Source organism: Phyllobates terribilis, unplaced genomic scaffold, assembly GCF_046119375.1.
Source record: "Phyllobates terribilis strain yellow unplaced genomic scaffold, ASM4611937v1 Scaffold_4__5_contigs__length_816908805, whole genome shotgun sequence".
NCBI lineage: Eukaryota > Metazoa > Chordata > Amphibia > Anura > Dendrobatidae > Phyllobates > Phyllobates terribilis.
Window position 1 is genome coordinate 88,533,399 of NW_027362764.1, and position 576,716 is coordinate 89,110,114.

The 576,716-nt window shown below is 46.4% G+C and overlaps 1 protein-coding gene and 1 long non-coding RNA gene across 4 annotated transcripts; one reads left to right on the plus strand and one right to left on the minus strand.

Moving 5' to 3' along the window:
• Positions 1–43,944: 43,944 nt before the first annotated feature.
• On the minus strand, positions 43,945–304,031 carry LOC141264200 (uncharacterized). The gene is made up of 3 exons (XR_012319823.1): positions 303,900–304,031; positions 285,815–285,871; positions 43,945–44,864 (listed from the first exon to the last, which is right to left on the minus strand). It is a non-coding gene; the product is annotated as an uncharacterized lncRNA (long non-coding RNA).
• Positions 304,032–371,705: 67,674 nt separating this feature from the next.
• On the plus strand, positions 371,706–511,597 carry ZEB1 (zinc finger E-box binding homeobox 1). 3 transcript variants are annotated; one of them, XM_073677612.1, is made up of 9 exons: positions 371,706–371,861; positions 453,587–453,781; positions 459,439–459,501; positions 464,346–464,507; positions 470,176–470,378; positions 475,534–475,639; positions 476,905–478,670; positions 500,780–500,960; positions 510,591–511,597. In XM_073677612.1, the coding sequence occupies exons 1-9, from the start codon at positions 371,804–371,806 to the stop codon at positions 511,139–511,141; spliced, it is 3,285 nt and encodes a 1,094-aa protein (XP_073533713.1). In that variant the 5' UTR covers positions 371,706–371,803; the 3' UTR covers positions 511,142–511,597. The 3 variants fall into 3 exon arrangements, with proteins under 3 accessions (XP_073533713.1, XP_073533714.1, XP_073533715.1); XM_073677613.1 differs by lacking the exon at positions 371,706–371,861 and adding an exon at positions 373,196–373,289; XM_073677614.1 differs by lacking the exon at positions 371,706–371,861 and adding an exon at positions 374,151–374,284.
• Positions 511,598–576,716: the final 65,119 nt, after the last annotated feature.

Sequence of the window (576,716 nt, forward strand, 5' to 3'; positions counted from 1 at the left end):
CCTCCTTCCTCCAACCATGCCGAGTGCCTAGAGACAACTGAACCCACACTTGGACACTCCGAAGAGCCGTTCACTTTTCCATTTATAGATTCGGGCCTCTCGCCCGGTCCACTTGAAGCAGGGCAAGAGGAGATCGCATGTAGCGATGCCCAAATATTTGAGCAGCCACGGTCACATGAAGGCGACGGTGGGAAAGTGTCACAAGAGGTGGACGATGATGAGACACAATTGCCAGAAAGTCAGGAGGAGGACACGAGTGCGGAAGTGGAAGACGAGGTGGTGGATGACATAGTAACTGATCCAACCTGGCAGGAGGACATGTAGAGCGAGGACAGCAGCACACAGGGGGAGGGAGGCAGAGCACCCCAACAGGCAGGAAGAAGCAGTGTGGTAGCCACAGAAAGAAGGCAGGCAACCGTTCCCCGTCACACCAACACGAAGAAGTTGCCATTACCACTGTTAGGTCTTCCCGAGTCTGGTTGTTTTTTAAAGACTCTGCCGATAACCCCAAAAATTTGCACCACCTGCCAGGCCAGCATCAGCAGGGGTGGCAAAACGACCAGCCTAACCACTACCAGCATGATCAGGCACATGGCAGCAAAGCACCCGACTTTGTGGGCCAAACCCCAGTGTCCAGGAACAGTGTCTGTGAGTGGCACCACTGCTTCTTCCGCTGTTGTGCATGCAAGCCAATCCCCTGTCCATGGTTCATGCGAAGATGCCTCCTGCCCTGCATCTATCATTGCACACTCTCAAGTAGCATCATCAGGTAGCACTTCCACGTCCTTGTCAGTTGTCCATACCCAAGTCCTTGTAACGCAAGCGCAAATACACAGCCAATGGCACAGGCCACACTACTAAATTCCCACATTTCGCGACTGCTTGCGCTAGAAATGTTGCCTTTTAGGCTCATGGAGACGGAAGCATTCCACAACCTGATGGCGGCGGCCGTTCCTCGGTACTCGGTCCCCAGACCCCACTATTTCTCCCTGTGTGCTGTCCCCGCATTACACAAGCACGTGTCCCAAATCATTAGCTGTTTTCCCCCCAACAACGCAGTTACTGGGAAAGTCCACCTAACCACGGACACATGGACAAGTGCTTGTGGGCAGGGATGGTACATCTTGCTGACGGCACACTGGGTTAACATAGTGGAAGCCGGGACCCAGTCGGACCTTGGGAGGGAACACATCCTCCTGCCGCCAAGGATCTCAGGCCCTAGGTCAATCAGGGTTGCCCCCACAGTCTACAGTTCCTGCACCTCATTGTCCTCAGCCTCCTCCTCCTCTTCAACCTCCATCTCCGAAATGACCACATCAGTCACAAGCTGGAAGCACTGCAGCACGCCTCGGCCAAGTGGCAACAGGCTGTGTTGAAGCTAATATGCTTAGGTGACAAACTGCACAATGCTGAAGAGTTGTGGACAGCTCTTAAAGAGCAGGCAGATCTGTGGCTCACACCGCTGAACCTACAGACAGGCATGGTCGTGTGTGACAATGGCCTGAACCTGGTGGCGTCTCTGAGGCGAGCTCACACACGTACCATGCCTGGCTCATGTGCTTAACCACATAGTTCAGCGATTTCTCAAATCCTACCCGGAGCTGTCAGATCTGCTTGTTAAAGTACGCCGCCTGTGTGCCCATTTTAGAAAGTCACCTACAGCTTCCGCCGCCCTTGCCGTGTTTCAGCATCGTTTGCAGCTTTCGGCTCACAGACTGGTGTGTGATGTCCCCACGCATTGGAACTCTACACTAGAGATGTTGGGAAGGATTTGTGAGCAGAAGAGGGCAGTTGTTGAGTGCCAGCATCAATAAGACCGTCGGTATTCAGTTCAGACTCCACACATAAGACCTCAGGAGTGGACATGAATGTCAGACATAAGTACGCTGCCTTTCCCATGAACCTCGTGTTCTCAAAATTTTGGGTGACAGTCATTACTGGTTGGTGACACTTCTAGACTCACGCTACAAGGAGAACTTTATATCTCTTATTCCTGAGGCGGACAGGTCTACAAAAATGGGGCAGTACCAGAAGGCCCTTGTTGCGAAACTATTAAAAAAATTCCCATCTGAAAATGCTGGCGGCAGAGGTCATAGTTCGTTGGACAACCAAGGACTACAGACGAGAGAGACACAACTCCAATCCAGCAGAAACAGGGGAACACTGTCAAAATTCTGGGAGTATTTTCTCAGCCCCTCCCAGCGCACAGGCCCTGAGGCGCGGGGTACTCTCACAAGGAGTGCAAAGTTTGGGAAGATGCTGAGGGAGTACCTTGCTGACCGTACCAATATCCTCCGTGATTCCTCTGTGCCTTATAATTATTGGGTATCCAAGGTGGATACATGGAATGAACTGGCTCTCTATGCCTTGGAAGTCCTGGCCTGCCCTGCCACTAGCGTTTTATCAGAGCGGGTTTTTAGTGCCGCTGGTGGAATAACTGATAAGTGCCTCCGCCTGTCAACTGAAAATGCTGACAGGCTGATGTGACACCCCAGGGGTCTGGTTGTCACAGTGATAGAGATATTACGTCTGAGAGCAGGTGGGAGGTCCTTTGGTCAGGGATCCTGTGCATGCCACACCTCCTGCCCAGCCTTGGGAGGGGAAGAACTTCCCCTGTATAAACCCGGGGCTGAGGCAGAGTGATTGAGTCCAGGAAGAGCAGAGACAAGAGCAGCATAGGAAGCAGCAGAGTCACAAGGAGTCAGGGGCTGGCAGCTAAAGAGCTCGCCCTGACTAAGAAGATTCTTTACCGGACCCGGAGTCCGAGGCTGTGGGGACTAACTTCTACCCAGCAGCAGAATCCGTCAGGCAGGGGATTTCAGGTCCCCTGGCCCAGAAGCCCGAAGGCCCCGAGTCACCGGCCATACGGGTGAGCACCACACGGTACACTCAGGGACGTGGGCTACTTACATCAGCTTCTAGCAAGGTAGCCAGAAGAGTACAGTCAGCTTGGGAGGCCTACAACTACGCCTGGCCAGGGGAGATCCCATCTGCTCAAGGACTGACCAGGCCCCGTTCGCTAGCAAGTACTCCGGGAGGGTCTATCGTTGTTATCAGTAAAGACCCTGAACGCTACCATACCGTCTCTGAGTGGTTCCTGCTACCCCCATCATCCACGTCGGCTGCCCTGAGGCCATACCCCTCCCGTTGGGGGTTATACTATCACGCTGCACCATCCTTCCACCGGCCTCAGCGGTCTGCCCTGCAGCAGCAGCCCCCTGGCTGCATTCAACGGGTGGCGTAGTCATCAACCGTTTTCTACCGCTAACAGACTGCCGTCCAGTTTGACTCCCTGGGCACGGACCGGGTCACCGCCACGAGACTACAACCCTAAACAGATCCGGCTCCGGGTAAGCTCCCGCGTGCGCAACGCAGCGCGACACAGGCCCAGGGGCGCGTCAACTTTGGCGTAGTCGGCAGGATCACGTGCCCGCAACCACCGGGTACTGCGTGCCTGAAAAGCAAAGACTGTTCAAACTTACCAGTGGTGAAGATTCCCGCCATCGGTGAAGATTCCCGCCATCCGGCGCCATCTTCAGCCTTCTTCCCGCCATCGGTGAAGTTTCCCGCCATCCGGCGCCATCTTCAGCCTTCTTCCCGCCATCCGTGGAGTTTTCCCGCCATTGGACGCCATCTTGAGGACGCCGCGCGGGAAGAAGAGGGGCGTGGACTCCGAAAGCGCGCGAGAACTGAAGCCCCGCCTCACGTCCGGACGTTGCGTAAGGTCCTGGAAGGAGCCCAGCAGACGCCGACGTCACAGGAGCGCGACGGAAGGTCCTCAACCCTGACGATCCACTGCGGAGCCGCGGCCTACGGAAGAGGATCATCGCAAGGTAGGCCACGGTCCACTAGGGGGGAGGAAGATGTCGGATACGGAGGAGAGCTTCACTACCTCGACCCCCGCCAGCGCCACCGCTGCTGCAGTTATGCCCTTCACCATGCCATATATCCCGGGAGCAGCTTGGCTACCCCAGTACTCAGGGGAGTCACATACCCTGCATGACTTTAGAGAAAAGCTGGATAGCCTCTTCCAGGTGTACCCCCTCACAGAAGAGCAAAAAGTGAGCATCCTGGTGGCCCAACTAATCGGGGCAGCCAAAAGAGAAGTAAAATCTTGGCCACCTGGGAGGAGGACTGTCGCAGAGATACTAACCCGGCTGAGGGACACCTTCGATACCCGCACCTCAGCCGAGATCAAGCTTAGATTCTACGGGTGCAAGCAGCGAGCGCATGAGAGTATAAGGGACTATGCACTAAACCTACAAGAGGCCCTGAGGGCCATAAAGCAGACCGACCCTGATGGGGTGGGAAACGAGGACAGGCTGTTGACTGAACAATTTATAGAGGGTTTATATTGCAATGCCCACCGAACCCAGTTGCGGGCAATGGCCTTACAGGATCCCCATCTGGACTTTGCACAGTTCAAGGATAGAGCTATCCGGGTGCTCCGAGAACCAGCACCGGGTGGCGTTGTGACCCACAGGCGCCCAGCTATTACTTACCACCAGGAGGCGGCGCCCTTGTCGGCAGGGCCTGTGGGAGCTGATGCGCAGGCTTTGGACAATGACCCGGCTCCAGACCTACACCATCAGGTCCAAGAGCTAGTTAAGAGCGTTGCTGCGCTAACCCGAACTGTGCAGTCTTTACAGGTTTCCACTCCAGGGAAGATCCAGCTGGCATCCGGACCGGAGGACATCCCGTGGCGTCGACCAAGGAGGACCCCACCGGCCAGAGGAAGACCCAGTGACCGATACAGCGAGGACGGACGACCCATCTGCCGCCGCTGCAATCAACCCGGACATATGGAAAGGTACTGTTCTTTAAACGGGCACAACCTGGGGTAGAGGGCCAACCCCCAGGAAAAAGATCACCAGGCCCATCGAACTGGCGCGACAGATATGTGGGAGGACGTCCAGTCTTGCCTGTGGTACTGGATGGCATTCCCATGAGTGCCCTACTGGACACCGGGTCACAGGTCACCACCATCCCGTACGTGCTCTTCAAGCAGTACTGGAATGACTCGGATATTACCCGCTACCCTGACGACGACTTGAGTATCATCGCCAGCAATGGTCAGCCCGTGCCACAGATCGGATTTAAAGAGGTGACCATCAAAATTGGTAGAGTCGAACTGGCCGCACAGGGACTGATCATTGTAGACATTGACAAACATGAGAGTCACCCAAAGATAACTCTAGGAACTAATGTAATTGAAAATTGTCTTGCAGAGGTGATTTTCCTTTTACAGCAGGTTGCCAAGAATGCCAGCTCCGGCGAGCAGCGGGTGCTCCAGAAAGAGATCCGGGCACTGATGCAACGGCAACAAGTGGAACTCTCCGGCGGTGAGATTGGTAGCGTAAGAATGTGTGACCCTTTTCCTATTGCCATGCCCCCAAAAAGTGAAATGATGATTTGGTGCCGGGCAGCTATTGGTCTGAGAGGTAGAGATTACCAGGCAATGGTAGAACCAGTTTACTCAGATAGTAGGCCCACCATTTTGACAGCACGGGGGGTGGTCAATGTACGCCATGGGAGGGTGCCCGTTCGCATAATAAATATCGGGGAGAGGGAAGTGTACCTGCCCCGGTATGCCACGCTAGCCAAATTATATACCACTAATCAAAATTCTATACAATTTGTGGAACCCTTGCCTCCATCTCACCCGGAGGAAGGTAACGGCTCTAAGAAAGACATGGAGGACTGGTGTCAGCAACTACATCTGGGTACTGACTCAACTCCCTCACACCAGAAACAAGGAGTCTATCGGGTGGTTCAAGAGTATGAGAGAGTGTTTAGTAAACACCCGTTAGACTTCGGGCGAGTCAAGGGGGTAGAACACCGCATCCCCACGGGAGATCATCCTCCCATAAAAGAGAGGTATCGACCCGTACCCCCTGCACATTACCAACACGCCAAGGGGATGCTTAGAGACATGAAGGAGGCTGGGGTAATCCGGGATAGCTGTAGCCCCTGGGCAGCCCCACTAGTTTTAGTCAAAAAGAAAGACAACACCATGAGGATGTGTGTAGATTACCGGAAAATCAACCGTATCACACACAAGGATGCGTACCCCTTACCAAGGATAGAGGAGTCATTGGCTGCTTTAAGATCTGCTAACTTCTTCTCTACCTTGGATCTCACTAGCGGGTACTGGCAGGTTCCTGTAGCAGAGGCAGACCGGGAGAAGACTGCATTCACCACCCCGATGGGACTTAGTGAGTTCACCTGCATGCCGTTCGGACTCTGCAACGCCCCAGGAACCTTCCAACGATTAATGGAGTGCTGTCTGGGCCACAGAAACTTCGAGACGGTCCTGTTGTACCTGGACGATGTCATCGTATACTCCAAAACTTACGAGGACCACCTGAAACACCTGGCGGAGGTGTTCGAAGCTCTGGCGAGTTATGGCCTAAAGGTGAAACCCTCCAAGTGTCACCTCCTGAAACCAAAGGTGCAATACCTGGGACACGTGGTGAGCGCTGACGGAGTGGCTCCCGACCCCGATAAGATCACCGCAATTAAGGGATGGCCAAGCCCCTCCAGCGTAAAAGAAGTGCGGCAGTTCCTAGGGTTGGTAGGCTACTACCGAAGGTTTATTCCCGGTTTCACCAAAAAGGCAGCGCCTATGCAGGACCTCCTGATAGGCCAGTCCCGGAAGGCCAAGAACCAGAAGCCGCCCTTCAAATGGGAAGAGCTAGAAGAAGAGTCCTTCCGCCAGCTGAAGATGGCCCTCACGGGGGATGAAATCTTGGCGTACCCAGACTATAGCCAGCCCTTCATCCTCTACACCGACGCCAGTAACATCGGGCTAGGAGCCGTACTATCCCAGATTCAGCAGGGGAGAGAACGAGTGATCTCCTATGCCAGCCGAAAACTGCGACCCACCGAAAGGAACCCCGAGAATTACAGCTCATTTAAGCTAGAGTTCCTGGCCGTGGTATGGGCAGTCACCGAGCGCTTTAGGCATTACCTCGCTTCTTCCCGGTTCACCGTATACACGGATAACAACCCGTTGATACACCTGGACACGGCAAGACTCGGTGCCCTGGAGCAGAGGTGGATGGCCCGTCTGTCCAACTACGAGTTTACAATTAAATACCGGGCAGGGCGCTCCAATACCAACGCGGACGCCCTGTCCAGGATGCCCAACCTGCCGGACGGAGGAGAAGATCCGGAGGGACTGGAAGAAGTTGAACTCCCTGCGTTCCACCGTCATGGGACTATCCAGTATTCCCACCGGGTAAGGAGTAAGCAGGCTGCTACGTTGAACCCCTTACCTCACTACAACTGGGCGGAAACGCAAGACAGCGACCCTGCCGTCCGACTGGTGAAGGAGATGCTGACTCGCCCGGAGGCTAGCCTGGAATCAGACGCTCCAGAGGAAGCCAAACAACTATGGGCAGAGAAGAGTCGACTGTTCCTTTACAAGGGGAAGTTGTGCCGCAGAATGGTTAACTCCAGGACGCATGAACTACTCTGGCAAGTAGTGGTGCCACGAAGAGACGCAGCCATGGTGATGGAGGCATACCACGACGGAGCTGGACACTTCGGGTGGAAAAAGCTGGAGTTCCTGCTGCGCGAGCGGTTCCACTGGGTAGGCATGAGGGGAACCATCGAGAAGTGGTGCAGAGACTGTGGCCCGTGCAATCTGAGAAGGAAGGACCGGGCCAGCCAGAAGACTCCCCTGCAGTCCATCGTCACCCGGCAACCGTTGGAACTGGTGGCCTTGGATCATGTAAAACTGACCCCCAGCAGAAGTGGCTACGTCTACGCGTTAACCATCGTGGATCATTACTCCCGGTTTCTGGTTGTCGTCCCCGTCAAGGACTTAACGGCTCGAACAGCAGCTAGAGCCTTCCAGCAGCACTTTTGCCGCCCACACGGGTACCCGGACCAAGTGCTGACGGACCAGGGACCTGCCTTTGAAGCGGAGGTCTTCCAGGAATTCTGTAATCTGTATGGCTGCCGGAAGATAAGGACGACACCCTACCATCCGCAAACTAATGGACTTTGTGAAAAAATGAACCAGGTGGTAATGGATCTTCTAAAAACGTTGCCCCTGGAAGAACGCAGTCTGTGGCCTGAGAAGTTGCCCGATCTGGTGGACCTATACAACCACATCCCGGTAGGTTCCACCAACTGTACCCCGGCTTACCTAATGAGGGCAAGACCTGGTAAGTTACCTGTTGACCTGGAAATGGGAGTCCTGACGCCCGAGGACACTTCACCAGAAACAGACTGGGACACAGAGAGGCAGCAGCAGTACCGGAAAGTACAGGAGAGCGTGGAGCGAAGTCTTTGTCAGGCTAGGGAAAGACAAGAGAAGACTTACAACCAGTATGCTCCCGCTGTTCCCCTGGTACCCGGAGAGCAGGTCTTGAAGAGGAAGAGACGGCTCCACAAGTTGGACGACCAGTGGGAGAAGGACCCGTACACCGTACTGCCCTCAAGCCACGAGAACCCGAAGGTCTGTACCATCAGTAAAGACGGAGGGGAAACCACAGCCATTGTATCCCGGGACCACCTGAAGAAGTGCCCCGAACAACTGAGGAACCCTGAGGAGGAACAGGAAGACCATCGACCCGTGGAAGAAAGGGAAGATATGGTTAGTACCGTGCTCGGGGACTTCCCTCGGTCTTGGACTCAAGTCAATGGTGCAGTTGTGGTACCCGTACTCACCTTCCTCCAACCATCATCCCAAGAACCTACGGAGCAACGGGTAGAGCTGGAAGAGCAGCCGGTCCAGGAGGCAGAAGACTCCACCCAAGCGGAACGGGAGAATCCACCCTCTGCTTATAGTGAGCCTGCCGTACCCCTAGTGAGACAAAGAGCCGGTAGACAGCTGCCCAGTTTACCCTTGACAGCTCCTACACCCTGTAGTTCAGGGCCAGACAGTCAGCTCCGTAGGTCCACTAGGGCCACTAGAGGCCAGTTACCCGCACGTTGGAGGATCTAAATGTTTAAGTTGTTTTACAATGTTTACCTGTTTATTGTTGCTTGTGTGTAATTTTGTGTTTCTAGTTGTTTTTAGGAGTCTTCGGTGGATTTACCGGGAATCCTTTGTATATAGTTGGAGCGTAACCCAGGATGGACTAGAGACTGTTAAGGACTCGGGGTAGGACAGACCCCTACCTGGTTACGTCTCCCTGTGTTGGTGAAATGGACACCTTTGCTTTTCTTCAAAGACTGCACCCGGTTGCGGACATCCGTGACCATCTTATTGTGTTTCCTTATTGTATTTTATTGTTCTTTGATATACCTTGTTATATTTTTCTAAAAAATGTTTAGTCCCGGAGTACTAAATTTCACTAGGGGGGAGTGTGACACCCCAGGGGTCTGGTTGTCACAGTGATAGAGATATTACGTCTGAGAGCAGGTGGGAGGTCCTTTGGTCAGGGATCCTGTGCATGCCACACCTCCTGCCCAGCCTTGGGAGGGGAAGAACTTCCCCTGTATAAACCCGGGGCTGAGGCAGAGTGATTGAGTCCAGGAAGAGCAGAGACAAGAGCAGCATAGGAAGCAGCAGAGTCACAAGGAGTCAGGGGCTGGCAGCTAAAGAGCTCGCCCTGACTAAGAAGATTCTTTACCGGACCCGGAGTCCGAGGCTGTGGGGACTAACTTCTACCCAGCAGCAGAATCCGTCAGGCAGGGGATTTCAGGTCCCCTGGCCCAGAAGCCCGAAGGCCCCGAGTCACCGGCCATACGGGTGAGCACCACACGGTACACTCAGGGACGTGGGCTACTTACATCAGCTTCTAGCAAGGTAGCCAGAAGAGTACAGTCAGCTTGGGAGGCCTACAACTACGCCTGGCCAGGGGAGATCCCATCTGCTCAAGGACTGACCAGGCCCCGTTCGCTAGCAAGTACTCCGGGAGGGTCTATCGTTGTTATCAGTAAAGACCCTGAACGCTACCATACCGTCTCTGAGTGGTTCCTGCTACCCCCATCATCCACGTCGGCTGCCCTGAGGCCATACCCCTCCCGTTGGGGGTTATACTATCACGCTGCACCATCCTTCCACCGGCCTCAGCGGTCTGCCCTGCAGCAGCAGCCCCCTGGCTGCATTCAACGGGTGGCGTAGTCATCAACCGTTTTCTACCGCTAACAGACTGCCGTCCAGTTTGACTCCCTGGGCACGGACCGGGTCACCGCCACGAGACTACAACCCTAAACAGATCCGGCTCCGGGTAAGCTCCCGCGTGCGCAACGCAGCGCGACACAGGCCCAGGGGCGCGTCACTGACTCTTATGAAAATGAACAAGGGCTGGATTGGGCCAGACTTCTCAACACCACCGAATGATAGCAGCGTAACATAAACTCAAGTCCAGTGTCTTTTTTTGGGAGGTGTATTCCCATGCACCTTTTCACACCCACACATGGGTATACGCTTCCTGATTTTGGCTATTTGCTCTTATCCTCCTCGTTCTCCTCATCCTCATCCTCCACCACCGTATCATCAAGGTGACCGTGGTCCGTGATGCAACACCCACATAATTTTTTTAAAGGGTGTTTATGATGCCCGTGAAAAAAAATTTTTATACAGTATGTTCATGCATACACCCCCAGGGGTAAATGTTTGTGTAGCGCCGGCGTCCCTGCCCTCTGCTAGGCAGGGACGCTGTTCCCCTCACCCCTCTGCTCCGAGCCCGGCATCCTCCTCCCGCTCTGCTGGCAGCGCGCGCTCCTTCCCGGCCACTGTGCTTAGGGCGCGCGCGCGCTCCCTCCCTCTTAAAGGGGCCGCGCGCGCTGTCCTAAGGAGTCCCCGGCCAATGGCCGGAGGACTTCACCATATATAAGGCACCTCCTCCAAAATGGAGGTGCCCGAGCAATGTTGTTGCACTGTTCACTACTCTGCTTCAGCCCTCAGGTCCCGTTGCCAGTTACCTGCCAGATTCCTGCCAGTTTGCTGTCTGATTCCTGCCTGATATTCTGCTTACCTGCCTGCTAGCCTGAGGTCCGACGGTCTGCCTACCGACTCCTGTCAGTCTGTCTAAGGACCAGCTTGCCCGCTCACCTGGGAGCGCTCCTCTGCTACCTGCCTGCTAGCCTGAGGTCCGACGGTCTGTCCTCCAACTCCTGTCAGTCTGTCTATGGACCAGCTTGCCCGCTCACCTGGGAGCGCACACCTGCTACCTGCCTGCTAGCCCACCTGGAGGCTCCGCCGTCACGTGCTGTGACCACCTGCCATTCCAGAGACTCCTGCCCGCTCACCTGGGAGCGCACACCTGTTACCTGCCTGCTAGCCTACCTGGAGGCTCCGCCGTCACGTGCTGTGACCACCTGCCATTCCAGAGACTCTCGCTTGCTCACCTGGGAGCACACATCTACCATCTGCCTGCTAGCCTACCTGGAGGCTCTGCCATCACAGGTCGTACCTACCCTTCATCCAGAGACTGCCCCGGTCACTTGCCATGACCTCCTGCCCGTTCATACAGAGACTGCTCCGGTCACTTGCCGTGACCTCCTGCCCGTTCATCCAGAGACTGCCCCGGTCACTTGCCGTGACCTCCAGCCCGTTCACTCAGAGACTGTCCCGGTCACCTGCTGTGACTGCCTGCCCGTCTTCCCTGGTCGCCACCCGCTCCCTTACAAGGACCGCCCCCTTGTATAGTAGCTCAGAGGTTCCGCCTCCCAGACCCGTTACAGTTTGCTCGGGCCATGGAACCCGGTGGCACCCAAGCTCCCTCACTCTCGGACCTGTGTCATGAACTGTCCCGTCAGAGGTCCCAACAGGAGTCCATCCTGGGTCACCTGCGGAATGTCAATACTCGCCTGGACACTCTGACTGCTCCACCAGCAACCACCGCCAGTGCCATGACTCGCAATCCGGCAGCTCCGCTGCCCACCAATACTATGGTATCCTACCCCGGACCCCGGCTTTCTGCACCTCCTCGCTTCGGAGGCGACTCCGCTCAGGCTCGGGGCTTTATAAATCAGTGCACCCTGCACTTTGAACTCCTGTCCCACCAGTTTAACTCCGACCGGGCCAAAATTGCCTTCATGTCCCGTCTCACCGGGGAGGCCCTGGCCTGGCTAAATCCTCTATGGGAGAGAGGAGACCCCCTGGTGTCCGACTTGCCTGCCTTTCTCACGGCTTTCCGGAAAGTCTTTGACGAACCTGGACGGAAGACCTCATCCGTGTCATCTCTGCTACGTCTCCGTCAGGGAAGTCTCACCGTGGGCCAATATGCCATACTGTTCCATACCCTTGCCTCAGAGCTGGCCTGGGATAACGACGCTCTGGTATCTGTCTTCTGGGAGGGTCTGTCCGGCCGTATTAAAGATGAACTTGCCGGTCGAGACATTCCTACCACTCTCGATGACCTAATAACTCTTGCCACCCGGATTGACCTACGGTTCCAGGAGCGTGCCAAAGAAGTCACCCGTGAGAGGAGGTTTCCACGTCTAGCTCCTACTTTTCAGAAATCCGTCACTCCCTCCGTTTCTCCCCAGGTACACTCCCCTGAGCCTATGCAGGTCGACCAGATCAAGATGGTCAAAACCCGTCAGGACTTACGCCGTGCCGAGGGGAGCTGCTTCTACTGTGGCAGTAAGGAGCACCGGATCCGTACCTGCCCGGAGAGGTCGGGAAACGCCTGTGTCTAGGTTCGCTCAGAGAGGTCGACCTAGACAAGAATAAATCCTCTCCATCTCTGCTGCTGTCAGTCTCAATTATCTGCGGGGAGAATCGTTATTTCGAACTAGCCCAACTTGACTCTGGAGCGGCCGGGAATCGTATTTCACAGGCCCTGGTAGAAAAATACCGCCTTCCCACCAAACCTCTGGCTATACCATTATCTGTCGCTGCTGTGGATGGGGGCCTCTTACCACGTCCCATCCAACTCATCACTGAATCCGTAACTCTGCAGGTGGGAATGCTACATTCTGAGAGCATCTCTTTTCATATTCTGCCTGGACTCTCTCACGCCCTCTTACTAGGTCTACCTTGGCTCCAGAGACATGCACCCGTGCTTGACTGGCAGACCGGAGAAGTCCTTCGCTGGGGGCAGGACTGTCATAAGACTTGTTTGGTTCCTGTTCATCCCGCCCGTCCTTCTCCTACCCCAACTAATCTACCTGGACTTCCGATTCCCTATTGGTCATTTGCTGATGTCTTTAATAAAAAGGAGGCAGAGACATTACCCCCTCATAGACCATACGACTGTCCTATCTGTTAGAACCTTGCTGTTAGGTTTTTTTTCCTTTGCTGGTCACATGACCTTGTTGGCCTATTTAATCCTGCTCCGCCCTTCTGGCTTTGCTGGACTTCATTGTATATCTACTTTCTAGCTAGCCTGTGCTCTGTATCTAGCTCTGTTAGTTTGCTTGGTCTACGGACCTCTATGTTCTATCTATTTTGTTTGTTCGTCTGTCTGCTACTATTTCTGTTAGGAGGTGTCCCATATTCCTCCCAGTCCTTAGTACTTGTAGGGATTCCCTCCCCACATCTATAGGTCTCCGTACAGACTAGATTAGGACTTTAGCAGGTCTGATCGCAGGATCAGGTTCCCTGTTACATCGTAGGGATTCAGCTGAGTCCTATAGTAGGGACAGATCTCCTCTCTTTCCTTAGCTTTGGTAGCAGAACATAACAGTAAGTCCAGCCTGCAAATTCTCTAAGGAAAGATTTTTTTTTTTTTGTTCCATCATGGTGTCGGTTCAGGATTTGGCTCATCGCCTGCAGGGACTCTCTCTGGAAGTGGCCGAGCTCCGTCAGCACGTGAGTAACTGTCCTGGAGCATATTTCTTGGAGCCTAAGGTATGTTTGCCGGATTTATTTTTTGGTGAACATCGAGAATTTTTTTCATTTAAAAATGCTTGCTTATTGTATTTTCGTTTGAGACCCAAGTCCTCTGGGGATGAATCCCAGCGCGTAGGGTTCATAATGTCACTTTTGCGCAAAGAGCCTCAGGAGTGGGCCTTTTCTTTGCAACCTAGTGATACATGCTTCAGATCAGTGGATAGTTTTTTTTCTGCTTTAGGATTATTATATGATGATCCTGACCGTGTGGCATCAGCTGAGACTGAGTTGAGACGTTTAAATCAAGGATCAGGTAATGTGGAAAAATATTGTACTCATTTTCGTCGTTGGTCCACTCAAACAGGGTGGAACGATTCTGCTCTGAAAAGTCTATTTCTTGCTGGGCTCAGTGAAAGGGTTAAAGACCTGCTAATTGCTTATCCTACACCTGAGGATTTGCAACAGGCTATGCAATTAGCTATACGGGTGGATAGAAGACTGCGTGCTAGGGTTAATGAGAGCAAATCCTCTGCTATGTCAGTTTCTGGTTATGATAATGTGTGTACTAACAGTGGTGAACCGATGGAGATTGGATCGGTGGCACCTCGCTCTCAAGAAAAAGACCGTCGTTTTTCGGAAGGCTTGTGTTTCTATTGCGGAAAATCTGGTCATTTGATTAAAGGCTGTGAGCTTCGTATGAAGAAAGAAAAAAAAAAGGTCAGTCACGCCCGTATTGCCTGTTTAAATTCCAAGGGTATATTTTTAGCTGCTTCCACGATTGCTCAGGAAAAATTAATGGAATTTCGGGTGTTTGTTGATTGCGGGTCTACACTGAATGTAATTGATGGGGGATTCGTGCAAAAACTCAATTTAAAACCTGAACCTTTATCATCCCCCATTGCTGTGGTTTCTGTGGATGGCTCCCCTTTGAAGAATATTACTCTCAAGGTCAGTGAATTTCCTCTCACTGTTAATGGTGTTCACCATGAGAGATTGGATTTGGTAGTGTTGAATAACTTGCCTTCTCCAGTAATATTGGGTTTGCCCTGGTTAAAATTTCACAATCCTGTACTGGATTGGTCTACCAGTGAAATTAAATCCTGGAGCCATAAATGTTATGACAAGTGTTGTAACGGGCGTATTGCAGCTTTGGATAGGGGAGAATTGCCTGTTCCTATTCAGGATTTTTGGAGAGTTTTTTCTGAGAAAGAATCGCAGGTTTTGCCTCCCCATAGAGACTATGATTGTTCTATTGAATTTGTCCCTGGAGCGATTCTTCCTAAAAGTCGTTTATTTAACCTTACTATTCCTGAGAGGAAGGCTTTGGAGGAATACATACAGACAAGTTTGGCCGCCGGTCACATTAGGCCCTCTAAGTCTCCTGTGGCGGTTGGATTTTTTTTTGTAAAAAAAAAGGACGGCGGTTTACGTCCTTGTCTGGATTTTCGTGAGATTAACAAAATTACGGTACGCAATCCTTACCCACTGCCATTGATTCCTGATCTGTTTAACCAGTTATTGGGGGCCAAGTGGTTCTCTAAAATTGACCTTAAGGGGGCATACAATCTGTTGCGCATGAAGGAGGGTGATGAATGGAAGACTGCTTTTAACACTCCTGTGGGTCATTTTGAGAATCTGGTTATGCCTTTTGGTCTTACTAATGCTCCTGCATTTTTTCAGAATCTGATTAATGACATCCTTAGACCTTTGATCGGTAAAAATGTGGTTGTGTATTTGGATGACATTTTGATTTATTCGCCAGATCTGGAGTCTCATTGGCGGAGCGTGCGTGAGGCATTACAGTTATTAATGGACAATTCGCTTTTTGCTAAGCTGGAGAAATGTGAGTTCGCTGTACAGAGAATTAATTTTTTGGGCTACATTATCTCCAGCAAAGGTTTTGAGATGGATCCGGTTAAGGTTCAGGCTGTGCAGGAATGGCCTAGGCCTATTGGTTTGAAATCGATACAGAGGTTTTTGGGTTTCGCCAATTACTATAGAAAATTCATAAAAAATTTTTCTAGTATTGTCAAACCTCTGACTGATCTCACCAGGAAAGGTGCTGATGCGGTTCAGTGGTCTTCTGAGGCCATTGAAGCTTTTGTGTATCTCAAGGAGAGGTTCACCTCTGCTCCCATCCTTATGCAGCCTGATGTTACTAGGCCGTTTTTGGTTGAGGTTGATGCTTCCTCTGTGGGGGTTGGCGCAGTATTGTCTCAGGATAACGGGGATGGATTACATCCCTGTGCCTTTTTTTCAAAAAAATTTTCGGAGACTGAATTGAATTACGATATTGGTAATCGGGAATTATTGGCTATTAAACTCGCATTTGAACACTGGCGCCACTTCTTGGAAGGTGCGGAATTTCCCGTTCAGGTTCTTACGGATCATAAAAATCTGATATATCTTGATGCTGCCAAGCGCCTGAATGCCCGTCAGGCTAGGTGGGCACTGTTTTTCTCGCGGTTTAATTTCTCCGTTACTTACATCCCTGGTACTAAGAATGTTAAGGCGGATGCCTTGTCTCGCAGTTTTTCTCCCATAGTCGGTGCTGAGAAAGAGGAAAACATTTTACAAGAAGGTGTTGTGATAGCTGCTTTAGACTCCGTTTTGGAAGATGAGATTCTTAAAGCTCAGGAGAATGCCCCATCTAACACTCCTCATGGGAGGTTGTTTGTGCCTGGGACCTTTAGGAGAGATTTGTTTGTTGAGTGTCACGAATCTCGGTTGGCAGGTCATCCCGGAATCTCTGAGACCAAGAGACTGGTGGGTCGCAGTTTTTGGTGGCCTGGATGGCAGAAGGAAGTCATTAAGTGGGTGCGCCAATGTACTATATGTGCTAGATCTAAGTCCTCACATACTCCTGCTGCGGGGTTACTTTGTCCTTTGGAGGTCCCCAGTGCTCCTTGGACACATTTGGCTATGGACTTTATAACTGACCTTCCCCCCTCTGAGGGTTTTACTGTCATCTGGGTGGTCGTGGACCGTTTTAGCAAGATGTGTCACTTGGTTCCCTTCGTCAAACTGCCCTGCGCTAAAACTCTCGCTAAGGCCTTTGTCAAGGAAATTGTCAGACTTCATGGCGTTCCTACTGACATTGTTTCTGATAGGGGTCCTCAGTTCGTGGCTCGTTTTTGGCGTGCCTTTTGTGACAGGTTGGGAATTCATTTGTCGTTTTCGTCCGGATATCATCCTGAATCTAATGGCCAGACAGAAAGGAAAAACCAGGATGTTGAGCAGTTCTTGCGTTGTTTTGTGGCAGACAATCAAGAGGGGTGGTCTGAGTTTCTGCCACTTGCCGAATTTGCTCTGAACAATCATACATCTTCTTCTGCTGGTTGTTCGCCTTTTTTTTGTTGTTCTGGGAGACATCCGTCGTTTGGGTCGTTCTCCAAGTTGGGATCTGCCGTGCCTGAGGAGGAGAATTTTTCCGGTGATTTGGAAAGAGTTTAGACGGATGTGCGTGGTAATCTTCAGGAGGCCAACAGAAAATCTAAAGACTACTTTGATAGGAAACGACAGGAGGTTTTGTTCGCTGTTGGTGACATGGTTTGGTTGTCCTCTAGGAATCTGTGGTTGAGGATTCCTTCTAAGAAATTGGGTCCCAAGTTTGTAGGGCCCTTTAAGGTGCTTCAGGTTGTCAACCAATCTGCTGTTAGGTTGGAGGTTCCTACCTCCTGGAGAATTAATCCGGTCTTTCATGTCTCTCTGTTAAAAAAAGCTGTTGTGTCGGATGGTGACGCCTCTGCCTCTGTTCCTCCGGTGGTGGAGGACGGGGAATATGAAATTTCTCGCATCCTTGACTCTAGACGGTATAGAGGTAGTTTGCAGTATCTTGTGGCCTGGAAAGGTTTCGGACCCGAGGATAACTCTTGGGTGAGGTCAGATGATGTTTCCGCATCCAGACTTATCAGAGCGTTTCACAGGAGATTTCCTGATAAGCCTGGTCCTAGGGGATCCGGAGGATCCTCTTAGAAGGGGGGGTACTGTTAGAACCTTGCTGTTAGGTTTTTTTTCCTTTGCTGGTCACATGACCTTGTTGGCCTATTTAATCCTGCTCCGCCCTTCTGGCTTTGCTGGACTTCATTGTATATCTACTTTCTAGCTAGCCTGTGCTCTGTATCTAGCTCTGTTAGTTTGCTTGGTCTACGGACCTCTATGTTCTATCTATTTTGTTTGTTCGTCTGTCTGCTACTATTTCTGTTAGGAGGTGTCCCATATTCCTCCCAGTCCTTAGTACTTGTAGGGATTCCCTCCCCACATCTATAGGTCTCCGTACAGACTAGATTAGGACTTTAGCAGGTCTGATCGCAGGATCAGGTTCCCTGTTACATCGTAGGGATTCAGCTGAGTCCTATAGTAGGGACAGATCTCCTCTCTTTCCTTAGCTTTGGTAGCAGAACATAACACTATCGACCTGTTACCCGGTACTACGCCTCCCCGTGGGCGTATTTACCCATTGTCCGCTGCTGAGACCCGGTCGATGTCCGAATATATAGAGGAGAATTTGGCCAGGGGATTCATCCGGAAATCTACCTCCCCGACGGGAGCAGGCTTCTTTTTCGTAAAAAAGAAGGACGGCTCTCTCCGTCCCTGTATAGACTATAGAGGCCTTAACCAGATCACGGTGAAGAATAAGTACCCCCTTCCGCTCATTCCAGAATTATTTGATCGTCTGAGGGGGGCTAGAATCTTCACCAAACTGGACCTCCGTGGGGCGTACAACCTGGTCCGTATCCGTCAAGGGGATGAAAGGAAGACTGCATTAAACACCCGGGACGGCCACTATGAATATCTGGTAATGCCCTTTGGTCTCTGTAACGCTCCTGCCGTCTTTCAAGAGTTGGTCAATGACATCTTCCGGGACCTTCTCTACTCCTGCGTAGTGGTGTACCTGGACGACATCTTGGTCTTCTCTCCGGATCTCCAGACTCACCGGAGAGACGTTCGTCAGGTCCTGCTCAGGCTCAGGCAGAATCACCTCTTCGCTAAATATGAGAAGTGCCTCTTTGAGCAGACCTCGCTTCCGTTTTTGGGCTACATTATTTCTCAGACCGGTCTTCGAATGGATCCAGAGAAACTGTCTGCCATCGAGAAATGGCCCTGACCGGAGGGGTTGAAGGCCATTCAGCGGTTCCTGGGCTTCGCCAACTACTACCGCCTCTTCATACCGCACTTCTCTTCCCGGACTGCCCCAATTTCCGCGCTCACCCGTAAGGGCACTAATCCCAGAGAGTGGCCGCCCGAAGCAGAGGGGGCCTTTCTTTCCTTAAAACAGGCCTTCTCTTCCGCCCCGGTGCTGCATCGCCCAGATGGCAACAAGCAGTTCTTCCTGGAGGTTGACACCTCCTCCTCTGGAGCCGGAGCGGTACTTACCCAAAAATCATCTTCCGGGAGAATGGTAACTTGTGGCTTCTTCTCCAAACTCTTCTCCTCTTCTGAGCGCAACTATTCCATAGGAGATCGAGAGTTATTGGCCATCAAGCTGGCATTGGAGGAGTGGCGTTACCTGCTCGAAGGGGCTCTTCACCCGGTAATAATTTACACTGACCACAAGAACTTGGCTTACCTCCAGCATGCCCAGAGACTTAACCCGCGCCAAGCTCGGTGGTCCTTGTTTTTTGCTCGCTTTGATTTTATTCTTCATTTTCGCCCGGCTGACAAAAACATCAAGGCGGACGCCTTGTCCCGATCCTTTCTGGTGTCTGATCTCGAGGAGGAACCGAAACACATCATCGATCCCGCCAGAGTAATGCAGGTGGCTCCCGTGAGTCTAAATCGTCTCCCTCCCGGTAAGACGTTCGTATCAGTACCTGATCGGGAGAAGATCCTACACTGGGGTCACTCGTCTAAACTAGCTGGCCACGCCGGTCAGAAAAAGACCCTCCAGCTTATTACCCGGCACTACTGGTGGCCTACCCTGCACAAGGACGTAATAGACTTTGTTTCTGCCTGTGTGTCCTGCGCCCGCAACAAGGTTCCGAGACATCTGCCAGCCGGTCGCCTCCTTCCGCTCCCAGTACCTGCTGCCCCCTGGCAGCATATAGCAATGGACTTTATAACTGATCTCCCCGTCTCTGCCGGTTGTACGGTCATTTGGGTGGTCGCTGACCGCTTTTCCAAGATGGCTTATTTCGTTCCCCTGCCAGGCCTCCCGTCTGCACCCGAGCTGGCTAAAGACTTTATCCGCCACATCTTCCGTCTTCATGGCCTGCCCCTCCACATCGTGTCGGATCGTGGGGTACAATTCACCTCACGCTTCTGGAGAGCCACTTGTAAACTGCTAGACGTCACCCTGGACTTCTCCTCCGCTTACCACCCACAGTCTAATGGTCAAGTGGAGCGGATCAATCAGAACCTGACCAGTTACCTCCGGCACTTCGTTAATGCCCACCATTCAGACTGGGTGGATCTCCTGCCATGGGCCGAATTTTCTTACAACAATCACGAGAGCGAATCTTCCTCCAAATCCCCGTTTTTTGTTGTCTTCGGTCAGCATCCTCGGATCCCATTTCCCGTCTCCACCTCGGTGGACAATCCGGCTGCGGAATCTCTTGTTAACAAATTTTCCTCCATATGGGAGAGTACCCGATCCGCACTCCTTCTGTCATCCGAGCGTATGAAAAGACATGCTGACAAAAAACGTCTGGATCCTCCTCAATTCCGTCCAGGGGATAAGGTCTGGCTCTCGTCCAAGTATGTCCGGCTCAAGATTCCTTCCTATAAGTTAGGGCCTCGGTTCATCGGTCCTCTGGAGGTCATCAGTCAGATCAACCCGGTGGCCTATAAATTGAAACTCCCGGCCAACTTGCGGATCCCTAACTCCTTCCATGTATCTCTCCTCAAACCTGTGGTACTTAACTCTTTTTCCAAGTCTACAGGTACGCCTCCTGCTCCGGTTTCCGCTGAAAACGAATTTGAGGTAGAGAACATTCTGGCCACCAAAAGGGTAAGAGGGAAGACCTTTTTTCTAGTAGATTGGAAGGGGTTTGGTCCTGAAGAGAGAACGTGGGAGCCCCGGGAGAACATCCATGCCCCTCTCATCCTAGCTAAATTTCTCTCTGGCCTAAAAAAGGGGGGGCCTAAAGGGGGGGGGTACTGTAGCGCCGGCGTCCTTGCCCTCTGCTAGGCAGGGACGCTGTTCCCCTCACCCCTCTGCTCCGAGCCCGGCGTCCTCCTCCCGCTCTGCTGGCAGCGCGCGCTCCTTCCCGGCCACTGTGCTTAGGGCGCGCGCGCGCTCCCTCCCTCTTAAAGGGGCCGCGCGCGCCGTCCTAAGGAGTCCCTGGCTAATGGCCGGAGGACTTCACCATATATAAGGCACCTCCTCCAAAATGGAGGTGCCCGAGCAATGTTGTTGCACTGTTCACTACTCTGCTTCAGCCCTCAGGTCCCGTTGCCAGTTACCTGCCAGATTCCTGCCAGTTTGCTGTCTGATTCCTGCCTGATATTCTGCTTACCTGCCTGCTAGCCTGAGGTCCGACGGTCTGCCTACCGACTCCTGTCAGTCTGTCTAAGGACCAGCTTGCCCGCTCACCTGGGAGCGCTCCTCTGCTACCTGCCTGCTAGCCTGAGGTCCGACGGTCTGTCCTCCAACTCCTGTCAGTCTGTCTATGGACCAGCTTGCCCGCTCACCTGGGAGCGCACACCTGCTACCTGCCTGCTAGCCTACCTGGAGGCTCCGCCGTCACGTGCTGTGACCACCTGCCATTCCAGAGACTCCTGCCCGCTTACCTGGGAGCGCACACCTGTTACCTGCCTGCTAGCCTACCTGGAGGCTCCGCCGTCACCTGCTGTGACCACCTGCCATTCCAGAGACTCTCGCTTGCTCACCTGGGAGCACACATCTACCATCTGCCTGCTAGCCTACCTGGAGGCTCTGCCATCACAGGTCGTACCTACCCTTCATCCAGAGACTGCCCCGGTCACTTGCCGTGACCTCCTGCCCGTTCATCCAGAGACTGCCCCGGTCACTTGCCGTGACCTCCTGCCCGTTCATCCAGAGACTGCCCCGGTCACTTGCCGTGACCTCCAGCCCGTTCACTCAGAGACTGTCCCGGTCACCTGCTGTGACTGCCTGCCCATCTTCCCTGGTCGCCACCCGCTCCCTTACAAGGACCGCCCCCTTGTATAGTAGCTCAGAGGTTCCGCCTCCCAGACCCGTTACAGTTTGTCAGCCCATACACAGTGCATGGGCATTACAAGTATAGGAGACCTGCTCCTTTCTAATGGGAACATTTTTTATGAAGCCCTCTAAGTCTCTTCCAATTGGAATTGGAGTGCCTCCCAATTTTTGGCAGCCCTAGCATTCACTGCATAGGCCAACACTATGGGAGACCCACTTCCTAATAATGGGAACATTTTTTCATGAGGCCCTCTACGTCTCTTCCAAGGGGCATTGGAGTGCCTCCCAATTTTTGGCAGCCCTTGCATTAACTGCATAGGCCAACACTATGGGAGACCCTCTCCTTTCTAATGGGAATTTGTCGTTACTTTGGTCCTGCTCTATGTGTCTTTGAATTATTAGTGGGGTTTTTCCTAAATTTGGTCAGCCGTTGGACTCACTGCATACCCTATAACTGTATAGCAGACCCTCTCCTTTCTAATGGGAACATGTCGTACTCGTTACTGTGGCCCTGCTCTGTGTCTTTAAATTCTTAGTGGGGTTTTTCCTAAATTTGATCAGCCGTTGGACTCACTGCATACCCTATAACTGTATAGCAGACCATCTCCTTTCTAATGGGAACATGTCGTACTTGTTACTGTGGCCCTGCTCTATGTGTCTTTAAATTGTTAGTGAGGTTTTTCCCAAAGTTTGGCAGCCCTTGCAGTCACAGCATGGGCATTACCACTATAGGAGACCCACTCCTTTATAATGGGAACATTTTTTTTACTGAGATCCTCCTCTATGTCTCTTCAAAGGGGTATTGAGTTGCGTCCGAATTTTTGTCAGCCCTTGCAGTCACTGCATACGCAATAACAGTATAGGAGACCCACTCGTTAATAATGGGAACAACAAAGCATAGCCGGCTGATGGCTCTCTAAAAATAGCGAGGGCAGAATGCTGGCCTTTCAAGAATAGTAAGGGCCGCCTGATGGCCCTATAAAAATAGGTTTTGTGACTTTCAGAATACCTCCATCATAAATGAAACAGGATGTGTCTGATGATGTGTCACACACCACATTTCCAGATATGGTTGTAAAATGTTAAAATTACATTTCCCGGTGAATGCATTTTGTCTTAAAAAATAACGTAAAAAAAAACACAGTAGGATCTTTCTTTAGTATAAAAAACAGAGTTGCCAGTGTAACCTCAATGTAATCACATTGTTCAGCTCCTGCATCTCTTCCTCCATCTCCAAAATGACCACATCAGTCACAAGCTGACAGCACTGCAGCACTGCCTTGGCCAAGCGGCAACAAGCATTGCTGAAGATAACATGCTTAATGCTTAATTGATAAACCGCCCAGCGCTGCAGAGTTGTTGAAAGCTGTAACACAGCAGCTTGATCTGTGGCTCTCACCTCTGAACATACAGCCAGGCATGGTCGTGTGTGACAATGGGTGGAACCTGGTGACGGAGAAATGACAGCCGGAGTAGATACGGTTTCCCTCTATGCCAGTCCTTTCACCGAGCTAAAGAATATGGCTGTGGTGAAATACAACTCCCACTGAGAAGCTGTTTCAGATTGAAAAACATTGGGCCCACCAGAGGATTTGATTCTGAGGGCTCACCTTTCTCACCCGCTCAAGAGCCCCATAGCAGCTGCAAAGTTAGCGCTATCATGAACTCTCCTGATGTAGAAGCCAGGGCACACCAAAGTATTCCCTGGTGGGGCCGTCCAACCCTGCCGAGAAGCAGTCCTGGCTAAGAAAAGTGTGTGGGATAGGTTCCCGGACACTCTATGGCTGCTTTTTTACTGAGGTGGAAGGAAACCCACGCAAACACGGGGGGAACATACAAAATCCTTGCAGATGTTGTCCTTGCTGGGATTTGAGCCCAGGATCCCAGCGCTGCAAGGCTTCAGTGCTAACCACTGATCCAATGTGCTGCCGTTCACCCTCTGATATCTAACAGGCTGGAGAAACTTGCACCTACTGCCATGCTATCTTCAGCTCCTTTGTGAGAAACTAATGTATTTGGGCAGTCTACCAAATAAAATTCCTGATAAGGAAATTGGGGATGGCTTCGCTACTGGTACTGGGGGCAGTGCTAATACCATGGCGTTGTACCATAGTTTACTGGAAATATTCCAGGCTGGTAGGAAGAAAGCAAATTCCCACAGAAAAGTACCAGCAGTAATGTTCAGGGACCCGCGCTTGTAGAAGGCGGAGACGATACTGGGAGAAATAGTGGCGGCTGGGGACCGAGTATGGACACCCGGCTGCCGCCGGCATGAGGTTGTGAAAAGCTTCCGCCTCCACGAGCCTAAAAGGCCACATTTCATGTGCAAGCAGCTGCCCAGAAATCTGGCAGTTTAGTATTGCGGTCTGTGTGTGGGTGGGTGGCTGGCTGCATACCTACGCTTGCATTCCAAGTAACAGAAAACTAAGCAGATGATGGCCTCACCTTGGCACTATGAACTCTCCTGAAGGAGAAGCCAGGGCCCACCGGAGGAGTCTCCGGTTCTCTGGTGGGCCCGTCCAACCCTGCCGAGAAGCAGCCCTGGCTAAGAAAAGTGTGGGGGAAGTTTCCCGGACACTATGGCTGCTTTTTTAATGTGGATTGGAAGTGCTTATGCATGTTATTTCTCAAACCGCATTGCTGATCAGGCCATTGCCCAACTCTGTAGTCATGAAATTAAAGGCGCAAAGAAAGATGATTGTGCGTCAAAGCACCACCAACAAGTGCGAGGTGATGTTGGATGGGCTGCCATTTCTTCTGCAACAAGCAGCAGCTGCAAGCTGGGACCGAGTATGGACACCCGGCCGCCGCCGTCATGAGGTTGTGAAAAGCTTCCGCCTCCACAAGCCTAAAGGGCCACATTTCAAGTGAAAGCAGCTTTAGAGGACTTCCTGGGAGAAATGACAGCTGGAGTAGATACGGTTTCCCAAGTCCTTTCACCAAGCTAAAGAATATGGCTGTGGTGAAATACTACTCTCAGCAAAAAAAGGTGTGGACTGGCTCCGTACTGTCCCTGGCCACATTCACTTGACCACGGGTAGGCAGTCCTTCCCAGTAAGTTCACTGGGGGGGGCACAGGTAATGTTGTAGGACCCGTGCTTGTGGAAGGCGGAGACGACACCTGGACAAATAGTGGTGGCTGGGGACCGAGTATGGATACCCGGTCACCGCCGATCTGTGGCTCTCACCTCTGAACATACAGCCAGGCATGGTCGTGTGTGACAATGGGCGGAACCTGGTGACGGAGAAATGACAGCCGGAGTAGATACGGTTTCCCTCTATGCCAGTCCTTTCACCGAGCTAAAGAATATGGCTGTGGTGAAATACAACTCCCACTGAGAAGCTGTTTCAGATTGAAAAACATTGGGCCCACCAGAGGATTTGATTCTGAGGGCTCACCTTTCTCCCCTGCTCAAGAGCCCCATAGCAGCTGCAAAGTTAGCGCTATCATGAACTCTCCTGATGTAGAAGCCAGGGCACACCAGAGGATTCCCTGGTGGGGCCGTCCAACCCTGCCGAGAAGCAGTCCTGGCTAAGAAAAGTGTGTGGGATAGGTTCCCGGACACTCTGTGGCTGCTTTTTTACTGAGGTGGAAACCCACGCAAACATGGGGGGAACATACAAAATCCTTGCAGATGTTGTCCTTGCTGGGATTTGAGCCCAGGATCCCAGCGCTGCACGGCTTCAGTGCTAACCACTGATCCAATGTGCTGCCGTTCACCCTCTGATATCTAACAGGCTGGAGAAACTTGCACCTACTGCCATGCTATCTTCAGCTCCTTTGTGAGAAACTAATGTATTTGGGCAGTCTACCAAATAAAATTCCTGAGAAGGAAATTGGGGATGGCTTCGCTACTGGTACTGGGGGCAGTGCTAATACCATGGCGTTGTACCATAGTTTACTGGAAATATTCCAGGCTGGTAGGAAGAAAGCAAATTCTCACAGAAAAGTACCAGCAGTAATGTTCAGGGACCCGCGCTTGTAGAAGGCGGAGACGATACTGGGAGAAATAGTGGCGGCTGGGGACCGAGTATGGACACCCGGCTGCCGCCGGCATGAGGTTTTGAAAAGATTCCGCCTCCACGAGCCTAAAAGGCCACATTTCATGTGCAAGCAGCTGCCCAGAAATCTGGCAGTTTAGTATTGCGGCCTGTGGGTGGGTGGGTGGCTGGCTGCATACTTACGCTTGCATTCCAAGTAACAGAAAACTAAGCAGATGGTGGCCTCTATCATCATCATGGCCTCACCTTGGCACTATGAACTCTCCTGAAGGAGAAGCCAGGGCCCACCGGAGGAGTCTCCGGTTCTCTGGTGGGCCCGTCCAACCCTGCCGAGAAGCAGCCCTGGCTAAGAAAAGTGTGGGGGAAGGTTCCCGGACACTATGGCTGCTTTTTTAATGTGGATTGGAAGTGCTTATGCATGTTATTTCTCAAACCGCATTGCTGATCAGGCCATTGCCCAACTCTGTAGTCATGAAATTAAAGGCGCAAAGAAAGATGATTGTGCGTCAAAGCACCACCAACAAGTGCGAGGTGATGTTGGATGGGCTGCCATTTCTTCTGCAACAAGCAGCAGCTGCAAGCTGGGACCGAGTATGGACACCCGGCCGCCGCCGGCATGAGGTTGTGAAAAGCTTCCGCCTCCACAAGCCTAAAAGGCCACATTTCAAGTGAAAGCAGCTTTAGAGGACTTCCTGGGAGAAATGACAGCTGGAGTAGATACGGTTTCCAAGTCCTTTCACCAAGCTAAAGAATATGGCTGTGGTGAAATACTACTCTCAGCAAAAAAAGGTGTGGACTGGCTCCGTACTGTCCCTGGCCACATTCACTTGACCACGGGTAGGCAGTCCTTCCCAGTAAGTTCACTGGGGGGGGCACAGGTAATGTTGTAGGACCCGTGCTTGTGGAAGGCGGAGACGACACCTGGACAAATAGTGGTGGCTGGGGACCGAGTATGGATACCCGGTCACCGCCGATCTGTGGCTCTCACCTCTGAACATACAGCCAGGCATGGTCGTGTGTGACAATGGGCGGAACCTGGTGACGGAGAAATGACAGCCGGAGTAGATACGGTTTCCCTCTATGCCAGTCCTTTCACCGAGCTAAAGAATATGGCTGTGGTGAAATACAACTCCCACTGAGAAGCTGTTTCAGATTGAAAAACATTGGGCCCACCAGAGGATTTGATTCTGAGGGCTCACCTTTCTCCCCTGCTCAAGAGCCCCATAGCAGCTGCAAAGTTAGCGCTATCATGAACTCTCCTGATGTAGAAGCCAGGGCACACCAGAGGATTCCCTGGTGGGGCCGTCCAACCCTGCCGAGAAGCAGTCCTGGCTAAGAAAAGTGTGTGGGATAGGTTCCCGGACACTCTGTGGCTGCTTTTTTACTGAGGTGGAAACCCACGCAAACATGGGGGGAACATACAAAATCCTTGCAGATGTTGTCCTTGCTGGGATTTGAGCCCAGGATCCCAGCGCTGCACGGCTTCAGTGCTAACCACTGATCCAATGTGCTGCCGTTCACCCTCTGATATCTAACAGGCTGGAGAAACTTGCACCTACTGCCATGCTATCTTCAGCTCCTTTATGAGAAACTAATGTATTTGGGCAGTCTACCAAATAAAATTCCTGAGAAGGAAATTGGGGATGGCTTCGCTACTGGTACTGGGGGCAGTGCTAATACCATGGCGTTGTACCATAGTTTACTGGAAATATTCCAGGCTGGTAGGAAGAAAGCAAATTCTCACAGAAAAGTACCAGCAGTAATGTTCAGGGACCCGCGCTTGTAGAAGGCGGAGACGATACTGGGAGAAATAGTGGCGGCTGGGGACCGAGTATGGACACCCGGCTGCCGCCGGCATGAGGTTTTGAAAAGATTCCGCCTCCACGAGCCTAAAAGGCCACATTTCATGTGCAAGCAGCTGCCCAGAAATCTGGCAGTTTAGTATTGCGGCCTGTGGGTGGGTGGGTGGCTGGCTGCATACTTACGCTTGCATTCCAAGTAACAGAAAACTAAGCAGATGGTGGCCTCTATCATCATCATGGCCTCACCTTGGCACTATGAACTCTCCTGAAGGAGAAGCCAGGGCCCACCGGAGGAGTCTCCGGTTCTCTGGTGGGCCCGTCCAACCCTGCCGAGAAGCAGCCCTGGCTAAGAAAAGTGTGGGGGAAGGTTCCCGGACACTATGGCTGCTTTTTTAATGTGGATTGGAAGTGCTTATGCATGTTATTTCTCAAACCGCATTGCTGATCAGGCCATTGCCCAACTCTGTAGTCATGAAATTAAAGGCGCAAAGAAAGATGATTGTGCGTCAAAGCACCACCAACAAGTGCGAGGTGATGTTGGATGGGCTGCCATTTCTTCTGCAACAAGCAGCAGCTGCAAGCTGGGACCGAGTATGGACACCCGGCCGCCGCCGGCATGAGGTTGTGAAAAGCTTCCGCCTCCACAAGCCTAAAAGGCCACATTTCAAGTGAAAGCAGCTTTAGAGGACTTCCTGGGAGAAATGACAGCTGGAGTAGATACGGTTTCCAAGTCCTTTCACCAAGCTAAAGAATATGGCTGTGGTGAAATACTACTCTCAGCAAAAAAAAGGTGTGGACTGGCTCCGTACTGTCCCTGGCCACATTCACTTGACCACGGGTAGGCAGTCCTTCCCAGTAAGTTCACTGGGGGGGGGCACAGGTAATGTTGTAGGACCCGTGCTTGTGGAAGGCGGAGACGACACCTGGACAAATAGTGGCGGCTGGGGACCGAGTATGGATACCCGGTCACCGCCGCCATAAGATTGTGGACAGCTTCCGCCTCCACGAGCGAAAAAAGGCCACATTTCAGGTGCAAGCGGCTGTCAAAAATTTGGCAGTATAGTATTGCAGCCTGTGGGTGGGTGGCTGGCTACATACTTGTGCTTGCATTCCAAGGAATGGGGTAGGGACATCTGAACGCTTCACTGGGACAAGGACGTGGACGGTGACTGTTGCAAGTCTGCAACGACAGGTTCATGGCGGGAGGCATCTTCGCATGTGCCAAGGATCACTTCTGATGAACACACTTTTAGGCAGTGACCTGGGAGTCAGAGATGCTTCCAGAGGTCTTCGCCATGCTGTTCCCATGTCTTTTCAGCACTGTATGCATGTGTCTGATGTGTCACACACCACATGGCCAGATAAGGTTATAAAATGTTAAAATGACATTTCCCAGTGAATGCATTTGTCTTGGTTGAAAGCAATGCAAAAGTGCAAAAACACATCAAAAACGTTACGTGTGAACATAGCCCAAGGTGTGGAGGAGTATTTTTGGTTTTGGTTATTTATTTTGCCTTATATACAAGTGACGCGCCCCCTGGGCCGTGGGGTACTCGGTGCCGGGCCGGTCGGTGCAGGGGATGTCACAGTGGCAGTGACCCGGTCCGTGACCCAGGGAGGTCAATAAAAAGGGGATTATAGTTTTTATAGTTTAATGTTCGTGACGCCACCTGTGGTATGCGGCTATAGGGAGCCGCTGCTGCGGTGCAGATCCTCTGGAGCTGATGATGATGCAGCAGAGTTGGTTCAGATCTCCACAGGTAGAGCTAAGCTCCAGAGTGGTGCTGTGATGGTTAATGATGAGGTAGATGTTGCTGTGCAGTGTAGTGCAGGGGATGGTGCAAATAATAATTCTAGGACACAGTGGGGTGCAGTCTTCAAGGTTTACTCGCAGTTGTTGAACTCCAGGTTACCAGTACTAGAGTAACCTCCCACGTCGTCCTGCGTTCACCAAGGAAGGGTTCAGCAATCTCTCAAGTAACTCAGGAGTACTTAAACGGGACTCCGTTCTATGTGCCTTCCTTGGTCGTCTTCCTGCGCTGGCTCTCACCCTCCTGCCCTGCGCCTCACAATCAGTGTCCCAAGCCGGTAGCCTCGGATCTTGTCGGGCGACCTGCAGTCCCCTGGACCCTCTGTGGCCACCTTTTCGGCGATGTAATTGTGGTGGTTAGCAGCTGCACCTTGCAAGCACAGCAGCCTCCGGTTTCTAGCTGAGCCTTGTAGTTCTCCACTAGTTTAGGGGCCGGTCCCCTCTGCGGCCTGATCCCTCTACGTTCCTGCAGATTCGGACGCACGGGTGGCATCCGCCCTTCCCGTGCCCCTAGGATCCCTTCTGTTCCTCCTGGAGCCTTCCCTGCTCCCATCCTCTCTCTCTCTCTTTTCGTGGGCCTCTCAGGCTAGGCCCCACTCCTCTCAACTCCTGCTCCAAGCACTGGAGACAGGAGTCTGGACCTCCTCCACTTCTCTCCTGAGCAGGACTGGCTACTTCTAGATGGTTCCATTCCTTCTTATACTCCTTCTGAAGTGCTCCTGACGCGCCCCCTGGGACATATTCCTTTTTGAGGGGAATACCCGGCACCGGATCAGATGGGGGGTTGTAGTCTCCGAGCGGCTGTGACCCGGCCCGTGCCCAGGGCGTCAAACTCCGTGTTATGTGGCAGTCCTACAGATGTTATTAAGAGTTCTTTTGTGTCGACTACGCCACCCGTTGTGATGCGGTCACTGTGGCCGCCGCTGCAGCAGGGTCCGCTGAGGCTGATGGTGGGTGCGCAGCTTGGTGGGATAACCCCCAACGGGAGGGGTATAGCCTCAGGGGGGACAGGTGCAGAGGATGGGGGTTGTGGTGGTGCAGTGCAGACGGCAATGAAGACAGAGTCGGGTTGTGCAGTTAAGGGTGTTTACTTACTGCAGATGTTGTACTGGTCACTCCAGCTTCGAGTGACCACCCGAGCCGTGCTGCGTCCACCAGGTCCTGGATCCAGCCAACCCCCAAACAAGTCCGGAGCGTGGCCCTGAGCTCTCCTTCTGTCCGTTCTCTGGCCGTCCCCACCAGTGATCCACCTAGGTCCAGCTCCCTCGGGCCTTCTGTTGGGACACCCTTGGCCTTGGGTTCCCTGACCCTTCATGTGGTGTGCCTTCGGGGTGGATGTGATGGGTGGCCGTGGCAGACGCTGCCCACGGCCTCCGGTCTCTGGCTGGGGTGTGTTTTTGCCCCCACCAGCTTGGGTTCCGGTACCCTGATGCCGACTCTTCACCCGGGGATTTAAGTTGGGATCTTGGAGTCCTTTTCTGCTGTTTCCCCCTCTGGGTCTCTCTCTCTCTTCTCCTCTCTCACTCTGGGTCTCTCTTCTCCTCTGCTTGCTGACTTGTTCTCTGCATCTGACCCTGTTCTTAGTTGGTGCCCACCTTATATACACCCTCTATGTGTGAGCTCAGGTGACCAGCACCCAATGAGCTCCTATCTTTACCCAGGCTGCTCCCCCTATCTGCCCCTACACTACTTGGGATGTACCACCCCCCTCCCACTCCAGCCAGGAACAGACTCGGTCGTACCTGCACATTTCTAAGTGGGAGTACCGTTGGTCTGTTCCCCGGAAATGGGATGTGTGTAGTGCATGCAGCCTACCGAGCTCAGTTCCACACTCCATCCTTACCCGGGAGTGGAATATCACACCTCTGGGTTGAGGTGCAATACCCCTGTAGCAGCCGAATCCTCAGGGTGCTACATTCCCCCCTGGTAAATCACAGCACGTCCTCGGGCTGTAAGACATAAATAACACCAAAACATACATTTTTTTTTTTCATAAACATATAAAACATATAAAACATTATATATATATATAACATTCTCGTCGCCTCTGGCTCCTCCTCCGGTCACTGTGCAACGTGTGACCGGGTAAAGTGCGACAGTCTCTCTGGAAAACTGTTTTTCCTATAAAACCAGTAGGGGGCGCTTTAGGAAGCGCAACTATATACAGGGGAAGTTGGCCGCTCTCAGTCCTCGGCCAGGTAAAGGGAAGGGAATGGCTGCTCACAGTCCTCAGCCTGGTATGGTTACGGAATAACGGGTACACAGTTCACTCATGCTGGTCCCAACGGGGACTATATATATGTAGCAACAGTTTCTTTATACCCGGTCGGGTAACTATTTACATCTACTGCTCTGCCGCACTCAACGGCGTCTTCCTCCTGCTCTTTGCTTGTAGCTGGTTGTAACTTCAGACCCGTCCGGGTCCTCTTGCTCCTCCTCCTCGCACTGCAACTCCTCCTCCGTCAGGCGGTGTACGTGGAGGGCATAAGGTCCTTTGGCACACTTGTGCCGGGTAAAGGTGACCTCGTCCCCGATGTAAAGGTCACGACCTCTGTGCCCCTCCGGCAGATGGGACTCCACGTCTCTGCGCGTGACAAAGACGTCGCCGGGGGTGTTGTTGTCTCGGATGAAGCCCCACCCATGCTGCTGGTTGAACTTGATCACTGTCCCGATGGTGCGGGGACAATGCGCTGCACGGGGGTCCCTCCTGGTCCGGCTCTTCTGCTCGGCACTCCGTACTTGGGCCTGCTGTTCCCGGACCCGCCTCTCTCTCCGCTCCCTCGCAAACTCTTCGAGCTGCTGTCGACAACACTCAGCACGCTCCGCTGCAGCTGCCCTGGTTTCCTGAGTGAACCCCATTAGGTCTTCTCCGGTGGGGTCCCACTCAAATTGGGCCTCTTCAAGCGGGGGCGAGATCCGTGCCACGGGCGTCGGAGCCGGAATCAGGGGCTCACACAAGGGCCCTAGTCTCTGCTGCCGTTCCAGCTCATGGAATTCTTCGGGCCAGATGAAGGGCCGCCCGTCCGGCCATGTGAGCTGGCTGAACAAGTCCTCCCCCAGGTGTGGCACCCTTGGTTTTACGGGCGCGGGCGCGGTGGTGGTGGCGCCCGGGTTGCCCAGGCCTTGCGGCCAGGCCTGGGGCACCTGGAAGGTGAAGGGCACCGTTAGGACGGCGGCGCCCTGGGCTACCTGGCCTTGCGGCCAGGCCGGAGGCTCCGCGGAGGTAGGGGGCGCTGTTGGTGATGCGGCGCCCGGGGGTACTAGGCCTTGCGACCAGGCTGGTGGTATTTCCTGCTTTGTCACGCTCCGGGTCGAGGCGCGTGACGTCACAGGGGTCGCTGCGGCGGCTTCCGGTCGGGGCCTAGTCCACAGCGGTGACATGGCGGCTACGGGCACAGCAGGGGGACTTTCGGGCTCTGCGACGGGGAGCTGGGGCAGGTGGGCGGTTTCCCGGTCTGGGGTATAGGCGTCCCCTTTACCTGCCTCCATGCGTTCGGCTCCCTTCTCGGCGCCGTCTCCGGCCTTTGGTCCTCCCGCGCCATCCTCAGAGGCGGTCTGTTTCCTCTTCCAGGGTAGCGTGCTCCGTTGACTGGTCTCAGCTTGCTGGGCCATCTCCCGGCTCCATTCCGCCAATGTCTCTCGCTGTACCCGGGCCATCCTCCGTGCGAGGCCCTCCAGGGCAGTCTGTGCACACTCCCGGTCTCGGGGGAGCTGTGCAAGGACCTCCACTAGGCCTAGTGGGGTCGTGGTTTCTAGCAGGCTCCTGACCAACGGGTCGGTGCTGCTCTGCTCTCCTTCCTCGGTCTCTAGCAGACTCCTGGCCAGCGGGCCGGTGCTGTTCTGCTTTCTCTCCATCTCCGGGCAAGCTCCTCCGCCACTCCTCTCCAAGCTTCTTGCCTCCGGGTGCGCTCGCTCTAGACTCCTCGTTAGACTTCTTGTCTCCGGGTGCGCTCGCTCCAGACTGCTCCAGGCGGCACCCATCTTCGTTCTTTTCTTTCGTCTCCTCCCACTTCGAGGGCGGTCCCGGGGCCACTGGGTGACTGTCAGCTCCAGGGGCGGTTCTTTCACGCTGACAGACACCTCTAGCATCACAGTCTCTGTTGGTGGGGGCGGTTTCCACTTTTGGCGCCATTTTCTGTCCTGGCCCACGATGGGAGGTGGCCTCTTGCCCTCCTTTGGCACGCCCATAATGGCGTCCGCTGCTCTTCCAAGGTGGGAAATCTTCGGATTTGGCGGGAAGCGTCGCCCAGTGGCGGGAAACTCTGCAGATGGCGGGAACAAGCTGGAAATGGCGGACAATCGGCGGGAAACGACCTGTGATGGGGTCCGATGGCGTGGACCCTCCGGAACCGGCGGGAGACTTCTTTCTGAGGTAAACTTGCACTTTTCTTCAGGCACGCAGTACCCGGGTGTTGCGGGCACGTAATCCTGCCGACTACGCCAAAGTTGACGCGCCCCCTGGGACATATTCCTTTTTGAGGGGAATACCCGGCACCGGATCAGATGGGGGGTTGTAGTCTCCGAGCGGCTGTGACCCGGCCCGTGCCCAGGGCGTCAAACTCCGTGTTATGTGGCAGTCCTACAGATGTTATTAAGAGTTCTTTTGTGTCGACTACGCCACCCGTTGTGATGCGGTCACTGTGGCCGCCGCTGCAGCAGGGTCCGCTGAGGCTGATGGTGGGTGCGCAGCTTGGTGGGATAACCCCCAACGGGAGGGGTATAGCCTCAGGGGGGACAGGTGCAGAGGATGGGGGTTGTGGTGGTGCAGTGCAGACGGCAATGAAGACAGAGTCGGGTTGTGCAGTTAAGGGTGTTTACTTACTGCAGATGTTGTACTGGTCACTCCAGCTTCGAGTGACCACCCGAGCCGTGCTGCGTCCACCAGGTCCTGGATCCAGCCAACCCCCAAACAAGTCCGGAGCGTGGCCCTGAGCTCTCCTTCTGTCCGTTCTCTGGCCGTCCCCACCAGTGATCCACCTAGGTCCAGCTCCCTCGGGCCTTCTGTTGGGACACCCTTGGCCTTGGGTTCCCTGACCCTTCATGTGGTGTGCCTTCGGGGTGGATGTGATGGGTGGCCGTGGCAGACGCTGCCCACGGCCTCCGGTCTCTGGCTGGGGTGTGTTTTTGCCCCCACCAGCTTGGGTTCCGGTACCCTGATGCCGACTCTTCACCCGGGGATTTAAGTTGGGATCTTGGAGTCCTTTTCTGCTGTTTCCCCCTCTGGGTCTCTCTCTCTCTTCTCCTCTCTCACTCTGGGTCTCTCTTCTCCTCTGCTTGCTGACTTGTTCTCTGCATCTGACCCTGTTCTTAGTTGGTGCCCACCTTATATACACCCTCTATGTGTGAGCTCAGGTGACCAGCACCCAATGAGCTCCTATCTTTACCCAGGCTGCTCCCCCTATCTGCCCCTACACTACTTGGGATGTACCACCCCCCTCCCACTCCAGCCAGGAACAGACTCGGTCGTACCTGCACATTTCTAAGTGGGAGTACCGTTGGTCTGTTCCCCGGAAATGGGGTGTGTGTAGTGCATGCAGCCTACCGAGCTCAGTTCCACACTCCATCCTTACCCGGGAGTGGAATATCACACCTCTGGGTTGAGGTGCAATACCCCTGTAGCAGCCGAATCCTCAGGGTGCTACACTCCCCTAAACTACTTCCTCCACCCACACCCACTACATGGCTCCACCCTCCAGCTAGGGACCAGGGACTGTGCTCTCCCTTAGGAGCAATCTCGCCCTTCCCTCTGAAGTGGAGTGTAATGGATGCAAGTGTGTGGGTCCCGGGCTGTACTCCATCCTTACCTGAGAGTGAGATACTACACCTCTGGGTGAGATACAGTACCTCTGTGGCAACTGAACCTGCAGGGGCGCCACACAAGTCATTACCCTGGAAAGGATGTTCCTTAACATATTTCCAGGAAAATCCATTTTGGATTTGTTTTTGTATGTTTTATTGTGAGTCCGTAAAAGTCGCGTAATACCTCTGACAATGTTATTGACAGCAGTGACCTGGGAGTCAGAAATGCTTCCAGGGGTCTTCCCCATGCTGTTCCCATGTCATTTGAGCACTGTTCCCATCGATTTAGGCCCTCTGCAGACCGCCGGGGTGAGCCGCCTGAAAAATGCTTGAGTTTCCCATAGACTTACATTGGGCTCATTACTCGGGTCGAGCACCCGAGTATTCCAATTTGCTCGACCCGAGCATCGAGCACCTGAGCATTTTAGTGCTCGCCCATCACTAAAACTGACCAATCAGAGCGACTGTGATATGACACTCTCTATAAGCAACGAGAATGACAAAAGTTGTCAATTTTTTTTTTCATTTCCAGGAGGAATAACCGAATTTGCAAGTTTTGTAGCTTTTTATAGTAAAATTGTCTCGCCCAGGGGGGATATATGGGAGTAACTCGGTACCCGGGCCTTTACCTCCTTCAGATGTCGCGGCAGTCGGCTCCCGGGCCCGTCCTCTGGTACACAATAACGTCATCCAGGTATAGCAGCACTGTCTCAAAGTTCCGGTGTCGCAAGCAACACTCCATCAACCTCTGGAACGTTCCGGGTGCGTTGCAGAGTCCAAATGGCATGCTGTTGAATTCGCACAATCCCATCGGGGTGGTGAAGGCTGTCTTCTCCCGGTCTTCCTCAGCAACAGAGACTTACCAGTACCCGCTAGTGAGATCCAATGTAGTGAAATAATTGGCAGATTTTAGTGCAGCCAGGGATTCCTCTATACGGGGCAAAGGGTATGCATCTTTATGTGTTATTCGATTAATTTGTCTGTAATCTACACACATCCTCATACTACCGTCCTTCTTTCTGACCAGGACCAGGGGAGCTGCCCAGGGGCTACAGCTATCCCTTACTACCCCTGCCTTTTTCATGTCATGCAACATTTCTTTGGCTTTTTGGTAATGGGTCTGTAACGCTCCTTAATGGGTGGATGGTTACTAGTGGGTATGTGGTGTTGTACCCCTTTAACCCTTCCAAATTCAAGTGAGTGTTTACTAAACACCTGCTCATATTCCTGAACCACTCTGTAAACACCGTATTTCTGATGGACAGGAGTGGCGTCAGTCCCAACATGGAGCTGTTGACACCATTCCTCCAGCTGAGCTTCGGAGTCATTGTCCTCCACTGTATCTGGTGGGGTCAAGGATTCCACTGTGTGTATGGCATCATTATTCACAGTATACAGTCTGGCAACAGTGGCGTATCGTGGCAATTTAACTTCCTCCTCCCCACAATTTAGGAGAAGTACGGGTACCCTTCTATTGCGTACATCAACTACCCCTCTAGCAGTTAGGAGTGTAGGTCTGTGTTCTGAGTTGATGGGCTCTACTACCGCCTGGTAGTTCTGTCCCTTGAGACCTATTGCTGCCCTACACTAAATCAGCATTTCACTCATTGGGGGAATCACAATGGGTATCGGGTCTGTCACCCGTACATTACCAATCTCACCACCTGTTAGCTTTACCTGTTGCTGATACAGGAGGGCGCGAATTTCCTTCTGGAGCACCTTCCTCTGCCCTGGTTTGGCAGTGTCAGCAATCTGTTGGAGTAAAAACAACACTTCTCCCAAACAGTTACCAACAATATTTGTACCAAGTATCATATATGGATTTGTATCACCAGGGTTAGATTCTATGACAATCAGTCCTTGGTCCTTTAGTTCCACTCTCCCCACCTTCACTGCCATGTCCTTAACCCCTACTAGGTTAAGAGGAAGGCCGTTGGAGGCATACACAGAGAGATTTGGGGCTGGCGGGTGGAGTTCATCTATGGACCAGTACCTTTTGTAGAGGACATCAGGTATGACGGTTACCTGTGAGCCAGTGTCCAGTAGTGCAGGTGTTGCTATGCCGTCCAGCACGATGGGCAGGAAAGGCCTTCCTCCTACAAACCGGTCGTACCAGCTCGATGGGCCGAGTTGATCTACTCCTGGGTGTCGGCCCTTGGCTCCAGGGTTTGCACATTTAAAGGACAGATCCGTGCAATGTGGACTGCCTTGTGGCAACGGTAACAAATGAGTTCACCTGGTGGGCGAGGGCAGTCGTTGGTCCTCCCACGGGGTGGCGTAGTCCTCCTTCTTCTCCTCATCCAGGGGACATCCTCAGGACTGTCGGCGAGTAGGATCCTTCCATCCGGCTCGGGCTCCGCTTGTAGCTGCAGGGCGCTCAGGACAGTGGTCAGGGTTTTACTTAGCTGACGCACTTCAGATCGTTGGCTGTCCAGCTCGCTGCGGGGCTCTGTTTGCACTTTTGTCTCAGCTGCTAATGAAGGGGCAGTGAGTGCTGTGGCCATTGGGGTGGCCCCACCCTGGTAACGCTGGATAGCAGTATCTGATGTTTCCAGGGGCTGAAGGTCCTTAATAGCCATATCCTTCAGGGTGTCAAAGGGGACATTTGGATGATCTAAGGCCCACCACCGTACAGTTCTGCTCTCCTCCTGGGACCTCAACCCCCGGATGAATTGTTCTGTCAGCATTTTGTTCTCATCATGTATGCTGGCTGGACTAACCTGTTTCAGGGCCCGCAGTGCCTCTTGTAAACGCCAGGCATAGTCCCGGATACTGTCCTCAGGTTTCTGGTTACAGTGATAGAACCTCATCCGAAGATCTGTCTCAGTGCGGTTTTCAAAGACAGTTTGCAGTCTCTTAAATATGATAGATACTGATTCCTGATCTGCGGCTGGCCAGGTTTCAACTTCCTGCTCTGCGGTACCAGTCAATTGTCCCAGCACAACAGCGACTCTCTGTTTACCAGTCATTGAGTACATATCCAGTACACCGCATATTTTCCTTTTGAATCCAGACAGGGTGTCTGGTTTGCCGTCATACTGGGGAAGCCATTTCGCTCCGGGAACGTACGGCAGGGCCATGGGTATCACTGGGGTCACGACCCCTGCTGGTGGGGCGGCCGTTCCAGCCTGAGCAGCGCCGGGCGCGAGTTGAACATCGGGAAGTAAACCGTAGCCTACCTTCTCTTTCTTTTTTGGGTAGGCCGCAGCTCCGCAGACGACGGTCTCCTTCCAGGACGTAACGCTTCCTGGTGCTGCTTCAGAGCGCGAGGCGGGGCTTGAGCTTCGCGTGCTACCACGGTCACGCCTCTCTGGTTCCCGCTGTTACACCCCTCTTCTTCCCGCGCGGCGACGCAGTAATGGTGACGATGTTGTTCGCCACAGTTCAAATACAGTTCAATATGGCACACAGTACCCGGTGGCAACGGGCACGAAATCCTGTTCGTGACGCCAGGAAGAGTGGTGTCTCGCCCAGGGGGGATATATGGGGGAAACTCGGTACCCGGGCCATTACCTCCTTGGGATGTCGTGGCAGTCGGCTCCCGGGCCCGTCCTCTGGGTCACTCTTTAAAAGGGGTTTTAATGTTTTTGTTAACAGTTTGTCTCGTGACGCCACCTGTGGTTTCTGGTAATAGTTACCAGCGCTGCTGCAGACCTCCGGGGGTGATGGGATGGCAGCTGGGATGTTTCTGCTCCCCACAGGTGGAGCGGGCCCCCGGGGCAGAGTTGATAGATGGGATGCAGGTGAGAGATGGCCCGGTCGGGTCAGGGGGAATGACGGACACGCACACAGGGGATTCGCTTCAGTACCTTTACTGGTGTAACGGCAGGTATGGTCCAGGGTACTGCTAGGAAGGGTGCTCTTCAGGACTCTCCCCAGTGAGCGGGTATAAGGCCTCCTGATCCGTGTCTTCCTCTCTCTAAGCTTCTGGCCCGCCTGGAACTTGGCCTAGCTTCTATGTTGTGGTGCTCTCTCACCTGACTGCTTGGTAGTAGGACTTTTCTTTGGCAACCACTATCCCTGGACACTGGGGCCTTTGTGGTTCCTAGTCCTGTATTTGATGGTAGCTTCAGGATGACCAGGGGTCTGGAAGCCTCCTGGTATGCCAGTATTCCCTACTGGGTATAGAGGACCCTGTAGGCGCGGACCCGGTGTCCGGATTGTGTCTTGGGGTGAGCCTGTAATGCTCCTCTGCCTCCTTAACTCCTTTCTCCTCTCTCCTCGCCTCGGCCACACTCGGGGCCCTCAGAACACACACAGCAGCTCACGTGCTGCTTCTTCACTGGTCTAAGTGCCAGCACACTGTCTCTCTGAACTCAACTGCCTGACTCCACCCTCCATATATATATCCCTAACTGGGCTCCCTCTGGTGGTCTGAGGTGGAAACTTGGAGGTGTCTGTTTGTAGTGAGGGCCTCTTGTGGAGAAGTCCGTCCATGCACCCTTTTGGGTCCTGTGGTACCTGTAGTAGCAGGGTGCCATAAAATCATTTTAGATATTTGCTTACACTGCAAAGAGTTTTTTTTTATGAAATAATATTTAAAGGGAATCTGTCAGTAGGATTAACCCTCTTAAGACATGTTTATAGATATATAGGTCGTAGAGAGTTGAATAAAATGATACTTCTGCGATCTGAAGTCTTATTCCAGAGAAAGACATGTTTTCCTAATATGTAAATGAGCTGCTAAGATCTATGGGCCGGACATAGATCTCCCTGTGAATCTGCCTCCAGACATTATTTTAAATAAAAGGGGGAGTTACCAATGTGATACATGTAATGACTGACACTTTTCATAATCACATGCAACTCTGCAGTGAGATCAGAACTAACACAGAACAGCAAAAGTGAACATAATCCCATTCAAAACACATTTGCAGCTGCAGTTGTCCTATCACAGAGCTTCAGCTGTCCTATCACAGAGCTTCAGCTTCCATCTCACAGGCAGTAAGTGTAGGGGGAAGGCAGTGCAGCAGAGCTGATAGCACTGTGAGAAGACAACTGCAACTAAAAATGTTTTTGTAATGACACAAAGTTCAGTTCTGTTGTACTGTGTTAGCTCTGCTGTACTGTGTTAGCTCCGGTGGGCAGTGTTAGCTCTGCTGTGCTGTGTTAGCTCTGTTGTACTATGATAGCTCTTCTGTACTGTGATAGCTCTGGTGTACTGTGATAGCTCTGCTGTGTTGTGTTAGCGCTGCTGCACTGTGTTAGCTCTGGTGTACTGTGATAGCTCTGCTGTGCAGTGTTAGCTCTGCTGTACTGTATTAGCTCTGGTGTACTGTGATAGCTCTGCTGTGTTGTTTTAGCTCTGCTGTACTCTTAGCTCTGGTGTACTGTGATAGCTCTGCTGTGCTGTGTTAGCTCTGGTATACTGTGTTAGGTCTGTTGTGCTGTGTTAGCTCCAGTGTGCAGTGTTAGCTCTGCTGTGCTGTTTTAGCTCTGTTGTACTGTGATAGCTCTTCTGTACTGTTATAGCTCTGGTGTACTGTGATAGCTCTTCTGTGCTGTTAGCTCTGCTGTACTGTGTTAGCTCTGGTGTACTGTGATAGCTCTGCTGTGCTGTGTTAGCTCTGCTGTGCTGTATTAGCTCTGCTGTGCTGTGTTAGCTCTGCTGTGCTGTATTAGCTCTGCTGTACAGCGTTAGCTCTGCTGTACTGTTAGTTCTGGTGTACTGTGATAGCTCTGCTGTGTTGTTTTAGCTCTGCTGTACTCTTAGCTCTGGTGTACTGTGATAGCTCTGCTGTGCTGTGTTAGCTCTGGTATACTGTGTTAGGTCTGTTGTGCTGTGTTAGGTCTGTTGTGCTGTGCTAGCTCTGCTGTACTGTGTTAGCTCTGGTGTACTGTGATAGCTCTGCTGTACTATGTTAGTTCTGCTGTACTGTGTTACTTCTGATCTCACTGCAGAGCTGTGTGTGATTATGAGAGCAGACTGTCAGTCATTACATCAGTAGAATAGAAGGACAGCATCCAAACTTGAGTGAAGTAAAAAAATCTTCTTTTTATTCTGCCAAATACAGTGCAGCGTTTCGGCAATACCAGTCTTTGTCAGTCATTACATGTCTCACACTGGTAGTGCCTCCTTTCATTTAAAATAAGCTCTGGAGCCAGATTCTCAGGGAGATCTATGTCCGGCCCATAGATCTTAACAGCTCATTTACATATTAAGAAAAATGTGGATTTCTCTGGAATAAGACTTTGGATCGCAAATATCAAGGTATCATTTTATTAAGCTTCCTATGACCTACATGCCCATATAGACGGCTTAGGAGGGTTGATCCTACTGACAGATTCCCTTTAAATAGTCCATTAATGTGTGATCTGTATGCAATCTCCAATATTTCTACAAAGTCAACACTATGACATGTGCAGTGATCCAGACACAGAGTTGCAGAACCAGACACAAACAGAAGAAAGTGGGGGACACCCTGTCAGCAACAGCAATTGCCTTTGCCCCTTTTTCTGTTGATCAGTGTTAGGTAGATCTATATATTCTAGAATATATATATACTAACATTCCCCCTCCACAGAGTCATGCTGACATTTTTGGAAAGTAAGGCCATGTTTGAGTGCCCATTTCCATGTCAGGACCGCAGACCCTAATGCTAGGTTTAGGCGTGTACATGATAAAGATTGTGAGGTGCAAATGATTAGACAATATGACCAAAAACGCTCGTTTATTCTTTCAGTCTGCAATCTTTTATTCCTTCATAGATTTTAAGACCCCCTGATGTGCAGTTTTGGAACTTGATTCAAGTTTCAGATTTTTTTCTTGTGGGAGTGTTTCTCCTAGTAATACAGGCCATAAATACGAGGGGCGTTCATTAAAGATTTCCCCTGACCCACTTCCTGTGGACTGGTAGCTATAAAACTTGGCACTTTTATTAGTCCTTCTCTACATACAGTACAGACCAAAAGTTTGGACACACCTTCTCATTTAAAGATTTTTCTGTATTTTCATGACTATGAAAATTGTACATTCACACTGAAGGCATCAAAACTATGAATTACCACATGTGGAATTATATACTTAACAAAAAAGTGTGAAATATCTGAAAATATGTCTTATATTCTAAGTTCTTCAAAGTGGCCACCTTTTACTTTGATGACTGCTTTACACAATCTTGGCATTCTCTTGATGAGCTTCAAGAGGTAGTCACCGGAAATGGTTTTCACTTCACAGGTGTGCCCTGTCAGGTTTAATAAGTGGGATTTCTTGCCTTATAAATGGGGTTGGGACCATCAGTTGTGTTGTGCAGAACTCTGGTGGATACACAGCTGATAGCCCTACTGAATAGACTGTTAAAATTTGTATTATGGCAAGAAAAAAGCAGCTAAGTAAAGAAAAAAGAGTGGCCATCATTACTTTAAGAAATGAAAGTCAGTCAGTCCGAAAAATTGGGAAAACTTTGAAAGTGTCCCCAAGTGCAGTTGCAAAAACCATCAATCGCTGCAAAGAAACTGGCTCACATGAGGACTGCCCCAGGAAAGCAAGACCAAGAGTTACCTCTGCTTCTGAGGAAAAGTTTATCCGAGTCACCAGCCTCAGAAATCGCAGGTTAACAGCAGCTCAGATTAGAGACCAGGTCAATGCCACACAGAGTTCTAGCAGCAGACACATCTCTATAACAACTGTTAAGAGGAGACTTTGTGCAGCAGGCTTTCATGGTAAAATAGCTGCTAAGAAACCACTGCTAAGGACAGGCAACAAGCAGAAGAGACTTATTTGGGCTAAAGAACACAAGGAATGGACATTAGACTAGTGGAAATCTGTGCTTTGTTCTGATGAGTCCAAATTTGAGATCTTTGGTTCCACCCACCGTGTCTTTGTGCGACGCAGAAAAGGTGAACGGATGGACTCTACATGCCTGGTTCCCACCATGAAGCATGGAGGAGGAGGTGTGATGGTGTGGGGGTGCTTTACTGGTGACACTGTTGGGGATTTATTCAAAATTGAAGGCATACTGAACCAGCATGGCTACCACAGCATCTTGCAGCGGCATGCTATTCCATCCGGTTTGCGTTTAGTTGGACCATCATTTATTTTTCAACAGGACAATGACCCCAAACACACCTCCAGGCTGTGTAAGGGCTATTTGACCAAGAGGGGGAGTGAAGGGGTGCTACACCAGATGACCTGGCCTCCACAGTCACCAGACCTGAACCCAATCGAGATGGTTTGGGGTGAGCTGGACCGCAGAGTGAAGGCAAAAGGGCCAATAAGTGCTAAGCATCTCTGGGAACTCCTTCAAGATTGTTGGAAGACCATTTTCAGTGATTACCTCTTGAAGCTCATCAAGAGAATGCCAAGAGTGTGCAAAGCAGTCATCAAAGCAAAAGGTGGCTACTTTGAAGAACCTAGAATATAAGACATATTTTCAGTTGTTTCACACTTTTTTGTTAAGTATATAATTCCACATGTGTTAATTCATAGTTTTGATGCCTTCAGTGTGAATGTACAATTTTCATAGTCAAGAAAATACAGAAAAATCTTTAAATGAGAAGGTGTGTCCAAACTTTTGGTCTGTAGTGTAGGTGCCACCTTGGGACACACACTTCTCCTATCTCTTTAAGCAACTGTAAACGCCTCACTTGTAGAAGTTGACAGGTTGCTCCAAAAGCCACGTTGTGACTTCGGAAATCAGAGTCTCATCATCTGGAAAATGCTTGCCCTTCAAAAATAACTTCATTTTTGGAAAGAGGTGGAAGTCCGATGGTGCGAGGTCGGGTGAATAAGGGGGAGGCGGTAGAATTTCAAAGTCACAGGAGCATGCTTTCTTTTGGGCAACATGTGATTTGTGAACTGGTGCATAGTCTTGCAGAAGGTGGACATCTTTGGTGAGCATGCCACGTCTCTTGGTTTTGATGGTCTCCTGCAATTTCTGCAGCAGTGAAGCATAGTATGCCCCAGTGATCATGGTACCCTTTGCTAGGAAATCCATCAATACTACTCCGTGCTGTCCCAAAATACTGTGAGCATGACCTTGCCTGCCGAGGGTTGGGCACGTGCCTTCTTTGAGTGCGGTGAGTCATTATGCTTCCATTGCATCGACTAGACTTTAGTCTCAGGATCATAATGATGGACCCAGCTTTCATCCTGTGTGATCAGTCTGTTGAAAAAGTCCTCCAGGTTTCCATGGCACATCGTCAATAGAGCCTGAGAGCATTCGACTCGTTCCTGCTTCTGGAAAGGTGTGAGCAGCCGGGGAACCCAGCGAACAGATACCTTATGCATGTGAAGATGGTCTTGGATGATTTTTTCCATGGACCCCACACTAATCTTGACATTTTGGGCTAGGTGGCAAATGGTTACGCGGCGATTTTCTAAAATGGCGACCTCCACTTGCTGGATGGTATGTTCATCAATAGCAGAGTGGGGTCACCCTGGAATTGGAGCTGATTGCACCGAAGTCCGACCACATTTCAATTGACGATGCCAGTTCTTGACTACATCATATGATGGGGAATCATCACCATAAACCTCTTTCATCTCATCGGACGTCTCCTTTGGTGTGCGGCCTTTCAAGTACAGGAACTTGATGACTGCTCTGTATTCCACTGGGTCCATTATCAAACCTCACACCACTTCAGCACCTGTAAAATCAAGACCATTATTAGTTATGAGTTGCAAATTGGCACGTAACCTATAGAGACTTATATCATTACACATGTGAAGTTTCAGCATCCTGCGATAAATAGAAGTGGGTCAGGGGAAATCCTTAATGAACGCCCCTCATATATCAGCACAGCCTCTATCCTGCACTCATTTTCTCTTCATGGGCAGCTTTTCAATAACCTGCTTTCTCTACCCTCTCTGAGACTGTAGCTGCTTTTCCCCCTCTCTACTCTATGGAAATCTGTGTGCAATCCTCTTCCCCTGACTGCTGCTAACTCATACACTGAGAGAAGGGAGAAGGAGAGCAGAGAGTCATCAGAAGCAGGTGCTCTGACAGATTTGCTACATTTCTGCAGATCACTCATCTAGTTAAAGGACTTGCAGACACTCTGTAATAGTAAAATGGTAGAAAATGTTAGGACTATTCAGAAAGCTGCTCAACTTTGCATTTAGGAAGCAAATTAACAGACTTTAAATCCAGTTTATTAAGTCAAATCAAATACATCATGGCTATGATGGTTGCCTGTATGGTGAGTGGAGAAAAGCTAAAAACAAAGCATCAGTGTGCTGCCAACACATCCTCCTGTTATTCCTATACGTAGAGTCATATATCCTATACATAAAGTTTATACATTATGAGCATTAGATAAAAATTGGTCAAAACTGCCAATTTTTCTATTCACTTGTTGCGTGTTTTGCCACAAGGACAGTAGTAATTGAAATGGTTTTGCAAAAAAAAATCAACAGAGCGGCATGACTGATAATAATATGTTGAAACAGATTAGAACTTTTTCATACAAACTGATTATCAGGTGTATCAACATGTAGAAACGTCTGCAGATCAAAGAACAAATGAGCAAATGTTTGTTAAAAGGCTCTGTGGCAGGACGACTTGCTCGGCTCTCCCAGAGGCAGACTCAGGACACACGTTCTCAGGTTACCTTTCTGCTGGATTATTATCTGGCATAAACTCATGCAGGGTTCCGCAGGAAAAATAAACAAGACCCCACTGGGTTAAACGGGAAAATAAAGCAAAGTATAGCTCAGTCCATAGGTGAGCGGGTTCCACCTGCTCTCAGTAGCATAAACTGCACAGGTACAGTCCAGGTAACAAGCTCTGCAGCTTCCACAATACTGTCTGGAGACTTCCCTCTCCAGACCACACTCCACAGGGGAAAAAAAAGGACTGAGCTTTTACACATTGCTCAGCCACACCCTGAGGGGAGGTAGGGGGAATGGCATCCCGCTCTCTTTGCCATTCCCATAAAACCGCACACCCTTTAACAGAGTAAACCTACCAGCATATAACACGCTGGCAGAAACATAAAGTAGGTCTTAGTTCACACAGGAGAGCATCCTGAGTGACACATACCTCCCCTCACATATAAAACCAGTGACACTATCACAGCTCTTACATTTGGAAGAATTGCAAAAGTAGGTGATTATATGCAAAAATATTTCAAAGTACCCCATACCCATAAGATGGCTGTGTGGTTCCAATGAAATTGTCAGGTTACATCCAACTTTATTTTTATGTATGTATGAGGGCTTAAAAGGGTTATTCACAAAATAGCAAGTTATCCCTCATCCTTAAAATATGGGATAACTTGCTGATTGTTGGGGGTCCTACGACTGGGAGAACGGAGCTCCGGAACCGAGTTCTGTAGAGGCTCGTTTTGAATGGAATTAAAGTGTCCATGCTTGGCCTCCAGCCCATCCATTTTCCTTGGGACCATCTAAGAAAACATAGTACTGAGTTCGGCTATTTCAGCATAGAAAGTGTATGGAGCATTAGCACCTCCGCTCTAAAGAGCCACATTCTCATGATCGCTGGGGGTCCTAACGCTCCGTGCCCCACAGATCAGCAATTAATTTGTTATAGCAGTGCTGGCGCCCCTGCACGTGTCTCCTTCCTCTTCTCAGCAGGGAGGCCGGCGTGTTTACTCACCTTCACGCGGCGCTCCGGTCCCCACTGGCTCTGCCTTCTCCCAGGGCCTGCGCACGACACGCAGATCTCCTGGGAGAATGATTAGGGCGCGTGCACTCCCTTCTTAAAGGGGCCACGCAAGCTTCTGTAAAAGTCCCCAGCCATTGGCTGGGAGATATTAGGTATTTAAGGTATGACCCTCAATCGGGAGGTGCCTTAGCAACAAGAGTATCAGAGTTTAGTCCTGCTACCTAGTTGTAAGGTCCTCATACCTGTGCCCCCTGAATCTGACCCTATCTGTCCTGTCTACACTTGTTCCAATCTGTCCTGCTTTAACCCGTTCCTGAGTCCGCCCTGTCTCTACCTAGCCCTGAGGCTGACCCGCCTTGTCCGTGCCTATTCCACTGCCAGCACCTCTCCAGTCTGAACCAGCACCAGTGAACCTGCACCCGAGACCGTCCTGTGTTCCTGTACCTATCCTGCTTGTGCCTGATCTAGCATCAGTCTACCGGCTGCATCCCTCCTGTCAACTAGTTCTTGGCCGGTCCTGTTTCCGTGCCCCTTAGCTGCCGCAGCTCCAGGGTCTGTCCTGGAGCAGTACCTGGTGCCCACCTGGGATCAAGTCTAATCACACCATCAGGGGCTCTAATGAAGGACCAGGTGGTCGCTTAGTTATGCCCCTTCAGGCTTTCCCCGGACCATGGCACAGTGGTTCCACAACCACATGCGTAACAATACTTTGCTGTTTTGGGAATAACTCTTTAAGAAAAGGGCGAGTCGGAATGATTATTGGCCGGGGTACGCTTGTCTTTAGGAAACATCACAGGTGATATTTTCTATCACTCGTGTTTTGAATACGGACTGCTTTATTTCAAGAGAGAGGAGAAACTTGGGACATGAAATGCATTTTTTCACTTGCCAGTTGGATATAGTTTTTGGAGTGGCTCATCCCATGAAATACATGTGTGAATCCTCACAACGTACTGGCTAGGAAACTGGTTATAAAAACATAATGAAACAAACCTTTTCACCGGGAATTGGATCGGTTTAGTAGAAATGTGTAATATTTGTCATTCTTTCTATATGGTTCTAAATAATATAAATCAGACTAATTGCTTGGAAATTCCCAGCTGGAATTGTAATTGCTGAATAGGAGACGTCTTGGTGATACTTATGTCTTAATTTATGTATCTCAGTCCTCAACAATCACAACATTGGGACGTTCGTCTTAATTACACCTGCAAACACGGCTCATCGGAGCATCAAAACAGATGCTGTAATACATCGAATTGGCCCAAATCAACATTTGTAGAGCCAGGGTGTTCATCCTTTCTGTTATACTTCAGGAGAAGGTGGCAGCTAGAAATGCTTATGGCAAGAGATTCATAAATACAACTTTAGTCGTTTGGGATTATCACTAGGTGCACGGGCAAACTTTTCAAAAAGTGTAACAATCCTTTTAAACAAAACCTGTAGAAAAGCATCCGTTTTGCTGCCTTCATCCCCCACCAGTAGTTGAATCTACTTTTGGTGCAGATACCAGTCTAACATATTCAGAAGCTGTCCCAATTCTCATCATTTGTAACTTGCCATCCACTGTTTTTGAGTGAGCATGTTCTCGTCATTAGATCTCTGCCAGCACTATAAGTACAGGAACATCCATTCATTCACGGATTACATGTTATAGCAGACAGAAGGGAAACACCTTTGAGGTAAGACAACATAAGTTTTAAATAACCTAATTTGCAGATTTATCCACCCACTGGGCCAAAAATCCCAGAAAGAGCAGGTGTTATACTGAATAGCCTCTCACAAAGCTATATATCAATACCAGCTATTGAACCCGTTCTACGCCCGGGTGGCGAGCATTTTTATTGGTATATGGTCTCCCATGCTGGTATGTGCTGCCCCTCATCCCCACTCCCGGTATGCGTGGCTTCCCTCATCCCCACTCCCGGTATGCATGGCTCCCCTCATCCCCACTCCCGGTATGCATGGCTCCCCTCATCCCCACTCCCGGTATGCGTGGCTCCCCTCATCCCCACTCCCGGTATGCGTATCTCCCCTCATCCCCACTCCCGGTATGCGTGGCTCCCCTCATCCCCACTCCCGGTATGCGTGGCTCCCCTCATCCCCACTCCCGGTATGCGTGGCTCCCCTCATCCCCACTCCCGGTATGCGTGGCTCCCCTCATCCCTACTCCCGGTATGCGTGGCTCCCCTCATCCCCACTCCCGGTATGCGTGGCACCCCTCATCCCCACTCCCGGTATGCGTGGCTCCCCTCATCCCCACTCCCGGTATGCGTGGCTCCCCTCATCCCCACTCCCGGTATGCGTGACTCCCCTCATCCCCACTCCCGGTATGCGTGGCTCCCCTCATCCCCACTCCTGGTATGCGTGGCTCCCCTCATCCCCACTCCCGGTATGCGTGGCTCCCCTCATCCCCACTCCCGGTATGCGTGGCTCCCCTCATCCCCACTCCCGGTATGCGTGGCTCCCCTCATCCCTACTCCCGGTATGCGTGGCTCCCCTCATCCTCACTCCCGATATGCGTGGCTCCCCTCATCCCCACTCCTGGTATGCGTGGATCCCCTCATCCCCACTCCCGGTATGCGTGGCACCCCTCATCCCCACTCCCGGTATGCGTGGCACCCCTCATCCCCACTCCCGGTATGCGTGGCACCCCTCATCCCCACTCCCGGTATGCGTGGCACCCCTCATCCTCACTCCCGGTATGCGTGGCTCCCCTCATCACCCCAATCCTGGTATGTGTGGCTCCCCTCATCCCCCCACCCTTGGTATGCGTGGTACCCCTCATCCCCCCAACCCTGGTATGCGTGGTACCCCTCATCCCCCCAACCCTGGTATGTGTGGTACCCCTCATCCCCCCAACCCTGGTATGTGTGGTACCCCTCATCCCCCCAACCCTGGTATGTGTGGTACCCCTCATCCCCCCAACCCTGGTTTGTGTGGTACCCCTCATCCCACCAACCCTGTTATGTGTGGTACCCCTCATCCCCCCAATTCTGGTATGTGTGGTACCCCTCATCCCCCCAACCCTGGTATGTGTGGTACCCCTCATCTCCCCAATCCTGGTATGTGTGGTACCCCTCACCTAACAATCCTGGTATATACATGGTCCCCTCACCACTTTCACACTGTACACACATACAAAAAAAAATAAACACTTATACTCACCTTTCTTCTCTGTGCTCCAGCGCTGCAGCGTCCTGTTCTGCTGGAGGCCGGGGGAGGAGTATGGCGTCGGAGCACCGCGCTGTCCGGCGCCATTTTGCTGAAGACACACTGTAAATGTGTCTTCAGTAAAATGGCGCCGGATAGCGCTATGCGCACGCCGATCTGACGCCTCACTCCTGCTCCTGTCTCCGGCGAAGAGAGGCGCCGCGGCAACGCTCCTCCCGGTCAGGTAAGTATGCAAGTATGGCGCCGGAGATCGCGGTGTGCGTTCAGTGTCTACGCATACTGCGATCTCCGGCGCCATACACCTCCTCTTACCTGTAACGGCTGGATGCCTGCTTCTGTCTGGAGCCAGACTGCGCGTCACGCATGCGCAGTCTATCGAGGCTTCAGACAGAGACACGCATCCCCGGTTATATTATAGATACTCAGTTCCCCGTACTCTATAACTTGATGCCCAACCAATTCCCTTTAAGTCCATACCTCCTTGTGGCGTTCCTTGATGAAGAATGCACCTCACCTTAGTCAGGTCCAGGTCAATTGTAGCCTCCACTTTGAAGATACCTTGGCCTAGCCCATTATAATGTGCATCAATCGGATGCATATGGGCATTATATTCAGATCCACTTTAAGGGTATGTTCATATGGAGATTTATGAAACTGGAAAAATCTAATGTAATTTTCAAGAGTAATCCATGTAAAGAATTGCTGATTTTTTAGTTTTTTTTAAAGATAGACACACTGGATATAAAAAGTTTACACACTCCTGTTAAAATGCCAATTTCTGTTGTCTGGTAAAGAAAATCATACTGAGAAGAATCACTTCAGAACTTTTTCCACCTTTAATGTCACCATTAATTTGTACAAATCAATTGAGAAACAAAATGAAATCATTTTGAAGGGGAAAACTAGAAATAGCAAAAACAAAATATTGTGGTTATATAAGTGTGAACACCCTCTTATAAAGGTTAAGTAGTAGAAAGTCATGTTCAGGAGTAGTTAAGTACCCAGCTCCATCATTTACAGTAATTCTGATTAAGCCAATATAAAGTTTTGCTATTCTAGTAGGATGATTTTTTCTGTCATTTTCTTAGTTGCAGCTTACAGCAAAAGCCATGGTTCATAAACAGCTTACAACATAGCAAAGGGATCTCATTGTTGAAAGTTATCAGTCAGGTGAAGGTTACAAAAAAAATTCAAGGATATAAAATGGAATACTGTACAGACGATCATCAAGAAGTAGCTTAAGTTTAGCACAATATAGATATTTCTTAGAACTGGACGTACTTCAAAAATTGATGAAAAGACAAGAAGAAAATTGGTCCGGGAGGCTGCCAAAAGGTCTCCAATAACATTAAATGAGTTGCAGAAATATCTAGCAAGTACTGGTTGTGTACTGCATGTGACAACAATCTCCCATATTCTTCATATGTCTGATCTATGGGGGAGAGTGGCAAGATGGAAGCCTTTTCTTGCCAAAACTTTCATCATGTCTGCCAAAAGCATGTGGGAAAACGTGTTAGGTTAAGTTCCCAAGACAATATTTTGATCAGTTTTTGACGCTGCGTATTTTTTCTGTAAAAATGCAGCGTCTTAGAGTTCTGGCAAAGTGGATGGGATTCATAGAAATCTTATGCCCACTGTGAATTTTTTTTTTACATTGCGTAAACTAACCTGTGGCATTTTTGAAATCCGCAACATGTTAATTTCTCTTGCGAGAATGCTGAATTTTAAGTGCAGATTTTCCCCATAGAATTACATTAGATGCGGAAAATACGCAGATAAAAAATGCATTTTGGAGGTATAAAAAAAAACTTACAGCAGCTTTATTTAAAACATGACATACGAAAAAGAGACAAAGGAATGCAGTGTCAAAAATGCAAGAAAATCGCATGTAAAAAAACACAAGAGAAAAAAACACAAGTAACCTAATTTACTTAATAGATGCAAAAATGCTGCAGACAATCTTATCTCCTGATGAGACCAAGGTTGAAATCATGGTGGAGGCACCATTATCCTTTGGGGCTGTTTTTCATCAGCTGGAGCTGGGGCTTTAGTCAAGGTGTAGGGAATTATGAACATTTCGAAATATTAGTCAATTTTGCAACAAAAACTTCAGGCGTCTGCTAAAAAGCTGAAGATGAAGAAGAATTTCACCTTCTAGTACGACAAGGACTCTCAGCATCCCTCCAAGTCAATAAAAGAATGGCTTCACCAGAGGAGGATAAAAATTTTGGAATGGCCCAGCCAGGACCCAGACCTAGTTGAAAATGTGTGGATTACCTGAAGAGGGCGCTGTACACAGGAGATGTCCCCACAATCTGACAGATTTAGAGCTCTACTGTAAGGAATAATGGGCACACGTTTATAATTCTAGATGAGCCGTGCTGATATACTCCTACCCAAAAAAACTGATTGCTGTCATTAATTCTAAGGGTACTTCAACAAAGTATGAATTTAAGGGTGTGCCTATTTATGCAATTGTATTATTTTAGTTCTTTATTTTTTTTCTTTATTTTTATTTTTCCATCCGAAAAAATTTCAATTTAGTTTTCAATTGAACTGTACAGATTATTGTTGACAATAAAAGTGTGGAATATGTTCTGAAATGATTCTTCTTGGTACGATTTTTTTTACATTACAAAAACCTGGCATTTTACAAGTTTGTGTAGAGTTTTTACATCTACTATAGATAGATAGATATGGGGTAGATAGATAGATATATGATAGATAGGTTGATAGATAGATAGATAGATAGATAGATAGATAGATAGATAGATATGGGGTATATAGATAGATATATGATAGATAGATAGATGGATAGATAGATAGATAGATAGATAGATAGATAGATAGATGGATAGATAGATAGATAGATAGATAGATAGATAGATATGGGGTAGATAGATAGATATATAGATAGATAGATAGATAGATAGATAGATATGGGGTATATAGATAGATATATGATAGATAGATAGATAGATAGATAGATAGATAGATAGATAGATAGATAGATAGATAGATAGATATGGATATAGATAGATAGATAGATAGATAGATAGATATGGGGTAGATAGATAGATAGATAGATAGATATGGGGTAGATAGATAGATATATGGATAGATAGATAGATAGATAGATAGATAGATAGATAGATAGATAGTGATGAGGGCTTTCTGCTTTGCTGCAGGATGCCGTACACTAAATGTCTCCATTTCCTTCCAGCCTGGCTCGGGATATGATGTAAATATGGAGCACGCTGATTGAATGGCACTTTAGAGGGTACTGTGATGATTGGAAAACAAACTGGGGCACTCTGCCAGGACAGCTATTGTCTCTGACTGCCTTCTAAAGTGGTTTCCAAAATGATGTGTGGCTCCAGTTATAGTGAGCAGTAATTACCTCAGTAGAGAAGGCTCACCTGAGAGACGCCGCTCTCCGCCGTTCTGTAATGTGGGATTCATATTCTGTTTGGAAATGTTCAATAAAAATATCTCTGTGCTCTCCTATGAAGCTGTCGTACTATTGGGCTTGTAGAAAGTCCAGAGACATCATACATGGGCCCAGAGGCGTAACAAAAGCAGTCATTAAGGTCGCGACCAGGCTCGTAGGGGTGATGGGCCTGCCAACTTCAGCGCAAACTTTAACTGGATGTGCTTTCCTGGACGCACATTCAGCTGAAGTGTATTGCGGCGCAGAGACCAACCGAGTCCATGTGCTGCAACACACGCTGCCGGCCAATCAGAGGCCAGCATCTGATGTGAGCGTGCACATGACTGTGGACGCATGGCAGTGACGTCAAGTGCTCCCATCGCTTGCAGACTGAAGTCAGCTGCCAACTTCAGAAGAGGACGCTGCATGGCGAAGGAGCGGATGGAGGTGAGTAGAATCATTTATTTTTTTTCTATGCATTAAAAAATAGCAGCAACATGGAGAACATATATACCTGGATGGGGAACATACATACCAGCATGGGGGGTATATATACCAGGATGGGGAACATAAATACCAGGATGGGGGGTATATATACCAGGATGGGGAACAAACATACCAGGATGGGGGTATATATACCAGGATAGGGAACACAAATACCAGGATGGGTGGTATATATACCAGGATGGGGAACATAAATACCAGGATGGGGGGTATATATACCAGGATGGGGAACAAACATACCAGGATGGGGGTATATATACCAGGATAGGGAACACAAATACCAGGATGGGTGGTATATATACCAGGATGGGGAACATAAATACCAGGATGGGAGGTATATATACCAGGATGGGGAACATAAATACCAGGATGGGGGGTATATATATCAGGATGGGGAACATAAATACCAGGATGGGGGGTATATATACCTGGATGGGGATCATACATACCAGGATGGGGGGTATATATACCAGGATGGGGAACATAAATAACAGGATGGGGGATATGTATATACCAGGATGGGGAACATACATACCAGGATGGGGGTATATATACCTGAATGGGGAACATAAATACCAGGATGGGGGGTATATATACCAGGATGGGGAACACAAATACCAGGATGGGTGATGTATATACCAGGATGGGGAACATAAATACCAGGATGGGGGGTATATATACCAGGATGGGGAACATAAATACCAGGATGGGGGTATATATAGCAGGATGGGGAACATACATACCAGGATGGGGGGTATATATACCAGGATGGGGAACATAAATACCAGGATAGGTGGTATATATACCAGGATGGGGAACATAAATACCCGGATGGGGGGTATATATACCTGGATGGGGAACATACATACCAGGATGGGGGGTATATATACCAGGATGGGGAACATACATACCAGGATGGGGGTATATATACCAGGATGGGGAACATAAATACCAGGATGGGGGTATATATACCTGGATGGGGAACGCAAATACCAGGATGGGTGGTATATATACCATGATGGGCAACATAAATACCAGGATGGGGGGTATATATACCAGGATGGGGAACATAAATACCAGGATGGGGGTATATATAGCAGGATCGGGAACATACATACCAGGATGGGGGTATATATACCAGGATGGGGAACACAAATACCAGGATGGGTGGTATATATACCAGGATGGGGAACATAAACACCAGGTATAGGGTTATATATACTAGGATGGGGAACATAAATACCAGGATGGGGGGGTATATATACCAGGATGGGGAACATACATTCCAGGATAGGTGGTATATATACCAGGATGGGGAACATAAATACTAGGATGGGGGTATATATACAGGATGGAGAACATATATACCAGTACGGGAAACATACATTCCAAGATAACATACAGTTGAAACCAGATATTTACACACACTATAAAAAGACACATATGCATGTTTTTCTCAATATCTGATATGAAATCAGAATAAACCTTTCCCGTTTTAGGTCAATTAGGATTACCATAATTTTTAATATGTGCTAAATGCCAGTATAATGAGCGAGAGAGAATGTTTTAAGGTAATTTTATTACTTACTGCAAAGTCAAAAGTTTACATACATGTCATTAGTATTTGGTACCATAGCCCTTAAACTGAATTACTTGGGTCAAACGTTTGGGATATCCTTCCACAAGCTTCTCACAATAGTTGGTCGGAATTTGGGCCCATTCCTCCTGACAAAACTGGTGTAACTGATCCAGGTTTGTAGGTCTCCTTGCTCGCACCTGCTTTTTCAGCTTTGCCCATAAATTTTCAATAATATTGAGATCAGGGCTTTGTGATGGCCACTCCAAAACATTGACTTTGTTATCCTTAAGGTACTTTATTACCATTTTGGCAGTATGCTTCAGGTCATTGTCCATTTGGAAGACCCATTTCCGCACAAGCTTTAACTTTCTGGCTGATGTCTTGAGATGTTGCCATATAATCTTCTTTTCTCATGATGCCATCTATTTTGTGAAGTTCACGAGTCCCACCTGCAGCAAAACAACCCTACAACATGATGCTGCCACCCCCGTGATTCACAGTCTGGATGTTCTTAGGCTTCCAAGCTTCTCTCTTTTTCCTCCAAACATAACGATGGTCATTATGCCTAAAAAGTTCAATTTTAGTTTCATCAGACCACAGGACATGTCTCTAAAAATGAAGGTCTTTGTTCCTGTGTGCATTTGCAAACATTAATCTGGCTTTTTATGTTTCTTTTGGAGTAATGGCTTCTTCCTGGCAGAGTGGCATTTCAGCCTATGTTGATACAGTACTTGTTTCACTGTGGTTATTGACACAATCTTACCAGCTTCCACCATCATCTTCAAAAGGTCTTTTGCTTTTATCCTTGGGTTGATATGCACATATTGGACCAAAGTACGTTCATCCTTGGGACATAGAACCCGTCTCCTTCCTGAGCGGTATGATAGCTGGACATTCCCATCTTGTTTGTACTTGCGTATAATTGTTTGTACAGATGAACGAGGCACCTTCAGGTATCTTGAAATTGTACCCAAGGATGAGCCAGACTTGTGCAAGTGCACAATTCTCTTCCTGATATTTTGGCTTATTTCTTTAGACTTTCCCATGATGATACACAAAGAAGCAGTGTGTTTCAGGTGTGCATTAAAATACATCCACAGGTGTGTCTCTTATTAACTCAGATGTTGCCAAAAAAACTATCAGAAGCTTCCAAACACATGACATCATCATATGGGCAGTCCAGAATTGTTTAAAGGCATAGTAATCTTAGTGTATGTAAACTTTTGACTTTGCAGTAAGTAATAAAAATGGCTTAAAACATTCTCTCTCTCTCTCATTAATCTGGCATTTGGCAAATATTAAAAATTATGGTAATCCTAACTGACCTAAAACGGGAAAGGTTTAATCTGATTTCATGTCAGATATTGAGAAAAACATGCACATGTGTCTTTTATCAAAACGATCCGAATTCCAGCCAGTATAAACCTAAACCATACAGGTGGGAACAATAGGGGGGAATTTATTAATGGTTTTAGGTTTACACCAGTTTTCTGTCATTGACAAGCTGTGATTTGTTCCTGTTTTCCAGCATTCTTGCCGTATTTTTGAAACGTGGATGGGGCTTCGCAACAGGAGAACCTCGACAGCCTCACAAATTTACTATAAGTTACCCCCAAAATGTGCATAAATTATAGCACAAGTATAAGACAGTCAGGAGGCTGGCGGCACAGCCTGATAAACAGATTAGACACTTTTTTTGTTTTATTGTCTACCAGTTGCCTTATTTGCTTGGCATCACTTATTTGGGCTACAAAATGATGCATGATGCACCCAGTCTGCTTGATTACTGACAGCAGCCTTTACAAGGCTACAATGCCACTGCATGCTCGTTCCAGCACCTATAGTTCCAACACAACACAATTTTGGGTTTCCCATTATTTGTCATGGCAGCTGGGGTCCCACTGAAGGCCTCCTTTGCCGCCATGTTAATATTTCCAAGAGACCCAGCCTGAGGTCCACACAATGCAAAGAGGGGTGCCAATGGGTTGCCATGGCAGCCTAGGATCTACTGAAGTCCTCTGATAATGACATGTTTGCACTCTCATAAAGCCCAGTATAAGTCTAGGCTTTACATAAGATAAATCATTTCACCATAAATTGACATACTGGGGTATTTGAGAATACATTACAATTGATGAAACAATCACAGGTTCAAATCCTTTAGGAAGACTAAAAATGATTTTAAAAAATGATAAAAAAAGTAAAAAAAATATATTATTTAAAAAAATAGAGAGATGTTTAAATCACCCCCTTTTCTCAATTAAAAAGTAATGAAAATTAAAAAAAAAAACAATTGCCACTTTTACAATAGGCCAATCTATGTAAGTATAAAATTATACTAGCTATTGAACCCGTTCTACACCCGGGTGGCGAGCATTTTTCTTGGTGTATGGTCTCCCATCCTTGTATTTGTAACATAGTAACATAGTTTTTAAGGTTGAAGAAAGACTAAGTCCATCTAGTTCAACCCATAGCCTAACATGTTGATCCAGAGGAAGGCAAAAAAAAAACATGTGGCAAACACTAAGCTCCACATTGGGAAAAAAATTCCTTCCCGACTCCATACGACAATCAGACTAGTTCCCTGGATCAACGCCCTATCAAGGAATCTAGTGTATATAACCTGTAATATTATACTTTTCAAGAAAGGCATCCATGCCCTTCTTAAATTTTAGTAGCGAATCACTCATTACAACATCATGCGGCAGAGAGCTCCATAGTCTCACTGCTCTTACAGTAAAGAATCCCCATCTGTGATTATGATTAAACCTTCTTTCCTCCAGACGTAGAAGATGCCCCCGTGTCCGCGTCTCAGAGTAAAAAGATCAGTAGAAAGGTCTTTGTACTGTCCCCTCATATACTTGTACATAGTAATAAGTGTAATAACCTGTCTTGGTATTACTGACCCCCCAGTCCTCTAATAACCTTGGTCGCTCTTCTCTGCACCCTCTCTAGTTCAGCTATGTCTTTCTTATACATCGGAGACCAGAACTGTACACAGTATTCTAAGTGTAGTCGCACTAGTGACTTGTATAGAGGTTAAATTATGTTCTCCTCATGAGCATCTATGCCTCTTTTAATGCATCCCATTATTTTATTTGCCTTTGCAGCAGCAGCCTGACACTGGCCACTAAATGTGAGCTTGTCGTCCACCAGTACACCCAGGTCTTTTTCAGTTACAGTTTTGCCCAGTGTTTTACAATTAAGCATATAATTATGCATTGTATTTCCTCTGCCCAAGTGCATTACCTTACATTTATCCCCATTAAAGCTCATTTGCCATTTATCAGCCCAAGCTTCTAGTTTACATAGATCCTCCTGTAATATAAAATTGTCCTCGTCTGTATTGATTACCCTGCAGAGTTTAGTGTCATCTGCAAATAATGAAATATTACTCTGTATGCCCCCTACAAGGTCATTAATAAATATGTTAAAAAGAAGGGGGCCCAATACTGACCCCTGTGGTTCCCCACTGTTAACTGAGACCCAGTCTGAGTGTTTTCCATTAATAACCACTCTTTGTTTCCTATCACTGAGCCAATTCTTAACCCACATACATATATTTTCCCCTATCCCTATTGTTCTCATTTTATGTATCAACCTTTTGTGTGGAACCGTATCAAAAGCTTTTGAAAAGTCCATATACACAACATCCACTGTATTTCCTTGGTCCAGTCCAGAACTTGCCTCCTCATAAAACCTGATCAGATTAGTTTGACAGGAACGGTCCCTCGTAAACCCATGTTGATATTGGGTCATGAGGTTACTCTTCTTCAGATACTCTATTATAGCATCTCTTAGGAAACCCTCCAGGATTTTACCCACAGTAGAGGTTAAGCTTACAGGCCTATAATTTCCAAGTTCAGTTTTTATCCCCTTTTTGAATATTGGCACCACATTTGCTATACGCTAGTCGTGTGGTACAGACCCTGTTATTATGGAATCTTTAAAGATTAAAAATAATGGTCTATCTATGACGTTACTTAATTCCTGCAGTACTCGCGGGTGTATCCCATCCGGGCCCAAGGAGTTGTCAACTTTAGTGATTTTTAGACGCCGCCGTACTTCCTGCTGGGTTAAGCAAGTGACATTTAATGGAGAATTTTTGTTATCACTGATCATGTTTTCTGTCATGCGATTTTCTTGTGTAAATACTGTTGAAAAAAATAATTTAGCATATTGGCTTTTTCCTCATCCTCAGCCATCATTTCACCCAGACTATTTTTAAGGGGGCCAACACAATCATTTTTTAGTTTTTTACTATTTATGTAGTTAATGACTATTTTGGGGTTATTTTTACTTTCTCTGGCAACGATTCTCTCTGCCTCAATCTTTGCTGCCTTAATTTATTTTTTACAGAATTTATTTAATTTTCTATATTTATTTGATGCCTCATCACTACCTACTTGCTTTAGTTCTCTAAATGCTTTCTTTTTGTCACTTATTGCGCCCCTTACAGCTCTATTTAGCCATAGTGGTTTCCTCCTATTTCTAGCATGTTTATTCCCATAGGGTATGTATTGTGCACAGGTCCTATTCAGGATGCTAATAAATGTCTCCCATTTGCTTTGTGTAGCTTTATGTCTCAGGATATCGTCCCAGTTTATTGCACTAAGATCATCTCTCAACCGTTGGAAATTTGCCTTCCTGAAGTTTAGTGTCCTTGTAATCCCTCTACTACACATCTTATTAAAGGTTGAATGAAAACGTATTATTTTGTGATCACTATTACCCATGTGACCCCCAACTCGTATATTTGATATGCGATCTGGCCTATTGGTTAATATTAAGTCTAGCAGTGCCCCCCTTCTTGTTGTGTCCTGAACCAGTTGTGAAAGGTAATTGTCTCTCATAGTTGTCAAAAACCTATTACCTTTGCTTGAACTACAGGTTTCTGTCCCCCAATGTATTTCAGGGGAGTTGAAGTCCCCCATAATAATGACTTCTCCTTGAGTCGCTGCTTCATCTATTTGCTTTACGAGGATATTCTCCGCTGCTTCCATTATTTTTGGAGACTTATAACAAACCCCTATCAGCAATTTATTATTTTTTCCCCCTCCCCTTGTCTCCACCCACAGGGACTCTACATTTCCATTAGATTCACATATATCCTCCCGCAAGATGGGTTTTAAGGATGATTTTACATATAAACACCCCCCCCCTCGCTTGTTTGTACGGTCATTTCTGAACAGACTATAGCCCTGTAAATTAACTGCCCAGTCATGGCTCTTGTCCAGCCACGTCTCAGATATCCCCACCATGTCATAATTATTTTCCAACAAAATTAATTTTAATTCCTCAATTTTGTTGGTGAGGCTTCATGCATTTTATGTATCTCTCTGTACCTCTATTCCTTCTTACTTTTTTGACTGTTCTAACCCCACCCCCAATTTCTTTTTTATTTGTGCCCAGGTCACTATCTGCACTATCTTCCCCACCTATAAAATGAATACCCTCCCCCCCAATCCCTAGTTTAAACACTCCTCCAACCTTCTAGCCATTTTCTCCCCCAGCACAGCTGCACCCTCCCCATTGAGGTGCAGCCGGTCCCTAGCATAGAATCTGTAGCCAACTGAGAAGTCGGCCCAGTTCTCCAGGAACCCAAATCCTTCCTTCCTACACCAGTTCTTGAGCCACTTATTTATCTCCCTAATCTCCCGATGCCTCTCTGGCGTGGCACGTGGTACCGGTAGTATTTCAGAGAATACCACCTTGGAAGTCCTTGCTTTCAGCTTGCAGCCTAATTCCCTGAAATCATCTTTAAGGACCTTTCACCTACCTCTAACTTTGTCATTTGTGCCAATGTGCACCATGACCGCTGGGTCCTCACCAGCCCCTCCCAATAATCTTCCAAACGCACAACGTGCACACATCTCGCGCAGCAGTATGCAACCCCAACCGGCTGTTCAAGGATTGCATACATGTGGCAAGATGTACACTGGATAGCATTGCCAATAATGGAGCTCATTTCCTAATGGGGATTGCACTAGACAGAAATGTTAAGTAAAAAGAAATGTAAAGAATTAATAAAATACAGACAGCAATTCAGTCCAAATTCCTCCCTTCCAAACTCCCTGAATCCAAAGTCACTGAAAAACAAGTCACACACTTACTTTTGTTTGCACTTACGCCCCGTTCACACTCAGCTCATTCACACTCGCTAAGGAAGAAGATTTAAAGAGTTTTTTTTTTTTCCCTTTTGCAGCAATGTACCCTACAGCTCAATGCACTTCCAAAGGACTGCTGCCCCCATCCTGGTATTTGTGCTGTCCAATCCTGTTCCCCCTTCCTGTTATGTGCTGCCCCCATCCTATCCTGGTTTGCATGGCACCCCTCATCCCTATCCTGGTATGCATGGCACCCCTCATCCCCATCCTGGTATGCATGGCACCCCTCATCCCCATCCTGGTATGCATGGCACCCTTCACCCCCAATCCCTGGTATGCATGGCACCCCTCACCCCCAATCCTGGTATGCATGGCACCCCTCACTCCCAAACCTGGTATGCATGGCACCCCTCACCCCCAATCCTGGCATGCATGGTACCCCCTCATCCCTATCCTGGTATGCATGGCACCCTTCACCCCTAATCCTGGTATGCATGGCACCCCTCACCCCAAATCCAATCCTGGTATGCATGGGACCCCTCATCCCCAATCCTGGTATGCATGGCATCCCTCATCCCAATCCTGGCATGCATGGTGCCCCTCATCCCTCATCCTGGTATGCATGGCCCCCTCAGCCTTATCCTGGTATGCATGGCCCCCTCAGCCTTATCCTGGTATTCATGGGCCTCTCACCCCCATCCTGGTATGCATGGCACCCCTCTCCCCCAATCCTGGCTTGCATGCTGCCCCTCATCCCTCATCCTGGTATGCATGGCTCCCTCATGCCAAATCCTGGTATGCATGGCCCCTTCAGCCTTATCCTGGTATGCATGGGCCCCTCACCCCCATCCTGGTATGCATGGCACTCCTCATCCCTATCCTGGTATGCATGGTACCCAATCCGTCATCCCTCATCCTGGTATGCATGGCACCCCTCATCCCTCATCCTGGTATGCATGGCACCCCTCATCCCTATCCTGGTATGCATGGCACCCCTCATCCCTATCCTAGTATGCATGGCACCCCTCATCCCCATCCTGATATGCATGGCACCCCTCATCCCCATCCTGGTATGCATGGCACTCTTCACCCCCAATTCTGGAATGCATGGTACCCTTCACCCCCAATCCTGGTATGCAGGGCACCCCTCACCCCCAATCCTGGTATTCATGGCACCCCTCACCCCCAATACTGGTATGCAAAGCACCCCTCACCCTCAATCCTGGCATGCATGGCACCCCTCATCCCCAATCCTGGCATGCATGGTACCCCCGGCCCTCATCCCTATCCTGGTATGCATGGCACCCCTCACCCACAATCCTGGTATGCATGGCACCCTTCATCCCAATCCTGGTATGCATGGCACCCCTCATCCCAATACTGGTATGCATGGCTCCCTCATACCCAATCCTGGTATGCATGGCCTCCTCAGCCTTATCCTGGTATGCATGGGCCCCTCACCCCCATCCTGGTATGTATGGCACTCCTCATCCCTATCCTGGTATGCATGGTACCCTATCCCTCATCCCTATCCTGGTATGGATGGTATCCCTCATCCTGGTATGGATGGTACCCCTCATCCCTATCCTGGTATGCCTGGCACCCCATCCCTTATCCTGATATGCATGGTACCCCTCATCCCTATCCTGGTATACATGGTACCCCTCATCCCAATCCTGGAATGCATGGCCTCTCATCAGAATCCTGATGTGCATGGCCCCCCACATCCCTATCCTGGTATGCATGGCACCCGTCATCCCCAATCCTGATATGCATGGCTCCTCTCATCCCCAATCCTGGTACGCATGGCATACCTTATCTCCAATCCTGGTATGCATGGCATACCTCATCCCCAATCCTGGTACACATGGCAACCCTCATCCCGAATCCTGGTACGCATGGTACCCCTCATTCCAAATCTGGTACACATGGCATCCCATCCCTCATCCTGGTATGCATGGCCCCCTCATCCCCAATCCTGGTATGCATGGCACCCCTCATCCCCAATCCTGGTATGCATGGCACCCCTCATCCCCAATCCTGGTATGCATGGCACTCCTCATCCCCAATCCTGGTATGCATGGCACTCCTCATTCCCAATCCTGGTATGCATGGCACCCCTCATCCCCAATCCTGGTATGCATGGCACCCCTCATCCCCAATCCTGATATGCATGGCACACCTCATCCCAAATCCTGGTATGCATGGCATACCTCATCTCCAATCCTGGTACGCATGGCATACCTCATGCCCAATCCTGGTACGCATGGCATACCTCATCCCCAATCCTGGTACACATGGCACCCCTCATCCCCAATCCTGGTACGCATGGCACCTCTCATTCCAAATCTGGTATGCATGGCACCCCTCATCCCAATCCTGGCTTGCATGGTGCCCCTCATCCCAATCCTGGTATGCATGGCTCCCTCATACCCAATCCTGGTATGCATGGCCCCCTCAGCCTTATCTTGGTATGCATGGGCCCATCACCCCCAATCCTGGGTATGCATGGTACCCCATCCCTCATCCCTATCCTGGTATGCATGGCACCCCTCATCCCTATCCTGGTATGCATGGCACCCCTCATCCCCATCCTGGTATGCATGGCACTCCTCACCCCCAATCCTGGTATGCATGGCACCCCCACCCCCAATCCTGGTATGCATGGCACCCCTTAGCCCCAATCCTGGTATTCATGGCTACCTCGTACCCTATCCTGGTATGCATGGCCCCCTCAGCCTTATCCTGGTATGCATGGGCCCCTCACCCCCATCCTGGTATGCATGGCACTCCTCATCCCTATCCTGGTATGCATGGTACCCCATCCCTCATCCCTATCCTGGTATGTATGGTACCCCTCAACCTGGTATGGATGGTACCCCTCATCCCTATCCTGGTATACATGGCACCACATCCCTCATCCTGGTATGCATGGTACCCCTCATCCCTATCCTGGTATACATGGTACCCCTCATCCCAATCCTGGAATGCATGGCCTCTCATCAGAATCCTGACATGCATGGCGCCCCCACATCCCTATCCTGGTATGCATGGCACCCCTCATCCCCAATCCTGATATGCATGGCACCTCTCATCCCCAATCCTGGTACGCATGGCACACCTCATCCCCAATCCTGGTACGCATGGCATACCTCATCTCCAATCCTGGTATGCATGGCATACCTCATCCCCAATCCTGGTACACATGGCACCCCTCATCCCCAATCCTGGTACGCATGGTACCCCTCATTCCAAATCTGGTATACATGGCACCCCATCCCTCATCCAGGTATGCATGGCCCCCTCATCCCCAATCATGGTATGCATGGCCCCCTCATCCCCAATCCTGGTATGCATGGCACCCCTCATCCCCAATCCTGGTATGCATGGCACTCCTCATCCCCAATCCTCGTATGCATGGCACTCCTCATCCCCATTCCTGGTATGCATGGCGCCCCTTATCCCCAATCCTGGTATGCATGGCACCCCTCATCCCCAATCCTGGTATGCATGGCACCCCATCTCTCATCCTGGTATGCATGGCCCCCTCATTCCAAATCTGTTATACATTGCACCCCTCATCCCAATCCTGGTATGCATGGCACCCCATCTCTCATCCTGGTATGCATGGCCCTCTCATCCCAAATTTGGTATACATGGCACCCCTCATCCCAATCGTGGTATGTATGGCACCCCTCATCCCCCAATCCTGGTATGTATGGTACCCAATCCCTCATCCTGGTATGCATGGCTTCCTCATCCCCTAATCCTGGTATGCATGGCACCCAATCCCTCATCCTGGTATGTATGGCTTCCTCATCCTCAATCCTGGCATGCATGGCACTCTTCATCCCCCAATCCTGATATGCATGGCACTCCCTCCCACATCCTGGTATGTATGGTACTCCTCATCCCTATCCTGGTATGTATGGTACCCCTCATCCTGGTATGCATGGTACCCCATCCCTCATCCTGGTATGCATGGCACCCTGCATCCCTATTCTGGTATGTATGGTACCCCTCATCCTGGTATACATGGCACCCCTCATCCTCCAATCCTGGCATGTATGGCCTCCTCATCCCACAATCCTTGTATGCATGGCACCCCATCCCTCATCCTGGTATGCATGGTACCCCTCATCCCTATTCTGGTATGTATGGTACCCCTCATCCCTATCCTAGTATGTATGGTACCCCATCCCTTATCCTGGTATGCATGGTACCCCGCATCCCTATTCTGGTATGTATGGTACCCCTCATCCCAATTCTGGAATGCATGGTACCCCTCATCCCCCAATCCTGGTATGTATGGCCTCCTCATCCCCCAATCCTGGTATTCATTCCACCTAATCCCTCATCCTGGTATGCATGGCTCCCTCATCCCCAATCCTGGTATGTATGGCCCCCTCATCCCTATCCTGGTATGCATGGCACCCCATCCCTCATCCTGGTATGCATGGTATCCCGCATTCCTATCCTGGTATACATGGTACCCCTCATCCCTATTCTGGTATGCATGGTACGCCTCACCCCCAATCCTGGTATGTGTGGTACCCCTCGTCCTGGTATGCATGGCACCCCATTCCTCATTCTGGTACGCATGGTCCCCTCACCCCCCAATCCTGGAATGCATGATCCCCTCACCCCCCAATCCTGGTATGCATGGTACCCCTCATCCCTCAATCCTGGTATGCAGGGTACCCCCTCACCCCCCAATCATGGTATAAATGGTCCCCTCACCCCTCAATCCTGGTATGCATGGTACCCCCTCACCCCCCAATCCTGGTATGCATGGCACCCCTCATCCCGCTATCCTGGTATGCATGGCCCCCTAATCCCCCAATCCTGGTATGTATGGCCCTCTCATCCCCCAATCCTGGTATGCATGGTACCCCTCATCCCTCAATCCTGGTATGCAGGGTACCCCCTCACCCCCCAATCATGGTATAAATGGTCCCCTCACCCCTCAATCCTGGTATGCATGGTACCCCCTCACCCCCCAATCCTGGTATGCATGGCACCCCTCATCCCGCTATCCTGGTATGCATGGCCCCCTAATCCCCCAATCCTGGTATGTATGGCCCTCTCATCCCCCAATCCTGGTATGTGTGGCCCCCTCATCCCCCAATCCTGGTATGCATGGTACCCCTCATCCCCAATCCTGGTATGCATGGCACCCCTCATCCCTATCACGCTGCACACATACAAAAAAATAAACTCTTATACTCACCTTTCTTCCCTGTGCTCCAGTGCTGTGTCCCATTCTGCCGGAGGCCGGGGGAGGAGTGTGGCGCCGGAGTACGCTCGTGCCCATACCGCGCTGTCCGGCGCCATTTTGCTGAAGACACACTGCAAATGTGTCTTCAGTAAAATGGTGCCGGATAGCGCATTATGCGCAAGCGCCGATTCCGACGCCTCACTCCTGCCCCGGTCTCTGGCGACAAGAGAGGCACTGTGGCAACGCTCCTACCGGTCAGGTAAGTATGTAAGTATGGCGTCGGAGATCGCGGTATGTGTTCAGTGTCTACGCATACTGCGATCTCCAGCGCCATACACTCCTCTTACCTGTAGCGGCTCCATGCGTTCTTCTGCCTGGAGCCAGACTGCGCATCGCTCATGCGGAGTCTATAAAGGCTTCAGACAGAGGGACGCATCTCCGGTTATATTATAGGTAGAATAAAATTGTTATCAATGGTATATAAAAAACAACTACAGTTGGACATTCTAGAAACAAGAACAATGTTGCTGATGGAAAGGGAACTTAATAAAATGACTCACTGGCACATCTGAAGAAGCAACGTGAAGCCAATACCCAAAGGAGGGCGGAAGACTGAAGAGGAGCAACGCAGTTGGATTGGGCAGGCGCAAGATTTCCAGGCGAGCACTCAATATCATAGGGACAGAGTGGCACTGTGGGAGGCGATACATAGGTTAATGATGTGCAGAGGCAGACTTATCTTCCAGGCAGCGTGGTTCTCCTCCCCATAGCCTGGAAGAGGTCATGTACATAAAGTGATAAAAGATGATTATAAACAAGGCATCTGATATGAGACATACTGTATTCCCACATTAATAGGTTAGATAGCTTAAATGTGGTGACCGATTCCCTTTAAAGGGTAAATCTGATCAGAGGCAACTCTTTTCAGAATAAAATTGTCAGAAGATGCCTCTGTCTAGACATAGTATTGCATCGAAGCCTATACATTGACTTTCCTTAGATGCACGGTCGGGATATCCAGTCTTCCTTTCTGGATCAGAAATCATCAAAATAAAGAAAGGAATTTCCAAGCAGAGTCCATTTAGATTTTTTCTCTTATTGGCAAAAGTACATAGACATCCCATATTGACCTATTTAAAGATTCTTGTGCGGATTAATAGGGGTTGCCTTCAGGAAACAACCCTTTTAACACATTAAGTTGTGTGTCCGATTTTATACAGATGCAGACAGGAGTTTTTTTATGTCATGTTCCAACACTTGCTTTATTATGTAGGTATTCTCACTACTAGGAGAAAAGTGTCTGAGGCAGGTACCTGACAGCAGCACAGGCAGGCACCAGACAGCCCCTAAGCTGGAGAGGCCCTGTGCCGAACAGCTCCACCTGTTGCCTGTCGTCCTCCCATTTCTCTTGACATCCACCATATATATACACATCAGAAATTGGCAGCATTTGTTCAGAAGGTGCCAGCAGTTTTACACAGCAGACACATACTCGTAGCTGATGTGTAGCTAGCTCTGATCGCATCAGGTTAACCCCTTAGATGCCACGGTGAACAGCGACCATGGCATCTAAGTGGTAGGACAGCTTGGATTCCCTCCATTAAGCCCAATGGACCCACGAAGCACAGAACTGTAAGGATTGTATGCCATCACATATGCTCCATATGCCTTAGATTTCTTCTGTGCATCCACCATACTGTGGAACTTAGTATTCCAACAAGTGAGACTCTCTCCTTGAAAAACTTTCAAAAGCAATCTGAAAACCCAACTCTTCAGAAAAGTCTACACCTTACAATAACCATGATTCCACAACACTGTCAGTGGAGAAACTTCTATCCTCACCTCCTGACTCCTTCTGTCACTCAGTCTATCCCTAGTATATCCCTGTCCCCCGGATCACTCCTGAAGGTGGATACGCCTTGTTCACATGCCTTGCTATGCTCCTATAACAACCCTTATCTGTCCCCTCTCCCATCCAGGGAGGTGGCAAGCCGAAGTGTATAGGATAACACTAACCAGACACGCAAGGGAGGACGCACAGGGATCAATGAAAATAGCTATCATACAAAATACACTCACAACAACAGAGTGGAACACAGGGGAGTTAAAGGACGTAGAAACCAAATAAGAAAGGATGAGTATGTGTACAAAACTCCAAACATCAACTCCAGCCACGAACTACACCTCCAACTTGTAATCAGGCAGTAAGAACTAACACTGGCAATCCCTAAGTGCCAGAGGCAAGCTTATATAGCAGAGGGGAGTGGCCAACACTGAACAGATGAGACAATCCAAGTGAGAAAGCTCCAGGAGCATCAACTGAACAGATTAACCCTTGCACTGCCAGCAAGGGAAAAAACCTGCACTGTTTAATAAGATGGTGAAGTACTTCTAACCAGTACAGGAGTTTGTGAAACTAGATGCCGCGATCTTCCGACCCCTCTCTGTCGCGGTATCCCCATGACACCTTCATTTGTAGATTGTAAGCCTGTACTGTAGGGGAACATATGAGTGCAACTGCCTGTATTTATGTGCTTGCCCCTAGTTATTATTACTACTTCGTAGAGTTCATGCAATCAATTAATTTACTTGCTAAATTATGATGGACTCTTGCACAGTAAACCACTGCAATTCACTAATGTAATACACATCCACCTATTGGAAAACAAAGAAAAGTAATTCATCTCGGTCATTATGTTTAGATCCACTTGCCCTTAAAATCACTTAAGTATATTTCTTCTTTCAGAATGTATTTGACTAAGTGAAATTCATGAGTCCATGGTAAACTAACAAGCACACACACAGAATACTTGACTCTTGGGAAGACGGTGCACCCCCCTCCCATCACCATTCATTCACTTATCTGGCCGGCTAGATGCCAGACAATGCTGTGCCTGCCAGAGGCTGTATCTGATCAATAGAAGACTCAGACACAGAACCATAATGTTGTAGCTTTCTGTCTGGTTTAGGGTGAAGTGATAAATGTGCTTTCTAGGACGGCGTGTTGACTTTAGGCACGGTATATTAAGTGGTGGTATGCTGTTGTGTACAAGCCAGGTTAAAGGTAAATGCCAATCTTGTTTTTTTATTGATCGGATGTTATTTGGTTCTTTGCATCCCACTTTAATAGACTTTTTCAGTCACCTAATTTAAAAGGATTATCCCATAAAAGACAATGGTGACATATTACAAACATATGCCATCAATGTCTAATCAGTGAGGTCAGATCAATGTGACCATAGTACAAAGTGGACGCTACCCTATGTTGATGTTGTGCTACTTTGGCACCTGTTAACTTTTTTTTAACGGCCTTCAGCTCAATCTTGAGCCATGGAGACTTGATGGATGAACAATCTGTAGGAAGATCAATCTTGTGCAAGCCTAGATAGGTCCACCAGGATCTTCTCTGCCGTTATTTTGATAGTTTTAGTCTTTCGACCATGATGTCCTTCTCCAGTGATTGCTCTCTTCACATGATGTGTCCAAAGTAGGCAAGTCATAGCTTGGTGATTCTTGCTTCGAGTGACATGTCTGGCTTGATTTGTTCCAAACTTGATTTCTTTGTTCTTCTTGCTATCCATGGTATTATCCATTGCTGACTTACTTAACTTTTTTTGGCTCCATTGTCAGCCATACACAAAAATGGGTCAACTATGGACCTCTGAAAAAGGCTGAGCGTACAGAAGCTGAAGTGGCACCACACTTTCCTAGAGATCCTACCACTTCATTCTAATGACTGGTGAGCTTCATTACTACTAATTAATCTTTCATGGAAGATCCTTACATTACACCATGAAAGTTTTTTTGGGTGGAATAATCCATTTAAGTCTTCTCAGAGTCCTTTTCATATTAGGTTACAAATTTGTTTCCGAACACTGAAACCTTTAGACCAAAGACCATGATCGTCAGCACTACAGTAGATGCTATTTGCTATTTCAGTTATTGTTGGGCTGCACAGTGGCCTAACAATGTGTGCCATGCTACACAGAAGTTGTAGACATGTGACTTTTACTATTTTCAATAAAAGGAGAAAAACAATCACATGTGACATGTTGGAAATATTGACCTGCCTGCAGCTTAACTATCATTGAAATCTGTAGAGATAGAGGACACATATTGTTGGAGAACTTCATCACCTGCTGGGCTTCCTGCTGTAGTTTAATAATAACACAGTTTTAAATTTGCTAGTCGTCTAAATGATTAGCCTTGTCTATCCTCACCCATGCCATTAATTGAGAGTTCTTTGGCTTCACTGTGCATAGGCAGAAAGCAGTTAATCAATGGTGGGGAGATAGCCAGAGATCATAAGTTTTGAGGACTTCATAGCAGGAGCTTATCACTGAAATAACTAGCAAGGTTGCAGCAGATAAAGCTGTGTGTTATCAAAACTACAGCAACAAGCACCTTATGTGACACATTGCTGGATCAAAGCCTCTACCACTGTTTAGAAGTGGCAGCATAAACCTGTTCAGATTATCATTAGGCCAGATTACTTTTTTAAAGAGAGTGTCAAATATAAAAAAAACTGCAGGAAATAAATATTTGCTAGTGTTTCAGTGGTAGCCATCTGACTTTTTGTCTTCGCTTTGCAAGTAAACTTACCTGTTCACTTCTGTCTGAAAAAGTGAATTACATGTTAGCAAGGAGCCTGCACAATTTATTGAATATTTCTCTCATACATTCCCCAGGGCTCACACAATTTCTTTAGCAATTTTTAAGTGTTTAAATATGTAAGAAAGGTAATATTGTACAGTATATATTATTCAGAATATCAAAGAACCTTCACATCTTTACAGAGTTCTGCTCTTACATCAAAAATATATGTTTATGGCTTACTGAGATATTTTTTGACCAGTGATTTTAGTGTAACTAGATTACAATTTCTTAAAAAGGGTTTATTGCACAGTATAGGATTTTTCTTTTTTTTGCTTTAGTAACCAGAGTTGTTTTTTTTTTTTTTCTGGAAGTTGTATGCAAAAATTACATTTTTGAATCCCTTTCGGACAAGGTCAACTTTCAGGATGAGTTGTAGTTTTGAATTACACAATTCATTTTACCATTTAATGTACTGAAAAATTGTTAAAACAAAATACCAAGTGAGCTGAAAATAGCAAATTTTGCCATTGTTTTTGGATTTGATTTTTACAGCATTCATTGTGCAATTGCGCAGTAAAAAAGACCTGGCAACTTAATATTCCAGATCAGTATGATTACAGCGATACTCAACTTCTATAGTTTTCTATATATAGTATTTCAGTGCTGAAAAAAAATTCTCAACTTTATAAGTAAAAAAAATTGGTTTGTGTCACCATTTTCTGAGACCCATAACTTTTATATTTTTTCCATTGATGGACATGTATGAGGACTTGCTTTATAGTTGTATGGAGTGTTGTAGTGTTCATTGGTATCATTTCAGAAACATACTATGTTTTGATTGTATCTCTAGTGTCAGATCAGACAGACAAGGTACAGTAGATAGCAGTGTGAGCAGCCTATTCTTATCTCAAGATCCCTAGTATCTTTAGTTTTAGATCAGATAGACAGAGTAGACAGCAGTGTGAGCAGCCTCTTCTTATCTCAGTACCCCTGGTATCTCCAGTATTAGATCAGAAAGACAGGATGGACAGCAGTGTGAGCAGCCTCTTCTTATCTCAGGACCCCTGGTAACTTCAGTATTACATCAAATAGACAGGGTGAACAGCAGTGTGACCAACCTCTTATTATCTCAGGACCCCTGGTATCTCCAGTATTAGATCAGAAATATAGGGTGGTCAGAAGTGTGAGAGGCTTTTTCTTACCTTACACCCCTGATATCTTCAGTATCAGATCATATAGACATGGTGGACAGCCGACTGAGTGGCCTCTCTTTACCTCAGCACCCCTGGTATCTCCATTATTAAATGACTCAATCTTTGCATTGTGTGTCTGTGTGTGCCACAAAACGTGTTATTATAAAAAATTCCTGCTAGAAATACTTCATTTTCTGGAACAATTTCAAGGACGACAACACTTTCGGCCATGACTATATTAGTATTACTCTTACTTCAGCGCCCTTGGTATCCCCAGTATTAGATCACAAAGACAGTATGGAAAGCAATGTGAACAGGCTCTTATTATCTCTTGGTATCTCCAGTATTATATCAGAAAGATAGGGTGGATAGCAGAACGAACAGCTTCTTTTTACCTTGCACCCCTGGAATCTTCAGTATTAGATCATGTGGACATGGTGGAGAGCCGAGTGAGCAGCCTCTTCTTACCTCAGTATCTCCAGTATTAGATCAGATACACAGTGTGGACAGCAGTGTGAGCAGCCTCTTCTTACTACAGCACATCCATAACAAAATGAGTATGATTTGCTACCTAAAGGTATTTAGGAATTTAATCATAATTACGTTTCCTTTAGTTAGTTTGTTTTATTCCTGGAGAAACCCCTTTAATTTGTGAGAACTGAATTTAGGCAGAAATCCTTGGCTTGTCTCCTTCCATTCTAATCAGGTTACACTACTATCTACTGTTGTATGATGGCGTTTTTCTAAAAATACCCGTAATGTGTTTATTCAGTGTGTCACCCTTGTAGGTGTATTTTTTTTAGCTATGAAATGCTGTTTTTTAGCTAAGGTGCAATTACAGGACCACAAGCTGATGACGACATTATTACTACATATCGTTCAGCTCTGGCTTCAGAAATGTATCTTACTATATTTATAAGAGGTGAATTCAAGTGTCAGATACCACAAAGCTGCTTATCAATGCAGAGCACATTCATCTCCGGTGACAGAGAAAGACGCAAAGTGAAGATATTATCAATACTAATATACATACGAGTATCCGAGGCACAAACTAAAGGAAAGCATTCTTAGAGGTTAATGAAATGGACAGAGAATATGGGGGGCATTAACTTTATACGCACCTTTTTATCACATTACAATAATTAGAATTTTACAGCACAATTTTACTTTTACTCTTTTTCTTAAGTTTTGGTCAGATCACATTAAAATCTCCAGTCTTATTCCTCTGTCAGAGGCCTTCAACATATCCTACTGCAGATACTACAGGGGGATTCGTCGCCCATAGGGTCCAATATATACAGTGCATTGTGAAAGTATTTGGCCCCCTTGAACTTTTCTACCTTTTTCCACATTTCTGGCTTCAAATATAAAGATATAAAATTCTAATTTTTTGGGGAAGAATCAACAACAAGTGGGACACAATCGTGAAGTGGAACGAAATTTATTGGATATTTTAAACTTTTTTAACAAATCAAAAACTGAAAAGTGGGGCGTGCAATATTATTCGGCCCCCTTGATTTAATACTTTGTAGTGCCACCTTTTGCTGCGATTACAGCTGCAAGTCGCTTGGGGTATGTCTCTATCAGTTTTGCACATCGAGAGGCTGAAATTTTTGCCCATTCTTCCTTGCAAAACAGCTCGAGCTCATTGAGGTTGGATGGAGGGCGTTTGTGAACAGCAGTTTTCAGCTCTTTCCACAGATTATCGATGAGATTCAGGTCTGGACTTTGACTTGGCCATTCTAACACCTGGATACGTTTATTTTTGAACCATTCCATTGTAGATTTTGCTTTATGTTTGGGATCATTGTCTTGTTGTGTGACGCCCAGCTGCGCTTGGTATCACAGATCCTGGAAGTGTGCATTGAAGGATTCCTCCACAAGAGGCCCCCATAACCATTCACACATCTCCACCTTCCACCTCAGACCACCAAAGGAAGTCCGTTGGGGATAGATAAATAGGGAAGGTGGAGCCAGGCAGCAGTTAGTCTAGACTGGAGTCTGTTGTGAGTTGTGAGTCTAGTCTATTCTGGTTTAGCAGTGAGTCCAGTACAGTCTGAGAAGAGTTACCTCAGAGGACAAAAGCCTGTTCCAGCTCCTGCAATTGCTATCCTGCAGTGGAGCTTATTCCAGATCAAGACTCCGTGTAGCTCAGAGAGGTGAGCTTTAGGTGTGCCGGCGCCCTAAGATCGGTGAAGCACGGAAAGCTGCCGTTAGTGTGAGTAGCCTAGTGAGGGCCCGAGTAGGCCGAAGGCGAGTGGAGAGTTAGTACATAGGGGGCAGAGGAGCTTAACTAGCTCACCCCGAAGAATTTACCGGACACCGGGTCAGAAGTTTACTGGGATCTCGATGACCCAGTAAGGTATAACCGGAATCCCTGGAGAACTACAAGTCCCAGGATCGCTAAAGTGCTGATATGTAACAGAGCCAGGAAACACATAGGCCCCGCAAGCTGAGGAGCGTGTATTCCAAGAAAAGGCCCTACCACAAGGTCAGCCAGCGCAGGACAGAGACAAAGGTAGGCCTAGCTCCAGGCAGGTCAGAAACTTACTACGCAGAGACAGGAGGCCCAAAACCCGCTCATTGGGGAGCATCCTGACATGCACCCTTCACCCTACAGCGCTCCGGGACGTGCCTGAATTTCCATCAGTAAAAGGTACTGAAGTGACTATCGTGTCTGTCCCTGTTCTTGCTCTGACTCGGCTGGGTTTCGCCTGTCCTGCATCCCCATTCATACACTGCCCTGAGGCCCAGCTCCACCTGTGGGGAGCTATACTATTGAGCTGCCTTATCATCGGCCTCAGTGGACTGTGCAGCGCTGGTGATGCTCACCAGAAGCCACAGGTGGCGTCACGAACTTTTAATAAAACTAATAAACCAACCAATCCCTTTTTAAAGAGAGGCCCCAGGGTACGGGCCCGGGAGCCGACCACCGCGATATTCCTAAGGCTAAAGGCCCGGGTACCGAGTCATCCCCATCCCCTGGGCTAGTCATCTCTTCTGGCGTCACGAACAGGATCTCATGCCCACTGCAACGACAGAGTGTTGTGCCCGTTGCCACCGGGTACTGTGCGCCTTTATTCTGAACTGTGTACGTAAAGTTGTGGTGAAGGTTGCCGCCATTGTCGAGCGAGAAGAAGGGCGTAACCGTGGGAAACTGAGGGGCGTACCTGCAAAAGAGCGCGAAGCTCCGGACACGCCCCACGCCTCGACGTTGAACCAGGAAGCGCCAGGTCCTGTAAGGAGTGTCGCTGAACGCGCTGACGTAGGACGCAAGTGACGCAAGGTCCTGAAGACAACCGTCACCTGCGGAGCTGCGGCCTACCGGAAAAAAAACTAGAAGGTAGGCCACGGTTAACTAGGGGGGGCGCCAAGATGTCCGACGAACAGCAAAACTCCGACATGCCGGCCAAAGTCCCTGAGGTTCAACCCGCGCCCGAAGATGAGCAGGCAGAAGCCGCCGCTCCACCAGCAGTGCCTGTAACACCTGTAATTCCTATGACTTTACCGTACATTCCTGGAGCAAAGTGGCTCCCCCAATACAACAGCAAACCAGATACCCTGTCTGGATTCAAACGGAAAATATGTGGTATCTTGGACATGTACTCTATGACAGGTAAACAAAGAGCCGCCATTGTATTAGGACAACTGACCCGGTGCTGCGGAACGGGAAGTGGAAACATGGTCGGCCGCAGACCAGGAGTCAGTGTCCGCAATATTTCAAAAACTACAGACTGTCTTTGAGGACCTTACTGAGGCGAACCTCCGGATGAGGTTCTCCAGCTGTTCCCAACAACCGGAGGACAATGTTCGGGACTACGCCTGGCGTCTACAGGGGCCCTGCGGGCTCTGAACCAGGTTAGTCCAACCAGCGTTGAGAATGAGAACAAAATGCTGAAGGACCAGTTTGTCTGGGGACTGAGGTCTCCAGAGGAGAGCAGGACTGTGCGTTGGTGGTCCCTGGATCATCCAGATGCCACCTTTGACAATCTCAAGGACATGGCTATAAAAGGACTGCAGCCCCTGGAAACAAATGCCATCCAACGTTACCAGGGTGGGGCTACCCCAGTGCCTGCTGCACCCACCTTTTCCCCAGTGGCTGCTGAAGCTAAGGTTCCAGCAACGTCCCCTAAAGAACTGGACAGTCTGCGCTCTGAAGTGCGTCAGTTGAGCAAAACCCTGACCACTGTGCTGAGTGCTCTGCAGCTGCAGACGGAGCCCGAGGAAGGAGGGAAGATCATGTTAGCTGATAGCCCGGAGGATGTCCCCTGGATGAGGAGGAGGAGGAGACCAACACCACCCTCGCCGAGGACCAGTGACCAGCGCCGTCCACCGAAGGACCCTACCTGCTACTGCTGCCGCAAGACCGGACACATCGCCCAGAATTGTCCTTTAAACAAGAAAACCCTGGGTCCGAGGGCCGACACCCAGGAGTAAACTCACCAGGCCCATCAGACTGGTACAACAGGTTCGTCGGAGGAAGACCTTTCCTGTCCATTGTGTTGGATGGGATCCCGACACATGCCCTGCTGGACACAGGATCTCAGGTAACCATCATGCCAGACATCCTCTACAAGAGGTTCTGGTCCATGGACGACCTACGTCTGCCAGCTCCAAATCTGTCTGTATATGCCTCAAATGGACTCCCCCTTAACCTACTCGGGGTTAAGAATGTGACTGTAAAGGTGGGGAGAGTGGAGCTGAAGGGCCAGGGACTAAATGTAGTAGAGACTAATCCTGATGACACCAACCCGTATATGGTACTAGGCACTAATGTTGTTGGTAACTGTTTGGGAGAGGTTATGTTCTTACTCCAACAGATCGCCGACACTGCCAGACCAAGACAGAGAAGGGCACTGCAAAGGGAGATCCGAGTCTTGATGTATCAACAGCAAGTAAGGTTAACAGACGGTGAAATCGGTAACGTGAGGGTAACAGACCCCATACCCATTGTCGTCCCCCCAATGAGTGAAATGCTCTTCTGGTGTAGAGCTGCTATAGGTCTTAGAGGACAGAGCTACCAGGCGGTAGTAGAACCCCTTTGCTCCGAGCATAGACCCACGCTCTTAACCGCCAGGGGAGTGGTAGATGTACGTAATGGGAGGGTGCCCGTCCGTCTTCTCAACATTGGGGAAGATGAGGTCAGATTGCCACGTTATGCCACTGTTGCCAATTACATGCTGTCAATAACAACTGCATTCACGAGGCGGAGTCCTTAACTTCACCAGACGAAGTGGAGGATAATGACCCTGCAACCCAGGTGGAGGATAGGTGTCAACAGCTCCATGTTGGGACAGACACCACTCCTGCCCATCAAAAACAGGGTGTACACCGGGTGGTCCAAGAATACTCGCAGGTGTTCAGTAAACATCCACTAGACTTCGGGAGGATTAAGGGGGTTCAACATCATATCCTCACAGGCAACCATTCCCCAATCAAAGAACGTTATAGGCCTATACCACTGGCTCACTACCAGAAGGCAAAGGAAATGCTGCATGACATGAGGAAGGCAGGAGTAATAAGGGATAGTTGTAGTCCCTGGGCGGCTCCCCTAGTGCTGGTTAGGAAAAAGGACGGGAGCATGAGAATGTGTGTAGATTACTGTCAAGTAAATCCCATTACACATAAAGATGCATACCCTTTACCACGCATAGAGGAGTTCCTAGCTGCCTTAAAGTCTGCAAATTACTTTTCCACCCTTGACCTCACTAGTGGATACTGGCAAGTAGCTGTGGCTGAGGAGGATCGGGAGAAGACGGCCTTTACCACCCCGATGGGACTCTGCGAGTTCAACAGTATGCCGTTTGGACTCTGCAATGCCCCCGGAACATTCCAGAGATTGATGGAGTGCTGCTTGGAACACCGCAACTTTGAGACTGTGTTACTTTACCTGGACGATGTAATAGTGTACTCCAGAACGTACGAGGACCACTTGAAACACCTGGCAGAGGTATTTGAGTCACTGTCCTGGTACGGGATGAAGTTGAAGCCCTCAAAGTGTCACCTGCTCAAGAGAAAGGTACAGTACCTGGGGCACATTGTCAGTCCGGAAGGGGTTACACAAGACCCGGAGAAGGTCACAGCCATCCAGAAGTGGCCGGAGCCGAAGAACCTCAAGGAGGTGCGTCAGTTCCTGGGACTAGTAGGATACTACCGGAGGTTTGTAAAGGACTACACCAAGAAAGCAGCTCCTCTGCAAGACCTCCTGGTAGGACAGTTCCCCAAAGGCAGAAATCCCCCATTCCACTGGGGTAAGGAGCAAGCCGAGTCGTTTCAGGAGATGAAGGAGATCCTGACAGGTGATGAGATCCTAGCCTACCCTGACTACAGCCAACCGTTCCTGCTGTATACAGATGCCAGCAATGAGTGACTGGGCGCTGTCTTAAGTCAGAAGCAGAATGGCCAAGAGAAGGTGATCGCATACGCAAGCAGGAAGCTCCGCCCGACTGAGAGGAACCCAGAGAACTATAGCAGCTTTAAGTTAGAGTTCCTGGCCTTGGTCTGGGCCATCACTGAAAGGTTCAAGCACTACCTAGCCTCCAGTAAGTTCACTGCCTTTACTGATAACAACCCCTTGACCCATCTTGAAACAGCTAAGTTGGGAGCACTGGAACAACGATGGATGGCTCGGCAGTCAAATTATGAATTCACAATTAAATACCGGGCAGGCCGCAAGAACGCCAACGCCGATGCCCTGTCTAGGATGCCTCACTAGTCAGACACAGAAGAAGAAGTGGATGACCTGGAAGGGATAGAGCTACCTGCCTTTCACCGGAATGGGATGATCCATGAGCAACGAGCCTCCAGGAAACAGCGTGGAAAGACGTCAAACCCCCTGTTTCACCACAACTGGAAAGAGACCCAGGACAGAGACCCGGTTGTCAGCCGCATCAAACAGCTGATAACCCAAGAAGGTGCCTCCCTGGCGAAGGATGCGTCTCTCCAAGCAAAGCAGCTGTGGAATGAGAGAAGCCGGCTGTTTATCTACCGTGAGAAGCTGTGCCGGAGGTACGTCAATCCAAAAACCCATGAGATGGTATGGCAGATAGTGGTCCCGAAGACAGACATCCAGATGGTATTAGAGGCTTACCACGATCAGGCGGGGCACTTTGGCTGGAAAAAGCTAGAGACCCTGCTGAAGTGTCGATTCTACTGGGTAGGAATGCGCAGCTCCATTGAGAGGTGGTGCCGGGACTGTGGACCCTGTGGCCTTAGAAGAAAAGACTTCAGCAGCCAGAAGGCACCCCTGCAACCCATCAAGACGACTTGACCCTTGGAGATCGTGTCCCTGGACCATGTCAAGTTGTCCCCCAGCAGGTCAGGGTACTCCTATGCTTTGACCATGGTGGATCACTACTCACGTTTCCTGGTGGTCGCCCCCGTCAAAGACCTGACGGCAGAAACAGCAGCAAAGACATTCCAAGCGTATTTATGTAGACCCCATGGTTACCCTGAGCAGGTGCTGACGGACCAAGGCCCGGCCTTTAAGGCTGAGTTGTTTAAGGAGTTCTGACATTTGTACGGTTGTAAAACGATAAGAACTACACCGTACCACCCACAAACCAACGGTCTCTGCGAAAAGATGAACAACATCATCATCGACCTGCTAAAGACCATACCACTTGAGGAAAGAAACCAGTGGCCAGACCTACTACCTGACCTAGTAGATCTGTATAATCATATACCAGTGAGTTCCACCAATTGCACTCCGGCATATCTCATGCGGGCAAGGCCAGGAAAGCTGCCCATGGATCTGGAGCTTGGTGTTGTTGAACCTGAAGCAGATATGACCACTGAGGATTGGGACAAGACCAGACTAGAGCAGTACAGAAGAGTACCAGCTTGTGTCAAGGACAGTCTTACTCGGGTGAGAGAAAAGCAGGAAGCGCACTACAACAAAAACGCACCCGCAGAACCCTTTACACCAGGTGAAACAGTACTAAAAAGAAAAAGACATAACTACAAACTTGATGACCAGTGGGAAAAAGACCCCTACACTGTGTTACCGTCAAGGTTTGACAACAAAAAGACCTGCATAATCAGTTGAGATGGAGGAAATACGTCTACAACAGTGTCCAGGGACCACCTAAAGTTGTGTCCAGAATTACTGAAACCCCAAGAAAAAGTGCCTCTCACAATCCAGGAAGAACCTAAAGAAGCGGTGATACACACTGACCTAGGAGACTTCCTAGCTGATTGGCCTCAAATAGGAGGTGCAGTAATCATTCCAGTACTCCAATTCTATGAACAGCCAGAAAACCCTCCACAGCAAGTTGAACCTGTAAGTGCTGCAGAAGAGCCAGCTCAAGAAGTGTCCCCGGATGAAGGATCCCCGGCAGGAGCAGAGCAAGAGGGCCCAGCCAGTGGTAGACTTGCCAGTCCAAGAGAGAGGTTAAGGCAGTTTTACAACTTGGTCACACGTAGAACTGGTAGAGTAACTGAAAATGCAGACACTGACACCCCACAGACCACCACACTACGCAGATCAGCACGTAGCACGCGAGGTAAACTCCCTGTGAGGTACACTCAGTAAATAGTCAAATTTCTGAAAGTGTAGATAGTTACCCCTGGGGTATCAAATTGTATTAAACTGAAATGTATTGAATTGTAATGTACTGTATTAATTGTGTATTTTCATGCATGTTTCTATCAATTTGTGCTTTACCTCATTAATTCTTTGCTATTTACCTATGAACTTCGTGGCTGAGTACTGTGTGCAGCCCAAAAACTGCTTTTGTATATAATTGCGCTCCCTGGAGTGCCCCTTTTAGGTGACCTCAGAAGGAAAACCTGTCGGAGTGGCTCTATTGGAGGTCCACCTCGGGATCTTCATGCCCTGCAGCCACCCCAGGGCCTACGTTGAGGGTTTAGGACAGGTCCCTCAAAAACCACCAAGTACTCTGCCCAGTGAGATAGACATCCTGTATGGGAACCTCACCACAGGAGACTTGAATTCTGAGGACACTTCGTATTTGTTATTGTTATGTAACGTTTAAGATTGGTGCCTCCCATAAAGGGAAGATTGTTCTTGCATTGTTCATGTTTCCTATTGTTATTGTTTTATAAAATGTACTTCAGCCCGGGAGTGCTGAGCTTAACTAGGAGGGAATGTGACGCCCAGCTGCGCTTGGTATCACAGATCCTGGAAGTGTGCATTGAAGGATTCCTCCACAAGAGGCCCCCATAACCATTCACACATCTCCACCTTCCACCTCAGACCACCAGAGGGAGCCCATTGGGGAGAGATAAATAGGGAAGGTGGAGGCTGGCAGCAGTTAGTCTAGACTGGAGTCTGTTGTGAGTTGTGAGTCTAGTCTATTCTGGTTTAGCAGTGAGTCCAGTACAGTCTGAGAAGAGTTACCTCAGAGGACAAAAGCCTGTTCCAGCTCCTGCAATTGCTATCCTGCAGTGGAGCTTATCCAGATCAAGACTCCGTGTAGCTCAGAGAGGTGAGCTTTAGGTGTGCCGGTGCCCTAAGATCAGTGAAGCACGGCAAGCTGCCGTTAGTGTGAGTAGCCTAGTGAGGGCCCGAGTAGGCCGAAGGCGAGTGGAGAGTTAGCACATAGGGGGCAGAGGAGCTTAACTAGCTCACCCCGAAGAATTTACCGGACACCGTGTCCGAAGTTTACTGGGATCTCTATGACCCAGTAAGGTATAACTGGAATCCCTGGAGAACTAAAAGTCCCAGGATCGCTAAAGTGCTGATATGTAGCAGAGCCAGGAAACACATAGGCCCCGCAAGCTGAGGAGCGTGTATTCCAAGAAAAGGCCCTACCACAAGGTCAGCCAGCGCAGGACAGAGACAAAGGTAGGCCTAGCTCCAGGCAGGTCAGAAACTTACTACGCAGAGACAGGAGGCCCAAAACCCGCTCATTGGGGAGCATCCTGACATGCACCCTTCACCCTACAGGGCTCCGGGACGTGCCTGAATTTCCATCAGTAAAAGGTACTGAAGTGACTATCGTGTCTGTCCCTGTTCTTGCTCTGACTCGGCTGGGTTTCGCCTGTCCTGTATTCCATTCATACACTGCCCTGAGGCCCAGCTCCACCTGTGGGGAGCTATACTATTGAGCTGCCTTATCATCGGCCTCAGTGGACTGTGCAGCGCTGGTGATCCTCACCAGAAGCCACAGGTGGCGTCACGAACTTTTAATAAAACTAATAAACCAACCAATCCCTTTTTAAAGAGAGGCCCCAGGGTACGGGCCCGGGAGCCGACCACCTCGATATTCCTAAGGCTAAAGGCCCGGGTACTGAGTCATCCCCATCCCCTAGGCTAGTCATCTCTTCTGGCGTCACGAACAGGATCTCATGCCCACTGCAACGACAGAGTGTTGTGCCCGTTGCCACCGGGTACTGTGCGCCTTTATTCTGAACTGTGTACGTAAAGTTGTGGTGAAGGTTGCCGCCATTGTCGAGCGAGAAGAAGGGCGTAACCGCGGGAAACTGAGGGACTTACCTACAAAAGAGCGCGAAGCTCTGGACACGCCCCACGCCTCGACGTCGAACCAGGAAGCGCCAGGTCCTGTAAGGAGTGTCGCTGAATGCGCTGACGTAGGACGCAAGTGACGCAAGGTCCTGAAGACAACCGTCACCTGCGGAGCTGCGGCCTACCGGAAGAAAAACTAGAAGGTAGGCCACGGTTAACTAGGGGGGGCGCCAAGATGTCCGACGAACAGCAGAACACCGACATGCCGGCCAAAGTCCCTGAGGTTCAACCCGCGCCCGAAGATGAGCAGGCAGAAGCCGCCGCTCCACCAGCAGTGCCTGTAACACCTGTAATTCCTATGACTTTACCGTACATTCCTGGAGCAAAGTGGCTCCCCCAGTACAACGGCAAACCAGATACCCTGTCTGGATTCAAACGGAAAATATGTGGTATCTTGGACATGTACTCTATGACAGGTAAACAAAGAGCCGCCATTGTATTAGGACAACTGACCCGGTGCTGCGGAACGGGAAGTGGAAACATGGTCGGCCGCAGACCAGGAGTCAGTGTCCGCAATATTTCAAAAACTACAGACTGTCTTTGAGGACCTTACTGAGGCGGACCTCCGGATGAGGTTCTCCAGCTGTTCCCAACAACCGGAGGACAATGTTCGGGACTACGCCTGGCGTCTACAGGGGCCCTGCGGGCTCTGAACCAGGTTAGTCCAACCAGCGTTGAGAATGAGAACAAAATGCTGAAGGACCAGTTTGTCCGGGGACTGAGGTCTCCAGAGGAGAGCAGGACTGTGCGTTGGTGGTCCCTGGATCATCCAGATGCCACCTTTGACAATCTCAAGGACATGGCTATAAAAGGACTGCAGCCCCTGGAAACAAATGCCATCCAACGTTACCAGGGTGGGGCTACCCCAGTGCCTGCTGCACCCACCTTTTCCCCAGTGGCTGCTGAAGCTAAGGTTCCAGCAACGTCCCCTAAAGAACTGGACAGTCTGCGCTCTGAAGTGCGTCAGTTGAGCAAAACCCTGACCACTGTGCTGAGTGCTCTGCAGCTGCAGACGGAGCCCGAGGAAGGAGGGAAGATCATGTTAGCCGATAGCCCGGAGGATGTCCCCTGGATGAGGAGGAGGAGGAGACCAACACCACCCTCGCCGAGGACCAGTGACCAGCGCCGTCCACCGAAGGACCCTACCTGCTACTGCTGCCGCAAGACCGGACACATCGCCCAGAATTGTCCTTTAAACAAGAAAACCCTGGGTCCGAGGGCCGACACCCAGGAGTAAACTCACCAGGCCCATCAGACTGGTACAACAGGTTCGTCGGAGGAAGACCTTTCCTGTCCACTGTGTTGGATGGGATCCCGACACATGCCCTGCTGGACACAGAATCTCAGGTAACCATCATGCCAGACATCCTCTACAAGAGGTTCTGGTCCATGGACGACCTACGTCTGCCAGCTCCAAATCTGTCTGTATATGCCTCAAATGGACTCCCCCTTAACCTACTCGGGGTTAAGAATGTGACTGTAAAGGTGGGGAGAGTGGAGCTGAAGGGCCAGGGACTAAATGTAGTAGAGACTAATCCTGATGACACCAACCCATATATGGTACTAGGCACTAATGTTGTTGGTAACTGTTTGGGAGAGGTTGTGTTCTTACTCCAACAGATCGCCGACACTGCCAGACCAAGACAGAGGAGGGCACTGCAAAGGGAGATCCGAGTCTTGATGTATCAACAGCAAGTAAGGTTAACAGACGGTGAAATCGGTAACGTGAGGGTAACAGACCCCATACCCATTGTCGTCCCCCCAATGAGTGAAATGCTCATCTGGTGTAGAGCTGCTATAGGTCTTAGAGGACAGAGCTACCAGGCGGTAGTAGAACCCCTTTGCTCCGAGCATAGACCCACGCTCTTAACCGCCAGGGGAGTGGTAGATGTACGTAATGGGAGGGTGCCCGTCCGTCTTCTCAACATTGGGGAAGATGAGGTCAGATTGCCACGTTATGCCACTGTTGCCAATTACATGCTGTCAATAACAACTGCATTCACGAGGCGGAGTCCTTAACTTCACCAGACGAAGTGGAGGATAATGACCCTGCAACCCAGGTGGAGGATAGGTGTCAACAGCTCCATGTTGGGACAGACACCACTCCTGCCCATCAAAAACAGGGTGTACACCGGGTGGTCCAAGAATACTCGCAGGTGTTCAGTAAACATCCACTAGACTTCGGGAGGATTAAGGGGGTTCAACATCATATCCTCACAGGCAACCATTCCCCAATCAAAGAACGTTATAGGCCTATACCACTGGCTCACTACCAGAAGGCAAAGGAAATGCTGCATGACATGAGGAAGGCAGGAGTAATAAGGGATAGTTGTAGTCCCTGGGCGGCTCCCCTAGTGCTGGTTAGGAAAAAGGACGGGAGCATGAGAATGTGTGTAGATTACCGTCAAGTAAATCCCATTACACATAAAGATGCATACCCTTTACCACGCATAGAGGAGTTCCTAGCTGCCTTAAAGTCTGCAAATTACTTTTCCACCCTTGACCTCACTAGTGGATACTGGCAAGTAGCTGTGGCTGAGGAGGATCGGGAGAAGACGGCCTTTACCACCCCGATGGGACTCTGCGAGTTCAACAGTATGCCGTTTGGACTCTGCAATGCCCCCGGAACATTCCAGAGATTGATGGAGTGCTGCTTGGGACACCGCAACTTCGAGACTGTGTTACTTTACCTGGACGATGTAATAGTGTACTCCAGAACGTACGAGGACCACTTGAAACACCTGGCAGAGGCATTTGAGTCACTGTCCTGGTACGGGATGAAGTTGAAGCCCTCAAAGTGTCACCTGCTCAAGAGAAAGGTACAGTACCTGGGGCACATTGTCAGTCCGGAAGGGGTTACACAAGACCCGGAGAAGGTCACAGCCATCCAGAAGTGGCCGGAGCCGAAGAACCTCAAGGAGGTGCGTCAGTTCCTGGGACTAGTAGGATACTACCGGAGGTTTGTAAAGGACTACACCAAGAAAGCAGCTCCTCTGCAAGACCTCCTGGTAGGACAGTTCCCCAAAGGCAGAAATCCCCCATTCCACTGGGGTAAGGAGCAAGCCGAGTCGTTTCAGGAGATGAAGGAGATCCTGACAGGTGATGAGATCCTAGCCTACCCTGACTACAGCCAACCGTTCCTGCTGTATACAGATGCCAGCAATGAGTGACTGGGCGCTGTCTTAAGTCAGAAGCAGAATGGCCAAGAGAAGGTGATCGCATACGCAAGCAGGAAGCTCCGCCCGACTGAGAGGAACCCAGAGAACTATAGCAGCTTTAAGTTAGAGTTCCTGGCCTTGGTCTGGGCCATCACTGAAAGGTTCAAGCACTACCTAGCCTCCAGTAAGTTCACTGCCTTTACTGATAACAACCCCTTGACCCATCTTGAAACAGCTAAGTTGGGAGCACTGGAACAACGATGGATGGCTCGGCAGTCAAATTATGAATTCACAATTAAATACCGGGCAGGCCGCAAGAACGCCAACGCCGATGCCCTGTCTAGGATGCCTCACCAGTCAGACACAGAAGAAGAAGTGGATGACCTGGAAGAGATAGAGCTACCTGCCTTTCACCGGAATGGGATGATCCATGAGCAACGAGCCTCCAGGAAACAGCGTGGAAAGACGTCAAACCCCCTGCCTCACCACAACTGGAAAGAGACCCAGGACAGTGACCCGGTTGTCAGCCGCATCAAACAGCTGATAACCCAAGAAGGTGCCTCCCTGGCGAAGGATGCGTCTCTCCAAGCAAAGCAGCTGTGGAATGAGGGAAGCCGGCTGTTTATCTACCGTGAGAAGCTGTGCCGGAGGTACGTCAATCCAAAAACCCATGAGATGGTATGGCAGATAGTGGTCCCGAAGACAGACATCCAGATGGTATTAGAGGCTTACCACGATCAGGCGGGGCACTTTGGCTGGAAAAAGCTAGAGACCCTGCTGAAGTGTCGATTCTACTGGGTAGGAATGCGCAGCTCCATTGAGAGGTGGTGCCGGGACTGTGGACCCTGTGGCCTTAGAAGAAAAGACTTCAGCAGCCAGAAGGCACCCCTGCAACCCATCAAGACGACTTGACCCTTGGAGATCGTGGCCTGGACCATGTCAAGTTGTCCCCCAGCAGGTCAGGGTACTCCTATGCTTTGACCATGGTGGATCACTACTCACGTTTCCTGGTGGTCGCCCCCGTCAAAGACCTGACGGCAGAAACAGCAGCAAAGACATTCCAAGCGTATTTCTCTAGACCCCATGGTTACCCTGAGCAGGTGCTGACGGACCAAGGCCCGGCCTTTGAGGCTGAGTTGTTTAAGGAGTTCTGCCATTTGTACGGTTGTAAAACGATAAGAACTACACCGTACCACCCGCAAACCAACGGTCTCTGCGAAAAGATGAACAACATCATCATCGACCTGCTAAAGACCATACCACTTGAGGAAAGAAACCAGTGGCCAGACCTACTACCTGACCTAGTAGATCTGTATAATCATATACCAGTGAGTTCCACCAATTGCACTCCGGCATATCTCATGCGGGCAAGGCCAGGAAAGCTGCCCATGGATCTGGAGCTTGGTGTTGTTGAACCTGAAGCAGATATGACCACTGAGGATTGGGACAAGACCAGACTAGAGCAGTACAGAAGAGTACCAGCTTGTGTCAAGGACAGTCTTACTCGGGTAAGAGAAAAGCAGGAAGCGCACTACAACAAAAACGCACCCGCAGAACCCTTTACACCAGGTGAAACAGTACTAAAAAGAAAAAGACGTAACCACAAACTTGATGACCAGTGGGAAAAAGACCCCTACACTGTGTTACCGTCAAGATTTCACAACAAAAAGACCTGCATAATTAGTTGAGATGGAGGAAATACGTCTACAACAGTGTCCAGGGACCACCTAAAGTTGTGTCCAGAATTACTGAAACCCCAAGAAAAAGTGCCTCTCACAATCCAGGAAGAACCTAAAGAAGCGGTGATACACACTGACCTAGGAGACTTCCCAGCTGATTGACCTCAAATAGGAGGTGCAGTAATCATTCCAGTACTCCAATTCTATGAACAGCCAGAAAACCCTCCACAGCAAGTTGAACCTGTAAGTGCTGCAGAAGAGCCAGCTCAAGAAGTGTCCCCGGATGAAGGATCCCTGGCAGGAGCAGAGCAAGAGGGCCCAGCCAGTGGTAGACTTGCCAGTCCAAGAGAGAGGTTAAGGCAGTTTTACAACTTGGTCACACGTAGAACTGGTAGAGTAACTGAAAATACAGACACTGACACCCCACAGACCACCACACTACGCAGATCAGCACGTAGCACGCCAGGTAAACTCCCTGTGAGGTACACTCAGTAAATAGTCAAAGTTCTGAAAGTGTAGATAGTTACCCCTGGGGTATCAAATTGTATTAAACTGAAATGTATTGAATTGTAATGTACTGTATTAATTGTGTATTTTCATGCATGTTTCTATCAATTTGTGCTTTACCTCATTAATTCTTTGATATTTGCCTATGAACTTCGTATGAACTTCGTGGCTGAGTACTGTGTGCAGCCCAAAAACTGCTTTTGTATATAATTGCGCTCCCTGGACTGCCCCTTTTAGGTGACCTCAGAAGGAAAACCTGTCGGAGTGGCTCTATTGGAGGTCCACCTCGGGATCTTCATGCCCTGCAGCCACCCCAGGGCCTACGTTGAGGGTTTAGGACAGGTCCCTCAAAAACCACCAAGTACTCTGCCCAGTGAAATGGACATCCTGTATGGGAACCTCACCACAGGAGACTTGAATTCTGAGGACACTTCGTATTTGTTATTGTTATGTAACGTTTAAGATTGGTGCCTCCCATAAAGGGAAGATTGTTCTTGCATTGTTCATGTTTCCTATTGTTATTGTTTTATAAAATGTACTTCAGCCCGGGAGTGCTGAGCTTAACTAGGAGGAAATGTGACGCCCAGCTGCGCTTGGTATCACAGATCCTGGAAGTGTGCATTGAAGGATTCCTCCACAAGAGGCCCCCATAACCATTCACACATCTCCACCTTCCACCTCAGACCACCAGAGGGAGCCCGTTGGGGATAGATAAATAGGGAAGGTGGAGGCTGGCAGCAGTTAGTCTAGACTGGAGTCTGTTGTGAGTTGTGAGTCTAGTCTATTCTGGTTTAGCAGTGAGTCCAGTACAGTCTGAGAAGAGTTACCTCAGAGGACAAAAGCCTGTTCCAGCTCCTGCAATTGCTATCCTGCAGTGGAGCTTATCCAGATCAAGACTCCGTGTAGCTCAGAGAGGTGAGCTTTAGGTGTGCCGGTGCCCTAAGATCAGTGAAGCACGGCAAGCTGCCGTTAGTGTAAGTAGCCTAGTGAGGGCCCGAGTAGGCCGAAGGCGAGTGGAGAGTTAGTACATAGGGGGCAGAGGAGCTTAACTAGCTCACCCCGAAGAATTTACCGGACACCGTGTCCGAAGTTTACTGGGATCTCTATGACCCAGTAAGGTATAACTGGAATCCCTGGAGAACTAAAAGTCCCAGGATCGCTAAAGTGCTGATATGTAGCAGAGCCAGGAAACACATAGGCCCCGCAAGCTGAGGAGCGTGTATTCCAAGAAAAGGCCCTACCACAAGGTCAGCCAGCGCAGGACAGAGACAAAGGTAGGCCTAGCTCCAGGCAGGTCAGAAACTTACTACGCAGAGACAGGAGGCCCAAAACCCGCTCATTGGGGAGCATCCTGACATGCACCCTTCACCCTACAGGGCTCCGGGACGTGCCTGAATTTCCATCAGTAAAAGGTACTGAAGTGACTATCGTGTCTGTCCCTGTTCTTGCTCTGACTCGGCTGGGTTTCGCCTGTCCTGTATTCCATTCATACACTGCCCTGAGGCCCAGCTCCACCTGTGGGGAGCTATACTATTGAGCTGCCTTATCATCGGCCTCAGTGGACTGTGCAGCGCTGGTGATCCTCACCAGAAGCCACAGGTGGCGTCACGAACTTTTAATAAAACTAATAAACCAACCAATCCCTTTTTAAAGAGAGGCCCCAGGGTACGGGCCCGGGAGCCGACCACCGCGATATTCCTAAGGCTAAAGGCCCGGGTACCGAGTCATCCCCATCCCCTGGGCTAGTCATCTCTTCTGGCGTCACGAACAGGATCTCATGCCCACTGCAACGACAGAGTGTTGTGCCCGTTGCCACCGGGTACTGTGCGCCTTTATTCTGAACTGTGTACGTAAAGTTGTGGTGAAGGTTGCCGCCATTGTCGAGCGAGAAGGAGGGCGTAACCGCGGGAAACTGAGGGGCGTACCTACAAAAGAGCGCGAAGCTCCGGACACGCCCCACGCCTCGACGTCGAACCAGGAAGCGCCAGGTCCTGTAAGGAGTGTCGCTGAACGCGCTGACGTAGGACGCAAGTGACGCAAGGTCCTGAAGACAACCGTCACCTGCGGAGCTGCGGCCTACCGGAAGAAAAACTAGAAGGTAGGCCACGGTTAACTAGGGGGGGCGCCAAGATGTCCGACGAACAGCAGAACACCGACATGCCGGCCAAAGTCCCTGAGGTTCAACCCGCGCCCGAAGATGAGCAGGCAGAAGCCGCCGCTCCACCAGCAGTGCCTGTAACACCTGTAATTCCTATGACTTTACCGTACATTCCTGGAGCAAAGTGGCTCCCCCAATACAACAGCAAACCAGATACCCTGTCTGGATTCAAACGGAAAATATGTGGTATCTTGGACATGTACTCTATGACAGGTAAACAAAGAGCCGCCATTGTATTAGGACAACTGACCCGGTGCTGCGGAACGGGAAGTGGAAACATGGTCGGCCGCAGACCAGGAGTCAGTGTCTGCAATATTTCAAAAACTACAGACTGTCTTTGAGGACCTTACTGAGGCGAACCTCCGGATGAGGTTCTCCAGCTGTTCCCAACAACCGGAGGACAATGTTCGGGACTACGCCTGGCGTCTACAGGGGCCCTGCGGGCTCTGAACCAGGTTAGTCCAACCAGCGTTGAGAATGAGAACAAAATGCTGAAGGACCAGTTTGTCCGGGGACTGAGGTCTCCAGAGGAGAGCAGGTCTGTGCGTTGGTGGTCCCTGGATCATCCAGATGCCACCTTTGACAATCTCAAGGACATGGCTATAAAAGGACTGCAGCCCCTGGAAACAAATGCCATCCAACGTTACCAGGGTGGGGCTACCCCAGTGCCTGCTGCACCCACCTTTTCCCCAGTGGCTGCTGAAGCTAAGGTTCCAGCAACGTCCCCTAAAGAACTGGACAGTCTGCGCTCTGAAGTGCGTCAGTTGAGCAAAACCCTGACCACTGTGCTGAGTGCTCTGCAGCTGCAGACGGAGCCCGAGGAAGGAGGGAAGATCATGTTAGCCGATAGCCCGGAGGATGTCCCCTGGATGAGGAGGAGGAGGAGACCAACACCACCCTCGCCGAGGACCAGTGACCAGCGCCGTCCACCGAAGGACCCTACCTGCTACTGCTGCCGCAAGACCGGACACATCGCCCAGAATTGTCCTTTAAACAAGAAAACCCTGGGTCCGAGGGCCGACACCCAGGAGTAAACTCACCAGGCCCATCAGACTGGTACAACAGGTTCGTCGGAGGAAGACCTTTCCTGTCCATTGTGTTGGATGGGATCCCGACACATGCCCTGCTGGACACAGGATCTCAGGTAACCATCATGCCAGACATCCTCTACAAGAGGTTCTGGTCCATGGACGACCTACGTCTGCCAGCTCCAAATCTGTCTGTATATGCCTCAAATGGACTCCCCCTTAACCTACTCGGGGTTAAGAATGTGACTGTAAAGGTGGGGAGAGTGGAGCTGAAGGGCCAGGGACTAAATGTAGTAGAGACTAATCCTGATGACACCAACCCGTATATGGTACTAGGCACTAATGTTGTTGGTAACTGTTTGGGAGAGGTTATGTTCTTACTCCAACAGATCGCCGACACTGCCAGACCAAGACAGAGGAGGGCACTGCAAAGGGAGATCCGAGTCTTGATGTATCAACAGCAAGTAAGGTTAACAGACGGTGAAATCGGTAACGTGAGGGTAACAGACCCCATACCCATTGTCGTCCCCCCAATGAGTGAAATGCTCATCTGGTGTAGAGCTGCTATAGGTCTTAGAGGACAGAGCTACCAGGCGGTAGTAGAGCCCCTTTGCTCCGAGCATAGACCCACGCTCTTAACCGCCAGGGGAGTGGTAGATGTACGTAATGGGAGGGTGCCCGTCCGTCTTCTCAACATTGGGGAAGATGAGGTCAGATTGCCACGTTATGCCACTGTTGCCAATTACATGCTGTCAATAACAACTGCATTCACGAGGCGGAGTCCTTAACTTCACCAGACGAAGTGGAGGATAATGACCCTGCAACCCAGGTGGAGGATAGGTGTCAACAGCTCCATGTTGGGACAGACACCACTCCTGCCCATCAAAAACAGGGTGTACACCGGGTGGTCCAAGAATACTCGCAGGTGTTCAGTAAACATCCACTAGACTTCGGGAGGATTAAGGGGGTTCAACATCATATCCTCACAGGCAACCATTCCCCAATCAAAGAACGTTATAGGCCTATACCACTGGCTCACTACCAGAAGGCAAAGGAAATGCTGCATGACATGAGGAAGGCAGGAGTAATAAGGGATAGTTGTAGTCCCTGGGCGGCTCCCCTAGTGCTGGTTAGGAAAAAGGACGGGAGCATGAGAATGTGTGTAGATTACCGTCAATTAAATCCCATTACACATAAAGATGCATACCCTTTACCACGCATAGAGGAGTTCCTAGCTGCCTTAAAGTCTGCAAATTACTTTTCCACCCTTGACCTCACTAGTGGATACTGGCAAGTAGCTGTGGCTGAGGAGGATCGGGAGAAGACGGCCTTTACCACCCCGATGGGACTCTGCGAGTTCAACAGTATGCCGTTTGGACTCTGCAATGCCCCCGGAACATTCCAGAGATTGATGGAGTGCTGCTTGGGACACCGCAACTTCGAGACTGTGTTACTTTACCTGGACGATTTAATAGTGTACTCCAGAACGCACGAGGACCACTTGAAACACCTGGCAGAGGTATTTGAGTCACTGTCCTGGTACGGGATGAAGTTGAAGCCCTCAAAGTGTCACCTGCTCAAGAGAAAGGTACAGTACCTGGGGCACATTGTCAGTCCGGAAGGGGTTACACAAGACCCGGAGAAGGTCACAGCCATCCAGAAGTGGCCGGAGCCGAAGAACCTCAAGGAGGTGCGTCAGTTCCTGGGACTAGTAGGATACTACCGGAGGTTTGTAAAGGACTACACCAAGAAAGCAGCTCCTCTGCAAGACCTCCTGGTAGGACAGTTCCCCAAAGGCAGAAATCCCCCATTCCACTGGGGTAAGGAGCAAGCCGAGTCGTTTCAGGAGATGAAGGAGATCCTGACAGGTGATGAGATCCTAGCCTACCCTGACTACAGCCAACCGTTCCTGCTGTATACAGATGCCAGCAATGAGTGACTGGGCGCTGTCTTAAGTCAGAAGCAGAATGGCCAAGAGAAGGTGATCGCATACGCAAGCAGGAAGCTCCGCCCGACTGAGAGGAACCCAGAGAACTATAGCAGCTTTAAGTTAGAGTTCCTGGCCTTGGTCTGGGCCATCACTGAAAGGTTCAAGCACTACCTAGCCTCCAGTAAGTTCACTGCCTTTACTGATAACAACCCCTTGACCCATCTTGAAACAGCTAAGTTGGGAGCACTGGAACAACGATGGATGGCTCGGCAGTCAAATTATGAATTCACAATTAAATACCGGGCAGGCCGCAAGAACGCCAACGCCGATGCCCTGTCTAGGATGCCTCACCAGTCAGACACAGAAGAAGAAGTGGATGACCTGGAAGAGATAGAGCTACCTGCCTTTCACCGGAATGGGATGATCCATGAGCAACGAGCCTCCAGGAAACAGCGTGGAAAGACGTCAAACCCCCTGCCTCACCACAACTGGAAAGAGACCCAGGACAGTGACCCGGTTGTCAGCCGCATCAAACAGCTGATAACCCAAGAAGGTGCCTCCCTGGCGAAGGATGCGTCTCTCCAAGCAAAGCAGCTGTGGAATGAGAGAAGCCGGCTGTTTATCTACCGTGAGAAGCTGTGCCGGAGGTACGTCAATCCAAAAACCCATGAGATGGTATGGCAGATAGTGGTCCCGAAGACAGACATCCAGATGGTATTAGAGGCTTACCACGATCAGGCGGGGCACTTTGGCTGGAAAAAGCTAGAGACCCTGCTGAAGTGTCGATTCTACTGGGTAGGAATACGCAGCTCCATTGAGAGGTGGTGCCGGGACTGTGGACCCTGTGGCCTTAGAAGAAAAGACTTCAGCAGCCAGAAGGCACCCCTGCAACCCATCAAGACGACTTGACCCTTGGAGATCGTGGCCCTGGACCATGTCAAGTTGTCCCCCAGCAGGTCAGGGTACTCCTATGCTTTGACCATGGTGGATCACTACTCACGTTTCCTGGTGGTCGCCCCCGTCAAAGACCTGACGGCAGAAACAGCAGCAAAGACATTCCAAGCGTATTTATGTAGACCCCATGGTTACCCTGAGCAGGTGCTGACGGACCAAGGCCCGGCCTTTAAGGCTGAGTTGTTTAAGGAGTTCTGACATTTGTACGGTTGTAAAACGATAAGAACTACACTGTACCACCCACAAACCAACGGTCTCTGCGAAAAGATGAACAACATCATCATCGACCTGCTAAAGACCATACCACTTGAGGAAAGAAACCAGTGGCCAGACCTACTACCTGACCTAGTAGATCTGTATAATCATATACCAGTGAGTTCCACCAATTGCACTCCGGCATATCTCATGCGGGCAAGGCCAGGAAAGCTGCCCATGGATCTGGAGCTTGGTGTTGTTGAACCTGAAGCAGATATGACCACTGAGGATTGGGACAAGACCAGACAAGAGCAGTACAGAAGAGTACCAGCTTGTGTCAAGGACAGTCTTACTCGGGTGAGAGAAAAGCAGGAAGCGCACTACAACAAAAACGCACCCGCAGAACCCTTTACACCAGGTGAAACAGTACTAAAAAGAAAAAGACATAACTACAAACTTGATGACCAGTGGGAAAAAGACCCCTACACTGTGTTACCGTCAAGGTTTGACAACAAAAAGACCTGCATAATCAGTTGAGATGGAGGAAATACGTCTACAACAGTGTCCAGGGACCACCTAAAGTTGTGTCCAGAATTACTGAAACCCCAAGAAAACGTGCCTCTCACAATCCAGGAAGAACCTAAAGAAGCGGTGATACACACTGACCTAGGAGACTTCCTAGCTGATTGGCCTCAAATAGGAGGTGCAGTAATCATTCCAGTACTCCAATTCTATGAACAGCCAGAAAACCCTCCACAGCAAGTTGAACCTGTAAGTGCTGCAGAAGAGCCAGCTCAAGAAGTGTCCCCGGATGAAGGATCCCCGGCAGGAGCAGAGCAAGAGGGCCCAGCCAGTGGTAGACTTGCCAGTCCAAGAGAGAGGTTAAGGCAGTTTTACAACTTGGTCACACGTAGAACTGGTAGAGTAACTGAAAATGCAGACACTGACACCCCACAGACCACCACACTACGCAGATCAGCACGTAGCACGCGAGGTAAACTCCCTGTGAGGTACACTCAGTAAATAGTCAAATTTCTGAAAGTATAGATAGTTACCCCTGGGGTATCAAATTGTATTAAACTGAAATGTATTGAATTGTAATGTACTGTATTAATTGTGTATTTTCATGCATGTTTCTATCAATTTGTGCTTTACCTCATTAATTCTTTGCTATTTACCTATGAACTTTGTGGCTGAGTACTGTGTGCAGCCCAAAAACTGCTTTTGTATATAATTGCGCTCCCTGGACTGCCCCTTTTAGGTGACCTCAGAAGGAAAACCTGTCGGAGTGGCTCTATTGGAGGTCCACCTCGGGATCTTCATGCCCTGCAGCCACCCCAGGGCCTACGTTGAGGGTTTAGGACAGGTCCCTCAAAAACCACCAAGTACTCTGCCCAGTGAGATGGACATCCTGTATGGGAACCTCACCACAGGAGACTTGAATTCTGAGGACACTTCGTATTTGTTATTGTTATGTAACGTTTAAGATTGGTGCCTCCCATAAAGGGAAGATTGTTCTTGCATTGTTCATGTTTCCTATTGTTATTGTTTTATAAAATGTACTTCAGCCCGGGAGTGCTGAGCTTAACTAGGAGGGAATGTGACGCCCAGCTGCGCTTGGTATCACAGATCCTGGAAGTGTGCATTGAAGGATTCCTCCACAAGAGGCCCCCATAACCATTCACACATCTCCACCTTCCACCTCAGACCACCAGAGGGAGCCCGTTGGGGATAGATAAATAGGGAAGGTGGAGGCTGGCAGCAGTTAGTCTAGACTGGAGTCTGTTGTGAGTTGTGAGTCTAGTCTATTCTGGTTTAGCAGTGAGTCCAGTACAGTCTGAGAAGAGTTACCTCAGAGGACAAAAGCCTGTTCCAGCTCCTGCAATTGCTATCCTGCAGTGGAGCTTATCCAGATCAAGACTCCGTGTAGCTCAGAGAGGTGAGCTTTAGGTGTGCCGGTGCCCTAAGATCAGTGAAGCACGGCAAGCTGCCGTTAGTGTGAGTAGCCTAGTGAGGGCCCGAGTAGGCCGAAGGCGAGTGGAGAGTTAGTACATAGGGGGCAGAGGAGCTTAACTAGCTCACCCCGAAGAATTTACCGGACACCGTGTCCGAAGTTTACTGGGATCTCTATGACCCAGTAAGGTATAACTGGAATCCCTGGAGAACTAAAAGTCCCAGGATCGCTAAAGTGCTGATATGTAGCAGAGCCAGGAAACACATAGGCCCCGCAAGCTGAGGAGCGTGTATTCCAAGAAAAGGCCCTACCACAAGGTCAGCCAGCGCAGGACAGAGACAAAGGTAGGCCTAGCTCCAGGCAGGTCAGAAACTTACTACGCAGAGACAGGAGGCCCAAAACCCGCTCATTGGGGAGCATCCTGACATGCACCCTTCACCCTACAGGGCTCCGGGACGTGCCTGAATTTCCATCAGTAAAAGGTACTGAAGTGACTATCGTGTCTGTCCCTGTTCTTGCTCTGACTCGGCTGGGTTTCGCCTGTCCTGTATTCCATTCATACACTGCCCTGAGGCCCAGCTCCACCTGTGGGGAGCTATACTATTGAGCTGCCTTATCATCGGCCTCAGTGGACTGTGCAGCGCTGGTGATCCTCACCAGAAGCCACAGGTGGCGTCACGAACTTTTAATAAAACTAATAAACCAACCAATCCCTTTTTAAAGAGAGGCCCCAGGGTACGGGCCCGGGAGCCGACCACCGCGATATTCCTAAGGCTAAAGGCCCGGGTACCGAGTCATCCCCATCCCCTAGGCTAGTCATCTCTTCTGGCGTCACGAACAGGATCTCATGCCCACTGCAACGACAGAGTGTTGTGCCCGTTGCCACCGGGTACTGTGCGCCTTTATTCTGAACTGTGTACGTAAAGTTGTGGTGAAGGTTGCCGCCATTGTCGAGCGAGAAGAAGGGCGTAACCGCGGGAAACTGAGGGGCTTACCTACAAAAGAGCGCGAAGCTCTGGACACGCCCCACGCCTCGACGTCGAACCAGGAAGCGCCAGGTCCTGTAAGGAGTGTCGCTGAACGCGCTGACGTAGGACGCAAGTGACGCAAGGTCCTGAAGACAACCGTCACCTGCGGGCTGCGGCCTACCGGAAGAAAAACTAGAAGGTAGGCCACGGTTAACTAGGGGGGGCGCCAAGATGTCCGACGAACAGCAGAACACCGACATGCCGGCCAAAGTCCCTGAGGTTCAACCCGCGCCCGAAGATGAGCAGGCAGAAGCCGCCGCTCCACCAGCAGTGCCTGTAACACCTGTAATTCCTATGACTTTACCGTACATTCCTGGAGCAAAGTGGCTCCCCCAGTACAACGGCAAACCAGATACCCTGTCTGGATTCAAACGGAAAATATGTGGTATCTTGGACATGTACTCTATGACAGGTAAACAAAGAGCCGCCATTGTATTAGGACAACTGACCCGGTGCTGCGGAACGGGAAGTGGAAACATGGTCGGCCGCAGACCAGGAGTCAGTGTCCGCAATATTTCAAAAACTACAGACTGTCTTTGAGGACCTTACTGAGGCGGACCTCCGGATGAGGTTCTCCAGCTGTTCCCAACAACCGGAGGACAATGTTCGGGACTACGCCTGGCGTCTACAGGGGCCCTGCGGGCTCTGAACCAGGTTAGTCCAACCAGCGTTGAGAATGAGAACAAAATGCTGAAGGACCAGTTTGTCCGGGGACTGAGGTCTCCAGAGGAGAGCAGGACTGTGCGTTGGTGGTCCCTGGATCATCCAGATGCCACCTTTGACAATCTCAAGGACATGGCTATAAAAGGACTGCAGCCCCTGGAAACAAATGCCATCCAACGTTACCAGGGTGGGGCTACCCCAGTGCCTGCTGCACCCACCTTTTCCCCAGTGGCTGCTGAAGCTAAGGTTCCAGCAACGTCCCCTAAAGAACTGGACAGTCTGCACTCTGAAGTGCATCAGTTGAGCAAAACCCTGACCACTGTGCTGAGTGCTCTGCAGCTGCAGACGGAGCCCGAGGAAGGAGGGAAGATCATGTTAGCCGATAGCCCGGAGGATGTCCCCTGGATGAGGAGGAGGAGGAGACCAACACCACCCTTGCCGAGGACCAGTGACCAGCGCCGTCCACCGAAGGACCCTACCTGCTACTGCTGCCGCAAGACCGGACACATCGCCCAGAATTGTCCTTTAAACAAGAAAACCCTGGGTCCGAGGGCCGACACCCAGGAGTAAACTCACCAGGCCCATCAGACTGGTACAACAGGTTCGTCGGAGGAAGACCTTTCCTGTCCATTGTGTTGGATGGGATCCCGACACATGCCCTGCTGGACACAGGATCTCAGGTAACCATCATGCCAGACATCCTCTACAAGAGGTTCTGGTCCATGGACGACCTACGTCTGCCAGCTCCAAATCTGTCTGTATATGCCTCAAATGGACTCCCCCTTAACCTACTCGGGGTTAAGAATGTGACTGTAAAGGTGGGGAGAGTGGAGCTGAAGGGCCAGGGACTAAATGTAGTAGAGACTAATCCTGATGACACCAACCCATATATGGTACTAGGCACTAATGTTGTTGGGAACTGTTTGGGAGAGGTTGTGTTCTTACTCCAACAGATCGCCGACACTGCCAGACCAAGACAGAAGAGGGCACTGCAAAGGGAGATCCGAGTCTTGATGTATCAACAGCAAGTAAGGTTAACAGACGGTGAAATCGGTAACGTGAGGGTAACAGACCCCATACCCATTGTCGTCCCCCCAATGAGTGAAATGCTCATCTGGTGTAGAGCTGCTATAGGTCTTAGAGGACAGAGCTACCAGGCGGTAGTAGAACCCCTTTGCTCCGAGCATAGACCCACGCTCTTAACCGCCAGGGGAGTGGTAGATGTACGTAATAGGAGGGTGCCCGTCCGTCTTCTCAACATTGTGGAAGATGAGGTCAGATTGCCACGTTATGCCACTGTTGCCAATTACATGCTGTCAATAGCAACTGCATTCACGAGGCGGAGTCCTTAACTTCACCAGACGAAGTGGAGGATAATGACCCTGCAACCCAGGTGGAGGATAGGTGTCAACAGCTCCATGTTGGGACAGACACCACTCCTGCCCATCAAAAACAGGGTGTACACCGGGTGGTCCAAGAATACTCGCAGGTGTTCAGTAAACATCCACTAGACTTCGGGAGGATTAAGGGGGTTCAACATCATATCCTCACAGGCAACCATTCCCCAATCAAAGAACGTTATAGGCCTATACCACTGGCTCACTACCAGAAGGCAAAGGAAATGCTGCATGACATGAGGAAGGCAGGAGTAATAAGGGATAGTTGTAGTCCCTGGGCGGCTCCCCTAGTGCTGGTTAGGAAAAAGGACGGGAGCATGAGAATGTGTGTAGATTACCGTCAAGTAAATCCCATTACACATAAGGATGCATACCCTTTACCACGCATAGAGGAGTTCCTAGCTGCCTTAAAGTCTGCAAATTACTTTTCCACCCTTGACCTCACTAGTGGATACTGGCAAGTAGCTGTGGCTGAGGAGGATCGGGAGAAGACGGCCTTTACCACCCCGATGGGACTCTGCAATTCCCCCGGAACATTCCAGAGATTGGTGGAGTGCTGCTTGGGACACCGCAACTTCGAGACTGTGTTACTTTACCTGGACGATGTAATAGTGTACTCCAGAACGTACGAGGACCACTTGAAACACCTGGCAGAGGCATTTGAGTCACTGTCCTGGTACGGGATGAAGTTGAAGCCCTCAAAGTGTCACCTGCTCAAGAGAAAGGTACAGTACCTGGGGCACATTGTCAGTCCGGAAGGGGTTACACAAGACCCGGAGGAGGTCACAGCCATCCAGAAGTGGCCGGAGCCGAAGAACCTCAAGGAGGTGCGTCAGTTCCTGGGACTAGTAGGATACTACCGGAGGTTTGTAAAGGACTACACCAAGAAAGCAGCTCCTCTGCAAGACCTCCTGGTAGGACAGTTCCCCAAAGGCAGAAATCCCCCATTCCACTGGGGTAAGGAGCAAGCCGAGTCGTTTCAGGAGATGAAGGAGATCCTGACAGGTGATGAGATCCTAGCCTACCCTGACTACAGCCAACCGTTCCTCCTGTATACAGATGCCAGCAATGAGTGACTGGGCGCTGTCTTAAGTCAGAAGCAGAATGGCCAAGAGAAGGTGATCGCATACGCAAGCAGGAAGCTCCGCCCGACTGAGAGGAACCCAGAGAACTATAGCAGCTTTAAGTTAGAGTTCCTGGCCTTGGTCTGGGCCATCACTGAAAGGTTCAAGCACTACCTAGCCTCCAGTAAGTTCACTGCCTTTACTGATAACAACCCCTTGACCCATCTTGAAACAGCTAAGTTGGGAGCACTGGAACAACGATGGATGGCTCGGGAGTCAAATTATGAATTCACAATTAAATACCGGGCAGGCCGCAAGAACGCCAACGCCGATGCCCTGTCTAGGATGCCTCACCAGTCAGACACAGAAGAAGAAGTGGATGACCTGGAAGAGATAGAGCTACCTGCCTTTCACCGGAATGGGATGATCCATGAGCAACGAGCCTCCAGGAAACAGCGTGGAAAGACGTCAAACCCCCTGCCTCACCACAACTGGAAAGAGACCCAGGACAGTGACCCGGTTGTCAGCCGCATCAAACAGCTGATAACCCAAGAAGGTGCCTCCCTGGCGAAGGATGCGTCTCTCCAAGCAAAGCAGCTGTGGAATGAGAGAAGCCGGCTGTTTATCTACCGTGAGAAGCTGTGCCGGAGGTACGTCAATCCAAAAACCCATGAGATGGTATGGCAGATAGTGGTCCCGAAGACAGACATCCAGATGGTATTAGAGGCTTACCACGATCAGGCGGGGCACTTTGGCTGGAAAAAGCTAGAGACCCTGCTGAAGTGTCGATTCTACTGGGTAGGAATGCACAGCTCCATTGAGAGGTGGTGCCGGGACTGTGGACCCTGTGGCCTTAGAAGAAAAGACTTCAGCAGCCAGAAGGCACCCCTGCAACCCATCAAGACGACTTGACCCTTGGAGATCGTGGCCCTGGACCATGTCAAGTTGTCCCCCAGCAGGTCAGGGTACTCCTATGCTTTGACCATGGTGGATCACTACTCACGTTTCCTGGTGGTCGCCCCCGTCAAAGACCTGACGGCAGAAACAGCAGCAAAGACATTCCAAGCGTATTTCTGTAGACCCCATGGTTACCCTGAGCAGGTGCTGATGGACCAAGGCCCGGCCTTTGAGGCTGAGTTGTTTAAGGAGTTCTGCCATTTGTACGGTTGTAAAACGATAAGAACTACACCGTACCACCCACAAACCAACGGTCTCTGCGAAAAGATGAACAACATCATCATCGACCTGCTAAAGACCATACCACTTGAGGAAAGAAACCAGTGGCCAGACCTACTACCTGACCTAGTAGATCTGTATAATCATATACCAGTGAGTTCCACCAATTGCACTCCGGCATATCTCATGCGGGCAAGGCCAGGAAAGCTGCCCATGGATCTGGAGCTTGGTGTTGTTGAACCTGAAGCAGATATGACCACTGAGGATTGGGACAAGACCAGACTAGAGCAGTACAGAAGAGTACCAGCTTGTGTCAAGGACAGTCTTACTCGGGTAAGAGAAAAGCAGGAAGCGCACTACAACAAAAACGCACCCGCAGAACCCTTTACACCAGGTGAAACAGTACAAAAAAGAAAAAGACGTAACTACAAACTTGATGACCAGTGGGAAAAAGACCCCTACACTGTGTTACCGTCAAGATTTGACAACAAAAAGACCTGCATAATTAGTTGAGATGGAGGAAATACGTCTACAACAGTGTCCAGGGACCACCTAAAGTTGTGTCCAGAATTACTGAAACCCCAAGAAAAAGTGCCTCTCACAATCCAGGAAGAACCTAAAGAAGCGGTGATACACACTGACCTAGGAGACTTCCCAGCTGATTGGCCTCAAATAGGAGGTGCAGTAATCATTCCAGTACTCCAATTCTATGAACAGCCAGAAAACCCTCCACAGCAAGTTGAACCTGTAAGTGCTGCAGAAGAGCAAGCTCAAGAATTGTCCCCGGATGAAGGATCCCTGGCAGGAGCAGAGCAAGAGGGCCCAGCCAGTGGTAGACTTGCCAGTCCAAGAGAGAGGTTAAGGCAGTTTTACAACTTGGTCACACGTAGAACTGGTAGAGTAACTGAAAATACAGACACTGACACCCCACAGACCACCACACTACGCAGATCAGCACGTAGCACGCGAGGTAGACCCCCTGTGAGGTACACTCAGTAAATAGTCAAAGTTCTGAAAGTGTAGATAGTTACCCCTGGGGTATCAAATTGTATTAAACTGAAATGTATTGAATTGTAATGTACTGTATTAATTGTGTATTTTCATGCATGTTTCTATCAATTTGTGCTTTACCTCATTAATTCTTTGCTATTTACCTATGAACTTCGTATGAACTTCGTGGCTGAGTACTGTTGCAGCCCAAAAACTGCTTTTGTATATAATTGCGCTCCCTGGAGTGCCCCTTTTAGGTGACCTCAGAAGGAAAACCTGTCGGAGTGGCTCTATTGGAGGTCCACCTCGGGATCTTCATGCCCTGCAGCCACCCCAGGGCCTACATTGAGGGTTTAGGACAGGTCTCTCAAAAACCACCAAGTACTCTGCCCAGTGATATGGACATCCTGTATGGGAACCTCACCACAGGAGACTTGAATTCTGAGGACACTTCGTATTTGTTATTGTTATGTAACGTTTAAGATTGGTGCCTCCCATAAAGGGAAGATTGTTCTTGCATTGTTCATGTTTCCTATTGTTATTGTTTTATAAAATGTACTTCAGCCCGGGAGTGCTGAGCTTAACTAGGAGGGAATGTGACGCCCAGCTGCGCTTGGTATCACAGATCCTGGAAGTGTGCATTGAAGGATTCCTCCACAAGAGGCCCCCATAACCATTCACACATCTCCACCTTCCACCTCAGACCACCAGAGGGAGCCCGTTGGGGATAGATAAATAGGGAAGGTGGAGGCTGGCAGCAGTTAGTCTAGACTGGAGTCTGTTGTGAGTTGTGAGTCTAGTCTATTTTGGTTTAGCAGTGAGTCCAGTACAGTCTGAGAAGAGTTACCTCAGAGGACAAAAGCCTGTTCCAGCTCCTGCAATTGCTATCCTGCAGTGGAGCTTATCCAGATCAAGACTCCGTGTAGCTCAGAGACGTGTGCTTTAGGTGTGCCGGCGCCCTAAGATCGGTGAAGCACGGCAAGCTGCCGTTAGTGTGAGTAGCCTAGTGAGGGCCCGAGTAGGCCGAAGGCGAGTGGAGAGTTAGTACATAGGGGGCAAAGGAGCTTAACTAGCTCACCCCGAAAAATTTACCGGACACCATGTCCGAAGTTTACTGGGATCTCTATGACCCAGTAAGGTATAACTGGAATCCCTGGAGAACTAAAAGTCCCAGGATCGCTAAAGTGCTGATATGTAACAGAGCCAGGAAACACATAGGCCCCGCAAGCTGAGGAGCGTGTATTCCAAGAAAAGGCCCTACCACAAGGTCAGCCAGCGCAGGACAGAGACAAATGTAGGCCTAGCTCCAGGCAGGTCAGAAACTTACTACGCAGAGGCAAGAGACAGGAGGCCCAAACCCGCTCATTGGTCAGGATCCTGAAAGGCACCCTTCACCCTACAGCGCTCCGGGACGTGCCTGAATTTTCATCAATAAAAGGTACTGAAGTGACTATCGTGTCTGTCCCTGTTCTTGCTCTGACCCGGCTGGGTTTCGCCTGTCCTGCATCCCCATTCATACACTGCCCTGAGGCCCAGCTCCACCTGTGGGGAGCTATACCATCGAGCTGCCTTATCATCGGCCTCAGTGGACTGCGCAGCGCTGGTGATCCTCACCAGAAGCCACAGGTGGCGTCACGAACTTTTAATAAAACTAATAAACCAACCAATCCCTTTTTAAAGAGAGGCCCCAGGGTACGGGCCCGGGAGCCCGACCACCGCGACATTCCTAAGGCTAAAGGCCTGGGTACCAAGTCATTCCCATCCCCTGGGCTAGTCAGTTGGAAGATAAATCTCCGTCCCAGTCTCAGGTCTTTTGCAGACTCCAACAGGTTTTCTTCCAGAATGGTCATGTATTTCACTCTGTTCATCTTCCCATCAATTTTAACCATCTTCCCTGTCCCTGCTGAAGAAAAGCACGCCCAAACCATGATGCTGCCACCACCATGTTTGACAATGTGGATGGTGTTTTGAGGGTGATGAGCTGTGTTGCTTTTACGCCAAACATATCGTTTTGCATTGTGGCCAAAAAGTTCTATTTTGGTTTCATCTGACCAGAGCACCTTATTCCACATGTTTGGAGTGTCTCCCAGGTGGCTTGTGGCAAACTTGAAGCAAGACTTTTTATGGATATCTTTGAGAAATGGCTTTCTTCTTGCCACTCTTCTATAAAGGTCAGATTTGTGAAGTGTACGACTGATTGTTGTCCTTTGGACAGACTCTCCCACCTCAGCTGTAGATCTCTGCAGTTCATCCAGAGTGATCATGGGCCTTTTGGCTGCATCTCTGATCAGTCTCTTTGTTCGAGATAAAAGTTTAGAGGGACGGCTGGGTCTTGGTAGATTTGCAGTGGTCTGATACTCCTTCCATTTCAATATGATCGCTTGCACAGTGCTCCTTGAGATGTTTAAAACTTGGGAAACCTTTTTGTATCCAAATCCGGCTGTATACTTCGCCACAACAGTATCTCGGACCTGCCTGGTGTGTTCCTTGGTCTTCATGATGCTCGCTGCATTTGAAACAGAACCTTGAGACTATCACAGAGCAGGTGCATTTATACGGAGACTTGATCACACACAGGTGGATTCTATTTATCATTACCAGTCATTTAGGACAACATTGGATCATTCAGAGATCCTCACTGAACTTCTGGAGTGAGTTTGCTGCACTGAAAGTAAAGGGGCCGAATAATATTTCACACCCCACTTTTCAGTTTTTAATTTGTTAAAAAAAAATTAAAATATCCAATAAATTTCGTTCCACTTCACGATTGTGTCCCACTTGTTGATTCTTCCCCCAAAAAATTGAATTTTATATTTTTATGTTTGAAGCCAGAAATGTGGCAAAAGGTAGAAAAGTTCAAGGGGGCCAAATACTTTCACAATGCACTGTATAGTGGGGAAAATAAGTACTTGATACTCTGCCGAGTTTTCTCACCTACAAAGAATGGAGAGGTGTGTAATTTTTATCGTAAGTACACTTCATTTGTGAGAGACAGAATCTTAAAAAAAAAACACGAAAAATCACATTGTATGATTCTTACATAATTAATTAGCATTTTATTGAATGAAATAAGTATTTAATACAATAGAAAAACAGAACTTAATATTTGGTACTGAAAACTTTGTTTGTAATTACAGGGGTCAGACGTTTCCTGTAGTTCTTGACCAAGTTTGCACACATTGCAACAGGGATTTTGGCCCACTCCTCCATACAGATCTTTTCCAGATCGTTCAGGTTTCGGGGCTGTCGCTGGGCAACATTGAGTTTCAGCACCCTCCAAAGATTTTTTCTTGAATTCAGGTCTGGAGACTGGCTAGGCCACTCCAGGACCTTGAAATGCTTATTATGGAGCCACTCCTTTGTTGCCCTGGCTGTGTGTTTTGGGTCATTGTCATGCTGGAAGACCCAGCCACGACCCACCTTTAATGCTCTTACTGATGGAAGGAGGTTGTTGGAAAAAATCTAGTGATACATGACCCCATCCATCCTCCCTTCAACATGGTGCAGTCGTCCTGTCCCCTTTGCAGAAAAGCACCCCCAAAGTATGGTGTTTCCCCCTCCATGCTTCATGGTTTGGATGGTTTTATTGGGGTTGTACTCATCCTTCTTCTTCCTCCAAACCTGGCGAGTGGAGCTAGTACCAAAAAGTTTTATTTTGGTCTCATCTGCTGACCACATGACCTTCTACCATGCCTCATCGGGATCATACTGATGGTCACTGACGAACTTCAAACGAGCCTAGACATGTTCTCACATGAGCAGCGGGACCGTGTGTGACCTTCAGGATTTTAATTCAGGACGACGTATTGTGTTACTAATGGTAATGTTTGAGACTGTGGTTACATAGTTACATAGTTTATAAGGCCGAAAAAAGACAAGCGTCCATCCAGTTCAGCCTATTTCTTGTGCACTGCAGCTATTCCGCAGCGTTGATCCAGGGGAAGGCAAAGAAAAAAAAATACATGCGGTATAGGCCAATTTACATCATTGAGGAAAAATTCACTTCCCGACACCAATCTGGCAGTCAGATTAAATCCCTGGATTAATTAACTAAGCATAAGATGTAATTTTATTGTTCTCAAGAAAGGCGTCCAGGCCTCTCTTGAACTCATTAAGTGAGTTGGACATCACCACTTCCTCTCCCAGAGAGTTCCAGAGTCTCACGGCTCTGACCGTAAAGAATCCCCTTCTATGCTGGTGCAGGAACCTCCTTTCCTCCAGACGCATAGTGTGCCCCCTCGTCTTTGTCACCATCCTTGGTATAAACAGGTCATGGGAGAGATCTCTGTACTGCCCCCTGATGTATTTATACATGTTTATGAGGTCTCCCCTAAGCCTTCTCTTTTCAAACATAAATAGGCCTAATTTTGACAACTTCTCTGGGTATTCTAGTCCCTCCATTCCCTTTATTACCTTAGTCACCCTCCTTTGTACCCTCTCTAGCTCCAATATGTCTTTCCTGAGCACCGGAGCCCAGAACTGTGCACAATATTCTAAGTGCGGCCTTACCAGCGCTTTATACAGAGGAAGAACAATATTCTCATCATATGCCCCTATTCCTCTTCTGATGCATGCCATGACTCTATTTGCCTTCGCAGCTGCTGCCTGACACTGGGCACTCCAATTTAATTTGCTATTAACCAAGACGCCCAGGTCCTTCTCCATGTCAGATTTCCCCAACGGTTTCCCATTTAATATGTATGGGTGACTGCTGTTTTTCTTTCCCATGTGCATGACCTTACATTTATCGGAATTGAACCCCATTTGCCATTTTTTGGCCCAACTCCCCAATTTATCTAAATCCTCCTGTAGCTGTGCCCTATCCTCATCTGTATTAACTACTTTACAAAGTTTAGTATCATCTCTCTCCCAGCTCTCTTCAGGTCATTGACCAGGTGCTCCCATGTAGTTCTGGGCTGATAACTGACCTTTCTCAGAATTATCCTTACCCCACGAGGCAAAATCCTGCATGAAGTCCCAGACCGAGGAAGATTGACAGTCATCTTGTGTTTCTTCCATTTTCAAATAATTGTGCCAACAGTTGTTGCCTTCTCACCAAGCTGCTTGCCTATTGTCCTGTGGCCAATCCTAGCCATGTGCAGGTCTACAATTTTGTCCTTGGTGTACTTAGACAGCTCTTTGGTCTTGGCCATGGTGGAGAGGTTGGAGTGTGATTATTTGAGTGTGTGGACAGGTGTCTTTTATACAGATAACACATTCAAACAAGTGCAATTAATACAGGTAATGAGTGCAGAGTAGGAGGGCTTCTTAAAGAAAAACTAACAGGTCTGTGAGAACCAGAATTCTTGCTGATTGGTAGGTGATCAAATACTTATTTCATGCAATAAAATGAAATTTAATTATATAAAAATCATACAATGTGATTTTCTGGTTTTATTTTTAGATTCTGTCTCACAGGTGAAGTGTACCTACGATAAAAATTACATACCTCTCCATTCTTTGTAGGCGGGAAAACTTGCAAAATCGGCAGTGTATCAAATACTTATTTTCCCCACTGAATATATTATATATATTTTTAATTACAAGAGACCATGATATGGCAGATGGACATACTTAGGAGCCAGTTCATCGCTCACATTTTTTTGTAAGTAAATTTTTTTAAGCTTTTCTTCCTTTTTTGTACGAGTGGCTTTTTCAAAATTGAGTGCTCAATGTTTTATGAATTGGCCTTAGAGTAAAAAATCAAATGATCCTTTCAATACACTAAAAACTGTTGTGTATTAGTCTTCAACTGTGCTGAAAGAAAAAGAATGAGAAAGATATTCTACTCCTGTAAGGTACTGGAGTACAATAATATAAACGTTTTGTGATATTTCGGAAGGTAACAAAAAATCAATTAGGTGCGAAGCAAAAAAAAACACTATTAGGGTAGGTTCACACAATCAATTTCTCCACATGAAACGGACAAATTATTTTGATCAGACTTTGATCAGAGTGACATCAGTTTTTCTCGTACGTGATGAAGAGAAAAAAAAAGTTTCTCCACATTCTCCATTCTGAAAACCCCGGATAGCACTCGTACAAGAAATCGTATGCAAGAGCCCTTGGACTCATATTTACACCAGAAAAAAGGCGCAAAAACAATGTTTGATCTGCTCCGAGTGTGTATGGCACGTCAGGACCTTTTCCTGGTGTACACAAAAAGGATGACCACTAATGTGATGTGAACAAAGCTAGGCCCTATGTACCCCACATTTTATGCCTTTTATTAAACATACAAACCAGGAAAAGTTCACAATGTATATGTTAAAGGAAGGCTGTAATAGATGCTTAACAAAGGCATCCATCACCGATCGACCAGTATGGGATTCTTTTAATGGATATCTCATGAATTTCACAAAAAGAGATGAGATTTGATTAGCTCAAAACCAATAAAATGCGAACTGGACAGCTAATAATGTTGCTGGATTCCTTTTTGGACCATGAAGGGGTTAAATAAAATTAAAACGTATACTCAACTGTTACACCACCGCAGTTCCCTGTCCGGTTCTCCGCTGACTTCCTCCCTCCGGCTCTGATCTTTTCTTCAGTCTTTACTCTTCAGCGCCTCTGCTCATGACGTCACTTGAGGTCTCGTCAGCACCGGAGACACCAAAAAGTGAAGACTGAAGAGAATATGAACGGAGCTAAAGCAAGGGAGCAAGGGAAGGATCAGGCGGCGGTAGGACAGGTGAGGGGTGAGGTGAGTATGATATTTTTTTTTAACCCTTCCTTTTATTATGTTCTGGGGTCTGGAGAAAGTTGGGATACATTTCATTTCCTGCAAATATAGTTCATGTGAATCAAAGTCGAATTTAGGCAGATTCACTCTTCTCTACTAGCGAGGATCATTATGACGGATTCAATTAACCAATGCCATTATAGAATGTAATGGAATCCAATTAATGGATCCATCATGAAGAGCTATTGAAAAGTCAAAGACCTATTGGTTAATTAGATGTCTGTGATGAATATCATACAGTGCATCTGTAGGGGATCAGCCCTTACCGGACATTGAATACACTGTGGCTTTAAGAAACCATGCTCCCCTCTGGGTTTTCAGATTGTGGACTAGTCGCCTCCCCTGCGTCTTGGTCTGTGCTGAGAGAGGGAAATGAACCAGGAATCAGAGGGACCTAGTGTGTGCCTGAGGGAGCGGAGAGGCTCCTGCCAGTTCCTGATAAAGAGAGACTATAAAAAGAAACTGTAAATCTCTGGAAAGATAAGAGCATGGACTTTATCAAGATTTGTTGTCAGGACTTTGTCAAGAGTAGAGAAATCCATCCCTTTTTGAAGAACGTTTTCCCTGAAGGCTGCTGACCTGAGGTACCACACAACACAGACTACAGCCATTTTACCTCAATGAGAGTAAAGCAAGGTTTGCCTGCCTGCAGAAGGAAGAGATCCAATATACAAAGGAAAGGTCTCGAGTGACGTGATGCTGCTCGGTTACACCATGAACAAGCGGCGACCGCCACCTGCGTCAACAGTGAGTGACTCACTGGTGGTGAACTGTGCTAGGGTTTAGTGTAGTTTTCTTTAGTTAGGACACTGTAGCAGCGCGGCCCAATTAGCGGAAAGCCAGATAGGGGACTAGCCTAGAGTAGTATGTGAAGCTTGATGTGTACTGTTGTATTGAGCTTTCATTGCCATAGCTGTTGCACTTCAGCTATATCTTCCTATGTTCATGTTATTAATATTGTCATTGTAAATACTGTTATTCTCACTTCCCAGCATATAATCTCTTTGTACATAATAAAGCTGGAGTTTTGTTTCAGCCTTCTCGTCTGCTGTGCCGTACTTGAATCCTGCCTTGCAGTGTTCTTTGGACACCGCTACAAGTGGCGCTGTGAGCAGTGTACGGTTGCAGAGATGGAGTTGGCCGACAGCAATTTGTTTAATGTGAATATCACAGGTAATGGTGGAAAGCTTGCAAGGGCCATCCCTCGGAGCACGTTGGTTAGTGTTCTGCCCAAATTTGATGGCCAGAATATGCCACTGACAGACTGGGTCACCAGATTGCAGAGCGCTGCCAAGATTTATAATGTCAGTCCAGAACTACAAGTTGAAATCGCTCTGGCTGCCCTGGAGGGTGAGGCACGCAGAAATATTTTCTTGCAACTGGAAGCCACACATAGCACCTTAGTGGAGATGGTGAAGTTTCTGGAAGAGATATATGGCGAAACAGCTAGTGCTGGGCATCTCCCTGCAAAATTCTTCTACCGGTTGCAGCGAGAAGGGGAGGGAGTCTCCCAATACGCCACAGCGTTACAAGAAGTACTTGCAGAGGTACAAAAGAAAAAGTCAGACGGAGTAGGCAGCATGGGATCTCTAGACCGGCTACTACAAGAACAATTTATTCTGGGACAGATTCTGCATGCGCGAGTAAGAGTGAGTAAAATCCTCAATATCACCCGCCAGCGGTCCCTCGGCCTTAGTTATTCTACCAGAGGCCCAGGCGTCCTTCACTGCGACCAGCCGGTTGGATGTCAAGGTCACCTCCCACACGCAGATGAAGAGAGGGACATCAGGTTACACAGTGCTGGCGATGTGGAGGTGAAAAACACTTCGCTAGAGAGTGTCGGAGTGATTTGCAGGGGTATCCAGAGCTGCTGTTAAACTTCCAGCCCCTGCAGTAGTGGGGCATACTGCAGGGGGGGTAGAAAGAAAAACCACCCAGCACAACTGAACATCTGGTTGCAGGCTGTCCCATCCTGCGAGCTGAGTTTGAAGGAATCCCAGTGGACTGTTTGGTGGATACCGGGTCGCAAGTTATGACTATGCCCAAGTCGTACTTCAATCGTTATTTTTAGGTGATGGCCAATCCAGAGCAGGAAACGCTAATTCGGGTGATGGCGGCTAATCAGCAACCGATCCCAATCACGGGGATCGTGTGGATGAACGTGCGGTTATGTGGACAAGATGTGGGAAGAAAAGGCATCCTGTTGGTCCCCGAATCATTTAAAGAAGATGTACCGGTGATAATGGGAATGAATATCCTGCGGGAGTTATACCAAATTATATTCACTAAACGGGGACCTGTCTATTAGAAACAGGCCACCCCGCATAAGCCCACTCAGAAAGCGTTTCAACGGCTGATCCGTGTTTGTGGGACTCAGAAGAGCATCCCGATACACCATTCTGTGGGAATAATCCGCGTGCTGGGAAGGACATCCCTCACCCTCCCTCCTGGTCAGGAGACCATTCTCCCACTGCCTGTGGGAACTTTCCGCAACCTTGAAGGTATGGAAGTGGCTATTGAACCTGTGGGCCTAGGTGAAATAGACCAGAACGTCCCGGTGGCCCGGACACTGACAGTGGTCCAAAAAGGGAGAGTACCCATCCGGGCCGTGAATATGAGGCAGAGAGAAGTCCATTTACCCCCGAGAGTGGAACTGTCTAGGGTGTACTTACATCAAAGTGAAGTGTTGAGTCTGAGAGAAATTATCCTGGCCCCAGTAGATGATGCAGTCTGGACCCTGGCGAAGAGAAGAGGGCACTGACTCAAGAATGGAAAAGGCAAACCCTCCTGACCCAGATGGGGGTGGCTGTGAAAGCTGTCAATTTGGAACTGATACATGCAGTAGAATGAATGCTGTCGGAGAATCAGGCCACGTTCACCCATCACACCAACGACTTTGGCTGCACGAACGCCATCACCCATGAGATACTAACAGGGGACACTCCTCTGATTCGAGAAAGATATCGACAGATACCCCCTAAGCTGTACCAAGAGGTGAAGTCACTGCTGAAACAGATGTTGACTTCGCGAGTGGTGCAGAGTAGTCAGAGCCCATGGGCAGCCCCAGTAGTGCTTGTCAAGAAGAAGGATGGAACCCTTAGTTTCTGCGTGGACTACAGGCGGTTGAACGCGTTCACCATGCAAGACTCGTACCCCTTTTACCCTATTGAAAAGTCCTTGACAGTCCTGGGAAAAGCAAAATACTTCTCTACTCTGGATTTAGCTAGCGAGTACTGGCAAGTACCAGTGGCAGAAAAGAACAAGGCGAAGACAGCGTTCCTACTCCCCATGGGACTGTTTGAATTTAATAGGATGCTGTTTAGATTATCCAACGCGCCAGGGACGTTCCAGCGGTTGATGCAGAAGTGTTTGGGTGGCTTAAACTTTGAAGCTACTCTGATCTACCTGGATGACATCATTGTCTTATCTGCTACTTTTCAGGAACATCTGGACAGATTTGGGCAGGTGCTCGGACGATTACAGGCTCATGGCCTGAAGATAAAGCCAAAGAAGTGTCATCTTTTCAAGAAGGAGATCAAGTACCTCGGCCACAACGTGTCTCAGGATGGAGTTTTGCCTTCCCAAGCTAAAGTAGCTGCGATACAAGAAAGGCCAGCCCATAGAACCCTACGGGAGTTAAAGGCCTTCCTCGGATTGACCAGGTACTACCGGCGGTTCATAAAAGACTACTGCAAAATAGCAGGCCCTTTGCACGAACTGCTGAGAGGGACTGTTGGGGGACCAAGGAACCAGGGCATACCCTGGAGCAGAAACAGGAAGAGGCCTTCTAGACAGTGAAAGACTTCCTTACGTCAGCCCCCATCTTAGGCTACGCAGATTTCGATTGGCCCTTCCTCTGATACACGGATAGCACTCTTCACGGACTAGGAGCAGTCCTCTCACAGATTAAAGATGGACATGAAAGAGTCATCGCCTATGCCAGTAGGGCCTTGAGCGATACTGTTATAACCCTCCTGTTAGTTTTCGCCATCTTGTGTTTTGCGGTCACGTGACCAGCTGCCTATATATTCCAGCTCCGCCCTTCTGGCTTTGCTGGACTTCAGTGTTTTTTGCCTGTCTCTCTAGCCAGGTGCTTCGGTGCCTATCTCTGTCTAGTTTGCTTGGTCCTCTGGGACCTCTAGTACTTTCCATCAGTTTGTCTTTTTGCTCTGCAGCAACTTCTGTTAGGAGGTGTCCAATTTTTGTCCCAGTCCTTAGTTCTTTTAGGGACCCCTCCCTTTATTCTATAGGTCTCTGTTCAGACTAGCCGAGGACGAAGGCGGGCCTGTTCACAAGGAACAGGCTGCCCGCTGCATCGTAGGGATTCAGATTAGTCTTACTGTAGGGACAGCTTTTCCCATTCTTTCCTTAGTTTATGTTACAGATACGGAGCGTAACCCCCACAACTATAGCTCCTTCCGGCTGGAGCTCCTCGCCCTAGTATAGACTATGACGGAGAAATTTGCAGAGTACCTGACGGGAGCCAAGATCCAAGTGCGAACAGATAACAACCCGCTGGCCCATCTGGACACTGCCAAGCTGGGGGCCCTGGAACAGAGCTGGGTTGCCCGTCTCATTCTGCCACGGAGAATACCAATGCTGATGGACTGTCAAGAGTAACCTTTGTGACTCTGGGTGAAAACCGTGATAAGCACCTAGAAGAAGAGGAGATCCCAGATTTCCACAAATTCACACCCATCGCAGTAGCGGCACAGTCAAGTGGGGAGGCTTGACCTCTACCCAAGTCATTGGGAAGGACTAATGAAGAATCGTCCAAGATGAGGATGCAGGGTTGCAGCAAGTGAAAAGCTGGGTAGCCCAAGGAAAATGGCTTGACAAGGAAGAAAGAGCTGCCCTAGATATCGAAACGAAGTCCGTGATATGCTAGTGGGATAGATTGAAAGTTCGACAAGCTGATCTATATCTCAAATGGCAACAGCCTGCTGACTTACAGGCGAGATGGCAAATAGTAGTCCCTGGAAGAGTGAAGCTCATGAGTTTGGGGCTCACTTTGTTAGAATCTATGTTGTTTTACTATCGGCCATCTTGTTGTGGTTTGCTGGCTTCTAGTCTTTTCCTCTGGTGCTGGGTGTCTTGGTCACGTGATCTCTTCACTCTTTTTTACTCAGCAACTGTCTCCCATTCCCTGCTAGACATCAGTGTTGCTACACTTGTGCTCTGGCTAAGTTGCCTTGTTAAGTTCTTTGTGCTTTGGACAATTGTTATCCTGGGACCTCTTGTTCCACCCGTTTTGTTCCCTTTAATCTTCGTTTCTGCAACTAACTTTTCTGTTAGGAGGTTTCCTGTTTTTGCTCCCAGTCCTTAGCTCTTTTAGGGACCCCTTTCCCCTTCCTTCAGGTCTTCGTTTGAGTTCAGTGCAGGAGTTTCGGTGGGGCTATTCACAAGGAATAGGGCACCCACCCCAGCGTAGGGTTAAGCTGAGTCTCAGTGCAGGGACAGCTTTTCCCTTCTATTCCTTAGTTCTAGTTGCAGAACATAACACACTTCAGCTTGGGGAAGACTTACAAGTGGCTGCAGCGTTACATATATTGCTCTCGACTGGAGGAGACGGTTGAAGAAGCGTGCCGACAGTGCCAAATGTGTGACCTTACCAAAAGCACAGAACAGAGGGCACCCATACTGACCATACAGACCAAAGTGCCACTTGAAGTGTTATTGATAGATTGACTCCTCGTGGGACAGTCGGCTAGAGGCCCGCAGTACTGCCTGGTCATGACCGACCACTTCTCCAAGTTTGCGGTGGTCACCCCGACTCGGGACCAGACGGCTGAATCGGCTGCACAAGCCGTCTGACAGGATTTCATCGGGGTTTATGGGTGTCCGAAGCGGATTCATTCAGACCAAGGAGCATGTTTTCATGGCAAAGTGATGGAGGAATTGTATCGACTGTACAGCATCAAAAGGTCCCGGACAACCCCATATGACCCCCAAGGGAATGGGGCCTGTGAGCGCTTCAACCGGACTCTGCTTCAAATGTTGAGGACATTGGAAGAAGATAAGAAGATGCATTGGCCTGACTACGTACCTGAACTAGTCTGGAGCTATAACAATCGGGTTCACACCACCACGGGGAATACTTCATACACATTACTGTTTGGTAGAGCCGGCCGAAAAATTATTGAGATAAATCTGGAACAACCAGAGGATCTATTCGAACGATCTACCACCTCCTGGGTGAAAGAGCATCGGCGATGACTTCAGATTATCCGCCAGCTAGCAAACCAGCAATTGCAAGAGAAGACGCGCAACAATTAACCACCAATTTAAGAAGCTCCGCTCCGGCCTGGAGATCGAGTGCTGGTAAGGGAAAAACGCCCCAAAGGGAAGCTGAGCGGACGTTGGGAGTTACAACCATACAAAGTGATCAAGAGAGTGTATCCCAACAGTCCAGTGTACGAATTGCAAGCTGAAAATGAGGAGTCTGGTCGGAGAACTCTACATAGGAATATGTTATGACCATGCCGCTCTGAAGATCTTTCATCTGTTCCAAGAGTTGCTCCTCCTGTTCCCTCATCAGAACCAGTTTTTCCGGACAGTAACTGTGTTGAAGACTGGTGGACCATTCCTGAGTCCTCGGAAGGTCCCCAGTCCGAGGGAGGTGACATTCCTGACACAAATCCATTGCCAGCTCACAGAGGGGAGGAACCCAAGGCTCTAGGTGAATCTTCAGATGAAGAGGACAGTCCTATGGCCGCTATGCCAATGGAGAACAGTCAGGAGCTCCGGAGATCCAGTAGGCCTAATGCGAGGATTCCACCAGACAGGTACAATGCAGTTTATTTGGTCCACTCATATGTATTGTGATGAAAGTGGTCCTGTGATGTATACTGCTGCATAAAGCCTTTATTCCTTTCAGAGCTATACAACGAGGCCGAGGACGGACGTCTTTAAGTGGGAATACATTGTGGCTTTAAGAAACCATGCTCCCCTCTGGGTTTTCTGATTGTAGTGTGGCGCCCCTGAGGGTTCAGTCGCCACAGGGGTACTGCACCTCAGCTTGAGGTGTGGTATCTCCTCTTCCAGGTAAGGATGGAGCACTTCTCGGGACCCTACTTCACCACTCAACACTACACCACTCCTGTTCTGTAGGGGGCCTAAATGCACCAGGGTGCTGCCCCGGCCCGGGATATAGGAGATGGGGGGAGCCAAAGATAGGGGGAACGATGTAGTGGGTGCGGGTGGAGGACACACTTTTAGGGTACACTTACTAATTCATATTTAATCTACGGCCATCTTAGGTTCAATGTCTTTGATTGTGATCTTCATCAGGGATTGTGGTCTCCGTCTCTGATTGTGGTCACCCACCAGAGTTCAGTAATAGGCCTCATCCGACTGAAGATACACGATCCTCGTTCTCTGGCCTTGAGGCGAGGAGTGGGTCAGAGTTAACCACTGTCTCTACCCGGTCAAGGTCCCTACCTAAGAAGGCCTGGAGGGGAGCAGAGGAGACAAGCTCCACAGGCAAAAGGATCCCAAGGGCATATTGACGGAGCGGCATACGCCACCTGTATTTCTTACTCTGGCATAGTCAGAGGGACTCCTGCTACAAGAGGGGTGACCGGCCCCCGATATCTGACTTTGTTACTTCACGTCTCAGTCAGAAAAGCCCGGAGGCTTAGTGGATCCCATGAGGGATACGGACGGAGCGGCATACGCCACCTGTACCTCTCTACCTTCGTTTATCCAGTGGGAGATAGCCTTACACCTAGTTCTAACCACACATGCAGCCAGGAGAAGACTTAGTGGGAGAACTCACCAAGGAGAGGAACACACACCAGAGGGGTCTCGACATGTGCTCCTGATCTACCTAGAAAGTGCTGGACCCCCTTCCCGGTGGCCGCAGTACGCCGCGAGGAGCAGAGGGAAGCTTTGAGGCTAAAGTTCATCTGAATGTGAGTAAAAACCCTGGATGACTTCACACCCCGCTTCAGCCTGTTATTTCCTGCGCGGCACTGCACCCACCATTCCTCATCACACTGCCCTGAGGCCTGCTCCGCCTGCGGGGAGCCGTCCCATCTAAGCTGCCTTTAACACCGGCCTCAGTGGACTGAAGCAGCGCTGGTGTCTATCACCCTAAACTGTAGGTGGCGCAGTCGGAAAATACCACTCAACCCTGAAACCCCATTCAATCTTTTATGTGACCGCCCTGGGCACGGACCGGGTCCGGGCCACGACTGCAACCCCGAGACACCTACACTGACCCGGCTCCGAGTAACCCCATTTCCCAGGGAGGGCTGTGAGCGTCACAAACTTGGCGTAGTCGGCAGGATTGCGTGCTCGCAGCAATGGAAAAGAAAATCCCCATTGCCGCCGGGTACTGTGCGCCTTTCCACTAAAAGACTGTCGTTATACACCCCATGTGGCGCCCGCCCAAGAAGAACGGACGCCATTATGTGCCAAGACAACAGCGACCAAAGTCCTCCCATCGTGGGCCTGGCTCCCCAATGGCGCCAAAAGTGCAGACCGCCCCCTCCAGCAGAGACAGTCCGCGTAGTGGTGTCCGTCAAAACGGATGGGACGTCCCTGGGAGTGCCTGTCAGCCAGCCACTCTGGAGCCGCCCTAAAAGAAGGAGGAGAAAGAGAACACACCTTGCAGCCAAGATGGATGCAGCAGAAGAGAAGTCCTCTGAGGCCTCCGACGCTGTTCCACGAGCTGCCACCTTCCTCGGCATGAAGGGAATACACCTGACCCCGGAGGAGGCCGAGTTCCTCCGAGGAGAAACCTAGGACCTGACCTGGAGGGTGGAAGAGGCCCAGCGATTGGTCGCCACGGAGTGGAGAGAGGCGGTGCTACAAAGGATTCAGGCCCACCGCCAGAGCTTGTCATGTCGGTCCATGGAGGTCGCAGCCCAGGCGGAGGAAGCCCAGGAGACCGTGCGCAACCCAGGAGCGGGTAAGGCGGAAACCCTTATCCCGGGCGCGGGACGCACTGTACCGCTCCTAAGTATCCTGCCGGCACCCCTGTCCCCAGGCGCCATCATATGGGAGCAGCTATCGGCTCTGGAAGTCGAGGCCCAAGCCACCGCCGTCACCGAAGACCTGTTATGCCTTCTGGCTCCTGGCCCAGAAAGTCCTGCGTTTCATGGGGAATCCACCTGCCCCAACCCAGACTGGTCCGCATCAGTAGGGGGTCTGCAGCGGCTTCCGCTTTTGCCGCTCCCTGCACCTCCAGTCACCTGCCCGGCGGCAGACGGGTATGTCTGGGACAACCAGGGGGGCGACCTGATGGGCTTCCCCCAGGAGACGCGGGCTGAAGCGCGGAGGAGGGAGGAGACGTGCCGTGAGCAACTCCTCCAATTTGTCAAGGAGCGACGCCAGAGGGAGGTCCGCTGCGAGCACCTGGAGGTGCGTACCAAGGCCGCAAATTCGCGGGCCCGCCAGGCAGAGGCCACCCGTCCAAGCTCCTGGGAGGAAGGCCTAATTGTGCGATTCCACCAGGAGGCCGGATGGGGCTTCATTCGCAGCCCACAGTTCCACCGAGATGTTTTTGTAAACCAGCGGGACGTCGAGCCGCGGCTGGAGCAAGGCCACCCAGACCGGAACCTTTACCCGGGTGACCCGGTGTCCTACACCCGTCACCACGGGGAGCGGGGGTGGTACGTCCTGGACATCCACAGGGTGTTCAAAGGGGATGCCCCCACCCATCTGCCAACAAGCGATCGGTCAGGCTCTGTCGGCAAAAATGAGCCTTTTCCCCGGTGGGGATACCTTGACTAAGCGGCCCAGGAGGCTGAACCTCCATGTAAAGAGTTAACTTTTGATACACCCAGATTTGAGTTTGAAGAGACATTTGTCCCTGCAGACACTAGCAGTAGACAGACTCCCAATTGTATATAGTTTTGCATCTATTTAGGTGCTCCCTATTGGTTTTATGCAAAAACCGCTTCTACTTCTACCTCAGACCTCAGAAGTAAAACCTGTCTGTGTTAGAACCCTCCTGTTAGTTTTTTTCTATTTTGTGGTCATGTGACCTGCTGCCTATTTATTCCAGCTCCGCCCTTCTGGCTTTGCTGGACTTCAGTGTTACTTTGACTCTTAATCTAGCCAGGTGCTTTATACCTATCTCTATAGTTTGCTTGGTCCTTGGACCTCTAAGTACTTTTGTCTGTTTGTCTTTTTGCTCCGCTACAACTTCTGCTAGGAGGTGTCCAATTTTGTCCCAGTCCTTAGTACTTTTAGGGACCCCTCCCTTATATCTATAGGTCTTCGTTCAGACTAGCTGAGGACGAAGGCGGGTCTGTTCACAAGGAACAGGTTGCCCGCTGCATCGTAGGGAATCAGCTTAGTCCTATTGTAGGGACAGTTTTCCTATCTTTCCTTAGTTCTTGTAGCAGATCATAACAGTAAGTCCAGCCCAAAATCTAAGGAAAAAGGAAAAATCCTGGGGAACGAGATCCGGAGATCAGCATGGTGTCTGTTCAGAAATTGGCTCAACGCCTACAGGGATTGTCTCTTGAGGTGGCCGAGCTCCAGCAACATGTGAGTAGCTGTCCTGGAGCACATTTTGTTGTACCGAAGGTAGGACTGCCTGATTTTTTTTATGGTAAACAACAAGATTTTTTTTCCTTTAAAAATGCTTGTTTATTATATTTTCATTTGAGACCCAGGTCCTCTGGGAATGAATCATAGCGCATTGGGTTTATCATGTCACTTTTGCGCAAGGAACCACAGGGATGGGCCTTTTCTCTCCAACCTAATGATCCGTGTTTTAGATCAGTGGAAGATTTTTTTTCTGCTTTGGTGTTGTTGTATGATGATCCTGATCGAGTCTCTTCTGCTGAGACACAACTGAGACGTTTAAAGCAGGGGTCAGGTGATGTTGAAAATTATTGTACACACTTCAGAAGGTGGTCTTCTGAAGTGAGACAGAATGATTCAGTGTTAAAATGTTTGTTTCTTGCTGGCCTAAGTGAAAGGGTTAAGGATCTGCTGATTGCTTTCCCTGCAACTGGAAACTTGCAAGAAGCCATGCAATTAGCTATACGGGTGGACAGGAGACTGCGTGCCAGGGTTAATGAGGAGAAAACTCCTGCTATGGCAGCTCCTAGTCATCAGAGGGTCTGCTCGGATGACGGAGAACCGATGGAGATTGGGGCGATGTCACTCCGCTCTCAGGAAAAAGACCGCAGGTTTTCCAAGGGATTGTGTTTTTATTGCGGTAAATCTGACCATTTTGTTAAGAACTGTGAGCTTCTGTTAAACAAAGAAAAAAAAAAAGGTCAGTTACGCCCGTATTGCTTGTTTAAACTCTAAGGGAGTATTTCTTTCTGGGAGTACTACTTTGCAGGAGGAGTTGATTGAATTTCAGGTTTTTGTGGATTGTGGTTCTACACTGAATGTGATTGATAAGGGATTTTTGGAAAAACTTAAATTGGAACCTAAACCTTTGTCATCTCCTATTTCTGTGGTTGCTGTTGATAACACTCCTTTGGAATGTGTTACTCACAAGGTTTTTGAATTTCCCCTCACTATTAATGGTATTCACCAAGAGAATTTGGATTTAGTGGTATTAAATAATTTACCTTCTCCAGTAGTTTTAGGTTTGCCTTGGTTAAAACTGCACAATCCTTTACTGGACTGGTCTACTAATGAGATTAAATCTTGGAGTCCTAAGTGTTATGATAAATGTTGTAACGGTCGCATTGCAGCTGTGAAAAGAGGGGAATTACCTGTACCTATTCAGGATTTTTGGAAGGTTTTTTCAGAGGAGGAGTCGCAAATTCTACCTCCTCATAGGGACTATGATTGCACCATTGAGTTTGTTCCTGGAGCTACTCTTCCCAAGAGTCGCTTATTTAATCTTACTATCCCTGAAAGAAAAGCCTTGGAGGAATACATACAGACGAGCTTGGCTGCTGGTCACATTAGACCTTCTAAGTCACCTGTGGCTGTTGGATTTTTTTTTGTAAAAAAAAAAGACGGCGGTTTACGTCCATGTCTGGACTTTCGCGAAATTAATAAAATTACCGTATGCAATTCCTACCCACTGCCATTAATTCCTGACTTGTTTAACCAGTTAGTGGGGGCCAAGTGGTTCGCTAAAATTGATCTCCGGGGGGCATACAATTTGTTGCAAATGAAGGAGGGTGATGAATGGAAGACTGCTTTTAACACTCCGGTGGGTCATTTTGAGAATCTGGTTATGCCTTTTGGTCTTACCAATGCACCAGCGTTTTTTCAGAACCTTATTAATGACATCCTGAGACCTCTGATTGGTAAGAATGTGGTGGTGTATTTGGATGACATTTTGATTTATTCGCCAGATCTGGAGTCTCATTGGCAGAGCGTACGTGAGGTATTGCAGTTATTAAGTGACAATTCACTTTTTGCTAAGTTGGAGAAATGCGAGTTCGCTGTGCAGAGAATTAGTTTTTTGGGCTACATTATCTCCAGCGAGGGCTTTGAGATGGACCCGGTGAAGGTTCAGGCTGTGCAGGAATGGCCTAGGCCTATTGGTTTAAAATCTATACAGAGATTTTTGGGTTTCGCCAATTATTACAGAACATTCATTAAGAATTTTTCTATAATTGTTAAGCCGCTGACCGATCTCACCAGGAAAGGTGCGAATACGGTCCAGTGGACTACTGAGGCCATTGAAGCTTTTGTGTATCTCAAGGAGAGGTTCAGTTCTGCCCCCATCCTTATGCAGCCTCATGAGACCAAGCCTTTTTTGGTCGAGGTTGATGCTTCTTTGGTGGGGGTCGGTGCGGTTTTGTCTCAGGAGAACAAGGACGGGGTTCATCCCTGTGGTTTTTTTTCGAAAAAATTTTCTGAAACCGAACTTAATTACGATGTTGGTAATCGGGAATTGCTGGCTATCAAACTCGCATTTGAACATTGGCGTCATTTCTTGGAAGGTGCTAAATTTCCCATTCAGGTTTTCACTGATCATAAGAATCTGATCTATCTTGATGCTGCCAAGCGCTTGAATGCCCATCAGGCTAGGTGGGCACTTTTTTTTTCGCGGTTTAATTTTTCTGTTACTTACATCCCGGGTACTAAGAATGTTAAAGCTGATGCTTTATCTCGCAGCTTTTCTCCCATGGTTGGTACCGAGGAGGAGGAGAGCATTTTACTGGAAGGAGTTGTGATAGCAGCATTGGACTCCGTTTTGATGGGATTCTGAAAGCCCAGGAGGATGCCCCATCTAACACTCCCCATGGGAGGTTGTTTGTACCTAGAACCTTTAGGAGAGAGTTGTTTGTGGAGTATCATGAGTCTCGGTTGGCAGGTCATCCAGGAATTTATGAGACTAAGAGACTGGTAGGTCGCAGTTTTTGGTGGCCTGGGTGGCAGAAGGAAATCATTAAATGGGTGCGTCAATGTACGGTGTGTGCTAGATCAAATTCTTCACATGCTCCTGCTGCGGGGTTGCTTTGCCCTCTGGAGGTTCCTAGTGCACCTTGGACGCATCTTGCAATGGATTTTATTACTGACCTTCCTGTGTCCGAGGGTTTCACTGTCATCTGGGTGGTCGTGGACCGTTTTAGCAAGATGTGTCACTTGGTTCCTTTCATTAAACTACCCTGCGCTAAGACACTCGCTAAGGCTTTTGTCAAGGAAATTGTCAGACTCCATGGCGTTCCCACCGACATTGTTTCTGATAGGGGACCTCAGTTTGTGGCTCGTTTTTGGCGTGCCTTTTGTGACAGGTTGGGAGTCCATTTGTCATTTTCATCTGGGTATCATCCTGAGACAGACAGAAAGAAAGAACCAGGATGTTGAGCAGTTTTTGCGTTGTTTTGTGGCAGACAATCAAGAGGGGTGGTCTGAGTTTCTGCCACTCGCAGAATTTGCCCTTAACAACCATACATCCTCCTCTGCTGGGTGTTCTCCGTTTTTTTGTTGTACTGGGAGACATCCGTCGTTTGGTTCGTTCTCCAAATTGGTGTCGGCGGTGCCGGAGGAGGAGAATTTTTCCGGTGATTTGGAGAGAGTTTGGACTGATGTATGTTGTAACCTTCAAGAAAAATGCATTTTACCATTTACAGGTACATCTCACTAAATTAGAATATCATCAAAAAGTTAATTTATTTTATTTCTTCAATACAAAAAAGTGAAACTCATATATTATATAGAGTCATTACAAACAGAGTGATCTATTTCAAGTGTTTATTTCTGTTAATGTTGATGATTATGGCTTACAGCCAATGAAAACTCAAAAGTCATTATCTCAGTAAATTAGAATACTTTATAACAACAGCTTGAAAAATTATTTTAAAATCCCAAATGTTGGCTTACTGAAATGTATGTTCAGTAAATGCACTCAATACTTAGTCAGGGCTCCTTTTGCATCAATTACTGCATCAATGTGGCATGGCATGGAGGCGATCAGCCTGTGCCACTGCTGAGGTGTTATGGAAGCCCAGGTTGCTTTGATAGCAGCCTTCAGCTCGTCTGCATTGTTGGGTCTGGTGTCTCTCATCTTCCTCTTGACAATACCCCATAGATTCTCTATGGGGTTAAGGTCAGGCGAGTTTGCTGGCCAGTCAAACACAGTGATACTGTTATTATTAAGCCAGGTATTGGTGATTTGGCCGTGGTTTACAGGAGATCTCCACGTTTGGCAATGCATACAGCTGCCCAGATAGAAGGCGGTGTTTAGGACCCAGCGACTACCTCCCTTTAGTCTGGGTGTATATATACCTGGTGTGTCTAGGTGGGCGTCACCGTTTATATTCATTCCTACTTGGAACTTGGCTGAAGCAGCATCACGTCCTTTTTGGAGTCTTGAGGCCGTGTGCCCTGTTGGAGTTCTTCTAAAGCTAAGTTATTATTTCCCTGTGTTGTCTTCCCCTTTTGTCTTTAGAGTGCTAGCGGAGGTTGACTAGTGCTTATCTCGTTCCACCCCCAGCTTTAGCCTTACGCCAGGGATAGTAGGGCAAGGCATGTGATCGGCGACAGCTGCGGATGCTGTATAGGGACGTTAGGGGGAGGCAGGGTGACGATAGTCCAGATTAGGAGGTCATCTCTTCCCACTTTCCCTAGTGTCTGAGCTTCCTTTCCCTTTCCCCTTTGTGTTGCACTCACACCTGTCGTGACACATGAAGTGCTCTAAAATTTCCTAGTAGACGGCTGCACTGACTTTGGTCTTGATAAAACACAGTGGACCTATACCACCAGATGACATGTCTCCCCAAACCATAACTGATTGTGGAAACTTCACACTAGACCTCAAGCAGCTTGGATTGTGGCCTCTCCACTCTTCGTCCAGACTCTGGGACCTTGTGGTGTGTGTCAATGACTATCTTCTGGACATCTGTCAAGTCAGCAGTCTTCTCCATGATTGTGGGGCCTACTGGAACAAATTAAGGGACCTTTTTAGATGCTTAGGAAACCTTTGCAGGTGTTTTTTGTTAATTGTTTTAATTTACTGAGATAATGACTTTTATGTTTTCATTGGCTGTAAGCCATAATCATCAACATTAACAGAAATAAACACTTGAAATAGATCACTCTGTGTGTAATGACTCTCTATAATATACGAGTTTCACTTTTTGCATTGAAGAACTGAAATAAATTAACTTTTTGATGATATTCTAATTTAGTGAGATGCACCTGTAGGTTATTTTACTGGACCCTGTGGGATAGAAAAGTGTAGCCTGTTACGTTATTTAATACCTATCCCTATCAATACACTTAGCATCCTGTCCAGACAGACACACTGTAGACCTCAGTATGGCAACAGAGCCCTATGGACAGATTAAGTGCGTACGTTGGGAGCTTCTCACACTACAAAGGTGTGATATGAATTGGGCCTTAGTCATAGACTGCTTTATGTTTTTGTCACTAAGGTTCCTACCCTTGATGATAATGAGATGACTCTGCTTATTCTGTCCCAATCTGTACAGCAAAGCTGACAAATGACCTGCAGAAAATAAAAAGCATTAAAAGGTTTGTGTCATCTCGGGTAGCAAGGAACGCTAGAATATTTTAAGATGTTTTTGGATAGTCACATAAAAATAAAAACAAAAAATATATATTTATAATAATTACCTGATTTGAATAACATGATGTTTTCTAATTATATATTCATATAATGTTTCAATACAACTCTTCAGGGTATTAGTCTGATATTGGGGCACTAGGAGCAAAAACAGTTGTACATATGTGAACATCTACTAAGGCGCGGATATATCATTGGGAAAACCTAAGAGGCCCAAGAGGTAAGGGGGCCCTCTTCTGTTTTCTGCGCTTTTTCTTGCTTTAATTTCCCTCAGTAAATGAGCAATGGAGCTACAGACAGACAGGCAGTTTGAATTTTTATCTTTCTGCTGAATTGATATGGTTGGGGTCGAATGTCGAAGCTCCAAATGTTAATACAATTTAGCAAAAGTAGAACTTGAAGGATAAAAGTGATTAATAATTGAATAAACTCAAGAACGGCTGGATACACATTATAAGAGTCCAGTGAAGTGGAGCCTACTTCCAGCTTACCTTTACTTAACAGCTAAATCAAACCACTGTAAATCTTTTAGGAGGCTATGTAAATGTATGAAACATGTAACCATATCTAATGTAAAAGAACATACATTTAGTGACCAAAAAATTATCTACACATATTTTTAAAAATACTTTTTTCAAATATTGTACATTTTTGTTTTGACCATTCAGGTAGAAAATATAGAAAATATGTAAGCGTAATAGATAGGTGAAAAACCTCTAATAGTTTTGATTCTCTCTCTTCCATATTCCCTCCCTCTTTCATATTCTCTCCTTTCTAACTATTCGGCTGTGTGCCCACGATGCAGAAATGCTCAGGATTTTTTCCTGAGCGTTTCTGCATCTCCCTGGCAGAAAAAACGCATGCGGATTGTACATGCAGATTGTACATGTATTTTCCTGCCAGGGACATGCGGAAGTGAAGCGTTCTTCACATGCATTTCCGCATGCGGGTTGACAAGCACTTTCCAAGCGATTTTAGCATCACTTGGAAAGTGCTTGACAACTTGGTCATGACCAGCCCAGGGGATGGGGATGACTCGGTACCCGGGTCTTTGCCTGGCCTTGGGGATGTTGTGGTGGTCGACTCCCGGGCCCATACCCTGGGGTCACTCTTTGAAAGGATGGATATTTGTTAATTTTATAAGAGTTCGTGACGCCACCTGTGGTTTCTGATGAGAATCACCAGCGCTGCGCAGTCCACTGAGGCCGGTGATAAGGCAGCTTGATGGTATAGCTCCCCACAGGTGGAGCTGGGCCTCAGGGCAGCGTACGGAAAGGGGGATGCAGGACAGACGAGACCCAGCCCGGTCAGAGCAAGAACGGGGACGGACTCGGTAGTCACTTCAGTACCTTTTACTGGTGGAAATTCAGGCACATCCCGGAGCACTGTAGGGTGAAGGGTGCATATCAGGATCCTCCCCAATGAGCGGGTATAGGGCCTCCTGTTTCTTGCTTCTGCGTAGTAAGTTTCTGACCTGCCTGGAGCTAGGCCTAACTTTGTCTCTGTCCTGCGCTGGCTGACGTAGTGGTTGGGCCTTCTCTTGGAGTGCACGCTCCCAGCTTACGGGGCCTATGTGTCTCCTGGCTCTGTTACGTATCAACACTTTAGCGATCCTGGGACCTGTAGTTCTCCAGGTATTCCGGTTATGCCTTACTGGGTCATAGAGATCCCGGTAAGCTCGGACCCGGTGTCCGGTAACTTCTTCGGGGTGAGCTAGTTAAGCTCCTCTGCCCCCTGTGTACTATCTCTACACTCGCCTTCGGCCTGCTCGGGCCCTCACTAGGCTATACACACTAACGGCAGCTTGCCGCGCTTCACCGATCTTATGGCGCCGGCACACCTAAAGCTCACTATTCTGAGCTACAACTGAGTCTGGACTGTGCTCCACTGCAGACTAACTTCTCTCAGGCTTCTCTACTGCATGATCTCTCTCAACAGACTTGGCTCTCTGTCGACTCCAGACTGAACTGTCTGGCTCCACCTTCCCTATTTATATCCATAACGGGCTCCCTCTGCTGGTCTGAGGTGGAAGGTGGAGATGTGTGAATGGTTATGGGGGCCTCTTGTGGAGGAATCCATCAATGCACTCTTCTAGGATCTGTGATACCAAGCGCAGCTGGGCGTTACATTCCCCCCTAGCAAAGCTCAGCACTCCCGGGCAGAAGTACATTTTATAAAGCAATAGGAAACATGATCAACCTTCCCTTTATGGGAGGCACCAAGCTTAAACGTTGCATAGCAATATAAACAAATACTAAGCGTCCTCAGAATTCAAATCTCTTATGGTGAGGTTCCCAGACAGGATGTCCATCTCACAGGGTAGAGTACTTGGTGGTTTGAGGGACCTGTCCCAAACCCTCAACGTAGGCCCTGGGGTGGCTGCAGGGCATGAAGATCCCGAGTTGGACCTTCAATAGAGCCACTCCAGGCAGGTTTTCCTTCTGAGGTCACCTAAAGGGGGGCACTCCAAGGAGTGCAATTATATACAAAAAGCAGTTTTTGGGCTGCACACGGTCCTCAGCCACGAAGTCCTTAGGTAAACAATAAAGGAATTAATAAGGTAAAGTGTCCATGTCACTTGAACTGTCTATTAATAAAGCAAAGCACAAAATAATAGAGACATACTTATAAGAAAGTACACAATATAATACAATACATTTCAATTTAATACCCCAGGGGTAACTATCTACATTTCCAGAAATATGACTATTTTACTGAGTGTACCTAACAGGGGGTTTACCTCTCGTGCTACGTGTTGATCTGCGTAGTACCGGGATGCGTGAAGTACTAGTAGGTGCACTACCTCCCAATGTATCAGCACTAGGTGTGGAGGGGCTACATAACTGTATTGACCTCTCTACTGGACTAGCAAGCATGCCATTGGCTGGGCCTTCTTGCTCTGTTCCAACCGGGGATCCTTCTTCCGGGGATTCTGCTTGAGCAGGCTCTTCTGCAGCACTTATAGGTTCTTCTTGCTGTGGGTAGAAGGTGATTACAGGGATGACTACTGCTCCTCCTAGTTGAGGCCAATCTGCCGGGAAATCTCCTAAGTCAGTGTGGATCACTTCTTCTTTAGGCTCTTCCGGTTAGGTGAGAGGCACTTCTTCCTCGGGTTTCAGTAAGTCTGGACACAACTTTAGGTGGTCCCTGGACACTGTAGCAGACGTTCTTCCTCCATCTCGACTGATTATGCAGGTCTTCCTATTATCAAACCTTGACGGTAACACAGTGTAGGGTTCTCTCTCCCACTGGTCATCAAGTTTGTGATTTCGTCTTTTCCTTTTCAATACTGTTTCACCAGGTGTGAAGGGTTCTGCAGGCGCGTTTTTGTTGTAGTGCGCCTCCTGCTTTTCTCTCACCCAAGTAAGACTGTCTTCAACATAGGCTTGTACTCTTCTGTACTGCTCCTGTCTGGTCTTGTCCCAGTCTTCAGTGGTCATATCAGCTTCAGGCTCGAAAACACCAAGCTCCAGATCCATGGGCAGCTTTACTGGCCTTGGCCGCATGAGATATGCCGGAGTACAATTGGTGGAACTTACTGGTACATGATTGTACAGATCCACTAGGTCAGGTAGTAGGTCTGGCCACTGATTTCTCTCCTCGAGTGGTATGGTCTTTAGCAGGTCGATGATAATGTTGTTCATCTTTGCGCAGAGACCATTGGTTTGTGGATGGTATGGTGTAGTTCTTATCTTCTTACACCCGTATAGATGGCAGAACTCCTTGAACAACTCAGCCTCAAAGGCCGGGCCTTGGTCCGTCAGCACCTGCTCAGGGTAACCATGGGGTCTACAGAAATACGCTTGGAATGTCTTTGCTGCTGTCTCTGCAGTCAGGTCTTTGACGGGGGCGACCACCAGGAAACGCGAGTAGTGATCCACCATGGTCAGAGCATAAGAGTACCCTGACCTGCTGGGGGACAGCTTGACATGGTCCAGGGCCACGATCTCCAGGGGTCGAGTCGTCTTGATGGGTTGCAGGGGTGCCTTCTGGCTGCTGTAGTCTTTTCTTCTAAGGCCACAGGGTCCACAGTCCCGGCACCACCTCTCAATGGAGCTGCGCATTCCTACCCAGTAGAATTGACACTTCAGCAGGGTCTCTAGCTTTTTCCAGCCAAAGTGCCCCGCCTGATCGTAGTAGGCCTCCAACACCATTTGGATGTCTGTCTTGGGGACCACTATCTGCCATACCATCTCATGGGTTTTTGGATTGACGTACCTCCGGCACAGCTTCTCACGGTAGATAAACAGCCGGCTTCTCTCGTTCCACAGCTGCTTTGCTTGGAGAGACGCTTCCTTCTCCAGGGAGGCACCTTCTTGGGTTATCAGCTCCTTGATGCGGCTGACAACCGGGTCACTGTCCTGGGTCTCTTTCTAGCTGTGGTGAGGCAGTGGGTTTAACGTCTTTCCACGCTGCCTTCTAAGAGGCTCGTTGCTCGTGGATCATCCCATTCCGGTGAAAGGCAGGTAGCTCAATCTCTTCCAGGTCATCCACTTCTTCTTCTGTGTCTGACTGGTGAGGCATCCTGGACAGGGCATCGACGTTGGCGTTCTTGCGGCCCGCCCGGTATTTAATTGTGAATTGATAATTTGACAGCCGAGCCATCCATCGTTGTTCCAATGCTCCTAGCTTAGCTGTTTCAAGATGGGTCAAGGGGTTGTTATCTGTGAAGGCAGTGAACTTACTGGAGGCTAGATAGTGCTTGAACCTTTCAGTAATGGCCCAGACCAAGGCCAGGAACTCCAACTTAAAGCTGCTATAGTTCTCTGGGTTCCTCTCGGTCGGGCGGAGCTTCCTGCTTGCATATGCGATCACTTTCTCTTGGCCATTCTGCTTCTGACTTAGGACAGCTCCCAGTCCTTCGTTGCTGGCATCAGTATACAGCAGGAACGGTTGGCTGTAGTCAGAGTAGGCTAGGATCTCATCGCCTGTCAGGATCTCCTTCATCTCCTGAAATGACTCGGCTTGCTCCTTACCCCAGTGGAATGGGGGATTTCTGCCTTTGGGGGACTGCCCTACCAGGAGGTCTTGCAGAGGAGCTGCTTTCTTGGTGTAGTCTATTACAAACCTCCGGTAGTATCCTACTAGTCCCAAGAACTGACGCTCCTCCTTGAGGTTCTTCGGCTCCGGCCACTTCTGGATGGCAGTGACTTTCTCCGGGTCTGGTGCTACTCCCTCTGGACTAACGATGTGCCCCAGGTACTGTACCTTTCTCTTGAGCAGGTGGCACTTTGAGGGCTTCAATTTCAACCCGTACCGGGACAGTGACTCAAATACCTCTGCCAGGTGCTTCAAGTGGTCCTCGTACGTTTTGGAGTACACTATCACATCGTCCAGGTATAGTAACACAGTCTCGAATTTGCAGTGTCCCAGGCAGCACTCCATCAATCTCTGGAACGTTCCAGGGGCATTGCAGAGTCCAAACGGCATACTGTTGAACCCGCAGAGTCCCATCGGGGTAGTAAAGGCCGTCTTCTCCCGATCCTCCTCAGCCACAGCTACTTGCGAGTACCCACTAGTGAGGTCAAGGGTGGAAAAGTAATTTGCAGACTTTAAGGCAGCTAGGGACTCCTCTATGTGTGGTAAAGGGTATGCATCTTTATGTGTAATGCGATTTACTTGTCGCTAATCTACACACATTCTCATGCTCCCGTCCTTTTTCCTAACTAGCACTAGGGGAGCTGCCCAGGGACTACAACTATCCCTTATTACCCCCGCCTTTCTCATGTCGTGCAACATTTCCTTAGCCTTCTGGTAGTGTGCTGGTGGTATAGGCCTGTAACGTTCTTTGGGGGATGGTCACCTGTGGGGATATGGTGTTGAACCCCCATTAATCCTCCCGAAGTCAAGCGGATGTTTACTGAACACCTGCGCGTATTCTTTAACCACCCGGTGTACACCCTGTTTCTGATGGGCAGGAGTGGTGTCTGTCCCAACATGAAGCTGTTGACACCAATCCTTCACCTGGGTTGCAGGGTCATCATCCTCCACTTCGTCTGGTGAGGCTAATGTCTCCGTCTTGTGAATGCAGTTGTTATTTACAGCATGTAATTTGGCAACAGTGGCATAACGTGGCAATTTGACCTCATCTTCCCCACAGTTGAGAAGACTGACGGGCACCCTCTCATTGCATACATCTACCACTCCTCTGGCGGTTAAGAGCGTGGGTGTAGCGTCGGCGTCCCTGCCTCCTGCTAGGCAGGGACGCTGTTCCCCTCACCTCTCCGCTCCGTGCCCGGCGTCCTCCTCCCGCTCTGCTGGCAGCGCGCGCTGCTTCCCAGCCACTGTGCTTAGGACGCGCGCGCGCGCTCCCCCTCTCTTAAAGGGGCCACGCGCGCAGTCCTAAGGAGTCCCCGGCCAATGGCCGGAGGACCTCACCATATATAAGGCACCTCCTCCAAAATGGAGGTGCCCGAGCAATGTTGTAGCATAGTTCATCACTCTGCTTCAGCCCTCAGGTCCCGTCTCCAGTTACCTGCCAGTTTCCTGCCAGTTTCCTGTCTGATACCTGCCTGACTCGTGTCTACCTGCTACCTGCCTGCTAGCCTACCTGGAGGCTCTGCCGTCACGTGCTGTGACCACCTGCCTGTCCAGAGAATCTTACCCGCTCACCTGGGAGCGCTCACCTGCTACCTGCCCGCTAGCCTACCTGGAGGCTCTGCCGTCACGTGCTGTGACCACCTGCCTGTCCAGAGAATCTTACCCGCTCACCTGGGAGAGCTCACCTGCTACCTGCCCGCTAGCCTACCTGGAGGCTCTGCCGTCGCTTGCTGTGACCACCCGCTTGTCCAGAGACTCTCGCCCGCTCACCTGGGAGCGTCCACCCGCTACCTGCCTGCTTGCCTACCTGGAGGCTCAGCCGTCACTTGCTGTGACCACCCGCTTGTCCAGAGACTCTCGCCTGCTCACCTGGGAGCATCCACCCGCTACCTGCCTGCTTGCCTACCTGGAGGCTCAGCCGTCACTTGCCGTGACCACCCGCCTGTCAAGAGACTGCCCCCGTCACTTGCCGTGACCTCCTGCCCTCTTACCCAGAGACTGTCCCCGTCACTTGCCGTGATCTCCTGCCCTCTTACCCAGAGACTGTCCCCGTCACTAGCCGTGACTGCCTGCCCGCCTTCCCTGGGTGTCACCCGCTTCCTTACAAGGACTGCCCCTTTGTATAGTTGCTCTGTGGTTCCACCTCCCAGACCCGTTACAGTGGGTCTGTGCTCGGAGCAAAGGGGTTCTACTACCGCCTGATAGCTCCTCTAAGACCTATAGCAGCTCTACACCAGATAAGCATTTCACTCATTGGGGGGATCACAATGGGTATGGGGTCCGTCACCCGCACATTACCGATTTCACCATGTGTTAACCTTACTTGCTGTTGGTACATCAGGACTCGGATCTCCTTCTGCAGCGCCCTCCTCTGTCCTGGTCTGGAAGTGTCAGCTATCTGTTGGAGCAAGAACACAACTTCTCCCAAACAGTTACCAACAATGTTAGTGCCCAGTACCATATACGGATTGGTGTCATCAGGATTAGTCTCTACTACAATTAGCCCCTGGTCCTTCAGCTCCACTCTCCCCACCTTTACAGTCACATTCTTAACCCCGATTAGGTTAAGGGGGAGTCCGTTTGAGGCATAAACAGAAAGATTTGGAGCTGGCGGACGTAGGTCGTCCATGGACCAGAACCTCTTGTAGAGGACATCAGGCATGATGGTTACCTGAGATCCTGTGTCCAGTAGAGCATGCGTCGGGATCCCGTCCAGCACAATGGACAGGAAAGGTCTTTCTCCGACAAACCTGTTGTACCAGTCTGATGGGCCTGGGGAATTTACTCCTGGGTTTCGGCCCTCGGCCCCAGAGTTTTCTCGTTTAAAGGACAATTCTGGGCGGTGTGTCCGGACTTGCGGCAGCGGTAGCACGTAGGGTCCTTTTGTGGACGGCGCTGGTCACTGATCCTCGTAGAGGGTGGTGTTGGCCTCCTCCTCCTTCGCATCCAAGGGACATCCTCAGGGCTATCGGCTAACAGGATTTTCCCTCCTTCCTCGGGCTCCGTCAGCAGCTGCAGAGCACTCAGCACAGTGGTAAGGGTTTTGCTCAGCTGGCGCACCTCAGAGCGCTGACTGTCTAGCTCTCTAGGGGACGTTGCTGGAACCTTAGCTTCAGCAGCCACCGGGGAAAAGGTGGGTGTAGCAGGCTCTGGGGTAGCCCCACCCTGGTAACATTGGATGGCATTTGTCTCCAGGGGCTGCAGTCCTTTTATAGCCATGTCCTTGAGATTGTCAATTGTGGCATCTGGATGATCCAGGGACCACCAACGCACAGTCCTGCTCTCCTCTGAAGACCTCAGGCCCCGGACAAACTGGTCCTTCAGCATTTTGTTTTCATTTTCGATCCTGGTCGGACTAACCTGTTTCAGAGCCCGCACGGCCCCTTGTAGACGCCAGGCATAGTCCCGAACATTGTCCTCCGGCTGTTGGGAACAATTGTAGAACCTCATCCGGAGGTCCGCCTCAGTATGATCCTCAAAAACAGTCTGTAGCTTTTGAAAGATTGCGGACACTGACTCCTGGTCTGCGGCCGACCATGTTTCCACTTCCTGTTCCGCAGCACCAGTCAGTTGTCCTAATACGACAGCGGCCCTCTGCTTGCCTGTCATAGAGTACATGTCCAAGATACCACATACCACATATCTTCCGTTTGAATCCAAACAGGGTATCTGGTTTGCCGTTGTACTGGGGGAGCCACTTTGCTCCTGGAATGTACGGTAGAGTTATGGGGATGACAGGAGTTACAGGCGCCGCTGGTGGAGCGGCCGCCTCGGCCTGCACAGCGTAGAGCGCGGGTTGAACTTCAGGGCCGTTAACCGGTATTCCGGCGTTGTGCTGTTCCTTGGACATTCTGGCGCCCCCCTAGCGAACCGTGGCCTACCTTCTTTTCTTTTCTTCCGGTAGGCCGCAGCTCCGCAGGTGACGGTCGTCTTCAGGACCTTGCGTCGCTTGCGTCCTACGTCAGAGCGTTCATCGACGCTCCTTTACAGGACCTGGCGCTTCTTGGTTTGACGTCGAGGTGTGGGGCGTGTCCGGGGCTTTGCGAGCTTTTGCAGGTACGCCCCTCAGTTTCCCGTGGTTACGCCGTTCTTCTCGCTCGGCGGCCCAACACTGGCGGCAATCTTCACCACAGTTTAACGTACACAGTTTTTAATTAAAGGCGCACAGTACCCGGTGGCAACGGGCATAACAACCCGTCGTTGCAGCGGGCACGCGATCCTGTTCGTGACGCCAGGAGAGATGACCAGCCCAGGGGATGGGGATGACTCGGTACCCGGGTCTTTGGCTGGCCTTGGGGATGTTGTGGTGGTCGGCTCCCGGGCCCGTACCCTGGGGTCACTCTTTGAAAGGATGGATATTTGTTAATTTTATAAGAGTTCGTGACGCCACCTATGGTTTCTGGTGAGAATCACCAGCGCTGCGCAGTCCACTGAGGCCGGTGATAAGGCAGCTTGATGGTATAGCTCCCCACAGGTGGAGCTGGGCCTCAGGGCAGCGTACGGAAAGGGGGATGCAGGACAGGCGAGACCCAGCCCGGTCAGAGCAAGAACGGGGACGGACTCGGTAGTCACTTCAGTACCTTTTACTGGTGGAAATTCAGGCACATCCCGGAGCACTGTAGGGTGAAGGGTGCATATCAGGATCCTCCCCAATGAGCGGGTATAGGGCCTCCTGTTTCTTGCTTCTGCGTAGTAAGTTTCTGACCTGCCTGGAGCTAGGCCTAACTTTGTCTCTGTCCTGCGCTGGCTGACGTAGTGGTTGGGCCTTCTCTTGGAGTGCACGCTCCCAGCTTACGGGGCCTATGTGTCTCCTGGCTCTGTTACGTATCAGCACTTTAGCGATCCTGGGACCTGTAGTTCTCCAGGTATTCCGGTTATGCCTTACTGGGTCATAGAGATCCCGGTAAGCTCGGACCCGGTGTCCAGTAACTTCTTCGTGGTGAGCTAGTTAAGCTCCTCTGCCCCCTGTGTACTATCTCTACACTCGCCTTCGGCCTGCTCGGGCCCTCACTAGGCTATACACACTAACGGCAGCTTGCCGCGCTTCACCGATCTTATGGCGCCGGCACACCTAAAGCTCACTATTCTGAGCTACAACTGAGTCTGGACTGTGCTCCACTGCAGACTAACCTCTCTCTGGCTTCTCTACTGCATGATCTCTCTCAACAGACTTGGCTCTCTGTCGACTGCAGACTGAACTGCCTGGCTCCACCTTCCCTATTTATATCCCTAACGGGCTCCATCTGCTGGTCTGAGGTGGAAGGTGGAGATGTGTGAATGTTTATGGGGGCCTCTTGTGGAGGAATCCATCAATGCACTCTTCTAGGATCTGTGATACCAAGCGCAGCTGGGCGTCACAGTCACACTATATAAATCCATGCAAACGGCATGGATTTATATAGTGTGACCGTAAAAGAATGGTAAAAAATAAAAAATAAATCTACACTTACCTTCCGATGGCCCCCGGAGTCTTGCTTCGCTCTGTCCTGGCTCGCCGGCAGCTCGTGGTACACTGAAGGACCTGCCGTCACATGACTAAATGATGTCAGCGCAGGTCCTTCAGTCCACCGCGATCTGCCGGCATGGGAGCACAAGCGCAGCGGAGGCCATAAGAAGGTAAATATAATATTTATTTTTTATTTTATTCTTTTTTTTACAGGTTCTGTGGTACCCGGGTCTGGAGGAGAGTCTCCTGTCCTCCAGACCCGGGTACCATCCGCACATTGAAACGCATGGATTCCGCATGTACAGATCCAGTGATGCGGAATCCAAGCGATTCAATGCAAGTCAATGGCGACAAAAACGCAGCGCTTCTGCAAAATAATTGGTAGTGCTGCGTTTTTTTCCGCAATGATAACCCGCAGTGAAAATTTCCGCAGCATGTGCATAGCACAGGCCTTCCACCATGCATTTTTTAAGATCCTGGATCTGGATTTTGCTGCTATTACACACCTGTCCCGGGTATCCTGGGCTCTGTTTCCTTCCCCTGTGTCTGCTGCCATCTGCTGTGCTCCACATCGGGTTTCGCAAGTTGCCCAGAGTGGATCAATGACATCATCTCCCTAAACCTATTTTAGGCCCATTTACACACACACTTGTGTCTTGGGATTGAGAATCTAGTCCTATGTTGGGGTGCTCCCCCTTCTGTGCTTTTTGTGTTTGTGTTTGTGCTTGCGTTCATCCCTGCTGGGCTCCACTTCATCCGTTATGCTGCTCCTGAGATTCCTGTGTGTGCAAAGTCCTCGCTGCCCACATACCTTCCTGCTTGCCGCATTAACACCCATGGTCCTGGTGTCCACATGGTCCTAAGACTTAGAGGATTCACCTCACCTAGTGAGCGTAACAGTTACAAAGGCCCCAGGGTTGTGTCCATGGAGTAGCTGCTGGCTAGTGGAGTGAGTTGCACTGTCTGATATTGAAGACATATCCAACAGATAATTAATCATCAATATAAAAGTGGGGTGCAAACCCTTTAATGCTCATCTAAACCACAACCCCTTTTCTAGACATTAATGAGATGCAAAAAATATCAAAATCAAATGATTAATGTGGCACATAGCATATACCTAAGTGTTCAGCCCAAGTTAGCAAATCTGTCCCTATTTGTTCACCTGCTAAAGATTCTTTCTGAGTTGCTATAGAAAGCACATTTTTACCTGCCTATTAGGTGATTTTCCCATCAGATTTGTGTATTTTGTTGATTCTTTTTGTTGATAATTTCATAAGAGCTACAAAACGTCTTTGGGTTATAGGTAGGGTTGCAGAGTTAGAGGGTTATAGTAACATAGACAGCTATAATTATCTGTTTTATAAGTAAACAGCAAGGCACACGCAGCAATAAATGTGGAAACTCACTTTAGGCAACAGTATGATCTATTGATAGAAACGGCAGAGTCTGAGTGAGAAACGAGAAAGGTGAGATTTTAATAGAGCGGCAGAATTTGCAGAGCTACCTTTCTGATATGAAGACAAATCAATTACATGTGAACTAAACTCTTACCACATAACATTTTTAAAATAAAAAGCTCATACATGTCATATGTTTTTTAACTACCGTATATACTCGAGTATAAGCCGACCCGAGTATAAGCCGAGGTACCTAATTTTACCGCAAAAAACTGGGAAACTTATTGACTTATAAGCCTAGGGTGGGAAATGCAGCAGCTACTGGTAAATTTCCCCATCCTGGTATGCATTGCCCCCTCATCCCCAATCCTGGCATGCATGGCCCCCTCATCCCCAATCCTGGCATGCATGGCCCCCTCATCCCCAATCCTGGTATGTATGGCACCCTCATCCCCAATCCTGGTATGTATGGCACCCCTCATCCCCCAATCCTGGTATGTATGGCACCCCTCATCCCCCAATCCTGGTATGCATGGCCCCTCATCCCTGAATCCTGGTATGCATGGCCCCCTCATCTCCCAATCCTGGTATGTATGGCCATCTCATCCCCCAATCCTGGTATGCATGGCCCTCTCATCCCCCAATCCTGGTATGCATGGTCTCCTCATCCCCCAATCCTGGTATGCATGGCCCCATAACTGCACACATAAATAAATAAATACTTATACTCACCTTCCTTCTTCACCTCTGCTCCAGCGCTGCATCCTGTTCTCCTGCAGCAGCTCATGCCAGCATCTGAGCAGCGCATGGCATCACTGCCATACTCTCAGACGCTGATGTGAGCTGCTGGCTTATTCTCTCCTCTCCACGCCGGGACTATGGGCATGGAGAAGAGTGAATATGCATTTTTAGTAGCAGGCACTGTCAGCAGGAGCCGCAGCTCAGGACTCCTGTGTACCTGCTACTAAAGAGAATTAATATCCATTCTTCTCCACGCCCATGGGAGTGGAGAAGAGGGAATATTCATTTCCCTTTAGCAGCGGGCTCCGGTGGTAGCTGCAGCAGCGGCTACTGTGTGTGCCCCGCTCCTCCACCTCCACAACCCCCTCCACCAATGGAATTTCTATATACTCGAGTATGTACCCGAGTATAAGCCGAGGGGGGCTTTTTCAGCACCAAAAAATATGCTGCAAAACTCGGCTTATACTCGAGTATATACAGTATTTTATTATATTTTATGTACAGTGAAGGAAATAAGTATTTTATCCTTTGCTGTTTTTGTAAGTTTGCCCACTGACAAAATCATCAACAGTCTTTAATTTCAAGGGTAGGTAATTTTAACATTGACAGATAGAATATCCCAAAAAAAATCAAGAAAATTTGTATAAATTTAATAATTTTTTTGCATTTTGCAGTGAGAAATAAGTATTTCCCTCTGGCAAACAACACTTAATACTTGGTGGCAAAACTCTTATTGGCAAGCACAGCAGTCAGACGTTTTTTGTAGTTGATGATGAGGGTTGCACACATGTCTGGAGGAATTTTGGTCCACTCCTCTTTGCAGATCATCTCTAAATCATTAAGATTTTGAGGCTGTCGCCTGGCAACTCGGACCTTCAACTCCTTCCATAAGTTTTCTATGGGAATAAGGTCTGGAGACTGGCTAGGCCACTCCATGACCTTACTGTACTTCTTTTTGAGCCACTCTTTTGTTGCCTTGGCTGTATGTTTTGGGTCATTGTCTTGCTGGAAGACCCAGCCACGACCCATCTTCAATGCTCTTACTGAGGGAAGGAGGTTGTTGGCCAAAATCTCGCGATAGATGATCCCATCCATCTTCCCTTCAGTACGGTGCAGTCGTCATGTCCCCTTTGCAGAAAAGCACCCCCAAAGTATAATGTTTCTCCCACCATGCTTCACGGTTGGGACGATGTTTTTAGGGTTGTACTCAACCTTCTTCTTTCTCCAAACACGGCGAGTTGAGTCAATGCCAAAGAGCTAAATTTTTGTCTCGTCTAACCACCCAATAACTCACAGAATCATCCAGGTGTTTATTGGCAAACTTCAGACGGGCCTGCATATGTGCCTTCTTGAGCAGGGGGACCTGCAGGATTTTAAATCTTTAAGGCGTAATGTGTTTCCTATGGTTTTCTTGGTGACTTTGGTCCCAGCTGCCTTGAGATCATTAACAAGTTCCCCCAGTGTAGTTTTAGGCTGATCTCTCACCTTCCTCATGATCAAGGATACCCCATGAGATTTTGTATGGTGCCCCAGATCGATGTCGATTGACAGTCATTTTGTATTTCTTCCATTTTCTTACTATTGCACCAAAAGTTGTTTCCTTTTCACCCAGTGTCTTACTTATGGTTTTGTAGCCCATTCCAGCTTTGTGCAGGTCTATGATCTTGTCCTTGACATCCTTAGAAAGCTCTTTGGTTTTGCCCATGTTGTAGAGGTTAGGGTCTGATTGCTTAATTGAGTCTGTGGACAAGAGTCTTTTATACAGATGACTATGTAAAACAGCTGTCTTTAATGTAGGTAATGAGTTGATTAGGAGCATCTAACTGGTCTGTAGGAGCCAGAACTCCTAATGGTTTGTAGGGGATCAAATACTTATTTCTCACTGCAAAATGCAAAAAAAATTATCTAATTTATACAATGTGATTTTCTTGATTTTTTTGGCGATATTCTATCTCTCAATGTTAAAATTAACCTACCCTTAAAATTATAGACTGTTCATGTCTTTGTCAGTGGGCAAACTTACAAAAACAGCAAGGGATCAAATACTTATTTCCTTCACTGTATAAAAAAGAATGCTCACACATGGGAGAGACCTGTCAATCCTAAGGATAGGCCATCAATGGTAAAGTAGTGGACAAAGTCTTTAAAAATAGAATTCTCCGCCATCCTCCTCCCAGCACTACATCACTATTAATCAGATATAAAGACTCCCCCAATGAACTCCCATCCATTTCGATAGCAATGTCCGTTTTATTAGCTCTGTGTTTACTGACAATTCCCAAACCAGCAAAGTTAATTTTTTGTTTTGTTTCAGCTATTTGTCCGTCCGCCTCTGTGTATAACGGAGATTACCTTTCATTCTGTCATAATCCTGCGCTTGTCAGTTCACGTGTCGTAGCGCTGTGTTTCATACATATTTACAACCTGTTTTATAGATGCAGTAAAATATATAAAGTGGCTGCAGACCTGATACTCAGAGTAAGAGCAACTGAGCAGAATACTAATGTGCAAGTAGGTGAACGTGAGAGGTAATAAAAGACGGGAACACAAAGCTTCTGTATATCAAGAGAAAATATTCACGACTTCCCACTGAACATCACTGCAAACTTCTTTCTTATGGATAATAACTTTCCCTATGTTCCCGGCCTGTCACCACCAATATAATCAGACTCAGTATCCGAACCCGAGATCTGTGCTATGTCTAATGCATTTTTAGAATTGAAGGGCAGGTAGAAAGACCTAAATCATGGCTGACAAACCAGTATGGGCCCAAGATTCCCCCTAACCCTTCTTTAGAGCCACTCCTGAAGACACATATTGGAGCCTGCCCGAACCATAGTCTGGTCGGAGTCAATGTCCTGGACTATTGCTTCTTGTAATGATATTAATGTCGCATTGCAAACTGAATACTGAGGGGCCATTTTACACAGGCAGTTTTCAATGATGAACCACCATAGATGCCTGTCAGTCAAGAAACCTCTTTGGAACCAGGACATTTTTCATTTTTGCACTTTTGTTTTTTTCCTCCCCTTCTTCCAAAAGCCAGAACTTTTTTTTTATTTTTGCATCACCTTAGTCGTATGATGGCTTGTTTTTTTCATCTAGTTTTAAATTACACATTTCACTTTGACATCTAAATGTACTGAAAAACAGAAAAATAAATTACAAATGTGTTGAAATTGTGAAAAAAACGCCAATCCACCATTGGTTTTTGAGTTTCGGTTTTACAAAATTTATTTTTATTGATTAAAAAAATTCTGAACTTTGTAAAAAAATTTGTTTTGTGTCACCATTTTCTGAAATCTGTAACTTTTTCATATTTCCATTGATAGAGCTACGTAGGTATATAGTTATTTATTTACATAGTACGAATGAGAAAAGACACATGTCCATAAAGTTCAACCTAGGGATGGAAAAGGATAATGGAAATGAGAATGGGTGTGGTTACATCCATGATGCATTAACCAATTTGCCCTAATCTGCAAAATTTCTCTCCTGATCCTGAATGTCGATCGAATTTTACAAATTTGCAGAAGTAATTATGTTATTTCCTTCTACAGAAAAAAAAGAAAAAAAGCACCTTTTTATCTTAACCAGCCAGACGTCTAGATTTGTTAAGCCAAGAGAAATACACTATTGTATTTGTGTTGACTTGTGAATGTATGTGTATTTCTGTAGCTGGTCAAGAAGGACATACTATTATGTTTATAAACCTGAATGTTGACTTCTCTTGATGTCTGGAAACAATAATGTTTGTTAATATGCTAATTACATATTATACTAAAGCCAGCTAGTCCCCTGCTATACCATCTATGTAAATTAATTAAATGCTCAAACAATGAGACATGAACCCTGTGGAATAATACCCTCCTTAATCCTTGACCTATGGATGTGTGCTTGAAAAAACAATTGTAACTATTTAAGGGACATATGCCTCTGTAGCAGTCAGAATTGAAAGATAGAATCAAAGATCAGTCAGATTCTTCAGGACATCAGCTTGGTAGCATGGCTCGATCCAGAGAGACACAGATTTAAATTCTGCATGATTCCGGCCTAAGGGTACACGGCCCTGACTGGAAGGATACAGATCTGCTCCATTGACCACCAGATAACCCATTGTCATAGAAAATATTAAGAATTCCTCTCTCCCTCTGAAATCCCTCTCACTCTTCTCCCCTCCTCTATCTACCAAAAAGGAAAAAGAGCTCACAATCTAGACGGCTGCTTCATTGCAAAATGGCAGGGTACACAAAAGAAGTGACAAACTCAATTATCCAGACTATTTACCATACAAATGGAGCTCGTAGTAGCAGAGACCTGTGATAAATAGACACCTCAACTTATGGGCCAGATTGAAAGAAAGAGGAAACCGCTCATTAAGCCTCAAAGTCAATCTACCTCACCCCGCACAATAGTCAGGACATCCCCATTTGCATATGTGTTCAATCTGCAGTCTCGCAGGCACCGACACGAAATATGGAATATTGCAAATTCTATAATTCCGATTATGATGGGACACATATTTTCAGTGCCAGGGTGAGCAAAGGAGCAATACGCATATTTTTCCATATCTGTACGCCCTGCCGGTGAGCTATAATGCAAAAGTGCAAAAATAACAGACAGCAGCCAGGTCATGTCTGGTCTCTAAAGAAAGGTAAATTTGCAATAATAAATATGGCGTCACTTGCTAACTTCTGCGATCAAACAGCGAGAAGTTATCGCAGAAGTTAGAGATTTAATAAAACCATGAAGGGCGGAGACCAGCCCACGTGAGGTCATCACAGGGGAGTGTGTGGGCAGGTCCCCCCTTCGGCATAAAAGATCCAGCTGAAGATGGGTCTATGCTCATGCGGGGAGACACAGATTTTGTAAGCATGGGTCCCGTTCAATAGCAGTCCATTGGAGCTCCTCCCTCCAGCTAAACTGAATCGTCTCAGCGATCTGTCTAGTAAATTTCTTCTGTTAATCCCTTTTTATTTTGTGTAACTGTATATTCTGTATTGTATTGTCCCCCCTTTGTAAAACCTTTAGTATATTTTTTCATAAACACTGCCTCATTTGGATTAAATATAAAATGTAATAGTTCTGTTTCTTCTGTCCTGTAATCGTTCCTCCCCCGAAGCCATACAGTGACCGTAAAGCGTCCAATCGGCCAAAACTGATTTGTGGTGGCAGCGAATAATCTTAATTGGGTTATCGTGAAGCTGGCAGTGATTGTACGGGGGCATATAAACATATTCCATGCATTGGAATTTGGAGGGGTGTACGCCATACACTCACTGCTTGCTTGCTGATAACTACGTAGTGAGTAATTGGGATTGTGCGTGTGCCGGATCCCTGACACCCATGGATACATTTGGGGAGACCAGGTTGGGACAATGAAGTCACCTGGCCTCGTGAATATGTTGTTTGGGGTTGCCAAATGGGACCCTCCGGTTGCCTGGAACCCATGGAGACATTCAGAGAAACCAGATTGGGACTAGCCGGTCATCTGGCCCCATGGAAACTCTTGGAGAGGCCAGGGTGGGACCCTTGGGTCTCCAGGCCTTGTACCTCGATGGACTGTCAGCTTCCTAAGCTTGCCGCTACCTTCTCTCTGTGGGGGCCAATCAAAAGCGGGGGGCCACTGGTTGAGATACTTGGCCCTGGAAGTCCCAAAGTTGCAGGTGCTCTATTCCCATCAGCCAGCACAAGGGTGAAACTGTGTAATTTTTCACCATTTTGGGTATTTGCTGGGACTGTTCTATGTGTTTATTGTCCATTTGGTGATTCAATAAAGTACTGCTACACTGTTTTGCCCTCACCCCGTGTTGTCTGAGTAGTATTATGCCCATGGAAGATCCTGGGTCTTCACAGCACCTATGCCTTCTTTCAGTTTCTGCTGTGACCAGTTCCTAAAGTAAACTATTCTACTTCAGGGCATGTGCAAGGATTTGTTTTTTTGTGTGTGCTGAACAGTAGTTTTAGGGTCCATGCAATGTTTTGATCACTTTTTATTGCATTTTTGAGGAGAGGTGCGGTGACACATGTGAATTCTGGCATTTTTTTTTTTTTTGAATTGGGAAAAGGGGGACGCCATTGTTTGGAAATTTCAAAGGGAGCTGCCAGCAGCAGACCTTGATGATTTTCCAAAGTGTATTCAGCATGTCAGAAACTTCCTCAGACAATCATTAATAATCTCATTAATTGCTGCCAGCGCGTGTAAGTGTGGGGGTTTCTGCATGTGGCCCACTTACTTGATGCTGAGATCATTCTGCTTCACAGCACGATAGCAGAGAGATGCTTCCCGCATGCTCACAGCTCTGTGAAACAGAACAATCTCATCCATCCAGAAGGGGGTTGGGAGACTCACTGACACTTCCATAGCAATCTGCTCCCTGCGCTATCAGACTTGTATGAGGGAGATTACGTTATGCACACTGTGGGTGGGGATTTATGGGAAGTCAGACCTCTTATGATGACAGGAACTGCGCAAACTCGACCAGCTGATCACCCACTATGAGGACGTAATGAAATAACGCCAGGGGGGCGCTAGAGAGCACACTTCAAAAGATGAAAGCTTGAATTTTTTTTTAATTCAGTATCATTTTTAATAAATGTAAATTACAAAACCATTTATTTCGATATTTTCTGCTTGGTTAAAAGTATTCTTTATGGAGGCACAACCCCTTTAAGAGGCAGTTCTCACGGCTCCCGAACTGCAGTAATAAATTACCGTCATGACGGATGGTGTGAATCGATTTGTAACAATTCTCGTTACAGTCTTTCCTATATTCTCCATCTTAGAGTATATAGTATGACAACATACTCACCTCATAAATGTGATTTTTAATGTTTTTCATCTAACTTTTTACATACCATACATTTCTAACTGAGAGGTTCAATTTGAAACATGTGCCATTTATGTCCGCTCCCCAAATACCAGCTCGATCCTCATCATTTTTTTCTCTCCGTAGCACCTTCAGTAGATGATACTGGAACATATGGATTGCAGAATAGATAGAAGCTATTCATGTGTGACTTGTTTTCTTTACAATTTGTCATCATGGATAGAAAAAGAAGAAATCTTTAGGTGTTTCCCCATAGTAAAGTACTATAAGGAAAGGTGAGCAGATGGTAAAGCAATGATGAGGTCAGCTGTCCAGCTCGGAGTTTCGAAACTGACCTCCCCATGATTTTATATGTGACAAGTTGTTATCCTGTGACTATAATGGGAGGCACCTGAAAATATATGGTAGATGTGGTCTGGACACCTGTTTTGTGCCTACAATTGAGTGAAGGTGTGAATACGATCATACAAAACCCACCTACTCGGAATTAGAAGTCTGTGAAGATCAGAAGTCTTGATTTTCAAGAATTGCATTCTTTTTTTTATTCTACAGCTCCTTTATATTACATTCAGGATTTGAAGCAAATTTGCAGCATGGATTCTGCAGCACAGTTCAGCAGCGAGCTCATCCTTATGGATTTTTACAGCCCGTTTCACCCTATTTAACCCCATAGTGACCACCAATACAACTTAAGGTATACTGTATGTGGATTTGCTGCGTTTCAATTAAAGTCAATGGCCGTGAATTTGCGGCGTAAATGCGGTGTGGATGGTACCCGGGTTGGAGAGGAGGACTACACCTCCTCTCATCCGACTGCCGCTCCCGCTGATAACAGCGGGAGCGGCGTGGCTGGGAGGAGCTGTAGTCTTCCCAGCCAATCCGGCTACCACGTGGTGTAAAAAAAAAGAAAAAATAAAGTAAAAAAAAACTTTTTATACTCACCTGTCCGGAGGCCCCCGGTGTCCTCCTGGTCCCCGGCGGTGATCCTCTCCTCCCGGCGGCCAGCGGTATACTGCGGGGAGTGCGGGCTTGCTCCCCGCAGTATACAGAGCTGCCAGGTCCTGCAGTGACTTCAGCGATCAGCTGATTGCTCACGTGACCTCACCGTGGGAACCTTCAGAAGAAAGTTCCCAGGGTGATGGCTGTGAGAGCTCACCGGGGCTGATCAGCTGATCTTCAGCTAATTAACCCCAGTGACCTCCTGTAGCAGCATGTACACTGACAGGAGTGATTTTACACTCCTGTCAGTATACAGTGCTGTCTTCTACAGCAGTGACATCAGTGATTGCTGATGTCACTGCTGTAGAAGTGACACGGATCGTCATGGGACACTCATTGGTGATGATCGTGGACTACGTCATTGACGGCGGACAGGTGAGGGATATGGTTCTTTGTTTTTTTACGTTTTTTTTCAGGAGATCAAGGGATTTGAGGACTGAGAGGGTAATAAAAAAAATTGTAGAACCGTGTGTTTTTTATTTCATTAAAATACTTTATTCTGCCCGTGTTTTTATTGAAAAAGAGGCAAACATTTTACTACGCAGTTAGTAATGGGGGCGTCTTATAGACACCCTCCATTACTAACCTGGGCTTCACGTCAGCTGCCAATACAAGGCTGACGTGAACCCCAACCCCATTACCCCACTCACCACCGCTACAGGGCAGTGGGAAGAGTGGAGGCTAAGCACCACATTTGGAGCATCTTATGGATGCACCATTTCTGGGATTGCTGAGGTGTGATATTAATAGCCGCGGAGGGGGCTCGTATCCATGGCCCCTTCCATGGCTATTAATATCAGCCCGAAGCTGTCTAGTTTAGCCTTTTCTGGTTAGATTTTATAAGGGGACCCCACGTGAACTTTTTTCTGGGGTCCCCCTGTAATCTAGCCAGTAAAGGCTAAACAAACAGTTGTGGGCTGATATTAATAGCCAGGGAATATTGTTGGCTAATGGCCCCTTCCCTGGCTACTAATATCAGCCCCCAGCAGTCGGCTTTCCCTCTGCTAGTTATAAAAATGACACGGGAGCCCAAGCCATTTTTTTTTCTAAATTTTAGGCTCTGTGTCCACAATCCGGATGTAGCAGCACTTTGGACGCATATTTTTTGCAGCGTCCCAAACATTGCATTCTATTGAACGCAGGTAAATCCACATGTGTTCACTGAACCATGCGGATTTACCGCATTCTATACTTTCTAGTGGTCAAATTTATGCTTGCTGCAGACACTAGCGACTCCGAAGGGAAATTGACATGCTGCGGTCCTGAAAGACGCACCACATGTCAGTGTCCATGGGTGATTTGCAGCCTCTGAGGCACGCATAGTGGACATGGGATTTCTAGAGATCCCATCCGCTATGTTGTAACATATGGACGCTGCAGGTTTGACGCTGTATAAACACGCAGCATCAAACCTGCAGCGGCTCCTGACCGTGGCCACATACCCAAACTCACCCGCAGCATGTCAATTTCTGTAGCGGACACACTAGTTTCCGCTGCAGGTTTTGACCGACTGAAGCGTCATTATATGCGGTGGATTCACATGTACCAACAACAAAAGTGCGGTATTAGAACACAGCATTTTGGACGCAGCAAAAATATGCTGTGTCCAATGTGCTGCTGAGTGTTGATTGGGGGGGACTTGACGGCTAACCAAACAGCTGTGAGATGTTAATTACGGCCAGGGATCATGTTTGCAAATGGCACCTTCCCAGGCTAAAAATACCAGCTCACAGCAGCCGCATAAATTACATGAATAGGAATGCTAATGAAGGTTAGGTGAATGGGACTAGCTGACACCTGGCTCTTTTGTTTGGTTATGACAAGGTGTCAATCAGACCTTTTCATGACCAAACTTAATTAAAGTAAAGAGTTAAATAAACACACAGAGTAAACACTTTATTTGAAACAACAGACACATTCTTTAATCATTCAAATTAACCAATATACTCACCCCAGTTCTGATGGTAATCCAAGGTCCCAAAATAACTTTATTTAGCTCCAAAAAGCATTTATTGATGTACAAAAACGCTTCAAAAACATGTAAAAAACCGCATTAAAAAACGCTTCAAAACCGCACAAAACAAACGCATGCATTTTTGCTGCCAAGAAGAAGCAGAAATGTACAGGAAATTTCTGCTTCAAATAGGCACTGTGCGCACATGGCCTTAGGTGGTAAAAATAATTTTTTTCATTCCTGTCATACCACTTTGTATTAATTCCTGAAAAGCGCCTGAAGGGTTAATAGGCTACCTGAGAGCAGTTTTGAATATGTTGAGGGGTGCTGTTTTTTAAAATGGTATCACTTTTGGAGGTTTTCCAATATAAAAGTCTCCCAAAGTCATTTGAAAACTGAATAGGTTCATTAAAAATACGTTTTCTAAATTTTCTTGAAAAAAATAAAAATTACTGCTACAATTTTAAAGCTTCTAAAATGTTAATAAAATAAAACAACATTTTACAGATGGTGCTGATGTAAAGAAGACATGAAGGAAATGTTATTTATTAACTTTTTTTGTGTGGTGGTGTGGTGTGATGATCTAGATTTAAAGGGATAATCATTCAAAGTTTGAAAATTGCTAATTTTTAGAAATAAACACAAAACATATTGACCTAAATTTATCATTATCATAAAATATATTGTGTCACGCAAAAAAAAACAATCTGAAAATCACTAGGATATGTTGAAACATTCCAGAGTTATTGCCACATAAAGTGACACATGTCAGATTTGAAAAATTTGTCCTGGTCACTGAGCGATGCTTTGTAATGCAGTAGAAGAAAATCTGCGACATCCTTTTTTGAGTTCCCAAGTTCACCAGTTCTGATAAATCTCTGATGGATTTCTTATTTTTTTCAGCCTAATCATGGTCTGTTTCTCTTCCCTTGAGAGCTCCTTTGACCACATATTGTGGGTTCATAGTAACAACTTCCAAATGCAAATGCCACACCAGTAATCAGCTCTAGACCATTTACCTGGTAAATTGATGAGTTAATGATGGAATAGCCCATTACAGAGCTTTTGAGAAAATTATCCAACTCTTTTTTTTGTCCCTTTAAAAAGAGGCAGCTAAATATTAAAGAGCTGTAATTCCTATACCCTTACTCCAATTAGGATGTGAATCCCTTCAAATTAAAACTGAGACTCTGCACTTTAAGCTCATATTGATTATATAGCTGTATCTTGAATATGTTTTGGTAAACAGTTAAAATGACAAAACTTGTGTCACTGTCCAAATATTTCTGGACCTAACTGTATCTATCTATCTATCTATCTATCTATCTATCTATCTATCTATCTATCTATCTATATATAACCTCATCAGGATCATGCCCAGGCCTTGTAGGGAGGTCATACAGGCACGTGGAGGCCACACACAATACTGAGCCTCATTTTGACTTGTTTTAAGGACATTACATCAAAGTTGGATCAGCCTGTAGTGTGCTTTTCCACTTTAATTTTGGGGGTGACTCCAAATCCAGGCCTCCATTGGTTAATAAATTTGATTTCCATTGATGATTTTTGTGTGATTTTGTTGTCAGCACTTTCAACTTTGTACAGAACAAAGTATTCAATGAGAATATTTCATTCATTCAGATCTAGGATGTGTTATTTGAGTGTTCCATTTTTTTTTTTGAGCAGTGTATATACACTGGCTTGTGAAAGTATTTACCCCCCTTGACATTTCTATGTTTTGCTAACTCAGAACCTGGAATTTCACAGGTTTTTTGAGGGTTTGCATCAGTTCATGTAAAGAACATGCCTACAGCTGTGAAAATTTGTTTTTCTTTTTATTGTGAAGTAAACAACAAACAGGACAAAATAACTGAAAACTTCAGTGTGCATAACTATTCACCCCCCTAAAGTCAATACTTTGTGGAGCCTCCTGTTGCGACAATTATAGTTGTAAGTCACTTTGGATAAGTCTCGATGAGCTTTCCACATCTTACCACTGGGATTTTTGTCCATTCCTCATGGAAAAACTGCTCCAGCTCCTTCAAGTTAGATGGATTCCTATGGTGAACAGCAATCTTCAAGTCTGACCAAAGACTCTTAATTGGATTAAGTTTTAGACCTATAGCAGGAAGAAAAATATTTCAAGCACGCCACCAAAATAGCAAAAAACATTAGACTAAGTTTCTTCTTACTCAATTGGATTAAGGTCTGGGCTTTGATTAGGCCGCTCCAAAACATTTGCACGTTTCCCCTTAAACCACTTGAGTGTTTCTTTAGCAGTATGCTTTGGGTCATTGTCTTGCTGGAAGGTGAACCTCCGTCCCAGTCTCAAATCACTAACAGACTAAAACAGGTTTTTCTCAAAAATATCCCTGTATTTCGCACCATCCATCTTTCCCTCAACTCGGACCATTTTATCTGTTCCTGATGCCGAAAAACATTACCACAACACGATGCTGCCACCATCATGTTTCACTGTGGGGATGGTGTTCTTGGGGTGATGAGCTGTGTTGGTTTGGTGCCAGACATAACGTTTACCTTGGTGGCCAAAATGTTCAATCTGATCACAGCACCTTCCTCCATACATTTGGGGAGTCTCCCACATATGTTTTGGCAAACTCAAAACGAGCCTTACAAATTTTGTGTGTAAGTAAAGACTTTTTTTCTGCACACTCTTCCATAAGGCCACCTCTATGGCGTGTACGGCTTATTGTGAACGTATGGACAGATACTCGAGTCTCTGCTTGGGAACTCTGCAGCTCCATCAGGGTTACCTTTTGTCTCCGTGCTGCCTCTGATTAATGCCCTCCTTGCCAAGGCTGAGAGTTTTGGTGGGTGGCCCTCTTTTGGCAGGTTTGTTGTGGTACCGTGTTCTTTGCATTTGATGATAATGGATTTGATGGTGCTCCAGGGGATCATCAGAGATTGGGATATTTTTTAGTTATTTGATCCCATAAATTTAATTTATGCCTATATTTTTCTCACTTCATTCCACCAACTGATGCATCACACACAAATCAGATTACAAAAATATTTAAACACAGGTTGTATTGTAACAAAATAGTTAAAGGGGGTGAATACTTTCGCAAGCCACTGTGTCCTGTTTTATATGTGAGTGGTCGTATGTGTCTATACACTTTTACGGCTATCCTGCTGTTGCCATATAAAGCGGATGAGAAGACATTACCGCTGCTGCTTTTTCTGCAGACATACAGTTTCCAGCTCATCATCTTCAGACATTGTAAAGGTGTTTTCCCTAAGGTCACCTAATGGGAATGTATGTATTGCTTCACAGCTGGTAAATGACACAGAAAATGAAGAAAAAATAAACAGTGCGGCTTGGATCCCCATCTGCATGATATTATCCTGTCCTGGTTCACAGGAAGTGAGCAATCATTTAGCCATGACAGGTACATATTCCAACCACCTCTCCTGAAAGCTCAGACGCTGAGGACACAAAGTTTACTCCTAACCTCCAACTCACAAGGACGATGACACTGGGGCTCATGTATCAATCAGAAATCACATCATGGTTATTACTGCGAACCCTGTAACTAAATAACCAGGCGACAATGTGCGAATGCACAAAATGTCTAGGTGGAAATATGTTATCCTGTGCTAGTAATGGAGACTATACACATCTGTACGAGCAATGCACTCACCTTACATTAATACAGCCAATAGGTGGCAGCACAGAGTCAAACAATTCTGCCTGTACTTCTTTAAATAAAGATCTGCGATCAGTGATCACCATTCACCATATGGATAGAAAAGTATCTGCCAGCACTTTTTTGACCTGTTGGAAAATAGCTACGTGCACTAACCAGTAGTGGTCTTGAGCGGTCATACCACCACCACATGTCCACTGCTTTTTATAGAGACCTCTATAATTTGTTGGATTCCTCCTTATACAGTATAATGGGTTGCTGAGATCTGTGTATGATGGGTTTTGTCATGATTTGGCAAGCCAATATACTATGAGGCTCTATGTGTGTGTGGTGCTTCTAGGTAGCAACCCACCCAAGATACACTATGTGGACATATCAGGACACCTACACATTACACCTACAGGAGCTTTTATGACCTCCCATTCTAAATCCATAGGCATTAATATGGAGTCGGCCTCTTTGCAGCTATAACAGCTTCCATTCTTGGGGGTTGGTAGGCTTTCTACAAGATTTTTGAGTCTGTCTGGGAATTTGTGTCCCCTTATCCAGAAAAGCATTTGTCAGTTCAGACACTGATGGAGAAAAGAACACAGCTCACAATTTCCGTTCTCATTCAAAGGTTTTCAATGGGGCAGAGGTCAAGACTCTGCATGGTCAGGCGTGTTTTTCCACACCAAACTCCACCAACAATGCCTTCATAGACCTTTGGCTCTGGGACACAGTCATGGGGAACAGAAAGGGGTCTTCCACAAACTGTTCTCTCAAAGGTGGAAGTTACAATAGTTCAAAATGTCTTGGTATACTGAAGTGTTGAGATTTTCTTTCGCTGGAACTAAGGGGCCTAGGCCGACCCCTGAAAAGCAAGCCCATAGCATTATCCCTCCGCCACCAAAGTTTACCATTGGAACAATGCAGTCAGACGGATAATGTTCTCCTGGTATTCGTCAAACCAGTACTCGTCCATCAGATGCCAGATAGAGACACGTGATTCATTACTTTGTAGAACACATTTCCACTGCTCTAGAGTCCAGTGACAGTGGCTTCATACCACTCAATCCACTGCCCTGGTATCACTAAGATCTTTACCACCAGCCATTTTTGTACAAATGTTAGTGTAGCGCCCCGAGGGTTCGGCCGCTACAGGGGTATTGCACCTCAACCAGAGGTGTGATATTCCACTCCCGGGTAAGGATGGAGTATGGACCAGGGCTCAGTTAGCTGCATACACCACACATACCCCATTTCCGGGGAACAGCTCTACGGTGCTCCCATTTATATATATATGCAGGCACATCTGACTATGTCCCTGGCTGGAGTGGGGAGGGGGGAGGAAAACCCAGTGGTGTAGGAGCAGATAGGGGTTGGGTTCTGAGCATAGGTAGGAGCTCATTGGGTGCTGGTCACCTGAGCTCACACACAGAGGAGGAGGTATATAAGGCGGGCACCATCTTAGTTTGAGGAGAAGAGAAGAGAAGTTCAGTGGAGAAGTGACAAGGAGCAGAGGCTCTGTAGGAGCTCTGCTCGGAGGCAGGCCTAGAGAAAAGGCCGGGGCCAGAGAGGAGGAAGGAAGGAGAAGTAGGCCTAGAGAAGAGGCCGAAGGAAGGGGGAGAAGAAGGAACAGGAAAGAAGGAGAGGAGACCGAGAAGTAGAAAGGCTCAGAAACAAGAAGGAAGAAGGGACCCTAAGAACCCACGAGATAACGGGTGAACGGTCAGGCAGAATAAGGGTACCGGATCCCAAATTGGTGGAGGTAAATTATCCCTCAGCCAAAGACCGGAGGTCGTGATCGTTTATTGGTGCGACCCCCCAGCCAAACCTGCTAGGAAGCCACCATATAGGATAGCGGGAAACGGGGCCCACGTTTACCCGCATAGACCTGCGGCAGCTGGACAGAAGTTTGGTCACTGGTGGGGCATGAGCCAGAGAAAGGACAGAAGGGAGTCCTGTGCCATACTCTTGAATTGCCTGGGGGTTGACCGAGCCCCTCACCTGGTGGATGCAGCACGGCTTGGGCAGTCATTACCTGTACAGAAGTGGTTTGGAATATACGAACTGTGAGTAAAAGACCCTGGACTGCCACACGTTGTCTTTGTGTTCCTTACCGTGCCAGCACTAACGGTACTGGGACGCCCCGCACCACAACCCCCACCATCTACGCTCAGTGCCCTGAGGCTACACTCCTCCCGTGGGGAGTTGTACTATTCCCTGCTGCACCCACAACACCAGCCTCAGCGGTCTGCCCTGCAGCGGCGGTTCACTCTGACCGCAATCCACGGGTGGCGTAGTCGGACATTCAAAACCTTACAAATAGACTGCCACAGCATTTGGGTCTGACCCCCCCTGAGCCACGGGATCGGGTTGCCACGACTACCCCCGTCATTGTTCACGAGAAGGCCCGGTTCCGAGTACCCCACGGCCCAGGGGGCGAGTCATTAGTAAAGACAGACTGCATGTCAGAGGGCTGGGACAGCATGAAAAACACGGGATTCAATTATTAGATTGTGTCCCAATACTTTTTTTCATATAGCGTATATTCAAGTTGCCCCACCGATGTGCTGTCCCTTAATGATCCATCAATAATCTGAGCCATTATCATTAGCTCAGTCCCTTACATGTAATCTAATCGAGATTAAGGAAGCACCTTTTACATTGGCACTCGGCCCTGTTTCCTACTGTATCCCTGTCATGTATATCTACATGACATTGATATTCTCCTGTCTCATCAATTGTCCTCTACATGTCCTCTACATGGTAGCTGTTGAATGAGGTTTCCCATAAACAACATGTATCACCAAGATAAAGGATAAATGTAGGAGTCTGGACTCCTGGACCCCCACCAATTATGAGAAGAGGGGGCAAAAAGGCCCCTGTGTGCATGTAGTGGTAGGGAGCATGTGCCACCACCACCACTCCTACAGACGGTGAATAGAGCAGTGGTCGCTGTCATAAAGAAAGGTTAAAATACATAAGACATCTCCAGGGAAGGCACATTAACCACCCCGCACCCCTCACGTAGATCAGGGACAAAGAGTTGACAATTTGGTCATATGGGAAGAGGGAGAATTACGTATAACTAGGAAGTGAGAAAGCGAAGTAAGATAGGAAGAGCTAACCACTTAACTTCCTTTTGAAGCCAGAGACTCCCTGCAGTGTCCAGGTAATTAAACAGGAAAGACATCCTGGGTTGAAAGGGTTTGTATGAATCTGCAGCTAGGCGGTTCATAGACACGCTGTCTCTTGGGTCCAGATAGGAATATTGGGGTTTGTATCGATCCGATATTTATAGGATATAGTTTTCCAGTGTCGTAGCGAAGGGGTGAATGGGACGCATCCACTGACATCATCGTGGGGCCACTAGAATCCCTCCAATTGAATAACTGTCTGATAGATGGTGCGAACAGGTCATATTTGGTCTCTGGGTAACGGTAAAATCATGATAGAACATATGATGTCAATATCTAACGCCTGCGACCTCCGGAGGCGAGGATAATCCTGTAAGTTCGTTATTTCATAAAATCCTGAAGGGCTGAGAGCATCCCACAAATCCGACCCACATGAGGTCATCAAGGGGAGGTGTGCGGGTGTAACTTAGGAGCTAATAAAAGCCAATGCCAATTATGATCCGTGTTCAGTGCCAGGAAGATACATCACTGTGTAGGATTGATCCACATTTTCAAACATTTTCACTAGGAGCGCTTCCCTCCATAAATCTGTGCCATCGCTGTGACATCAGGTTTAGTAATTTTCTTTTATTTATCCTTTTATTTTATGTAATTGTATATGCTGTATTGTTTTGTTCTCTTTGTAAAATCTTTTGTATATTTTTATAAACACTGCCTAATTTTTGGATTAAATATAAAATTTATTAGCTCTATTCCTCTTGCTCTGTACACCGCACCCCGAAGCCATATGCTACCTGTAACGGGTGTCCAATTGGCCTGTAAACGATTGGTGGTGGCAGCTAATAATCTTTCTTGGGTTATTGTGGAGTTGGTAGTGACTGTATGGGGGTACATATATTCCATGCATTGGAATTTGCTGTATATATACAGTACAGACCAAAAGTTTGGACACACCTTCTCATTTAAAGATTTTTCTGCATTTTCATGACTATGAAAATTGTACATTCACACTGAAGGCATCAAAACTCTGAATTAACACATGTGGAATTATATACTTAACAAAAAAGTGTGAAACAACTGAAAATATGTCTTATATTCTAGGTTCTTCAAAGTAGCCACCTTTTGCTTTGATGACTGCTTTGCACACTCTTGGCATTCTCTTGATGAGCTTCAAGAGGTAGTCACCGGAAATGGTCTTCCAACAATCTTGAAGAAGTTCCCAGAGATGGTTAGCACTTGTTGGCCCTTTTGCCTTCACTCTGCGGTCCAGTTCACCCCAAACAATCTCGATTGGGTTCAGGTATGGTGACTGTGGAGGCCAGGTCATCTGGCGTAGCACCCCATCACTCTCCTTCTTGGTCAAATAGCCCTTACACAGCCTGGAGGTGTGTTTGGGGTCATCGTCCTGTTGAAAAATAAATGATGGTCCAACTGAACGAAAACCGGATGGAATAGCATGCTGCTGCAGTAGCCATGTGTGGTTCAGTAGGCCTTCAATTTTGAATAAATCCCTAACAGTGTCACCAGCAAAGCACCCCCACACCATCACACCTCCTCCTCCATGCTTCAGGGTAGGAACCAGGCATGTAGAGTCCATCCGTTCACCTTTTCTGCGTCGTGCAAAGACACGGTGGTTGGAACCAAAGATCTCAAATTTGGACTCATCAGACAAAAAGCACAGATTTCCACTGGTCTAATGTTCATTCCTTGTGTTCTTTAGCCCAAACAAGTCTCTTCTGCTTGTTGCCTGTCCTTAGCAGTGGTTTCCTAGCAGCTATTTTACCATGAAGGCCTGCTGCACAAAGTCTCCTCATAACAATTGTTGTAGAGATGTGTCTGCTGCTAGAACTCTGTGTGGCATTGACCTGGTCTCTAATCTGAGCTGCTGTTAACCTACGATTTCTGAGGCTGGTGACTCGGATAAACTTATCCTCAGAAGCAGAGGTGACTCTTGGTCTTCCTTTCCTGGGGCGGTTCTCATGTGAACCAGTTTCTTTGTAGCGCTTGATGGTTTTGGCAACTACACTTGGGGACACATTCAAAGTTTGCCCAATTTTTCGGACTGACTGACCTTCATTTCTTAAAGTAATGATGGCCACTCGTTTTTCTTTACTTAGCTGCTTTTTTCTTGCCATAATACAAATTCTAACAGTCTATTCAGTAGGACTATCAGCTGTGTATCCACCTGACTTCTGCACAACACAACTGATGGTCCCAACTCCATTTATAAGGCAAGAAATCCCACTTATTAAACCTGACAGGGCACACCTGTGAAGTGAAAACCATTTCCGGTGACTACCTCTTGAAGCTCATCAAGAGAATGCCAAGAGTGTGCAAAGCAGTCATCAAAGCAAAAGGTGGCTACTTTGAAGAACCTAGAATATAAGACATATTTTCAGTTGTTTCACACTTTTTTGTTAAGTATATAATTCCACATGTGTTAATTCATAGTTTTGATGCCTTCAGTGTGAATGTACAATTTTCAAAGTCATGAAAATACAGAAAAATCTTTAAATGAGAAGGTGTGTCCAAACTTTTGGTCTGTACTGTACAATATACTCACTGTGAGTTCCCCAATAATTAGGCTAATAGCAGAAACAGCTGCGGCCTCCTCTGATAATCGTTGGTCAATTGCATAATTGTCCTGACGATAGGGGGCAGCAGAGGGCTGTTCATGACAAAAAGGTAACAGCAGATGGATCTGCGCAACCCCCCCACCCACCCCGACTGTGCTCTTTGACAGTCGCACTTTTTTATTACCTCTCCTTTCACACAGGAACACTCTCATGATCAGTGGGGTCGCACATGCTCACTACTACTCCATTCTCACATGAGACTTTGGGCCCCCTGTTTTTCAGAACTGGTGTGGTCAGTAACTGCAACATTCCCCATTGATCACACATTTATCACTTTCCTGTGAATGAGACCTTGGGGTGTGAAGTGTGGCATCATGATATAGCCCCATAATGTGTTTGGCTATCAATGGCTATCAATCTACAATGGCATGTAAAAGTTTGGGCACCCCTGGTCAAAATTACTGTTATTGTGGACAGTTAAGCAAGTTGAAGACGAAATGAACTCTAAAGTTAAAGATGACACATTTCCTGTGTATTTTAGGCAAAAACAAAAAAATATATTGTCATTTTTTTAATTTTAAAAATTACAAAAAGGGATATGGGCCAATGCAAAAATTGGAGCACATTTGGAGATTTGTGTGCTCAAGATATCTTTGACCAAGGTTTCAGACCTTAATTAGCCTGTTAGAGTTATGGCTTATTCACTATCATCATTAGGAAAGGCCAGGTGATGGAAATTTTCCACCTTTATAAAAATCCAGCCTCCTCTAACCTTGTGCCAAAAAACAGCAGCCATGGGTTCTTCTAAGCAGCTGCCTAGCACTCTGAAAATGAAATGGTGAAGGCCCACAAAGTAGGAGAAGGCTATGAGAAGATAGCAAATAGTTTTCAAGTTGTCCTTTACTCAGTTCTAAATGTAATTAAGAAATGGCAGTTAACAGGAACAGAGGTCAAGATAAGGTCTGGAAGACCAAGCTAAATTTCAGTGAGAGCTGCTGATAGGATTGCTAGAGAGGCAAATCAGAACCCCCGCTTGACTGCAAAAGACCTCAGAAAGATTTAGCAGACTCTGGGGTTGTGGTCCATTGTTCTACTGTTCAGAGACACCTGCACAAATATGACCTTCATGGAAGAGTCATGAGAAGAAAACCTCTCCTGTGTCCTCACCATAAAATTCAGCATGAGAAGTATGTAAAAGAATATCTAAACAAACCTGATGCATTTTGGAAACAAGTCCTGTGGATCGATGAGGTTAAAATAGAACAATTTGGCCACAATGATCAAAGGTACAGTTGTGCTCAAAGGTTTACATACCCCGGCAGAATTTTTCCTTTCTTGGCCTTGTTTCAGAGAATATGAATGATAACAAAAAACCCTGATCAAAAGTTCACATACCCTGGTGATTTGGCCTGATAACATGCACAGAATTTGACACAAATGGGTTTGAATGGCTACTAAAGGAAACATCCTCACCTGTTTGCTTGTAATCAGTGTGTGTGCATAAAAGCTGAGTGAGTTTCTGGGATCCAGATAGACTCTTGCATCTTTCATCCAGCCACTGACGTTTCTGGATTGTGAGTCATGGGGAAAGCAAAAGAATTGTCAACGGATCTACGGGAAAAGGTAGTTGAACTGTATAAAACAGGAAAGGCATACAAAAAAATATCCAGGGAATTGATAATGCCAGTCAGCAGCGTTAAAACTGTGATTAACAAATTGAAAATCAGGGGCTCTGTAAAAACCAAACCACGGTCAGGTAGATCAACAACAATTTCGGCCACAACTGCCAGGAAAATTGTTCGGGATGCAAAGAAAAACCCACAAATAACATCAGCTGAAATTCAGTACTCTCTGAAAACTAGCGGTGTGGCTGTTTCAAGATGCACAATAAGGAGGCACGTCAAGAAAAATGGGCTGCATGGTCGAGTTACCAGAAGAAAGCCATCACTGCGCGAATGCCACAAAGTATCTAGCCTACAATACACCAAACAGCACAGAGACAAGCCTCAAAACTTCTGGAACAAGATAATTTGGAGTGATGAGACCAAAATTGAACTTTTTGGGCACAAACATAAACGTTACATTTGGAGAGAGGTCAACAAGGCCTATGATGAAAGGAACACCATTCCTACAGTAAAGCACGGAGGTAGATCGCTGATGTTTTGGGGATGTGCAAGCTACAAAGGCACAGGAAACTTGTTAAAAGTTGAACGAAAGATGAATGCAGCACGTTATCAGCAAATAATGGAGGCAAATTTGCACTCATCAGCCAGGAAGCTGCGCATGGGATGTATTGGACGTTCCAACATGACAACGATCCAAAATGCAAGGCCAAATCGACCTGTCATTGGCTACAGCAGAACAAAGTGAAGGTTCTGGAGTGGCCATCTCAGTCTCCTGACCTCAATATCATTGAGCCACTCTGGGGAGATCTCAAGCGTGCAGTTCATGCTAGACAGCCCAGGAATTTACAGGAACTGGAGGCTCTTTGCCAAGAAGAATGAGCAGCTTTACCATCTGAGAAAATAATGAACCTCATCCACAACTACCACAAAAGACTTCAAGCTGTCATTGATGTTAGAGGGGGCAATACACGGTATTAAGAACTGGGGTATGTGACCTTTTGATCAGGGTTATTTGGATGTTTTTGGTTGTCATTAAGATTTAAAAAGAGAAAACAGTAGTTTGACAATAAATGGCTTCACCCAACCAATAACCATTAGTGGAGAAAAAGTGTTTTGCTATCATTCATATTCTCTGAAACAAGGCCAAGAAAGGAAAAATTCTGTCAGGGTATGTAAACTTTTGAGCACAACTGTATGTTTGGAGAAAAAAAGGGCACAGAATTTCAGGAAAAGAACATCTTGCCAACCATTAAGCATGGGGTGGATCAATCATGCTTTGGGGTTGTGTTGCAGCCAATGGCACGAGGAAGATTTCACCGGTAGGGGAAGAATGAATTCAATGAAATTTCAACAAATTCTTCATGCAAACATAACACCATCTGGAAAAAAGCTGAAGTTGAAAACAGGATGGCTTCTACAATGGATAATGATCCAACAGCACATGAAAATACACAATAGACTACCTCAAAAGGCGCAAGCTGAAGGTTTTACAATGGCCCTCAAAGTCCCCTCATCTGAACATCATTGAAAATCTGTGGCTAAACCTCAAAATAGAAGTGCATACAAGACAACCCAGGAATCTCACAGAAATGGAAGAATTTTCCAAGGAAGAATGCATAAAAATCCCTCAAACAAGAATTGAAAGAATCTTGTCTGGCTACAAAGAGTGTTTACAAGCTGTGATACTTTCAAAAAGGGGGCGCTACTAGGAACTAACCATGCAGGGTGCCCAAACTTTTGCATCGGACCATTTTCCTTTTTGTAATTTTTAAAATATAAAAGATGAACACACAGTACAGACCAAAAGTTTGGACACACCTTCTCATTTAAAGATTTTTCTGTGTTTTCATGACTATGACAATTGTACATTCACACTGAAGGCATCAAAACTATGAATTAACACATGTGGAATTATCTTCTTAACAAAAAAGTGTGAAACAACTGAAAATATGTCTTATATTCTAGGTTCTTCAAAGTAGCCACCTTTTGCTTTGATGACTGCTTTGCACACTCTTGGCATTCTCTTGATGAGCTTCAAGTGGTAGTCACCGGAAATGGTTTTCACTTCACAGGTGTGCCCTGTCAGGTTCAATAAGTGGGATTTCTTGCCTTATAAATGGGGTTGGGACCATCAGTTGTGTTGTGCAGAAGTCTGGTGGATACACAGCTGATAGTCCTACTGAATAGACTGTTAGAATTTGTATTATGGCAAGAAAAAAGCAGTTAAGTAAAGAAAAACGAGTGGCCATCATTACTTTAAGAAATGAAGGTCAGTCAGTCCGAAAAATTGGGAAAACTTTGAAAGTGTCCCCAAGTGCAGTTGCAAAAACCATCAAGCGCTACAAAGAAACTGGCTCACATGAGGACCGCCCCAGGAAAGGAAGACCAAAAGTCACCTCTGCTTCTGAGAATAAGTTTATCCGAGTCACCAGCCTCAGAAATCACAGGCTAACAGCAGCTCAGATTAGAGACCAGGTCAATGCCACACAGAGTTCTAGCAGCAGACACATCTCTTCAACAACTGTTAAGAGGAGACTTTGTGCAGCAGGCCTTCATGGTAAAATAGCTGCTCGGAAACCACTGCTAAGGACAGGCAACATGCAGAAGAGAATTGTTTGGGCTAAAGAACACAAGGAATAGACATTAGACCAGTGGAAACCTGTGCTTTGGTCTGATAAGTCCAAATTTGAGATCTTTGGTTCCAACCACCGTGTCTTTGTGCGACGCAGAAAAGGTGAATGGATGGACTCTACATGCCTGGTTCCCACCGTGAAGCATGGAGGAGGAGGTGTGATGGTGTGGGTCTGCTTTGCTGGTGACACTGTTGGGGATTTATTCAAAATTGAAGGCATACTGAACCAGGATGGCTACCACAGCATCTTGCAGCGGCATGCTATTCCATCCGGTTTGCATTTAGTTGGACCATCATTTATTTTTCAACAGGACAATGACCCCAAACACACCTCCAGGCTGTGTAAGGGCTATTAGACCAAGAAGGAGAGTGATGGGGTGCTACGCCAGATGACCTGGCCTCCACAGTCACCAGACCTGAACCCAATCGAGATGGTTTGGGGTGAGCTGGACCGCAGAGTGAAGGCAAAAGAGCCAACAAGTGCTAAGCATCTCTGGGAACTCCTTCAAGATTGTTGGAAGACCATTTCCGGTGACTACCTCTTGAGGCTCATCAAGAGAATGCCAAGAGTGTGCAAAGCAGTCATCAAAGCAAAAGGTGGCTACTTTGAAGAACCTAGAATATAAGACATATTTTCAGTTGTTTCACACTTTTTTGGTAAGTATATAATTCCACATGTGTTAATTCATAGTTTTGATGCCTTCAGTGTGAATGTACAATTTTCATAGTCATGAAAATACAGAAAAATCTTTAAATGAGAAGGTGTGTCCAAACTTTTGGTCTGTACTGTATATATATTTTTTGTCTAAAATACAAAGGAAATGTGTCATCTTTAACTTTAGCCCTTTTAGAGATCATTTCATCTTCAACTTGCTTAACTGTTCACAATAACAGTAACTTTAGGTGTGCCCAAACTTTTACATGCCACTGTACCTCCAGGGGGGGTACATAGGGATGTGCTCTCTCCCGTGGCCAGATTATTTAACTACAAGACACAGGTAGAAAACTAAATCTGTGCTGCAGGTGACAGAAAGCCTAGTTAACTCTGAGCCAGCTCATCGCATTATAGAAAAGTACACACATATTTTGCACAGTAATATAATACAGTATAATGTAATAATGTAATATAAAATTATACACTGTGATACAAATGCGGAAAAATGCTAGTTGACTTCTACGAAACCACGCCAAACTAAATCTAATAGGTTATTGGGTGCGGCAGTAAATTTCTTACCCCCTCTGAGATGTGGGAATGGTGTTTTGTCAGCGACCCAGCCCTGTTTGTGTATGTGCAGCCTGACGAGTGCAACGTGGAGCTGGCGGCAATCCTACAGATCCGATCAACTTGTAAAGATTTATCAATATTCTACTATAAATATTTGTACTTTCCTTTACCTCCAGGAAGACGGAGGGGGGTGATTATAAAACGGTTACGCTCAGATGTCAGAATGGCGAAATGAACACATTGTATACTACTAGAGAGCGTAAACGAAGAGCTGAGCTAGACCAGGAGCCGTGGTGTCAGCTGCTGTGTGAACGCAGCGTAGTAGGATTTAACTCAGGTTCACGTGTGCTTTCCCCTGTGTCCTTATAAGGGAACTGTTAATGCCGGCTGCCGTCCTTGGGCTCTAATAGGCATGCTTCCTCTGAAGAACTTGATACGGTTTGGAACGCACCTTTAGCCAGAAAGTTGAGAAAGTTCCCTGTAGAGGATTTATACTGGCTGGGATATATATGTGCAGAAAGAATGTGTAGGTATGCGACATTAGTCCTAAATTCATATAATTTTAAAAAGGTTTTAAAACCCCTATCACCCAGATGCAGTTTGTTATAAAAAAAAATAAACAAACTTGACTTTACTCACCCTACCCAGGTCCAGCGCTGTCTCCACCGCTGCTCCAGAAGTCTGTCATTGTCTGCAGTGTTGACATTACATCAACAGCGCTGCATCCAATCACTGAGCTCAGCGGCTCTGAGCAGCTCGTGACGTCTGACTCGCCAAGCTCAACGTGACGTCGGCGCTGCAGACAATAAAAGGCCCTGGGAACAGTGACAGGGAATAAACGCTGGACCCGGGGAGGGTGAGTAACGAACAGGTTGTTTTTCTAAAACAAACTGCAGCCAGAAGGCAGGGATTTTCTCATACCACAAAAACCTTTTAAAGGGGTTGTCCAGGACTATTTTATAGTGTTTATTATGGGCATAAAAACTAACAGGGAGGTAGTTGCTAACAGAGGTAACTACCTGCCTGTTCTACCCCGTGCCAGCTCAGGTGCTGCACATCAACAGAGCAACTCTTGTTTTTATGGGCTGCTCTGTCGACAGGTCGTGACTGTCGACGTCGTGCTGATTGACAGCTGGCTTCCTGCAGTTAGCCGGCTGTCAATCAGCATGACGTTGGGCATCACACCCCATCAACAGAGCAGAGCGGAAGAGAAGCCACTGCTTTTTTGCCATGGCGGAAGCTGCAGAATCACCGGCAGGAGCGGTCTGTCATCACTCTGTGCAGACGGAAATCGGCCCTGGGAAGAACAAGTGACGCGCCCCTGGGCCTGTGTCGCGCTGCGTTGCGCACACGGGAGCTTACCCGGAGCCGGATCTGTTGACGGTTGTAGTCTCGTGGCGGTGACCCGGTCCGTGCCCAGGGAGTCAAACTGAGCGGCGATGTAACAGCGGTAGATGTAGGACGACTATGCCACCCGTTGAATGCAGCTATGGAGCTGCCGCTGCAGGACAGTCCGCTGAGGTCGGTGGATGGATGGTGCAGCGTAGATGGTATAACCCCCAACGGGAGGGGTATGGCCTCAGGGCAGCAGATGGATGATGGGGGTAGCAGGAACCACTCAGAGACGGTGCGGTGTAATTCAGGGTCTTTACTGGTAACAACGATAGACCCTCCCGGAGTACTTGCTAGTGAACGGGGCCTGGTCAGTCCTTGAGCAGATGGGATCTCCCCTGGCCAGGCGGAGTTGTAGGCCTCCCAAACTGACTGCACTCTTCTGGCTACCTTGCTAGAAGCGGATATAAGTAGCCCACGTCCCTGAGTGTACCGTGTGGTGCTCACCCGTATGGCCGGTGACTCGGGGCCTTCTATTGGCTTCCGCTCCACGATGGCGGTGCTGGTCCCACACGTGTGACCGTGCCTTCGGGTTTCTGGGCCTGAGGACCTGAAATCCCCTGCCGGTCGGCTTCTGCTGCTGGGTAAGAGTTAGTCCCCACAGCCTCGGACGCCGGGTCCGGTAAGAAAGCTTCTCAGTCAGGGCGAGCTCTGCAGCTGCCAGCCCCTGACTCGTAGTAGTATTGCTCCCACTGAGCTCCAGCTGTTTCTTCCTATGACTGTCTCTTGTCTCTACTCTCCTTGACTCCTAACCCTGCTTCAGCCCCGGGTTTATATAGGGGAAGTTCTTCCCCTCCCAAGACTGGGCAGGAGGTGTGGCATGCACAGGATCCCTGACCAAAGGACTTCCCACCTGCTCTCAGACATAATATCTCTATCACTGTGGCAACCAGACCCCTGGGGTGTCACATTCCCCCCTAGTGAAATTTAGTACTCCGGGACTAAACATATTTTAGAAAAACATAACAAGATATAACAATAACAATACAATAAGAAACACATAAAGGTGGTCACGGCATGTCCGTAACCGGGTGCAGTCTTTGAAGAAAGCAAGGTGTCCATTTCACCAAAACAGGGAGACGTAACCAGGTAGGGGTCTGTCCTACCCCGAGTCCTTAACAGTCTCTAGTCCATCCTGGGTTACGCTCCAACTATGTACAAGGATTCCCGGTAAATCCACCAAGGATTCCTAAAAATAACTGGAAACACAAAATTATACACAAGCAACAATACACAGATAAACATAAATAAAACAATTTATACACTTCAAATCCTCCAGCGTGCGGGTAACTGGCCTCTAGTGGCCCTAGTGGACCTTCGGAGCTGACTGTCTGGCCCTGAACTACAGGGTGTAGGAGCTGTCAAGGGTAAACTGGGCAGCTGTCTACCGGCTCTTTGTCTCACTAGGGGTACGGCAGGCTCACTATAAGCAGAGGGTTGATCCTCCTGTTCTGCTTGTGTGGAGTCTTCTGCCTCCTGGACCGGCTGTTCTTCCAGCTCTACCTGTTGCTCCGTAGGTGCTTGGGATGCTGGTTGGAGGAAGGTGAGTACGGGTACCACAACTGCACCATTGACTTGAGTCCAAGACCGAGGGAAGTCCCCGAGCACAGTACTAACCATATCTTCCCTTTCCTCTACGGGTCGATGGTCTTCTTGTTCCTCTTCAGGGTTCCTCAGTTGTTCGGGACACTTCTTCAGGTGGTCCCGGGATACAATGGCGGTGGTTTCCCCTCCGTCTTTACTGATGGTACAAACCTTCGGGTTCTCGTGGCTTGAGGGCAGTACGGTGTACGGGTCCTTCTCCCACTGGTCATCCAACTTGTGGAGCCGTCTCTTCCTCTTCAAGACCTGCTCTCCGGGTACCAGGGGAACAGCGGGAGCATACTGGTTGTAAGTTTTCTCTTGTCTTTCCCTAGCCTGACAGAGACTTCGCTCCACGCTCTCCTGTACTCTCCGGTACTGCTGCTGCCTCTCTGTGTCCCAGTCTGTTTCTGGTGAAGTGTCCTCGGGTGTCAGGACTCCCATTTCCAGGTCAACAGGTAACTTACCAGGTCTTGCCCTCATTAGGTAAGCCGGGGTACAGTTGGTGGAACCTACCGGGATGTGGTTGTATAGGTCCACCAGATCGGGCAACTTCTCAGGCCACAGACTGCGTTCTTCCAGGGGCAACGTTTTTAGAAGATCCATTACCACCTGGTTCATTTTCTCACAAAGTCCATTAGTTTGCGGATGGTAGGGTGTCGTCCTTATCTTCCGGCAGCCATACAGATTGCAGAATTCCTGGAAGACCTCCGCTTCAAAGGCAGGTCCCTGGTCCGTCAGCACTTGGTCCGGGTACCCGTGTGGACGGCAAAAGTGCTGCTGGAAGGCTCTAGCTGCTGTTTGAGCCGTTAAGTCCTTGACGGGGATGACAACCAGAAACCGGGAGTAATGATCCACGATGGTTAACGCGTAGACGTAGCCACTTCTGCTTGGGGTCAGTTTTACATGATCCAAGGCTACCAGTTCCAACGGTTGCCGGGTGACGATGGACTGCAGGGGAGTCTTCTGGCTGGCACGGTCCTTCCTTCTCAGGTTGCACGGGCCACAGTCTCTGCACCACTTCTCAATGGTTCCCCTCATGCCTACCCAGTGGAACCGCTCGCGCAGCAGGAACTCCAGCTTCTTCCACCCGAAGTGCCCAGCTCCGTCGTGGTATGCCTCCATCACCATGGCTGCGTCCCTTCGTGGCACCACTACTTGCCAGAGTAATTCATGCGTCCGGGAGTTAACCATTCTGCGGCACAACTTCCCTTTGTAAAGGAACAGTCGACTCTTCTCTGCCCATAGTTGTTTGGCTTCCTCCGGAGCGTCTGGTTCAAGGCGAGCCTCCGGCCGAGTCAGCATCTCCTTCACCAGTCGGACGGCAGGGTCGCTGTCTTGCGTTTCCGCCCAGTTGTAGTGGGGTAAGGGGTTCAACGTAGCAGTCTGCTTACTCCTTACCTGGTGGGAATACTGAATAGTCCCATGACGGTGGAACGCAGGGAGTTCAACTTCTTCCAGTCCCTCCGGATCTTCTCCTCCGTCCGGCAGGTTGGGCATCCTGGACAGGGCGTCCGCGTTGGTATTGGAGCGTCCTGCCCGGTATTTGATTGTGAACTCGTAGTTGGACAGACGGGCCATCCACCTCTGCTCCAGGGCACCGAGTCTTGCCGTGTCCAGGTGTGTCAACGGGTTGTTATCCGTGTACACAATGAACCGGGAAGAAGCGAGGTAATGCTTAAAGCACTCGGTGACTGCCCATACTACGGCCAGGAACTCCAGCTTAAATGAGCTGTAATTCTCGGGGTTCCTTTCGGTGGGTCGCAGTTTTCGGCTGGCGTAGGCGATTACTCGTTCCTTCCCCTGCTGGATCTGGGACAGTACGGCTCCTAGCCCGATGTTACTGGCGTCGGTGTAGAGGATAAAGGGCTGGCTATAATCCGGGTACGCCAGGATTTCGTCCCCCGTGAGGGCCATCTTCAGCTGGCGGAAGGACTCTTCTTCCAGCTCCTCCCATTTGAAGGGCGGCTTCTGGTTCTTGGCCTTCCGGGACTGGCCTATCAGGAGGTCCTGCATAGGTGCTGCCTTCTTGGTGAAACCGGGAATAAACCTTCGGTAGTAGCCTACCAACCCGAGGAACTGCCGCACTTCTTTTACGCTGGAGGGGCTTGGCCATTCCTTAATTGCGGTGATCTTATCAGGGTCGGGAGCCACTCCGTCAGCGCTCACCACGTGTCCCAGGTACTGCACCTTTGGTTTCAGGAGGTGACACTTGGAGGGTTTCACCTTTAGGCCGTAACTCGCCAGAGCTTCGAACACTTCCGCCAGGTGTTTCAGGTGGTCCTCATACGTCTTGGAATATACGATGACATCGTCCAGGTACAACAGGACCGTCTCGAAGTTTCTGTGGCCCAGACAACACTCCATTAGTCGTTGGAAGGTTCCTGGTGCGTTGCAGAGTCCGAACGGCATGCAGGTGAACTCGCTAAGTCCCATCGGGGTGGTGAATGCGGTCTTCTCCCGGTCCGCCTCTGCTACAGGAACCTGCCAGTACCCGCTAGTGAGATCCAAGGTAGAGAAGAAGTTAGCAGATCTTAAAGCAGCCAATGACTCCTCTATCCTTGGTAAGGGGTACGCATCCTTGTGTGTGATACGGTTGATTTTCCGGTAATCTACACACATCCTCATGGTGTTGTCTTTCTTTCGGACTAAGACTAGTGGAGCTGCCCAGGGGCTACAGCTATCCCTGATCACCCCAGCCTCCTTCATGTCTCTAAGCATCCCCTTGGCGTGTTGGTAGTGTGCAGGGGGTACGGGTCGATACCTCTCTTTTATGGGAGGATGGTCTCCCGTGGGGATGTGGTGTTCTACCCCCTTGACTCGCCCGAAGTCTAACGGGTGTTTACTAAACACTCTCTCGTACTCTTGAACCACCCGATAGACTCCCTGTTTCTGATGTGAGGGAGTGGAGTCAGTACCCAAATGTAGTTGCTGACACCAGTCCTCCTTTGTTTTCTTAGAGCCGTTACCTTCCTCCGGGTGAGATGGAGGCAAGGGTTCCACAGATTGTATAGCATTTTGGTTAATGGTATATAATTTGGCTAGCGTGGCATACCGGGGCAGGTACACTTCCCTCTCCCCGATATTGATTATGCGAACGGGCACCCTCCCATGGCGTACATTGACCACCCCCCGTGCTGTCAAAATGGTGGGCCTACTGTCTGAGTAAACTGGTTCTACCATTGCCTGGTAATCTCTACCTCTCAGACCAATAGCTGCCCGGCACCAAATCATCATTTCACTTTTTGGGGGCATGGCAATAGGAAAAGGGTCACACATTCTTACGCTACCAATCTCACCGCCGGAGAGTTCCACCTGTTGCCGTCGCATCAGTGCCCGGATCTCTTTCTGGAGCACTCGCTGCTCGCCGGAGCTGGCGTTCTTGGCAACCTGCTGTAAAAGGAAAATCACCTCTGCAAGACAATTTTCAATTACATTAGTTCCTAGAGTTATTTTTGGGTGACTCTCATGTTTGTCAATATCTACAATGATCAGTCCCTGTGCTGCCAGTTCGACTCTACCGATTTTGATGGTCACCTCTTTAAATCCAATCTGTGGCACAGGCTGGCCATTGCTGGCGATGATACTCAAGTCGTCGTCAGGGTAGCGGGTAATATCCGAGTCATTCCAGTACTGCTTAAAGAGCACGTACGGGATGGTGGTGACCTGTGACCCGGTGTCCAGTAGGGCACTCATGGGAATGCCATCCAGTACCACAGGCAAGACTGGACGTCCTCCCACATATCTGTCGCGCCAGTTCGATGGGCCTGGTGATCTTTTTCCTGGGGGTTGGCCCTCTACCCCAGGTTTTGCCCGTTTAAAGAACAGTACCTTGCCATATGTCCAGGTTGATTGCAGCGGCGGCAGATGGGTCGTCCGTCCTCGCTGTATCGGTCACTGGGTCTTCCTCTGGCCGGTGGGGTCCTCCTTGGTCGACGCCACGGGATGTCCTCCGGTCCGGATGCCAGCTGGATCTTCCCTGGGGTGGAAGCCTGTAAAGACTGCACAGTTCGGGTTAGCGCAGCAACGCTCTTAGCTAGCTCTTGGACCTGATGGTGTAGGTCTGGAGCCGGGTCATTGTCCAAAGCCTGCGCATCAGCTCCCACAGGCCCTGCCGACAAGGGCGCCACCTCCTGGTGGTAAGTGATAGCAGGGCGCTTGTGGGTCACAACGCCACCCGGTGCCGGTTCTCGGAGCACCCGGATGGCTCTGTCCTTGAACTGTGCAAAGCCCAGATGGGGATCCTGTAAGGCCATTGCCCGCAACTGGGTTCGGTGGGTATTACAATACAGTCCCTCTATAAACTGTTCGGTCAACAGCCTGTCCTCGTTTCCCACTCCATCAGGGTCGGTCTGCTTAATGGCCCTCAGGGCCTCTTGTAGGTTTAGTGCATAGTCCCTTACACTCTCATGCGCTCGCTGCTTGCACCCGTAGAATCTAAGCTTAATCTCGGCTGAGGTGCGGGTATCAAAGGTGTCCTTCAGCCGGGTTAGTATCCCTGCGACAGTCTTCCTCCCAGGTGGCCAGGATTTTACTTCCCTTTTGGCTGCCCCGGTTAGTTGGGCCACCAGGATGCTCACTTTTTGCTCTTCTGTGAGGGGGTACACCTGGAAGAGGCTATCCAGCTTTTCTCTAAAGTCATGCAGGGTATGTGACTCCCCTGAGTACTGGGGTAGCCAAGCTGCTCCCGGGATATAGGGCATGGTGAAGGGCATAACTGCAGCAGCGGTAGCGCTGGCGGGGGTTGAGGCAGTGAAGCTCTCCTCCGTATCCGACATCTTCCTCCCCCCGTTGTGGACCGTGGCCTACCTTGCGATGATCCTCTTCCGTAGGCCGCGGCTCCGCAGTGGATCGTCAGGGTTGAGGACCTTCCGTCGCGCTCCTGTGACGTCGGCGTCTGCTGGGCTCCTTCCAGGACCTTACGCAACGTCCGGACGTGAGGCGGGGCTTCAGTTCTCGCGCGCTTTCGGAGTCCACGCCCCTCTTCTTCCCGCGCGGCGTCCTCAAGATGGCGTCCAATGGCGGGAAAACTCCACGGATGGCGGGAAGAAGGCAGAAGATGGCGCCGGATGGCAGGAAACTTCACCGATGGCGGGAAGAAGGCTGAAGATGGCGCCGGATGGCGGGAATCTTCACCACAGGTAAGTTTGAAAAGTCTCTTTTTCAGGCACGCAGTACCCGGTGGTTGCGGGCACGAAATCCTGCCGACTACGCCAAAGTTGACGCGCCCCTGGGCCTGTGTCGCGCTGCGTTGCGCACACGGGAGCTTACCCGGAGCCGGATCTGTTGAGGGTTGTAGTCTCGTGGCGGTGACCCGGTCCGTGCCCAGGGAGTCAAACTGAGCGGCGATGTAACAGCGGTAGATGTAGGACGACTACGCCACCCGTTGAATGCAGCTATGGAGCTGCCGCTGCAGGACAGTCCGCTGAGGCCGGTGGATGGATGGTGCAGCGTAGATGGTATAACCCCCAACGGGAGGGGTATGGTCTCAGGGCAGCAGATGGATGATGGGGGTAGCAGGAACCACTCAGAGACGGTGCGGTGTAATTCAGGGTCTTTACTGGTAACAACGATAGACCCTCCCGGAGTACTTGCTAGTGAACGGGGCCTGGTCAGTCCTTGAGCAGATGGGATCTCCCCTGGCCAGGCGGAGTTGTAGGCCTCCCAAACTGACTGCACTCTTCTGGCTACCTTGCTAGAAGCGGATATAAGTAGCCCACGTCCCTGAGTGTACCGTGTGGTGCTCACCCGTATGGCCGGTGACTCGGGGCCTTCTATTGGCTTCCGCTCCACGATGGCGGTGCTGGTCCCACACGTGTGACCGTGCCTTCGGGTTTCTGGGCCTGAGGACCTGAAATCCCCTGCCGGTCGGCTTCTGCTGCTGGGTAAGAGTTAGTCCCCACAGCCTCGGACGCCGGGTCCGGTAAGAAAGCTTCTCAGTCAGGGCGAGCTCTGCAGCTGCCAGCCCCTGACTCGTAGTAGTATTGCTCCCACTGAGCTCCAGCTGTTTCTTCCTATGACTGTCTCTTGTCTCTACTCTCCTTGACTCCTAACCCTGCTTCAGCCCCGGGTTTATATAGGGGAAGTTCTTCCCCTCCCAAGACTGGGCAGGAGGTGTGGCATGCACAGGATCCCTGACCAAAGGACTTCCCACCTGCTCTCAGACATAATATCTCTATCACTGTGGCAACCAGACCCCTGGGGTGTCACACAAGCAAGTAGGTATCAACTACTGTACCTGCCTGTTAGTTCTTGGGCCCATAGTAAAAATATTCAAATAGTCCTGGATATCCCCTTTAACTTTAGGGAGTGTTTTCAATCAGTCCCTGTATCAGTGAACCTTATAAACTTCTAAACTGGACCCAAAATTTCATAAGACAGGCAATAACTCCTGCACTTCAATGAATAAGAAATAGACCTGGATGCAGATCAAGAATAATTAAGCAGCAGAAGAAGATGCATTCATAAAACCGGATACAATGAATATCAGTGTAAAAAAGTATATAGTATATATTAACAAATAGACATAAGAAGAAAATAAATAATAAAAACACTTAAAAATGCAACAAATGCATACAGAAAACCAAGGTTAGGGTGTAATAAACCAATAGCTCCTACACCTCTAACTGCAGATCAATGTAATGTGATGGATATTGTATATTGAATGGTCCGAGGCATGGATGAATATTGCCCAAACAAGGCCAAAGTACAGCAAGACAGCATAGATATGATTCAAGTGATTAAAAGTACAATAAAGTGCTAGTGCTAAATATATAAATAACCAGTGATTAATAGGAATAAATGCAACAGTACCAGAAGAATATATGAATACAACTGGACAGTAAAGTAAGTCGATAAAATAAGAGAGAAACGTAATGTGCACATAACCTGGACCAGATGCAGTAGAGCAGTAAGAGGGGGAAAGAAGCACATGTGTATTGCAACCCACTGGTGGCTTCCTCAGGGATATGATAAGGAGGTAATAAGGTGTGTCTTAGATATAGTAAAAGACAAACAAATGACATAAGAAGTCAATTAAGTATAATTACAAGAAGCAAGGAAAGAGCACTAGTGATGAGCGCAAGTGCTAGTTACTCGAGTTTGTCTAGGGTGCTTGGGTATACACTGAGTATCGCGGGTGCTCAAGTGAGATGTCCGCATCCCTGCGCCCGCATGTTTCACGACTGCTACACAGCCACAAAACATGCGGGGGTTGCTCGTGTATATCAGCCAATTCCTGCATGTTTTGTGGCTGTCTAACAGCGGCGAAACATGCGGCTGCGGGGATGCGAACATGTCACACGAGCACCCGCGATACACGGTGCATACCCGAGCACCCTAGACAAACTCGAGTAACGAGCAGTTGCACTCATCACTAGAGAGCGCATGAATCACATATTCCAGGAGAAAATGGAAACACCGAGGTGCAAAAATTGTGAGCGGAAATATACATTGACATGCACAAAACCATTATTCACAATGAAACACACCAAATGATGCATGATGTGTCCTGTCACAAAATAGAGAGTGGTGCATGTGCATCCCCCATTATGGAATGAGAAAAAAAATCCAATAAGAGGATTAGTATAAAAAAATTTGAAAATTCCTTCCGTATTCTGAGTAGGGTTGTTTTGGCAGCAAGCACAGGGATTTCTTCAAGTCCCATTCAGATGCATGGAACAGAAATCTCAACACATTACCTGTGTGAATATACTCAGTAGGTGGCGTAACTTGGACCCCAATGCAAAATCTCCAACAGGGTACCCAATAGTAGTGATCTTCTCTTTTGGACTAAAGGGAGATTTTGGGCCCAGTTTCCAGAGTTCAGGAGCGACTGCAACCACTGAACCAGCTAAAAGTACGCACGTGATAAGAGTGAATGCTGGAAAGCAGCCCCAGCACCCCCATAACCGTTTTGTCTACTATGCTCCCTTACACAGTTGAGCACAGTGCCTCAAGTCATTAGCAGCTACACTTTCTCTACATTTATATAAACTGCTGTAGTCAGTGTCCCCACAATAGTGCCAATTGGGGCCATCACAATATTGGGAGCCAAAGTGCACCATAATAATGCCAGCCACAATGACCCTTAACAGTGATGAACACAGACAAAAACCCCAAAAAAACAAAATCAGCATATACCCTACAGTAAGTACATAAGTAAATAGTAACAGTACATGTAAATAACAGGGTACTTTTGTTAACATTATTTTGATCAAAAAAATCTTAAAAGTCACCCCACCATGACAAGGTGTACCTAGTCGAGATGGTGTACTCAGTCAGGCAATGTCCTGCTCTGCCCTTATTCACATTGAGGTCAGCTGACACAAGGTAAAGTTTTAATACTAGTGACAGAATATGTCCCAATTGGGTACACTTTGTCGTGGAGGGATGGCTTTTATGCTTTTTTGATCAAAATAGGGTTAACTAAGTCCCCTATGTTATTTATATGTACTATTTACTTATTTACTTACTATAGGGTATATCCTCATTTTGTTTTTTTCTTGTGTTTTGTCTGTGAAGTGGTCACAGTGTGAACATGCTCCTACACATTTCACGTATACTAAGTTATGCTCCGGCTCATTACTTTGGTTTTGCAGTGATGAACACGGTAGGAGAGATTTATTGAGCAATTTCCATTGGTTTTCTAGCAGAAAAATTCACACATTTGGGTGCTAATCTATTAGGCACAAAATTTTTCACCTTTTTATGTTTTCATGCCACTCTTGACACTTTATTTTTAAAAGATGGACAGGGCTTTCTGAAAAGGCAAGGGACAATTGTGACCCAAAATATTTACTTTCATTTGAACAGTGCCCCTGTGACATGTCTCATTGTCTGAGAGGGCTTATGGCCCATTTAGACTGGCTGAGGATTGGTAAACGAGCATTATTATTATTATTATTATTTACAGTATTTTCAGAGCACCATTGATTCCATAGTGCTGTAGGAATGTCCCAACTATTGGCCCATCTAAACACACAACATATGAGCAAAATGCTTAAACCACCTTATACAGAATTATCGTTGTCGTCAGCACATCGCACCTGTAAACAAGTATTGCCCTGCGGAAAACATGATATTCTATGTGCATAGAACGGTTTGCTTCTAGACGGTGATTGGTGATTGTTTAATGGTTATCTAAATGCAGAATTACCAAGAACCATTTCCAGTTACTTGCATTTAGTGCATGCTATCTTGGCACCCAACAATGAAAATTATGAGGCCCATAAGGTTTGTGCAGATGTATACATTTAAAGGGAATCTGTCAGTAGGATAAACCCTCCTAAACCGTCTATATGGACATATACACTGCTCAAAAAAATAAAGTGAACACTCAAATGACACATCCTAGATCTGAATGAATGAAATATTCTCATTGAATACTTTATTCTGTACAAAGTTGAATGTGCTGACAACCAAATCACACAAAAATCATCAATGGAAATCAAATTTATTAACCAATGGAGGCCTTGATTTGAAGTCACCCCCAAAATTAAAGTGGAAAAACACACTACAGGCTGATCCAACTTTGATGTAATTGTCCTTAAAACAAGTCAAAATGAGGCTCAGTATTGTGTGTGACCTCCACGTGCCTGTATGACCTCCCTACAACGCCTGGGCATGCTCCTGATGAGGTTGCGGATGGTCTCCTGTGGGATCTCCTCACAGACCTAGACTAAAGCATCCGCCAACTCCTGGACAGTCTGTGGTGCAACGTGACGTTGGTGGATGGAGCGAGACATGATGTCCCAGATGTGCTCAATCGGATTCGGGTCTGGGGAACGGGTGGGCCAGTCCATAGCTTCAATGCCTTCATCTTGCAGGAACTGCTGACACACTCCAGCCACATGAGGTCTGGCATTGTCCTGCATTAGGAGGAACCCAGGGCCAACCGCACCAGCATATGGTCTCACAAGGGGTCTGAGGATCTCACCTCGGTACCTAATGACAGCCAGGATCCCTCTGGCGAGCACATGGAGGGCTGTGTGGCCCTCCAAAGAAATGCCACCCCACACCATTACTGACCCACTGCCACACCGGTCATGCTGAAGGATGTTGCAGGCAGCAGATCACTCTCCATGGCGTCTGCAGACTCTATCACGTCTGTCACATGTGCTCAGTGTGAACCTGCTTTCATCTGTGAAGAGCACAGGGCGCAAGTGGCGACTTGGCCAATCCTGGTGTTCAGTGGCAAATGCCAAGCGTCCTGCACGATGTTGGGCTGTGAGCACAACCCCCATCTGTGGACGTCGGGCCCTCATACCACCCTCATGAAGTCGGTTTCTAACCGTTTGTGCAGACACATGCACATTTGTGGCCTGCTGGAGGTCATTTTGCAGGGCTCTGGCAGTGCTCCTCCTGTTCCTCCTTGCACAAAGGAGGAGGTAACGGTCCTGCTGCTGACTTGTTGCCCTCCTATGGCTCCCTCCACATCTCCTGGTATCTGCTCCATGCTCTGGACACTGTGCTGACAGACGCAGCTACCCTTCTTACCACAGACCGCACTGATGTGCCATCCTGGATGAACTGCACTACCTGAGCAACTTCTGTGGGTTGTACTGTAGACATCGCCTCATGCTACTGTACCTCTAGGGGTGAGAGCAATGGCAAAATGAAAAAGTGACCAAAACAACAGCCAAAAGGGATGAGAACTGAGAAATGGTCTGTGGTCACCACCTGCAGAACCGCTCCTTTATAGGGGGTGTCTTGCTAATTGCCTATCATTTCTACCAGTTGTCTGTTCCATTTGCACAAAAGCAGGAGAAATTGATTCACAATCAGTGTTGCTTCATAACTGGACAGGTAGATTTCACAGAAGTGTTATTGACTTGGAGTTACATTGTGTTGTTTAAGTGTTCCCTTTATTTTTTTGAGCAGTGTAGATCATATGAAGCTGAAAAAAATTATACCTTGATGTCTGCGATCTGATGTCTTATTCCAGAGAAATCGTCATTTTTCTTAATATGTAAATGAGCTTTTAAGATCTATGGGAAGGACATAGATCTCCTCGAGAATCTGCCTCCAGAGATTATTTTAAATGAAAGGAAGAGTTACCAGTGTGAGACATGTAATGACTGACAGTCTGCTCTCCTGATCTACATGTCTCACACTGGTAACGCCTCCTTTCATTAAGAATAATCTCTGAAGGCAGATTCTCTGGGAGATCTAAGTCCGGCCCATAGATCTTACCAGCTAATTTACATATTAATAAAAACGTGGATTTCTCTGGAATAAAACATCGGATTGCAGATATCAAGGTATCATTTTATTCAACTTTCTATGACCTACATGCCCATGTAGACGGCTTAGGAAGGTTGATCCTACTGACATATTCTCTTTAATCCTCTATAAATGACATTTACTACAAAGTTTACTTTTAAAACAATTTTGAAAAGGAAAGAAAATAGAGAAACTATACCTGGCAACCAATCAGGTCACTGGTTTTGTCTAACCTCTGGTATAAAATCCATTATGGCGCCACCACTTCTATTTTAGAATTGTCCTCCCTTGTTTTGCAAGGAATCGTGTGATCACACTACAGCAGCAGCTTATGATATTCATAGCGACATGTGATAACCATGAACATCTGTCTAGGTATTAGTCGCCCTCATTATTGAATTGTCTTGCCACCTGTATTATGTCTGTAGGAAATCAAATTACAGACCATTATATGGCCACCACAGATGTTTAATGGCAAAGTCAGGGTAATGGCCTGGATAATGACTGGAGGGTCGAATATTGCACTCAAGGGAAATTTGTGTTAGTTATACAACTACTAGTAATGCCCAAATGGCGGCACCCAGTACAAGCTGAGGTTATGTGATAAGGCTACTTATACCGTAACATCACATACTGTAGGGGAAGGTTTAGTCAAGATGAGAGTACCTTTTATGAGAAGCAATCATCAGATATTGACTTATCGTTTTTTTGTAAAATATATATATTTTTTTACATTTTAGAAATATTTTTATTTTCATATCACAATTAGAAAAACAAAATCTTGCAATTTTCACATTGGCCACTGGGGCTTTTTAGACTCATACCTCCTGCTGTGTTAAGAAATTTACACAAACATTAGCAGCAATGAACAGACTCTGATCACATCTTTAGTATTGAAGCATCTAATGAGAGTGTGCAAAAGTCAATATGAAGAGGGAGCAGAGTCAGTTGTGACATCGCCCATTGTGATTGGTGGATCCTGTGTTATCAGCTGTGTATAGAGGTGCTACCTGTCATTGTAATCCTGCCTCTGAAGATAAGGATCCTGCTGAAAACTATTTTCTGATGACAGCTTCCCTTTAAGGAAACTCAGTTATGATGCAATGCAATTGCCAGTGCGACATTAAACATGACGGATCAACATCTCTGCAGAAGATCAGTCGGCTGTCATCCCCATACTGTCATCTGAACCATTAGTCTTCCGTCCCCCTTTCTGTTCCATAATGCCTAACTGGCGGTACCAATGTGACGCTCGCAAGCCCTGCCCTGGGAAGATGGGGTACTCGGAGCCGGGTCCGACGTTGAGAACGGGGATGCAGTCGTGGCCTGGACCCGTTCCGTGCCCAGGGCCGTCACATTGAAAATTATGTTAGGGCTTTCCGGGTTGAGTGGTAATTGTCGACTACGCCACCTGTGGTGTCTTGTGATGCGCCACCAGCGCCGCTACAGTCCGCTGAGGCCCGGTGTCATGGCGGCTAAAGTTCTCACTGCTCCCCACAAGCGGAGCGCGGCCTCAGGGCAGGCAAGGCAGGATGAAGGGGGTAGTAGTAGCGCGGGGAGTGCGGGCACCGCGTCGCATGGTATGGCGCGTAATGAACAGTCCGGAGGCCATGGTTATGAATTTCCAAGGCTTTACTCACAGTTCTCATAAGCAGCGCAAGGCTTCTCCCTGCTCCTCACGGAGTCCTGCGGCCACCAGGGACGGGGGTCCGACTACCTCCGAGGAAGTCCAGTGTGAGGTAGCATCCCTACACCAGAGTGTTCCTGCACTACAGACTTTACCCCTTCCCGTCTGTGCGTGTGTAGATAGGCCCGGTCTCCCTCTGAGCTCCTCTCAGGTGTAGGGCTCGGGTGGCAATTCCTCTCCATCCGAAGCCCGCCGGGATCCTCAGGGCCTAACCGGGCTTTCCCGTCCTGGACATAGAGTACGAGGTCGGGTGTCGGGGGCCGGTACCCCTCTTGCAGCCGGAATCCCTCTGAATAGATCAGGTAGGCGAGGACAGGTGGCGTACTCCGCTCCGTCTGCATCCTCCCCGGGACCCATTTGCTAGGGAGCCTAACTCTAAAGCTCCCGGGCCTTCTTGATCCTGGTCCTTGGCCGGGTTGAGACATTCCTCGTCTTCAACCTACCTCTCGTCCCATAGATCGGGGTACGAGGGCTGTGTCCCATGCCGGTGCAGGCCCACACAGGATCTGCGCTCCCGGAGGGAAGTCACTTTACACACAGTAGTTTAGACCGCTTGACAGCCCAAGAACCGCCAAAGAACCAAGATCAAAGATGGCATACTATTAAATATGAAATTAGAAGTGTAACTGACTAACTGTTCCTCCACCCACACCCACTAACTGGTTCCTACCACTTTGTGTTCCCCAGTCTCCCTGTAACCAGGGGAGCCGCACCTAGTGCATACTAGCTCCGTCTGGTGGAATGTGGTGTTGGACGCAAAAGGCTGGAACACTACCCCACACCAGGCTTACCTCAGAGGAGGAACACCACACTCCATTAAAGAAGTGCAGCATTCCTGCGGCGGCCGAACCCTCAAGGGCGCCACATTCCCCCCTGGTAAAACACAGCATGTCCACGGGCTGCAAAGGAATAGCACCCAGGAAAATTTATTTTTATATAACAAGTAAAACTATCATCCCTTTATGGGAGGCACATTTCTTGTAACGTTGCATAGCAGTTATAAAAGTACAAAAGAGCAAAGTATAAAATTATAAAAGTACAAAGGTATAAAAGTGCAAAATTATAAATTAAGACAAGAGACTTTTTGATCAAGGCAGCGGACTGCTTAAAGGTGACGACGGTCTGTTCAGTAGCAAGAGGGACCTGCCCTAAACCCTCTACGTGGGTCCTGGGGTGGCTGCAGGGCATGAAGATCCGGAGCTGGACCCCCACACAAGCCACTCCAGACAGGTTTTGCTTCTGAGGTCTGAGGTAGAAAGTAGGCACGGTTTTGTATAAAACCAATAGGGAGCACCTAAATAGATGCATAACTATTTACAATGCAGTCCGCCGCCTGCCATAGTCCGCAGGGACCAAAGTCTCTATAAATGAAGAAACACACAAAAATAGCAGCAATAGTCAAACTTCAAACAATAACTACAGCAGCCGGGGCTGCTTTAGACTTGGGGCTCACGTGGAGGGAAAGGCTCATTCCTCCCGACAGAGGCTAGCCGGTCACCTGAGGTTGAGGGCGTGGTGGCGTCACTCCGAGACACTTTGTGAACGTCCAGGGCATACCACCCACGCTCCCCCTGGTGGCGAGTGAAAGTCAGAGTATCGCCCGGGAAGAGGTTCCGGCCGGGATGTCCCTTCTTAAGGAGCGGCTCGACGTCCCGCCTGCTGATGAACACATCGTCCTGGAGCATGGGACTCCGGATAAACCCCCACCCCGCCTCATGGTGAAAACGCACAACCTGGCCTTCATACCGGGGACTGGGACGGGTGGCCTCCTCCTGTCGCGCCCGAGTTTTTGCAGCCTTGGTCCTGACTTCGAGGCGCTCGCAGCGTTGCTCTCACCGACGTTGTTCCCGTGCTAGTTGGAAGATGTGGTCGCTGCACCATTGGCTCCTCCTTCGCGCTTCCGCTCGGGTCTCCCGCGGGAAGCCCATTAGGTCGCCCCCCCTGGTTTTCCCAGGCCCACTCCTCGGCCTCGGGCCAGGTCACCGCTGGTGCAGGTAGCGGGGCGAGGACGGGTTGCTGCAAGTCCTCGGAAGATGCGGACCAGTCCGAGTTGGAGCCGGTAGCCTCCTCCGCAGCTCCAGGCACCTCCGTTACCGAGCTCTCGTGACAGCGTAAGTCCCCACCAATAGCTGCCGGTTGCAGCTCAGGAGCTAGTGCTTGCTCCCAGGTGACTGCGTAGGGGACTATATACTCCGCCATGAGGTCGAGGATGGTCTATGATGGCTCCGCAGCCGGGGCAGGGGTTGCACTCTCACCTGCCTCTAGGTCACTCTTGACTTCGACCTCCGGGCCGACTGGTCCTGGAACCTCCTCTCCTCGACGGCGGTCTCGGATCCGCTGCAGCATCTCCGCTTTCCACGCAGCCGTCGCCGTCTCCTGGGCCTCCTTCTGCCTCCTTGCAAGTCCCGGAGCTTCCGAGTGGAGAAACTCAATATCTCCCGGCGTTAATACGCCGCCACTTCGCTCTCTGCCGGGTGAAGGGCCTGGACCGGGTTCAGTGGTCACGTGGTCTCGCTCCCCAGAGGCATCCATGACTGCCTCCGTTGACTGCCAAGCTCCGACTGACATGGCCGCACCTTGTTGCTTTCCTTCTTCTTCCTCCTCTTTCGGGGCGGTTCCTGGGCGGCATGCTGACAGACCCGCCTTCGTTCAGCCCATCCTGTTTGACGGGCATTACCCCGCGGACAGTCTCTGATGGAAGGGGCAGTCCACATTTTTGGCGCCAACGGGAGCCCAGCCCACGATGGGAGGTGTACAAAGACAGTCTTTTCACAGCATTATGGCGCCTGTTCTTCTTGGGTGGGCGCCATTTTAAGTGTAAAACAACAGTCCAAGGTGTAAGGCGCACAGTACCCGATAGCAATGGGCACTTTTCTCCGTTGCTGCGGGCACGATATCCTGCCGACTACGCCAGTGATGTGACGCTCGAAAGCCCTGCCCTTGGAAGATCGGGTACTCGGAGCCGAGTCCGACGTTGAGAACGGGGATGCAGTCGTGGCCTGGACCCGTTCCGTGCCCAGGGCCGTCACACTGAAAATGATGTTAGGGCTTTCCGGGTTGAGTGGTAATTGTCGACTACGCCACCTGTGGTGTCTGGTGATGCGCCACCAGCGCCGCAACAGTCCGCTGAGGCGCGGTGTCATGGCGGCTAAAGTTCTCACTGCTCCCCACAGGCGGAGCGCGGCCTCAGGGCAGGCAAGGCAGGATGAAGGGGGTAGTAGTAGTAGCGCGGGGAGTGCGGGCACCGTGTCGCATGGTATGGCGCGTAATGAACAGTCCGGAGGCCATAGGGATGAATTTCCAAGGCTTTACTCACAGTTCTTATAAGCAGCGCAAGGCTTCTCCCTGCTCCTCACGGAGTCCTGCAGCCACCAGGGACGGGGGTCCGACTACCTCCGAGGAAGTCCAGTGTGAGGTAGCATCCCTACACCAGAGTGTTCCTGCACTACAGACTTTACCCCTTCCCGTCTGTGCGTGTGCAGATAGGCCGGGTCTCCCTCTGAGCTCCTCTCAGGTGTAGGGCTCGGGTGGCAATTCCTCTCCATCCGAAGCCCGCCGGGATCCTCAGGGCCTAACCGGGCTTTCCCGTCCTGGACATAGAGTATGAGGTCGGGTGTCGGGGGCCGGTACCCCTCTTGCAGCCGGAATCACTCAGAATAGATCAGGTAGGCGAGGACAGGTGGCGTACTCTGCTCCGTCTGCATCCTCCCCGGGACCCATTTGCTAGGGAGCCACACTCTAAAGCTCCCGGGCCTTCTTGATCCTGGTCCTTGGCCGGGTTGAGACATTCCTCGTCTGCAACCTACCTCTCGTCCCATAGATCGGGGTACGAGGGCTGTGTCCCATGCCGGTGCAGGCCCACACAGGATCTGCGCTCCCGGAGGGAAGTCACTTTACACACAGTAGTTTAGACTGCTTGACAGCCCAAGAACCGCCAAAGAACCAAGATCAAAGATGGCATACTATTAAATATGAAATTAGAAGTGTAACTGACTAACTGTTCCTCCACCCACACCCACTAACTGGTTCCTACCACTTTGTGTTCCCCAGTCTCCCTGTAACTAGGGGAGCAGCACCTAGTGCATACTAGCTCCCTCTGGTGGAATGTGGTGTTGGACGCAAAAGGCTGGAACACTACCATCACACCAGGCTTACCTCAGAGGAGGAACACCACACTCCATTAAAGAAGTGCAGCATTCCTGTGGCGGCCGAACCCTCAGGGGCACCACACCAATATATCAAATCAGTTGCTTTCTGAAGAACTTGATACCAGACCTGAAACCTAAAGTAAGTAGATTTGCAGCTGTGTCCCTCCCTACATGTAACTATTAAAGGTTAATAAATGGTCATGTACCATAACATTGTAGGATTTATCAGTCCATCACGGAGTGTTTCTGTAACATGGAGATCTCTTGGAACCACAGAACTGATTGTTCCCTCTTGGCGTCCTCTTGTCCGACCTGATTTGGCGTTACCCTGAATCGTACGTGTTCCTATCCACACCTATGTCTCTCTGGCAAGCGAAGGGTTGACCTTATTTCATGTGTAATAAAAACGCTTCCTTATGTCATCCAGATGTTGTTCCCATAACTGCGATCCTAAACACCGCAATGCTTTTCTTTACGGTTTGGAATCGCAGTCTCGGAGACTTTTGAAGTTCGGTTTTTAATGAATTTGTACAGAGGTTTTGTTTCACGGCACAATAAATTTTCTGCTGCAGTTTTATTTTACCTCTGGAAAAAGAATAGGTTGTAAAGAATATCTTCAGAGCGACTGTGTCACTTTTCCAACTAAAACAGATACCTTGTGGGCACCGGGGCTTTAGTGCAGCCGCGAGCAGAAGTTAGGAAAAGTACAGAACTAGAGAACTAGACTGTAGTTCTGAGTGTGATTCTCTGGGAGGGAATGTCACGTGAAATAGCACATGGTATTATTTTACATTCTGACTTATGAGCTCAAGAAAGTGACGCGCCCAGGGGATGGGGGAAACGACTCGGCGCCCGGGCCTTGTTGTTGCCTGATCTTGGGGGATGTCGCGGTGGCCGGCTCCGGGGCCCGTACCCTGGGGTCACTCTTAAAAGCAAGGGAATTGGGAAAAGGTGTATGGGAAAGGGGGAAGTTCGTGACGCCACCCGTGGAGTCTGGTGAGGATCACCAGCGCTGCGACAGTCCTCAGAGGCCATTGTTCAGGCAGCTTAGTTGGTGCTGCTCCCCACAGGTGGAACGGTGCCTCAGGGCAGTGAAGAGAGGGATGAAGGGTAGAGCGCAGGCGGGTGCAGAGTCGCGGAGGAAAGAACAGACAGAGGCAGTAATTGAAGTCATCCAAGTTTTTACTCACGGTGGTGCTTTCTCAGCTCAGAGCTTCTCTCTGCTGTCACAAGGCGAGCAGCGGCCGCCAGGGTGGGGTTCAGCACACTCCAGGTAGTTCAGGAGCGCTTGACAGGACCCCCGCTCTAAAGTGTTCCTCTCCTGTTGTACTTCTCCCACCTTGTGTCCCCCACTGAGTCCCGTATGGGTACTGCGATGTCCCTTATGGGTAGCGTGTAGCTCCCGGACCGACTGGGTGCCCTTTTTGGTGACTTGTGGTGAGAACGTGGCGTAAGGCCGGGTCCCTCTGGATAAACTCAGATTAGGGCATACTCCGTCTGTATCCCCCTGGGATCCACATAAGCCTCCGGACTTTTCCGACAGAGACGTGAAGTGCAAAGTCAGATGATCGGGGACCGATTCCCCCTCTTGCGGCAGGGTCTCTCTGGCAGGGCCAGAATAAGGTATGCAGGTGGCGACTCCGCTCCGTCCGCACCCCCTGAGATCCTTTCGTCTGTGGAGCCTAACTCCTCTGCTCCCCTCCTGGGCCTTCTTGGTTGGTTGGACTCTGATCGAGGACAGAGCCGGTTTTAACTCTGCCCCAATCCCCCGTCTCGAGGCCTAAGACTGGGAATCATGGACCTCTCAGCCGGCAGCAGCTTTGTACTGACTTGTCATCCCAAAGACCCATGACCAAAGACCCGGTTATAAAGATGGCCTCCAGTTATATATGATTCTAATAAGTGCCTAAGTAAATTGCTTCCTCCACCCTCACTCACTACATGGTTCCCCCTAACTTTTGTTCCCCCCAACTCCTCCATTCAGGCCCGGGGCAGCACTATGTTGCTTTTAGGCCCCCTACAGAACTGGAGTGGTGTAGTGTTGAGTGTGTGGTTCGGGTCCTGTGAGGCAGTCCATCCTTACCTCGGAGAGGAGATACCACAACTCATTCTGAGGTGCAGTACCCCTGTGGCGACTGAACCCTCAGGGGCGCCACATTCCCCCCTGGTGAAACACAGCACGTCCGCGGGCTGCAATAGAGCAAAGACATGGTATTTTCAGACATTCAAATATATTTTACAAAACAATAACAATCTTCCCTTTATGGGAGGCACTTTTCTTGAACGTTACAGGTTATACATTATAAATATAAAGACATTATATATATAGAAAAACAGTAGAAAATATTATTTAAGTGCAAGTTCAGCAGCATGAGGGACCTGTCCAAAGCAAACCCTCCACGTAGGCCCTGGGGTGGCTGCAGGGCATGGTGATCCTGAGTTGGACCTCGCTTTGTGCCACACCAGACAGGTTTTTGTTCTGAGGTCAGATGTAGAGCATATAAAACCAATAGGGGGCACCTTAATAGGTGCAAACTATGTACAATAAAGTTTGTTGACTGCTCACTGTCCGCAGACACAATGTCTTAATAAAACATGTACAAAAACTGAGAAACATGGAAGTTCAGCCTCCGGGGCCGCATTAGTGATGGTATCCCCACCGGGGGTACGGCTCGTGTTTACCCACAGATCCGGACCGGTCTCCAGTGGCAATGTGCAGGAGGGCATCCTCCTTGAACACCTGGTGCACCTCTAGGGCGTACCACCCTCGTACTCCGTGGTGGCGGGTGTAGGAGGCCAGGTCTCCCGGGTACAGATTACGGTCGGAGTGTCCTTGCTCCAAGTGGGGCTCAACGTCCCGCCGATTAACAAACACGTCGTGCTTAAACTGGGGGCTGCGGATAAAGCCCCATCCCGCTTCCTGGTGGAACCGGACGATAAGTCCTTCCTCCCGGGGGCTGAAACGGGAGGCCTCCGCCTGCCTGGCTTGGGCCTTGGCGGCTTTAGACCGCACCTCCAGCTGTTCACAGCGGACCCTCCGGGCACGCCGTTTCTTCTCTAGCTGGAGGAGCTCACTTTTGCAATGCTCCTCCCGCCGTCGAGCCTCAGCTTGGGTCTCCCGGGGAAACCCCATTAGATCCCCCCTGGTTGTCCCATCTAAACTCCTCCACTTTTGGGCAAGCAACCGGGGGTGCTGGTAACGGCGTTAACAGGGGCCGCTGTTGGTCCTCCACCCTTGCGGACCAGTCCGGGTTCTGGTGTGTGTACACCCAGGCGAGGGCAGATGCTGGCGGTTCCGGGAGCGTGAGGGGTAGCAGGCTTCCGGTGGCTGCGGCGGCTTGGGCCTCAGGTTCCGGGGCTAGTAACTGCTCCCAAACGGTGGCGCCCGGGGATGGAGGTGACTGTAGGAGGTCCAGGAGCAGGTCGGCGCACTCAGCGCCCGGGGCAGGGGTTTCACTCTTACCCGCTCCTGGGCTGGAAGCGGCTCCTTGGTCTTCATTCCTTTCCGCCTGGGCTGGGGCATCGCTGGTGGGGCGCGACGTATCTTTGCATCGGGCCGCGAGCTTCCCCAGCAGGTCCTCTCTCTACTCCGCGACCGCTTTCCGCAGGGCCTCCTCAACTCGCCGGGTCAGATCCTACGTCTCGCCGCGGAGGTACTCGGCCTCATCCGCTGTCAGGTAAATGCTGCATCCCTCCAGGGTAAGAGAGGTGGCTGCTGGTGGGCCAACGAGGGAGGGTACTTCCTCTTCTCCTTCCATCGCGGCAGCCAGGGGTAGTCTGTCTAGACTTGCCCAGGCCACACCTTGTCTCTCTCTCTTTCTCCTCCTCTTTCGGGGGCTGGTTCAGTGGCTGCTCGCAGACGGGCACTCCTTGGGACGTCCCATCCGTCTTGACGGACACAACTATGCGGACAGTCTCTAAGGCAATGGGCGGTCTGAGCTTTTGGCACCATTGGGGAACCCGGCCCACGATGGGAGGGTTTAAGGTGTTGTTGTCTTTCCTGCACATAATGGCGCCCGTTCTTCTTGGGCGGGGGCACCACATTGAATGTGGAAACACAGTCTTTAGGAAAGGCGCACAGTACCCGATGGCAATGGGTATAGATTTCTGCCGTTGCCACGGGCACGAAATCCTGTTCGTGACGCCAGGAAGAGATGACGCGCCCAGGGGATGGGGGAAACGACTCGGCGCCCGGGCCTTGTTGTTGCCTGATCTTGAGGGATGTCGCGGTGGCCGGCTCCCGCTCGTACCCTGGGGTCACTCTTAAAAGCAAGGGAAGGGGGAAAAGGTGTATGGGAAAGGGGAAAGTTCGTGACGCCACCCGTGGTGTCTGGTGAGGATCACCAGCGCTGCAACAGTCCTCACAGGCCGGTGTTCAGGCAGCTTAGTTGGTGCTGCTCCCCACAGGTGGAGCCAGATCTTAGGGCAGTGTAGAAAAGGTGTGCAATAGTGCGTTGGCGGGTGCAGAGCCGCGGAGGAAAGAACAGACAGAGGCAGTAATTGAAGTCATCCAAGTCTTTACTCACGGTGGTGCTTTCTCAGCTCAGAGCTTCTCTCTGCTGTCACACGGCGAGCAGCGGCCGCCAGGGTGGGGTTTAGCACACTCCAGGTAGTTCAGGAGCGCTTGACAGGACCCCCGCTCTAAAGTGTTCCTCTCCTGTTGTACTTCTCCCGCCTTGTGTCCCCCACTGAGTCCCGTACGGGTACTGCGATGTCCCTTATGGGTAGCGTGTAGCTCCCGGACCGACTGGGTGCCCTTTTTGGTGACTTGTGGTGAGAACGTGGCGTAAGGCCGGGTCCCTCTGGATAAACTCAGATTAGGGCATACAGGTGGCGACTCCGCTCCATCCGTATCCCCCTGGGATCCACATAAGCCTCCGGACTTTTCCGACAGAGACGTGAAGTGCAAAGTCAGATGATCGGGGACCAGTACCCCCTCTTGCGGCAGGGTCTCTCTGGCAGGGCCAGAATAAGGTATGCAGGTGGCGACTCCGCTCCGTCCGCACCCCCTGAGATCCTTTCGCCTGTGGAGCCTAACTCCTCTGCTCCCCTCCTGGGCCTTCATGGTTGGACTCTGACCGGGGACAGAGCCGATTTTAACTCTGCCCCAATCCCCCGTCTCGAGGCCTAAGACCGGGAATCATGGACCTCTCAGCCGGCAGCAGCTTTGTACTGACTTGCCGTCCCAAAGACCCACGACCAAAGACCCGGTTATAAAGATGGCCTCCAGTTATATATGATTCTAATAAGTGCCTAAGTAAATTGCTTCCTCCACCCTCACTCACTACATGGTTCCCCCTAACTTTGGTTCCCCCCAACTCCTCCATTCAGGCCCGGGGCAGCATTATGGTGCTTTTAGGCCCCCTACAGAACTGGAGTGGTGTAGTGTTGAGTGTGTGGTTGGGGTCCTGTGAGGCACTCCATCCTTACCTGGGAGAGGAGATACCACACCTCATTCTGAGGTGCAGTACCCCTGTGGCGACTGAAACCTCAGGGGCGCCACAAAAGGAAGTGCAAACCTACTGGGATCCTTACCGACCACTAGAAGCCACCATTCCGTCTCCTTGGTCATACATGCGCAATCCTCATGGTCATACATGTACCCTACATCAATATTCACTGTCTTTGTGGCTGCAAAAAAAATCAGCGCGCAGTTGTTTCTGACGATCCAACAGACAAGAAAATGAGAGGCAGATTGCATGTGTGACCACTACACTATTCCACCCGATCCTCATGCACTGGTAGCTCTTTCTAGTGATCAGTAGTCGTTCCAGCGGTAGGGTCCTCAACAATCATACATTTATCAGATATCATGTGAATAGATAATATTTTTTTTGGGGGGGAGACAACCCCTTTAAATACTTTGTCCAACCTATAATGCAGTGTTAATTTGGTTTTCAAGTCTTAAAGGTTTTTTTTTCCATCTTCATAGATACGTATGGTAAGATAATGCTTGTAAAAACTTTAAAATTTACTTTATATTAAAAAATGTTCCCTGTTCTCTTGATATTGAAAGTTTTCATTTTTTTATTGTATATTGTATTGCCAAAGGGACCAGCAATTGGTGGCCAAACATGTAGAGTGATTACAAGCTCTTTTACGGTGAGTTTGTAAGCACTGCCCTCTTTCCGGACAGAATCGATGGAGTACTGTTAGCCCCAAATCCCACCAGCTTTAGCCTCTCTGCACTTCCGATACCGCAGTGGCAAAGCTACACCCTATAGCAGCATCGGAGCACCCAGTCCTGGCCAGTGGTGCAAAGATGTTGGCCCGAACTGTCACTCAAGCAAGAGTGCACGTCCCACCCTCCAGCAATCAGGAAGTCTGCTGGCTGAAGAAAGAATAACCCTTTCATGGTAATGTCTTGCAGTTGTTTTCCTGGAGATTATTTAGAGAATGCTAAAGCAATATATAGTTATATGAAAAAGTCTGGGCACCCCCATTAATCTTAAGCTTATTGTTTTATAAAAATTGGTGTTTTTGCAACAGCTATTTCAGTTTGATATATGTAATAACTGTTGGACACAGTAATGTTTCTGCCTTGAAATGAGGTTTATTGTACTAACAGAAAATATGCAATCTGCATTCAAACAAAATTTGACAGGTGCATAAGTATGGGCACCCTTATCATTTTCTTGTTTTAAATACTCCTACCTACTTTTTACTGACTTACTAAAGCACTTTTTGGGGTTTTGTAACCTTATTGAGCTTTGAACTTCATAGCCAGGTGTATGCAATCATGAGAAAAGCTACTTAAAGTGGCCACTTGCAAGTTGTTCTCCTGTTTGAATCTCCTCTGAAGAGTGGCATCATGGGCTCCTCAAAACAACTGTCAAATGATCTGAAAACAAAGATTATTCAACATAGTTGTTCAGGGGAAGGATACAAAAAGCTGTCTCAGAGATTTAACCTGTCAGTTTCCACTGTGAGGAACATAGTAAGGAAATGGAAGAACACAGGGACAGTTCTTGTTAAGGCCAGAAGTGGCAGGCCAAGAAAAACATCAGAAAGGCAGAGAAGAAGAATGGTGAGATCAGTCAAGGACAATCCTCAGACCACCTCCAGAGAGCTGCAGCATCAACTTGCTGCAGATGGTGTCACTGTGCATCGGTCAACTATACAACGCACTTTGCACAAGGAGAAGCTGTATGGGAGAGTGATGCGAAAGAAGCCATATCTGCAAGCACGCCACAAACAGAGTCGGCTGAGGTATGCAAAAGCACATTTGGAGAAGCCAATTTCTTTTTGGAAGAAGGTCCTGTGGACTGATGAAACCAAGATTGAGTTGTTTGATCATACAAAAAGGCGTTATGCATGGCGGCAAAAAAACACTGCATTCCAAGAAAAACACTTGCTGCCCACAGTAAAATTTGGTGGAGGTTCCATCATGCTTTGGGGCTGTGTGGCCAATGCCGGCACCGGGAATCTTCTTAAAGTTGAGGGACGCATGGATTCCACTCAGTATCAGCAGATTCTTGACAATAATGTTCAAGAATCAGTGATAAAGTTGAAGTTACGCAGGGGATGGATCTTTCAGCAAGACAATGATCCAAAACACCGCTCCAAATCTACTCAGGCATTCATGCAGAGGAACAATTACAATGTTCTGGAATGGCCATCCCAGTCCCCAGACCTGAATATCATTGAACATCTGTGGGATCATTTGAAGAGGGCTGTCCATGCTCGGCGACCATCAAACTTAACTGAACTGGAATTGTTTTGTAAAGAGGAATGGTCAAAAATACCTTCATCCAGGATCCAGGAACTCATTAAAAGTTACAGGAAGCGACTAGAGGCTGTTATTTTTGCAAAAGAAGGATCTACTAAATATTAATGTCACTTTTCTGGTGAGGTGACCATACTTATGCACCTGTCAAATTTTGTTTGAATGCAGATTGCACATTTTCTGCTAGTACAATAAACCTCATTTCAAGGCAGAAACATTACTGTGTCCAACAGTTATTAAATATATCAAACTGAAATAGCTGTTGCAAAAACACCAATTTTTATAAAACAATAAGCTTAAGATTAATAGGGGTGCCCAAATTTTTCATATAACTGTATCATAAATGGGATGATGTAACCCCTATATTAAGAATGATAGTAATCAGCAAAACTCTTGGCCATCTAAAAGCAGAAGGCTGCACAAAAAACAGGATTAGTGTCTAGATGGAGCTATGATTGGCACTGAGTCAGACTTTTTAAGCTTGGCATTGTATATATCAGTCTTAAAAGGGATGTCCAGGCTTGGGGCTCAAGTCTACGGTCTATGTGAAGAGTTGTGAATCCTCACAGTATGCAGTGTGCACACCGTCAGTATTCACCAGGAGTGGGCAGGTGCGTGATCACAAGTATGTGATTTGCATGCATGCGATTGTGCGCGGCCTTGGTCAATTCACTTGTCGAATTGGAATGTGGCCAGAAGTAAGCAAATAACATACTTGCGGTAACTTGACCGCCCACTCCTGGCACTGGCACCGTAGAGTTCTGACAGCACGCACCAAGTGCACTGACAGGATTCAGAAGTCTGCAGTCGCATAGAGAGACTGCAAAGTTGAACCCCAAGCCTGGACTCACCCATTTAATAAGGTGGTGCGGTGGAGTAGGATGTGCCAAATTCATTAAGAAGTGCACACTACGTAATGAATTTGGCGCATCTTCTCAGTGGTCTACGCCTCGCCAGAAATGCTACTCCAATTAGGCATGTAACTTTGGCATAACATTTGATTAATTCAACACTTTGGTGGAGCTGGCCGAAATTCTGCAACTTTACAAAGTGTTTGAGGTAAACACTGTGATGAATCGTCCCCTATATACAGTACAGACCAAAAGTTTGGACACACCTTCTCATTTAAAGATTTTTCTGTATTTTCATGACTATGGAAATTGTACATTCACACTGAAGGCATCAAAACTATGAATTAACACATGTGGAATTATATACTTAACAAAAAAGTGTGAAACCACTGAAAATATGTCTTATATTCTAGGTTCTTCAAAGTAGCCACCTTTTGTTTTGATGACTGCTTTGCACACTCTTGGCATTCACTTGATGAGCTTCAAGAGGTAGTCACCGGAAATGGTCTTCACTTCACAGGTGTGCCCTGTCAGGTTTAATAAGTGGGATTTCTTGCCTTACAAATGGGGTTGGGACCATCAGTTGTGTTGTGCAGAAGTCTGGTGGATACACAGCTGAGAGTCCTACTGAATAGACTGTTAGAATTTGTATTATGGAAAGAAAAAAGCAGCTAAGTAAAGAAAAACGAGTGGCCATCATTACCTTAAGAATTGAAGGTCAGTCAATGCGAAAAATAGGGAAAACTTTGAAAGTGTCCCCAAGTGCAGTTGCCAAAACCAACAAGCGCTACAAAGAAACAGGCTGACATGAGGACTGCCCCAGGAAAGGAAGACCAAGAGTCACCTCTGCTTCTGAGGATAACTTTATCCAAGTCACCAGCCTCAGAAATCGCAGGTTAACAGCAGCTCAGATTAGAGACCAGGTCAATGCCACACAGAGTTCTAGCAGCAGACCCATCTCTACAACAACTGTTAAGAGGAGACTTTGTGCAGCAGGCCTTCATGGTAAAGTAGCTGATAGGAAACCACTGCTAAGGACAGGCAACAAGCAGAAGAGACTTGTTTGGGCTAAAGAACACAAGGAATGGACATTAGACCAGTGGAAATCTGTGCTTTGGTCTGATGAGTCCAAATTTGAGATCTTTGGTTCCAACCACCATGTCTTTGTGCGACGCAGAAAAGGTGAACGGATGAACTCTACATGCCTGGTTCCCACCGTGAGGCATGGAGGAGGAGGTGTGATGGTGTGGGGGGGCTTTGCTGATGACACTGTTGGGGATTTATTCAAAATTGAAGACATCCTGAACCAGCATGGCTACCACAGCATCTTGCAGCAGCATGCTATTCCATCCGGTTTGCGTTTAGTTGGACCATTATTTATTTTTCAACAGGACAATGACCCCAAACACACCTCCAGGCTGTGTAAGGTCTATTTGACCAAGAGGGAGAGTGATGGGGTGCTACGCCAGATGACCTGGCCTCCACAGTCACCAGACCTGAACCCAATCAAGATGGTTTGGGGTGAGCTGGACCGCAGAGTGAAGGCAAAAGGGCCAACAAGTGTTAAGTGCTAAGCATCTCTGGGAACTCCTTCAAGATTGTTGGAAGACCATTTCTAGTGACTACCTCTTGAAGCTCATCAAGAGAATGCCAAGAGTGTGCTAAGCAGTCATCAAAGCAAAAGGTGGCTACTTTGAAGAACCTAGAATATAAGACATATTTTAAGTTGTTTCACACTTTTTCGTTAAGTATATAATTCCACATGTGTTAATTCATAGTTTTGATGCCTTCAGTGTGAATGTACAATTTTCATAGTCATACAGAAAAATCTTTAAATGAGAAGGTGTGTCCAAACTTTTGGTCTGTACTGTATGTATAATTAGTGGACACGTATATTAGTGGATCAAACATGCAATGGGTGCAAAGCCTTACAAGATTCCACTGAGAACCTCTTCTTGTAGACTTCAACCCCAAAACAAACATATGCACTGCTTCATAGGTTGTGATGTATGGCGCCAAAACGTCACCACATGGTCTGAATAAAGTCCATTACACTTGATATTTGGATTTGGAGTATTGATTTTTCTTTATCTATCTATCTATCTATCTATCTATCTATCTATCTATCTATCTATCTATCTATCTATCTATCTACAGTGGCTTATGAAAGTATTCACCCGCCTTGGCATTTTTTGTGTTTTGCTCTCTCATAACCTGGAATTTCACAGTTCTTATGAGGGTTTGTATTAGTTCATTTAAAGAACTTGCCTACAATTGTGAACATTTGGTTTTCTTTTTCTTTGTGAAGCACACAACAAATATGACAAAATATCTGAAATTTTCAGAGTGCACAACTATTCACCCACCCCCTAAAGTCATTACTTTGTAGAGCCTCCTATTGCAGCAAATACAGCTGCAAGTCGCTTTGGATAAATCTCTATGAGCTTTCCACATCTTGCCACTGGGATTTTTGCCCATTCCTCAAGGCAAAACTGCTCCAGCTCCTTCAAGTTAGATGGTTTCCTCTGGTGAACAGCAATTTTCAATTCTGACCACAGATTCTCAATTGGATTAAGGTCTGGGCTTTGACTAGGCCACTCCAAAACATTTACACGTTTCCTCTTAAACGACTCGAGTGTTGCTTTCGCAGTATGCTTTGGGCTATTGTCTTGTTGGAAGGTGAACCTCCGTCCCAGTCTCAAACAGGTTTTGCTCAAGAATATCCATGTATTTTATACCATCCATCTTCCCCTCGACTCGGATAATTTTTCCTGTCCCTGCTGCCAAAAACATTCCCACAGTATGATGCTGCCACCACCATGTTTCATTGTGGGGATTCTGTTATTGGGGTGATTAGCTGTGCTTGTTTGGCGTCAGACATAGCGTTTACCTATTCAGGGCCGGCGTCAGCACCCGGCACACCCGGGCAAGTGCCGGGGCCCTGAGCAGGCGGAGGGCCCACTCACCGTCGGGCACCCCAGCTCGCTATGGGACCCTTGAGCGGTGCGGTGCCGGTGTCAGCGCCCACTCCCCCCTGCTTGCTCAGGGCCCTGGCAGCCGGCACAATACTTACTCCTCTTCGTGCCTCTGCAGCAGCGCTGAGCATCTCGAGCAGTGAGATTCTCTGGCGAGCACCTAGCAGTAGCGAGCATGCTCGCTCATCACTAGTCATCACTAATTTTATCAATGGCATTAAAACAGGGATTCAAAGAACATCAAAAGGTAAAAATCTAAAAATCCCTGTTTCATACACCGCCACTTCTTGGCCAACAACTTGAGGTAGATTCATTGTCAGGGCCGGCGTCAGCACCCGGCGCACCCTGGGCAAGTGCCGGGGCCCTGAGTAGGCGGGGGGCCCACTTGCCGTCGGGCTCCCCGCCGCGCGATGGGACCCGTGAGCGGAAGAGAGCAGTGTCAGCTCCCTCCCCCCCGCTTGCTCAGGGCCTCCGCAGCAGGTCCTGTCTCTTCCGCGGCTGCTGCACTGTGACGTCTCAGCTCAGAGGGCGTAGTGACGTCTTTACACCGCGCTCTCTCCTTAGCCGTCACAGGCAGTGCAGAGTGGGAAGACGCCGGCGCGGGTGAGGGGTCCGGAGCAGCGGCAGCAGGTGAGTAGTGAGGTGAGTATTTGATTTTTTATATATATACAGTGCCTACAAGTAGTATTCAACCCCCTGCAGATTTAGCTGGTTGACACATGCGGAATTAACTTGGCATTGTGACATTTGTACTGTAGATCAGCCTGGAAGTGGGAAATGCACTGCAGCAAATTTTGGTTTTGTTTTTTTTTTTAAACGTTAAAAGTTAATTCAGAGTGTCATTTATTATTCAACCCCTCAAACCACAAGAATTCTGTTTGGTCCCCCTAAAGTATTAAGAAGTAGTTCAGGCACCAAGAATAATGAGCTTCACATGTGTGGATTAAAGATCTCTTTTGCCAGCCTTTTCTGACAATTTAAGACCCTGCCCAAACTTGTGAACAGCACTCAGACATGGTCAACATGGGAAAGACAAAGGAGCATTCCAAGGCCATCAGAGACAAGATCGTGGAGGGTCACAAGGCTGGCAAGGGGTACAAAACCCTTTCCAAGGAGTTGGGCCTACCTGTCTCCACTGTTGGGAGCATCATCCGTAAGTGGAAGGCTTATAGAACTACTGTTAGCCTTCCACGGCCAGGACATCCTTTGAAAGTGTCCTCCCGTGCCGAGGCCAGGCTTGTCCGAAGAGTCAAGGCTAACCCAAGGACAACAAGGAAGGAGCTCCGGGAAGATGTCATGGCAGTGGGGACATTGGTTTCAGTCAATACCATAAGTAACGTACTCCACCGCAATGGTCTACGTTCCAGACGAGCCTGTATGGTACCTTTACTTTCAAAGCGTCATGTCAAGGCTCGTCTACAGTTTGCTCATGATCACTTGGAGGACTCTGAGACAGACTGGTTCAAGGTTCTATGGTCTGATGAGACCAAGATCGAGATCTTTGGTGCCAACCACACACGTGACGTTTGGAGACTGGATGGCACTGCATACGACCCCAAGAATACCATCCCTACAGTCAAGCATGGTGGTGGCAGCATCATGCTGTGGGGCTGTTTCTCAGCCAAGGGGCCTGGCCATCTGGTCCGCATCCATGGGAAGATGGATAGCACGGCCTACCTGGAGATTTTGGCCAAGAACCTCCGCTCCTCCATGAAGGATCTTAAGATGAGTCGTAATTTCATCTTCCAACAAGACAACGACCCAAAGCACACAGCCAAGAAAACCAAGGCCTGGTTCAAGAGGGAAAAAGTCAAGGTGTTGGAGTGGCCTAGTCAGTCTCCTGACCTTAACCCAATTGAAAACTTGTGGAAGGAGCTCAAGAATAAAGTCCACATGAGACACCCAAAGAACCTAGATAACTTGGAGAAGATCTGCATGGAGGACTGGGCCAAGATAACTCCACAGACCTGTGCCGGCCTGATCAGGTGTTATAAAAGACGATTATTAGCTGTAATTGCAAACAAGGGTTATTCCATAAAATATTAAACATAGGGGTTGTATAATAATTAACCCACACTTTTATGTTTAAAATTTAATAAAATTCAACTGAGCAACATAACTTTTTGGTTTGTAAGATTTATGCTTCTGTACATAAAACCTACTCTCGCTTGCAGTTTGAAGGCTCTAACTTGTTTGCATCTTATCAAACCAGCTAAATCTGCAGGGGGTTGAATACTACTTGTAGGCACTGTATATGCATGGAGGCATGGGGGTGAACAAGTGACATCCTGCATGGGGCATTATATGGGGGGGTGACATCCTGCATGGGGCATTATATGGGGGGAGAGGTGACATTCTGCTTGGGGTATTATATGGTGGGGAGAGGTGACATTCTGCATGGAGCATTATATGGGGGGGTGACATCCTGCATGGGGCATTATATGGGGGGGTGACATCCTGCATGAGGCATTATATGGGGGAAGAGGTGACATTCTGCTTGGGGTATTATATGGGGGGGAGAGGTGACATCCTGCATGGGGCATTATATGGGGGGAGAGGTGACATCCTGCGTGGAGCATTATATGGGGGTGGGAGAGGTGACATCCTGCATGGGGCATTATATGGGGGGGAGAGGTGACATCCTGCATGGGGCATTATATGGGGGGGAGAGGTGACATCCTGCATGGGGCATTATAAGGTGGGGTGACATCCTGCATGGGGCATTATGTGGGAGCCAGTATTCTGTATGGAGCGTTATACGGGGACCAGTATCCTCTATGGAGCGTTATATGGGGGCCAGTATCCTGTATGGAGCATTATATGGGGACCAATATCCTGTATGGAGTATTATATGGGGACCAGTATCCTGTATGGAGCGTTATATGGGGACCAGTATCCTGTATGGAGCGTTATATGGGGACCAGTATCCTGTATGGAGCGTTACATGGGGACCAGTATTCTGTATGGAGCGTTATATGGGGACCAGTATCCTGTATGGAGCGTTACATGGGGACCAGTATTCTCCATGGAGCAATCTTGGGGCCCATAATACTGTATGGAGGACTATACTGTCCGGTCTGCACTGTGAGGAGGATTCGCTGGTTTCTGAGCCATCGTAGAATTTACAATAGATATCCCTCATGTAATGTAAGAAGTGAAATCTTTGCATTGTACTATATATATATATTTCTCTGCGGTATCTGTGCATCATGAATCGTGGTATGTGTTAAAGGGGCCCACTGAGATTCTTTCGCCCGGGGCCCACAAAAACCTGGAGCCGGCCCTGACCTTTGTGGTCAAAAAGTTCCATTTTGGTCTCATCTGACTACAGCACCTTCCTCCATACATTTGTGGAGAGTCACACATGTCTTTTGGCAAACTGAAAACAAGCCTTACAATTTTTGTGTGTAAGTAAAGGCTTTTTTCTGCCCCCTCTTTCACAAAGGCCACCTCTGTGGAGTGTACAGCTTATTGTGGTTCTATGGATAGATTCTCCAGTCTCTGCTTGGGAACTCTGCAGTTCCTTCAGGGTTACCTTTGGTATTTGTGCTTCCTCTCTGATTAATGCCCTCCTTGCCTGGGCAGAGAGTTTTGGTGAGCGGCCCTCTCTTGGCAGGTTTGTTGTGAAACCATGTTCTTCGCATTTGATGATAATGGATTTGAAGATGCTCCGGGGGATCATCAGAGATTGGGATATTTTTTTATAACCCAACCCTGACTTGTACTTCTCAACAACTTTGTCCCTGACTTGTTTGGGGATCTCCTTGGTCTTCATGGTGTTGCTTGGTTAGTGGTGTTGCGGCCTCTGTGCCTTTCAGGAAAGGTGTGTATATACTGACAGCCCATGTGACACTTAGATTGCATGTGATTAATGAAGGTAGTTGCTCGCACCAGAAATTTTTAGGGGCTTCATCACAAAGTGGGTGAATACATATGCACATGCCAATTTTTGGCTATTTGATCTGATAAATTTAATTTATGCCTATATTTTTCTCACTTCACCAAGACTATTTAGGGCTGATGCATCACACACAAATCGGATTACAAAAATATTTAAACACAGGTTGTAATGTAACAAAACAGGTAAAAAGCCAAGGGGGGGGGCGTAAATATTTTCGCAAGCCATTGCATCTATTTATTTATCTATCTACTGTATCTATCTATCTATTATAACACATTTTGTGGTTTGGAATGTATTTTTCCTACATCTGGAATTTTCTGGCCGCGCCATCCATTCTGCGTGTTGCCATATGGCACAGTTTATCTAAGCATCCTTCTTTCAGGAAACTGAAGTATTCCAGGTCATCAGTCTCTCTTAGTACAGATGGTCATCATGGAACCAACCCCCACCTCTACCTTAATAGGTGACATGCTGTCCTGTTAAGTCCACACATGTAGAAGAAAGAAAATCCTCTTTAAATACCCTCTATAGTTAATAAAAAAGTTCCTTCCTGGCCATTTGCTCGGGCCCCTCCTTGCCTTTCACAACATGAGAAGTTGAACTGAAATTCCTTCTTCCTCCCACCCAGAGATGAATACACCTTTATTTTTCTAATGTCATTATAATATACTGTGCAGGGAATGTGGCAACGCATTTTCAACAGTTTTTTTTGTCTTCAAAAGTCCCAAAAATTATTGCAAGCTATAATTTGCAAAAGAATTGCAACCTTTACACCGCTCTGGTATATTTTCTAAAAGTTGTTGGGAAGCAGGCATGGTTAGCTACATAAATAAGGTTTAAAGGGTTTGTCTGAGACTTTGACACTGATGGCCTATCCTTAACACTGATGGCCGATCAATATCTGATCGGTGGGGGTGCGACACTCGGCACCCCCACGTATCAGCTGTTCCCGATGTCGGCAGCAGCCAGAACAACTCAGTTGCGGAGCTGCGCAGCATAGCTCCGTCGACTGTATAGTGGCCGCGGCCGGGTACTGCACATCTGCCATCTATTCAAATCAATAGGGGGTAGATGTACAGTACCCGTCCGCGGCCACTATTCCTTTGATGGTGCTGGGCTGCGCAGCTCCACAACTGAGCAGTTCCGGCAGCTGCCATAACTGGGAACCACTTGTCGGCTGGAGTGCCGGGTGTCACACTCCCACCGATCAGACATTGATGACCTATCATAAGGATAGACCATTAATGTTAAAGCCCCAGCCATCGCAAAAAAGTGGCAATTCTCACATTGAGAAGGGGATGGGGGGAAATGTGTATGTGCATCACTCCATTCATTGTCTAAGGGACTGTCAGATGAATCTAAAGGTTGTAGTGTTGAACTTGGGTATCTTCAGAAGTCTCATAGACAGGGGGGAAAGTAGAGTCAGATGAGCCCCGGTGCATAATTTGGACTTGTGCACCCACCTGCATGTTCATCAGATGTATGGGACCTTGTAGCATTACAGATCCTGTGAAGAAGTATGTGTTCGCCCTCTAATGTAACAATGTCTTTCATCCTGAAATAATGTTCCCAATCCTGGCCCCTTCCTGTAATAATGTCCCTCATCCTGACCCCTTCCTGTAATAATGTCCTCCATCCTGGCCACATCCTGTATTAATGTTCCCCATTCTGATCCTTTTCCTGGTATAATGTCTGCCATCCTGGGCCCCTTCCAGTAGTAATGCCCCCCAACTTGGCATCATGTCTCCTTTGCTGGTATAATGTCCACCATCCTTGGCCCCTTCCTGGTATAATGTCCCCCCAATTCTGGGCCCCTTCCAGTAGTAATGTTCTCCATCTTGGTATAATGTCTCCCTTTCCTGGTATAATGTCCTGGGCCCCTTCCTGGTATAATGCCCCTCCCCATCATGGGCCCCTTCTTGGTATAATGTCTCCCATCCTGGGCCCCTTCCTGGTATAATTATCCCCCATCATGGGCCCCTTCCTGTTATAATGCCCCCCCCCATCTTAGGCCACCTCCAGTAGTAATGTCCTCCATCTTGGTATAATGTCTCCCTTTCCTGGTATAATGTCCCCCATCATGGGCCCTTTCCAGTAATATAATTTCTTGATCTTTTTCTTCTGTTTTTATGTAGCATTAATTTCTTGATCTAATGTATCTTTAAAAGTGTATAGTGTATGTTTAGATAGTGTGCACATATTAGACCATTCCTGATTGTTGTGCTTATGGTTTAAGGTGATAAACGATGAAATCTTGCACTCAAGTATGCAGAAAATGATGATAATTTATTTAAGTAATGCAATCCATCAAGTAACGTTTTGGTTATTATAACACTTCGACTTTCATCAGACGGATTGCTGGTGGAATAGGGTATCAGTGGAGCCTGGGTCTGTGTATCACCCAGTGGAATGCGCTATGGTTTAAGGTGGTCATACTCATCGGCAGAATTGGGCTGGGCCCTAATATGTCACGGCATGGAGTGAAATGTATAGCAACATGCCTGATTCTTTATTCCTAAGCTGTTTTATTGGGGTGACGATGTAAATATTCGTCACATCCGCCCAGTGATGATATTATGTGTGATGGACGGTAATAGCTTTGCCTGTTGTAGAGAAATGCTATGCTCATTCACTGCCAAACTAAGTAACCCAGGAAGGCCAATAACAGAAAGCATTATGGCAGGACACGACAGTGCCGTCCGGACACCTCATCAAGCTCTCACTGGGTACGTGTCTTTTCTCGAGAACCTTATTATAAGAAACTACAATAATCTGAAGACGTATACATGTCTGGACTCCAGGTACCAGCGCTGCGAAGAACATTCCAAACTCCTGAAAGACATTAGTCACTTGGGTTTTTACAATGTTTTTCCCATTTCCTTTCTCCCATCTCCTCTGTGGTCAGCAGTATAAGATTCCACAGAACTCCCACCTAAACACACATTTCCTGTTTATATTCTCTCCGTCACTCTCAGGTTTGGGAGATCATTTACTTGAAAAATGTCGCAGGATAGCAGCCACCTACAGGTAAAGGAACTATGGACTTCTGCAGAACTGCAGTTACAAGAGTGCAAAATCTAGCATACCATAGAGGAAGCCGGGGCACGTCTATTGGGAACCAGGTCCAAAGCAGGCTGGTTGTGTCCTTTTAATGGGGACAAGAACAAAAGTGGTAAAAAAAAGGCTATTGCTGATGAAGAGAAGGTTGGGATGACAACAGTAAAGTGCTCCCCTGCCATGAGTTTAGTAGTGCGGTGGCTGTGAGAAGACCCTGAAGGGGCCCTATTCAATCCTTTGCGAACATGGGATGTGATGCAATGTCGCTGTTAGTAATCCCCATAAGACATGGTGCATCTTTTATGTCTGACCAGGAGAGGTAGATCCTCGAAGCCCTTTGTGGAGATGGGCAGGCTGTAATGAAGCACGGACAGATGGCATTGGTGCAATTGGGTATAACTGGCAACTAGAGAACCAGAACTGGAACCATGGGATAAAGTGAAGCAGAGTTACGGGGAGTTGAAAACCAAGAGTAGACTCAGCTATGTGGGACATGTTTCGCAGAGTTGAGGTATACAGGGGGTTCCTAGGCAGGACAGTACGAGTGGTTTATCAGAGTTGAGTTTGTCCGAAAGCTCAAAGTGATGGTGGTTAGCCATATAGCTGAGCCCAGCAATGTAGCAAAGCTGGGTATGTGAGAAGGCCCAAAGTGGTAGTGATTACCTGTAAGGCTGAGGTCACACAAGCGATGATTCTTTTATGCGAGAGAATTGGGTCGATTATGCTAATGACACTCAGCTCAAACTTTGATAACTCTGTCATTTGTAATGTGGTGTGGAGCAGTAGCCATGGGCGAGGTACTCATCTTCCACGCCCCATCATGCTACATGAAGATGGAGGTCCTGGATGTTGGTTTCATCTATAGGGGTGCTACGTCCTTGGAGGCCACATGACATTGATGACATCGGTTGGACAGGACCTGATGTTGAAAGGTTTAATGAGGGAGACCACCAGTCAAACATAAACAGTCTTTTACTAAATATCAACCTCGTGGGGATAATGGACAATAGATAGTGGGTGCATAACTTCACAAATGTTTTCTTTAAAACATGGAGCATCTTCACACACATTCTCTCTTCTCTTCTCTAAGCCCGTTGATTTCTGCCTCAGCTAGTTCCTCTGCCTTCGCCACAACCCAGCACAGTACTTCAGGAGCTTCCCTGGTTCCGAATAACAGCACTGCAGTCCAGAAAGTGGAAGTCCTGTACTTCAACCCACAGTTCCACGCCCTTTATCCCTTAGGGGAGCAACTTTTGCCACTATGGTCAGTACTTAGCTTCTCAGCTGCTGACACCTTGGAACTACTGCACAGGGCACTCTCTTCGTCTCACACTCCTTGTTCTGTCTGGTCCCGCTACCTCTCTATCTTACGAACTCGGGGCCATACTGCTAGGCGTCCTGTCCCAGTACCCATCTCCAATGCAACACTCTGTCCTTCTATATTTTTTTATTTCTCTGTTCAAGATCAAGCTATCCAATGCCTCAGTCTCCTCTCATGTCAGGGTCACACATGTCATATGACTCTGCTCAATGATCAGACCGTAAGTTAGCTTCAACTGCAGGCTGAGCCCTATCTAACTTCCTGATAGGAAACTGTCTCTGTCCCTTCACTTTTACCCCTCCCACTCTGGGCTAGTCTCAAACATTAAACCTAACTCTCCCTTCTGTCAGGCAGAATACAACATTGTCAATAATAATGCCAGTCACAATACACATTATAGCAATATGCTTGTCTTTAAGGGGGAATGTGGGCAGTATGTCCATCTCCTTACATCATCTTACTGTGCTGTGAATCTCTCGCATGAAAGAATCATATCACGGGTAAGGAGAAGATGGAGAACTTAATTTCCCCATCTTCTCCATTGTCTATGTCCACAGATGTCAGACTGCACTCACATGACATTGACATGCTCCCATAGACTTATATGGGTGCGTGTGATCCGAAAATCTGATGCACTCGCAGCTTGCTGTAATTGTTTTCACAAGCCGAGTTGGCATGAGAAAAAAAAATCGCAGATCTGTACTGCCCCATAGCATTACATTGGGCCAAGTGCTATCCGATAAAACATCACATAGCACTCAGCCGTGTTATACGCTCATGTGAGCGAGCCCTAAAGCAGAGACCAGCAGTGTAGCAATGCTGGGTATGTCAGAAGGCTTTAAGTGTTGTTTTTTTACCTGTAAAGAAGAGCCCAGTGGTGTAGCAGCGCTGGGTATGTCTGGGGGCAGAACATTGTGGTTGGGTGTACAGCATAGTCCAGCGGTGTAGCAGAGTTGGATATAACAGGAGCAGAAGGTAGTGGTGGAACGTTAAATCAGAGTTTCCAGTTGAATAGTAGCTAGAATGCTGACTGTCTGTGCGTCTAGATGGCCGGGGAGAGTGACAACAGGGAGGCATGCCGGGCTGCCATGGCAAGAGGAGCAGAGAGACCCAGTGGCCACAGAGGGAGTACACAGCAATTTGCACTGGGTCTAGGAGAAATGAGTAACACCACACCTTAGGCCACGTTCACACGTTCAGTATTTGGTGAGTATTTTACATCAGTATTTATAAGCCAAAACAAGGAGTGGGTGATAAATACAGAAGTGGTGACGTGTTTCTATTATACTTTTCCTCTGATTTTTCCACTCCTGATTTTGGCTTACAAATACTGAACGTGTGAACATGGCCTTAAAGGTACATTTTTCAAAGTAATCTTAGGTGGTTGTCTCTAAATGGTGTCACAGTGTATGTATATGTGTTGGGCCAGCAAGGGATTTTCCTTTAAGTCCAAGAAGCAGAAAGTAAAACATAAAACTGTTCACATTTTTCTGTAGAGGTATATAATGACACTATTCTCATACACACTTATACAGAACACGTCACCATGACAGGTTCCCTTACACATCCTTCAGATGCCATCAGACCACAGTGCAAAAAGTTTCCTTCAATTATTTACCCTGCCGGTCATCAGCGCTGCAGAGAGCTTCTGTTTGCCACTTGACCTCTTTAAAGGTCTGTTAAAGAGGTCAGTAGTTTCCATGAATGTTTTGCTTTATTTGTAAGAGTGCAGTGCACACTTTGGCCCCGATTCTTTATTCTTTTTGCATTTTTTTTTTTTGTAAAATTTTGTTCTTTAAGCTTTTTTATTTTTGCGCCATTTTTACACTAATAAATTTTTAGGTTTTCTTAACAGTGTGGGTATACAGTAGTTCTCATTATCCAGCTATTCATCATTTGAGACTTTTCAAAATCTTGCACATTTTGTTTGCGCAATTATTCTCCAGTAACCTAATGGAGCAAAAATCGAATTGTTTTGTTGCTCATTTGAAGACATATAACATTTAGCAGCCTATGAAAGGGTCTTGAGACATTTTACTTTTCAAAATGTTCAAATAAAGCAAAACAGCACATTTAGGAAAGATAGTTTGAAGAATTTAAAGCAAAATCTGATAGGGCAAAAAGAAAGAAAGACAAAATTCTCAAAAATAATGTAAATGGTGAATTGGGGCTTTTATTTCTGAGGCTATGTGCACACGGTGTCTTTTTACAAAAGAATCAGACATTTGCCCCTAGAATAACATTGGTCTGTCTGCGATCCAATGTTTTGTCACATCACACCAAGATCGAAAATATGGCCATGTGCACCAGCACTTAGTGTTCTAGTCACTGCGTCCATTCTGCAGAAATTGCTGTTTAATCAAATATGTTCATTACAGTAGAGCACTTGGTGCACCCTGGGTGTAGCTAAGAGGCTCAGTGTACCATTCTGCCCACTGCATGCCCCGCCTCCCTCACTGGTGATTGACAGTAGTGCCTTGCCTGGAGCGAATATTGTCTGCAGAGACATGACCTGAGTTGGGCCGGTTTCGCATGTCCGACTATCATGGAGTACTGACTGTGATGTCTGGACCGTCTGCGAGTCTCCTAAGGCTGAGCTCAATAGAGTCATAGACATATTTTAGGCTGTTGAGTTAAGGCGAGCCTTTGTGGGATATATTTTGCTATGTTATCTGTTAACCCTATGTTACAGGCACTGTTGTTTTTTTTTCTTGCAGGTTTGACATAGACATTGTCTAATTCATAGAGTAATTAAAATGCAATTTGGCATGCAGATACATTTCCAGTACACCACTGGCATGACTTCAGCTTGCTACTGGAAGAATAGTGCATACTCCTCCGAAAAAAAAAGCTGTTTCATCTTCGTCCTCTTTTTCTCATCTCAGGGATGTCAGTATGGTAACTAAATTAGTAAAAGTTCACTTTAAGGAGTGAGGCGCTGCGATTTGGAGCGGGGTGTGTAGTGTTTGTGGGAGTCTGGGACTCATGGGGATTATTTTCAACGTATTAAGCAAAAGTGTAGGTGTTTTATGCAATGAACAGGTCTGGAAATGGAAACATGTAAAAATAAACTGGAAGTTTTTAACTTGCCCAAACTAAATAAAAAGTTGAGTAAACTTTTAAACAGTACAAATTTAGTTGTGAGAGTGTAGGAGTACTGGCTCACTTAATATAGCGCCTGTAGTCGCTTAGGTAGATTTCTCCCTCTGTGTGGTGTGAAAACATGGACTGGTGATAACATTCCAGCATTACTTATCTATTGATGATCGCTTGGAATTGCTTACTGACTTAGTACATTCCTCTTCTCTAGTAGATGAGCTTTCTTCACTATGTACCTGGGATGAATCAACTGCAGATTTTACAGGAGGATCCTGCACTAAGATATCAGCCATCCACAGGACCCTCGGGACCCTCACCAATCATCAGAACAGGAACAGCGTTGAATGGATAAAGCATCACTCCAATGTTTTTTTCTATTTCTTCCCCTGAGTGGTATCACTAATGTCGGTTCCCTGCCCTTAGTAAAATACTCACCATCCTCGATCTTCTGCTCTTTCGTGCACCACTCCAGTGCCGCTCCGCTATTTTGTGACAACAGCTCTTGACTGACCGGAAGTCACAGCTAAAGCCCCCGTCACACTAAGCGAGATCGCTGCTGAGTCACAAGTATTGTGATGCAACAGCGACCTCAGTAGTGATCTCGCTATGTTTGACACGTAGCAGCGACCAGGCCCCTGCTGTGAGATCGCTGGTCGTGTCGGAATGGTCTGGACATTTCTTTGATCGTTGAGACCCCGCTGGGTAGAATGCATTGGTGTGTTTGACACCTTACCAACGACCTTGTTGACGACTCAGACACAGAAACACATAGGCGTGCATCGTTATACAGATCGTTACGGGTCGCCGCATCGCTGCTGCGTCGTTGGGAAGATCTGACTGTTTGACATCTCACCAGCGACCACATAGCGACGCAGCAACGATCCCTGACAGGTCGTATCGTTGTCGGGATCGCTGTAGCGTCGCTTAGTGTGATGGGGCCTTAACAGTCGCCATCTCTGACACCCGGCACCCCGCCGATCAGCTATCATTTCGGGGTCGGCGTCCGCCGGTTGGAAGTACTTACTTGCCAAGCTGGCCGTCTACTTGTAGTGGTTTCCGGACAGTACTGCCCATCTGCCTCCTATTGATTTGGATGTGCAGTACCCTGCTGCAGCCACTACAAGTAGACAGCCAGCTCAGCAAGTAAGTACGGTATTTCCAACCGGCAGCTCTTCTACAAAGAATTGTAGAAGAGGAATGATCAGCTCAGCTGAGCTCAAGTTTTTCTGCTGCTGGGAACCCCAATGGTCATCTGTGATCTGTTTGATAACCTGGCAGAAAGTGATCTATTCCCCTGCAGCGCCACCACAGGTGAAATAAACCATTACACATCTATCATTAAAATCAACTGACCAGGTCCTCTAGGCTCAAAAATGCTTTTTGTAGCACACACTGGTTAATATTTGGGGACCTTCCTCCAGCTAGGCGTTCTTTAACAGTGGATTTGAGAGTGGATTTTCTAAATTGGGTAACCCTTTTAAGTAATACACCTAGTGCAAACCAAGTTGATATGGACACCTTCTGTAGTGTAGTCTGGTTACTATTTGTAGTATACTAATTTGGTAAAAAAAAAATCACAATTGAATATATTCTTTTTATTGTACGTACCTTTAAGATATTTGCAATAAGTGATACCGGCGGCTATATAAAGTGCAATGTCCCTTTCCAGCCCTACCAATTCAAATTAAGGATAATGCATCATGGCCTTGAATGTAAAAGTTCTAGGTTTATTAATTGTAACAATTTATTTAACTCAAGCTGTAATTTTCCCAAGTACAAGGAAGGCAATACTGCTTGACAAACGAATGACTAAAATAGGATAGTGATGGAAACTGGGCTCTGTCCGTCTACGCCTTCAGGGCTAATCTATTCAGTTCAATGTTAATATTACACATCCTCATCTAAATACTTTTTACCATTTAATCAAACCAATGTCAATGACTTAATTGATCTATATAACACAATACAGGCATAATAATGCACGGAGCCCTTTCTGCATTGAGATTTACAGAAGCAATAAGTGTCCCTCTTGGCAGGGAATGGCAGTAAACTCGTAATCATTTTCTGCAGCTGTTGAATGTATTAATCCGAGTTGGTTCATTGTTGCCTCTCTGGGATTTAGCTGAATTATCCTGAAATTATATGCACAGTAAAGGGACAGGTAGAATTTCCCACTCTTACATCTACTTATTTCATTGCTTTGACTCCTTTCCTTTTTACATTCGATTCCTTTCAATGCGTTGCATTTTGTTAAAAATAGCTTTCTTGTGAACTGTCTAAATAAATTATAGGGGAGAAATGAAACAAAAGAGATTCTGTATTTTTGGTACTGAAAGGATCTTAATAGTACAGATAGAATATTGTCAATGTCTTTATTCCATGGCCCCGATTCATCAAGACCAGCAATCTTCATGCCTGTCTTGAAAAAGGGTCAAGGTGGAGGGTGAAGCTCCTGAATCATTAAGGGGTGCATGCATGATGAGGGGTGTGTGCTTCCTTGTGCTCCTCGCCATAAATCTTACTCCAGTCCCTGCTGGAGTAAGATTTATGACGTATCCAACACCGTTGCTTGTCATGAATTTGACCATGTCCCGTCCCACCCCAGTTCCACCCACTTTGTCAGAGCTGGGTAAAAATGACTTGAGAATGCCAAAAGTCAGTACATTTTAGCACAGCCTTAAGTTGTGCCAAAATTTTGTAATGTTTCAGAGCTTTTTACGTCAGAATTCTGTAATAAAAAATTTGGTAAATTGGGCCCTATATATTTCAGATGCCGAATGTAGTATTTATGGTCTGTTCTATAAATACTAGAGGATTATCATGGATATACATAAGAATGTAAGGTCTGTTAGTAACCAAACTTTGTCCAATATGCATTGACCAAATATGGAGTAAAAATAAAAAAATCTATTTCTGTAATTTTTACATGAAAGTGTCAAAAGCGGGTCCCCTTCCCAAAGGACAAGCAAGGGGATTGGTGGGGGACCCAGATACTCCTTGATGAGGAACAGCAGTGTATCGCTGGGTGAGTATTTTATATTTTTATTTTTACACCATTCTTGGTCCCTTTTTAGCATACAAAGGGGTTTTGATAACTTGTTATCAAATAGCCCCTCATACCTTACCAACTCCACACTTAAAGTCTCCCATTCTTGCACTACTTCCTCATCTCGCACCCTCTCTGTTAGCGTTCCTCAAGTTTCTGTCCTGAGACCCCAACTCATCTTCATGTATATCTTTGGCCTAGGACAGCACATAGAGCTCACCTCTTTGCAGTCCAAAATCCCAGAGTGTCTGTTGGCTATATCCTACTTCTTCTCATTATCTTTCTGCCACCTCACTCAAATCTTCCACCAGACTTAAGTTTTACGGTTAATGTCTCCTCAATTTCCCAAGTTTTCCCAGGCCAATATTTTGGGCTAACATTCGATTCCACCTTGTCCTTCAAACCTCACATTGAAGCCCTTATTACTTACTGCTGCTTACAATGCAAAAACTTTTCTAAAATTTGCTCTTTTCTCAACTTTGAATTGAGAAATAGCCTGTCCCCTCCATGCATCTCCAACCTAATCTCCTAACCTCCCAATAGGTAATCTCTGGTCCGCCTAAGATCTCCTTCTTTCCTCTACTCATGAGTGTTCTTCGTTCTTCAAACAGCCAATCTGACATTTTTCCCATGCATCCGCCATACTCTGCAATTTGGGTAAAACTTCAATTCTCCTGTGGAGGCACTGTGAGTAAATCGATCACTGAACAAAATGACACCCTGTGATCTGCTTATCGCCAATGGTCCCTTCTAAAAAAAAGGGATTGTCTCCAGACTTAACCATCCATTTAAATTATGTTCACCCAGACACATCTCCAAACGCCCAGCAATGGGGTTAGCATAAGACCAGCCCCTTTTGTCTTTCAAAAGACGTCCCAGCAAAATCGGCACTGTTGGACAGTATGCATGCCCAAAATTATTGTACTGGGGGGGTCTCTGACTCAAAGTTATATGTACGGTATAATATGAAAAAGGTGTAGGCAACCAACAATAACCAAGATAGACATATTGTTTAGGCCACTGATAGTCATTGAACTCAATGGTGGAGAGTCATTGAAGTCAACGGTCGGGAGGTCACAACGACGTTAATGCTAAAGCTCGCTAAGTGCAGTTAAAAGGTGCACACTATACATGATCTAAAAGAGTCTGAAGTGGCTCTTATATCTGTTTTGATGGATTATGTGGATTTGCTTCTTTATCAAAGTCATTTGTACCATTGTACCAACACATGCATTGGTGAGGACCAGCATAAAATTCCCCCTGTTCAAAGTCACTGTCATATGGCCAAATAAAGCTGTAGGAAGTCAGCCTTCGGTGGTTAAGGTTATGGTGGTATAGTGGTATCTTCTCTATGCATGCCCCTATATGTATGTTCAGCTGTAAGAAGTCAATCCCCACTGCTTAGGTGTATGGTGGTATGGTGGTATGTTCTCTATGCTTACCATGCATGTAAAACTGTACGAAGTCAACCCCCACTGGTTAGAGGTATGGTGGTATGGTGGTATCCGCTCTATGCATACCCCTACCCTGTATGTAAAGCTGAAAAAAACTACAAGAAGCAAAATAAACATAAACCCTGCTGTAAATAAATAAAAAGCAAAAGTGCATTTAAATAATACAGGGCTCTAAGTGACACTGTTTTTGATCAAAAATGGCATAAAAGCCATCCCAACACGGCAAGGCGACCCCATGTGGGACGGTCCTACTCTGTCTAATATTAAGAACTTTACCATGTGTCAAAGTTGACCTCAGTGTGTGAATAAGGGCAGACAAAGGATCGGGTCCTGAACTGTGGACACCAGCCTTGGGAAGCTATTTAAATGTAATTTCAAGCTCAAGTATGTATGTATGTAAAGCTGTAGGAAGTCAGCCACCGGTGATTAGGGGTATAGTGGTATGGTGGTATCTCTATAAATGCCCCTCCCTGTATGTTAGATATTTACTTTTAGGCTTGCAGGGAAGTCCATATATAGCAGCATTAGGTGGTTTCTAGAAATGTTGCCTCTCTAACAAATGCAGACCATGATTTAAAATCAATCATTTCTATCACAGAGACACATGCATTACTGTCTCTGGACCAAATTTACTATAAGAAACTGCACATCATTTTCTGGAAAAGCATGAAAATAAATATACTAGTTCTTAACCCAATAGATCCAAATTGATTGTATTAGAAAGTCTACTTTTTCTTTTGCTAAAACAGGTATTGGATGCTGCAGGCCAGACACGGACAATGGTCAGGAGTGCTGCTGTTTTTAGTGTAGACACCTTTAGAGTAGTAGCAAACTGCTGATTCAACTGGGAATAGCAACCACAGAAATATGAGATACATTTTTATGTATACCGGTATATCTTGGCAAATGATTGCATAATACATTTGCATAGAAAGATTACTTTGTGATTAGCATAATATTTAGTTTTAGTTCCACCTCCGCGTGTACAGAGCAGCTCTTCTCTTATGTAGAATTGGTGGTGGGCTTTTGGCTCTCAAGTAATAGGGACTTTATTACAACTGTTATACTTGCTCCCCCAGTGACATACTATGGAAGGATTTGGGCATCGGGGCAGTTGTCCTGGAGGCAAAATTCTTAGTGATGTAAAAGTTCAAAAGAAAGAAAAGAAAGTAGCAGTGGTGTCACTACTACTTAAGACCAGGGGTAGTGAACACGGCTGCGACTTCTCCCCACCCACAAAGATTAAAAATATTCCTGCATGCACAAAGTCCCATATACTGCCATGTATATATTAATTTTATGCAGTCACAAGTAGCTGTACACAGTGGTGTGAAAAAGTGTTTTCCCCCTCTTGATTTCTCATTGTTTTGCATGTCTGTAACACTTAAATATTTCCAATCACAAAACTAATTTTAATATTTGACAAAGATAACACAAGTAAACACAACATGCAGTTTTTAAATGAAGGTCTTTATTATTAAGGGGAAAAGAAATCCAAACCTACAGGGCCCTGTATGAAAAAGTGATTGCCCCCTAAACCTAATAACTAGTTGGGCCACCCTTAACAGCAACAACTGCAATCAAGCGTTTGCTATAACTGGCAATGTGTAGCATCGGCGTCCCTGCCCTCTGCTAGGCAGGGACGCCGTCCCTCTCACCTCCGCGCTCCTCGCGTGGGTCCCTACAGCGCTCCTGTCTCTGTTGGCGCAGCGGCGTCCCTGCCCCATGTTAGACAGGGACACCGTCTCTCCCGCCCCCCGGCTCCTGGCGCGGCTTCTCCCTGCGCTCCGTTCCCTGCTGTGGCCGGCGCGCATTCCTCCTCCAGCAGAGTGCTTAGGGCGCGCGCGCACTCCCCCCCCTCTTAAAGGGACAGCGCGCTTCTTCCTAAAGAGTCCCCGGCCAATGGCCAGAGGACTTCCCACATTTAAGGCACCTCCTCCAAAATGGAGGTGCCCGAGCAAAGTTGTTTGCACTGTGTCTTACCTGTGCTTCAGACCTCAGGTTCCGCTGCTAGCCTGACTTGTCGTCCTGCCTGCCAGCCTGTTATCCGTCCGTTACCTGCCGAGCCTGCCAGCCTGCTCACCTGGAGCGCTCACCTGTTACCTGCCTGTTACCTGCCTTGGCTATCTGCCCGCTCACCTGGGAGCATCCGCCTACCCCGTCTGTCAGACCACTCACCTGGGAGCGTCCACCAGTTACCTGCCTGTTACCTGTCTCGTCTGTCAGACCGCTCACCTGGGAGCGTCCACCAGTTACCTGCCTGTTACCTGTCCCGTCTGTTTGCCTGCTCACCTGGGAGCGTCCACCAGTTACCTGCCTGTTACCTGCTGTGTCCGTCAGCCCGCTCACCTGGGAGCACCTGCTTGCTTTCTGCCAGCCTGCCTGGAGACCCTGCCGTCACTTGCTGTGACCACCTTCCTGGTAAACCTAAAGACTGCTACTTGCCCTGCTTTCTCGAACTGTGACCTCCTGTCAGCTACCAGAGACTTCCGCCTGCTTGCCGTGTCCATCCACCATACCGGTCAGTCCCAGCCCTCTGACCCGTGGGAGCCACCTGCTCTCTTACAAGGTCGTCCCCAGAGTAGCACCTGGTCCCTCTGCCTAAATCCTCCCTGGTCACGGTGTCGTTAGCTGCCGTACGACCAGGGTCGGTTCGGGTGGATACTTAGTCACGCCCCTCTGGGTCCCTCCTTGCACCTCGGCACCTAGGTTCCACCACCCGGACCCGTAACAGTTTGCTCGGGCCATGGAACCCGGTGGCACCCAAGCTCCCTCGCTCTCTGACCTATACCATGAAGTCTCCCGTCAGAGATCCCAGCAGGAGTCCATCCTGAACCACCTGCCTGGACACACTGACTGCTCCACCAGCAACCACCGCTAGTGTCACGACTCGCACCCCGGCAGCGCCGCTGCCCACCAATACCATGACATCCTGTCCCGGACCCCGGCTTTCTGCACCTCCTCGTTTCGGAGGCGACCCCGCTCAAGCTCGGGGCTTCATAAACCAGTGCACCCTGCACTTTGAACTCTTGGCTCACCAGTTTATCTCCGACCGGGCCAAAGTGGCATTCATTATGTCCCATCTCACTGGGGAGGCACTGGCTTGGCTAAATCCCCTATCGGAGAGAGGAGACCCCCTGGTGTCCAACCTGCCAGCCTTTCTCACGGCTTTCCGGAAAGTCTTCGACAAACAAGGGCGAAAGACCTCATCTGCCTCCTTTCTGCTACGCCTCCGCCAGGGGAGTCTCACCGTGGGCCAATATGCCATACGGTTCCGTACCCTTGCTTCCGAGCTTGCCTGGGATAACGAGGCCCTAGTGTCCGTCTTCTGGGAAGGCCTATCTGGCCGGATTAAAGATGAACTCACCGGTCGGGACATTCCTACCTCCCTGGATGACTTAGTAACACTTGCCACCCTGATTGACATCCGGTTCCAGGAGCGTACCAAAGAGGTCACCCGTGAGAGGAGGTTTCCCCGTCTTGCTCCCACTTTCCAGAGACCCGTCTCTTCCTCCGTAACTCCCCGGGCGCACTCGCCAGAGCCCATGCAGCTCGACCAGACCAAGATGGTCAAAACCCGTCAAGAGTCATGCCGTACCGAGGGGAGCTGTTTCTACTGTGGCAGTAAGGAGCACCAGATCCGTTCCTGCCCGGAGAGGCCGGGAAACGCCAGTGTCTAGGATCGCTCTGAGAGGTCGTCCTAGACAAAAGTAAACCCCCTCCATCTCTAATGCTGTCGGTCTCTATCACCTGCGGGGAGAACCGCTACTTTGAACTAGCTCAACTCGATTCTGGAGCTGCCGGAAACCTCATTTCCCAGTCCCTGGTAGAGAAATACCGCATTCCCACTAAACCTTTGGCTGAACCCTTATCTGTCGTCTCCGTGGATGGAGGGCTCTTACCACTAACCATCCAACTCATCACCAAACCCATGACTCTGCAGGTGGGAATGTTGCACTCTGAGAGGATCTTCTTCCATGTTCTACCTGGACTCTCTCACGCCCTTTTGTTAGGCCTTCCTTGGCTCCAGAGACATGCGCCCGTGTTGAATTGGCAAACCGGAGAGGTCCTTCGCTGGGGGCAGGACTGTCATAAGACTTGTTTAGTTCCTGTTCGTCCTGCTCGTCCTTCTCCTACTCCAGCCAATCTACCAGGCATACCGGCTCCTTATTGGTCTTATGCTGATGTTTTCAACAAGAAAGTAGCAGAGACATTACCTCCCCATAGACCATACGATTGCCCAATCGACCTGGTACCTGGCGCTACTCCACCCTGTGGGCGTATTTACCCGTTATCCGCTGCCGAGACCCGGGCCATGTCTGAATATATCGAGGAAAATCTGGCCCGGGGATTTATCCAGAAATCTACCTCCCAGGCGGGAGCAGGCTTCTTGTTCGTTAAAAAGAAGGATGGCTCACTCCGTCCCTGTATAAACTATAGAGGTCTTAACCAGATCACGGTGAAGAATAAATACCCCCTTCCGCTCATTCCTGAATTATTTGACCGTCTGAGGGGTCCATATCCGCCAGGGGGATGAATGGAAGACGGCATTCAACACCCGGGATGGCTACTATGAATATCTCGTAATGCCCTTCGGCCTCTGTAATGCTCCCGCAGTCTTTCAAGAGTTGGTCAATGACATCTTCCGTGACCTTCTCTACTCCTGCATGGTAGTGTACCTGGACGACATCTTGATCTTCTCTCCGGATCTTCCCACACACCGGAGGGACATTCGTCAGGTCCTGCTCAAGCTCAGGCAGAACCACCTCTACGCAAAATTTGTGAAGTGCCTCTTTGAGCAGTCCTCGCTTCCATTTCTGGGCTACGTCATCTCCCAGACCGGCCTACGAATGGATCCTGAGAAACTTTCTGCCATCCTGAAGTGGCCACGACCGGAGGGGTTGAAGGCTATTCAGCGGTTCCTGGGCTTCGCCGATTACTACCGCCTCTTCATTCCGCACTTCTCTTCCCGGACTGCCCCTATCTCCACGCTCACCCGTAAGGGCGCTAGTCCCAAAGAATGGCCGGCCGAGGCTGAAGAGGCCTTCCTTTCTTTGAAACAAGCTTTCTCCTCCGCTTCTGTGCTGCACCGTCCGGACTGCAACAAACAATTCTTCTTAGAAGTAGATGCTTCCTCCTCCGGAGCCGGAGCGATGCTCACCCAAAAGTCGCCATCCGGGAAAATGGTAACCTGCGGCTTCTTCTCCAAACTCTTCTCCTCGTCTGAGCGCAATTATTCTATAGGAGACCGAGAATTGTTAGCCGTTAAATTGGCACTGGAGGAGTGGCGTTACCTGCTCGAGGGGGCTCTTCACTCGGTAATAATTTATACGGACCACAAAAACTTGGCTTACCTCCAGAGTGCCCAAAGACTTAACCCGCGCCAGGCCCGGTGGTCCTTGTTCTTCGCCCGCTTTGATTTCATTCTTCATTTCCGCCCAGCAGACAAAAATATCAAAGCCGATGCCTTGTCCCGATCCTTTCTGTTCTCCGATCTAGAGGAGGAGCCTAAGCACATCATCGATCCCGCCAAGGTAATACAAGTGGCTCCCTTGGATCTGAATCGTCTTCCACCTGGTAAGACGTTCGTGACAGTACCTGATCGAGAGAAGGTTCTGCACTGGGGACATTCGTCTAAGCTAGCCGGCCATGCTGGCCAAAAGAAGACCCTCCAGCTTATTGCCCGGCATTACTGGTGGCCTTCCCTGCGCAAGGAGGTAATAGACTTTGTCTCGGCCTGTGCGTCCTGCGCCCGCAACAAGGTTCCTAGACATCTGCCAGCTGGCCGCCTTCTGCCTCTTCCCGTACCTGCTGCCCCGTGGCAACACATCGCCATGGACTTTATAACGGATCTCCCTGTCTCTGCTGGTTGTACAGTCATTTGGGTGGTCACTGAACGCTTCTCTAAAATGGCTCACTTCATTCCCCTGCCGGGCCTTCCGTCTGCATCTGAGTTGGCTAAGGACTTTATTCATCATATTTTCCGTCTCCATGGTCTTCCTCTCCACATCGTGTCTGATCGAGGGGTTCAGTTCACCTCTCGCTTCTGGAGAGCCACGTGTAAACTGCTGGGGGTCACCTTGGACTTCTCTTCTGCTTATCACCCACAGTCCAATGGTCAAGTAGAGCTGATCAACCAAATCTTAACCAGTTACCTCCGGCACTTTGTTAATGCCCACCATTCCGATTGGGTGGATCTTTTACCGTGGGCCGAATTCTCCGACAATAATCACGAGAGCGAATCCTCTTCCAAACCCCGTTTTTTACAGTCTACGGCCAACATCCCCGGATCCCGTTTCCCCTCTCCACCTCGGTGGACAACCCGGCCGCGGAATATCTTGTTAGCAAATTCTCCACCATTTGGGAGAGTACCAGATCCGCACTTCTTCTGTCCTCCGAGCGGATGAAGAGACAGGCTGACAAGAGACGTCTGGATCCGCCTCAATTCCGTCCTGGAGATAAAGTCTGGCTCTCGTCCAAATTTGTCCGGCTCAAGATTCCTTTCTACAAGTTAGGGCCCCGGTTCATCGGCCCACTGGAAGTTATCAAGCAAATCAACCCGGTGGCCTATAAATTGAAACTCCCGGCCAACTTGCGGATCCCCAACTCCTTCCATGTATCTCTCCTCAAACCCGTGGTACTTAACTCTTTTTCCAAGTCTTCAGGTACGCCTCCTGCCCCGGTTTCCGCTGAAGACGAGTTTGAGGTAGAGAGCATTCTGGCCACCAAGAGGGTAAGAGGAAAGACCTTTTTTCTAGTGGATTGGAAGGGGTTTGGTCCTGAGGAAAGAACGTGGGAGCCTCGGGAGAACATCCATGCCCCGCTCATCCTTGATAAATTTCTTTCTGGCCTAAAGAGGTGGGGGCGTAAGGGGGGGGGTACTGTAGCATCGGCGTCCCTGCCCTCTGCTAGGCAGGGACGCCGTCCCTCTCACCTCCGCGCTCCTCGCGTGGGTCCCTCCAGCGTTCCTGTCTCTGTCAGCGCAGCGGCGTCCCTGCCCCATGTTAGACAGGGACACCGTCTCTCCCGCCCCCCGGCTCCTGGCGCGGCTTCTCCCTGCGCTCCGTTCCCTGCTGTGGCCGGCGCGCGTTCCTCCTCCAGCAGAGTACATAGGGCGGGCGCGCACCCCCCCCCCTCTTAAAGGGACAGCGCGCGTCTTCCTAAAGAGTCCCCGGCCAATGGCCAGAGGACTTCCCACATTTAAGGCACCTCCTCCAAAATGGAGATGCCCGAGCAAAGTTGTTTGCACTGTGTCTTACCTGTGCTTCAGCCCTCAGGTTCCGCTGCTAGCCTGACTTGTCGTCCTGCCTGCCAGCCTGTTATCCGTCCGTTACCTGCCGAGCCTGCCAGCCTGCTCACCTGGAGCGCTCACCTGTTACCTGCCTGTTACCTGCCTTGGCTATCTGCCCGCTCACCTGGGAGCATCCGCCTGCCCCGTCTGTCAGACCGCTCACCTGGGAGCGTCCACCAGTTACCTGCCTGTTACCTGTCTCGTCTGTCAGACCGCTCACCTGGGAGCGTCCACCAGTTACCTGCCTGTTACCTGTCCCGTCTGTCTGCCTGCTCACCTGGGAGCGTCCACCAGTTACCTGCCTGTTACCTGCTGTGTCCGTCAGCCCGCTCACCTGGGAGCACCTGCTTGCTTTCTGCCAGCCTGCCTGGAGACCCTGCCGTCACTTGCTGTGACCACCTTCCTGGTAAACCTAAAGACTGCTACTTGCCCTGCTTTCTCGAACAGTGACCTCCTGTCAGCTACCAGAGACTTCCGCCTGCTTGCCGTGTCCATCCACCATACCGGTCAGTCCCAGTCCTCTGACCCGTGGGAGCCACCTGCTCTCTTACAAGGTCGTCCCCAGAGTAGCACCTGGTCCCTCTGCCCGGATCCTCCCTGGTCACGGTGTCGTTAGCTGCCGTACGACCAGGGTCGGTTCGGGTGGATACTTAGTCACGCCCCTCTGGGTCCCTCCTTGCACCCCGGCACAGAGGTTCCACCACCCGGACCCGTAACACAATGACTCTTTTACAACGCTCTGGAGGAATTTTGGCCACTCACCTTTGCAGAATTGTTGTAATTTAGTCACATTGGAGGGTTTCTGAGCATGAACCGCCTTTTTAAGGTCATGCCACAGCATTTCAATTGGATTAAGGTCAGTAATTTGACTAGGTCACTGCAAAGTCTTAATTTTGTTTTGCTTATGCCATTCAGAGGTGGACTTGTCGGTGTGTTTCGGATCATTGTCCTGCTGCATAACCCAAGTGTGCTTCAGCTTGAGGTCACGAACAGATGGCCAAAAAGTCTCCTGCAGGATTTTTAGTAGACAGTAGAATTCATGGTTCCATTTACCACAACAAGTCTTCCATATCCTGAAGCAGCAAAACAACCCTAGATCATCACTCTACCACCACCATATTTTACTGTTGGTATGATGTTACTTTTTTGAAAAGCTGTGTGACGTCTAAATCAGATGTAATGAGACATACACCTTCCAAAAAGTTCAACTTTTGTCTCGTCAGTCCACAGAGTATTCTCCAAAAAGTATTGGCGATCATCAGGATGTTTTCTGGGAAAACTGGGATGAGCCTTTATGTTCCTTCTGCTGAGCAGTGGTTTTCATCTTGGAACTCTGCCAAGCATTCCATTTTTGCCAAGTCTCTTTTTTATGGTGGAGTCATGAACACTGACCTTAACTGAGGCAAGAGAGGCCTGCAGTTCTTTGGATGTTGTTGTGGGGTCTTTTGTGACCTCTTGGATAAGTCATTGCTACACTCTTCAGGTAATTTTGGTCGGCCGGACACTCCTGGGAAGGTTCAACACTTTCAAGTTTTCACCATTTGTGGATAATGGCTCTCACTCTGGTTCGCTGGAGTTCCAAAGCTTTAGAAATGGCTTTATAACCTTTCCCAGACGTATAGATCTGAATTACTTTGTTTCTCATTTGTTCCTGAATTTCTTTGGATCTCAGCATGATGTCTAGCTTTTCAGGATCTTTTGGTCTATTTCACTTTGTCAGGCAGTTCCTTTTAAGTGATTTCTTGATTGAGAACAGATGTGGCCATAATGAGGCCTGTGTGTGGCTAGGGAAATTGAACTCAGCTTCCCAAAGATGTGATAAATCACAGTTAATTTATGTTTTAAGGTGGGGGGCAATCACTTTTTCACACAGGGCCCTGTAAGTTTGGATTTCTTTTTCCCTTAGTAATAAAGCCCTTAATTTAAAAACTGCATTTTTTGTTTACTTGTGTTATCTTTGTCTAATATTTCAATTTGTTTTGTGATCTGAAACATTTACGTGTGACAAACATGCAAAAGAATAAGAAATCAGGAAGGGGCAAACACTTTTTCACACCACTGTATATGACAGACATAAACTAATATTGTCCAACCCAATAATACAAATACTTTAATATGCTGAACTGTGTCTACCAATTTTAACTTGTCATTTTTATTACACTTTATAGCCACATTTTAAATCACGGCTGTTGGATTGTACAGGTCCCATTAAAGAAGACTAAATTAAATTTCAGACGCGATATCTGCAGGTTATGACTGCACACGGGTCCAGAAATTATGCAGATAACAGAATGACATCCTATGCGTTCACTATAAGACCAGGCAGTAAATGAGAAGCAGAAGCCATTCTTTTCTGGCTACATAAAAAGGCATTGTAAATTACTAGGAGGGCTCGTCTATGGTGGAAGAGAGTGTCGGACTCCAAGAGTAATGAATTTAAATGAAGCGTTGTATAAAAATATGACCCTTGTGCCTCCAAAAGGTCAAAATAGATAATAACCAAATTGAATGGCGATGAGCAGCTATATTTTGTCTAAATCGTGAGTGCATAAAAATGACTGGAGCGAGGCCAAAAATCTATCTTATTCATATAAAAGATAATAGTTACATATGATGATATATACTTGGTCACTGGGGAGATATCTCTCCTATTTCCTAACATGTTTAATAATTTTATATAAAGGAATCATCTACAGGATCGTTCACATTTAAGTCAAGAAAAGCAGAAGTCAATCCTTGTGATTATTACTCAAACAAAAAATATTAACAAAAAAGATTGTATTTGACTTCTCCACTCCCTGCTCCAGTTATTTCATGCATAACAGATGTTTGGGAAAAGGGAGAGTTACAAACTACATTGTCTCTTGGGTGAGTGGCAGCTTGCTGTACCAGAAACCTTCTCTGATACATCAGTCTGCAATCAGCTAATTACTGATCATTTTACCTAAGCTTTCCTACCCTACAGTCATAAATCTGAGCCCGCAGCCAATAGAAGGGTCAAAGACATGATAAATCCTTAAAGGTGTTTTCCCACGTACAAAAGTTCATTTTAATTAACAGATCTTGGAATAATAATAATTTCCACAATTGGATGTGTTTAAATAAAATGTTCCTGTGCTGAGATAATCTTATAAATGTGCCCCTGCTGTGTACTGTGTAATGGCTGTGTCTGACCATGCAGGAACATGGTCTGATCATACCACATCTCCTGGGCAGGGGAGGGAGTAAAAGAGTATACAGACATTACAGCACAGGATCACAGCTGATTCTTTCTTTGAAGTAAAACATGGTTTAAAAACAGGCAGGGAAATGTTTCAACTCACAGAAAGAATCAGCTGTGATCCCGTGCTGTCCTGTCTGTATATTCTTTTACTCTCTCCTCCAGTACAGTGTCTAGAATGGAGGTATTGAAAAGGATGTGGAGGGGGAAATGACTATTAAAGGGGTTTTCCAACGAACAAAACTTAATTTTAATCAATAGAACTTGGAATCATAATCCCGTGCTTTAATGTCTGTATACTCTTTTGCATCCTCCCCTGCCCAGGAGTTGTGGTACGACCAGACCATGTTCCTGCACGGTCAGACACAACCATTACACATTACACAGCAGGGGCACATTTAAAAGATTATCTCAACACAGGAACATTTTTTTAAACACATCCAATTGTGGAACTTATTATTATTCCAAGATCTATTGATTAAAATCAACTTTTATGGGAAAACCCCTTTAAAGGGAATCTGTCAGAAGGATCAACCCTCCAAAGCCGTCTATATTGGCATATAGGTCATAGAGCGTTGAATAAAATGATATCTTGATCTCTGCGATGCAATGTCTTATTCCTGCGACATCAACATTTTTCTTAATATGTAAATGAGCTGTTAAGATCTATGGGCCAGACATAGATCTCCCTGAGAATCTGCTTTCAGAGCTCAATTTAAATGAAAGGAGGAGTTACCAGTGTGATACAAGTAGATCAGGAGAGCAGACTGTCAGTTATTACATGTCTCACACTGGTAACACCCCTTTCATGTAAAATAAGCTCTGGAGGCAGATTCTCAGGGAGATCTACGCCCATAGATCCTAACAGCTCATTTATTTATTAAGAAAGATGTGGATTACTCTGGAAAAAAATTTGGATTGCAGATATCAAGGTATCATTTTATTCAAGTTTCCATGACCTACATGCCTGTATAGACGGCTTAAGAGGGTTGATCCTACTGGCAGATTCCCTTTAAGGGCCTTGTGTCTCACCCAGGGGGATATAGGGGACTCGGTACCCGGGCCTTTTACCTTGTTTAGGATGTCACGGCAGTCGGCTCCCGGGCCCGTACTTTGGGGTCTCTCTTGAAAAGGGGTTTTAGTGTACAGTTTGTCTCGTGACGCCACCTGTGGTTTCTGGTAACGGGTACCAGCGCTGCTGCAGACCTCCGGGGCAGGTGTTAGGGCAGCTGGGTTGGTGCGGCTCTCCACAGGCAGATCATAGCCCCAGGGCAGTGTAGATGTAGATGGTGATGCTGGGTGTTGTAGTGCAGAAGAGATGGCGTAGCAGGAGTAACTGACAGAGACAGGAGATTCACTTCAGTACCTTTACTGGTGCAGATGTCAGGTACGGTCCAGGGTACTCGGTAGGAAGGGTGCACTTCAGGACTCTCCCCAGTGAGTGGGTATAAGGCCTCGTGGTCCGGTTCTCCCTCTCTAAGCTCCTGGCCAGCCTGCAACTGGGCCTAGCTTCTGTGTTGTGTTGTTCTCTAACCTGTAGCTTGGTAGTAGGACCTTTCTCTGACAACCACTATCCCTGGACGCTGGGGCCTTCGTGGTTCCTAGTCCTTTTAAGGGTTTAGCTTCAGGTTGACCAAGGATCTGTAATCCTCCTGGTATGCCGGTACTCCCTACTGGGTGTAGAGGACCCTGTAGGCGCGGACCTGGTGTCCGGTTTGTATTCTGGGGTGAGCCTGTGATGCTCCTCTGCCTCCTCAACTCCTTTCTCCTCTCCTCTTTGCCTCCGGCCACACTCGGGGCCCTCAACTCAGCAGCAGACGTGCTGCTCCTTCACTGGTCTCAGCGCCAACACGCTCTCAGACTTCCTCTCTGTCTGAACTGAACTACTGACTGACTGCCTAACTCCACCCTCCAGTATATATATATCCCTAACAGGGCTCCCTCTGGTGGTCTGAGATGGAAGGGTGGAGGTGTTTGTTTGTAATGAGGGCCTCTTGTAGAGAAGTCCGTCCATGCACCCTTTTGGGTCCTGTGGTACCTGTGGTAGCTGGATGCCACACTTGCATAAAGCTTGCAGAATGATAACTGGCTAAGTTTTATTTTTTTGTTATTTTTTGCTTCTTTTTTTAGGTTTTCTGTGTTTTTGAACTTAGGGCTTGTTCATACATACATACACCATGGAGCGCACATGTAGACCACTTATTGACACCCTTCTGAAGAAGCCAATGCGAAACGCGCATTGAAGCATGTGATGAGGGAATAGGTGTACACCATCATGCAATCGGATCAGTATGTTTTATTTTTTATTTAACGCTTTTGGGCCATTCATATTTCTTGGTTGTGGTTTGCATAACCAGGGTTGTGCAATACTGATCATTATGAATATTGTGTCCTTTATACATTCATATTTATTTCCCCCCTTTTTAATCACAGCCCTCATTGTAATTGCATCAGTTGCCCTTGAGGAAGTAGGTTCGTTTTCTCCTAGTGTCATGCGGTGGTCGGGCAGCATCTTAACGCTAATAACCTGCATATTCCAATGTGACGATTCCCTTTAAGTAGCCTTTGCACATAGGAATGCTGTCAGACAAAAATAAATTCAGACGACACCTATTTCTCTTAATCCAACATTAAAGGGGTTGCCCCATAAATTGCATTTATCACCAATCTACAGGATAGATGCTAAAATATATGGATTCTGGTCACTGGGCTTCCAAGACCACCTCTGATCCTGACAATGTGGGGCCTAAAGTTCTCTGTGTAAAAAAAGATTATGAGCATGTACGATGACATTGCCTCATTCATTTACCTTATCCTGTGGATAGGTCGTATTACAAGAATGTTATTAAAAAGATCAAAATTATGATATACCTTTCGAATACCCTGCTGCCACAGGCCGGCTGCTCCAATGCTCCTTTCCGGTTCTTCAGTGAGGACATCTCGTCCATCACCCACACAACAGCTGCAGTCAATCAGTGGCCCCAGCGGTCACGTCCAGCACATGCAGACATCATCTTTGGAAGGTGGAAGGATAATGACATTATTCCTTTCTTCAAAACAATAGACACCAAGCTGGCACCTAACGGACTCCATTGCAAGGGAATAATATCTGTCAGGCTCTAGAGGTCTATGTCATGCACAGCAATGAGTCATGGTTCCCTTATAAATGGAGTGAAGTAAGTGTGAACAGAGCCTTAGGCTTTCCTTTAGTAAATGCATCATTGCAGCCATAAAAGCGATATTATGGGCTGTTGTTACCATGTGAATGCCATATGTGAAGTTCTGAATGTTGGAGAGATGTATACATGGTTACTGTGTGCACTTATTGGACCAGGCAGATGTAGTTTCTTCTCATTTTGGTAGCACATATGAGAACAGTCCGAGTAGTATTTTTTGTTTTGTTTGTTTTTTTTAGAAAGTTCTTCCTTTTTCCTAATAAAAAAGTATATTTCATGGATCTGGACATCCCTTCAAATGGTGTTGGGGCACATGTAACACTTTAGACCAGCGGTGCACAGGTTTTGCACCCCTGCTGTGGACAATCCCTCTTTGTTAGAAGGGTCCCTTAAGGATAAAATGATCAGGGATGTTTTGATACAGTAGCCCCCTAGGGACAGCTGTGATACGTTAGTGACTAAGTGTTCGATTTTTCTGAAAAAAAGTACGATAGGGGACAATTTTGTGACCATGTCAAATAATCCTGGAAGATACTGATGTAAATGACGATGGATGCAAAATGTTATCCTACGTTTCTCTACGACATCAATGTAATATTCACAATGATAAGCTGATGGGTGCTGACATATGGGCAGCAGATGTTGCAGTCATGCTGTCCCCTTCTCTCTGGTCACGTGCAGTTGACATAGTGTGGATTGCAGGTACTGTAGCCCAAGGCAGGAAGCGGGGACGGGAAGAGGTCAGGCAGGAGGTGAACCAAGCCTGGCAACTCTGAAATGACACTGCTTTAATATTTGGCAGACAAAAAAAGGATTGAAAAAAAAAAAATAGACAAAAATACTCCAAATCAAAAAAGGTCAGGTATCTATTGACTGTAGCGCACATAGAAGAGCGGGGTTTTATAGCAAACATCAAAATGGGCCATTTTGGTGCTAGGTTTTGACTTCAAAAACAGAAGGACTTAAAGGGGTTTTCTCCCGAACAGAAGTTAATTTCATTTAATAAATCTTGGAATAATAATACTGTAAGTTCCACAGTTGGCTGTATTTAAATAAAATGTTCCTGTGCTGAGATAATCTTATAAATGTGTCCCTGCTGTGTACTGTGTAATGGCTGTGTCTGACCGTGTAGGGACATGGTCTGATCATACCACATCTCCTGGGCAGGGGAGAAAGGAAAAGAGAGTATACAGCCAGGACAGCTGGGGATTATGATTCCAAGTTCTATTGATTAAAATTAAGTTTTGTTCGTTGGAAAACCCCTTTAATAGTCATTTCCCCCTCCACATCCTTTTCATTACTTCCATTCTAGACACTGTACTGTATGTGTTTTCTGTCATACTCAAAAGTAATGCAAAGGGATCATACCCACAATGATATCTAAGAGCATAGATCATAGTACAGGAATAATCTACAACCCCAATTCCAAGAAAATCGGGACACTGTGCAAAATGTAAAGAAAACAAGAATTCAATCATATGGAAATCTCTTATAGCCGTATTTTATTCACAACAGAACATTGAACACAGATCAGAAGGTGAACGTCGGACATTTTTCCAATTCACATGAAAAAATTAACTCATTTAGAAATTGATGGCAGGGACACATCCCAAAAAGATAGGACAGGGCCTGTCCACCATTGTGTAGTATCCCCTCTTCTTTTTACAACAATCTGTAAACGTCGGGAAGTGAGGAGACAATTTCTGGAGTTTTGGGAGATGAATGTTGTCCCCAGAAGTCTTCTGCGAGGCCCTGTGACTATGACGGATGCAGTATGTGGTTTATTATTGTATTGCAAGGTCTTCCCTGAAATAGATGTTGTAAGAATGGTGCAAATGTTGTTCTGAAACCTCTATATAATGCTCAGTATTGTTTAAGTCTTACAATTAGTGTTGAGCCACCCCCGTAGTGTTCGAGTTCGGTTTGGTTCGTCGAACACCCGTGTGTTCGCCGAACTGTTCGTCGAACTGTTCGTCGAACACCTTCGAACACCGTTAAAACCAATGGCAGGCAAACAAAAACACATAGAAACACATAGAAAACACCTTCAAATGTGTCCAAAAGCTGACAAACTGCTCAGAAGACACAACTAACACATGGAAAAGTGACAAGTACATATAGTCATGCGAAAAGAAAAGAGGTGGAGGAGTAAAAGGAGGGGGAGACACAGATATAGGCATGTCATGCCCTTCTAAAATCCAAAAAGTGAGAAGCCGACACGTTCAGTCCGCTCCTGCCCGTGCCACCTCCGTGTCGCCGGGTTTGTGCCAGAGCCGCGGTGGACCCTGACGGCCAGCCCCCCTCTCCCAATACTGGTGCCTGTCCGCTGGTGGGTCGAGCGAGCCCCCCTGTGGTGGAGGCAGCTCTAAGCTTTTTAATTTAAATTGTCTCTCTAATTTGAATGAATACACTTTAAATCCATTTACAAGGATCTATTGGAGGGCAAGTCTCATGCCAGCAGCCGCGTAATTCCAGCTCCAGTAGCGTCCACTAAAGCTGCTGCAGTTAAAAAGCTTTTATAAGGATCGAGCTCGGCTGTCCACCGCAAGGCATCCTACTGCCAGTCCCAGCCCCTATGCCTTGGGGTGCCTCCTGATGCTCTTCACTGAGTATCCCGTGGTCCCGAAGCATTTCCTTTGAAAAAATTAAGTGTCCAAACTACAGGTGGTGTAGCTTGCTTAACAGCCGGGATAATCCGCTGACTAGCAGACACTGCTACTAGGCACAAAGTATTTCCTGGGCTAGATGCAGTTAAAAATTTGTAATTAGATACTCTCGTTGGATGCTGAGAAAGCATTCCATAGAGTCTCCTGGCACGCCATATATGATTCTCTTAAAAAGCTTGGGGTAGGGGTCTAGGGGACCCTTTTATAGCCAAAATCACGGCCCTGTATCACAATACGTCACCTAGGCTGAAGATAAATGGAACTGTAGCACCCTGAGGGCTCGGTTGCTACAGAGGTATTGCACCTCACCCAGAGGTGTGATATCTCACTCTCAGGTAAGGATGGAGTGTGGATCAGGACCCGACACCTACATGCATTACACCACATTGCCGTGGGGCAGGGCGACCAATATGCCTCTGAGATGGGTACGACAGTCCCTGTCCCTGGCTGGAGTGGGGGGAGGGAACACTGAGGAAGGGGAACCCTGTAGTGCAGGAGCAGGGAGGAAGCAGTTCCTGGGTGCATTGAGAAGGGAGTATAAAAGGTGGGCACCATCTTAGTTCAGTGCAGAGAAGTCTGAGCAGAAGTGGCAGGGAGCAGGGGCTCTGCATGAGCTCTGCTCCGGAGGCGGGCCTAGTAACAGAGGCCCAGGCCTGGAAGAGGGAGAAGGAAGGAAGAGGAGCGGAGAAGGCTCCAGGAACGAGGAATGAAGGGATCCCAGGGGTGCGGACGGGTGAGTCGCCACCGCACGCCCGAATCCACCTGCGTGGAGGGGTCAGGCCAAAGGGGGAGACCGGTCCCCAAAACTAGTGGAGGCAGGAAACGACCCTCAGCTAGAAACCGGAGGCTGTGACATTTTATGTGGCGCAGCCCCTCGCTACACCCGCTAGGAAGGCACCACATAGGGTCAGGGAAACTGGCGCCAAGTTTACCAAGAGGAGGCCCGAGGCAGCCGGACAGAAGGGTTGGTAAGAAAGGCCAGACAAAGGACACACAAAGGGGGTCCTGTGAAGCGCTCCAAAGTTATCTGGGAGTTGTCTGAGCCCCTCACCTGGTGAGCACAGTACGACGTGGGCAGCCGTTACCTGCAGACGTGGTCTGGATAATAAGAACTGTGAGTAAAGGCCCTGGACTGCATCACTGACTCCGTGTCGTTACTGCTGCTACCCTGCACCATCACCCCCATCCTCCGCATACACTGCCCTGAGGCTATACTCCTCCCGCGGGGAGTTATGCTACGCTCTGCTGCACCCACAACACCTGCCTCAGCGGTCTGTCCTGCAGCGGCGGTTCACTCTGACCGCAATCCACGGGTGGCGTAGTCGGACATTTAAACATCAAAACCACATAAATAGTTCCGCCACTGGTTTGACCACCCTGAGCCACGGAACCGGGTCGCCGCCACGAAGACTACAACCACCAGCATCCACCAAAAAGGGTCCGGCTCCGGGTGTCCCAAGGCCCTTTCACAATCACCAATGGGACAAGGCAGGGATGTCCTCTGTCCCCTCTCTTATACATCCTAGTGACGGAGCACCTGCTCTCATCAATTCGCCATAACCCCAATATTAGGTGGATTGAGGTGGGAGGCACCGAGTACAAGTGCTCTCTATTTGCTGATGATGTCCTAGTATATATCACTCAATCACATATATCCATCCATGCTGTTATGGCTGAAATAGATCACTTTGTTACATGGTCAAATTTTAAAATCAATGCAGCGAAGTCTGAGGCCCTCGATGTCTCCCTCCCCAAATCCATATAGGATTCCATCCAGTCCAACTTTCCCTTTGCCTGGCCCTCACAGGGTATCAAATACTTAGGAATTCCTATTCATAGAGACCTCTCCCATCTATGTTATCTTAATTTTGGGCCCTTTATTGAACAACTCCATACAGACCACGGTTGGCAAGTTAGAACTGTAAGATTCACTACGTGAACCACTGGTGTTTTGTGGAAAAGCACCTGTACACTGTGTTCCAAATTATTATGCAAAAAGTGTTTAGGAGTGATAAGGGAAGAATTTGTTTGTTTGTCAGTTAAACTCATTGATGGTGATGTGTGTCAGGGCTCTTTATATCACTGTAAGCAATTGCAGACACCTGTGCTAATTAGTTTGGCAGGTGTGTCCAATGAAAGGCAAGACTACTTAAGAAGGCTGTCTCACATTATTAAGCAGCCTACATTTTCTGCCAAAATGGGAAAGAAAAAGGATGTGTCGGCTGCTGAGAAGCAACAAATTGTGGAGTGTTTAGGTCAAGGCATGACTACAATCAACATTGTGCGATGATCAGGATGAAGTGTCTTGGCAATCAAGAAGTATGTAGCTGATTCACAGTACACACGTGTGCGTGCTGATAAGGGCAAATTGAGGACTCTTTCCTACAGGCAATTACGTCAGGTTAAAAGAGCAGCGGCAAAAAAGCCTTGTCATAGCAGCAGACAAGTTTTTGAAGCTGCTGGTGCCTCCAACGTCCCCCGAACAACAAGATGCAGGGTCCTTCAGAGGTTTGCAGCTGTGCATACGCCATCCTGTCGACCTCCTCTATCCACTTCACACAAGCAGAAACGGCTCCAGTGGGCCAAACATTACATGAAGACTGATTTCAAAACTGTTTTGCTCACGGATGAGTGCCATGCAGTGCTCGATGGTCCAGATGGATGGAGTGGAGGATGGCTGGTTGATGGACACCCCACGCAAACACGGCTACAGCGCCAACAAGGAGGAGGTGGAGTAATGTTTTGGGCTGGAATCATGGGGAGAGAGATTGTCGGCCCCTTTAGGATCCCTGAAGGCGCTAAAGATGAACTCCATAATGTATGTGGATTTTCTCAAACAGCACTTCCTGCCATGGTTCAAGAAGAAGAACCGTGTATTTCACAGCAAGATCATTTTTTTGCATGATAATGCACCAGCTCATGCTGCACATAAAACATCTGCATCTCTGGCTGATATGGGCATAAAAGGGGACAAACTTATGGTGTGACCCCCATGCTCCCCTGACCTCTACCCCATTCAAAACCTCTGGAGCATCATCAAAAGGAGTGTCTATGATGGCGGGAGGCAGTTCACATCTAAGCAACAGCTCTGGGAGGGTATTCTGTCCTCATGCAAAACAATTGAAGCAGAAACCATCCAAAACCTGACAAATTCAATGGACGAGAGAGTTCAGAAGCTCCTTTCGAACAAGGGGTCCTATGTGAAAATGTAACATCACCTAGAATAAAGTTTTGAGTTGAAAACTGTTTGATTTCAGTTTCTAATAACCTGCTAATGCTTATAATTTCAAAAATGACCATTTTTTGGTCTTTATTAAAATGAAAAGCTTGATCGAAAAGTTTGGGGGATCTAAGAGTGTGGCAACCCAGTAGTCATGATTACTTCGAATTCTGACAATATGAGGGTCATGTTGCAGGTAGTGCAGCAAGAAGGCACTTATGTGTCTTGCGCATCTCGGAGCCCCAAAATTATTTTCCGGGCTAGATGCAGCTAAAAATTATTATTAATTTTAAATCTGGTGGAGCTTAGTATAGATGGCCTAATAGGATCAGTGCTGCACACTGCTACAAAGCCCAAATTATTTTCCAGTCAAGATACAGATAAACATGATTAGTAATTTTAAATCTGGTGGAGCTTATTATAGATGGCCTAATAGAATCAGTGCTGCACACTGCTACAAAGCCCAAATTATTTTCCAGCCAAGATACAGATAAACATGATTAGTAATTTGAAAGCTTAAAACGGTTGGTAGGGTGATTTTAACCAATCATCAAGCTTTTACTCTCCCCAGGATGACACAGGGGTAGAAAAGTCGTTTCGGATCCATGATTTGTTCATCTTTATGAACGTGAGTCTGTCTACATTATCAGTGGAGAGCCGCGTGCGCTTATCTGTCAGCACACCACCAGCAGCGCTGAACACACGTTCAGACAGAACGCTGGCTGCGGGGCATGACAAGATCTCCAAGGCGTAAGTGGCTAGCTCCGGCCATTTATCCAGATTGGAAGCCCAAAAAGAGCAAGGGTCCAGTGACACAGTCATGGCTTCAATGTTTACTTGGAGATACTCCTGTACCATCGTCTCTAGGCGTTGACTATGTGTCAGACTTCTTGTCTCCTGTGGCCTTGCAAAGGATGGGCTAAAAAAGTGGTGAAATGATTCCGCAAAATTGATGTTACCAGCAGATACTGTGGTTCTGTTACGGTTTGAGTGCTGAACACTTGACGGTCCCACGGTTGGCAAGTTGGAACTGTGAGATTCACTACGTGCACCACTGGTGTTTTGTGGAAAAGCACATGTAAGATTCTGCAACAGTCTCTGCTGATACTCCTGCATGCGTGCATCCCTTTCTATGGCAGGAATAATTTCTGCAAATTTACTTTTGTACCGGGGATCTAACAGTGTGGCAACCCAGTAGTCAGGATTATTTCTAATTCTCACAATTCGAGGGTCATGTTGCAGGTAGTGCAGCAAGAAGGCACTCATGTGTGTTGCGCATCCAGGAGCACCAAGTCCCTGTTGTGTTGGTGGCGAGGTAACAATCATGCTTCCTTCCTCTGTCCTCTCCCCCCAACCTCGCACAACAGAAATGTGATCAAGGTCTCCCTCATCTGATGAGTCTTCCATCAGTTCGTCCTCCACTTCTTCCTGGGCTCTGGCACCTTCCTCACTAGTTTGGCTGCTACCATGCACCCTGGTAAAACCATCTCCCCCACCCTCACATGCCTGCCGCCTTGGTGCTGCCGACCGTCTGGACCTTGCAGATGTTAGCCCTTCCGCATACAACTCCTCCTCCTCTACTTCCTCCACCTCCTCTTGTGCCACCACCTGTCTCCGAATTCTGTTTAACATGTGCTCCAGCATGTAAATCACCGGAATAGTCATGCTGATAATGGCATGGTCAGCACTAAACATCTTCATCGCCATTTCAAAACTGTGCAGAAGGGTTCATAGGTCCCTGATCTGAGACCACTCCTCCAGCGTGATTTGCCCCACCTCTGGATCTCGTTGGCCCAGGCTATACGTCAGAACGTATTGCACCAGGGCTTGTCGGTGCTGCCACAGTCGCTGCAACATGTGCAGAGTTGAATTCCACCGGGTAGGCACATCGCATTTTAGCCGGTGAAGTGGCAGGCCCAACGACTTCTGTAGAGATGTAAGTCGCTGAGCTGTGGGATGCGAATGGCGGAAGTGAGCACACAGCGACCGTGCCCTCTGCAGAAGGCCATCTAGTCTGGGATAGTGGGCTAAAAATTGCTGGACAACCAGGTTCAACACGTGAGCCATACAAGGCACGTGTGTGACATTGCCCCGGCGAAGGGCCGCACCCAGGTTTGCAGCATTGTCGCACACGGCCTTCCCTGGTTTCAGGTCCAGTGGAGACAACCATTCATGAAATTGGTTCTCCAGAGCTGACCACAACTCCTCAGCTGTGTGACTCACATTTCCCAGACATTTCAAAGTAAAAACTACCTGATGACGTTGAGCCCTACTGCCAGCATAGTAAGGCGGTGTGCAGGATCCCTTCTGTGCAGTTAGAAAGCTTGTGGCATGACCAGACAGGCTTTGGGTGCAGGTGGAAGACCGAGAGGAGGTTGAGGAGGCAGAAGCAGTGGAGGAACTTTGACATAAAGAGGATTGACGCACAACTCGTGGGGACGGCAAGACTTGGACAGCAGCCCCTTGTCCTGTTGTCACCATAGTTACCCAGTGCCCAGTCAGCGACATGTAACGCCCCTGTCCATGCCTACTCGTCCAAGTGTCTGTGGTGAAATGCACCCTGTCACACACAGAGTTTCTCAAAGAAGCGGTGATGTTGTGTGCGACATGCTGGTGGAGCGCAGGCACACCTTTCTTTGAGAAGTAGTACCAACTGGGCATCTGGTACTGGGGCACTGCGACGGACATAAGGTCTCGAAAATCCTCTGTGTCCACCAGGCGGAAAGGCAGCATTTCTGTAGCCAAGAGCTTGCAGATGGTGAAATTCAACCTCTTAGCTTTCTCATGGCTAGGAGGAAATGGTCTTTTACTTGTCCACATCTGAGGGACCGAGGGCTGGCTATTGTGCTTAGACGGGGTTGATAAGGGTGTCCCCGGCAAACTGCCGGTCTGTGAGGAAGATGCAGGCGGACATGTTAGGTTGCCTTGATCCAAAGGTGGTGCTATCGATGTCAGACAGCGCTCAACACCAGCTGGTGTTACCACCTCCAAAGAAAATGATGACCTGCCAATCACGCTGGCTGTTGCGGGTAAAGAGGTGGCAGGTCAGCGCCCCAAAACAGGTGTGACTGCTGTCCCCCCAGTCACAGAGGATGAAGAGGCCGCGGATGCACAAGATATGGCAGACGGCGGTTGGCCCGGCCGGCTAGGCCGCATTGTAGCACACTGAGCTTCCCACTGCAACTTATGCTTCATGTCCATGTGCCGGTTCATGCATGAAGTACTCAAACTATGTATTTTTTGGCCTCTACTTAGCTTTTGCTGACAAATGTTACAGATAACACGAGTTGGGTCATCTTTATCGATCTGAAAAAATGCCCAGGCTATGCAAGGCTTAGCACCCATGCGACCTGAAGAGCCACCACGACTTGTGGTGAGAGGCAGAGTTGTGTTTGAGGATGCAGTTGTTGACGTGCTTCCAGTACTACGTCTCTGTCCAGGAAGGCGCAACCTGACCTCGTCGTCACTAGCATCTTCCTCCACCTCCTCTGCTGACCTCATCTCTTGGCTGACTGTGGGTTGACAGTAAGTGGGATCTCCAACCTCATCATCATCACCCTGTGCGTTATCACACCCGTCGTCCTCAGAGCCAACCTGTTCCTGCCCTGACAAAAAACTAAAGTTGTCGCTCCAATCAGGTATTTGAGTCTCATCATCGTCTTCCTCATTGTCTCCACCAACAGGAGTTACAGTTTGGGAACGAGGGTCTACATTATAGTCAGAACCTTCTGCGTCTGGTCCTGGATCCGACTCATAAAGATTCTGGGCATCAGTGCAGATCATTTCCTCGTCTGGATTCACAGAAGCGCTGGAGTCAACCTCTGATTCCCAGGCTATAGTATGAGTAAACAGCTCTGCAGACTCAACCATCTGTTCTACCTCATACTCAGACGGGCAGCTGGAGATTTGGGAGCTGTGAGGAAGCAAGTGCGATTGGGGTGACACCTTTGAGGACTGGAGTATTTGTGATGTTAAAGTTGATGTGGAGGAGAGCCCACTTAAAGGAGCACTTGATATCCGTTGAAGCACCTGCTGTTTTTGTGCCTCATCTGGAATTTGTAGCGATTGGCGTGGCCGTAAGAAAGGGATCTTATCACATTGTCCGCTAAAAGAAGTAGACATTTTAGTTTGGCTGGAAGATGGTCTTTCTTCTGCAGATGTTACTGTTGCTTTAACACCTACCCCACGGACACAACCTTTTTTCCCCTTCCCAACACGCCTATTCCCCTTTCCACCAGCAGCAGGCCTTTTTCCACTCATTTTGGTGGTTAACTAATTCACAACTCTGGAGTTGTTTGCACAAAAAAACAATGGATGGGAACCAAGCAGAGCTGAGTGGCCAAACTGTGGTATTAGGCCAAAACTATTGGCTGGGTTAGATGCAGAAAAAGTCCCACACACAGCTAGAAGCCCAAATATTTTTTCAGAGGTAGATGCAGAAAAAAATTGTATTCAGTTTGCAACCTGATGGAGGTCAGTATAGATGGACTAATAGAACAAGTCCTACACACAGCTAGAAGCCCAAATATTTTTTCAGAGGTAGATGCAGAAAAAAAATATATTCAGTTTGCAACCTGATGGAGGTCAGTATAGATGGACTAATAGAGAAAGTCCCACACACTGCTAGAAGGCCAAATATTTTTTCAGAGGTAGATACAGAAAAAAATTATATTCAGTTTGCAACCTGATGGAGGTCAGTATAGATGGACTAATAGAACAAGTCCCACACACAGCTAGAAGGCCAAATATTTTTTCAGAGGTAGATGCAGATAAAAATTATTTTTAATTTGCAACCTGATGGAGGTCAGTATAGATGGACTAATAGAGAAAGTCCCACACACAGCTAGAAGGCCAAATATTTTTTCAGAGCTAGATGCAGAAAAAAATTATATTCAGTTTGCAACCTGATGGAGGTCAGTATAGATGGACTAATAGAACAAGTCCCACACACTGCTAGAAGCCCAAATATTTTTTCAGAGCTAGATGCAGAAAAAAATTATAATCAATTTGCAACCTGATGGAGGTCAGTATAGATGGACTAATAGAATGATGCTATGCCCAAAAGATTTTACTTCACTAGGTGCAGTAAAAAAATTGGTATTCTATACACAGGTGGTATATCTTGCAACACAGATAGGCTACTCCACTGACTAACACACTCTGCAATAGGCCAAAAAGGATTAGCTTTGCTAGATTCAGCCAAATGCTGTGAAAAAAACTTGCACAGCACTGGCACAGACCTGCCTGGCAAAAACTGATAGGAACTGATGTAACCTAGTCCTGAAAAGGACTGCAATTACAATTAGTCTTTACTCCCACAATCTATCTATTTAAGAGCACAGACCTGCCTGATAAAAGTCGTAGGAAATGCTGTAACCTAGTCCTTAAAAGGACTGCAATCACAACTATTCCCTACTCCCAAGCTATCTGTAGATTTGTGCGAAAATTGGCTTGAAATTAACAAGGTATAGCGCACACAGCAACAGCGGTGCCGTCTAACACGCAGCTGCTGCAGTGAGAAAATGGTGGCGACGGGGAAAATGGCTTGGTCTTATAGGGCAAGGACATGTGACATACACTGCCAATGACACATGCCCTTGCTTGTGTGAAAAAAAGCACTTCGCTCCGTGTGTGCGCTGCTGATAGGCTGACAGATTGCACCTCCCCACTGTAAATGCGGGAAAGAGAAAAAAAAATGGAGATCTTCATTGTTCCTGCAGAGATCCATCCCCTGCCCCTCCCCCCACCCCGCTGTACACTCAAACTGCGTATTAACATTAATTTTCATCATTACTGAGAAAAAATCCAGTTATGATTTTGGTGCACGAACAGTTATCGAACATAACCTCGAACAGCCGAATTTTTCTCAAATCGTTCGTGTTCGCCGAACGGCTCGAACACCGCCCAAAACAGCTCGAATTTGAGATTGGCGAACAGTTCAAGTAGAACAACGCTCATCTCTACTTACAATATGTGTAAGCTGCCCATGTCATAGGCACTAAGACAATGTCCAACATTCACCTTCTGATCTGTGATCTGTGTTCTGTCGTGAATAAAATATGGCTATAAGAGATTTCCAAATCATTGCATTCTTGTTTTTTGTTTACATTTTACACAGCGCCCCATCCTTTTGGGAATTGGGGTTGTACAGTAATGCCTTAGCATAGGAATAATCTACAGTGATGCCACCGCATAGGGATGACTTGCAGCCATGTCAATGTACATGAGTAATTCAAATAGTGATGTATAAGGAAACAGGAATAAGACACACAGTGTCGTTACAGCACACAGATAAGGTACACAGTGATATCACAGTTTATGGATAATACACAGTGACATCAATGTAAAGGAATAATACACGCAGTGATGTCATAGCACAGGGATAGGTTAACATGTGATGTCACAGCACAGGGCTAAAACACATAATAATATTACACAGATATGAGCCACACAGGCTTGTCACAGCACAGGGATAATAGACACTGATTTCACAGCTCAGAGAAAAAGTACACGGTGATGTCACAGCACAGGGACAGTGGCGTACCGCCAATGGCGGCAGACCACGCCACTGCTATGTGGCCCGTGGCCGGAGGGGGCCCGTGAGCCTGGAGGGCCCCAAGCAGCGTGGGAACGAGGAGGGTAGGTGAGTAGGAGGTTGCGGCAGTGGAGGAGCGGGGCACACACAGTAGCCGCTGCTGCAGCTACCACGTGTGCCCGCTACTAAAGGGACATGAATATTTCCTCTGAGGCCACTCCCATGGGCGTGGAGAAGACAGAATATTCATTCACTTTAGTAGCGGGCACGGAGGAGCGCTGAGCCCCGGCTCCTGCTGTCAGTGGCCGCCGCTAAAGAGAAAGCATATTCACGCGAGAGGAGTGAATGTGCCGGCAGCAGCTCACAGAGGTGTTTGAGAGCGCGCGCAGCTCAGATGCTAACATGAGCTGCTGCAGACAGGACTCAGCGCCGGAGCAGAGGTGAGGAAGGAAGGTGTGTATAAGTGTTTATTGTTTTATGTGCAGTGATTGGGGGATTGAGGAGGCCACACATGCCAGGATTGGGGGATTGAGGAGGCCACACATACCAGGAATGGGGGATTGAGGAGGCCACACATACCAGGAATGGGGGATTGATGAGGCCACACATACCAGGAATGGGGGATTGAGGAGGCCACACATACCAGGATTGAGGGGTTGAGGAGGCCACACATGCCAGGATTGGGGGATTGAGGAGGCCTCACATGCCAGGATTGGGGGGATTGAGGAGGCCTCACATACCAGGAATGGGGGATTGAGGAGGCCTCACATACCAGGATTTGGGGATTGAGGAGGCCACACATACCAGGATTGAGGGGTTGAGGAGGCCACACTTACCAGGATTTGGGGATTGAGGAGGCCACACATACCAGGATTTGGGGTTTGAGGAGGCCACACATACCAGGATTTGGGGTTTGAGGAGGCCACACATACCAGGATTTGGGGACTGAGGAGGCCACACATACCAGGATTTGGGGACTGAGGAGGCCACACATACCAGGATTTGGGGACTGAGGAGGCCACACATACCAGGTTTTGGGGACTGAGGAGGCCACACATACCAGGATTGAGGAGGCTACACATACCAGGGTTGAGGAGGCTATACATACCAGGATTGAGGAGGCTACACATACCAGGATTGAGGAGGCCACACATACCAGGATTGAGGGGTTGAGGAGGCCACACATACCAGGATTGAGGGGTTGAGGAGGCCACACATACCAGAATTGGAGGATTGAGGAGGCCACACATGCCAGGATTGGGGGATTGAGGAGGCCACACATACCAGGATTGGGGGATTGAGGAGGCTACACATATCAGGGATTGTGGGATTGAGGGGGCCCCACATGCCAGGGAATGAGGGGGCCACACATGCCAGGGATTGGGGGATTGAGGAGGCTACACATACCAGGGATTGTGGGATTGAAGGGGCCACACATACGAGGATGGGGAAATTTACCAGTAGCTGCTGCATTTCCCACCCTAGGCTTATACTCAAGTCAATAGGTTTTCCCATTTTTATGTGGTAAAATTAGGGGCCTCGGCTTATATTAGGGTCGGTTTATTTAAAATATACGGTATTTTAAAATCAGTAAGTACATGGTGCCCATAATACTGCAGGACTGTGGGGTGCATTATACTATATGGGGGCTGCATTTTACCCTATGGGGTGTGTAATATACTGTATGGAGGACTATGGGGAGTGCATTATATTCTATGGAGGACCATGGGAAGTTCATTATACTATATGGAGGATTATGGGGGGCGCATTATACTATATGGAGGTCTATGGGGGGGAGCATTATACTATATGGAGGATTATGGGGGCGCATTATACGATATGGAAGATTATTGGTGGTGCATTATACTATATGGAAGGCTATGTGGGGCCTTTATAATATTTTGAGGGCTATGTGGGTGGGCCATTATACTGTATGAAAGCAATTATACAGTGTGAAGGTTTGTGTGGGGTCATTATACTGTTTGGAGGGCTGTGTGGGGGCCATGAGAGTGTATGGAGGGCTCTGTGGGGTTCACAGTTGGGGGATTATACTGTGTTAGGGTCACCATACTTTGCCATGGGAGTTTAAGTGGGGTACAATAGGGTCATTATACTGTGCATGTGGAGGCTAATGTGGAGGAATGCACCATAGGGGTATCATACTGTTTGGGGGGCACTTTTGTTGGCATCATACTTTATGAGGGCAATGAAGGAGGAATCTACGACTTCAGAAGGAGGTAAATTACTATGTAAAGGCTGGAAAGTTATGAGAGCTGCTCTTCTGTGACACAGACAAATATTTACTTTTTGTAGGGGGGGGGCCCAATTAGAGCTTCTGCTATGGGGCCCCATGACTTCTATGTACGCCCCTGCACAGGGATAATACATATAGTGATGTCATACACAGGGATAAGGCATATCGTGATGTCACAGCACAGGGAAAGGCATATAGTGATGTCACAGGACAGGGATAAGGCATACAGTGATGTCACTGGACAGGGATAAGGCACACAGTGATGTCACAGCACAGAGATAAGGCATATAGTGATGTCACAGCACAGGGATAAGGCAAACAGTGATGTCACAGCACAGGGATAAGGCATACAGTGATGTCACTGCACAGGGATAAGGCACACAGTGATGTCACAGCACAGGGATAAGGCATATAGTGATGTCACACACAGGGATAAGGCATATTGTGATGTCACAGCACAGGGATAAGGCATATAGTGATGTCACAGCACATGAATAAGGCACACAGTGATGTCACAGCACAGGGATAAGGCATACAGTGATGTCACAGCAGAGATAAGGCACACAGTGATGTCACAGCACAGAGATAATGCATATAGTGATGTCACAGCACAGGGATAAGGCATATAGTGATGTCATGTCATAGGGATATGGCACATGGTGATGTCATAGCATGAGAATAATGCACAGAGTGATGACACAGCCCAGAGATAAAATGCACAGAAGTGTAAAAAAAAGCTAAATATCTCCTTACATGACTTACAGTAGACATTATGAAAGGTTTCACTTTTGCAAATCTGCCAAGCTATATTATGTAGATCACGGTTATAATGTTATGTGGCCATGTAGCAAAGTCAACAGCAATGGCTAAAAATGCATATAATCATCATCAATGCAAATCTCAGGGGAGTGTTTGCTTTGATAAAGGATTTCCTCTGAAATAGAGAGGCATAAGAGGACAATGGCCATTATGTACATGAGCACATTTAGGAGCCCCCATGACGATATGCCCTGCAGAATCCAGCACCATTAATAATCAGCCCACCATTTCCTTTGTCTGCACTACCATCACCTTCTATTGGGATTGTATTTCTGTTCTACTTCACTAAAGACGAGGCCACGAGGCCTGAACATACAGAACGAGTAATATTCATGTAAATAAAGGGCAGCTTTAATGTAGCCTAATTCCTTACCTGCAGAATTAAGCTGAAAGGAATAGTGTGAACCTGCCTGCTATAAGAATAAATTATTCAATTACACACATTACAAATACCCTGCTTTCCCCGAGGTCTTTTTTCTGTAAATTATTAACACACATTAGTTCTCGGTTGCTGATCAATTATCTCTTAATGTTTCATGTGTGTTTTATTTGTGCAGCCAGTGTTATACACATAAACAAAATTAGTTTCTTTTTCCTTGTCACAAAACAAAATTATAAGTAAAACCTGAGAGCATTGAGAGCCAGAGGACAATGCATTAGATGTGCTGGTAAATGTGTATTTAATAGGATGGATTCTGAAATGTTTTCATATTTTTGAATATTTAAAAGGTATGTTCACTTTTAACCCCTTGAAGGGTTATTCTCAAATTAGCATTTTGTCCCCTATCCATAGGGGATAGGAGATAATTTACTGATCACTAGGAGTCCAAATACTGGGACCTTCAACGATCCCAAAAATGGGAACTGGAATCTGGGAGCTGGGCTCTGCAAAACCCGGTCTTGAATGCAACATAGGTGCGCATGCACCATCTTCACTCCACATTTTGTCTATGTGAGTGCCAAAATAGTGGAGCACTGTGCTAGGCTTTGCTATCCTATGGATTGCGGAAAACTTGCTATTTTTGGGAAAACACTTTAAAGGGGTTGTCCAGCCTTAGGGCACAAGTTTGCAGTTACTCTATGTGACTGCAGACTTGTGAATCTTCCCATCGTATGCACTGTGAGCTGTAAGGATTCTCTGGCGCCCCAAGGGGGCAGTCATGTGATCACAAGTATGTGATTTGCATACTTCCAGCCACATTCCGACTAGACGTGTCCGGCCTCGCTCATTACACTTGCATTGAGCGAGGCCATGCATGCATGTCTAGTTGGCATGTGACCACATATTTGCATACTTGCGTTCATAAACCCTCTACTCCCGGCGCTGGCATTGGAGAATCCTCACAGAGCAGTTACTCTGTGTGACTGCAGACTTGTGAATCCTCACATCGTGTGTGCAAACTCGTACCCTAAGGGTAGGTAACCCCTTTAAGGACCAAGTTAATTTTGGCCTTATGAACCACAGAATTTTTTTTTCTCATCATTTTTCAGTTGTACGCTTTTTATAAACAGTGTAGGGGCACATATAAATTAATGATTAATTTATGTTGTTTTTTTTATAATAGCAGAATATTTCAAAAATGCAGTTTCATCTTATTTTTGGGCCACAGATGACAGTTTAACTTTATAGAATGGGCAATTAAGGATTTGTGGATACCTTCTATGTGTATGTTTTATACTGCTGAATAATTAACCTTTTTTTCAGTAACTATTTTATTTATGTATATATTTTTTTTTTTTGTTCTTTTCAGTAACTATTTTATTTATGTATATTTTATTTATTTCTATTTAACACATTTTTTTCTAGACCTATTAGAGGACTTTTAAACTTGTTTTATTGGATGTTTAAGTGACATTACAGTACAGACTGTGCAGTAAAATACAATGGGGATCCAAGATGTTGGCTAATACATGATCGGTGAAGCATGGATAAGCCGGCGTCAGCGTTTGCTCAATATGGCAGACTTGCAGGTGGTCAGAGCAGGTAACAGACAATAATCTGGGTCCAGGTTATAGCCCGATTGTTAACAGAAAACAAATCAAAATAACACCTTTGTACAGTAAGAAATCCCAAAAATATTTTGCTCAGGCAAAAGGCAGTGAGAGAGGGTCCTTAGATCAGCGTTGATTAGGAAAGATAGACTTGGGTGTGGGTTAGCCCTTTAAGAGACCAGAAGCGTGAGTGCCAGGGATCCCAGCATGAAAATAGTGATGGAGGCGATGTGACCACACCAGGAGAACCAGAGGAACATAGGGAGGTGGAGATCATAATAACATGATATATTATGTTACTATGCAGGACACAGGGCAAAAGGAGTCCCTACTGAGCCATAGAAAGGACCTATTCACATTGACCTGAAATATCTGCTAGCAATCCCTCCTGTAGTACAATCTCAATGCTCCTCTAATTTGTGTTGCATCTCTTTTTTTACCACGCATCACTCACTGCTCCAAAAATCTTTCATCTCCTTATCTTAGTTCTTTCATCGTCTCTAATTTTTGAGCTTTGTACCTGCCAATCTCTAGTTTACATCCCGTTCTCCCTCTAACCTCCCTCCTGATATTGCGCTGAAAAAAGTCAAAGGCGTAATGAAGATTTAACAAATAAAATAATATATAAGGTCTCAAGGAAACACAGTTATATAATGCAACAAATACTAAATAGATAAGAAAATGGAAATACAAAAACACTCAAAGAAGACGGAGAGTTAACCAAAAAATGGCAAACACTGGTGATACACAAGAAGATATGAAGGAATTAGGACGAGTGTGTGACGTTAGGTTCTGGTAACCCAGGAAGCTCTTTCTAGCACAACATATGGAACTGTTAAAAATCAGTTCTTTATTCGCACAGTCATATCACAAGACTTGATCCAATTTTTGAAGTTTTATGTGGCTAACAACAATTTGATTTAAAAATGTTTTTTTACGCCACAGATTAGAGTTAGGTGCTTGAAAATATGATCATTTGCAAATCTTATCGATGCCCACTATTTTCTCGATTTGTATAACCTTACACTTTGCCTTTCTTGGTGTTACAGTTTCAATGTTGAGGAGTGTAGCTTTTTTCCCTAACTATAGTCATTACTTGACTTCAAAGGATGTTCAAGCCTTGCTTCAAACCCGCCCCATTTGGTAATACCCCTGGTCCACCCGTAGATCATACTGTTGGGTTGGGTTAAATATACCCTGCCCCATTTCAGCCCCGTAGTGGCCACTACTATAAGGGGAGGGGGCACCTGGGTCCTGGTGTCTGAGGGAGTCCAAATGGACTCCATTCCACTTGAGGAGAGCAGTAGCAAAAAAGACATGATAGTTGGGGTGCTGTCCCCAATTTTGATATAGAACCCAAGATCAATAATAATAATAATAATAATTTTATTTCTATAGCACCAACATTTAAAGCAGCACTTTACAATTAAGTGAGGACATATACAAAAAATAAAGACATCACAAAGTAACACAGTTCAACAATTACAGGAGTAGTGTGGGCTGTGCTCGCAAGCTTACAATCTACAACATTTTCAAATTACTAAAAGCTGCTCCATCCCCTGGGATCCAGAAAAGACCACTGATTTTGATAATATTACATGGCAAGCTCCACTACTTGTCAGTGGTTGTCCCCTTTTTACACATCTGTCCCCGTCCCCTAACTTCCGTCTGCTAAACTCTGTTGTGCTCCACATTGAGCTTCGCCGTGCTCCCATGTGATCACCTGCCTGGGCCTATATAAGGCCTATCAAGACACACACCTGTGTCTAGATATTAAGCCTTTTAGTGTTCGTGAGTCCTGTTTGCCTGCAGTCTTCCATACCTCTGCTATCTGCTTCCCGGTCTCCTGTTTGCCTGCAGCCTCCCGTACCTCTGCTATCTGCTTCCCAGTCTCCTGTCTGCCTGCAGCATCCCATACCTCTGCTATCTGCTTCCCAGTCTACTGTTTGCCAGCAGCCTCCCGTACCTCGGCTATCTGTTTCCCGGTCTCCTGTCTGCCTGCAGCCTCCAGTACCTCTGCTATCTGCTACCCGGTCTCTTGTTTGCCTGCAGCCTCCAGTACCTTTGCTATCAGCTTACCGGTCTCCTGTTTGCCTGCAGCCTCCAGCACCTCTGCTACCTGCTTCCCAGTCTCCTGTCTGTCTGTAGCCTCCATTGCCTCTGCTATCTGCTTCCCGGTCTCCTGCCTGCAGCCTCCAGTACATCTTCTAGCTGCTTCCCAGTTTCCTGTTTGCCTGCAGCCTCCAGTACCTCTGTTACCCGCTCCCCCGTCTCCTGTCTTCCAGCAGCCTCCAGTGCCTCTGCTATCTGCTTCCTGGTCTCCTATCTGCCTACAGCCTCCAGTACTTCTGTTATCAGCTCTCCAGCCTCCTGTCTGCCTACAGCCTCCAGTATCTCTGCTATCTGCTTCCTGGTCTCCTGTCGGCCTGCAGCCTCCAGTACCTCTGCTACCTGATTCCCGGTCTTCTGCCTGCAGCCTCCAGTACCTCTGCTATCTGATTCCTGTTCTTTTGTCTGACATCAGCCTCCAGTACCTCTGCCATAGCTCCCGAACCGTCCCGTATTCGGCGGGACTGTCCCGATTTGAGGGCTCAGTATACATCCCGTCATGGCACAGCTGTTCTCCCGGATTCCAGGGCCATATTTTCTACTAGGCACCGGTGTCAGACGTTCCCGGCATTCACTTGTATTCGCGTCTACAAAGATGCGACCACAAATGAATATGTGAGCGCTGGCACTTCCGGGATGAGCTCCCTGCCCGACATGCGGCGCGATGATGTCATCTCATCACGCTACGGACGTTGTCAGAGAGCACCGCAGAGGACTGGAGGATGCGGGAGTGGCAGCCAGGAGACGGTAAGCTTAGTTAGGTTTTGGTAGCTCTCGGTGTGGAGATGGGGCAGCCTGAGGGGCAAGTCTGGATGGAGAGATGGGGCAGCCTGAAGGGCAAGTCTGGATGAGGAGATGGGGCAGCTTGAGGGGCAAGTCTGGCTGGAGAGATGAGATGGGGCAGCCTGAGGGGCAAATCTGACTGGAGAGATGGGGCAGCCTGAGGGGCAAGTCTAGTTGGAGAGATGGGACAGCATGAGGGGCAAGTCTGGCTGGAGAGATGGGACAGCATGAGGGGCATGTCTGACTGGGCAGATGGGGCAGCCTGAGGGGCAAGTCTGGCTGTGGAGATGGGGCAGCATGAGGGGCAAATCTTGCTGGGGAGATGGGGCAGCATGAGGGGAAGTCTGGCTGGGGAGATGGGGCAGCCTGAGGGGCAAATCTGGATGGGGAAATGGTGCAGCCTGAGGGGCAAGTTTGGCTGGGGAGATGGGGCAGCATGAGGGGAAAGTCTAGCTGTGGAGATGGGGCAGCATGAAGGGCAAATCTTGCTGGGGAGATGGGCCAGCATGAGGGGTAAGTCTGGCTGGGGGGGGGCTTTCTTCAAAAGTTGTGAGGTATGCCTCTGCTATCCGCTTCCCGTGTTCCTGCCTGTCCACCTGGACCTTGGGCTTGGAGGATCCACCTCACCAGGTGAGCCAAAACGCCCCTCTCGTTCAGGAAGGGGTATCCACAATAGGGCATCTGGTGAGGAAATGCCTAAGGTGACATGAAGGCAGAGCTGTGAATACATATGATTTTCATGTAGGATTATGTGACCGCTAATCAACTGACATCCCCACAGGGAACAGCGACTTTCTATTTCGATCATGTCACCTAATAAAGCAGTTGGTTGGTCAGAGGATTTGGTTGATTTTGTTTATGATTTATTATATGACTGTGATACTTGTACATTGATACAATATGTGATAAAATATGATACTGTGGTTTTCAAAATATGGAAACATCCCTTTAAGACACTGTCCATCAGTTCTTGTAACATGTATATTGTCCACCAGGAGTTTTTACCAAACGAACACACCTCAAAGATGAAGAACCATTCATAGATTGTCCTAATACATTGAATATTGTTAGATTCCAGGTAGCAACAAAGTTTTATTTAAAATACAAAAAATAATTTATATGATGCATAAATATATTTGCTTTAATTAAAATAATCAGTTATTAATATACTTTCCTCTGTAAGGTATAATGGAAACTTATGTGGAAAGTTATTAGTCCTCTTTTTCATCACTTTTCCAAAGATATGAGAAACTGAGAAAGGTAAATTATTCACTTTTGATTTTTTTTTCTTCAATTTCTGTTTAATTAGGTGTCATTTTAGACTTCAGAAAGAACTTTATAAAAAGGTCTGTCCGAGAGGAACACAGCAAGCGATCACGTGAGGAGCACAGACAGCTGGACTCAAGTAACTCTTTTCTATAGCCCATGGTTACAGAATAGCCTGGTCAGAGAACTGAAAAAAGTTGGCACTTGTGAGCTGAAAGGCCCGGCTCCCCAGACATGAATACATGATGTGCATAAATAATTGGCCGCTTCATTCAAATGGAAAACCTCTGCATGACAACCTCCATTCAGGGGTTGAAAAGGACATAATGTTTTTATATCGGGCTCCTGGTATTTTATATAACGTTCTTCACATTTCATAGGAATGAACTGAGGTCTTTGAAATGAATAATAGATTCCTATATAAAGTACGTCGATTAGAAAGTGGGGTCATATGAGAAAACCTGTCGTGTTGCCCATCTATGTCATCCATCCCGAAGATTTCTCTGATGTTCTAAGATTCTAATCAATGACCATGGGAAACACTTCTTTTTTTTTGTACTCCTTTTACACAAGGCCCCCAAAAATGATTCTGTTTTTCTTGAGCCTACTTACATTTGCAATACAATTTTATCTATTTTGTCATAAATATATAATAAATCATATTATTTTAGAATTTTAATTTAAAATCTCTCTGAACAGACAATTAGCATATTTAATTTGGCAAATGAGCATTGCATGGCCTATAAGTCTCCTTACCCTGGCATGTCACTCTCCACAAAGAGAAATATTACCACTTATACCCAAGTCAGAGGCCTCTCATACAGCCAAATCAGACCTCATGCTTTGCACTGAGGAGGGGCAACACCCTGAAACATGTGTCTGCAAATTGAGATCCTGGTTTGGCTTTTATCCTAAGTCATTAAAGAGTCAGTATTAACTTTTAGAATTGCTACTAGTTCAAGTCCTCTTTCTCTCTGAAGAGACAATTTGTATGTTTGATTCCCCCGTAGAGCATTGCATGGCCTATAAGTCTCCTTACAATGGCATGTCAGGTATGTCACTCAAAAAGGAGAAACGTTACCCCTTAGATCAGGGGTCTCAAACTCGGCTGGGTATATGGGCCGCACATGGAAAAAATTTGAATTTGGGGGGCCGCATTCTTTGTTCAATGTGACATTTTTAGTGATACCATTTTTTTTGTATACATCTTTTGAACATTTTTGCCGTGTTTATTTTTTTATGGCTTGGGTCGTTATGGATGTGGCGATAATAAACGTGCACTTTTTTGTGTTTACTTTAGTTTACATATAAAACAGCATTTTTAGTGCCCAATATTTTTTCATGCTTTATTTTATTTTTTATTTTTTTTACAATTTTATTTCCCCCAATTGGCCACATACAGTAATATTGTCTTACAATTAGCATCATATAGTAATAATGGAAAACATCTTGTACTAATGTGCCCCATCCAGGTCCCCATCCTGTGGCTATGTGCCCCATCCAGGTCCCCATCCTGTGGCTATGTGCCCCATCCAGGTCCCCATCCTGTGGCTATGTGCCCCATCCAGGTCCCCATCCTGTGGCAACGTTCCCCATCCTGGCGCCCATCTTTTACTAATGTGCCTCATCCAGTTCCCCATCTTGGGGCAATGTGCCCCATCCAGGTCCCCATCCTGTGGCTATGTGCCCCATCCAGGTCCCCATCCTGTGGCTATGTGCCCCATCCAGGTCCCCATCTTGTGGCTCTGTGCCCCATCCAGGTCCCCATCTTGTGGCTATGTGCCCCATCCAGGTCCCCTCTTGTGGCTATGTGCCCCATCCAGGTCCCCATCTTGTGGCTATGTGCCCCATCCAGGACCCCATCCTGTGGCTATGTTCCCCATCCAGGTCCCCATCTTGTGGCTATGTGCCCCATCCAGGTCCCCATCCTGTGGCTATGTGCCCCATCCAGGTCCCCATCCTGTGGCTATGTGCCCCATCCAGGTCCCCTCTTGTGGCTCTGTGCCCTATCCAGGTCCCCTCTTGTGGCTATGTGCCCCATCCAGGTCCCCATCTTGTGGCTATGTGCCCCATCCAGGACCCCATCCTGTGGCTATGTTCCCCATCCAGGTCCCCATCTTGTGGCTATGTGCCCCATCCAGGTCCCCATCCTGTGGCTATGTGCCCCATCCAGGTCCCCATCCTGTGGCTATGTGCCCCATCCAGGTCCCCTCTTGTGGCTCTGTGCCCCATCCAGGTCCCCTCTTGTGGCTATGTGCCCCATCCAGGTCCCCTCTTGTGGCTCTGTGCCCCCTGTGCTGTTCTTCACACACATAAAATAGAAAAAAAAAAAGATGATTCTCACCTGTCCTCCGTTCCCTCGGCGGCCTTCCTGCAGATGTGGCCCGCAGGCACCACAGAGTCCGACCCCTTGACGATCCCGACCTGGTCCAGGAGGAGCCGCCGACAGCAGCGCTGCATTGCCGCACAGAGACTGTCTCCCAGCACAGCATTTTCAATGTCAGCCGCCGGCCAATCAGAGGCCAGAAGCTGACATCTGCATATGGCAATGACGTCATACTCGCTGCGCCGACACGCAGATATCAGCTGCTGGCCTCTGATTGGCCGGCGGCTGGCATTGGAAATGCAGTGCTGGGAAACAGTCTCTGTGCGGCAATGCAGCGCTGCTGTCGGCGGCTCCTCCTGGACTAGGTCGGGATCGTCAAGGGGTCTGTGCCTGCGGGCCGCATAAAGCAGCCTCAGGGGCCGCATGCGGCCCGCGGGCCGCGTGTTTGAGACCCCTGCCTTAGATCCTAGATTTTAGAACTTGACACACATGACAGATTAATGATTGGGGTTTTTTTTTGCATAGAGATTTATTCAAAGTTGCAGAGTTTTTAAGGCTGAGGGTAGACATAAGTTCATTGAGTTCAACCTATAGCCTAACATGTTGATCAAGACTAAGGCAAAACCCCATGAGGCAGATATTAATTGCCCTATATAAGGGAAAAAAATCATCTCATCGATGTCCCATCACAGAATCTAGTGCTCGTCACCAGTAATAGTAATATTATATTTTTCAAGAAAGGCGTCCAGGCCTCCTTGAATTTTAGTAGTGAATCAACCCTTATAACATCATATGCAGAGAGATCTATAGTCTCACTGCTCTTACAGTAAAGAATCACTGTAGGTGATTATGAGTGAACCTTCTTTCCTCTAGATGTAGCCCCCTTGTCAACATTACAGGCCTAGGTGTAAAAAGATTATTATACAGATCTCTGTACTGTCCCTTCATATATTTGTACATTGTAATAAGATCGCCCCTAAGCGGTTGTTTTTCCAAACTGAATAACCCCAAGTTTGATCACCTGTCTTGGTATTGCAGACCCCCCAGTCCTCTAATAACCATGGTCGCTCTTCTCTGCACCCGCTCTAGTTCAGCTATGTCATTCTTATACACTGGAGCCCAAAACTGTACACAGTGTCTAAGTATGAACGCACTGGTGACTTGTACAGGGGCAAAACTATGTTCTCGTCATGAGCATCTATGTCCCTATTAATGCATCCCATTATTTGATTTGACTTGGCAGCAGCTGCCTGGCACTGGTCACTAAAGTCTAGATTGCCATCCCCCCATATACCTGACGCGCCCCCTGGGCCTGTGTGGTGCAGGGGAACCCGGAACCGGGCCTGTTGTAGAATGCTGGGGGTTGTAGTCTCCGTGTGGCGGTGACCCGGTCCGTGCCCAGGGTGGTCAAACCAGTGGCAGTCTTAATGTATAGCAAATGTCCGACTACGCCACCCGTGGATTGCGGTCAGTGGGGACTGCCGCTGCGCTGCCGACCGCTGAGGCTGATGTTGTTTGCGCAGCCGAGTATGGGATAACTCCCCACGGGAGAAGTATTGCCTCAGGGCAGCTAATGTGAGAGATGATGGGAGTGATGGTGTGAGGGTCTCAGTGCTAATGGTGCTGGTGCGGCAAGGAATCACAGAGACGTGAGGTGCAGTTCAGGGTCTTTACTGATGGTACAAGGCAGACTCTCCCGGGAGTACTGGCTAGTATAAGGGGCCTGGTCAGTCTGCGAGCAAGCAGGAGTTCCCCTGGCCAGGTGGAGTTGTAGGCCTCCCCATTTATCTGCACTCTTCCTGGCTACCTTGCTGTCAGCGGTTACAAGTAGCCCACGTCCCTGAGTATACCGTGTGGTGCTCACCCGTATGGCTGGTGACTTGGGGCCTTCTGTTAGCCTCCGCTCCTGGATGGCGGCGCTGGTCCCTTCTTTGTGACTGAGCCTCCGGGCTTCTATGGCCAGAGGACCTGGAATCCCCTGCCGGCTGGTTTCTGCTGCTGGGTATATATCAGTCCCCACAGCCTCGGACTCCTGTGTCCGGTTTTAGTAACTTCAGCCAGGGCGAGCTATATCTCTGCTCACAGCCCCTGGCCTTCAGCTGCTGCTCCTACAGAGCTTCTGTTCTCACTTTCCCTCTCCAGGCTCTGACTGCTCTGCTTGTTCTGCAGGCTCTGTCTCTCTTAATCCCGCCCCAGACCCAGTTTATAAGGGCAGATTCCTCCCCTCCCAGGTCTGGGCGGGCAGTGTTGCATGCTTAGGGCACCTGACCAGAGAAACCTCCCACTTGCTCTCAGACATAATATCTCTATTACTGTGGCAACCAGACCCCTGGGGTGTCACATTCCCCCCTAGTAAATTTTAGTACTCTGGGACTAAACACATTTTTAAAACATAATAACAGGGTATAAACAATAATACGATAACATATTTACAAGAAGCTTTAGTTCTTTAAAGGTCACGGCGTGTCCGCAACCGGGTGTCCATATCACCCAAGGTGAAGTTTTTGAAACAAGAGGGTGTCCATGTCACCCAAGGTGAAACTTTAAGCGAAGTAGGGGACCTGTCCAAAGCAAACCCCTTGCGTTGGCCTTGGGCGTGGCTGCAAGGGTAGACTAACTACTTTGGGCCGCAAGGAGGCCACGCCAGACAGGTTTTCTCTTCCGCGGCCGTCTTCGCAAGAAGCACCAAGGTGCAACTATCTACAAAACTGTTCCGGTTATCCAGCGTCCATAACCTGTTAGTCCATAAAAATCTGCAGGGTAACTGAGAAACATAATTAATAACAGGCAACAAACATAAACCATAAACAGTTAACAGATAAATTCACAGTGCATTAGTTTAGATTCTCCAGCGAGCGGGCATCTGACCTCTAGTGACTCTAGTGGACCTACGGAGCTCACTAACTGGTTCTGCACTACAGGGTGTAGGAGGTGTTATGGGTAAGCTGGGCAGCTGTCTGCGCACTCTTTGGCTCACTAGGGGCACGGCAGGCTCACTACTAGCAGAGGGTTGATCCTCCTGTACTGCTGGTGTGGACTCTTCTGCCTCTTGGGCCGGCTGCTCTTCCAGCTCTACCGGTTCCTCTGTAGGCACTTGCGGGGCTGGCTGGAGAAAGGTGAGGACGGGTACCACGACAGCGCCGTTTACTTGTGTCCAAGACCGAGGGAAGTCTCCGAGTATGGTACTGATCATTTCTTCCCTTTCCTCTGCGGGTTGAGGGTTTTCTTGTTCTTCTTCAGGGCTTTGCAGCTGCTCGGGACACTTCTTCAGGTGGTCTCTGGAGACAATGGCTGTGGTTTCTCCTCCATCCTTACTGATTACGCAGATTTTTGGGTTCTCATGGCTTGATGGCAGTACGGTGTACGGGTCCTTCTCCCACTGGTCGTCCAACTTGTGGAGCCACCTCTTCCTCTTCAAGACCTGCTCTCCAGGTACCAGGGGAACAGCGGGAGCATACTGGTTATAAGCCTTCTCTTGCCTTTCTCTAGCTTGAGACAGACTTCGCTCGACGCTCTCCTGTACTTTCCGATACTGCTGCTGCCGTTCTGTATCCCAGTCTGCCTCTGGCGAGGTGTCCTCAGGCGTCAGGACTCCCATATCCAGGTCAATAGGCAGCTTACCAGGTCTTGCTCTCATTAGGTAAGCCGGGGTACAGTTGGTGGAACCTACAGGGATGTGGTTATACAGGTCCACCAGATCGGGCAGTTTCTCAGGCCACAGACTGCGTTCTTCCAGGGGCAATGTTTTTAGCAGATCTATCACCACCTGGTTCATCTTCTCGCAGAGTCCATTAGTTTGAGGGTGATAGGGCGTTGTTCTTATCTTCTTGCAGCCATACAGGTTGCAGAACTCCTGGAAGACCTCCGCTTCGAAGGCTGGTCCTTGGTCGGTCAACACTTGGTCCGGGTACCCGTGTGGACGGCAGAAGTGCTGCTGGAAGGCTCTAGCTGCTGTTTGAGCCGTTAAGTCCTTGACCGGGACCACTACCAGGAACTGGGAGTAATGATCTACGATTGTGAGGGCGTAGACATACCCAGATCTGCTTGGAGCCAGTTTCACATGGTCCAGGGCTATCAGTTCCAGTGGCTGTCTGGTGATGATGGGCTGCAGGGGAGTCTTCTGGCTGGCTCGGTCTTTTCTTCTCAGGTGGCACGGGCCACAGTCTCTGCACCACCTCTCGATGGCTCCTCTCATGCCTACCCATAGAACCGTTCACGCAACAAGAACTCCAGCTTCTTCCATCCGAAATGCCCTGCTCCGTTGTGGTATGCCTCCAGAACCATAGCCGCGTCTCGTCTTGGGACCACTACCTGCCAGGTCAACTCATGTGTTCGAGAGTTAACCATTCTCCGGCACAGCTTCTCCCTGTAGAGGAACAGCTTACTTTTCTCCTTCCACAGTTGCTTGGTCTCCTCCGGAGCATCTGGGTCAAGATGGGCATCGGCCTGGGTCAGCATTTCCTTCACCAAATGGACTGCGGGATCACTGTCTTGCGTCTCCGCCCAGTTGTAGTGGGGCAAGGGATTGAACGTCACATAGCGCCTGTCCTTCACACGGTGGGAATACAGGGTAATCCCATGACGGTGGAACGCAGGGACCTCAACTTCTTCCAGATCTTCTGGATCTTCCCCTACGTCCGGTAAGTTCGGCATTCTAGACAGGGCATCCGCGTTGGCATTTGAGTGTCCTGCCCGGTATGTGATGGTGAATTCAAAGTTGGACAGGTGGGCCATCCATCTCTGTTCCAGGGCACCGAGCCTTGCAGTGTCGAGGTGTGTCAACGGGTTGTTATCCGTGTACACGGTGAATTTGGAGGAGGCAAGGTAATGCTTGAAACGTTCGGTCACTGACCACACTACTGCCAGGAACTCCAGCTTGAATGAGCTATAATTCTCAGGGTTCCTCTCCGTGGGCCGTAGCTTTCGGCTGGAGTAAGCGATTACCCGTTCTTTCCCTTACTGGATCTGGGACAGTACGGCTCCTAGCCCAATGTTGCTTGCGTCCGTGTGGAGGATAAAGGGCTGGCTGTAGTCTGGATATGCCAGGATTTCATCCCCCGTGAGGGCCATCTTCAGCTGGCAGAAGGACTCCTCTTCCAGCTTTTCCCACCTAAAGGGCAGCTTCTGGTTTTTGGCTTTCCGAGATTGACCTATCAGGAGGTCCTGCATAGGGGCTGCCATTTTGGTGAAACCGGGAATGAATCTTCGGTAGTAGCCTACCAACCCGAGGAACTGCCGCACTTCCTTTATGCTGGAGGGTCTTGGCCAGTCCTTAATCACGGTGATCTTATCAGGGTCAGGAGCCACTCCGTCAGCACTCACCACGTGTCCCAGGTATTGCACCTTTGGTTTCAGGAGGTGACACTTGGAGGGTTTCACCTTTAGGCCGTAGTTTGCCAGAGCTTCGAACACTTCTGCCAGGTGTTTCAGGTGGTTCTTGTAGGTCTTGGAATAGACGATGACATCGTCCAGGTATAACAGGACCGTCTCGAAGTTCCGGTGTCCCAGACAGCATTCCATCAACCGTTGGAAGGTTCCTGGTGCGTTGCAGAGCCCGAACGGCATACAGTTAAATTCGCTGAGACCCATCGGGGTGGTGAATGCGGTCTTCTCCCGGTCCGCCTCTGCTACAGGAACCTGCCAGTACCCGCTAGTGAGATCCAAAGTAGAGAAGAAGTTAGCAGATTTTAATGCAGCTAAGGACTCTTCTATCCTTGGTAACGGGTACGCATCTTTGTGTGTGATACGGTTGACCTTCCTGTAGTCTACACACATTCTCATGGTGTTGTCTTTCTTTTTCACTAAGACTAGTGGAGCTGCCCAGGGGCTACAGCTGTCCCTGATTACCCCAGCCTCCTTCATGTCTCTAAGCATCCCCTTGGCGTGTTGGTAGTGTACCGGGGGTACGGGTCGGTATCTCTCCTTTATGGGAGGATGGTCTCCCGTGGGGATGTGGTGTTCTACCCCCTTTACTCGCCCAAAGTCTAGCGGGTGTTTACTAAACACTCTCTCGTACTCTCGAACCACCCGATAGACTCCCTGTTTCTGGTGTGAGGGAGTGGAGTCAGTACCCAAATGCAGTTGCTGACACCAGTCCTCCATTGGTTTCTTAGAGCCGTTACCTTCCTCTGGTTGAGATGGAGGCAAGGGTTCCACGGCCTGTACAGAATTCTGGTTTATGGTGAACAATTTGGCTAGCGTGGCATACCGGGGCAGGTATACTTCTCTCTCCCCGATATTTATGATGTGAACGGGCACCCTCGCATGGCGTACATCGACCACCCCCCGTGCCGTCAAAATGGTGGGCCTACTGTCTGAGTAGACGGGTTCTACCATTGCTTGGTAGTCTCTACCTCTTAGACCAATAGCTGCCCGGCACCAAATCATCATCTCACTTTTTGGGGGCATGGCAATAGGGAACGGGTCACACATTCTCACGCTACCTATCTCACCACCAGATAGTTCCACCTGTTGCCGCTTCATCAGTGCCCGGATCTCTTTTTGGAGCACACGCTGCTGGCCGGAACTGGCGTTCTTGGCAACCTGCTGTAAAATGAGAATCACCTCTGCAAGACAATTTTCAATCACATTAGTTCCCAAGGTTATTCTAGGGTGACTCTCATGACGGTCTATGTCCACTATAATCAGTCCTTGTGCCACCAGTTCGACTTTACCGATCTTAATGGTCACCTCTTTGAATCCCACCTACGGCACGGGCTGACCATTGCTGGCGATGATACTCAGGTCGTCATCTGGGTAGCGGGTTATGTCCGAGTCATTCCAGTACTGTTTAAAGTGCACGTACGGGATGGTGGTCACCTGTGACCCAGTGTCTAGTAGGGCACTCATAGGAATGCCATCCAGTACCACAAGCAAGATTGGACGTCCCCCTACGTATTTATCACGCCAGTTTGATGGGCCCGATGGTCTTATGCCTGGGGGTTGCCCCTCTACCCCAGGTTGTGCCCGTTTAAATGACAGTACCTTGCCACATATCCGGGTTGATTGCAGCGGCGGCAGATGGGTCGTCCGTCCTCGTTGTATCTGTCGCTGGGTCTTCCTCTGGCCGGTGGGGTCCTCCTCAGTTGGCGCCACGGGACGTCCTCCGGTCCGGATGCCAGCTGGATCTTTCCTGGAGAAGAGACCTGTAAAGACTGCACAGTTCTGGTTAGCGCGGCAACGCTCTTAGTCAGCTCTTGGACCTGATGGTGCAGGTCTGTAGCCGGGTCACTGTTTAAAGCCTGCGCATCAGCTCCCACAGGCCCTGCAGACAAGGGCGCCGTCTCCTGGTGGTAAGTGATAGCAGGGCGCCTGTGGGTCACAGCGCCACCTGGTGCCGGTTCTCGGAGCCTGTCCTTGAACTGTGCAAAGTCCAGGTCAGGGTCCTGTAAGGCCATTGCCCGCAACTGGGTTCGGTGGGCATTGCACAGTAGACCCTCAATAAATTGTTCAGTCAACAGCTTATCTTCGTTTCCCACGCTGTCAGGGTCTGCCTGCTTAATGGCTCTCAGGGCCTCTTGTAGGTTTAGAGCATAGTCTCTTATACTCTCATGTGCCCGCTGTTTACACCCGTAAAATCTGAGCTTTATTTCGGCTGAGGTGCGGGTATCAAATGTGTCTTTCAGCCGGGCTAGTATTTCTCTGACAGTCCTCTTCCTGCCAGGTGGCAAGGACTTTACCTCCCTTTGGGCTGCCCCGATTAATTGGGCCACCAGGATGCTCACTTTTTGCTCTTCTGTGAGGGGGTACACCTGGAAGAGGCTATCCAGTCTTTCTCTAAAGTCATTTAGAGTATGTGACTCCCCTGAGTACTGGGGTAGCCAGGTTGCCCCCGGGATATAGGGCATGGTGAATGGCATGACTGCTGCAGCGGTTGCGCGGGCGGTGGCTGTGGCAGTGGAGCTCCCCTCGGTATCCGGCATCCTCCTCCCCCCTAGTGGACCGTGGCCTACCTTGCGATGCTCTTCTTCCGTAGGCCGCGGCTCCGCAGTTGATCGTCGGGGTTGAGGACCTGGCGTCGCGCTCCGATGACGTCAGCGTCGCTCTTCCTCCCTTCCAGGACCTTGCGCAGCGTCGGAGCGTGGGGCGGAGCTTCGGATCTCGCGCGCTTTCGGCGTCCACGCCCCTCTTCTTCCCGTGCGGCGTCCCGAAGATGGCGTCCGAAGGCGGGAAGCAGCTGCGGATGGCGGGAAGAAGGCAGAAGACGGCGGGAAACGGTCCAAGATGGTGTCTGATGGCGGGAATCGGCTCCGGATGGCGGGAAACGACTCCGAACGGCGGGAAACTTCACCACAGGTAAGTATAAAAGTCTCTTTTTCAGGCACGCAGTACCCGGTGCTTGCGGGCACGAAATCCTGCCGACTACGCCAAAGTTGACGCGCCCCCTGGGCCTGTGTTGTGCAGGGGAACCCGGAACCGGGCCTGTTGTAGAATGCTGGGGGTTGTAGTCTCCGTGTGGTGGTGACCCGGTCCGTGCCCAGGGTGGTCAAACCAGTGGCAGTCTTAATGTATAGCAAATGTCCGACTACGCCACCCGTGGATTGCGGTCAGTGGGGACTGCCGCTGCGCTGCCGACCGCTGAGGCTGATGTTGTTTGCGCAGCCGAGTATGGGATAACTCCCCACGGGAGAAGTATTGCCTCAGGGCAGCTAATGTGAGAGATGATGGGAGTGATGGTGTGAGGGTCTCAGTGCTAATGGTGCTGGTGCGGCAAGGAATCACAGAGACGTGAGGTGCAGTTCAGGGTCTTTACTGATGGTACAAGGCAGACCCTCCCGAGAGTACTGGCTAGTATAAGGGGCCTGGTCAGTCTGCGAGCAAGCAGGAGTTCCCCTGGCCAGGTGGAGTTGTAGGCCTCCCCGTTTATCTGCACTCTTCCTGGCTACCTTGCTGTCAGCGGTTACAAGTAGCCCACGTCCCTGAGTATACCGTGTGGTGCCCACCCGTATGGCTGGTGACTTGGGGCCTTCTGTTAGCCTCCGCTCCTGGATGGCGGCGCTGGTCCCTTCTTTGTGACTGAGCCTCCGGGCTTCTATGGCCAGAGGACCTGGAATCCCCTGCCGGCCGGTTTCTGCTGCTGGGTATATATCAGTCCCCACAGCCTCGGACTCCTGTGTCCGGTTTTAGTAACTTCAGCCAGGGCGAGCTATATCTCTGCTCACAGCCCCTGGCCTTCAGCTGCTGCTCCTACAGAGCTCCTGTTCTCACTTTCCCTCTCCAGGCTCTGACTGCTCTGCTTGTTCTGCAGGCTCTGTCTCTCTTAATCCCGCCCCAGACCCAGTTTATAAGGGCAGATTCCTCCCCTCCCAGGTCTGGGCGGGCAGTGTTGCATGCTTAGGGCACCTGACCAGAGAAACCTCCCACTTGCTCTCAGACATAATATCTCTATTACTGTGGCAACCAGACCCCTGGGGTGTCACATACCCATGTCTTGTCCAGTGACAGTTCCACCCAGTGTTTTACCATTTAGTACATAATTGTACATTTCATTTCCTCGGCCCAAGTGCATGACCTTACATTTATCTACATTAAACTTATTATGACATCATTGATAAATGGAAAGTGACATCATCGGTCCCATTTGAACTGGTGGACAGCATGTTTGAAAAAAAAAGGAAATATGGCATTTATGTTCCTGATGTGCTCGCATTGTGGGTTTTTTGCCACTTTTTTTGGTGTTTTTCATTTAAAAAATGCAAAAAAAACGTTTTTCCTTGCAATTGCATGGCATTTTTGACTCTTTGTAACTTACTGGGGCAACTCATCAAGCATTTTTTGTCAGTTTTCTGGTGTAAAACTACTTTCAAATGTCGGAAAATTTTAGCGAAAGTCAAACTATTATACCAGTCCTGGTCAACTATGCCAGCTTTTTTGAGCTGGGGAGAAGGAGTTCGGCAAAGTGTGCCCAACAAATTCATCATAATTTACAGCAAAATAGCGCACTCCTGTAATATTTCTGTTGGTGGCACAGGACAGTTAAAAAATGTGCCAAATTCATTAAGTGGTGGAGGAATCTCAATGAATTTGGTGCATCTTGCTCCAGCGCATAGTTCTTTAAGATTGAAGTGCAAGATGCCAGTGTTGATGAATTGGTGCCAGTGTGTTTTAGGACCTGCATTTTTTTCTAGTTGCGTTAAAAGCCATGTGATTTATTGAATATGTAGTTTCAAAATTTCTCATAGAATCACTCAGGCTGTAATGTAAAAAATGAAAAAAATATATACACAATCATAGAATATGAGAGTAAAGTGAAAAAAAAAATCAACAAAAAAAAAACAGAAGAAAAACAGCTCACCACACTGCAGATGATTTCACAGCCTCAGCCTCAATGTCCTGGTAGGTGCCCGTCCTTCACGTCTTGCCAGCAAACAATCCAAAGAATATATATTAATAGGAAAAGACGGCACCGCATACCAGTCAATAAAATTCCAAAGTGCTTGTTTATTAATCCATGATTAAATGATGGAATACAGCCACATCATGCGAAGACAACTGACGTTTCTGGTGCTACTACGACCTTAATCATAGAATACTTAAATGGAAGAAGTTTGGGACCACCAGAAGCCCTCCTAGACCTGGCCGTCCAACCAAACTGAGCAATCGTTGGAGAAGAACCTTGGTGAGAGAGGTAAAGAAGAACCCCAAGATCACTGTGGCTGAGCTCCAGAGATGCAGTAGGGAGATGGGAGAAAGTTCCACAAAGTCAACTATCACTGCAGCCCTCCACCAGTCGGGCCTTTATGACACAGTGGCCCGACGGAAGCCTCTCCTCAGTTCAAGACATATGAAAGCCCGCATAGAGTTTGCTCAGAAACACATGAAGGACTCCCAGACTATGAGAAATAAGATTCTCTGGTCTGATGAGACAAAGATGGTACTTTTTGGTGATAATTCTAAGTGGTTTGTGTGGAGAAAACCAGGCACTGCTCATCACCTGTCCAATACAATCCCAACAGTGAAACATGGTGGTGGCAGTACCATGCTATGGGGAGTTTTCAGCTGCAGGGACAGGACGACTGGTTGCAATTGAAGAAAACATGAATGCAGACAAGTACAGAGATATCCTGGATGAAAACCTCTTCCATAGTACTCTGGACCTCAGACTTGGCCGAAGGTTCACCTTCCAACAAAACAATGAACCTAAGCACACAGCTAAAATAACAAAGGAATGGTTTCAGAACAACTCTGTGACCTTTCTTGACTGGCCCAGCCAGAGCCCTGACCTAAACCCAATTGAGCATCTCTGGAGAGACCTGAAAATGGCTGTCCACCAACGTTCACCATCCAACTTGACGGAACTGGAGAGGATCTGCAAGGAAGAATGGCAGAGGATCCCCAAATTCAGGTGTGAAAAACTTGTTGCATCATTCCCAAGAAGTCTCATGGCTGTACTAGCTCAAAAGGGTGCTTCTACTCAATACTGAGCAAAGGGTCTGAATACTTATGACCATGTGATATTTCAGTTTTTCTTTTTTAATAAATTTGCAAAAATTTCTACATTTCTGGGTTTTTTTCAGTCAAGATGGGGTGCAGGGTGTACTTTAACCCCTTAAGCCCCGCGGGTGGTTTGCACGTTAATGACCGGGCCAATTTTTACAATTCTGACCACTGTCACTTTATGAGGTAATTACTCTGGAACGCTTCAACGGATCCCCCTGATTCTGAGATTGTTTTTTCGTGACATATTGTACTTCATGATTGTGGAAAAACTTCTTCGATATCATTTGCGTTTATTTGTGAAAAAAATGGAAATTTGGTGAAAATTTTGAAAATTTTGCATTTTTCAAAATTTGAATTTTTAAGCCCTGAAATCAGAGCGATATGTCACACAAAAGAGTTAATAAATAACATTTCCCACATGTCTACTTTACATCAGCACAATTTTGGAACCAAAATTTTTTTTTGTTAGGGAGCTATAAGGGTTAAAAGTTGACCAGCGATTTCTCATTTTTCCAACAAAATTTACAAAACCATTTTTTTAGGGACCACATCACATTTGAAGTCACTTGGAGAGGTCTTTTTGACAGAAAATACCCAAAAGTGACACCATTCTAAAAACTGCACCCCTCAAGGTGCTCAAAACCACATTCAAGAACTTTATTAACCCTTCAGGTGCTTCACAGGAATTTTTTGAATGTGGAAGAAAAAAATGAACATTTAACTTTTTTCACAAAAATGTTACTTTAGACCCAATTTTTTTTATTTTCACAGGGGTAACAAGAAAAAATGGACCCCAAAATTTGTTGTGCAATTTCCCCTGGGCATGCAGATACCCAATATTTGGGGAAAAAACACTGTTTGGGCGCACGGCAGGGCTCAGAAGGGAAGCAGCGCCATTTGACTTTTTGATTGTAAAATTTGCTTGAATAATTAGCGGACTCCATGTTGTGTTTGGAGAGCCCCTGTGTGCCCAAACTTTGGAGCTCCCCCACAAGTGACCCCATTTTGGAAACTAGACCCCTCAAGGCACCTTTATAGATGCATAGTGAGCACTTGGAACCCCCAGGTGCTTCACAAATTGATTCGTAAAAATGAAAAAGTGAAAAAAAAAACACTTTTTCATTTTTACGAATCAATTTGTGAAGCACCTAGAGGTTCCAAGTGCTCACTATGCATCTAGATAGGTGCCTTGGGGGGTCTAGTTTCCAAAATGGGGTCACTTGTGGGGGAGCTCCAATGTTTGGGCACACAGGGACTCTCTAAATGCAACATGGTATCCGCTAACAAATTGAATGGAAAATCGGCTCAAATTGTTAGCGGACACCACATTGCGTTTGGAGAGCCCCTCTGTGCCCAAACTTTGGAGCTCCCCCACAAGTGACCCCATTTTGGAAACTAGACCCCCCAAGGCACCTTTATAGATGCATAGTGAGCACTTGGAACCCCCAGGTGCTTCACAAATTGATTCGTAAAAATGAAAAAGTGAAAAAAAAAACACTTTTTCATTTTTACGAATCAATTTGTGAAGCACCTAGGGGTTCCAAGTGCTCACTATGCATCTAGATAGGTGCCTTGGGGGGTCTAGTTTCCAAAATGGGGTCACTTGTGGGGGAGCTCCAATGTTTGGGCACACAGGGACTCTCTAAATGCAACATGGTATCCGCTAACAAATTGAATGGAAAATCGGCTCAAATTGTTAGCGGACACCACATTGCGTTTGGAGAGCCCCTCTGTGCCCAAACTTTGGAGCTCCCCCACAAGTGACCCCATTTTGGAAACTAGACCCCCCAAGGCACCTTTATAGATGCATAGTGAGCACTTGGAACCCCCAGGTGCTTCACAAATTGATTCGTAAAAATGAAAAAGTGAAAAAAAAAACACTTTTTCATTTTTACGAATCAATTTGTGAAGCACCTAGGGGTTCCAAGTGCTCACTATGCATCTAGATAGGTGCCTTGGGGGGTCTAGTTTCCAAAATGGGGTCACTTGTGGGGGAGCTCCAATGTTTGGTCACACAGGGACTCTCTAAATGCAACATGGTATCCGCTAACAAATTGAATGGAAAATAGGCTCAAATTGTTAGCGGACACCACATTGCGTTTGGAGAGCCCCTCTGTGCCCAAACTTTGGAGCTTGCCCACAAGTGACCCCATTTTGGAAACTAGACCCCCCAAGGCACCTTTCTAGATGCATAGTGAGCACTTGGAACCCCCAGGTGCTTCACAAATTGATTCGTAAAAATGAAAAAGTGAAAAAAAAAACACTTTTTCATTTTTATGAATCAATTTGTGAAACACCTGGGGTTCCAAGTGCTCACTATGCATCTAGATAGGTGCCTTGGGGGGTCTAATTTCCAAAATGGGGTCACTTGTGGGGGAGCTCCAATGTTTGGGCACACAGGGACTCTCCAAATGCAACATGATATCCGCTAACAAATTGAGCCGACAATTTGTTAGCGGATATCATGTTGCATTTGGAGAGTCCCTGTGTGCCCAAACATTGGAGCTTCCCCACAAGTGACCCCATTTTGGAAACTAGACCCCCCAAGGCACCTATCTAGATTCATAGTGAGCACTTGGAACCCCAGGTGCTTCACAAATTGATTCATAAAAATGAAAAAGTGTTTTTTTTTTCACTTTTTCATTTTTACAAATCAATTTGTGAAGCACCTGGGGGTTCCAAGTGCTCACTATGCATCTAGATAGGTGCCTTGGGGGGTCTAGTTTCCAAAATGGGGTCACTTGTGGGGGAGCTCCAATGTTTGGGCACACAGGGGCTCTCCAAACGCAACATGGCGTCCACTAACAATTTGAGCCGATTTTCCATTCAATTTGTTAGCGGACACCATGTCGCGTTTGGAGAGCCCGTGATGTGCCTAAACAGTGGAGCTCCCCCACAAGTGTCCCCACTTTGGAAACTATACCCCTCAAGGATTTTATTAAGGTGTATAGTGAACATTTTGAACCCAGAGGTACGGCACAGAATTTGTTTACATTAGGTCATCATATTGAATAAGTTGTCATTATTCTTGAGCGCAAGTGCTCGCTACTTGAGTTTGCATCGAGTACTCAGGTATGCACCATGTACAGCGTGTGCTCGAGTGACATGCTCGAGTCCCTGCTCCGCATGTTTCACGGTTATTAGACACCCAAAAAAAAACATGCGGGGATCGCTCGTGCATGGCAGGCAATCCCCGTAAAGTTTTTTGGCCGCGAAGCATATGGGGCAGAGACTCGAGCATGTCACTCAAATACCCACGATACTCAATGCATACCAGAGCACCCGATGCAAACTCAAGTAGCGAGCACTTGCTCTCAACACTAGTCGCCATATCGTCTTTTTTTCTTACTTTTGAAAAAAATCCCAACCCCAGCCCTAACCCTAGCACAACCCTAGCCCTAGCACAACCCTAGCCCTAGCACAACCCTAGCCCCAGCACAACCCTAGCCCCAGCACAACCCTAGCCCCAGCACAACCCTAGCCCCAAACCCAGCCCTAACCCTAGCCCAATCCTAACCCAAGAGTTTATTTTTGACGCCGTTCCTTGTGCGGTATAAGTGATTAGACGACTTTATTCTTCGGGTCGGTGTGATTACAGCAATGCCAGAATCATATGGGGTTTTTATGACTGACAGCTGTCACACACTAAAAGATGCATTTTTTGTAAAATCTAGTTTTTGCATCGCCATATTTTGAGAGCTATAATTTTTCCAGATTTTGGCAGACAGTCATGTGATGGCTCGTTTTTTGCGGGATGACTTGCCGTTGTTATTGGTGCCATTTTCAGGCACGTGACATTTTTTGATCGCTTTCTATTCCGATTTTTGGGAGGCAGAATAAACAAAAACCAACAATTCAGGAATTGTTTTTTTTTTTTTTTTTTATTCTGTTCCGCGTGTGGTAAAATTGATGAGGTAACTTTATTCTTCGGGTCAGTACGTTTACAGCGGTACCACATTTGTATCATTTTTCTATGTTTTGGCGCTTATACACAATAAAAGCTATTTTATAGAAAAAAATATTTTTTAGCATCGCTTTATTCTGAGAGCTATAACTTTTTTATTTTTCGGCTGATGGAGCTGTATGGCAGCTTGTTTTTTGCGGGACGAGATGATGTTTTCAGCGGTATAATTTTTATTTATATGCGTCTTTTTGATCGCGTGTTATTCCACTTTTTGTTTGGCGGTATGGTGATAAAGCATTGTTTTTTGCTTCGTTTTTTTTTTTTTTTTTTTTTTACCGTGTTCACTGAAGGGGTTAACTAGTGGGACAGTTTTATAGGTCAGGTTGTTCCGGACGCGGCGATACCAAATATGTGTACTTTTATTGTTTTGTTTTGTTTTTTTTTATAATAATATTTATTGATGGGTACATTATATTTTTATTTTTGGTGTATTATTTTTTTTATTTTTTTATAATATTTTTGCACATTTTTTTTTTTTCCACTTTCACACAGTTTATACACTTTATTACTTTGTCCCACTCTGGGACTTTCACTTTTTTTTTTCTGATCGCCTGCATGGCACAGGAATGAAGCACCATCCCTATGCCATGAAGGCTGTCAGAAGTGCACAGTGTGAAGATTGCTTGGAGATGCACTGCGCATGCCCAAGCAATCTTCCTGCTCTGTGGTGACCCGGATGTTGTCATGACGACATCGGGTCGTCATGGCAACACCCGGGAAGCCTTTGCAGACTGCGCTGGAAGCCGGAAGAGGAGGTGAGTATCGCCGATCACCTCCCCTTGCCCCCGCAATGCCGCGATCGACTTCGATCGACTTCGATCGCAGCATCGCGGGGGTTAATGTGCTGGGAGAGGTGCAGGACCGCTCCCTGCACATAGTACCGGGTGTCAGCTGTGACAATCAGCTGACACCCGGCGGCGATCGCGCCCGCACAGCCTGTGTGCGCGCGCGATCGCCATGACGTACTAATACGGGTCTGGCTCTTAAGTCCCAGGGCACAGACGCGTATTAGTACGTCAGATGTTATTAAGGGGTTAATGAGAAAAAAAATGAACTTTTTAGAATTTACCAAATGGCTGCAATGAAACAAAGAGTGAAAAATTTAAAGGGGTCAGAATGCTTTCCATACCCACTGTATATTCTCTGAAAAAAAAATTCAAACAACATCTGGCTTGAAACAGAAAATCACAAAAAAATGCGTTTAATCAGAGGTGTATGAGACAATCAGCTATGGAGAGGACCAGGGACACAGTATAATGGAGGAGGAGGTGCCCCAAATAGTCACAAAAGCTGGAGGGAATGGTGGTCCCAAGTGGAAGTGTCACGGGGATACCGCGGCAGAGTGGGGTCAGACGATCGCAGTGTCTGGTGACACATACATCTGGAGTAGTTAGAACGGCTTCACTGCCCTATTAGCAGTCTGGCTTTATTTGCTCTGGTGCTGCAAGGGTTAAACTGCTTAGTTGGACTCCGGGAGTTCTCTGTCTTGGTTGTATCAGCTGTTCTGAGTTTGTTACTCCCTGCAGGTATAAGAACCCTCTTCTTGGCTTCTGATATTGCCAGTGATAGTTTTAACACTTCCTGGTTTGACATTGTTAGAGTGTGCAGAGTTTGTAGCAGACCATTGGAGTTGTATTCAGAAGATTTCTGTGCAGATTTGGTTTGTGTGATTCCTCCTAATCCTCTTCTCATTTTTTTTTTTTTCCCACCTATTCCTTCCTTTTTTCCAACTCGGTTGTTTAGTGTTTTTGTATGATTGTGATTTTCTTTTATCCCTGTCTGTTTACCCTTGTCTGTCTACTTTCTGTTATCCTATACACTTATGTCTCATACTTCCCTGGGTGGGGAAGGGAACACATAAGTGTTATTATAGGAGCATAGCGAGGTACGGGACCCTGGCATCTCCACCAGCAGGCGCAATCCGGGGAACAGGGATAGCCTAGGGTTCCTCTAGCTCGAGGGACAGGGTTGGAGCCCATTGTCCCTGGCAATAACGTGACAGGAAGTCATAGAACATAAAGAGAATACCGTATTTTTCAGACTATAAGACAAACCGGACCATAAGACGCACCTCAAATTTTGAGGTGGAATATAGGAAAAAAACATTTTTTATAAGATGGGGTCCGTCTTATAGTCTGAATAGGTATGGTATCTTACCTGGGGGGGGGTGGAGCGAGGGTCACAGGAGGCAGGGTCTCTCAGGAAGCCGGTGCTCCAGCAGCGGGGAGTTGCGGTGGAGCAGGATCGCAGGGCCCTCCGTTCCCTCCCTCAGGAACCTGGAGGATGCAGTTTAAGAGGTGAGATGGCTGAGGCCTGGTGCCTGGCTGGGGGCTGATGTCTGGCTGAGGCCTGGTGCCTGGCTGAGACCCGGTGCCTGGCTGGGGCCCGATGCCTGGCTGAGGGCCGATTCCTGGCTGGTGGCCGGTGTCTAATTGGGGGCCAGTGAGCGACGTGGCACAGCGGCGTGCGCTGCTTTCCGGTGTGCACAGCCATCTTCCTGAAGCTGTGATACAGGAAAATGGCCGCCCGAGCTACCAGTCTCAGCCGGCTCGGGCGGCCATTTTCCTGTAGATGACAGGTTCAGGAAGATGGCCGTGCACACCGGCCCCGAAGCAGACACTGGCACCAACCCTCAGGCAGACACCAGGCCGCAGCATCTCACCTATTCTGTTGCCGCCGCTGCCGGGTTCCTGAACGAGGGAGGGAGGGAATGGAGGCCCTGCGATCCCGCTCCACCGCCACAACTATCAGGTGCGCTCTACTTTCGGACCATAAGACGCACCCCCCATTTTCCTCCCAAATTTGGGGGGGGGGGAGTGCGTCTTATGGTCCGAAAAATATGGTATCTTCCAAAGACTTGGAAGGAGAGAAAGTAGAAGTGGTAGAGGTAGGGAGAAAATGGAGAACATATTAGGGAAGATTTGGATAACTGTCTAAAACCTCACTTATTTTTTGCATAATAAAATTAACAATTTTTTCATCAGTGTGCTGGATCCAATTTTCTTTCATTTTTCTTCCATTTGTCCATTTTTACAATCAGTGTGACATCCATTCCTCTCATATGAAAAAAAAAATCCAAGCTTCTCTTACCCATTAAGCACTGGTATGACACACAGATGGCATCCAGGTGCTGTCCAATTCTTTTATGGATTTCTATGGGTGAGTTTCATGCATTACTCAGATCAAAAGCGAACATGTCTCAGTTTTTTCTCTACGCACGGACAAGAAACCACGGATATGTGAGCAGCTCCATAAACGATAATGGGTACGTGTTCTGTCCGTGATATTCGGTTACGTACATGAAAAGTGGAAGTCTGGATGAGACCTAAAAGAAAGACTGCTTTTACTGCTAATAGCAATCAATCACAGCACAGCCTCCATTTACTATCCCCATAATTAAACCTACGGGGTGATTGCTTGCTATGGGCAAGAAAAACAGTTTCCTTTTTTGACACTTATCATAAATCTGCACCATTGTTTTACTTACAAGAGCATTGGAGCGTTGTTTCAATAATGTTGCTGATAGTTTATATTTACTTTGTTTTCTTTATTATCTATATTGTTTCAGAGCAAATGAGAATGTTTATTCAGTTTTCCCATCATTACAACAACTGAAAGGAATAACAATATAGGGTGATACATTTTAGTATTTATTGTACATAAAATAAAATAACGATTTCAACCCCATATGTTATTCCTCTCAAAAGCAAAATATGGCAACGCTACTGTATATGACAGAAGGGAAAAGAAAAAGAAAAACTATGTTCACTCAGTAACTTATAAACATCTCCCTGTATAACCTGATGTAGTAAACCAGATAGTTTTATTTATTTATGTTTGTTTTTATTTATTTATTTATATCCCTTTAGAACACGTTCAGTATTTGGTCAGTATTTTACATCAGTATTTGTAAGCCAAAACCAGGAGTGGGTGATAAATACAGAAGTGGTGACGTGTTTCTATTATACTTTTCCTCTGATTGTTCCACTCCTGATTTTAGCTTAAAAATACTGATGGAAAATACTGACCAAATACTGATAGTGTGAACGTGGCCTAAAAGGCGTGAGTTCCAGCTTTTCCAGGCAGACAAAATTGATATGTGTCATGTGTCATCTTGTATAATGCCACCTATATTTTAGCATTTATTTCCAGATTAACCATATGTTTGCCAAACTCAAGCAAAACTTAGATTCCGTTTAAGGGGTAAAGTATCAATAGGATCAACCCTCCTAAGCCGTCTATATGGGCATACAGTCATAGGAAGCTGAATAAAATGATACCTTGATATCTGCAATCAGATGTCTTATTCCAGAGAAATCCACATATTTCTTAATATGTAAATGAGCTGTTAAGATCTATGGGCCGGACATACAGTGGTGGCCAAAAGTATTGGCACCCCTGCAATTCTGTCAGATAATACTCAGTTTCTTCCTGAAAATGATTGCAATCACAAATTCTTTGGTATTATTATCTTCATTAAATTTGTCTTCAATGAAAAAACACAAAAAGAATTGTCCTAAAGCCAAATTGGATACAATTCCACACCAAACCTAAAAAAGGGGGTGGACAAAAGTATTGGCACTGTTTGAAAAATCATGTGATGCTTCTCTAATTCGAGTAATTAACAGCACCTGTAACTTACCTGTGGCACCTAACAGGTGTTGGCAATAACTAAATCACACTTGCAGCCAGTTAACATGGATTAAAGTTGACTCAACCTCTGTCCTGTGTTCTTGTGTGTACCACATTGAGCATGGAGAAAAGAAAGAAGACCAAAGAACTGTGTGAGGACTTGAGAAACCAAATTGTGAGGAAGCATGAGCAATCTCAAGGCTACAAGTCCATCTCCAAAGACCTGAATGTTCCTGTGTCTTCCGTTCGCAGTGTCATCAAGAAGTTTAAAGCCAATGGCACTGTGGCTAACCTCCCTAGATGTGGACGGAAAAGAAAAATTGACGAGAGATTTCAACACAAGATTGTGCGAATGGTGGATAAAGAACCTCGACTAACATCCAAACAAGTTCAAGCTGCCCTGCAGTCCGAGGGTACAACAGTGTCAACCCGTACTATCCGTCGGCATCTGAATGAAAAGGGACTGTATGGTAGGATACCCAGGAAGATCCCACTTCTTACCCCGAGACATAAAAAAGCCAGGCTGGAGTTTGCCAAAACTTACCTGAGAAAGCCTAAAACATTTTGGAAGAATGTTCTCTGGTCAGATGAGACAAAAGTAGAGCTTTTTGGGAAAAAGCATCAACATAGAGTGTACAGGGAAAAAAAAGAGGCATTCAAAGAAAAGAACACGGTCCCTACAGTCAAACATGGCGGAGGTTCCCTGATGTTTTGGGGTTGCTTTGCTGCCTCTGGCACTGGACTGCTTGACCGTGTGCATGGCATTATGAAGTCTGAAGACTACCAACAAATTTTGCAGCATAATGTAGGGCCCAGTGTGAGAAAGCTGGGTCTCCCTCAGAGGTCATGGGTCTTCCAGCAGGACAATGACCCAAAACACACTTCCAAAAGCACTATAAAATGGTTTGAGAGAAAGCACTGGAGACTTCTAAGGTGGCCAGCAATGAGTCCAGACCTGAATCCAATAGAACACCTGTGGAGAGATCTCAAAATGGCAGTTTGGAGAAGGCACCCTTCAAATATCAGGGACCTGGAGCAGTTTGCCAAAGAAGAATGGTCTACAATTCCAGCAGAGCATTGTAAGAAACTCATTGATGGTTACCGGAAGCGGATGTTCGCAGTTATTTTGGCTAAAGGTTGTGCAACCAAGTATTAGGCTGAGGGTGCCAATACTTTTGTCTGGCCCATTTTTGGAGTTTTGTGTGAAATGATCAATGATTTGATTTTTGCTTCATTCACTTTTGTGTTTTTTCCTTGCAAGCAAATTAAATGAAGATAATAAGACCAAAGAATTTGTGATTGCAATCATTTTCAGGAAGAAACTGAGTATTATCTGACAGAATTGCAGGGGTGCCAATACTTTTGGCCACCACTGTAGATCTCCCTGAGAATTTTCCTCTAGGGAATATTATAAATGAAGGGGGAAGGGGTTACCAGTGTGAGACATGTAATGACAGTCTGCTCTCCTGATCTACTTGTCTCACACTGGTAATGCCTCCTTTCATCTATAATAATCTCTGGAGGCAGATTCTCAGGGAGATCTATGTCCGTCCCATAGATCTTAACAGCTCATTTACATATTAAGAAAAATGAGGATTTGTCTGGAATAAGACATCGGATCTCAGATTTCAAGGTGTAATTTTATTCAGCTTCCTATGACCCACATGCCCATTTAGACTGTTAGGAGAGTTGATCCTACTGACAGATATCCTTTAATTAAATCCCATTGTTGTCACTGTGTTCTCTACATATGAAGCAATGTGCTAATTCCCCCGCTAGAGGCAATATCATCTATTATATGACAGGATAACAGAGCTGACAATTAAAAGTTTTATTTAAAGGTACAGTAATGTAACTACCACACATTGCCGTATGACTGGTGCAAAATGGGGATAAAACAAAATAACCGATTTGCTCAAAATGACGTCGTTTTCCATTAAAATGTATCCAATTTCAGATGAATAATTTACTACATAAAATCAAGAATAATGGCTGTGTAGAGTGTATTACCGGACGCACAATAGAGGTGAGGTCACATGCTTATGTATTTGCATATAAATTCCCACGTAGGCCATAAATCCCTATTGATTAGGTAACATAAATGCTCCTACTGTGTGTTTGTGATGCAAATGCTGCTGGTGGTGAGTAAAACGTACGGACGTGTATTCACTGAGTATTTCATAGAGCCCTTTTAATCTAAAAGTGACATTTATAACGCCATTGAACCTTATTTATCTACAGTCTAAAGAAAAATCCACAAATAAATATCTGGTTTAATGTGGAATTTTAAGTGCTAATTGCTTGGAGTTTATGGCAGCCCTAATAATATACTATATGTTGAGAGTGGGTTGTGAAGGACACTTAACTCCTTTAGGTCCGATGGTATTTTATACCACAGTACCCGATTGTGCATCCAGCTGGAAAGAGAAATCATATTATACCTTGAAGGGTACGCACATAAAAAACCACCATAGCAAATTTTTGTTTATTTTAACCCCTTACGGACGGAGCCAAGTCTTGTTTTCACGCTTTAGTTGTCTCCTCCCCTTCTTCCAAGAGCCATAACTTTTTTATTTTCCCATCAACAAAGCGGTATGAGGGCTTGATTTTTTTTGCAGAAAGAATTGTAGATTTGAATAACACCATTCAGTTTACAGTGACTTGTGAAAGTATTCACCCCCTTGGCTTTTTACCTATTTTGTTACATTACAACCTGTGTTTAAATATTTTTGTAATCCGATTTGTCTGTGATGTATCAGCACTAAATAGTCTACGTTGGTGAAGTGAAGTGAGAAAAATATAGGCATAAATTAAATTTATAGGATCAAATAACTAAATATTGGCATATGCATATGTATTCACCCCTTTTGCTATGAAGCTCCTAAAAGTTTCTGGTGCAAGCAATTAACTTCATAAGTCACATGCTTAGTGACAGGACGTCCACCTGTGTGCAATCTAAGTGTCACATGGTCTGTCAGTACATACACACCTTTTCTGAAAGGCCACAGAGGCTGCAAGACCATTAAGCAAGAGGGACCACTAACCAAACAAAACCACAAAGAGCAAGGAGATCTCCAAACAAGTCAGGGACAAAGTTGTTGAGAAGTACAAGTCAGGGTTGGGTTATAAAAAAATATCCCAATCTCTGATGATCCTCGGAGTACTTTCAAATCCATTATCATCAAACGGAAAGAACCTGGTATCACAACAAACCTGCCAAGAGAGGACAGCCCACCAAAACTCTTAGCCCGGGCAAGGAGGGCATTAATCAGAGAGGAAGCCAGGGACCAAAGGTAACCCTCAAGGAGTTACAGAGTTCCCAAGCAGAGAATGAACTATCTGTCCGTACGACCACAATAAGCTGTACATTCCATAGAGGTGGCCTTTATGGAAGAGTGGGCAGAAAAAAGCCTTTACTTACACACAAAAATTGTAAGGCTTGTTTTGAGTTTGCCAAAACACATGTGAGAGACTCCCCAAATGTATAGAGGAAGGTGCTGTGGTCAGATGAGACCAAAATTGAACTTTTTGGCCACTAAGATAAATGCTATGCCTGGCACAAAACCAACACAGCTCATCAGCCCAAGAACACCATCCCCACAGTGAAACATGGTGGTGGCAACATCATGCTGTGAGGATGTTTTTTGGCAGCAGAGACAGGAAAATGGTCCGAGTTGAAGGGAAGATGGATAGTGCGAAATACAGGGATATTCTTGAGCAAAACCTCTTTCAGTCTGTCAGTGATTTGAGACTGGGACGGAGGTTCACCTTCCAACAAGACAATGACCCAAAGCATACTGCTAACAGTAACACTACAGTGGTTTATGGGGAAAACGTGAAAATGTTTTGGAATGGCCTAGTCAAAGCCCAAACCTTAATCCAATTGAGAATCTGTGGTCATACTTGACGATTGCTGTTCACCAGAGGAAACCATGCACACTGAAGTTTTCAGTTGTTTTGTCCTACTTGTTGTTTGCTTCATAATAAAAAGAAAACCAAATGTTCACGGTTGTAGGCATGTTCTTTACATGAATTGATGCAAACCCTCAAAAACAAACAGTGAAATTCCAGGTTGTGAGGTAGCAAAACATGGAAAATGGCAAGGGGGTGAATACTTTTGCAAGCCACTGTACCATATAATGTACTGACAAAATGGGAAATAAGTAAGGTGAAATGGTGAAAAAACACAATTCTGCCACTATATTTTGGGGTTTCGTTTTTACGATGAAATATTACACTTTATATGGAATCTGTCAATAGGATCAATCCTCATAAGCCGTCTATATGGGCATGTTGAATAAAATGATACCTTGATATCTGCGATCTGATGTCTTATTCCAGAGAAATCCACATTTTTGTCAATATGTAAATTAGCTGTTAAGATTTATGGGCCGGACTTAGATCTCCCTGAGAATCTGTCTCCAGAGCTTATTTTAAATAAAAGGAGGCGATACCAGTGTGAAAAATGTAGATCAGAAGAACAGACTGTCAGTCATTACATGTCTCACACTGGTAATGCCCCCTTAACCCTTTCACCCCAAAGCCTGTTTTCACCTTCCTGACCAGGTCAATTGTTTTAACCCCTTAGTGACCGGATCAATTTTTTGAAATCTGACCAGTGTCACCTTATGTAGTAGTAACTCTGGAATGCTTCACAAATCCCATTGATTTTGACACATGACACTTTATAATAATGGTATATTTAGTTTGATATTGTTTGCATTTACTTAGAAAAATATCAGAAATTTGACAAAAATGCTTTAAAAATTGCAATTTTCAAACTTTGAATGACTATCCCTTTAAGCCCGATTATCATACCACACAAAAACATTAATAAATAACATTTCCCTCATGTCTGCTTTACATCAGCACCATTTGTAAAGTGTTGTTCTATTTTGCATTTTAGAAGGTTTAAAAATGGAGCAGTAATTTTTAATTTTTTGAAGGAAATTTACAAAACTTATTTTTATAGGGACCTGTTCAGTTTTGAAGTGAATTTGGGGGTCCTATATGTCGGAAACCACCCAAAAGTAATACCAATTTAAAAACCGCACCCCTCAATGTATTTAAAATTGCTTTCAGGTAGTTAATTAACCCTTCTGGTTCTTTTCAGGAAGTAATGGAAAGTGGCAAGACAAGAATGAAAAAGTTTATTTTTACCACCTAAATTTTAACTTCTGAACAGGCCGCTATAGCCAGCGGACTCTAAGGCTGTTATTTGGCCATGATCTGCCAAGGCAGACATCAGTACCACACAATCAAGATCTCAGGGTGCCAATGGGGTTAAAGAAAAAGCCCCCACACTCTGTTAACTATTTATATTCTGTAGTCACTATTGACAGCAGAATCTAAGGGGTTAAACGTCCATGGTCGGTGCCAACACTGATCGTGGCTGATGCAGCAAGTTGTCAGCTATAGTGACAGGTGACAGTTACAGGATAGTCACCTGTCGGGGAACACTAGTCTCTTATATCGCAGGTCAGTAAAAAGACGTCTAGTGGTCACTAAGGGGTTAATTCTGACCAGTGTCACTTTATGAGGTGATAACTCTGGAACGCTTCAAAAGATATTGGTGATTCTGTGGTAAAATTTATTTGATATGACTTACGTTTATTTGTGAAAAAATCAGAAACTTGTCTAAAATGTAGAAAATTTTGCAAATTTCAAATTTTTTATTTTTATGCCCTTCAATCAGAGATTCATGTCACACAAAATAGTTAATAAATAACATTTCCCACACGTCTACTTTACAATTTTTAAAACATAATTTTTTTGTTAGGGAGTTAAGGGTTAAAAGTTGACCAGCGATTTCTCATTTTTACAACAAAATTTACAAAACCATTTTTTTTAGGGACCACATCACATTTGAAGTGACTTTGAGGGGTCTATATGACAGAAAATACCCAAAAGTTACACCATTCTAAAAACTGCACGACTCAAGGTACTCAAAAACACATTCAAGAAGTTTATTTACCCTCCAAGTGCTTCAAAGGAATTAATGGAATGTGGAAGGAAAAAATAAACATTTAACTTTTTTTCACAAAAATTTTCTTTTACAAGGGTAACAAGAGAAAATGGACCCCAAAATTAGTTGTGAAATTTCTCCTGAGTACAATGAAACCCCATATGTGGGGGCAAACTACTGTTGGGGCGCACAGCGGGGCTCCAAAGGGAAGGAGCGCCATTTGACTTTTTGAATGTAAAATTTGCTGAAACCATTTGCGGACGCCCTGTCATGTTTGGAGAGCCCCTCATGTGCCTAGACAGTGTAAAACCCCCACAAGTGACATCATTTTGGAAACTAGACCCCTCAGGGACTTATCTAGATGTGTGGTGAGCACCTTGAACCCCCAAATGCTTCACAGAAGTTTATAACGTTGAGCCATTAAAATAAAGAAATCACATTTTTCCACAAAAAATGTTTTTTTTAGCTCCAAATTTTGCATTTTCACAAGGGTAACAGGAAAAATTGCACCATACAATTTGTTGTGCTATTTCTCCTGAGTACATAGATACCCAATATGTGGAGGAAAACTACTGTTTGGGTGTACGGCAGGGCTTGGAAGTGAAGGAGCGCCATTTGACTGTTTCAATGCAAAATTTGCTGGAATAATTAGAGGACGCTATGTCGCATTGTTGCATTTGGAGAGCCCCTGATGTGCCTAAACAGTTGAAACCCCCCACAAGTTATACCATTTTGGAAACTAGACCCCTCTATGGGATCATATTGACAACACATGTGTCACAGCATTTTATACCTTTGGGCAGTGAAGAAAAAATAATTACATTTTCACCACCAAAATTTTGTTTTATCCCCAGATTTTAAATTTTCACACTGGGAAATGGGTAAAAATGGCACCAAAATATCTCCCACAATTTCTGCTGAATGTAGAAATATCCCATATGTGGCTGTGCAGTACTGCTTAGCCATATGGCGAGACTCGGGAGAGACGGGGTGCTTCTTGCCTCCTGGAGCGCAGATTTTCCTAGAATAGTATGCAGAATCCATATACAGAGCCCCTACATTCTAGAAGAGCAGATTTCCCCTAAAAGTGACCACATTTTGGAAATTATACCCCTTTGTGAATTTATCTACAAGTATAGTGACGATTTTGACTCCATGGCTGTTATCCAGAAACAAGCAGCAGTAGATGTTGCTAAGTGAAGATTGTAAACTGCTATTGTAGTGACCAGTACGTTGCAGTGACCAGTACATTGTAGTGACCAGTACGTTATGCCCAGCTCATGCTTCTGTTGACATGCACCTGTAAATTAGGCGGGCTCTCATTGCTGCATGAATGCTAAACATGTGGACGCTAACTACAGTTTAGGTATACTGTGGAGCTCAGAAGGGAGGGGGACATTTGGATTTGGGAGCACAGAATTCACTGGATTTCTCTTGGAGGGTGAGGAGCCATTTAGTTTTTCCAGAGCCTTTGTGCTACCAGTAATGTAGAAGCCCCCTAGATTTCCGTGAACAGATGACGGACCTGAGTGGGGACTTTTTTGTGAATGAAGTTGAAGCTTTTATTGGGAACATTTTACATTATATTTGGCATCGCATTTATCCTGCGCTCTATGCTGAGCTCTATATGGGGGTTTCCATCTAAATCTCAGAGTGACGTGATTCAGATGAATCCCCCAAGGGATCCATTCACTATAATGAGGCAGCAGAGTTATTCTGAACTCCATCTGGCTTCTGTTCAGCGTCGTCCTTCTTTTCAGAAGTGCACAAAACTGTGGCTGACGGCACTTTTATGCACGCCTAATAAAAAGACAAACACCGCTGGATCATAGGCCAGACGGTGTTCACAGTGCCTCCATCTGCCCTTATTATAGGGAATCTTCCCCTGTCATTTGGATGTTTTTGGTTGTCATTAAGATTTCAAAAGAGAAAACACAGTAGTTTGACAATAAATGGCTTCAACCACCAATGAGTGGAGAAAAAGTTTTTTGTTATCATTCATATACTCTGAAACAAGGCCAAGAAAGGAAAAATTCTGCTGGGGTATGTAAACTTTTGAGCACAACTGTATATAAGATGTAACTCAAAATACTGAAAACTGTGCCAGTCTCTCTTGCTATCAGACGACAAAGCTTTGCTTCTGTAGGTGGTGCTGACAGTCAAGGGTACAGTGTGTTCTGGTTTAGTGATCTATTCTTCCCTACTGTTGGCACAGCGCCCTAATGGATCCCCATTCTCATACCTGTCTTTGCCAGTTGATATATTGCTGATACCACTCTTATAGGACTGAGCTCTGTTTTCTGATCCGGCTTTGTTCTTTTACTCTGCTTATCTCCAGATTCCCTTCTGGACTTGAACCTTGGCCTGCCCGATTTGTCTCTCTGCCTACTGTCTCTGCTTGACTTTCTGGATCTGGCTATGCCTCAACTACTTTATTGGATCCAATTTTGTCCTTCTCCCCACCTGTTTGGCTCTGACTTGTTAACACCTCATCCTTCAACTTGCTTCTCTGACCATTAGCTACTTTGTGGACACAACCGAGGGGTCCCTGCAGTGAAAAGGGGTCAAAGTAAACACATGTGGGAGTCTTTGTGACCTGCTATGTGGAGTTGCTAGTACCAATAGATTTTTTTTGAGTTGGCGGATTCATTACAATATTTATTTTTATACTTGACCTAAAGAGCTATACAAGTCCCCACATGAACCTTACAACTATTGAAATGTTTTCCCATCTCACATCTGTACAATTGACATGTTCTGAAGTCATAATGCACCAGTTACACGTCTATTATTTAGGTGCATATCAGTGGAAAAGTCCATGTCTAAATAAATACTCTAAAATGATGTTAATTTATACACCATTAAACCTAAACAAATGAATAAATATTAAAGGGCATTACAAGGACAAGTCCCTTGTTATAGGATCTGTAAAATGATCTCTGATAGCTGAAGGAGAAGTTGTCGCTGTGGCCATTTATTATACCTCCAAAGATCCAAATGGGCTCTGGGAAATGAATGGCACTTCTACTATTTGTACCAAGAGTGACCATATTTTAGATGCCATAATAAACGATGACTCTGTATCAGTGGCAGAATAGGACACTAAAGCCAAAAGGCGTCTCTTCAACGTGGCAGTATATAAAGGGGTTTTCCACTTTCAACACAATGGACCCCAAATGCTGGTAGTCATGTTTGGCACCCCAGAGGGTCTGGTTGCCACAGTGGTAGTAATACCATGTCTGGGAGCAAAACAGGAGTTTCCTGGTCAGGAACACAATACATGCAACACCTCCTGCCCCAGACCAGAAAGGGGAGGATCCTGCCCTATATAACTGGATCTGGAGGCGGGGTTAGCCAGTCTAGTGTCAGGAGTCTGATAGGACACGAAGGAGCTAGGAGCCAGGGACTGGAGCTAGAGTTAGCTCGTCCTGGCCAGTGTACACAGAGGACCGGACACTGGAGTCCGAGGCTGTGGGGATTGCATACCCAGCAGCAGATACCGCAGGGCAGGAGATTGCAGGTCTCCTGGCCCAACAGAAGCCTGGGGGCTCAGCCACACGAAAGGACCAGTACCGCCACAGAGGAGCGAGGAATACACGGGATCCGAGTCGCCAGCCATACGGGTGAGCACAGCACGTCACACTCAGGGACGTGGGCTACAACACGACTATAAGCGGGATAGCCAAAGAGTACAGTCAGAAAAGCAGGCCTACAACTCCACCTGGCCAGGGGGATTCTAGGATTGCTCCCAGACTGACCAGGTCCTCATCCCTAGCAAGTACTCCCGTTGGGGCCTATATAATTGCCACCAGTAAAGACCCTAGGACTGCACCGCAAAGACTCAGTGTTATCATTACTGATCCAGGCACTATCACCACCATCATCCATACATGCTGCCCTGAAGCTCCACTCTTCCTGTGGGGAGTCACATAACCTTGCTGCACAGAGGAGTCACTAGCTGCATTAAAATCTGCTAATTATTTCTCTACTTTGGATCTTACTAGTGGGTATTGGCAGGTTCCTGTAGCAGAGGCGGATAAGGAAAAGACCGCATGCATCACCCCGATGGGCCTCAGCGAGTTCAACTGCATGCCATTCGGGCTCTGCAACGCCCCAGGAACCTTCCAGCGGTGGATGGAGTGCTGTCTAGGGCATAAGAACTTCGAGACTGTCCTGCTGTACCTGGATGACGTCATAGTATACTCCAAGACATATGAGGATCATCTGAAGCACCAGGCGGAAGTGTTTGAAGCCCTGAAGGTGAAGCCGTCTAAGTGCCACCTGCTGAAGCCCAAAGTACAGTACTTAGGACATGTGGTAAGCGCTGACGGTGTAGCACCAGACCCCGACAAGGTCACCGTAATCAAGGACTGGCCGAGACCTTCCACCATCAAAGAAGTGCGGCAGTTCCTTGGGTTGGTAGGCTACTACCGAAGGTTTATACCAGGCTTCACCAAGATGGCGGCACCTATGCAGGACCTCCTGATAGGCCAGTCCAGAAAGGCCAAGAACCAGAAACCACCATTCAAATGGGACAAGCTGGAAGATGAGTCCTTTACTAGGCTGAAGATGGCTCTCACAGGAGACGAGGTCCTGGCCTACCCTGATTATGGACAGCCCTTCATCCTTCACACGGACGCGAGCAACATGGGACTGGGAGCGGTGCTGTCTCAGATCCAACAAGGCAGAGAAAGGGTAATAGCCTATGCCAGCAGGAAAGAAACCCAGAAAACTACAGCTCCTTCGAGTTGGAGTTCCTTGCCATCGTCTGGGCCGTGACAGAACGCTTCAAGCATTATCTCGCCTCCTCCAAATTCACCGACTTCACGGATAATAACCCGCTGACACACCTGGACACTGCAAAACTTGGTGCCCTGCAACAAAGATGGATGGCCCGACTGTCTAATTACGAATTCACCATCAAGTACCGGGCTGGGCACAAGAATGCAAACGAAGATGCGCTGTCCAGAATGCCTAACTTGCCAGACGGGGGAGAAGACCCAGAGGAGCTGAAAGAGATAGAAATCCCCGCGGTCCACCGCCATGGGATAAAGCAGTGCTCCCATTGTGTGAAGAACAGGTGCTCTGCCAACAGAGAAGCCACGTTCAATCCATTGCCCCACCATGGATGGGCAGAAACACAAGACAGTGACCCGGCTGTTCGCCTAGTCAAAGAGTTGCTGACACAAGCTGACTCATACCCTGATTCAGATGCTCCAGAAGAGACCAAACAGCTGTGGAAAGAAAAGAGCAAGCTGTTCATCTATGAAGGGAAGCTGTGTCGAAGAACTGTCAACTCACGGACACATGAGCTGGTCTGGCAGGTGGTAGTCCCGAGGCGGGATGCGTCTATGGTCTTGGAAGCGTAAAACGATGGAGCAGGACACTTCGGGTGGAAGAAGCTGGAAGTCCTGCTACGTGAATGGTTCTATTGGGCTGGCATGAGGAAAGCAATCGAGAGGTGGTGTCGAGAATGCGGACCATGCAACCTGAGAAGAAAAGACCGTGACAGCCAGAGGGCTCCCCTGCAGCCCATCATCACCAAGCAGCCACTCGAACTGATAGCCCTGGACCATGTGAAGCTATCCCCGAGCAGGTCAGGCTATGTCTACGCTCTCACCATCGTAGACCACTACTCCCGGTTCCTGGTAGTAGTGCCATGCAGGACCAAACGGCTCAGACAGCAGCCAGAGCTTTCCAACAGCACTTCTGCCGCCCGCATGGTTACCCAGAACGTGTGTTAACTGACCAAGGTCCGGCGTTCGAAGCGGAGGTATTCCAGGAGTTCTGCAACCTGTACGGCTGCAAGAAGATCAGGACAACGACTTATCACCCCCAGACCAACGGGATGTGTGAAAAGATGAACCAGGTGGTGATAGACCTACTGAAGACATTGCCCCTGGAGGAACGCAGTCTGTGGCCAGAAAAGTTGCCAGACCTAGTGGACCTCTACAATCATATCCCAGTGAATTCCACCAACTGCACACCTGCTTACCTGATGAGAGCAAGACCTGGTAAGCTGCCCATCGATCTGGATATGGGAGTTCTGACACCAGAGGACGCCTCACCGGATGCGGATTGGGACACTGAGCGGCAACAGCAATACTGTAAGGTACAAGAAAGTGTTGAAAGAAGTCTGTCCCAAGCAAGAGAAAGGCAGGAGAAGACTTACAATCAACATGCACCTGCTGTTCCCCTGTCACCTGGAGAGCAAGTCCTAAAGAGGAAGAGGCGACTCCACAAGTTGGATGACCAGTGGGAAAAAGAGCCGTACACCATTCTACCCTCAAACCATGATAACACCAAGGTGTGCCTCATAAGTAAGGACGGAGGTGAGACAACAGCAACAGTCTCCAGAGACCACCTGAAGAAATGTCCCGAGCAGCTGCAACACGCTAAAGAAGACCAAGATATCCCTCAACCCGCAGAAGAAGTGGAAGAAATGGTCAGCACAGTACTCGGAGAATTTCCCCGGTCATGGACGCAAGTGAATAATGCTATAGTGGTGCCAGTCCTTACATTTCTCCAACCAGCCCCTCAAGAAGCTACGGAAGTCTCAGTAGAGTTGGAAGAACCATTGGCCCCGGAGACAGAAGATTCCTCATCAGCAGACCAGGAGAATCTACCCTCTGCTAGTAGCGAGCCTGTCGTACCCACGGTAAGCCAAATGATCCGTAGGAAGCTGCCCAACCTGCCAGAGACACCTCCAAACACCTGTAGTGAGGTGAACATTGAGCCCACCACACCAGGGGTAAATACAGGGGACCAAGGTAGAACACAGACAGACAGTGTGTTACGTAGGTCTACCAGAATCACCAGAGGTCAGATCCCTGCTCGTTGGAGAATTTAAAGTGTAATGTATAACTGTATTATTGCAAATGTTGTATATGTGTGTATTAAATATGTTCTTCCAGTTACCCGACAGGGTCCAAAAAAGACTTTCAGGTTATGGACAATGGATAACCAAAAACTTTGCTTGTAAATAGTTGCACCTGTAAAGTGCCCCTTTTTGTGCCAGACCACAGAACAAAAACCCGTGGAAGTGGCTGAAGACGTGGTCCAACATCCGGATCATCAATGCCCTGTAGCCACCCAGGGCCTCCGTGGAGGGTTTGGGACGGGTCCCTCAAACTACATCTTCAGTGGAATGGACACATGGTTACGGATGATACCGTGACCTATAAAGACTGTAATGTTTGTAATATTCTAATGTTACTGTATTATTGTTACCTGTTGTATTTTTGCAAAATATGCTCAGTCCCGGAGTACTGAGATTTACTAGGGGGGAATGTGGCACCCCAGAGGGTCTGGTTGCCACAGTGGTAGTTGTTATGAACTGCTACAAACACTAAGGAAAAATAGGTAAACTGTCCCTACAATAGGACTAAGCTGATTCCCTACGATGCAGCGGGGGACCTGTTCCTTGTGAACAGACCCACCTAAGTCCTCGGCTAGTCTGAACGCAGACCTATAGATATAAGGGAGGGGTCCCTACAAGAACTAAGGACTGGGATATAGTTGGACACCTCGTAGCAGAAATTGTAGCAGAGCAAAGACAAACAAACAAACAGAAGTACTAGTGGTCAAAAGACCAAGCAAACTACAGAGTAAGGTACAAGGCACCTGGCTAGCTTAAGAGTAAATGTAACACTGAAGTCCAGCAAGGCCAGGAGGGCGGAGCTGGACCAAACAGGCAAAAAGTCATGTGACCAGCAAAATAGTAAAAACTAACAGGAGGGTTCTCCAGGTCCAGGTCTATCAGGAAACCTCCTGTGAAACGCTCCAACAAGTCTAGGAGCAAAGACATCATCCGCCCTTACCCAGGAGTTATCCTCTGGACCGAAACCTTTCCAAGCGACGAGATACTGCAATCTCCCTCTATGCCATCTAGAATTAAGAATGCGAGAAATTTCATATTCACCGTCTTCCTCCACCGGAGGAACAGAGACAGTGGCGTCCCTATCAGAAACATCAGCTTTTTTCAATAAGGAAACATGAAACACCGGATTAATCTTCCAGGAGGTAGGAACCTCCAACCTAACAGCAGATTGGTTAACTACCTGAAGCACCTTAAACGGACCCACAAACTTCGGGCCCAATTTCTTAGAAGGAATCCTCAACCGCAGATTCCTTGAGGACAACCAAACCATGTCACCAACAGTAAACAAAACCTCTTGACGTTTCCTGTCAAAGTACCTCTTGGATTTTTTGTTAGCCTCTTGAAGGTTACGACGTACATCAGTCCAAACTCTCTCCAAATCACCGGAAAAATTCTCCTCCTCCGGCACAGCCGATACCAATTTGGAGAATGACCCAAACGACGGATGTCTCCCAGTACAACAAAAAAAAGAACACCCAGCAGAAGAGGCTGTATGGTTGTTAAGAGCAAATGCAGCCAGTGGCAGAAACTCAGACCACCCCTCTTGATTGTCAGCCACAAAACAACGCAAAAACTGTTCAACATCCTGGTTCTTTCTTTCTGTCTGTCCATTAGACTCAGGATGATAACCAGATGAAAATGACAAATGGACTCCCAACCTGTCACAAAAGGCATGCCAAAAACGAGTCACGAACTGAGGTCCCCTATCGGAAACAATGTCGGTAGGAACGCCATGGAGCCTGACAATTTCTTTAACAAAAGCCTTAGCGAGTGTCTTAGCGCAGGGCAGTTTGATGAAGGGAACCAAGTGACACATCTTGTTAAAACGGTCCACGACCACCCAGATAACAGTGAAACCCTCAGAGGCAGGAAGGTCAGTAATAAAATCCATAGCAAGATGCGTCCAAGGAGCACTAGGAACCTCCAGAGGGCAAAGAAAACCAGCAGCAGGAGCATGTGAAGACTTAGATCTAGCACACACAGTACATTGACGCACCCACTTAATGACTTCCTTCTGCCACCCAGGCCTCCAAAAACTGCGACCTACAAGTCTCTTAGTCTCCGAAATTCCTGGATGACCTGCCAACCGAGACTCATGACACTCCACAAACAAATCTCTCCTAAAGTTCCTAGGCACAAACAACCTCCCATGGGGAGTGTTAGATGGGGCATCCTCCTGGGCTTTCAGAATCCCATCTTCCAAAACGGAGTCCAATGCTGCTATCACAACACCTTCCTGTAAAATGCTCTCCTCCTCCTCGGTACCAACCATGGGAGAAAAGCTGCGAGACAAAGCATCAGCTTTTACATTCTTGATACCCGGAATGTAAGTAACAGAAAAATTAAACCGCGAAAAAAAAGTGCCCACCTAGCTTGACGGGCATTCAAGCGCTTGGCAGCATCAAGATAGATCAGATTCTTATGATCAGTAAAAACCTGAATGGGAAATTTAGCACCTTCCAAGAGATGACGCCAATGTTCAAATGCGAGTTTAATAGCCAGCAATTCCCGATTACCGTCATCGTAATTAAGTTTGGTCTCAGAAAATTTTTTTGAAAAAAAAGCACAGGGATGTACTCCATCCTTGTTTTCCTGAGACAAAACAGCACCGACCCCCACCGAAGAAGCATCAACCTCGACCAAAAAAGGCTTGGTCTCATCAGGCTGCATAAGGATGGGGGCAGAACTGAACCTCTCCTTGAGATACACAAAAGCTTCAATGGCCTCAGTAGTCCACTGGGCCGTATTCGCACTTTTCCTGGTGAGATCGGTCAGCGGCTTAACAATTATAGAAAAATTCTTAATGAATTTTCTGTAATAATTGGCGAAACCCAAAAATCTCTGTATTGGTTTCAAACCAATAGGCCTAGGCCATTCCTGAACCGCCTGAACCTTCACCGGGTCCATCTCAAATCCCTCGCTGGAGATAATGTAGCCCAAAAAACTAATTCTCTGCACAGCGAACTCACATTTCTCCAGCTTAGCAAAAAGTGAATTGACGCTTAACAACTGCAATACCTCACGTACGCTCTGCCACTGAGACTCCAGATCCGGCGCAAAAATCAAAATGTCATCCAAATACACCACCACATTCTTATCGATCAACGGTCTTAGTATGTCATTAATAAGGTTCTGAAAAAACGCTGGTGCGTTGGTAAGACCAAAAGGCATAACCAGATTCTCAAAATGACCTACCGGAGTGTTAAAAGCAGTTTTCCACTCATCACCTTCCTTCATACGTAACAAATTGTATGCCCTCCGGAGATCAATCTTAGAGAACCACTTGGCCCCCACTAACTGGTTGAACAAGTGAGGAATTAAAGGCAGTGGGTAGGAATTGCGTACTGTAATTTTATTAATTTCGCGAAAGTCCAGACATGGACGTAAACCGCCGTCCTTTTTTTTTACAAAAAAGAATCCAACAGCCACAGGTGATGTAGAAGGTCTAATGTGAACGGCGGCCAAGCTTGTCTGTATGTATTCCTCCAAGGCCTTTCTCGCAGGGATAGTAAGATTAAATAAGCGACTCTTGGGAAGAGTTGCTCCAGGGACAAACTCAATAGTACAATCATAGACCTATGAGGAGGCAAAACTTGCGACTCCTCCTCAGAAAAAAACTTCCAAAAATCCTGAATAGGTACAGGTAATTCCCCTCTTTCCACAGCAGCAATGCGACCGTTGCAACATCTATCATAACACTTAGGACTCCAAGACTTAATTTCATTGGTAGACCAGTCCAGTACAGGATTGTGCAATTTTAACCAAGGTAACCCCAAAACCACTGGAGCAGGCAAATTATTTAATACCGCCAAATCCAAATTCTCTTGGTGGATACCATTAATGGTGAGGGGAAATTCAAAAACCTTGTGAGTAATACCTTTCAAGGCAGCGCCATCAACAGCAACCACAGAAATAGGAGATGACAAAAGTTTGGATTCTAATTTACATTTTTCCAAAAAACCCTCATCAATCACATTGAGTGTAGAATCACAATCCACAAATACCCGAAATTCAATCAACTCCTCCTGGAATGAGGTGCTTCCAGAAAGAAATACTCCTTTTGAGTTTAAACAAGCTATGCGGGCGTAACTGACCTCTTTTTTTTTTTCGTTGTTCAAACGAAGCACACAGTTCTTAATAAAGTGGTCAGATTTACCGCAATAAAAACACAATCCTTTAGCAAACATGCGGTCTTTTTCCTGAGAGTGGGGTGACATCGCCCCAATCTCCATCGGTTCTCCACCCTCCGAACAGACTCTCTGAAAACTAGGAGCTGCCATAGCAGTCGATTTCTCTTCATTACTCCTAGCACGCAGTCTCTTGTCCACACGTATGGCTAATTGCATTGCCTCCTGCAAGGTTCCAGGTTTTGGGAAGGCAATCAGCAGATCCTTAACCCTTTCACCTAGACCATCAAGAAACAAACATTTTAATGCTGAGTCATTCCAGTCCACTTCAGCCGACCATCTTCTGAAGTATGTACAATAATTTTCCACATCACCTGATCCCTGCTTCAAACGTCTTAATTCAGTTTCAGCAGATGAGACTCGATCAGGATCATCATACAACAACCCCATAGCAGAAAAAAAATCTTCCACAGATCTAAAATACGGATCATTAGGTTGTAGAGAAAAGGCCCATCCCTGTGGTTCTTTGCGCAAAAGTGACATTATAAACCCAATGCGCTGTGATTCATTCCCCGAGGATCTGGGTCTTAAACGAAAATATAATAAACAAGCGTTTTTAAAGGAAAAAAAATCTTGCCGTTTACCATAAAAAAAATCTGGCAGTCCTACCTTCGGTTCGAAAAAATGCGCTCCAGGACAGCTACTCACGTGTTGCTGGAGCTCGGCCACCTCCAAAGACAGTCCCTGCAGGCGATGAGCCAACTCCTGAAACGACACCATGCTGAAATCAGGATTTCTTTCCTTAGAGTGTTTTATTTTTGGGCTGGACTTACTGTTATGAACTGCTACAAACACTAAGGAAAGATAGGTAAACTGTCCCTACAATAGGACTAAGCTGATTCCCTACGATGCAGCGGGAGACCCGTTCCTTGTGAACAGACCCGCCTAAGTCCTCGGCTAGTCTGAACGCAGACCTATAGATATAAGGGAGGGGTCCCTACAAGAACTAAGGACTGGGATATAGTTGGACACCTCCTAGCAGAAATTGTAGCAGAGCAAAGACAAACAAACAAAAAGTACTAGTGGTCAAAAGACCAAGCAGACTACAGAGTAAGGTACAAGGCACCTGGCTAGCTTAAGAGTAAATGTAACAATGAAGTCCAGCAAGGCCAGGAGGGCAGAGCTGGACCAAACAGGCAAAAAGTCATGTGACCAGCAAAATAGAAAAAACTAACAGGAGGGTTCTAACAGTAGTAATACCGTGTCTGGGAGCAAAATAGGAGTTTCCTGGTCAGGAACACATTACATGCAACACCTCCTGCCCCAGACCAGAAAGGGGAGGATCCTGCCCTATATAACTGGATCTGGAGGCGGGGTTAGCCAGTCTAGTGTCAGGAGTCTGACAGGACACGAAGGAGCTAGGAGCCAGGGACTGGAGCTAGAGTTAGCTCGTCCTGGCCAGTGTACACAGAGGACCGGACACCGGAGTCCGAGGCTGTGGGGATTGCATACCCAGCAGCAGATACCGCAGGGCAGGGGATTGCTGGTCTCCTGGCCCAACAGAAGCCTGGGGGCTCAGCCACACGAAAGGACCAGTACTGCCACAGAGGAGCGAGGAATACACGGGATCCGAGTCGCCAGCCATACGGGTGAGCACAGCACGTCACACTCAGGGACGTGGGCTACAACACGACTATAAGCGGGATAGCCAAAGAGTACAGTCAGAACGGCAGGCCTACAACTCCACCTGGCCAGGAGGATTCTAGGATTGCTCCCAGACTGACCAGGTCCTTATCCCTAGCAAGTACTCCAGTTGGGGCCTATATAATTGCCTCCAGTAAAGACCCTAGGACTGCACCGCAAAGACTCCGTGTTATCATTACTGATCCAGGCACTATCACCACCATCATCCATACACGCTGCTCTGAAGCTCCACTCTTCCTGTGGGGAGTCACATCACCTTGCTGCACACACCATCAGCTTCAGTGGACTGCTCTGCAGCGGCGGTTCCCAATAACCGCATCCCACAGGTGGCGTAGTCGGACTATATATAACAGATATACATAGACTACCCTGGTTTGACCGCCCTGGGTCACGGACCGGGTCACCGCCACGGTGACTACAACCCCCAGCATCTACAGGCCCGGTGTAACATACCTGGCGGCGTCCTTGCATAGTGGTCCATCTCCCACTGTGCAAGAGCGCGTACTTGATCTCCAGTCCAGGGTGTCTCTCTGGCTTCCCTCCATGCTGTCTGTTTGCTTCTGTGTCTGTAGCTTAAGGGCGGCGCCCGATCACTTCCTGCTTTTTGTACCTGCTGCAGGCACACCCCTTGTGCGTCCTCAGCCTATTGCTGTCTATCACCTGGTATTTAAATCAGCTGCCCCAATTAACTGATGCCTGAGCATCTTGCCCTGTCAGTTGGCTTTTGTCTCTGACATGCCAGGTCCTGTCTATGTTACCTGCCTTGCGGTATCAGTTCCCGTGTCTGAACTGAGTCCTGTCTATGTCTCCTGCCTTGCGGTATCAGTTCCCGTGTCTGAACTGAGTCCTGTCTATGTCTCCTGCCTTGCGGTATCAGTTCCCGTGTCTGAACTGAGTCCTGTCTGTGTTCTCTTGTCTGCCTATCCTGTAGGCTGTATTTCCAGGCCTGTCTGAACTCGCTCCTAGCCTGTTCCTCCCGCCTTCTAGGGGCCGTATTCCCAGACCCGCTCCTGTATTCCGCTGCAGTGTCGGTCTCCTCCGTACACTCAGTTCTAGTTTGAACTCTCTCCTATCCTTTACCTGTTTTGCCTCTATGTCCGTTCCCTTCCTTTTTCTGCAGAGTCTGAACTCGTACCTAACTCCTGCTCGTTGTCACTGTACTTCCGTTTGTGAGTTTGTGGTCCACTCGCTACTTCTCTGCAAGTACCCTGTGGGTATCTGGTTCTGCCTTTCCCTTCTAGTCTGTTCCGTGTGAACAGAGCCCTGTTCCCACCGCGTCTGCGGTTTTCGCTTTGCTCAGCTCTGTCCGCCGCGTCTGCGGTTTTCGCTTTGCTTAGCTCTGTCCGCCGCGTCTGCGGTTTTCGCTTTGCTCAGCTCTGTCCGCCGCGTCTGCGGTTTTCACTTTGCTCAGCTCTGTCCGCCGCGTCTGCGGTTTTCGCTTTGTTCAGCTCTGTCCGCCGCGTCTGCGGTTTTCGCTTTGCTCAGCTCTGTCCGCCGTGTCTGCGGTTTTCGCTTTGCTCAGCTCTGTCCGCCGCGTCTGCGGTTTTCGCTTTGCTCAGCTCTGTCCGCCGCGTCTGCGGTTTTCGCTTTGCTCAGCTCTGTCCGCCGCGTCTGCGGTTTTCGCTTTGCTCAGCTCTGTCCGCCGCGTCTGCGGTTTTCGCTTTGCTCAGCTCTGTCCGCCGCGTCTGCGGTTTTCGCTTTGCTCAGCTCTGTCCGCCGCGTCTGCGGTTTTCCCTTTGCTCAGCTCTGTCGGCCGCGTCTGCGGTTTTCGCTTTGCTCAGCTCTGTCCGCCGCGTCTGCGGTTTTCGCTTTGCTCGGCCCTGTCCACCGCGTCTGCGGTTTCGAATTTGTCTCCCAGTCTGTACTGGACCCTACCCAGCCTGCGCTCTAGTCTGCCTGTTCCAGTATTCCCCGGTGTGGGTCAACAGCCGTGTCCGGAGTCTGACCTGGAGTAGACCCTGGTTCCTCTGCTCGGTTCCTCCCTGGTGCACTGGCGTCGTATGCCGTCGTGCGACCTTGGTCAGATCGGGCAGATACTTAGTTACGCCCCTCCAGGCACTCTCCGGTTCCTGGCACAGTGGAATCACTACATAAACATGCACACGCCAGTCAGTCCGGGCGTGTGCATTACAGCATGCTCAGGCCATGGTTCCCGTAGAGCCCCACGGCCATCGCTCTCTGAGAAGTTTTCCAGCGAATACATGCATTAAAATAAATAAATAATTTTTTTTTTCCCTTAGCTGAGTTCCAGGCGAATTACGCACCCGTCCAGATGGATCTATCTGCTCTCGTTCCTGCGGATCCACTACGTTATTATGGGGATCCAAGACAAAGTCGTGCATTTGTGGAGCAATGCATGCTACACTTCAAGTTCTACCATCTATGTTTTCCCACCGATCGGGTTAAGGTGGCATTCATTATGTCTTACCTGGCGGGTGATGCCTTGGAATGGATCAACCCCCTATATGAAACACAGGATCCGATCCTCCTGGACCTAATGGCCTTCCTGGTGGCCTTTCTAATGGTCTTCAATGATCCTAACCCGGAGGCTCCTGCTGAAGCTTCACTTCCCAATATCCCGGAGCAGCCCCAATGGGTAATGTGTGTGGGTAGCGCAATACTCCTCCAGTCCAATGAGACTACTGCCCACCCAGAATCCTCACAGGGTGACTACGCTTTCTGGAATACTTCTCCCAACCTCAAGAGGCAGTCCAGACGTGCTAGACGTAGAGGCAAGCCGTCACGCCAGGGTCTGTCCTCCCTGAGACCTCCTGACCCCAACCTTGAAGTCCCTACTGAAGCTTCATCTCCCTGTATCCCGGAGAAGCCCCAACGGGTAATGTGCGTGGGTAGTGCACCAGTTCTCCTGCCCGAAGAGACTTCTGCCCATCCAGACTCCACACAGGAGAACTTCCTGCACCCGGCATCAGATGCTTCACCCACTTTAACCGGTGTGCATGTCCAAGGATGCTCCAAAGCTGTGGTTACCTCAGAGTCTGTGCACCTCTACTACCTGGCGGAGGACCCCCAGTTGCCTCCTGAATCCTCCGGGATACCACTCGATGACAAATGGAGAGAGACTTCTCTACACCCGGTACTCGATACTTTGTCCGCTTCGTTCTGTGAGCCTGACAATGGGTACCCCAAAGTGGTAGTTACCCCCGAGTCTCTACACCCCTCCGACCAGGCGGAGGACCTCCAGTTGTCTCCTGAACCCTTCGGGGTGCTACCTGGTAGCGAAAGGACAGAGACTCTCCTATACTCTGTACCTGATACCTCGCTCGCTTCGTCCAGTGAGTCCAACCTAGTGTACTCCGAAGCAGAGGTTACTCCCGAGTCTCTACACCCCTCCGACCAGGCGGAGGACCTCCAGTTGTCTCCAGAACCCTTCGGGGTGCTACCTGGTAGCGAAAGGACAGAGACTCTCCTATACTCTGTACCTTATACCTCGCTCGCTTCGTCCACTGAGTCCAACCTAGTGTACTCCGAAGCAGTGGTTACTCCCGAGTCTCTACACCCCTCCGACCAGGCGGAGGACCTCCAGTTGTTTCCTGAACCCTTCGGGGTGCTACCTGATAGCGAATGGACAGAGACTCTCCTATACTCGGTACCTGATACCTCGGCCGCTTCTTCCAGTGAGTCCGACCTAGTGTACTCCGAAGCAGAGGTTATCCCCGAGTCTCTATACCCCTCCGACCAGGCGGAGGAGCTCCAGTTGTCTCCTGAACCCTTCGGGGTGCTACCTGATAACGAATGGACAGGTACTCTCCTATACTCAGTACCTGATACCTCGCCCGCTTCATCCAGCGAGTCCGACCTAGTGTACTCTGAAGCAGAGGTTACCCCCGAGTCTCTACACCCCTCCGACCAGGCGGAGGACCTCCAGTTGTCTCTTGAACCCTTCGGGGTGCTACCTGATAACGAATGGACAGGTACTCTTCTATATTCGGTACCTGATACCTCGCCCGCTTCATCCAGCGAGTCCGACCTAGTGTACTCCGAAGCAGAGGTTACCCCCGAGTCTCTGCACTATTCCGACCCGGCGGAGGACCCCCAGTTGTTTTCTGAATCCTCCTGGGTACCACCAGATAACAAGGTAACAGGGACTTTTCTACACCTTGTACCTGATACCTCGCCCATTTCATCCTGTGAGTTTGACAAGATGTACCCCGAAGCAGAGGTTACCCCCGAGTCTCTGCACTCCTTCAACCCGGCGGAGGACTTCCAGTTGTCTCCTGAACCCTCTGGGGTGCTACCTGATAATAAGTGGAGAGAGACTTCCTTGTGTGCTGTTCCTGGTACTCCACCCGTTTCGTCTGTTGCTGAGGATGGCTGGATAGGAGGTAGCATCCTAGCTACCCAGATGAGACCAGTTTCTCCAGTGGACAGTGGAAGTGATCTCCTTGAAGTAAAGGATTGGCCCTCGAATTCCCTGCGGAACATTCTGGCAGGCCTGAAGAAGAGGGGGCGTAAGGGGGGGGGTACTGTAACATACCTGGCGGCGTCCTTGCATAGTGGTCCATCTCCCACTGTGCAAGAGCGCGTACTTGATCTCCAGTCCAGGGTGTCTCTCTGGCTTCCCTCCATGCTGTCTGTTTGCTTCTGTGTCTGCTGCTTAAGGGCGGCGCCCAATCACTTCCTGGTTTTTGTACCTGCTGCAGGCACACCCCTTGTGCATCCTCAGCCTATTGCTGTCTATCACCTGGTATTTAAATCAGCTGCCCCAATTAACTGATGCCTGAGCATCTTGCCCTGTCAGTTGGCTTTTGTCTCTGACATGCCAGGTCCTGTCTATGTTACCTGCCTTGCGGTATCAGTTCCCGTGTCTGAACTGAGTCCTGTCTATGTCTCCTGCCTTGCGGTATCAGTTCCCGTGTCTGAACTGAGTCCTGTCTATGTCTCCTGCCTTGCGGTATCAGTTCCCGTGTCTGAACTGAGTCCTGTCTGTGTTCTCTTGTCTGCCTATCCTGTAGGCTGTATTTCCAGGCCTGTCTGAACTCGCTCCTAGCCTGTTCCTCCCGCCTTCTAGGGGCCGTATTCCCAGACCCGCTCCTGTATTCCGCTGCAGTGTCGGTCTCCTCCGTACACTCAGTTCTAGTCTGAACTCTCTCCTATCCTGTCACGCTGTCACTGTATACTGGAGGTAGGGGGCCTAAGCTGACCCTAAGCTGGGGCCCTGACTAATCCCTCAACCTGGAGGTACTGTTAAAAGTACAGAGGTCCAGGCCGCCAGCGTAACCCCTACCTCCTGAGGATCCCTGCACCAAAGTAATCTAGTCCTGAGAAGGACCCCGATCACTACAAAAGGGGACAAGTAATAATATGCCCACACACAGTACTTAGACGCACGAGACAGTACAAGGGAAAAACCAAAATCACCTTGCATACAAAAACTACACAACTACAACAGAGGGAACACCAACGGGAAAGGAGATAAATGATAAAGCGAGGAAGGGAAAAAACTCTCCAAATACACTTATCTCTTAAACTCCAAATGCCACGATCCGCTCTGTTAGTCTGCATGAAAAGCTTTCACCGACACTTCCCTAACAGACCAGCAGGCATATGAAGGAGTCTAACTACAGCAACATTGATTGCAGCTGGGCGAGGCTGGACCTCGTCTAGCACAGAGAGAGAGAGAATTAACTCCCTCACTGCTGAGAAACACAAAGCACCAAAAGTCAGCTGCGAGAAGTCAGGCTGTGTAATCGTGACGATCTTCGTGGCGACACACCCGTGACAGTACCCCCCCTTCTACGAGGGGCCTCCGGACCCTCAGGGCCAGGTTTATCCGGGTGAGTCGTGTGGAAGGCCCGAACTAATCGGTCTGCGTTAATATCCGACGCAGGAACCCACATCCTCTCCTCAGGACCATACCCTTTCCAATGAACCAGGTACTGAAGGGACCGGCGATTAAAGCGTGAATCGATGACCCTCGATACCTGGAACTCCAAGTTACCATTGACCACCACTGGAGGGGGAGGTAAAGGTGACGGTACCACCGGCGCCACATACCTCTTAAGCAACGATCTGTGGAACACGTTGTGAATTTTAAACGTAGGGGGGAGGTCAAGACGGAATGCCACCGGATTAATTATAGAACTGATTCTGTACGGCCCGATGAACCTGGGACCCAGTTTCCAGGAGGGAACCTTAAGTTTTATATTCCTGGTAGACAACCATACCCGATCGTTCACACTTAGGTCCGGACCAGACACTCTCCTCCTATCAGCCATACGTTTGTATCGGTTCCCCATAGTATTCAGATTCTTCAGCACCCCTCTCCATACTGAAGCGAGTGATGAGGAAAATCGTTCCTCCTCAGGAACCCCCGAAGAGCCCCCCCTACTGAAAGTACAAAACTGGGGGTGAAAACCATATGCCCCAAAAAACGGGGACTTACCAGTGGACTCGCTCCGCCTATTATTAAGAGCAAACTCTGCCAGAGGTAAGAAAGAAGCCCAGTCCTCCTGGTTCTCTGACACAAAACACCGGAGATATGTCTCCAAGCTCTGGTTCATACGTTCCGTCTGACCATTGGTCTGAGGATGAAAAGCCGATGAGAACGACAAATGCATCCCCCGCCGTGCACAAAACGCCTTCCAGAACTTGGACACAAACTGAGACCCCCGATCAGACACCACCTCGGAGGGTACCCCGTGAAGCCTCACAATCTCCCCAATGAACACCTGCGCAAGAGTTTTAGCATTAGGGAGAGCCGGAAGAGCGATAAAATGTGCCATCTTGCTGAACCTGTCCACTACAACGAGTATGACCGTCTTACCCGAAGACGGAGGGAGGTCCGTAATAAAGTCCATAGACAGATGAGTCCAAGGACGCTCCGGGATCTTCAAAGGTAAGAGGGCCCCAGACGGACGGGTATGTGAGGTCTTAGAGCGCGCACAAACCCCACAGGACGCGACAAAAGTTACCACCTCCTTATGTAAGTTAGGCCACCAAAACCGACGCGAGAGGAGATCCACAGTTGCTCTACTCCCCGGGTGTCCTGCAAAAACTGAGTTATGGTGTGCCTCGATCACCTTTTGTCGCAACTGATCTGGAACAAACAGTCTCCCCGGAGGTCCAACAGGGGCGTCCCCCTGAGCCTCCAATACCTCCTCCTCCAGCTCAGAGCATAGTGCCGAAACCACCACCCCCTCCTGAAGGATAGGAATCGGGTCGTCCGTATTCCCGGCCCCAGGGAAACTACGAGATAAGGCATCCGCCTTTACATTTTTTGACCCAGGACGATATGTAACGACAAAATTAAACCTGGTAAAAAACAATGACCACCTAGCTTGTCTGGGATTCAGACGTTTCGCGGACTCCAGATATAGCAGGTTCTTGTGATCGGTGATGACGGTGACCGGATGGACTGCCCCCTCCAAAAAATGGCGCCACTCCTCAAAAGCTAACTTAATGGCCAAGAGTTCCCTATTGCCGACATCGTAATTCCTCTCAGCGGACGACAATTTTTTTGAGAAAAAGGCGCACGGATGCCACTTACCAGGGGACGAACCTTGTGACAATACTGCTCCCACCCCTACCTCGGAAGCGTCTACCTCTACAATGAATGGCTGTGACGCATCAGGTTGAATGAGTATGGGTGCCGAGGCAAAACATTTTTTCAAGGAGGAGAATGCTTGACAAGCCTTGTCAGACCACCTAGAAAAATCCGTCCCCTTTTTAGTCATGTCTGTGAGAGGCTTAACCATGGACGAGAAATTACGAATGAACTTCCGGTAATAATTCGCAAACCCCAGGAAACGTTGTAGTGCCTTAAGATTCTCTGGCCGATCCCACTCAAGAACTGCCCGCACTTTCCCAGGGTCCATACGAAAACCAGATGCTGAAACCAGGAAGCCTAAAAACTGGAGTTCCTGTACGGCGAACACACACTTTTCCCATTTGGCATACAGTTTATTATCCCGCAGGATCTGTAACACCTGCCTAACGTGCTCCTGATGAGACACCAGATCCGGCGAGTAAATTAAGATATCATCCAGATATATGACAACAAACTGTCCCACCAGGCGGCGAAAAATGTCATTAACAAAGTGTTGGAACACCGCCGGGGCATTAGTCAGACCGAATGGCATGACAAGGTTCTCATAATGCCCCTCCGGAGTGTTAAACGCCGTCTTCCACTCATCCCCCTCCTTCATCCTAATCAGATTGTACGCCCCCCTGAGATCCAACTTAGAGAACCATTTGGCGCCCACGATCTGATTAAAGAGATCGGGAATAAGTGGGAGCGGATACGGATCCCGGACCGTAATCCGATTAAGTTCACGGAAATCCAGGCAAGGGCGTAGGCCTCCATCTTTCTTCTTAACAAAGAAGAACCCTGCAGCCACCGGTGAAGATGAAGGTCTAATATGCCCCTTAGCCAGACTTTCTGAAATATAATCCTTCATGGCCTGCCTCTCAGGACCAGAAAGGTTATACAACCTAGCTTTAGGTAACTTGGCCTCAGGGAGCAGTGTTACAGAACAGTCATACTCGCGATGAGGAGGTAGTTCCTGACACCCTTTCTCCGAGAATACATCCTCAAAGTCCGCCAGAAATGGAGGTAATACCCAAGGAGTAACCGCACCGATGACCGTGTTCATGCAGTTTTTATTACAGAATTTACTCCATTGGCTTATCTCTCTGGTTTGCCAATTAATAACCGGGTTATGCTTAGTTAACCAAGGAAGGCCCAACACTATAGGAGTGGGAAGACCCTCCAACACGTAGCAAGACAACAGTTCTTTATGTATCGCCCCCACTTGAAGTTTTACATTATGAACAGCTTGCAAAAACCTTCCCTGACCGAGAGGCCTGGCATCGATCGAGAATATGGGGATGGGTTTAGCCAACTCACTCAATCGCATACCTTGAACCCGGGCAAACCGAGCATCAACCAGATTAGCCCCGGCCCCACTATCCAGAAGAACAGATATCCTCTCAGTTCTCGTACCCACCACCACTTCCGCCGGTACGAGAAACTGAGACGAACCTAGGGACGAAATACCTACTCCCAGATTGCCGTCCACCACACAACCTGGGATCAACAGTTTTCCGACGACTCTTCACTCTGCAAGGGACGGGATGGACACCCCCCAATAAAATGTCCCTTTCTCCCGCAGAAGAAACACCTTCCTGTCTTATGGCGCACCACCGGTCCCCTCCCCCGAAATGATGTCCCACCTAATTGCATAGGCTCCTCTGGACTGACCAGGGGAACAACCATATGAGGGGACCTTGTAGGAGGTGGAGTCATCACAGGGGGTAGAGTTATCCCACACTTCTCCCGAAGCCGTCTGTCAACGCGAATAGCAAGGGCCATAGCGGCTTCCAGTGACGCGGGAGAGTCATACTGTGCCAACACATCCTGTAATTTGTCGGATAAACCTTGACAAAACTGGCTCCTAAGAGCCGGGTCATTCCACTGGGTGTCCGTGGCCCACCTGCGGAACTCCGAACAGAATTCCTCCGCCGGACGATCTCCCTGCTGGATCCTACGTAACTTAGACTCAGCAAGGGAGATCCGATCAGGGTCATCATATACGAGTCCCAGAGCAGCGAAAAACCTATCCACTGACTGGAGAACCGGGGAGCCCGGGGGAAGAGAGAACGCCCAAGATTGTGGGTCCCCTTGTAGGAGCGAGATGACAATTCCCACCCTTTGTTCTTCACTCCCCGATGACCGAGGCCGCAGCCGAAAGTACAGCTTGCATGCCTCCCGGAAAACAAAAAACTTGTCCCGCCCCCCAGTGAACCTGTCAGGGAGAGCTACTTTAGGTTCTGGTCCGGCTTGCTCCTGAGGATACAAAACCTTGGACCTAACGTCCGTCAGCTCCATGGACAAGCTCTGCAACTGCCGAGCTAGACCGGCTACTGGATCCATGGTAGCTGGAGAAAAACTAAGCAGGTCGGTGAAAATGTCACGCTGTCACTGTATACTGGAGGTAGGGGGCCTAAGCTGACCCTAAGCTGGGGCCCTGACTAATCCCTCAACCTGGAGGTACTGTTAAAGGTACAGAGGTCCAGGCCGCCAGCGTAACCCCTACCTCCTGAGGATCCCTGCACCAAAGTAATCTAGTCCTGAGAAGGACCCCGATCACTACAAAAGGGGACAAGTAATAATATGCCCACACACAGTACTTAGACGCACGAGACAGTACAAGGGAAAAACCAAAATCACCTTGCATACAAAAACTACACAACTACAACAGAGGGAACACCAACGGGAAAGGAGATAAATGATAAAGCGAGGAAGGGAAAAAACTCTCCAAATACACTTATCTCTTAAACTCCAAATGCCACGATCCGCTCTGTTAGTCTGCATGAAAAGCTTTCACCGACACTTCCCTAACAGACCAGCAGGCATATGAAGGAGTCTAACTACAGCAACATTGATTGCAGCTGGGCGAGGCTGGACCTCGTCTAGCACAGAGAGAGAGAGAATTAACTCCCTCACTGCTGAGAAACACAAAGCACCAAAAAGTCAGCTGCGAGAAGTCAGGCTGTGTAATCGTGACGATCTTCGTGGCGACACACCCGTGACATATCCTTTACCTGTTTTGCCTCTATGTCCGTTCCCTTCCTTTTTCTGCAGAGTCTGAACTCGTACCTAACTCCTGCTCGTTGTCACTGTACTTCCGTTTGTGAGTTTGTGGTCCACTCGCTACTTCTCTGCAAGTACCCTGTGGGTATCTGGTTCTGCCTTTCCCTTCTAGTCTGCTCCGTGTGAACAGAGCCCTGTTCCCACCGCGTCTGCGGTTTTCGCTTTGCTCAGCTCTGTCCGCCGCGTCTGCGGTTTTCGCTTTGCTTAGCTCTGTCCGCCGCGTCTGCGGTTTTCGCTTTGCTCAGCTCTGTCCGCCGCGTCTGCGGTTTTCGCTTTGCTCAGCTCTGTCCGCCGCGTCTGCGGTTTTCGCTTTCCTCAGCTCTGTCCGCCGCGTCTGCGGTTTTCGCTTTGTTCAGCTCTGTCCGCCGCGTCTGCGGTTTTCGCTTTCCTCAGCTCTGTCCGCCGCGTCTGCGGTTTTCGCTTTGCTCAGCTCTGTCCGCCGCGTCTGCGGTTTTCGCTTTGCTCAGCTCTGTCCGCCGCGTCTGCGGTTTTCGCTTTGCTCAGCTCTGTCCGCCGCGTCTGCGGTTTTCGCTTTGCTCAGCTCTGTCCGCCGCGTCTGCGGTTTTCGCTTTGCTCAGCTCTGTCCGCCGCGTCTGCGGTTTTCGCTCTGCTCAGCTCTGTCCGCCGCGTCTGCGGTTTTCGCTTTGCTCAGCTCTGTCCGCCGCGTCTGCGGTTTTCGCTTTGCTCAGCTCTGTCCGCCGCGTCTGCGGTTTTCACTTTGCTCAGCTCTGTCCGCCGCGTCTGCGGTTTTCGCTTTGCTCGGCCCTGTCCACCGCGTCTGCGGTTTCGAATTTGTCTCCCAGTCTGTACTGGACCCTACCCAGCCTGCGCTCTAGTCTGCCTGTTCCAGTATTCCCCGGTGTGGGTCAACAGCCGTGTCCGGAGTCTGACCTGGAGTAGACCCTGGTTCCTCTGCTCGGTTCCTCCCTGGTGCACTGGCGTCGTATGCCGTCGTGCGACCTTGGTCGGATCGGGCACATACTTAGTTACGCCCCTCCAGGCACTCTCCGGTTCCTGGCACAGTGGAATCACTACATAAACATGCACACGCCAGTCAGTCCGGGCGTGTGCATTACACCCGGCACCGGGTATCCCCACGGCCCAGGGCGCGCGTCACATGTAAAACAACAAAGCTGGATAATACTCACCTTCCCGGATCTCCACCGCTACTCGGGTCTTTGAGTTTTGGATGCAGTAGTGACATCATGACCAAAGCGAGCATCAATGCTGCAGCCAATCACTGAGCTCAGTAGTTCTGTCGATGTAGATGGCCTTTGCACAAACTGCTAAGCTCATTGATTGTCTGAAGTGGTGATACGAGCTGTCAATGTAGCGTCATTGCTGCAGCCAAAACACAAAGACCCGAGAGGGTGAGTAGCATCTGATTTTTTTATTTTACATGACAGCAAGCGTTTGGGATCCACTGTGTTGAAAGTAAAAATATCCTTTAAAGTAACATAGTAAGGTAGGTTGAATAAAGACCTAAGTCCATCCAGTTCAACCTTTCTCCCCCAAATGTACTCGCTACACTAACATACTAACTTACTGGGACTTGGCCTCACAAATGTATTATTACCATTTTTATCATTGCTGCACTATTACAATTAAAAACCCGTTTATAATTTTTTAATCAGTTTTATATTTTGTATTACTCTTGTGATTCTAGTAATGGTATTACTAAAATCCCTATGCCTAAATCTGTTAATCCAGAAGAAGGCAAAAACCCCAGGACACATTCAACCAATTTGCATCACGGGGAAAAATTCCTTCTTGACCCCGAGAAAAGGCGATCAGTCCTAGAACCCTGAATCAAACCTAATTATGATAATAGGTATGTAATTACTATTATCGTATTAAATGTACTACTATAGGTGTAATATTTTGTCTAATTTAACTGTAGCCCACAATATTATGTGTATCGAGGAAATCGTCCTGCCCTTTTTTGAAAGCTGTTATACTGTCGGCCATCACTACCTCTTGTGGTCGGCATTCCACACTCCAACTGCTCTGACTGTAAAGAACCCTTTCCTGTTTAGGTGCCAGAATCGCCTTTCTTCCACCCGTAATGAGTGCCCCCTGGTCCTTAGTATGGTCTTTGGAAGGAATAAGTCATGTGCTAGTCTTTTGTACTGACCACACATATATTTATACATGTAAATGAGATCTCCTCTGAGGCGTCATTTTTCTAAGCTAAACAAGTTCAACTTTTCCAACCTCTGATCATATGAGAGGCCTTTCATCCCTTGAAATAATCTAGTTGCCACCTTTGAACTGACTCTAACTTCTGAATATCCTTTTTAAAATGTGGAGCCCAAAACTGGATCCCATATTCCAGATGTGGCCTCACCAGTGATTTATAAAGGGCTAACAGTACGTTGGGATCGCAGGATTTTATTTCTCTTTTTATACATCCTAAAATCTTGTTTGCTTTTGTGGCTGCTGCTTGACATTGAGTACTGCTGCTCAGCTTACTTGTACCAGAATGTCCAAGTCCTTCTCCTGTTCTGTAGTACCAAGTATACTCTCATTTAATGTATATGCAGCAATAGGATTACTCCGTCCTAGGTGCATTATTCTACATTTATCTACATTAATCTTCATATGCCAAGTGTTTGCCCAAACTGGTTGTCTTGTTTAGAAAACACATTCTCTAGAGGCCTCTCGCTCCGAAGGACCTGTGCACATGGCCAGCCCATTGATTCCATTGACAACTGTGTAACTCCTACCACATTGTGAGCAGCGCTCACCATTGTGAGAACAGGGAGAATATCTCAGGCTCCTGATGCAATGTGCATAGAGTAGTGAGAGACCCACAGTGGCCATGTTGGTTAAAAGAAAATGGGATCCTAAAACACCGAATCAGTGGTACAATTCAGGAGCAGGAGAGCACCCTGGAAATGCACTAATCTTTCACTCCATAGTGTTACACTATCACATCAGACTGGAGGGTCACTTTATTCTGGGGAGGTTTCTGCTGAAAAAAGTAGCATACCAACCAGGAACATACCAGTCTACACCATTCCCAAACCCATTGCTCAAATAGCTAAAGCATTGGATGGAAATTAAAAATTAAAGGGGTTGTCCTCTACTCAGACAACCCCTTCTCAATCCCTATGTTCCCCCCCAAGTAAAATAATAGTACCTATCCTCATCTCTGGTGCCAGTGTCGTTCCAGTGGTATCAGCATTGGCTCTCCCAGGGCTTTTGTGACATTGTTATATCACGCAATCCCTGCGGCCAATCAGCGGCCGGGTCACTCTTCTCTCCTTCAGAGAAATCAGACATCCAGAGGAAGTGAGAGAACAGTTGCAACTCTGGCTTCCTCCTAATGTCAGTTATGTCTGAAGGTGGGGACAATGAAGCAGCCGCTGATTGGCAGTAGGGATTGCGTGACATAACAATGTAACGTGAGCCCCGAGAGAGCCAGTGCTGAACCCTTTAAATAATTTTTTTCTTTTTATTTTTCTGGTCAGCCCCATTAAAAGTTTTTCACACATTCAGTATTTGCTCAGTATTTTACATCAGTATCTGTAAACCAAAACCTAGACTGGGTGATAAATACAGAAGTGGTGACATGTATCTATTATAGTTTTCCTCTGATTGCTCCACTCCTGATTTTGGCTTATAAATACTGATGTAAAATAAGCCTAGTCTAGGACATAAGTGGCAGAGATAATTATTTTAGCCCTTTTCATTTTTTTTTAGTCTTAGTACATTTTATATCATTAGTTGTGGGTTTGTCCTGTTTCCTGCTATACTAATCCAAGACTGAACATATACAACTTTGTTGGTTTAATCTGGGGTTGAAAGGATTTTCACCGCACAAGGTCAATAGATGTGAAAAAAATATATACTGGCAGTGCTAAACACTCATGGCAACTGTTCCAGATCGATTGTAATGAGGCGCTAATTAATTAATTATCTAAATTAACAGAGCAATGAGTACAGATGCATAACCTTCGAGCTCGTAAATCCAGGTGCCAGCCGCAGAAGGAGGGCGCTGAGAAAAAAGCCTCTCTTGAAATTCCTTGTATCAGTGATTCCGATTCCCTTGACTTTTTGCTATGACACGAGCTGATTGTAAGACTTGTAATTCTCACACTCTGGGAAGAAGGGGACACTGTATTCAGCGAAGTCTACAGACAATGATATATTCAATAGGCTTCCTACACGCGGAGCCAGCAGCTGCAAACACACAACATTTCACATTGAATCATTTCTACGTACAGGTGTTTTTCACACAAAGTCAAAGCCGGCAAATTTATGCCAGACCTGGCTCCAAACCGAGAGCAAATTGGCAAATAGAAAAATCAACTGTATTGTGTACTTAACTAATTTGCTAAGTGACATGTTAAGCTTGCTGTTGTCATGGAAAGATTAAGCAAATTAATGTGCAATTTGTCAAAATTTACTTGCAGGAAATAAAATACTGGCTTCATAGACTATGTGGAGAGCCGAAACGTCTGCTCTGCCGACAATTATCGAGCATCCATGTATCTTCGACAGTGTGCAGTTACTGAATATTGATTACTTCACAATTATATACAGGTATACGTCAGAATTTAATGAAGTTTCTTGTGCTTTCATTGGTTGATCTCATTGGAGGCTATGTATGGAAATTCAGTGAAATTCGTAATTGGTGGGTTGCAAATTCTCTGGCCTCTAACGTCTGTAGACCGGTTAGAGAAAAGCCAAGATGTCCTCATGAATTTGGTGGCCAGCCATCTAGTCGGTATGGGGGCCTCCCGGCTCTCCCCCAACAGAGGGAAAGAAGTTGAATTTCAACACATAAAGGAGTGGTCCAAAACTAAATGTTATTTTCATCCTAAATATCTAATGTCATATTCTAATCTTTTTTCTAATATACTTTAATTAAAAAAAATCCCCATCCTTTTCTAACTACTCTAACTTCTGTAATTTTTTTCTACTACTTCTTATTTGATGTCACTTTATTTGAGAAACCCTAGCGCATGCTGGGATACTCAAACAAGTCGTCATCAGGAGGCAGAGGCTGTGGTCACAGTTGTAGCCCCTGCCCCCTCCTTGAAACAAAACGTCATCAGTGACCTCCATTTCAGGGGCCTGGCTACTTCCTGCTCTTCTGAGCATGCACCGGTTGTCAATTCCAACGGATGCTCAGCAGATTCTTGTCACTGTGCACTGTTCTACTCAGTGCACAGTGGCAATGCGCTCTCGCCGTCTCTGATCAGAAGTGATGAGCTATCAAGAGAGTGCACTGTCAGTGCGTATTGTAAGGACAGAACAAGCGAACAGACACCAGCGCCCCACTGTAAGTGACATTACTTGAGGGGCAGTGCTGGTCTCTGCTTGCAAGTTCTTTACTTACACTTTACTTACACTGTGCAGTGACAGTGCACTCTGTTGCTTCCTTGTCACTTCTGATCAGATCCGCGAGAGAGTGCATTGTCAATGTGCACTGAGAAGAACAGTCCACAGTGACAAAAATCTACTGAGCATATGTGGGAATTGACAATCGACACATGCTCAGTAGAGCAGGGACTAGCCCAACCCCTGAAACGAAGGTCACTAATGACGCTTTGTTTCAGGGAGGAAGCATAGGCTGCAGCAGTGACCGCAGCCTCTGCCCACTGATGGCGACTCGTTTGAGTATCCCAGCATGCACTGAGGATTCTCAAACAAAGCGTCTTCAGAGGAAGTAGTAGAAAAGAAATAAAGCAGTTAGCGTAAAGAGAGAAGGATGGGGAATTTTTAATTAAAGTGTGTTAGAAAAAAAAATTAGATTATGACATTAAATAGATATTTAGGATGAAAATTAAATTTAGTTTCGGACCATCCCTTTAAATTCTTTTGTACTGCTGGGAGGTAAGCATCTATCAAACATATCTGTCAATGGGCATGAGTAAGCTTTCTCCCCCGACTGACTCATACACATGAATGCCTGGTTCAGACAAACATTCAATATTTTTTCAACTTATTTCCCCTGAAGACAAATAGATCGGCAATTGAAGTGCTAGTGTCTAGTCCTTCTCTCCGTGAGACGCTAGGCCCCCATACACATCAGATGGTTAGACAGTTCTACTGAAATAATAATAATAATCTTTATTTATATAGCGCCAACATATTCCGCAGCGCTTTACAATTCAGAGGTTCATATACAATAGTCATAGGTAACATAGCTAAAGATTATACAATAATTAAAGCAAAAATAATGACGACCCTGTTCGTAAGAGCTTACAATCTACAATACTGAAAGAGGCAAAGTCTGTCCAACTTTAATCTAATGAGTATGAAGCTCTCCTCATTTAAAACACATGGATACTTGGCAGGAAGAGATAGCTGTTGGCCAAAAGTTAACATTTCCGGTAATTCAGATGCAGCTTTTCTACAGAGAGTGTTTTAATCATGGGTATAGAAGTTATAAGGGTAGTAGTTACTCCAGGACTCTAGTTCCCGAAGGGGCCCATGGTCTCAACTACCACCTAGGAAGACACCCACCAGTATTATAAATTGTGTATGGTGTAGCGCCATGGTTGGCGCCCCTGCATGGTGTCCCCTTCTCCCTCAATGCAGGGCTGCTGGCTTACTCATTGCCCCGCTCCTCGGCGCAGTCCACAGCTCCTGTCTCCTGCTACTTCCTGGTATGTGCGTCACAGTTCTTGTTCTTAAAGGGGCAGTGCGCTCACATTGTAATGCCCCTAGTTAACAGCTGGGAGGCATTTAGTAATGTGTTCACCTGCAAGGTGTCTCCCAGACAATAGCTGGGAGGCATCTTGTATAAAAGGCACCCTCTCCAATAGGTAGGTGCCCGAGCAACCCCTATAGTTACTGTTAGGTGGTTTGGTGTGTGCAACTGTATGTTGCTGTGTCCCATTAGTCCAGTATAGTTTGTCTTTGTTCCTGTGACCGCTTCGGTGGTGTCCGTATCCTGAAACCGCATCGGCGGTACTTGTCTGCTATCCCGAGACCTGTCAGTCTGAATCTGTCCAAGTGGCCGTCCTGTCTGCACTGTCTGAACTTGTCCCAAGTGGACGTCCTGCCCTGTTTGAGAATCTGAATTAACGTTGTTGATCCTTAGGGTCAGCTGCTATTGCCGGATGCTGCCCTGGAGTGGCTCCTGGCAGCTACCTGCCCCACAAGCCTGACCTCACCACTAGAGGCTCCAGCGAACAACAAGGTAGCTGCTTAGTCACACCCCTCCACGGTAAGTCGGATCAGTGGCACAGTAGGTCCACAAACAACGTGCGCCACTTAGGAGCGTAACAAATGGTGAGCAGGGGCCAAGTTAAAGATCTTGCACTTGGTCCCAATAGCTTCAAGTTACACCTCTGGTCAGAATTAAGGAAAAATCAGCCATCTATAGATGTCAGGACTTTGAATATTTTTGATTACATTTTGGCAATTTTTGCCCTTTTTCAAGATGGCGTCTTTTGTCTCATGTGCCCCTTGTCTTCCTGCTTTATAACTCCAACTCAGCCTCTAGTCAGTGCTAGAGTATTCTGCCTGTGACCTGTTCTTGGTGGTTTCCTAGTTTCCTGCTTTCTCCTGCAAACCTGTGGGGATCTCCTGTTACCTGCTCTCAGAGATTCTGCTGCATTCACTTGTTACCAGCATTCCTCCTTCTCCTGGCTATTCGTGCTGCTTCCTCTGAGCCTCAGTCCTCACCTGCATTTTGCTAACAAGTAAGCTGGTTTCTGCTCTGACTCACCTTCATTAGATAGTTGCAGAGCACGGGCCTGTGCTGCACTATCAGAGACTTCCTACCCAGGCCTCCTTGGATTATCTAATTTATATTGTATGGACTTACTTGCATCTATATATATATTTGTGTATGGACTTGATAAAGATTTACTTGTTTTCTAGCATCCTCTAGTGTGAACTGTGCTTTACAGACTGCTCTGCTGATTGCATTTCCCCCTGAGTGTTTATGGACTTTGAGCTTTCGTCTGCACTTGTTTGAAGCACGGTGTGTTTATAATATAAACTTTGACACCTATAAACTGTGTTCTGTAGTATCTTTGTTCCACGCAAAGAGACTCCTGGGGTATCCATTATAATTATTACAATAGAGGTGCTAGAGCCCCCGTAGAGTCCCATGAGTTCATTGCCAATTCTAATTTTTAAATAGTTACAAATATACAGTATATGACTGTAGACTCTTCCTCAAGCCTGGTTTCCTTGGTTAAAAACAAAGTTCAACAAATATTAAACGAATGTAAAAGAAGCATGATATGAGGACAGGTTTCCTTTTCGCCACCATAATTCAGAAAAGAACACAGGATATGAGTCCAGTGTATTCGTGAAGGAAGAAGCATCTTCCCATTTTATTTTGCACAGGCAGTACAGGCAGTTTTCGCCTCCGTCACATTACAAGAATTGATATTTTTCGACTGAAATAAACTATAAAAATGCAGTTTTCACTTGGTGTTAAGCCCCTGGTGTCGCATGTAGTTTTGGTTTTGTAGACAAAAGTCTATTTTCAAACACCTGATGCAAGTTCATTTTTGTGAGAATAACGTTGTAAAGCTTTTACACATCCAATTATTTTTTAGATTGTTTTTACGGGGCACATTGTACTTTAAGTGGTAAATTTTGCTTGATAAATTCTGTGCTTAAAAAGAAAACAAACACCAAAATGTATCAAAAATTTTGAAAAATTTGTCATTTTCAAAATTGTAATGTCTCCGCTTGTAAGATGGATAGCCATGTCATTCAGATAGTTGATAATTAACATTTGAAGAAAAATAAAACTACATTATCTATCCAAGCAATCACACATGCAGCAAAACAGAATGCATTAATCTATCAAATGCTAAAATAATCAATTGAATATATTGTATATATAAAGTATTTGCGCTTATACGTAAAGTTATGAAAATGAGAATGTCTTCATGGTAGTCACAATAATAAGAAAACAGGAGGTGATAGGATTTAAACAACCAATCTGAAGACCTGATATGTTTCCCTTGTAATAAGTGGTCAGGTTCAATAGTAGCAGTCTGTATCTATGTAGATGGTGACTAAATGCAACATGTAGGTTATGCCTGAGGAAGGAATAGGTTCTACTCCGAAACGCGTTTCAATAAATTGGAAGTTTTTTATACTTATTGCCTGGATTAACCTTTGTCCCGGAATCCACCGCACTTCTCTCTCCTTTACTTGTTACGACCTCTATTCTTTTGGTGTGAGTACAGCGGCCGGACATTGGATTATACATCAGTCTTTACGTAGTTATGCCCCGCACAACCTGATCAAGTGGACGACCAGCCCTCCAACTCACCTTGACCTGTTGCCCATGGTGTTACACAGGGAGCACCTCTTGTTTTTTATTTCTCTAAATGGAATAGATGGTATTGGAGAAGGATCAGCGGTGGTGGCCAGGTGCTGCCAAGGATGTCACAGGTAGTGGAAAAAGTTTTTTTTACTAAAAACAACACGTTTTGAGTTGGATCAACTCCTTCTTCAAGACCTGAAGGAGTTGATCCTATTCCAAAATGCACATTTTTTATTCTAACATCGAAGCCACCACATAACACGATAGAGAAGAGCGGACGCCTTGATATGCCAAAGCATAGAAAAAACAAAACCAAGAGACTCCACTTTGGAAATAACACCCCTCAAGTGTTTTTCTAAAATGTATTACAATTAAAGTAAAGTAAAAAAAAGTAAAGTAAAAAGTAAAGTAAAAGTAAAGTAAAGTAAAAAAAAATTCAGTTTATGCCAACACTATGTGGTTGTTGCTTAGTATTTTTCCTTTTCACACACTGGTCTGCATTTTAAAACAGCAATTCTGTTTCTTTTTATGACATTCACCATATGAGTAATATTACGTAATTATTTTATAGTTTAGGCTGTTACAGACATGTTTATTGCCAAATTTATGTACTTTTTCATTATTTTATTTTATGATATAATGAAGTTTTTATTAGAATAGTGGCGGTTGTGTTTTCCTTTTTTGTTTCTTTTCCTTTTTTCCTTTTGCAATTCAATGTATTATACGCGTCAATGTTACACTGACAGGCAGCCTCAGTCTATTGTACATGACAGATCAAGATCTCCTGATCTCATAACTACCCAATGCCAATCATGACATTGGGGTCACGGGGAAAGAAGGACAATGAGGTACAGAAAGAGATCCTTATTTCTCTACTTCGGTTTGTTTATGTTTAGTCCATTTTTTTCTCTTTCATATGTCATTTCTACTCTTTGTTATTTTAAATAATTACTGTACGAGAATCACATTATAATTGATTACTGGTATTTTTTATCCCTTCATATTTTTGTGATTATAACAGTAGCTAGGACATGCTGAAGAGGAGAAAAAAACGCAAACCACTACATGGATGATAACTACTCATGTGAACAACACTTTTCAAAAGTCATTGGTTTGCACATATTTCTTTTGCTGTAGTTTTAAGGGAACAGAAAAAAATGCTAATTATTTAACATACCCTAATGATTTATTATCCCTTTTGGGAATGCTATAGGTAAATTGAACACTTAGAACATTCTGTAACCAACTTTTCATATAGGGTGTCACGGTTTCATCATTTACTCTGGCCTAGGGACCCTGTGAGTGACAATCCAGTTGTCCAATCTGATGCTGTGTTATGCTGAGTTGTTAACATTTTGATTGACAGCCATGCTGCTCAATCTGGCCTAGCCTGCAGGCGTTCCTCCACATGCCTCTCATCTTTGCTACTGTAGCTAGCTGGCTAGCTGTGAGCAGACCATTGTCAGCTGTAGCTTTGTTTTGTGAGGTGTGTGCTTTGCTCTGTGTCTGATTCCCTGATCTTGTTGCCGGACCTAGGAATTGTTGTGACTACTCGTGTCTGTCATCCGTTTTGCTCTTGATGCTCTCTGACCTCAGGTACCTGATTCCAGATTTGGCCTCTGACTATCTGTTTGTCTTATCCCATTATCCTGACGTACCCTCCTTGCATTTGGACTACAGACTGTTACTTGACCATGCTCTTGTATTGCCCCTCTGTACTAAAAGCCCTCCTGGCAGGGCTGGCTCCAGGTTTTTATGGGCCCCGGGCGAAAGAAATCTCAATGGGCCCCTTTAACACATACCACGATTCATGATGCACAGATATGGCGGACAAATATAGGTATACAACACAGGGCTCTGCCTGCTCCCTCATCCTTCACATATGCAGACATGCACACACATACAGTACGCAGATATGCACACACACACACAGTATACAGACATACACACACAGAGTACGCAGATGTAACATACCTGGCGGCGTACTTACATAGTGCACCATCTCCCACTATGCAAGATCGCAAACTTAAACTTCAGTCCAGTCTGCCAGCCTGGCTTCTGTTCTTGCTGTCTGCTTGTCCCTGTCCTGACTGCTTAGGGCGGCGGCCCGGTTACTTCCTGTTTCTTGTAGCTGCTGTGGGCACACCCCTAATGCGTCTCCAGCCTATTGCTGTCTGTCACAGGATATTTAAACCAGCTCCACCCTGAAGCTGGTGCCTGAGCAACTGTTATCTTCAGAGGGCTTCTTGCCTCCGTTGTGCCAGGTCCCGTTCTGTTCTTGCCTGTTCGCCAACCTGGGGGCTGTATTCCCAGGCCTGTCTGAACTATCTCTTAGCCTGTTTGTCTGCCTCTCTGGGGACCATATACCCAGACACGCTCCTGTATCTTGTTGCAGTGTCAGTTCCTGTCTGAACACTCTCCTAGCCTGTTTGTCCACCTCCCTAGGGGCTGTATACCCAGACTCGCTCCTGTTTCTTGTTTCAGTGTCAGTTCCTGTATGAACACTCTCCTAGCCTGTTTGTCTCTGTGTCCGTACCTTCCCTTTTCCTGCAGTCTCTGAACCTGCACCTAACTCCTACTGGATGTCTCTGTACTTCTGTTGTGAGTTTAGAGTCCACTCGCTACTTCATTGCAAGTACCTTGTGTGTATCTGGTTCTGCTTTTCCCTTCCAGTCTGTTCAGTGTGAACAGAGCCCTGTCCTCTCTGCTCAGTCTTGCTCACCGCTTCGGCGGTTCCTTCCTGCTCTGCCTTGCTCACCGCTCCGGCAGTTCCTTCCTGCTCTGCCTTGCTCACCGCTCCGGCGGTTCCTCTCTGCTCTGCCTTGCTCACCGCTACGGCGGTTCCTTCCTGCTCTGCCTTGCTCACCGCTCCAGCGGTTCCTTCCTGCTCTGCCTTGCTCACCGCACTGGCGGTTCCTTCCTGCTCTGCCTTGCTCACCGCTCCGGCGGTTCCTCTCTGCTCTGCCTTGCTCACTGCTCTGGCGGTTCCTTCCTGCTCTGCCTTGCTCACCGCTCCGGCGGTTCCTGCCTGCTCTGCCTTGCTCACCGCTCCAGCGGTTCCTGCCTGCTCAGCCTTGCTCACCGCTCTGGCGGTTCCTGCCTGCTCTGCCTTGCTCACCGCTCCGGCGGTTCCTGCCTGCTCTGCCTTGCTCACCGCTCCGGCGGTTCCTGCCTGCTCTGCCTTGCTCACCGCTCCGGCGGTTCCTGCCTGCTCTGCCTTGCTCACCGCTCTGGTGGTTCCTGCCTGCTCCTCCTTGCTCACCGCTCCGGCGGTTTCTCCCTGCTCTGCTTGCTCACCGCTCCGGCGGTACCTCTCTGCTCTGCTTGTCTACCGCATCTGCGGTTCTGTTCCTGAATCCCAGTCTGTACTGGACCCTATCCAGCCTGTGCTCCAACCTGCTAGTACCTTCCCGTCTGCATGCCAGCCGTACTTGTCAGTACCTCCTGTCTGCATACCAGCCATGCCTGCCAGTATCCTCCTGTCTGCACTCCAGCCGTGCCTGCCAGTGCCCTCCTGTTTGCATGCCAGCCGTGCCTGCCAATACCCACCTGTCTATGTGCCAGCCTAACCTGCCTGTTCCTGTATTCCCCGGTGTGGGTCAACAGCCGTGTCCGGGGTCTGGCCTGGAGTAGCACCTGGTCCCTCTGCTCGGTTCCTCCCTGGTGCACGGCGTCGTTAGCCGTCATGCGACCTTTGTCGGATCGGGTTGATACTTAGTTACGCCCCTCCAGGCACTCTGCGGTTCATGGCACATTGGAATCACTAAATCATGCACACGCCAGTCAGCCCGGGCGTGTGCATAACAGTTTGCTCAGGCCATGGTTCCCGTTGAGCCCCACGGCCCTTCGCTCTCAGAGACATTTGAATCCTTGTCTGGCGAATACGTGCACCAAAAAAAAAAAATTTCGCAAGCGGATGTCCAGGCGATGTACGCACCAGTCCAAATGGAGCTATCAGCACTCGTTCCTGCGGATCCGCCACAGTACTATGGGGATCCAAAACGAAGTTGTGCGTTTGTGGAGCAATGCATGCTGCATTTCAAGTTCTATCCTCACTATTTTCCTACCGATCGGGTTAAAGTGGCATTTATGATGTCCTACCTAGCGGGTGATGCCTTGAAATGGATCACCCCCCTATGGGAAGCATGGGATCCTTTCGTCTTTGACCTGCAGGCCTTCCTGGTGGCCTTTCTAATGGTCTTCGATGACCCCAATCCTGAAGCCTCTTCTAAAGCTTCATTTCCCAGTATCCCGGAGCAGCCCCGATGGGTAATGTGTATGGGTAGCTCACCAGTTCTCCAGCCCGAAGAGACTGCTGCCCACCCAGAATCCACACAGGATGACTACGCTCCGCAGAATACTTCTCTTCCCAACCTCAAGAGGCAGTCCAGACGTGCAAGGTGTAGAGGCAAACCATCACGCCAGGTTCTGTCCTCCCAAAGACCTCTTGTTGCCCAGCCTGCAGAAGCAGCTACCCGCCCTGAATCCATGAAGGTTGACTATGTTCGTCAGGCGAAGCAGAGGCCGTAACTCAGTCACAAAATCGGATTGCGGTTCCACTGCGGTTGTTTAGGACCCCCTGACGGTCTTTGTTCAGAGAGGGTTGGAGAATCCCAAGACATTACGCCTGTAGGAGAGGCTGCCCTTGGCCTTAATGTTTCCTCTCCACAGATGACCATGACTGTCTCTGTGGCAAGTAAAAGCCTCAGATTAACCGGAAGTTTCGGGCTTAAAGCCTTGAAGAGTCAGTGTTTGATTCCAGTCCGAAAACTCCAGAAGCTGGTTTGGGCATTGTCAGCGGAAGGACGAGCCCTACTCAGAAACAGTCAAAATATGTCTGTACAAATTAAGCTCCAGATTGGAGCATTACACATGAAGAAGCTTACATTCCAGGTGCTGACTGGTTTACCCACAAGTCGTCCAGAGCCGAGAGATCTAGTGCCCGCTCAGGTCTGGAGACCCTGTATGGTGTATCCTGGGGGACTGCTAAGGTACAAGGGGTGTCCAGTCCCCATATCTTCAGGACAGTCAGCAGTTTCTTCTTCTTCTTCACCAGATCTGCTAGTCACTGACTCGCTGTGCGCTGAAGTCTCCGAAGGAAGAGAAGCGGAGGCAATGTCCCCACACAGTCTCGACGATTGTACAAATGATCTGGCTTCAGGTACCGTCCCGCCTCACAGACATGTCATCTCTAAAACCAAACTTAAGATGGTCCCAAAGCAAGGACCCTCCATCTCTAATAAATCTGGTCCTACATCCATCAAGGCGGTAATTACCGCCGAGTCCCTGCACCCCTCCAACCAGGCGGTGGACCTCCAGTTGTCTCCTGAATTCCACGGGGTGCTACCTGTTAAATGGAGAGAGACTTTCCTTCACCCGGTACCTGGTACGCCGCCCACTTCATCCAGTAAGCTTGGCAAAATGTACTTTGAAGCAGTGATTACCCCCGAGTCTCTGAATCCCTCCAACCAGGCGGAGGACCTCCAGTTGTCTCCTGAATTTCCCGGGGTGCTACCTGTTAAACGGAGAGAGACTTTCCTACACCCGGTACCTGCTACGCCACCCACTGCATCCAGTATGCTTGGCAAAGTGAACGTCAAGGCGGTGGTTACCCCTGAATCTCTGCACCCCTCCAACAAGGCGGAGGACCTCCAGTTGTCTCCTGAATCCACCAGGGTGCTACCTGATAACAAATGGAGAGAGACTTTTCTGTGTGCTGTTCCCGGTACTTCACCCACTTCATCTGTTGCTGAGGATGGCTCGATGGGAGGAAGCATCCTAGTTACCAAGATGATGAGACCAGTTTTGTTTCCTCTAATGGACAGAAGAGGTAATTCTCTTGAAGAGAAGGATTGGCCTCCAAATTCCCTTCAGATGACTCTTGCAGGCTTGAAGAAGAGGGGGCGTAAGGGGGGGGTACTGAAACATACCTGGCGGCGTACTTGCATGGTGCACCATCTCCCACTATGCAAGATCGCAAACTTAATCTTCAGACCAGTCTGCCAGCCTGGCTTCTGTTCTTGCTGTCTGCTTGTCCCTGTCCTGACTGCTTAAGGCGGCGGCCCGGTTACTTCCTGTTTCTTGTAGCTGCTGTGGGCACACCCCTAATGCGTCTCCAGCCTATTCCTGTCTGTCACTGGATATTTAAACCAGCTCCACCCTGAAGCTGGTGCCTGAGCAACTCTTACCTTCAGAGGGCTTCTTGCAGTCTCTGAACCTGCCCCTAACTCCTACTGGATGTCTCTGTACTTCTGTTGTGAGTTTAGAGTCCACTCGCTACTTCATTGCAAGTACCTTGTGTGTATCTGGTTCTGGTTTTCCTCTCCAGTCTGTTCAGTGTGAACAGAGCCCTGTCCTCTCTGCTCAGCCTTGCTCACCGCTCCGGCGGTTCCTCTCTGCTCTGCCTTGCTCACCGCTCCGGCGGTTCCTCTCTGCTCTGCCTTGGTCACCGCTCCGGCGGTTCCTGCCTGCTCTGCCTTGCTCACCGCTCCGGCGGTTCCTTCCTGCTCTGCCTTGCTCACCGGTCCGGCGGTTCCTCTCTGCTCTGCCTTGCTCACCGCTCCGGAGGTTCTTTCCTGCTCTGCCTTGCTCACCGCTCCGGCAGTTCCTTCCTGCTCTGCCTTGCTCACCGCTCCGGCGGTTCCTCTCTGCTCTGCCTTGCTCACCGCTCCGGCGGTTCCTCTCTGCTCTGCCTTGCTCACCGCTCCGGCGGTTCCTCTCTGCTCTGCCTTGGTCACCGCTCCGGCGGTTCCTGCCTGCTCTGCCTTGCTCACTGCTCCGGCGGTTCCTTCCTGCTCTGTCTTGCTCACCGCTCCAGCGGTTCCTGCCTGCTCTGCCTTGCTCACCGCTCCGGCGGTTCCTGCCTGCTCTGCCTTGCTCACCGCTCCGGCGGTTCCTGCCTGCTCTGCATTGCTCACCGCTCCGGTGGTTCCTGCCTGCTCTGCCTTGCTCACCGCTCCGGCGGTTCCTGCCTGTTCTGTCTTGCTCACCGCTCCGGCGGTTCCTGCCTGCTCTGCCTTGCTCACCGCTCCGGCGGTTCCTGCCTGCTCTGTCTTGCTCACCGCTCCGGCGGTTCCTGCCTGCTCTGCCTTGCTCACCGCTCCGGCGGTTCCTGCCTGCTCTGCCTTGCTCACCGCTCCGGCGGTTCCTGCCTGCTCTGCCTTGCTCACCGCTCCGGCGGTTCCTGCCTGCTCTGCCTTGCTCACCGCTCCGGCGGTTTCTCCCTGCTCTGCTTGTCTACCGCATCTGCAGTTCTGTTCCTGAATCCCAGTCTGTACTGGACCCTATCCAGCCTGTGCTCCAACCTGCTAGCACCTTCCCTTCTGCACGCCAGCCGTACTTGTCAGTACCCTCCTGTCTGCATACCAGCCGTGCCTGCCAGTACCCTCCTGTCTGCACTCCAGCCGTGCCTGCCAGTGCCCACCTGTCTGCATGCCAGCCGTGCCTGCCAATACCCACCTGTCTGTGTGTCAGCCTAACCTGCCTGTTCCTGTATTCCACGGTGTGGGTCAACAGCCGTGTCCAGGGTCTGGCCTGGAGTAGCACCTGGTCCCTCTGCTCGGTTCCTCCCTGGTGCACGGCGTCGTTAGCCGTCGTGCGACCTTGGTCGGATCGTGTTGATACTTAGTTATGCCCCTCCAGGCACTCTCCGGTACAGTGGAATCACTAAATCACGCACACGCCAGTCAGCCCGGGCGTGTGCATAATAGCAGACATGCACACACAAAGTACGCAGACATGCACACACAGTACGCAGACATGCACACACACAGTATGCAGACATGCACACACACAGTACGCAGACATGCACACATACAGTACGCAGACATGCACACACACAGTACGCAGACATGCACACACACAGTACGCAGACATGCATACACGCACAGTATGCAGACATGCACACACACACAGTACGCAGACATGCACACACACACAGTACGCAGACATGCACACACACAGTAGGCAGACATGCACACACACAGTAGGCAGACATGCACACACACAGTACGCAGACATGCACACACACAGTATGCAGACATGCACACACACAGTACGCAGACATGCACACACACACAGTACGCAGACATGCACACACACACAGTATGCAGACATGCACACACACACAGTACGCAGACATGCACACACACAGTAGGCAGACATGCACACACACAGTACGCAGACATATACACACACAGTATGTAGACATGCACACACACATTACGCAGACATTCACACACACCCAGTATGCAAACATGTGATGTTACTGCAGAGCAATACATACAACATGATGTTATAATACAGGAATAATTCACATAGTGGCTTCAAAGATAGTGCAAGTGATATCACATTATAGGAATAGTGAGGCATATTTCATCAAGCAAATTCTGGCATAATTGTTGCCAAAAAACTGTCTTTCGTGATTGGCACTATATTTATTATCTGTTTTTGACTCTTTTTGCTCCTTGTTCGCAAGGGGTAATGGCCTCACTGAAAAGGGGTGTGGCCCATATGATTTTTGGTGCAAATTTCTGGCCCAAATAGTTTATTTCAACTTAGACTAAACAATCTTAAAGGGGTGCAAAACTTGTCGGGAGTGTAACATTAGGAACCCTAACAGTGGGTAGAATTCCCAATGTTAGGGTTCTGTTTAACAGTTCTAGCTATTGTCACGTACATCACTTACACAGTACGCAGACATACACACACAGCACGCAGACATACACACACAGTACGCAGACTTGCACACACACTGTACGCAGGCATGCACACACAGCTAGTATGCAAACATGCACACACACAATACACAGACATGCACACACATACACAGTAAGCAGACATACAGACACAGTGCGCAGACATGCACACGGTACGCAGATATGCACACATACAATACGCAGACATGGACATACACAAACATACACAGATACGTACACATACAGGCATATGTACATATTTGAAGACAAATTCATAAAAACACATATAAAACAGACATAAATATATATACACAGATATACACATCATATATGCACACACAGACACATTAAAAATATTTTTAATATGGGGAAAATGGCAATAAGCCGCCTTGATCACCTCCCTCAGGCCTGTCTCCCATCCAGCTCCTCTGGCATGTGGCTGTGCAGGGCCGCCGGCGCGTGTTTGATGGCCGTCAGTTTCACAGACATGGCCTTGAACCATAAGGTGGGTCCACTTGCCGTTGGGTCCCTGGCCGCTCTTCCGGCAGCTGTGCAGGGCCGCTGGAGCTGTTTGATGGCCATCACTTTACCAGACATGGCTGCGTGCATAGCACTCTGAAGCTGTGTCTGCTAGTAATGATGCGGCTGAAGTGACACACAAGCAAAATTAAAGTTGCAGTGCCGACCCGGCCGCATCATTACTAGCATATACAGCCGCTCAGCGTGCGGCCATGTCTGGTAAAGTGACGACCATCAAACAATGCCAGCGTCCTGGTCCGCGACAGCAAGTGGGCCTCCCTGATGGTCCAGGGCCCGGAACTTGCCCAGGTGCTGACGCCGGCCCTGCCTCCTGGTATTTGACATCGGACTTCTTCACTACCCTGTCTCAAACCTTGTCCATGAGTAGTGATTCAGCGTCAGAGAGTGACTGTTATCAGAAAACATTTTCCAAAGCCTGAGCCTATAAGGTTTTGAAACCACAACAGTCAATAATTGTAACTCACCTGTGGAATCAAACCTTGTGCCCATCAAGATGACACAAAATCAGCGATGGATTAACAAATTAATTATGGTTTAATAGTTGCAAATAATATTGTCAAGAAGAAAATATTTATTTCTAAATATGAGATATTCAGTTGCCTCAATTTTGAGAACTTCTTCAGTATTATCAGGGGGCTCATGAATTGTCCAAATACTGGTGTCTTATGCACATAGTTATGTCACGGTACAGAGACAGAATACTCAGTGAGATGTCTCTATAGGAAAATAATGTACAATATAGACATAATGCACAAAGTGATGTCACAGCACACTATTATTAGACCTCATGATATTTACAGTACAGACATAATGCACATGGTTATATCACTACACATAAATAATGCATATAATGATGTCCAAATCAAGAAAAATAGGCATAATGCACAAAGTAATACCACAGCACACAAATAATATAACTAATGATGTCACAGCATAGACACAATGCACATGGTAACATCAGAACATAGAAATAATGCACATATTGATGCTAGATTACAGTGATAATCCATTTAGTATAAGTTATAGCTTTGCAATCATTTCAACAGTGATATCATAGTAATGTGATAACCTCACAGTATAGGCATAATGCACAAAGTGATGTTACTGCAGAGTAATACATACAACATGATGTTATAACAGGAATAATTCACCTAGTGGCTTCAAAGATAATGCAAGTGATATCACATTATAGGAATAGTGAGGCATATTTCATCAAGCAAATTCTGGCATAATTGGTGCCAAAAAACTGTCTTTCATGATTTGCACCATATTTATTATCTGTTTTTGACTGTTTCTGCTCCGTGTTCGCAAGGGGGCATGACCTCACTGAAAAGGCGTGTGGCCCATATGATTTTTGGTGCAAATTTCTAAATAGTTTATTTAAACTTAGACTAAACAATCTTAAAGGGGTGCAAAACTTGCCGGGGAGTGTAACATTGCGAACCCTAACAGTGGGTAGAATTCCCAATGTTAGGGTTCTGTTCTGTTTAACAGTTATAGCTGTTGTCACGTATATCACTTAACCGCGATTTGCATACTTGCAGTCGCGTTCGACCACTTTCCCTTCCACTTCTTTCAACAAAGCATTCTATCTAATAGGGATAAACAAATGTTTTGAAATTTCGAGTTTGCCAGCTTTGTCGAATTTTACAAAAAAAAAGTTGATTTACAGCAAATTGCATGAACAGTAAAAGCTTCCAATTGCCCTGAAACATTTGTGTAACACTCTGAGGTCTCCTAGGACTGTGCTGAATATTTTTCAAGTTCTTTATTATTATAAACAAAGCCTAGCAATGTCCAAGTGACTTCAGCATAAATGGTAAGGGTAAACGGATGGTAACTGTTTATCATCACTGTCCTTTCACACTCAAGCTGTAATGTTTATTCAGTATTTTAAAGCTTTCTCTCCTTAGCTCTATTGCTAAGCTGTGAGCTCCCACCATCCAGATTCTTTACAAAAATAGCTGCTGCATTCCCTGCCTCTGCTTTTATACAGGCTGTGATAGTCCCTGCTGATGGGCTGTGCTATACCATATGTTGTGATAGCTGCAAGGCATTATGGGGAATCCCATGTGATTGCACCTGAGGTCACATGATCCATCTCCTGCTCACGCAATCTTCTTTGTGTAAAATGGCAATGGGCATTTTTTGGGTCATTTTCACAAATAAAATTGCAAATTTTTCAAATTTGCCTGAATTTCCAAAAGTTTGACAATATTCAATTCATATTGAATCACTCATCTTTAATTTCTAATATTTGGGCCATTGAAGCTGAGAATTGGATATTACAAGAGAAGTTGTAGTATGCTGAGTGTTGCATGATCCAATACTAACAAAAAGATTCTTGACTTTCTCTGCTGTTTCCTCACACACACAAGAAATATTATTTATTGAGAAACGGATGAAGCATAAAATATCCCATTTGCCATAAAGCGGTTTTAATTTTTCCAGTCAACCGATATATCCAGTTAAATCTTCCATCATCCTCTTGAGTTTATTTAATGTACTTTTCATCCCCTCTTCTCATCTTCCTCCAAGTGCTCTATTATATATTTTTTTTTAAAAATTCCCATCAATATCTAGTTCTTTCTTCTATTTCAGAGTAAGTATATATTATATTTCAACTTCATCTTAGTGGATTCTTCTCTTTTGATTTTCATTTGAGTCAAAACTGATTTTTATGTTATGTTAAATTGTATCACAGTTTGATATTAGTAAATATGAAGGTGTGATTTATTAGGTATAATTTATCACCTATCCACTGGAACCTCACAGATCACTATAGAAGGGGAAGCCCCTAAGAGACCCCTGATTGCGCCTGCAACATCAGTAAAACCACAGGAGGCAAAAGTTTCTATAAATCTGTGGCCAAGCATGTGTGCTGTTTCTCCAAACACTTCAATGGAAGTTATTGTTATATCTCATTTTATTGAGTTGGATTTTTGAGCAACACAGACAGTTGACGCTGGTGCAGCCAGACTGCTAAGACGGTTGAAGTGGTGTCAAGGACGTAAGCGCTATATAGGAGATGCAGAACTGATGTAGAAGAGCTGAAAAAGTGATGACTGATGGAGCAGAGCTGGAACAGAGATGACCAATGGCACAGTGATGGTTTATGTAGCAGAGCTGGAACAGCAACGGTTGATGTAGCACAGCTGTAACAGCAATAGCTGATGTAGCAGAAATAGCACAGCGATTGGTGATGTAGCAGAGCTGGCACATCGATAACTAATTTATCAGAGCTGGCACAGCAATGACTGATTTAGCAGAGTTCGAATAACAATTACTAATGTAGCAGAGCAGGCACAATGATGGGTAATGTAGCGAGCTGGAACACTCATGACTAAGAGCTGGAACAGCAATGGTTGATGTAGCACAGCTGTAACAGCAATAGCTGATGAAGCAGAGCTGGTGCAGCGATGGCTGATACAGCAGAGCTAGCTCAGCTGTGTCTCAGTAGCAGAGCTAGAACAATGATGTAGCAGAGCAGTCTAAACAGCTGGATGCAGCAGAGTTGGAACAATTTCTGCAGCACAATGGTAGGATGTAAACCACCTGAACACTTAGGGACTGTACTGCTGTCTGAGCTGAATTTAAATGACCCTGGCTAAGAAAGTCATAGGAGAGGTGAGACGGGAAGGGTGATGGACATCTGAGTACCAGCTATGTAAATAGCTGAGAGCCCTTTACAATTCTCCCGTTCTCTTATGTGGTAGAGAATATTTTTGTGCCCCTTAGGCACCCGGCTCCCTGTGCCAGCACCCTCTATAGTTAGGCCCCTGACTATGGCTCTCAATGAGATTGCTTGTTCTTTTTACTAACGCCTAATTTCATCCAATACTTCAAGATTCAGAAGTTCCAGCAGATCTTACACCCCACCATCAAGAAAAAAAAAGTCACAATAGTCCACTTCAGCAATAATATTTTTTTTTTCACCAAATGTGCAACGCTTCAGCACTTCGTGGACCCTTCTTCAGCTTTGTTGGACATAGACATAGCACTGCTATTTTTGGTCACAAACTATAAATTTTTGCCGCTGATCTAAATAGCTTTTCTCTGCACCGTATTTACAGAACTGTAGGAAGGTCTAGAGATTTTTGGCATGGTCTTCTTCACCATGACCAGCATGTGATTTACATCTGTACAAAACCTAAATTCTGCATTTTCAAAGAAAAGCCTCAAATCTTGAGATGACCTCCAATGAAATAGAAAACAAATCTCCATATCTCAGCTTCTTCTACTCCTACAAGTGACACATGCATACGTCTGCGGAAATGGAGTTATTGAAGTTGCATCTGTTATTCTGAGATTAGTTAGGATTTGTAGGAGTTAGGCTATGTGCCCACGTTGCATTTATGAAGCAGAAAATTTCTGCTGCATAAATGCAAGTCCTCTCCCGGAAAAACGCATGCGGAATTCAGCACGCGTTTATCGCGCATTTTTCGCGCGTTTATCACGCGTTTTCCACATGCGGAATTGCCTTGCGCTTTTTATGCATTGGACAAAGGCAATTCCGCTTGCGGAAACGCAAAATTAAATGACATGCTGCAGATTTTTGAACGCGGCATAAACGCTGCGGAAAAATCCGCAGCATGTGCATAGAACTTGCGGAATCCCATTGGGGACCATGGTGTGCGGATATACATGCGTTTTTCAAGCGTTTACGCTGCGGAAATTCCACAGCATATACGCTTGAAAAATGCTACGTGGGCACACAGCCTTATCCTTATTCCTTAACCGGGACTATTTGTTTTCTAAAGGTCTAAGCACATATCGACAGGTAGTATCTTCCTACCTGCCTGTTCTGCCCTGGGACGATGTCTCCTATTTTAAAGCAGTCACGGACCGCTCCTGGCCAAGATTTCTCCTGCTTCCTGTGGCATCACGTCAACAGAGTAGTTCCTTCTGATGATCTCTCCTGGCTCAGAGTAGTCACAGACCGCTCCTAGCGGTGATTCTCCTGCTTCCTGCGACATCAAGTTGATAGAGCAGTTCTTTCTCTTCTGCTCTGCTCTGTCGATGGGGCGTCACTGCTGACGTCATGTTGATTGACAGCTGGCTCAGCACTGCATTAGGCTGAGCCAGCTGTCAATCAGCATGATGTCAGCAGTGACGTCCCATAAACAGAGCAGAGCAGAAGAGAAGGAACTGCCTTATCAACCTGATGTCGCAGGAAGCAGGAGAATCACCGCTAGGAGCGGTCTGTGACTACTCTGAGCCGGGAGAGATCATCATACGCCAGAGCAGGCAGATAGTTAGCAACTACCTGCCAATAAGTTCTTTGAACAAAAAGTCCTAGATAACCCCTTCAAATAAAGATTGTATACATTTTCATCTGATGAGCCACAGCAGGGGAAGTGTAAGTGTTATGCACACGCCCGGGCTAGAACGGCGTGTGCATGTGATTGGTAGTGATTCCACTGGACCGTGCCGGAGAGTGTATGCCTGGAGGGGCGTGACTAAGTATTCACCCGATCCGACCAGGGTCGCACGACGGCATACGACGCCAGTGCACCAAGGAGGAACCGAGCAGAGGGACCAGGTGCTACTCCAGGACAGACCCCGGACACGGCTGTTGACCCACACAGGGGAATACAGGAACAGGCTGGTAGGCTGGCACACAGACTGGTATGCAGGCAGGCGGGTATGCAGGCAGGGGGGTAAAGGCAAGCACAGCTAGAGTGCAGACGGGGAGGCACTAGCAGGTAGGAACACAGGCGGGATAGAACCCAGTACACACCGGGACTCAGGAACAATACAGGCAGGATAGGGCCCAGTACACACTGGGACTCAGGAACAATACAGGCAGGATAGGATACAGGCAGGGCAGGACAGGACTGCCGGAGCAGCGGGCAGAAGCAGGGCAGGACAGGACTGCAGGAGCAGCGGGCAGAAGCAGGGCAGGACAGGACTCTGTTCACACGGAACAGACAGGAAGGGAAAGACAGAGCCAGACACCCACAGGGTACTTGCAGTGAAGTAGCGAGTGGACCACAAACTCACAAACGGGAGTACAGAGACAACAGGCAGGAGTTAGGTACGAGTTCAGACTCTGCAGAAAAAGGAAGGGAATGGACATAGACAAAACAGGTAAAGGATAGGAGAGAGTTCAGACTGGAACTGAGTGTACGGAGGAGACCGACACTGCAGCGGGATACAGGAGCGGGTCTGGGAATACTGCCCCCAGAGAGGCGGGACGAACAGGCAGGAGCGTGTTCAGACAGGACAGACAAGATACACAGAAAGGACTTAGTTCAGACACGGGAACTAATACCGCAAAGCAGGAGACATACAGGACTTAGTTCAGACACGGGAACTAATACCGTAAAGCAGGAGACATACAGGACACAGTTCAGACACGGGAGCTGACACCGCAAGGCAGGAGACATACAGGACTTAGTTCAGACACGGGAGCTGACACCGCCAGGCAGGAGACATACAGGACTTAGTTCAGACACGGGAACTAATACCGTAAAGCAGGAGACATACAGGACACAGTTCAGACACGGGAGCTGACACCGCAAGGCAGGAGACATACAGGACTTAGTTCAGACACGGGAACTAATACCGTAAAGCAGGAGACATACAGGACACAGTTCAGACACGGGAGCTGACACCGCCAGGCAGGAGACATACAGGACTTAGTTCAGACACGGGAACTAATACCGTAAAGCAGGAGACATACAGGACACAGTTCAGACACGGGAGCTGACACCGCAAGGCAGGAAACATACAGGACTTAGTTCAGACACGGGAGCTGACACCGCAAGGCAGGAGACATACAGGACTAAGTTCAGACAGGCCTGGAAATACAGCCTCCAGGAAAGGCAGACAAGGAAACAAAGACGGGACCTGGCACCTTCAGAGTGCAAGCACACACTGAAAGAAACACATATGCTCAGGCAGGGATAGAAGGGAGCTGCTGAGCTATATACCAAGAGACAGACAGCGATAGGCTGAGGACGCACAAGGGGTGTGACCCACAGCAGGTACAAAAGGCAGGAAGTGATCGGGCGCCGCCCTTAAGCAGCAGAAACAGACACAGACACAAACAAGACAGCATGGAGGGAAGCCAGAGAGACATTCTGGACAGGAGATCAAGTGCGCGCTCCTGCACAGTGGGAGATGGACCACTATGCAAGGACGCCGCCAGGTATGTTACAGTAAGTATTACATGTTGGGTATAATGTAAGTATTATACGGTGGGCTGGGTCCACCAGAATGAGAGATTCTCTCTGTGGGTGGCTCTCCGCTCCAACTAAACTCCATGACATCCATATGATGATGATACCCTGAATTATTACCTATCCATAGAATATGTGCTAAATATACACTGTTCAAAAAAATAAAGGGAACACTTAAACAACAGAATATAACTCCAAGTAAATCAAACTTCTGTGAAATCAAACTGTCCACTTAGGAAGCAACACTGGTTGACAATCAATTTCACATGCTGTTGTGCAAATGGAATAGACAATAGATGGAAATTATTGGCAATTATCAAGACACCCTCAATAAAGGAGTGGTTCTGCAGGTGGGGACTACAGACCACATCTCAGTACCAATGCTTTCTGGCTGATGTTTTGGTCACTTTTGAATGTTGGTTGTGCTTTCACACTCTTGGTAGCATGGGACGGACTCTACAACCCACAGAAGTTGCTCAGGTAGTGCAGCTCATCCAGGATGGCACATCAATGCGAGCTGTGGCAAGAAGGTTTGCTGTGTCTGTCAGCGTAGTGTCCAGAGGCTGGAGGCGCTACCAGGAGACAGGCCAGTACACCAGGAGACGTGGAGGGGGCCGTAGGAGGGCAACTACCCAGCAGCAGGACCGCTACCTCCGCCTTTGTGTAAGCAGGAACAGGAGGAGAACTGCCAGAGCCCTGCAAAATGACCTCCAGCAGGCCTCAAATGTGCATGTGTCTGCACAAACGGTTAGAAACCGACTCCATGAGGGTGGTATGAGGGCCCAATGTCCACAGATGGGGGTTGTGCTCACAGCCCAACACCGTGCAGGACGCTTGGCATTTGCCACAGAACACCAGGATTGGCAGTCGCCACTGGCGCCCTGTGCTCTTCACAGATGAAAGCAGGTTCACAATGAGAACATGTGATAGACGTGACAGAGTCTGGAGACGCCGTGGAGAGCGATCTGCTGCCTGCAACATCCTTCAGCATGACCGGTTTGGCAGTGGGTCAGTAATGGTGTGGGGTGGCATTTCTTTGGAGGGCTGCACAGCCCTCTATGTGCTCGCCAGAGGTAGCCTGACTGCCATTAGGTACCGAGATGAGATCCTCAGACCCCTTGTGAGACCATATGCTGGTGCGGTTGGCCCTGGGTTCCTCCTAATGCAGGACAATGCCAGACCTCATGTGGCTGGAGTGTGTCACCAGTTCCTGCAAGATGAAGGCATTGAAGCTATGGACTGGCCCACCCATTCCCCAGACCTGAATCCGATTGAGCACATCTGGGACATCATGTCTCGCTCCATCCACCAACGTTGAACCACAGACTGTTCAGGAGTTGGTGGATGCTTTAGTCCAGGTCTGGGAGGAGATCCCACAGGAGACTATCCGCAATCTCATCAGGAGCATGCCCAGGCGTTGTAGGGAGGTCATACAGGCACGTGGAGGCCACACACAATACTGAGCCTCATTTTGACTTGTTTTAAGGACATTACATCAAAGTTGGATCATCCTGTTGTGTGTTTTTCCACTTTAATTTTGGGGGTGACTCCACATCCAGGCCTCCATTGGTTAATAAAGTTGATTTCCATTGATGATTTTTGTGTGATTTTGTTGTCAGCACATTCAACTTTGTACAGAACAAAGTATTCAATGAGAATATTTCATTCATTCAGATCTGGGATATGTTATTTGAGTGTTCCCTTTATTTTTTTGCGCAGTGTATGATCGATTGTACCCCCACTGATCTTAAAAACTTGGTTCCAAACACTCTTGCTCACGCACATTTGGTGCATCTTTAGACAATGTTGTCTAACTTTACACCACCTTCTTCATTGGTTTACTTTTTTGCACCTAAATTATATTAAGCCAAAGTTGAGGCCACCTACGAATAGTTGATATGCCCCATTGTGTAGGATTTGAGGAGGACCTTTGAGGAGGTTGTCTCATTAAGGCTAGGGTCACACGACCGTAAATTCTCTCATCTGAGAGAATCGGGTCAATTATGCAGATTATACTCTGATCAAACTCTGATCAACGTTTGATCGTAGTGTGATCCAATTCTCCCAGATGAGAAGAAGACGAAGAACAAAATTTCTTCATCTTCACCATTCTGTCCGTGGAAATCGGACTGTACTTAAATGTCATCCGAGTGCAGTCCGATGGTTTCCACAGACTCATTGACTTGAAAGCTGAGTGTGATCTGAATATCTGATCAAACTCAGGCATGCTGTGATTTTTTTCCGCAGACTGGCTCGGTCCAAGGAAAAATCGGACATGTTGTCACGGGTATGTCAGATGTAACAGACAGTTGCTCTGCAGCTGGCTGCAGAAGATCTCTTCGTTTGGCATTGCAGACACCTTCTTAAATCTGTCTTACTTTAGGACCCAGCGGCTACCTCCCTCCTGCTCTGATTGACACCCTGGCCTGGGTATTTAAATACTGTGTGTTTTGTTACAGGGAGACGCCGGTGATATTCACATGTTCCCTTGTGAAGTCTTGGAGCTATTGCAGTCGGCTTACTTCCTCTCTGGTGCTTTGGAGGACGTTTGGTGTAATCTCTCTGAAGTCGACTCAAGCTAAGTTTCTCCCATCTGTGTTTGTCTCCCTTGTTGTCTTTAGTTTATAGTGGGGACTGACCAGTGCTCATCCCCCTCTCCCTATCCAGGGCCTAGCGCTAGGGATTTACAGTGCTTAGGTTTCCTGTTCCAATTCTCCCAGATGAGAAGAAGACGAAGAACAAAATTTCTTCATCTTCACCATTCTGTCCGTGGAAATCGGACTGTACTTAAATGTCATCCGAGTGCAGTCCGATGGTTTCCACAGACTCATTGACTTGAAAGCTGAGTGTGATCTGAATATCTGATCAAACTCAGGCATGCTGTGATTTTTTTCCGCAGACTGGCTCGGTCCAAGGAAAAATCGGACATGTTGTCACGGGTATGTCAGATGTAACAGACAGTTGCTCTGCAGCTGGCTGCAGAAGATCTCTTCGTTTGGCATTGCAGACACCTTCTTAAATCTGTCTTACTTTAGGACCCAGCGGCTACCTCCCTCCTGCTCTGATTGACACCCTGGCCTGGGTATTTAAATACTGTGTGTTTTGTTACAGGGAGACGCCGGTGATATTCACATGTTCCCTTGTGAAGTCTTGGAGCTATTGCAGTCGGCTTACTTCCTCTCTGGTGCTTTGGAGGACGTTTGGTGTAATCTCTCTGAAGTCGACTCAAGCTAAGTTTCTCCCATCTGTGTTTGTCTCCCTTGTTGTCTTTAGTTTATAGTGGGGACTGACCAGTGCTCATCCCCCTCTCCCTATCCAGGGCCTAGCGCTAGGGATTTACAGTGCTTAGGTTTCCTGTTCAGCCATTGGTAAGGAACCAATATAGGGATGGTAGGGGAGACAGGGTGATATTAGATCAGCCTAGGGGTCTCCACTCCCCCTTTCCCTAGTGTCTGGGCTCCCTTCCCCTCATCTCTTCGTGTTGCACTTTCCTACACTGAGCGTGACACATGTGCACGGCCCCATAGACTAACACTCGTCCAAGTGTAATCTAATGTGTTGTCGGACTGCACTCGGACTGATAATACAGTGGTGTGAGCGAGCCCCAAAGTAGGGTATGTGGGTGTCATAGAGTGGAGTCTCCCACCCTGGCGCCCCTCTAAGCGACAGACTACAGAGTTCCTCTGATGGACACCACCATGCTTTACATGTGGACGGACAGCCTAATTATTTGAATGGCTACTACATAACACCAAAGTCCTTGCACAGGAAATATCTTTCCAGATCTGACTCCCACAACAAAAGCAGCTGATGAGTTTAAGCCGAAGTCCATTTACAGTGGGGTTAGACAACTCTTAAGCCTAGAAAAAGTGGGTCACAATGTAAGAAACTCCATAGGATCCTACATTAATTTGTTTAATGCAACAATATAGCATATGTTTTGTACATTTGTATCCACTGGATGAATACGATACTTGTAAGTAAGCCGTTAATTGCTGAGTTAATAATTCTCAAAATTAAAAGCCCTTAATGCAACTTCCCTCTCTGGACCCGATTGTATAAAAACTGGCCATGGACATGGAATAGTTCAGCATATGGTGTCTTAATTAAACTTCTTCAATAAACCTTTCCGTGTGTTACTTTTATTCAATTAGATTTTCCATTAGTCATTGGATAGAAAAGTCTGTAGGTTACAAAAAAAAAGCCTCTGCCTGATATTCCTTCCTGATGGTGCAATGTCAATTCTATTACCAGATCACATGGAATAAACAAACTGGATTAGTAGCGAGTATGAGGGGATGTCTCCCAGTCTTTATCAGGAAGGTTATATATAACTTTCATCATGATTTAATTATATTGTACTTCTAAGTGTAAATCACCTGATTTATACCTCTGCGAATGCAATACCAGAAAACCCTTCAGATTCGGAGCAGACGGGAGGCCCCTTAGGTGCAATTTAATGGTAATCATTTGGTTTTCTATTCATTATGGCTTTAAAATATTTCTTATCCGTCCTCATATAATCAACCGATGCAATACAGTGTTCTCAAATCTAGTTGGGAACTATGATACGTCCTAATCTATGAACACAATCCAAGAACTACAGTGTAAACTGACACTTACAGTAATAGAGGCAATAAGAATTTTCACTTAACTTCAACAAACTAACATTAGCTTTTTGCAAATTTTAAGGAATTAAGCACGACAGGGTAACTTTCAATAGCTTTTGGGGTATAGCAATACTATCCCCTCACACTCTCCTTCCCCTATAATGCCTAGTCTCAATACTGTGTCTTCTTCTCATACTCTCCCTTTAATGCATCTTGTCCCCTCCATATTTTGCCCTCACACTGTCCCCCCATGTTGCCCCCTCTCTATACTGCCCCACACTACCCAGTCTTTATAATGTATTCCCTCACACGTTTCTCCCTTCATATTGTCTCCTCACACTTTTATCTCCATACTCTTCTGTCACACATTTCACCACATACTGTCCTCTCACTCTTCCCTATCATACTGTCGTCTCACACTTCCCCATCATACTGTCCCCTCACATTTTCCACCCCATACTGCCCCCTTACACTTTTCTTCACCATACTGTCCCTTCACACTATTTCCCCTATATAGTACCCTCACATTAGTCTTCCCCATACTGTCCCTTCACACTTTCCCTCCCATATTGTCCTATCAAACTCCCCTCATAATGTCCCCTCACACTTTCCATTCCATACTGTTCCCTCATAATTTTACCCCCAGTACTGTCACCTCACACTTTTCACCCTCCAAACTGTCCCCTCACACTTTTATCCCCCATATTGTCCCCTAACATTTTTTCCTCATACTGTCCCCTCACACTTTCCCCCGTACAGTCTTCTCCCACCCTCACCTGCCCCATCCTAGATATGCCCCTGGTCTAAGGAATTGTCAAAAATACCACATCGCTGAACTTTGCATTCTACTGCAGTCCCAAAAACATTGAATGAAGCAGAGGTGGTACCTCTGCTTTTTTCAAGATGAGCCTCTGCAGTTCCTTGTTTCTGGTATCCATACTTCCATTCTCAGGATTACTCTGGGGTCCAAACTGTAGGATAGGAGATAGGGGAAACTTACTATCTTGGGAATAACCCTTTAAGAAATCTCATCAGCCAGGTGCAAAGGAAATTGTACCTTTTATGGCTTATTTTAGTGCTCATGCACAAAGCATGCTCCATGGGATTCTGTGTGTATTGCACTGCTTCTTGTATCTTCTGACAGAGCTTGTACAGCAAACCCTAGGAGGCCATATAGCCACATAGCAGGCTTGGCATGCACCACTCTGTCATGTGCATGTGCTGAAGAAAACACTCTCCAATTCTTTAGCTGGCACCTGGGAGGCTTTTGGTCAATGCATTTTTCTGCAGATTAGAACCTTGCTTTATAGTATGCCTGAGCGAAGAACAAAAAGTAAGTTAGAGCCTCTGTTCATTGCTCTCCATTACAATGACTATTCATGAGTTGGCAGATGCAGCGTGGCTCCAGTAAACACATGACTACTATCCTGTCAGTGCGAGCCCTGACTCTGTTCCAAATCTTATAAAAGATTCTGTCAAAGACATATTTGTTGGATTACTTGTATGACCTTAGGGGAAACGACGTCCAATGACTGAGAAGATAATAAATCAATAGCACCAGAATGTCAGAACACAGCACATGAGTACAGGACAAGACTGCCCCAAATATTCTCCAAAGTCCTAAACATTCTGAAATAATAAAAAAAACTATTGTCATCTAACTATACATGAAAATCACAGTTATCCTTCATGAAAATATAAATATCATCACTATAAGTTGCATTTAAAGGGTAACGTCAGTGAAAATCAGTTTCCAAAATCATTATTTATACCACAAATAATATTTATCACCTTTCCAGAGGATAGATGATAAAGGTATGATCGTCAGCAATCCAACAGTAAGGACCACCACAAATCACATGAACAAGGCGACCATGTCCCCAAGTGTGAATGAAAAAGCAGTTTGATGTTTGACCACCGCTAAATCCACTGTTCACACGTGCTCTACCTCTCCATTCACACAAGGCACTTTAATACTTTCATTCGCCTGTCTCTTGCTCTGCCCTTATCTACAGTCCTACTCATCGGTATTGGCACCCATGAAGTTTAAGTACATAATGTGGAATATCTTCTGAAAAAAAGGAATCAAGTGAAAGTTTGTTTGTATAGAGCCCTCATGTTAAATACAAAAGAGCAAATGATAAAAAATAATTTAAAACAAAAATACAATGGGAGGGAAAAATAGAAAAACCTAAAGCTTGCTGTGTCACTGGTATTGGCACCCTTTACATTAATTTAGTATGGAAACACATTTTGACTCACCTGTGGGTAAATCACAAAAGAGATTCACCTGTGATTAATTGGCGGTGCCCATGTGACATGAATTAGCCAATGAATGATGACTTCACTGTTTTAAAAAGCCACATGGAAGGCCCTGTTCATTTGTCACAATGGTGAAGACAAAGCTGTCTGAGGACATTAGAACTGCTATTATTAGCAAACACAAGACTTCCAAAGGATATAATGCCACCTCAAAAGACCTTGGTATCCCAATTTCAACAGAGCGCAATGTTAAGAAGTTTGCCAAGTGTGAAACCGTCAAGAACCTCTCTGGACATGGGGGAAAGAGGAAAATTGACAAGAGATGTCTTCAAGGTTGGTACGAATGGTAGAAAAAACACCATGTCAAACATCCAAAGACCTGAAGGCTAACCTGGAACAGTCTGGGGTCATGGTTTCAACAAGTTCCATTCGCCGCACACTAAACCAAGCAGAGCTTTATGGGTGAAGGCCAGGGAAGAAACCATTGCTGAAGAAAAGACATAAAAAGGAACAACTGATCTTAGTCAAAGAGTACCTTGACTAACCACAATCCTTCTGGGAAAATGTTCTGTGGACAGATGAAACAAAAATAGAGCTTTTGGCAATGCAAAGCAACAGTTTGTTTACAGACGGCACAATGAATTTTATAAGGAAAAGAACACCTTACCAACAGTTAAGCATGGTGGAGGATCCATAATGCTGTGGGGTTGCTTTGCTGCGTCTGGTACTGGAGACCTTGACCGTATCACAGAAATCATGAAATCAGAGAATTATCAAGAGATTTTAGAGCAAAATGTCCTACGCAGTGTAGGAAAACTTTGTATGAGTCGAAGATCATGGGTCCTCCAGCAAGACAATGATCCAAAGCCCACATCCAAAAGTGCACAGGAATGGTTGGAAAAGAAAAAAATGGACTGTTTTAAAATGGCCAGCAATGAATCCTGACCTCAATCCCATTGAAAATCTTTGAGATGAAATCTGCTATTGGGAAAAAGAATCCTGCAAACATTCAAGAGCTTGAACAAACTGCGAAGGAAGAGGGGGAGAAAATTCCCGCTGAGAAGTGCAAGAAGCTTATAGATGACTACAAGAAACGTTTGGAGGCTGTCAGCAATGCCAAAGGATGTGCAACCAAGTATTAATTAGGGGTGCCTTTATTGCTGCACATGCTGTTTATTCTGTTTCTTCTTTGAAATTGCAACATGGAAGTTGAAAAACAATGTTTTATTGTTGTATTACTTTGGACCACTAAATAAAAAATCCTGAGATTATAACTTTGGTACATTCCCATTTATTTATGAAGATATTGTGCAGTCTATGAAAAAAATGAAGGGGTGCCAATAATGTGGGGAAGCACTGTATATTGAGGTCGGATGACACAAGATGAGGTTTTAATACTAGAAATAGGACCATCCTGATTAGGTGCACCTTGTCACGGTGGGATGGCTTTTACGCTTTATTGATCAAAATACTAAGTACCCCATTTTATTTACAAGTACTATTACTATTTTGCTTTTGTTTTGTTTTTTTCCTTAGGGTTTGTCTGTGAAATGATCACGGTGTGAACGTGCTCCTACCCAACGTATGCTCTAGCTCATTTCTCTGGTTTTGCTGTTGTTTCTTGTACTGTGTATAAACAAAGGTGTAGCTCCCCCTTTTTGAGCTAGGCATTTCATCTATGTAGCTTCCTATGGGCAGGTCTCTGAACAGTCGAACCCCTGTCCTGCTCTGCCATTATCTATATTGAGGTCGGATGACACAAGGTGAGGTATTAAAGCTAGAGTTTGGACCGTCTCGATGGGTTCACCTTGTTGCGGTGGGATGGCTTTTACGTTTTTTTGATCAAAATAGTGTTAACCAAGTACCCTATGTTATTTACATATACTATTACTATTTACTTACTATAGAGTATGTGCTCATTTTGTTTGTTTTTTGTTTTGTTTTTTTCTTGGATTTGTCTCTTAGATTACGTGGCAAGAATCTGTTGACAGATTCCCTTTGAAACTATCAACTTCATGACAAGTTTCAAAAACCAAAGGCTATGTTCACACAGTCTTTTTGCTGTGCATAGGCAGAAATCTACCAATCAGTGGTGGGGGTGGGGTTATACAGAGATGGAGTACTACATGGCAACAAGTTTACTAGTCCTCTAGTGATAATTTCCTGCTGATGAAAGTGATTTCCTCAAAACTACAGCATGCAGCCCAGTAAGTGACACATGGCTGGAATCGTACATTATTCTGCTCTCAGATTAGGTGGCAAAAACTTGGTGAATAATCCCTTTAAGGCACAAAAAAGCTTAGATTTCTGGGAGTTTTGGGGCCGTTTTGGCAGGGCCCGGGGGACGCTGACTCTTCTGGGAGCCTGTCAGATTTTCAACCAGTAGATTTCACATTACAGAAACCCAGGGAAACGCATTGTAGGATAAAAAAACGTTCTTTTACATTTTTGCATCAAGGATCTGCATTTCGGCTGGTGCAGTCCAAAACCGTGAATTGTCTTTTCCTTCACAGTAGCATCATAGCTTTTTTTAACGGAGCCATGACAGATACAATGAGGGATATTTATCAAGCTAAATGCACAATTTGTACCAGATGTGTCTTCCAACACTTGCTCCAGGGGTCTGATTCATCATTTGCGGGGGTTTTAAGTCACTTTTCTATTTGGGGAAGTTGTATTTGTTGACTTTTTTTTTTAGCCAATTTCTTCGAAAGGATGCACATGGTTCATGTCTTTTTAGCAACATCAATGCTCTTTATTTTTGCTTTTAACCTTATTTTTTGCAATTTTTAGTATAAAAAGTCGCATGTTTCTCTTAAAATGTTGCAATGTTTGCACAAAGATAACATATATACCTACAATCACTCCAGTGTGGACCTTGGTGGGCACTGGACAGAAAACTCATCTTTAGTGAGGCATAGAACATAGTTTTACCTGTATAAAAGTTACAAGTGCGGCCCCAGTTAGAATATTGGGTACAATTTTTGGCTCCAGTGTATAAGGACAGAGCTGAACTTGAGCGACCAAATTAAACAGGTCCTTTCACCAAATTTTTCACGTTGAACTGAACGCATGATGTGATAGTGACTGCAGAGCGGAGTAAATCTTTTTTTTTTTTTATGAATTTCGTCCTCTCTGTTGCAGAGATATTAGCAATCAAAGTACCGTATTTGGCACCTAATGAGTTAATTTTAGTTAAGACCAACTGGGTGCTATCAGATAGATTTCACTGGGGGCTGGACTTCTTCTCCCTGTATGAGTTGCTATCTGATAACACACATTTGGACTAAAGGTAACTAATTACGTGTCAAATATTTGATTGCTAATATCTCCACAACAGAGAGGCAAAATTAATAAAAAACAAAAATGTTTAATTCTGCTTTCCAGCCACTATTACATCCTGTGTCCAGTTCAACGTGAAAAATTTGGTGAAAGGTCCTGTTTAAGGCAATGAGTGGAGTGCAATACCGAGACAGATAACTTTAGGTTATAGAGTTTTTTAAAAAGTCATAATTGATGTATCAACCAAAAAACATCTGGGAATCCCAAACTGAACATCACAATGACAAACAAAAACCCCTAGGTGATGACATATAAAATAGACTTTAAATTCAAAGAAGAATAAGGCACAAATGAAAGAACAAGAGAAAAATACCAAAAAATGGCCCAAAAAAAAAGCACAATAATGAATTGTGTCATTAATTGGGCCCCATATTTGTTATGCGTTTTCGACATTTACTGCTCCTAGCCTGACAAGGGGGTGTAGCATAGATAAAAATGGGAATGGTTTAGCAGAAAGGAGGCGTAGTGTAGTGGGCAACACCATGCTCCAAAAAGTGGGCTAAAAGTTTGGCACAAATTTCTGACACAAAGCAAGTTAACCATAGACTAGAATGTCTGAAGATGTGTCAGATATGTCCATTAGCCAAAGTGATAAATCTGGCACATTTTAAGATTATCTGGTCTAAGGAAGAGATTCATCAAGTCTGGCATTTTCCATGACAGTCTTGATGAACAGTATAGAGTAAGATGCGCCAATTTCATTAAAAAGGAGCACCTCTTAATGAATATGGGGCATTTTTCTGCTGCTGCAAAAATATTTCCAATCAGTGACTGGAGTACATTTGTATTGTAATTTACGCCACTTCTGTACACTTCTGACTTTTCCAAATATCTCGGCCATGCCCCCTTACAGTGATGCTCTTCCCACTTTTCCGGAGCTGGCCAGGGCTGGTGTAAAAATGCCAAAAGTCACAAAATATTTGAGCAGTTGCACAAAAACTTTGCAATGTTTCAAATTGGCAGAAACTATTTGGTGAACCCGGAACCTAAGTTTATACTAAGAATTAGACAGTTTTGATAAATATATCCCAACATGTCTATTTCTAATGGATTCCAGTGAATACTGAAGGATTCCATTGACTTATATCAGGATCCATTAGTGTTTTGGAAATTAGAGAATCAAAGAGAGTTGCAGACCATGATATTCTTGCAATCGAAATAAAAGAAATCCCTGATGGAAAATGAATGATGTTAGTGTGAAGATAAACCAAAATCTCTGTTTTTGCGCATTGTAAACCAATAGGGTTATATAGGTAGCCATTCTTTTTACATCCATTTTTGTCTTCAGGTTTTACTTTAATCCGTCAGTGTGACGCTGAGTCCCTTCTCACGGAAAAGCCGTGAATCGGGATAGTCAAGGAGTCAGAGGTCAATAGCCAGGAGGGTATGTCATAAACAGAGGGAAGATACGCAGGCGAGGTCAGGTAACAGTCCAAGGTCAGAATACCAGCAAGATAGCTTACTTCAGACCCCATTTTTTTTATTTTTATATTCATAAGGGTATCAAGAGAAAATGGACCACAAAACTTGTGATGTAATTTCTCCTGAGTACGCCTATATCCCGTATGTGGGGGAAAACTACTGTTTGGGCGCACCGCAGGGCTCGGAAGGGAATGTGCCCCAATTGACCTTTTAAACGCAAAATTGGCTGGAATCGAGAGCGGACACCATGTCGTGTTTGGAGAGCCCCTGATGTGCCTAAACAGTGGAAACCAAAACAAGTGACCCCATTTTGGAAACTACACCCCTCAAGGATTTTATGAGTTGGTATAGTGAGCATTTTGAACTTAGAGGTACGACACAGAATTTGATAACATTAGGTTGTAATATAATGTTGTCATTAGTGTTGAGCGCAAGTGCTCACTACTTGAGTTTGTATCGGGTGCTCAGATATGCACCGAGTATTGCGGGTGTTTGGGTGACATGCTCGAGTCCTCGCCCCACAAGTTTTGTGGCTGTTAGACACACAAAAAAAAACATGCAGGGATTGCCCGTGTATGGCAGGCAATCCCCGGGTGTTTTTTGGCTGTATAACAGCCGCAAAACATGTGGGACGGAGACTCAAGCATGTCACCCAAACACCCGATGCAAACTAACGTAGCGAGGACTTGTAATATCGTCATAATTTTTTTTCTTTACTTTTGAAAAAATCCCAACCTCAACCCAACCCTAACCCCAACCCTAATACAACCCCAACTCTAATCCTAACGGCAAAGAATGGAAAAAAAAATATTTTATAATTTTTATCTAAGGGAGCGACAAAGGGGGATTTTATTTACATTTTTTTTGCTTTTGATCACTGTGAGAGGGTCTATCACAGTGATCAAAAGGAGCCAATAGGAAAAAATCCCTATTGTTGCTGGGTACCGGCTGGCAAATCCCAGCAAGCACACAGCGCATGTGCCCGCTATTTTTTTTTACAGGAAGATGACGGAGGGCCGGGGGGTGGATCAGGTGGGCTTGGGGGAATCATTTCTTTCTCCTCTGACATGTACATCATCTCAGAGGAGCGAGAAATCATTGTAACCGCAGGCACACTTTTTTTTTTGTGATCGCCGTTTTTCACTGAGTAACGGCGATCACATGATCGGGGGCCGGAAAAACTGGCCCTGATAATGTTCTCCCGAGTCTCAGCTTTTCCTTGTAGCTAAGACCCCGGAGAATTTCCAAATCCGGGGGGAACTACATCCTTTTTCCTAATCGCCGTTTTAAAACGGGAATAAGGCCCCTTAACAACCGCCGTCAATGCTTGTTGGCGGTCGCCAAGGGGTTAAGTAGATACGTAATCACTGGAATAGGGAACACCTGAAGGGAGCTCAGCATCTACCAGACTTAGATTGGACGGCTGAGCTGTCAACAAAAATACAGACAGCTCAGCACGCCCCTGCACCAAACTGGACAACGGAGCTTTCAATCACTGCCCAGACAGCTCAGCAAGCCCCTGCACCATACTGGACAACGGAGCTGTCAATCACTGCCCAGACAGCTCAGCACGCCCCTGCACCATACTGGACAACGGAGCTGTCAAATCACTGCACAGACAGCTCAGCAAGCCCCTGCACCAAACTGGACAACGGAGCTTTCAATCACTGCCCAGACAGCTCAGCAAGCCCCTGCACCATACTGGACAACGGATCTGTCAATCACTGCCCAGACAGCTCAGCACGCCCCTGCACCAAACTGGACAACGGAGCTGTCAATCACAGCACAGACAGCTCAGCACGCCCCTGTACCATACTGGCAACGGAGCTGTCAATCACTGCACAGACAGCTCAGCACGCCCCTGTACCATATTGGACAACAGAGCTGTCAATCACTGCACAGACAGCTCCGCAGGCCCCTGTACCATACTGGACAACGGAGCTGTCAATCACTGCCCAGACAACTCAGCACGCCCCTGCACCATACTGGACAACGGAGCTGTCAATCACTGCCCAGACAGCTCAGCACGCCCCTGTACCATACTGGACAACGGAGCTGTCAATCACTGCACAGACAGCTCAGCACGCCCCTGCACCATACTGGACAACGGAGCTGTCAATCACTGCCCAGACAGCTCAGCACGCCCCTGCACCAAACTCGACAACGGAGCTTTCAATCACTGCCCAGACAGCTCAGCAAGCCCCTGCACCATACTGGACAACGGAGCTGTCAATCACTGCCCAGACAGCTCAGCACGCCCTTGTACCATACTGGACAACAGAGCTGTCAATCACTGCACAGACAGCTCCGCACGCCCCTGTACCATACTGGACAACGGAGCTGTCAATCACTGCCCAGACAACTCAGCACGCCCCTGCACCATACTGGACAACGGAGCTGTCAATCACTGCACAGACAGCTCAGCACGCCCCTGTACCATACTGGCAACGGAGCTGTCAATCACTGCACAGACAGCTCAGCACGCCCCTGTACCATACTGGACAACAGAGCTGTCAATCACTGCACAGACAGCTCCGCACGCCCCTGTACCATACTGGACAACGGAGCTGTCAATCACTGCCCAGACAACTCAGCACGCCCCTGCACCATACTGGACAACGGAGCTGTCAATCACTGCACAGACAGCTCAGCACGCCCCTGTACCATACTGGACAACGGAGCTGTCAATCACTGCACATACAGCTCAGCACACCCCTGCACCATACTGGACAACTGAGCTCTCAAATCACTGCACAGACAGCTCACCACACCCCTGCACCATACTGAACAATGGAGCTGTCAATCTCTGCACAGACTGCTCAGCACGCCCCTGCACCATACTGGACAACGGAGCTGTCAATCACTGCACAGACAGCTCAGCACACCCCTGCACCATACTTTACAATGGAGCTGTCAATCACTGCACAGACAGCTCAGCACGCCCCTGCACCATACTGGACAACGGAGCTGTCAATCACTGCACAGACAGCTCAGCACACCCCTGCACTATACTGGACAGTGGAGCTGTCAATCACTGTATCCGAAGATGCACTGAGGGGAGGAATCGGTACAGTCAGATTGTAGTTTATGGAGGATGCTTAAAATGCAAATGCATCAGTATTTTTCTGTCTGAATTGCATCAGTTTTTGCATTTATATTTTTACACATTGCAATTATTTCCTATTGGGCAAAACAGATCAAGTTTTATCCAACAGAAAATAAGAACAAAGCAGAAACTGATTTAATACTGATGAAATATTGATGAAATTCTGATGCATCCTGCTAAATTATACGTCCGTATTGGGGATGTATATTATGTAGGTTTTATAATACGTTCATCCAAGGGAGGCTTTGGTTGTACTGAGCTCAGAGCCAGGTACAGGTTTCGGTATCCATACAGTCGGCCACTTTTCTGTTCCATTTATACAGCGGAGTACAATCTTTGCGGAGAGTTCTGTGTGTGGGCTCCTGAGATGTAAATATGGAACCGTCTCTTCCTCCATACTTACAATTGTGGACTAATAGCTATGATCAGCAATTCCCCCATTCCCATGCACAATTACACATGCAGGTTATTTATGTTGATGGAGGGATATACTGCTGTCAGTCACCGTTCTTGTCACTTATCTCCGAGGTAAAGACAAGGATTGAGCAGGAAGAATACATCCCGTTGGATCAGCTTCCCCCAAGAGTCTGCTGGATCTCAAAGACATCTGATCCATCAGTGGTCATACACTTTAGATTTGTGCAGCTTTTTTTATTTCCAGATCCCTTAGCTATGCTTCATTTTATGTGGCGGTAATTAGCCCAATAGGGACAAACATTATTTGAGGACACACTAGAGAAACTTTTAGATTTTGCTTCCCTTCATTTCACCATTTTTCTTTCCCGTTGAACACTCATATTAAAAATTCATGTTACGGTATGTTAATGATGTGTTTGTGTTTTTTTTTTTTTCATTTTTATTTCCGATCTTATGAGCATAAAAAAAATAAACATTTAAATGGGATTTCTTAAAAAGTATCTGTTTGGATCCGTTCTGTTCCGTTTGCTCTTTTTTTGGACAGACCCAAAAAATGTAGTCTGCGCAACTTTTTTGTCCCTAAAACTTTTCGTTCGGAGACGGGTCTGTTTTTTTTGTGTTTTGGGGCTCAATGGTGATTTTCCAAATATAGTGCAGTAACAAATCCCCTGAGAAGGGTCCGCAATGTCTCCTCCCGAAAAGGAATGACTTTCTAGCAAAAGTCAAGCTCGAACTTCCAGGTTGTGGGTTCCCGGCTAACAGAGCAGGATCCCACAAGTTCTGGACCAACCTTTTCTAGAAAAAGTGAGTGAGCAAGATCTCACTCTTTGCATTATCTGAACACGGCCGCCTACTTTATTAAGTTGTTACTGACCGATAACAGCTATAAAGATGACACTTTCGCTGCGAGAGCGCCCATGGAGGGCCATGGGATCCCGCTTTCCATGGTGGGTTGCAAACAATAGGTTCTGGTCCACCTTCTTCTAGAAAACGGAAAACAATAGGAGCCTGTCTGAACGGTTTGGTTAGTACATGATATTTAGAAAAATAACCAATCTGGGGCTGCCCACTCTTTTGTTAAATAAAAGGGGCAGCCCAAGATTGGTAATACTGTAGTTACCCTTTTAAGTCTATGGACACCCGATCATAATGGTTATCTGTTTTGTTATCTATTCAAAGGCTCTTTTTTTTTTAGTATGACGAATGCCCAAAACACTAGAAGCGTCCAGAGATGTCTCCAGCAAAAAAAATTCAAAATGGAACAGAAACTGATGCAAAACGGAACGGATCCATTTGATGAATCTGTTTAAAAAACGGAACCTTTAGTTTCAATCTGGTGTCTGGTTGAATCGGTTTTATTATTTTTTTCTACTGGGTCCATTACAAGCAGTTCCCAAATGGAGATATGGACAGCGCCTTACTGATTTTTTTTTTAACATGATATTCTTTGTTTTATTTTTAATATCGTTTTTTAAAATCCTCCTATTTTGTTGTATTATAATGCCCTGGCGTGTAATTATATGTCAGGACATTTGCCCTTTGTCCTAATAGCGTACAGGCAGTAGTCTGGAATATGTAATTGGCAATATCGCAAATTATCTCTGCAGAATTCAATGGAACCTGGGCTGTTTGATCATTTATGGGCTCGTTCACGCAAACGTATTTTTGGTCCTAGTGGTGTCCCTGAAAAAACGGACAACACTCGGACCAATGTTATTCAATGGGGCAGCGCAGATGAGCGATTTTTTTTCTCTGACCTTGAAAAAAATCTCAGCATGAATTAGTTTCTTCCATAAATTGGATGAGATTCCCCCATTCAAGTGTGCAAAAAAATTGGATGCCACAGTTTATCATCTGATTTTTATGGGTACATTGCAATTCTGTAACATAGGAAACTGTAAATGGTCTTGTAAATGATTAATAGCTGCTGCTGTAAAAAACAGATTGTACACGGATGACAAGTGAAAAAAAAATCGTCCTACTGTTCTGGATGAATGATTTTTTTATACTATGGTGTGAACCTGCCCTTAGTGCTATGGCAGTGACATACAGTTAGGTTCATATATATTTGGACAGAGACAACATTTTTCTAATTTTAGTTCTAGACATTACCACAATGAATTTTAAACAAAACAATTCAGATGCAGTTGAAGTTCAGACTTTCAGCTTTCATTTGAGGGTATCCACATTAAAATTGGATGAAGGGTTTAGGAGTTTCAGCTCCTTAACATGTGCCACCCTGTTTTTAAAGGGACCAAAAGTAATTGGACAGATTAAATAATTGTAAATAAAATGTTCATTTCTAGTACTTGGTTGAAAACCCTTTGCTGGCAATGACTGCCTGAAGTCTTGAACTCATGGACATCACCAGACACTGTTTCCTCCTTTTTGATGCTCTGCCAGGCCTTCACTGCGGTGGTTTTCAGTTGCTGTTTGTTTGTGGGCCTTTCTGTCTGAAGTTTAGTCTTTAACAAGTGAAATGCATGCTCAATTGGGTTGAGATCAGGTGACTGACTTGGCCATTCAAGAACATTCTACTTCTTTGCTTTAATAAACTCCTGGGTTGCTTTGGCTTTATTTTTTGGGTCATTGTCCATCTGTAGTATGAAACGACGACCAATCAGTTTGGCTGCATTTGGCTGGATCTGAGCACACAGTATGGCTCTGAATACATCAGAATTCATTCGGCTGCTTCTGTCCTGTGTCACATCATCAATAAACACTAGTGACCCAGTGCCACTGGCAGCCATGCATGCCCAAGCCATCACACTGCCTCCGCCGTGTTTTACAGATGATGTGGTATGCTTTGGATCATGAGCTGTACCACGCCTTCACCATACTTTTCTCTTTCCATCATTCTGGTAGAGGTTGATCTTGGTTTCATCTGTCCAAAGAATGTTCTTCCAGAACTGTGCTGGCTTTTTTAGATGTTTTTTAGCAAAGTCCAGTCTAGCCTTTTTATTCTTGATGCTTATGAGTGGCTTGCACCGTGCAGTGAACCCTCTGTATTTACTCCCATGCAGTCTTCTCTTTATAGTAGATTTCGATATTGATACGCCTACCTCCTGGAGAGTGTTGTTCACTTGGTTGGCTGTTGTGAAGGGGTTTCTCTTCACCATGGAGATTATTCTGCGATCATCCACCACTGCTGTCTTCCGTGGGCGCCCAGGTTTTTTTGCATTGATGAGTTCACCAGTGCTTTCTTTCTTTCTCAGTATGTACCAAACTGTAGATTTTGCCACTCCTAATATTGTAGCAATTTCTCAGATGTTTTTTTTCTGTTTTTGCAGCTTAAGGATGGCTTGTTTCACCTGCATGGAAAGCTCCTTTGACCGCATGCTTACTTCACAGCAAAACCTTCCAAATGCAACCACCACAACTCAAATCAACTCCAGGCTATTTATCTGCTGAATTGAGAATGACATAACGAAGGGATTGCCCACACCTGTCCATGAAATAGCCTTGAAGTCAATTGTCCGATTACTTTTGGTCCCTTTGAAAACAGGGTGGCACATGTAAAGGAGCTGAAACTTCTAAACCCTTCATTAATGTGGATACCCTCAAATGAAAGCTGAAAGTCTGAACTTCAACTGCATCTGAATTGTTTTGTTTAAAATTCATTGTAGTAATGTCTAGAACCAAAATTAGAAAAATGTTGTCTCTGTCCAAATATATATGGACCTAACTGTATGTGAGATAGCACAACTCTCTGATGAGCCGTTTATTATCCTTCATGAAGCTGCTGTCGATCTTCTTGGGGCCTCTCTTATGGCTGGGTACACTACAGAACGTATGAAACAGGATACAAATAATGGTAGATGTGTAAATCGTATGTTCTGCTTCATAAACATAGTCTTCCAATAATCATTATTCTAAATACTTGTATTTTATTATAGGGTTTAAGTACCAAGCATTTTGGGTTTGCAGTAAACCCCTTGTGGAGCACTCAATTGTGAATCATAGCTCAGTGTTGCACCTGATAGTAAGGACCTTAAATACACTGTTCTTATAGAGTAACCATAATTTTAATTTATATTTCATAAATCAACAGTGCACGTGAAAATAAGCAACTTTGTAATTTATCTTATCAGAGAAATCAGCTTCTTTTTACTCCTGGACTGATCTTTCACTCTCAGTTCATGGGTAAAATCTGTATTCTGTAAAAACAGATTTTCTCGTTACTGAAATAGGAGATGACAGTTGGTGCTCATAAAGTTCTATGGTGGGAGGAGCTAGAGACTGAAACAGACATTCTGCTTAAATGACAGTTAAAGTTCTCCATAGAACTTTATGAGCACTAACCGTCATCTCTAGACAGTAATGGGAAAATCTGTTTTCACTGAAGACAAATTTTACCCGTGATTTGAGAAAATAAATTGAGAAAGAATGATCAGTCCAGGAGAAAGGAGCAGATTTCTCTGATAAGATATATTACAAAGTGTCTCATTGTCATGTGTTCTATTGATTTATGAAAGATAATTAAAACAACAGCTACATAACAAAATTCTGGAAATGAAGCATTAGGAGGCAGCCTCCGCCATGCCTACGCTTGTGCCAGGTCTACTAAGAAGCAATTCTATTACCCAGTAATTCAATCACTAATAGTTAAAGGATCTGTCAGCAGATTTTTGCTACCCCATCTGAGAACAACATGATGTAGGGGCAGAGACCCTGATTCCAGTGATGTGTCACTTACTGGGCTGCTTTCTGCAGTTTTGATAAAATGCCTGTTTATCTGCTGCAGATGTAGCAGCTCTCTGAATGCTAAACTCTGTAAGTCCACACCCAGCTTTGTGGGTACACTGTGCATAGGCAGAAATATGTCAATTTGTAGTAGGTGCGGGGTTATACAGAGTTCATGAATATGGAGGACTACATGGCATCAGGTTTACTAGTCCTGCTGAAAAAACTGTGATTTTTATGAAAACCGCAGCAAGCAGCCCAGTAAGTGACACATCGCTGGAATCAGGGTCTGTGTCTCTACATTATGCTGCTTTCAGATTAGGTGGCAAAAACCTGGTAACAGATTCCCTTTAATGCCTTCCAGTTTCATCCGACCAACAGACCCAATTAGATTTTAAATGCTTTTTCCCATTGCAGCAATTGATGGCACACTGCTGTCATATTGCATCACATAGGCTAGAGCTACACAGTCGTTATCTCACCCCTAAAATTGCAACTAAGGTTAGTACATGTAGTTGCACTAAAATCCTGAAGGTTTGTGTTTCTGCCATCTGTCATGTTGCAGTAACTTGCACATTGCAACAACCACAATATACAATTATTAGTTGTAATGTATCAGAGTGATATTGCAATCCTAGGCGATCACGATTCACCATGCAGCCTTAGGGAAGAGTCAGACGACTATATCACTTGGTCAGGGACCACAACCCAATGCTCGGACTGGCCGGCGGATCTCCCGACCCAAGTGTGACAGCTGCATAGAAATACATGAAGCTGGGAAGAGCCCCCGGCCAGTCCGAGCAATGTGTTGCTATCCTTGTCCAAGTGATACGGCCGTCTGACTCTTCCCTTGGCTTTATAAAATAGGGTCCAACTACATAAATCCTCAGATTCCAAAAATGAAGGGACAGCAGTGGTTTAATGGCTTCTGTCTGGAGCTTCTCCTGAAAACGGCATTCAGATGTTCCCCGATGGAGACATTTAATACAAAGGAACAAATGGAGTTCAAATGGATTCCATTTGTGTCCTTTGTAGCGATGTATGTCTTTTCAGATGGGCACAGGAACATAGTCGACAATGCTTTTGTGACAATCTGAAAAAAAACGGACACGGCTGTATAAGAAAAGGACGGATTGAGACAAAACTCCAAACAGAAGTCATGAAACCATTGCTGAATGCAGTGTGAACTGAGCCTAAAATGTGCCAGACTACAAGACTGCTGTACATCACACTGCTGAGGATTCTGGAGGGCCGCGGTTGCCAGTCTGATGGTCTATTATTGGATCACTCCTGCACATAAGTGGCATGCAGGCAAAGGTTTGAGTCATAATTTGTAGCTCCTGGGCCCAAACTCAAAGTTTAGCAGTGCCCGCCACATGCCATGTGCTATTTAAAATACTATAGTGTCTTTTTATGCGGCTGAATCACTTTGGGACCCTCAGACATAAAGGTCTGGGTGCAATTGCTACCTCTGTGCAGTTATACCACCTGCATGCCGTTTACAATATTCTGTATATGTAATTTCCTAATATACAAAACGAGCTTATGCGCTAACATAGACACCTAGTCCGATTCACCAAAAATAAAGTCTTGATGCCCATCTTACCTAAAAATATAAACTAGCAGCTCGGGTACATGAAATGATAATGTACGCTGTGACGAGGAAAACAGCTTCTATGGTTAACATAGGTGGTTTTGGGGATAACCTGATTCATCACAGATCAAACAGAAATGGCATGACGTACTGCAACCACAAGAAAACAGATGTTCTCTCCATGAGACTACAACAGCGATCAAGTGCACGAGGAGCTCAGAAAACAAACCGTGTTACTAAAAATGCACATTTGCAAAAACATTGAAACAAAGTTATTAAAACAAGAAACTATTTATCTTCCAAACACCGAATGAACATTTTATCCTTTACTTCTCTGCAATCAGATCCTTCCTGTGCAGAGGACGGAAATCTCCACAACTGCAAGGAAGACATGTTCCCACAGGTGAGGGTCCTCAATGCAAAAGGTGTCATGAAATGTGGGGGACATGGAGGGGCAATGCTACCAAATGTGCATCCTTCTTCATGGACATTTTACAGGGGTATTCTGCTTTTAAGATATGATGCAAAAACTCTTCTATAATTTGGCCCATGGGAATTGTTGATGCTGTGTTTGCATTTATCTAGAATGTCATAAGAGCAGGGGCAAAAGTAGAATCCATGGGATGGCAAAGGTCTCCTTGATTGCAGTCACGTCATCGTGTATCACATATTTATATTCTTCTTCACATATTCCTTTAGTATTACTGGTGGTCTAAAGGGGTTAATGTCACGGGTGTGTCAGGTGTGACAGACAGTTGTTCTGGATCCAGCTGTAGAAGCTCATTGCACTTGGCTCTGCAGGCATCGTCTTGACCTTTTCATCTCTGTAGTGTAATGATATCCTTCTCCTTCTAGGACCTAGCAGTGACCTCCACCTTCTGCTGCTGATTGACACACCCTTGCTGGATGTTTAAATACCTTCAGTCTCTCCAGAGAGTCGTCGGTGATAGCTCTATGTTCCTCTGTCCAGGCTTGAAGTACTAGTGTGGCACCCTGCTGTGCATTGGTGCCACAGAACCCAGAAGGGTGCATGGATGGACTTCTCCACAAGAGGCCCTCACACATTCACACACCTCCACCCTACCACCTCAGACCAGCAGAGGGAGCCCGTTAGGGACATATATAGGGAGGGTGGAGCCAGGCAGCTCAGTTAGTTTCAGTTTTAGTGTTCAGAGACAGAGAGGAACACAGCTCAGAGTTGAGCAGGGAGAGTGCTGACGCTCGGAGAGCAGTGAAGAGGCAGCGAGCTGGCTGCTGTGCTTAGGCGAGCCAAGGCCTACAGCACGTGTGAAGGCCTAGTGAGGGCCTTGAGTGGGCCGAAGGCGAGAGGAGAAGGAAGAAGTAGCAAGGGGCAGAGGAGCATACCAGGCTCACCCCGCTATATATACCGGACACCGGGTCCGCGCCTACAGGGACATTTATACTCAGTAGGAACCACCGGAACCCCTGGAGGACTATAGATCCCAGGTTCACCAAACGCTGATTACAGTACCAGGGCTAGGAGTCACGGAGGTCCCAGCGTCCAGGGAGAGTGATCTCCAAAGAGAAGGCCCTACCACCAGGTCAGCAGGTGCTAAGAGAGACAGTAACCAAGCTAGGCCTAGCTCCAGGCAGGTCAGAAGCTTAGAGAAGAAAGCAACAGATCAGTAGGCCCTATACCCGCTCTCTGGGGAGAGTCCAAAAGTGTGCCCTTCGCCTGGAGTACCCTGGACCGTGCCTGCAGCATCACCAGTAAAGGTACTGAAGCTTACCCCCGTGTGAGTGTCCGTCTTTCCTCCGGGACCGTCCTGCCGTCTCTCCCCTGCACCACCATCCATTACACCCCACGCTGCCCTGGAGCTAGCTCTACCTGTGGAGAGCCACACCATCCCTGCTGCCGTAACACCAGCTCCAGAGGACTGCTCCGCAGCGGCGGCACCCCTTAGCCGCATTCCACAGGTGGCGTCACGAACTGTCCAAATCCCCCATATCTATCCCCCTTTTTCACTGACCGCTCTGGGTCACGGACCGGGCCAGCCACCGTGTTATCCCCCAGCAACCAGAGGCCCGACTGCCGAGTACCCCACGGCCCAGGGGGCACATCACTAGTAGTTGGCTAGGGTCTTCTTGGAGTTCCCTTGGAGGATATTTGGCATCATCTCTCTGCTGTCTTCTCAAGCTAAGTGTACTCCCTTGTCAGTTTACCTGTTTGTCTTTAGTTGTAGTGGTGGATGACTAGTGCTCACACCGTCCCCTCCCTATCTAGGGCCTATCTCTAGGGTCAGTCAGGGATTAGGTTTCCTGCTTGGCGATAGGTGCGCAACCTATTTAGGGACGATAGGGGAGTCAGGATGTTGTCAGATCTAGCTAGGGGTCTCCACCCCCTCTTTCCTGAGTATTTGGGCTTCCTCCCCCTGTTCCCATGGTTGTGCACTTAATCTTTCCCTCACCTTGTGTAACAGTTAGGAGGGTTCTCGGGTCATTTAAAGGTAACCAACATAAGATTGGTGGTGATTCAGCACCAGGTATTCCCAACGATCAGCTGCTATTTGCTACACTTGTGCAAGGAGTACAGGTTGAGCGGAAGTGCCCTGAGCAGCTCTGTTCAATGAGTAGTGGCTGCTGCTTCTATTCTCTTGTATAGAATTAAAGCTGATCTGCAGTACCTAGAAGCCGCCACTACACAGTGTGGGGCGCTGTGCACTGCAGCTCCTCTCAATATCCCCACCAGGCTGCTAGCAATTGATATGTGGGGGTGTGGGATGTGGGACCCTGATCGATCTGATATCAATGACCTATCCTAAGGAAGTCTAGAGCGGTTTCCCATTTAATACAATACTGTAAAATAATATCTGGTTGAAGGGTTAGTGTCAGTGGTCTAGAACAGGGAACTACACAGACAATTTAATTTTATTTGATTTAAATGGGTGTAGAAACGTTATAGGATTCGGATTATTAACTTCTCTGTTTCCTGAATCCACATCACACATTGCAGAGAGCGAGTCCTGTAATATCCATGGGGATCTAGGTTAGGGTATCTTTTTGTTCATATGCAAATGAGATGCTTGGAGCACAGTAGGCGGGGCTACATAGTCCGGAGAACCTTTCCACCAGCTAAAGGAGAGGTTTCACTGGGTAGTTTCGCCACCCACTGCATTGATTGACTGTTAAGCGGATGCTTAATCTAAAGGTATTGCTCCTCTTAGCGCCAGGTCCCCTACAATGACATTATTTTTGTCATGGATCCTTCTTTTTCCATGATTTCCAAGAGTCCTGGGGCTTTTCCAGTCTGTGAAGTGTCCAGGGCTGTCTGCACCAAATGCTCCCCCCTGCTCTTGAGTGACAGCTGTGGTGGTCTTCTGGACAGTGCAGTAATCAAGGCTAGACGGTAGGGGGTTAAGGTGTATCAGTCGATAGAGTGCGGGACCCCGGCCGATCATACATTGATGCCCTATCCTAAGGATAGGGCATCAATGTAAAAGTAGTGGACAACCCCTTTAATGTTGATATCCATTTTCCGTGGTGATCTCTGATCATTATCGACTAATATGCAGTGTTCTTAGAGTTGCAGGATGATATAGCTGTGAACTTTTATTAATAATTAAATAAAATATTATGTCATGGTTTAGGATAATGAGGGGTTAATAACGGTGGGCCAAAATAATGGCTTCCTACATACCAGATAAACGATACAATTCCGCCGGCCCGGCACTGCCACTATAGGGAGCTCACTGCATATGTATTTATGAATAAGTCTGCGGATGAATCGATGTCACTGGAGAGATTGATTATGTGTCTTGCACTTGAATTCTGACGGAAAAAAATGCAAATTTTGGTGCTTTAAAAAATGTGACTTTTTAGCTTTTACAGGTTAAAATAGAAGTGAGTGAGGGTTAGCGGAAATGAGTCTGGCCACCACTCATGGACTGACAAATGTATTAGAATTTATTATAGAATTTGGCATAAATACATCAACTCTAACCCATAACTGGCAGCTGCTTTGCTGACGCTGTTAAAGGCATGAGGCCCAATGTTTTTTCCTATAACGTTCAAAGGGTGTTTCCAGGTCACACACTTATATGCATACATGGGTGCATGACACCAATAAAGCTACCATGAGGCCCATAGTTGGGGGATCCCGGCTCAGGTTGGTCTCTTTTCCATAATCTCTGAACACATTACAGTACCACATCCATTTTGCACCAAGAAATCTCTTTCTGGTGAGTCATGACATTTTTTTGGAACACCATGGGGGTGATAGACTTCTGGTTTATGTGTATGTGGTATTGAAAGAGTTAACCGTTCCTAAAGAGGAGGTGACCTGGTAAAACTTTTACTTGCATGTGATGCTTATTGGATTTTGCTTTTGGATACACAAGCTCACAATGATTTCATTTTTAGAAATTATTATTTATTTTTAAAGTGCCATTGATTCCGTAGTTCTGTACTTATGAAAAGGGTTTACATACATATAACATACAGAGGGGGAGAGGACCCTGCTCTCCCGGCCTTACAATCGGCAGAGTAATGTGGGGAAGACAGTAGGTCGGGGAGGTGCAGCAGCTCCGGGGTGGTGGTGAGGAGGGAGCGCGGTCAGTGCAGGCTGCGGAGAAGAGTTTTCAGGTTGCAACTGAAGGTTATGAATGTGGGAGACAATCGGACATGTTTAGACACTGAATTACAGAGAATGGGGGATGTGCGGCAAAAATTTTGGATGCGATTGGGAGAGGAACGTACAACAGAGGAGGAGAGAAGTGGGTACGGAAAGTATTCAGACCCCTTTAAATTTTTCACTCTTTGTTTCATTGCAGCCATTTGGTAAATTCTAAAAAGTTCATTTTTTTCTCATTAAAGTACACTCCGCACCCCATCTTGACTGAAAAAAAAACAGAAATGTAGAAATTTTTGCAAATTTATTAAAAAAGAAAAACTGAAATATCACATGGTCATAAGTATTCAGCCCCTTTGCTCAGTATTGAGTAGAAGCACCTTTTGAGCTAGTACAGCCATGAGTCTTCTTGGGAATGATGCAACAAGTTCTTCACACCTGGATTTGGGGATCCTCTGCCATTCTTCCTTGCAGCTCTTCTCCAGTTCCGTCAGGTTGGATGGTGAACGTTGGTGGACAGCCATTTTCAGGTCTCTCCAGAGATGCTCAATTGGGTTTAGGTCAGGGCTCTAGCTGGGCCAGTCAAGAATGGTCACAGAGTTGTTCTGAAGCCACTCCTTTGTTATTTTAGCTGTGTGCTTAGGGTCATTGTCTTGTTGGAAGGTGAACCTTCGGCCAAGTGTGAGGTCCAGAGCACTCTGGAAGAGGACAGTCGTCCTGTCCATGCAGCTGAAATACACCCCCATAGCATGATGCTGCCACCACCATGTTTCACTGTTGGGATTGTATTGGGCAGGTGATGAGCAGTTCCTGGTTTTCTCCACACATATCACTTAGAATTATCACCAAAAAGTTCTATCTTCGTCTCATCAGACCAGAGAATCTTATTTCTCATAGTCTGGGAGTTTTTCATGTGTTTTTGAGCAAACTCTATGCAAGCGTTCATATGTCTTGCACTGAGGAGAGGCTTCCGTCGGGCCACTCTGCCATAAAGGCCCGACTGGTAGAGGGCTGCAGTGATAGTTGACTTTGTGGAACTTTCTCCCATCTCCCTACAGCATCTCTGGAGCTCAGCCACAGTGATCTTGGGGTTCTTCTTTACCTCTCTCACCAAGGCTCTTCTCCCACGATTCCTCAGTTTGGCTGGACGGCCAGGTCTAGGAAGACTTCTGGTGGTTCCAAACTTCTTCCGTTTAAGGATTATGGAGGCCACTGTGCTCTTCGGAACCTTGAGTAATGCAGAAATTCTTCTGTAACCTTGGCCAGATCTGTGCCTTGCCACAATTCTGTCTCTGAGCTCCTCAGGCAGTTCCTTTGACCTCATGATTCTCATTTGGTCTGACATGCACTGTGAGCTGTGAGGTCTTATATAGACAGGTGTGTGCCTTTCCAAATCAAGTCCTATCAGTTTAATTAAACACAGCAGGACTCCAATGAAGGAGTAGAACCATCTCAAGGAGGATCACAAGGAAACGGACAGCTTGTGACTTAAATATGAGTGTCTGAGCAAAGGGTCTGAATACTTATGGCCATGTGATATTTCAGTTTTTCTTTTTTAATAAATTTGCAAAAATTTCTACATTTCTGTTTTTTTCAGTCATGATGGGGTGCAGAGTGTACTTTAATGTGAAAAAAATGAACTTTTTAGAATTTACCAAATGGCTGCAATGAAACAAAGAGTGAAAAATGTAAAGGGGTCTGAATACTTTCCGTACCCACTGTATGTGTGGAAAGGTATCGGGTGATTAGTTTGGAGATATATGGAAGAGACAGACTATGAACGGACTAGTAAATCATAGTTAGTAGTTAGGCCTGGATTTGTTGAGGAATTGGAAGCCAGTAGAGAAATTGGTAAAGGACAGAGGAGCAATGAGGGGAGAGGTGGAGTACTTGAGCAGCGGAGAAACTGGAGAGGTGCGTTTTATTCAGGAGCCCACAGAGGAGGATATTGCAATAGTCAAAGTGGGAGATGATGAGGGCATGCACTAATATTTTAGTAAATTTGGAATTGAGGAAAGGAAATGATTTAATGTATTTATATTAAGGTGAATATGTTTGTGAGTCTAAAATGTAATATGATGAATCTGTTTTGTATTTTTGCTACCTTTGCACATGGCAATTCATTATAGTTGTGATGTTTTCTGTGTCAAATACAAGATACAGTACAGACCAAAAGTTTGGACACATCTTCTCATTTAAAGAATTTTCTGTATTTTCATGACTGTGAAAATTGTACATTCACACTGAAGGCATCAAAATTATGAACTAACACATGTGGAATTATATACTTAACAAAAAAGTGTGAAACAACTGAAAATATGTCTTCTAGGGTCTTCAAAGTAGCCACCTTTCGCTTTGATGACTGCTTTGCACACTCTTGGCATTCTCTTGATGAGCTTCAAGTGGTAGTCACCGGAAATGAGAAGGTGTGTCCAAACTTTTGGTCTGTACTGTATATAAGTTAACTGTTCTGGATACTATGTCGTATTATATCTCAGAACTACTGGCAGATTCACAACCTGTAAATCTGGTATTTTCTAATGAATTTTAGTTTTACTTTTTTTTTTAAATATCTCAATAAATGTGAAGTTTTAGCGACACTATTGTAATGAGGATGTTGAACCCCTCTGCTCCTGACAATAGGGCATGTCATCCATTACATAAGCAAATCAAAAATAGCAAATAGGACCAGACAAAAGGGGACAACAGACCGGGGGGTCTTAAACTGTATAGAAAGAGTGAAAAGAGAAGACAGGGCTTTCCTGAATGGATGTGCTGGCATGAGCCAACTATTGGTGTGTCCCCTGTGTGAAGCCTGCCGTACACATTAGATGGCTGTCAGGTGTATGATGCCTCGGTTGATCATTTGGCCAACAGCCCTCTTGGCCTTCTCTCTCTGAAAGATATCTCTGCCAGCTTCTTATCTCCAGGAGGACAAAGCGATCGGAAGTCTGAAATTGGACGTGGACGATTGGCATCTGACACGTCCAGGGGATGGGGACAACTCGGCGCCCGGGCCTTGTTGCCTGTTTTTTGGGGATGTCGCGATGGCCGGCTCCCTTGCCCGTACCCTGGGGTCACTCTTGAAAGAAAAAGGGGGGAAAGTTTATTTGGGAAAGGGGAATGTTCGTGACGCCACCTGCGGTTTCTGGTGAGGACCACCAGCGCTGCAGCAGTCCTCTGAGGTCGGTGTTCCGGCAGCTAAGATGGTGTAGCTCCCCACAGGTGGAGCTGGGCCTCAGGGCAGGGTAGGTAGAGGGAATGCAGGGATGCAGGACAGAGGAGACCCAGCCAGGTCAGAGTAAGAACAGGGACAGACACGATAGTCACTTCAGTACCTTTTACTGGTGGTATTCAAGGCACAATCCGGAGCACTGTAGGGTGAGGGGTGCATTTCAGGACTCTCCCTAGTGAGCGGGTGTAGGGCCTCCTGTTTCTTGCCTTTTCCTGGTAAGTTTATGACCTGCCTGGAGCTAGGCCTAACTAGTCTCTGTCTTGCACCGGCTCACCTTGCGGTAGGGCCTTCTGTTGGAGGTCACTCTCCCTGCTTGCGGGGCCTCCGTGACTCCTGGCTCTGGTACGTATCAGCTTCTGGTGAACCTGGGACATGTAGTTCGCCAGGGGTTCCGGTTGTTTCTGCTGGTCCTAGAGATCCTTGCAGACACGGACCCGGTGTCCGGTATATGGTTATGGGGTGAGCTGGTTAAGCTCCTCTGCCCCCTATGTAGCTCGCTCACTCCACTTGCCTTCGGCCACGCTCGGGCCCTCACTAGGCTTCCCACTGGCAGTAGGCCTCGCTACTCTTCACCGCTCTTATGGCGTCGGCATGCCTTGGGCTCACTAACTTGAGCTTCACTCTAGGCTTTCTCACTAGAGGAACTGAACTGAGAACTCTGTCCCTCTCTGGCTCTGAGCAGCAACTCTGTTCTCTAGACTGAGCTCGACTCTTTATTCCAACCTGTACTTGCTGAACTCTCCAGAGGAACTGACTGCCTAGCTCCACCTTCCCTTTTTATATCCCTAACGGGCTCCCTCTGGTGGTCTGAGGTGGAAGGTGGAGGTGTGTGTTTGCTGTGAGGGCCTCTTGTGGAGGAATCCGTCCATGCACCCCTCTAGGATCTGTGGCACTAATGCACAGCAGGGCGCCACACATCTTCCCCAACAATCAGTAGCCGGCGCCCCCATACACAGTAGATTGTTGGCCGAACCTGTCAATATTGGTGTGACCTACATTAGTCTAATATGTATGAGGGGTCTTAAGACCCATTATGCATCCTTATATCAGTCTATATAGACATAGGAATGTAAACGAATACCCCCGAACAGATCCATGGTCAAATATGTCTCTTGTGTCCATTCTATCTAACCCTATAAAGTGTAGGCTTATTATCCCTATAAAATCAAGTTATATCTTAAAAGATCTTGCTGTTTCCATGTAGCGGTGTCTTGAGGATGGGGTTCTCTGTGCTATTAAAGCCTCTTCTTACATTGTAAAGTAGTAGACTGTAACAACAAGTAATAACAGTTATTATGCTGTCCATCCTGACCTTGAGTTCATCCGCCACATTCAGTAAAAAGGTCCAGAAATGAGGATTTCTGCAGAAATTGTCTTATCAGTGAGGTCTTTGCCTACACACAAAGCGAGAGCAATCATATCAACATCTCTCCAAGAAGCCTAATCAATATAAGGAAAACTGGTGTTATCTGTAAGAGATGTGGAGCTGATAACACAAAGTGCATTAAGAAATACAAGTTTCCAACAGATGGTGCCAAATTGGAGGCACAGCACGCCTGTCAATGTCAACAGCGCATGGAGGGATAGAGCATTTCTCTTTTCTGACACTTGCTTGGCAGGGAAACAGTTAACACTGGAGGGTATAATCACTGCAATCATGATGGGGGACAGATATTTTTCTGGTCAGTAATGACTATAAAATCCCACGCAGTCAGTTTCTCACCAGCCTTAAATGGCTGATAACAGGGAAAGGTAGCCTCTATTCAATTACATAGCAATGGCGTAAGATATGTGTCCCTGTTGGCTGCCAATTTGATCAAACTTACTGTATGTTCCACTATGTATTAATGATCACATTTATCCTTTGCTGTGATTGAGGACTAGAAAATGGGTCTTTTTTTTTCTCCCAAAACCAGAGCCACTCTTGTCCACAGGTTGTGTTTGGTACTGCTCAGCTCCATTCAAGTTAATAGGGTTGAGCTACAAAATTATATTCAGTCTACACATAAGGGAGCGGCGAGGACGAGTGTCCGATATTTTTCCCGGAGAGATCCTGTCCAAGGAAAAAAAATCGCTGCATGTCTGGGTTTGATCTGATATTCGGATTGCACTCAGCCATGAAAGTCAATGAGTCCGTGAAAACCATCAAACTGCACTCGGATGACATCTGAGTGCAATTCAATTTCCGTGCACTGACACAATGGAGAAGATGGAGAATTTTTTTTCTCCATCTTCCCCTCAACCAAGAGAGTCAGATCACGCTCTGATCAAAGTTGGATCACAGTGTAATTAGCATAATTGGCCCAATTCTCTCGGATGCAGGATGCCCCTGCTCTAAAAGTGGCTCTGATTCTGGAAATAAAAAAAATAAACACATTTTTCTAATCATAGACAACCCATTTAAATTGTTTTTTCAAGGTTAAGGACAAACATGTCATAAGATCACATGAACTGACTTTATGAATGAAAAAGCCCCAAGGCTCACGGTTTTCTGACTTCAGGCTTGTCATATTAAAGGGACAAAGTCACCAACGACCTACTAACCGCCAAATCCAAGCGACACTACTACTGGACCTGTCATCTGCCTTCGACACAGTGGACCATTCATTCTTACTACTGACTCTCTCATCTCTCGGCATCACAGACTTGGTCCTATCCTGGATCTCTTCATACCTAACAGACAGGACATTCAGTGTCTCCCACTCACACACCACCTCCTCATCTCGCCCCCTATCTCTCGGTGTTCCCCAAGGTTCAGTTCTAGGACCGCTGCTCTTCTCCATCTGCACCTTAGGCCTGGGACAGCTCATAGAGTCTCATGGCTTTCATTATCACCTCTATGCTGATGACACACAGATCTACCTCTCTGGACCCGATATCTCCTCCCTACTAACCAAAATCCCACAATGTCTGTCCACTATTTCATCCTTCTTCTCTGCTAGATTTCTAAAACTTAACATGGATAAAACAGAATTCATCATCTTTCTACCGTCTCACTCAACCCCCCCATCTGACGTATGCATCAAAGTTAATGGCTGCCCACTCTCCCCAGTCTGACAAGCTCGCTGCTTTGGGGTAACCCTGGACTCTGACCTCTCTTTCAAACCACATATCCAAGCCCTTTCTACTTCCTGCCGACTCCAACTCAGAAATATCTCCCGGATCCGCACATTCCTCAACCATGTATCTGCAAAAACACTATTGCATGTGACGCGCCCCTGGGCCTACTTGGTGTAGCGTTGCGCACGCGGGGACTACCCGGAGCCGGGCCTGTTGGGGGTAGTAGTCTCGTGGCGGTGACCCGGTCCGTGCCCAGGGAGTCAAACTGCGTGGCTGAGTATTAGCAGTAGATGTTGGACGACTACGCCACCCGTTGAATGCAGCTATGGAGCTGCCGCTGCAGGGCAGACCGCTGAGGCCGGTGGTAAGGTTGTGCAGCGTAGCTGGTAGAACCCCCAACGGGAGGGGTATGGCCTCAGGGCAGCCGACGTGTTTGAAGGGGGTAGCAGGAACCACTCAGAGACGGTGCGGTGTAGTTCAGGGTCTTTACTGGTGACAAGATAGACCCTCCCGGAGTACTGGCTAGCGATCGGGGCCTGGTCAGTCCGTGAGCTGATGGAATCTCCCCTGGCCAGGCGGAGTTGTAGGCCTCCCCAACTAATCGTACTCTTCTGGCTACCTTGCTAGAGGCGGGTAAAAGTAGCCCACGTCCCTGAGTGTACCGTGTGGTGCTCACCCGTATGGCCGGTGACTCGGGGCCTTTTGGTAGCTTCCGCTCCACGTCGCGGTGCTGGTCCCTTGCGTGTGACCGTGCCTTCGGGTTTCTTGGCCAGAGGACCTGAAATCCCCTGCCGGGCGGTTTCTGCTGCTGGGTAAGGATTAGTCCCCACAGCCTCGGACTCCGGGTCCGGTAAGAACTCTTCAATCAGGGCGAGCTCTACAGCTGCCAGCCCCTGATTCCTTTTAGCATGACTTCCCCAGAGCTCCTGATCTTTCTTTCCTATAGCTGCTCCACTACAGACCAGACTGTGTCTCTGTCTGTGTTCTCTGCTCTTTCTCAACTCTCTAACCCTGCCTCAGCCCCAGTTTTATATAGGGGAAGTTCTTCCCCTCCCAGGACTGGGCAGGAGGTGTGGCATGCATAGGATTCCTGACCAAGAGACCTCCCACCTGCTCTCAGACGTAATATTGCTATTGCTGTGGAAACCAGACCCCTGGGGTGCCACATTCCCCCCTAGTGAATTTTAGTACTCCGGGACTAAACATATTTTTGTAACATAACAAATTACAAACAGAAACAACGCAATAAAGAAAAACATTAGGATGGTCACGGCGTGTCCGCAACCGGGTGCAGTCTTTAAAGAAAACAAGGGTGTCCATTTCACCAAAAACAGGGAGACGTAACCAGGTAGGGGTCTGTCCTGCCCCGAGTCCTTAACAGTCTTTAGTCCGTTCCTGGGTTACGCTCCAACCATATGCACAAAGGATTCCCGGTAAATCCACCAAAGACTCCTATGAAATAACTAGAAACACATAATTATTTACAAGTAACAGAAAACAAGTGAATACAAATAATACAGTCTAAACACTTAGATCCTCCAACGTATGGGCAGCTGGCCTCTAGTAACCCTAGTGGACCTACGAAGCTGACTGACTGGTCCTGAGCTACAGGGTATAGGAGCTGTCAAGGGTAAACTGGGTAGCCGTCTACGGACTCTTTGGCTCACTAGAGGTATGGCAGGCTCACTATAAGCAGAGGGTTGATTCTCCTGGTCTGCTTGTGTGGGGTCTTCTGCCTCCTGGACCGGCTGTTCTTCCAGCTCTACCTGTGTCTCCGTAGGCACTTGGGATGCTGGTTGGAGGAACGTGAGGACGGGTACCACAACAGCACCATTGACTTGAGTCCAAGACCGAGGGAAGTCTCCGAGCACAGTACTAACCATATCTTCCCTTTCCTCTACGGGTCGAGGGTCTTCTTGTTCCTCTTCAGGGTTCCGTAGCTGTTCGGGACACTTCTTCAGATGATCTCGGGAGACAATGGCTGTGGTTTCTCCTCCGTCCTTACTGATTATGCAGACTTTCGGGTTCTCATGGCTTGAGGGTAGTACGGTGTACGGGTCCTTCTCCCACTGGTCGTCCAACTTGTGGAGGCGTCTCTTCCTCTTCAAGACCTGCTCTCCAGGTACCAGGGGAACAGCGGGAGCACACTGGTTGTAAGTCTTCTCCTGTCTTTCTCTAGCTTGACAGAGACTTCGCTCCACGCTCTCCTGTACTTTCCGGTACTGCTGCTGCCTTTCTGTGTCCCAGTCTGCTTCTGGTGAAGTGTCCTCGGGTGTCAGGACTCCCATCTCCAGATCAACAGGAAGCTTACCAGGTCTTGCTCTCATTAGGTAAGCCGGGGTACAGTTGGTAGAACCTACCGGGATGTGGTTGTATAGGTCCACCAGATCAGGCAGTTTCTCAGGCCACAGATTGCGTTCTTCCAGGGGCAATGTTTTCAGAAGATCTATCACCACCTGGTTCATTTTCTCGCAGAGCCCATTGGTTTGCGGATGATAGGGTGTTGTTCTTATCTTCCGGAAGCCATACAGAGTACAGAACTCCTGGAAGACTTCCGCTTCAAAGGCAGGTCCCTGGTCCGTCAGCACCTGCTCCGGGTATCCGTGTGGACGGCAGAAGTGCTGCTGGAAGGCTCTAGCTGCTGTTTGAGCCGTTAAGTCCTTGACCGGGACCACCACCAGGAACCGGGAGTAATGATCTACGATTGTGAGGGCGTAGACATACCCAGATCTGCTTGGAGCCAGTTTCACATGGTCCAGGGCTACCAGTTCCAGTGGCTGTCGGGTGATGATGGGCTGCAAGGGAGTCTTCTGGCTGGCACGGTCCTTCCTTCTTAGGTGGCACGGTCCACAGTCTCTGCACCACCTCTCGATGGCTCCTCTCATGCCTACCCAGTAGAACCGCTCACGCAATAAGAACTCCAGCTTCTTCCACCCGAAATGTCCTGCTCCGTTGTGGTACGCCTCCAGAATCATAGCCGCGTCTCGTCTGGGGACCACTACCTGCCAGGTCAACTCATGTGTTCGAGAGTTAACCATTCTCCGGCACAACTTCTCCCTGTAGAGGAACAGCCTACTTTTCTCCTTCCACAGTTGCTTAGTCTCCTCCGGAGCGTCTGGGTCAAGGCGGGCATCTGGCTGAGTCAACATCTCCTTCACCAGTCGGACGGCGGGGTCACTGTCTTGCGTTTCCGCCCAGTTGTAATGAGGTAAAGGGTTGAACGTAGCGGATTGCTTACCCCTTACACGGTGGGAATACTGGGTAGTCCCATGCCGGTGGAACGCGGGAAGTTCAACTTCTTCCAGTCCCTCTGGATCTTCCCCCACGTCCGGTAGGTTTGGCATTCTGGACAAGGCATCCGCGTTGGTATTGGAGCGTCCTGCCCGGTATTTGATTGTGAACTCAAAGTTGGACAGGCGGGCCATCCACCTCTGCTCCAGGGCACCGAGTCTTGCTGTGTCCAGATGTGTCAACGGGTTGTTATCCGTGTACACGGTAAACCGGGAAGAGGCGAGGTAGTGCTTAAAGCGTTCGGTGACTACCCACACCACTGCCAGGAATTCTAGCTTGAATGAGCTGTAATTCTCAGGGTTTCTTTCGGTGGGTCGCAGTTTTCGGCTGGCGTAAGCAATTACCCGTTCTTTCCCCTGCTGGATCTGGGACAGTACGGCTCCTAGCCCGATGTTACTTGCGTCGGTGTAGAGGATAAAGGGCTGGCTGTAATCAGGGTACGCCAGGATTTCATCCCCCGTGAGGGCCATCTTCAGCTGGCGGAAGGACTCTTCTTCCAACTTCTCCCATCTGAAGGGCGGCTTCTGGTTCTTGGCCTTCCTGGACTGGCCTATCAGGAGGTCCTGCATAGGAGCTGCCTTTTTGGTGAAACCGGGAATGAACCTTCGGTAGTAGCCTACCAACCCGAGGAACTGCCGCACTTCCTTTACGCTGGAGGGGCTTGGCCATTCCTTAATTGCGGTGATCTTATCAGGGTCGGGAGCCACTCCGTCAGCACTCACCACGTGTCCCAGGTACTGCACCTTTGGTTTCAGGAGGTGACACTTGGAGGGTTTCACCTTTAGGCCGTAGTTTGCCAGGGCTTCGAACACTTCTGCCAGGTGTTTCAGGTGGTCCTCGTAGGTCTTGGAGTAGACGATGACATCGTCCAGGTATAACAGGACCGTCTCGAAGTTTTGGTGTCCCAGACAGCATTCCATCAACCGTTGGAAGGTTCCTGGTGCGTTGCAGAGTCCGAACGGCATGCAGGTAAACTCGCTAAGTCCCATCGGGGTGGTGAATGCGGTCTTCTCCCGGTCCGCCTCTGCTACAGGAACCTGCCAGTACCCGCTAGTGAGATCCAAAGTGGAGAAGAAGTTAGCAGATTTTAAAGCAGCCAAAGACTCCTCTATCCTTGGTAAGGGGTACGCATCTTTGTGTGTGATACGGTTGATTTTCCGGTAATCTACACACATTCTCATGGTGTTGTCTTTCTTTTTAACCAAGACTAGTGGAGCTGCCCAGGGGCTACAGCTATCCCTGATTACCCCAGCCTCCTTCATGTCTCTAAGCATCCCCTTGGCGTGTTGGTAGTGTGCAGGGGGTACGGGTCGGTATCTCTCCTTTATGGGAGGATGGTCTCCCGTGGGGATGTGGTGTTCTACCCCCTTTACTCGCCCGAAGTCTAACGGGTGTTTACTAAACACTCTCTCGTACTCTTGAACCACCCGATAGACTCCTTGTTTCTGGTGTGAGGGAGTGGAGTCAGTACCCAGATGTAGTTGCTGACACCAGTCCTCTATTGTTTTCTTAGAGCCGTTACCTTCCTCTGGTTGAGATGGAGGCAAGGGTTCCACGGCCTGTACAGAATTCTGATTGATGGTATACAATTTGGCTAGCGTAGCATACCGGGGCAGGTACACTTCCCTCTTCCCGATATTTATTATGCGAACGGGCACCCTCCCATGGCGTACATCAACCACCCCCCGTGCTGACAAAATGGTGGGCCTACTGTCTGAGTAGACGGGTTCTACCATTGCTTGGTAGTCTCTACCTCTTAGACCAATAGCTGCCCGGCACCAAATCATCATTTCACTTTTTGGGGGCATGGCAATAGGGAAAGGGTCACACATTCTCACGCTTCCAATCTCACCACCGGAGAGTTCCACCTGTTGCCGTCGCATCAGTGCCCGGATCTCTTTTTGGAGCACTCGCTGCTGGCCGGAGCTGGCGTTCTTGGCAACCTGCTGTAAAATGAAAATCACCTCTGCAAGACAATTTTCAATCACATTAGTTCCTAGAGTTATCTTTGGGTGACTCTCGCGCTTGTCAATGTCTGCAATGATCAGTCCCTGTGCTGCCAGTTCGACTCTACCGATTTTAATGGTCATCTCTTTGAATCCGATCTGTGGCACGGGTTGACCATTGCTGGCGATGATACTCAAGTCGTCGTCTGGGTAGCGGGTTATATCCGAGTCATTCCAGTACTGCTTGAAAGGCACGTACGGGATGGTGGTGACCTGTGACCCGGTGTCAAGTAGGGCACTCATAGGAATGCCATCCAGTACCACAGGCAAGACTGGACGTCCTCCCACATATTTGTCACGCCAGTTCGATGGGCCTGGTGACCTTATTCCTGGGGGTTGGCCCTCTACCCCAGGTTGTGCCAGTTTAAAGGACAGTGCCTTGCCATATGTCCGGGTTGATTGCAGCGGCGGCAGATGGGTTGTCCGTCCTCGTTGTATCGGTCGCTGGGTCTTCCTCTGGCCGGTGGGGTCCTCCTTGGTCGACGCCACGGGATGTCCTCCGGTCCGGATGCCAGCTGGATCTTCCCTGGAGCAGAAACCTGTAAAGACTGCACAGTTCGGGTTAGCGCAGCAACGCTTTTAGCTAGCTCTTGGACCTGATGGTGCAGGTCTGGAGCCGGGTCATTGTTCAAAGCCTGCGCATCAGCTCCCACAGGCCCTGCCGACAAGGGCGCCGCCTCCTGGTGGTAAGCGGTAGTAGGGCGCCTGTGGGTCACCACGCCACCCGGTGCCGGTTCTCGGAGCACCCGGATGGCTCTGTCCTTGAACTGTGCAAAGTCCAGATGAGGATCCTGTAAGGCCATTGCCCGCAACTGGGTTCGGTGGGCATTGCAATATAGTCCCTCTATAAATTGTTCGGTCAACAGCCTGTCCTCGTTTCCCACGCCGTCAGGGTCGGTCTGCTTAATGGCTCTCAGGGCCTCTTGTAGGTTTAAAGCATAGTCTCTTATACTCTCATGTGCTTGCTGTTTGCACCCGTAGAATCTAAGCTTAATCTCGGCTGAGGTGCGGGTATCAAAGGTGTCCTTCAGCCGGGTTAATATCCCTGCGACAGTCCTCCTCCCAGGTGGCCAGGACTTTACCTCCCTTTGGGCTGCCCCGGTTAGTTGGGCCACCAGGATGCTCACTTTTTGCTCTTCTGTGAGGGGGTACACCTGGAAGAGGCTATCCAGCTTTTCTTTAAAGTCATTCAGGGTATGTGACTCCCCTGAGTACTGGGGTAGCCAGGCTGCTCCCGGGATATAGGGCATGGTGAAAGGCATGACTGCAGCAGCGGTGGCGCTGGCGGAGGTTCAGGCAGTGAAGCTCTCCTCCGTATCCGACATCTTTCTCCCCCCCTAGTGGACCGTGGCCTACCTTGCGATGATCCTCTTCCGTAGGCCGCGGCTCCGCAGTGGATCGTCAGGGTCGAGGACCTTCCGTCGCGCTCCTGTGACGTCGGCGTCTGCTGGGCTCCTTCCAGGACCTTACGCAACGTCCGGACGTGAGGCGGGGCTTCAGTTCTCGCGGGCTTTTCGGAGTCCACGCCCCTCTTCTTCCCGCGCGGCGTCTTCAAGATGGCGTCCAACGGCGGGAAAACTCCACGGAAGGCGGGAAGAAGGCAGAAGATGGCGCCGGATGGCGGGAAAACTTCGCGGATGGCGGGAAGAAGGTAGAAGATGGCGCCGGATGGCGGGAAACCTCCACGGATGGCGGGAATCTTCACCACTGGTAAGTTTGAACAGTCTTTTTCAGGCACGCAGTACCCGGTGGTTGCGGGCACGAAATCCTGCCGACTACGCCAAAGTTGACGCGCCCCTGGGCCTACTTGGTGTAGCGTTGCGCACGCGGGGACTACCCGGAGCTGGGCCTGTTGGGGGTAGTAGTCTCGTGGCGGTGACCCGGTCCGTGCCCAGGGAGTCAAACTGCGTGGCTGAGTATTAGCAGTAGATGTTGGACGACTACGCCACCCGTTGAATGCAGCTCCAGGGCAGACCGCTGAGGCCGGTGGTAAGGTTGTGCAGCGTAGCTGGTAGAACCCCCAACGGGAGGGGTATGGCCTCAGGGCAGCCGACGTGTTTGAAGGGGGTAGCAGGAACCACTCAGAAATGGTGCGGTGTAGTTCAGGGTCTTTACTGGTGACAAGATAGACCCTCCCGGAGTACTGGCTAGCGATCGGGGCCTGGTCAGTCCGTGAGCTGATGGAATCTCCCCTGGCCAGGCGGAGTTGTAGGCCTCCCCAACTAATCGTACTCTTCTGGCTAGCTTGCTAGAGGCGGGTAAAAGTAGCCCACGTCCCTGAGTGTACCGTGTGGTGCTCACCCGTATGGCCGGTGACTCGGGGCCTTTTGGTAGCTTCCGCTCCACGTCGCGGTGCTGGTCCCTTGCGTGTGACCGTGCCTTCGGGTTTCTTGGCCAGAGGACCTGAAATCCCCTGCCGGGCGGTTTCTGCTGCTGGGTAAGGATTAGTCCCCACAGCCTCGGACTCCGGGTCCGGTAAGAACTCTTCAATCAGGGCGAGCTCTACAGCTTCCAGCCCCTGATCTCTTTTAACACCGCTCCCACAGAGCTCCTGATCTTTCTTTCCTATAGCTGCTCCACTACAGACCAGACTGTGTCTCTGTCTGTGTTCTCTGCTCTTTCTCAACTCTCTAACCCTGCCTCAGCCCCAGTTTTATATAGGGGAAGTTCTTCCCCTCCCAGGACTGGGCAGGAGGTGTGGCATGCATAGGATTCCTGACCAAGAGACCTCCCACCTGCTCTCAGACGTAATATTGCTATTACTGTGGAAACCAGACCCCTGGGGTGCCACACATGCCCTCATCATCTCCCGTCTTGACTACTGCAACCTCCTGCTCTGTGGCCTCCCTTCTAACAGTATCGCACCCCTTCAAACTATCCTAAACTCTGCTGCCTGACTAATCCACCTGTCCCCCCGCTATTCCCCGGCCTCTCCCCTCTGTCAATCTCTTCACTGGCTCCCCATTGCCCAGAGACTCAAGTTCAAGACCCTAACCCTGGCATACAAAGCCATCCACAACCTGTCTCCCCCATACATCTGTGACCTAGTCTCCCAGTACATACCTGCACGCAACCTCCGATCCTCACAAGATCTCCTTCTCTACTCCCCTCTTATTTCTTCTTCCTACAATTGTATACAAGATTTTTCCCGTGCATCCCCCCTACTCTGGAACTCTCTACCCCAGCATATCAGACTCTATCCTACCGTGGAAACCTTCAAAAGGAACCTGAAGACCCACCTCTTCCGACAAGCCTACAACCTGCAGTAACCATAGCTGCACCATACCACAGCACGGCCTGCTCTACCCTCACCTACTGTACCCTCACCCATCCCTTGTAGAATGTGAGCCCTCGCGGGCAGGGTCCTCTTCCCTTTGTACCAGCCAATCATTGTTAGTTTGTTTATTGTAAGTGATATCTGTATTTGGTGTGTAACCCCTCCTCATGTACAGCACCATGGAATCAATGGTGCTATATAAATAAATAATAATAATTATCTGGTGCAGCTCAATTCCACATCAGAATAAACATATCTACAGAAAATATAACACACGTGGTCAAAATTGTTGGTCCCTTCGTTTACTGAAAGAAAAACCCACAATGGTAACAGAAATAACTTGAATCTGACAAAAGTAATAATAAATTAAAAATCTATGAGAATAAACAAATGAAAGTCAGACATTGCTTTTCAACCCTGCTTCCACAGAATTTGTTTAAAAATTTAACTCATGAAATAAGCCTGGGCAGAAATGATGGTACCCCTGAAAATAATGTGAAAAAAGGGATATGTTAAATCAAGTTGTGTCCACTAATTAGCATCACAGGTGTCTACAATCTGGTAATCAGTCGGTGGGCCTGTATATAGGGCTACAGATACTCACTGTGCTGTTTGGTGACATGGTGTGTACCACACTCCACATGGACCAGAGGAAGCAAAGGAAAGAGTTGTCTCAGGAGATTAGAAAGAAAATGATAGACAAACATGTTAAAGGTAAATGTTATAAGAGCATCTCCAAGCAGCTTGATGTTCCTGTGACTACAGTTGCACAAATTATTCAGAAATTTATGATCCATGGGACTGTAGTCAACCTCCCTGGACGTGGCCACAGGAGGAAAATTGATGACAAATCAAAGAGACGGATAATACGAATGGTAACAGAAGAGCCCAGGATAACTTCTAAAGAGATTAAAGGTGAACTTCAAGCTCAAGGAACATCAGTGTCAGAGACGACCAACACCATTGTTGAAAAAAAATCATAAAAAAGCCAGACTGGAATTTGCCAAACTACATGTTGACAAGCCACAAAGCTTCTGGGAGAATGTCCTATGGACAGATGAGACAAAAATGGAAGTTTTTGGCAAGGCACATCAGCTCTATGCTCACAGACGGAAAAATAAAGCATATCAAGAAAAAAACGCTGTCCCTACTGTGAAAAATGGTGGAGGCTCTGTTAAGTTCTGAGGCTGCTTTGCTGCATCTGGCACAGGGTGTCTTGAATCTGTTCAGGGTACAATGAAATCTCAAGACTATCAAGGGATTCTAGAGAGAAATGTGCTGCCCAGTTTCAGAAAGCTTGGTCTCCGTCGCAGGTCATGTGGGTCTTGCAACAGGATAATGACCCAAAACACACAGCTAAAAACACCCAAGAATGGCTAAGAGGAAAACATTGGACTATTCTGAAGTGGCCTTCTATGAGCCCTGACCTAAATCCTATTGAGCATCTTTGGAAAGAGCTGAAACATGCCGTCTGAAAAAGGCAACCTTCAAACACGAGACAACTGGAGCAGTTTATTCATGAGGAGTGGGCCAAAGTACCTGTCGAGAGGTGCAGAAGTCCCAGTGACAGTTACAGGAATCGTTTGATTGCAGTGATTGCCTCAAAAAGTTGTTCAACAAAATATTAAGTTAAGGGTACCATCATTTCTGTCCAGGCCTATTTCATGAGTTTAATTTTTTTTTATATTCTGTGGAAGCAGAAAAGCAATGTCTGACCTTCATTTGTTCATTTTCATAGATTTTTAATTTATTATTACTTTTGTCAGATTCAAGTTATTTCTGTGACCATTGTGGGTTTTTCTTTCATTAAACGAGGGGTACCAACAATTTTGACCACGTGTGTATAAACCAACCATTAATCACCTGTCCCATCCAGAAGCTAAGGAGTCCCAGTCATTCGATGTTAACGTTCTAGCAATCACAATATTCTGTATATTTATGTGCAGCCATCATGTGTATGTACGGCACGCCATCACAGCAGAAGTAAGGAAAGGCCACAGGAGACCACTGGAGCATCCGCGCTGATTATGTCTGGTGAGTAATGGTTGGTTTTCTATTTTATAATATTTCCTGCAGGTACTATTCATTTAATAAACTTTCTGACAACCGTTTAATGTGAAGCTCTTACATTTGTGGGATACCAGAATGTACCGCACTTTCATGGAACTAAAGGCACTTCTCAAGAAACATGCACAATTGGGCAACGAGGGGTGGCCGCGCTGCAAGATGATTAAAGAGCAATTGGCTCCCTGCCTCCCATTACCTATTCACGGTGCAGACCTATTAGCTCGCAACAGAAGCTGACGTTGGGGTCCTGTCGCAGGTGGCGCATTGACATCACTGCATTGTGTCACCTGCGCTGGCTGATGGAAGAAGACAGAGAAGCTTGTCGTGGGAGCGAAGACAGGTGATAAGCAGAGTTGCTGTTTTTTTATGTCTATGTGAAGGTGACCACCATGGGGGCATTATGGAGGTGCAAAAAGGAGGCATTATTAGTGGATAGGCGGCTCCATGGGGGACATTATTACTATATGGGCACCATGGGGGACATTATTACTGGATGGGGGCCCCAATAGGGGACATTATTACTGGATGGGGTCACAATGGGGGACATTATTACTGGATGGGGTCACAATGGGGGACATTATTACTGGATGGGGCCACAATGGGGGACATTATTACTGGATGGGGCTACAATGGGGGACATTATTACTGGATGGTGTCACAATGGGGGACATTATTACTGGATGGGTTCACAATGGGGGACATTATTACTGGATGGTGTCACAATGGGGGACATTATTACTGGATGGGTTCACAATGGGGGACATTATTACTGGATGGGGTCACAATGGGAGACATTATTACTGGATGGGGTCACAATGGGGGACATTATTACTGGATGGGGTCACAATGGGGGACATTATTACTGAATGGGGGCCACAATGGAGGATAATATTACTGGATGGGGCCACAATGGGGGACATTTTTACTGGATAGGGGCCACAATGGGGGACATTATTACTGGATGGAGTCACAATGGGAGACATTATTACTGGATGGGGTCACAATGGGAGACATTATTACTGGATGGGGTCACAATGGGGTACATTATTGCTGGATGGGGTCACAATGGGGGACATTATTACTTGACAGGGTCACAATGGGTGGACATTATTATTGGATGGGGGTCACAATGGGGGACATTATTACTGGATGGGGGCCACAATGGGGGACATTATTGCTGGAAGGGGTCACAATGGGGGACATTATTACTGGATGGGGGCCACAATGGGGGACATTATTACTGGATGGGGTCACAATGGGAGCCATTATTACTGGATGGGGTCACAATGGGGGACATTATTACTTGACAGGGTCACAATGAGGGGACATTATTATTGGATAGGGGTCACAATGGGGAACATTATTAATGGATGGAGTCACAATGGGAGACATTATTACTGGATGGGGGACATTATTACTGGATGGGGTCACAATGGGAGACATTATTACTGGATGGGGTCACAATGGGAGACATTTTACTGGATGGGGTCACAATGGGAGACATTTTACTGGATGGGGTCACAATGTGGGACATTATTACTGGATGGGGTCACAATGGGGGACAGTATTACTGGATGGGGTCACAATGGGGGACATTATTACTGGACGGGGTTACAATGGGGGACATTATTACTAGATGGGGGCTACAATGGGGGATATTAGTGTTGTATAGGGTCACAACGGGGGACATTAGTACGTTATTCGAGCCACAAAGGTGCATGTTCCCACTGTCGGGAACCTCAAACCTTACAACTGTATGGAGGCTAAAAAGGTGGACATTACTACTGTATGGGTACAACAGGGGAGGAGGGCACAAAGAGGGACATTATTACTAAATGGTGCCACAGTATGGTGGTCACAAAAGGGTACATAAGCATTAGTACTATATGGGGGACATTTCTACTGTGAGGGGACACAGAGGGACATCCCTACTTCAATGTCTTTTATTTTTGCAGATACTATTACTGTGGGGAACCAATAGGGTGGTAGTCTTGTAGGCTTACTGTGTAGGGTACTGCAGATGCACGATGAAGCTTATATATAGAAGTAGTGGAAAAAGTAGTGAGGGTGTGCTAGAAGCGATCAGGCATAGATGTCTGTGTGTTATATTCTGCAGAAATTAGTTGTGGCTGTAAAAAGTCATATCATTCTGTGTCAGATAAAGAAGAAATGGGAAAATGAGTGCCTTCAATAGGAGACATCATGGGCGAGTCACTGGATTTACCTGTACACTAACGACAGAGCTCCTGTGTAAAACTGCAATCTAACATTAGGTGGTCACTGTATGGCGATAATAGCGACCTTTTTTAGAGTGTTTTTTCAGGTTATCCAGGATTTTTTTGTTTCCTATGGGGTTAAGCAAACTACTTGCCTGTGCTGCCCAGCAATGATCTCTCCCGATTCAGAGTGGTCACTCACCGCTCCTGCTTCCTGAGACATCACGTCAACAGAGCAGTTCCTTCTTTTCCGCTCTGCTCTGTTGACGAGGCGTCACTGCCAACGTCATGTTGACTGACAGCTGGCTCAGCCTAATGCAGTGGGGAGCCAGCTGTCAATCAACATGACATCCTGTCGACAGAGGAGCCGATATCAATCAGCATGATGTCGGCTTTAGCGCCCCATTGACAGAGCAGAACATAAGAGAAGGACCTGCTCTGTCGATGTGACATCACAGGAAGGAGGAGAATCTCCGGCATGTGTGGTCTGTGACCGCTCTGAACTGGGCGAGGTCGTCACAGGGCAACACAAGAAGGAAGTTAGCAACTCCCTGCTGATAAATTCTTAGCCCCATAGGGAAAAAAAAGTCCTGGATAATCCCTTTAATGTTATTATTGTCATCACTGTATATGCTGGTAATATGTGGTCATGGTGTGGCGGTATTCATCCCTTGTATGTAGTATTACTGCTCTTGGTATGGAGGACTTTGTTCAGTAATAATATAGTAATAGTATTAATTTGGTAATCGTATGACTGTATTATTTAGAAATATTACGTAGAAAATGATCCTATTGCTGCACTTTCTGTGAGATTTAGATATTATATCTGTATTATTATTATTTTACTGTTGGCAAACAAATGTTTTTATAGACTTAAGTAATGCCACTGGGGCACATGTATCTGAGCATTATGCTTGTGTGGTGAAGCCCAGGTAAAACATTTGCCATGGTGTTCATAGGACTCTAATTGTGTCACTGTAATCTTATCCAAATGCAAAAAAAAAGTGAATTTGAAATTCACAAAGGCTGGCTCTTAAAAATCCAATTCTACATGCTTACAAAGCTCATACATGTCACTGAGTTGTGCCAAAATACAGTAAAGGAAGGGGCTCTTGAACTTAATTCCTCACCCCACCAATTGGAAGAACAAACGGAGGTAGTTGTGGCCCCCTTAACTCTTGGGCCCCTGTGCGGCTGCACAGGATGCACCAATGATGTCTTTCGCTGCATATAATCGCTGCATCTAAATTGAATGGTTCCATCGACAGTGAGGGTCCGAGCTTATGGACCCCTTCAGGGGCAATGTTATACATCTCAGAATACAGGAAGAATCTTTCATACTTTGTTTTTCCATTGTGCGATGTTTATTTTTTTGTATATTTGTTTGTAAATATAGATCAAGTGTTTAATTTAAAGGGACACATCGCAATGATCCTCACCACAGAACACGATTGCCATTCGCTGAGATGATGAAGAACGGGGGCAGCTGCAGCTCGGTGACATTTATATATATATATCATATGTGAGAAGGAACCAACATAAATGCCACTAATAATGCCAGCGGAGCTTCTGCACTGAGCTTTGGGGCGTTTGTTTCCTCTGCATTTCTTGTATTTTCCATGTGTTGCAGTTTCTCTCTTCACTTCCCCTGTATGATGAAGTGTCAGGGGAGGGGGAGGCTGCAGCAGGGAGCCCCTCCCCACCTGGTTACGTGTCTGGCAGGTGGGCTGCAGCCCTGGCACAGGATGCTGAATAGACACGATGCGTTTCGCAGCAGCAGCAGCAGCAGCTCCTGTCACATTGTGTCACTCAGCTGCCTGGGGAGGGAGGAGAGGAGGAGGGGGATGGCTGCTCCTCCCAGCCCAGGCCCCTCCTCAACATTCAGTACAGCATATTTGATGGTGCCATGTGATGTTCTCCAGAAACAGAGTTGCCCCATGCCCTGCACATGGCTTACCTGCAGATGTCATGCCCAGAAATCTCTCTGCAGAATGCCCTTCACTGCTGCCCCTCTCCTACTGATGCCATGCATGGGCATGTGTCCAGACCTGCCCCTCTACACCTCACTTATTGCTATAGGGGGCACCTCAGTGTCATGGGCACAGCACCACTGATGCCCCTATAGCTGCCATCCTCCTGCACCACCCACTGTTTCTCAGTGTTCCTAACCTGGCACCTAATGCAATTTTTTGGGTGGAGAACAGAGATGGCTCCCTAAGGCACCTTGGTGTTGCATCAATCTGTGGTTGCTCCAAAAAGTCGCACCCAACCCATCATAAGCATTGAGGACTGCAGATTGCACAGATCTGGTTGTGCCAATCTAACCTCCCAGATAGGTCTCTAAAAAAAAAAAAGTCCGTTTCCTGTTATACGTGGCAAAAATAATGTTATCTGCAAATGCACTAAACCCAGACATTAAATGCTGGGACTTGTAGTACTCAGGAGCTGGGGTTGCTGTGACATCTTGCTTTTATATATTATTGGAACCTGCAGCCATCCTTGAATTCAGGTGCCATCTCTCACATGGCTTGCTGGGACTTGTAGTACCACTGAAGCTGGGAAACATTCTGTCAATAGTGTTGCCTATTATTTACAGTAATCTGTGACTGTCAACTACAAGTCCCAACACAACCGGCACGAGCAGGACATGCTTGAACTTGTAGTACCACAGGGGCTGGTTTTGATAGTAAACAATGATGTATTGATTGCATTGGACTCACCCACACCAGATGCTGGGACTTGTAGTACCTGTCAGCCGCTGATGTCATGATCGTGTTATAACATGTGGCTGTCTTGGAACTACAAGTCCCAGCATTACACTACTGTCATGACATGATGGGGCTAGTACTAGATAAATAAGCAGCAAATATAGCTGATTATTATAGCAACCTATGACAGGCCTTACTGTCAGGTGCCAACATCCCCAGCACAGGAAATGCTGAGAGTTGTAGTACTTAAAGGGGATGAGTGAACAGCTGCATTACAACATATACTGGAACTACAAGTCCCAGCAGACTCCAGAAATAACATACTGGGATTTGTAGTACTTAAAGGGGGTGGGTATACAGTTGTCATCACTGAGTTTTTATATCATAGCCTGGAACTACAAGTCTCAGCACACTCCAGATATAACATGATAGGACTTGTAGTATTTATAGGGGCTGAATAAACAGACATGGCATGCTGGGAGTTGTAGTACCACCAGGGCTGAGGCTACATGATGGAAGTGTCAGCACTGTCAGCTTCCTCTTGCAGCAGTGACAGATCCTGTGGAGGTGCAGCCTGCAGACACCTCTCCTGGGTGCACAGGGGGCGCTGCCTGCGTCTCCTCCCCACCTGAGCCCCCCACCCCTGGAAGACCACTAGGGGGGCTGAGGTGATGTCGTAAACGAGAAGTGTCGTAAACCAGGTGCGGACCTCGCCAGGGGGAGAGGAGAGCAGAGCAGGGAGGAGGAGGAGGTGGTGGTGGTGGTGTTAGGAGGGGCGGGGGAGGGAGGTGACTCGAGCATTTAGACACAAGAACGAGAGGATCATGGCGGATGGCCCCAGGTGTAAGCGCAGAAAACAGGCGAACCCCAGGCGGAATAACGGTGAGTGTCCGGGCAGAGGTCGGGGCGGGCTGCGGACAGGAGCCGGGGAGCCGGCCGTGCCTGGCGTGCGGGAGAGCGGCGCCGGGGGCCGGGGCTGTGCGCACCGTTATGTTACCTGCTGCCGCCTCCTCCCTGGACCGTTAGACGCATCTGATCCCAGCACTGTATGCAGAGCGCCGAGCCCGCACTGTGCCCCCCGTGTGCGCCCCCGGACCCCCAACCCAAACTTCCTCCATCCCCCCCCTCCTCCTCATTCTCCAGGTAGGGCAGAAGTAGCGGATCAGCGGCCACGTTATTGTAGGCAGAGGTGGCCGCCGCGGCCGGTCCTGGCCTGCGCTGCTGCCCATCATTGTTACATTGGAGCAGCTTCATGGAACTTTCCTGCATTGTGGGGGGATCGGGGGGCTCCGGAGTTCTGTTACCTGGGAGATAAGGGGGGGCAGGCTTATTCTTCCCATTCTGCTCCCTATTCTGGGGAAGGCACTGTTGCTGCAGTACAAGTGTATTGATTGTGTGTATCCAGCACATCCACTGCCTCATGCTGAGCCCTGCAGTGCTGGGTGCTGGGGCCAGGTAGAGATATATATATATACTGTATGCACATGCCAGGTGAAGCCCACCCTCATTATCCGAGGCTAATAATCCATTCTGCTGCACTAGGACCACCTCAGCTGCTGCAGAACCTCTGTACGCTGCTAAACATGAAGTAGAGTGCTTCTAAAAGCGTGTATGTGTGTGTATATATATATATATAATATATATATATATATATATATATATATATATATATAATTACACACATGTACTTATAAAAAATATATATATTATAATTTTTATATTTTTAAATTTTCTAAACTACCTGCCATAGTGAAATTGTTAATGACCATCTAGCTGCTTAGGTTATAATTAAATTTTTGATGTTGTGTCCCTTTAAGGAGGTAACGGAGATGGTTTTGGGTGTTTTTAAAGATGTTCTGCAGTAGTTTAACTTACTGCAGTGTCATTTTTTTGTTAATTGACAGGTAGCTGGGAGCGACTTTGAGAAGTACAGTACCGTCGCCCTGTGTCCCCACAGATCTGCACCGCTTTCCACTCTGACCTTAAATGGTGGCCTAAATAAGGGGGGGTATTTGCCCCCCCCCCCCTTTACTCCTTTAGCGACGCCCCCTTCACCCATTGGCTTAACCCCTTTGTGCTGTATAGACGCTGCCACTAACCCATCAGGGCTGGCACTGCAGATCTCTGCAGGTCCATCACACAAGGGGTTAATAGAGCAGTTGTATTTGATCATATTTCCACCCACTTTGAAGGTAATTTTCCTACTGGCCGTCACTCCCCTCTTGCTGGTTTCCATTCCTCTTTTTTTCTTTTTAATGACTGATCTGTATCAGGGCTCGGTCCCTATATTGGATGGGTGCCGCTATCTAGGTGCTTGTAGGTTATTTTGGTTGGGTGGTTTCCAGTCTGGGGGGTGAGTGGGTGCTGCTGCTGATGACGACTTTGGGTGCGGTGAAAGCTGGGGAATGGCCTGCAGAAAGTTTTTTTTTTTTTTTTTTCTTCCTTCTTTTGGTCATCGCTCTCCTCCTTCCATAGAGAGGTACCTGCCCGTCTACCAAGGGGTGGTGTCTGTTAGTAGAGAGGGGCCCCCTTTTTATTCCTTACTCCGGCTGCAGCCTATATATGGGAAACATTTACATTTCACACTCCGGCTGCCCCTTATTCTTCTCCCCCCTCCCTGGTCCCCTCCTTTCTCCTCTATACAGTTATTTAGGACTCTCAGCCCATCATTGATGGGCACATTATTTAGGAGGAGTAGACTCTCCCCTGGGCTGAAGTGGGTTAAAATTAAAGATATTTCCTAGTCCAGGAAAATCCAGATGAAGGAAGAAGGGGAGGAAATACTTGTTGTTTTCGCAATCTCCCCCCTCGCTTCCCCCCCACCACCTTCTTCCTTGCTGCTGATGACACTTTGTAGTATTATGGGTTTTGTGATGATGGGACTTCCTGTTTTACAAGGATTGTAAAGGGATGGGATTTGCACTGAGCTGCTGCATGTCATCCCCTATGGCTGTCCTATTATTATATCGCCGACCTGCCATAAGCAGCCTGTATTTAACCCCTCACAAGCCCCCATAGTGGGGATGATGGAATAGGGATGCTTGTTAAGATGCAGGGCAAGGTAAGTTTGGGGGATGCTGATGTTGGAGATGAGGAGGGGGGGCACTTCTTGTCATTGCTGACGACATGTGTTTGGTACGTGGGCATGTGCCACCCAGCGTCGAGACCTGTAAATGTTTACCTGGGTTGGCAAAGGGATTGTGGATTCTATGGAAAATTTTAATCTGCTGCCCTGGATGAGCCCAGGATCTATTGATTGATTATCTACAGGAAATTGCCGCATCAAATGGCAGCTACTGATACAGGTAGAGGAATAATAAAAATAAAAATGGTGTTTAGTTCATTCCTGCAATGCCTGGCAGCCCCCTCCTGCCTCCTCTGATCTCCAGGGAAGCATTGATTTACCTCTTGCAATTTTTTTTCTCTCCTACCTTCTGTCTCAATGCAATTTTTATAAGCTGCTGACATATTGCGTGGTCCGCTTCTTGATGCCCCACCCTGGCGGCAAAGGTGCACTGGGCAGGGATCATAGAAACAAATCTAATTTCTGTTATTATTTTTTTTTTTCCTGACGTCACCATTGTGTCTGTTGTATGTAGATCATCCTGCATTTTATCTCTACTTTTGATGTCAATTTTGTGTCATATTTTTGCAATTTTGTTGACGTAAATAATAAAAAAAATTTGCTTTGTTACATTGTATCATTGATGGAGTTTTGTTTTGATGATTTATTTTTGTTTGTTTGGGTCTATTATTTATTTTCTTTGCTAGATTAATATTCTGATTTCTGGGATTGGGGGGGCATTTTTTTGAAGGAAGGTGCATTAACAGGGGGGAGGATGCTGCTACTAGGTAATGGAAGTTGACAGCCTGTAAACTAATTGAGAGCATTTGGCTCCAGAGCCGGAGTGTATGCACGGGGCGTCGCAGTAATGCCATTGCTCATGTATTATAAAGCTGCATTAGAGGTAGCGTTTTATTACTCATCCATCTCCCTTGCATGGAGGGGAAACAGAATTTTGATAAGCTCTTAAGCCCTTTTGTGGTGTGTGGTGCTGTCTGGGCAATGCACTGGAGTAGTGCGGAGTATTATCTATCTGCTCAGTCCACTAACCGTCAGGACAAATGCTATTAAAGGTCTGTACAGATACAGCGGGGGAGGAGTCCGCTCCAAAGAATGACTTGCTATTTTCTCCTTTCTAAAATGTCATTCAGTGGGTGAGGTGAGGCTGACCTCTACTTTGAAACGCGTCAGCTGGATGGGGCGACTGGCCCACGGCGGACCAGGGGACCGTAGAGACAAACCTAAAAAGATGAGCTTGGCCTCGAATGACTCATATCTACTTGTATATACAGGAAAAACCTTTTACAGATGTAGCAGAGCTGAGTCAGTCATAATGTCTAAGGGTCTGTGCACACATTGCATTTTTCTTTTCTGTGCAGCTTTGTCCCAACCAGCAAAGTGAATGAGAATCCTGAAGCCTCATGCACACGTTGCTTATTTTTATTTTTTTCTTTCAGCTTTCAGTCTGCAGCCTGTCACTCAATTCTTTCAGCGTTTTTTGCTGCTTATTTCACTCAAACTAATGAAAAAATCTGCACCAAAAAAAAAAAAAAACATCAAAAAACGCACCTAGTTTCCTGCCAAGAGATGCAGAAATGTCTGCAAATGCCCTAATTCTCTTTTATGCTGTAGGTTTGCTTGCATTTTCTTTGCTACCATAAATGGCAAAAGCAAAAATTTATCAAATTTTTCATATGAGTTTGACAGCAAAGTCGGCTCTGCTACATCTGTATTATTAATGCCAATGGGAATCCTACTATTAGCATGTGCATCTAGAACACTATTCTTGGTGACTAAGATATGAGCTGAGTTTGTCATCGCATATTGAAATGTTTACAGGCAAACGTATAACATGATTGGCACCGGTATGGCGGAGTTGAATTTGTAATTTGGCGAGGTGTTGCGATCATACAGTGGGTTTATTGCATAAAACAGTTCGGCTCTGCTTCATCCGTGTATCCGAAATGCAGAATCCAGGCGGCAGTGTCTGCACTGAACGCGCTGCTACTTATTTCTAAATGTGACCTCTGGTTGCTATCTATATCCCCTCCGCTTCAGGACGTTAACTTAAAGGTGTTAACAAGTGTCAGGACGTCAGGTGGCGGTGACGCCGGGGATACTGCATTCTTTGTTGCATCGTCCTCCCCCATTTTAACTTCTACTTTCAACCTGGTATCGTGTTCTCTGGAGCTCGATTTGAAACTTTCATTTGGGGAATAGAGGAATTCGGCCTAAGTGAGCATTCCAGGCTCGCTCTATAAGGTCCGATGAATTCTCTGGTTTGTGGGAGGGGAGAAAAAAAACTAATTCTTATTATTATTATTTGCGTTGTAGCATTTTATTTATTTTTTTTTAACTGTCCTTAGTACCGCATCAACGTAACGTTTACAGCCTCTCGCTGCAGGAGTTTGAATCCTTGCGTCGCTGCTTTGTTGGACTATGTTCACATTTTGAGGCATTCGAAATAGAAAAAAAAAATTCAAGTGGAATTGGCTTCTGGATCCATTCCTTTTTTAGATTGGACAGCGCCTGGTTTGATTGCGGATTCCACTTCTTCAAAAAGATGACCTACTTTTTTCAAAACTTCTTTAGGACCAAAAAAAAAAAAAAAAAAAGTTCAAGAAACTTTTTTCGCATGAGCAGAATCGTGGATTTTTTTCATGGAAATAAAAAAGTTTCCGAAGTGGTTTAGAAGAAAATCTTGGGAGAGGATCCCACCCCTCTGCACCACCCTCCTCCAAAAATGAAATATTTCCATTTTTAATATCCTTTCACAAAGTAGCAGTTGTAATAATATTAGCAAATCCCTCCAATTAGAAATGTATAGTTCTTCTGATTAGCGATGTCACTTACCCATTGTGCAGTTCATTTTAGTAGCTTAGGTATCATAGTTGTTAGTAACGATCAGTTGTAACCATGGATATCTAAGCTAGTTCAATGCCCTTCACATGGGGTAAGTGACATAGCAAATCATAAGAACTATACTGCATTTCTAATTAGAGATATTTGCTGATATTATTAATAATATTACACCTATTGGGATAGGATCTTGGAGATGGGAATACCCCTTTAAATTTACAGATGGCCGCTTCTCAGGTCTGTGCCTTCCGTCATAGCCTATTGGCTTCCATTATAATATCTAAAAAAAAAAAAATAAATAAATAAAAAAATTGTGCCAAGTGGACACTCTTTTGCCCTCAGTCGGGTGAATAAAGCCCTGTGGGTCATATGTTTTCTAGAAATGCCCAGAGCTTTCCCAGAATATAACCCTATGTTTACACTTAACCCCGCTCTCCAAAACTCTTTTATGCAAATTTGCCGAATTTTGTAATGATTTACCCTGACTGCTGGAAGGCCGAGCGACGGCCCCGTGTTCTTGTCATCACAGCCATATTGGTTGCCACCCAACTTGCCCAGAATATAAAGAACGGCTCTAGGAAATGGGCAACTTGATGGATCGGGGATAATTGAAGGAATTCTGTTTTTTTTTTTTGTTTTTTTTTTTATTTTTTTTTAATTAGTAATTTTTGCATATTTCTTTGCGCTATTGCTGGTCCTCCTCCTGCGTTGAGACGTGGGTTCCTCTATAGTAAGGCGTTTTCTTCTCGCTTGTTCTAGTAGGAGGCTCCCGATTGTTCTCTGACATTTCCGTCACTCTGATGTCCGACGTTTCATATACAAGCTCTTATTTAAGGATTATCAGATTTGTATCCTTAACGTATCGGACCAGTTATGTTATATGATCTATAGATGTAGCAGAGCTATGGGAATGTTGTGAAACCTTCAAAAACTGTCCATGCTGGGCCCATGATCTCTTGAGGACAGGCCGTTTCTGCTGTCTGATTTTTGGATTTTGGTGACAGATTCACTTGTAGTTCTAGATTGCAGAAAAAGCCACAAAATCATCAAGGAGACTGAAGTTGATGGCTAAAGGCTCAAGTATGCGACCATATTACTGACTGGAATAAACGTATGGACCCATATAGTGTCACATTCCGTTACTTGTCATATGGCGGTGTGTTTAGGGGGCACCATGTGGCAGAAATGTAAAATTTTGGTAATTGTCATTTATAGACGCTTCCAGCAATGTGTGTAATTTTCAGCGTTTCTGCTGCGCCCTCCTGGGACAGCCAAATAGTATTAATTTAAATCCATGGGCTGAGCCTGCGGACCAGGAATAGCAACGTGCGGGAGAGCAGAGGACATATTAAAATAGAACGGCCATGGAGGCAACTAGAGGGGAGGACAAGTCTTCTCACTGCTCTTTCGTTATGCAGTCAGCACCTTTTCCTGAGTGATTGGACCCATATCTTTTATTTATTTTTTTTCCAAAAGTGAGGACAAATAAAAACTATTAGTTTTAATTGGCACGGGGGGAGGGGAAAGTCTTAAGATTCACTCAAGTTTCCCAGCACGGGTGATCTGACCTCATCCTCCAAGAGGACTGGACTGAAGTTTGTCGGATCCGCTAATATATTATTTTTCTAGAGATTACCAAAAAAATAAATGTGTGTAATGCATATATGCTTTTAGTCTACAATTTAGATGTAACGGATGGGGGTGGCTTAAAAAGGACCTGTCACTTTCTGTATGCATCCTCCTGTCACTTGCTGTATGTAACGGCTGCTGTTCTCCTGAATCTGGTGATGTTCGTCTTTTGTTCCTGCACCCCTCTATTCTTGAGATGGGCCCCCTCTCCTCTAAATGTAAATCTGGCCTTCAGGCATTTGGGCGCGTAGTCCTCAACTCTTGAGTCTTCTTTAAGACCACACCCCATTGACTAATAAAAACAGATTTAAATAGAAGAGTGAGGCCATGTCTCAAGAACGGAGAGGAGCAGGAACAAAAGAAAAACATTACCGGCGTCAGGAAAAAGGTGGCATTCTCAAAAGGTAATATAATAAAAATATATATATATTTATTTTATTGCAAGTGACAAACTGTCTTTGAGGGGTTGTCTGGACTCTGAAGAAAACTAAATGTAGATAAAGACACAAATACCAAATTTACCTATATTCACTCATCAATTATTATTATTATTTTTTTTTTTGCTGCAGTAATGATGGCACAGTCTACGCAATCGCTGGCCTCAGCAGTGTTCAGCACAAGATCGCCAAGGCCAGTGATTGGCTGCAGCGGTTATGTTGATAGATGCTGACATAATCACTGCAGCAAGGTAAGTAGTCCGGTAGGGAGCGCCGGAGCTGCAGTGGATTATTCTCAGAGTCCTTTAGTTACTTATTGCCGTTTCTTCCTTAAAATGAAAAATTTAGAATTTTTTTAAAGTAAGAAAAATGTCTTTTAAACTTTTTTTTTTTTTTTTTTTTTACATTTTCAATGATTGTGCTTTTTGCTCAGTACTTGCTGTGGGGTCAGATGCTGCCTCCTGGCTCTGGGGTAGAGGAAGGTGTGTGCAGAGCGCAGTCTTGATCCGCGCCGCCTGTCAAGTCATCCTTCAGCTAAACTCATTACATTGTATTGTGAATTCTGATCTCATCCAGGTCTGGAGCCATCTGCTCCGCTCATCCAGATTACGCAGGGCTCATACATGGCCGTGTCTGTGCTACCGGAGTCATTGTGCTGTGGATTTGTATCTCGTCCACAGGGGGAGCGCCCCTTGAGGTGCCGTTTTTATAGGAAACATGCACCAAATAAAATATAACAACATTCAATACCACAAATGCTACAAATTAGGACGTTAATCACCCGCTAAGAAGTGGCCATGTTTTCAATCAAAAGATTAGTGTTTGACCTTCCAGCTCGCCAATAGCCGTGTGTACATGAAGATGGGGGTGACGACACTTTATTTAAATGTTATGGTGGTATAAAGTGCTCTCTGGACTTGTGGTGAAATAAAATAAAGTACATTGGTTTATTGGGGCTGCTTCCCTAAAATATATTAATCTATTTTTCCTCTGACAATCATTCAGTATCGACTTCGCAGAATACAGGCTACTTCCAAGGTATAAATCATAAGTAGTATTATATTCTAGTATAGTCATATATTGACTTTTTTTATATTTTTGGTTGACATCTTTTTTTTATTTATTGAAAGGACTTTTCCACTTTTCAACTGTTTGTGTAAATTTTGTGTTTTGCCATGAAAAAAATATCAAAATCAGACACTACTTGCCCTCCCCGGGTTTAGTACTTTGTCTCCGTCACTACTACAGTGACTCTACATAGGCTGAAAAGCAAAAACCATAATATATAATAAACATATAATTTATTAGTGGCTTTTGAGATATCTCATCATATTATAATGATATTTTAGTTTTTGCTGAGTAGGTGACTTTAAAGAGGACCTGTGGACAGTTTTTTACTCTTCTAATGTCTTCTGCTCCCCTGAGTATTTCAGCTTTTGTTGTTTTTTTTTCAAATCCCCCATACGGTTCCAGAGATATGGGGCCTTTTATTTAGTGCTAATTTTAAAAGGTCTTTCCAAAGGGGTGTGGCTGACAGGGCTCCTTGGGGGCGGGTCTTTAGGCTGCTTTGCATTATCCCGTGAGTCATGCCCCCTTGGCAAAGAACACAAAAATTAATAATAACCCCTATCTCTGGAACTGTGTGATGGATTTTTTTTGGGGGGGGGGGGGGGGCAAACAATTAAAAATGGAATATTCAGGAGAGCAGCGGGAATGAAATAAGAGCACAATCTGGCCACTTCTAACCCGGTGACCGAACCTGTTTAAGAAAAAAAAGGGTGTGGGGGAGAATAAAAATGTATGCTCTTTTTGGAAATGGCTCGCCAGTTTGCATCAACATACATGAGTGCTAGGGGCGTATGGACGCACGGCGGGTGTACAGCGTCGAATACTCCTGGCGTAGACTTTCAGTGTAGTCATAAATGAGATGTGACCAGAACCTCGGAGCTTGTGCTTAAACCCTGCGGGGTCAGTACAGAGACTGGTCCAATAGCAGAATATAATCGCGGTATTATATTATAATACGGCCGTATACATGAACCCGTAGTTGTCGTATTATACTGCCTGTATTATGGCTGCAATTCCTGGCCTGACCCCGGGTATCCTGACCTGAACTAAAAGCTTTTATAGGCATATATGACCCTACTGGGTTGGGTCACGAGACCCGCGGTGGGGGCGGAAACTGCGCCTACAGCCACACACTGATTGCATCTGCAGGAAAATCTTATCTAACCTGATCTTTTGAGTTTCAGGTTCACAACTGTTGATTCATTTGGATACCATTCCAGATAAAGCCTAGTTCATACTCTGCAGCTCTTGCTTATCTTGGCTGCTGCAGTATTGTACCGCAGTGACAATGTTGGTGTATTTAAGAAAAAAAAAAAATCCCATTCACACTGGCCCACCTGTTTTCTATGACACGCTTTTTTTTTCCCTCTTACAAACCACATTAGACTCTATCCCTGGTATGTGTATCAGGAGGGGTGAGGGGGATGTAAAGACCAGACGAAAAAATGCAATAAAGGTATCTCTATGGCTGCGTTGCAATGGTGAAACCTATGCATAAAACATCTTTCAATATTTTCATTACATAATCTTGTGTAAACCCCCCCCCCCCCCCCCCCCCCCCCCAATCTTCCTCCAAGTTAAATCTGATCTTGTTTTCCATACTCATGATGGCCGTCTGCTAATTGTGCTCATTTCTTAATGGGCTTTTATGAAGGGGCTGCCTTTTCCTGTCATCTTCCTAGGCTGCCTATGGTTCACCCCAACTGATTTATTGAAGCCAATGCTCTATGGTGTGGATTATCCCTTAAACCTGGACAGGCAGGGGTCCTTAAGGAATGTGGATGAGGACCCTTTGTCTTCCTAAGTTTGGAGTGGTGTGTTTTTTTTTTTTTTTTTTTTTTTTTTTTACTTTCCCCCTTTTTGATTGATTGGCATCTCGGTCATTCATGGATGCAGGTGTCTGACCAGTTCTTACAAAAGGACCTCTCTGAGCTTTCTTCTCCAATTCTCAAGACCTCACATGATTATGATGTGGTGTGTGTGTATGATATATATATATATATATATTATAATTATACACTGCTCAAAAAAATAAAGTGAACACTCAAATAACAAATCCTAGATCTGAATGGATGAAATATTCTCATTGAATACTTTGTTCTGTACAAAGTTGAATGTGCTGACAACAAAATCACACAAAAATCATCAATGGAAATCAAATTTATTAACCAATGGAGGCCTGGATTTGGAATCACCCCCAAAATTAAAGTGGAAAAACACACTACAGGCTGATCCAACTTTGATGTAATGTCCTTAAAACAAGTCAAAATGAGGCTCAGTATTGTGTGTGGCCTCCACGTGCCTGTATGACCTCCCTACAACGCCTGGGCATGCTCCTGATGAGGTTGCGGATGGTCTCCTGTGGGATCTCCTCCCAGACCTGGACTAAAGCATCCTCCAACTCCTGGACAGTCTGTGGTGCAACGTGATGTTGGTGGATGGAGCGAGACATGATGTCCCAGATGTGCTCAATCGGATTCAGGTCTGGGGAATGGACGGGCCAGTCCATAGCTTCAATGCCCTCATCTTGCAGGAACTGCTGACACACTCCAGCCACATGAGGTCTGGTATTGTCCTGCATTAGGAGGAACCCAGGGCCAACCGCACCAGCATATGGTCTCACAAGGGGTCTGAGGATCTAATCTCTGTACCTAATGGCAGTCAGGCTACCTCTGGTGAGCACATGGAAGGCTGTGCGGCCCTCCAAAGAAATGCCACCCCACACCATTACTGACCCGCTGCCAAACCGGTCATGCTGAAGGATGTTGCAGGCAGCAGATCGCTCTCCACGGCGTCTCCAGACTCTGTCACGTCTGTCACATGTGCTCAGTGTGAACCTGCTTTCATCTGTGAAGAGCACAGGGCGCCAGTGGCGACTTTGCCAATCCTGGTGTTCTGTGGCAAATGCCAAGCGTCCTGCACAGTGTTGGGCTGTGGGCACAACCCCCATCTGTGAACGTCGGGCCCTCATACTACCCTCATGGAGTCGGTTTCTAACCGTTTGTGCAGACACATGCACATTTGAGGCCTGCTGGAGGTCATTTTGCAGGGCTCTGGCAGTGCTCCTCCTGTTCCTCCTTGCACAAAGGCGGAGGTAGAGGTCCTGCTACTGGGTTGTTGGCCTCCTCCACGTCTCCTGGTGTACTGGCCTGTCTCCTGGTAGCACCTCCAGCCTCTGCACACTACGCTGACAGACACAGCAAACCTTCTTGCCACAACTCGCATTGATGTGCCATCCTGGATGAGCTGCACTACCTGAGCAACTTCTGTGGGTTGTAGAGTCCTTCTCATGCTACCACGAGTGTGAAAGCACGACCAACATTCAGAAGTGACCAAAACATCAGCCAGAAAACATTGGTACTGAGATGTGGTCTATTGTCCCCCACCTGCAGAACCACTCCTTTATTGAGGGTGTCTTGATAATTGTCAATAATTTCCATCTATTGTCTATTCCATTTTCCCAACAGGGGGTGGGGGGGCGGAAACAAAAACGCACCAAAATTTCCATCAGCGTTTTTTTTCATCGTTTTTGATAGCAGAATAGAATGGGGTTCTATTTTTATTTTATTTTTATTTTTTTTTCCACAGAACTTTATGTACGTGCATAAATAGAGACAGAAGGACAGTGAAAAAACGCAGCAAAACAAGTGTTTTTTTTGGGGGGGTTTTTTACACAGCTGATTTCCTGCCTGAGAGCAGTTTTGCTAAAGATTTGTGACATAAAAAAACCCCAACATGTGTGACCATAGCCTAAACATTGGGAATTTGTCCAGCTGAAAATAGAGAATAGTCTAACTAAAGGTGCAGTCAGACGGCTGTATAAATCGGAACACTCTGCACGGACTGGCTGGCGGCTCTCCCTACCGAGTATTTCTATGTAGCTGTCACACTCTGGTCGGGAGAGCCGCCGTCTAGTCCATGCACTGCCTGAACCTGAGCACCCCCCTTTCCATCAAATCAAGAGGTAGAAGCAGAAAGTGTTTGTTTTTTTTTGCTTTTTAGCTTACACGTGGATTGTCACCTGGATTTCCCACACTCCAGATTGGCAAATCCTGGTTCTCATGTAACTTTTTTATTGAAATCAATAAGAATCTGGGTGCTTTTCTTGAAAAATGTTCTAATCTTTGCTAGATTTATGGGGATGGGATGTAAGGCTACGTGTACACGTTGAGTATGTGAAAAAACGCTGCAAAACCGCTGAAAGAATTGAATTGACTTCCCCCTGTCTTGGGGAAACTGGCATCAGCATAAGGCCACATTCACACGTTCAGTTTTTGGTCAGTATTTTACATCAGTATATATGTCAAAACCAGGTTTGGAACAATCAGAGGAAAAGTATAATAGAAACACATCACCACTTCTGTATTTATCACCCACTCCTGTTTGTTTTTTTTTCTTACAAATACTGATGTAAAATACTGAATGTGTGAACGTGGCCTTACAGGGCTTCTTGCCTTCTGGATTAACACCATTAGGATTATAGGTTGGACTTTGATTGCGGTTGTCTCGCGGTTTTTACTCCACAGCCGTTAACCATTGGCAAAGCAACGAGGCCTAAGGAATGTTCACACAAGGGATCTGCTAGAAAATCCACGGCAAAAACAAACTCTGGATGATCTTTCCCTTATAAGGCCACGTTCACACAGCAGTATTTTGGTCAGTATTTCACATTAGTCATTTGTAAGCCAAAATTAGGAGTGGGTGATTAGTACAGAAGTGGTGACTTGTTTCTATTATACTTTCCCTCTGATTGTTCCTCACCTGATTTTGGCTTATAAATACTGATGTAAAATACTGAACATGTGAACGTGGCCTTACATTGATGTACACTTTTTTTTTTTTTTTTTTTTTTACGCACAAGTAAATCACAATGAATTTGCTCTAACCCAAATTAAAATCAACAATTTTTTTTTTCTACAACACTCATGGCTGAACCCCACCACAAGTTCTGTGCAAGAAATCCAAGACTGTAGGAAAGTTTTCAAAAATTATTTTATAGCTTTGACTTTAATTTATTATTGCCTATTGTGCTCTTTATAAAGCTTTTTCTACTTTTTTAGTAGATTTTCAAGATCACATGGTATATAGGCCCATAGAATAACAGGGGGGAAATATCCTATGAGCATCGGCATGTGATGTGCTCCTATGATTCTGAAGCTTCATGTCCTGTCACGTATCGTCTCCCGAAAGAGCTCTTCTTCTTCTTCTTTTTTGGTTGAGAAAACTATTAATCCCAGCGGAGAACAGCTGAAAGTATTCTGAGTTTTCCTGCCCTGTCAATAAAGTTGTGTATTCTGTATGAACTGCAGATTCCCCAGCTGAAAAGAAAAAGAAAAACACTTCTTTGGCTCTCAAGTCTTCATTTAGAGTTTTTCTTCTTCACTGCAGGAGTTTGAAGATGCAAGCTGGGGTCACGTTCTCCCACCCTCTTACTTTTCCCTCCCCCTTGCCCCTAGCGGGTAATTTTTTTTTTTTCCCTTGCAGCCACATGGGCTATATCACAATAGTTGCTTTTCTTTTTTTCCCTTTTTTTTTTTTTAGGATGTCTATTGAAATAGATGACTAATCGCTTCTTAGAGAGAGAAGAAAAATAGAAACTGAAATAAAAATACGAAAAAAAGTAAAAAAAAAAAACAAAACAATCCACATAACAAAAGTAAAAAAAAAAAAAAAAAATATATATATATATATATATATATTACATACCCCATAGCCCTTTTGCAGGGGGCCATGTATATGGCAATGTTGGTGCATCATGTACAGATGTTTCTCAGCTTATGTGTTTTTAGATGAGCTTATTGGTTGTACAGATATGGCCGCATAGTGCGACTGTAGCAGCCGATGCTGTTTTTGGCCTGATTGGCACATAACCAAGCAACTGTACATTCACTTTTGGTCTAAAAAAAAAAAAAAAAAAAAAAAAAAAAGAAAAGAAGATTAAGGATCGGGTTCTGCTAAAAGCCTCAAGAAATCGATCTAAATTCAGTGCCTGCGAAGGGGGTCCATAAAAGGTCCTAATTTTTTATTTTAAAAAAACAAACACACCTAATAAAGTCAGAAAGCTGCACGTCTAATCTACTGCCTAACAGTAATGCACAAATTGTGACAATAATATATATATTTCTTTCTTAGATGGTTGACTTGCATAGAATAAAAGTTGCGTCCCGAATCCGTAATCAGCGCTGCCGGCTTTTGCAGCTGCCACCAGACCCTCAGATCTCTGCCTCTAAGGGCTTGTATCCATATGAAAAGATATCCGAGCCCGGAGCCTAAACACAAGTTCTCCAGCGCTGGATCTGCAGCCTTGTGAGGTTTAGTTTTCTTCTTGGCAATCACGAACATCAAACCACAAGTTGTGGAATATTTTTTTCCCTCTGTTGGGTTTTCTGTCCAGCGGAGGTGGCGTTGTGGCCTCAATCCTTGTATCCCACTTGTGCACGTTGGAGTGACAGCTGGGTCCTCCCCGCTCCTTTGTGAGCCCATCATTCCCAGCTATTGCAGACATGGAAATTGCTGCATGTGTTGCCCCCCTGCCCCCTCCCCCAGTGCGGTCACTCTTGGTAAATTACCAGTCATCTTACAATTCAGGCCTGGTCCAGCCGTCCATTGTTGCAGCCGGCTCTCTGCATAGGGATTATTTTGGGCTATTGGATGGCTATCATTGCCGGCCGGCTTCTTCTGCATTAATCTCTGAATGGATTTTGTTCGTACAGCTGTGCTATGTTGGTAGATTTTTATATATTCTATCTTGCATTTAGTAATTCAGAGAATCAGAAACTGGAAGTCACGGAGCATCTATCTCAAAACATTAATACAGTGTGAATCTTTTGACAACTATAAAAACAGAACCAGGTATAGGAAATGTAGAGGTGTTATATCCTTTTTCTATGGCTGTGCATGTGCACTTAACTGTTCGACCACTCTCGGGGTTCTGGATAAGAGTTGTCTTAAGACCTCCATTTTTGACAATTGCATGGGGTGTATAATTAAAATTGGGTAGTCTGGTCATATGATATTAATGGCCTTAGAATAGGTCATCAGTATCAGATCAGTGCGGACCGCCGACCCAACTGATCGGATACCTACAGCCTTGGCGGCAGGCAATGTAAACACTGAACAGAGCTGCACTGCGCAGCTACATTGTGTGTAGCAGCCGCTGCTAAGTCCTGCAGATCAGATTTTATTCCAAAGAACTGCTCTTTGGCTTGGTTATAGTTTGACGTTGCAATTTGTTCAGGGTGGCCGGTCTCCTTGGCAAGGAGTGCAGCGCTTACAACCTCTTTTTCTTTCTGTATGCCACAATCTGACCAACTTCAGTGCCCCTGACCTCATCCAATTCTGCGGGGGCAAAGCGGTCTCTGCTTGCAGCTTCGGAGAGCGCGCAGTTTGGGCGAGAGGTGGGACAACAGTGATGCTGATCTGAACTGTCAGTCAACAGGAGGCCGGGGAGCGGTGCGCTCCTGAAGACAGATCATGAAACAAACAGTTTAAGAAGTACTAGTCCAAAAACTCAGGATGTAAGAAGTATTATGGATAATGGGGTATTCCAGCCGCCAACATTTATTACTTCTCCTCTGCGTGTAGAAAGTTTAAGGTTGGTTGAGGTTCTACCACTTAAGCCACCACTGATCTCTGGTGCTGCACCCGTTGGCTCACCCCTCGCCCTCCATACACCATTTGCTCGGCCGTTTCCATACTAGCGGTAGCACTTTTCCTTGATCGCCATCCATTTAACCTACTCTTCCATCCCGTCTGCGTGCTGTTATTGGGGGAGTTGGGGCATCGGTGTCATTAGGTTTCCCAGCGATGCTGGAACAATTGGTTGGACCTCCCAAAAATCTACCTGGTAGGTGATAAATGTTTTTGCCTGGGTTACCCTATTACTGGTCATCACATCTCATCCATAAAGAACATCCGTTCTGCCCTAAGTAATATTGCCTTCCAGTCCTTTTATCAATTTTAATGTTCTTAAATATATCTTTAGAATCCTGGGTTGATTTTTACATTAAATCCTACAAATGACGAATCAGATGGAATTATTGGCTGGGAACGGATGCATATTAAAGCTTTATATCTTGCAGACTTGCGATAACCTCCCGACACCTATCACTGAGTACAGGCGAATGCGGATTTCTGCCAGTAATATGTCAGACTGCCATTTTTTATTTTTTTTTCCCCCTATGAAGAATTTATGGACGGCGAGCCAGGTTATTTAATTTGTCATCAAAGAGAAAATGCAAAGAAGCGAAGTAACTGACCTATAAATCCTCTGAATCGGAGCCTGCGGTACCTCGGGTATTAAATAATTCCAGGTACATTGTCCATGGGAGGGTGATTCTTTTTATAGGTGAAAAATTTAGTAAATATTTTCACATTTAAAGAAGGACCAAGACCTGAACATTAAAGTTCCAGGACGTCTGTGAGATGCGTTTTGTATTTTTTTTTTTTTTTGTTCCCCCGTGACGACCTTTTTTCCTGCTCTGGTAGCTCCGTGTTGGTTCTGGGTCTCTTTGCAACCAGTTAGATCTTTTATCTCCTTCCTAAGCTAGAAAAAAATATTAGAAACTGGATTCTAATCAGTTGCTAATAGTCAAGCAAAAATTTCCAGGACCTTGTGGTCCCGTTTCCGCCTCTTAATAGGTCCCCATGACGTAACATAATGAACGTTATCTAAGGACGTGCCGGGGTAGACGAGGATAGTGGAAGGCTTGCAGGTCTCTGGTCCGGTGGCCAAGGACTACTGACTTGGGTCGCTTGGCCAGGGTTCTGCAAATCTTTGCAGAAAACATTGAAGATGTCCGATTTTGATCCGAGCATCTGTTCAAAATCTGTAATTAAAGTCTATGGGTCTGTGGAGAAAAAAACTGCAAAGCACTGGGATGACATTCAAGTGCGGTATAATTTTCACAGATTGTCAGAAAAAAAGAATATAGAGAAACTTTTTTTTTTTTTTTTCTTTCCACGTACGAGAAATGCTGATCAAATTCTGATCAGTCTGTTTTTCTTGTGCATGAAAAATACTGACGTCTGAATGAGCCCTAAGGACATGAACAGAATGTGATAGCCATAAAGGCACTAGCTTTTCCTTGCAGCCACGTAAGGAATGAATGTATCGGTAGTCGAGCATTGGACCTACCACTCCATTTTGGAACTGGGATAAAAGTTGTCTTCTGCCGATCAAAGGAAGTTCCAACGATCAGTAAGTTATAGGCGATTACTTGTTTTCACAAGACAACCCCTTTAATTGATGGAACACTCCCCTTTGCCAAATTCCTTCCCCCTCCCTTTCACCTCCCTCTTCCATTCTAATTCCATACTTCCCCAAGTTGTTTCTACCTCATATATAAAATTAATGTTGATATTTTTTCATGTGGTTACATTAAAATGCTGTTCTTTGTTCTTGTTCTCTCTTGCAACATTTATAAATTAAGAATTTATGCAAAAAAAACTAATATTTATATTATCGTAAAGTTTTCTAAACGATGAAAGTTAATCAATTAGCCAATATTAATAGTGGATAACTTTTTTTTTTTTTTTCTGTGGATCACATCTTTTTCCTTGTTTTTTGAGTATGTATGTATGAAATTTTTTTTTTTTTCTTTTCTGGATTCTGAAACCTCCTAAAAAGTTGATGGTTAGTAGCACATTTCTTTGCCCCATGGAAGCTAATGCTGAATCCCCTTCTAAAATGTTTACTTCCTTTTGCTTAAAAAATCCAAATGGAACTTGAAGAGGAAGAAAGGCACTGATTTTAACACGAGGAATGAAAAAGCCTGAATATATTTATTCATTTTTTATTTTGCTTGTGATTTTAATCATCTATAATTTTCAGCATTGCAAGTTGTTCCTTAGATCTTTGTGTGACAAATGAGCTTCTAATATGATCAACAGTCACAAAAAGATACAGTATATTAACTTGCATAGGGATATTTGCACCGCAGCTATGGGATATTGACTTTGAATGTTTATCTCTTTGCCCATACATGTGTCAGGCAAGTTGTCTACCTCTGATAAGAAGAAAAAAAAACTTTTTTTTTTTTTCTCTTCTGTAACTGTAGAAAGTGTTACATCTACAGTTTGTGAATTCTTTAATGAGCTGTTGTGTGTCCGAAGAGTGAAAGCCCATCACAAAGGCCTCCGTTACCTATACAGTTTGTTCGATGTACCTCGTAGAATGTCATTGTGGAGGAGAAGCTCTATTCACTGCCTGGTGTATAAAAGCCCATGGCCTATTCAGCAGGGCCGGTGGGAAACTCCTGTCTAAATTTGTATACTGGCTTTTTTGGAAAGTTTCTTTGGGGAGAGGAAAAAAATAAAAGTGAATCTATTTTGCGTTGTGAATGATACACAAAAGAAATAGACAAGACCTTTTCTTATATTTAATATATTCCGATTATAAAATATATATATAATATATATATATTTTTTTTATTATAAGTATTCACTTGAGGTATTAGAAGGCAAATATGCGCAGATGGGGTGCAGAATTTAATTAGGAGCTCAGCTCCTCTGCTTGTTATTGCGGTGTTGTTTTATCATATACATTGCACACTTTCATACCTGGGATACATAATTAACTGCATTATAGATCACACAGAATATATTTAATCCTGACATGGGTACTACATGCCGAAGAGACCGATCTGCAACATTTCATGAAGAGAATATTTGAGTTTTAATGGATTTCCCCCCCCCTCCCCCCTCTGGACAGTTCATCGTTGCATTCTGCCAGTACTATAAGTACTGGAACTTCCTTTTCCCTAGCTTTCAAAAATGCCTATTTAGCAGTTAAAATATACATATTTTATTTTTTTTATTTCTGAGCAGTTTTATAGTTTGTGACAAATTGTGAGGTGAGGGGGACGGACTGTTAAATGATTTCTGTAGCTGCATGAATTCCCATTGTATGCAGTTTGCATTAGCCTTTGTGGCCCCTTATTTTAGCAGATTGACAGCAGTTCCCAGAAATCGGATCTCCCTCCAAAAAAATAAATGTTGAATGTGCTATTTTAAAGGGGTATTCTGCTAATAACACTGGATAGGTTTTCACTATTAGATCTCTAGATCTGACTGCTGGGTTCCCCATCGATCAAAAGGTCTAAAGTGCCAGCTGCAATACCGTGCTATCTTGGTCATTGCCTGGCCTTTGCTCCAGTCAACTCCTCCTGACATTGGCAATGTAGCTAGGATGAAATGGGAGACGCAAGGACACACATTCCCAATCTGGAGATCACTGGGGTCCCAGCGGTCAGACCCCCGCTGATCTATCTAGTGGCTTATTGATAGTCTGTGGAATACCCTTTTTACGAATTTTCTATAAATTAAGAAGTGCTAGAAGACCTGTATTATAAATTCCAACTTTTCCAGGTATTCAACACCTACGTGTTTTATTTGTTTTTTTTTTATGTTTGGAGGGGGGGGATTATTCGCATGGGGCAGTAATAATAATAATAATAAAAAAAAAAAAAAAAAATAGGAAAAAACACGATATAAACCCCGACACCGTATAAGTACAGCTTTTAGAAAGCTATAGTAAAACTCCCAATCGCTATCATGTAAGTATGTAGCAGGCCAAGCCCAGTCATTAATCACGGCTGCGGCCTCAGAAGTCGCCGCGCTGTGTGCTGAGGTCGTTTCACGCTAGCCATTTTGACCCAGAGAGCCTGTAACTCTAGATTTTGGGCACGGTCTGTATTTTCAGCTCTACCTGACTTTCCCAACATATGGTTGAAGTTAGAGGTGGCAGCTGCAAACACAATCAGGGATGACTCAGAGAGAGGAGAGCATGAAATTCCCCAGGAATCGGTTCAGCTCCATGGCGGAGAGCTCGCTCCGCTAGTGTGTAGGTGTGGTGCGAAAATGCAAATCCTCAATCAAGATTTTTCTCTTCAAGATGTTTTCAGGAGGGGAAAAAAGAAGAACAAGGAATGGTGACAGTTTTCCTTTATGAGAGAGATTCTTTGTAATGTTCAATCTCTGCCTTCAGACAGCTTAATTAATGCCCCTGGTAAGTGCTCAGTTCTAGTTACCTGGTACCGGCAGAAATTCCGCAGGTCTGACGCGGTGGTGGTTGGAAAAACGAAACTCGCTGTATGTGTGGCCGAATTCAGAAGTAAATCCCAGCATAAAGTAGACGTCCTTCCCTTTTATATCTCTCGGTACTTTTGAATCCACTTCTGGGTTTGGCTGAAAGATTAAAAAACCAAAACCTGATTTAAAAAAAAAAAAAAAAAAACAGTTTGTGCCAGGGTTAAAGGAATACTTTTCCTTCCATTGAGACTTGCTCCTTGACATACCAAGTCTGCAAAAACCTATACATTTTAGGTATCCTTTTTTTTTTTTTTTCTCCACCGATGCCACACATACCCATTATAACCTATAATGATTTTAACATGTCCATTCATTTTTTTTTTTCTAGCAGTAGAAATGACAAGTGCCAATACAAGTCCAAGGAAGGGTCCTTGAAAAACATGGACGGCATCTATGTACCGTACGTGTCTAACATTGCAAAGTATAGGAGAATCTTTGTAATTTCATTCCTTCTTTATCCATTCCGGAAAAACACTGATGACACCAGTACTGTTTTTTCCGGTATCTGTTTTAAACGGAGGTGTGAAGACTAAGTAACTGCTAATTCAGCTGCCATTACAGCTTTAATAGAGAAAATCCACCGGCATCACCTTCCCGGACTACAAACTCCAATCTAATGAGATCTGTAGAATCGCTGTCATATTGATAAAAAAAAAAAGTGGTTCCTCCATTTTGGTTTCCCCTTTCTGTGATCCAGAACGGAGAGCGGCTATGCAAGAGCGGATCCTACTCATCCGAGTCAGGCCGACATGCAGTAAGGATGTATCTGGCCAGGGCTTCCGCTGTGGAGGGACCACTGCAGTGCCAGGCATAGCGTCCTGTGTGGCGGGCTGAAGTGCGCGAGTAAATTATGAACGGCTTCTTTGTTCTGTTGATCTGTCAATGTTGGAAAAGCCCTTTAAATTTGTTTCTCCATTAGTGCTATCCAAAGATTGAACTAGCTACTCCTGAAATCTCAAGTCTCCTAGAACCGTCTCTAGTTAGTATATATACCATCCATCCAGCCCATCTTCCTGTTAGGACCACTCCACCTGCTGTCTGAATGACATGGCGTGATTTGGAAATGTCACAAAGGCATTTTCAAAACCCTTACGTTTTGCACCAGAGTTTCACTATAGTTGAGAAAATCACCCTTTTGTATCATTAACGTCACCTCGCCCCCGACATTGGGACCCGTCCCCTGTAATGGATATTGATATGTAAATGTCTCCTGCAGACCTCAAAAGACGCTTCTGCTACACTCAATCACTAACTGTTGAGGCTGTCTTATCCAGTAATTCCCAAATGTCCCTCTCTCTTTGGAATAGATAGACCCAAAAGTTCAATCTCTTCCAAAAAGAGAGAGACGTTTGGAAATGACTGTATAGGACAATCAGTTATTGAGTGCCCTGACTAAATCAACTTTTTGGAAGTAACCTATAGATTTGCAATAATGTGCGCGTGTGAAAAAATGATGACTTATTTTTTTTTCCATTTTTTTTTTATTTTATTTTTAAATAATAATAATTAACTCTAATACACTTTCAGCACTTGTACCCTAGGGTGCTCTCGCTGCAGTCTCACAAGATGCACCAGTGGGGATAAGGAGTCTATCTGATACCCTGCAAAATATCATTGCTGAACACTGACCTTTAGCCGTCATTCTCTGCAGGCTATGTTCAAACAGAATTTTTTTTTTTTTCCTTAGTTTCTTTAGATGCGCCAAAATTTTCCTTTAATAAAAGGGGGGAAAAAAATTTAAGACTTTTCCTGTCCATTTCTATAGAATATCCATTTTGCTATTCATGCAATTTTTTTATTTTTTTTTTCCTTTAGAGTTTTTAAAAAAAAAATAAAAAAAAAAACTGGTGGCAGAAAAAAAATGCATAATACTTTTTTTTTTTTTTTTTTTTTTGTTAAGCTGATCCAAACCCGGTAGTGTAACATAAAAAGGCTGCAAAAAACATTTTAGGAAAAAAACAACTCTACCCTACTTCTTTAGAAAAGGAAACTCTGCAAAATTACTGTTTCCACCTGAACAACCTCAGTGATTGTCTGGCGATGAAGGGTTCATACCCGAAATGTTGCTTGTTTGCTCTGTTGTACCCCAGGAGCGGCTTTATGGCTTTTTTGTGGATATTTCTGCTCTTCATCTTTTGTTTATCGGAATGGTTACCACCAGGCTGCTCGGTGAACGTGCCGGATCCTTCTTTCCCTTATAGCTGCCATTGGCAGAGGCTCCACATTAACCAACTTTGATCTAATGTTTTTGCCAGCTAGAGATCAATTGCATCAATATTTTTTCCTCTCCCCATAGTCCCATTTACGAGTGACACATTATGATTCTCTTCTAGGTTCACTTTCATGTGCCCTTGTCAAGAACATCAGATGTTCCAAAACCATAATCTACTGCTATCTATGAAGAACACCCTTTCCTGTATGACTCTGTATTTCATGATAGGACATCTCTCGTTACCATTTACCTGCTTCTCCAACTTTGTAAATTGTATATACTTGTAGAAAGTCATTTTTAAAATTTTAGTTTCATGAATCTTCTGAGCCCGGGATAACCTCACGCTAAGCAAAAAGCCGAACCTATCTTCTATTGTGTGGAGGAAATCATGGCATTTGTGGACACAATTAGTAAAGAGGGTGAGGACTTCCTGCATTGTTCCTGAATACAAAGTGGAGAATGTCCAGGTCATGTGACTAGACCATGACATAAAGTTTATTTTATGTATAGGTGACTTAAATCAGAATTTTTTTATTTTTTACTATTAACCTTATATTGATTAAAAATAATAGAGGCATGCTGTCACGGGTGTGTCGCTGTGCAGCTGGTTACAGAAGGTCACTTCGTTTGGCATTACAGATGCCTTCTTAAATCTGTCTTGCTTTAGGACCCAGCGGCTACCTCTCTCCTGCTCTGACACCCTGGCCCTGGTGCTTAAATACTTTTAGTTTGCTGCAGGGAGGTGCTGGCTATATTCACATGTTCCCTTGTGAAGACTTGGAGCTATTGCAATCGGTTTACTTCCTCTCCCAGGTTCTCGAGGACGTTTTGGTGTAATCTCTCTGAAGTCTACTCAAGCTAAGTTTCTCCTCCCTTGTCTTTAGTTTATAGTGGGGACTGACCAGTGCTCATCCCTCCCCTTCCCTATCCAGGTCTGTGCTCTAGGGATATACAGGGCTTAGGTTTCCTGTTGGGCGATTGGTGAGGAACAAATATAGGGACGGTAGGGGAGACGGGGTGATATTAAATCAGCCTAGGGGTCTCAATCCCCCTTTCCCTAGTGTCTGGGCTCCCTTCCCCTCATCCCTTGGTGTTGCACTTTGTCTTTCCTACACTGTGCGTTACACATGCTCACCATCCAACATCCCCGCAGATCCAGCGCTGGCTGCTCTAGGGGTATATGTCGCTTCCGGAAATGGTGTCTGCCCCTTTTCAGAGGTCCCAGCACCAAAGACGCCCTCTTCAGTCAATCACCTGACTGCTACAGCTGATCACAGGCTGCAGCGGTGCATGACTTCCTAACAGGGCAGACACTTTCCGGTAGAAAGGTCAGTATGCCTCTCTTTTATTTCAATCAATCCATGGCTTGCACAAAAAAAAATATATTTTAGAGGCATACTCGTCTTCTTCTAGTGCCCCCATGCGTCCAGCACAGGCATGTCCGGAAGTGGTGTCTGCCCTGATCAGAAGAACAGAGCAGTCATCTCTGTTAAATCCGCAAGCGATCTCCGGGGTGGCCTCTACTGGATCCATGGGGGCAGGGATTGAGCATGCTTCCATTTCTTTTATTTTTCATCAATTCATGGCATAAAAAAAAAAATGACTGTCATACTGACCCTTTTTAATATATATATATATATATATATATATATATATATATATATATAATATAATATATAATATAATATATAATATAATATATAATATATATATATATATATATTATATTATATTATATTATATTCGTCTTATCCCGTCTGTCTTTCTGTCTGTCCTGGAAATCCCGCGTCGCTCATTGGTCCTGCAGCGGCCAATCAGCGCCGTGGTATTTCTGAAAAAAGATGGCGGCTCATCTGGCGGACGGAGGTCAGCGGCGATGCAGCGGGGAGATGAGCGGCGCTAGCAGCACAACTACCCCGACCGGCGCCGCTGACCTCCATGCGGCTAACGTCGGAAGATCAGCGTCTTGGCCCGCTGATCTCCCGACAGCAAGTGTGAACGGAGGACCGGGGAGCGGCGCCGCCGGTCGGGATGCTTCTGCTGCGAGCAGCCGCTCATCTCCCGGCTTCTCGCAGCAGAAGGAGCCGCACAAGCAGCGCCGCTCCCGGGCCCACACTAATACGACGCTGATTAATCGCGGCCGCCGGCGACCGCTACCAATCAGCGATTTTGGCACCAAATTTAAACACCGCTCTGCTCATTGGTCCCGGCCGCCGGCCGAGACCAATCGGCGAGATTCCCGCCAAATTTAAACAACGCTCTGCTGATTGGTCGATTTTATCGCCAAATTTAAATAAGCTCTCCGGTCCTCACTAACACAGTTCGCTGATTGGTCGCGGCCGCCACCCGTGACCAATCACCGATATTGCCGCCAAATTTAAACACCGTTTTGCTGATTAGTTGTGGTTGCCGGCCGCGACCAATCAGCGATTTTTGGCGCCAAATTTAAACAACGTTCTGCTGATTGCGCCCGGTCGGCCGCATACATATTCTAGAATACCCGATGCGTTAGAATCGGGCCACCATCTAGTATAGCTATACCTGTCTTGTAATTTAGTGTATATCACAACAAAACTTAAATGCCTGCATATGATTACAAGGCCATTTGGAAATAAAATAAAGTTGTCCTCATTTACAAGGGATCAATTAAGCACAAAAAAGAAATGCTCAGACTGTAAAATAAAATGGAACATATAAGTATTACAAAAACTGTAATTTTTGCCATTGCACGAACAGATGCGGGTAGGCGTGGATACCAGAAGGACTATTTGTGATTCATTCAGATGGACCAAGTTTACAGCCGTGCCGAGCGCCCCACGGGCCCACAAGGGAAAGTTTCACTGGTGGTGACTAACCACAAATATGAAAAGGAAAAAAAAAAAAAAATTGTGGGGTGGGCTTATCAGATAATTGTTTTCTTTTTAGCATTTTGGTCACAGGAGGTGTTACAAAAACTTTCTTTGGAGAATGTACTTACTAATTTAGGTGAACACGCTGATGCAATGAGGAGGTTTATATTCGTTTTAGTGATCACGTATTATTAAACTGATGAAGGTGAAAAATTGGTGAACTCTTCTTCCCCGGTTGTAACTCGTCCCCTGTGGTCTTTACAGTTTCCTTACTTTTAGTTTTTAGAAGGTCTAATCTTAATTTATGTTCAAAGATGTTGCTGGTTCCAACTCCTTTTCGTGGTGTCTTTGGTTTCACTTCCCCTGTACTTTTAGGTTACTTGGTATTTCAGGACGTCCCAACCTCCTTGAACCCATCAACAACTAAGATGCAAGGCGCTTGGAAGATTAGGAGCACTCCTTACTAGGGGTTACACCTAGGTTGTCCACTTTTGGAGACTACTTTTCATTCCCATTTTTTTTTAAAACACTGACTGCTTTGGAAACCTCTGCTTGGATATGATTATACAACCTGACCTATCTTTATTCCATACACAGCGCCCCACCAGTCCACAGTTTGACTGTGATATTGCAACTCTGTCTGATTCACTTCAATGAAGATGAGCCATAATTCCAGGCACTAACCAGGTGTTGTGCTTCTACTGGAATAAAGCAGCTATATTTTTCTAATTTTGGCCATTTAAGTGTATCTAATTGTGTAAATCATTCGATGCGTCCTTTTTTTAAATGCCCTGATTATCACACAAGTGTAGGAGCTAAACTTCGCCATATATGACCGAACATTACCACCTTGTGTGTGGTCGTTGTGGAGTTTTGTCCATATATGTTGGCAATCTGGTGAGAATCTGTGAGTGCGTTCGATTTTTGTACAGAGGTGTGCAATATAAATATATATATATATATATATATATACATACATACATACATAATGTTTTTTTTATTGGATATACCAAGGTAGAACACTGGGAAAACCCATTGTAGAAAGTTTCAAAGTTCTTACAAGTTTGTGAGTACTTTCTTCTGCAGTTGGAGGTTCCTTACTCTTCCTCCTCCCCTCTGCTTCCCCATCAAGAATCTGATTTTTGGTGTTCAGCTTGGTGCATGCGGATGACATTTGGCTTGTAGCAGGAGTGGGCATTGCTGTTGTTGGGTTCCCTCCCCCCCGAATCCTCAGCTGCCTCCTGATTACACACCTGCTCCCACTTGTCATCACAACGCTCAGCAACAACAGGCCGGGATAACGGAGTTCTGCTCAGTTTCTCTGCAAAACTTATTAAAATGCGGAGGGAATTGAAGTCCATTAAGGATTTCCTATTCTTTGTGCGATGTCTAGAGTTCTGGTCGTTGGTGCATGTAGAGACGCTACTGTTCACATTAGTTCGATAGTCCTATAATATTTTATTATCTTCCTAACTTTACTCAATAAAGTGGCTACACCGATCTGGTATATGTGGTGCCACTCGTAGCCGCTGTTTAGACTGGACAATCACTTTTGACGCCAGGGTGAAAAGTGTACGTTTCTGATGGTAAATTAATATATGGGTTTGAGTCACCCATATTTGATTGGTAAGGTTTTGACACTTCACCCCCTCCCCCACACAGAGGGCTGCCATCTGTACGCATTGAAGTGAATGGGAGCTGAGCTGCATTACGGGCCCATTCAGTGTGTAGAGTTGTGCTTCCCCAGCTCCGTCCACCATATACTTCCAGCAGTTCGAGGACCTGCTGAGATGCGGAGTGTAGGTCCCCCCTATCTGGTATTGATGACCAATGCTCAGGATCGCTCATCAGTATCCTAGCCCTGGGCCACCTCTTTCTAACGTGACTTCAGATTCAAGGTTGACCAAGTCCAGCGTGCTATCAGGTCTTCACATTTGGAAATTGACGTGCACAAAGATTCATAGAGCCCCAAACGACCCATACAAGTCACGGCCATCTTCTCCAGGCAGTGCATTCTGGCCGATGGAAGATGAACTTTTTTGCAGATTTGACAAATGTGTTGCAAGCGAAAGGAAATTATGCTCTTCTCTAAATATTCTCCTCTTTTGACCTTGACTGGTATTAGTCTAGCATGAGATGCAGAGAAGAATAACGTTTAACTTTTTATAGCATTATTTTTGCACCAGGCTATCATGTTTTTTTACTTCTTTTTTTTCCCTTCTCTGCAGCAGTGCCTCTCTTGTCCCATGGCGATATCTGGTATTGCAGCTCCTCCATTCAGCTCCCATACTGCACAGTTGGGGGCACTTGCCTACTACTATTCAGTCCGGTGGGAGCTAGCCAGTCTTTTCCTGTGTAGGGAAGGGATGTTTTTGCTGCTGGTACTCCTGTAATTTAGGTGACCACACTAGTCTCCTCAAGGGCATTGAGATCCAGTGTGGTAACCTCCGGGGACTGACTGGACCTACTGCTATATAGCTGACCAAAGTCATCTGTTCCTGTTTTTTGTACAAATTTTCCCATTTTGTGGTTTGAAGAACACGCTCTACTTATTCAACTTTTTTTTTTTTTCTAGCTTTTGTATTATACTAATATAATAAAAAAAAAAAAAGTTCAGTGCACGAAGCACTTGTTTTATCATTTTTGTGTGCTGAACTTTTATTTTTTTTTGTGTGTGAGAGATCTGGATTTAGCAAACTTAAGATTCGCTTAGTTACTGAGTCATGGAACTCTGCACGAACCAGCTGCACGTCACAGCCCGTTAATGAATGAGTGCGGCCCTGTGTTTACGGCCAGCAGCTGGCTTGTGAGCAGGCATATGTGCCTGCTGTTCCAGGCTGACTTATATTGTCACTGATGGACATGCCCATTTGTGCTGCTCTCATACCATGTGTTTCCCTGGTAAATTTACTGCAGCTATTCCAAATTAAAGATGTCGCAGCGTAGAGCATTTCATTTACAATCCCAATAAAACTGGAGAGTTTGTCACCTTTTTGTTAAAGGGGTTGTCTGGTTTAGAAAACCAATTTTCTATTACTTTTAGGTCTCATTCACACAGTATTTTCCATAGACGAGAAAAATGGACCGATTTATTTTGATCAGTGTGTGGTCTGAGTTGTCAGTTTTGAAGCCATTTAAAAGAAGAAGCATGTTAATTCTTCGGCTGCAAAAAATGATGGCAAAACTGACCCACCATCCTTTTACAGAAGGGGTTTTGCCTAGAAAAACATTGGCGGAATAGCAATGTGGTGCACACATACCTTTTAGGAAAGTTTTTTAAGCTAAGGGTTTTGATGGGTTTCCACTTTTCTTGTGTATAAGCCAGAGACTTGCTTTTTTATTTAAAAAAAAAAAAATTACCTAGGCTATATACTTCATTGGGTGCTATGTAATTCTACTTTTCTCCTGCGGAGGAGCTGCAGGGAAACGGAACACCTTGTTTTTATGGTTGTTACTTCTAGAAAAAAAATTGGCTTAAGTGGTCCAACCATATTCTTCACGTGTATTTTTCAGATTTACAACATAAAATGAATAGAAATAATTCTATCAATGTGTGGATTGAGGCAGGAAACTGCCTTCAGAATGTCACGGTATAACTTCACGGTATAACTACACCATATTTTGGTAAATGGGACACTTTTTTTTAAATTATTTGGTACAGATTTCCCAGGAGGTCTCTGTCTCTCCTTTTTACTAAATTACAAGTGAGAAAAGAGGCAGGGAGATGTGGAAGAGCAAAGTGCTCAGTTGCTGCCTACGCAGAGCTCAATGACGCGCCCCTGGGCCTGTGTCGCGCTGCGTTGCGCACGCGGGAGCTTACCCGGAGCTGGATCTCTTGAGGGTTGTAGTCTCGTGGCGGTGATCCGGTCCGTGCCCAGGGAGTCAGACTAACTGGCGCTGTATTAGCGGTAGATGTTGGACGACTACGCCACCCGTTGAGTACAGCTAAGGAGCTGCTGCTGCAGGGCAGACCGCTGAGGCCGGTGGTAGGATTGTGCAGCGTGATAGTATAACCCCCAACGGGAGGGGTATGGCCTCAGGGCAGCCGACGTGGATGATGGGGGTAGCAGGAACCACTCGGAGACGGTACGGTGTAGTTCAGGGTCTTTACTGGTGACAACGATAGACCCTCCCGGAGTACTGGCTAGCGATTGGGGCCTGGTCAGTCCTTGAGCAGATGGGATCTCCCCTCGCCAGGCGGAGTTGTAGGCCTCCCAAACTAACGATACTCTTCTGGCTACCTTGCTAGAAGCGGGTATAAGTAGCCCACGTCCCTGAGTGTACCGTGTGGTGCTCACCCGTATGGCCGGTGACTCGGGGCCTTCTAGTAGCTTCCGCTCCACGACGGCGGTGCTGGTCCCACGCGTGTGACCGTGCCTTCGGGTTTCTGGGCCAGAGGACCTGCAATCCCCTGCCGGTCGGTTTCTGCTGCTGGATAGGAGTTAGTCCCCACAGCCTCGGACTCCGGGTCCGGTGATAACTTCTCAGTCAGGGCGAGCTCTGCAGCTGCCAGCCCCTGACTCCTTGTAGCACTGCTCCCACAGAGCTCCTGATGTTCTTTTCCTATATCTGCTTCTCTTCTCTGTCTCTACTTCTGGCATGGCCCAGGAGCTGGGCCCAGCCGGAGCCACAGCTCCCGGTCAGCCCTCCTGGCTGAACTCTCCCTCTGAACTCTCTAACCCTGCCTCAGCCCCAGGTTTATCTAGGGGAAGTTCTTCCCCCTCCCAGGACTGGGCAGGAGGTGTGGCATGCATAGGATTCCTGACCAAGAGACCTCCCACCTGCTCTCAGACATAACATTGCCGTTACTGTGGAAACCAGACCCCTGGGGTGCCACATCAACAGTTGAGGTTAGTTTGTTATTGGCTGTTGCACTCTGCATAAGCAGCAATTATGAGATGACAAGGCGCACTACGTCTTATTGAGAGGTCTTTCATCTGTCACTGCCTATGCAGAGCGCAGCAGTCGATGAGAACCTTATCTTGACTGCGCTCTGCATAAGAACCCGTGGCAACAACCTAGATGTCACAGTTGCTTTAACCTTAGTGACCGGACCAATTTTTTTAAAATCTGACCAGTGTCACTTTATGTAGTAATAACTCTGGAATGCTTCATTATATCCCATTGATTTTGAGACTGTTTTTTTTTTTTGTGACACATACTTTATAATAATGGTAAATTTAGGTTAATATGTTTTGCATTTATTTATAAAAATATCAGAAATTTGACAAATGTTTTAGAAATTTACATTTTCAAATTTTGACTATCCCTTTAATCCCAATAGCCACAGCACACAAAAGCCTTAATAAATAACATTTCCCTCATGTCTGCTTTACATCAGCACCATTTGTAAAGAGTTTTATTTTGTTAACATTTTAGAAGGTTTAAAAATGTAGCTGTAATTTTTTTCAAGGAAATTTAAAAAACTTTTTAGAGGGGACCTGTTCAGTTTTGAAGTGACTTTGGGGGTCCTATATGTTGGTATGACTTTTGGGTGGTTTCCATTTTAAAAACTGCACCCCTCAACAAATTTATAATTGCTTTCAGGTCGTTCATTAACCCTTCTGGTTCTTTTCAGGAAGTAATGTAAAGTGGTATGACAAAGAAAAAGTTTATTTTTACCACCTAAATTTTGATAACTTCTGAACAGGCCGCTATAGCCAGCGGACTCTAAGGCTGTTATTTGGCCATGATCTGCCATGGGAAACCTCAGGACCGCACAATTAAGATCTCAGGGTGCAGAGGAGGTTAAAGAGGGAGCCCCCACACTGTTAACTATTTAGATTCTGTAGTCACTTTTGACAGCAGAATCTAAGGGGTTAAACGTGCATGGTCGGTGCCAACACTGATTATGGCTGATGCAGCAAGTTGTCAGCTATAGTGTACAGGTGACAGTTACAGGATAGTCACCTGTCGGGGAACGCTAGTCTCTTATATCGCAGGTCAGTAAAAAGTCGTCTATTGGTCACTAAGGGGCTAAATCATCTGCTTTAAATCCTCTCTTGTTGACCATCGGCTGGGCACTCGCCGTACCCCTCCACCGCTCCGCTCCAAGAAGTGGCAATGGGGACAGAATTCAAAATTTTGCCCCTCCCCCCATAGAATTTGGTGCCCAGGACAACCGCCCATATTGTTCCTCCTCCTCGTGCTACACCACTGGTCCTTTGTCTCAAAGTAGTTGTATTTGGAATGATGAAAAATTGCAAAAATATTTCACTTTTTTCAATCCTGTGGACGCACTGACATATCCTGGACAGTCCATTTTTAGGCCGGATTTGCCTAAACTCTGCCCCTTTTTAAGACTAAAACTGAAAATGTTGACAACTGTAATGTATAAATATTACTCATGAATCCACCAAATGACTTCCAGACCCTGAATTATGAGCAAATTGTGTTTTACAGTGTGTCCATCTGTCCATTGACCTGGTGAGGAGCAGGATGTAGACGTTGCTGGTCATCCTGTGTCCTGGAGGGCTGGAGTTACAGGAAAGCAATAAGCAGGGACACCTCCTCCTACATTCTGCACATTCACTGTCTGTGCTTGTGTTTTTTTGTTTTGTTTTTCTCCCAGAACTTTAGGCTTTCATTGACTTCGGCATTTGTCCCATAATGTCTGATAAGACCTTGGATCCTCACCTTTCTAGAAGTATCTTCTATAGCAAAGGATTAGTTATTTAAACGCAAGTTGACAAGGCATTGCATTTTTAAATGTATTTTATTTACATTTTTTTTTTTTTTTTTTTTTATCTGATTGCTCCCTCCCTTCTATTTGGAGAGAGAAGCTTCTCTGCATGGCGAGAAAAGACCATTGGGCAGTTTTAAAATTCTTATTATTCACTCCTTTTAATGCCGGCCTTCGAGGGACAGTCTAGATTAGGGATGGACACCCCTCCTTCCCTCACCCCCCCACGCACTTTACATATTCACTTTAGGAGCAATATAATAAAATGTGCACATGATGATACACACTGCTCAAAAAAATAAAGGGAACACTCAAATAACACATCCTGAATGAATGAATGAATGAATGAATGAATGAAATATTCTCATTGAATACTTTGTTCTGTACAAAGTTGAATGTGCTGACAACAAAATCACACAAAAATCATCAATGGAAATCAAATTTATTAACCAATGGAGGCCTGGATTTGGAGTCACCCCCAAAATTAAAGTGGAAAAACACACTACAGGCTGATCCAACTTTGATGTAATGTCCTTAAAACAAGTCAAAATGAGGCTCAGTATTGTGTGTGGCCTCCACGTGCCTGTATGACCTCCCTACAACACCTGAGCATGCTCCTGATGAGGTTGCGGATGGTCTCCTGTGGGATCTCCTCCCAGACCTGGACTAAAGCATCCGCCAACTCCTGGACAGTCTGTGGTGCAACGTGACGTTGGTGGATGGAGCGAGACATGATGTCCCAGATGTGCTCAATCGGATTCAGGTCTGGGGAACGGGCGGGCCAGTCCATAGCTTCAATGCCTTCATCTTGCAGGAACTGCTGACACACTCCAGCCACATGAGGTCTGGCATTGTCCTGCATTAGGAGGAACCCAGGGCCACCCGCACCAGCATATGGTGTCACAAGGGGTCTGAGGATCTCATCTCGGTACCTAATGGCAGTCAGGCTACTTCTGGCGAGCACATGGAGGGCTGTGCGGCCCTCCAAAGAAATGCTACCCCACACCATTACTGACCCACTGCCAAACCGGTCATGCTGAAGGATGTTGCAGGCAGCAGATCGCTCTCCACGGCGTCTCCAGACTGTCACGTCTGTCACATGTGCTCAGTGTGAACCTGCTTTCATCTGTGAAGAGCACAGGGCGCCAGTGGCGACTTTGCCAATCCTGGTGTTCTGTGGCAAATGCCAAGCGTCCTGCACGGTGTTGGGCTGTGAGCATAACCCCCATCTGTGGACATTGGGCCCTCATACCACCCTCATGGAGTCGGTTGCTACCTGTTTGTGCAGACACATTCAATTTGTGGCCTACTGGAGGTCATTTTGCTGAGCTCTGGCAGTGCTCCTCCTGTTCCTCCTTGCACAAAGGCAGAGGTAGCAGTCCTGCTGCCGGGTTGTTGCCCTCCTACGGCCCCCTCCGCGTCTCCTGGTGTACTGGCCTGTCTCCTGGTAGCGCCTCCAGCCTCTGGACACTACACTGACATACACAGCAAACCTTCTTGCCACAGCTCGCATTCATGTGCCATCCTGGATGAGCTGCACTACCTGAGCAACTTCTGTGGGTTGTAGAGTCCTTCTCATGCTACCACGAGTGTGAAAGCACAACCAACATTCAAAAGTGACCAAAACATCAGCCAGAAAGCATTGGTACTGAGATGTGGTCTGTGGTCCCCACCTGCAGAACCACTCCTTTATTGAGTGTGTCTTGATAATTGCCAATAATTTCCATCTATTGTCTATTCCATTTGCACAACAGCATGTGAAATTGATTGTCAATCAGTGTTGTTTCCTAAGTGGACAGTTTGATTTCACAGAAATTTGATTTATTTGGAGTTGTATTCTGTTTAAGTGTTTCCTTTATTTTTTTGAGCAGTGTATAAATTACACATTAAACGCTATTAACTTGTAGATATGGGATTAATAGCATTGTGAAGGCCCGGCGCCTGCACTTAGACCTACACTGCCAAAAGGAAATTAACTCCCCCCCCCCCCCCCCCCCCCTCCGCCCTCAGTCAGCGCTCTGCGTATGGAGAGTGGCGGATGTAACTGCGCCCCCGGCCCTGTCTGGCAGCCGTCTCTAGTGCTGAGCTGCTGTCGGTCGGTGCTGGGGGCGCAGTTCAAGCCGCCACTCTCTAAACACAGAGCGCTGACTGAAGCTGGAACGCTGCCGGGTGGAATAAAGTTAATTTCTAACCGGCAGTGGGGGTTTAAGTGCAGGCACCGGGCAGGTTCACAAAGCTATTAAACTGCAGGTTAATAGTGGTTTTTTTGGGGGGTTTTTTTAGTTGACAGGTTCCCTTTAAGCATGGATTTACATAGTCCACGCATTACACGAGCATAAATATAACACGTATATACACGACACATGTATATACGTAGTGACGTTTTTATGACTCTCTTGTTTAGAGTACTTATTTTTGTTCATTCCTTTATAATTGTAATACCTATGCTTCTCTATTTTTTACATAAGCTTCATATTAGGTTTTGTTTTTAAGAGCCATTTTGCCAAGTGCTTAGGTAGGAGTTACATTGTCTTTACATAAAAATCATTCCATTTACTGATCCCAAAGTCTGTTCACTGTACTGTATTTTTACAGGGATACCAAATATGTCCGTATTTACTGCTTTGTGATGTGTATTAAGTTTAATTTATTGTAATTGTTTTTCATTATTTTATTAATAATGTAGGAAAATTAAATCTCTTGACTTTTTTCTTTTCTCTAGTGTATAAAAATGTACTGGTATATAGTGTTGTATCTCTTTGTACCAGTACAATATACCTGTAAAGAACAACACCTTTTTAGCTCTTCAGAGAGAAATAAATCTCTCATTCTATGTAGTTTAGCCTGTGGCTCACAGCTAAAGCTCCTGCGTGCCATGCAAGAGGTCCTGAGTTTGCATCCCTGGACAGACCATACTTTGATAATTTGCTTTTTTTTTTTTAACTATTGATTAAATAGATAGACACAGGGGCCTTTACCCCAATGTACTGAGTTGGAGAAAGTGATTCTACACGGGAAGAAAGTGCAACAATCTAGGGCAGGGGTCTCAAACTCAGCTGGGCATATGGGCCGCACACGGAAAAACATTTAATTTGGGGGTCCGCATTATTTGAATGACAAAGTGACATTTTTAGTGATACCATTTTAATTTCTATACACCTTTTGAATTGGTCCTCATCTTGCAGACATGGTCTCCCATCCAGGTTCCCCCTTATTGCAGACATGGTCTCCCATCCAGGTTCCCCATATTGCGCACATGGTCTTCCCATATTGCGCACATGGTCTCCCCATATTGCGCACAGGGTCTTCCCATATTGCGCACAGGGTCTTCCCATATTGCGCACAGGGTCTTCCCATATTGCGCACAGGGTCCGCCCCCACCCGTACTGCGCACAGGTCCCCTGTGCTGTATTTCACATGACAGAGAAAAAAAAAAAAAAAGATTCTCACCTGTCCTCCGTTCCCTCGGTGTCCTTTCTGCACCTGTGGCCCGCAGGCACAGACCCCGTTACGGGGTCCATGTGCCTGCTTACCGCAAGAAGCAGCCGGAGGGGCCGCATGCGGCCCGCGGGCCGCGTGTTTGAGACCCCTGATCTAGGGTATGTGCATTGTGTGTGATCAGTTTTAGAAAAATGTGTGATTGCACCATGATTTAACCTTTCCTCCCTCTCTGCTTTTGGAGGAGGAAATAGACCCCTTTAACATTAGGGCCCCTGACTGCACCAATGATCTGTCCGCCCCTGGTAAGAGCATCCTCTCAGTCAAAGACTATTAGCATGAAACAAGAGCAGGTTTATTGCATAGAACCAATATTCCCAAGGGGCCAGTCTCCTCAGTGTTGGGGTGTTGATTGGAGGCCCATTTTAATAGTAAATACCCCCACCCCATCTCATGCACAGAATATGGCTTCTTATTGATTTTGCTGATTAGAATTTTACATAAAAGAAGTAATGGGATGGAAATACACTATATTTAGACCGAAGCACAAGACTCGCTGGAGCCTCTGGATTATACACCGTACATATGTCCATGCTTCTGCTTACATTGTCTTTCAGGTGCAATAAAAATGACAGGAAATCTTTATTTACTTCTCATTAAAGGGACGCTCTGTTCAGATCAGGTTTACTGCATTGGTTTGACAGGGGTAAGTCTGGAGACGCTATTTGACACAGCGAGAGGGGGGGAGGGAGTTTTTTTGTTTTTGTTTTTTTCATTCCTCTCCCCTCCCCTTTTTGTAATAGAAGTCAATTACTATATGAAGTACTGCTTCTATTATATTCAGATGTGTTGGTGAGGTCTTGCATTACCTTTTAAAAAATGCACTTTGGGTATATAGTCCCTGGGGGGCTAGAATTCCGCTAATCTCTGCCATTAATGTACATTATCCACCCAGAATAAAGTAAACTTTTTAGAGTTTTAGATCATTCTGTATATAGGAGTCCGACCACCGGGACCTTTTTATGGGTCTTGAGAACGGCAATGGAGTGTAACTGAGCATGTGCGACCACTGCTCCATTTACGGTCTAAGGGTGCAGTCAGACGACTATAACACACCGTGCCGCCCACTGGCTTTGCCTGCTCCGCCTTCCTCACTGGTGATGGACAGCACTGGCTTTGCCTGCTCCGCCTTCCTCACTGGTGATGGACAGCACTGGCTTTGCCTGCTCCGCCTTCCTCACTGGTGATGGACAGCACTGGCTTTGCCTGCTCCGCCTTCCTCACTGGTGATGGACAGCACTGGCTTTGCCTGCTCCGCCTTCCTCACTGGTGATGGACAGCACTGGCTTTGCCTGCTCCGCCTTCCTCACTGGTGATGGACAGCACTGGCTTGCCTGCTCCGCCTTCCTCACTGGTGATGGACAGCACTGGCTTTGCCTGCTCCGCCTTCCTCACTGGTGATGGACAGCACTGGCTTTGCCTGCTCCGCCTTCCTCACTGGTGATGGACAGCACTGGCTTTGCCTGCTCCGCCTTCCTCACTGGTGATGGACAGCACTGGCTTTGCCTGCTCCGCCTTCCTCACTGGTGATGGACAGCACTGGCTTGCCTGCTCCGCCTTCCTCACTGGTGATGGACAGCACTGGCTTTGCCTGCTCCGCCTTCCTCACTGGTGATGGACAGCACTGGCTTTGCCTGCTCCGCCTTCCTCTCTGGTGATGGACAGCACTGGCTTTGCCTGCTCCGCCTTCCTCACTGGTGATGGACAGCACTGGCTTTGCCTGCTCCGCCTTCCTCTCTGGTGATGGACAGCACTGGCTTTGCCTGCTCCGCCTTCCTCTCTGGTGATGGACAGCACTGGCTTTGCCTGCTCCGCCTTCCTCTCTGGTGATGGACAGCACTGGCTTTGCCTGCTCCGCTTTCCTCTCTGGTGATGGACAGCACTGGCTTTGCCTGCTCCGCCTTCCTCTCTGGTGATGGACAGCACTGGCTTTGCCTGCTCCGCCTTCCTCTCTGGTGATGGACAGCACTGGCTTTGCCTGCTCCGCCTTCCTCTCTGGTGATGGACAGCACTGGCTTTGCCTGCTCCGCCTTCCTCTCTGGTGATGGACAGCACTGGCTTTGCCTGCTCCGCCTTCCTCACTGGTGATGGACAGCACTGGCTTTGCCTGCTCCGCCTTCCTCACTGGTGATGGACAGCACTGGCTTTGCCTGCTCCGCCTTCCTCACTGGTGATGGACAGCACTGGCTTTGCCTGCTCCGCCTTCCTCACTGGTGATGGACAGCACTGGCTTGCCTGTGTTTGCAGATAAAGCTGAGGGCAGTCACTGCTGTCCATCACTACTGTGGGAGGAGGATGTGTAAAATCTCTGGGCAGAACAGTGCGCTCAGCCTCTTGGCCACACCCAGGGTGCACCGAGCTGTCTAACTAGTATAGATGATTACCGTACATTGTAGTTTCTGCAGAACAGAGGAAATATTATTTTATATAGATTCTATTTATTTTATATAGGGGCTATATCCACTATATGGCTATGCATAGTTTATATTCTATTTGGGCTGACACACTCCCTTTTGAACAGTAGAAATAATAAGTTGTGACCCTAAGGTCCCGGTCATACACAACACACGTCCGGCCAGGTGCCAGCGCATGAACTGACGGCTACTGTTGTACAAGATCCATTGTTCCAGTGGCCGCCATGAGTGTACAGTTAGCAGTAATTACTTTTGGGGTCATTAGTCAGATGAGTTGGGGGGATAAGTCGGTGAGACAGCTTGTACTGGCTACTTTACCATGTTCACACTTGGCTGATGGAGCCGATCGTGTGACTGGTCTGTGACTGTATGTAACGTGTAAAATGTCCGTGTACTTGTGATGTACAGGAAATAGGTGCGAGGCGAAAAAAGGAAGCAGTCACGGGTGTCGTGTTGTTGTTTTTAGTGATGTGCTGCTTCTGGACTGTTTAATAGGTTTAGTGTGTGTTACTTTTGGGCAAATCGCACTCCTTTCAGACTTCACTGGTTTCCAGTAAAGCAGAACCATGTTAATTAGTGTTTAGCAGGTCATAAAAGTCAGACATCATACATTAAGTACCAGCGTCCTGTCCAGGAGGCGTTCAAGCCTACAAAGTGGCCAAACCGTAATTCAGATAAGAAAATATATTACGTGCACTACATTAATACTTGTGCCATTTTCAATTCTGTGTGTGTAATATATACTGTATATTACATATATACGCTTTGTTCACGATTGTCCTCGTGCACCTTTTCTATCTGCATCTATTCAACATTTTGCAAAGCAATGTGATAGTAAGGCCTCATTCAGACATCAGTATTTTACACGTACAAGAAAAACCGACCAATTTATTCTGATCAGACTGTGACCAGAGTGGCATCAGTTTTTCACATACATGGGGAAAAAAAAAATTCTCCATCTCCATTCTTAGTCTGTGAAGATCAGACTGCACTCGGATGTTATCGGAGTGCAATCTTTTTTTTTTTTTTTTTTCTTTTTTTTTTTTTGTTTGTTACGGACCTATTGACTTGCGTTGCCAGATTTAATATGACACAGATTAAAAATTAAACATGTCTTTGATAATTTCTATGGGCCACTCAGTCTTAGGAAAAAAAAATCTGACTTGTGCACAGCTTCATAGAATATCATAGGTATGAGTACAATCCGTGAAAACCACTGACAACACTTGTACAAGAAAATCGATAGTGTGCACGAGCAAATAGACCCATCTTGGCTGTAAATAACAATGGATTAATGGTAAGGTGATCTGTGATGGGTTCAGTAGAACTTTCGAGTATAAGGGGGTTCCAAATCCTGCAGCTTTAATACGGGCCCTGAATTTAGGCCTCACCCGCCACGTGTTTTTTTTTTTTTTTTTTTTTTAATTTGCATATGAGGAAAGTAAATTGATTTTGATCAAGTTTTTTTAGTTTTTGCTCTGATTTTCACCATCTGTGTAGCATCAATTGTTCTCTCCTGAAAAGAGAGAAAAACGTTTCCAAGCTTCTCCCTGCAATTGGATAATAAATGAATGGTGTCCATGTGCGGGTGTTGTGTGTTGTGTTTTTTTTTTTTTTGTTTTGTTTTGTTTTTTCTTCCTTCCATGCAGTTCGGATCAAAATCTGACATGTATCTGTCCAGCAGGGCTGTGGAGTCAGTAAGCCAAACCTGCGACTCCCGACTCCTCAATTTCCCTTACACCAACTCCGACTCCCACATATATTGCTTATATTTAAATGGATGGATGGATGGAGTGTGATAGACAGATGACCGCTACAGACAGCAAATAGTACATTGCACATATCAGTTCACACATTGTACAGAGAGCACATAATAATCACCTACAATATTAGCATTAGTTGCCTTTCTGTGACAGAGATGAGCAGTAGTACTTTCACTTTCTCACTTTGTCCATCTCGGGGGCCCAGGAATCGGATCCTGTGCTGGGCAGGCACCCCTCCCTCTACTCTCTCTGGTGAAGACGGAAGAAGACAGGACAGAGGAGGGGAGATTGCCCCCTGCAGTCTGGAGCCGGTGCAGGACGGGAGTACTGCAGCATACAAGTGAGTTTTGATAGGTGCGTGCCCCTGCTTCCAGGAAGGGGGGGCAGCTGCCCCTTGCTGGCTACGGCCATGATTCACACACTGCGTTTTTGCGGTAAAATGCAGTGACTCTGGGCATCCCAGCAAAGTCAATGGGTTTCAAAATATGACATTCAGACACATCGTTTTGTGAGGATCCATTTTTGGGCTCAAAAACGGATCCTCACAAAGAATGATCATGTCAGTTTGTGCCGCGTTTTCAATAGCAAAAGCAGATTAGAAAAAACATTATCTATGAGCTCAAAAACCTTTCAGGTGATGCGGTTTTTTAAAAAGCTGATCTGCTTTTGCAGCTGAAAAACGTATCCTCAAAAAAGCAGCAAAAGCTGTGTGTGAATGTAGCCTTAGATCAGGAATAGAACAGCCATTTATAGGACATTTCATAACTTTCTCAAATTCCTATGAAAAAATATTCAGCATATTCTGCATTGAACTACTGCACCCAATTTATTATAGATTGTCAGAGTCGGTCCATTTTATACCGACTCCACCAAAATGAGCTCCACAACTCCGACTCCACAGCCCTGCTGTCCAGGGCAAAGGAAAAAAAGGAATTTATCAGTCTGGCGATAGAAAAATTAAAAAACTGATGTTGGACATATGAATGAGGCCTAAAGCTGTGCTATCGAGGTCTAGAGTTTTATCCCTGCCATTACTGATTTAATATACCTCATGCAGCTGAGATGCATCAAAATATGTATTATGGGATGTACAGGTTGTGATTGCTGATCGTCCTTGGCTATTAATGTATTCTGGGTTGGCATCTAAGTGTCGGCTTATAGAGGAGGAATTTCACATGGCGGTATTATTAAGAGACTGACAGTCTAACCTAATTATTGTATCTTCTGAGGCCGCAGGAAACAGGCGGCCCCTTCTACCTCGTGCCTTTTTTTTTTTTTTTAAGTTATATCCTCACTTGACTCCAGACTTGACATTATCAATATGATAACTCATCAGGGCCGATATCTGGTAACTGATATTGTTATACTCGGGTACTTCTGTGTGTTGGGAGTTTTAGATGAGAAAACTGAGTATTTCCTCTAAAAACTGCGGCATGGCTTAAGGACGTAAAATGGTGAACAATTCTGGAGGAATATATTATAACAAGGAATTTATGCTCCAGCTAAGGCTATGTTCACATTGCGTTTTTGGGGGGGGGGGGGGGGTTTGCTGTAATTTAAGGGTACACACTGGGAAAATGCACACCTTTTTTAAAGGGACCTGTCACTTGCCATCAACATGTAATTATTTATACTTGGTGTGAATGCTGCTGTTCTCCTGAATCAGGAATCATTTAATTCCTGCTCCTCTCCATTCCTGAAATAAGGCCCCTCTTCATTGTAAGCAAGTATTAGACAAGTGGGCGTGATAATAGTAAAGTGGGTATGATCCTCAACACTTCTAACACAAGATTTACATACAGGGTAGAAGGGACCATATCTTGGGAACAGAGGGAAACCATATAAAAACAATGTCCGGTTTCAGGAAAATAGCCAGTTTAAACCAGGTAAAAAATACACGAGGACCCGTCACTTGCATTGTTAGCTGATCTAAAAGCTGCTGTTCTGCTGAACCGGACATTGTTTTTCTTTTGTTCCTGTGACTTTCCGTTGCTGAGATATGGCCCTCTATTCCTCGTATATAAAAAAAAAATGGGCATGGTCCTCAACTGTTCTCTGGTGTCTACAACAAGACCACACCCACATGGCTAACCAGATTAGATTTACATACAGGGAAGAGGGGGCCATATCTTGGGAACGGAGATGCCCAGGAACAAAGGAAAAATATCACCAGAATCAGGAGAACAGCGGCATTTACAGCAGGTAAAAAAATGGTATATTTGCAACAAGTGACCTGTCCCCTTTAAATAGGTGCTGTAACAGATGGCCTTTGTCTGGCAATGGATCCCTATGTACATGCTGATATCAAAAAGACTGACCAGCACCTCCAAACAAGACAAATGTGAACAGCTGCAAGCTGAGACGACCAAATCCATAAAGCTAAGAAAAAACAGCAGCGCTCTGAAATGCTATAATATGCAAACATTGACTATGTGGAATTGGAATTACATTACTACTACAGAAAATATGTTAAAAGTGAACATACATAGCTCAAATTGGCGGAGTTGGGCTGTGTTCACAAATTTCAGCTCATACAGACAGCGACACTATGTGCTTAAGGCCACAGCCCCACTATCAGTATTCGGTTAGGATTTTTTTTTTCCTCAGGAGTGGGTGATAAATGCAGAATTGGTGACTTGTTTCTATTATACCTTCTCTCTGATTGTTCCTCACCTGGTTTTGGCTCCCACTCCTGAGAAAAAATACTGACCAAATACTGATAGTGGGGTCATGGCCTTAGACCATTTACTGCAGCATGGTGACTCCCAAATAAGCAGGCTATGAATGCCTTACTACAGAGAGCACACAGTTGTCCACACTGTGACTTGGTATATGGCTCTATACTTGCGGGGGAAGGCGCGTGTCTTCCTGCACCGCCGCCGCGGGGGAAGGCGCGTGTCTCCCTGCACCGCCGCCGTTCGGGAAGGCGCGTGTCTCCCTGCACCGCCGCCGCGGGGGAAGGCCCGTGTATCTATATAATGCATGGACAATTTTTGTTTACAAATAAAGGTGTTCCTGCTAATTCCTGGAGGTCCAAAATGGTGGACTCCCCTCTACAAAAAGTTGTCCATTGGGCATTCTCAACTAATAAAGTTGACATGCAAATATTTAGACAAAGTGAAGCTCTGATTTGGAGATACAGGTCCCTAATCTGTTCGCAGGTATCCGAAGTCTGACCTGGGCAAAATATTAGAGCTGAACAGATTGAATATTTTCCCACAAACTATATATCAATCTAACTTGGATTTTATTCATTCCAATCTTTGCACTTTCCATGCATAGGAGTCCAGTGGGTGGTTTTATTTAGTGCAGTCTTTGTAAGGTTCATGACACAATAGGACGTCACACTTGACTCTTAGAAGTAGAAAGCGCAAGAATTTCGACAAAATTGAAATTGTGCTGAATCTTTTCCAACAAAACAATATATCTCAAGCTGTTCAGCTTGTCCTGCTCTAGAACATTGGGACGGCAGAAGGAACACTGCATTCCAGCAGGAAGCTTAGGATAGGCTATCAATGTCTGATCGGCCGGGGTCCGACACCCGACACTCCCGCTGATCAGCTGCTCCTTGTGGCCGTGGCCGCCAGCTGGAAATGCTCAATTGCGGAGTTGCTCCGTCTTCTGATAGTGGCCGCGGCCGGGTACTGCACATCCGCCTCCTCTAATAGTTGGGGAATTGTTATTCAATCATTGCTATAATCTGTTCTCTTAAGAGAGAAATGTTAGAGGGATAGTACCAAGTTTTTATTTTATTCCCCCCCCACACACACACACACACACACACTCTATCCCCGGGGGGGCCTAATCCTTTGGCCTCTACCAATTCTAGCAGAGCCCCAGATGAATGGAGCGGACCTCCACTCCAGCTGAGATTAGTTGAATTCTGTGTTTCTCCAGCCGGCGGTCCCAGAGAGAATGAATGCACCGGAAGTGCACATGCTCACGCTTCACTCCAGACGGGCCTGTTCTCTGGATCGATGAGGGTCCTCGCAGTCTCATCGGAATATGTCCTGCCGCATCTGTAATGGCATGCATTAAGACAGCACGTTGGCTCAGTGGTTAAAACTTTTGCTTTGCAGCACTGGGTTCAAATTTGCAAGGGTGTTCTTCCCATATTTAAGTGGGTTTCCTCTTGGTTCTCTGCTTTCTTCCCGCACTCCATACTGATAAGGAATGTAGATTGTGAACCCCAATGGGGACAGTGATGATGATGTCTGTACTATGCTGCAGAATATGATGGTTCTATATAAGTAGAATAATTAGTTGATGTCTGTCTCTCTTCCCCTCTTGCTCGGCGTAAGGTTTTCTTGCTGTCCCAGACACTATGTTCAGTATTTTTCTCCGGTCCGGACAGCTGGCTGCAGTATTTTGTCTGTTTGTCTTCTGCCAACAGGTGCTAATGCTGCGCAGTCTATATATTCCCACAGTACAGCTGGCCATTTGCTGCAGTCCAGATGGAAGTCTTTTCCTGAGAGCCGGCTCCCAAAGTGACACAACTCTGCCTAAAGTTCAGCAGAGAACAATGAGGATTGTGCAGGACTCTGCTCTGCCTTGGATACATGTATCTGCTTTCACAGCAGGATTTCAAAGCTTTCCGCCAAGAAATAATCTGTGTCAGTATGTGTCGGTATGTGCTCCAGTACTGGTGACTGCAAAGCACTTGGATAAACAGATTAAAACCTGCAATTATACAATTCTGTACTTAAAGGCAAGGTCCACCAAGGCAACTAATTTTTAGTAGTTTGTGTATTTAAAATGAAAAATTAAAGATACTTTTGCCAATAGTCTTAAAGGAATTGTCCACTACTCTGAAGGAAGTGAGAATGATGCGGCTCCTGATTGATCACGGGAGACCATGTGGCTGAAACACCGGCACCGAAGGTGAGTATTAGGTATTTTTATTTAACTTAAGGGAATATTGTAACGGAAAGGGATTGTCCTGAGTAGTGGAGAACCCCTTTTTAAATAGTCACTTTCAGACAACTTGATCTCATTTTGTGGATAATGATAACTTTCAAATCCATTTTAATTATGTTGTTCACCTCTCCCACATACCCCAAAAAGTGTGACTCTGCTCCTGTTAGCCCACAGTGGCATGTAAAAGTTTGGGCGCCCCTGGTGAAAATTACTGTTATTGTGAACAGTTAAGCAAGTTGAAGATTAAATAATCTCTAAAAGGCCTAAAGTTAGAGATGACACATTTCCTTTGTATTTTAGGCAAAAAAATACATTTGTCGTCCTTTTACGTTTTAAAAATTTACAAAAGGGAAAATTGGCTGATGTAAAAGTTTGGGCGCCCTGCATGGTTAGTTCCTAGTAGCGCCCCCTTTTGAAAGTATCACAGCTTGTAAACGCTTTTTGTAGCCAGACAAGAGTCTATTCTTGTTTGAGGGATTTTCATCCATTCTTCCTTGGAAAATGCTTCCATTTCAGTGACATTCCTGGGTCGTCTTGCATGCACTGATATTTTGAGGTCTAGCCATGGATTTTCAATGATGTTCAGATCAGGGGACAGTGAGGGCCATTGTAAAACCTTCAGCTTGGATCTTTTGAGGTTGTCTATTGTGGATTTTGACATGTGTTTTAGAATCCTTATCCATTTGTAGAGGCCATCCTCTTCAACTTTGGCTTTTTTTTTTTTACAGATGGTGTTCTGTTTGCATCAAGAATTTGTTGAAATTTAATTGAATCCATTCTTCCCTCTACCTGTGAAATGTTTCCCGTGCCATTGGCTGCAACACAACTCCAAAGCATGATTGATCTGCCCCCATGCTTAATGGTTGGCGAGATGTTCTTTTCCTGATAAGCTGTGCCCTTTTTTCTTCACACATACCTTTGATCATTGTGGCCAAGAGTTCTGCTTTAACCTCATCGGTCCACAAGACTTGTTTTCAAAATGCATTAGGCTTGTTTAGATCTTTTGCGTACTTCTGACACTGAATTTTATGGGGAGGATGCTAGAGACGTTTTGTTCTGATGACTCTTCCATGAAGGCCATATTTGTGCCGACGTCTCTGAACAGTAGAACAATGTACCACAACTCCATAGTCTGCTAAATCTTCTGAAGGTCTTTTGCAGTCTGATTTGCCTCTCTAGCAATCCTATGATCAGCTCTCACTGAAATTTTGCTTGGTATTGCTTGAAATTTTGCTTGGTATTGCTTGAAATTTTGCTTGGTCTTCCAAACCTTATTTTGACCACCACTGTTCCTGGTAACTGCCATTTCTTAATTACATTTCGAACTGAGGAAAGGGCAACTTGAAAACACTTTGCTATCTTCTTATAGCCTTCTCTTGCATTGTGGGCCTCCACCATTTTCATTTTCAGAGTGCTTGGCAGCTGCTTAGAAGAACCCATGGCTGCTGTTTTTTGGCACCAGGTTAGAGGAGGCTGGGTTTTTATAAAGTTGGAAATTTGTATCATCTGGCCTTATCTAACAGGCTAATTAAGGTCTGAAACCTTGGTCAAAGTTATCTGAGCACACAAATCTCCAAGGGTGCCCAAACTTTTGCATCAGCCCATTTTCCTTTTTTGTAACTTTTAAAATGTAGAAAATGACTTGTATTTTAGGCAAAAAAAAAAAATATAAGGAAATGTGTCACCTTTTTAACCCCTTTCCGATCTGGTCAGTAATAGTACGCACCAGGTCGGGAAGGCCGGTTCAGCGGGGGCACCGGCGGTGAGCCCGCACTGAACCGAGCACGTGTCAGCTGATTCTTACAGCTGACATTTGCCCGCAACAGCTGCGGGTGGAATCGCGATCCACCCGCGGCTGTTAACATGTTAAATGCCGCTGTCAATCTCTGATAGCGGCATTTAACTCACGCTTCCGGGAAGCGCGTCCTAAGCCCCGCCCATCGGTGACCCCGTCACGTGATCGCGGATCACCAATGGGTGGGCATGACAACCCAGGGTCTGCAGCAGACGCCTGTGGTGGTCATGTCTCAATTGCTATGAGTGCCACCTAGTGGTCAGCGCTCATAGCAAGTAAGCATTTCTCGTGCATACAAGCGATCTGGTCATCGCTTGTATGCAGTAGAAGCAATCAGACAACTGCTGCTTCTAGTCTCCTATGGAGACTATAGAAGCAAGCAGAAAGTGTGAAAAAAAAAATATATATATTTTTTTAAAAAAAGTTTAAATCACCCCCCATTCAGAATAAAAAAAAATAAATAATTAAAAAAAAATATATATATAATATATATATAAGAAACAAACCACATACAGATATTTGGTATCGCCGCTTTCAGAATCGCCCGATCTATCAATATAAAAGAAGAATTAATCCGATCAGTAAATGGCATAACGAGAAAAAATTCTAAACACCAGAATTACGTTTTTTGGGTCGCTGCAACATTGCAATAAAATGTAATAACGGGCGATCAAAACATCGGATCTACCCCAAAATGGTATCAATAAAAACATCAGCTCGGCTCGCAAAAACTAAGCTCTCACCCGGCCCCGGGTCTCGGAAAATGGCTTTTTTTTTTTTTTATTATAGCAAACTTTTGGATTTTTTTTTCACCACTTAAATAAAAAAGAATCTATACATGTTTGGTGTCTATGAACTCATAATGACCTGGAGAATAATAATGGCAGGTCAGTTTTAGCAATCAGTGAACGTGTTAAAAAAAAAAAAAAGTACCCAAAAAACAACTGTGGAATTGCATTTTTTTTTGCAGTTTCACCACACTTGGCATTTTTTCCCTTTTTTCAGTACACGATATGGTAAAACCAGTGATGGCGTTTAAAAGTACACCTCGTCCCGCAAAAAATAAGCCCTCACACTGCCATATTGACCGAAAATTAAAAAAGTTCTGGCTCTGGGAAGAAGGGGAGGAAAAAATGAAAACACAAAAAAACAGAAAGACCCAAGGTCGCTAAGGGGTTAACTTAGTTGCTTAAGTGTTCACAATAACAGTAATTTTGAGCAGGGGTGCCAAATTTTTTGCATGACACTGTATATGTAAAATTGCATACAGGCATAATGGAGAAGCTGGCGTTAAAGTCAGAGCAGCACCAATACATGCTGAGAATTAAGGGAAAGGAAGCTACAGCACATATAGTGCTGACAGAATACATATTAGACTGGTATGTCCACTAAAAGATGGTTTAACTTATCGTGGAAAATCGGGGCAGTAAGACCATGGGAAGGGTTGTGTTTTTTTTTTTTTTGTTTGTTTTTTTATGCTGTATCTTGTGTGAATGGTGCATTTTAATTTAAAAGACTGTAGTCCTACAAAGAGCTATGTGTCTCCATGTTTACAGACTCCAAGTATACTCTGTAGCGTGATACTGGAACCTCAATTCTCTCTTGTCCCTGTATTTTACTAACATTTTATGGGAGATGAGCAAGTACAGAATGGGAGAGAAGACTTTTGCATTAGGTAATAAACACCTTTTTAGAGGTATTTTTCTCATATTTTTTGTTCATTAGTGCCCTTGTCCTCTGCCTCCTGCTTAATAGATGCGCTCCTGAATAACAAGCCAATGACATGATCATTTACCTGACCTGAACGGTGCACTTTTCCATGGTGCAAGCAGAGGCATCTTTACCCTATAGAACTGGAATGGAAGAGAACAGGGGCACTAAAGATGGGGTTGTCCAGTTAGCACTTGCAAGCTTTAAAGCCAAGAGTTTGCAAGTGCACCCTCCTTTTGCCTATTAAATCAGCCACTGCTGATAGACTGCAGAAGTGGTCGGTAAACTATATAATTTAAAAATGCCTCTCCTTTTAAGAAAAAAAGCAATTCTGCTCTACTTAGATATGAGTTAAAGGCAACTGTCAGGTCAGAGTTTCCTATGTTATCGGTAAAGGTGCGCTTTAACTGTGAGATTCGTATAGGAAAATATCTAAAATTATAGTGTGTGTGTGTGTTTCTTTCTTGGAAAACTGAAAAAAAAAAAATCTTTTTTTTCTGCATGGCATCTTTTGTTCCTAGTTACGTCGACCTCTCCAAATAAACAGCCGTAGCTCCTTCTTCCAGAGCAGGGACGGAGTAGGAGTGTTATGGGGTTTTGTGCATTGTCATGCTAGGAGCATGTTCCCATTATTTACTCTGGCGTGATTTTACTCATGAATTTTACATTCAGAATGATGCCTGTGATTCAGACATTACTAGGCTGAAAAACAGCAGGAAACAATTCCTAAAAATAGCAAGATCCCATCTCTGTGGCAAGAGCTCCGCTTTAGGGTGCTCTATAGATCTCACCCCGCTGCTTTACTGAGACGCTTCTTGTGTAGAGCGAGTAGTGCCAACGTTTCTGTGTGTAGTATTTAAAGGGACTCCTCCGTATATTAGAGACAGATGGTGTGGTTTAGAAATGCATTAGCAGCAATGTGTTTTATAATATTTAGTGATCTGAATTATTTCTTTAATCTTCATGATAATGTACAGCTAGGGGGTGCTGTTTTTGTTGAAAGTAGGAGTCCTAAACTATTTTACTACCTGCTAAACAAATTCTTTTCACGGAGCATTCCGAAGTGTTCTGTCCTGTTCCCAGGATGTCATATGTGTTGGATAGATAAGAGCATCTTGACCCTCCCCGATTGGCAATGCAATCCCCCAAAGGATAAAATTGGGTACAGTAACCCACAATATGGCATGTAGCAAATGGGACCAGCCCTTCTTAGAACAAAGCCATAGCCATTGTTGGCATTCATTCAGGCTGATGTAGTGTATCCGTTCTTCTACAGCAGAAGGTGTGCTAACTCATAGAGAAGTTTCCCCAGCTCTATAGTGCCTGCGTGTCCTATTGATATAGGACTAGTTCAGATGGGACTACCCCCTTTTAAAGAGTAGATAAACCAAATTTTGAGGCTCCCACCAATTGCTCAAACCTCCCTCCCAAGAGGTGTCTATGAAAGCCATACCCAGCCCTGTGTGCGCTCAGACGGGAGTGTTGTTTTCTTGTCTGAGTAGCTCGACTTTCCGACTGATGGGAGTTTGAGCCATAAATTGGGGTCTCAGGATTCGGACCCCCAACGGTCTGCTTGAAATTTAAAGGGCACTTAAATATTTAAAAAAAAAAAAAAAAAAAGTTAGCTTTAGTTACTATTTTAAGAAAATCAGAGAACCCTTTAAAGGCCGCACCTTTTTTTTTTTTTTTTTTATCTTGGCAGCAGCTATGGATATCTCTAGTCTGACATTCCGGCAGACGCAGAATAAAGTGACTACTAAAGCATACGTCTTAATAGTGTTCCTATTAATTTCTCTTCCGATTGATCATTGTTTCAATCCATCCAGATGCCCTTGGCAAAAGATTGAAGGCTTGCAGAACATTTCGATTCTCTTGATGAATATCAACCTGCATTTGTTATGTGACTTGGATTCCAAGCAGTGGAGCTCAGTCATCTCTGTACGGGGATCGTTATTCTGCGCTGCCACCTGATTGTCGCGCAGTGGTGGTTGTAGGGGATATCTAGTTTGTTCATCCAAGGGGCTTCAGCAATGTTAACACGCAAGTGCTAACATGGTGGTGGCCATAGGGTTCCATCAGCTCCATGTAAAGGAAAGTGGTGTCTCTTTTGACCTTTTTTTCGTCTTGATGTATACCAGCCAAAGTATGGAATAATGTAGGCTTCACCATCCATTATACTATACCAGATGGTTATAGTTGTTAAAACATGAGCGCCTATGGCTGATGTATGGCAGTTAGTGAGGGACACATCGGGATCTATTGCAAAGGGACAACTAGCCTCCACCCAGAACGTCTGTCTCCCGGAAGTCTCTCAGGATTCACATTTTGGGCAGAGAATACGTAACCCCTGCCCCTTTCAATACCCAACTCCTTCAGTTTACTGGGATTGCGTCTGTATATTTGGGTCCGTTGGCTGGCATGCTATTTCTGGCATAAAAGTGAAATGTAGGCTATTAAATGTGGTGCGAACTAGGCAGTAAATATTTTATACACATTCCTTCTTCATCTACGTACTACAGTCCGAGATATCACAACCAGGATGGTCCGGAGCCTTCTGAAACTGGGAAGAGTAGGCATTTGGCCTGTATAAAGCTATATGGTGAGCTCCCCCTAGTGGTGGCTGGTGGCCGACAGAATTTTATCATTGAGTTCTAAAGGAAGTATTAGGCGGGCACCGTCCGTGCCGGGACATAGGCGGCATGGCCTGTACAGTTGGATGGGAATGGCATTTAGTAGAATAGTTGGTTGTCTTACACCTACCATAAATTTTGTTAAAAGTAGAACTGTATGTATTAATGAAGGTAACAATGTATTAGGCTTTGATAGTCTCCCCCCTGTGAACCTGTCGAGATAACATGTTTCGGAAGAAGGAAATGAGTAAAATTATATTCAGTATGACCGCTCCTTTATACGTTATAAACCCCTGGGAAGTCCAGGTTTAGGAGTCCAGTGGGCGGTCTTCCCTATGATATGTACTTGCAGGGATATCTGTCAATCCCTGAGATGAACCACCCTCCTAACTACTTCTCAGTATGATGGGACAGAATGTTACAGGTTCCTTAGACACGTAAAAGACGACTATTTCTGCCCAGTTGCGTTCATTATTTAATACAAGTTGACATGAGAAATCCTCGTCCTGAGCCGCTGCAGCAGCTGTAGCTCTGGTTACACATGCACTGAGCATTTCATTTAGTCATCAATCTGGGCCTCGTGTTTTCCTATTTTAATTTTTTTTTCTTCTTTTTTTTTGCCTGGGAGTTAAACTCTTGCAGCTGTTTCGTTCGGTGCCATTTTTATTACGGCGTGTCAGAATTTTAATGGTGATGAAGCTCTTTGGCTGGGAGTTTTGATGGTCTCCTTGCTCTGTAGCGCGGTTTGGCCTCCTCGGAGGCACATTCCTGGGCATTCTATAAATGGGTCCCGCTCGCTGCTCCACATCTGCCGAATGTTTTCTTGCTGTTTCCTAACTTTTGGGTTTTTGTGTTTTTTTTTTTTGAAAAGGCCACCTGTAGCACTGAAAACATTTACCATGAATTACAGGAAGCCCCTGACCTGAGCGGAGGGGCACTCATGATAAAAAGTCACAGCGGCTCATAGCTTTCATGCTCTTATCTGGGGTTGTCCGGTGTTTGATTATTTACTGGTTGCCTGGTGTTAGATCGTATTCATCACAAAGGCAATTGTCATGCTTAGCTGATTAATTTTATAATTAATCTTCATAGCAGTCATTTCTGCATTTTTGTGATGCAAAATTAGTGTATGTCAATACAGTTAAAGGGGACCTGTCACAATCAATATGTAATTTTTTTTTTTACCTGGTGTAAGTGACTCTCTTCTCCTGAATCTGGTGGTTTTTCTTTTGTTCCTGCGCCTTTCTGTTCCTGAGATGTGGCCTCCTCTTCCCTGTATGTAAATCTAGTCTTTCTAGCTAAATAGGCGTGTGTTCGTCTTCGACTCTTATGACAGCCACACCCACTGATTCTGGAAGTTTTTTTTTTTTCTTATTTCTTCTGTACCCCTCCGTTCCAAAGTCATGCTCCCCAGTAAGAATGGTGCGAATTTTCCATTCAACCAACTGGGCGGATACCCCGAAACCTCTCTGTGGGCGTTTCCTTTGTTGCCTCTGACGCTGGCCAATCAAAACTCTGCCACGCCCACAGACAAGTTCTGTGTTCTACACCAGGGAAAGGGAAAGTTTACACCATTCTTACCAGCAGGCATGACTTTGGAACACAGGAGCACAGAAGAAAAAGAAAAGCTGTTCAAGAATTGGAGGAGGCACTCATTGAATTTTTTTTAATTTATACAAAGGTGTGGTGTTGTGTTTAAAAAAAAAAAAAATGTAACCAAATATATTCTAAAGATTCCTGAACTCCACCGATTATGCTGCTCTTTTCCTTTTTGTGCTTCGTCGATCCTTTGCAGAGATACTCACTCACATTTATTTCTTCTGGAGCGCACTATGTGAAATCTCTGCTTGTAGTCCAACTGGGCGTTTCTTCGTAGTTTTCTCTGGAGGTCGTTAAGTTTCACCCCTCCCTCCCAGATTCTGACAATTACAGGTTGGCAGCTGGTCTAGCAGTCTCAGCTGCAGAGCTGTTATTGGTAGCGTCTGTGAGGGAGGTGTAAAAGCATAATGCCCCTCCCAAGAGAAGACTCACCCAGTTGGACTGCAGTGCAGAGATTTCTCATAGCTCGCTCCACAAGAAACCAATGTGAATATTTCTTCAATGGAGTAACACAATGCAAAACGGAAAAGTGTCCGAATCCAGCGAGCTCAGAGTTTTTTTCTCTAGGTATTTTATCGCCCCCCCCCCCCCCCTTTTTTTTTTTTTTTTTTTTTTTTTTTTTTTAACCTTTTAAAGCAGCTAACGGGTCCTCTTATTTTAATAGAAAAATTGTTTTGGTGCACAAATACATGTTTTCTAATGTAAAGGAGAGGGATATTTAAAGGGGGTCTCTGGAAATAGAAACAATAAAGAAGGCAAAATGTCACTATGAATAAACTACCAAATACCTTTTTATTAATATTGACAGAAATTTGGCCAACAATGTCAGTGTAACGAGATGGTGGACATTTTAAAATATTATATTGATTAGTTCGCTAGACAAAGCGAATGTGATTTGCTAATTAAATGTATTTAGGAGTTTTAATCATAATAAAAAATGTTATTTATTTTTGTTTCCAGAGAACGCCTTTAAATTGGACACTTTCCAAATATGTCAGTAAGTGGTCTTTATAAGCTGCAGTCAACTGCTTGATATGCAATATGTGATGGGAGCCCCCTGAACAACTGTTGTGCAGTATGGCCGTATCACTATGTATCGCATAATGTGTATACATTGTAGGGGTTTCAGCTCTCTGGTAACCGCTTGGATACGCACAGGGTTTAATGTCAAAACAAAGGAAAGTTTAGTGTTCTTCATAAACTTTGTTTGCTTCAAAAGGAGAAAACAGCCTTTCTGCAGCACAAATGAATAACAAAACAGTCCTTTCTTTTGCGTAAGGCAAAACAAACTGTCTCGCCAACTTGCTGTCACAGGCACTTCCCAGTCTCTAACGTAAGCTATCTACCATGAACGGTTTTGCTCTGGCACACCATCTGCTGAGCTATACCCATTTGCCTTTTATTAGGCCAGTAAGACCCAGACCGGCGTATGGGAGCGACCTTTCCCACCCAATCTCTTTCGGTCACTCCTAAATCCTGGACCCAAATTCCAGTCAAAATAAAAAACATCTCTGTAACCTATTCCTACTGCTGCACTTTCTCCCGGGACATACATCACTGAGTCACCCACCTCGGTGACACATGCCTGCCATCCAGGAACTTACCGCCTGTTTTCCTACAAGCTATCAATTCCATGGTGCTAGGATGCAGTGGTCGGGCATTACATATTTTCAAAATTTAGGCATTTGCCAAATATATTTAGAAAGTAGCAAACTCCTTCTTTTATATTAATGTTCATTTTTTTTTTTTTTATTTGGAAGTCTATTTTTCAGTATGGTGAAAAAGATAGTCCCACATTTAGGCCTGGGCAAATTACACGGCGTTACTGGATATTTTTTATATTATATGGCTTGTCGTTTGCAATGATCTAAAAAAAAAAATTGTAAAATGCCATTTTAGAAAGCGAGTAACCAGTGTTTTAATTTTAATAAATCTATAGTACATAAGATATTTCACAAAGATGCTTATTTTCATATCAGAGAAATCTGCTTCTTTTTCCTGGCCTGATCTTTCAATTCATGGGTAAAATCTGTATTTAGTGAAAACAGATTTCCCCATTGCTGAGACAGATCATAATTGGTGCTCTAAAAATCTATGGAGGAGATAGAGGCAGGCAGACATTCTGAAACAGTTACAGTTCTCCATAGAACTTTATGAACACCAACTGTCATCTCCTATCTCAGTAATGGGAAAGTCTGTATTTACTGAAGACCAGATTTAACCTGTTTTATTGAGAATGAATAATCAGTCCAGGAAGAGAAAGAAGCTGATTTTTCTGATCAGATATAAAATGTTATATTTTCACGTGTACTATTCATTTATAAAGAAAATTAAAACGAGGGTTACTCTTTAAGCAGAGCTTTGTATAACGATGGGGGTTTATAGTGCGGAGTAGACGGTGAGGCCGTCTGGTGGAGCGCGGTCCTGAGGCGACGAACTCGCTGACAGGCTATTGTAATCATTAAATAGATGAGGTTTATTCCGTTGCTATGTGAGCTGCTGCAATACAAACTCCACGTCTCCGTCCTAACCGTGTGCTGGGCGGGCTCTGATGGAGAACAGGTTTCTTCTCTCTTCTAAACTTACTTTTGGCTTCTATTTGCAAGGACAAGAATTGCGGCATTAACCCCTTTTGTGCCAAAGACTTTTCTGAAATCACAATCTTTAAGGCCGTGTATCATCATCTGACATCTGCTGTTATTTATGGGGGATTTTCCCTTCATAGAATTAATCCTCAACGCATAATGGACCTTTTTAGGCCTTTTGTGTAGTATCAATCCGTAATATGGCACCCATGAAGTTGAATGGCCCCATACACCGTGTGCGTTTGCAGGTTTTTCTCACTGATTCATTTGGCATTTGTGAGGAAAATAAATAAGTTTATGACAAATTGCATTATTTCTTGTGTTTGCTGTCGTTCTGTCCTAGAGGTATTTTTGGAGGAGAATACTGTGCCACACAGCGCGCGCTGCCACTGTGCACAGGGCAGGTGTGTGTGCGCCGCCACTGTGCACAGGGCAGGTGTGTGTGCGCCGCCACTGTGCACAGGGCAGGTGTGTGCGCGCCGCCACTGTGCACAGGGCAGGTGTGTGTGCGCCGCCACTGTGCACAGGGCAGGTGTGTGTGCGCCGCCACTGTGCACAGGGCAGGTGTGTGTGCGCCGCCACTGTGCACAGGGCAGGTGTGTGTGCGCCGCCACTGTGCACAGGGCAGGTGTGTGCGCGCCGCCACTGTGCACAGGGCAGGTGTGTGCGCGCCGCCACTGTGCACAGGGCAGGTGTGTGCGCGCCGCCACTGTGCACAGGGCAGGTGTGTGCGCGCCGCCACTGTGCACAGGGCAGGTGTGTGCGCGCCGCCACTGTGCACAGGGCAGGTGTGTGCGCGCCGCCACTGTGCACAGGGATTCATAATCGGTGCTGTGCGCTCCTCTTTCCTGAGCTGAGCATTTCTCCGCAATCTTTTGGATGATCAATCCACCAATCTATAGGCAGTTAAAGTGGCTGGTAAATATTTAAAAAAAATGGTAAATACGGTTTTGTTTTTTTATTACTTGCGTGCATGTATTTGAGACTAAAAATCATTTTTACTATTCATTTTGCTTTTTACAGGCTTTTTTTTTCCCTGTACATTCAACTTTGATGTGGTCTGTGGTCATAATTTAGTTAAGAGGAGTTTTAAAAAAATAAATAAATAAAATAAAAGACGGTAAAGAAATTATCCAATTGGACTGTCAGAGCGAGCTCCCTGTTGGGTTCTCAGATAACTCATTCTGCAGCTAGCAGTAGACCATGTTGCGCAGAAGCAAGCAGTGCAAATTTATAATGAAACACCATTCTAAAAATGATTTTTAGTCAAGAATGAATGCATTTAACCTAAAGTTGGACAACCCCTGTTTGCTTACCTTTTTGGAGTTTAGAGTGTTCTCACTTTAGTCATTTATAGCATATTCACAGGAGATAGCCTAAATGTTTGCTGAATGAAGGTCACGCCCACTTCCAGAATAAGGGTTTCCCAAATTCTGTCCTCTATCCCTCCTGATGAAGGCTGGTCCGAAACGCGCGTCGGGGGACACACACACGCATTTTGGAGCCCCTTGCTATATTGGTGTTTTATTTAAAGGTAATGTGATATTCAAACTTCTGCCACTGCTTGACCCTTGCTGCTTATGTATGGATAACTTCTGACACCATTCCATTTGGCTATATTTAAAGGGGTATAAGTATATACACTAGTAGCACATAGTACCACTGTGTAGGTACTTATTATTTGATATAAGTATATGTAATAGCTCCTGTTCTGTGCGCCCCATGCACAGCTGTGTTACCAATATGCACTTGTCCTGTTTCCCCTGCCTGTATACTGTATTTTGCTAATAAAATTTGTTATACCTTTGAAATATATTAAGGAGTTTTGATTGTTTTTTTTACCTTCTCCATATATATGTCTATTTGTCTTTAAAATATGGTAGCAGTGTGGTCATTCTTTAATGGTAATCTGGTTATCTATCGCTATTTTGATCATGCTACTATCTTTTTCCATGAACAGTTTTTACTCTATATCCCTTGTAGTTAATGAACGGATCCCACAATGGTGGCAATGTAAGGAGCTGACCTCATAGTGGGAGTCACTCTCCAGGATTGTATTCGAGGTGACATCTTTGCCCCAATCTCCAGATCCCTGATGTACATGGGAGCTGTCACATCAGAGCCTTGGGCTAAATAACCATCATATTGTGTTTGCCTAAGTGATTGCTTTCTCCCAAGCCAGTGTGATCAGATGTTGGTGTAATTAACGGCAGCACATTGCCACAGTGTCTTCACGCCCAGCGCCCCCAATGTTGTCTTGGTGCAAGTGCAGACGGCCCCTGATGGGTCCCCATGTGTCCAACTATGAGGACCGGAAACGGGAGGGATAATGTAGTCAGTGCAGAGTAATTGTGCACAGCCATAGAAACAATGTCATGGATTTTATTCATATATAATCATTTATTATTGTATATTTTTTACAACATTTCTGTCTGTTAAATTTAGTCAGACCTCAAAGTCTGGAGGGTCTGACTTATTCCCGTCTCCTCATGACTGATTTCGGTGCCCACTATCTAATGCTTCCTTTTGCGCCATGCTCATGCACTCTCGGGTCTGCTAAGCATGTGACTCGCCCCCTGGGCCGTGGGGCACTCGGAACCGGGCGATAGGGAGACGATGGGGGTAGTAGTGGCGACCCGGTCCCGTGGCTCAGGGTTGTCAGACCAGTGGCAGCCTTTCAGATGTTTCAGATAATGTCCGACTACGCCACCCGTGGATTGCGGTTATTAGGAACCGCCGCTGCAGGGCAGACCGCTGGGGCCGATGATATGTGCAGCTGGGATGGTGTGACTCCCCACGGGAAGAGTGCGGCCCCAGGGCAGTGTGGTGGATGGTGGGAGTGATGGTGATGAGAGTCCCAGTACCGGTAGTGCTGGAAGAGCAAAAGAGCACACAGACAACGTACTGCAGTCCAATGTCTTTTACTCACAGTTCAGGTACTCCAGGTCACTTCTGTACAGGTAGTGACCGCCCGAGCCGTGCTGTGTCCACCAGGTGTGGGGCTCGGTCAACTCCCAGGCAGTTCAGGAGTATGGCTCAGGACCCCCTTTTGTCCTTTCTCTGGCCTGCCTCACCAGTGACCCACTTGTCCAGCTGCCGCGGACTTGTGTGGTTAAACGTGGGCCTCGTCCTCCGCTGTCCTATATGGTGCCTTCCTAGCAGGTTTGATGAGGTGTCGCACCAATAAATGATCACGACGTCCGGTCCTTGGCTGAGGGTTGTTTCTCCTCCACCAACTTGGGATCTGGTACCCTAAATCTGCCTGACCCTTCACCCTGGATTCTTGTGGGTTCTTGGGGTCCCTTCCACCTTCTTGTTCCTGAGCCCTTCTGTTTCTCTGTCTCTCCTCCGTCTTTCCTGTACCTTCTTATCCTCCCTTCTCGTGGAGCTGGGCTCAGGTGGTTCCACAGCTCCCCTTCACCTCCTCCTTGGCCTCTCACTAGGCCCTCCTGGAGTAGAGCTCCTACAGAGCCTCTACTCCCTGTCTTCTCCTCTGACTGACTGAACCTAGATCTAAGATGGTGCCCACCTTTTATACCTCCCTTTGACCATGAGCCCAGGTGACCAGCAACCAATGGGCTCCTACCTACGCTCAATAACCAACCCCTATCTGCCCCTACAGCACTGGGTGTTCCACCCCCCCCCTCCCCACTCCAGCCAGGGACAGATGCTGTCGTGCCTGCACTTCTGTCTAGTGGGAGCACCGTTGAGCTGTCCCTCGGAAATGGGGTGTGTGTGCTGTATGCAGCTAACTGAGTCCTGGTCCACACTCCATCCTTACCTGGGAGTGGAATACCACACCTCTGGCAGAGGTGCAATACCCCTGTAGCGGCCGAACCCTCGGGGCGCTACACGTGCATCTGTTCTGAGACCCCTTTTTGGCGGTGTTTTATTTTTCTTGAGGGTAACGGATAAATCGTCGGACTCGGCCATTTTAGTCTCTGTATGGCTAACTTTTAGGGTCCATATGTCTCCTTAATATTGAGACGCACAGTGCATATAAAGATTTTTCATGCAGCGGGACAATAAAACTTAATGGGAATGTGCCATAGGAAAATCATGTTTGTATGTTAAAAGGGTTGTCCAAGCTTAGGTTTTCAGTCTCTCTACTGCAGACTTGTGAATGCTATCAATACGCACACTGTTCCCTATCTGGATCCGGGCGTGGGTGGGCACGTTACTGGAAGTATTCAACTTTGCAGACATGCAGTCACATGCCGACTAGACGTATGCGCCTTCACTCAGTACAAGTGAATTAAGCGAAGCCAGACATGTCTAGTTGGAATGTGACGAAGTATGCAAATCCGCATCCTTGCAGTAATATGACCGCAGTCACCACAGAATCTTGACATTACATAAAATGACTGCAAACGTGAATCCCAAGCCTAGACAACCCTTTTTTAAATATGTTTTTAAACATTTCAAAAACTTTCAGGAAGAGTTTACAACAGTTTCCTTATCCACACAGGCAGGATAACAATGACAGGTAACGCCTGTCACAGCTGATGACACTGGATCCACCAATCACAATAGGTGGCTTCACAGCTCCCCCGTCCCTTCACAACGACATTTGCCCACGCTCGTTGGATGTCAAAAGATGGGGTCATTGTGGCTAATGTGCGTGTTTTTTTGTGAAACATGAAGTTATGGTCTAAAAAAGCCACTGTGAACATTGCTCAATTTCTATTTTTTTTTTTATTTTAAATACAATTTGTGATGTGGAAACAAAATTAAAAAAATTTGCCATAGTGTTATATATAAATATATAACACTAAAACTTGATTAGGTTAATTTTCTACTGAGTTTTCTGGATTTTTATTTTTTTTTTCCAATTATTTTGATTATTTGTATTTCTTTTTCTCATACATTGTGGAATGCACTTTGCATCCTTGCAGACCTCCCACTTTTTGTCTTTTAAGGAGCCAAAAAACAAACAAAAAAAACTAATTTTTTCGGCACAATATCCTTTTTAGATGTGGGGGAAGGGAAGTGCCAGCTACCGTTAACATATGTAACACTTGTAGTGATAGGTTTCACAAGCTTTATCTTAATGGGAACTCTGCTGGTTTTTTTTTGTTAGTTTTTTTTATGTTTTAAAAACTAATTTAACCCTTTTTGCAAAAAGCGCTATCTGCAGGCTATATATATTTTGTCGGTTTCACGCGATGCACCCAAGTCTGCGTTCGCCGTCAGGCTTATATAACACAGAATGGCGCTTGCTATTAATGGAGTCATTCTGGAAGAGTTTATAATGAGGGATCATTATGTTCTGCACTAAATATGCAATTGTGACAACATGGTACAGGCGGTATTATACGGTGCCGTGTTTAATGGGGTTGGTATATGAGCCGTGTTCTGTATTTGTGGTTCAGCCTGTGCTATGTGGCCCTTTTGCTCATACAGCGATAACGCACGTGTTTTATCTACTTTTTCTTAAGCCTCTTAAGAGTTTTGCCGTTCCCCATATCATTTGCAGATGCCACTAGAACGTTGCATTCTACAAACCACAGAAGAGCTGTTCCAAAACGCCGGCCATTGCCGCACACCGGGGAAGTCATGGCATGGCCCACATTGCTCCAATGCAAGATTTTACAGAGAAATTGAACATGTTCAATACTATAGTTGATCGTTTTTTGAGGAAACCTGATAAATGTGGACATCACGGTGGCTCAGTGGTTAGAATTACAGCGCTGGGGTCCTAGGTTCAAATCCCACCAAGGACAACATCTGCAAGGAGTTTGTATGTTCTCCCCGTGTTTGTGTGGGTTTCCTCCAGGTTCTCCGGTTTCCTCCCACACTCCAAAGAGATACTGATAGGGAATGTGGATTGTGAGCCCCAATGGGGACAGTGATAATGTCTGTAAAGCGCTGTGGAATTAATGGCACCATATAAGTGAGTAAAATTAAGTTTAAACATGGCCGTCCTTTCAAAAGCAATATGCAAATTGACTCTTCAGAGAAAAAGAGGACTCTATAGCGCCACCTACTGGAAGCAGCAATCTTACAAGTCACAATCGACCCTTTAACGAGCCTTGCAATGTGGCTTAGGATAAAAGCCAAATTAGAATCTCAATTTGCAGACGCAGTGTTTCGGGCTGTTGACCCTCATCAGTGCAAAAAATCCTGAAGTGTGTTGACATTAGTTTCATATTTTGTGTAAGGACGGGATCACAGACACTGGTAGGTGTAGGAAAATAAAGATCACCCATTCCCTGCCATGCACAAAGTCCTGTAGATTTTTCTTAAAGGGGCTGTCTATTTTAGAAACCTTAGGAAATGTCTTCCTTAAAGGGTAACTGTCAGTAGGATCACCTCTCCTAAGTCATCTATATAGCCATGTAGGTCATAAAAAGTTGAATAAAATGATACCTTGATATCTGCGATCTGATGTCTTATTCCCAAGAAATCCATATTTTTCTTAATATGTAAATGAGATGTTAAGATCTATGGGTCGGACATAGATCTCCCTGAGAATCTGTCTCCAGACTAAAGCTTATTGTAAATGAAAGGGGGTGTTACCAGAGTAAGACATGTAATGATTGACCGTCTGCTCTCCTGATCTACAAGTCTCACATTGGTAACTCTGGAGGCAGATTCTCAGGGAGATCTATGTCTGGCCTATAGATCTTAACAGCTAATTTACATATTAAGAAAAATGTAGATTTCTCTGGAATAAGACATCGGATCGCAGATATGAATATATCATTTTATTCAACTTTCTGTGACCTACATGTCCATGTAGACGGCTTGGGTGGATTTATCTTACTGACAGATTAATTTTGGTATAAGGGGGATTCTCTGTAGTTACTTTCCACTTAACCCAAATGAAATAAGGGTCCTGAACAAAGAGCCACTCACTCTGGTTGGCCTATTCTGTCCCGCATTACACAATCGGCCCATTGACATAAATGAGAACTATGTAATGCTTAGTTTCTCTTTTGGTGGCAATGAAAGGAAATTGAACACATCCTGGTAGATTTCCTCATACATAACAGTAAATCATTGTGATCAGTTTGTCAGGTGTACTTCCAAACTTCGTGGGTGGGCTGCCCAGAAGGTTAGGGAGTGTGGCGCATGCAGCTAATGGAAATTTTTGCAGGTCGCCAAGTCCTTTTAAAAACTCATTTGGATGTTGGTGCTTTTTCTAATGATGGGGCATTCTGGCATTGGGCACAAGAAACCTTCTAGAGCTGCTTGTTTTAGGCGGTTCATAGGGAAGGTTCACACCTTTTGCCAGAGGTTTCCTCTTTTTTTCTTGGGTGTTCCAGAAGCATTGCCAAGTATGTTCTCAAGGGTTCACCCATGGACAAACCCTTTTTATTTTCCAGAGTCTGCCATTTTAAAGTATTGTGGAAGGTGGTTGGAAAGTGACCAAGATGGACCTTGTGCAGAGTTTTTGCAATGGTTGTATGTTAAATAGCTCATTATGTTCGATGATAAGAACTTCTTAATTCAAGGTGAAAAGCCTCTAAAATCAAAAAGCGCCACCTGGATCTTCTGTACGACAGAGATTGGACGGAAATAATAGAAGTTTACCCTGTCCCTCGTGTAACTCGGATGTCACACATTACTTTGGAAAGTTTCAGCCTGGGTTTCATACTCCCACACACTGAATATAAAAATAAACTTGTTAGCTGTATCTGATGGCGTTTATATCTGCCTGGTAAACCTAAAGTGTTTATAGCTGGTCGATTTTAGAAGAGGAATAATGCTTAAAGAAGGTTTACAGGATTCAGAAAAAAACATGGCTGCATTCTTTCCGAAAAGCTCTTCTACGCAAACAACCCTTAATGAGATGCATTACTACCTATGGTGCTGTTTTTGGAAGGACTGTAGCAATGTTTTTCTAGCAATTCTTCCCAAGATGATCGTTCCTTCCTTCAACAATGGGTCAGCGATCAGCCTACGGTACGTCTGTCTCGTGTATGGCCACCTTCAGACCAGTGTGAATCTTTGTGCTACTGGGGAGATGTTCCATGATGCATGTGCCTGGCCGATCCTGCCAATGGTCTGTCTACTTGATCTGGTCATATTTTTTTTTTTTTTCTTTTTTGTAAAACTGTATAACACAGCACTTTTTTTCTTCATTCTCCTTCTGACCATACGAAACCTCATTATGCGCCGTGTACTGTATTGTATTCAGTCGTTACTGTACTTCAGAGTTGCCTTCCTGTTTATGAAGCAGATAGTTGGACTTCCTTCAGCAGACTTCAGATATATACACTATTGTTAGATAATTTTGCCTCATTTTTATATCATTTTTTTTGTGGACTAGATGCTACCAGATGAAAATTTTACACACAGCCAATTCTTTTCAGATGATCTATCATTACTCAGATAAAACAATTGGACAATTTTTAATTGTTCAGCTATTTGACCAGGAACATGTGGCTCTAGGTCAGGGACCAATGATGATGAATACTTTAAGTTTTGGAAAATACCAGTATGTTCTTCTCTTTTCTAGGACTAGTCTTTGCTCCCTTTCTGCATAGGCTCGTCCATATTAGTAATATTTTTGGTCTTCAACAAGTTACTAGGAAGACATCTGTCTGAAGTTTTTATGATGTTCTCCGTGTAGACTTCTAGGTCGCCCACAACCTTGACATTAGCTTTTTTTTTTTTTAAGTCTCTGTTCACATAGTTTTCATACTTTTTACGAAGGGTGAAGGTAGACTTGGGTTATAGGTTGAACTCTGTGGACTTAAAGCTTTCTTCCAGAGGAAGGCAAAAACCCCACGGGGCAGACATTAATCGCTTCATATTGGGGAATAGATTCCTTCCTGACTCCACATACGGCAATCAGACTAGTTCCCTGGATCTATGTCCCATCAAAGAATCTAATGCCTATAACCTGTAATATTATGTATGTTTTTCAAGAAAGGCATTCAGACCTTTTCTTGAATTTTAGTAGTGAATCAACTATAACAACCACCTCATGTGGCAGAGAGATCCATAGTCTCACTGCTCTTACAGTAAAGAATCTCCATCTGCGATTATGATGAAACTTTCCTCCAGGCGTAGAAGATGCCCCCTTGTCCCCGTCGCAAGTCTAAGTGTAAAAAGATCATTCGAACGATCTGTGTACTGTCACGTCATATATTTGTACATTGTAATAAGATTGCCCCTAAGCCTTCGCTTTTCCAAACTGAATAACTCCAAGTTTAATAACTTATCTTGGTATTGTAGTCCACCCATTCCCTAAAAAACGTAGCTGAACTAGAGCCAGTGCAGAGAAGAGCAACTATGTCTTTCTCACACACTGGAGATCAAAATTGTACACTGTATTCTAAGTGAGACCACACTGGTAATTTGGATAGAGGCAAAACTATATTCTCGTCATAAGCAGCTATGTCTCTGTTACTGCATCCCATTATTTTATTTGCCTTGGCAGCAGCTGCCTGACACTGGTCACTAAAGTGGAGTTTGCTGTCCATCTGCCCAAGTCTTTCAGTGACCGTTTTACACAGTGTTACAATTTGGTACATAATTATACATTTGTTTCCTCTGCCCAAATGTATGTCCTTACATTTATCTACATTAAACTTCAATTGCAATTTCTCAGCCCAAGCCTCCAGTATACAGAAATCCATCTGTAATAGTAAATTATCCTCTTCTGTGTTTTTTTACCTTGCAGAGTTTAGTATCAACTGCAAATATTGAAATTCTACTCTCTATGCCCCCTGCAAGGTCATTAATAATAAAAAAAAAAAAAAAAAAAAAAAAAAAAAAAAAAGAGGGCCCAATACTGATCCCTGTGGTGACCCAATCAATGTGTGTTCCATTAATAACCACCCTTTGTTTCGGATCACTGAGCCAGTTGGCAACCCAGTTACACATTTTCCCCTAGTCGCATTATTCTCATTTAATTTTCCAACCTTTTGTGTGGCTCTGTATCAGACGCCATTGAAAAGTCCATAGAAACAACATCCACTGCCTGGTCCAGTGTGGAACGTACCACCTTTTATAGAAGCTGATCAGATTAATTTGACAGGACCGATCCCTCATAAAACCATGTTAATGCTTGGTTATGAGGTTGTTCCATTTTCCTGTTCCACTGTAGGAATTAACGAATGGAATCAGTGATCTGTTGCATCAATTTTGTTAACGCAAGATTGTTCCAGTTAATTACAGTCCATCTAGGTTAATTTAAAAAATATATATATATATATGCATTTTTTTTTTTTCTGCCCCAAAGAACCAAGAAATTGACACCAAATACACCCATAATAATCAACATTTCCCTCTGCATTAAGGATGCAGCGGATCACGGGTTCCGTTTCTGTTCCTAAAACCAGAATGGGTAAACGGAATGTTCGAGCGAACACCGGAAGCTTGGAATTGAAGTGCTTTCACCCATACTCGTATTTCATGGTGGATAGATGACAAAAGTTCAATCACTGATTCAGCTGTAACACATTAACATGATCCCTTCAGCATTACAGTTATTTAAAGGTAGGTGATGCCCTCTTAAAAAAATAAATAAATAAAATAAATTTTAAAAAATTGCGTACTCCTTTGTAGTTAATCACACCTCGGTCCTGGATACAGTATCTGTACAAATAGACTTTGTTTTGTACCCATAAATACCTAGACAATGACAGCATCCAGACTGCTAATTCACACCATGCCTCACAACTAATAGAAAACACCAGTCATGAAGCACATCTTTCCGGACAGTCTGGCAGCCATGACCCTGTAACGTCATTTCGCTAAATTTTGGATTTTCGGTGCCATTGATACTTATAAGGTGTTACCTGGAGATATACTTTGTGATGCCCATATTTTATATTCGTAGACACTAGTTTTAGTCATTGCATTGAACAAATATTACTGCAAATTTTGAAATTCAGATTCTGAATGCCCATGATTTCAGATGCCATCTTTCATTGTTACTGTATTTCCTCCATCCCTCATCTATATGAAACCTCTTTATAGGACCACCTTTTTGACAATACCCACTCCTGAACTAGACCAGAGCATATAAGCCCATTACCCACCCCTTCAAATAAAATACTTCACTGACCCCCCCCCCCCCCCTCATGTTTTAAGATCATAGACTGAGCTGCAAGTACCCCTTATTGGGATGGTATGTGCCCCCTGGTGTACTTGTACCACAGATTGAGAACCTAAGATCTAGATGACATTTAATGGCTTATTTATGATGAGGCTCACCAGTTGAGGTGGATCCTCTCAACCTTTGGTCCACGAGGGTATACAGGCCCCGGGCGGCAATGCAGGAAGGCAAGTGGGCAGCGAGGACTGTAAATGCTCAAAAGGAATCTTCGGATCATCAGGATGGATAAAGTAGAACCCAGCAGGGATGAATGCAAGCAAAAAACAGCACAGATGGTGAAGCACACCAAACCTAAAACTAGGCGTCTTAATCCCAAGACGTGTGTGTGCAATGGGCCCTTTAATGGGTCTAGGGAGAAGATGTCATTGATCCACGCTGGGCAAATTACAAAATACAATGTGGTAAATAGGCTGGAGAAAAAAAAAAATAACAATTGGGTCCTATCTGTCAAACATTTAAAATTAGGAATAGCAGAGTACACTAACCTGATGCATAGGCTTATGCGTTTGAGTGTTGTTCAGCTGCTGCGGATCCACGGGTCGCCAGTCCAATTGCAATAAAGATCAGGAAAAATTTGTGGGCTTATTCTCACGATTGATTATTGAAGAAGGTGAAATAGACATGCGTTTTTTTTCTGACTCGATTCAAAGTATAATGCACTTCTTTCCTGAGGAAGAAGTGTAATATACTTCGAAACACATCAAATAAAACTGCTTGTCTTTTTAACCTTCTGAAATTGGCATCTTCAATAATCAGCAGTGAGAACAAGTCCTCAAATTTTTTCCTGGTCTTTTTTTTTTTTAAAACCTGATGTGGAGCACAACAGAGGGCAGTGGACCCAGGGGAAGGAAGCAGAGACTGGGATGCAACTGTACAAAAACTATCATCCAACTAAAAAAAATTGTCGAGATGAATTTTTGCATCTAAAGTTGGCCATACGCATTAGCTAGATATAGATTGTTGAATGAACAATTGTTGCGTAACCACATCCATGTACGTTTAGTCCATTTTGGACTTTACAGTTCAAAATATCCATACATATTCAATGACGCCAAGTGAAGAACATTGTTCTTATGAAAGATCTTTTCAACCACAAAAGTTGTTTTGTCCTGTCTGGTGGAAGAAAATGTTAAACTCGGGTAGGTGACAACTGCGTGTTCTTTATGATTTAAATAATCCATTTTTATCATCTTAAATGCCAAGGTTCCTTTAAAAATGAGTGGAGTTGAAAGGGGGGGACGGGACATTTTTTTCCCACTATTTTAAAGCGAGCGGTAGATAGGAGATAAAATGGGATAATTTGCAGCTTTCATAAATTATATTACGTTTGTCATACTTTGTGCTGTCTCACCAACACCTCTAGTTCACAGAGAGGCCCTTCCTGTTTTTACAGACCCCCACGTGCCAGAACAGCAGGGGTCAGACCCTTTCCTGTTCTAGAAAAAAAAAAAAAGGAATCCAGTTAATTTCAAAAAGGGGTTTCCCAAGATTCTGCAATAACAAATGCAACAGGTCACCGAGAGTGCTCAGTATCTCATCATACATTACCTGGTTCCCAACCCTGACCTGAACTCCTAACCCTAACCTGACACAATAACTGGCCATATATAGACCCCTTATAATTGTCAATATCTGTGTATGTATAAATTGCATTTTAAGCATAAACTAGGAGGGGATTTTACATAAAGGAAAATGTCAAGGTAAAGTTCCTTCTAGTTATGGCCTACAAAAATACAAGCTAAACTACTCTGTAAATAATAGAAAATATAGCTTTATAGCACTTGGAGCACGAAATTCATTGTATTTAATAATCTTTATTTTTATATAGCACCAACATATTCCACAGCGCTTTACATATATAATTGTATTTCACAAAAGCTACTTTCCTTGGTGACTGATAATTGGCTCATAGACTTTACACTGAGTCATTCTTCATATGTTCTTCAGTCTCTGGGCAAATGTGTTCAACTAAGCACTGTTCTCATTCTTTATAGCAATCGATGAAGGTCTACATAGGCCCAGTGATCAAAACATGTAAAAAAAAATTGTGAAATTTTGACTTCATGCTGCCACCACTAGGGGGAGCCTAGTGCATACAGCTGTATTATTGTGTTCAATGAATATACTGTATGCATTTATCTCCCTGTCTTTGTACAGTTTTATTGAACACCTGTGTTCAGTTTTTGTTTTTTAGATTTTTTTTTTTTTTTTTTAAAGTAACAAACCAAACGGGATAGTGATTTTGTGTATTTATTTTTTGAGATTTTGTTTGTCAATTATTATTCTCTGCATTTTGGACTTAAATTGGAAAATATATAATTTTATAATTTTTATTTATCTTTTAAATGTAACTGGTTAAAAAAATTAGTGTTTTTTTTTTTTTTTTTCTCGTGACTGATCTCTAAATTCTAAACACCCAATGGGGAGATTGTCAGACTCTTTAGATCGGTTACATCACGGTGGATTAAACACTGTATTATAAGGACAATGTAAAATCTTTTTAGTAGTTGACATTGCAGCCGAGGGAGAGTGCTAAACGCCGGTCTCTGCATTGCCTTTTGGGTCTGTGGCGCACATGCTGGCCGGGCGCCAGGTTGTAAACCTTGACTGTGATTCCTCATGGTAGGTGCTGCATAGTGTCCAGGAAATTTATCTTTACCTTTCTTTTTCCCTTGGCTGGTTCCTGTGTGGCCTGTAGCTTTGTTAATCAGCAGGCCTCCCAAGTGTGTCAAGATTGCTGGCTTCTTACCTTTTATAGCCAGTGGTTTCCGGACTGGTATAAATACCTCCACAGCCCGACCTGCCTGCTCCCTCTTCACTTCACTGCTTACCTAATTGGTTTGAGCTATATGTAGTAACATTGGCCTCCTCTGCGCACTTAACTGTTCCTCTTCCTCCTTACGCTCTTGTTTATTTTTGTTGTTCTTCAGTTTCTTTTCTTTTATGCAGTTTCATTTTTTTATTTTATTTTGGAATTCGGATTGCCATACATTTCCTATTGGTTATAATATTTTTCTTTTTTTATTCTTTTTTTTTTTTTTTTTTTTTTTTTTTTTTAAATGGCCATTTTTATAAAAATTAAAAATGACTGACTTTTTTTTTTTTTAAATTTATATTTAGTCGCAGCCTTTTTTAATTTTAGACTCTTGTCTCCTTTAATGTCCTTAGACTACATTGTCCTGAGATAGGTAGACAAGCATTGAAGTTCATGTGGATGTTCTAAGCTGCAGTACCAGTAATGACCCATGATCAAGAGTGGTGCTGTTTACTCGAAGAAAGCAGTTGTTGTTCTCATCCCAGTAAACCCTTTTCTAATGTGCCTTAAAGGGGTTTTCCCACAAACAAAAGTTTTTAGTTTAATCAGTAGATCTTGGAATAATAATAATTTCCACAATTGGATGTGTTTTAAATAAAATGTTCCTGTGCTGAGATAATCTTATAAATGTGCCCCTGCTGTGTACTGTGTAATGGCTGTGTCTGACCGTACAGGAACATGGTCTGATCATACCACAGCTCCTGGGCAGGGGAGGAAGCAAAAGAGTATACAGACATTACAGCACAGGATCACAGCTGATTCTTTCTGTGAGGTAAAGCATTTCCCTGCCTGCTTTTGAACAATCAGCTGTGATCCCCTGCTGTAATGTCTGTATACTCGTTTCCTTCCTCCCCTGCCCGGTTGCATGGATTTATATGGTGTGACCAAGTTGTCAAGCACTTGACAACCCACATTCGGAAATGCATGTGAAGAACGCTTCTGCATCATGGGCTCATAGCCTTAGGGTCATCCTTTCTCTTCTCTTCCAAATAAACAGCGCCACCCTTGCTTATTGGCTGTTACTGGTATTGCAGCTTATCAGAGTGCACTTGAACGCCAAAGCTTGTTTACCTCTTCATGACAACATGGGCCCTGTACGTTGGATCAGTGGAGACCTCTGCTGGTGAAGAGATGCCTAACGGTTTTTGACTTGACTGGACAAAAAAAAAAAGTGTATTCATATTCTCTCACTTCTGTTACTTCTGTCATTGCCAGAACTAATTGGTAATAAATTAAACTAAGCAGCAGATTTGTTTATGCGCTATGGTCATTAGTGGGTGAGACTGCGCTGCTGGAATGACCGCTCGGAGCGAGGTCTCTGCTCTCACAACTGTTCCCACTGCCTGGAGGCACTCGTGCCCCTGATGGGACGGGCAATCCATATGCTGTGCCATGTAAACAAACGTCACAGGTCGTTAGCACCCGCGCAATTACAGTTCTCTGTACAGATATCGCAGACCATGCACATAATGCATTTAGTTGCATTAATTCCGTCACTCGCCAATTCCTTCTCCAACAACACAACCGGATTTTTTTTTTTTTTAAAAAGGGATGTACGTTCATATTGTAGAGTGACATTTTCCTTTATAGGAGGAATGGTCATGGATTTTGCAGTCATAACCCAGCGGAGCTGTTTGCATTAAAGGGTTAAAGGATTACCACTGAGACTCTTTAATTCCATTACAGAGAGGGCTCTGCTAAATTTCCCCGGCTGCATCTGGGAAGCTGTGTATGATGTAATGCTCCAAACAGCTGGATAATGGAGGATCGCGCAGAGCGGCCACATCACAGCCTGGGTGTTATCATAGTGCAGAGGAACAGGCGCCACCGTCCTCCTGAGCATAAAAAGCAAAAAAAATATTACACGACTTAAAAAAAACTGTGAAAAGCTGCAACTGATGTGCAAAACAAAACCTTCAACAGTATCCATATAGGTGTTTCTATGGTGTTGTATTGTCTATCTTTTGGGGATCAAAACTATAGATAAATTAAAGGGGTTTCCAGGGTTAAGATCTCAATCCGACACCCATTTTCCCCCCATCTGATCAGCTGTGATCGGCCGTGCCCCCCCCCCACACACACACACACACACACACACACACACACACACACACACACACACACACACACACACACACACACACACACACACACTGATCAGCTGTGGTCAGCTTCGGGCTGTGTGCCCACGATGCATTTTTTAAGCGCTTTTGCAGCAGTAATTCCGCTGCAGAAACACTTAAACGCATGGTAGAAGGCCTGCCATGTTCCCTAATGATAATCCGCATGTGCTCTGCACATGCTGCGGAAATTTCCGCTGCGGATTATCATTGCGGAAAAAAACCCGCAGCACTACCAATTATTTTGCGGAAGCGCTGCATTTTCGCTGCCATTGACTTGCATTGGAACGCATGGAATCCGCATCACTGCATCTGTACATGAGGAATCCAAGCGTTTCAATGTGCGGATGGTACCCGGGTCTGGAGGAGAGAAGACTCTCCTCCAGACCCGGGTACCATGGTACCTGTAAAAAAAAAAAAAAGAATAAAATAAATATTATACTTGCCTTCTGATGGCCCGCGGTGTGCCGGGCTTCGCTTGCCAGCAGATCGCAGTGGACTCAAGGCCCTTCGCTGACGTCATTTAGTCATGTGACGGCAGGTCCTTCAGTGTAGTGTACCGCTAGCTGCCAGCAAGCCAGGACGGAGCAAATAAAGACTCCGGGGGCCATTAGAAGGTAAGTATAGATTTATTTTTTTATTTTTCACCATTTTTTCGGTCACACTATATAAATCCATGCCGTTTGCATTTCTGCATCGTGGGCACATAGCCTCTGGGTCGGCCAGACGTAAGGAAGCTGAACAGCACAGCTCCGTTCACTGTGTAGTGGCCATTCCTGGGTACTGCAAAGCAGCTATTATCTATAATATAATCGGCTAAGCGTCCCTCTGTCTGAAGCCTCTATAGACTTCGCATGCGTGACGTGCAGTCTGGCTCCAGACAGAAGAGCGCATCCAGTCGTTACAGGTAAGAGGAGTGTATGGCGCTGGAGATCGCGGTATGCGTAGACACTGAACGCATACCGCGATCTCCGGCGCCGTACTTGCCTGACTGAGAGGAGCGTTGCCGCGCGCCTCTCTTCTGGCCGGAGACCAAGGTAGGAGTGAGGTGTTGGATCGGCGCATGCGCATAGCGCTATCCGGCGCCATTTCACTGAAGATACATTTTCAGTGTGTCTTCAGCAAAATGGCGCCGGACAGCGCGGTGCTCCGGCGCCACACTCCTCCCCCGGCCTCCGGCAGAGCAGGACACAGAAGCGCTGGAGCACAGAGAAGAAAGGGGAGTGTTTATTTTTGTATGTGTGTACAGCGTGAAAGGCATGAGTGGGCCATACATACCAGAATTGTGGGGTGAGGGGTACCACACATATCATTATTGGGGGGTGAGGGGTGCCACGCATACCGGGATAGAATGGTGGGGACAGGAGGGATAGAATGGTGGGGACAGGAGGGGGGGCAGCACAAATACCAGGATGGGGGCAGCACATACCAGCATGGGAGACCATATACCAGTAAAAATGCTCGCCACCTGGGCGAAGAACGGGTTCAATAGCTAGTATTCACTATGATGGGAGCTGTACTGCAGTACCCTGGAACGTCCACTGCATGATAAAGGGAGCTGTGCTGTTGGGCTCTATTTGCTGTGCATATCCAGCTCCTGACAGCTGAAAGCAGCTAATTGGTGCCAGGTGTCAAACCTCCACCCATCTTGTATTAATGACCTATTCTACAGATTATCAATATCTTAAACGCGGGAAAAACCCTTTTAATTAGTTTTTCAGTAGCTGTTGTGACCCATCTGTTGCTATTATAGCCTAAGGGTGGCTGATGCCACTGTTCATTCAACATTTGCTTTGGGAGTTTTTTTGCTAGCGTATGCAAAAAAAAAAAAAAAAAAAAAGAAAAAGATTTTAATGATCTAAAGCTTTCACTTTAGAGTCAATAGTAAAAGTCGGCGACAAAAACATAAAACATAATGTGCTATGGACAAAAGTTTAAACTCGCATACCCCGTCTTGGAGTGGGGGAATATGACTAATAGTGAAATATTATATCAAATACTTAGTGGTATTCTCAAGTTTGGAAATTATTCCCTATTCATTGGATAGAGGATAATTTCCCCACTAAACCTTCTACCGGGGCTATGTTGACCCCAGTGTGAATGGAGGACAGGTCGATCTTGCGCACTGCCGTTCCCTTCATTTTAATGGGAGTTCCGAAGACCAGCCGAGCACAACGTTCAGACATTTCCAGCCGTACAATAAATGGAGCACTTAGTGTTCCCTATCTAACTGCTTTTTTCAATCCTCTTTTTTTTTTTTTTTTTTTTTTTACTACCTTTTTGATTCTCTGTTTGTGAATCTCCATACATGCTGGGATACTCAAACAAAGCGTGATCAGGGGGCGGGAGCTCCTGATCCCCCCCCCCCCCCTCCCTAAAATGAGGCATCGGTGACTCTCGTTTCAGGGGCTGGACTAGTGCCAGTGCGATGTGCACAATGACAGCGCACGCTCTGTTGCAGTGATGAGCCGACAACAGCGTGCCTTGTCAGAATACCCAGTGTGCAGAGACCAGTGTCGCCCTGCAAGTGATGTCATTGGTGTCTGCACGCCGGGAATTCTGAAAATGTGTTGTTGCCAGCTCTTTACTCCTGATCTGAGCTAGCAACAGAGAGCGCACTGTCATTGTGCACATCAAGCTGTGTACGTCGCGCTGGGACTAGCCCAGTCCCAAGACGAGTGTCAATGATAACGCCTTGTTTTAGGGAGGGGGCAGGGGCTGAGGCACTTATCGCACTGAAAACAAAAGGATCGAGTGTTGAAGTTCCAACTACCCAATTCTTCTCTTCCCTGACGTAATTTATCAGCAGAGAGTCGGGAATCCCTCATACAGAGTCGATGGTTGGCTTGTTTGGACAGCTAATAAGATGACATTTTTATGTTCAGCCAATCATCCTAGATCACCTGTAATCTTACAATACCATCTTGTATTTTTACTATGCAATAATTAATAATATTTAATAATCTGTCACCAGTCAGGTCTCTTTAATTATATTGAATTTTCATGTCTTTAGGGCACCAGTAGTTAATACGAATTCTGCATAAATTAGGAACTTTTGCTCACCAGTTTCCAGCCTTCCCCTAAAGACTTTTAATTAGCCGTCCCAACCGGATTAATATTCTGCTTGCACCAGGACCATTAGCCTCTGTTCTGTACTTTACTGCATGGATGCTTTTTCCAGCGCTCCCCCTACATCACAGCCAATATAGTCAGGAGGTGCAAACCTAATGGTCTGGAGTACGAGTATGTATTTACTATGCACGGATCATGAGAACAGAACTCTGCTCTTGGTTTTCATTGCTGTGAAGGGTTTGAATCCTTTTTTCTTTAATGTGTTAACTATAAAGCATTGGAATTTTATACTTTTAAGGACTAAATGATTCATTTACCTGGCTTTAGTTGAGAAGAGAGAAGTGAAATAATTGGCTTTAGCGTCCCTCCGGCGGTTCACGTGTCTATTTTTCCATTGGCGCTGTTATTTATTCAAGAAAATGTTTTTGCAACTCTGAACTGTATAAATGCCCCGTTTCCGTCTCTTCATGCAGGTGGGAATAAGTCATGTGTCTACGGCTTGCTTTGACGGCTTATCCCCAGCTTTATAAACGGCTACTGTTGGATAGTGCTTGTAAATACAGGCAATTTTGCAATTTACTGCTTATTAAAACTTTCAGCCGTTCTTGACATATTAACACTTTTTGCTTATAGACCGACCGCCGCTGCTGGACAGCAGAACATGTGCAGTGCTTACAAGCTTTTTTTTTTTCTATTGAGCTTATAAGCCCTGTTTTGAAGCTGGTGGGGTTGCTGGAACGTGTGGTTATCTCCTCACCCCGGCCAGCTTCAGTGCAGCGCTTATAAGCAAGACAGTGGCGGTCGGTCTCCTAGGCAACGAGATGTTTTAATCCTGTTCTTGTGATGAGCAGCAAAGGTAAATGGCAGCTGCTTATCTCCAGCCCACCATCGGCGTGGTGGAGGGCCACGGTCGTGTCACCATTATCTTACATCCATCTTACCCTTAGAGCAACAATGTGATCGATGACTTCACTTCAGCTACAGCGCTCATTGTAGTCCAAATAAGGTTGTGTTCACATTGGGTTTTGCAAATACATTTATGTCAGCCACATGCAACCTTAAGGCCCTTTCACCCAGAAAATGGCCATTTTGACCTCTGTTGGCATACCTTGAGGCCCACATATGTGCACTAAATGAAAATGTGTGAGGCTGTCCAATTATTTCCGGTGAGACCGTCTGATCATCTGATGTGTGTAGGGGGGGCCTCCCAATTCTCCCCAACAGATATTAGAGGAGAGAAGGATCGGGCTGTTGGTATGTTTTTTTTGTTTATTTTTCACCTCTTCCCATTAAAAACATGTGTATGCTTGGCCAAGCTGAGCACGTGTGTGTGATATATATATATATAAATATAATATAATATAATATAATATGGTGTCTACAAGTAGTATTCAACCCCCTGCAGATTTAGCTGGTTTGATAAGATGCAAATAAGTTAGAGCCTTCAAACTGCAAACGAGAGTAGGTTTTATGAACAGAAGCATAAATCTTACAAACCAAAAAGTTATGTTGCTCAGTTGAATTTTATTAAATTTTAAACCTAAAAGTGTGGGTCAATTATTATACAACCCCTATGTTTAATATTTTGTGGAATAACCCTTGTTTGCAATTACAGCTAATAATCGTCTTTTATAAGACCTGATCAGGCCGGCACAGGTCTGTGGAGTTATCTTGGCCCTCTCCTCCATGCAGATCTTCTCCAAGTTATCTAGGTTCTTTGGGTGTCTCATGTGGACTTTATTCTTGAGCTCCTTCCACAAGTTTTCAATTGGGTTAAGGTCAGGAGCCTGACTAGGCCACTCCAACACCTTGACTTTTTCCCTCTTGAACCAGGCCTTGGTTTTCTTGACTGTGTGCTTTGGGTCGTTGTCTTGTTGGAAGATGAAATTACGACCCATCTTAAGATCCTTGATGGAGGAGCGGAGATTCTTGGCCAAAATCTCCAGGTAGGCCGTGCTATCCATCTTCCCATGGATGCGGACCAGATGGCCAGGCCCCTTGGCTGAGAAACAGCCCCACAGCATGATGCTGCCACCACCATGCTTGACTGTAGGGATGGTATTCTTGGGGTCGTATGCAGTGCCATCCAGTCTCCAAACGTCACGTGTGTGGTTGGCACCAAAGATCTCGATCTTGGTCTCATCAGACCATAGAACCTTGAACCAGTCTGTCTCAGAGTCCTCCAAGTGATCATGAGCAAACTGTAGACGAGCCTTGACATGACGCTTTGATAGTAAAGGTACCTTACGGGCTCGTCTGGAACGGAGACCATTGCGGTGGAGTACGTTACTTATGGTATTGACTGAAACCAATGTCCCCACTGCCATGAGATCTTCCCGGAGCTCCTTCCTTGTTGTCCTTGGGTTAGCCTTGACTCTTCGGACAAGCCTGGCCTCGGCACGGGAGGACACTTTCAAAGGCTGTCCAGGCCGTGGAAGGCTAACAGTAGTTCCATAAGCCTTCCACTTACGGATGATGCTCCCAACAGTGGAGACAGGTAGGCCCAACTCCTTGGAAAGGGTTTTGTACCCCTTGCCAGCCTTGTGACCCTCCATGATCTTGTCTCTGATGGCCTTGGAATGCTCCTTTGTCTTTCCCATGTTGACCATGTCTGAGTGCTGTTCACAAGTTTGGGGAGGGTCTTAAATAGTCAGAAAAGGCTGGCAAAAGAGATCTTTAATCCACACATGTGAAGCTCATTATTCTTGGTGCCTGAACTACTTCTTAATACTTTAGGGGGACCAAACAGAATTCTTGTGGTTTGAATAATAAATGACACTCTGAATTAACTTTTAACGTTTTAAAAAAAGAAAAAAAAAAAAACCAAAATTTGCTGCAGTGCATTTCCCACTTCCAGGCTGATCTACAGTACAAATGTCACAATGCCAAGTTAATTCCGCATGTGTCAACCAGCTAAATCTGCAGGGGGTTGAATACTACTTGTAGGCACTGTGTGTATGTCTGTCTATCTATCTATCTATCTATCTATCTATCTATCTATCTATCTATCTATCTATCTATCTATCTATCTATCGAGCCAAGACAGGTAGCAGACTTATTGTTCAGCAGACTATCTCGAGTATCTGGCCGGCCTTGGCATGAGCGTGATGGGAGCAGGGCCCTTTTTATCTCTTGAGCAAGAGACTGACTTTATCAGGTAAGACTCTAGTACTCCTCTCTGATGAGACAATTTTGCATATTTAATTTCTCTGAGGAGCATTGCATGGCCTATAAGTCTCCTTACACTGACATGCCAGCCCATGCTTGTCACTCTCCACAAGGAGAAATGTTACCTCTTAGATACCAGTTTGGATCACGCAAATTTTTAGAGCAGATTGCTGCCCATTGGGAACTTCGCCTTGTTGTTAGTGCCTTCCTTTTACTTTACCCTTGCCGTGCTTATACCAGTATATTGTGAAGTGCGTTGTCACGATGTAGTAGTGAAACATCGTTATGGTATGTCGTCATCTTGCTTTACAAGACTGCTCCAAAAAGAAGTGGGTGCGTCATCTCTGATGGCTTGTCTATAATCTTCAGACTGACATGTGATTCTTCCATCACGAGCTGTGTGAGTATTCATCTTTTGGGTTGGAGGTTCGTACCACACTAGAAAGTTAAAATAAAGGTCAGTTTAATAAACTTTTCGTGCTGGCCTGACAGTGGAGCCTCTGATCCCAATATCAAATTTACTGTGGGTTTAGGAAGTGGATAGGTCTAGACACGCCGAAGATTATCCATCCAACTGTCAAGATTTGCATCCGCGTGCCAATAATACCCAAAGTTAGCATGTGGCTAATATTAAACTTTACAAGAGAACCGGTCACCAGGTCAGAAATCGCCAGTTTTCGATCTTATTATTATTCCAGTTGTTCCCCTGAGTTTTCCGTTTTTTATATAGTGATTTTTTTTTTCTGATCTTAACGGAAGGGACGTGGCTGCCGTATAACAAATAAAAAAAAAAAAAAAAAAACAGAAATCATATAAGATGGAGAAATGTTAAAGTGCGGGCTCATGACTGATCATTACCTGAACTGGACTAATATTTATTTAATGACCACAAGCGGAGACCTTGAAAATAGTTTGCAGCTTTCTACTATGCTTTGTATATTGCTCGCTTTCTTATAGTTTCCATTATGTCTTTAAGATGATTGATTCAGACTTTATGCTTTAAAAGAATTTTGGCTACTTTTAAAAACCGCTATCGGGAATTTTGTGTGCAAATTAATGATATGACCATAACATGTTATTGACCTCCATTCCCCTTCTATAGGGTCCCATCTAAAGCTTGACTCCCTTTTATTGGGACTTTAGTTATTCGTGTCTTCATAGATGGCTATTGTTGTATAGTACTTATAAAAATAATCACTTTTGCAATTTACTGTATTATTAAATTTCTTGGCCTTTATTAATTATAATTTTTTTTTTGTTTACAAATTGTTGCCTAGGTGACCGATCACCACTGCTGTCCAGCGGTGGTGGCTGTACATGAACGGTTCTTAGAAGCTCTTTTCTGTTACGCTTGTAAGCACTGCTTTGAAGCTGTCTGGCACTGTTAGAGCGCACACTTATCTCCTAACCCAGGCCAGCTTGAGTGTAGTGTTTTCAGGCTTAAGGCCCCGTCACACTTAGCGACGCTACAGCGATCCCGACAACGATACGACCTGGCAGGGATCGTTGCTGCGTCGCTATGTGGTCGCTGGTGAGATGTCAAACAGTCAGATCTTCCCAACAACGCAGCAACGATACGGCGACCTGTATAACGATGTCGGCGGTCTTTGGGACCCTGTCACATAGCAGCTACTCTGACGATTCAGACATCGATGAGGGACGACTTCTCAGTTCTGAGTCGCCAACGAGGTCGTTGGTAAGGTGTCATACACAGCGATGCATGCTACCCAGCGGGGCCTCAACGATCAAAAAATGGTCCAAGCCATTTCGACGCGACCAGCGATCTCACAGCAGGGGCCTGGTCGCTGCTAAGTGTCACACGTAGCGACATCGCTGCTGAGGTCGCTGTTGCATCACAAAACTTGTGACTCAGCAGCGATCTCGCTTAGTGTGAGGGGGGCTTTAGTCGGCATCGGTGGTCGGTCGCTTAGGCAACCTGCTGTAAGCAAAAGAAAAGTGTTACTATCTTGACTCTGACTTCTGTAGCTTCAATTGCAAGATACAACTACCATTATTTACATGATAGTAGCAAAAAAAAAAGGAGACTTGGTTGTCTGAAGTCTCCTTTTTTTTGGAGGGGGGGGGGGGGTGGGAGAAGGCTCCTAGGCCTGGTACGAATACATTAGAGCGTCTCAAAATGTAAGTGTGAACCTAAACCTTACATTCTCATAGGCTGTTCGGTTTCATTACCATGGCCGTGCTTGCATTGGGTGTACAAAATGCATTTTGCTGAATGAATTGTATAAGAACAAGTGATTTTAAAGTAAAAGTAATGGCCCGAAGGCTGGAAAGTGAAGAGGTCAATGAGGAAGCCTCAGTTCCAGGAAACGTAAATGGGATTGGACTCTTGTAAAATACAGTAATGTGCTGAATAATATCAGCATTTAAGGACGGTGTCAGCAGCCGCTCGGTACCCTTGAACTACTCTAAAAGCAGCGATGGCAGTTTTACTTTTTCCATAAAGTGCAGCAGTATAATTATCACCAAATAGCAAGTTTAAATCGTATTTAAGAGATTTCACGATTCCTATACAGACTATGGTCAGTCAGTACGGCTGGTCGTTGTACACGGTGCTTAAAGGGAATGTGTCATCTAAATATGACTTTTGTGTTTAAATGTGTTTTTAAAAAAATGTGGTTCTCCTTCCTCACCTACCACTTATTCCACTTAGGCTATTTTAGATCCACACTCCCTTTTTTTTTTTTTTTTCTACAGAAGACTTTTCAGAATTCTCATTATCCTCACAGGCAGGATTACAATCACAAGTAACACTTTTATTCACAGTAGTCAATGTCGCAGCTCTGCGCTCACCCCCCCACCCCACTTTCCTTCACAAATGACCTTATATCACACGCTCATTAGATACTTCAGTACAAAAGATGGGGGTCAGCGTCCGTCTATTGCTGCTAATGTACATGTGAATTTCCTGAAAGAGCAGGAAGTAGGAGTCTGGAATAGCTCCAGTGGCCGATGTGAACATAGCAAGTATTCTATTTTTTTAAAATTTAATACAGATTGTGGTAAGGAAAATGAAATAAAGCATTACCATAAATTTTGTTTAGATCGTTTTGGGTTTTTTCCTTCCGGTTTGCAGCAAGTCGCCTTTAAAAGAAAAATGTAATATAATCTTGGCATTTTGAAGAAGAAGAAAAACAAAAAACTATTAATTGAGGCGAAAACAATAATAGTTGTTTGATTGGGAGAAATTTATTTTCAAATCAATACTTTATAAGCCACAACAGCTTTCTATTATTGTGTTGTTGGTCTGATTGGGAAATCTTTACTAACAAATTGACATGCATCACAAAGAGATTTTTGCATACAGTAGTATGTGCTATATGTTTATTAGAATTTGCAACTTTTGTTTAGATGTCCCCGTTTGTTTTTGTGTTTTTTTTAAATTTAGGGTATATTCTTTCAGAACTGACAGTGTGGATTTTCTGCAGCATAAAATCAGCAGCGAAATCCTTGGTGCATAAAATCAAGCACTTTTTTTTTTTTTTTTTTTTTTTTTTTGTTCTTGCGGATTTTCCTTTGTATCAGATGAAATCTACAGTTAAAATTCACAGCTCAACTCCTTCCCAACATCTGCTGAACATGTATGGAGTGTGTCGTGTGCGCCATACCCAGCAGATGGCAGCTGTATTACACAGCCGACATCTTCCTATAACCGCAGCGACCGGAGCTTGCTCTGATCACTGCTGTTAAATTATGCTGCATAATTTAAAACGCATGCCATTTTGAGCACCTGTCAGACCACTCACTCGTCCAGGAGATTGCAGAGTGTCATGGCAGCCAAGGGCCTGCGGAAGGCTGAGCAAAACTGTGACTGTAGCTATATACTACAATACGATGGTGTTGGAGTGTATGGAACCAGCAATCAGAGATCACAGGTTCATGTCTCTATGAAGACTTTTAAACTTTTTTTTCACGATATGACATTTAGAAAATTACTCTACAAAAAAAAGCAGCACCTCAGGTCAGTTACTGCTGCAGGTTTTTTTTTTTTGTTTTTTGTTTTTTTTTTTACTAAATCCTTTAAGTTTCTTTCTTGTGGGTACACACCCTAAAATTATTGGATTACACATTACAAAAAAAAAATGCATAAAAATCTAATATAGGCTACTAAGTATCTGTTAAAATTGCTAACATTTCTTAGTATTTAACATTAGTTATCCTTCTACATTTCTGGGTGTGATTTTTTTTTTTTTTTTTTTTTACTTCTAAATTTGCAAGAACTTGTAAAGAATTGTGATTTACTGTAATTTCTTCTAATTCTTTCTTCATGTGCTAAAAAAACTGACCAACATTTTTTTTTAATTTTTTTATTTTTTCACATTGTTGAAAATGAGTGCGGGCTTGACTGCTCATTTTTGTTGGTATACTAATTAGAAGTTCAGTATTCCCAGTGTGGTCCAGGGAGAAAGTGGCTAATTGTTTGGTGCTTTTGCTAATGTGCCACATGATCTCATTGTAAATACTTGTTATTATGACTTTAGCACATCATTGTTGTATAACACATTGACTAAAATAATCTATTTTTTTTTTCTGCCACAGTTACCAATTACAACAATGTGTTAGACGCAAATTCTGATTCCGATGATGAAGACAAATTACACATAGTGGAAGAGGAAAGTGTTACAGATGCGGCAGATGGCGAGGGCAGTGTGCCAGAAGACGACTTGCCAACCGACCAAACAGTATTAGCAGAAGGCAGCGAAAGTGTGAAGCAAACTTGTTGGGATGATGAAGGTATTCCTCTTAAATGCTTAAAGGGAAAAAAATAAATGTAACTGTGTAAATGTAATCCTGGTGGGCAGTGCGATGTTGTTTTTTTTTGTTTTTTTTTACATTCTGCCTTTTTTCATGCCGCACTGACGGCGTGCTGTCAATTTATACCCAAACTTTTTTTTTTTTTTGCACAACTTCTATATATAACCTTGAATTGCATGAAAGCCAGATTTGCACGCCTTATTGTGCTACAACAAATGACATGAAGTGAACATAAGAGGGTAAAAAGCTGCGCCAAATTTGTAGGCAAGTTATGTAATGGAAGCGATCTGAAACAGATGCAGAACAAAGTCTCCAATCTTTTTTTCTTTGCTTAAGAAATACAAGAAATAAGACATGCAGAACAAAAAGTATCCAATTTTTTTTTCTTTGCTGCAAAAATATTTTTTAGAAAAATAAAGAAGCCACAAAAAACAATGACCTTAACCTTTATTGCTTTTAACTAGTTTAGTAAAATGACAATTTATTCTGAGAACTTTCAAAAATTTGTAGCTGAACATCTAAACCCCCTTTTTCATTAACATATAATATCTAACATGATATGATGTGCCCACCTGTTAAAACAATTCCCTTCTGTGAGACCCTTTTTTTAATAGCAATCTTTCGTCCGTTCCCACGCTCCTTGCCGGTATAAACAGGTGTGTGTGAAGACGGTTAGAGAAAACCACAAAAAATAGTTAAAAAAGAGAATTCTTCCAGGATTTGCCACGGCAATCGATCTGAAATTCTGTAGATCACTCTTCTAGTTCCTCTATGCAGAGCGCACAGGCTGTGGTCTAGGGGAGACACGCGGCTTGATTATCAGATCTCTGCAGTTCCTTACCAAGGGGCCACTCTAGGACCCCAATGTTTCAGGAGAATAGAGCTTAATGTCCAATCATTTTCCATGTCCAATCACTGCTTTAATGTTTATGGTAGCCCTTGGTAGTGGTTGAATGTGACAAGGTGGTCCTCTGATCAGAAAAGGTTGTGCACATCTACTCTCAGAAAACCCTGTCTGTCTCCCCACTTGTTGGCTGCCCCGTACATTATAGCTGTGACCTGCAAATCGTTGTGGCACCTTCTGATACTATGTGATTGCTGAAGCCATGTATCTTTGCTTCACTGTTGAAGAAAGTGATTGTCTGCAGCAGTCATGTGTTTGTAGATGGATCATCTGCAGCCCGGCAAACAAAAGATCATCGCGGAGCCGTGGAAAAGCTGCGCTGGAGCTGCAGGGGTCTTAAAGGGACACTGTTAGTGAAGAATGACTGCTCAAACCAAGCTGAGGTGCTTGGTGCGTCTTTGGCGTGTCCAAACATTTAGGTGCACCTTCCTACCTGCTTAGTTTACCTCGACCTCTACCCTTCTCTGGCTCTATAAAGCCAGAGCTGTCAATCAAAGAAGAGGAGGAAGTGGTGTTGAGATAGAAGGGAAAACAAGCAGGTGTGAACATGCTCTTAAACGTTTGGACACACCGGTTACGTCACTCCATGCTGACAGTCCCTTTAACAAGTGAGACTAGCAAAATTTGCAGAATAGCAAAATTGTTCATTCCGACAACACTTTAATATTATTTATATATTAAATGTTTATGTTACATAGATCGGCCAATCTTCGTTTTTTTTTCCGCCTATGAAGCATAGCTCTTCAATGAGAGGCACAACCTTCCTAGAGCTAAAGAATGATTTTTTTTTTTTTTTTTTTTTTTGTGATTTTATGATTTTTTCTTTTTCATGTCACTACTTGCATTAAATATATAAATAAAATCTTAGTTTCCTTACTAACTTCCACAATAGGTTGCCACTTCCTATAAAACAAATCTCTGAATACTGTTAAGGTGACCCTCATCCCGGGGGCTGGAAAATTGACTATACATTTCTTATGTATTGTCACCTTATCTGGTGCCCTCTAGAGATGAGGAAACCCGAATTTAAAAGTTCTGGGTTCGTACCAGATAGTTAATGTCTGTTGTTAAACGCCGAACACTGATGTCTTCCAAAAGTCTATTGCAATGTTTGAAGTTCTGGAGAAAGTCCGTTGCAGCAAGAGAGAGATTTACGGTTTAAAAGTTCAGGTCCTCATTGTTTTCATTGGGGTTCATGTTCTGGTACCAGAACCGAATTTTGGACTTAGGTTCAGGTAGGGTACCAGAACCTGAACTTCCACAGGTCCGCTCATCCCTAGTGCCCTCCTTTTTGCCTTTCTCTACCTCCTCTGCTCAGATTGGCATTCCATTCCTTCTGCCTCCAAGATGGCCGCTGCATCAGTATGCAGAGTGCAGTGTTAAGTCTAAACCACGATTCCACCGCCTTATCTGTGCTGCCACTGCAGCGGCCATCTTGAAAGCAGAAGGAATAGCACACGGATGTGAACATAGGAGGCAACGAAAGTCAAACAGGGGGCACAAGGTAGGATGACCATAGATGAGAAATGTATGGTCCACCAGGCGGATGGTTGCTTAAACAGCAGCACAGGTAAGAAGGCCACCACCGTAATCCTGTACAGGACATACTCATCAACATTGAAATTGCAGCACCAATAAAAAAAAAAAAGTCTTGGAATTATGGAAAGGAAGAATGGATGTTGGTGATATCAAAATAATAAAAAAAAAAATGGAAACACAATTTTCAAAATATCTTTATTTAATCCCCGAACTTAAACAGCTTGGCTGCTATCGATGAGATTACTAATGGTTGTCTGAGTAATGTTCTGCTACTTTGAATGCACTTGGACACGGAAATCATCAAGATCCGCTGTTGACAGCTCCCTTTTGCATTTTCGGATAATTGATGTCCCAGATGTGCTTTACGGGAGTCAAATCCTGAGACTCTGCAGGCCATGGTGGTGCGGTTAGGCCACGTAGACTGCCCATAGTAGCACAAGCAACATATGACCTGGCGTTGAGTGTGAAAAGGCTCCTGGGACATCTTCAAATTATATTTTCTTTGAAACACCATAGCATATCAGAGAAAAAAATATACCTGCCTGCAATCGTGCAACCAGGTTATGATTCATTCTGCTCGTGGTTTGGGCAGCATGAATCCGTTGACCGGTTCCCTTTTGAAGAGAACCTGTCGGGTCCCCTGACTTAGAGTAGCTGCAGTCACACACCACCTGGATGTGATTGACAGTCCTTGCACTGCCCGACTCTTCAATTTTGGTCTTTACAAGCTTTTTTTTCTCCTTGCATATTCAACTTTGATGTAGTCAGTGACCATAAATCAGCTGAGAGGAGTTTACAAAATGACAGAGAAGTGTTACAAACTCTTCTACAAAATGTCATAGCGAGCTGACTGACCAGTTCCTCGTTAACTCGTTGTACAGCCGGCAATAGACTGCAACACAGAGGCTAAAAAAGGCAAGCAAAGCAAAAGTTTTGACGAAACCCAATTGCAAACATGATTTTAAGTCCCAATGGCATGCATTTAAGTGAAAAAATATATATATTTTATCCCAAAAGGTGGCCAACCCCTTTTCCTTTATTACTTTTTTTTATTTGAAAACCTGATTTATTTCAGGTTAACTGAACATGGCACCTTTTTTAGGTGGGCTGCTCTGTGAGAGTATTGCTGTCATAACAACTATTCAACATTGAGTTGGTGTGCATCAAGATTTTCTAGAGTTGGGACTATGGTGTGGTTCTTATGAAAAAAATTACTTTTAAAACCATTTTTTTATTTTTGCTTTGCTAGTAAAATATCAGTGGAGTTTGTTTTAATTTATAGTAGTCTTGCCTTTTAATTTGCCAAAATTCTTGAAAGAAAAAAAAAATTGTTCATGTTTTTATGGAAATGACCAGAGGCTGGGGGTGCAGAGGTAACTGTTACCTCTGTGGTCATCTGCTTGACAGGGACCAAAACCCCTCTGCCAATTAATAAGTATATATGGCACATGGTAGTTGTGAAGGTTCATATACAAATAGACTGTTAATATAGCTCACCAGTGGCCATGTTTAGCCAATTTCAAGTCTGGTCTACTATTAGCAAAGGGAATATAAAGCTATTTTTCGCTAGTTTGGAGTTGCACTTTGAGACCTTTTCCCATGGTGGATGGTTGCCGCTGCCCTTGTATATCAGAGGTCATGCAGAAAATGTAATTGCATTTAAATGGCTTTAACAAATGTGTAAATGCTTTATTTTTAGCTACTTCTAAATCTGTGTCCTGAGCATGGGACTATGAGCTGTGACTAAGAGAGATTTTAGTAACTAAGGACCCAATTCAATTTATTGTCTTTGCGCCTTTTTTTGCTGGAGTAAAAATGGCTGGAATAGTCACTTTTTATGTTTGTGCTTTATGCATTATTTAATTTGCTCCTTTACATAAATTAAATTTTACATAATTACATCTGTTTTCTTTTTTGTTAGGCTAAAACATTTGGAAAGCCAAAAATCATGCTCCCAATGCCAAATTTTTTTTTTTACAATTTGTCCTCCATTACATAAGCGGAGTACAACATATTTCTAATATTCTTGCGTCGTTGAATGCTAATATGTGACTTTTTAAAGGATGTTGTAACTTTTTGCAATGAAAAGGTGAAGGAAAAAACAAGGAGTGCATCTTTAATTTTGCACAAAATTGATCAACCTGCATGTGCCGTTTTGAACAACTTGGTGCACAAAAAAGGCATTAAATACCATAAGAAAAAAGATTTAACATTTAGGGGCATTTGTGGTTTTTTTGTTTTTTTAAATTTTCTTTAAAGGGGCTCTCCAGATTTGTGGTGAAAGACTGCAATCATTTTATGTGACTGCAGAGTTCTGAATCTTTACAGCGTGCACATTGCACACTGTTGGGATTCTCTGGTGCTGGCAGCGACAATGGGTATGCGATTTGCATACTTCTGGCCACATTCTGACTAGACATGCGCGACTTTATTCAATACAAGTGAATTGAGCAATGCCGAGAACGTCTAGTCAGAACATGACCGCATGTATGCAGATCACATACTTGTAGTCACGTGATCGTCCGCTCTCTCGTCGCAGGAAACAGAATCCTGACCGTTTGCAGTGCGCACGCTTTGAGGATTCAAATCTGCAGTCAGATGGTAATTTCAAAAGGTTACATGTCACTCTACTGAGTGAAGGGTGCACGGATAGGATATTACTCCAATATTAATGAAAATGAATCACGGTACTCTGACTGCATGAAAAATAGAAAATCACATAGTAAATGCAGACTTTCAGCACCAACCTTTGCAACCCATTTAAGGCCACGGCCCCACTATCAGTATTCGGTCAGTATTTTTTCTCAGGAGTGGGAGCCAAAACCAGGAGTGGGTGATAAATGCAGAATTGGTGACTTGTTTCTATTATACCTTTTCTCCTCACCTGGTTTTGGCTCCCACTCCTGAGAAAAAATACTGACTGAATACTGACCAAATACTGATAGTGGGGCCGTGGCCTAAGTGTGTTTTAGGCAGGTATGGAGAAAAATGCTGCAAGGTAAGAATGTTTTATAAAATTGAAGTGTGAACAGTTTATTTTCAAAAGTTAACAAGAGGCAAACTAACACTTTTGGCACTCATCATTTATATTTTTGAAAGCATTCTTACTTTGATGCATTAAAAAAAAAAAAAATAGTAAAAAAAAATCTACACACATTTTTTATTAATAATTTTCTATGTTCCTATTTTACAGATGGTGCAGAGGGCAATGAAATCCTGGGGCCTGAAGCTGAACTGGATGATCTAGAATGTGCAGGTACTTGATTATTTGCCAGTTGTTGACATCACAAAACCATTGGGTGTCATAATATGGAGATGTCCTGATTTATATGGAATCTGACTTCTGTATGAAATCAGACTCCCTAAGAAAGTGGAGGCCTCTTAGAAGATCCATTTAGTTTCTCAGGTGTCCTGTGTTTTACCTACTTGCACCTCCCCAAACCTGCAGTCCCCCGTACCCCTCGGATGCCTAGTAGGGAAGAGCATTACGAGCTGCAAGGACCAGAGGGGTAATGCTCTTTACTCTGTATGGTCTGTAATATTTTAGGAAGTGTAATGAAAGGGTTCATATGTACTACTCTTGCCTTATATGTCTATAGCTAAGGGACATGACCTATATAACTGGATGGGGTATGAATACACTGCTTAATTGCTCACTTTTCAGGTCTTGCTATTGTCCCATTTCATGGGTTACCATAAATGAGGAAGAGTAGGGTCCTATGCTCTTCTATTTTTTTCTGTTTCTAATTGCATCTTCCTATTATCACCGCATGATTGACCTGTAGCAATTGTTTTCAAATGATTATTGCTACTGTCATCAGTGTCTGTGTCGATTACTGAAATTCCAACTTTTCCCGTACCAGTCTTTCTTCAGCCGGTGATGAGTTTTTTATTTGAGGACAGGACACACTGCGTGTGTTCATTGCTCAATAGTTTCTCTTCCAACGCCTTTCTGTGCTCTTTACGTTATTTGCATTCATTTAATTAATTCACTCTTCACTTATCTGGTCTTCACAGGGATTCAAACACCCAACCTCTTGCATGGCAGTCGGCAGCTTTAGCATTGAGTCATAAGCTGCAATGCCAAATAAAGGAGAATTTTCTCCACTTGAATGTAACTGGTATTCTTCATTGTAGGCACATTCTACTGGTACATGGAGCTACATCTCTATATACCAGTGCATTTCTATGTACCTGAATTCTAGAGGTAAAATAAGCCAGATCTATCTGTGTGTGTATGTATGTATATATATATATATATGTATGTGTATATATATATTGTAGTTTTATAGGTAAAAAAAAATTAATTACAATAATGACTTTTTTAATGCACTTTTTTTATGAAATAACAGACATATATTTTGGTATTCTGGTTATCGTGACAACCCATAAAATACAATGAACAGATGTTCAGTGATCTGTAAATGGCGTAAAAAGGTGTGTGTATATATGTATGTTTATGTAACCCATAAAAATGTTTTTATAGAAATGTAACACTCATGCTGTGTTCACATGTAAATACAATGTTAATTCTGCTGCTTTTTATCTGCATGTTTTCTGCAGGTGTCCACACCATAAAATGCAATAACTATCTTCTCTTAATCTATAGAAACCTATAGTGAAAAAAACTCCCCAAAAAACGCACATTTCAACTGCGTTTTTGGATGCACAGTGGGCTGGAGTTTTAATGAAATCACAGCCAACACGCCAGCATTTTATGCACACATCCAAAAAAAATGCCGCATTTACGCTGTGTGAACACTGCCTTACTGACGTATTTGGCAACATGGCACTTTATTAACTACAGCTTGTCTCACAAAAAAGGAAGTGAAGCTTGTGTAAAAATTAAAGTTATTGCTGTTATGGATTTTTTGTTCATTCGTTTATAGTTATAAGTCCCAATAGTCCAGGTTACAGCGGGATAGTCCCAGGTGGCCTGCTGAATTTCTCACACTGCCACTATGCCCTCTTTGCCATAATAGAAAGAAATGGCAAATGGGTGTGGCTAGAGGGTGTGGTTAAAGGTGTATTACCATCTCCAAGATCCTATCCCAACATGCAGTAGGTGTAATAATAGTATTAGCAAATACCTCCAAATAGAAATGTAGTATAGTTCTTCTGATTCGCTATGTCTGTTTCCTCATATGCAGGCAATGCAGGACATTGGGTATCCATGGTTACGACCACTAGCAATTTACTGTCACTATATCAGTGGTCATAACCATGGATACCTAAGGTCTTGCAATGCCTGCATATGAGGAAAGAGACATTAATGAATCAGAAAAACAATACCACATCTCTAATTGGAGAGATTTGCTAATAATATTATTATTATTGCACCTACTACATATTGGGATAGGATCTTGGAGATGGGAATACCCCTTTTAAGAGTGTGGCCATTTTTTTTTGTTTGCCATGATGCGCTTCTCTCCGCAATTGTGTTGTTTGAGGAAGGAAGGGTGGGGGGTGGGTTGATCTTACGGACAGACTCCCTTTAACAGCTATATTACTTGGGCCCACTGCTAGGACCCCCGCAGATCATGTCAGTGGGGTATCCCTTGTCCCCTTTCGACTGGAACGGGCACATCTGTGACCTCTTCTCCAGTCGAAGTCAATGTAACTGACAGAGATGGGGGCGTTGAATCGCCTATCCTGGGGATAGGTTAATTTTGGAACATCCCTTTAAATCTACATCCCTTTCATTGGAAGCATTGTGTACAATTTATAAAAACTAGTACAAAGAGAAACTGTAATAAGAGTAGTTGCTCGTAGCAACCAATCCTGGCGCTGCTTTCATTTTCAAAAGGTCCTTAAAAATATGAGACATGAGATTTGATTGGTTGCTATGGGCAAACGTTCTGCTCTCCACTAGTTTTTTTTAAATGTCCACACAAGTAATTAGAAGGCCTGGAACAAGAATAAAAGTCTGATTAATAAGTAGACTTCAAGACCCCGCCACTCATCATACATACACTTTCAGTGAGGGTCATGTCGGCCTTGACATTTCTCTATTAACATGATGATGTGACATGGGACAGGGCTAGAATTGATGTGTTCTCACATATGGCTGTCTTGTCAGACACTCCTAAATTAATGAGGTTTCCCAGTTTCTGTCCACTATTTCTGAAATCACTGGGTGTAATTGATTTATCAGCGATGGCGTCTGTCATAAATCCTGCTCTATCCAAATAATTCACTGGTTTGGCAGTATAGTATATATTGTGATGGAGCTCCAGCAGACAACCGTGTAGAGCATCACCCACTCACATCTATAAATGGCCCCTATATACATCCTTGAGTTTTGCTTTTTTTTTTTTTTTTTTTTTACATTTTTTGGAAGTTTCATGTCGCAGTGGCCGCCCATTTTAGTTCTCACGTGTGATAACACAGCTTTTTTAACTTGTAAATGGTAATCAGATCTGTTGTTGAGGCGCCTTGAAAAGCTGGGTGGGAAATCATATGGGGGTTATAGTAATGGACAGAAGCTGAATAGTATTTTCCAAATTCACTTTCTGATTATTTTCTGCACATGACTATGGGGCGACCATCTTGTCTAATGCTACCAGATCTGCGGTAGGCACATGTACTCTATAAGCTTGTAATATAGACTGGAGATGGTCATTGACTTCTATGGAACTGCCCTGTGACATGTGCCAGGGTCACTGCTCAGGGAGGAGGAGAAGGGCAGCTGTGATCACCTATGGTCAAGGGTAGATCCTGTGTCATCTGCCTTTTCACTGTAATACTGTCAGGGCTGCTTACACTTTTTTTTGTTGGGGTGGGGGGTTGGAGCTGCTCATGCAGGTCATTGTGACTGTAAGGGCTTGAGCACATGGTGCATTTTTGCCTATTTTTTTTTTTAATGTTGAAAAAACACAGTATTTTACATGGTGAATGAGATTTTTGAAATCTCATGCACTTGCTGCTTATTTTTTCCTTGCAGATTTCAACTATCAAAGCCTTTTTCTAAATCTACAACATGTCAATCCTTTCAGCGTTTTTTCAGCATTTTTCACCCATTCAAATTAATGGGGAAAAGACGCAAGTAAGAAGGCATAAAAAACACAGCGGTTTCCCTGCTAAAACTGTTTTTTTTTTTTTTTTGCTGCAGAAAAATCTGCTGCAAATACTCAACGTGTGCACATTGAGTGATTAACTTATTTTACAACTCCCTGTAAATGCTGGTCCGGAGCGGACACAGACGAGGCCCCTGAGCAGCAACCACATACGGGCACTTTGCAGTCCAATACTTATCAGAATGCATAATTCCACTTGCTTTGGAGGTGGTAGTGGGGCCCCTTACCTCTTGGGCCCCTTTGCAATTGCACTAATGGCATATCAGCCCCTGATGCTGGTAATGAGTTCATATCATAGAATCCTAGAATGTTAGAGTTGGAAAGGACCTCCAGGGTCATCGTCTCCAACCCCCTGCTCAATGCTGGATTCACTAAACCATCTCAGACAGATGTCTGTCCAGCCTCTGTGTGAAGACTTCCATTGAAGGAGAACTCACCACCTCTCGTGGCCGCCTATTCCACTCATTGATCACCCTCACTGTCAAAAAGTTTTTTCTAATATCTAATCTGTATCTTCTCCCATTCAGTTTCATTCCATTGCTTCTCGTGTTTCCATGTTCTAATGAGAATAAGGATGATCCCTCTACACTGTGACAGCCCTTCAGATATTTCTAGACAGCTATTAAGTCTCCTCTCGGTCTTCTCTTTTGCAAGCTAAACATTCCCAAATCCTCTAACCCTTCCTCATAGGACATTGTTTGTTGTTATATCACTATATAAAGTTACAGACCGAAATTACTTTTACATACAATACTTATCCTTATGGTTCATAATGGTTTTCCAAAGTGTCTGGTCCATATGAGAAAAAAAAAATGTTGGTTGTCTCAATTTTCTGATAAGTGATCCAGGAGAAAAAGAAGAGAAATCCGAAAATGTTCAAAAATATTTTTTAATCCTGATAGTGACATGTAAAATTGGACGAAAAAAAAATCACCTATGTTCTGTACCTTCTCTGCAAATGTACCCAATGTAAAAAAAAAAGTCTCTATATGGTCAACCCTAATAATCTCTCGTCTTTTCCTAGTACATGGCGATGAATGCGACTCAGATGTAGAAAATGAACAAAACCATGATCCTAATGTGGAAGAGTTCCTCCAGCAAGGTGATACGACTGTCATCTATCCGGAAGCTCCCGAGGATGACCAGAGGCAAGGCACACCCGAGGCTAGTGGCCATGATGAAAACGGTAATTATGCTTCGGAAACTGCTCGTTTTGTGAGTGAATGTTTAACAATGCTTTAAAAAATGCTGGAGGCGTAGTTCTCTATATTATAAAGATCTGATTTTTTCCGTTTCCATTTCTTGGGGATTTTTCCAGACATTATTTAGTATATCTATAGTCGGTGTATCAGCTCTTCTACATTGATAAGTTGTCTCTCTTTTTTTGCTTTTCTCAATGATTGTTTCTGATCTTGTAAGGAAATTTATAAACATCTGTGGACATTTTTGCTATAAAAAAATTAATAATTTTGCTGTAAACATCGAATTAGTAGATAAGGTAGTAATATTCTGCACTCACTCAAACATATGATTGAACATGAAGGACATGGTTGTACAAAGTCCCTCCAAGTTTTGACTCATTCTTTACATTCGCTCTCCAGTGGCGTAGCATGTGTTGCCTTCATCTAGGCCAAGGTAATTTTGCACTTACAGCCCAGTATAGATACCCTTCTAGTGTCCTCTTAAAAAAAAATATATATATATTAATGCCTTTTTTGGAGTGCCCCTTACAAAAGTAATAATTCTACCTTTGTGCCAGATTCCCCGCAAAAAATAGTTTATAATCACCAAATCAATATTGACTGCGTTCTCTTCTCTCTAACACACAAAGCGTGCCAGCACAAGCAGTGCAATGTGGAGACGTCACTGCTCTGGGATGCTGATGTTTTGTAGGTCCACGGCCTGCAGGATGGAGGGTAGTGGGTCACGGAGCCTATGGCTCTCTGCTCTACCGCAGGGTCTAACTGTATTATATATAGTATGTTGACTTTGATATAGTTCAAAGTGGCAATCACCCCGACATCTATGGCATCGGATCAGAATTCTCGGACATATGCACTGCCTGGCATCTTTGATGCTCTACTTGTCTTTGCCCTATGGTCCTAAAAATGATTGGTTTGCAAGTTCTACTCTAACAATATTTATTTTTAGAGCACCATTGATTCCATGCTGCTGTACATGAGAAGGGGTTACATCCCAATTACAAATATAAATTACAGTGAACAAACGAGCAATGACACAGGTACAGAGGGGAGAGGGCCCTGCCCTTGCGGACTTAGTCTACAGGATAATGGGGAAATAGACAGTAGATTTGGGGGTTGGTGGGTTGCGGCACCTCCGGTGGTGGTGAGGAGGCAGTGGGGTTGTTGCAGGCTGTAAGCTTTCTTGAAAAGATGCCTTTTTCAAGTTCCATCCAAAAGTTTTTGAGTGTTGGGGATAATTGGACGTGTTGCGGAACAGAATTCCAGAGTATGGGGGATGCTCGGGAGAAGCCTTAGAGGCGATTGAGTGAGGAACATATAAGTGTGGAGGAGAGAAGGAGGTCTTGAGAGGACCGGAGATTACGTGTTAGAAAGTAACAGGAGATTAGTTCATAGATATATGGAGGAGACAGGTTATAGACTGTTTTGTAGGTCAGTTTCTGTATTTTGAACTGGATACGTTTGGGAATTGGGAGCCAATGAAGGGATTTGCCGAGGGGAGAAGTGGAGGAATAGCGAGGCGAGAGGTGGATTATTCGTGCAGCAGAGTTAAGGACAGACTGGAGAGGTGCTAGAGTGTGAGCTTGGAGGCCACAGAGGAGGATATTGCAGTAGTCGAGGTGGGAGATGATGAGGGCATGTACTAACATCTTAAAAGATTCAGGGTTGAGGAAATGATGGATTCTGGAAACAAGGAGGTGGCATGAGCTTGGATGTGCGGTGTGAAGGAAGGGGCAGAGTCGAGGGTCACTCTGAGACAGGTACAGAGGAGAGCGTGATATCATTTATTACGATAGATTAGAGGCGTTAGGTGAAATGGAGGCAAGATGATGATACTTGGTTAATACTACTCTTGCAGTACTGACTTTACCATCCTCGAAGAATAACATATGCCAGTATGCAATAAATGTCCCAAGAGGGAAAATCTACGTTATTCTTCACAAATGTTCACCTGGCCTCATTTGCATTAAAGTCCTACCGGCTGTGTCTTCTCCGCGCTGGTTAGGAGACGAGACCACTTTGAAGATGCGGAGGCTGCAGAAATTTGTACAGCGGCAATAACCAGTGTTTGAAAATGAAAAGAAATACAAAAAAATCACATGAATTATAATGGAGCCGTGGTTGGTAGAGTCGGCCACAAGGCACAATTTCCAGTAGCAGCTGGAAGCAAGGAATACTTTGTAATAAAACTACAATGACTTACGATCACCATGTGAGGAGAGTGATTGCTGGAAGGAAGAGTTATAACGCCTAACCTCCAGTTTCATCTCTCAAGTCACTAGCTACTTCAGAGGTCAGGTTAACAATGAAATTTTAAGGATGTAAGATTCTCAGATTCCACACACGCCGTAATACCTTCGCAAAGAAAAGATTCCCTGCCCCTTAGATATGCGCTGGTATCACTGGAGCTTTGTCTTGTGATTAAAACCAAATTGAAGAGAGTGGCCGCAGAATGAAGAAACGCAGTCAAATTGTCATCTGGGTCTGATCTGTGACTTCTCTGGTCCCTATTGAATTGGGAAGATGTACGGAGAAGAATTTTTTACATGGGTGTTGCCTTTTCTGCTTTGAAGGGGTAATCCTATTATATACGATGATCATCTGTCCTCAGGATAGATGATACATTTATGATCACTGGGGGTCCAACAGCTAAGACTACTATTGATCACAAGCCCCAAAGTTTCTCTGTGTGATGGTGAGGGGGGTGAACTCACATTTCCACCACACTCTTCACTTCTATGAGACAGGAGGACACAACGGTTTCATCAGTCCCACAAAAGTGAATGGAGCTGTGGTCAAGCAAGTGCATTACCAATCTATTCACACAGGGGATTTCACTGCCCAGAATCAGTGGGGGTCCTAGCGGTTAGACCCCAGCAATCATGCCTTTTAAGGGTAGGTTATACATATGTAATAGGAACACCCCTTTAATTTTTGGCAGGCATATTTTTAATAAATATTTTCATGTTTTTTAACTTTTTTTTTTTTTTTTTTCCAGTAATTTACATTTTCCTTATATATGATACCAACTTGTATATCAGCTTGTAATCTGAGGTTTGTAGAAGATGATGGGAGTTATTGGTTTTCAGCAAGTTTAAAAGTGCCTGGCTTAAAGAGGTTTTCCCATGAACAAAAGTTGATTTTAATCAATAGATCTTTGAATAATAATAATTTTCATAATTTAATTTGTTTAAATAAAATGTTCCTGTGCTGAGATAATCTTATAAATGTGTCCCTGCTGTGTACTGTGTAATGGCTGTGTCTGACCGTACAGGGACATGGTCTGATCATACCACAGCTCCTGGGCAGGAGAAAAGCAAAAGAGTATACAGACATTACAGCACAGGATCACAGCTGATTCTTTCTTGGAAATAAAACATTTTTATAAGGTAAAACATTTCCCTGACTGACTGTTTTTAAACAATCATTTGTGATCCCATGCTGTAATGTCTGTATACTCTTTTGCTTCCTCCCCTGCCCAGGAGCTGTGGTATGATCAGACCATGTCCCTGTGGTCAGACACAGCCATTACACAGTACACAGCAGGGGCACATTTATAAGATTATCTCAGTACAGGAACATTTTATTAAAACACATCCAATTGTGGAACTTATTATTATTCCAAGATCCATTGATTAAAATCAACTTCTGTCCGTGGGAAAACCCCATTAAGCATTCAGACTATGGATGTCCGGTAAAGCAATTTACAATGACTTTCATTTAAAGCGACTCTGTCACCAAATTTCACAATACAAACTTCATACATTATTAAACAGATCTAAAACCTGATGTGTACATACTTTGTAAGGCTGTGTGCCCACGATGCGTTTTTCAATCGTTTTTGCTGCAGAATTTTCCGCAGCGTAAATACTTGGTAAGCCTCCTGCCATGGTCCCCTATGCAATTCCGCACTTTCAATGCCCATGCTGTGGATTTTTCCGCAGCGTTTATGCTGCGCTCAAAAAATCTGCAGCATGTCCATTAATTTTGCGGAAGCGCTGGTTTTTCGCCGCCATTGACTTGCATTAGAACGCGCCAATTTCGCAAGACTGCATCTGTACATGCGTAATTGGCGCGTTCTAATGTGCGGATGGTACCCGGGTGTAGAGGACAGGAGAGTCTCATCCAGACCTGGGTACCATAGAAACTGTAAAAAAAAGAATAAAATAAAAAATAAAGATTATATTCACCTTCCGACGGCCCCCCGTCTCCTTCCTTGTGCTTGCCAGCAGACTGAAGGACCTGCGGTGACGGCAGGTCTTTCAGTGCAGTGTCCCGCGATCAGCTGGCAGCCAGGAAGGAGCGCAGCAACACACGCCGGGCCATCGGAAGGTAAGTATCAAGGTTTATTTTTTTATTTTTAACCATTCTAAAGGTCACACTATATAAATCCATGCTGTTTGCATGGATTTATATAGTGTGACCTAGTTGTCAAGCACTTTCCAGGTGATGCTAAAATCGCTTTGAAAGCGCTTGTCAATCCGCATGCGGAAACGCATGTATTACGCAGGAAAAACGCATGTACAATCTGCATGCGTTTTTTCTGCCAGGGAGATGCAGAAACGCTGCAGAAATTTTTTGCTTCATTTCTGCATCGTGGGCACATAGCCTAAATGTATATGAGCTCTAGCCTGGACTCTTTAAAATATCAATTTAATTTTGAGTATTATACAGCCGTTCTGACGTGGCTTTTCAAAGTAAGTACACTAGACTGATCAGGTCTAAGATCTATTTAGTAATGTGTGCAGTTTGTATTGTGAAATCTGGTGACAAATCCACTTTAAATCAGAGCCATACACAATGGATGTCCAAGAAAGCACTGGACGTTGTCTCTCATGCTATGTTCACGTGTCCAGTAATTATCCATTAGATCGGATCCAGCAGCAATCTGTTGACAAACTTGTGCAGACACAACTTTTTTTAATCTGCTTTAAAAAACAAACTGTTCACCATCCATTTGCTTTTAATGATAAATAGTCGGACCTGATCTGCCATTGGGTCATATGATAAAAGGTTGTCTAAAACTAGTGACCTTACACGGTTATCTGAAAGTAATGGTTGCATAAATAGGGTAAATGGCAATAACTCTTATTTTTGTGTAATGATCCATGTTCCTGCTTTATGTAAATGTCACACTAGCGATATCTTGTGAATGTACAATGGGTAACCATGAAAGAGGTTGTTCCCTTTCATTAAAAGTTAATTCTCGATTGCAGACTATTGCGAAGAAACGAGCCTCGCTGTACTCTCCTTACCTGGGTTCACCTATGACTTTCACCGCTGCTCCCGGTGTCTGACTTTGGCTGCAGCGCTGACATCACGTCGACAGCACAACAGCCAATCAGTGAGCTCAGCAACTATTAACAGGGTGGTCCGCCTACATGGCAATGCCCTGCTCAGAGCCTCTGAGCTCACTGATTGGCTATCGATGTGACGTCAGCGCCAAAGCCAGACATCCGAAGAGTCGCCAATGGACCCAGGTAAGGTGAGTACAGCGCCTTTTCTTTACAATTAGCCTCAGGGATTAACTTTTCATTGAAAGGGAACAACCCCTTTTAAGTCAATAACTTCTGTTTTGAAAGCCCATCTGTCTTACGTATATTGCACTGTGTTTATGTAGCTTTGACATTTTTGGTTTAATGCCATCTGTAGGGACTCCAGACGCGTTCTCCCAGCTCCTCACCTGCCCATACTGTGATCGAGGGTACAAGCGCTACACATCATTGAAGGAGCACATTAAGTACAGGCACGAGAAGAATGAAGATAACTTCAGCTGTTCTATGTGCAGCTATACATTCGCATACAGAACTCAGCTTGACCGTCACATGACCTCACATAAGTCAGGGAAAGACCAGGTACGTAATGGGGAATCTGCCTTTATTTAGTCGCGCCCTGCTTAGAAATGGGGGGCATCTATGTGCAAATGGGTACAGAGTATGGACACTGTACTGTACTGCACTGATTACGAGCCATGCTCGGTTGTCCCCATCAGTGCCATTGACTTTGAATGGAGTGGCATTGAGCATGCTCAACCTTCACTTCCTCTAACCTTCTACACCCAATACAAGGCGGATCTATAGGTAAGAGATGAGCTCACATTTGGGGTTGTTCAAACTACAGGCACAACCATGATAAAGAATTGTAATAATTGTGGTCTGTCACCTGCTGCTCCTTTTCTGAGTGATGGTGGGACAAAACAACACCGCAGGATGTACAACCCTAATTCCAAAAAAAAGTTGGAACGCTGTATGAAATATAAAGAATACAAGTTTGCAATGATTTGGAAATCTCTTGTGGCCATTTTTTATTCGCAACAGAACACAGATCAGAAGGTGAATGTTGGACATTTTTCCATTTCTTTTCAAAAAATTAAACTTATTTAAAAATTGATGGCAGCAACACCTCTTAAAAACGTTGGCCCTGGGCCTGTCCACCATTGTGTATCACCCACTCTTCTATTTACAACAGTCTGTAAACGTCAGGGAAGTGAGGAGACCAGTGCTGGAGTTTCGGGAGAGCAACGTTGTCCCATTCTTGTCCGATTTGTAGGGTTCTCACTGCTCCACAGTCCGGGGTCTTTGTCAGATTTTTTCATTCCATAATGTGCCAAATGTTTTCTATTGGTGAAGGGTCTGGACTATTGGCAGCCCGTTCATCTCCCGAACTCTTCTGTTGTAGCATGTGGTTTAGCATTGTTTGCTGAAGTATGCAATGACTACCCTGAAATAGACATCTGGATGGAGCGCATGTTGTTCTAAACCCTCTATATACTGCTCAGCATTGATGGGTAATATTCAATATGTGTAAGTTGCCCATGTCACGAAAGCAGCCCCATTCCATCAGAGATGCAGGAACTGTGCGCTGATAACCAGCTAGATGGACCTTCTCCTCCTGAGTCTGCAGGACACGCGTCTGTGGTTTCCCTAAAGAATTTCACATTTTGATTCATCTGACCATAGAACAGTTTTTTTGCTTTGACCTCGGTCCATTTTGAATGATCTTTGGCCCTGAAATGACGGCAGCATTTCTGGATTGTGTGATTTGGCTTCTTCGCATGATAGAGCTTTAACTTGCATTTGTGGATTGCACTGCAATCTGTGTTCTCAATGATTTCTGAAAGTATTCTGGAGCCCACGCAGTAATTTGCATGACCGAATCATGCCGGTCTTTAATGCAGTGCCGTCTGAGGGCCCGTATATGACGAGCTTACAATATTGATAATCAACCTTGTGCCCGTGGATTTCTCCAGAATGTCTGAATCTTTTGATGAAATGTATTGTAGATGGTGTGATATTCAAAGACTTTGGAATTTAATGTTGAACATTTTTCTGAAATTGTTCCACAAATTTTAGATTCAATTGTTCAGATTAGTGAACCTCTGACCCAGGGCCGGCGTCAGCACCCGGGCAAGTGCCGGGGCACTGAGCAGGTGCAGGGGCCCACTCACTGTCTGGGACCCCTGCGCGCTATGAGACCCGTGAGCGGTGCGGTGCCAGCGCCTGCCCCCCCCCCCCCCCTCTCCCCCCCCTGCTTGTTCAGGGCCCCGGCACCCGGCACAATACTTACCTCTCCCCGCGCCTCCGCAGCAGGTCCGGTCTCTTCCGCGGCTGCTGCACACTGACGTCTCACAGGTCAGAGGGCGCAGTGACGTCTTTACACCGCGCTCTCTCCTTAGCCGTCACAGTGCAGAGCGGGAAGACACCGGCGCGGAAGAGGAGTCCGGAGCAGCGGCAGCAGGTGAGAACTGAGGTAAGTATTTGTTTTTTTGTTTTTTAATATATGGAGGCGTGGGGCATTATAAGGGGGGGGTGACATCCTGCTTGGGGTATAATAAGGGGGGGGTGACATCCTGCATGGGGCACTATATGGGGGGGGGGGGAGAGGTGACATCCTGCATGGGGCGTTATATGCGGGGGGGTGACATTCTGCATGGGGCATTATATGGGGGGGGGGAGGTGACATCCTGCATGGGGCATTATATGAGGGGTAACATCCTGCATGGGGCATTATATGAGGGGCGACATCCTGCATGCGGCATTATAAGGGGGGGGTGACATCCTGCATGGGGCATTGTAGGGGGGGGGTGACATCTTGCATGGGGCATTGTAGGGGGGGTGACATCTTGCATGGGGCATTGTAGGGGGGGTGACATCTTGCATGGGGCATTGTAAGGGGTGTGTGACATCCTGCATGGGTCATTATAAGGGGGGGGTGACCTCCTGCATGGGGCATTATAAGGGGGATGACATCCTGCATGGGGCATTATAATGGGTTTACATCCTACATGGGGCATTATATGGAGGGGGAGGTGACATCCTGCATGGGGCATTATAAGGGGGATGACATCCTGCATGGGGCATTATAAGGGGGGATGACATCCTGCATGGGGCATTATAAGGGGGGGATGACATCCTGCATGGGGCATTATAAGGGGAGATGACATCCTGCATGGGGCATTATAAGGGGGGGATGACATCCTGCATGGGGCATTATAAGGGGGGGATGACATCCTGCATGGGGCATTATAAGGGGGGGATGACATCCTGCATGGGGCATTATAAGGGGGGGATGACATCCTGCATGGGGCATTATAAGGGGGGGATGACATCCTGCATGGGGCATTATAAGGGGGGGATGACATCCTGCATGGGGCATTATAAGGGGGGGATGACATCCTGCATGGGGCATTATAAGGGGGGGATGACATCCTGCATGGGGCATTATAAGGGGGGGATGACATCCTGCATGGGGCATTATAAGGGGGGGGGTGACATCCTGCATGGGGCATTATAAGGGGGAGGATGACATCCTGCATGGGGCATTATAAGGGGGGGGATGACATCCTGCATGGGGCATTATAAGGGGGGGATGACATCCTGCATGGGGCATTATAAGGGGGGGGGTGACCTCCTGCATGGGGCATTATAAGGGGGATGACATCCTGCATGGGGCATTATAATGGGTTTACATCCTACATGGGGCATTATATGGGGGGGAGGTGACATCCTGCATGGGGCATTATAAGGGGGATGACATCCTGCATGGGGCATTATAAGGGGGGATGACATCCTGCATGGGGCATTATAAGGGGGGGATGACATCCTGCATGGGGCATTATAAGGGGGGATGACATCCTGCATGGGGCATTATAAGGGGGGATGACATCCTGCATGGGGCATTATAAGGGGGGGATGACATCCTGCATGGGGCATTATAAGGGAGGGGAGAGGTGACATCCTGCATGGGGCATTATAAGGGAGGGGAGAGGTGACATCCTGCATGGGGCATTATAAGGGAGGGGAGAGGTGACATCCTGCATGGGGCATTATAAGGGAGGGGAGAGGTGACATCCTGCATGGGGCATTATAAGGGAGGGGAGAGGTGACATCCTGCATGGGGCATTATAAGGGAGGGGAGAGGTGACATCCTGCATGGGGCATTATAAGGGAGGGGAGAGGTGACATCCTGCATGGGGCATTATAAGGGAGGGGAGAGGTGACATCCTGCATGGGGCATTATAAGGGAGGGGAGAGGTGACATCCTGCATGGAGCATTATGTGGAGGTAACGGCCTGCATGGAGCATTATGTGGAGGTAACGGCCTGCATGGAGAATTATTTGGGGGCCAGTGTTTTGTACAGAGCGTAATATAGGGGTCAGTATCCTGCATGGAGCATTATTTGGGGGCCAGTATTCTGTATTGAGCATTATTTGGGGCCTGTATTCTGTATGGAGCATTATAAGGGGGCCAGTATCTTGTACAGAGCGTAATATGGGGGCCAGTATCCTGTATGGAGCATTTTATGGGGGCTATTATTCTGTATGGAGCGATTCACCAGTTTCTGAGCTGTTGTGGAAGTTACAATAGATATCGGTCATGTAATGTAAGAAGTGAAATCTTCGGCATTGTACTATATATATTATATTATATTATATTGTATTTATTTCTCTGCTGTATCTGTGCATCATGAAGCATGGTATGTGTTAAAGGGGCCCACAGAGACTCTTTCGCCCGGGGCCCACAAAAACCTGGAGCAGGCCCTGCTCTGACCATCTTTGCTTCTGTGAGCCTCTGCCTCTCTAACTTGCTCTTTTTATGCACAGACATTGAAAATTCACCGTCTTGTCATTTTTTCATTACTACCACTTACTTTTCCAGCCTTTTGTTAGCATTGTCCTAACTTTTTTGAGATGTGCTGCTGCCATAAATGACTTTAATTTTTATTTTTTTTAATTGAAATGGAAAAATGTCTAATGTTCAACTTCTGATCTGTGATCTATGTTCTGTTGTGTATAATGTGTGGCTATAAGAGATTTCTGCATTATCGCAATCTTGTTTTCTATACTTTTTGCACAGCGTCCCAACTTTTTGGCAATGAGATTGTACGTTATAGCAGAAAATGTAGGACTCGGGTGCTGCTGATGATCATCGTCCTGAGATTCGATGGAAGTTGTAGTCAGTTCTTTTATTGGTTAGATTCTCGAGCTATAGAATTTGTTGTGGATTTGGGATCGTCATTAGGCCAAATTAACTTGGCTTATTTCCTGCATCTTATACTATGTCGTCACATAGCAAATTGAGACTGCGCATGTGCAGCCTAAAATGCAATGTTAGCCAGCTAGTACACTCGTGTCGAGCAGGTGCAATACTCAAGGAAATGTTGTTAGGGACTTTACTGCTGGAGCTCAGATACCCACAGACCATAACAAGAAGAGATGAAGTGGAACGGGAGGATTGTGAGTTACATCTTTTTTCTATATAACATGGATATTTATTTTTTCGCCCATGTTTGTTATACAACTTGAAACTCCAGTAAAACACTTCTCATTGTTAGCTATGGACAGCACCAATTCAAAAGATCTGGATCCATGTTTTAGATTTCCATCCATAGTCACAACGTTGCTTCCGTCCGTCCATCCATCTATTGAACGCTTTCAGCTTCTTTTGCTGTACTGTGTAGACGGCACTTGTAGGTTTTGTCACTGACTAAACGCGTTTTGTGTCTCGCAGAGGCATGTAACACAGTCTGGAGGAAACCGTAAATTCAAATGCACTGAATGTGGAAAAGCTTTTAAATACAAACATCATCTAAAGGAACACTTACGTATTCACAGTGGTAAGTATCTTATATACTGTGCACAGGGATGGCATGCAGTGCGCAGGGAAGATGAAATTATTGCTGTGTCGTAAATGGACTGTACTTTTATACTAAAACATGCTGTCATCTTGTGTAGCCCACCAAGACATCCTATATACACTAAACATGCTGTTATCTTGGGTAGCTCACCAAGACTTCCTCAATGCACTAAACATGCTGTCATCTTGGGTAGCTCACCAAGACTTGCTCAATGCACTAAACATGCTGTCATCTTGGGTAGCTCACCAAGACTTGCTCAATGCACTAAGCATGCTGTCATCTTGGGTAGCTCACCAAGACATCCTCAATGCACTAAACATGCTGTCATCTTGGGTAGCTCACCAAGACTTGCTCAATGCACTAAACATGCTGTCATCTTGGGTAGCTCACCAAGACTTGCTCAATGCACTAAACATGCTGTCATCTTGGGTAGCTCACCAAGACATCCTCAATGCACTAAACATGCTGTCCTCTTGGGTAACCCACTAAGACATCCTCAATACACTATTAGTACAAGTGGACACTATTGCTTGGGACTCCATAAGCCAGAATGGAGAAACTCTAAATAAGAGCGCCTCCAGCGGTGTCTGTGTAGCAGCAGGTTGACAGTAGAGGTCTAGAACACAGTTCAGCCATGACGACTGTTTTTGGAGAAGTGGTTGTCTTAATTGTGCAAAGCCATTACATTTTAGATTTTGAATGGGAGTTCATTAGTTTTAATCATTTTTCCATGTAGTCCCCAGGTTACTGATAAAGTAACTAACAGAAAAAAAAATGTTTAATCACCCTTAAGGGCGTAACTATAGTGAATTTCGGGGTTGCATGCGTGCCCTGGTGCTTCGGGGGATCCAAATGGTCAATTTTGGCCCATATTAAAGACAAGTAATATTACAGACCTGTGATATTTTGGAGTTGTGTTGGAGATTTTTTTTATTTGGGCCCTCCAGTTTGAAGTTATGCCTCTGCTCACCCACTTATTCCTCCATCGTCACCGCCAGTCTCTTTGGTGCCAATCTGTAGCGTGGCATCCCGTTCATGAATGCAGTAGCAATCAGATAAACACAACCAGGGAAGGACCGCTGGTGATGGATCCTATTGAAATTGTCCGCTAAAATAAAATTCTGTGGCATTAACTAATACTAAATAAGATACTTTTTTTGCATATTTCCTTAATATTACATTTTGTATTATGGGAAACACTACAAGCTGTGCTTTAATATTCTCCTATAATTTTTGTCTTGAAGGAGAGAAGCCATATGAGTGTCCAAACTGCAAGAAGAGATTTTCTCATTCTGGTTCTTACAGTTCCCACATAAGCAGTAAAAAATGCATTGGAGTTATTCCTGTTAATGGACGAGCACGATCTGGATTAAAGACTCCTCAGTGTTCTTCCCCATCCCTTTCTGCATCCCCTGGTAGCCCAGTTCGGCCACCAATCCGACAAAAGATAGAGAACAAGCCTTTACAGGAACAACTTCCAGTAAACCAAATTAAGACTGAACCTGTGGATTATGAAATAAAGCCCATAGTGGTTGCGTCAGGAATCAACTGTTCAGCCCCTTTGCAAAATGGGGTCTTCAGTGGTGGTAGCCCTCTGCAGGCAACCAGTTCTCCTCAGGGTGTGGTACAAGCTGTTGTTCTACCAACTATGGGCCTGGTATCACCTATTAGTATTAATCTAAGTGACATTCAAAATGTTCTCAAGGTGGCCATGGATGGGAATGTAATCCGACAAGTATTAGAAAACAATCATGCACATCTTGCATCCAAAGAACAAGGGACACTGACCTCCGCAACAATTCAGCAAGCGGGTCATTCTGTCATTTCAGCTATTAGTCTTCCTCTGGTTGATCAAGATGGTACAACCAAAATAATCATAAATTACAGCTTAGAGCAACCAAGTCAGCTTCCAGTTGTTCCACAAAACTTAAAGAAGGAAGTTCCAGTTGAGGTTTGCAAAGCGGAAAAACTACCGGAAGATCTCACTATCAAAACCGAAAAAGAAACAAAGTTTACAGCGGACAGCACTTGCATGATTTCTGATGATGGTTCACAAAACACAAATGCACTTCAAGAACCCAAGCACTATGAGCAGAAAAAGAGCGATCAACTTCCCGAAAGTAGCAAAGATGAACCTGTTAAATCTGAGTCATCTTCTGTGGACACCTCAGATGGAAATCTTACTCCCAGTCAACCACCATTGAAAAACCTCCTATCTCTTCTCAAAGCTTACCATGCTCTGAATGCACAGCCAAGTGCCGAAGAACTTTCTAAAATTGCCGATTCAGTAAATCTACCATTGGACGTGGTAAAAAAGTGGTTTGCCAAAATGCAAAGTGGAGAAATTTCTGTTCAGTCTTCTCGATCATCTTCTCCAAAATCTGAAGACCATGGTGTCTCGACAGAAAAAAGTAATGAGTCGCAAGATAATGACAAAGTTCAGAATGGCTTAAATGACCTTGCTAAAAACGGGCCCTCTCAGTCTTTGGCTACAAACGGTCCTGAGATTGGCACAACCTCTCCTTCACCACTAAACCTCTCTTCTTTAAATAACTCCGATGATGCAACGATCTCTGACGAGGTACAGGGCCCATCGGAGCAGCAAGTAGAACCTCTAGACTTATCCTTACCAAAGCAGCTTGGAAATGTACCGGAAAGACCTTCCATAACTAGCGTTTACCAGAGCAGTGTTTATTCTCTTCAAGAAGAGCCCTTGAACTTATCTTGTGTTAGAAAAGAGCCAATGCAAATGGAGAGTGTCGCAAAGTCTGAGACAGCTCTAATTATAAACCCAAGTGCCAATCCCATAAACATTGCTATTCCTACAGTCACTGCCCAGTTACCTACTATTGTTGCCATTACCAGTCAGAACAGTGTGCCCTGTTTAAGAGCACTAGCTGCCAACAAACGGACTATCTTGATTCCTCAAGTGACGTATACCTATGCCACCACTTCTACACCTATAGTTCCCGAACCGCAACAGAAAAGCCTCCAAACAAACGGGATCCAGGTAACGTGTTTTCTGAAATCTGTATGGACTGTGGCCAAATAGGTCAGTTGGGTGATATTTGACGTTTACACTACATGATTAATGGGTGGGGACATTACTTTTATATTGATGAACTATCCAAAAGATCGGTGGAGTTCCTACTACCCACCATTCAGCTTTTCTCTGTGCTGGTGGCAGATTGATGTTGTTACTTGGGGAGCTGAACCTTTCAGCTCTGGCAACTGTGTATTGGCCATTACAGGTACGGCAGATCCACTCCTGTTTATTTGAATAAGGGCGGATGTGTACTAGCCAGCTACGGCCACTACGTAGATGACGTTGTTGTCCCATCCGCAACTGCTTTCATCTATCCACTGCCAGCAACGAAAACAGCTGAACTTTGGGATGTCCGATCCCCACCGATCTGATATTTAGGACTTGCCCTAGTGATAGGTCGTCAATATACAGTAGTGGGATAACCCTTTTAATTGGTGTGTATGAGCAGATGGTTTAGTTACACTCATGAAGTCCTTGATGGCTCATCTCATAGGTGAGTATCTACATTTCTGGGACCAGATTGCATTTTTACATGTCCATAATAGTAACAAGTAGCATTGGTGTCTTTGGAAAGATCAATGAAACCTGATTCAATCTTTGCTAAGCACCGTAGTAGGAAGAGACTTTTCTGTCTATCTTAGCAAATATTTTTGCATCCACATACACAAGCATAAAACACAGATGCAGCCTTACAGTGGTGTTCATTCTTTTTTTGTGATCGATGTTGAAGTGGTTTAGCTGTGACATGCTTTAGATGCTTAAATTAATTGGAAAAAAACAAGTATATTGCAATTGTGTGCTATTCATTATGGTAATCTGCACTCAATTTGTAGGCTGCTGTAATATAATGGTGCAAAGTGTTTATGGCATAAACAAGGCAAGCTGGGAGCATGAAGAGATATCATCAGGTAATGTCAGGATCTTGGAGATACTCTGGGGGCATCTATTATTCTATATAGGAGCAGAATTTCCTTCTGTGCATGAGGTCTGCGTTCATTGTCTAACTTAAATAGGAGGTATTACGGATACCCTACAGACCTCCAACTACAGGGTTCTGCGTCTCCAGAACAATGGTCCGGCCGATTTTGTACTAATGTCAAGTTACTGGTTTACACAAAAGTATCAGGCATGTTGGCAGTCAATATGCTTGATTTAAGTTTTCAAACCATTTGCCATCAGTTATAATTACATCCTTCGTTTAGGGTATGTTCACATGGAGTTTTTCAACGTGTGTTTTGGAGCAAATTCTGCTCCAAAATCCACATCTAAAACCATTTCCAATAATTGTTGATTTAAATAGGAAAATCATATTTGCCGTTCATACAGTGAGGTGTTTTTGTTTTTTTACAATATGCTTGTTTTAAAAAAAAAAAATGCTTAATGGAGAGAGAGAGTAAAAAAAAGCAAGGAGGTATTGATGTTGATTGTCAAGTCTGGGGGAAAAATTGCTCCAAAAATTGCATCAATATTGGAAACTGTTGATGAACCACATGGATTTCGTGCTAACCACGTCATATTTTGCCACCTCAAATAAAACTCGGCGTGAACAAACTTTTTACTGTCCAATTTTTTTTATTTATTTCCAGATTGTTCTGCAATACGTATGTTGACATATCCAATTGCACCTCAGAGTTGGCAGTTCAGGGTAGTTTTGTGTTTTGTTTTTTTTTACATTTTCAAAACTGGAGGATTCGAAATCAGAGACGTACACAATCGGGAGGCTGTAAAAATCTTAAATTGCCTGGAGGATTTGCCAATGTTGCTGTAATCTGTATTGGGCACTGTAGGAATGCGGCTTTCTTGGGTCCGTGGTGTGGCAACTCAGGAACAGTTTCCATTTAAATGTCCAGGCTGGTTTATTGGTGCTTCATAAGCCATGACACAAGCAATGGAAAATAAATGGCCTTTCAGTGCAGGCAAACCAAAGTAAAATGTTCCAACACAGTCACTTTAGAGACAGTCCAGTACACACAGGCTGGATAGCATCCAGTATACTGGCTCAGCTTGGAGACATCACACAGCAGGTCTTCTAACCTCCAGATACAGACCATCTGTCAAACAGACTCCATTTTACCTTGTGAAACCCACCCCTGGGTGTGGTTATGTGGGCAACCAGACCCGCCCATCTCTCAGGCTGCCCTTAAAACTTGGCCCAGATGCACCAAACAAGCCTCTTAGTAGTATGTGCACCTAGGGCATTACCCCAGGTTTACATCACAGAGGACAACCACTTTTGTGATACATACCTCCCATCAACTATGTGTCCGGCAGCCACCTTAAAGCACACTTATAGACTATATAGTTGAAACCTATGTAAATAAAGAATTCTTGCCACATCGTGTGGCCTTGGCATTCGAGATCCCTATTAGGAAGGAGAAACCCATATAGTGCCAGATTTATTTACTAATTGTACTAATGGTATAATAGAATTGTCCAGGAATGGGCATCTATTATATGAATCAGATAAATGGTGATAATTCAACTAGAAAAGGAAGTATGGCCGAATATATGGAGTATTAAACCGCCCAGATGTATAAAGATATGATGGTACAATACTATGCTGCATGGTAAGGCACATTGCTACGTCGTACACGTGCCGTCTTACATGTGGTTGCAGCTCATTTTATTATCTCTATGGAATCATTATCTTATTTCATTGCAGAGTGTGAGAACTTTTCCTAGAGAAACCACAGTGATGAGCACCTGTTCCTGTGCTCATACTGGTTTTCGGCTTTGTAAAGCATTCTTGGTCCAATTCTGACTCCGGTAAATTCACAAGTCGGGGTCAAATTGCATCTTCTGTGATTGCCGAAAATATCCCATAGTTTGGCCATGATGTTGCATAAAAACATGGCCACTTAAATTGCAGTGAAAAAGTATAATGTAAAATACTGATGCAATCCCGAGACTCTTGGAAGGTCCGTGTTTTCTAACGCAATAATATGGCCACCATTTTTTTTTTTTTTCAACAAAAAGTGAGATCCAGCTCACCCAAGTTGAAGTTGCCAGCGATGCTCTGATGAAAAAACCTCTCCTGCTCGATGGTAGCGAATGTATCAGAATATAGAGAAAATCCAGGCCTTTTTTTTGGATAAAAATGGATTAAAAACTTTATTGTAAAACAGGACATTCCAAGCACTAGAAAAGTGAGATTGTTCTACACGTTGCGATCCATAAGTAAAGACTGTTTTTTTAGTTCAAATTGTGTAGGAAAAGCTCACATTATTTTTCTTGTGCTGGAAATGTCCCGTTTTATCTCCAATTTACAATAAAATAAATTTACACTTTTTTTTTTATCCAAAAAACTGCTGAATTTTCTCTATATTCTCCCTCTTATTTTTTCATGCATGTCAAAGATATAGCCCCTATACTGCCCTAGTGAAAATGGCTTAGTCCAATCTAGAAACCTTTACAAGGCTATATATGATATTCATCTTCTACCACATATGTCTTCCCAAAAAAAAAAAGCCACAAAACGGCCTTTATCCCACAGAAAAAGAAACTAAATATAGGAAATGAATTCCTTTTGTTTTGGACAGATTATGTAGATTAAACACAAGGACATATCCTTTCTTCTTTGGTCTCCTCCCTTACAAGATCATCTGTAGTTATTTTTTTTTAATTTGTGGGAAATGTACCGTTATCAGCCCTAACTCTCCCACTCAACTGTCATAAGCTATAATTCTGATTGCATACAAGCATGGTATGATGGTGTTATTTTGATAATGAATGGCACTGTGTGGTGGTATCATGGTCATAGATGCTGCTCTTGTGCTGCTACATTATTATTATTATTACGCCATTTATTCCATGGCACTTTACATGTGAAAAGGGGTATGCATAACAAAAAGCAAATACATTAATCTTGAACAAAACGAGCCACCGACTGGTACAGGAGGAGCGAGGACCCTGCCCGCGAGGGCTCACAATCTACAAGGGATGGGTGAGGATACAGTAGGTGGGGGTATGGTGGAGCGAGGATTACTGCAGGTTCTACGCTTGTCGGAAGAAATGGGTCTTCAGGTTCATTTTTGAAGGTTTCCACAGTAGGCGAGAGTTTGATATGTTGGGGCAGAGAGTTCCAGAGTAGGGGGGATGCACGGGAGAAATCTTGTATGCGATTGTGGGAAGAGGAGATAAGAGGGGAGTAGAGAAGAAGATCTTGTGAGGATCGGAGGTTGCGTGCAGGTAAGTACCGGGAGACTAGGTCACGGATGTATGGAGGAGACAGGTTGTGGATGGCTTTGTATGCCATGGTTAGGGTTTTGAACTGGAGTGGGCAATAGGGAGCCAGTGAAGGGATTGACAGAGGAGAGGCCGGGGAGACAGGTGGATTAGTCAGGCAGTTGAGTTTAGGATGGACTGGAGGGGTGCGAGAGTGTTAGAAGGGAGGCTACAGAGCAGGAGGTTGCAGTAGTGTAGGGCGGGAGATGATGAGGGCATGCACTAGTGTTTTTGCAGAATCTTGGTTGAGGAATGTGCGGATCCGGGAGATATTTTTGAGTTTGAGTTGGCAAAAAGTGGAAAGGGCTTGGATATGTGGTGTTTGAAGGAGAGATCAGAGTCTAGGGTTACCCGAGGCAGCGAGCTTGCGGGACTGGGGAGAATGGACAGCCATTGACTTTGATGGATAGTTCTGTTTGGGGGGGGGATAGAATGAGATGGTGGAAAGATGAATTCTGTTTTATCCAAGTTAAGTTTTAGAAATCTAGCAGAGAAAAAAGATGAAATAGTGGACAGATGTAGGATTCTGGTTAGTAAGGAGGTGATATCAGGTCCATTATAACATTATATTGTTATTTCAGCAATTTATGTTGGCAAACCTCTATTTGTCGTCTTCATGATTTTATTTTTTGGCCCTCTATGCCAGTACTTGAGCGTTGAGCCGTTCCCGTTTTACTGATCTGAGAAGTAGAACTGTTGACTTTAGCGGCCACTTAAAGGGGTTTTCCCCTATATTACAAATTCTATTCAATGAGCCCAGGTTGGTTTAGGAAAGTAAAAAACAAACTATGCTCTGCTCCTGAACCGGCGCTGCTCCTCCTGCATCCCCCCCCCAATGATCTGCTGGCATAAACCTCTGACGGGGAGCATCACGTGACCACTGCAATCATTCCACGGCTGCGGATCGACTGCAGCCTTCACCTTCCAGTCTGAGCAGAAGAAACATTTATAAGTTCTTTGGGGTTAATGGTCATCCATTCATGAAAAGGTTCTCTGTGATACCAATTTGCAGCCACCTGCAGTTTTCACCAGGGGTGTATTTATCAATGTTTTTCTAGACAAAGCATTTCCTGCTTTTGATGCTGTGTAAAGGCAAACATTATATCATGTGATACATTAGCAACTGCTCTTTGAAAGAAAAAACACAATAAGGGCTCTTTCACACATTCTGATATCTCCAGTACTGGAAAAACCAGTACCAGAGATATCCATGTGTCCATGTGCACCTATGTGGTAACCATGTGCCGCATCAGGAGCACACGTACCGGCGCCTGGGAATCAGCGGTACAGTTAGCGCTGTTCCCAAGCGCCGGGTGCTGAACGCTGCCCTCATCATTGCTGATCGCAGCTCCAGCAGGGGACAATGTTGGTAGTAGTAGTCTGCTCCCGCAGTGTCCAACTGTAAAAATAAGAATTAAAATAAAAAAATCCTTATATTCCCGTGTCCTAAGTGTCCCCCGTAGTAATCCATGCGACTGCTCACACCGGGGAGAGTGACTCGCTCCAGCGAGCGGGCCCCAGAGCTGCGCTCAGCGAGCGGTGTCCTGTCACTCACTCAGCAAGCAGGGGACAATGAAGAGGGCAGCGTTCAGCACCCGGCGCTTGGGAACAGCGCTAACTGTACCGCTGATTCCCAAGCACCGGTACGTGTCACATGGATGTCATCCGTGTGGGACGTTTTGCAGCCCGTGCAGCGGGTAAAAAAGGACATGTGCACAGACCCATTCATTTGAATGGGTCTACGTGTAGCAGTGTCTCCAGTACGTGTGGAAAGTCGCCACACGTACTAGACACAGACGTGTGAAAGAGCCCTAATTGTTGGCCAAGCATTCTGCCAACAGGGGGTGACTCATAAATAACCTACATCACCGACAGTTAATCGCCGATGGACAATGCACAAGCATGGCTTCAGAATACACATTGCACAAGCGTGGAATTTGGATGCGAATATTCATGTGACGTCTCCGCAAACCCGGGGGCATAATTCAAATTAAGTGGGTGACGACAAGCAGGACTGAATGCAGTGAATGACACCCCTATGACTAAACAAGCAAGTAAGATATACAGTACAGACCAAAAGTTTGGACACACCTCATTTAAAGATTTTTCTGTATTTTCATGACTTTGAAAATTGTACATTCACACTGAAGGCATCAAAACTATGAATTAACACGTGGAATTATATACTTAACAAAAAAGTGTGAAACAACTGAAAATATGTCTTATATTCTAGGTTCTTCAAAGTAGCCACCTTTTGCTTTGATGACTGCTTTGCACACTCTTGGCATTCTCTTGATGAGCTTCAAGAGGTAGTCACCGGAAATGGTTTTCACTTCACAGGTGTGCCCCGTCAGGTTTAATAAGTGGGAATTTTTGCCTTATAAATGTGGTTGGGACCATCAGTTGTGTTGTGCAGAAGTCAGGTGGATACACAGCTGATAGTCCTACTGAATAGACTGTTAGAATTTGTATTATGGCAAGAAAAAAACTGCTAAGTAAAGAAAAACGAGTGGCCATCATTACTTTAAGAAATGAAGGTCAGTCAGTGCGAAAAATTGGGCAAACTTTGAAAGTGTGCCCAAGTGCATTTGCAAAAACCATCAAGCGCTACAAAGAAACTGGCTCCCATGTGGACCGCCCCAGGAAAGGAAGACCAAGAGTCACCTCTGCTTCTGAGGATAAGTTTATCCGAGTCACCAGCCTCAGAAATCGCAGGTTAACAGCAGCTCAGATTAGAGACCAGGTCAATGCCACACAGAGTTCTAGCAGCAGACACATCTCTACAACAACTGTTAAGAGGAGACTTTGTGCAGCAGGCCTTCATGGTAAAATAGCTGCTAGTAAACCACTGCTAAGGACAGGCAACAAGCAGAAGAGACTTGTTTGGGCTAAAGAACACAAGGAATGGACATTAGACCATTGGAAATCTGTGCTTTGGGCTGATGAGTCCAAATTTGAAATCTTTGGTTCCAACCACCGTGTCTTTGTGCGACGCAGAAAAGGTGAACGGATGGACTCTACATGCCTGGTTCCCACCGTGAAGCATGGAGGAGGAGGTGTGATGGTGTGGGGGTGCTTTGCTAGTGGCACTGTTGGGGATTTAGCCAAAATTTGAAGGCATACTGAGCCAGCATGGCTACCACAGCATCTTGCAGCGGCATGCTATTCCATCCGGTTTGCGTTTAGTTGGACCATCATTTATTTTTCAACAGGACAATGACCCCAAACACACCTCCAGGCTGTGTAAGGGCTATTTGACCAAGAAGGAGAGTGATGGGGTGCTACGCCAGATGACCTGGCCTCCACAGTCACCAGACCTGAACCCAATCGAGATGATTTGGGGTGAGCTGGACTGCAGAGTGAAGGCAAAAGGGCCAACAAGTGCTAAGCATCTCTGGGAACTCCTTCAAGATTGTTGGAAGACCATTTCTGGTTACTACCTCTTGAAGCTCATCAAGAGAATGCCAAGAGTGTGCAAAGCAGTCATCAAAGCAAAAGGTGGCTACTTTGAAGAACCTAGAATATAAGACATATTTTCAGTTGTTTCACACTTTTTTGTTAAGTATATAATTCCACATGTGTTAATTCATAGTTTTGATGCCTTCAGTGTGAATGTACAATTTATTCGGTCGTCCATGACAGCACCACGTGAGAGAGAGGATCCGCCCATCAAGGACAGGAAACCTACAGGTTAAAAAGGGTGGCCCTCTCTTCCCGCCTCAGTTTAGGTTTCCTGTCCATGATGGGGGACCTTGCAGGCTTACCTGCAAAAGATGGACTCCTGTCCCAGAGAGGGCCACAGCAGGTGGTTGGAGCCGGTCCGTCCCGGTCCTCTGGAGACGCCACGGCAGGGCTCATGGGGGCGCCTCCGTGAGCGTTGCGGCAGGCGCGACATCGCCTCACGGGAGGTAGATGTCCGCCAGGTGTGGGGCCGCTAGCGGGCTCCCCCCCCCCCCCCCCCGCTACCACTTGCAGGAAATCCAGGTCGTGACGGGCGCGACCTTCTGACGCGACTTCCGGTGCGCCGGGCAGGAAGCCCTGTGACGTCACCGGAAGGGGCGGGGCTCGTTTGAATTATTTGGCGCGAGCAGCTGAACGCCAGGGGATTTAGGACCTGGCGGCGAGTAGCCCACCTGGAGCACACCTTTAAAATGGAGTCTTTAAAATCCGTAATAAAGTTACTTTTTCCCCACTGCTATATGGTAGTGCTCGATCTCAAAGATGCGTATTACCATATCCCAATTCATAGTGATTACCAGAAATACTTGAGGCTGGCCATTGAAATAGACGGGGTGGTTAAACACTTCCAATACACTGCACTCCCCTTCGGTTTAGCTATAGCCCCACGGGTTTTTACTAAAGTAATGGCGGAAGTTATGGCCCATATAAGAGAAAGGGACATTCTAATTATCCCTTACCTGGATGATCTCCTGATAGTGGGGAATTCGTTGGTTCAATGCGAGACCCACCTGCAGGAGACCATGTCAGTCTTAAAGAGTTTGGGGTGGTTTCTAAATTTAGAAAAGTCTAGACTATCTCCACTCAACGTACAACAATATCTGGGGGTCATATTAGATTCCAGGAAACAGCTATGTTGTCTTCCAGAAGAGAAAATTGATAGAATCCGGGAGTTGGTAGAACAATGTATACGTAAACCTTCTATGTCACTCCGTAAGGCCATGTCACTATTGGGAACCTTCACCTCCACTTTTACTGCGGTTCGTTGGTCACAATTGCATTCAAGAGCCTTTCAGTGGGATGTGTTGTACAATAACGCAGCTTTAGAGGGGCATCTAGACCGTAAGTTTACGCTAGGTCCTCGTGCCATATGGTCCCTTCGTTGGTGGTTACGACAAGACAATCTTGCTAAAGGGGTTCCCTGGGAATGTAGTCCAACTGCAGTCTTGTCCACTGATGCAAGTGCTACAGGTTGGGGAGCTCTCTTCGAAGGGAAATTAGTGCAGGGAACCTGGTCAAGCAGTGAGCAACAGTTGTCATCAAATGTTAAGGAGCTTCTGGCGGTGCAGCATGCGTTCAACGAGTTCCTTATATATTTTCAGGACCAGCATGTCCGTGTACTCTCGGACAATCAAGTCACGGTAGCTTACATAAACCACCAAGGAGGAACCCGCTCAAGAAACTTGATGAGGGTAGCGAACGCACTTCTGCTGAAAGCCGAAGATCACTGTCTCTCTTTCGGCTACTCATCTAAAAGGCAAGGAAAACATCACAGCGGATTTCCTCAGCCGTACTTCTGTAAAAGAAGGAGAGTGGTCCCTAAATACACAAATATTCTCCAGAATCGTAGAAATGTGGGGCCTTCCGACTGTGGACTTATTCGCAACAAGAGCCAATCGGAAAGTGGAAAATTTTTGTTCCTTAGACCCCAGAGAAGGACCCCTGGCAGTGGACGCCTTTATGGTTCCCTGGAGATTTCCTCTGGCTTATGCCTTCCCTCCCATGATCCTGCTCCCAGCGGTGATAAGAAAGATCAGGGCAGACCGGGCCAGAGTGATACTCGTATGTCCCTTTTGGCCCAAAAGACCGTGGTTCCCTTGTCTCCGGAAGATGTCCATATCAGATCCTTGGGTTCTTCCGGAGATTCCGGACCTCCTCACTCAAGGGCCACTTTCCCATCCTCCAACCCCGAGTCTACATTTGACGGCGTGGAATTTGAGAGGGTGTTATTGACCAACAAAGGATTCCCCGCAAATGTAGTGAATACTCTCCTGGCTAGCAGAAAACCTGTTACCACCCGTATTTATGCCAGGACCTGGAGGAAGTTTCTGTCCTTTGCAGAAGTTAAGGTGGAGGAGGGCCCCCTATTGGAAAAATTCTGGAATTTCTGCAGCGAGGCTTAGAATTAGGTCTCACTACCAGTACCTTGAAAGTACAGGTGTCGGCGTTGGGAGCTTTATTTTCTTCCAATATTGCAGATAACTATTGGATAGGCCGTTTTATAAAAGCTTCCTTTAGGTGTAGACCCATTACCAAAGCAAAGATGTCTCCCTGGGATTTGAATTTTGTCTTAGATGCCTTGACCAGTCCTCCTTTTGAGCCACTAGATTTAGTCTCCCCCAAAATTATTTTCCTAAAGACGGTCCTGTTAGTAGCCCTAACTTCAGCCAGGAGAGTCGGTGACCTACAGGCCCTTTCAATATGCCCTCCATTCACGCTAATTCTGGACGATAGGATTATATTAAAACCTGATCCAGCCTTTCTTCCTAAAGTGGCCACTCGATTCCATAGAACCCAGGAAATAGTTCTCCCAACTTTTTGCTTTCCGCCCAAAAATCAAAAAGAGGAGAGACTTCACACTTTAGACGTTAGGAGGTGCGTACTAAGGTACTTAGAAGTATCACATGGCTTTAGAAAGGATAAGTCCCTATTTATTTGCTATCAGGGGGCTAGGGAGGGTTGTAAGGCCTCAAAGGCTACAATCGCTAGATGGATCAAGGAGGCCATTTCCCTCGCATACTCCTCAGGGGATAAAGAGATACCGGAGGGATTGAGGGCGCATTCTACCAGAGCGGTGTCAACCTCCTGGGCAGAGAAGACAGGGCTTTCCATTGAGGAGATTTGTAAGGCTGCCACTTGGTCTTCTCCCTCTACTTTCTATAGGCACTATAGATTGGATCTGGGTGGCACTGCAGATCTTACTTTCGGGAGAAGGGTGCTTCAAGCTGTGGTCCCTCCCTAATTTCCTTCGTCTCTGTAATTCTCTCACGTGGTGCTGTCATGGACGACCGAATAAAGCCTTAGTTACTTACCGGTAACAGGATTTTTCGGAGCCCATGACAGCACCTTTATATTCCCTCCCTTCACTGGCGTTGTGCACTCCTGTAGATTTGATTTCTTTTTGTGCACCCTTTTGGGAAATTGATGAAAAGTAATGTACTTAATGTGATTATGTTTTGTTATAACTAACCTTGGCGGTACTCTCATGCTCTGTTAACTAAACTGAGGCGGGAAGAGAGGGCCGCCCTTTTTAACCTGTAGGTTTCCTGTCCTTGATGGGCGGATCCTCTCTCTCACGTGCTGCTGTTATGGGCTCCGAAAAATCCCGTTACCGGTAAGTAACTAAGGCTTTCCAAAGTCATGAAAATACAGAAAAATCTTTAAATGAGAAGGTGTGTCCAAACTTTTGGTCTGTACTGTACATATATAAAGTATTTTTTGCAAATGATTATAGTGCCGATTTTCATGAAAAAAGCGTGTTGGTGATGCACATTGCATCAATAACAACGACCTGGGGACAGTTTACATGCTCCAAATGATGTGACAGGTTCCCTTTTTTAATTTTAACCAAAATGCTTTTGAATATAGGTATGGTCATTTAATTAAAGAAAACTGATGGCCAAAAGTTTTGCATCTACTATTTATTGATCACAACATGGAGAGTAATTCATTGCCAACAGTGCCATAACTTAGTATTTTGTAGCACAACCTCTTGCTTTAATTACTGCACCACACCGACTGGGCATTGATGCCACTCGGGGATTCAAGACATCTTGAGGGATCTTGCCCCATTCCATTTGCAAATCTGCAAGCAATTCATCTTTATTGCTCTGGGTACGGGCCCCAACTCGTCGCCCTGACTCATCCTGGAGGTGCTCTATAGGGTTTAATTCAGTTGATTGGCTTAGCCATTGTAACAGAAAAATATTCGACTTTGGTAACCAATTTAGACTAAATTGGATGTGTGCTTAGGATCATTGTCTTGCTGGAATTTCCATCCCCTGCCTACTTTGGCTTTACCACGTGGCAGCATTACATTCTCCAGTATATCCTTGTACATGGTAGCATTCATATTTCCATCAATTCTATGCAGAGGGCCAATGGCAGATGCAGAAAAGCAGCACCAAACCATGACATAGCCTCCACCATGTTTCACTGTAGGTGTTTTGGTACCTTACATCATTATATTTTCCTATTGGGCAGTGTATATATAGTGCTTGTCATCAGTACCAAACAGATTGAACTTGGATTCATCCAACCGCAACACCTCAGTCCAATCTGTGTCTTTCCATTGACTGTGTTCTTTGTTCTTTGGCAAACTCAAGTCGCACCTTCCGGTTCTTTGCAGAGATGAAAGGCTTCTTGACTGGACCTCGTGCATTCAGGCCTCCTGCTCTTAGCCGTGGCACCACAGTTTGGCGACTCCCTTTGACCCCATTTTCTTCCCTCATTTTGTGTGAAATCTGTGCAGCACTTTTATGGACATCAGATACTGACTTTTTCTTAATAATGTGATCAACTCTGGAGGAATTTTTCCGTGGTCGTCCACTTCTAGGTTTGTCAGCTGTTCCATAATTTTATTTTTGTTTCTTTAATATACGTGAAACTTGACTCTGAGAACAGGTGAATTCCATAGCTACCTCATTTTGGCTTTTGCCTGAGTTGACTCTGAGAATATTAAGCTTCCTGACATCTGGTGATAAATTTGGCTTAAAGTCTTTGCCATATTTTAACTTAAAAAACATACAGTACATTAAAAAAAAAAAAAAAATTAAGGCAAAATTTTACTACCTATGACTAAATATGCCAAACATTTGGCCCAGAAAATGTTGAAAACTAACACATAAAGGGATAAAACAATGTCGCACACAATTTTCGTCCTCATAGCTGACAACCATTTGCTTCCGGTTTACTAAAATCTCCAGGAAAATGGCCTCACCACAACCAGACAGAAGTAATCACACTTTAAAAAAAAAAAAAAAAGCTAAACTTTTGGTTGCCACTGTATATATAACCTTAAATTAATAAAACATAAAATATGCTAATAGTGCAAACATTCATAAGGTTTTTTTTTTTTTTTGCTTGTTTGTTTTTTTCCTAAATTCCTAATGAATGCAGTATTGACTTTTTTTTTTTTTATCTCCACGACTCTGACAACCTCTTCCCAATCACTATATTTACATATGTAAAATAACCGCTTATACTCTCATCCGGTGCGTGTGCCAATCCAGAGATGTCAGCGTCTGATCTCCCGGGGCTTATGTGATGTTATGTCATGTAGCCAATCAGCGGCCGCTTCATTCTCGCATCCTTCGGACAAAACTGTAATCTGGAAGAAGAGCTGCTGCTCTGATTTCCTCAGGATGTCTGTTTTGTCTGAAGGATGCAAGAGTGAAGCGGCTACTGATTGGCTGCAGGGCTTGCGTGACATGTCAAGCAAACCTCGGGAGACCAGGCACCGACATTGCTGGAACGGCGCCTGCACCTGAGGAGAGTATAGGCTTTTATTTTACTTGGTGTAATATAGTGGTTGTCCGAGTAGTGGAGAACCCCTTTCATGGTGGATTCGGGACTTTTCTTCTGGCTCCACAGCCTTGGTCCCAGCAGTTGGACCCTCAGCGATCATACATTTGTCTTGTGAGTAGGGGATATGTTTATGGTACAATCCCCTTAATGTGTGGTCACTTAAACACTGAACCAGCATTGCAAGAGGCAGAAAGTTTTGTCATAGAAACCTAGAAGCTGATGATGTAGACAGTGCCTGTTTGATTTCTTTTTAGCTAATATAAGTGCTAGAAAACTATTAACACTTATTTGCGTTTTTTTTCCCCCAAGACCAGGCCCGATTGATTGGGTTTCGTATTTTATTTTTTTCAGATTTTTGTGACACCTGTATGTGAGATTAGTGCTCCACTGCATTTTTTTGTACTTTCCTTCCCACTAGCCCTCTGTATTTATGCCAGCAAGTGGCGGCTTCAGATTCCCCATCTACATTTCTACACCATCCATCCTACTTGTGCTCTCTATTCGTTCTCAAATAACACAATCCTGGAATAATAAAGGCAAGAAGGAGCCGTCTTGTATCTCGGTCGTTGCTCTTTTTTTTTTTTTTTCTTTGCTCGCTCAGATTTTGAATATTACAATATTGTATTTTAAGCAGTTGTCCAATATAGTGGTATTGCATTTGCAACCTGTACAATGACAGCTCTTCAGCGCTGCAGAAATGAGTTTTTACGCTGCAGTTTTGGATCTGCTCAAAGATTAGACCCACTCAGTGGAGTTAATTCACAAATTTTCCTACAAGAATCCACTAGAGAAATAAACATGGTTGTTCTTCTCGTTGATGTTTTTAGGGTTTTTTTCTTTTCTTGCCAAGGCACATATTCTGTTGCATGTGAATAGGGAGGAAATAGCTCTTTGATTTGCACTGGATGAGGAATGTTTGACATGAGTTGTGTTGTTTCTAGAATAAGTGGCCATGTTTTTCTCAGACAAATAATTACTGATCAATTTAAAGGGACTGTAAGCACAGAATGACTGTTCAAACCAAGCACAGGCGCTCAGTGCAACCTTGGTGTGGCCAGACCTTTATGTGCAACTTCCCACCAACCTATATTCCCTCAATCTCCACCCCTTCATTATTTGATTCACATCTCCGGCTTAATAGAGCCAGAGAAGAGCGGAGATAGATGGAAAACAAGTAGGTGGAAGGTTCACCGAACTGTTTGGCCACACCAAGGGTGCACCTAGCACCTGTGCTTGGTTTGAGCAGGAATTCTAAGGAACACCATCATGAGTTAATTACATTTTTAGTTGATCACTTTCGATGCTTTTGAAAGGAATCATCTTGTCCATTTTGGGCATATTTTTACTAAACCCCTTTTTCATGAATGGCCGACCATGACATATACTGCTCAGATTCCCTTTTAATACCTTTGAGTACATTACATATTAGACAAATTCTAAGTGCAGGATTGCTTCATTTTACTCCATTCTATAGGGCTCAGGTAAAAGTGGGCAAAAAGCAAATTATTCATGCATAGTGTCCCAACATATTCCACGGCACTTTACAATTAAGAAGGGATATGTACAGTCAATATCAGACATTACGGAGTAACACATAATTCAACAATTAACCAGAGGAGTGAGGGCCCTGTCCGCAAGCTTAACATCTAAGGAAATAGGGGTGACACAAAGCTCATGTCATGTAAGGTCCAGCCATCAGTATAATAAATTCAAATAGTATTCATGTGCATGGAGATGTGGAAGCAGGAGATAGAAGGGACCAGATTTCTTAAGAAATTTTAGGAATGGAGAATGAAATGTTTTGTGCGTGAAACGGTTTAGACTGTACGTGACTTAAATTGTAGAGCATTCCAGAGCACTGGCGCAGCTCGTGAGGAGTCTTGAAGAAGGGAGTGTGAGATTCGGATTATAGAAGATGTTAGTCTAATGCAGGGATCCCAAAATTGTGGCTCAGGAGCCACATGTGACTTCCAGGTCCATGTGTGACATGGCACACAGCTATGAAGAGCAGGTCTCCAGATGGTGACTTTGTGAGTAGCCCTGCACAGAAGAGCAGATCTGGATGTGCATATGGGGTTAGAGAGAGCAATTAAGTGCTAAGCTGGAGATGGGGTTATACTGTCAGATAGAGGAGGTGCTAGAAGCTGGATGTGATGGCAGTACTAGATGTGAGAATACTGAATGGCGAAAGGTGGGAACCCCTGGATGCAATTTGCTGCCTCAGTGAGTTTTTTGTTGGGAAGCTTTGGCTGTCATTATACTGATAGTGGGGACTCTGGGTGTCTCTTCTGTGGGGGAGTTGGAAGCTGGATGTCACTTCTTGGGAGGAATTCTGGATGTGGCTCATGACCATCTGAGCTGAATATGGTTCTCTAGGTAAGAAAGGTTGGGGACCAATCAGTGGAACGGAGCGAATGGGATGGGTGGTAAACAGACGAAAGCACTTCAGAACCGTGGAGTGCATTGTGGGTGAGAGTGATAAGTTTATATTGGACTCTGTAGCATGTGGATAACCAGTGTAATGACTGGTACAGGGTGGAGGCATTGCTGTAGTGGCTGGACAGAAATACGACCCTGGCTGCCACATTCAGAAAAGATTGCATAGATGAGAGTTCAGTAAGAGAGAGACCAATTAGGAGGGAACTGCAGTAGTCCTAACGAGAATGAATCAAAGTAACAATAAGAGTTTTTGCAGTGTCAAAGGTAAGAAAAGGTTGTTTCCTGGAGATGGTGTTTGAGGTGAAACAGTCACGAGTTAGTGAGTGATTGGATTTATGGAGTAAAGGAAAGATAGAAGTCAAATATAACCCTTAGACAGCGCACATGCTGCTTGAGAGTTCTAGTAGAACCACACGCGGAAATGGAAGTATCTGGTTTAGGAAGGTTAGCAGAGGGAGGCGAGCAGGAGCTCTGTTTTGGAAAGATTCAGTTTTGGACAGAGGCAGGACATGATGTTAGAGACAGCGGACAGTCACTGATATTATGTAGTAATGCAGGGGTGACCTGAGGAGACAACATGTATAATTGGGTGTCATCAGCATAGGGATGGTACTGAAAACCAAATCTACTGATGGTTTGTCCAATAGGGGCGGTCTATGGAGCGAAGAGGAGGAGGCCTAGGACTAAACCCTGAGGAACCCTGATAGTAAGGGGAAGAAGAGCCTTTAATTTTTGCTGCTGCTGCTTTAATTAATTGCTTTTATTGATTCCAAATATTTTCCCTTTTTCTCTGAATTCGCTTGCTTTACTATTTTATGCCTCAGTCTATCAGTATCTGTTGTACAATATAATAGAATTACAGCCAAGTAAGTATTGAAGTTGTACAAGTAAGGAGTCCAGCTAATTCCCTCCGGTCTGTATGGTAAATTTCCACCTATTGACATGTCACAGCTGAGAGGATTGACTCTTCTTCCTCCATCACGGTTTTAGCTTCCAAACATAGTTCCTTCCTAATCCTTTAATGTTTCATGCTTTCCTCCGGTCTGGCATCCTGAGTGACACAAACCTTGTGCGGTGCACCTTTAGCTGCGTCCATCTATCCTAATAGCGCTCAAGACATTTGTACTCTGGGCTGAAGTCTTGTTGCTAGTTCGCCTATGTACTAAAAAAAGTTGTTGTTGTGTTTTTTTGTTTTTTTTAAGTAAGTATACTTGTTTTATATACAGTATAGACCAAAAGTTTGGGGACACCTTCTCATTTAAAGATTTTTCTGTATTTTCATGACTATGAAAATTGTACATTCACACTGAAGGCATCAAAACTATGAATTAACACATGTGGAATTATATACTTAACAAAAAAGTGTGAAACAACTGAAAACATGTCTTATATTCTAGGTTCTTCAAAGTAGCCACCTTTTGCTTTGATGACTGCTTTGCACACTCTTGGCATTCTCTTGATGAGCTTCAAGAGGTTGTCACCGGAAATGGTCTTCCAACAATCTTGAAGGAGTTCCCAGAGATGCTTAGCACTTGTTGGCCCTTTTGCCTTCACTCTGCGGTCCAGCTCACCCCAAACCTTCTCGATTGGGTTCAGGTCTGGTGACTGTGGAGGCCAGGTCATCTGGCGTAGCACCCCATCACTCTCCTTCTTGGTCAAACAGCCCTTACACAGCCTGGAGGTGTGTTTGGGGTCATTGTCCTGTTGAAAAATAAATGATGGTCCTACTAAACGCAAACCGGATGGAATAGCATGCCGCTGCAAGATGCTGTGGTAGCCATGCTGGTTCAGTATGCCTTCAATTTTGAATAAATCCCCAACAGTGCCACTAGCAAAGCACCCCCACACCATCACACCTCCTCCTCCATGATTCACGGTGGGAACCAAGCATGTAGAGTCCATCCGTTCACCTTTTCTGCGTCGCACAAAGACACGGTGGGTGGAACCAAAGATCTCAAATTTGGACTCATCAGACCAAAGCTCAGATTTTCACTGGTCTAATGTCCATTCCTTGTGTTCTTTAGCCCAAACAAGTCTCTTCTGCCTGTTGCCTGTCCTTAGCAGTGGTTTCCTAGCAGCCATTTTACCATGAAGGCCTGCTGCACAAAAGTCTCCTCTTAACAGTTGTTGTAGAGATGTGTCTGCTGCTAGAACTCTGTGTGGCATTGACCTGGTCTCTAATCTGAGCTGCTGTTAACCTGTGATTTCTGAGGCTGGTGACTCGGATAAACTTATCCTCAGAAGCAGAGGTGACTCTTGGTCTTCCTTTCCTGGGGCGGTCCTCATGTGAGCCAGTTTCTTTGTAGCGCTTGATGGTTTTTGCTACTGCCCTTGGGGACACTTTCAAAGTTTGCCCAATTTTTCGAACTGACTGACCTTCATTTCTTAAAGTAATGATGGCCACTTGTTTTTCTTTACTTAGCTGCTTTTTTCTTGCCATAATACAAATTCTAACAGCCTATTCAGTAGGACTATCAGCTGTGTATCCACCTGACTTCTGCACAACACAACTGATGGTCCCAACCCCATTTATAAGGCAAATCCCACTTATTAAACCTGACAGGGCACACCTGTGAAGTGAAAACCATTTCCGGTGACTACCTCTTGAAGCTCATCAAGAGAATGCCAAGAGTGTGCAAAGCAGTCATCAAAGCAAAAGGTGGCTACTTTGAAGAACCTAGAATATAAGACATATTTTCAGTTGTTTCACACTTTTTTGTTAAGTATATAATTCCACATGTGTTAATTCATAGTTTTGATGCCTTCAGTGTGAATGTACAATTTTCAAAGTCATGAAAATACAGAAAAATCTTTAAATGAGAAGGTGTGTCCAAACTTTTGGTCTGTACTGTATATTATGCACATCACTTTTTTTTTCATAAAGCACATATGCAGAACATTACATTAGGAACTGGCACGCTACTACTATTCATATTAGATTGTGTGTCTGACATCTATGACCATTTTTAGGGTAATATGGTGGTGTACTGTATGGAACTACATACATTGTGGAAGTCACACCTGCCATATAGTACTCTACCTCTTTCCATGCACAGACTTGTATTAGTTATTAGATTTATTCCTCATGAGCATCTAGATTATAAGGTTGCAAATGATCTTAATATAAAACTATGCTAGATGGAAAGGGGTTACATGAAAAAACAAAATTAAAAGTTAGGGGATGACCTTGATTATTTTGTATGGACTCTTAGCTTTTCCAACTTTGAATAATTCTGATCCTAAACACAAAAATTTCCTCGCAATCAAAACCGGTCGACATCTGATTGCCAATTGTACCAATGGTTATAGAGACGTCACTCGGTAATTTCCCGTGATTCAGTTGTATCATCCTTAAACACTTCGGTGATGCCACTTCATAGCCTGAAGGACAGATCTGTACCTACGGGAGGCAAAGCAGAAAAATGGCAACTGCTCCACAGGGTCATAGCCAGACAATCTTTCATGCTGTCGGAGTAGTCCACACCAACTGATACTTGTCCCGTAACTCTATGGTGTGAGTCTTCTCGGCCATCTCCGGTAAAGATTTGGTTATCCCTGAAGTGCTGGCCTTCTGGGTTTGTTGCATTTCCACAAGCTGATAAAGACTTTTACTAGAGCGCATCGGGCCTAACACATTGGGATCTTCTTTTAATGGTGATCTGGTAACTAACATTTAGGTATTTCAATGCAAGTACCCACTAAAATTAATAAATCATTAGTGCAAAACATCTTGCTAAAGTTGGAAGCAGTACAATTATTTTACCTTTTTAGTAGGTGAAATTTAATATATTTTAGTTATATCTTCTATATATTTCGATATCTTATAATAAAAAATCTGCTTGGGTATGCCTTCAAATGTTCCATTTTTGTCAGGTTGCATCTCTAGACAGGAATGTGAGAAAGACTGGTGCCAGTTCCCTTGGGAGCAGTAGTAGCTGCAATATGGGTTCCTATTCTGCTTTCTGAAAAAACATAAGTACAGCTGAATTACATTTTAACAACTTTCATTTTTATTCTTCCAAAAAGAGTCCATGACTTACTTTTATTACTTTTTATTTATTTTTTAAAGGGGTTGTCCACTACTTTGACATTGATGCCCTATCCTATCCCTATCCTAGGATAGGGCACCAATGTATGATTGGCTGCCGCCGGCACCGATAACAGCTGAGTGGCGGAGGTGTCGCGTGTGGGACCCTGGCTGATCATACATTGATGCCCTATCCTACTGATAGGGCATTAGTGTCAAAGTAGTGAACAACTTCTTTAAGGTGTTGTCCATTGGATAAAAATGTATCTCTTTTGAATGCTTAGGCTAGTTTAAAAATGAAGTCCTAAAAGCTCCACACTTACCCACTCCCTGCCGATCTCTACTTCGTGGTCCCGTCTCTACACATTAGAAATGTCCACTCCGTGTATAACTTGCTTTGCAGGTCACTGTTATGACCGATGATCAGTTGCGCAGGTATTTCAGCCACTTCAGGTGTCGAGACAATCTTTGCTGATCTCTATTTCCTGTCTTAAGTGTCAGAACTGGAGCTGCTGGGATTGGTGAGGCTTACTCTTTTACCAGTTTGAGCCCTTTTAAAGAGATGGTTCACAACTTTTTATTGGGTCAATGGTGGTCTTATAATAAAAAAAGAACCTGACTCTCACCGATCCATAGTAGTGCTGCTGATGTCCCCCAACGGGGTGTGTTAGGTAACCACTGCAGCCAGTCATCTGTCAATCGGCTGCAGTGGTCACATTCCATTCAAGCCATAAGAGTTAAGTGTCTGTTTCATTCGCTGCAGCAGTTTCTTACCACCTGAACCAAATCAGTGGCCACTGATTGGCTGCAGTGGTCAACTGACACCTCCCGCTGTTCACCATGAGCAGCAGTACCATGGATAAGCTGGGGTCCCGGGTTAAGTGTAGCAGTGACTTGATGCTCCCCAACAGGAAACCTGGGGTTAAACTCCAGCTGTAGTAACTAGGAGCAGTGGAGCAATGATGGGCCAATTTTAGTAGTACTTTTAGTCTGGTAGACAACATTCCTGAAAACTTCTAGACTTTCTCGCTTTGACTGTAGACTGCAAATTTCAGTGTTGTCTATTAGAACATATAGTAATAGCAGACGTTATTGGGCTCAGACATCTGTATACGCCACTGATTTCATAGCTGAGTGGTTGAAACAATGTATCCTACTCACAATTCTCAGATTGCGGTTCTAGATGCAACTAGCTATTGAGCCCTTTCTACGCCCGGGTGGCGAGCATTTTTATTGGTATATGGTCTCCCATCCTGGTATTTGTGCTGCCCCCATCTTGGTATTTGTGCTCCCCAATCCTGTTCCCCCATCCTGTTATGTGCTGCCCTCACCCCCAATCCTGGTACGCATAGCACCCCTCAATCCCAATCCTGGTACGCATGGCACCCCTCACCCCCAATCTTGGTACGCATGGCACCCCTCACCCCCAATCCTGGTACGCATAGCACTCCTCACCCCCAATCCTGGTACGCGTGGTCACCTCACCTTTAATCCTGGTATGCATGGCACCCCTCATCCCCCAATCCTGGTATGCATGGCACCCCTCATCCCCCAATCCTGGTATGCATGGTACCCCTCATCCCCCAATCCTGGTATGCATGGTCCCCTCACCCCCCCAATCATCCCCCCCAAGCACCGCGCTGTCCAGCGCCATTTTGCTGAAGACACACTGTAAATGTGTCTTCAGTAAAATGGCGCCGGATAACGCTATGCGCATGCGCCGATTCCAACGCCTTCACTCCGCCCCGGTCTCCGGCCAGAAGAGAGGCGCCGCGGCAATGCTCCTCCCGGTCAGATAAGTATGTAAGTATGGCGCCGGAGATTGCGGTAGGCGTTCAGTGTCTACGCATACTGCGATCTCTGGCGCCATACACTCCTCTTACCTGTAACGGCTCCATGCTTTCTTCTGTCTGGAGCCAGACTGCGCGTCACGCATGCGCAGTCTATAGAGGCTTCAGACAGAGGGATGCTTGGCCCGTTATATTATAGATAATTTGTTACAGTAATTTATTTGTTAAATTGCAACATACATTGGTTAAAATGATGGGTGGGTGCACAGACCACACTGCGCTTCAGGTGAGAATAAGCAAAACTTGAACTTTGCAATTTTTGATTCTAGGACGAGAGACAGGATACGAGTTCTGAGGGAGTATCCAATGTAGAAGATCAAAATGATTCTGATTCCACTCCACCCAAAAAGAAATTGAAGAAGACGGAGAACGGCCTGTATGCCTGTGACCTGTGTGATAAAATATTCCAGAAGAGCAGCTCCCTGCTGAGGCATAAGTATGAACATACAGGTGTGTAGTCATTGTAACCCTGTACACGAACGCAACGTTACCCTGCCCATGCAATATCCAATCAAAGTACTGGCAGCTACAAAGATACAGAATTGCTTTTCATAGTGTATCCTTATTTTGGATTATTCACAAATCACAGTAAATGTATACTTTTAATATTAATATACAGACTAAGCCCAATACCTGAGTTTCCTCAAAAAAGTAATTTTTCTAAATGGCTATACATGTACAGATAAGACTATAAAAAAAATATAAAAAAGTAATGTTGAATGGAGCTAGTCTGTACAACCAGGCATAATCTGCTAAATACTAATGCTATTTAGGATCAGACCTCTACAGATCACACATTGATAGCCTGTTCTTCCCTATGTATATTCCCAGAGAAGCCCTTTAAGTAAAGGAAAGTGTTTGCTAACTGTATGTAGCTTTCTCTGGCCACTTTATTCTAGCCTGTACAAAATAGAGTTGATTAAAGCGCTTTTCTCTGCAAGCAAACCTGATAACTTCAAAGTGGTGACAGACCTCCTTTAAAGGGGTATTCTCTAGTTGTGTCTTGAGCAGTTAAGAGCAGTGCAGTTTCCTTACGTCCTGGCTTCTAGCAGGGTGAACTCTTCTCCTTGAGTGATGGATATGGTGAAGAGCTAACCTGTAGTATGAGAACTATAAAGCTCAACACCACGTCTGCTGTAACACATTCAGCTACCAATGGTTTGTTCGGAGTCTACACTTCTATCACCGTTTGCTCATAGAGGTAACAAGGCATTTGAACGTACAGCGTGGATAGAGCCGCAGGCTGGTGATGGTGCAAGAGGGAAGGGGAGAGGGGTGAGCAGAAACTGCGGTATAGAAATCAATAGAATGGAGCGAGCTACTGCACACACCTGACCTGGCTCTAGAGACCTACTTCTGCACTATAAAAGGCAAAATCTTCCATTGCAGGAGAATAACAGCAGGTAGAAAAAGCAAGTCAATTGCAAACTTGCTTATTTTCATGCTGTCTAACTAAATCAACTTAATAACTTGAACACCCCTTTTAAGTGTCCGGGGTTAGCCCATGGTGAATAATAATAATTTTCATATCTCTCTAAGAAAAAAAAATGTTTAAGTTAATATGCTCAATAAAGATGAGCAAAAAGATGTGCGTACTGTATTCCGGCCACTGGTCCATTTCTCTGTTGAAGCCCAACTTCACTTCTGTCTACAATATCCTTGCCCCTGGCATCTCCTTGTTGCTTTTATTGCTTGCTAGACCCCCCTATGTCATGATATTGCAGAGCCTAAGAAGCAATAGAGGCGCCTAGGAGATGCTGTCTAAACGATGACGCCTGCAGAAGTAAAGTTTGGCTACAACAGGGGAGTGGACCAGTGCTCCGAACTGGGTACCGCAAATCTTTTTGCTCATCTCTATTATCCAATTTAAAATAAAAATCTATTTTTTTAAAAAAGTTATTTAATAAATTATGTATTCCCCTAAACCCCCTTACGTCAAGGTTATCGTGTAAATCCCCAAAAACGCGATTCGGTCAAATCCCCCGACGGGGTCTCTCACTTATGAAGGCAGATGGAGTCACTCTGGACTCCGTCTGGTCTCTGTTCCAGGGATGTCCCATCATTTTAGGTGTCTCTTTGGCACACAAGATGGACACCACCATTTGCACGCTAAACGGAGTCCAAAGTGTCTCCATCTGCCTCATTATGGTGGGTGGTTCTGTCGGGGATTTCGTTTGGATAGCATTTTCGTGGGATTTACACGGATACCCCAAGTTGTTCTATGTTGAGCAGTTACAAGATTGTGATCCCAGCCTTATACTGGAAGCAATTCAATAATGTTATGTACCCCAAAATATTACCAATATAAACCCTAATTTATTTAGCACAAAACCAGCCTGCACTCAGGTCCGTCATCTGTCACTGGAGATATAAGGAGGTCCCATGTTACTGGCAGAACAAAGACCATGGAAAAGCGACATTGCTCCCACCCCCTCAAATAAAATCCAGTGAAATCTGCGCTCCCAAAGCCAAATGTTCCCTTCTTCTGAGCCCTACTCTGCCTAAACCAAATTATGGTGCCACATATTTGACATTATTCTAGTTGGGAGATTGCACTCAACAATTTACGAGGTGGGGGATGCATGTGTGATGCTCACAGCCCTGCCCTGAGAGATGGGGGTACTCGGAGCCGGGTCAGATGTTGGGGGATGTAGCCGTGGCCTGGACCCGTTCTGGGCCCAGGGCCGTCACATTAAAAGGGTGTAATGGGCTTTCAGAGTCGGTGTTAATCGAGTGGTTGTGTTGACTACGCCACCTGTGGTGTCTGGTGATTCCCCACCAGCGCTGCTTTCAGTCCTCTGAGGCGGGATGTAGTGGCAGCCGGAGATGATACTACTCCCCACAGGCGGAGCAGGGCCTCAGGGCAGAGAGAACAGGAGGATGGGAACTGTAGTGGGAGATGTGGTGTTGTGCGGTGCCGCGTTGCAATAAGAAACCGGAGGCCATAGGGGTAGTCTTCCAAGCTTTACTCACGGTAGAATGCACAGCTGCAAGGCTTCTCTCTGCTCCTCACGGCGCGCTGCGGCCACCAGGACCGGGGGTCCGACAACCTCCGGGTAGTTCAGATGCTTTGGTCAGGACCCCGCACCAGAGTGTTCCTAGAAGTTCCCACTAGGTCCTCTCCTGTCCTTATGTGGTGTGCGTGTACTAAGGCCGGGTCTCCTTCTGGACTATGCACAGAACAAGGGTACGGGTGGCGACTCCGCTCCGTCCGTTACCCGGTGGGATCCACTGAGCCTCCGGGCTTCTCCGACTAAGACGTGAAGTGACAGAGTCAGATATCGGGGGCCGGTACCCCTTTCGCAGCAGGACTCCCTCTGACTAGGCCAGAATAGTGAGGACAGGTGGCGTATACCGCTCCATCTGCATCCCCCTGGGATCCTTTTGCCTGCGGAGCTTGTCTCCTCTACTCCCCTCCAGGCCTTCTTGGGTGGAGACCTTGACCGGGTAGAGACAGCTGTTAACTCTTGCCCGCTCCTCGACTCAAGGCCACAGTACGAGGACCGTGTCCCCATCAACTGCAGGTTCACACAAAAAGCCACGTTCAGTGATGAAGATCACAATCAAAAGACCATAAGCCCAAGATGGCTGTTTATTAAATATGAATTATTAAGTGTAACCTAAATGTGTGTCCTCCACCCACTACTAGGTTCCCCCTAATTTTGGTTCCCCCATCTCCACTAATTCGGCTGGGGCAGCACCCTGGTGCATATTAGCCCCCCTCAGGTGGGAGAGATGTAGTGATGAATGCAGAGGTGAGGTCCTGACAGCTGCACCATCCTTACCTCGAAGGAGAGATACCACACCTCATTAGAGAGATGCAGTTACCCTGTGGTGACCAAACCCTCAGGGGGGCCACATTCCCCCCTGGTGAAACACAGCTCATCCGCGGGCTGCAAAGAGAGCAAAACATGGTACAGACTTTTTACATTTTTGCATAACAATACAACAATCTTCCCATTATGGGAGGCACTTTTCCTTAAACGTTACAAACTTTACATAGTACCAAAGTATACAAAAGTATAAAAACATCACAGAGACATTATGCATATAGACAGACTAATTAAAGTGCGGTATGAAAGAGTCAGTTCAGAAGCAAGAGGGAACTGTCCCAAACCCTCAACGTGGGCCCTGGGGTGGCTGCAGGGCATGAAGATCCCGAGTTGGACCTCCAGGAGTGCCACCCAGACAAGTTTTTCTTCTGAGGTAGTAGTAGAGCGGTTTTACATAAAACCAATAGGGAGCACCTAAATAGATGCATAACTATATACAATGGAAGAGTTTGTCTACTGCCAGTCCGCAGGGACAATGGTCTCTTTAAACCCGGAGAAAAACATTATCAAAACATAAACAGTTTAGCTGAAAAGGTTACAGCCGCCGGGGCCGCTTAATCCATAGGTCCCCACCGGGGGAAAGGTTCATTCCTCCCAATGGAGGCTGACCGGTCCTCCACTGTCGAGCGCAAAGGGGCATCACTCCTGGACACTTTATGAACATCCAGGGCGTACCACCCCGCACCCCGTGGTGGCGGGTGTACGACACAAAGTCACCCGGGAAGAGGTTCCGGCCAGGGTGTCCCTTCTTCAGGCTCGGCTTGACGTCCCGCCGGCTGACAAAGATGTCTTGCTCAAACTGGGGACTCCTTATGAAGCCCCATCCTGCCTCGTGGTGGAAGCGGACAACTTGCCCTTCCTCACGGGGGCTTGGACAGGCTGCCTCCTCTTGGCGGGCCTTGGATTTTGCGGCCTTGGCTCGCACCTCCAGGCGCTCGCAGCGGACTTCCCTCTGCCGTTGCTCCCTGTCAAGCTGGAGGATTTGCTGCCTACACTGCTCGCTCCTCCTCCGCGCTTCAGCCCAGGTCTCCTGGGGGAAGCCCATCAGGTCCCCCCCCCCCGGTTGTCCCAGGCCAGCTCCTCCGCCGGCTCCTCTGCCGCCGGCCAGGTAACTGGAGGTGCAGGTTGCGGTGACAGCAGGGGTTGCTGCAGGTCCTCGGTGAGTGCGGACCAGTCCGGGTTGGGGTCTGTGGATTCCCCAGCAGGCACAAGTTCCTCCGAGACGGCAGACGGGAGGCAATACAGGCCTCCGGCAGTGGCTGAGGCTTCCAGCTCCGGGGCAAAGACCTCCCAAGTGACCGCGCCCGGGAGTAGGTACTCCGTCATCAGATCCAGGATGGGCACGGTGAGCTCAGCAGCCGGGACGGGGGTATCACTCTTACCCGATCCTGGGCTGCACGCGACCTCCGATGCTTCTTCCTCCTGGGTTGCTGCTCCTTGGCGGCGGGCCCTGATCTTTTGCAACATCTCTTCCCGCCATGCGACGGACGCTGCACGCTGGGCCTCAGCAACCCTCCGGGCAAGGTCTGGGGTTTCCCTACGGAGAAACTCAGAATCTCCCGGGGTCAGGATCATGCCTCGTTGCTCTCCGACAGGAGTAAGACTTGAGCCGACTTCAGAAGGCTCGGGCGGCCTTCCCTCGGTAACGTCCATGACTGCTCCTGAGTATGGTGAGTCTCGGACTGTTATGGCCGCACCTTGTGGTTTCCTACATTCCCTCCTCTTTTCGGGGCGGCTCCAGGGCAGTAGGCTGACTAGGCCAGAATAGTGAGGACAGGTGGTGTATACCGCTCCGTCTGCATCCCCCTGGGATCCTTTTGCCTGCGGAGCTTGTCTCCTCTACTCCCCTCCAGGCCTTCTTGGGTAGGGACCTTGACCGGGTAGAGACAGCCGTTAACTCTTGCCCGCTCCTCGACTCAAGGCCACAGTATGTGGACCGTGTCCCCATCAACTGCAGGTTCACACAGAAAGCCACGTTCAGTGATGAAGATCACAATCAAAAGACCATAAGCCCAAGATGGCTGTTTATTAAATATGAATTATTAAGTGTAACCTAAATGTGCGTCCTCCACCCTCACCCACTACTAGGTTCCCCCTAACTTTGGTTCACCCATCTCCACTTATCCCGGCTGGGGCAGCACCCTGGTGCATATTAGCCCCCCTCAGGTGGGAGAGATGTAGTGATGAATGCAGTGGTGAGGTCCTGACAGCTGCACCATCCTTACCTCGAAGGAGAGATACCACACCTCATTAGAGAGATGCAGTACCCCTGTGGCGACCGAACCCTCAGGGGCGCCACACATGTAGCCAGAAGCACAAGCTGGGCACAATGTATGAGGGCACTAAAATATATGGGGGCATAATGTATGGGCACTAAACTGGCTGATTTGTAATTCTCCAGAATAAAGCCTGGTGTGGATGTTACAAAATAGTCACTGCAGCCATAGATGAATTAATTGAGAGGTGCAATTTCTACAATGGGGTCACTTTAGGGGTTTTTCTGTTGTTCTGGCACCTTTTGGGGCTCTGCAAACGTCACCCACAAACTATTCTAGCAAAATCTGTGCTCCAAATAGGGCTCCTTCCTTCCCAGCCCTGACGTGTGATCTAACTGTAATTTCTGACAATACATAGTGCATCACCGCATTCGGGAGAAATAGAAATTGCGCGATAAATTGTGTGATCCAGTTTCACCTATTAACCCTTGTGTAACTGACAAATTTGCAGCAAAATAAATATGCAAATTGCCTCTTCAGAGATGAAGAGGACTTGTACTCTATAGCACCACTTATTGGAAGTAGCAATCCTACAAGTCACAATCGACCCTTTAACGAGTCATGCAATATGACCTAGGATAAAAGCCAAATCAGAATCTCAATTTGCAGATCTGGTGTTTTGGGCTGTTGGCCCTCGTCAGTGCAAAGTATGAGAACTGATTTGGCTAGGTGAGGGGCTCTGGACTGAGGTCTAAGGGGTAGCGTTTCTCCTTATGGAGAATGACACACCAGCTCTCATTGCATGGCTAATGAGCCTCCTTACCTTGACGTGCCAGAGCTGGTGTGTCACTCTCCATAAGGAGAAACGCTACCCCTTAGACCTCAGCAAAACAAAAAAATTTAATTTTTACCACTGAAAAGTTGTATTTCCACGTCCCAATGTTATAAAATTCGGTGATGCACCTGTGGGTTCAAAATACTCACTAGACCCCCAGATGAATTCCTTAGGCAGTGAAGTTTCCAATATGGGGTCACCTGGGGACCTTCTGCTGATCTTGCACCTTAGGGACTCTGCTAATGGAGCCCACAACCTATTCAAACTGAATCTGTTTTCTAAAAGCCAAGTAGCGCTCCTTGCCATCCGATCCCCGCCATGTGTTCAAACAGTACTGCACAACCACATATGGGGTACTGCCACATTCGGGACAAATTGCATAACAAATTATGGGGTCTGTTTTCTCCCATTACCTCTTGTGAAAATTGTAAAGTCGGTGCTAAAACAATATTTTAGTGGAAAAAAAAATAATTTGTTTTCACATCTAAATGTTATAAAGTTTTGTGAATTACCTATAGGTTAAAAAGGCTCAATACAGCCCTAGATTAATTCCTTGAGAGGGGTCTAGTTTCCAAAATGGGGTCCCTTGTGGAGGTTTTCTGCTGTTTTGACACTTCAGGGGGTCTGCAAATGCAACATGGCATTCACAATCTATTCCAAACAAATTTACTTTCCAAAAATCAAATGGCACTCTTTCCTTTCCAGCCCTGACATATGCCTAAACAGCCATTCTTGAGCACATATGGGGTATCTTAATGATCGGAAGAAATGGCGTAACAAATTATGGGATCCGTTTTTTCCCATTTATACATTGTGAAAATTTAAAATTTGGGGTAAAACAACATTTTTTGCAGAAAAAAACTTAATTTTTGTTTTCCCATCCACATTTTAAAAAGTTCTGTGAAGCACCTAGGGGTTTCAACAAGCTCAGAAGAAACTAGGTAACAGATTGTGGAGTCTATTTTCTTGTGCTTTTCCTTGTAAAAGTGAAAAAATTAGGGCTAACAAAACATTTTAAATAAAAAATTTCCTGACCGCAGTTTTAAAGTATTTGAGGGGTGCGGTTTTTAAAATATCACTTTTGGGGATTTTCCAATATATTGGCCCCGCAAAGTCCATTTAAATCTGACTAGGTCCCTTCAGAAAAAGGTTTTGTAAATTTCTTGAAAAAATGAGAAATTGCTGATAAACCTTTAACCCTTCTAACGTCCTTACAAAATAAAATGGCGTTTGAAAAATGATGCAGATGTAAAGTAGACTTAAGGGAAATGTTATTTATTATTTTGTACAGCATGAATTTCTAGTTTACGGATATAAAATTTTCACCAAACTTCTGATATTTTCACAAACTAATGCAAAACATATTGACCTAAATTTACCACCAACCTAAAGTACAATGTGTCACAAAAAAACAGTCTCCAACTCACTGGGATACATTGAAGCGTTCCAGCGTTATCACATCAAGTGACACTGGTCAGATTTCAAAAATTTGGCCTGGTCATTGAGGTTAAAATTGTCTTGGTCCCTAAGGGGTTAATCATAGTACTTATTCTGATTTAAGGGTGTTTTTCACCAGAAATGCGTCAGTTTTAACTTTTTCCTTGGACAATGTTAGTTTTAATGGGTTTAAATAAATAGTTTTTTTTATACTTGCTTGATGGATGTGCTGCATTCCCCGTCCCTCCCGTTATCGCTGTGCTATATCCGGGGATACAACACCCTCTGGGTGCAAGGTTCTCGGCTATCTGCATGATCAGCGTGGTGAGCTCGTTTTTTGCCTTGATTTTTACAGCTCATTAATTTATCACAAGGCCCCAAATTGTATTTTTTATTTCTGACTTTTAACTGATTTTGCCACTTTTTAGAGAGAAAATTTGCACATTTTACAGTGTCTCAAAAAATGCTTGTTTTTGACTGACTTAGCTAAAATCACTCTAGGGGTGGCAGGAGTAAAGTAGGACTAAATTTTGCTACTTTGTTGTTTTTTTTTTAAAAAAAAAAAGTTGCATTTCATGAATCTATCTAAAACATCTGGACACGCCACATTGACATAAAAATTAGAAAACGCACTAATCTACTAAAGAAATCTTGGGGAAAAAAAAGGTAGAAATTGTTTGATGAATTTGTCTCAAATCAAAAAGTCACTCATTGGGAGGTATTCGTGCTAAAAAAACTGGTGGAAATGCAATGATAAATGGGGCCCCATGTATAGCGATTGAAGGGAAGACATGAAAGCCAAAGCTGCTCTTGTACTGTACATATAATTTTAGAACTGTTTTTTAGCTTAATTTTGCAATTAATTTATCAGTGTCGTGATTTTTTTGTGTGTGTTTTTTAAAAGGGGTTGGCCACTAATTTCATTAATGGCCTGTCCTTAGGATAGGCCATCAATATCTGATTGGTGGAGATTCAACACCCGGCACACCCATCGATCAGCTGCTATCGACACCGGCCGGAATTTCTCAGATGCTGCCATCACAGCAGCTCCCATCATTTCTATAGTGGCCAAGGCTGGGTACTGCCCACCCCCTATTCATCTGAATAGGGGATGGATCTGTAGTACCCGTTTGTGGCCACTATAGTTTTGATGGACCTGCTGTGTTTTAGCGGCATCCGAGAACTTGGTGCCGGTAACAGCGGATCAGCGAGGGTGCTGGGTTTCACAAACCCGCCGAGCCTTAGGATAGGCTATCAATGAAAAAAAGTATTGGCCAACCTCTTTAATAGAAAGAAAAGGCATTTTGAGAAAATGTAATAAAAAAACGATGTAATGGGATAAAACAAATGTATAGGTGCCTAAAACCTATAGATATTCGAAAATGATCTGAATACAAACCTTGCATTGAGGTTTTCCATTTCACTAGATTTGACATCAGCCCTGGATGTAATATATAGAGAAGGTGTAAAAGATGAAGATACCACTGTATATGTATGGAAGTCAGGTCTTTGACCTTGAACATATAAGGTCTAATGTAATACCTCAAAAACATTCCAGACATTTGTGTAAACCACCCTCCTGTTCTACAAAGCACAATGTGAATCACTACCAGGTAGTCAGGAATAGTGTAGTTGTAACTACAGAACTCAAGTATAAAGTCAAGGTCTCCAGCATTCTTCTGAGTTATCTACTACATCAATGTTTCCTTATTGTCATGGCTGTTACAATTCATTTTTCTTTTCATTTCAATGTTTCCAGGAAAGCGGCCGCATGAGTGTGGGATCTGTACGAAGGCATTCAAACACAAACACCATTTAATTGAACATATGCGTCTCCATTCTGGAGAGAAACCCTACCAATGTGACAAATGTGGCAAGAGATTTTCACACTCCGGATCCTATTCCCAACACATGAACCATCGTTACTCGTACTGCAAGAAGGAGGCAGAGGAACGTGACGGCATGGAGCATGAAGAGACTTTACAAGAAACCCTCAGCAACGAACATGTAGATTCCCAAGCTTCTCCATCTCAGATAGACTCTGACGAACGAGAGAGCATCATACGGGAAGATGACAGCGAGAAGGAAGAAGAGGACGAGAAGGAGGAAGAGGACGAGAAAGATGCAGATGATGGACAGGTTGAAAAAGAAAGTGTTCTAGCGCACGATCTAGAGGAGCCAGAAATAGGGGTTGAACCAGGAACATTGGAAGGTACCTTGAAGGATGTCGAATGTGTAGATAAAATAAAAAATTTGGAAGCAGAAGTGGCAGAAAATCACGAATCAGAAAATGAGGCTGCCCAACCTTAGCCGGAAAGGAGGCTGCCCAACCTTAGCCGGTCTTCTCTTTATTTTCCACTATGGGAAAAAGTCTTTTGACGTTCTAATGAAGTTTATTCTATATTATACATGCTTTTCTCTGAAACACAGTGGTGTGTATACTGTGATTTCTATTCACTACTGTGTTTAAAAAAAAAAAAAAAAAAATCCAGGTGTGCCTGAATCTCAAACGTAGAAATTTTTCACAGCAATTTTAAAATTTAGGAAAACGCGTTTGTTACATGCAACGTCCAGTATATAATGACTCAGAAGTTGAATCGGGTTTTTTATTGAAAACCTGCCCATCCTGCTCATATTCACATCTGGAAACATATATTTTTTATCAGTATTATGTTTTGTTATTGTATTGGTTAGTTTGTACATTTGGGAGAAAGTTTTTATCTTTTTTTTTTGTTTGTTTTATTATTATTATAATTATTATCGTTACAGACATCTACTAAATCTGCTTCAGTATTTTATTTTATAAAAGAAATGTGAGTATAACTGCACTACAAAAATTCCTTTACAAATAATTCAATATTTTAAATGCTACTACTACTACCTTGTCTTGTCCAAGAATGGGTAGAGTTTTATAGATAATATAGTTTGATGGAAAACAAATATATAATTTACAGCATATTTTTTAGCCTTAAGAGGACAACGGTGTGGAAGTAAAGAGGTGTGTTCTTATCAATGCGTTACAAAAAAATTCTTTTTTTTTTATTGAAACTCCTATTTGCAGGGACTAACATTTTATTCTGGGAAAAAAAACTGCAAACATCAGTGTTCATATTTGCTTGAATTGTAGTACTTATATGAAGGATTTAAAGCTATGTATCTTCTCTTGGCCTTATGCAGGACTTTCTGTGCTGCAAGTGCCATTTTCAGTATTTTAAAGGCTTTGCCTTTATTTAATGGTGGTCTGTAATCACTAGCATTTGTAGTATTGGAATTCTATCACTTCTATGTAGCTAAAGCCAACAAAGATTTTAATCAGAATTCTAATTCCAGTCTTTTATCTTTTTGTTTTTTGTTTGTCTTTCTTTTTTCTAAACACGGCCTTTTCCGTGGAATTTTAAAAGAAACAAAACTTTTAATTTGCCAATATTTGCTCCAAAATGCTAACTATTATAGACCTCGTTTTATTAATGGTGTTAGCTAAAAATAAATAAAGTTACCTATCAGTATTATTTTTAAGTTCGTTAGTTTAGGTCTGTGCAACTTTTTTTTTTTTTTTTTTTGTGTACTGTATGTCTTCAAAAACCTGGCAGTATTAATACCCTTCTTACTGACCTGTACCTTTTTAGTTTTAGAAAACTTTTATATTTATGTGTCTTATTTTTATATTTCTTTATTTATTACACAGTCTAGTGTATAAAACTGTAGTTTGTATTAATACAATAATATATTTTAGTATGAAATTTTGGAAAGTTGATAAGATTTAAAGTAGAGCTACAAATGGTTCTCTTGCATTGAGATTTGATTTAAACAGTGTTATGTTGACATTTATACTTGCCTTGGACTGTAGAACAGGTAATTTAAGACGGGAATGTATTAGATTTACACTTGCAATCAAATCCTTGTTACCGTTATCTGGATTTTGATATGTAAAAGAAACTTTTTTGAAATTCACTGTGAGAATTGCGGCCCGATGCCAAGCAGTTTATTTCAGATTAACGTTAAACACCACAATTATTGTCCTTAGCAAGCCAAATTAGCTGAATTTTAAGAAACAGTGTTGGGAAGTGGGAACAAAGTTTAACAATTTTTTTTTTTGTGCCAATTAGTTCTTGTATTCATGTGTTTTTTTGTTTGTTTTTTGAGGGGTTTTTTTTGTATGTTTTGGCAGGGAAAAAAAGCAAATGAAACATACCTTTTTATGTTCATTGTAATATCATAGTCATTTTCTAGTTTTTTACCAAGCTCCCTCTCTCACAATAAAATACATCAACAAGTTACTCGTTTCTGTCTTCTTTCTTGGATGAATAACACACAAGTTTGGTGGTGGAGAGTGTTCTTTTTGAGGAATTAGAATAAGAGAATAGAAAATAGCCGCTTGATTTTTAGAGGCAACAGTTTTGTTTTTTTTTTCTTTCTGGCAATTCATATATCTACTCAAATATTCATATTGCATAGAACTAAAAACTATAAGGATAAATCAGCGGGCAGCACCCTACGATGCAGGGATCAACCTATTGCATACTATGTGACAAAGAAATAATGCATAAACAGGCATCACCTGAAGGTAATCCATTTTTTGACCATAACAAGCCGAATGTCAATTAAAATTAACCTACGGATCTAAAGAACGGACCAGACAACCCATAATAGAGCTGTTGTCTACCCTAACCAACCATACAATACATGAGATATATGCAATGGTATGTACTGTGAATAACTGCCTCAATAAATAATTTGTAGTAATCCACTAAAGTGGACAAAACAGATCCAACAAATTGTATAGATCAGTATATTGCCAGCATAATGCAAAAAATAAAAGAAAAAATATATAAATATAATGCACCCCATAGTCCTCCATATAGTATAATGCACCTCCATATTAGTATCATACACAGCCCATTTCCTTGATATAATATAATGCACAGCCCATAGTCATCCATGTAGTATGATGCACAGCCCATAGTCATCCATGTAGTATGATGCACAGCCCATAGTCATCCATGTAGTATGATGCACAGCCCATAGTCATCCATGTAGTATGATGCACAGCCCATAGTCATCCATGTAGTATGATGCACAGCCCATAGTCATCCATGTAGCAGTACGGCCACAGTGTACTCACTGATTAAAATAAAAAATCGCCTTCTCGCCGCTCCCCTGCCACGTGGCATCCTCTTCTGAAGCAGACAGCTGACTTCAGCATGCAAGCAACTGGAGCACATGACGTCACTGCCTTGCGCCCCCAGGCACATGCACGCCGATGTCAGCTGTTGGCCACTGATTGGCCATCAGCGTGTATTGCCACGCACAGACCTGATGTATTGCGACGCACACACACTTCAACTGAATGTACTTCTGAGGACTCACAGCCAGCTGAATATTTGCTGGCATCGGTGGGCCCCTCACCTCACTCATGCGCCGCCTATGCACTTATAACACTTTCAAAAACAAGTCGAGAACTACCTTTACATGGCCGGTCTGTTCAACAATTACTGAGGAATCAGCATTTGAATTGATATGCGAATGAAACTGAAGTACTATAGTAAATCTGAAGCTTCTGTCACTCCAGCTCTATTCCGCTGCCCAGTGCCGCCTCCTGCTGCTTGACGGACAGCCTCTAAGCTTTGTGACTTGCAGGAAGTGGCGCTAGGTGGAGAATAGAGCTGGAGTGACAGAGGTTTCATATCTACCATAGTCTTTCAGCCTCATTAACATATCCGTTCAAATGCTGATTTCGCAGTAATGGAAGAATGGACTGGCCATGTAAAGGTATTTCTGAATTTGTTTTTTTTGTTTTGAAAGGGCAACATGTGACTATAAATACACTTATCAAAAAAATAAAGGGAACACTCAAATAACACATCCTAGATCAGAATGAATGAAATATTCTCATTGAATACTTTGTTCTGTACAAAGTTGAATGTGCTGACAACAAAATCACACAAAAATCATCAATGGAAATCAAATTTATTAACCAATGGAGGCCTGGATTTGGAGTCACCCCCAAAATTAAAGTGGAAAAACACACTACAGGCTGATCCAACTTTGATGTAATGTCCTTAAAACAAGTAAAAAAAGAGGCTCAGTATTGTGTGTGGCCTCCACGTGCCTGTATGACCTCCCTACAACGCCTGGGCATGCTCCTGATGAGGTTGCGGATGGTCTCCTATGGGATCTCCTCCCAGACCTGGACTAAAGCATCCGCCAACTCCTGGACAGTCTGTGGTGCAACATGACGTTGGTGGATGGAGCGAGACATGATGTCCCAGATGTGCTCAATCGGATTCAGGTCTGAGTAACGGGCGGGCCAGTCTATAGCTTCAATGCCTTCATCTTGCAGGAACTGCTGACACACTCCAGCCACATGAAGTCTGGCATTGTCCTGCATTAGGAGAAACCCAGGGCCAAGCGCACCAGCATATTGTCTCACAAGGGGTCTGAGGATCTCATCTCGGTACCTAATGGCAGTCAAGCTACCTCTGGCGAGCACATGGAGGGCTGTGCGGCCCTCCAAAGAAATGCCACTGTTAGAACTCTCTTGTTAGGTTTTTTCTATCTTGCTGGTCACATGACCTTTTTTGCCTATTTAATCCTGCTCCGCCCTCCTGGCCTTGCTGGACTTCATTGTAATTTCTACTCTTAAGCTAGCTTGGTGCTTTGTCACCTTATTCCGTCAGTTTAGCTAGGTCTCTTGACCTCTATGTTCTATGTTGTTAGTTTGTCCTTTTCTGCTACAATTTCTTCTAGGAGGTGTCCATCTTACTCCCAGTCCCTAGTTCTTGTAAGGATCCCTCCCTCACATCTATAGGTCTTCGTACAGACTAGCTGAGGACTTTAGCGGGTCTGATCGCAGGATCAGGTTCCCCGTTACATCGTAGGGTTCAAGCTTAGTTCTATTGTAGGGACAGATCTCCTGTCTTTCCTTAGTGCTTGTAGCCTATCATAACAGTAAGTCCAGTCCAAAAATATCTCTAAGGAAAGACCTCCAGTTTCCATCATGGTGTCGGTTCAGGATTTGGCTAAACGCTTGCAGGGACTCTCTCTGGAGGTGGCCGAGCTCCAACAACACGTGAGTAGCTGTTCTGGAGCGCATTTTGTAGAGCCAAAGGTACGTTTGCCTGATTTATTTTTTGGTGAACAACAAGATTTTTTTTTCCTTTAAAAATGCTTGTTTATTGTATTTTCGTTTAAGACCCAGATCCTCTGGTGATGAATCACAGCGCATAGGGTTCATAATGTCACTTTTGCGCAAAGAACCTCAGGGATGGGCCTTTTCTCTACAACCTAGTGATCCATGCTTTAGATCAGTGGATAGTTTTTTTTCTGCTTTGGGTTTGTTGTATGATGATCCTAATCGTGTCTCATCAGCTGAGACTGAATTGAGACGTTTGAGGCAGGGATCAGGTAATGTGGAAAAATATTGTTCTCGCTTCCGTCGGTGGTCTGCCCAGGTGGGGTGGAACAATTCAGCTTTGAAAAGTTTGTTTCTTGCGGGGCTAGGTGAAAGGGCTAAGGATTTGCTGATTGCTTATCCCACACCTGGAAACTTGCAGGAGGCTATGCAATTAGCTATACGGGTGTACAGGAGACTGCGTGCAAGGGTTAATGAGAGTAAATCCTCTGCCATGTCAGCTCCGAGTCTTGAGAGGGTCTATACTGACATTGGAGAGCCGATGGAGATTGGGGCGATGGCACCCCGCTCTCAGGAAAAAGACCGCAGATCTTCTGAAGGTTTGTGCTTTTATTGTGGGAAATCTGACCATTTTATTAAGAACTGTGTGCTTCGTATGAACAAAGAAAAAAAAAATGGTCAGTTACGCCCGTATTGCCTGTTTAAATACTAAGGGGTATTTCTTTCTGCTACTACTGCTGCTCAGGAAGAATTAATTGAATTTCGGGTATTTGTGGATTGTGGTTCTACTCTGAATGTGATTGATGGGGGATTCTTGGAAAAACTTAAATTAAAACCCAAACCTTTGTCATCCCCTATTGCTGTGGTTTCTGTTGATGGCTCTCCCTTGAAGAGTGTTACTCACAAGGTCTGTGAATTTCCCCTCACTATTAATTGTGTTCACCAAGAGAATCTGGATTTGGTAGTATTAAATAATTTGCCTTCTCCAGTAGTTTTGGGATTGCCCTGGTTAAAATTGCACAATCCTGTACTGGATTGGTCTACCAATGAAATTAAGTCCTGGAGCCCTAAGTGTTATGACAAGTGTTGTAACGGACGTATTGCTGCGGTGGAAAAAGGTGAATTACCTGTACCTATTCAGGATTTTTGGAGAGTTTTTTTCTGAGGAGGAGTCACAAATTTTGCCTCCCCATAGAGACTATGATTGTACCATTGAATTTGTCCCTGCAGCGACTCTTCCTAAAAGTCGTTTATTTAATCTTACTATTCCTGAGAGAAAGGCTTTGGAGGAATACATACAGACAAGCTTGGCCGCCGGTCACATTAGGCCTTCCAAGTCTCCTGTGGCTGTTGGATTTTTTTTTGTTAAAAAAAAAAGGACGGCAGTTTACGTCCTTGTCTGGATTTTCGTGAGCTTAATAAAATTACTGTACGCAATCCTTACCCACTGCCATTGATTCCTGATTTGTTTAACCAGTTAGTGGGGGCCAAGTGGTTCTCTAAAATTGATCTCCGGGGGGCATACAATTTGTTGCGCATGAAGGAGGGTGACGAATGGAAGACTGCTTTTAACACTCCTGTGGGTCATTTTGAGAATCTGGTTATGCCTTTTGGTCTTACCAATGCTCCAGCATTTTTTCAGAATCTTATTAATGACATCCTTAGACCTTTGGCAAAAATGTGGTTGTGTATTTGGATGACATTTTGATTTATTCACCGGATCTGGAGTCTCATTGGCGGAGCGTACGTGAGGTATTACAGTTATTAATTGACAATTCGCTTTTTGCTAAGCTGGAGAAATGTGAGTTCGCTGTACAGAGAATTAGTTTTTTGGGCTACATTATCTCCAGCGAGGGCTTTGAGATGGACCCTGTGAAGGTTCAGGCGGTTCAGGAATGGCCTAGGCCTATTGGTTTGAAATCGATACAGAGGTTTTTGGATTTCGCCAATTATTACAGAAAATTCATTAAAAAATTTCTGTTATTGTCAAACCACTGACCGATCTCACCAGGAAAGGTGCTAATGCGGTTCAGTGGACTTCTGAGGCCATTGAAGCTTTTGTGTTTCTAAAGGAGAGATTCAGCTCTGCTCCCATCCTTATGCAGCCTGATGTGACTAAGCCGTTTTTGGTTGAGGTTGATGCTTCTTCTGTGGGGGTCGGTGCGGTGTTGTCTCAGAAAAACAAGGATGGAGTACATCCCTGTGCTTTTTTTTCAAAAAAAATTTCTGAGACTGAACTAAATTACGATATTGGTAATCGGGAATTGCTGGCTATTAAACTCGCATTTGAACACTGGCGTCATCTCTTGGAAGGTGCGGAATTTCCCATTTAGGTTTTCACTGATCATAAAAATCTGATCTATCTTGATGCTGCCAAGCGCTTGAATGCCCGTCAGGCTAGGTGGGCACTTTTTTTCTCGCGGTTTAATTTTTCCGTTACTTACATCCCGGGTACCAAGAATGTAAAAGCTGATGCTTTGTCTCGCAGCTTTTCTCCCATGGTCAGTGCTGAGGAGGAGGGGAGCATTTTACAATAAGGTGTTGTGATTGCTGCATTGGACTCCTTTTTGGAAGATGAGATTCTTAAAGCACAGGAGAATGCCCCATCTAACACTCCCCATGGGAGGTTGTTTGTGCCTAGGACCTTTAGGAGAGATTTGTTTGTTGAGTGTCATGAGTCTCGGTTGGCAAGTCATCCAGGAATTTCTGAGACCAAGAGACTTGTGGGTCGCAGTTTTTGGTGGCCTGGATGGCAGAAGGAAGTCATTAAGTGGGTGCGTCAATGTACGGTGTGTGCTAGATCTAAGTCTTCACATACTCCTGCAGCGGGGTTGCTTTGCCCTCTGGAGGTTCCTAGTGCACCTTGGACACATCTGGCTATGGACTTTATTACTGACCTTCCCCCCTCTGAGGGTTTCACAGTCATCTGGGTGATCGTGGACCGTTTTTAGCAAGATGTGTCACTTGGTTCCTTTCATCAAACTGCCCTGCGCTAAGACACTCGCTAAGGCCTTTGTCAAGGAAATTGTCAGACTACATGGCGTTCCTACTGACATTGTTTCGGATAGGGGACCTCAGTTCGTGGCTCGTTTTTGGCTTGCTTTTTGTGACAGGTTGGGAGTTCATTTGTCGTTTTCATCCGGATATCATCCTGAGTCTAATGGCCAGACAGAAAGGAAGAATCAGGATGTTGAGCAGTTCTTGCATTGTTTTGTGGCAGACAATCAGGAGGGGTGGTCTGAGTTTCTGCCACTTGCTGAGTTTGCTCTTAACAACCATACATCCTCTTCTGCTGGGTGTTCGCCTTTTTTTTGTTGTTCTGGGAGACATCGGTCTTTTGGGTCATTCTCCAAATTGGCATCGGCTGTGCCTGAGGAGGAGAGTTTTTCCGGTGATTTGGAGAGAGTTTGGACGGATGTGCGTGGTAATCTTCAGGAGGCTAACAAAAAATCTAAGAGGTACTTTGATAGGAAACGGCAAGAGGTTTTGTTTGCTATTGGTGACATGGTTTGGTTGTCCTCTAAGAATCTTCTTTTGAGGATTCCTTCTAAAAAAATTGGGTCCCAAGTTTGTAGGGCCCTTTAAGGTGCTTCAGGTAGTTAACCAATCTGCTGTTAGGTTGGAGGTTCCTACCTCCTGGAAGATTAATCCGGTGTTTCATGTTTCTCTGTTGAAAAGTTCTTATGTGTCGGATGGAGACGCCTCTGCCACTGTTCCTCCGGTGGTGGACGACGGGGAATACGAAATTTCCCGCATCCTAAATTCTAGACGGTATAGAGGGAGTTTGCAGTATCTCGTCGCTTGGAAGGGTTTTGGACCCGAGGATAACTCATGGGTGAGGGCGGATGATGTTTCTGCTTCCAGACTTGTCAGAGCGTTTCACAAGAGGTTTCCTGATAAGCCTGGGCCTAGGGGATCCAGAGGATCCTCATAGAAGAGGGGGTACTGTTAGGTTTTTTCTAACAGGAGAGTTCTATCTTGCTGGTCACATGACCTTTTTTGCCTATTTAATCCTGCTCCGCCCTCCTGGCCTTTCTAGGCTTCATTGTAATTTCTACTCTTAAGCTAGCTTGGTGCTTTGTTACCTTATTCCGTCAGTTTAGCTAGGTCTCTTGACCTCTATGTTCTATGTTGTTAGTTTGTCCTTTTATGCTACAATTTCTGCTAGGAGGTGTCCATCTTACTCCCAGTCCCTAGTTCTTGTAGGGATCCCTCCCTCACATCTATAGGTCTTCGTACAGACTAGCTGAGGACTTTAGCGGGTCTGATCGCAGGATCAGGTTCCCCGTTACATCGTAGGGTTCAAGCTTAGTTCTATTGTAGGGACAGATCTCCTGTCTTTCCTTAGTGCTTGTAGCAGATCATAACAGCCACCCCACACCATTACTGACCCACTGCCAAACCAGTCATGCTGAAGGATGTTGCAGGCAGCAGATCGCTCTCCACGGCGTCTCCAGACTGTCAAGTCTGTCACATGTGCTCAGTGTGAACCTGCTTTCATCTGTGAAGAGCACAGGGCGCCAGTGGCGACTTTGCCAATTCTGATGTTCTGTGGCAAATGCCAAGTGTCCTGCACAGTGTTGGGTTGTGAGCACAACCCCCATCTGTGGACGTTGGGCCCTCATACCTCCCTCATGGAGTCTGTTTCTAACAGTTTGTGCAGACACATGCACATTTGTGGCCTGCTGGAGGTCATTTTGCAGGGCTCTGGCCGTGTTCCTCCTTGCACAAAGGCGGAGGTATAGGTCCTGCTGCTGGGTTGTTGCCCTCCTACGGGCCCCCTCCACATCTTCTGGTGTACTGGCCTGTCTCTGGGTAGCGCCTCCAGCCTCTGGACACTACACTGACAGACACAGCAAACCTTCTTGCCACAGCTTGCATTGATGTGCCATCCTGGATGAGCTGCACTACCTGAGCAACTTCTGTGGGTTGTAGAGTCCGTCTCATGTTACCACGAGTGTGAAAGCACAACCAACATTCAAAAGTGACCAAAACATCAGCCCGAAAGCATTGGTACTGAGATGTGGTCTGTGGTCCCCACCTGCAGAACCACTCCTTTATCGAGTGTGTCTTGATAATTGGCAATAATATCCATCTATTGTCTATTCCATTTGCACAACAGCATGTGAAATTGATTGTCAATCAGTGTTGCTTCCTAAGTGGACAGTTTGATTTCACAGAAGTTTGATTTACTTGGAGTTATATTCTGTTGTTTAAGTGTTCCCTTTATTTTTTTTGAGCGGTGTAGTTTGGGGGGTGAAATTCTGCTGACAGGTTTTACTTTATGTGGTGGCAGCATGTGAATAGTCATTTCATGAGTCTAAAAGCAGAAAAGATGGGAAAGTATAAAGATCTGATTGACAATAATGGGTCGAGTTGTGATGGGTTAGAGGATCTCCAAAACTGCAAGTCTTACGGTGTGTTCCCAGTATGCAACGATTAGTAACTAACAGTCCAAGGCGTGATGACTGCTAAAATGACGACGAGGTTATATCCATTGCCAAAAGCACCTACGACGGGCACATAAGCATTAGAAGTGGACCATAAAGCAATAGAAGATGGTGGCCTGGTTTGATGAATCACATTTGTGGTGGAATTCTAGTGTTCTATGGGGTAATATAAGGAACTCCAACCAGTCTGTGAATAAAAACAGCCCAGAAAGACTTCGCCCCAGACACATTAATGAGCCTTGGGTGACCATGACCCTGTTACAGACTCGGATTGTCCTCTCTTGAACCACTTTTGGTAGGTACTAACCATTGTATACAAGGAACGCCCAACAAGACCTGCCATTTTGGAGATGCTTTGACTTAGCTTGGCCCTTGTAAAGTTGCCCATATTTCTGTTTCTAATACATCAACTTCAAAAACTGTTTATTCTGCCTAATTTCTCAAAACAAGACAGATGCCATTGTAACTACATAGTCCATGCTCTACTTCATCTCTTAGTGGTTTTAACGCTGTGGCTGATTGGTACATACATTGTGTAATATAGGTGTATACATGAATCGGCCCTATGGTATCTGTATATTTTCGTTCTTTGATGGATCAGTTGGAGCGTAAGAGTAAGTAGCAACATTCCCCTTGTTGAGTATCAAAAAGCGGCATCTGTTCTGCAGGGAATGAAGTTCTGCTTACTCCGACTATTCTTACAAAGTGCAGTCTGACCACAGTCTGCATGACACAGGGAAAATTTCACCCTAAATCTCCATGTGGATGACATGAATCATGGCTTACAAGATTTTTCCATAACCATCCTGCAAACAGCACATTTAAACACAGCAGTAAATGCTTTCTAAAATCCTCTCATCTAATTCCACTTAAAATATTCACATGCGGAGAGTTAGTCATGAGGACAAAAGTAGATCTGAAAGAAAAACACAGAATACAAACATATTTTAAAACACAATTTTTGAGGGTTATGTTTGTGGTATGCAGCAAGAGCAAATTAACGAGATGAATTCTGAAAACAGCGCCACACCTGTGTACAGATTGAGTGTGGTATTGCATGTCATGCTCTATTCGCTTCAGTGTAGCGGAGCCACATTTCCACCTACAACACATACGTTGAGAAATATGGTGCGTTGATGGGGGGGGGGGTGCAGGTTGAACTGGGAGACCCAGCTAGTAGACTTGTTGAGAATCAACCGCACTCACACACAGCTTTTAAAATGAATGCTTGTTAATTAAACACAATGGTTCACCATAGTGCTGGGTAAGGGGCAGAGCCGGCTCAAGGTTTTTGTGGGCCCTGGGTGAAAAAGTCTCAGTGGCCCCTTTAACACATACCACAATTCATGATGCACAGATACCGCAGAGAAATATATATATATATATATATATATATATATATAGTACAATGCCAAATATTTCACTTACTACTACTATTACATGAGGGATATCTATTGTAAATTCTACAATAGCTCAGAAACCGACGAATCCTCCTCACAGTGCAGACCGGACATTATAGTCCTCCATACAGTATAATGGGCCCCATATAATGCTCTATACAGGATACTGGCCCCCATAAAACACTCCATGCAGAATACTGGCCCCCATATAACGCTCCATACAGTATACTGGCCCCCATGTAATGCTCCATACAAAATACTGGCCCCCATATAATGCCCCATGCCTCCTGGGCCCCCATGCAGGTGCTTCATGCCTCCATACATAAAAAAAATCAAATACCTCACCTGCTGCCGCTGCTCTCACTGCTGCTTTGGACTCCTCAGCCGCGCCACCGTCTTACTGCTCTGTGCTGTGACTGCTCAGTAGAGGGCGCGGTGGAAAGACGTCATCGCGCCCCCTGACCTGAGACGTCACAGTGCAGCAGCCGTGAAAGGCACCGGACCTGCTGCGGAGGCACGAAGAGAGGTAAGTATTGTGCCGGGCCCTGAGCAGGCGGGGAGGAAGTGGAGGGTAGAAAAAGACAGGACGGGTCAAAACGTCATCCACATGCTACCCATACACAGTGGTGAAAGTGTCTCTGAAAGATATTAGATTATGCCTTTTATGTCCATCATTGTGTAGCATCCCCTCTTCTTTTACAACAGTCTGTAAACATCTGGGGAGTGAGGAAACCAAGTCCTGGAGTTTCAGGAAAGGAATGTTGTCCCATTATTGTCTCATGTTTGGTTCTCACTGCTCCACAGTCCGGGGTCTTTGCCAGATTTTTCGTTACATAATGTGCCAAATATTTTCTATTGGTGAAAGGTCTGGACTGCAGACGGCCGGTTCATCTCCTGTACTCTTCTGCGAGGCCATGCTATTGTGATGGATGCAGTATGTGGTTTAACATCGTCCTGCTGAAATATGCAAGGTCTTCCCTGAAATAGTAGTCTGGATGGAGCATATGTTGTTCTAAAACATCCATTTAATGCTCAACATTGATGGTGACTTTCAAGCTATGTAATCTGCCCATGTCATAGGCACTAATACAACTCTATACTATCAGAGATACAGGAGCTATGCGTTGATAAGCTGGATGGTCCCTTTCCTCTTGAGTTGACGGGATATTGACCATCGGACTTGTCTCTTGTGCACATGGATTTCTCTAGAATGTCTGAATCTTTGAATATCCCCCTTTTACAGTACATTATATCAAGTCTTTGCAACTTTACATCTAGGAACGTTTTTCTAAAATTGTTCCACAATTTTTAGATTGTTCACAAATTGGTGAACCTCTGACCATCTTTACTTCTGAGAGACTCTGCCTCTCTAACATACTCTTTTTAAACACCGTTAAGTGACTTAGTTGAAAATTGACCCTCCAGCTATTTTTTAATTAGTACAGCCTCTTTTCCAGCCTTTCTTTAACCCTGTCACAACTTTTTGATATGTCGCTGTCATCAATTTCTAAAATTAGTTATTTTTTTCAAATGAAATGGAAAAATTTCCAACATTCATCTTCTAATCTGTAGAAAATAAGGCTACGTGGCACTCACTGGTAGGGTGCTCAAATAGGAATCCACTCCAGTAAAATATTAAATGAATTTGGCACTCTAGAAAAATGATGCAAAAGAAGAAATTTATTAAATGCAAGATGTCCACTTGTTAGCAAAAATTTACGTTTTGGCCAATTATGGCCTTCTTCAGAACCCTATTAATGGTAGGGGTATATTGCTTCATGGGAAGCCGAAGTGCTGGTTAGGAAAACTGCAAAAGGTACCCAGGGGCGTGGCGCCTCCGTGGAACGGAAATGGCATCATTAACGACATGGTTCTGAAGAAGGCCATAATTGGCCGAAACGTCAATTTTTGCTAACAAATGGACATCTTGTATTTAATAAACTTGTTCTGTTGCATCATTTTTCTGGAGTGCCAAATTCATTTAACATCTTCTAATCTGTATTCTGTTTTTTTTTGTGAATAAAATATTGCTATAAGATTTACAAATCATTGCATTCTTGTTTTCTTTACAATTTATACAGCGTCTTTTAGGATTCTCCCTTGCACAAGTATGCGATTTGTATAACTTGAGCCACATTCCGACTAGACATGTCCGGCCTCGCTCAATTTATTTTAATTGAGTGAGGCCAAGCATGTCTAGTTGGCATGTGACCGCATGTATGCAAATTGCCGACACAAGAGAATCCTCACAGCATGCAGTACACACTGTGAGAATTCAGAAGCCTGCAGTAGAATTCTGCATTCTGTACAATGACTGCAGACTTATCACTAACCTGGACAACCCCTTTAATACTCCTAACATAAATAAAAATGAGCATTAGTCAGTATCATAAAAAACATTTACATCCAGGTACCTGATAGATGACGTTGTCTCTGGAGTCGTTCTCTTTCTTTTCTTCCTCTTGTCCAGGTGCCATGATGCCTTTTCTCATCCACAGCTCGTCTCTGCGGCCTTCCATTTTCTCCGGTCTTCTGCAGCTCATCCCCACACGATGCCCTTAAAGATAGAAGTGTCATTATAATGCTCATGAATAAAAAATATATGTCTAACGCTGAGCCCCTGAATAAATAATTGCCTCTCACTATATTCCCTGCACAAATTATGACACCCCCCCCCCCCCCCATACTGTCCTGCGTATGGTACATGCTCTCCACACTGCCCTCTCCTTTCCATACTGGGCCTTCCCTTCACGCTGTCCTCTCACACTGTGTCCCTCCCATAGGGCCTAGTTTCTATTCTGTGCCCCCTCACCACACTCACCCCCCCTCCCCTTGGCTTACTGTCCCCTCCTAGCTGTGACCTTTCACTGCCCCCCCATGCTACCACCGCCCCACACACACACTACTCAGTTTTTATTCTGTGCCCACTCACACATTCTTATCCCCCCATACTGTCTCCTCACACTATTTCCCCTAATAATCTCACACGTTTCCCCCTCCCTCCTCATACATTTACCCTCTCCCTTTCCATACTGCTTCCTCACACATCCCCCCCCGACTCCCCATAATGTGTCTGCACACATCCCATCACCATTACCCCCTTACTGTGTCCGCATATATTTTCCCCTCGCTCCTCATACTGTGTCTGCACCCATCCCCCCACACTGGCCATACTGTGTCTGCACCCATCCTCTCATACATACCCCAATCTCACCCTTTGCTCCTCATATTGTGTCTTCAAATTTCTCCCGCTTCCCATATTGTCTGCACCAGTCCCTTCTATGCTCCCCAAACTTGTGTTCTCAAATCATCCCCCCCATTATATCACTGTTAGCGCCGGTAAGTGACATCAGCGTGATCTCGTGACCTGACCCTGGTGGTCACCGCTTCAATTGTACTCGCGTCTGAAAGATGTAAATACAATTGAACACGTTGAGCCGGCGCACTGCACTTTCTGTGAGCCGGCTATAAGGCATGACAGCCGGCTCAGAGAACTTTCGGCACCCAGTCTGAGGGGCGGCAGAATGCAGCCGCCGGGGGGAGACACTTTGAACCGTTGCATTAGGCGGCCTGACTGTGGACCCTGCCGGCTGTGCCCCTCCTATGGATAGTTAATAACTTTTTCACTAGACAACTTATTTAAAAGTATTTTTTTCAGAATTTTTTGTAAAGGTTTACTTTTTGTAATCTGTATTTAAAGAAGCACTCCCATCAAAATTTGTATCCTCTTAATGTATTCCAATCATATTATATAGCACTGTGTACTTACAATTGCTCATTTTGCCTTTCTACCCAGCTAATTCTTAGCTTGAGTAGATAATCCTATTTTGCATGCGCATCTCAACTGAGTACATGTTTTCTTTAATAGGAAAACAGGAAAAATTGATTAGGCATGTTAAAGTTCAACATGTCCAATCATTTATTTTTTTTTTTTGTCAGATGACCCAAAATAAGTTGGTCAACTCAAAAATAAATCCTGATGGGTCAGTATTTCTCAGTACCATTCAGAAAGGCGAATTTGTCAGCAGGTTTTTGCTATGTATGAGGTAGGGACAGAGACCCTGATTCCAGCTTAGTTTACTTGGTGCAGCAGTTGTGATGGAATCCATTTTCTCTGCTGCAGAGCTCAGAATGCTGAGCCCTGTATAAAGCCGCCTACACCACTGATTGGCGGCTTTCTGTGTATGCTGTATATTTTATTTATTTATTTATTTTACTCACTTATATAGCGCCATTAATTCCACAGCGCTTTACAGACATTATCAGCACTGTCCCCATTGGGGCTCACAATCTACATTCCCTATCAGTATGTCTTTGGAGTGTGGGAGGAAACCGGAGAACCCGGAGGAAACCCACACATACATGGGGAGAACATGCAAACTCCTTGCAGATGTTGTCCTTGGTGGGATTTGAATCCAGGACCCCAGCGCTGCAAGGCTGCAGTGCTAACCACTGAGCCACCGTGCTGCCCAGAAATCTGCCAATTAGTGAAGGTGTGGCTGGACTAGGATGCAGGAGGCCAGTTGTCCTGAAATGATAATCTCCTGCTGATAAAACACTGATTATATTAAGATAGCAAAACACAACCCAGTAAGTGACACATCCCTGGAATCAGTGTCTCAGCTCCTACATTATGCTGCTCTAAGATTGCATGTCCAAAACCTGGTGATAGATTCCCTTTAAGTACTTCCTAAAGGTCATGGTTTGTAGATAATATATAGAGAAACGTGACCATTTCTGATGCACTGACAATAATTCTCATTAATTATAATGTCTGGCTTGCCTCTGCCTCTCCATCATATTGTAGACCAGGTTCTAGGGTAGAGTGAGGGTTACAAGACCCCCATTCACCCAACAGATATGGTCCAATGGGTAGAATGACTTCCTATCCAGAATATGCCTTAAATGTCTATGGTCAGAATCCCCCATTAGTTATGATAGAGCCGCATCATGAACCATACATTGCTTGATTTGTATGTATTGCCGGTGCCCTCCACCGCGGTGATAATACTGTATTACTAGTAAATCATTCTTTTTTACCTTCGCTAAGGTATAAAATATGGACAGATCTGACATAAAACTGCATTCCCGGGCTACAAATCTGTATCATAGAAAGGATTTTCTTTGATTAGATTTTGTGCGGACACAAGCAGAAAACGAAGCTACTTGTCAGGAGGAAACAAGCAGTGGCCTCTGTGCACCATTATTTACAGCTTTGTGCACGCAGCGATGGTGCCGGGGATATTGATTGTCCGCCTGCTAAATTATAAATAGTGTTCATGACCAGGAAAACATTGATTACTGTACATTCAGGTAAAGGGATTTTTTTTTTGTTAGCTGCAATCCCAGGAAGGAAAAAAAATGACCGTGCACGGCTGGCTGCTAATCTACATTATACAGGATCAATAGTTTATTATCAATATTTTACAAGTGTGCAAATCTGTATAAGTGTACATCAAAGAGACTAATGCAGCAAATAGGACTGACAGGCACTTCTCTGTATAACCCACGTCATAAATAAATAGTAATCCTGGATGGAGGTCTTCTACTTATCCCTTACAGTCTTACTGCGCCCAGAGGCACAAATAGTAATCACAGGGTCCCATAAATAAATTAATTGTGCCAGACTTGGCCCCAGTGTTGAGCACTGATGATTTATTAATATGTGCATTCCTGCAATGCAAGGAGGTGTACCAAAACAAGGAAGACCTCACAGACTTACGGAAGAGTGAACGTATTACATCTGGATTATCCCCGATTCATAGCCTAAAGCAGTCTATGTGCGCACGATCAGGATTTGAAGCAGAAATTTCCTGATTGTTTCTGCATCTACTTGGCAGAAAAAAACGTGCGGTTTTGACGCATTTTTTATGCGGTTTTTGAAGCGTTTTTGTACATCAATGAATGCTTTTTGGAGCTAAATAAAGTTATTTGGTGGGACATTGCTTAAACCCCTGGATTACCTTCAGAACTGGGTGAGTATATTGGTTAATTTAAATGATTAAAGAATATGTCTATTGTATTTCAAATAAAGTGTTTGTGTCTGTGTGTTTATTTAACACTTTACTTTACTTTAATTAGGTTTGGTCATGAAAAGGTCTGATTGACATCTTGTTATAACCAAACAAAAGAGCTGAGTGTTAGCTGATCCCATACACCCAATACCATTAGCATTTCTATTCATGTAATTTATGCGGCAGCTGTGAGCTGCTATTTTTAGCCTAGGAAGGTGCCATTTGCAAACATAGTCCCTGACTATAATTAACAGCTCACAGCTGGTTCCTTAGCCCCTATGTCCCCCCAATCAGGACTCAGCAGTGCTTTGGACGCAGCATATTTTTGCTGTGTTCAAAATGCGGTGTTCTAAGGCCAGTCTTTTGTTGTCGGCACATGTGAATCCACCACATATAATAACACTTCAATCGGTCAAAATCTGCAGCGGAGACTAGCATGTCTGCTACAGAAATTGACATGCTGCGGGTGAGTTTGGGTACGTGGCCACGGTCAGGAACCGCTGCGTCCAGATGTTACAGCATAGTGGATGAGCTCTCTAGAAATCCCATATCAACTATGCGTGCATCAGAGGCTGCGAATCACCCTCGGACACTGACATGCAGCACATCTTTTAGGACCACAGGATGTCAAATTCTCTTGAGGAGTCACTAGTCTCCGCAACAGAAATTTGACCTCTAGAATGTATTGAATGTGGTAAATACGCATGGTTCAGTGAACACAAGTGGATTTACCTGCGTTCAATAGAATGCAACATTTTGGACGCAGCAAAAATATGCGTCCAAAGTGCTGCTACGTCCGGATCGTGGGCACAGAACCGAAATTTTTTTTAAAAAAATAGCGTGGGCTCCTGCGTCATTTTTATAGCCAGCAGAGGGAAAGCCGAACACTGGGGACTGATATTAGTAGCCGGGGAACGGGCCATTAGCCAACCATGTTCCCTGGCTATTAATATCAGCCCACAGCTGTTTGTTTAGCCTTTACTGGCTAGATTACTGGGGGACCCCAGAAAAAAATTGACGTAGGGTTCCCCTATAAAATCTAACCAGAAAAGGCTAAACGGACAACTGCGGGCTGATATTAATAGCCAGGGAAGGGGCCATGTATACTAGCCCCCTCCACTGCTATTAATATCACCGCTCAGCAGTCCCAGAAATGGTGCATCCATAAGATGTGCCAAATCTGGCGCTTAGCCTCAGCTCTTCCCACTGCCCTGTAGCGGTGGCGAGTGGTGTAATGGGGTTGGGGTTCACGTCAGCCTTGCATTGGAAGCTGACGGGAAGCCCAGGTTAGTAATGGAGGGCGTCTATAAGACGCCCCCATTACTAACAGCGTAGTAAAATTGTTGCCGCTTTTTAAATAAAAGACACGGCCAGAGTTAAGTATTTTAATTAAATAAAAAACACACGGTTCTACAATTTTTTTTATTACCCTCTTTCCACGAAGCCATCAATCTTCTGAAAAAAAATTAAAATTTAAATAAATAAATTTATTATTTAAGTAAAATAACAAACAACCATATTCCTCTCCTGTCCGCCGTCAACTACGCAGTCCACGTACCACCAACGATTGTCCCACTGCGATCTGTGTTACTTCTACAGCAGTGACATCAGTAATCACTGATGTCACTGCTGTAGAAGACAGCATTGTATACTGACAGGGGTGTAAAATCACTCCTTTCAGTATACATGCTGATGCAGGAGGTCACTGGGGTTCATCATCTGATCGGCCCCAGTGAACTTACCACCATGGGAACGTTCTTGAGAATGTTCCCATGGTGAGGTCACGTGATCGATCAGCTGATCGCTCACGTGTCCGCAGGTCCTGACAGCTCAGTACACTATGGGGAGCGAGCCCGCTCCCCACAGTGTACCACTGGCCACCGGGAGCATCGGATCACCGCCGGGGACCAGGAGGACACCAGGGGGCGCCGGACAGGTGAGTATAAGGTTTTTTTTTTTTTTTTCTTTTTTAGCCGCTGGCTGGGCAGAGCAGACTACTGCTCCCCCCCAGCCACACCTCTCTCACTGTTATCAGTGGGAGCAGCGGTTGGATGAGAGGAGTAATAGCCTCCTCTCCCGACCTGGGTACCACCCGCAGCGCGTTTCCGGCACGAATTTGCGCCTATTGGCTTTAATTGAAATGCAGCAAATCCACAGGTATATATATATTATACCTGCGGTTTTGCTGTGGTTCAATTCAAGTCAATGGGCGCAAATTCGCAGTGGAAACGCTTGCATAATGGTCATGCTGCGTTTTTTTTCTGCAATTGTAGAAATTTCCACATCATGTGCGCAGCACATCAGGATTACCATTTCTATAGCTGGCAGACCTATTAACAAGCGTTTTCGCAGCGTTTCTGCAGCTGGAAAACCACCGCAAAAACGCATCAAAAACGTTTCGTAAGCGCATAGCCTTATGCTTAATTAGGGCTTGTTCACACTCTGCATTTTTTCCAAGGGTAAAAAATGCAGCTTTAAACTGCACAAGCAAAGTGAATGAGATTTCTGAAATCTCATACACATGCTGCTTATTTTTCCTTGCAGATTTGAACCTTCAGAGCGTTTGTTTTTTTTAAATATGTAGCATGTTGATTCTGTTAACGTTTTTGCAACTTTTTTCACCCATTCAAATGAATGGGAACAAAATGCATGTAAAAAAAAAAAACGTGTATTTTATGCAGCGTTGTTCCTGCCAACATTTGGTATTTTGGTGCAGAAAAATCTCAATGTGTGCACAGTGGGAAATTTATCAAGGCTTTTGCACCATAATACTGAAAATTTAGTTGCACACTATCTTTGCAACTTATTGTAGGGGGAAAGTCGGCAAGGTTAGCAGAGCAAATAAGTTAGATTTATGAATTGGAACTTTTTAAAAAGTGGCAAAAAAAATTGCAATTCTCACTCCAGTAGAAGGGTGGAGTAAAAATTGGAAAAACAAGTCAAGATAGAAATGTTATATTTATAGATGTTTCAAATTTAAAAACATTGTGCAACACTTTTATCAATTTGGTGTAAATAAAAGCAACACCGCTACAAACCAAGCTGTTTTCTAACCCCCACAGCCCCATGATAAATCTTTTACACCTTCCTTCACTGGTGCATGCTCTGCATAATTTCTCTGCCTTATCTGTCCCACTCCATTCAATACCCACATATGTCTGCCCCTTCCCCACTATAGATCTTATCTGACTTTTAGAGGTGCTAAACTGCAGAGACTAGAGTCCTAGCTCTGTCTTTGATCACCCAGCCATCTCCTGGTGGGACGATCAGCTGCTAATTTAGCCATAAGCAGCTCCCACAATGCCCTTCACCTGATAGTTTAATGTGCCCTATATATTTGGAAGCTCTGTAAGGGGTGAAGTGACCGCGGGCAAGGCCGCGCATTGGTATCTATGATCTGGCCCAGCAAGATCCCCACACACAGACTCTATCTTGATAACCGTATCTTTACTCGTATACATTTTTAACACCGCAAAGAAAAAAAACAATAAATGACAACAGTAAATGTTCACAGTAATAACGTGTACTTATAAGCTGACCCTCACTGTCCCTACTCACACGTTACCAGTCCTTTACTCCAGAAGGATGTGTTCCCCGTCGCAGGCCTGTCTGTCTTTGCAGGAGGGCGTCCCAGCCGGGAAAAAAAAACAGGAACAGCAGAATTCGCGGAAAGAAAGGAAGGGGTACTTCGGCCTCTCGCCAGAGGTCCCGCTTACAGTCTCTCTGATCCGGATAGAAGCTCTGGTGGGTCCCCTTATGTGGTCCACACTCCAGTAGCAGGGAGTGTAATAGCTGTATCCTTCAGCAGTGCAGAAGCTGGGGAAGGCTCCGAGGATATGGTGTTAGATAGAAGAAATCACGTTGAGAGTCTGTCCTGCACCACACACGAGGGCCTGCACACCGTCCTGGCTCTTTTCACAGACCACAGCCGACTCTTCGCGCGCTTTTTCCTGCTTCCCACTTTGGTCACGTGACTCTCTAGGGCGGGACACAGGAGGCTCAGTCTTTTTCTCTGTCATCACACCCTGCGCAGATTCAAGCTCTGGCCACAAGGTGGCAACATCATCCTGTGTAATCACTTCTGTAACAGGCTCTATATCAATTATCACAGAACAGCCAGAGCCGGCCAGCTCACTACACACCCCCCCCACTCAAAGGTTGGCAGTCCCTGCCAACGACCGGCTCCAGGGCGGCGATGGCTGTGGATGTGACAGGGGGCGGCTGGGAAGAGGGCCACACATATTGGTCTCTGTAGGACTGTCCTGGAGGTACCCCTGCAGTGGTCCTCGTTGTCCGCCTAACGGGTTAGATCCCCTCTCTCCTATCAGTCACCCCACTCTCTTTCCCAGTCGACATGTCAGTAGAGGAGGTAATCGGTTCAAGTGCGTCAGTCGGACGGACAGGGGTAGGCATGCATTTAGTCTCTACATCCCCGGGGTCAGTGTCTCCGACAGTATTAGTGATATCCATCTCTCTAGGTATCACAGTAGGGGAGTCAGGCTGGGAACGGCAGGGGCGCAACATATTACGGTGCAAAGTTCGGATGCTGCCGCTGTCTTCGCCCTGTACTCGATAGACGGGGCCACCGGGGTACGGCTGTCCAATTACTCGATAGACTTCGGTCTCCCACTTGGGCCGGAGTTTCCCTTGCGGCTTCTTTATTCGGACTAGGACCAGTTGACCTACATTCAGTGGGTCTTCTTGTACCGGAAGTGGGTCAGCGTGCACTTGATCCTGAATTTGTCGGCCTACTAGCCGGTAGACAGTCTCCATTCTCTGGCGGTGTGTTTGTAGCCAGGAAGGATAGGTACCACAGGTATCTTCTTCGGAGCTAGACAGTTGCAACTCATGGATGTCTTTGCCTGGACGGCCAAAGAGAAGGGTGTATGGGGTGTATCCGGTGACGGAATGGACCTGATTATTATAGGCCCACAGCAGTTCCGGGAGGAATCGAGGCCAGTCGGGCTTTTTGTCTTCAGCCAAAGTCCGGATCAGTTGTAAGAGGGTCCGGTTAAAGCGTTCACACGCGCCATTCCCTTGTGGATGGTAAGGGGTGGTCCTGGACTTCTTGATTCCATACATCCGTTGGAGCTCTTCAATGACTCGCCCTTCGAAACAAGCCCCCTGATCAGAGTGTAGCCGCTCCGGACACCCATAGACCCGAACGAATTGCTGACAGATAGCCTGTGCAGCTGATTCAGCAGTCTGATCCTTGGTAGCAACAGCGACAGCGAATTTCGTGAAGTGGTCCACCATCACCAGACAGTACTGGTAGCCACTATTCGCCGTTCCGATGAACAGATAGTCCACCATCAACAGCTCGAGAGGCCTCGACGTCTTAATAGTCTGGACGGGGGCACGCTGCTCCGCGGACTTGTGGAATTCACAGGTACGGCATGCTTGACAGACGTTTTCAACCAACTTACGGAGCCCCGGACAAAAAATGAACTGCTGGGTCCACCGGAGGGTCTTGTCTATGCCGAAGTGGCCGTTCCTCCTGTGAGCTTCGCCCACCATCTCATGGGCCAACTGCACCGGGACGACAATCTGCAAACACTCCTCCAACATATGGGATAAAAGGGCCCTGCGACACAGGACTCCATCTTTCACGATCAGCCGATCCCACTGGGCAAGCAGAGCCCAAGCTCCGGTCGATAGTCGGGCTCTCACTTCGGAGGGCGGTTTCTCTTGTTTATTCACATACTGTTTCAGTAAGACATGCTCGGGATCTCGATCTTGAAGCTTGGCCCATTCTTGCTGGGACAGGGGAGATCCCACTACGGCTTCAATCCCTCCTACCGCATACTGGCGGCTATCTTCTATTTGCTTTGCGAGCCGGGCAAAGTCAGGCATCTCATCTTCCTCCAACTCTTCGTCCCGGTCCCCCACTGGCGGGGATGATGTCACTCTAGACAGGCTGTCAGCATTCTGATTCTCGTTCCCCGCTCTGTATTTAATTTTGTACTGGAATCTAGAGAGCCTGGCCATCCAGCGCTGTTCCATTGCCCCTAGTTTGGCATTCTCTAGGTGGGCAAGAGGATTGTTGTCCGTCATGACCAGCACCTCCGCTTCTGTCAGATAGCCGGCAAATTTCTCCGTCATAGCACAAGTCAGAGCCAAGAGTTCCAAGCGGAAGGAGCTGTAGTTGACGGGTTTCTTTTCGGTGTCATGGAGAGACCTACTGGCATAGGCTATCACGAGTTCTTTATTATCTTGAACTTGAGAGAGGACCGCCCCTAGACCTTGAAGGCTGGCGTCGGTGTGCAACTGAAACGGTAATGTGTAGTCTGCATATGCCAGAACAGGGGGTGATGTTAGAGCAGCCTTAAGTGCCTGAAAGGATTTTTCTCGGTCAGGCCCCCAACTGATGCGTCATCCTCTGGGGCTGTTCGCGGTCCCTCAGAGAACCTCATGCAGTGGTTCAGCAAGCCGAGCAAAGTCCTTGACAAACCGACGGTAGTAGCCTGCTAGCCCCAGAAAAGCCCGGACTTCTTTGACGGTAGTTGGCTGCGGCCACTCTTGAACGGCTGCTATCTTCTCCGGAGAGGGCTGGACGCCTTCGGCCGAGATCCGGTGACCCAAGTAGTCGATTTCCTGCTGGAACAGACGGCACTTGCTGGGCTTCAACTTCAAGCCGTGTCGCCTCAAGCGCTGGAACACTTGGCCAAGCTTGTGAAGATGGTCTTCAAAGGTGGCGGAGTATACCATGATGTCGTCAAGGTATATCAGCGTAAACTCAAAGTTGAAGTCCCCCAGATAGCGTTCCATTAGTCTCTGAAAGGTCCCCGGTGCGTTATTCAAGCCGAACGGCATCCGGTCGAACTCATACAGGCCCATGGGAAAGGATGAAGGCGGTCTTTTCCCTGTCCTTCTCACTCATTGGAACCTGCCAATATCCACTGGCCAGGTCTAGGGACGAAAAATATTTGGCCTTCTTCAGGGCGGTCAGTGACTCTTCGATCCGAGGAAGTGGATATGAGTCCCGGATAGTGCAAGCGTTCAGCCTACGGTAGTCCACGCAAAACCTTAGGGAACCATCTTTCTTTTTGACTATCACCACGGGTGCAGCCCACGGGCTCTGGCTTTCACGTACCACTCCGGCGTGTAGCATAGATTCGAACAGGCTTTTCACCTCCTGGTATTGCTGAGGTGGTATCTGCCGGTACCTCTCGCGGATAGGGGGGGTATCTCCCGTGGGTATCTCGTGCTGGATACTGGTGGTACACCCAAAGTCTGTGTCATGCTTTGCAAAGGAGTCTTGGTGTTCCCGCAGGAGTTCCTCCACTTGAGACACTTCTTGTTTGGTGTACTGAGACGTGTCTAGCTGCACTTTTTCCCGTAGTTTTTGCCCAATGTCTTCATCGTCTACTTGAGCGTTTATGGCTGAGACGGTTACCGTCCAGTCGCCTTCTGTAGACGGGGTGAATTCTAGGGGCCCAATGGGATTCACTTCCGTGGGTAGAGCATATACCCGGGCAAGTTGAGTGCCGGCTTCAAGGGCTAGGCCTACGTCTGCGGTGTTGTGTAGCCTGACAGGGACTCTCCCGCTCCTCACGACGGCTAGAGTGCGAGCAACTAGTGGGTTTAGCTTACCCCCACTTGGGGTCCTCGGCTCGATCAACACTTCAACCCCCTCAAGTTGTCGGTGGGTGTTAAGGGGTAAGGAAATGACTGTCTCTTTTTCAGCGGGCAAAGTAATCCGGGTACGGCGTGGCACCGTAATGGCGGCTAGGGGTAGTTGTTCCTCTGCCATCTGTTGAAGTCCAACGGTCCGGATTACGCGCTGGAACGCCAGACGAGTCGGCTTATGTTTGGTGACTTTCTGCCAGTATTTGGGTCCTTTTCTTGTCAACAGCATAAGATCCAGGTCCTTCAAGATGTTCATTCCAACTATCACTGGGGTCTCAGAGCCGAAACCTTCCTTGACGATGACGATCCCTCGTTTTCCTAAGTCCTGTCCGCAGGCCTTTGTGTCCATCCAAGCAACTCCGGTCACTGGAATGGGTAGATTATTAGCCGCAATAATCTTAATTGGAGGTGTCTGGGTCACGAGCAGTTCTTGGTTTGAGGTAATTTTAGTAAAACTGTTCAGAGATCGTGGTCACTTGTGACCCGGTGTCCATCAGTCCCTGTACGGCAATTCCTTCCAGGACAACTTCAAGTGTCGGGCTATTCGAGGCAAGAGCACTCCGCCATCGGCTCTGTTTTTCCACACCCCTCTCCTTGGCCTCCCCTGCTGCGCGAGCCTCAGCTGCAGGGGTGTCTAGTTTAACGGCGGCCATTGTGGTGAGGCCCGGCGTGGTAGCTCTGCTTGTGGATATGGCTGGGGTTCCATTCGCTGGTCTGATCGAAATTCCCTTCGCTGGGGTGACTGAGGGTTTGTTCGTTGGTGCGACGGAGGTTGTTGCGGAGGGAAGTGTTGAAGACAACGATTTGCCCTATGGCGAGGATCACCGCATGACCAACACTGTCTCACGGGACGACTAGGCTGTCTTCGCTGGTCTCCCTGTCGGTCTAATGTTAACTGTAATATCTGTCTCTGTAAGTCTACTACCATCTGTTTCAGGTCTTCCGTGTCACTGTTCGGATTTTTAATGTCAGATATGGATCTGCACGCAGCACCTTGAATCCCCACATCCATGACGGGTCCCCTTGAACGTTCTATGGCTTCCTGTTTGACTTCAGCAAAAGTAAGAGTCGGCATCATCCGGATCAAGTCCTGTAACGTGCGGTTAAGATACTGGTCTCTCAGTCCTATTACAAATTGGTCTCTCAGTACCAGGTCACGAGAAGCCATACCAGCTAGTTGCTCCCCTTTTCCACAGGTTTGTTCAAGGAGTACCTGAAGGGCGTTCGCATATTGGGGAATATCCTCCCATTCAAGCTGCGTCCGTCTAAAGAACATGTGTCGCAGTGTTCCCTGGTATGTGGTCAGCCCATAGGTGTTCTCCAGCACCCGCACCAAATCATCTACTGTACGCTGGCCCCTGACCGTCTCCAGTCTGACTGTCGTCCATGCCTCCCCCTCTAGCGTCAGTACCGCCATTTCTGCCAAGGTCTTAGGGTCAATATTATACATTTCCCCCAGTATCCGGACTTGTTCCGCCCACTCTGGTACAGGGTAGTTTCGCCCGCCAAATTTCCTGACCTGATTCACAATAGACACCGGCGGGGCTTTCTGACTGTACACATGGCCTGGGTGGGAATCCTGTTGGTCACAGATCCTGCCGACTACGCCAGATGAAGTGACCGCGGGCAAGGCCGCGCATTGGTATCTATGATCTGGCCCAGCAAGATCCCCACACACAGACTCTATCTTGATAACCGTATCTTTACTCGTATACATTTTTAACACAGCAAAGAAAAAAAACAATAAATGACAACAGTAAATATGCACAGTAATAACGTGTACTTATAAGCTGACCCTCACTGTCCCTACTCACACGTTACCAGTCCTTTACTCCAGAAGGATGTGTCCCCCGTCGCAGGCCTGTCTGTCTTTGCAGGAGGGCGTCCCAGCCGGAAAAAAAAAACAGGAACAGCAGAATTCGCGGAAAGAAAGGAAGGGATACTTCGGCCTCTCGCCAGAGGTCCCGCTTACAGTCTCTCTGATCCGGATAGAAGCTCTGGTGGGTCCCCTTATGTAGTCCACACTCCAGTAGCAGGGAGTGTAATAGCTGTATCCTTCAGCAGTGCAGAAGCTGGGGAAGGCTCCGAGGATATGGTGTTAGATAGAAGAAATCACGTTGAGAGTCTCTCCTGCGCCACACACGAGGGCCTGCACACCGTCCTGGCTCTTTTCACAGACCACAGCCGACTCTTCGCGCGCTTTTTCCTGCTTCCCACTTTGGTCACGTGACTCTCTAGGGCGGGACACAGGAGGCTCAGTCTTTTTCTCTGTCATCACACCCTGCGCAGATGCAACCTCTGGCCACAAGGTGGCAACATCATCCTGTGTAATCACTTCTGTAACAGGCTCTATATCAATTATCACAGAACAGCCAGAGCCGGCCAGCTCACTACAAGGGGTGCACGCATGCTGGGTTGCGCACGCGCCTTCTTGTGCAAAGTGGCTTCGGAGATAAGTGGCAGTTATTTCAGAGGCCAGTAGTCAGGGCAGGAGTCGGGTAACCAACACTTGACCACTTACTCTCTTTTAACTATGTTTCTGTTAGCTCTCACTTTTCCCTCTATAGTCCTCCACTTTCTATTAACCCCCCAAATCCATACACCTAGTAATAAACTCTTCATCTCTCCCTCCATCCTCCCCATTCATCTCACCTCATCCTCCGAATTATTCCTCAACATTCAATCCTGGAACTCCAAACACAGACAGCCACCTCATGCCCTCTCTTGCTCCCACCTGCTAACACTTTCTCTGCTCTTACTCACTGCTGGAGATATCTCTCCAAATCCTGGTCCTCCTCGCCATATCCCCACAGTTACTTCTTCCTACTATCCACAACCTTCCACAAACTGTCGCAACCCTTCTAACCTCATACCCATCCAACTATTTCCCACTCCCTTTGTTGCTCTAACAGGAGCTCTATGGAACGCTCGCTCTGTCTGCAACAAACTTTCCTTCATCCACGATCTTTTCATTACAAACAAACTTTCCTTCCTCGCCATCACTGAAACCTGGCTCACCCCCTCTGACACAGCCTCCCCAGCTGCACTTTCATATGGTGGATTCCATCTTTCCCACACCCCCCGCCCCAACGGCAAACATGGCGGAGGCGTAGGTTTTCTCCTATCAGAACACTGCACTTTTACCCAAATCCCACTGCCACCCTCCGTTACACTCCCCTCTTTTGAGGTGCACTGTGTGCGCATCTATTCCCCCTCCAACCTCCAACTGGCCGCCGTTTACCGACCCCCAGGGCAAGCCACCACCTTCTTAGACCACTTCACCACCTGGCTGCTTCACTTCCTCTCCACTGACATCCCCACTATCATAATGGGTGACTTCAACATCCCCATTAACACTTCCCACTCGTCTGTCTCTAAGTTCCTATCTCTCACTTCCTCCTTCGGACTCACTCAATGGTCTTCCACACCCACCCACAAAGATGGCCACACACTGGACCTCATCTTCACCCGCCTCTGTTCCCTATGTAACCTCTCTAACTCACCACTCCCTCTCTCTGACCATAACCTCCTCACATTCTCTACCCTCTCCTCTCCAGGTGCACAATCCCCACTCCACAAACTTACACACCCTCGCGGAAATCTCACACACCTTGACCTACACTCACTCTCTGAATCCCTCCTCCCTCTTACAGACAAAAATTCCTTACACGATGCAGACGTTGCTGCTACTTCATATAACACCACAATAGCTGCAGCTCTCGACTCGATCGCCCCTCTCACACACACCACATCTCGCACATTCAACAGGCAACCCTGGCACACTAAACTTACTAAAGAACTGCGCCGGGCCTCCAGGGTTGCAGAGCGGAGATGGAAAAGGTCTCACTCCATCGAGCACTTCATTGCATTCAAGCAATCCCTCACTAATTTCAAGGCCGCACTCACTACAGCAAAACCAACCTACTTCTCATCTCTCATATCCTCCTTATCTCACAACCCTAAACAGCTATTTAACACTTTCAACTCTCTCCTTCGTCCCCCAGCACCTCCTCCCTCTTCTCTGATCTCAGCCGACGATTTTGCCTCCTTCTTCAAACAGAAGATTGACACCATCAGACAAAACTTTTGCCTAAAGTCCACACAACCCCTATTCATATCTACTCAACCCTCCTCCTCCAAACCCCACTTCTCCACCATTACAGAAGGTCAAGTCTCCTCTTTATTCTCCAAATCATACCTCATCACCTGTGAACTTGACCCAATCCCATCCCACCTCATCACTAACCTTACCACAGTCTTCATCCCAACCCTAACCCACCTCTTCAATCTGTCACTAACAACCGGTGTCTTCCCCTCATGTTTCAAACACACCGCAATCACACCCATCCTCAAAAAGCCCTCCCTTGACCCTTCCTCTCCGACTAGCTACCGCCCCATATCACTCCTCCCCTTTGCCTCAAAACTACTAGAACAACATGTCCACCTTGAACTGTCCTCCCACCTCTCCTCCTGCTCCCTCTTCGACCGCCTGCAATCTGGCTTCCGACCGCATCACTCGACTGAAACTGCCCTGACCAAAGTCACCAACGACCTACTAAATGCCAAATCCAAGCGACACTACTCCATCCTCCTCCTTCTGGACCTGTCATCTTCCTTTGACACAGTGGACCATTCCCTCTTACTCCAGATTCTCTCATCTCTTGGCATCACGGACTTGGCTCTATCTTGTATCTCCTCATACTTAACAGACAGGACATTCAGCGTCTCCCACTCACGCACCACCTCCTCATCTCGCCCCCTATCTGTCGGTGTCCCCCAAGGTTCAGTTCTAGGACCTCTGCTCTTCTCCATCTACACCTTTGGCCTGGGACAGCTCATAGAGTCTCACGGTTTTCAGTATCACCTCTGTGCTGACGACACACAGATCTACCTCTCTGGACCCAATATCTGCCCCCTACTAACCAAAATCCCACAATGTCTGACCGTCATCTCATCCTTCTTCTCTGACAGATTTCTAAAACTCAACATGGATAAAACAGAGTTCATCATCTTTCCACCCTCTCATTCACATCCCCCATCTGACCTAGCCATCAACGTCAATGGCTGTTCACTCTCCCCAGTCCCACAAGCTCGCTGCCTTGGAGTAACCCTGGACTCTGATCTCTCCTTCAAGCCACATATCCAAGCCCTTTCCACTTCCTGCCGACTCCAACTCAAAAACATCTCCCGGATCCGTGCATTCCTCAGCAAAGACTCTGCAAAAACACTAGTGCATGCCCTCATCATATCCCGCCTCGACTACTGCAACCTCCTGCTCCGTGGCCTCCCTTCCAACACTCTTGCGCCTCTCCAATCTATCCTAAACTCTGCTGCTCGACTAATCCACCTGTCCCCCCGCTATTCCCTGGCCTCTCCTCTCTGTCAATCTCTTCACTGGCTCCCCATTGCCCAGAGAATTCAGTTCAAAACTCTAACCATGGCATACAAAGCCATCTGTGACCTAGTCTCCCGGTACTTACCTGCACGCAACCTCCGATCCTCACAAAATCTCCTCCTCTACTCCCCTCTTATCTCCTCCCCCCACAATCGTATACAAGATTTCTCTCGTGCATCCCCCCTACTCTCGAACTCTCTACCCCAACACATCAGATTCTCGCCAACCATGGAAACCTTCAAAAGAAACCTGAAGACCTACCTCTTCCGACAAGCCTACAACCTGCAGTAACCACCGCTGCACGACCAGCTCTACCCTCACCTAATGTATCCTCACCCATCCCTTCTAGAATGTGAGCCCTCGCGGGCAGGGTCCTCACTCCTCCTGTACCAGTCGCTGACTAGTTTTGTTAAGATTATGTAAATGCTTTTGTTATGTATATCCCTATCACATGTAAAGTGCCATGGAATTAATGACGCTATAATAATAAATAATAATAATAATATTTATACCATCATCCAGTCTTCATCTCTAATTGAATGACCAACCCAGTAGAGCAGCTACCAGAGAGCAGATGGTGCGGTCGCCTTGGGCTCTGTGCTCTGAGGGGCCCACCTGGAACTACAATACCATTAACTGTATCTGTGTGCGTGGAGTCCCCCACCGATCATCCTGGATGCCAATACAGTTGAAAGCTATGATGAAAGTGGGAGCATCAACTTAACTACAGTACAGACCTTCTCATTTAAAGATTTTTCTGTATTTTCTGTACCTCTTGAAGCTCATCAAGAGAATGCCAAGAGTGTGCAAAGCAATCATTAAAGCAAAAGGTGGCTACTTTGAAGAACCTAGAATATAAGACATATTTTCAGTTGTTTCACACTTTTTTGTTAAGTATATAATTCCACATGTGTTAATTCATAGTTTTGATGTCTTCAGTGTGAATGTACAATTTTCAAAGTCATGAAAATACAGAAAAATCTTTAAATGAGAAGGTGTGTCCAAACTTTTGGTCTGTACTGTATATGGAGGACTGTGGGGGTGCATTTTACTATATGGAGGACTGTGGGGAGTGCATTACACTGTACGGAGAACTATGGGGGGTGCAGTATACTATATGGAGGACTATGGGGAGTACATTATACTATATGGAGAGTGCATTGTATTATATGGAGGACTATGGGGGTGCATTATACTATATGGTGGACTATTGAGAGTGCATTGTATTAAATGGAGGACTGTGGGGAGTGCATTATACTATGTGGAGGACTATGGGGTGTGCATTATACTGTATGGAGGACTATGAGGGTGCAATATACTATATGAAGGACTATGGGGAGTGCATTATACTATGGGGAGTGTATTATACTATATGGAAGGCTATGTGGGAGATTTTAGAGTGTACGCAAGCAATTTTACAGTATGAAGGGCTGTGTGGGGGTGACATTACAGTGTGGAGAGGTGTGGGGCCATTATACTCTATGTAGACCCATTATACTGCATGGAGGGCTGTGAGGGGGTCACAGTTGAGGGATCATACTGTATTGGGGTCACCATACTTTTCCAGTGGAGTTGAGGGGTGGGTTACATTAGGGTGATCATACTATGTATGTGGAGGAATCCACTGTGTGGGGATCTTACAGTGTTTGTGGGTCACTATTGTTGACATCATACTTTGAGTGAAATGAAAGGGAAATCTAGGGCTCCAGTAGGAGAAAAATTACTCTGTAAAGTCTGCAAACTGAATATTTTTTTTTTGGGAGGTGTGGGGACCCAATTAGAACTTCTGCTATGAACCCCATGATCTCTATGTACGCCTCTGATTGCCACTCTCCATTCTGTAGGCGGCTTTAGTCCTGCGGCCTACAGAACGGCAAGTCCAAAGCAAGTCATCGCGCCACAACACACACAGGACATGAGTCCCGGCACGATGTCGTCACCACATTCGTCTGCCCGGGACCTGCCGCTGTCTGCTGCTGGACTCACTGGAGTAAGGTGAGCATATGAGGTTTAATTTTTTTTTTCTTTTAAAATTGTGTTATCGCCATAATGTGTGGAGGCCCCACAAAAATAGGGAGGGCTGCTAACCGGGCCTCTATAATTAATGGGGGCTACTAAGGAGGCCCCCATAAATAGTGGGGGCAACTAAGGCGAGACCATCATACATAGTGGGGCCAACTAAAAGGGCCATGACAGAGTGAGTGATACTAAGATGGCCATGATACAGAGTTGGGGCTACTTAGTGGGCCATAATACAGAATGGGGGGCTACTAACGGGGCCATAATGCAGAGTGGGGGCTACTTAGGGGACCATGATACAGAATGGGGGCTACTAAAGGGACCATGAAACAGAATGGAGGCTACTAAAGGAGCCATAGTACAGAGTGGGGGCTACTAAAGGGGTCACGGTGCAGAGTGGGGACTACTTAGGGGGCCATGATACAGTGTGAGGCCTACTAAGGGGGCTATGACAGTGGGGGGCTAATTAGGGGGCCCATCATAGAGTGGGAGCTACTAAGGGGGCCATCATACAGTGTGGGGACTACTGTGAGGGCTGTCACACAGTGAGGGGGGCTTTGTACGGTGTGGGGGCCATCAAACAGTTTGAGGACTACTAAGGGGTCAGTACACTGTGTGGGGGGGTACTATACAGTGAGGGGGCATTATAGTGTGTATAAGAGGGCATCATACTGTGTAGAGGGGAGCTGTACGGGGGGGAGATTCAGGACATTATTAAATGTTAAGTGGGCACTTATTGTTATAGGGACACTTTTGGTTATTGTGGCTGGCCATCAAACAGGCACATGGGGCATTATTAGTTTCTTGGTGGCGAAATGTGGGCACTGTTTTCTATGGCACTTGCACAGGTCATTAATATATTCTAGAGATTTGTTTTACCATCTAGAGGGCGCACAGTAAGTGCAGTAATAGGGACATGTACAGCAGCAGTGCCTCACTATTAGTGAGGTCAATAATTCTGTGAAGAAACAGGTGCGAGTCAGGTTGTCCTTATTTAAGGGTGAAGCCAGCACATGTTGTACATGCATTTCTCCTTGAAAGCCTGAGAAATATGGGTCATTCGAGACATTGTTCAGAAGAACAGCGTATTTTGATTAAAAAGTTGATTGGAGAGGGTAAAACTTAAGAAGTGCAGACAATGATAGGCTGTTCAGCTAAAATGATCTCCAATGCTTTAAAGTGGAAAGCAAAAGCAGAGAGACGTGCAAGAAAAGAGAAGACTACCATTCGAATGGATCGAAGAATAGCCAGAATGGCAAAGGCTCAGCCAATGATCAGCTCCAGGATGATCAAAGACAGTCTCAAGTTACCTGTGAGTACTGTGACAGTTAGAAGACGCCTGTGTGAAGCTAATCTCTTAACAAGAAGTCCCAGCAAAGTCCCACCGATACAGATCTTCTCCGAACTTTCAGGTTTCTGGACTGTCACTGGACAACATTGAGTTTCAGCTCCCTCCAAAGATTTTCTATTGGGTTTCATTTCTGGAGACTGGCTAGGCCACTCCAGAACCTTTAAATGCTTCTTACTGAGCCACTCCTTAGTTGCCCTGGCTGTGTTTTTCGGGTAATTGTCATGCTGGAAGACCCAACCACGACCCATCTTCAATGCTCTTACTAACGGAAGGCCAAAATCTCGTGATACATGACCCCATCCATCCTCTCTTCAATACGGTGCTGTCGTCCTGTCCCCTTTGCATAAAAGCACCCCCAAAGTATGGTTTGCCCATCATGCTTCACGGTTGGGATGGTGTTCTTGGGGTTGTACTCATCCTTCTTCCTCCACGCACGGCGAGTGGAATTGATACCAAAATGTTCTATTTTGGTCTCATCTGACTGCATGACCTTCTCCCATGCCTCCTCTGGATCATCCAGATGGTCATTGGCAAACTTTAAATGGGCCTGGACATGTGCTGGCATGAGTAGGGGGACCTTGTGTGCCCTGCAGGATAATCCATGACTGTGTAACGGGGGGCAGGGTGGCAGTCGGTGGCGAGTGGCACGTCCGTTTCAGTGATTAAACCCTCACCCTGGCCCGCTACAGAAAAAGGAGACTCGGAGCATCCCTGGGTGTGTGTGTGTTGTGGTGTCTCCATTGAGGATACCTCCATACTCACTTCTGTCTCGCCGTCCCGGATGTTGAGTCTTTTAGCCTTCAGAAGGAGAAAACCAGACCAGCTTAAAAACGTAAAAACTTCTTTACTTGCAGCTACAGTCACATACAGGGAGTAACAAGTAATACAGTCTCTTTGTGATCTCTTCACATACAGCGGCACTTAACCAGTGATGAAAGACACAGACACCGATTTGGATATGAAGATTAACACCGAATGCGCCAGCTCTCTGGGTAACTCCATTCTCTGTCCCACTGCCTGACCTGCTTGGATCCACCTCCCTGATGAGGCTGTCCTGTCCTGGCATGTAAGGTGAAGTTCCCACATTGACCTCTCCATGTACATCTGTTCTTGTTGTCCCCGCTGTTTAGACTGTTCGGATTCACCTTCCAGATAAGGTTGTCCAAAAACTCCCAGACTGTGACACACACACACCCTTCTCCTGTACTTTGTCCTGTGTACTCCTGACACGTCTTCTCTAGTCACTGTCCCTCACTCAACTGGAACTCTCTGCAAAACAGGAAGTGTCTCAGTTCTTCACTGAACCTGCTCCTCCCACACTGAAGCTGCTCACAAGACTATTAACTGTTTCAACTACTATAGTGCCTACATCTGTACTCTCATACCTAACCTCTAGCTGTCTCTTAACACAGATCTTAGGCACTAATCTCTACATATGACACAAACACATTATGCATTTAGCAGAAAACATATTAAAGCAGTACTTTAACCGTGTAACATTAGTGCTTATGAGATTCTATGCAGAAGGTATAATTTTATTTACCACACAATTTATAACCATTTTTCCTGCTTAAGGAGGGAACCTGCGACCGCATCGGTCACCCCCTTACATACCTCCCTCCTAAAACATGGTCGTCCCGACCATGACAACACCTGTAAAAAGAAACACCAATGCACATTCAAAACATTCAACACATATGTTTATATCAAAATGCACGATAGATCAATTCACTTTAATCACTTCTTCTTGCTGGTCAACCTTGACCTCGGTCCCACTCGGTTGGGACCCTGGAACACAGAGTTCAAGTTCCTTTGAATATGGGTCCGTCTGACCCCGGTCCCCTTGCTCCTGTGACCCCCAAAAAAATGGCCATCACAGGCCCGCTGGCCAACAAATCCTGCTCCCACAGTCCTGGAGCAGGGACCCGGCACGATCCTCGGGTCGTCCTGACAGTTTTCTCCCCCTCGCTCCTTTTTGCTGAGTACGGTCCCTTTAAGAACCATGTACTGCTCACTAGCTCCCATACAAGAGCACAGTCCATGAAGCAGATGCACACAGTCCTTCAATTAACCCTATCAGGGTTCAGTCCTGTAATCCAGCAGGGGAATGCACCAACGTGCGCAACAGAACTTGGAGAGGGGGAAACACACACACATAAAGTCATCTTCTGGCCGTCCGGCCAGCATCATTTCTTCCTGGTGCTATCAGGGCCGCTTGCCCTTTAAGAGACGCGGAACAGTCTCTGTTAGTGACCACATCCTTGGCCACCTCCAGTCATCACCGGGCTGAACAGGGGCTCCTGCCCCTAGGAACGCGGAACAGTTCCTTTTTGTAGGCTTCACCGTGCAACTAGCACAACCAGATGTTTTCTTCTTTTAAAGCAACTGCTCACTCTGGGATTCCCCTGGGACCGCCATAGTGGGCCACTCCCTGGCCTTGGATATAGATGATGGTGGTCCCAGAGGATGAATCACTGGAGGCCGATCCCCCGCTGTTGCTCCGGCTCCTTGTCTGTGATGTTGACAGACTCGGGGACTCCGACTGTACGCTTCCCTGGGAGCAGGCCGTTGCTCCCAATGACTCCGCTGCAGGGGATGCTGTTCTGTGACTCACACTTTCACTTTGGCCCACGGCCAGCTGTACTGCGGCCACCACAGTTGGCCGCACAGGCTGGTTCATCGCCTGCTGCTGCTGCTCCATCTCCTGGCGCTTCTTGCGCCGGTCCCATTTCATCCGCCCAAGGCCTCCACGATAGGACATGGTGTTGCTTTGCTGTAGCTTTACCGTCTCTTTCAGCAATGGAGCCGCACTGCTTGACACGAGGGATCCTCCCTCTAGGCTCCGCCCATCCGTGGGTGGAGCCGCCTCCACCAATTCCTCCAACTCTGACTCTGGTTCTGGGATCTTCAATGGTGGGCAGGGTTTCTTCTTTCTTCACCGTGTCCACCGCAGGCGGGCACCGCTCACAGATGGCCGCAGTCTCAGCCCGGCCTGGCATCCATGCCATTCAGTTTTTAGCGCCATTTTGCGATCAGGACGCCCACGATGGGCGGAGCTATTGCCAGCCTCCGCGCCATCATCCGCCATCTTGGGACTCACGTTGCCGGCCACCATCTTGAGATCTCCATTTTCGTCTTAGTTCGTACACTTTTCAATTCTTTCCGTTTTATCTGTTTATCTTCAGGTGCCTCATCTGCACCAGGGGCATTTTTCTTGCGGTCCTTATCCGGCATCTTCTCTCTCTTGCCACAGGACCTGTTCACCCCGTTGTTTGGATGCGAGGACTTCGCATCCTGCCGACTACGCCAAATGTAACGGGGGGCAGGGTGGCAGTCGGTGGCGAGTGGCTCGTCCGTTTCAGTGATTAAACCCTCACCCTGGCCCGCTACAGAAAAAGGGGACTTGGAGCATCCCTGGGTGTGTGTGTGTTATGGGGTCTCCATTGAGGATACCTCCATACTCACTTCTGTCTCGCCGTCCCGGATGTTGAGTCTTTTAGCCTTCAGAAGGAGAAAACCAGACCAGCTTAAAAACGTAAAAACTTCTTTACTTGCAGCTACAGTCACATACAGGGAGTAACAAGTAATACAGTCTCTTTGTGATCTCTTCACATACAGCGACACTTTACCAGTAATGAAAGACAGACACCGATTTGGATATGAAGATTAACGCCGAATGTGCCAGCTTTCTGGGTAACTCCATTCTCTGTCCCACTGCCTGACCTGCTTGGATCCACCTCCCTGATGAGGCTGTCCTGTCCTGGCATGTAAGGTGAAGTTCCCTCATTGACCTCTCCATGTACATCTGTTCTTGTTGTCCCCTCTGTTTAGACTGTTCGGATTCACCTTCCAGATAAGGTTGTCCAAAAACTCCCAGACTGTGACACACACACACCCTTCTCCTGTACTTTGTCCTGTGTACTCCTGACAAGTCTTCTCTAGTCACTGTCCCTCACTCAACTGGAACTCTCTGCAAAACAGGAAGTGTCTCAGTTCTTCACTGAACCTGCTCCTCCCACACTGAAGCTGCTCACAAGACTATTAACTGTTTCAACTACTATAGTGCCTACATCTGTACTCTCATACCTAACCTCTAGCTGTCTCTTAACACAGATCTTAGGCACTAATCTCTACATATGACACAAACACATTATGCATTTAGCAGAAAACATATTAAAGCAGTACTTTAACCGTGTAACTTTAGTGCTTATGAGATTCTATGCAGAAGGTATAATTCTCTTTACCACACAATTTATAACCATTTTTCCTGCTTAAGGAGGGAACCTGCGACCGCATCGGTCACCCCCTTACAACTGCGTAGTGTGTTATTATTAACAGTAATGTTTGAGACTGTGGTCCCAGCTCTCTCCAGGTGCTCCCGTGTAGTTCTGGACTGATTCCTGACCTTTCTCAGAATCATCCTTACGCCACGAGGGGAGGGGAGAACTTGTATGGAGCCCCAAACCGAGGAAGATTGACAGTCTTCTTGTGTTTCTTCCTTTTTCTAATAATTGTGCCAACAGTTGTTGCCTTCTCACCAAGCTGCTTGCCTATTGTCCTATAGCCCATCCCAGCCTTGTGCAGGTCTACAATTTTGTCCCTGGTGTCCCTAGACAGCTCTTTGGTCTTGGCCATGGTGGAGAGGTTGGAGTGTGATTATTTGAGTGTGTGGACAGGTGTCTCTTATACAGGTAGCGAGTTCAAACAGGTGCGATTAATACAGGTAATGAGTGCAAAGTAGGAGGGCTTCTTAAAGAAAAACTAACGGGTCTGTGAGAACCAGAATTCTAGCTGGTTGGTAGATGATCAAATACTTATTTCATGCAATAAAATGCAATTTAATTATGTAAAAATCAGATACTGTGATTTTCTGGTTTTTATGTTTAGATTCTGTCTCTCACAGGTGAAGTGCACCCACGATACAAATTACTGACCTCTCCATTCTTTGTCAGTGGGAAAATTTGCAAAATCGTCAGTGTATCAAATACTTTTGATAATTTTCGCCACTGTATATGCCTGGTGTAGTCCCGAAGAGTGATGTGAATAGAGGCTGTGGCTGCTTTTGTATGTATTTTTCAGCAACATTCCATCGGAGTTGTTTTCTATCCAGAGTATGGAGCTAATGTTATCCTAGCAGTCTTTTCTCATAGACAAAAAAGTGTCTATTTTAAAATTGCAGCATAAACCTACATTCATCCCTTTTTTAGAACCTCTCCTTTTGGACTCTATAGTGAGTTGGTATATTGGTGCATCAGTATATGATTTGTTTGATTCATATTGCTTCTGTTTTTCCATGCGGCTGTTTTTTATGTAGTTTTATTTGCTGCCTAGAAGACAAACTGTCAATATACTGATGACATACTGATGCAATTTCATCTGTTATACGTCTATATTGCAGATATTCCTATTATGAAATAGAGATGAGCAACTCTCCCAAAATTCGACACGGCAGAGTCTATTTGGTCCGGAAAAAAAGAAAAATTGCACCAAGTCCAAACTGCCCTAATTAAAGTGAGAAAGGTGTTAAAGGGAATCTAACAGCTGATGCATTTGCCCAAAGCGTGTGCAGCATGTATTAACCACTTGTTGTGCGATCACAGCCAGGTATGTTTAAAACCCTGCATTGTTGCAGAGAAAAACAATACGGTACTTTAATAAGTGCCAGGGACCGAGCCACACGGCAGACTGGCTTCTACCTGTCCACTGACAGTGACTGGAAGGTTTCTGCCTATACGCGTTTCAGAGTCAAACATAACTGACTGGGATACTACAGTCAGTAGCTAATACATGCTGAACCTTGTATTGGGCAGCATGCATCAGCAGTCAGGTTCCCTTTAAAATATAAATTACTTTTATACTTACCTTTCTTCACCTGTTCTTATGGCCCCTCCGCCACCACAGATCCCCGGTTTCCCATGCCCAATAGTGTTGGATCCAGTGAAATGTATTTGCTTATCTCTACTGGGCAGTCATCTTTTGCTACTATGAAGTGAGCGATTGACTGCCAAGGATACTTGTACATGGTGGGAACCTCATCACCGGAACAGCAGAAGCATTAGCAGGTGAGAATAAACTTGATTTTATTATTTTAATGCAGTCCGTGTGTAACGAGGGGCAGGGTGGTAGTCAGTGGCGAGGGGAGCTTGTTCTTCACCTCGGCCTGCTACAGAAACATGGGGACTTGCATGTCCCTGGGTGTTTGTGGTGTAGTCTGTGGGAGTCTTTACTCACTGTCATTCTTGGTTCCTACAGATCCAGTTCTTCTGATCCTTTTAGTGAGAGACGACACAGTTCGTTAAAACAGCAGAGTCACTTTACTTGAACGGCCTTGGAAACAGAGGATTACAGGTACAACACAAGTTGTATATAGCGGCACTTGATGATGTTTTAGATACAGACACAGTCCCCACACAGTGATCCTCCACTGTGTGTCTCAGCCCTAAGGGAAAATTACCTCTGAAACTTCACATAGGGAAGCTCCTGCTTCACGTCCCGCTGCCTGACGCTTTCAGGGACCACCTGGCTGATAAGGCTGCCCTAGTCCTGACACGTTCAATGATGCCTACCGGTTGATAGCGGTCAGAGTCCACAGATTGACTGACTTATTGAGTACAGACTGTTCTGTAGTGTGTCCGTTGCTGCTAATCCTTCATGTTCCCACACACCCGTCCTCGTTCTTCCCTGTGCTCCTGACACATCTGTCACTATTGACCGTCCCTTACCAACTGAACTAAGATGGCCGATCCCAACTCCCAGTAATCCTTCAGTCTCTTGCTGTCACTGGGGGCTGCCCAAACTGGTTAACTCCCTGTATCCCAACTGACATACTGAAGAAAGTATTATGAATGTGCAAAATGATGCCATCTAATGGCCAAAACACCAATAACATCTTCTATGTTTATACATGCAATACATGTCTACTAAAACAGCTTTAGAGGGGAGTGGAGTGGGAATCTTCAACCACCCCCTCACACCTGCATTGTGCCCACTTTCAAAAAAATCTTTTGGACAGCACCTTTAAAAAGGAATAAAACTTTGATTTAAAGAAAAGTGGTACTTTTATGAAACCTTATAGACCCTATAGTCAATGAGATCCATTTGACACCAGGACAGATATGGAGAAAGCCTAAATATCTTCCTAGATCCTTGGAGCAACAGCATACAGAGAACTGAAGAGAAAGTGGGTCCTTTGGGGGGGGGGGGGGGGGAGTGCCATTTACTCAGCAAATATCAAATAAGCAATTTCATTTTTAACAAAGTCTGAAAATCTAGAAGATATATCAGCAGAATTAAAGGACCTGTCCTTGTAACCATGACTTGAGCTTGGTCTTGCCTATAAGTAGCTATTTAGCTGACAGGCTCCAGTAATTATATGAGTCTGTTATACACAATAGTCTGTTATTATTGGGACTTTGGAACAAATGAGTCCCCGAAACAGATCGCAGCCGAATGCAATAGCCCTGACATAACAAGCACAACAGGAGACTTAATTACAAAGAAATATTTCTTCCATCCCTCCTCGTAACACTGAAAACTTCTGTCTCGTGTTGAAAGAAAGAAAATTGCAAGTTATCAACGCAAATGCAAATGAGCGAGGATGAGACAAAAGGATGCTCCATGGAACATGATTGTATATTACAGTCCTATGGAGCCTGTCCTGGTTGACTCTAGTAAACACGGTGGATGTAATTATATGTATGGAGCATTGAGACGCAAGCTTGATTGCCTTTTAATCTGCACAAATGGCGGGACGTTGACCGGCCGAGGAGCTCAGCCAAGCTGATGGCAATGAAGAAAGACATCTTCTCTCTGTTGAATAATCCTTTGGCTGTAAAAAATTCTAGATACAATACAGCTGGGGAGTTAAGTCTCTCATTGTGACGGGGTGTGATATCACTGATCTCTTCAGCTTCTTCTATGTATCAGGATGGAACACTCATGAGCTTTAGGTACATTATTACTGGCACAAGAGGTCCCAATGTGTGATAAACACGCTCTTTTTCCCGGAGGAATCTGATCTTTTCACTGGAGCATGAAACATAATTCACAGAATGGCTATTCCGATGTAGAATCTCTAAGGTTCCTCAGATGGGGAGTGTTCTGGGTTTGTCTTGGGGGCACCAACTGAAGATGGCGAGGGGCAGGTGGACGTAGCGTCATAGCTATGTCAATTTTAATCTGGAAAATGATTAAAAATGTCTTAGATGTGTAAAATTTTCATAGAGCTGATACCTGGTATGTAGTCCGATATGTCACACAACAGACACTTAAAATAGATTGATACTTATCACAATGATTGCCAAAACCTAAGATAAAAACAAGATTAGCAGATAAGTATTAAATAAGTGCAGTAAGTAATAAATAGTGACTGTTCATGTTAATAAAATAGGGTACTTAGTTTAAACTAGCTTGTTCAAAAAAGCTTGAAAGCCATCTCACCATGACAAGGTGAACCCAATGAGAAAGTCCATAACTCTTGTAGTTCACCTTGATGGGGGCAGAGCAGGACCCAGGCCTGACTGTTTTGCACCTGCCTGTGGAAAGCTATATAGACACAATATAGTCATGTATGTCACACAACATATGTTTATCACGCGCCCCTGGGCCTGTGCTGAGTAGCGTTGCGCACGCGGGAGCCTACCCGGAGCCGGATCTGATAGGGGTAGTAGTCTCGTGGCGGTGACCCGGTCCGTGCCCAGGGAGTCAAACTGTGTGGCTGAGTATTAGCAGTAGATGTAGGACGACTACGCCACCCGTTGAATGCAGCTATGGAGCTGCCGCTGCAGGGCAGACCGCTGAGGCCGGTGGTAGGATAGTGCAGCGTAGATGGTATAACCCCCAACGGGAGGGGTATGGCCTCAGGGCAGCCGACGTGGATGATGGGGGTAGCAGGAACCACTCAGAGACGATGCGGTGTAGTTCAGGGTCTTTACTGGTGACAAAGATAGACCCTCCCGGAGTACTGGCTAGCGGTCGGGGCCTGGTCAGTCCTTGAGCAGATGGGATCCCCCTTGGCCAGGCGGAGTTGTAGGCCTCCCCAACTAATCGTACTCTTCTGGCTACCTTGCTAGAGGTGGGTAAAAGTAGCCCACGTCCCTGAGTGTACCGTGTGGTGCTCACCCGTATGGCCGGTGACTCGGGGCCTTCTAGTGGCTTCCGCTCCACGACGGCGGTGCTGGTCCCACGCGTGTGACCGTGCCTTCGGGTTTCTTGGCCAGAGGACCTGCAATCCCCTGCCGGGCGGTTTCTGCTGCTGGGTCTGGGTTAATCCCCACAGCCTCGGACTCCGGGTCCGGTAGTAACTCTTCAATCAGGGCGAGCTCTTCAGCTGCCAGACCCTGATTCCTTTTAGCCTGCTCCCACAGAGCTCCTGATCTTTCTTTCCTATGCTGCTTCTCTTCTTCTCAACTCTTCTCTTCTCACTAACCCTGCCTCAGCCCCAGTTTTATATAGGGGAAGTTCTTCCCCTCCCAGGACTGGGCAGGAGGTGTGGCATGCATAGGATTCCTGACCAAGAGACCTCCCACCTGCTCTCAGACATAACATTGCTATTACTGTGGAGACCAGACCCCTGGGGTGCCACATTCCCCCCTAGTGAATTTTAGTACTCCGGGACTAAACATACTTTTGTAAACATAACAAATTACAAACAGAAACAACGCAATAAAGAAAAACATTAGGATGGTCACGGCGTGTCCGCAACCGGGTGCAGTTTTTCAAGAAAACAAGGGTGTCCATTTCACCAACACAGGGAGACGTAACCAGGTAGGGGTCTGTCCTGCCCCGAGTCCTTAACAGTCTTTAGTCCGTCCTGGGTTACGCTCCAACTATACGCACAAAGGATTCCCGGTAAATCCACCAAAGACTCCTACAAATAACTAGAAACACATAATTATACACAAGCAACAATAAACAGGTTAATACAAATAAACAATTTAAACACTTAGATCCTCCAACGTATGGGCAACTGGCCTCTAGTGACCCTAGTGGACCTACGGAGCTGACTCACTGGTCCTGAGCTACAGGGTATAGGAGCTGTCAAGGGTAAACTGGGCAGCCGTCTACGGACTCTTTGGCTCACTAGGGGTATGGCAGGCTCACTATAAGCAGAGGGTTGATTCTCCGGGTCTGCTTGTGTAGGGTCTTCTGCCTCCTGGACCGGCTGTTCTTCCAGTTCTACCTGTGTCTCCGTAGGCACTTGGGATGCTGGTTGGAGGAACGTGAGGACGGGTACCACAACAGCACCATTGACTTGAGTCCAAGACCGAGGGAAGTCTCCGAGCACAGTACTAACCATATCTTCCCTTTCCTCTACGGGTCGAGGGTCTTCTTGCTCCTCTTCAGGGTTCCGTAGCTGTTCAGGACACTTCTTCAGGTGATCCCGGGATACAATGGCTGTGGTTTCCCCTCCGTCTTTACTGATTGTACAGACCTTCGGGTTGTCGTGGCTTGAGGGCAGTACGGTGTACGGGTCCTTCTCCCATTGGTCGTCCAACTTGTGGAGCCGTCTTTTCCTCTTCAAGACCTGCTCTCCGGGCACCAGGGGAACAGCGGGAGCATACTGGTTGTAAGTTTTCTCTTGTCTTTCCCTAGCTTGACAGAGACTACGCTCCACGCTCTCCTGTACTTTCCGGTACTGCTGCTGCCTCTCTGTGTCCCAGTCTGCTTCTGGTGAAGTGTCCTCGGGTGTCAGGACTCCCATCTCCAGATCAACAGGAAGCTTACCAGGTCTTGCCCTCATTAGGTAAGCCGGGGTACAGTTGGTGGAACCTACAGGGATGTGGTTGTATAGGTCCACCAGGTCGGGCAGCTTCTCAGGCCACAGACTGCGTTCCTCCAGGGGCAATGTTTTCAGGAGATCTATCACCACCTGGTTCATTTTCTCACAAAGTCCATTAGTTTGCGGGTGATAGGGTGTTGTTCTTATCTTCCGGCATCCATACAGGGTGCAGAACTCCTGGAAGACCTCCGCTTCAAAGGCAGGCCCCTGGTCCGTCAGCACCTGCTCCGGGTATCCATGCGGACGGCAGAAGTGCTGCTGGAAGGCTCTAGCTGCTGTGTGAGCCGTTAAGTCCTTGATGGGGACAACAACCAAGAACCGGGAGTAGTGATCCACGATGGTTAACGCGTAGACGTAGCCACTTCTGCTTGGGGTCAGTTTTACATGATCCAAGGCTACCAGTTCCAACGGCTGTCTGGTGATGATGGACCGCAGGGGAGTCTTCTGGCTGGCACGGTCCCTCCTTCTTAAGTTGCATGGGCCACAGTCTCTGCACCACCTCTCGATGGTTCCTCTCATGCCTACCCAATGGAACCGCCCGCGCAGCAGAAACTCCAGCTTCTTCCATCCGAAGTGCCCAGCTCCGTCGTGGTATGCCTCCATCACCATAGCTGCGTCTCTTCTTGGCACCACTACTTGCCAGATTAGTTCATGCGTCCGGGAGTTAACCATTCTGCGGCACAACTTCCCCTTGTAAAGGAACAGTCGACTCTTCTCAGCCCACAGTTGCTTGGCTTCCTCCGGAGCGTCTGGGTCAAGGCGTGCATCTGGCCGAGTCAGCATCTCCTTTACCAGTCGGACGGCAGGGTCACTGTCTTGCGTCTCCGCCCAGTTGTAATGAGGTAACGGGTTGAACGTAGCGGATTGCTTACTCCTTACACGGTGGGAATACTGGATAGTCCCATGACGGTGGAACGCGGGGAGTTCAACTTCTTCCAGTTCCTCTGAATCTTCCCCTACGTCTGGTAGGTTCGGCATCCTGGACAGGGCGTCCGCGTTGGTATTGGAGCGTCCTGCCCGGTATTTGATTGTAAACTCATAGTTGGACAAGCGGGCCATCCATCTCTGCTCTAGGGCACCGAGTCTTGCAGTGTCCAGGTGTGTCAACGGGTTGTTATCCGTGTACACGGTGAACCGGGAAGCAGCAAGGTAGTGCTTAAAGCGTTCGGTGACTGCCCACACCACTGCCAGGAACTCTAGCTTAAATGAGCTGTAATTCTCAGGGTTTCTTTCGGTGGGTCGCAGTTTTCGGCTGGCGTAAGCAATTACCCGTTCTTTCCCCTGCTGGATCTGGGACAGTACGGCTCCTAGCCCGATGTTACTAGCGTCGGTGTAGAGGATAAAGGGCTGGCTGTAATCCGGGTACGCCAGGATTTCATCCCCCGTGAGGGCCATCTTCAGCTGGCGGAAGGACTCTTCTTCCAGCTTCTCCCATCTGAAGGGTGGCTTCTGGTTCTTGGCCTTCCTGGACTGGCCTATCAGGAGGTCCTGCATAGGAGCTGCCTTCTTGGTGAAACCGGGTATGAACCTTCGGTAGTAGCCTACCAACCCGAGGAACTGCCTCACTTCCTTTACGCTGGAGGGGCTTGGCCATTCCTTAATTGCGGTGATCTTATCAGGGTCGGGAGCCACTCCGTCAGCACTCACCACGTGTCCCAGGTACTGCACCTTTGGCTTCAGGAGGTGACACTTGGAGGGTTTCACCTTTAGGCCGTAACTTGCCAGAGCTTCGAACACTTCCGCCAGGTGTTTCAGGTGGTCCTCGTAGGTCTTGGAGTAGACGATGATATCGTCCAGGTATAACAGGACCGTCTCAAAGTTCCGGTGTCCCAGACAGCACTCCATCAGTCGCTGGAAGGTTCCTGGTGCGTTGCAGAGTCCAAACGGCATGCAGGTAAACTCGCTAAGTCCCATCGGGGTGGTGAATGCGGTCTTCTCCCGGTCCGCCTCTGCTACAGGAACCTGCCAGTACCCGCTAGTGAGATCCAAGGTGGAGAAGAAGTTAGCAGATTTTAAAGCAGCCAAAGACTCCTCTATTCTTGGTAAGGGGTACGCATCTTTGTGTGTGATACGGTTAATTTTCCGGTAATCTACACACATTCTCATGGTGTTGTCTTTCTTTTTGACTAAGACTAGTGGAGCTGCCCAGGGGCTACAGCTATCCCTGATTACCCCAGCCTCCTTCATGTCTCTAAGCATCCCCTTGGCGTGTTGGTAGTGTGCAGGGGGTACGGGTCGATACCTCTCTTTTATGGGAGGATGGTCTCCCGTGGGGATGTGGTGTTCTACCCCCTTGACTCGCCCGAAGTCTAACGGGTGTTTACTAAACACTCTCTCGTACTCTTGAACCACCCGGTAGACTCCCTGTTTCTGGTGGGAGGGAGTGGAGTCAGTACCCAAATGTAGTTGCTGACACCAATCCTCCATTATTTTCGTAGAGCCGTTACCTTCCTCAGGGTGAGATGGAGGCAAGGGTTCCACAGACTGTATAGAATTTTGGTTGATAGTATATAATTTGGCTAGCGTAGCATACCGGGGCAGGTATACTTCCCTTTTCCCGATATTTATTATGCGAACGGGCACCCTCCCATGGCGTACATCAACTACCCCCCGGGCTGTCAAAATGGTGGGCCTACTGTCTGAGTAGACTGGCTCTACCATGGCCTGGTAATCTCTACCTCTCAGACCAATAGCTGCCCGGCACCAAATCATCATTTCACTTTTCGGGGGTATGGCAATAGGGAAAGGGTCACACATTCTTACGCTACCAATCTCACCGCCGGAGAGTTCCACTTGTTGCCGTCGCATCAGTGCCCGGATCTCTTTCTGGAGCACTCGCTGCTGGCCGGAGCTGGCTGTTATGCACACGCCCGGGCTAAGCGGCGTGTGCGTGTGATTGGTAGTGATTCCACTGGACCGTGCCGGAGAGTGAATGCCTGGAGGGGCGTGACTAGGTATTCACCCGATCCGACCAGGGTCGCACGACGGCATACGACGCCAGTGCACCAAGGAGGAACCGAGCAGAGGGACCAGGTGCTACTCCAGGACAGACCCCGGACACGGCTGTTGACCCACACAGGGGAATACAGGAACAGGCTGGTAGGCTGGCACACAGACTGGAGGGTATAGGCAGGCACGACTGGTATGCAGGCAGGCGGGTATGCAGGCAGGGGGGTAAAGGCAAGCACAGCTAGAGTGCAGACAGGAAGGCACTAGCAGGTAGGAACACAGGCGGGATAGGACCCAGTACACACCGGGACTCAGGAACAATACAGGCAGAGGGTTACAGGCAAGCACAGCTAGAGTGCAGACAAGGCTGAGCAGGGAGGACAGGGCTCTGTTCAGACGGAACAGACAGGAAGGGAAAGACAGAGCCAGATACTCACACAGTACTTGCAGAGACAACAAGCAGGAGTTAGGTACGAGTTCAGACTCTGCAGAAAAAGGAAGGGAACGGACATAGAGGCAAAACAGGTAAAGGACAGGAGAGAGTTCAGACTGGAACTGAGTGTACGGAGGAGACCGACACTGCAGAGGGATACAGGAGCGGGTCTGGGAATACGGCCCCCAGAGAGGCGGAACGAACAGGCAAGGAGCGTGTTCAGACAGGACAGACCAGACACAGGAGCGGGTCTAGGAAATCGGCCACTAGAAGGCGAGAGGAACAGGCTAGGAGCGAGTTCAGACAGGAAAGACAAGAGAGCACAGAAAGGAGTCAGTTCAGACACGGGAGCTGATACCGCAAAGCTGGAGACATACAGGACTCAGTTCAGACACGGGAGCTGATACCGCAAAGCAGGAGACATACAGGACTCAGTTCAGACACGGGAGCTGATACCACAAAGCAGGAGACATACAGGACACAGTTCAGACACGGGAGCTGATACCGCAAAGCAGGAGACATACAGGACTCAGTTCAGACACGGGAACTGATACAAAAAGCAGGAGACAAGAGACGGGACCTGGCACCTTCAGAGTGCAAGCACACACTGAAGGAAACACTATGCTCAGGCAGGGATAGAAGGGAGCTGCTGAGCTATATACCAAGTGACAGACAGCAATAGGCTGAGGACGCACAAGGGGTGTGACCCACAGCAGGTACAAAAGGCAGGAAGTGATCGGGCGCCGCCCTTAAGCAGCAGAAACAGACACAAACAGACAGCATGGAGGGAAGCCAGAGAGACATTCTGGACAGGAGACCAAGTGCGCCCTCTTGCACAGTGGGAGATGGACCACCATGCAAGGACGCCGCCAGGTATGTTACACTGGCGTTCTTGGCAACCTGCTGTAAAATGAAAATCACCTCTGCAAGACAATTTTCAATCACATTAGTTCCTAGAGTTATCTTTGGGTGACTCTCGCGCTTGTCAATGTCTACAATGATCAGTCCCTGTGCTGCCAGTTCGACTCTACCGATTTTAATGGTCATTTCTTTAAATCCGATCTGTGGCACGGGCTGACCATTACTGGCGATGATACTCAAGTCGTCGTCTGGATAGCGGGTTATATCCGAGTCATTCCAGTACTGCTTGAAGAGCACGTACGGGATGGTGGTGACCTGTGACCCGGTGTCCAGTAGGGCACTCATAGGGATGCCATCCAGTACCACAGGCAAGACTGGACGTCCTCCCACATATTTGTCGCGCCAGCTCGATGGGCCTGGTGATCTTTTTCCTGGGGGTTGGCCCTCTACCCCAGGTTGTGCCAGTTTAAAGGACAGTACCTTGCCATATGTCCGGGTTGATTGCAGCGGCGGCAGATGGGTTGTCCGTCCTCGTTGTATCGGTCGCTGGGTCTTCCTCTGGCCGGTGGGGTCCTCCTTGGTCGACGCCACGGGATGTCCTCCGGTCCGGATGCCAGCTGGATCTTCCCTGGAGTGGAAACCTGTAAAGACTGCACAGTTCGGGTTAGCGCAGCAACGCTTTTAGCTAGCTCTTGGACCTGATGGTGCAGGTCTGGAGCCGGGTCATTGTTCAAAGCCTGCGCATCAGCCCCCACAGGCCCTGCCGACAAGGGCGCCGCCTCCTGGTGGTAAGTGATAGCTGGGCGCCTGTGGGTCTCAACGCCACCCGGTGCCGGTTTTCGGAGCACCCGGATGGCTCTGTCCTTGAACTGTGCAAAGTCCAGATGAGGATCCTGTAAGGCCATGGCCCGCAACTGGGTTCGGTGGACATTGCAATATAGTCCCTCTATAAATTGCTCGGTCAACAGCCTGTCCTCGTTTCCCACGCCGTCAGGGTCGGTCTGCTTAATGGCTCTCAGGGCCTCTTGTAGGTTTAGTGCATTGTCCCTTATACTCTCATGTGCTCGCTGCTTGCACCCATAGAATCTAAGCTTAATCTCGGCTGAGGTGCGGGTATCAAAGGTGTCCCTCAGCCGGGTTAGTATCCCTGCGACAGTCCTCCTCCCAGGTGGCCAGGACTTTACCTCCCTTCGGGCTGCCCTGGTTAGTTGGGCCACCAGGATGCTCACTTTTTGCTCCTCTGTGAGGGGGTACACCTGGAAGAGGTGGCGCTGGCGGGGGTTGAGGCAGTGAAGCTCTCCTCCGTATCCGACATCCTCCTCCCCCCTAGTGGACCGTGGCCTACCTTGCGATGATCCTCTTCCGTAGGCCGCGGCTCCGCAGTGGATCGTCAGGGTCGAGGACCTTCCGTCGCGCTCCTGTGACGTCGGCGTCTGCTGGGCTCCTTCCAGGACCTTACGCAACGTCCGGACGTGAGGCGGGGCTTCAGTTCTCGCGGGCTTTCGGAGTCCACGCCCCTCTTCTTCCTGCGCGGCGTCTTCAAGATGGCGTCCAACGGCGGGAAAACTCCACGGAAGGCGGGAAGAAGGCTGAAAATGGCGCCGGATGGCGGGAAAACTTCACGGATGGCGGGAAGAAGCCTGAAGATGGCGCCGGATGGCGGGAATCTTCGCGGATGGCGGGAAGAAGGCTGAAGATGGTGCCGGATGGCGGGAATCTTCACCACAGGTTAGTTTAAAAGTCTCTTTTTCAGGCGCGCAGTACCCGGTGGTTGCGGGCACGAAATCCTGCCGACTACGCCAAAAGTTGACGCGCCCCTGGGCCTGTGCTGAGTAGCGTTGCGCACGCGGGAGCCTACCCGGAGCCGGATCTGATAGGGGTAGTAGTCTCGTGGCGGTGACCCGGTCCGTGCCCAGGGAGTCAAACTGTGTGGCTGAGTATTAGCAGTAGATGTAGGACGACTACGCCACCCGTTGAATGCAGCTATGGAGCTGCCGCTGCAGGGCAGACCGCTGAGGCCGGTGGTAGGATAGTGCAGCGTAGATGGTATAACCCCCAACGGGAGGGGTATGGCCTCAGGGCAGCCGACGTGGATGATGGGGGTAGCAGGAACCACTCAGAGACGATGCGGTGTAGTTCAGGGTCTTTTCTGGTGACAAAGATAGACCCTCCCGGAGTACTGGCTAGCGGTCGGGGCCTGGTCAGTCCTTGAGCAGATGGGATCCCCCTTGGCCAGGCGGAGTTGTAGGCCTCCCCAACTAATCGTACTCTTCTGGCTACCTTGCTAGAGGTGGGTAAAAGTAGCCCACGTCCCTGAGTGTACCGTGTGGTGCTCACCCGTATGGCCGGTGACTCGGGGCCTTCTAGTGGCTTCCGCTCCACGACGGCGGTGCTGGTCCCACGCGTGTGACCGTGCCTTCGGGTTTCTTGGCCAGAGGACCTGCAATCCCCTGCCGGGCGGTTTCTGCTGCTGGGTCTGGGTTAATCCCCACAGCCTCGGACTCCGGGTCCGGTAGTAACTCTTCAATCAGGGCGAGCTCTTCAGCTGCCAGCCCCTGATTCCTTTTAGCCTGCTCCCACAGAGCTCCTGATCTTTCTTTCCTATGCTGCTTCTCTTCTTCTCAACTCTTCTCTTCTCACTAACCCTGCCTCAGCCCCAGTTTTATATAGGGGAAGTTCTTCCCCTCCCAGGACTGGGCAGGAGGTGTGGCATGCATAGGATTCCTGACCAAGAGACCTCCCACCTGCTCTCAGACGTAACATTGCTATTACTGTGGAGACCAGACCCCTGGGGTGCCACATTCCCCCCTAGTGAATTTTAGTACTCCGGGACTAAACATACTTTTGTAAACATAACAAATTACAAACAGAAACAACGCAATAAAGAAAAACATTAGGATGGTCACGGCGTGTCCGCAACCGGGTGCAGTTTTTCAAGAAAACAAGGGTGTCCATTTCACCAACACAGGGAGACGTAACCAGGTAGGGGTCTGTCCTGCCCCGAGTCCTTAACAGTCTTTAGTCCGTCCTGGGTTACGCTCCAACTATACGCACAAAGGATTCCCGGTAAATCCACCAAAGACTCCTACAAATAACTAGAAACACATAATTATACACAAGCAACAATAAACAGGTTAATACAAATAAACAATTTAAACACTTAGATCCTCCAACGTATGGGCAACTGGCCTCTAGTGACCCTAGTGGACCTATGGAGCTGACTCACTGGTCCTGAGCTACAGGGTATAGGAGCTGTCAAGGGTAAACTGGGCAGCCGTCTACGGACTCTTTGGCTCACTAGGGGTATGGCAGGCTCACTATAAGCAGAGGGTTGATTCTCCGGGTCTGCTTGTGTAGGGTCTTCTGCCTCCTGGACCGGCTGTTCTTCCAGTTCTACCTGTGTCTCCGTAGGCACTTGGGATGCTGGTTGGAGGAGCGTGAGGACGGGTACCACAACAGCACCATTGACTTGAGTCCAAGACCGAGGGAAGTCTCCGAGCACAGTACTAACCATATCTTCCCTTTCCTCTACGGGTCGAGGGTCTTCTTGCTCCTCTTCAGGGTTCCGTAGCTGTTCAGGACACTTCTTCAGGTGATCCCGGGATACAATGGCTGTGGTTTCCCCTCCGTCTTTACTGATTGTACAGACCTTCGGGTTGTCGTGGCTTGAGGGCAGTACGGTGTACGGGTCCTTCTCCCATTGGTCGTCCAACTTGTGGAGCCGTCTTTTCCTCTTCAAGACCTGCTCTCCGGGCACCAGGGGAACAGCGGGAGCATACTGGTTGTAAGTTTTCTCTTGTCTTTCCCTAGCTTGACAGAGACTACGCTCCACGCTCTCCTGTACTTTCCGGTACTGCTGCTGCCTCTCTGTGTCCCAGTCTGCTTCTGGTGAAGTGTCCTCGGGTGTCAGGACTCCCATCTCCAGATCAACAGGAAGCTTACCAGGTCTTGCCCTCATTAGGTAAGCTGGGGTACAGTTGGTGGAACCTACAGGGATGTGGTTGTATAGGTCCACCAGGTCGGGCAGCTTCTCAGGCCACAGACTGCGTTCCTCCAGGGGCAATGTTTTCAGGAGATCTATCACCACCTGGTTCATTTTCTCACAAAGTCCATTAGTTTGCGGGTGATAGGGTGTTGTTCTTATCTTCCGGCATCCATACAGGGTGCAGAACTCCTGGAAGACCTCCGCTTCAAAGGCAGGCCCCTGGTCCGTCAGCACCTGCTCCGGGTATCCATGCGGACGGCAGAAGTGCTGCTGGAAGGCTCTAGCTGCTGTGTGAGCCGTTAAGTCCTTGATGGGGACAACAACCAAGAACCGGGAGTAGTGATCCACGATGGTTAACGCGTAGACGTAGCCACTTCTGCTTGGGGTCAGTTTTACATGATCCAAGGCTACCAGTTCCAACGGCTGTCTGGTGATGATGGACCGCAGGGGAGTCTTCTGGCTGGCACGGTCCCTCCTTCTTAAGTTGCATGGGCCACAGTCTCTGCACCACCTCTCGATGGTTCCTCTCATGCCTACCCAATGGAACCGCCCGCGCAGCAGAAACTCCAGCTTCTTCCATCCGAAGTGCCCAGCTCCGTCGTGGTATGCCTCCATCACCATAGCTGCGTCTCTTCTTGGCACCACTACTTGCCAGATTAGTTCATGCGTCCGGGAGTTAACCATTCTGCGGCACAACTTCCCCTTGTAAAGGAACAGTCGACTCTTCTCAGCCCACAGTTGCTTGGCTTCCTCCGGAGCGTCTGGGTCAAGGCGTGCATCTGGCCGAGTCAGCATCTCCTTTACCAGTCGGACGGCAGGGTCACTGTCTTGCGTCTCCGCCCAGTTGTAATGAGGTAACGGGTTGAACGTAGCGGATTGCTTACTCCTTACACGGTGGGAATACTGGATAGTCCCATGACGGTGGAACGCGGGGAGTTCAACTTCTTCCAGTTCCTCTGAATCTTCCCCTACGTCCGGTAGGTTCGGCATCCTGGACAGGGCGTCCGCGTTGGTATTGGAGCGTCCTGCCCGGTATTTGATTGTAAACTCATAGTTGGACAAGCGGGCCATCCATCTCTGCTCTAGGGCACCGAGTCTTGCAGTGTCCAGGTGTGTCAACGGGTTGTTATCCGTGTACACGGTGTACCGGGAAGCAGCAAGGTAGTGCTTAAAGCGTTCGGTGACTGCCCACACCACTGCCAGGAACTCTAGCTTAAATGAGCTGTAATTCTCAGGGTTTCTTTCGGTGGGTCGCAGTTTTCGGCTGGCGTAAGCAATTACCCGTTCTTTCCCCTGCTGGATCTGGGACAGTACGGCTCCTAGCCCGATGTTACTAGCGTCGGTGTAGAGGATAAAGGGCTGGCTGTAATCCGGGTACGCCAGGATTTCATCCCCCGTGAGGGCCATCTTCAGCTGGCGGAAGGACTCTTCTTCCAGCTTCTCCCATCTGAAGGGTGGCTTCTGGTTCTTGGCCTTCCTGGACTGGCCTATCAGGAGGTCCTGCATAGGAGCTGCCTTCTTGGTGAAACCGGGTATGAACCTTCGGTAGTAGCCTACCAACCCGAGGAACTGCCTCACTTCCTTTACGCTGGAGGGGCTTGGCCATTCCTTAATTGCGGTGATCTTATCAGGGTCGGGAGCCACTCCGTCAGCACTCACCACGTGTCCCAGGTACTGCACCTTTGGCTTCAGGAGGTGACACTTGGAGGGTTTCACCTTTAGGCCGTAACTTGCCAGAGCTTCGAACACTTCCGCCAGGTGTTTCAGGTGGTCCTCGTAGGTCTTGGAGTAGACGATGATATCGTCCAGGTATAACAGGACCGTCTCAAAGTTCCGGTGTCCCAGACAGCACTCCATCAGTCGCTGGAAGGTTCCTGGTGCGTTGCAGAGTCCAAACGGCATGCAGGTAAACTCGCTAAGTCCCATCGGGGTGGTGAATGCGGTCTTCTCCCGGTCCGCCTCTGCTACAGGAACCTGCCAGTACCCGCTAGTGAGATCCAAGGTGGAGAAGAAGTTAGCAGATTTTAAAGCAGCCAAAGACTCCTCTATTCTTGGTAAGGGGTACGCATCTTTGTGTGTGATACGGTTAATTTTCCGGTAATCTACACACATTCTCATGGTGTTGTCTTTCTTTTTGACTAAGACTAGTGGAGCTGCCCAGGGGCTACAGCTATCCCTGATTACCCCAGCCTCCTTCATGTCTCTAAGCATCCCCTTGGCGTGTTGGTAGTGTGCAGGGGGTACGGGTCGATACCTCTCTTTTATGGGAGGATGGTCTCCCGTGGGGATGTGGTGTTCTACCCCCTTGACTCGCCCGAAGTCTAACGGGTGTTTACTAAACACTCTCTCATACTCTTGAACCACCCGGTAGACTCCCTGTTTCTGGTGGGAGGGAGTGGAGTCAGTACCCAAATGTAGTTGCTGACACCAATCCTCCATTATTTTCGTAGAGCCGTTACCTTCCTCCGGGTGAGATGGAGGCAAGGGTTCCACAGACTGTATAGAATTTTGGTTGATAGTATATAATTTGGCTAGCGTAGCATACCGGGGCAGGTATACTTCCCTTTTCCCGATATTTATTATGCGAACGGGCACCCTCCCATGGCGTACATCAACTACCCCCCGGGCTGTCAAAATGGTGGGCCTACTGTCTGAGTAGACTGGCTCTACCATGGCCTGGTAATCTCTACCTCTCAGACCAATAGCTGCCCGGCACCAAATCATCATTTCACTTTTCGGGGGTATGGCAATAGGGAAAGGGTCACACATTCTTACGCTACCAATCTCACCGCCGGAGAGTTCCACTTGTTGCCGTCGCATCAGTGCCCGGATCTCTTTCTGGAGCACTCGCTGCTGGCCGGAGCTGGCGTTCTTGGCAACCTGCTGTAAAATGAAAATCACCTCTGCAAGACAATTTTCAATCACATTAGTTCCTAGAGTTATCTTTGGGTGACTCTCGCGCTTGTCAATGTCTACAATGATCAGTCCCTGTGCTGCCAGTTCGACTCTACCGATTTTAATGGTCATTTCTTTAAATCCGATCTGTGGCACGGGCTGACCATTACTGGCGATGATACTCAAGTCGTCGTCTGGATAGCGGGTTATATCCGAGTCATTCCAGTACTGCTTGAAGAGCACGTACGGGATGGTGGTGACCTGTGACCCGGTGTCCAGTAGGGCACTCATAGGGATGCCATCCAGTACCACAGGCAAGACTGGACGTCCTCCCACATATTTGTCGCGCCAGCTCGATGGGCCTGGTGATCTTTTTCCTGGGGGTTGGCCCTCTACCCCAGGTTGTGCCAGTTTAAAGGACAGTACCTTGCCATATGTCCGGGTTGATTGCAGCGGCGGCAGATGGGTTGTCCGTCCTCGTTGTATCGGTCGCTGGGTCTTCCTCTGGCCGGTGGGGTCCTCCTTGGTCGACGCCACGGGATGTCCTCCGGTCCGGATGCCAGCTGGATCTTCCCTGGAGTGGAAACCTGTAAAGACTGCACAGTTCGGGTTAGCGCAGCAACGCTTTTAGCTAGCTCTTGGACCTGATGGTGCAGGTCTGGAGCCGGGTCATTGTTCAAAGCCTGCGCATCAGCCCCCACAGGCCCTGCCGACAAGGGCGCCGCCTCCTGGTGGTAAGTGATAGCTGGGCGCCTGTGGGTCTCAACGCCACCCGGTGCCGGTTTTCGGAGCACCCGGATGGCTCTGTCCTTGAACTGTGCAAAGTCCAGATGAGGATCCTGTAAGGCCATGGCCCGCAACTGGGTTCGGTGGACATTGCAATATAGTCCCTGTATAAATTGCTCGGTCAACAGCCTGTCCTCGTTTCCCACACCGTCAGGGTCGGTCTGCTTAATGGCTCTCAGGGCCTCTTGTAGGTTTAGTGCATAGTCCCTTATACTCTCATGTGCTCGCTGCTTGCACCCATAGAATCTAAGCTTAATCTCGGCTGAGGTGCGGGTATCAAAGGTGTCCCTCAGCCGGGTTAGTATCCCTGCGACAGTCCTCCTCCCAGGTGGCCAGGACTTTACCTCCCTTCGGGCTGCCCCGGTTAGTTGGGCCACCAGGATGCTCACTTTTTGCTCCTCTGTGAGGGGGTACACCTGGAAGAGGCTATCCAGCTTTTCTTTAAAGTCATTCAGGGTATGTGACTCCCCTGAGTACTGGGGTAGCCAGGCTGCTCCCGGGATATAGGGCATGGTGAAAGGCATGACTGCAGCAGCGGTGGCGCTGGCGGGGGTTGAGGCAGTGAAGCTCTCCTCCGTATCCGACATCCTCCTCCCCCCTAGTGGACCGTGGCCTACCTTGCGATGATCCTCTTCCGTAGGCCGCGGCTCCGCAGTGGATCGTCAGGGTCGAGGACCTTCCGTCACGCTCCTGTGACGTCGGCGTCTGCTGGGCTCCTTCCAGGACCTTACGCAACGTCCGGACGTGAGGCGGGGCTTCAGTTCTCGCGGGCTTTCGGAGTCCACGCCCCTCTTCTTCCTGCGCGGCGTCTTCAAGATGGCGTCCAACGGCGGGAAAACTCCACGGAAGGCGGGAAGAAGGCTGAAAATGGCGCCGGATGGCGGGAAAACTTCACGGATGGCGGGAAGAAGGCTGAAGATGGCGCCGGATGGCGGGAATCTTCGCAGATGGCGGGAAGAAGGCTGAAGATGGTGCCGGATGGCGGGAATCTTCACCACAGGTTAGTTTAAAAGTCTCTTTTTCAGGCGCGCAGTACCCGGTGGTTGCGGGCACGAAATCCTGCCGACTACGCCAAAAGTTGACGCGCCCCTGGGCCTGTGCTGAGTAGCGTTGCGCACGCGGGAGCCTACCCGGAGCCGGATCTGATAGGGGTAGTAGTCTCGTGGCGGTGACCCGGTCCGTGCCCAGGGAGTCAAACTGTGTGGCTGAGTATTAGCAGTAGATGTAGGACGACTACGCCACCCGTTGAATGCAGCTATGGAGCTGCCGCTGCAGGGCAGACCGCTGAGGCCGGTGGTAGGATAGTGCAGCGTAGATGGTATAACCCCCAACGGGAGGGGTATGGCCTCAGGGCAGCCGACGTGGATGATGGGGGTAGCAGGAACCACTCAGAGACGATGCGGTGTAGTTCAGGGTCTTTACTGGTGACAAAGATAGACCCTCCCGGAGTACTGGCTAGCGGTCAGGGCCTGGTCAGTCCTTGAGCAGATGGGATCCCCCTTGGCCAGGCGGAGTTGTAGGCCTCCCCAACTAATCGTACTCTTCTGGCTACCTTGCTAGAGGCGGGTAAAAGTAGCCCACGTCCCTGAGTGTACCGTGTGGTGCTCACCCGTATGGCCGGTGACTCGGGGCCTTCTAGTGGCTTCCGCTCCACGACGGCGGTGCTGGTCCCACGCGTGTGACCGTGCCTTCGGGTTTCTTGGCCAGAGGACCTGCAATCCCCTGCCGGGCGGTTTCTGCTGCTGGGTCTGGGTTAATCCCCACAGCCTCGGACTCCGGGTCCGGTAGTAACTCTTCAATCAGGGCGAGCTCTTCAGCTGCCAGCCCCTGATTCCTTTTAGCCTGCTCCCACAGAGCTCCTGATCTTTCTTTCCTATGCTGCTTCTCTTCTTCTCAACTCTTCTCTTCTCACTAACCCTGCCTCAGCCACAGTTTTATATAGGGGAAGTTCTTCCCCTCCCAGGACTGGGCAGGAGGTGTGGCATGCATAGGATTCCTGACCAAGAGACCTCCCACCTGCTCTCAGACATAACATTGCTATTACTGTGGAGACCAGACCCCTGGGGTGCCACATTTACTATAGATAAATGCTTATCACAATGAAACTTTTTTTAAGAACATGGGCAGAACTTTTTAAGAACATGTAGAGACGTAACAGAGTGAATTGGATTTGCTCACATTGAAATCTCATTTTGAGACTCCTGTTGTGTTTTCTGGTCTATTTCATGGGTAGCCGCACTATTCTTCTTGGTAATGTCATGCAAACCACAACGGAATCCATTGTAAGTCAATATAGCATGTCGTGTGACAATGGTGCCCAGCACTATTTCTTGGTTTCCAGTATAAATGGAGATGTAAATAGAGGCTGAAAGGGATTTTTAGAAAAAAAAACAATCTGCTTTCCCTTGGAAACAGCGCCACATCTGCCCACAGGCTGTGTTTGGTATTACAGCTGAAGTAATTGGGGCTCAACAGCAACACCAAATGCAGCCAAAGGGCTCAGATGGTGTTAGTTGTAGAAAATAGCAGGCCCTTTTTCCTGAAGATAATACCAGACGGAGCAGTTAGGTCGCATCTGAAAATTGCAGCCGCAATTCACCGCTCCTGTCTGGTGAATGTTTCACAAGCAATCACTTGATTTTTTAGACCAGTGTTTCCCAAATTCTGGTCCTCATTGCCCCCAACAGATCATACTCTCAGGATTTCCATAGTATTGCACAGGTGATGGAGTTATTGTGAAGGCATCAGAAATGGTCACCTGTAATAAGGAGTACCTACAAACATCATGTGTTGGGGAGGACTGGAGTTGGGGCAACACTGTTGTAGAAGAACAACTGTGTCATCTGAAAAACCAAGTGGCAATTACAATTATCCATTACCTGGCTGCTCCTTCTGGCTTTTCCCGGATTCTAAAAAAAAAAACAACCTCTTTTAACTTCACAATGTAAACTGTGTGCATTATTAAATAGCTCTCTTAGGCCTGATGAGGTTGGTGTTGTTATTTTGAAAATCAATGTAAGAGGGGCTGTATGATTCCTAAATTTAAAATGACCATTTTAGGAGTCCAGCTCTAGCAGCTCAAGCTGGGCTACGAATATGCTCATTTAAATATTAGACAGGGAACTTTTCACGTGACATGAATTTTCATAGTAAGTACATTATCAGGCCTGAGTGATCTATGTGGTAATTTATGTAGTTTGTATTGTGAAATCGAGTGACAGATCAGCTGTAAGTGAAAATCTGCTTTTGCCCTAATAAATTTCAATTCGATAGGTAGCCTGCTAACAGCCTAGATATGTAGAGAAAGTACCCACAAGATCTCAGAGGTTGCAGAAGTTGCCTTTGTCAACCTCCAACTCATGACACCACAACTAATGTACAGTAGTTATGAGCCACTTAAATGAGTGAAATTAATGGTACAGAACCTGTTAGGCCACGATCATGAATAAGGGTGCCTGGTCACCTGAAACGCGTAGATATCGCCTATCATGTGAGCTGTACCGCTGATGTCTTGTTTTATCCTCCACTGAGCACTTTGTGAATAAAGCCATTTCACAGTCCGTTGAGCTGGATTCCCCTCTCTTCTTTAGGCCACATTCACACCTGCATTTTTTTGGTCATTATTTTACATCAGTATTTATAAGCCAAAAACAGGAGTGGGTGATAAATACTGAAGTGGTGACATGTTTCTATTATACTTTTCCTCTGATTGTTCCACTCCTGGTTTTGGCTTACAAATACTGATGTAAAATCCTGACCAAATATTGAACGTGTGAACATGACCTTAACATAAGATATTAATAGGACTGGTTTTAAGTTATTCAAAATGTAAAAATATTCAATGTTTGTGACCGTGTACTTCTAGAAGTTCTGTATAAATTAGCTTTAGCCAATTCATCCAACGTTTCACACTTCAGACCACAGAAAAGTTTATTTAATTATCAAATTTAAGGTATTTTCCTGCTACTTTAAAGAGGACCTGTCACTTGTAATAAATCTGTACTTTTTATCTGGTGTAAATGCTGTCATTCTCCTTAATCTGGTGTTCTTTTTCTTTTGTTCCTGCACCTCTGTGTTCCTAAGATATGGCCCCCTCTTACCCATACAGAACGCTAGTCTTTTTAGCCAATAGGGCATGTTCCTCAAAAAGACTCCTACAGAGAATTAAGGGTCACGCCCACTTGAATAACTAGACAAGATTTACATACAGGGAAGGGGGGGGGGGCTATATCTCAGGAACAGAGAGGTGCAGAAACAAAAAAAATAAAATGTCAAATTCAAGAGAACTGCAGCATTTATACCAGGTTAAGAAATGATGCTTATGGCAAATGAAAAGTCCTCTTTAAGCCTCCCTTCTCACCAACTAAATTGTAGACTAAAATATACAAATGTTACATACCTATGGCAAATGACAGGTCCTTTTAAACTTGATGTCCTAGCCTTAGTATAGGCCATCAGTATTACACCGGTGGGGGTCCTACTATCCAACACCCTCATGGATCAACTGTCTGTTAAATTCAAACACAGCTGCTAAAAGTAAAGAGGTGTAGTTTTATACTTTTATCAGGACTGCCGAGAGTGGAAGACCCCTGGAGACCGGAAAACTCACTTATGAATTGATGCACATGATTGTATTAGAGATCCATTTATGACAAATCCCTAATAAGGTACCTGTAGACTGTTTTGTGTCCATATATTTCTGATATTACATAAATTCTGCCAGATTCAGCATTACTTTATATATTAACTAATTGTCATGCAGATGCCATACGGTGGCTCACAAAGTTCCTATAGGTCAGTAATACAGACCCAAAATGATTATTTGTTTAGCCACACAGGGTCCGTGCACATGGTATAGTAAAAATCAAAAGCTATAAAGCATCCGAATCGCCTATTTGAGGAGTCAGACTCCCAATAATCTAATATTGATGGCTGAGGATAAGCCATCAATATTGTGATCCTGGAACACCCCTTTAAATAATGCCGCTATTATTGAAGCCAATGTTCCAGTATTAGACTTCCTGAGTGTATTCTAAATAATGAAAAGAATAAGTCCTCTGTGCATGGATAGATTATTATATGCATTTTTGGCAGTGTGAAAGTTAAGGCTATTAATAGTGTTTCAGAAACTTGTATATTATTTTATCACAATGATAAGAGCAGAAAAGTCTTCACGGTATGTTATTAGTGTAAAACCTCCTGTCATTGCGGATGACGACTATTGTATTCAGGGGGCTGCATTGCATTAGATATTCCTCCTCGCTGCTCTTCCCATAGAGTGTGATTACTCTGTCTCGAAGGGCAAAGCAAAGTACATCTCTCACTCTCTCTGCGTATATGTGTGTGTGTGTGTGTGTGTGTGTGTATATATATATATATATATATATATATATATATATATATAAAATATAAATTAGCCAAAAGATTAAAACCACTGTCAAGTGAAGTGAATTACACTGATTATCTCATGACAATGGGACCTGTCAAGGAGTGTGATATATTAGGCTGCAAGCGAACATTCAGTTCTTGAAGTTGATGACTGGGTCTGAGCATCTCTACATTGACAGGTCCTGTGGTGTGTTCCCGCTATGCAGTTTTAAGTACCTACTGGCCCCCACCATGAGCACTTCGGCATCAGACCCTGGAGCAGGTAGGAATAGGAGACGGAAGCTCGGTCTGCTTATTTGCATAAAAAATGCTGTAAAAAAACGCTGCAAAAATGTGGTGGTCAAAGCCTAAGTGCATGTGCACATGACGTCTTATAGATGCCAGCGTACCCGCATCGTTTTTTTGAAGCCGCCTGAAAAATGGAGCGGTCACTTTTGGCAGCTTCACATCTTTTGAAGCCTGCAGCGGTTAAAGCATATGGTAAAAAACATATAAACATGAAGTAGTTTTAAACTTGCTGCGCACATGTTCATTCTTGGGCCTTTTTAGTGCTTTTTCAGGCATGTTCCTCCAGCCATTAAGCAGGTTCCTGGGGGCCACAGTGCTTGGTCCACCAGCCTCGTTTTTCCAGAAGTTGGCCTTTTAATTCTTCCTTAGACTGCACACACAAACCGCATTCACTACTGAACACTGCGGCGCAAGTAACTATGGATTACGCCTGGACGCTGGCCAGTTCTTTGTGGCTGAAATTAGCGCACTCTACGCTCTAGTCCGGCTCCTATGATTAGTGCAGCAGTCACTGATATATTATGCAGCAGAGTCACAGTGTCGCCTATGTAATGTATTCAACAGTTGCAGTGTATCCTATGTGATGTATACAGCAGTTTCAGTGTATCCTATGTGATGTATAAACCAGTCTCAGTGTATCCTATGTGATGTATGTACAGCAGACTCCATGTACTCTGTGATATGTATAGCTGTCTCAGTGTATCATGATTTATACAGCAGTCTGTGTCTCCTATGTTATGTATATACAGCAGTCTATATATCCGATGTTATATATATATATTCAGTCTCAGTTTCTCCTATGTGATGTACATAGAGCAGTGTCTGTATCTCCTATATGATGTGTATATACAGCAGTCTCAGTGACCCCTATGTGATGTATATTCAGCAGTTGCAGTGTAACCGATGTGATGTATATACAGCTGTCTCAGTATCTCTTATGCAATGTGTATACAGCAGTCTCAGTATATCCTATGTGATCTATATTCAGCAGTCTCACTGTCCCCTATGTGATGTATATACTACAGTCTGTGTATCCTGGGTGACACCGAGAGTTCTGTATATACATCACATATGTGATGTACACAGCAGTCTCGGTCTATGCTATGTGATGTATACAGCAGTCTTGTTGTTTCCTATGTGATGTACACAGCAGTCTTGGTGTCTGTGATGTATACAGCAGTCGGTGTATGCTATATGATGTATATACAGCAGTCTGTCTCCCCTATGTGATGTATACAGCAGTCTGTGTCTTCTATGTAATGTAAACATCCGCACGAAAGAGAAGCAGTTCCAGCCATCGCATTAAAGGTGAGTTAATTAAATGTTTGATCAAATATAGCAAGCTAATTTTTAAGTTAATAATTTTGTATAGCCTGCAAATTGATATAAATGTCCTTGACAAAAAAGGTTCCTATAATATATATTCTTTGCTTCTTAGTTAATTTTACTGTATGGTTATGGTAATTTTAAAGAATATGGCTTTATTGTTCAAATAATTCTCAGTGTAATTAAAGGAATATCTTGTTTAGAAATCTTATCATATAACCTCTAATTTAATAAAGGGGAGTCCTGTGGTCAAGATCCAGGGGCTGACATATGATTGGTGAAACCTGTGAGGTACAACCATAAAGAAAGAGCTAGACCTCTAAAATATGACTTTTAATGATTAAGTTAAAAACACAGAAGCTCTCCAGACTATATTAGTAGGTATACACCAAAATACACAAATACCTGATCATAACATCAAAAATTCATTCATATATATATATTAGATCCAGGTACAAAAAACAGAACAAAAATTAATAATTCTCAAAAAAAAATCATAGATATCAAAAATTGATCACCAAGGGAAACAAACAACTAAAAAATAGAGTATATGGGAGCTGAATTACCCCAGTGCTCGCTGATAGACACCCGGCCTGTCCGCAGAGGCTTAACACCCCAATGTGATTTGGTGCCCCCGCACCTCGGCGGCCATCTCCCGGGACCCCAATTCACCCCCATCACTAGGTGCAGCTTTCTGCACAGATGATATCAAATATATGCCTCCTGCTGCATGGAGTCTTTATGTATCATGATCAAATTAGCATATAGCTATGAGCAGTAAAGTAAATTATAAAGAATTCATATAAAAAAAACTGTCTCAGGGAATATGAGTAAGAGCAAATTGTGGACCATCAAGCTTAACCAATAAATCCCAGAAAATGCAGCATCTATAGTACAGGAATATTTTTAAGAGACCCCAATCTGCTCAAAAATACAAGTGTTTCTCACTACATTAGAATATCATCAAAAAGTTAATTTATTTCAGTTCTTCAATACAAAAAGTGAAACTCATATATTATATAGAGTCATTACACACAGAGTGATCTATTTCAAGTGTTTATTTCTGTTAATGTTGATGATTATGGCTTACAGCCAATGAAAACACAAAAGTCATTATCTCAGTAAATTAGAATACTTTATAACAACAGCTTGAAAAATGTTTTTAAAATCCAAAATGTTGGCCTACTGAAATGTATGTTCAGTAAATGCCCTCAATACTTGGTCGAGGCTCCTTTTGCATCAATTACTGCATCAATGCGGCGTGGCATGGAGGCGATCAGCCTGTGGCACTGCTGAGGTGTTATGGAAGCCCAGGTTGCTTTGATAGCAGCCTTCAGCTCATCTGCTTTGTTGAGTCTGGTGTCTCTCATCTTCCTCTTAACAATACCCCATAGATTCTCTGGGGTTAAGGTCAGGTGAGTTTTCTGGCCAATCAAGCACAGTGATACTGTTGTTTTTAAACCAGGCATTGGTACTTTTGGCAGTGTGGACAGGTGCCAAGTCCTCCTGGAGAATGACATTTCCATCTCCATGAAGCTTGTCGGAAGAGGGAAGCTTGAAGTTCTCTAAAATTTCCTGGTAGACGGCTGCTCTGACTTGGGTCTTGATAAAACACAGTGGACCTACACCAGCAGATGACATGGCTCCCCAAACCATCACTGATTGTGCAATCACCCATGCTGCAAGACTGAGTCCCCATGACTCCAGGCCACACCTTCCCACAAGCACAAAACCACAACAACCATGGACGCCACACAGCACCAACACCAAATGAAAGGAACACTCTTCCACCAGACTCCGGAAC

Excerpts from the sequence above, each read along its gene's own strand:
- ZEB1 (XM_073677612.1), top strand. The coding sequence starts at position 371,804 with ATGGCGGATGGCCCCAGGTGTAAGCGCAGAAAACAGGCGAACCCCAGG. Across the intron at positions 371,862-453,586 it reads GAACCCCAGGCGGAATAACG|TTACCAATTACAACAATGTG; the intron begins GTGAGTGTCCGG and ends TTTCTGCCACAG. Across the intron at positions 500,961-510,590 it reads GCATAAGTATGAACATACAG|GAAAGCGGCCGCATGAGTGT; the intron begins GTGTGTAGTCAT and ends CAATGTTTCCAG.